Source organism: Ranitomeya variabilis, chromosome 5, assembly GCF_051348905.1.
Source record: "Ranitomeya variabilis isolate aRanVar5 chromosome 5, aRanVar5.hap1, whole genome shotgun sequence".
Taxonomy (NCBI): domain Eukaryota; kingdom Metazoa; phylum Chordata; class Amphibia; order Anura; family Dendrobatidae; genus Ranitomeya; species Ranitomeya variabilis.
In genome coordinates, this window is record NC_135236.1 from 258,559,278 (window position 1) to 259,034,142 (window position 474,865).

The 474,865-nt window shown below is 44.5% G+C and overlaps 1 protein-coding gene across 1 annotated transcript; it reads left to right on the forward strand.

Moving 5' to 3' along the window:
• The first annotated feature begins 2,978 nt into the window (after window positions 1-2,978).
• Window positions 2,979-436,359, forward strand: HCN4 (hyperpolarization activated cyclic nucleotide gated potassium channel 4). Its single transcript, XM_077264133.1, has 8 exons — window positions 2,979-4,049; window positions 291,797-292,220; window positions 292,565-292,726; window positions 338,341-338,559; window positions 365,596-365,742; window positions 372,768-373,008; window positions 421,628-421,792; window positions 433,014-436,359. Exons 1-8 carry the CDS (start codon window positions 3,379-3,381, stop codon window positions 434,108-434,110), a joined length of 3,126 nt encoding a protein of 1,041 aa, XP_077120248.1. The 5' UTR covers window positions 2,979-3,378; the 3' UTR covers window positions 434,111-436,359.
• The last annotated feature ends 38,506 nt before the right edge of the window (window positions 436,360-474,865 follow it).

Here is a 474,865-nt window from a genome sequence, read left to right on the forward strand (position 1 = left end):
CCTTTCTCTTCCCACTCCCATGTAGCAGTGGGATATGGGGTAATGAAGGGTTAATGTCACCTTGCTATTGTAAGGTGACATTAAGCCAGATTAATAATGGAGAGGCGTCAATTATGACACCTATCCATTATTAATCCAATAGTACGAAATGGTTAATAAAACACAGACACATTATTTACAAGTATTTTAATGAAATAAAGACACAGGTTGTTGTAATATTTTATTATACTGGTAATCCACCTGAAGACCCTCGTTCTGTAACAAAGGAAAAATAAAAACTCAACAATATCTCATACCTTCCGACGCTCAGGTCAAGTCCCACGAAGTAAATCCATCTGAAGGGGTTAAATCATTTTACAGCCAGGAGCTGTGCTAAAGCACTGCTCGTGGCTGTAAAACCCCCGGGAATGAATGGATTGCAGGGGAATGACCTGTAGTTACCTTGAGTTGCGGTGAGGCGCCCTCTGCTGGATGTCCTCATATGAACTCGAGCGTGGGAACTTTTACCAGGCTCCAGTTCATGAGGACATCCAGCAGAGGGCGCCTCACCGCAACTCAAGGTAACTACAGGTCATTCCCCTGCAATCCATTCATTCCCGGGGGTTTTACAGCCACGAGCACTGCTTTAGCACAGCTCCTGGCTGTAAAATGATTTAACCCCTTCAGATGGATTTACTTCATGGGACTTGCTTGACCTGAGCGACGGAAGGTATGAGATATTGTTGTTTTTTTATTTTTCCTTTGTTACAGAACGAGGGTCATCAGGTGGATTACCAGTAAAATAAAATATTACAACAACCTGTGTCTTTATTTCATTAAAATACTTTTAAAAAATGTGTGTGTGTTTTATTAACCATTTCGTACTATTGGATTAATAATGGATAGGTGTCCTAAGTGACGCCTCTCCATTATTAATCTGGCTTAATGTCACCTTACAATAGCAAGGTGACATTAACCCTTCATTACCCCATATCCCACCGCTACACAAGAGTGGGAAGAGAGTGGCCAAGTGCCAGAATAGGCGCATCTTCCAGATGTGCCTTTTCTGGGGTGGCTGGGGGCAGATGTTTGTAGCCAGGGGGGCCAATAACCATGGACCCTCTCTAGGCTATTAATATCTGCCCTCAGTCACTGGCTTTACCACTCTGGTGGAGAAAATTGCGCGGGAGCCCACGCCAATTTTTTCCACCATTTAACCCTTTATTTTACAAGCTAGAGTGCCCACATTTTGCACATACACACTACTAACATTAGTAGTGTGGAATATGCAAAAAAAAAAAAGGGATATGAGATGGTTTACTGTATGTAAACCATGTCTCATATCCTGTCGGGTTTGGGAAGGAGAAAGAAAAAGCCGGCAATTGAATTACCGGCTTTTCACATATCTTGCGCTGAATTAAATATAAATACAGAATATATATATATATGTGTCTCAATGACATATATATATATATATATACTGTATATATGTTTTAATGAACATTTGAGCACATAAATCCATTAGATGTCGGTTTTGCAAGCCTGCGAGAAAATATTGCAGTACGGATACCATACGGATTACATACGGAGGAGGCCATGCGCAAAATACGCTGACACACCCTGCCTACGGATGACAAACGGATCATTATTTTTGGAACATTTCTGCGTATTACGGTCGTAAAATACGGACCGTATTTTCATACGCTAAGTGTGACGCCGGCCTCATTGTGAGTCTGTAAAAGTGTCATAAGACTCTGACAACATTGTTCACAGCAGTGACCTGGGAGTCAGAAATGCTTCCAGGGGTCTTCCCCATGCTGTTCCCATATCATTTGATCACTTTTCCCATCGATTTCCGCAATTTCTAGTCCCTCTGCAGACCGCCGAGGGGGGGGGGTCTATGCTTGAGTTTCCCATAGACTTACATTGGGCTTGTTGCTCAACCCAGGCAATGGGCACCAAAGCATTTTAGTGCTCACCCATCACTATTAACGAGTGCATAAACTTCACTGCAGCTTCCTCAAATAAATGTTGTCTTTTGTTACAGCAAACTTAAACCTTATTCATATCAGGATCTGTTCTACATGACGAGTGACTGTAGAGACACAGCCTATTAGTATACGGCCAGCAGTACATTATTGACATCTGTGTGGATTATTTTAGATAAGTGCGTGCAATAAAAGTTGTCAGGAGTGAGGAAGAATAGGATATTTAAATATAGAAATGTGTTAAAGCAAGCTGGTTCACACTCTGGCAAAGGAGCGTCTTCAGCAGCAAAAGAGTAAAGGTAAAAGTGGTTTTCTTATTTCTTCATTTCCTTTTATCAGAATAGTAGTAAATTCCCAGAAAATACAGTCGTCTCCCAGAAGATGTCATTTATGGAAATACAATATGCTTATCACAAACACAAAGCTGTTCTGATCATTAAGAAAATAAACCTGGCAGCTTATGCTAGAATCATTACATTAACACATTCTATTCCAAAATATTTGTATTTCTTGTTTTTTCTTCAGTGGAGAATTAGACTATTGTGCTCTCTGAAGCTGCAGAAGCTGTACATCTGGTCCAAGGTTTATGGAGTGCAGGAAAGTATGAGACTGACACTTTTTCTGCTTACTCACAAATATTTTGGTAAGCCATCTGTTTATTTATACACATTCCATGTTGCACTAATTTGCTCCCAACTATTCATAGACACCAGCTGAATGAAGTCATCACGTTCTAGGGTTAGGCTTGGATCACTGTGCACATCTGACCTCTCCTTTACTGTCAATGGGGGGGTCACAGCACCCTGCCTTAAAAGTGTTAAACCCCTGGACATAGGACTCAAGGAGATGTACCTTGTGTGCAGTCCACGCTTCTATGGCAACACAATAGATCAGATAGCTTCATGAATATTGCCAGTAGCAGGGGCTGCGTGAGGAATAAGTGATCAGTCTGATGTCAGCAGCCTCTGATGCTGCAGCTTCTCTCCGTCTGCTTAGTATGGGCAGCAGCCAGAGTCAAGGAGACAGGGAGGGAGGAAAAGAGGGAGGGAATTCTATTTTTCTCTTTTTATTATGATTTGCTCCTTTTGTTCTTCTGGGCAGCCCTAGTCCAGTCCCTCCCCTGGCCGGCTGCTGACTGAACTGTTCTGCCCGTCTGTTGCATTTCATACCCTCCTGCAAAGTCCTCATCATCTATCTCACTGCTTGGGATCTGAACAGAGACAGGCAAACATGGACCACAGGCTCCTTCTGGCACCTCCACCTATGTCAGGATGCTGCTGATGCTTCTGAGACCCAGATCTCCTGGTCAACGTGTGCCTGCAGGTGCAAGAGGTGCTGCTGACATGCCCCCAACATTGGCAAAGAGGGGCTAATTCCAGAGAAGCCTTCAGGGGGAGTATCCTGGCAGACAATGGACAGACTGCACCCCTCAATGAGGAAGCGTCTGTACAGTCTCCCGCAGCAGATTGGATCCAAAGCCTCAATCATGGATGAAGAAGAAGGTGAAGAGAGGGACACCTGGAAGAAAAGCATCAAGCTCAAACCATTACCTTCACCCTCAGCACTTAAGGTCCTTGACCCACGACCTGGAGCAAAGGAAGCTCATCTAGTTATGGAAACTGAAGTAGGCAAATCCCAAAGAACCAGTAGCAATGGAGACTGCAGGAGATTTACAGGTAGTCTCTCCTCCATTGCCAGCTGTGGCCGGCACCTGCATGATTCAGACCCCAGCGAAGGACGCAGGCTTATATCAGAGGGAGACCTCAGTCCTACTGATGAGAAGTCCCCCACAATGGACGCTCCAGGAGACTCAGGTGTAGGCCCTTCCCCTGCAGCAGTGTCCCAGCCTGGGAGCACTGACCAGCACAGCAGTTCTGTAAAGGTTGACCCTAGAGAACAGACTTTATCTGCAGGGGACGAGGAGCAGAGTAGTTTCATGCACAGACAGTTTGGGGCGCTTTTACAGCCTGGGGTGAACAAATTTTCCTTGCGGATGTTTGGCAGTCAGAAGGCAGTAGAAAGGGAGCAAGATCGAGTAAAGTCTGCAGGATTTTGGATTATTCACCCTTATAGCGACTTCAGGTAATGCAATGAATCCGGCACACTCAGTCTGACACAAAGAGTGTGTAATGAGCATGGTATGATTATCACTACATCTATTATCCCTATAAATCCATCAGTCACTTCTTTTTGGCATCTAATCAGCATATAATGGTGCTTTTTGTTATGTAGGGATTTACACACTTGGTGAAAGGAAACCTTATGTTTTACCTATGAAATGGGTGGTCATGAGCTTTGTCTCTCTGTAACCTTGAAGGAGTCACTCTTCTGAAAAAATATCTACATTGTACAAGCTTGTAGAAGGAGAGAACCTCCTTATGGATATAGTGATCTGTAGCATGGAAAACTGTTGATTGAAGGTAAAGATGTGAGGATGCTTTATTAAATCTCACAAATTAGAAGAACATTTTACAGCCTGGGCCTAGTATGGTGGTAAGAAGACAGCGTGCAAGCTTCATATCTCCACACTGAGCCACTATATGAAGTGATGATCAGGACACAGTTAAAGCAGTGTTTATACTCACTGTACATTCTTCCATCTCATAAAAAGTCTTCAAATAGACCTTATATACATTCATCTGTGTATTCCCACCAGGGATGGGGGCGAAGTGCGGGAAATATTTATTACAATCCATTTTTTCTCAATGGAAGGAGGGGAGTAGAGGGGATGTTGTGGCAGAACTGAAGGACGGGTAGATTTATGAAGTACAATTCACAACCTCATAATAATAAATGTTTCTCTAGTAAATAGAAATATATTTATAGTTTTCCCTTTGTACTGAACTTAACAAGAAATTCAATAGCTTGGAAGATTGCTGTTTTGGTTCCTTGTATTAAGATGCCATCAATAAGTAATTCATTCAGCACTTGTCACATAAATAGATAATAGAAAAGCTAGCTGCCTTGTCATGACACCTACACACTTTTAGTTCAAGGCCTTGATACCTTGTATCTGACATTGTTTTTAACACAAAAAAGTGGTTCACATCACTAGTGGCAATGAGCAGAGCTAATACATTAAGAAGAATATGTACATTATTTTTTCTTATTCTTTTTTCTTACACATTTTTTTCTTATCATTGTCATTCCGTTCAAAATGGCTGATCAAAATGTTTTTGAAACAAAACTTTATTACTTTGATCTTTAAAGGGGTTTTCCAGTTTTGGAAAACCCCTTTACCCCTTTACTTACCCTCCCAAGTCCAGTGCTGAGTCTCCGCCGCTGCTTTCCGTGTCTGCTATTGTCAACAATGCGGCAGCCAATCAGTAAGCTCAGCAGTTTGTGCCGTCAATTTGAGCTCATTACTGGCCGTAGCACTGTCAGTGTGACGTCAGTGCTGCAAAACAATAACCAACACTGGGAGCAGCAGCGGAGACTCAGCGCTGGACCCAGGGAGGGTAGGTAAAGGTCAGTTTGCTGTTAAAAAAATAAAATCTGCAGCCCGAGAAGAAGGGTTTTCCTACACCAGAAAAACTCTTTAAGATAGGCATTTATGTGAAGAATAAGGTCAAAACATGACTGAAGTAACTTGGGTGTGTCGTACAGTATTCCGCTTTAGAGTGGATTGACTCACTGAAGATTTTGATGCAAGCCTTTCTGCAACTGAAAATCCATCCTATTCTTTGAATGAGGTTGTGTCTGCAACCAAATCTGCAGCGTGTGAATTCATCCTTGTTGTGCAAACCTGTTGCAGAAATCTTTGGAGCAGAAATGATTTCCATACATCTGAATGATATTTACAATTTACAAACACCATTTAGATGTATGGGATGGATTTCTTCAACAGAAATCTGCCATGTGTGAACATCCCTACACATTACTTCTCGGTCTATCCTTTTTATACTTCCTAACCAAAAGCTGTAAATGCATTCCAGCGTTTTAGAGACAAAAAAATAAAACTTTTAAAAATGAGAAGGGAACAGGAAAAAGAGCCAAGAGGGCTGCCAGCCATGACTTTACCTTGCTTGACCTTGCTTAAAGGGATGCTGTCACCTGAATTTGGAGGGACCGGTTTTGGGTCATATGGGCGGGGTTTTTGGGTGTTTGATTCACCCTTTCTTTACCCGCTGGCTGCATGCTGGCCGCAATATTGCATTGAAGTTCATGCTGTGTCCTCCGTAGTACACGCCAGCACAAGGCAATATTTATTTGCGCAGGCATATACTCCGGAGGACAGAAAATGAACTTCAATCCAATATTGCGGCCAGCATGCAGCCAGTGGGTAAGGAAAGGGTGAATCAAACACCCGAAAACCCCGCCCATATGACCCAAAACCGGTCCCGCCAAATTCAGGTGACAGGTTCCCATTAATTGAGAGGTCTCTATCTATACGCAATTAGTAAAATGCATATCTACCAAGCCAAGTCTGGTGATGAGAAGCCAATATGGAGCCATCCACGTAAACACCACTTGGATGTTTTTTTTCTGTTTCACCGCTGGAGTGGTATCACTAATGTCTGTACCAGCCGCTATCTACTGCTCTTCCCATCTCTTTCTGCCATCTTGTGACCACAGCTCCTAGCTGACCAGAAGTCAAAGCTAATGGTCACCAGCTCTCAGTGTACCTCTATGAGAGTCTCATTCTGGCTCTTATAGACTTACAATAAGGCCGGTGTCACACTAAATGTATGGAAAATCGGTCCGAGTCTCCCTGCCGAGAGCCGCACGAGTGTTCTCCATATGGTCATCCGTGTGTAATGCGTTTGCAATGCGATTATGCGATTTTCTCCCACTCATGTATCCGTATGACATGCGTATGGTTATACATTTCTCACTGATTTTCTCAATTGAATTAAATTGCTCAATGGGCTGAAATGAGGAAAATGTGAGCATATTTGTCGCAAGCAAGATGGATGGTCCGTGTGGCGTCCAAGTTTTTCTCGCACCCATGGGCTTGCATTGTCGAGTTTCGGACGATATGCGCGTACAATCGCAGCATGCTGTGATTTTACACATACGTCGAATATGCCTGAGAAAAAATATGCATAGCACTCATCCGTATTCTACGATAGTGTGACGCCGGTCTAAAAGTGACTTCCAGTTCGCCCAGATATCATCTCTGGAGCAATCCAGCAGGTCAAAACTAGCAGAAAACGAGCACAGTGGCACAGATAACAGATGAAGATAGAAGTTGGTAAGTCTTTTTTTATGGACATGGAAGGTGCATCAGTGATACTACTCTGGAGGTGAAATTAAAAAAAATATTGGAGTAGTCCTTTAACGCCTCTCCTGGCTTTTTTTAGGGAATGTGCACACATTTTTTTTTAGGTGAGTCTGCTCTGAAACTCATCGAAAAATCACCCATAAAAAATTGAAACTATCAATATATGCATCTCTAAGTAAAAAGACTTGCTGTGCATATGTTCAGTGTTTTGATTGCCTTTTAACTGCTTCATGTTTCCAAAGATGCCAAACAGTTAGAAGTGAGCTTACCAGTTTTTAGGCATCTTTTGCACAGAAGGCGCTCTATACTTTACAATACAAAGCAATAAGATGGTGTAAAAAATTGCCTATAGGCAAAAGTGACGAAAAAGAAAAGACGCTTCAGGGAAAAAAATGCTGACATATCATGAAGTGTCTTCCTCTTAGAAACCTTGCCAGGTTCGCCCACCTGAAAATACCCTAAAACTATGTTTTCTGTGAAGCTCTGGAGTGTTTGTATAATTGAAGTCTCAGTCTTGTTTGGCTGTCCCTTGTTCAAGCAGCATGAATCAATTTTTTTTAAACTGCATATATATTATAATTTTTTGGACTTTACTACAGTCGGTAACAGTGAAACCAAAAATGGTATCTTCTTTAAAAATGTTGATGAAATGTGTCTTCCACCCATGTACCCAGTTCTAAAGTCACATATTCAGAGGCTGATGAGAAGTCAAACTAACATTTCCATGAACATTTCGTCGGCCGGTCAAAGGCATTTTTTTTTGTTAACATAACATGCAAACATAAAAATTGCTGTTGGGATGACGACACAGTATAGTGCACACATCTACATGGACACATGTCAGCACATGTCATACAAAGAACAGCGCACACATCAGATATAGACAAAGCACACATCAGACGTCATATAAGAACTGTGCACACAACACACATGGGCAAAGCTCACGTCAGTCGCCATACAAGAACAGCGACACAACACATATGGACAAAGCACACGTCCGACATTATACAAGAACAGCACACACATCATATATGGACAAAACATGTGTTAGATGTCATACAAGAGCAGCGTACGCATCACATATGGACAAAACACATATTAGACGTCATACAAGAACAGCGACACAACACACATGGACAAAACACATTAGGCGTCATACAAGAACAGCGACACAACACATATGGACAAAACACGTGTTTGACGTCATGCAAGAACAGGGACACATCACATATGGACAAAACACGTGTTTGACGTCATGCAAGAACAGGGACACATCACATATGGACAAAACACGTGTTTGACGTCATACAAGAGCAGCGTACACATCACATATGGACAAAACACATATTAGACGTCATACAAGAACAGCGACACATCACATATGGCCAAAACACGTGTTTGACGTCATACAAGAACAGCCACACAACACACATGGACAAAACAAGTGTTTGCATCATACTAGAACAGCGACACATCACATATGGACAAAACACGTGTTTGACGTCATACAAGAACAGCGACACAACACATATGGACAGAGCACACGTCAGACGCCATAAAAGAACAGCAACACATCACATATGGACAAAACAAGTGTTTGACGTCATACAAGAGCAGCGTACACATCACATATGGACAAAACACGTGTTTGACGTCATACAAGAACAGCCACACAACACACATGGACAAAACAAGTGTTTGACATCATACTAGAACAGCGACACATCACATATGGACAAAACACGTGTTTGACGTCATACAAGAACAGCGACACAACACATATGGACAGAGCACACGTCAGACGCCATAAAAGAACAGCAACACATCACATATGGACAAAACAAGTGTTTGACGTCATACAAGAGCAGCGTACACATCACATATGGACAAAACACACGTCAGACACCATACAGGAACAGCGACACATCACATATGGACAAAACACGTGTTTGACGTCATACAAGAACAGCGACACAACACATATGGACAGAGCACACGTCAGACACCATAAAAGAACAGCAACACATCACATATGGACAAAACACGTGTTTGACGTCATACAAGAGCAGCGTACATATCACATATGGACAAAACACATATTAGATGTCATACAAGAACAGCGACACATCACATATGGACAAAACACGTGTTTGATGTCACACAAGAACAGCGACACATCACATATGGACAAAACACACGTCAGACACCATACAAGAACAGCGACACATCACATATGGACAAAACACGTGTTTGACGCCATATAAGAACAGCGACACAACACACATGGACAAAGCACACGTCAGACGCCATACAAGAACAGCGACACAACACATATGGACAAAGCACACGTCAGACGCCATAAAAGAACAGCAACACATCACATATGGACAAAACACATTAGACGTCATACAAGAACAGCGACACATCACATATGGACAAAACACGTGTTTGACGTCATACAAGAACAGCATCACATATGGACAAAACACATGTCAGACACCATACAGGAACAGCGACACATCACATATGGACAAAACACGTGTTTGACGTCATACAAGAACAGCGACACAACACATATGGACAAAACACGTGTTTGACGTCATACAAGAACAGCGACACAACACACATGGACAAAACACGTGTTTGACGTCATACAAGAGCAGCGCACACATCACATATGGACAAAGCACACGTCAGACTTCATACAAGAACAGCGTACACAACACACATGGACAAAACACGTGTTAGACATCATACAAGAACAGCATACACATCACATATGGACAAAGCACACGTCAGACGGCGTACAAGCACAGCGACACAAACATATAGACAAAGCACACGTCAGACATTATACAAGAACAGCGACACAACACATATGGACAAAACACGTGTTTGACATCATACAAGAGCAGCGCACACATCACAAATGGACAAAGCACACGTCAGACGTCATACAAGAACAGCGTAAACAACACATATGGACAAAGCACATGTCAGATGGCATACAAGAACAGCGTACACAACACACATGGACACACATGCAAATTACACAATCAAAGTGAACACGGCCAACGTGTCACACCAAAACATTGCACACATCAGAGTAGCACAGGATCTACATTGGACACACACACCAATGAGCACAAGCACTCACAACATATGCACTATCCACATTATAAAAATGCCAGCAAAGAGTCATTGAAGCTGGTATAAATGTTAACCACATTCAGTGCTGACCTTCAACAAGCTCAGTGATGTAGCTCCACCTCTGATCATTAAGCCCCACAACCACTCAAAAGGACTTGCACTCTTTCCAGGTCCATAATCTAACTCAATGTTATTCCTTATGAAAGGTTTATTGTGAAGAACTTTCCCCCTCTGGGCCCTTCTGCAGCTCCACAAGCTACATGTCCGCATTTGGTCATTCCTATGAATATATCAACACAAATTATGATGAAAGGTCATATTTTGCACTTATAATTGGAAAAAACAAACAAACAACCCTAAACTAGTAGTGTATGTTTAGCGTATTATCTCTGATTTTGAGACGCTATATAGGTATACTGTGTTTGTTGATAGTGTCACTGACTTGTAATGCAAGCTCCAAATCTCAATGCAATGGCTGTTGTGAATGAGCTAAGCCATTATTCAGCATTATATACGTTATGTGTATGGCGATATGGAAAGCAGAACATATCTGTGACCAGGTGTAGGCTGTCCTCTCCTAATGCAGCACGACGGGGCGACGTATATGCTGATTTCAGTGGTGTGTCGGCTATGTGTCACTATAGTGTCATTTTGTAATCTGTAGCAGCACAATACAAGTGCTAAGACCTAGGATTCTGGCACATTCATGAGCATTAGTTCTCCCCCCTCCCCACTGCTGATTGACGGCTTTCTCCTTATGCTCGGTATTAGGGAGAAAGCTGTCAATCAGTGGCGGGAGGGCAGGGAGAGCTTATGAATACATCAGAATCCTAGTTCTCCATGTATATACAGTGTTACAATGGATAAAATGTAATTGTCAGAAAAACTGTATCCTGGTGACAAGTCAGCTGAAATCAACATGTCTGCCACTACTTCATGCTTCCTTGAGAGATGCCAGCATAGACGTGATAACAGATTCCCTTCAAGTTCCATTGATAAATTAGGAAAAGAATATACAAGACAGGGCAAACGGTGGTAGAAAAACAACATATATGGATCAATGGTGTTACTTGTCAGATGGTCAGTAGTTCAGCATGGACCGTCCAATTATCTATCCTCACAGTAACATTGAGCTGTAGGGAGTTCCATATCAGCTGCTGCAGATGTAACACTCTCCATGTAATACAGCAGCAGCGCTTTCTTCACATTGTGACAAGCATAGACAAAATGTAATCTTCCTGTGCAGCCATGCACGTACAATGGTTAGATTCTGTCACACATTAGTCTGTAGCAATTTATTCCACAACTATCATATATTAGCAAAGAGATGATGCCATTGTTTAAATGTAGCTGTTGCTGAGAACTGCCAGATTTCCTTAGAGGGCTTTTCCAGTTTTGGTAAATCCCACTCCCATGACTGCAGTTTGTGTTTATTAAAACAAACTAAAACTTTACTCACCATCCTCAGGTCCAACATTGACTCTCCACTTTTGCTCTGAGAGGCTGTTACTGTCTACAATGCTGATGTCACATCATGTAGACCGCACTGCAGCCAACAACTGAGCTCATCAGATCTATCTGAGCCGCAGATATTGGCTGCAGGCAATAATAAACACCGTGAACAGTGGCTGGATCATGGCTCTGGACCTGGGGAGGGTGAATAAAGATCAGTTGTTTTTTTTTTAACAAAATGCAGATGGGGATATGGGTTTTCTTAAATTGGAGAATCCTGTTAACTGTACTGAAATAAAATGTAAATGTGCCAAAAATGCAAATATGAAAAAAAGGCCTATGTAGTAATATAGCGTGAACCAGTCGTTGTTTTCTTCTTAACGGTGATGTATCTTCTTTCTTATTATTTTTAATATTATATCCAGACAGTGATACATATTCTGTTTTTTAAACTGTTCATATTTTCTGATTGTATGTGTAAATATATATATATATATATATATATATATATATATATATACATACACACACTTTTTAATAGGCATGAATTTTAAGGTGTTTTATCAAGTTGTACTTTATCTATGGGATAGGGCGATAACTTCCCGATTACTGCTGATGTGACCTCTGGGACCCGCAATAATCACGAGAAACTGGGCTCTGAACAGCTCCTTGTGAATGGAGTTCTGGACAATTATGCACACTGGCTTTCCATTCATTCTTCTGTAACTGCACCCCAGGCAATGACTGAAAGCCGGCCCTAATGCTGAGCTGCTGTCAGTTAGTGTCGGGGACACAGTTACAGCCACCACTCTCTATACACTGAGCAGAGACTGAACCCACGCTGGCACCACACCCGTGACTAAAATCACAGATGCTACTGGGAGGAATAAAATTCATTTATTCCCAGTGCCTCGCAGAACGCTATTAACCTGCAGATTAACCCAATATCTGCAAAAAACAAATACAAGCACAGTTAAATACAAACAATTGCTTGTACTTCTGATTTATGTAAAAGTTTGTTAAAATGAAAATGACTGTTTAAGAGAGAGGAATTGTTTATTAAACAAGCTATTCTACAGAATTTCTTTGTATGCTTGATTTATAGAAAAAAATATAATTTTTTGTAAATGTGGAGTTGCAGTCACAGAGAAAAAAAGCCTAAAAAAGTGAACATTGTTCATAAGAGAGACTGTCAAAATGATTTTCTGCGCATTTCAGGCATGTTTTCAGTTTTGTAGTAGCCAATTATTGTTTGCATTTGTTGTATTTTTCGTACTTTGGATACACCTCATTTAAAGATTTTTCTGTATTTTCATGACAATGAAAATTGTACATTCACACTGAAGCTACGTCTTGAAGCTCATCAAGAGAATGCCAAGTGTGCAAAGCAGTCATCAAAGCAAAAGGTGGCTACTTTGAAGAACCTAGAATATAAGACATAATTTCAGTTGTTTCACAGTTTTTTGTTAAGTATATAATTCCACATGTGTTAATTCATAGGTTTGATACCTTCAGTGCCAATGTACAATTTTACTAGTCATGAAAATACAGAAAAATCTTTAAATGAGAAGGTGTGTCCAAACTTTTGGTCTGTACTGTATGTTCAATTTTTTTTTCTCAATGAAGATTTTACACGAGCAAATTTCTTGAGTGCATTTAAGTTCCATTTGTCTGAAATATGCCTTCAATCATTCATTCATAATTATGTGAGCAATTCTATGAATAGGTTCTATCTGTGTGGGCTGCTACGAGTAACAGTCTAGGCTGGTAATATAAATACGTACGCAATAATTCCCATTCAATTTTCATCTAGTTGATTAACACTAACAGTAGGTCGGGCACGTGTTTTTTTTGGCATAATTGTGTAAAGCAAAAATCTAAAATGCAAATTCTCAATATGTTCATTTTTTAAGCAGATTGCCATTGGATTACTAGATAATAGCCTGATGAACCACTATTTCGTGCTTGGATTTAACACCATTAAGGCATAGTCAGACGGCTGTATAAATCAGACTGAGATCATACCACAATGCAGGGCCGGCCGTCGGCTCTCCCGACTTGAGCATGACAGTTTCATACATTTGTATGATGCTGTCATGTTCAGGCCAGTCCATATACTGCAGTCTGATCTTGGTCCGACTTACACGGTCATCTGACTGTGCCCTGCCACATGCACACGTTGAGCATTTGGTGAGTTTTTTACCTCTGTATTTGTAGGTCAAGATCAGGAATGGAACAATTCTAGGAAAATTATGATATAAACACGCCACCCTTCTGCATTTCTCACCCACTCCTGGTTTTGGCTTACAAATACAGAGAACCTCTCTGGAACTTGACAGCCTACTTGTACTGCAAAAATGCAGATGTGTGAAACCAGCCCTAAGAATATGTGTACACATTAAGTATTTGCTGCAAACATTTCTAAGCCAAAAACATTTCTCTTGGTAGGGAAATTGCTGCATAAAAATCCTCTTGTTTTTCTATGCATTTTTTTCCCTTTTATTAGAATGGGTGAAAAACGCTGCAAAAAATGCTGAAAGAATTAACATGTTGCAAATTTTAAACTTCTTCAAATCTGCATGGAAAAAATAAGATCCATGCACTCATAACATGGTGAAATGTTTCTGTAATACTGAATCAGATGAAATGTGAATGTGTATATAAGAAGTCTAAATGCACTTTTGTGTTTATGAAACCTCAAACGTCATCTGTCAGAAGGATCAAAACTCTAAAGCTGTATACATGGACATGCAACCCATAGAAAGTTAAAGTTAAATGAATTGACACCTTGTGATGTTTTATACCAGAGAAAGCTAAGTTTTTCTTATATACAAATGAGCTATTAAGATCTATGGGCCCAATACAGATGTCCCTGAGAATCTGCCTCTAGAGCTTATTTTACATAAAAGCGGAGGGGATATTACCAGTGTGAGACATGTAATGACTGACACTTTTCTCTCATAATCATACACAGCTCTGCAGAGAGATCAGAACTAAAGCAGCACAACAGAACTAACACATTACAGCAGAAATAAACTTTTTCTTATTACAAACACATTTGCATCTACCGTTGTCCTTATGATGCTTTAGATCTGCTGCAGAACTGTGCCTGTTTATACCCAATACTGTACAGCAGAGTTTAACTTTGTCTCATTACATATACAACAAAACCATTTGCAATTGTCCTCTCACAGTGGCTCAGCTTCCATCTCAAAGGCAGCCAGTGGGGGAGGAGCAGCACTTCAGAACTGAAGCACTGTTAGAGGAAAACTCGCAATGCATTTATTGTGTTTGTAATGAGACAAGGTTCAATTCTGCGGCACTGTGGTTGTTGTCATCAGGCACAGCTCTGCAGCAGAACTGACAGCACTGTGAGAGAAAAGCTGTAGATGCTAATGTGTTTGTAATGAGACAAGGTTCACATCTGCTGTACTGTGTTCTGATTTCACTGCAGAACTGTGTGTGATTATGAGAGCAAAGTGTCAGTCATTACATATCTTGCACTAATATCGTTCCGTTTCAGTTAAAATCGGTGCATGAGGCAGATTCTCATGCAGATCAGTTTCCTGCCCATAGGTCTTAACAGCTCATTTTCATTTGACAAAACGTGAATAACTTTGAAATAAGAGATCAGATCACAGTTATCAAAATATCATTTTATTTAACTTTATATGACTTACATATCTACATAGATGGCTTAGGAGGGTAGATCCTACTCACAGATTCCATTTAAGGTCTCATAAACAAAAAAAGTGAGTATAGGTTTCTTATGTATGCAACCACTTTTCATCTGAAGCATTAATACAGAAACATTTCACCATGTTACAGTGCATATGTAGCAACATAAAAAAGCAACTGAGTGCTTTTGGTTTTCATCACTACTGAAATATTCCCTTTAAAAGATCCATTAATTGGAAATCGACATCATTGATCAAAAAACTCTTCGTTTGTGTGACTGTACTATATGTCTCAAAATACAAATACATTTTTTTATCTAGAAAATCATTTGTGCTCTGGAAAATATTTTTTCATACAGAGATTCACACACGGCATTCATGTCACCATTTTTTAGCCATCATTTTCCTGAAATCACTTTGAAAAGCTGTGTTTGATCACAATTTATTAATTAATCCAAAACAACTGTGTGCATAGAACAATCTATTGCTAATTATTCTATGTGCATCTTCAGCATGGTTCATAATGTTATGGAAATATTAGGGTTGGATAAATATATCCCTGTGTGTGCTGTGGCCGCTCCCAATTAGACTGAGTATTTTGAGCGCTCAAAGGAATGAGACTGCAACACCATTGTGTCAGAACAACATTCCATCAATACTGAATCTTTATTGTACATACATAGTTTTATATTTTCACATAGAAAGGAGTGGTTAGGGGTTGTCAGGGGTGGTTAGTTAATTACCATATTGTCTAGCTCGTCTGTCATTGGTTATCTAAACATATATGGAATATGGTGATTAATGCTCATATGACTGCTGATTAAGCTGAGACATTCGATCAGCAGTCATCAAACATCTGACATTCTTCTGCTTTTAAGGATGGAAAACCCCATACGATCTGTCTGGTTTATATTAGTTCATGTCAGCCATTTTATGATCTGTCTAGGTTATATTAGTTTGTGTCAGACATTTTAAACCATTGATTATAATGTATATATTAGCTGTGAGCATATAAGTATATATTTGATTATAGAGGAGTATACATGCAAGTGAGATCTACATGATATATATATTTCTATCACAAGCCCCCCTTAGATATCACTTGCCCTAATCCTAGCCTCCTGTCCCAAAGCGCTGCAACTCTTTTGTGCTGTTGGCGAACTGACACAAGCCTAACGCCTGTGCCCCACTCCATACAGACTTTTCGCAAATGGGCGGTCAGGAGATCTGTCCCTAACGGGGGTTCGTTGCAATCAGTCTCTTAGTCAATAGCATGTGTAGTGAGCGATGTGCAGTCTTTATCAGGTAGGTCATCTTTTCGGTCAGGCAGGGCATCCACGACATCATTCTGGCTTGGGTGTCATCTTCTGGTAGGGGAGCTTTCTTGCCATGCGATGAGTGGATCCAAGCGAGTCTTCCCTCCAGTTTCACAGAGTTTGGTGTCATCAGCAGCACTTGAGCAGGACCATCAAATCTGGGATCGAGTGGTGTTCTCCTTACAAGCTTTTTCACCAACACCCAGTCTCCTGGCTTCTAGGAGTGCATACCGGACACTGAATCTGGATCTGGCAATGAAGAAAAAAACTCGAGAATGGATGTTAGCAAGTTTCTTGGTGATTTCAATTACATAAGCAGACAAAGTATCATATTACATAATCAGCTGCTAAGGGAAAGGATACCCCTAACCTGGGACTAGACACAAACAAAATTTCATATGGTAACAGCTTTTCTGGGTCTCTGGGAGTGTGCCTAACACTGAGTAGTGTGATTGGGAGTGTGTAGGCCTAAGTCTGATCCTACTGCTGACTAGATCTCTCGTGTGAGATTTGCTGTGAATGCGGGTCCCTGGTCACTCTCTATCACTTCTGGGACCCCATAGCTGCATATCTCGTCTCTGAGAGTAGCTTCTTTGCAGTAGTCTTTGCTGACTGGTTTTTCACTGGGAAAGCTTCTGGCTGTCATCTTGAGAACATGTCCACGGCCACAAGGGCATATTCGAATTCTCCACTTGGCGGCATCTGGATGTGGTCTATCTGGATCCTCTGGAAGGGGGTACAGTGGTCTGGCAAGTTGATGTGTGGGAACTTTCTTCATTCTTCCAGGGTTGCATTTGCCACAGATCAGACAGCTGTTTATGAACTTGGCTGTTAGGGTGGAGATTTCTGGAGCGAACCAGTAAGCACCAATCGGATCATTCATCTGTGTCTTAAATCTGTGTGTGGGCCCATGTGCCCACTGGACCACCATAGGGTACATGCTTCGGGGTAAACAGGGTTTGTAGTCCATTGAGTATACCCTTCCTTCTTCATGTGTTGCTCTCTTCTGCATCCAGCATTCCTTCTTGTCCTTTGGGGCTTGCTCTTGCAGCTTTTTGAGCAGATCACAGGACGTCATCTTGTCAGGTTTCCTGTCTTCAGCCGTCCTGTAGTAGCCGTCCGGCTCTACGACCTCTTCCACTTGTCCATATTGTCTTCCCTTGACTGTTTCTTTGGCTGCCATATCCGCCATGTTGTTGCCTCGTGCCCCTACTGTGTTCAGTTTTCCATGCGCCTTGACTTTTAGCATTGTCACCACTTTTGGAAGTTGAAGTGTGTTCAGCAGGTCCTTAATGGCTCCATTGATGCTTCACGGTTGTTCCGCTGGCTGTTATGAAGTCCCTTGCAGCCCAGATGGGTCCGAAGTCGTGTGCTATGCCATGCAAGTACCTTGAATCGGTAAACATTTTCTCAGTCTTGTCTTCTGCCATCTGGTAGGCCTTCATCAGCGCTATCAGTTCTGCTTCCTGGGCTGACAGACTGGGCGGCAGACTTCTGGACCACAGGATCTCTTGATTGCTGGTCGCTGCACCTCCCGTGTGGAATCTTCCTTCATCATCTGCAAATCTGGAGCCATCCACATAGAGGATCAACTCTGGGTTGGTCAGTGGCTCTTCTGCCACCTTGGGTAGTCCTGCTGTTTCCTGTTGCATGATGCTGAAGCAATCATGGTCATCCGTCCGGAGCAAATTCAGATCCCTGCAGAAGGTATCATGCAGATTTTGATCAGACTTTTTATCTGAGGATCCGTATCTGTATCCCCCCTTGGGAGTGGGAGTAGAGTGGGCGAATTGAGGACTGTGCATTTGGAGATGGTGACATTGTTGGGCAGGAGTAGAGAGCACTGGAGGCGAAGATGCCTGGCGGTGGAGAGATGTTTTAGCTGGGTTTGGTTGAGGATTGCTGAGATGTCATGCGGAGCCAGGATTTCCAATGGTTTTTCCACTGATGTCAGTAGTCCTGTCCAGGAGGGCGTGTGCTGCAACTGCTGCTCTCATGCGGGAGGAAGAGGCTCCCCTTGCAACTGGATCCAGGCAAGCTGAAAAGTAGTCCGAAAGTCTCTGCTTTCCCCCCTGAAGCTGTGTCAGGACTCCAGTAGCAAGGCCTTCTCTTCTCATCAAGTAGAGACGGAATGGCTTCTTGTAGTCGGATAGGCCTAGTGCTGGCGCTGAGACTACAGAGCCTTTTAACTTCTTGAACGAACTGAAGGCCACATCTGTCTGGAGGAACGGGGTCACACTGACGTATTCACACTGAGGCTGCATTAAGACGGAAGCATCAGGGATCCAGGCTCTGCAATATGAAACTAGACCAAGGAAGGCCTGTAGCACCTTTGGAGTTGTCGGAGGGACCATCTTCTCCACTGTGGTCTTCCGGTCATCTGTCAGGTGTTTCGCCTGGTGAGCAATACAGTGTCTCTGGAACGTAACTTGCTTCAGACACCACTGGACTTCGTTCTTTGAGATCTTGCAGTGCTGCTCCGCCAGGTAGAGTAGGAGATACAAGGAATGGGCTTTACACGTGTCAAAGTCAACTGCACAAAGGAGTAGATTGTCCATGTATTGTAGCAGGGTTACTTCTGCTTGTTCTGTGACTCAGTTGGTGAGAACTGTGGACATTGCTTTGGTGAACTGTGAAGGGCTGTTCTGGGCCCACTGTGGCATCACTGTCCATGTGTGGTGTCCCCCCTGGTGCATTAAGGCAAACAGGAACTGGTCATCCGGGTGAAGGGGGAACACTGGAGAAAACATTAGCCAGGTTGTTCACTGTGAACACTTTTTCTGTGGCAGGCACATTCGAGAGCAGAGTGTGCGGATTCGGCATAATTGCAGTTTCAAACACTGTAGTGTCATTCACAGCTCTCAGGTTATATACCATTCTGAACTTGGCTGGCTCTCCTTTTACAGTCTTTTTCTTGACGGGGAAAAGCGGGGTATTGCAAGGCGATTTGCGAGGAACAATGATTCCTATTTCCAGGTAGACCTTCAGTCGGTAAGAGGCAGCTTGACTCTAGGCCTGGCCTGGGCCTTACGAGGGTACGGGGTATCTGTCTTGAGTGACACCCGTACTGGGGCAACTTGAGGTTTTCTCACGTGCTGGGGTCCCTTAGACCATAGACTTTCTGGTACTACGTCCAGTACCTCCTTGAGTAGGCCTCATTGGTTGTTTAATGTTCTTGTAGCGCTGCCAGCATGACTCTTCTCGGGTCAGGGATGAAGAAAATGTCACTGTCCCATCTTCCTGGAACACTGTGGTTGCCTTCAGCTTCTGCAGTAGGTTCGCTCCCAGCAGGTTGAGTGGCAGGTCCTTTACACCACAAACTGGGACAGGATAGAGTGTCCTGGCTGAGTGTACACGCTCAGTGGCTTTGTAAGCTGAGAATGTCTGACTTGACCATCAATGCCCATGCGAGACACAGAGGATTCTGATAGGCAGGTGGGATCAGCGAGTTCCACAGGTGTCATCACACTTCTGGCTGCACCACTTTGGATCTGACAACGCCATCCACTTTAAAGGGTAATTTGAGGTACTGGTCTTGCAGATGAAGTTTTACATGTCAGGAGCGTAGTGTCTTGCAGACCTGGCTTGCTTGCCTCTGTCCTATGGACGGGGTACTTCACTGCTTTCTGCACTTCCTCCTTGACCTGTTTCTCTGGACCAACTCTTGGATTGCATGGGTCCAGTCTCTTCGGGGGCGTGAGTGCTTTGCACTGGTTCTGGAAATGGCCAAACTTGCCACAGATGTAACACTTGACACTTCTTCTGTCTTTGTAGGGTGGTTGCGCTTTCAGGTCAGTGGTCACCATGAGAGGGGCTGTCCTCTGCACCCCTGGTTGTGACTCAATCCTTTTGGCTACTGTGGACAACGGCATGATGGGTACTGTAGCGGCAGCGGGGTCCGGCCTGCTGATTGAAGCTGCGGTGGTAAGACGGGGCCTGCAGGTGCATTCGTGACGAGGCCCGGGGTGCCATGAGACCGGCGGCTGCATCCAACCCAAGGTCTTGGGGCATTACAGGGGCTGCGGCTGCATCTGCCGTCACTTCTTACCCCTGGTCTGACATAGCTTCTCCCCTTTGCTAACCTTATTGAGGTCGGTGTCTCCTCTCTGGAGTCTGCAGCAGTTCTTCTGGTGTGTTGGTCGGCACTTTGTAGCATCTTCACCTCTGGCTCCCCTTCTGGTGTTCTCAGCAGCACGGCACCGGTTTCCTTCTTTGCGCTCTTTGTCGTGCTATAATGGCGGCAGTTTTGGCAACAATTAGCAATAGACAGTCTCCTAGGCGCACATAAAACATTTTTTCTGGGTCAGTCCACTGCTATTGACCTGTTCCTAGGCCTAGCCACTATCAGTGGTTTCCTGATTGGCTGTCTCAGTCCATGCCCAAAGGCCTGTGTATCTGGTCATGAATGGTAAAGCCCAAGTCTTGGAATACTTGCATTACTCTGCCATGAAACTTCTTTACAGACTCTGTCTTATCTTGGCTCATGTCATGGCTTGTCCTGCCAATCTGCCTTTGGCCCACTCTCTGAGTTGTTCAATTAGCTGTGGCCCTGACTCCCAAGCGTGTACATCTGATTCTGCTGGAAGTTTGAATTGTTCCTTCATGATTGGCCAGAGTGCATCACCTGCTTCTATTTTCATTCATGGCCCAGAGATCATTGCAGCTGCCTGCATATGTTTGCTGCTTCTGCTACATTCTTCGGTAAAATGGCATGGGATGCATCCCTGGGTCTGGACTATTGTCACCTGACTTGAAGTGCAGTGCACATAGTGTAATGGTGGTGCCTCTATCTGCCCCTGCTTTCTTGATGCCTGTGGGTTTCTTTTCTAGTACTGGACAGCATGTATGATGTTCCCTCTTCATCTTCATCAGAAGAATAGTTGTGGTAGCTTGTACTGGGGTCGTACACTGACTGATTTTGGACTTAGAAGTTGCTTTTTTATGTGAGGATGTCTCCCCCCTTGCTGAAGCTATGATGGATTAGGATTATAGTTTCATGTTGGTGTGAATGTGGATGTAGGCAGCTCTGACCGGTGCTGAAGCTGTACATTATCAATACATAGTGATATCAATGTTCATGTAAAACCTTAAGGGTTACAATATTGTTGACTGTGAAATGAGGTAACGGAGGATCTGCCAGTGAGCTCGTTCTGATATCACTCCTCCCCCCTCTGCACCCAGGGCTGAGCTGACTGCTGCCTGATATGTCTGGGGCTGCCCACTGTAGGGGGGGCTTTCACCTTCTTTCCCCGATATCACAAATGGCAATGGCTAGACTGTGCCAGGGACATGGAAAGGGAACCTTATGCTGTAAGCACCATATTGTTTGAATTGGGCGTTGGCCCAGCCGGCAACACGGAGGATAAAAGAGGAAGAAGAAGGAGGAGGGGGTGATGAGTGAGACAAAGGAATAGTAGGAAGGGAGAGAGAGAGAGAGAGAGAGAGAGAGAGAGAGAGAATGTGGAGAGAGAGGGAGGAGAAGATGGAGGGTGAGAAGAAATATGTGGAGGAAGAGGAGAGGAAAAGAGAGAGAGAGAGAAGAATGCAGAGAGAAAAGACTGACAACAGAATGAGAACAATAGAGTGGAGCAATGATGCCTTCTCCCTGTAGGGAGAGACGGGGTGCACCACATACTGTGCAAAAATAACTACCTATACCATGGATTCTGCTAAAAGCAGACTACTCAGATTCTCCCGTCTTATACCCACAAAAATCACTTCCTGGTTTGCTCACATAATTTTCTGTACCAACTAAACGATGTAAGCTCTGCTGCCACTTCATTCCATGTATTAGTTTTCAGCAATCTAACATCGGCTACTGTAACTTCCCTATTTTCCTTTCTACGTCATGCCACTCCGCAGCTTGAAGTCTGCCATTCTAATGAATTTCACGTACTTTGTACCTTCCAAAAATCTTCACATACTTAATACCTTCCGTGTCCTGCCACTATCTAGGGGCTCTTTTCTCATCAGGAAGTAAAAAGACTTTCCTGTTGCTCGGCCACTTTGTTCCCCATGGCAAAAGCAAAAAATGAAAATGAAAAACACAAAAATGAGAAAAGAAAACAGTACTAAAAAAAACTTCTAAAAATGAGTATATAAAACTCTAAGAAAAACCCAAAACGATAAGAAAACCGTCAAAAACTTAGTTCACAACCAAAAACTAAAAACTTTGATACAAGAGTAAAGAAAAAACTTTTTTCAAAAATAAATAAATAAAAAAATAAAAAGATAAAGAGATTGAAGATTGAGGAAAACTTAATTAAAAATTTTAAAATGCCGCAAAAAGGAAAAAAAAAGACCCTTTAAGAGAGTAAAAAGAATTAAAAATGAAAACGGCTTTTCCCTTTTTTTTTTTCTCTTTTAGAATCTCTGCGCCCAAATGCAGTCAGAGACACACTTCCTCTTTTTTTTTTTTTTTTTTTTTATATTATTCTAATATGCAATGTCACTAAAATCCCGTTTGTCATATCAAAAATGATGGATACAATTTAAATTTCACTTCTTCACAAAAAAACTACGCATACCCAGCATTGCAGCTGAAAACAGTCAGGGAAAAAAAAACTAGATATGACAGTTTGATTTACAATGCATATCTCTCTGCTAAACAGCACGGAGAAAGAGGAAGTTCGGACAAGAGAACTATTTCTGCTTCTTAAAGCGGCAATAGTTCATGACACAAACAGACAGATAGACAATCCGAGAGATGCCCTTTTAAATTCTGTGACACATGCAGGCTGCGCTGGGAACAGACAACTATCAATCGCACTGGCACGCATATGCCGGGTTCTACCACCCTCCGCTCTGGTCGTCCTGACTGGCCGCCGGCTACGGGAATCTGTGGTAGCCCCTGAAAACTATCACCATCCATGCCTGGATTCTGGAGCCACCTGCTCCGGAACTACCTGTTCCTTTCCTCTTGCACGGGAATCTGTGATAGCTTACTCAGCGATTTGAACTCCTGCTGTCTGCTACCCAGCCACCATAAACAAAAGTCACTTTTTCCTTCCTCTCTCGGATTTTACACAAACACATACACGGTCCACAGCAGACACCTCCCAGGGTGGATTCGTGGCTACGGATTTTTTACACTACCTGGGAATTTGTGACCACATCTTACCGGCAAGAAGCATAGACGAGGACTGGGCACAGGGGACTTTCAGGTAAGATGATAACATTTTCTTACCTTACTTATGGAGCTGCGCAGTCTCCTGTCCCTGTGCCAAAGCCACGGCCATAACTTCGGTTCCGGTCAGTAGTGGGTCCACGTGTGCGTTTCATCCGGGCCTCGCTGTTGGGCGCCATTTGTTATGGAAATATTAGGGTTGGATAAATATATCCCTGTGTGTGCTGTGGCCGCTCCCAATTAGACTGAGTATTTTGAGCGCTCAAAGGAATGAGACTGCAACACCATTGTGTCAGAACAACATTCCATCAATACTGAATCTTTATTGTACATACATAGTTTTATATTTTCACATAGAAAGGAGTGGTTAGGGGTTGTCAGGGGTGGTTAGTTAATTACCATATTGTCTAGCTCGTCTGTCATTGGTTATCTAAACATATATGGAATATGGTGATTAATGCTCATATGACTGCTGATTAAGCTGAGACATTCGATCAGCAGTCATCAAACATCTGACATTCTTCTGCTTTTAAGGATGGAAAACCCCATACGATCTGTCTGGTTTATATTAGTTCATGTCAGCCATTTTATGATCTGTCTAGGTTATATTAGTTTGTGTCAGACATTTTAAACCATTGATTATAATGTATATATTAGCTGTGAGCATATAAGTATATATTTGATTATAGAGGAGTATACATGCAAGTGAGATCTACATGATATATATATTTCTATCACAATAATCCAATCAGCAGTCATTTTCAGCTGCAGATCATATAGTCTAAAAAGGCCTTTAGGCCACATTCACATGCTCAGTATTTGATCATTATTTTACATCAGTATTTGTAAGCCAAAACCAGAAGTGGATGAAAAATACAGAAGTGGTGCAAGTGTTTCTGTTAGGCTGGCGTCACACTAGCGAATAATACGGAGGAGTGCTATTCGAGAAAACATTGCATAGCACTCAGACCAATGTTAATCTATGGGGGGGCAGCTCATATCACCGTTTTTTTTCTCGGGCGTATTCTACGTGCAAGTGAAATCGCAGCATGCTGCGATTTTAAGCATATATCGGCCGAGTCTCGCCAATGCAAGTCTATGGGTGCGAGAAAAAAACCTCACAGTACTCGCAGCATGCGAGTGCTGTCCGTTTTTTACACATCTGTGTCCTTTGAAAAGCTGGTAATTCATGTGCGGTGTACAGTAAAATTACACTGACAGGTTAGAATAGAATAGATAGAAGAGAAATATACACGTAGAATACACATATATATATATATAATATATATATATACACACACACATGTCAGTAACACACACATATATGTATTTATATTGCACAGAAAGACAGAAAAAAATCAAGTATCGTATATACTCGAGTAAAAGCCGAGACCCCTAATTTTGCCACAAAAAACTGGGAAAACTTATTGAATAAGCCTAGGGTGGGAAATGCAGCAGTTACTTGTAAATTTCAAAAATAAAAATAGATACCAATAAAAGTAAATAAATAAAATTAATTGAGACATCAGTAGGTTAAGTGTTTTTGAATATCCATATTGAATTAGAAGCCTCATATAATGCTCCATAAATGTCATGATAGGCCCCATAAGATGCTCCATATTAAAATATGCCCCATATAATGCCGCATAAAAGGTTAATGATGGCCCCATAAGATGCGCCATAGAATATTATGCCCCATATAATGCTGCACAAAAGTCGATGGCCCCATAAGATGCTCCAAAGAATATTATGCCCCATATAATGCTGCACAAAAGTCGATGGCCCCATAAGATGCTCCATAGAATATTATGCCCCGTATAATGCTGCACAAAGGTTGATGGCCCCATAAGATGCTCCATGGAATATTATGCCCCATATAATGCTGCACAAAGTTTGATGGCTCCATGGAATATTATGCCCCATATAATGCTGCATAAAGGTTGATGGTCCCATAAGATGCTCCATAGAATATTATGCCCCATATAATGCTGCACAAAGGTTGATGGCCCCATAAGATGCTCCATAGAATATTATGCCCCATATGCTGCTCCATGAAGGTTGATGGCCCCATAAGATTCTCCATAGAACAATATGCCTCGTATGCTGCTGCTGCTGAGATTTAAAAAAAATATAACATACTCACCTCTCATCGCTGGGCGCTGAGTGCCGGGGGCCTGAGCAGGCGGGGACACGGCGCGCTATGGGGGCCAGGTGCTGGAGTCGCTGCTGGCTCAGGACACCGGCACTTGCGATATTCACCTGTCCCCGTTCCACTGCCGCGCGCCGCTGTGTCTTTCGGGTCTCTGCAGTGACTGTTCAGGCAGAGGGCGCGCAGTAGTCACGTCATCGTGCCCTCTGACCTGAACGTCACAGCCAGAGGAATTGGAAGACAGTGCAGTGGTGGAATGGGGACAGGTGAATATTGCATGGCTCACCCTCCCCCATCATACTCTTCTTCGATGGTCTCCGGTGCGCATCGGCAGCTTGTTCCTTTGTTCAGCGGTCACATGGTACCACTCATTAAAGTAATGAATATGCGCTCCACGCCTATGGGAGTGGAGTCGCGTCCATATTCATTACTTTAATGAGCCGTACCACATGACCGCTGAACACAGGAAGAGCTGCAGGCGCCGGAGACCATCGGAGAGGCAGGGAAGTGCAGAGATCGCTCTGGGAGCAGGTGAGTATGATGTGACAGCTGCCACTCCTGCCAGTCCCCATCCTGCACTGAGCCCCTGGGACAATGACTTGAGTATAAGATGAGAAAGACACTTTTAGCCTGAAAAATGGGCTGAAAATCTTGGCTTGTACTCGAGTATATATGGTATTTCATCTGCCGGCTTCTGTGAAATCTCTGTAGGAGCAGACAGTATAGAAGAGATGGATTACATACAGTAAATACATATAGAATAGGTAGATATATAGATGACAGTGACAAATACAATTAGTACAGTGTGTGTGCAAATTACTGGACATGTATTTAATTAATAAAATATTATTTTACGGAAAAAAAGGGTGTGGGCTCCCGCGCAATTTTCACAACCAGCAGAGGGAAAGCCAGCGACTGGGGCAAATGTTTATAGCCTGGGAAGCTTCCCAGGCTACTAATATCCGCTCACAGCTGTATACTTAGCCTTTACTGGCTATTAAAATGGGGGACTTCCCAAAAAATGACGGGGGGTCCCCCATAATTAATAACCAGCAAAGGCTTTGCAGACATCTGCAGGCTGATATTAAAAGCCTAGGAAGGGGCCACATATATTGTCCCCCCAGCGAAAAACATCAGCACTCAGCCGCCCCAGAAAAGGTGCATCTCTAAGATACACCAATACTGGCACTTGGGCCTCGCTCTTCCAACTTGCCCTGTAGTGGTTGCAAGTGGGGTAATAGTTGTGGGGGTTGATGTCACCTTTGTGACATTAAGCCCCGAGGTTAGTAATAGAGAGGTGTCAATAAGACAACCCCATTATTAACCCCATAGTCAAATTGTTAAGAAAACACAGACATCCAGTAAAAAATCCTTTAATTGAAATAAAGATGCCAACTCCTTTAATGTTCTAAATTAAACCATACTTACTGCCACACCTAATTCCTCGACGCCCTCGATCTCCTGTAATAAAAGTAAAATAATAAACCAACAATATACCCATACCTGACCGTCGTCGTGTGCCACGCAGTAATCCATATCAGGGGGATACACAGTTTTAAACCAGGACGGTGAAAGATGTGACCGTCCCGGCTGAAAACCACTGGTGCATATATTTCTGTGCAATATAAATACATATATATGTGTGTGTTACTGACATGTGTGTGTATATATATATATATATATATATATATATATATATATATTCTGTGTTTCTATGTGTATATTTCTATTCTATCTATTCTATTCTAACCTGTCACTCTGTGATTATGCTGTAACATCTATCTGTCTAATATACACTACCGTTCAAACGTTTAGGGTCACCCAGACAATTGTTTTTCATGAATACATACTTTTATTACTCAAATGAGTTGCCAAATGAATTGAAAATCTGATCCAGACATTGACAAGGTTCGAAAAAAAGATTATTTGAAACAATAATTTTCTCCTTCAAACTTTGCTTTCGTCAAAGAATGCTCCCTTTGCAGCAATTACAGCACTTCAGATCTTTGGCATTCTAGCAGTTAATTTGCTGAGGTAATCTGGAGAAATGTCACCCCATGCTTCCAGAAGCCACACCCACAAGTTGGTTTGGCTTGATGGGCACTTTTTGCGTACCATACGGTCAAGCTGCTCCCACTAGGGTTGAGCGACTTTTACTTTTTTGGGGTCGAGTCGGGTTTTGCGAAACCCGACTTTGTCAAAAGTCGAGTCGAGTGAAATCGGCCGATCTTCTTGCAAAGTCGGGGTCGTTGTTCGGCCGAAACACGAAACCTGTTGTGAATTTGGTTTTTGGGCTCCCCCGGTGGTCACTGGTGGTACTGGACTTGTGTGCTTCACTTTCTCTGTTCACCTGTTTCCATCAGGATATGGGTGTATCCTATTTAGCCTGGCTGCTCAGTTATTCTAGTGCCGGCCATCAATGTAACCAGAGCCTTTCTGTTGCATGTTCCTGCTTCTAGACTACTATCAGCTAAGTTGGACTCTTTGTCCTAAGTTTGTTTTGCATTTTTGTTCCAGTTCACAGTTATGTTATTTTTCTGTAGCTGGAAGCTCTTGTGGGCCGAAATTGCCACTCCGGTGTCATGAGTTGACACATGAGTCTTAAAGTAATTTTGGGATGGTATTTTAATAGGGTTTTCAGCTGACCGTGAAGTTCCCTATTGTATCTTCTTGCTATCTAGTAAGCGGACCTCGCTTTGCTGAACCTACCTTCATACTGCGTATGTCTTTTCCTCTGAACTCACCGTCAATATATGTGGGGGGCTTCTGTCTCCTTTTTGGGGGAATTTCCCTAGAGGTAAGCCAGGTCTGTCTTTTCCTCTATTAGGGTTAGTTATCCTGGCGCTAGGCGTCTAGGGATAAAACGTAGGTACGCCACCCGGCCACTGTTAGTTGTGTGGTAGGTTTAGCTCACGGTCAGCTCGAGATTCCATCACCCAAGAGCTGTTCTGTTATTTATGTTCTCTGATGTTCCCTTGCCATTGGGAACCATGACAGAAACCCAATGCAAGTCAATGGGGAAGCATAGTCGGCAGTGAGTAGAGGCCAGGAAAACACCTACAGTGCCCATTTTAATGCCAAAAACATCAATTCTTGTTACTTAAGCTTGTCAATCTTAATTTACCTTACAATAATAGGTAGCCATTAAAAATTGGGGGTTCATTTGGCTAAAGTTGTGGGGGGTAGGGCTGGTTCAAGTTTTCAGTGGGCCCAGGAAACGTGGAGTACGTCACGGCGGTGGAGCAGTTAGAGGTAAGTATTGCAATGTTGCAAGTGCTGTGATCCTGAGCAAGCAGGGGGTCCCACTCATTCGCATTGGCACTGGCACAAGGCCCCTCACAGTACGGCGGTGTGTTTGCACGGCGGGGGTGCCTCCCACCGGCAGCGGCACTTTGCGTACTATGAGGGGCCCTGTGCCAGTGACGTCGCCAACGAGTGTGCCCCCCACCTGATGAAGGAACCTGCACTTTCACCTGCACCTTCCTCTTTGTCCCCGTGTAAGGTGGTATAGTATGTGGGAAGAGGAACCTGACTTTCAGCAGGGTCAGATTCAGGCTGTGTAGAGTGCAAGGGGAATGTAGTGGTCTGGGTCAATGTACCAGCAGACTCATCTAGCAGTGGCTGGGCAATGGGCAGCATGAGGAGGAAACACATATCTAGGCCCAAATAATAGAGTGGCCTAAATGCAGTTCAAAATTGGTAACAGGACTAACCAGGCGGCATTGCTTTGTTCAGTGGAGGAGAACACCAAGGAGCGGCAGACCCCGTTACTAGGCCCCAAACCAAGTAGTATGGCAACTGTAGTGTTACATTTAAAAATACTTAATGAGAGCCGGAAGATTGAAGCTCAGACAAGGAAACCCGGAGGAGAACACCAAGGAGGAGGAGAACACCAAGGAGCGGCAGACACCGTTACTAGGCCCCAACCCAAGTAGTATGGCAACTGTAGTGTTAAATTTAAAAAATACTTAATGAGAGCCGGAAGATTGAAGCTCAGCTTTTTCAGTGGAGGACAGCGTGATTTAGTGGCGCAGACAGACAAAGGTAGTATCGTATGTGTTAACTAAAAAAGTTGACTCTATGCAGTTTTAAATTTGGCAACAGGAATACACAGGCAGCATTGGTGTGGTCAGCGGAGGACAATTGGAAGGAGGGACCGCAGACAGACTTCCTAGGCCTAAAATAATAAATTAGGCTCTATGCAACTTAAATTTGGCAACAGGAATACACAGGCAGCATTGGTGTGGTCAGCGGAGGACAATTGGAAGGAGGGACCGCAGACAGACTTCCTAGGCCTAAAATAATAAATTAGGCTCTATGCAGCTTAAATCTGGCAACAGGAATACACAGGCAGCATTGGTGTGGTCAGTGGAGGACAATTGGAAGGAGGGACCGCAGACAGACTTCCTAGGCCTAAAATAATAAATTAGGCTCTATGCAGCTTAAATTTGGCAACAGGAATACACAGGCAGCATTGGTGTGGTCACTGGAGGACAATTGGAAGGAGGGACCGCAGACAGACTTCCTAGGCCTAAAATAATAAATTAGGCTCTATGCAGCTTAAATTTGGCAACAGGAATACACAGGCAGCATTGGTGTGGTCAGTGGAGGACAATTGGAAGGAGTGTCTGACACAGTAAGTACTCCGAGTCCCAAAACCTAAAGTGATGTTAATGTATCCAAAACAAAAATAACCCCCCCCCCCCAAAAAAAAAAAAAGGGTGGCATACTTAGGTACAGGGGTGTGCTCCTATGCTGACTTTCAGACATTGTAATTTGGCGCAAAGTATTTACTGGTGCAAATGTAGGACAGGGCCCCTGACTATTTTAACTAGCATCATACATGTCAACAAACTGTTATTGTCTGTGCCAGGCATGGAAGGATTTCAGCGCCTATACTAAACAGTGGTGGAGCAGCGACAGATAATTTAGCAAGTGGTGGAGCACTGTTTGACCTTGGGGGGGGACACTCTCTCCTGGCCGGCGGTACAAGCCCAGGGCCCCTCATGTTACAACGGTGTGTCTGACGTTGGGTGCGCGCCACCACCGCCAGAGACACTTCATTGTACTATGAGGGACCCAGTGCCAGTCCCGTCGACCAAAAGTGGGCACACACACCTCTTCAGACAAACGGCACTCTGACGGGTGATTGCGACAAGTGGCGAGACCACGGCCCCGTGGGGGGAGTTAGTGCATTTAGGGAGGTGAAAACATGTCGTATTCTGGACAAACAGCAGCTGCAAATTAAGAGATTAAAACAGTCAGTAACACCAGTCCCAAAGCAAGACCTTTTTACAGGAAAGCTAGGTGTCAGCCGGGAAAGGTGGGGCAAAATAATTTGAAATCTATGAGTGGTTCATTTTTATGAAGGTTAGCTCATCAACATTTTGGGTAGCCAGACGAGTCCTTTTTTCGGTCAGTATTGAACCAGTAGCACTGAATACTCTTTCTGATAGCACACTAGCTGCTGGGCAAGCAAGCTCCTGCAATGCATATTCAGCCAATTCAGGCCAGGTGTCTATTTTGGATGCCCAGTAATCAAAGGGGAATGACGGTTGAGGGAGCACATCGGTAATGGAGGAAAAATAGTTAGTAACCATACTGGACAAATGTTGTCTCCTGTCACTTTGAATGGATGCTGCTGTACCTGTCGTGTCTGCGGTCATTGCGAAATCACTCCACAACCTTGTCAGAAAACCCCTCTGTCCTACGCCACTTCTGATCTGTGCACCTTTAACACCTCTGCCCTGGTGCCCCCTGCGGCTCATGTGAGAACCATCACCGGCGCTGTGTGCTGGGAATGCCTGCATCAAACGGTCTACAAGAGTAGCTTGTTTGGTTGCCAATATCTGTTCGAGGTTCTCATGTGGCATGATATTATGCAATTTGCCTTTATAGCGAGGATCAAGGAGGCAGGCCAACCAGTAATCATCATCTGTCATCATTTTTAAAATGCGTGGGTCCCTTTTGAGGATACGCAAGGCATAATCCGCCATGTGGGCCAATGTTCCAGTTGTCAAGTCAGTGCTTATGCTGGGTTGAGGAGCACTTTCTGGCAAATCCACTTCACTTGTCTCCCTCAAAAACCCAGAACCCGGCCTTGCACCGCCAGCAGTTTCTATTGCCCCCTGAGAAGCTTCCTCATCCAACAAATAGTCATCCCCATCATCCTCCTCCTCTTCGCCCGCCAACTCGTCCTGTAGACTTCCCTGAGCAGACAATGGCTGACTGTCATCAAGGCTTCCCTCGTCCTCGGCTGCAGACGCCTGTTCCTTTATGTGCGTCAAACTTTGCATCAGCAGACGCATTAGGGGGATGCTCATGCTTATTATGGCGTTGTCTGCACTGACCAGCCGTGTGCATTCCTCAAAACACTGAAGGACTTGACACAGGTCTTGGAGCTTTGACCACTGCACAGCTGACAACTCCATGTTTGCCATCCAACTGCCTGCCCGTGTATGTGTATCCTCCCACAAATACATAACAGCACGCCTCTGTTTGCACAGTCTTTGAAGCATGTGCAGTGTGGAGTTCCACCTTGTTGCAACGTCGATGATTAGGCGATGCTGTGGAAGGTTCAAAGCCCTCTGATGGTTATGCATACAGCTGGAGTGTACAGGCGAACGGCGGATGTGAGAGCAAACTCTGCGCACTTTCAGCAGCAGGTCGGGTAACCCCGGATAACTTTTCATGAAGCACTGCACCGCCAGGTTTAAGGTGTGAGCCAGGCAAGGAATGTGTTTCAGTTGTGAAAGGGCTATGGCAGCCATAAAATTCCTTCCGTTGTCACTGACTACCTTGCCTGCCTCAAGATGTACAGTGCCCAGCCATGACTGAGTTTCTTGCTGCAAGAACTCGGACAGAACTTCCGCGGTGTGTCTGTTGTCGCCCAAACACTTCATTGCCAATACAGCCTGCTGACGCTTGCCACAAGCTGTTCCATAATTGGACACCTCGTGTGCAACAGTGGCAGCTGCGGATGGAGTGGTGGTGCGACTGTGGTCTGTGGACGAGCTCTCGCTTCTGCTGGAGGATGAGGAGGGGGGACGAACGCCTACAGCCAACTGTTTCCTACACCGTGGGCTAGGCAGAACTGTCCCAATATTACTGTCCCCTCTAGACCCTGCATCCACCACATTAACCCAGTGTGCCGTGATGGAGACGTAACGCCCCTGGCCATGCCTACTGGTCCATGCATCTGTTGTCAGGTGCACCTTTCTACTCACAGATTGCCTGAGCGCATGGACAATGCGGTCTTTTACATGCTGGTGGAGGGCTGGGATGGCTTTTCTCGAAAAGAAGTGTCGACTGGGTAGCTCGTAGCGTGGTACAGCGTAGTCCTTCAGGGCTTTGAAAGCTTCGGTTTCAACTAACCGGTAGGGCATCATCTCTAACGAGATTAGTCTAGCAATGTGGGCGTTCAAACCCTGTGTACGCGGATGCGAGGATGAGTACTTCCTTTTCCTAACGAGAGTCTCATGTAGGGTGAGCTGGACTGGAGAGCTGCATACGGTGGAACTAGCGGGGGTGCCGGTGGACATGGGTGACTGAGAGAGGGTTGGTGACGGTATTCTTGATGGTGCCCTACATACAGTTTTTCCGACCACGAACCTGGTGATTCCCTGACTGCTTTGGCCTTGCGACGAAACCGCCACATTACCTGCAGGTGGTGTGGTAAACGGTGGGCTTACAGGGAGGGAAGGGATGTCGCCTTGCTTATTAGCTTCATTGCGAGAGGGTGCTACAACATTAAGGGACGTTTGGTAGTGTGTCCAGGCTTGCAAGTGCATGGTGGTTAAATGTCGATGCATGCAACTTGTATTTAAATTTTTAACATTCTGACCTCTGCTGAAGGTCCTGGAGCATTTCTTACAGATGACTTTGCGCTGATCATTGGGATCTTGGTTAAAAAAATTCCACACTGCACTCTTCCTATCGGATACCTTTTCAGGCATTGCACACTGAGCTACTTGAACCTGATGGCCACGCTGTCCTACAACTGGTTTTGGTTTTGCCACACGTTTTTGGCCAGATACGGGCCTGCCAGATGGAACCTGTTGCGATGTTGATGTCTGCTGCGGCTCCTCCTCCTCCGCTTCAGAGCTACTGCAGCCTGCACCCTGTTCCCCCAATGGCTGCCAATCGGGGTCAACAACTGGGTCATCTATGACCTCCTCTTCTATGTTCTGTGCACCTTCCTCTGGGTCACCGTGTAAGCCGGTGCTATAGCGTTCGTAACGGAGATCCATAGTCTCCTCGGGGTCAGATTCTGGATCAGTACACTGCGAGGGCAATGTTCTGATCTGAGTCAAAGGAACAGCATTATAATCTGGCTGTGGCTGTGCATCTGTGCACTCCATGTCCGATTCATCTTGTAATGGGCATGGCCTGTTAACAATTTCACTTTCGAACCCAGGCACGGTATGTGTAAAGAGCTCCATGGAGTAACCAGTTGTGTCGCCTGACGCATCCTTCACTGTTGTTCTGGGTGAAAGACGCAAGGAAGCGACTTGTTCCTGAGCGGGAGCATCCACTGACGACACACTGCTCTGACATTTGGCACTTTCCGAGGAGGAGGAGAAAGAGGTAGAGGCAGAGTCAGCAATGAAAGCCAATACTTGTTCCTGCTGCTCCGGCTTCAAAAGAGGTTTTCCTACTCCCAGAAAAGGGAGCCTTCGAGGCCTTGTGTAGCCAGACGATGACGCTGGCTCAACAACTCGAGACTTAGGGGCTATATTGCTTTTCCCACGACCACCTGATGCTCCACGACCACCACCACTAACATCATTACTAGCTGGCAATGAATGCCCACGGCCACGACCTCTTCCACCAGACTTCCTCATTATTGGAAAAATGTAATAAAACTAACAACCGTTATGTGGTCCAGTAAAACCAGGAAGAAGGTGTACGTGAACTGGTTGTGAATTTAAATCTCCCTTTTTTATGTGTGGGAGAATCCAGGGAAAAACCAGGCCCACTGTATTACACAACAACACAGTTTGATTTGCAGAAAGAGGGTGGCAGATATGGTGTAATGAGCTGGCCGGCTGTGACTGTTCTGTTATCATTGACATAGAAGAATCTGTGACAGACACTGCCCCCGTGTGGCCAGAAGTTATACCTATGCCGAATGTGATTACAGAGAAACAAACTGTATTGGCTAAGCTCCCCCCTGTTATGTCATGTGACCAGGAAGGAGGAAGAGAAGAAGGAGAGCCCGGGAAACTTCTCTGTGCAGAGAGAAGTCTGTGTATGCTGGTGCCCTCCTGTAGATGCGACATAGGAGATTGCCTGGACGATTCCCCTCTCTTGGAAGCTGACATCCAGATTGTTCCCAGCTCCCACACTGCGGAGCACTCAGCGGTGACATCTTCACAGATCCTGGAGCCCATGAACTGTAAGCGGGTCCTCTGTTGAGAGGCCGAACATTCCACCCTTACCTGCTGAACCCCCAAGGATTACAGTCTGGACCTGAGAGACAGAGTTTTGTTTACTCCCTGTTGTTTTCCTCTTTGGCTGGAGCGTCTCCCTGCAGTGACAGACAGGCCTGCGACGTGGGAAGATAACCTCCTGGAGTAAAGGAACTGGTAACGTGTGGATAGGGACAGTGAGGGATAGTTTGTTATTACACGTTAATTCTGTGAATAGGCATTTTTTGTATTGTCTACAATTGTGTTCCGCTGTGTTAAGAAAATGTTTAACAGTAAAGATACGTTTGTTAAGATGGAATCTGAGTGTGGAAGTTTTGCTGGGCTAGATCATGGATATACATGGGGGGCCTTGCCCTCACCCACTCCATATGGCACTAGCCGGAATGACGCAGATGCACCCACTGGCAATAGAAATGTCCCTATTTATGTGTGGGAGAATCCAGGGAAAAATCAGGCCCACTGTATTACACAACAACAGTTTTGTTGGCAGAAAGAGGCTGGCAGATATGGCAGTAACAGGAGTGACGCAGATAAAAACACTGGCAATAGAAATATCCCTATTTATGTGTGGGAGAATCCAGGGAAAAATCAAGGCCCACTGTATTACACAACAACACAGTTTGATTTGCAGAAAGAGGGTGGCAGATATGGCACTAGCCGGAATGACGCAGATGCACCCACTGGCAATAGAAATGTCCCTATTTATGTTTGGGAGAATCCAGGGAAAAATCAGGCCCACTGTATTACACAACAACACAGTTTTGTTGGCAGAAAGAGGCTGGCAGATATGGCAGTAACAGGAGTGACGCAGATAAAAACACTGGCAATAGAAATGTCCCTATTTATGTGTGGGAGAATCCAGGGAAAAATCAGGCCCACTGTATTACACAACAACACAGTTTTGTTGGCAGAAAGAGGCTGGCAGATATGGCAGTAACAGGAGTGACGCAGATAAAAACACTGGCAATAGAAATGTCCCTATTTATGTGTGGGAGAATCCAGGGAAAAATCTGGCTCACTGTATTACACAACAACACAGTTTGATTTGCAGAAAGAGGGTGGCAGATATGGCACTAGCCGGAATGACGCAGATGCACCCACTGGCAATAGAAATGTCCCTCTTTTTTTGGATATGGGAGACAAGGGATTGAATCAGGCCCACTATATCACGGTATAGTTCCTGTGGCACAAAATGACTGACAGATACCACAGACAACACTCGCACAGATGCACAGGTTTGGCAAGATTATTATCCCTTTATTTTATTTTTGGGGGGGGATATGTGAGACAAGTGATTTAATCAGGCCCACTGCTACACAGTAGGTTTTCTGTGGCAGAAATAATTAAAAAAAAAAAGATGCCACACACACGACTGCCACTAATGCAGATTTGCCAATCTTAATCTCCAACTTTTATTTTTTTTTCTGGGAGAATTAGGAAGAAATCAGCCCCACTGCTACACAGTAGGTTTTCTGTGGCAGAAATTTAAAAAAAAAAGATGCCACACACAGGACTGGCACTAATGCAGATTTGTCAATCTTAATCTCCCACTTTTATTTTTTTTTCTGGGAGAATTAGGAAGAAATCAGCCCCACTGCTACACAGTAGGTTTTCTGTGGCAGAAATTAAAAAAAAAAGATGCCACACACAGGACTGGCACTAATGCAGATTTGCCAATCTTAATCTCCCACTTTTATTTTTTTTTCTGGGAGAACTAGGAAGAAATCAGCCCCACTGCTACACAGTAGGTTTTCTGTGGCAGAAATAAAAAAAAAAAAAAAGATGCAGATCAGATCAGGCCCACTGTTAAAAAAGTAGGTTTTGTGTGGCAGAAAAACAAAGACACACAGGACTGGCACTGATGCAGATTTGCCAATCTTAATCTCCCACTTTTATTTTTTCTTTCTGGGAGAATTGTGAATAAATCGGGGCCACGGTATTAGAGTATATTTTCTGTAGCAAAAAGTGGCTTGAAGAGATATAACCAAAAAAAAAAAAAGGGACTGTACTAAAATTACTATCTCCCTACAGTTATCTCGGAAAAGTATGTCAGGCAGCAATAAAAAGGACTGCTGCACACAAACGTCAAAAGTGTGGACAAACAAACAAGATAGATAGCTGTGCAGAGATGAAGGAGCAACAGGATTTGTGCTTTGAAAAAAGTAGTTGGTTTGCACAGCGGAGTACACACAGCAACGCAGCTATCAGGGAGCCTTATAACCTACAGAGCTGTTACACAGAAATCGAGCCTCCACTGTCCCAAAAAGAAAAGGTGGTGTTGGACAGTGGAAATCGCTACAGCACAAGCGGTTTGGGGCTTTATATACCCTGCCTAACGCTATCCCTGCTTCTGATGAAGCGGCAGCAACCTCTCCCTATGCTCAGATCAGCAGCAGTAAGATGGTGGTCGACTGGAACGCCCCTTTATAGCCCCTGTGACGCTGCGGAAAGCAAGCCAATCACTGCCATGCCCTTCTCTAAGATGGTGGGGACCAGGACCTATGTCATCACGCTGCCCACACTCTGCGTGCACCTTCATTGGCTGAGAAATGGCGCTTTAAGCGTCATATGAAACGCGACTTTGGCGCGAAGATCGTGTACCGCATGGCCAATCCCACGCTGGGATCGGGTCGGGTTTCATGAAACCCGACTTTGCCAAAAGTCGACGACTTATGAAAATGACCGATCCGTTTCGCTCAACCCTAGCTCCCACAACAGCTCAATGGGGTTGAGATCTGGTGACTGCGCTGGCCACTCCATTACAGATAGAATACCAGCTGCCTGCTTCTTCCCTAAATAGTTCTTGCATAATTTGGAGGTGTGCTTTGGGTCATTATCCTGTTGTAGGATGAAATTGGCTCCAATCAAGCGCTGTCCACAGGGTATGGTATGCCGTTGCAAAATGGAGTGATAGCCTTACTTATTCAAAATCCGTTTTACCTTGTACAAATCTCCCTCTTTACCAGCACCAAAGCAACCCCAGACCATAACATTACCTCCACATTGCTAGACAGATGGCGTCAGACACTGTTCTGGCATCTTTTCAGTTGTTCTGCGTCTCACAAATGTTCTTCTGTGTGATCCAAACACCTCAAACTTGGATTCGTATGTCCATAACACTTTTTTCCAATCTTCCTCTGTCCAATGTCTGTTCTTTTGACCAAATTAGGCTATGTGCACACTCTGCGGCGTGCTCTGCGGGTTCTCCCGCAGCAGAATTGATAAATCTGCAGGGCAAAACCGCTGCGGTTATCCCTGCAGATTTATCGCGGTTTGTTTTGCGATTTCCGCTGCTGGATTACTCCTATACTATTGATGCTGCATATGCAGCAATATGCAGCATCAATAGTAATGGTAAAAATAATAAAAATTGGTTATACTCACCCTCTGATGTCCGGATCTCCTCGGCGCTGCACGCGGCGCTCCGGTTCCAAAAATGCTGTGCTGAGAAGGACCTTCATGACGTCACGGTCATGTGACCGCGGCGTCATCATGGTCATGTGACCGCGACGTCACCGCAGGTCCTGCTCGCACAGCAACCAGACCGGCCGGCCGCGTGCAGCGCTGAGAGGTGAGTATAGCATCATTTTTTATTTTAATTCTTTTTTTTTACACTATTTATGCTTCCCAGGGCCTGGAGGAGAGTCTTCTCTCCTCCACCCCGGGTAGCAACCGCACATTATCCGCTTACTTCCCACATCGTGGGCACAGCCCCATGCGGGAAGTAAGCGGTTCAATGCATTCCTATGGGTGCAGAATCGCTGCGATTCTGCACAAAGAAGTGACATGCTGCGGGTTGTAAACCGCTGCGTTTCTGCGCGTTTTTTCCCGCAGCATGTGCACTGCGGTTTGCGGTTTCCATAGGGTTTACATGTTAATGTAAATGCTATGGAAACTGCTGCGGACCCGCAGCATCAAAATCGCCGCGGATCCGCGGTAAAAACCGCGAAGTGTGAACATGGCCTTAATCTTTTCCTTTTATTAGCCAGTCTCAGATATGGCTTTTTCTTTCCACTCTGCCCTGAAGGCCAGCATCCCGGAGTCGCCTCTTCACTGTAGACATTGACACTGGCGTTTTATGTGTACTATTTAATGAAGCAGCCAGTTGAGGACCTGTGAGGCATCGATTTCTCAAACTACAGACTCTAATGTACTTGTCTTGTTGCACAGTTGTGCAGTGGGGCCTTCCACTTCTCTTTCTACTCTGGCTAGAGCCTGTTTGTGCTCTCCTCTGAAGGGAGTAGTACACACCATTGTAGGAAATCTTCAGTTTCTTGGCAATTTCTCCCATGGAATAGCCTTCATTTCTAAGAACAAAAATAGACTGTCAAGTTTCACATGAAAGTTCTTTTTTTCTGGCCATTTTGAGAGCTTAATGGAACCAACACATGTAATGCTCCAGATTCTCAACTAGCTCAAAGGAAGGTCAGGTTTATACATAGTAACATAGTAACATAGTTATTAAGGTTGAAGGAAGATTTTAAGTCCATCTAGTTCAACCCATAGCTTAACCTAACATGCCCTAATATGTTGATCCAGATGAAGGCAAAAAAAACCCATGTGGCAAAGAGTAAGCTCCACATTGGGGAAAAAAATTCCTTCCCGACTCCACATACGGCAATCAGACTAGTTCCCTGGATCAACGCCCTATCAAGGAATCTAGATTCTCTAATCAGCCAAACTGTTTTCAGCTGTGCTAACATACATGCATTCTAACCATCCATTAGCCTTCTTACACAGTTAGCAAACACAAAGTACCATAAGAGCACTGGAGTGATGGTTGTTGGAAATGGGCCTCTATACACCTATGAAGATATTGCATTACAAACCACACATTTGCAGCTAGAATAGTCATTTACCACATTAACAATGTGTAGAGTGTATTTCTGAATCATTTAATGTTAGCTTCATTGGAAAAACTGTGCTATATACATATATATATATATATATATATATATATATATATATATATATATATATATATATATATACACACAGTTAAGTCCATATATATTTGGACAGAGACAACATTTTTCTAATTTTGGTTTTAGACATTACCACAATCAATTTTAAACAAAACAATTCAGATGTAGTTGAAGTTCAGACTTTCAGCTTTCATTTGAGGGTATCCACATTAAAATTGGATGAAGGGTTTAGGAGTTTCAGCTCCTTAACATGTGCCACCCTGTTTTTAAAGGGAACAAAAGTAATTGGACAGATTCAATAATTTTAAATAAAATGTTCATTTCTAGTACTTGGTTGAAAACCCTTTGTTGGCAATGACTGCCTGAAGTCTTGAACTCATGGACATCACCAGACGCTGTGTTTCCTCCTTTTTGATGCTCTGCCAGGCCTTCTCTGTGGTGGTTTTCAGTTGTTGTTTGTTTGTGGGCCTTTCTGTCTGAAGTTTAGTCTTTAACAAGTGAAATGCATGCTCTATTGGGTTGAGATCAGGTGACTGACTTGGCAAATTCAAGGATATTCCACTTCTTTGCTTTAATAAACTCCTGGGTTGCTTTGGCTTTATGACTTCAGTGTTTCCGGTACGTGCGGTGACAGTTTTCACACATACTGGAGACACTTTCATACGTAGACCCACTGAAATCTATGGGTCTGCGCATATGTCAGTGTGCTAACATGGACCATGTGTCCATGTGCAAAACACATAGACATGTCCGTTTTTTTTCCAGCAGCACGGTCCGCAATACGTCCCGCACACATGCACACTGATGACACACAGATGACATCCATGTGTTGTTTGTGTGACATGTACCAGGGGCTTGGAAAACACTGTACCCAAGTGCCAGATGCTGGAAAACACTGTACCCAAGTGCCAGATGCTGAATACAATTCTCATTATCATCACTTGGTCTCCCTGCGATTAGTGAGATCAGGTGATGCTGATTACAGTGTTAGTCAGCATCCCCCGCCTGGGAATCGCGCTAACTACAACTGTCATCTTCTTCGCCTGGTCTCCCTGCGATCAGCAAGACCAGGCAATGCTGATGATAGTTGGTGTTTAGCACATTAAATTAATAATTGACTAAAACAAATGACTTGGATACCTCTTATATTTTAAAACCAGCACAGATAAAGCAGACAGCTGTGGCTTCTATTATTAAGCTTGGGCAGTCCATGATTCTTGGCCCATCCCAAGCCAATAAATAGAAGCCAGTAAACTTGGAGATGAAGGTGGATGTAAAACTGCCAAAAATCCAACATACAATAGGAAACCAGATGCGGTATGGATGCAGTTATATTTGTCAACATATTTCGAGGTAATCATGCTTCTTCAGGATGATCCACAATGAAAGACTGAACCACAATTAATGAGAAATAGAAGCCCGCAGCTGCTCCAGATTTGGCACATCACATTAGATGCTCCAATTCTGGCACTTTACCCAGCTCATCCCGAAGCCCTGGTGCGTTGGCAATCGGGGTAATATATGGGTAATAAACACACTCACAGAGAAAAGTCCTTTAATTGTAAAAATCACTCTTTTACAATTACCCTCATTTACCCATTTATTACCATAAAAATAAAAGTAATCCAAAGGGGTCCGCCGTAATTGCATCCCATGTCCCTTGATGATTCTCGACTCAGCTACATCCGGATGCAGTGGCGACATCAGTAACATGATCGCTCACCACAGCAGCCATAACACAATGAGAGTAGCATGAGAACATGGCTGCAGTGACGGATTTACGTCGATCCACTTTGGATAGTTAATTTATTGTATGGAAATAAATTCATAAAAGAGGGTCAGGATTGCATTTTACAATTAAAGGACTTTTCTTTGTGTGTGTGTTCATTACTTTTGACTACAAGATAAGTAATGGGGATGTCTGACAGACGCCTCTCCTTTACAAATCCCTGGGTTTGATGTCAACGGACATTACAAAGCTGACACCAACCCCCAAACCATTGCCTCGTTTGCCAACGCACCAGGTCAAGCTGGAAGAGCCATTTCTGGGGTGGAAGAGGGCTTTTGTTATTAGCCTGGGAGGGGGAAAATATCCATGGCACCTTCCCAGCCTATTAAGATCAGATTGTAGCTGATTTGTTAGCCTTTGCTGGTTATTAAAAAATAGGGCGGACACCTTGTCATTTTTGGGAGGGGTCCCCCCTTTTTAATAACCAGTTAAGGTTGCGCATACAGCTGTGAACTGGTATTTATAGTCTGGGAACCTTTATGGATATTGGCTCCTTTCCAGAATAATAACATCAGCCGCAAGCTGTCTGATTTCCCTCAGCTGGTTCATAAAAATAAGGGGGACCCCACGCTATTTTTTACATTTATTTATTAAATGAAAGTACAGAAAAGTACATGTGCATAGCACTGATTATACTGTATATCTCACTGACATATGTCTATCTACTTTCTCTATCTTTCCACATATAACACCTAAACATCTGTCATTTGTATTTTTCATTGTATTCTTGTAGTGGTCACATTGATGCTGTACAAGGATGACACACACATACACATGGACATACATATGCCACGCTTATGGTGGCACACGGATGGCACATAGACACAGACCTCATCTGTACTGTTTTTTTAAGTACTGAAATATCAGGACGTGTGAAGGGGGCCTAAGACTGTTTACCTGCTATCTCTTGTATACATTCCCTTAGAAGCTCCTGTTCGGTAAAAATTATTTTTGACTGGTGGTCTCCCTCATTGAACTGTTCAATACCTGGTACTGGCAAACCAGCAACATGCAGCCCACACAGTCGTAGTGCCCCCCCCCCCAGTACAAGTCCATACACCCAGCCAGGACCCCCACTTTCATGTAACATGCCAGGGCATAAGAGACAAGTAACTTGCCCATGACTACTGCCCTATGCCACTTTACAGATCGTAAATCTAAAAAAATGTTGGCTCTTGGAATGTAGCAACACAAAAATTACCTTTATTCCACAAAAGAAATTTGTATTGTGCAAAAATACTGACACATAGTGTAAACAAATCTGTCTGTATTTGGTATCCATATATCACTCGCCATTAAAAGACAGCTTTTTCCAAATACCTAAATTCCAGGAGTGTGGAGACAGCCACAGTTTATGAATTAGGCCGGGATCACACATATGCGAGATACGGCCGAGTCTCGCAGGTGAAATCCCTCCTCTGGCGCCAGCACTCCGGAGCGGAGCATGCAGCCACACAGCAATACATGGAGATGCACGCTCTGCTCCCAAGTGCCGGCGCCAGAGGAGGAATTTCACCTGCAAGACTCGGCCGTATCTCGCGTATGTGTGATCCCGGCCTTAGAGGGAGAAAACAGTGATTTTATCAAAATTATCGCATGCAATCCAGTAAGCAATACATCACTATATTCAGGGTGTGATAGTTCAACTCACTTGGCGGTACATGGAGGTAGAAAAAAGGAACACTGTCTCTAATTCTTCAGTTGGTTTATTATATGGCAGCATAAACCAACAAGAAGGGGAAAGTAAACACAGCCCTTTGAGCAAAAACAGTAAAGCAACAAAGAAAACAAAATGAAGAGTCCATGCATTGCGGGTAACATTCTGCTCTGGAGCAACGCAGATTCAGTTTTTCCTCCACAAGACACAAACTACTGGAGAATCTCTCCAGTCTTGCAGACCAAAGCTCAGCTGCCTCAGGAGCCAAACCATTTAAGTCCCAGACCATGTGATTCTTCCCCCATGTGACTGCTCTGCAGGTGGAGATATGTTGGACACCCTCCCACCCACTCTATGGTATGGATGTCCACATAAAAACCAACCCATTACGGAACTTAGCATAAACTTCACAACACGTAGTGTGCTGGAGGAAATTACTCTGGGTTTTACATCTCTGATGCCATTAATCGTAGTGACACATATCTCTAATAATTTCATGGATGCAACACATACCCTTCATAATCTATGATGCTATTCATATGTCAGTGTTTTTTCATGGACCATGTGACTGTGAAAACACAAGGAGACATATCAATTTTTTTCTGGTATCAAGGAGAGCAAGGGCCAATACAAGTCTACAGGTCCATGGAAAACATGTACAGCACAAAAAATGCTTTAAAGTTTACACCTACTGAGCATTGTGAACCTACCACCTATTGTTAAGATATTTTTGCACTTCTTCTACAAGTGTTTTTGTATGTTTAAAAATATATGGAAAGAAAAATGTAATAGTAACAAAATGTTCATACTTAATAATCATTAAAAAAATGAAGAAAACCTCAGGCTGAAATAACACATGCAGTTATTGATGCAGTGTTTTAATCTTTATTTGTGAAGCACTGGTGTGGATTCGACAGAGAGGTGTTTCCTTTATACTTTTCCCTCTTTTGGAGCCACCACTGGGTTAAAGGGTTAAAGGCATACCTCCCAACTTTAGGGGAAGGGAAAGAGGGACAAAGCGCGCCGCGGCAAATTTTAGGCCACACCCATTTCACAACTAGCCACGCCCCAACCACACCCATTTAGCACTTCTGATCACAATGTTTCGTTAACAATAATTATGAACAAAAAAATATGGCCACACACGACGCTCCATACTGTACAATGGCCATTGGCCACATTATGCTCCATACTGTATAATGGCCCCACATGATGCTGCGTACAGTATACTTGCCCCACGTGATGGTCCATACAGTATAATGGCGCCACATGATGCTTTGTACAGTATAATGGCCCCACACGATGCTGGGTATAGTATAATGGCCACACAATGCTGGGTACAGTATAATGGCCCCACACAATGCTGGGTGCAGTATAATGGCCACACATGGTTACCCCACCCCCATCATTGCCTTCTCCATCAGTACACACAAACACCTTTCACCGCGCTCCCTCGCAGCAGCCGGCAGCTTCCACTCCCACGGCGCTGAATGGTGTCATCCAGCTGCGCCGCTGACTGCTGTATCCAGCATTACAGCTCAGTCCCCATAGAATGTAATACAGCACAGCCCCATAGAATATAATGCTGCACAGCCCCCATAGAATGTAACGCAGGCAGGTGGCAGCCCCCATAGAATGTAAGGGGTGCTGCACCAGGTTGGTGGAGAATCCGATGGATGGGTACCAGGGGGAGAGTGGGAGCGGGGTGCGCGCACCATGGGGAGACAAAGTTTAGTTTGTCAGTCCTCCTATGCTGTCAGAGTCTCTGCTGTAACCGCAGCAGGGCAGCGCTGCATGGAGAGGGGGAGAGACACATACATTCACTTACAGTCTGGAGATCCGCTCGCTGCTCCCGCGGTCACACAGACACGAAGTGTCTCACAACTCTGCCCCCGTGCCAGAAACCAGTCCGGGTGCTGCCGCTCTGTCCTCAGAGTCCGCCCACGTCTATAGTTGAGGAGGAAGCCGGAGGCGGGCGGTGAGGCAACTCAAGGGGGCGTGGCTACAACGCAGTCCCAGGGAACGGAACGAACAGCGGGTACTAATCGGGCTCTCTCTACGTCCCGGAAGTGGGCGGGGCTTCACCGGCGGCCGCAAATTCGGGATTTTAAATGCCCGAAGCGGGACAGCGGGACCCCGGTGCCAAAGCGGGACTGTCACGCTGAAATCGGGACGGTTGGGAGGTATGGTTAAAGGCACCATCTTGCTGAAGAAAAAATAAATTGCCTCCTCCAAGATGGCGCCGCCCATGCCTGCGTAGTAGCAGCTATCGGATTTCATCAACCAAGGTATCATTTTAATCAGTATAACAGCGCCGACCTGACACTCGGTGTAGGTTACGGTGCACAATCCTGCTAACAGGTTCCCTTTAAGCAAAAACTGCATGTGTGATTTTCAGGGGAGCTGTTGGCTGAGCGTTTAGTCGACAGTTATCTAAGGTGTATAAAGGCCTTAAGTGCTCATGCAGTGTTGTACCTTCTATTATGGCACACTTGGCTCCATTGGGTTTGTTTTAAGGGTATGTGCACACGTTGCGGATTGTGCTGCGGATTTTTCCGCAGCGGATTTGGAAAATCCGCAGTGGAAAACCACTGCGGTTTTCACTGCGGATTTTATAGCGGTTTCTTCTGCGGATTCCACTGCGGTTTTACAACTGCAGTTTCCTATTGGTGCAGGTGTAAACCCGCTGCGGAATCCGCACAAAGAATTGACATGCTGCGGAAAATAATCCGCTGCGTTTCCGCGCGGATTTTTCCGCAGCATGTGCACAGCGTTTTTTTTCCCATAGGTTTACATGGTACTGTAACTTAGGGAAAACTGCTGCGTATCCGCAGTGGCAAATCCGCTGCGGATCCGCAGAAAAATCTGCAGTGTGCACATACCCTAAGAAACTACATGCATTACCCTACGTTCACATTAGCGTTCGGCGCCGCAGCGTCGGGCGCCGCAGCGTCGCCGCATGCGTCATGCACCCCTATATTTAACATGGGGGCGCATGGACATGCGTTGTGCTGCGTTGTGCGACGCATGCGTTTTTTTTGCCGCAAGCGTTGGGCGCAGAGAACGCAGCAAGTTGCATTTTTTTTGCGTCCAACTTTCGGCGAAAAAGGACGCATGCGTCGCAAAACGCAGCGTTTTAGCGTGCGTTTTGTTGCGTTTTTGTTTGCGTTGTGCGTTGCGTCGCGGAAGCAGCGGCGCACAACGCAAATGTGAACGTAGCCTTAGATGTACCCCTGTAATATGGCACACCATTATTTTTTTTTCCATACCTTGATCTTGGTGAAAAAACTATGTGCCTTCATGTCATATCAGATGCGCTGTGTGCAATATGGGTCCCTTCTATGAATGCTGTACAAGAGATCTGTAGTTCCACAATGGTCTGTACGAAAACATCCTGTAATACATACATGAATAAAGCAGTTTAGGCAAGAATATTTCATAACTGACCTAATTCACTGCCATAATAATTACTCTATGTCTTAAACTTCCATAAGAATAAAATCTACTTAAGTTTTAATCATGACTTGTTCAAACTCACAGTAATCTCTTTCTTTCTTTATTGATTTCAGGAGCTGCTAATAATATCACTACATTTTCTTCACGTTTGCAGCAGATGCCACTTAATGAAATGGTTAGATGTGCACATATTATATTTCAGCGTTCTGAATATTGATATCCCGTTTTTGACTAACTACTAAAAACACTTTTTGAAATCTGATCTGAATGTTAAATCTATGAACTGCAAAAATACAACTAAGAATTGTACAATTTTAGGAGATAAAGCCAGCAGCATAACCTTACTTTTAGATCCCATCCATATTTCTTTACAATCATCTGATCTGCTGTATAATGTTTGCTCATCTCAGGTCACACTACCATATTACAGCTCAGTGTCTCAGTAAACCTTGGAGTAGTACAGAGCCATAATAGACTTCTTTGGTTTTACTTTACACTTGAAGCGGGGCCGGGGCACGCATGTCCGCATCTGCTGTGGGCAGGAACTGAGTTCTGATTGCCCCGCAGCCCCTCTTCTAAACAGGAGTGAGCCGTGTACCCACTTCTACTTCAAGAGTCCTCGTTACCTTTTTGTCAATGAGACCGGATTTGGCTACAAGACAGGAGACCTTGGGTCCAGGTTAACAGGTTCGACTTTACAGTACATTTTGGACTATTGCTCCTATTAACCTATACGTGCTGCCGCTAATGACAGTGACAGCAGGAACAACTGATGAGAGTATTCCTCACCCGCTGCCTGCGCTATAAATAAATGAAAAAAATGGCGTGGGTTCCCCTATTTTCTATAACCAACCAGCCAAAACTCACAGCTTGGGACTGCAACCCTCAGCTGTCAGCATTTGAAAGGCTGGTTATCATGAATAGAGGGATCCCATTGGTGTTTTCTTTAATTATTTAATTTAAAAAAACAGTGTGGGATCCCCCCATTTTTGACAACCAGCCTTGCTAAAGCTGACAGCTGGGGGCTGGTATTCTTAGGCTGGTAAGGGACTATGGATATTGACCCCCACCCTAAAAATAGCAGCCTGCAGCTGCTCAGAGAATGCACATCTATTAGATGCACCAATTCTGGCACTTTGCCTGGGTCTTCCTACTTGCCCTGTAGCAAGTAGGGTTCATATTTGTGGGGTTGTGGTCACCTTTGCATTGTCTGGTGACATCAAGCCTACGGATTACTAATGGAGAGGCGTCTATAAGACACCTATCCATTATTAATTCTATAGTTATATGGTAAACACACAGCAAGAATACAGTCCTTTATTAGAAATAAAACAAAACACAGTATTCCATTTTTATTTAACCGCTTAGTGACATAGCCAATTTGCTCCTTAATGACCAAGCCAATGTTTACAATTCTGACCACTGTCACATTATGAAGTTATACAGTACAGACCAAAAGTTTGGACACACCTTCTCATTTAAAGATTTTTCTGTATTTTCATGACTATGAAAATTGTAAATTCACATCAAAACTATGAATTAACACATGTGGAATTATATACTTAACAAAAAAGTGTGAAACAACTGAAAATATGTCTTATATTCTAGGTTCTTCAAAGTAGTCACCTTTTGCTTTGATAACTGCTTTTCACACTCTTGGCATTCTCTTGATGAGCTTCAAGAGGTAGTCACCGGAAATGGTTTTCACTTCACAGGTGTGCCCTGTCAGGTTTAATAAGTGGGATTTCTTGCCTTATAAATGGGGTTGGGACCACCAGTTGTGTTAAGCAGAAGTCTGGTGGATACACTTCAAAAAGAACCTGAAGACCTACCGCTTCTTCTCTGGCGCCGGGACATGTCACATGGATGACATCCCAGTGTGTCATTCGTGTGCACATGTTTTGCCGCCTGTGCTGCCAGTAAAAAACGGACATGTCTATGTGTGGGTCACGCACACACGGTCCCTGGAAACACACGGACATGTGCACAGCAACATAGATTTCAATGTGTCTACGCATATCAGTGTCTCTGGTACATGTGAAAACTGTCACCACACGTACCGGAGACATGGACGTGTGAATGAGTCCTAACTCAGTAAAATTGGACAGAGAGCATCTGTGACCAGCAATTTTTAAGTCTTGCCACAGATACGAAATGGAGCATGACTGGACCATTCACACACATAAATATGCTTTGATCTAAAACCATTCCATTGTAGCTATGGCAGTATGCTTAGGGTCATTGTACTGCTGGAAAGTGAACCCCCTCTCTAGTCTCAAGTCTTTTGCAGCCTTTAACAGGTTTTCCTCCAGGATTGCCCTGTATTTAGCTCTATCCATCTTCCCATCAACTCTGACCAGTATCCTTGTCTCTGCTGAAGAAATGCATCCCCACTGCATGATGCTGCCACCACCATGTTTGTGGTCCCGGCAGATGACTCGGAAAACCGGGACATGTGTACGGGCTTTAAGACACATGAAAGGTGTCGGTGATACCTAGGCGTGGAGGAAGGGCCAGACGGTAGACCACAGGGTTAACCTGTTCGAGGACCTTGAAGGGACCCAAGTAGCGAGGTGCAAACTTAGTGGACTCAACTCGCAGCCTGATGTTACTGGCGGAGAGCCACACTAAATCGCCAGGAGCAAAGGTCGGAGCGGGGCGCCGGTGTGCATCGACAGAGGACCTCATTCTCTCCTTGGAGGCCCGGATGGCATCTTGAGTGTGGTCCCAAATGTCCCGTGCCTCCACAGCCCAGTCTGCCACCCTGGAGTTGGCGGAAGACACGGGCATAGGCACAGGAACCCGTGGATGCTGACTGTAATTAAGGAGGAATGGGGTCTGCCCAGTGGAGTCGGCTACAGCATTGTTTAGCACAAACTCCGCCCATGGTAGCAAGGATGCCCAGTCATCCTGCCTGGCTAAAACAAAATGTCGCAGATATGTAACCAAGGTCTGGTTGGCCCTCTCTACCAACCCATTCGTCTCGGGATGGTATGCTGAAGAGAGATTCAACTTGATACTGAGTAGACAAAGCTCTCTCCAGAACCGAGACGCAAACTGGGGACCCCGGTCACTGACAATTTTGTCTGGCATACCGTGTAGGCGGAAAATGTGTTTTATAAACAACGCTGCCAAGGCCCGTGCAGACGGTAGCCGTGGAAGAGGCACCAAGTGCACCATTTTAGTGAAATGGTCGGTAATTACCCAAATGATAGTGGTACAGCCACAGAATTGGGTAAGCCCACTACAAAGTCCATTCCGACCACCTCCCAGGGCCTGTCTGCCATCGGCAGGGGATAAAGTAACCCAGCTAGCCGTTGTCGAGGAGACACATGCCCGAATATAGTCCCCGATGTCATGGGCCATATGCATCCACCAGTATGTCCTCGCCAGCAGCTCAGATGTCCTCTTGGTCCCAAAATGTCCACCCACCCTGGACGAATGAGCCCAAGAGAGAACCCCTGGTCGCAAATGTGATGGTACAAAAGTCTTGCCCGGAGGCACAGACTCTAGCGAGACCAGAGCCACAGTTCTCAGGCTCTCAGAAGGGACAATAAGCCGAGGTTCCTCTTTCTCCTCAGATGACCCAACGGAGCGAGAGAGAGCGTCGGCACGAATGTTCTTCTCTCCGTAGAGAAAATGGAGGGTGAAATGGAACCGGGAGAAGAACAGGGACCATCTGGCCTGGCGAGAATTTAGCCACTGGGCTGTCTGTAAGTACAACAAATTTTTGTGGTCTGTGAAAACTTGGAGGGGAAAGCGAGCCCCCTCCAAGAGGTGTCTCCACTCTGAGAAAGCCAACTTCATGGCTAGCAACTCCCTGTCCCCGATGGAATAATTCCTCTCCGCTGGTGAGAAGGTCTTGGAAAAGAAGAAGCAAGGATGCTTCCGACCTTGAGCATCCTTTTGTAAGAGGACTGCTCCAGCACCAATGGATGAGGCACCCACCTCCATTATAAACGGCTTATCTACATCGGGGCGATGTAGAATGGGAGCGCTAGCAAAATGAGACTTAATAGAGAGGAAGGCCTTGGAGACCTCCTCCGACCACAATTTGGGATTTGCTCCCTTCTTGGTGAGGGCTACCAAAGTTGAGAAATGCGGAATGAAATTGCGATAATAGTTAAGGAACCCCATAAAGCGCTGCACTGCTTTGAGAGAATGGAGTTCCTGCCAGTACATCACAGCCTGTAGTTTGGCAGGATCCATAGCCAAACCCTGGGCGGAGATGATATAACCAAGGAAAGGCAAGGACTCCTGCTAAAACACACATTTCTCCAACTTAGCATAGAGGAAGTAGAGGAAGTTTGCCCGTAAGAGGTCGAAGACTTTGCAAACATCTCTCCGGTGAGAGTCAATATCTGGAGAGTAGATGAGTATATCATCCAGATAGACTACGACCAAGGTGGAGAGCATATCCTGGAAGATATCATTTACAAAGTCTTGGAAAATGGCTGGGGCATTACAGAGCCCGAAGGGCATCACCAGATTTTCATAGTGCCTACCTCTGGTGTTAAAATACCCTTGCCCCCGTAGCTTATCGAAGAGCTGAGATATCAGGGGCAAAGGGTACTTATTTTTAACGGTGATGGTGTTAAGACCCCTGTAATCTATGCATGGACGTAGTTCTCCATTCTTCTTCTGCACGAAGAAGAACCCCGCCTCTCCAGGTGACACTGACTTCCTAATGAACCCTCTTGTCAAATTCTCCTGGATGTATTGAGTCATAGCCTCCGTCTCCAGGAGAGAGATGGGATAGACCCGGCCCCGAGGAGGCTCTGCTCCAGGCATGAGATCAATTGGACAGTCATAGGGATGGTGAGGTGGAAGGGTCTCCACAGCCCTCTTGGAGAACACGTCCGCATAGGACCAATAGCACTTGGGTAGAGACGTAAGATCTGCGGGAGCTCTATAGTGGCAACCTGAACGCATTCCCTCATACATCTGCCCTTACAAGATTCACTCCAACCCCAAATTTTCCCTGAGAACCACTCTATATGAGGGGAGTGGTAACGTAGCCAGGGTATCCCTAGTAGGATCTCGTCTTTTCCCTCGGGAATGACAAGAAGGGAGATAATCTCCTGATGGGAAGGAGACATAGATAACGGGAAAGGGATGGTCTGGTGTGTTATTTGTGAGGGCAGTGTCGACCCATTCACCACTCGAACAGTCACTGGCTTGGCGAGTATCACCAGGGGTATTGCGTGGCGTTGGGTGACCCGGGACTTAGATCCCTCTCGAGAAACCTCCATGGCCTCATGGGAGTCGGACGCCTGAACAGGAGATTCCAGAGGACTGGCAAAGGTAGGAGCCAACCGGAACCTCTGCCTACACTAGGTCCGCTCCAACCTCCGCTCGCTAAAATGGAGGTCGATGCGGGTGGATATAGTTATGAGCTCCTCCAGTGTGGCGGGAATCTCCCTGGTGGCCAAGGCATCCTTCACATGGTCAGCCAGTCATCCCTTCCAGAACACCGGGATAAGGACTTTATTTGGCCACTCCAGCTCTGATACCAAAGTCCGGAAGTGGACAGCGAATTGACTGACCATGGACGAGCCCTGTGTTAATGCCAGCAGTTGGAGCGCCGTATTATGGGTGACATGAGCTCCCAAAAAGACCCGTTTCAGAGAGTCCAGGAAGCGAGGAGCACTCTGTACCACATGATCATCACGCTCCCACAGCGGCATTGCCCACTCCAACGCCCTGCCCGACAGAAGGGATATGATAAATCCCACTTTAGCCCGTTCCATAGGAAATCGTGCAGCCAAGAGCTCTAGATGTATGGTGCACTGACTCACGAATCCCCGACATAGCTTACTGTCACCAGCAAACTTGTCTGGTAGCGAGAGTCGGGATAAAGTCGGAGCAGGGGTGGCAGAGGACAAACTGGCTGCAGCTACGCTAGCAGCCTGTACAGTGACTGCGGTGACATCCACGGCCGATGTTGTGCATTCAAGAGCTGCCAACCTACCCTCCAGCTGCTGGATGTACCGTTGCAGACTCTGATCGTCTGCCATTTACTAGCCAGACCCTGGCGCTAGTATTCTGTTATGGCTGGCGGAACGCACCGAGTAAATATATGAGTTGTTATAGGTGCATTCGCAGCCCGGGGTCCACCGTGCAGGAGAGAAGCCTGCTGCTAGAGAAATGGCAGCCCTATATGGTGGTATAATGTCAGATTAGGCGCGAGTTCCGTCACTCGGTCAGTATCAGCACGAACCCTGTTACTTCACAGAGTCGTGAAATAATTAGTGGGACTAAAACCCTAACTAGAGTTGTGCTTGCTCCGGAACTCTTTTGTGCTAACCGCACACATGAAGGAACCAGATGCTAAGCCAAGCGACTAATGCCCCCACTGACGCTAGCTTCCTGCCTATGTAATTTCCCATGGCTAACGGACACTCTCCACGTGTAGCCTGAGTGGCAGAGTATTACTGGCGACAAGCACAAAACACAAATGATACTAGTGCATGGCCGTGCGGCCATGCGAACCTTTTATAGCTGCAGCAACTTAAGGACCTTCCCAGAGGACCAATGGGAGCTGCTACAGGACCTGAGCGTGTGACCCCCGACCTCCAATGAGAGGTCCTCCCTTGGGCATGCTCAGAAGGGGAAAAGCAGGACTTAGTCCCAGAGACGTTTGCTCGCCGCTGACCAGTACTGGCTACAATGGCCGGGCCTGGAAGGGCAGAAGTAACCAAGCGCAGAGTATCTGCCCTAGCCAGACGCTGGGACCAATGTCTCCGCTAAACAGACTCCACTGTGGCTGGAGAAGAATGGGGGACCGCAGCGGAGGTGGTTCGAGATTCCCTCTGTGCAGCGGTGGGAGCTCAACACCTAACACTATCATTGTTACTGTACTACACTGCGGATTTGATGTAATTCCGCTGCGGAAACGCATCAAAATCTGCAACGTGTGCACATAGCCTTATAGGCTCTATTCATTAAGAATACCCACATTTATAATTCTCAGGACACACATGTACTTAACCATGCAGTGTTCTGTGTAGTGGACAAAAAACATCCTAAGAAATATATCACTAAGGTTCTGACATCACCGAAAATAAATTATTGGTTGCCTGCTCACTACTTCAGGAAGATCAATATCACTCTGTGTAATGTGCCAATTCCCTTTAATAGAGGAACATATAATTTCACTCAATGGGCTATGCTTACAGAACAGCGTGAATTTCTTATCCTGTTTTTTCTTTTTTAATAGTATGGGTCAAGTGTCCTTGTCTATCTTTCTCATTGGCTCTTTGAAAGACATTGTCTATTAATTGCAGAGGTATGCAAAATTTGGGTTTGTGAAAATTTTTCAAATACAATGACTGATTCTTATATTTTATTTTGCCCTGATTACAATTTTTTGTTTAACCATCAAGCATGGATTATGCACAAAACACGTTTGAAATTAAGTTCAAGGGAGATGAACAAGAAAAATCTTTATTGTAGCCAAAAGTGTACACTATATTATATATAAAATTCAACATTCTGCAACATTATTGGAAATTAATTCTTGCGCCTTTTCCTTTTCTCTTCAAAGCTTTTCTTGATACCTTTTCTATTATAGAAGGCATGCAGATATTCTCTGTGAAGCATCCAGCTGTAGTCCCCCATACTTATTTAGGGTAACCGCTAGATATTACATACATCATCAGTAAAATTTCTCATAATACATACAAATTTCCCATGTGGTAATGACCTCTTAACATGCAGCGGGAGACTATTATAGTACAACAATGAATTTATAGCCATGGATTTACAGTAACCCATGGTTGTCAATTCCCAATTCTTGATTTCAATTATTTCAACACGTCTAAGAATTCCGTTTACCACCATATACAGCTGTGCTCAAAAGTTTACAAACCCCGGCAGAATTTTGCTTTCTTGGCCTTTTTTCAGAGAATATAAATAACACGAAAACTTTTTTGCCACTCATGGTTAGTGGTTGGGTAAAGCCATTTACTGTCAAGCTACTGTGTTTTCTCTTTTTAAATCATATTGACAACCCAAAATATTCAAATGACCTTGATCAAAAGTTCACATACCCTGATGATTTTTGCATGATAACATGCACAGACGTTGACACAAATGGGTTTGAATGGCTACTAAAGGTAACATCCTCACCTGTGACCTGTTTGCTTGTAATCAGTGTGTGCATAAAAGCTGAGTGAGTTTCTGGGATCCAGACAGACTCTTACATCTTTCATCCAGCCACTGACGTTTCTGGATTTTGAGTCATGGGGAAAGCAAAAGAATTGTCAACGCTTCTACGAAAAAAGGTAGTTGAACTGTAGAAAACAGGAAAGGGATACAAAAATATATCCAAGGAATTGATAATGCCAGTCAGCAGCGTTCATACTATGATTAACAAAGGGAAAATCAGGGGATCTGTAAAAACAAAATTACGGTCAGGTAGACCAACAAAAATGTTGTCCACAACTGCTAGGAAAATTGTTCGGTATGCAAAGGAAAATCTACAAATAACATCAGCTGAAATACAGGACACTCTGAAAACTAGCAGTGTGGCTGTTTCAAGATGCACCATAAGGAGGCACTTGAAGAAAAATGGGCTGCATGGTCGAGTCCCCAGAAGAAAGCCATTACTGTGCAAATTCCCCAAAGTATCTCACCTACAATATGCAAAACAGCACAGAAACAAGACTCAAAACATCTGGAACAAGGTAATTTGGAGTGATGATACCAAAATTTTACTTTTTAGCCACAACCATAAATGTTGCATTTGGAGAGAGGTCAACAAGGCCTATGATGAAAGGAACACCATTCCTACTGTAAAGCACAGAGGTGATTCGCTGTTGTTTTGGGAATGTGTGAGCTACAAAGGCACAGGAAACTTGTTCAGTTGAAGGAAAGATGAATGCAGCATGTTATTAGCAAATACTGGAGGCAAATTTGCACTCATCAGCCCAGAAGTTGCGCATGTGACGTATTTGGACGTTCCAACATGACAACGATCTAAAACAAGGCTGGATCGACCTGTCATTGGCTACAGCAGAACAAAGTGTAACACTGGAGGGCAAATGTAATGCCGGTGGATGTGGACCCACTGCGCCGTGGGCGTTGCATGAGAGTTACAGCCGAAACAGTCCCCCCTCGTTCCCATTTTAGTCCAGACTTCTAAGTAGATGTCTCAGGAATGGTAGTGGTGCAGATATTTTCAGCAGGTTTGCCCCTATAGGACTCACTAACACTGTGACTGTGGACAGGCGGCCACAACCTCTCAAACACCCCTGGCCAGCTTGGGTTTATGTCCCCAGGACAGGATTCTCATTCTCCTAGTAGAAGCCAAGGTCTTATCCAGTGAGAAGTCACCTATGGGAACAGGAGCTGCTTCAACCTTAGCCATGTTATGAGTCTCAGGCAGGAAGGCAGGACTGTAGGAATGGAAGGTGGGGACTTCGGTACAACATTGGCCAGGCAGGTGGTATAACACCATGATCCCCATTGAAGCACCTGACCGGTGGACGAGTTAGTAACCGGCGTGTGTAAACCTTGGCAAGGCAGGTGGTAGATCATAATGATCCCCATTGAAGCACCAGTTAGTAACCGGCATGTGTAGACGAAACAATGGAAAACCTAGAAGAACCAAATTTACAGAGCTAGGTAGCACATAAAATAAGTTTATTTCTGAGTGTTGGGTTCCAATTTGCAGGGTGACAGGCAGTGTGACATGACAAATAGGCTCTGCCAGGAGTTGTCCTTCAATGGAGGCAACAACCAGGGAATGAACCAGCTGTTGCTTAGGAAACTGAAGCTAACAAACCTGATCGGGATGGATGAGGTTGGCAACTGTTGTGGAGTGTAAATGGGCTGCTGTGGAAAGAGACTTCTTTCCCCAAATCAAGATGACGTGAGTGAACAGTTTTGGAGAGCTAACTTTCCCATCCAGGGTTATCTCTCTGACTGTCCCAAGATGCTGGAGGATTTCAGGCCTCATTGGGCTCTGATGAACATACTGTTTTGATCTATGTGTTCATTGTTATGCTCTAATGTCTATTGTCTGTACAAGTCCCCTTTAAAATGTAAAGTGCTGCGGAATATATTGGCGCTATATTAAAATTATTATTATTATACTATCCCTTTCTTCCACAGTACATGCATACGTTGTCATGATACATTCGCTGTTGCTCTTGTACAGAGAGCTTGACCCTACCTGCCTTGACTCTATAGCAGGAGGTGGTGCTTGTGGCAGCAAAGGATACCGAAAGCTTGGAACCTACTTGGGAGGTTCCTCAAAAAAAGCAGATTCTTGAGCCTGTTCTAGATCTTCCTCATGGAAATGGTGATCAATCCTTGTAGCAAGGTGTATAACGGCATCCAGAGAGGATGGTAGATCTCTCCCTGCCAACTTATCCTTGATGCGTCCAGACAGGCTCTATCAGAAGGTTGTGAGCAGAGAATTTTTATTCCACGACAGTTCCACCACCAGGGTTTGGTATCATAAGGCATACTGTACCATGGTATCTGTGCCCTGTCTTAGTCGGTAGGGATGAGACGAGGTGCAGCCAGGTTCCTCGAATACTGCCAAGAACATCTCCAAGAATCTCCCAGCTTCGAGATTCTCAGGACCTTCATGCTCCCAAATTGGATTCGCCCTGGCTAGGGCTCATCCAGACAGCAAAGAGACCAAGAATGCAATGTTGGTCTGGTCCAAAGGAAAAAGATGAGTGTGGAGAGTGAAGTTGATCTGGCACTGGTTAATAAAGCCGCTGCTCTCCTATCGGTCTCTATCAAAGCAGGACAGAAGTGGAAACTGAAGCTTAGCTGCTCCATCAGACTCTGGAACTCCAAGTGGCTCCCCTGGAGACGATGTTGATGCTGAGAAAGATGGACCTGATGCAGTTGAAGCGCGAAACAGGGTGGACACTAAAGTGGAGAAATCCTGCAGCCATTACATTAATCAACTCCATTCGCTGGTCTTGACACTCCCATTGAGAACGTACTTCTTCAAACAAGACTTGTACTAGAGACTTGGGGTCACTGAGTCCCAATTTGTCAGCAGGGTCTGTGGCCCGAACGTAATGTAACACTAGCGAATGAATGTAATGCCAGTGCATGTAGACCCACTGCGCCATGGGCTTGGCTTACCCTGGAGGGGTGTAGCTAGTTGTCTGCCAGGTCTTTACTAGAGCTTTTGGTGGTGAGGATAGGTTGGGCTGCCAGTAGACACCAGGTACCACTCCAGGGTAGTCTCCAGGACTGCAGCAGCTGACCAGGGGGGTCAGAGGCATGAGTGCGAGGTACAGTAGGGTGAAGACAAATGAGGTCAGACTGTCCAAGATTGGAGCAAGCAGCCCAATATCAGAAAATGTAGCTGAAGTCAGGAGCGGAGAAGTCAGGCAGGACGAGTAAGGCTGGTTTCACACTTGCGTTTTGATCTGCAGCGTTTTTAAAAAACCGCAGGTGGTGAAAAAACGCATGTAAACGTATGCAAACGCTGCGTTTTTTTAGACGCATGCGTTTTTGCATGCAGAAAAAGAAACGCAGCGTTTTGACGCGTTTACATGCGTTTTTTCCTGCGTTTGCGTTTTTGAAACGCATGCTGAGAAGTGTGTGACAGCTGCCAATCATCAAAATCAACTAGAAAACCCACTATTAATAGAATTACATAGGGTTAGGGTTAGGATCCCTAGGGTTAGGGTTAGGGGTAGCTTTTTATTAGAAGAATGTCCTGGTCACCAGGTCACTGATAAGCCACCCCCCACCATCAAGGTGATAAAGGGATCCAAACCCTAACCCTAACCCTAGTGATCCAAACCCTAACCATAACCCTTGGGATCCTAACCCTACCCCTAACCCTAACTTTAACCCTAGGGATCCAAACCCTAACCCTTCCCCTAACCCTAACCATAACCCTAGGGATCCTAACCCTAACCCTAAGGGTTAGGGTTTGGATCCCTAGGGTTAGGGTTAGGATTCCTAGGGTTACTAGGGATCCTGTTGTGAATTCCGTTCTCGGGCTCCCTCCTGTGGTCATGAGTGGTACTGTGTGAGTTTGGTCTTGGGCTCCCTCTGGTGGCCTTTAGCGATATGGCTGGTCTTGGCTGGGCTCAGCTGTTTCATCTCCTGCTAGGCTGGGCCTATTTAACTCACCTGGACCTTTACTTGTCGCCTGCTGTCGGTGTATTCAGTCCTTATCCTGTGCTCTCCTGAATATTCCTTGTGACCAGTCTCCTGCTATGAGAAGCTAAGTTTGCTTGTTCAGTTTCTCATTATTTCCTTGAAAACGTTTCTCATTATATTATGAGTTCAGCCCAGCTTGCTTTTATGTGATTTTTTGCTTGCTGGTTAGTTCTGGGGTGCAGAGTGCGCCCCTCACATCGTGAGTCGGTGTGGGGGTTCTTGTATTCTCTGCGTGGTTTACTTTTGATAGTTTTTGTACTGACCGCACAGACACCTATCTATTTTCTGCCTATCTAGTATTAGCGGGCCTCATTTGCTAAATCTGTTTCATCTCTACGTTTGTGTTTTCCCCTTGACTCACCGTTATTATTTGTGGGGGGCTATCTAAAACTTTGGGGTATATTTCTCTGAGGCAAGTGAGGTCTTTGCTTTCTTTCTAGGGGTAGTCAGTTTCTCAGGCTGTGACGAGACGTCTAGGTTTTCAGGTAACGTTCCACAGCTGCCTTTAGTGTGTTTGGATAGGATCAGGATTGCGGTCAGTATAGCTTCCACATCCCCAGAACTTGTCCTATATACTCAGGGTATATTTGTCAGGTCAGTTTGAGATCCTACCACCAGGATCATAACAGGATCCTAACCCTAACCCTAACCGTTACCCTATGGATCCTAACCCTAACCCTAAGGGTTAGGATCCTAACCCTAAGGGTTAGGGTTAGGGTCCCAATGGTTAGGGTTAGGGTTAGGATCCCTAGGGTTACTAGGGATCCTAACGTTAGGGTTAGGGTTAGTGTTAGGATCCCTAGTAACCCAAGGGTTAGGGTTAGGGTTTTCTTGTTTTTTTTGTGTTTTCTTGTGTTTTTCTATAGAAACGCATGCGTTTAAAAACGCATGCAAACGCATGTGCTTAAAAACGCATGCGTTTACATAGACAGCAATACATTTTTTTGCCGCGAATAAACGCATGCGTTTTTTGCGGCAAAGAAACGCCGCTAGAAATTACTACAGGTTGCATTTCTGCAACTAAACGCACGCGTCAAAAACGCATGCGTTGCCGAAAATGCGTCAAAACGCATGCTAAAAAACGCATGCGTTTTTAATGTTAAGTATAGAAAAAAAACCGCATGCGTTTTTTAGCACTAAAACGCTGCAGATCAAAACGCAAGTGTGAAACCAGCCTTACACAGCCAGGTAAATGACAGGAGAAACAAACACATGAGCACAAACTGGACACTAGCAGAGCAAACTAACTAGGAACCACCATTCAGGCACAGAGTGGAAGGTAGAGCTGTCTAATATAGGACCAGCAGACATGGGATAGACCGGGGAATGTAATCTCTGCAGGACACAGTAGAGATCGACCACGCTTCTCTAAGGCCAAATGGAGGCCGTACGATGACAATGGTGAGTAGGAAGGCGCTGAGAGGGCATGCCAGTTACTGCCGTCACAGTTTGTAGTGTAAATAATTTTTTCATATCAGCAAAAAAACAAGTTTGCAAAAGTTGGGGCAACGGGTGTCCTTATATAATAGAGAAACATCTACTATGCTAATAGAACATATGAGGGAACATCATGACAGCAGCCCTGAACCATGCCAGATGTCAATAACTGGAATATTTCCAGACAAGAGAGCAAGGCCAATTCATATAAAAGAATTTTAATATATACTAGTGATTCTGATATTTTTGTGTTTTTTTGTGGCACATTATATTTTATATGAACGGGAAATTTAGGTCAATATGTTTTTCATTTATCTATAAAAGTATCAGAAATTTTAAAAAAATTTCAAAAAATTTGCAATTTTCAAAAATTGAATGATTATCCCTCTAATCCAGATAGTCATACTACACAAAAACAATAAAGGGTTATTCCCATCTCAAAGATCCTAGTTCAATATGTAATAGGTGTAATGTTAATCATATTATTAATTACCTCCAATTTGATATTCTGTATAGTTTTCTTAGTTGTATTGCTTACCCCATGTGCAGGGTATCGCAGTCACTCAGGTATCCATAGTTATGGCTACTATGGTGTTCCTGGCCATGCAGTTAGTAAGGAGTTTAGCATTATCACTGGCTGGGTTCTCAGGAGTGCCCATAGTTAGAGCCTGCGCAGTAGCTCCCGACCCGGCCACCTCATGTTCACGCATCACTATTCTTTATAGCTGGCAGCCTCTAAGTCTAAAGCATTATTTGGCAGTGATTTGCAAAAGCAACATCAGTATCACCCAATAATGATCTCAGGGTGCCGATGGGGTTAAAGAGGAAGCCCCCCACACTCTAGTAACCATCTAGATGCCCTAGTCACTATTGATAGCAGCATCTACAGAGTTAAAAAATAATGGTTGGTTCTAACTCTGATCGTGAGTGATGCAACAGGGTGTTAGCTAAAGTGTACAATTGACAGCTGCTGCATTTTTACTCGACTGGAATGCAATTCACTTATATTTCAGGTAAGTTTCAAGTCATATTAGGGTCACTATGGGGTTAAAGTGGAACCATCACTTTAAGTTATATTTCACCACTCAATTGTACACTTGAAAATAATCAACTTTATAATATATTGTATCAGAAAAACCTGCCTCTTTTTCCTCTTTTCCTCTTTTTCCTCTTGGATTAATCTTTCTTTATGAGAAAGATAGATCTCTTTCAGGGGTAACATCTATATTCAGTGAATATACATATTAATGAGATAGCGGGTAACAGTTGGTGCTTATAAGATTTTATAGAGATGGGAAGGAGGCAGAGGAGGGAGGTGTTAGAGGCAGACAGACATTCTGGTGTAAGTTCTTTTGAAATGACAGACTTAAATGTTCACACGTTCAATATATGGTTAGTATTTTCCATCAGTATTTGTAAGCCAAAATCAGAAACTGGTTAAAAATGCAGAAGTGGTTGACGTGTTTCTATTATACTTCTCTATTAGACGTAATTCATGCAGTTTGTATTATGAAATCTAGTGAAGGTTCAGCTCTGCTTTTATGAAGGTTTAATATCCGTATTGCAGTTCTAAAAGGGCTGATGCGTAAATCCTGTAAGCTACAGTGTATTACATATTCATGAACAGTTTCTCTCTATAACAGCCTGTAATTCATGACCCTAGTTTATTATGAATGACTCAATACCTGTATAATATTTCAGTTCACATCAATGTTGTTCATTGTATTTACATTTATTTCACTTCAGACTATACAGGAAAAATATATATCTTTGTATCGTGCTAGCTATAAGATTGAAAAATATTAAAATTTGAGAGTTTTCAGTGGTTGATACCTTTTAATGGCTAACTGATAAGATGGTAACAAATTGCGAGCTTTCAAGACTACACAGGTCTCTTCATCAGGCATAGAATAACACAAAATCTGAAGAATCACATATTTATGCACAAGAAGACACAGGTATAATGAAATAGATAAGACAAGTGACATGAAGCAGAACTATAGATGTGGGACGGGGAGAAAACAGTTGTAGCGTAAATATTGGAACAGTTCGCAGATAAGGAGTGTGAAAGTTTTATTGTCCTGTGATTACTGTTTGGTCCATGATTGTGATATCCCCAAATGGTCTGAGGACCACATTCATTAGTTGATATAGAAAGACATAAATCCACGTGACACATTCATTCCTGCCCTGAGTTTGTCAAAGGTTGTCATAAGTTTATACAGTACTCCCAGAAGGAACTGTCTCTCTGAAATTTGAAGTTACATATTAATATCACTTGTCTTACCTATTGCATTATTCCTGTTTCCTCTTGTGCATAAATATGTGATTATTCAGATTGTGTTATTCTGTGCCTGATGTAGAGACCTGAGTAGTCTCCAAAGCTGCAATTTGTTACCATCTTTTTAGTTAGCCATTAAAAGGTATCAACCACTGAGGACTCTCAAATTTTAACACTTCAGACTATAGTCATTGGATAGGTTAAGCTTCCTAATGTACTTGAAAGTTTGCTAAATTGTATCCAGTCATGGCAATCTTCATTAAACTAAACTTAGCAAATTATTTGAATTCCCTGCCACTCATCTGACAACAGGCTTTTTTTCTTGTCTTAAAAAAAAAATATAATTTTCGTGCATTTTTATGTTGCTTTTTAACCCCTTTACCCCCAAGGGTGGTTTGCACGTTAATGGCCGGGCCAATTTTTACAATTCTGACCAATGTCCCTTCATGAGGTTATAACTCTGGAACGCTTCAAAGGATCCTGATTATTCTGACTTGGTTTTCTCGTGACATATTGTACTTCATGATAGTGTTAAAATTTCTTTGACATTACCTGCGTTTATTTGTGAAAAAGCGGAAATTTGGCAAAAATTTTGAAAATTTTGCAATTTTCCAACTTTGAATTTTTATGCCCTTCAATCACAGAGATATGTCACAGAAAAATACTTAATAAATAACATTTCCCACATGTCTACTTTACAACAGCACAATTTTGGAACCAAAATTTTGTTTTGTTAGGGATTTATAAGGGTTAAAAGTTGACCAGCAATTTCTCATTTTTACAACACCATTTTTTTTAGGGACCACAGAGTGCCGGATGTCAGCTGCGATAGTCGCATATGACGTACTATCCCATCAGTGGTCATACGGGCCCACCCCACCTCGACGGGATAGTACGTCATATGTCAGAAAGGGGTTAAGCACAGCTGTATTTTTACATGTTGTCACAATTCGTAATGTGACCCAGGAATAGCATACTGCACCAGAGTATCTTGCAGCCTAGGTGACAGACCCTGACAAAATTGGCTACTAAGGGCAGGGTCATTCCAATGTGTTAGTGGCCCACCTCCTAAACTCTGAGCAGTACTCCTCAGCCTACGGGCCCCCCTGCTTGACTCAGCCAGGGAGACGCCATCAGGATCCCCATACACCAGCACCAATGCCGCAAAAAACTCATCCACAGACCGCAAAGATGGCAAATCGGTTTGCAGGGACAAGGCCCAGGATTGGGGATCACCCTTGGGAAGGGAGACTATTATTCCCACACGCTGTGCCTCACTCCTTGAAGAACGAGGGCGGAGCCTGAAATATAATTTACAGGCTTCCTGAAAAACCAAAAATGTATCTCTCGCTCCAGAGAACCTGTCAGGAAGAGATATCTTGGGTTCTGACTGAGCCTGCACATGAGCCGAGACCCAGAACCCCGACAACTGCCGAAGCAGCTGCACCACCTGAGACCGCAGCTCCTTAAATTCATCAGTGAGGGTCTGGATCAGTTGGGCGAAGGCCTGCAATTGAGCCATGGGTCACTGGAAAAATGTGACGGTTGGTGATAATAGCATGATACATATTGCGACTAGTGTTGAGCGATACCTTCCGATATCGGAAAGTATCGGTATCGGAAAGTATCGGCCGATACCGTCAAAGTATCGGATCTAATCCGATACCGATACCCGATCCCAATGCAAGTCAATGGGATGAAAATATCGGAATTAAAATAAACCCTTTATAAACTTGTAGGTTCATTCTACATGAAGGAAAACAACTAAGAATAATGTAGGATGTATTGGGGGACGTGGCGGAGACATTAAAGGCACAGAGGTTTAGCCCAATCAAATAGAATAGCAGGATTTTTATTTTTTTTTATGACGTTCGGCGTTAGAAAGATTTTGACTGTTATTTTTTTTTATTTTATTTTGTCAGATATTGATGTTTCACTACTTCCACGCCCTTCACCTTCTTTTTTACTTCTCCCACACTTTCTTCTTCATTATCCTCATCATCAGCTTCTTTGACATCAACTTCTTCACCTTATTCATCTTCTTCTTCATCTTCTACCTATTATTTTTTTTGTTACATTGTTCATATTCTTTTTATTTTACTATTATCTTCTTCATATTCAACTTCTTCATCATATTCTTATTTGTGACAGGCATTCCCGTAGTTGTTATCTATAAAAGTTTGAAGATTACACCTTCCGTTCTGCCTGTCACAAAACAGTTACATTTGTCCGCGTTCAGTTTGGCCTGCAGCATCAGGCTTTATCCAGGAGCACCACGAGGAGGAACGGACTCACCCCCATACACTGCTTAGTCTTCTTCTGCTTATAATTTAGATAATATCTTTTGCTCTGATATTTAGTCTTATGCTTAATGTTCTTCTGCTCTTTGTTCTGCAGCCTCTTGTTCTTCTGCTTCTCGGTCTTCCAGGTCGTCGTCGTCTCCAGGGTCGTCGTCTCCGGGGTCGTCGTCATCGGGGTGGTCTTCAGGGTCATCGTCTCCAGGGTCGTCGTCATCACGGTGGTTGTCGTCTCTGGTGTCGTCGTCATCTTAGGGGTGGTCTTCCGGGTCATCGTGTTTAGTCTCTTGAACTTGGAAATGTAGCAGAAGGTACAAGAAGGCTGAGAAAATGCCGAGAAACAGCTGATGGAACTGGAACTCGGATGGCTACCCGAAGGTCCAAGAGCCAATGGAACTACCGAGGACCAGCTGACGTTACTGGAACCCGGTTACTAAGCAGGAGGTACCCATGCCTGAAAGCACTACCAAGGACCACCTGACGTTGGTGGAACTCGGATACCCAGAGGGAGGCACCTAAGCCAAAGGCTCTGCCCGGAACCAGCTGACGGTACTGGAACCAGGATGGGGAGCAGAAGGTACAAGAGCAAAAGACACTGCCGAGAACCAGCTGACGGTGCTGGAACCCGGATGGGTAGCCGAAGGTCCAAGAGCCAATGGAACTACCGAGGACCAGCTGACGTTACTGGAACCCGGTTACTAAGCAGGAGGTACCCGTGCCTGAAAGCACTACCAAGGACCACCTGACGTTGGTGGAACTCGGATACCCAGAGGGAGGCACCTAAGCCAAAGGCTCTGCCCGGAACCAGCTGACGGTACTGGAACCAGGATGGGGAGCAGAAGGTACAAGAGCAAAAGACACTGCCGAGAACCAGCTGACGGTGCTGGAACCCGGATGGGTAGCCGAAGGTCCAAGAGCCAATGGAACTACCGAGGACCAGCTGACGTTACTGGAACCCGGTTACTAAGCAGGAGGTACCCGTGCCTGAAAGCACTACCAAGGACCACCTGACGTTGGTGGAACTCGGATACCCAGAGGGAGGCACCTAAGCCAAAGGCTCTGCCCGGAACCAGCTGATGGTGCTGGAACCAGGATGGGGACCTATTCAAGCTTGTCTTCCTAGAGCCCCAACTGGCGGTGTTAGAGCCCGGGGTCAGCAGGAGGAGGAGATGGAGCAGAGTGTAGGCCGAAGCCTGCACTGGCGGCAGCTTTGGGTCTGTTGTGCCTGCGTGGCTGTTGCAGGACACGTTGCCGGCTGCACAGCAGGGGAACAGCTGGCGGTGCTGAACCCCACTGACACATTGGCTGGTGTTTTTCTCTGTGCAGCTAGCAGTACCGGGCCCCAACTGGCGGTGTTGGAGCCCGGGCTCTGCAGGGGGAGCAGAGTGTAGGCCGAAGCCTAATTGAACCAATTTCAAAGGTAACCTTTAACCCCCCCTCAGGGGTTACAAAGTAGAAGAGCCACAGCTTATGCAGCAGTAGTGCTGCACAAGTCAAAGGTTGCTCTTGTAATTTTGCTCCTTGCACACGCTGAATGAAACACGTATAACATTTAGCCCTTTATACAGTCAAACTGTGTTGGAGGCGCGAGTTCCCTTCGTAATGAGACGCAGCACAGATGTCAAGAATCCCACCTTGGTGCTGGGTGCAGCCTCCTGAGCGTTGTTATTTGCTGTACAGGAGTCTGCGCTGTCGTGTTATCCCCTGGCCTAGCGCTGTTAGCGCTGCCCATCTTCTGACATCATTTAATGTCGGCCGGTGCGGTTCGCGATGACCATGAATCCCAGCCCCGCAGTGTCTTAACATTGTTAAAACACTGCGGGTCTGGGATTCATGGCCTGGCGCAGCACATATGTTCGCCTCTCACACTCGGGTCCTTACACCCGCTTCAGACTGTGCGGCGTCAGCTGATCCCTTATCGCATGCCACGGCCATGAAGCTGCACAGTCTGAAGAAGGCGGAAGGAGATGAGGGACAGGCGAACTGATGCACTGCTCATGCCCATCAATCACACCCTCGCAGTCCCAATAAATAAGACACCGAGGGGCGTTGTGTGGGTCAGGGCGGCCGCAGAGGCGCAGGCAGCCAAACAATGATGCCAGAAGACGGGCAGCGCTACCAAGGGGGTTGCAGCGTGTCATTACAAAGGAAAGTCACACCACCGGGACGGTTAAATGGTCACACAGAGGACACATTTTAGACGTGTTTTCAGTTCCACATGTGCGAGGAGAATACGTTTATGAGCCACCTTGCACACATGCAGCATTACCGCTGTACAAGGTTGCTGTAAAACGTACAAACGCCTGGGGGAGGGGGGACAGGTTCCCTTCAATTTCAGTTCTTGTGTCTGCGTGGCTTTTGCAGGACACGATGCCGGCTACACAGCAGGGGAACAGCTGGCGGTGCTGAACCCCACTGACACATTGGCTGGTGTTTTTCTCTGTGCAGCTAGCAGTACCGGGCCCCAACTGGCGGTGTTAGAGCCCGGGGTCAGCAGGAGGAGGAGATGGAGCAGAGTGTAGGCCGAAGCCTGCACTGGCGGCACCTTTGGGTCTGTTGTGCCTGCGTGGCTGTTGCAGGACACGTTGCCGGCTGCACAGCAGGGGAACAGCTGGCGGTGCTGAACCCCACTGACACATTGGCTGGTGTTTTTCTCTGTGCAGCTAGCAGTACCGGGCCCCAACTGGCGGTGTTGGAGCCCGGGCTCTGCAGGGGGAGCAGAGTGTAGGCCGAAGCCTAATTGAACCAATTTCAAAGGTAACCTTTAACCCCCCCTCAGGGGTTACAAAGTAGAAGAGCCACAGCTTATGCAGCAGTAGTGCTGCACAAGTCAAAGGTTGCTCTTGTAATTTTGCTCCTTGCACACGCTGAATGAAACACGTATAACATTTAGCCCTTTATACAGTCAAACTGTGTTGGAGGCGCGAGTTCCCTTCGTAATGAGACGCAGCACAGATGTCAAGAATCCCACCTTGGTGCTGGGTGCAGCCTCCTGAGCGTTGTTATTTGCTGTACAGGAGTCTGCGCTGTCGTGTTATCCCCTGGCCTAGCGCTGTTAGCGCTGCCCATCTTCTGACATCATTTAATGTCGGCCGGTGCGGTTCGCGATGACCATGAATCCCAGCCCCGCAGTGTCTTAAAATTGTTAAAACACTGCGGGTCTGGGATTCATGGCCTGGCGCAGCACATATGTTCGCCTCTCACACTCGGGTCCTTACACCCGCTTCAGACTGTGCGGCGTCAGCTGATCCCTTATCGCATGCCACGGCCATGAAGCCGCACAGTCTGAAGAAGGCGGAAGGAGATGAGGGACAGGCGAACTGATGCACTGCTCATGCCCATCAATCACACCCTCGCAGTCCCAATAAATAAGACACCGAGGGGCGTTGTGTGGGTCAGGGCGGCCGCAGAGGCGCAGGCAGCCAAACAATGATGCCAGAAGACGGGCAGCGCTACCAAGGGGGTTGCAGCGTGTCATTACAAAGGAAAGTCACACCTCCGGGACGGTTAAATGGTCACACAGAGGACACATTTTAGACGTGTTTTCAGTTCCACATGTGCGAGGAGAATACGTTTATGAGCCACCTTGCACACATGCAGCATTACCGCTGTACAAGGTGGCTGTAAAACGTACAAACGCCTGGGGGAGGGGGGACAGGTTCCCTTCAATTTCAGTTCTTGTGTCTGCGTGGCTTTTGCAGGACACGATGCCGGCTACACAGCAGGGGAACAGCTGGCGGTGCTGAACCCCACTGACACATTGGCTGGTGTTTTTCTCTGTGCAGCTAGCAGTACCGCCGGGCCCCAACTGGCGGTGTTAGAGCCCGGGGTCAGCAGGAGGAGGAGATGGAGCAGAGTGTAGGCCGAAGCCTGCACTGGCGGCAGCTTTGGGTCTGTTGTGCCTGCGTGGCTGTTGCAGGACACGTTGCCGGCTGCACAGCAGGGGAACAGCTGGCGGTGCTGAACCCCACTGACACATTGGCTGGTGTTTTTCTCTGTGCAGCTAGCAGTACCGGGCCCCAACTGGCGGTGTTGGAGCCCGGGCTCTGCAGGGGGAGCAGAGTGTAGGCCGAAGCCTAATTGAACCAATTTCAAAGGTAACCTTTAACCCCCCCTCAGGTGTTACAAAGTAGAAGAGCCACAGCTTATGCAGCAGTAGTGCTGCACAAGTCAAAGGTTGCTCTTGTAATTTTGCTCCTTGCACACGCTGAATGAAACACGTATAACATTTAGCCCTTTATACAGTCAAACTGTGTTGGAGGCGCGAGTTCCCTTCGTAATGAGACGCAGCACAGATGTCAAGAATCCCACCTTGGTGCTGGGTGCAGCCTCCTGAGCGTTGTTATTTGCTGTACAGGAGTCTGCGCTGTCGTGTTATCCCCTGGCCTAGCGCTGTTAGCGCTGCCCATCTTCTGACATCATTTAATGTCGGCCGGTGCGGTTCGCGATGACCATGAATCCCAGCCCCGCAGTGTCTTAACATTGTTAAAACACTGCGGGTCTGGGATTCATGGCCTGGCGCAGCACATATGTTCGCCTCTCACACTCGGGTCCTTACACCCGCTTCAGACTGTGCGGCGTCAGCTGATCCCTTATCGCATGCCACGGCCATGAAGCCGCACAGTCTGAAGAAGGCGGAAGGAGATGAGGGACAGGCGAACTGATGCACTGCTCATGCCCATCAATCACACCCTCGCAGTCCCAATAAATAAGACACCGAGGGGCGTTGTGTGGGTCAGGGCGGCTGCAGAGGCGCAGGCAGCCAAACAATGATGCCAGAAGACGGGCAGCGCTACCAAGGGGGTTGCAGCGTGTCATTACAAAGGAAAGTCACACCTCCGGGACGGTTAAATGGTCACACTGAGGACACATTTTAGACGTGTTTTCAGTTCCACATGTGCGAGGAGAATACGTTTATGAGCCACCTTGCACACATGCAGCATTACCGCTGTACAAGGTGGCTGTAAAACGTACAAACGCCTGGGGGAGGGGGGACAGGTTCCCTTCAATTTCAGTTCTTGTGTCTGCGTGGCTTTTGCAGGACACGATGCCGGCTACACAGCAGGGGAACAGCTGGCGGTGCTGAACCCCACTGACACATTGGCTGGTGTTTTTCTCTGTGCAGCTAGCAGTACCGGGCCCCAACTGGCGGTGTTAGAGCCCGGGCTCTGCAGGGGGAGCAGAGTGTAGGCCGAAGCCTAATTGAACCAATTTCAAAGGTAACCTTTAACCCCCCCTCAGGGGTTACAAAGTAGAAGAGCCACAGCTTATGCAGCAGTAGTGCTGCACAAGTCAAAGGTTGCTCTTGTAATTTTGCTCCTTGCACACGCTGAATGAAACACGTATAACATTTAGCCCTTTATACAGTCAAACTGTGTTGGAGGCACGAGTTCCCTTCGTAATGAGACACAGCACAGATGTCAAGAATCCCACCTTGGTGCTGGGTGCAGCCTCCTGAGCGTTGTTATTTGCTGTACAGGAGTCTGCGCTGTCGTGTTATCCCCTGGCCTAGCGCTGTTAGCGCTGCCCATCTTCTGACATCATTTAATGTCGGCCGGTGCGGTTCGCGATGACCATGAATCCCAGCCCCGCAGTGTCTTAACATTGTTAAAACACTGCGGGGCTGGGATTCATGGCCTGGCGCAGCACATATGTTCGCCTCTCACACTCGGGTCCTTACACCCGCTTCAGACTGTGCGGCGTCAGCTGATCCCTTATCGCATGCCACGGCCATGAAGCCGCACAGTCTGAAGAAGGCGGAAGGAGATGAGGGACAGGCGAACTGATGCACTGCTCATGCCCATCAATCACACCCTCGCAGTCCCAATAAATAAGACACCGAGGGGCGTTGTGTGGGTCAGGGCGGCCGCAGAGGCGCAGGCAGCCAAACAATGATGCCAGAAGACGGGCAGCGCTACCAAGGGGGTTGCAGCGTGTCATTACAAAGGAAAGTCACACCTCCGGGACGGTTAAATGGTCACACAGAGGACACATTTTAGACGTGTTTTCAGTTCCACATGTGCGAGGAGAATACGTTTATGAGCCACCTTGCACACATGCAGCATTACCGCTGTATAAGGTGGCTGTAAAACGTACAAACGCCTGGGGGAGGGGGGACAGGTTCCCTTCAATTTCAGTTCTTGTGTCTGCGTGGCTGTTGCAGGACACGTTGCCGACTACACAGCAGGGGAACAGCTGGCGGTGCTGAACCCCACTGACACATTGGCTGGTGTTTTTCTCTGTGCAGCTAGCAGTACCGGGCCCCAACTGGCGGTGTTAGAGCCCAGGGTCAGCAGGAGGAGAGGGAGCAGAGTGTAGGCCGAAGCCTGCACTGGCGGCAGCTTTGGGTCTGTTGTGCCTGCGTGGCAGTTGCAGGACACGTTGCCGGCTGCACAGCAGGGGAACAGCTGGCGGTGCTGAACCCCACTGACACATTGGCTGGTGTTTTTCTCTGTGCAGCTAGCAGTACCGGGCCCCAACTGGCGGTGTTGGAGCCCGGGCTCTGCAGGGGGAGCAGAGTGTAGGCCGAAGCCTAATTGAACCAATTTCAAAGGTAACCTTTAACCCCCCCTCAGGTGTTACAAAGTAGAAGAGCCACAGCTTATGCAGCAGTAGTGCTGCACAAGTCAAAGGTTGCTCTTTTAATTTTGCTCCTTGCACACGCTGAAAGGAACACGTATAACATTTAGGCCCTTACACAGTCAAACTAATTTTGAGGCGTGAGTTCCCTTCGTAAAGAGACGCAGTACAGCTGGCAAAAATGCCACCTTGGTGCTTTGCGCGGCCTCCTGAGCATCGTTATTTGTTGCACAGGAGTCTGCGCTTTTGTGTTATCCCTTGGCCTTGCGCTGTTAGCGCTGCCCATCCTCTGACATCATGTTATGTTGGCCGTTGCGGTTTGCGATGACCATGAATCCCAGCCCCCCAGTGTCTTAACATTGTTAAAACACTGCGGGGCTGGGATTCATGGCCTGGCGCAGTACATATGTTCGCCTCTTGCTCGGGTTCTTACACCCGCTTCAGACTATGCGGTGTCAGCTGATCCCTTATCGCATGCCACGGCCATGAAGACGCACAGTCCGAAGAAGGCGGAAGGAGATGAGGGACAGGCGAAGAAATGCACCGTTCATGCCCATCAATCACACCCTCGCAGTCCCAATAAATAAGACACCGAGGGGCGTTGTGTGGGTCAGGGCGGCCGCAGAGGCGCAGGCAGCCAAACAATGATGCCAGAAGACGGGCAGCGCTACCAAGGAGCTTGTTGCGTGTCAATACAAAGGAAAATCACACCTGAGGGACGTTTTAATGGTCGCAGAGGACTCATTTTTAGACGTGTTCACTTCAACATGGGCAAGGAGAATAAGTTTCTGAGCCACCTTGCACACATGCAGCATTACTGTCGTACAAGGTGGCTGTAAAACGTAAAAACGCCTGGGGGAGGGGGGACAGGTTTCCTTCAATTTCAGTTCTTGTGTCTGCGTGGCTGTTGCAGGACACGTTGCCGGCTACACAGCAGGGGAACAGCTGGCGGTGCTGAACCCCACTGACACATTGGCTGGTGTTTGGCTCTGTGCAGCTAGCACATCTGGGCCCCAACTGGCGGTGTTAGAGCCCAGGGTCAGCAGGAGGAGGAGAGGGAGCAGAGTGTAGGCCGAAGCCTGCACTGGAGCAAGTTGAAAGGGAAACTTTAACCCCCCCCCAGGTGTTTGTAGCTGAAAGAGCCATCGTGTACAGCACTTTTAATTATGGTCCTTGCACATGCTGAACCTAACACTTATGAAAAGTGTCCCCTCCTACCGTGATACCGTCCGGTAGGTGGAACTTTCCTTTGTGATGTGACGCAGCACAGCCGTCATTCTTACCCCCTTGGCGCCGTGCGCCGCCTCCTCAGCGTTGTTTGAATCAATCCCAGAGCCTGCGCTGTTAGGTTAGCCCTTGGCCATGCACACATTTTGCGCTGCCCGTCTTCTGACATCATTTGGTGTCAGGCTGGCTGTGCCTGTGCGGCCGCGCTGGCCGAGATCCCGCCTCGTACTGTTTTCTGATTTAATCCCACTGGGGGCCTGAGATCCGTGGCCATGCGCAGTGCATATCCTCGCCTCTCACTCCCCTCCCTACGGCTTCTTCAGACTGTGCGGTGTCACGGCCGTGGCATGCTATTAGGGACCAGCTGACACCGCACAGTTTGAAGAAGCCGTAGGGAGATGAGTGAGAGGTGGAGGTTCAGATATGCACTGCGCATGTCCATGGATCTCAGGCCCCCAGTGGGATTAAATCAGAAGACAGTACGAGGCGGGATCTCGGCCAGCGCGACCGCACAGGCGCAGCCAGCCTGACACCAAATGATGTCAGAAGACGGGCAGCGCAAAATGTGTGCATGGCCAAGGGCTAACCTAACAGCGCAGGCTCCGGGACTGATTCAAACAACGCTGAGGAGGCGGCGCACGGCGCCAAGGGGGTAAGAATGATGGCTGTGCTGCGTCACATCACAAAGGAAAGTTCCACCAACCGGACGGTATCACGGTAGGAGGGGACACTTTTCATAAGTGTTAGGTTCAGCATGTGCAAGGAGCACCACGAAAAGAGGCACTTTTTCCCTTTGCATCATTACTGCTGCACAAGGTGGCTCCTTCAGTAACAAACGCCTGGGGGGGGGGACAGGTTCCCTTAAATTTAACTTGTTGTGCCTGCGTGGCGGTCGCAGTACACGTTGCCGTATACACAGCAGGGGAACAGCTGGCGGTGCTGAACCCCACTAACACATTGGCGAGGTGTTTGGCTCTGTGCAGACAGCACTTCTGGATGGCAACTAGCGGTGTTGGAGCCCAGGGACAGGAGGGGGAGGTGGAGGTGGAGGAGATAGGAGGGATTGCCACACACACAGCAGGGGAACAGCTGACGTTACTGAACCCCAATAACAGAGGAGGGACTGTTGACTGTGCGGACAGCACTTCTGGACGGCAACTAGCGGTGTTGGAGCCCAGGGACAGGTGGAGGAGGAGGAGGTGGAGGAGGTAGGAGGGATTGCCACACACACAGCAGGGGAACAGCTGACGTTACTGAACCCCAATAACAGAGGAGGGACTGTTGACTGTGCGTACAGCACTACTGGACGGCAACTAGCGGTGTTGGAGCCCAGGGACAGGAGGGGGAGGTGGAGGTGGAGGAGATAGGAGGGATTGCCACACACACAGCAGGGGAACAGCTGACGTTACTGAACCCCAATAACAGAGGAGGGACTGTTGGGACTGTGCGTACAGCACTACCAGGCAACAACTAGCGGTGTTGGAGCCCAGGGACAGGTGGAGGAGGAGGAGGTGGAGGAGGTAGGAGGAGGTAGGAGGGATTGCCACACACACAGCAGGGGAACAGCTGACGTTACTGAACCCCAATAACAGAGGAGGGACTGTTGACTGTGCGTACAGCACTACTGGACGGCAACTAGCGGTGTTGGAGCCCAGGGACAGGAGGGGGAGGTGGAGGTGGAGGAGATAGGAGGGATTGCCACACACACAGCAGGGGAACAGCTGACGTTACTGAACCCCAATAACAGAGGAGGGACTGTTGACTGTGCGGACAGCACTTCTGGACGGCAACTAGCGGTGTTGGAGCCCAGGGACAGGTGGAGGAGGAGGAGGTGGAGGGGGTAGGAGGAGGTAGGAGGGATTGCCACACATACAGCAGGGGAACAGCTGACGTTACTGAACCCCAATAACAGAGGAGGGACTGTTGACTGTGCGGACAGCACTTCTGGACGGCAACTAGCGGTGTTGGAGCCCAGGGACAGGTGGAGGAGGAGGAGGTGGAGGAGGTAGGAGGGATTGCCACACACAGCAGGGGAACAGCTGACGTTACTGAACCCCAATAACAGAGGAGGGACTGTTGACTGTGCGGACAGCACTTCTGGACGGCAACTAGCGGTGTTGGAGCCCAGGGACAGGTGGAGGAGGAGGAGGTGGAGGGGGTAGGAGGAGGTAGGAGGGATTGCCACACACACAGCAGGGGAACAGCTGACGTTACTGAACCCCAATAACAGAGGAGGGACTGTTGACTGTGCGTACAGCACTACTGGACGGCAACTAGCGGTGTTGGAGCCCAGGGACAGGAGGGGGAGGTGGAGGTGGAGGAGATAGGAGGGATTGCCACACACACAGCAGGGGAACAGCTGACGTTACTGAACCCCAATAACAGAGGAGGGACTGTTGGGACTGTGCGTACAGCACTACCAGGCAACAACTAGCGGTGTTGGAGCCCAGGGACAGGAGGGGGAGGTGGAGGTGGAGGAGATAGGAGGGATTGCCACACACACAGCAGGGGAACAGCTGACGTTACTGAACCCCAATAACAGAGGAGGGACTGTTGGGACTGTGCGTACAGCACTACCAGGCAACAACTAGCGGTGTTGGAGCCCAGGGACAGGTGTAGGAGGAGGAGGTGGAGGAGGTAGGAGGAGGTAGGAGGGATTGCCACTAGTGTTGAGCATTCCGATGCTGCAAGTATCGGGTATCGGCCGATACTTGCTGTATCGGAATTCCGATACCGGGATTCCGATACTCTTGTGGTATCGGGTATCGGGTATCGCAACAACATTAATGTTAAAATGTGTAAAAGAGAGAATTAAAATAAAAAATATCGCTATACTCACCTCTCCGACGCAGCCGGGACTTCAGCGAGGGAACCGGCAGCGTTGTTTGTTTAAAATTCGCGCTATTACTTGGTTACGTGAATTCCCGGCTTGTGATTGGTCAGGTCGGCCACGTTGCCGGGACGCGGACCAATCACAGCAAGCCGTGACGAAATTACGTCACGGCTTGCTGTGATTGGTCCGCGTCCCGGCAATATGGCCGCCCTGACCAATCACAAGCCGTGACGTCACGGGAGGCTGGACACGCGCCCATTTTAAAATGAGCGCGTCCAGCCTCCCGGCTTGTGATTGGTTGACCGCGGCGCAACCAATCACAAGCCGTGACGTCACGGGAGGCTGGACACGCGCCCATTTTAAAATGAGCGCGTCCAGCCTCCCGGCTTGTGATTGGTTGACCGCGGCGCAACCAATCACAAGCCGTGACGTCACGGGAGGCTGGACACGCGCCCATTTTAAAATGAGCGCGTCCAGCCTCCCGGCTTGTGATTGGTTGACCGCGGCGCAACCAATCACAAGCCGTGACGTCACGGGAGGCTGGACACGCGCCCATTTTAAAATGAGCGCGTGTCCAGCCTCCCGTGACGTCACGGCTTGTGATTGGTCAGGGCGGCCATATTGCCGGGACGCGGACCAATCACAGCAAGCCGTGACGTAATTTCGTCACGGCTTGCTGTGATTGGTCCGCGTCCCGGCAACATGGCCGACCTGACCAATCACAAGCCGGGAATTCACGTAACCAAGTAATAGCGCGAATTTTAAACAAACAACGCTGCCGGTTCCCTCGCTGAAGTCCCGGCTGCGTCGGAGAGGTGAGTATAGCGATATTTTTTATTTTAATTCTTTCTTTTACACATTTATATGGTTCCCAGGGCCTGAAGGAGAGTTTCCTCTCCTTCAGACCCTGGGAACCATCAGGAATACCGTCCGATACATGAGTCCCATTGACTTGTATTGGTATCGGGGATCGGTATCGGATTGGATCCGATACTTTGCCGGTATCGGCCGATACTTTCCGATACCGATACTTTCAAGTATCGGACGGTATCGCTCAACACTAATTGCCACACACACAGCAGGGGAACAGCTGACGTTACTGAACCCCAATAACAGAGGAGGGACTGTTGACTGTGCGTACAGCACTACTGGACGGCAACTAGCGGTGTTGGAGCCCAGGGACAGGAGGGGGAGGTGGAGGTGGAGGAGATAGGAGGGATTGCCACACACACAGCAGGGGAACAGCTGACGTTACTGAACCCCAATAACAGAGGAGGGACTGTTGACTGTGCGGACAGCACTTCTGGACGGCAACTAGCGGTGTTGGAGCCCAGGGACAGGTGGAGGAGGAGGAGGTGGAGGGGGTAGGAGGAGGTAGGAGGGATTGCCACACATACAGCAGGGGAACAGCTGACGTTACTGAACCCCAATAACAGAGGAGGGACTGTTGACTGTGCGGACAGCACTTCTGGACGGCAACTAGCGGTGTTGGAGCCCAGGGACAGGTGGAGGAGGAGGAGGTGGAGGAGGTAGGAGGGATTGCCACACACACAGCAGGGGAACAGCTGACGTTACTGAACCCCAATAACAGAGGAGGGACTGTTGACTGTGCGGACAGCACTTCTGGACGGCAACTAGCGGTGTTGGAGCCCAGGGACAGGTGGAGGAGGAGGAGGTGGAGGGGGTAGGAGGAGGTAGGAGGGATTGCCACACACACACAGCAGGGGAACAGCTGACGTTACTGAACCCCAATAACAGAGGAGGGACTGTTGACTGTGCGTACAGCACTACTGGACGGCAACTAGCGGTGTTGGAGCCCAGGGACAGGAGGGGGAGGTGGAGGTGGAGGAGATAGGAGGGATTGCCACACACACAGCAGGGGAACAGCTGACGTTACTGAACCCCAATAACAGAGGAGGGACTGTTGGGACTGTGCGTACAGCACTACCAGGCAACAACTAGCAGTGTTGGAGCCCAGGGACAGGAGGGGGAGGTGGAGGTGGAGGAGATAGGAGGGATTGCCACACACACAGCAGGGGAACAGCTGACGTTACTGAACCCCAATAACAGAGGAGGGACTGTTGGGACTGTGCGTACAGCACTACCAGGCAACAACTAGCGGTGTTGGAGCCCAGGGACAGGTGTAGGAGGAGGAGGTGGAGGAGGTAGGAGGAGGTAGGAGGGATTGCCACACACACAGCAGGGGAACAGCTGACGTTACTGAACCCCAATAACAGAGGAGGGACTGTTGACTGTGCGGACAGCACTTCTGGACGGCAACTAGCGGTGCTGGAGCCCAGGGACAGGTGGAGGAGGAGGAGGTGGAGGAGGTAGGAGGAGGTAGGAGGGATTGCCACACACACAGCAGGGGAACAGCTGACGTTACTGAACCCCAATAACAGAGGAGGGACTGTTGGGACTGTGCGTACAGCACTACCAGGCAACAACTAGCGGTGTTGGAGCCCAGGGACAGGTGGAGGAGGAGGAGGTGGAGGAGGTAGGAGGGATTGCCACACACACAGCAGGGGAACAGCTGACGTTACTGAACCCCAATAACAGAGGAGGGACTGTTGACTGTGCGGACAGCACTTCTGGACGGCAACTAGCGGTGTTGGAGCCCAGGGACAGGTGGAGGAGGAGGAGGTGGAGGAGGTAGGAGGAGGTAGGAGGGATTGCCACACACACAGCAGGGGAACAGCTGACGTTACTGAACCCCAAAAACAGAGGAGGGACTGTTGGGACTGTGCGTACAGCACTACCAGGCAACAACTAGCGGTGTTGGAGCCCAGGGACAGGAGGGGGAGGTGGAGGTGGAGGAGATAGGAGGGATTGCCACACACACAGCAGGGGAACAGCTGACGTTACTGAACCCCAATAACAGAGGAGGGACTGTTGGGACTGTGCGTACAGCACTACCAGGCAACAACTAGCGGTGTTGGAGCCCAGGGACAGGAGGGGGAGGTGGAGGTGGAGGAGATAGGAGGGATTGCCACACACACAGCAGGGGAACAGCTGACGTTACTGAACCCCAATAACAGAGGAGGGACTGTTGGGACTGTGCGGACAGCACTTCTGGACGGCAACTAGCGGTGTTGGAGCCCAGGGACAGGAGGAGGTGGAGGAGATAGGAGGGATTGCCACACTCACAGCTGGGGAACAGCTGACGTTACTGAACCCCAATAACAGAGGAGGGACTGTTGACTGTGCGTACAGCACTACCAGGCAACAACTAGCGGTGTTGGAGCCCAGGGACAGGAGGAGAAGCAGAGGAACACAATGTAGTCCAAAGCCTGATTGGAGAAAGTCGAAAGGGAACCTTTAACCCCCCCCCAAGGCGTTTGTAGCTGAAAGAGCCAGCTTGTGCAGCAAAAAAGATGCAAAAGGAAAAGGTGGCTCTTTTCATGATGCTCCTTGCAAACACAGAACTAAACACTTATAAAATGTGTCCCCTGATACCGTGTGACCGTCCCGGAGGTGGGACTTTCCTTCGTAATATGACGCAGCAAAGCCGTCATTCCTACCTCCTTGGCGCCGTTCCCCGGCTCCTCAGCATTGTTTGATTCTGTCCCGGAGCCTGCGCTGTTATGTTATCCCTTGGCCAGGCACAATTAGCGCTGCCCACCTTCTGACATCATTTGGTGTCAGGCTGGCTGCGCCTGTGCGGCCGCGCTGGCCGAGAGCCCGCCTCGCAGTGTCATCTAATGTAATCCCACCACGGGCCTGGGATCCGTGGCCATGCGCAGTGCATATCCTCGCCTCTCACTCCCCTCCCTACGGCTTCTTAAGACTGTGCGGTGTCACGGCCGTGGCATGCTATTAGGGACCAGCTGACACCGCACAGTCTGAAGAAGCCGTAGGGAGATGAGTGAGAGGTGGAGGTTCAGATATGCACTGCGCATGTCCATGGATCTCAGGCCCCCAGTGGGATTAAATCAGAAGACACTGCGAGGCGGGCTCTCGGCCAGCGCGGCCGTACAGGCGCAGCCATCCTGACACCAAATGATGTCAGAAGACGGGCAGCGCTAAGTGTGCCTGGCCAAGGGATAACATAACAGTGCAGGCTCCAGGACGGAATCAAACAACGCTGAGGAGCCGGGGCACGGCGCCAAGGGGGTAGGAATGACGGCTGTGCTGCGTCATATTACGAAGGAAAGTCCCACCTCCGGGATGGTTTTACGGTATCAGTGGACACATTTTATAAGTGTTAAGTTCTGCGTGTGCAAGGAGCTAAACAAAAATAGCTACCTTTTCCTTGTGCAGCATTACTGCTGTACAAGGTGGCTCTTTCAGTAACAAACGCCTTGGGGGGGGGGACAGGTTCCCTTACATTTCAGTTGTTGTGTCAGCGTGGCGGTCGCAGGACACATTGCCGGCTACACAGCTGGGGATCAGCTGACGTTACTGAAACCCAATAACACTGGGTCGTATGTTTTGACTGTGCAGACGGCACTTCTGAGCCTCAACTGGCGGTGTTGGAGCCCAGGAATTAAAGTTCAGGTGGTAGAAAGATGAACACAACAGGAGACCTGGATACTGTAGACAGTCACCTAATTATTTAATCAGGAAGAGGAGTGGCAAATTCCTGCGAGATCCAGGCCTTGTTCATTTTCAGGAAAGTAAGCCGGTCAACGTTATCGGAGGATAGTCGCATGCGACGGTCAGTTAGTACACCACCTGCAGCACTAAAGACACGTTCCGATAATACACTGGCCGCAGGGCAAGACAGCACCTCCAATGCATACTGGCTTAGCTCTGGCCATGTATCCAGCTTTGAGACCCAAAACTTGAAAGGGGAAGAGCCGTCTGGGAGTACAGCAAGAGGGCAAGACATGTAGTCTGTCACCATCTGACGGAACCGTTGCCTCCTGCTGACTGGAGCCGTCTGTGATGGTGTAGACTTTTGTGGCGGGCACAGAAAACTGTGCCACAGTTGGGCCATACTGGTCTTGCCTTGGGCAGAGGCACTGCTTCTGCTCCCTCTTTGTGCAGAGCCTCCACCACTGCCTGGACGCACTGAGCTGCTTTGGAATGCACTAGCAGCACTTCTCTCAGTTGGAATGGAGAAGATGATGGAATTCACCAGTGTGTCTTGGTACTCCCGCATTTTTCGCTCCCAGTTCAATGGTGTGATGAGGCTTTCTACGTTGTCCCGGTAGCGAGGATCGAGGAGGGTGAACACCCAATAATCAGACATGTTGAGAATGTGGGCGATGCGGCGGTCGTTTCTCAGGCACTGCAGCATGTAATCCACCATGTGCTGCAGACTGCCAACTGCCCAAGAAACGCTGTCCCCTGCTGGAGGCGTGATCTCTGCCCGCTCGTCATCACCCCACCCTCGCTGTACACACTGAGTACTGGACAATTGTGTAACTCCCTCCTCTGGACGGATGTCTTCCTCCTCCATTGACTCCTCCTCATCCTCCTCACAAACTGTCCCCTGCCTACGCGTTTGTGAGGAACCACGTGGCGCTGACTGTCCAGAAGATGATGGAAATGCTGAATCCTCATCCTCCACCTCTTCCACAACATCATCCCTTAGCGCTTGCAGAGATTTTTCAAGCAGGCAGATAAGGGGGACAGTCATGCTGACTAGTGCATCATCTGCACTCGCCATCCGCGTGGAATAATCAAAGGGACGCAAAACCTGGCAGACGTCATTCATAGTGGCCCACTCTGTGGTTGTGAAGTCTGTACGGCGCTGACTGCGACTTCTTTGCGCCTGAAGCAGCTGGTACTCCATTACAGCTTGCTGCTGCTCACACAACCGCTCCAACATATGTAACGTGGAATTGCACCTGGTAGGTAGGTCACATATGATGCGATGTTCCGGCAGGCGGTGTCGGCGCTGCAGAGCCGCAATGCGCGCTTTTGCCGTGCTGGAACGCCGCAAGTGAGCACACTCTAGGCGGACCTTGTGCAGCAGTGCATCAAGATCCGGATAGTCCCTCAGAAAACTCTGCACGACCAAATTGAGCACATGTGCCAGACATGGGATGTGAGTGAGGTTGCCGAGGCCCAGAGCTGCCACCAGATTTCGGCCATTATCACACACTACCATGCCTGGCTGGAGATTCGCTGGCACAAACCACACATCGCTCTCCTGCTTGATGGCATTCCAGAGCTCCTGCGCTGTGTGGCTTCGATTCCCCAAATAAATTAATTTCAAGACGGCCTGTTGACGTTTGGCCACGGCTGTGCTCATGTCGGTCGTAACAGGTACACGTTCATCACGGGTCCATGTGGAGGTGGACTGTGACGGCTCCTGCAGCGATGATTCTGAGGAACTGGTGTAGGAGGAGGAGTCAATGCGTACAGAATGGATTCCTGCAATCCTTGGAGTGGGCAGGTCCTGCGCCACTCGCACGGTCTGTACCCGGCTCAACGACATTAACCCAATGGGCAGTGAGGGAAAGGTATCGCCCCTGTCCATGTTGACTGGTCCACGCATCGGTGGTGAGGTGGACCTTGCTACTGACGGCGTTCAGTAGCGCGTGTTTTATGTGTCCCTCCACATGCTTGTTCAGGGCAGGGACGGCTTGCCTGCTGAAGTAAAAGCAGCTGGGCACATTGTACTGTGGGACTGCCAATGACATCAAGTCACGGAAGCTGTCAGTCTCCACCAGCCTGAATGACAGCATTTCCAGTGACAGAAGTTTGGCAATGCCTGCAGTCAGAGCCTGTGCTCGTGGGTGGTTTGACGAGAAAGGCCGCCTTTTCTCCCATGCCTGTACTACCGATGGCTGTAGACTGGGCTGGGAGTGTGTGGATGACTGGGAAAGTGGTGCTGCAGGTGGAATTACAGCGGGTCTCTGGACAACAGGGCCAGAGGTTCTTCCACGGCGATCCTGGGAGGAAGCCGAACCAGCTGCGTGTGAGCTGGAGGAAGAGGCAACACGAGCTGAAGAGGTGGTAGCTGCCACTGTTGGTTGGCCTAGCTCTTCAGTGTGTTTTTCTAACTCCGCCGGGTGCCTGGTGCGCACATGTTTCCACATGTTGGAGGTATTGAGGTTGCTGACATTTTTCCCTCTTTTTACTTTGTGATGACACACCTTGCATTTGACATAGCAAATGTCATCTGCAACTGTGTCAAAAAAGGACCAGGCACTGCAAGTCTTGGGAGCGCCCTTTTTGGCTTTTGGAAGAGACATGCTCCTAACGGGTGCCAAAGCGGAGGCTGCAGGATCCGCAGTCTTCCCCCTCCCTCTCCCTCTTTGGGCCGTACGGGGAATCTCTTTCTCAGAGCTGCTCCCACCACCTTCCTGTCCCTCACGCCAAGATGGGTCAAGGACCTCATCATCTACACTACCCTCTGCCCCCAACTGCTCCTCCTGGGTAGTCTCAGCAGCAGAGCACGCACCAGTAAGTGGCACCTGAGTGTCATCATCAGCTGATGCGGCCTGCGATGTGGTGAACGGAGCCACTGGCCCACCCGCCTCTTCAGAGGAAGAGAGAAAAAGCTGTTGGGCATCACTGCACCCTGCCTCTTCTTCCATTTCTCCAATGCTGCTTGGCTGGCCCCCTGTTTCCAAGCCAAGAGATTCAGAGAACAGAAGTAGAGACGGCTCCTGTCCTGGGCTCTCTGTCTGCCTGGGCAATTTGGCAGGTGGTGAAGAGACAGATGGCTGCTCTCCAGTGCTCTGTGTCTGAGAGGATGTGGCACTAATTGAAGTTGATGCATTAGCTGCCATCCATCCGACAACGGCTTCAATTTGTTCTTCACGCAGCAGCGGTGTACGGCGCTCTGCGACAAAGCTGCGCATGAATGACTGTTCCCTTGTGAAAGTGGGTGCTGATGAGTCACCGGTGCCCGCAGCAGGCACAGAATCCCCACGTCCCCTCCCTGCTCCACGCCCACGCCCACGTGCCTTACTCACTGCCTTCTTCATCTTGGTTGACTGATAAAGATAAGCAGAAAAGTACTAACGGATTTGTGTGCTTATTCCTGAACAACTCCTCCTAACAGGTATAAGAAACACTAATTTTCTAAAGTGTGGACTAGACTTTAATATGAGCTAATGTGGCCTACACAAATGTAAAGTGGTGTCACTGGTGTGTTTGGTGAACTTTATTATTTATTTATTTTTTGGGGGCTGAACTGACAACAGATAGAGCTGCAGTCACACGGAGACCGTGCAGACAGACGTAAACGGCGCTGCAAGGCCCAAAAACCCTCCTCTACGTTATCCTATGTAGTGTTTTTCCACAAGTTAGCTGGAGACGGGTGGAAAGACACTAATAGGAATTTTTTGAAAAAATGTGCAGCAGTCTGCACTACTTAAAACAAAATGAAAATTGATTTGGCGGTATGACGCAGTGAAGAACCCTGAGCTGGAGACAACCAGGCTATGGCTGCTCACAGACTACAGGGCGAGCTGCAGTCACACGGAGACCTTGCAGACAGCCGTAAACGGCGCTGCAAGGCCCAAAAACCCTCCTCTACGTTATCCTATGTAGTGTTTTTCCACAAATTAGCTGGAGACGGGTGGAAAGACACTAATAGGAATTTTTTGAAAAAATGTGCAGCAGCCTGCACTACTTAAAACAAAATGAAAATTGATTTGGCGGTATGACGCAGTGAAGAACCCTGAGCTGGAGACAACCAGGCTATGGCTGCTCACAGACTGCAGGGCGAGCTGCAGTCACACGGAGACCGTGCAGACAGCCGTAAACGGCGCTGCAAGGCCCAAAAACCCTCCTCTACGTTATCCTATGTAGTGTTTTTCCACAAATTAGCTGGAGACGGGTGGAAAGACACTAATAGAATTTTTTTGAAAAAATTAGCAGCAGACTACACTACTTGGAAAAAAAAAAAAAAAAGAACAGTATGAGGCAATGAACCACCCTCCCTGAACTGAATACAACCAGCTATGGATGGCCTATGTGGCTGCACTCAGACTAGAGAGTGGGCTGCACTCACACACACACACACACAGACCTTGCAGATCGCTGTGAAAACAGCGCTACAAGGCAAAAGCAAGGTGAATAGTAGGTGAACACAGCGGTTGCTAAATTAGCCTTTGGAAAGCACAAAGAAGCAAATCGCTCTCTCTAAACTGGCCCTCAGTCAGCAAACAGCGTCCTGTCACTAACTGAATTCACAGCAGAGTGATCGCAAAATGGCGCCAGCGACTTTTAAACTGCATCATGACATCATTTCAGCAGCCAATCACAGCCATGCCAGTAGTTTCATGCCCTCCATGCTGAACAGGATGTGCCCACACTTGGAATCATTCTCATTGGATGAATTTGTGCATTTTGAATCTGGGAACTTCCGATTCCGGTATCCGATACGCGGCAAGTATCGGAATACCGGTATCGGAATTCCGATACCGCAAGTATCGGCCGATACCCGATACTTGCGGTATCGGAATGCTCAACACTAATTGCGACCCAATGGGGGTCGGTAAACGGACGGCACAACAAATTCACAATGGGATGGAAAAGGGGGAGGAAAGCCCTATCAATAGAGAAATGAAGGAAAGGACACGCCTGAGCTCAAGCATGAGCCTGTCCCTGCACTCCCCTAATGCCCTAAGTGGGTCCTCATCCCTAACTGTCACCTAACTCTGCCCTGGCTAGTGCACTCTGCCGGCAAGGGGCACTAGCCTCATCACTGTATATATTACCACATGGGGGATAGTGACAATCACGAAAGGGATGAGGAAATAGACACTTAGCTTTCTCTGCTGCAAAGAACCGCACAACAGAATAAAGGCACCAGGATAATGAACCCAGCAGAAGCACCACTGCACCCAGAGAGCTCCTTACTCAGGCTTATTTACTGAAGATTGCTCTATCACCAACAGCCAGCTGATGCATCAGGTGACCATTTAAAGGATGGTGGGAGTGGTTACCCACGTCAGCTGACCCAGCAGCACTGCAGTTACACCAGATAGCCAGCGGGGGAGAAAAACTGACATTAACGCCCGATGGACCGGAAGGAAAAAAGCTACATTTAAACAATGTTCTGTCTTCATACACGTTGATACGGTGTGTGATCCGACATACGGCATAAACCACTTCTGTCTCCCAAATAAGCGGACTGTTCTCTGTAGTCTAACTTGTTTATTGGTAAACATGAGCGTGGTAAAACTAGAAGAATACAAATGATATGTATAAGTATTGGGCTAAACGATAACACAACTGCAACTAACAGGGAAACATACAGTATGGTGCAACCTCTACATAACTACATACAGCAGATTTCTGGTAACCACATTTCCTGTGTACTGGCTGCTATACAGTAATCACATTCTATAGAACAATATATTACCAGAACAAGGATCGCAATCTTACCGGATAAACTAACCAGGGTGGCAGGTAAATGAAGTAGTTCCAACACAGCTGAATAACACGAGTGAACAGGAAATACAAGAGAAAAGGCTGGGGAATTCCCCAATCCCATGATGCTTTGCTGAAACCCACAATGCAACACTCTATTATTCATGGAAAACACAGGTTATAAATTTATCCACCACTGGGTGGTGCTATAACACAACAAAACCAGAACTATAATAATAGTTAACCTTTTAATGCTTGAAACGAACCCCTGTCCTTCATTAGGAAGGGCAGAACACTCCCCGCTTGGCATCAACCGATGCCACCTACAGGTTCTTTTGGCGAAAACAGTAAGACGAGTTCCGCCACTGGTCTGAGGAATAGTTTGCTTTCCCCGGACTTGCCTACTTTGACCTCGACCTTACGGATCTTCCCATCTTTGCTTGGGAATACTTTAGTGATGAGGCCTAGTGGCCACTCATTACGGTGTGACTGGCTGTCTTTCATGAGAACGACATCACCGGTTTTGATGTTTGGTTTGTCGGTCTGCCACTTCTTCCTTGGTTGTAAGGTGGAGAGGTACTGCTTCCTCCATCTGTCCCAGAAGGTATTGGAGAGACTTTGGACTTGTCTCCACTGTCGTTTGTAGAGGTCCTTGTTGCTAAATTCTCCAGGTGGAGCGCTGAGAACGCTGGCTTTCTGAGTAAGTAACATGGCAGGAGTAAGAATGGTCGGATCCTCAGAGTCACTAGAAAGTGAAGTCAATGGTCTGGCATTAATGATGGCTGAAACTTCTGCTAGGAATGTGGTCAAACTTTCATGTGTGAGTCTTGCACTACCTGCTTGCAAGAAAATGGAGTCGAGGATTCTGCGTGCTATTCCTATCATCCTCTCCCAGGCACCTCCCATGTGAGAAGAGTGTGGTAGATTGAAAGTCCAGGTACATCCCTGCTCACTCAGGTATCTTTCCACACCGGTGGTGTCTAGGTTGGAAGGGATTTGAAGTTCTTTCACTGCTCCTACAAAGTTGGTACCTCTATCGGAGCGTATGTGCTTCACGGGACCTCTGATGGCGATGAAACGTCGGAGTGCATTTATAAACCCTGAAGTGTCCATGGACTCAATTACTTCAATGTGGACTGCTCTAATGGACATATAGGTGAACATAACAGCCCAGCGTTTGGCATTGGCCTGGACTCTTCTAGTGTTCCGTGCAACCACAGACCATGGCCCGAATACGTCCAGTCCAACGTTGGTAAATGGAGGTTCTGTACTAAGTCTGTCTGGTGGGAGATTGGCCATCTTCGGCTTTTGAGTCCCGCCACGGAGTTTGCGACAAATCACACAATTGTAAATGAGTTTACTCACGCATAGCTTTGCTCCGACTATCCATAGTCCAGCAGTTCGTAGATTTCCTTCAGTAAACAGTCGTCCCTGATGTTTCACCAAGACGTGGTGGTGTTGCACAAGCAGGGTCGTGACATGATGATGTCCAGGAATTATTATAGGGTGTTTCTCCCCAAATTCCACTTCAGCTTCTTGAAGACGACCTCCAATTCTTAACAGCCCATCCTGGTCAATGATTGGATCAAGCTTCTTCAAGACACTATCTCTAGAAACAGGTTGGCCTTTATCGAGGTTATCTATTTCTTTGGCGTAGCATTCACGTTGTATGGTACGGATTATAAAGTTCTTGGCATTTTCCATGCTTGGAACGGTAAAAGCAAGCTTGCAGTGGTGCCAACCTTTGCAAGGTTTCTGGATGGCGGGTGACGTTGACTTGTAGGATCGAGCCACATGAATTAAACAAACGAGGGCACGAACAAGTGAGTCCCAAGTTGAGAACCTGTTGAAGCGGTGGGATTTGAGGTGATTGTCTTTAGTCACAGTACGTAGAACGGATACCTGAGGGCGGATTTCCTCATCTGCCTCTGGATCCACCAATTCAAAGATGTTTGACTCGTCCACATATGGCGTCGAACGGTATAAGAATGTAGGGCCGGTGAACCAGGTTGTGTCCTTAAGTTGTCTTGCTTCAACGGATCTGGTTGCGTGGTCCGCCGGATTGTGGTGCGTGGACACATAGTGCCACTGTTTAGGTTCGGTGGATCTCCTGATCCTTAGCACCCGATTGCTGACATAGACATAGAAGCGACGAGTTTCATTGCAAATGTACCCCAGCACTACCTTGCTGTCAGTGTAGAACTCGACTTCCTTGATTTCCAGGTACATTTCTGTCGAGATAAGCTCAGCTAACTCTACTGCCAGCACAGCTGCACAGAGTTCCAGTCTGGGTACTGTGTGTTCACGGAGTGGGGCCAATTTTGTCCGGCTCATAACAAGCCTTACGTGGCATTGTTCATTGATGTCAGTTGTTTTCGAATATGCCACTGCTGCAATTGCCATGGTTGAAGCATTGCAGAAGATACAAAGCCTTTGCACCTTGATTTCTGATGAAGGCACAGAAGCATATGGTCGTGCCACGTAGAGACTTGACAGGGTTTCTAAAGAATTTTTCCATCTTTCCCACAATTCTTTTTTATCGCTGGGAAGCGGATCATCCCAATCGGATGTCTCTTGGGTGAAGTCTCTCAACATCATTTTACCTTGGATAGTTACAGGGGTTACAAATCCCAGAGGATTGTACAAGCTGTTCACAACGGACAGGACGCCTCTACGCGTGAAGGGTTTCTCTTCTTCGCTGATCTGGAAGGTGAATGCATCCTTTTTCAAATCCCAGAGTAGACCCAGGCTCCGCTGCATGGGAAGGGAGTCTGTGCTTAAATCCAAGTCTTTTAAATCGGTTGAGTAATCTTGAGAGGGAAAGGCTGCCATTAGTTTCTGGCTGTTGGAAGCAATTTTGCGTGTAAGGGAGACAAATCGACTGTAGACAAGTTCTCTGTTGTTGGGTAAGCGTTGCCTCTGTGGTTTGAATGGTAAAGGTGCGACCCAACTCTTTGATTCATCTCTTACTATCTCTCGCTCCATGATGTCCAAGAACAGTCTGTCCTCTATGGACATTGCTACCTGGTTGTCTTCTCTTTTCCTGTGGAAAACTGTGCACCCTATATGATCTTGCTCACCGTCGCATGCATGGTCTTCACAGGAAGGATCAGCTAACGGACAAGGTGGAGGGGTGTGGTGTGGCAATTCTTTAACCAGGAAACTGCTCTCGCATGGCTGGAAGAGAGACGGGCGTCCATTCTCGAGGGTATTGGTGAGCATGCTGTTGACTGATGTCGGCCTGTGTGCTCCACCCAAACAGACATCTCCCACAATGACCCATCCTAGGTCAAGTCTCTGAGCATATGGGGCGTTTTGTGGGCCGTTGATCTGTCCTCTAGCCTTGTGGACCCGTAGTATGTCTCTTCCGAGAAGTAAGACGATAGGAGCTCCTTGGTCGAGCTCTGGTATCAGGTGAGCTATACATCTCAAGTGGGTGTGATGAGCTGCTACCTCTGGTGTAGGTATCTCAGACCTGTTGTCTGGAATCTGGTTGCACTCCAGTATTGATGGCAAGGATAAGCAGGTTTGACCGTCTATAGACTCTACTTTGAATCCAGTTGCTCTCCTCCCCGCCGTCTCGACAGTACCTGCACATGTCTTCAAGGAGTACGGAGAGCCGGGACCAGCAATGTTGAAGGTGTCGAAGAGAAAGGATTTAGCTAGAGACCTGTTGCTCTGATCATCCAAGATTGCATATACCTTGATCGCCTTATCCCGTTGGCTCGCTGGGAATACTCTGACAAGACAGATGTTTGAGCAGGATCTTCCTGCTACGAGTTCCTTGCAGATTTCTGTGCACCGAGAAGTGACCACTGGGGTGTCCACGTCGGGGTCCGTCTGTTTTTCGGCAGACTCTTCTACTCGTGACGATACCCCTGAGGGTGGTCCAGGATGTAAGGCCGTGTTGTGCTCCACACTACTACATTCTGTGCATTTCACACTGGTTTCACAGTTCTTGGCGAAGTGTGAGGTTGTCGCGCAGCATCTGAAGCATATCTTGTTTTCCTTTAGGAAACTCTTACGGTCTTCTAGAGACTTCTCCCTGAAGGCTCTACATTTTAGGAGAGGATGAGGTTTCTTGTGTAGGGGGCAGTGTTTGCTGAGATCCTGCGGTTTGTCCTCTTCTGGAGAAGACTTACTTGCCCTGTAAGGAAAACCTGTGGAGGTAACATTAGTTTTGTGGACTGCCACTGGTGTTTTACTGGGTTTTACACCAGAGGCAGCGGTACATGACATAGTGAAATCGAAACTAGGGTCATTTCTAACTTTAGCCTGCTGAGCAACAAAGTCTACAAACACCCTGAAAGGAGGAAATGGTACCTTATGAGCCTGTTTGTAACGGGACCCGTGACTGACCCACTTTTCTTGTAAGTTGTAAGGGAGCTTTTGGACAATCGGGTTGACACTTCTGGCAGTGTCCAGAAATGCCAACCCTGGTAGATCACCTTCTGCCTGAGCAGCATGTACCTCCATTAACAAGTCGCTCAGTTCCCTGAGCTTTTGATAACCCTTATTTGCTATCTTGGGGAAATCATCAATTCTTTTATACAAAGCATTTTCTATAGCTTCTATTGACCCATAACATTCTTCGAGTCTCTCCCACACCATACGAAGTCCTGTGTGTGGGTACTTTATGTTAATGTTCCTGATTCTTTTGGCGTGTTCAGCTGACTCACTCCCAAGCCACTTAACCAGAAGATCTAACTCTTCACTACTGGAAAGATGCAAGTCTCTGATGGCATTCTGAAAAGAGGCTCGCCATGCTCTGTAGCTTTCAGCTCGATCAGTGAACTTTACAAGTCCCTTGGTCACCAGCTCCCGGCGGGTAAAGAACCTTGCAAAGTTCATAGTGGCTGAGTCTGTGCCGACGTGAGCTGGTGTGCTGTTGTTATGCGGTGTTTGTGGTGCATCCTCATACCTGGTAGGAGCTTCTGGCATAGGAAAGTCTGTATAAACCCGTTCAGTGGCGAAGGGTGTCCCTGTCAGTCTGGGTGGAGGCCGTACCTTCTGTTCCGTAGGACGGTAGTGGTGATCAATGTCGTTTCGCAGTATACTTTCCTGCTTCCAGTACGGTGTTTGGAGGAAGGATCTCTGGTAATCTGTATAGGCTGGTTGGTGTAACGGATCAGAGTTGTCTTCCACTTTGGAATGTTGGCGGACATATTCTGAGACGCGTTGAGCAGGGTCCTGATGATCAAGGTCTGGTCCGCGTATGTCGCTGCCTCGCTCGGATTCAGGAAACTCCACGGCTTCTAAAAACTCAGCTTTGGCTATTGCGGCTGCTGCTTCTTTTTCAGCGGAAAGCCTTTCTAAGGTCGCTTGCAGGCGGGCTCTTTCTGCTTCTTGTTCTGCTCGCAGGCGGGCTCTTTCTGCTTCTTGGCGGGCTCTTTCTGCTTCTTGGTCTGCTTGTCTTAACTTTAACTGCATCTCTTGTGCAGCGAAGGAGGATCTCACTTTCGCCGCCTCAGCTTCTGCTCGGGCGAGGGTGGCAGACCTTTTCGAGGAAGACTTGCTAGAGCGGCTTGTTTGGGACCTCGTCCTGAGTGAAGATGTTTGACTTGCAGACATTTTATGTCCGTTTGCAGGCTGTAGGACGTCTCGGAGCGGGTAGGGGTGACTTCAGCGTGGACTGAGACGTGTGGTGCTTGGTGGGCTGCACTCTCGGTACTTGTGACTGTATGGTGGCCGCTGTGGTATCTGCAGGCAGTGCGGTGTGGTACAAGCGGCTGCGTAGGTGGTATTTGCTATCGCTGGCGTCTAGCCTCCCTTTACTGTAATCCCGGCGCCTAGCTCCCGTTTTACTGTTCTGTCTTCATACACGTTGATACGGTGTGTGATCCGACATACGGCATAAACCACTTCTGTCTCCCAAATAAGCGGACTGTTCTCTGTAGTCTAACTTGTTTATTGGTAAACATGAGCGTGGTAAAACTAGAAGAATACAAATGATATGTATAAGTATTGGGCTAAACGATAACACAACTGCAACTAACAGGGAAACATACAGTATGGTGCAACCTCTACATAACTACATACAGCAGATTTCTGGTAACCACATTTCCTGTGTACTGGCTGCTATACAGTAATCACATTCTATAGAACAATATATTACCAGAACAAGGATCGCAATCTTACCGGATAAACTAACCAGGGTGGCAGGTAAATGAAGTAGTTCCAACACAGCTGAATAACACGAGTGAACAGGAAATACAAGAGAAAAGGCTGGGGAATTCCCCAATCCCATGATGCTTTGCTGAAACCCACAATGCAACACTCTATTATTCATGGAAAACACAGGTTATAAATTTATCCACCACTGGGTGGTGCTATAACACAACAAAACCAGAACTATAATAATAGTTAACCTTTTAATGCTTGAAACGAACCCCTGTCCTTCATTAGGAAGGGCAGAACAAACAAAGTGAAACCAGAGCTGCCACAAATCCAAAAATGTTTTTTTAATTCTAGAGAAGCCCATTATAATTCACTTTTTAAGCATTGGTAGTAAAATTCCAAATGTTAGATGAGTCTACATTTGTCAAATGTCACAAGTCAGTGCACTTATTTTTGCAAAAATTGCAACTTTTTATGGGCGTTAATTGGTATATAACCCATTGATAGAAAGCAATGTGTCCAATGTTGCATGCAAATGCAGAATTTTGTGAAATTTTTTATGCATTTTAAAAACTGTTGCAATTTAACTGAATTTGTTCCATACCTCTCTTAAGACAAATTTGACTTATATAGAATATGCGACTTTTATGTACTAATGAATTAGTAAATATGGCATGCTTCATGCTAAGGCCGGCCTCACACTAGCGAGTTTTACTGACGTATGAGCGCATAAACTACGTCCGTAAAATACGCATTACACACGGCCCAATGATTCTCTATGGCCCAGTTCCTATCTGCCGTATATTACGCATCCGTAATTTACGGTCTTGTACGGCCGTAGAAAATCGCAGCATGCTGTGTTTGTCACCGTAATGCGCAAAAAAAATCACCAATGAAAGTCTATGGGGGCGAGAAAAATACGGATTCCACACGGACCAGCAGTGTGACTTGCGAGAAATACGCAGCGGTGTTAGTGAAAAGGCGGTAATTCAATTGCCGGCTTTTCATTTCTCCTTCACAAACCCGACATGATATGAGACATGGTTTACATACAGTAAACCATCTCATATCCCTTTTTTTTTTGCATATTCCACACTACTAATGTTAGTAGTGTGTATGTGCAAAATTTGGGCGCTGTAGCTGCTAAAATAAAGGGTTAAATGGCGGAAAAAATTGGCGTAGGCTCCCGCGCAATTTTCTCCGCCAGAGTGGTAAAGCCAGTGACTGAGGGCAGATATAGCCTAGAGAGGGTCCATGGTTATTGGCCCCCCCTGGCTACAAACATCTGCCCCCAGCCACCCCAGAAAAGTACATAAAAGTCGCATATTCTATATAAGTCAAATTTGTCTTAAGAGAGGTATGGAACAAATTCAGTTAAATTGCAACAGTTTTTAAAATGCATAAAAAATTTCACAAAATTCTGACGCCTCTCCGTTATTAACCCGGCTTAATGTCACCTTACAATAGCAAGGTGACATTAACCTCTTATTACCCCATATCCCACCGCTACACGGGAGTGGGAAGATAGGGGGCTAAGTGCCGGAATCGGCGCATCATACAGATGCGCCATTTCTGGGGCGGCTGCGGACTGGTATTTGTAGCCGGGGGGGGCCAATATCCATGGCACCTCTCTAGGCTATGAATATCAGCCCGCAGCTGTCTGCGTAGCCTTTCTGGCTATAAAATATACGGGGACCCCACGTCATTTTTTTTGGGGGGTCCCCCTATTTTAATAGCCAGCAAAGGCTACGCAGACAGCTGCGGGCTGATATTCATAGCAGGCTACAAATATTGGCCCCCCGGCCGTCGGCTTTCCCCCTCTGGTTCAGAAAATTGCGCGAGAGCCCACGCCGTTTTTTTTTTCCATTTTTTTGTTTTTTTAAATTCAATGCTCATAAAGGCCTCTTTCACACTTGTGTCGGTACGGGTCCGTCGCTATGCATCGAGACGACGTACCAACGTACGTTGTGAAATTTGTGCACGACGTGGGCAGCGGATGCAGTTTTTCAACGCATCCGCTGCCCATTCTGAAGTCTGGGGAGGAGGGGGCGGAGTTTCGTCAGCGCATGCACGGTAGAAAATGGCGGACACGACGGACAAAAAAATGTTCACTTGAACGTTTTTTCGTGCCGACGGTCCACCAAAACACGACGAATCCATTGCACGACGGACGCGACGTGTGGCCATCCGTCGCGATCCGTCGCTAATACAAGTCTATGGGACATCCTGCGAGCACATTTGCAGGATCTGTTTTTTTTCCCAAAATGACGGATTGCGACGGATTGCTAAAAACGCAAGTGTGAAAGTAGCCTTAGAAACATCGGCCTTTCTATTATATATCTATGGATATATCTATCTATAGATATATTTATAGATAAATATATCTATAGATACATAGATGTATCTATCCATATATCTCATTGCTTTCACAGATCAGGTTTTTGCCATCAGGCACAATCCGGCGAGTTTTGGAAAAAACGGATCCTTTTTTTCCGCCGAATCCGTTTTTTTATGCCGGATCCGTTTTTTCCACCGGATCCGTTTTTTTACACCGGATCCGTTTTTTTCCGCTGGATCAGTTTTTTCCACCGGATCTGTTTTTTTCCGCCGGATCTGTTTTTTTCCGCCAGATCCGTTTTTTTCTCATAGAGTTGTATTAGCGCTGGATTGCGCCTGATGGCCACACGTTTCATCCGTTTTTTGCAGGATTCATCAAAAAAGCTGTTTCAGAAAACACATACAGAGGAACGGTTTTTCTGTCCGGTGAAAAAAACGCACAGCAACGGATCCAGCAAAAAAACGGATGAAACTGAGATGTGAAATGATGAATCCGGCCTCCAAATACGTTTTTTCATGCATGTTTCCATTCAAATCATGCACATTTTCCGTTTATTTATCTATTTATAAAAACTGCATCAAAACCGCTCAAAAAAACGGAACGAAAACTGCATCAAAAACAGCATCAACAACTGCATCAAAGACAGCATCAAAAACTGCACCAAAAACTGCACCAAAAACCAGCATCAAAGCCTGCACCAAAAACTGCACCAAAAACTACATGTCGTGTTTTGGCGGACCGTCCGTCGCATCCGCCATTTTCTACCGCGCATGCATGTATGTCATGTATGTAATGTATGAATGTACTGTATGTAGTATGTATGTAGTATGTATGTGGTATGTATGTAGTATGTATGTATGTAGTATGTATGTATCTATGTATGCAGTATGTATGTAGTATGTATGTATGCATGCAGTATGTATGCAGTATGTATGTAGTATGTATGCAGTATGTTTGTATGTAGTATGTATGTATGTAGTATGTATGTAGTATGTATGAATTTAGTATGTATGTAGTATGTATGTATGTATGTAGTATGTATGTAGTATGTTTGTATATATGTAGTATGTATGTAGTATGTATATAGTATGTATATATATATGTAGTATGTACAGTATGTAGTATGTATGGAGTATGTATGGAGTATGTTTTTTTTTTTTTGTTTTTTTTCATTCAACACATTAGCCGGATGATGGGACTACTACTGTCCCATCATTGGATAATGTGTCAATCACTGTCAGTGTAGCAGGCATCGTCCGAGTTTTGGAAAAAACATCACGGAGCACACACGCACAGAGGCACGGCAGCCCGCACAGAGCCACGGCAGCCCGCACAGAGCCACGGCAGCCCGCACAGAGCCACGGCAGCCCGCATAGAGCCACGGCAGCCCACCCAGAGCCCCGGCACACATGCACAGAGCCCCGGCACACAAGCACAGAGCCCCGGCACACACGCACAGAGCCCCACGGTCACGCACAGACACCGCCCGCACACACGCACATGCAGTCTCCACCCACGCACCGCCCACACTCCATTATAGTGCATAATTGCACTATAGGAACTTCCGATTCCGATTTCCGATATCGCAAAAATATCGGAACTCGGTATCGGAATTCCGATACAGCGAATATCGGCCGATACCCGATATGTGCAGTATCGGAATGCTCAACACTACCCATTGATTTACATTGTACTGTACATCACAGTGCGGATCTGCAGCGTTTCTGCGCGAAAAAATCCGCTGCGGATCCGCAGAAAATCCGCATCATGTGCACATAGCCTAAAACATTAAATAAGCATTAACTATGATTACCTAAATGTTGTAAGATTTGCTGTAGGTACTAAAACATTGAAAAATATGTTTTGGGCATTAATGACAATGAAATATACACAATTAATGGTGCAAACACCATAACCATCACAATATTTATTAAAAATGAAAAAATTAGATCTCTTGCAATTTCCACACTCAAATTTTCTTAGACTTTAAATTTCTATTGTGTCAGGAAATCCATATTCACTTTTGTTGCAATAAACTTTGAATCATCCTTTTTTTTTTCTCCATTAAAAATAAAGAAATTAAAAAATAAATATATATTTAATATTGTTATATCCTTAAGAGTCAGAGCTATCAAAATATAACTTTAATTTACTTGATCGGTAAACGCCGTAACAAGAAAAATAATCAAAATGCAAGAGTTGTGTTTTTCCGTCACTTATCTAATAAAAATGCAATGAAAAGTGATCAAAATGTCTTATTGACCTTAAAATTATATTAGTGAAAACATTAAGCTCACCATGCAAGAAAAGCCCTCAACCAACTCCATTGATGAAAAAGTAAAAACGTTATGGGTCTCAGAAAATGGGGACACAAAACCAAAATTATTATTATTTTTATTTTACAAACTTCAGATTTTTCTTCATATAATAATAATAATAATAATAAAACTATTCAAGTTTGTTATCTCTGAAATCATTCTGACCTGGAGATTAAAGAAGTTGTCCACTGCACGCTTGGCACCGATAAAATAAAAATGTCTATACTCACCTCCTGTACCAGCACCGTTCCCGCGGTGTTGGCACTCACTCTCCCTGGGTCTCCCGTGCTATGGTTGTGCACATGACCCCGACGCCCAATCAGCGCTGGCGTCACTTTCTCCACCTCCTGTCAATTTGAACATGGAGAGGAAGTCAGATCAGTTACAGACCCAACTTCCTCTTTATGTTCAGTTTGTACGAAGGCGGGGACAGTAACGCCAGAGCTGATTGGACACTAGGGTTACTTGTCACAGCAACTGCACGAGAGCCCCAGAAACGCAGGTGCGCCAGCACGGGAGGTGAGTATAGGCCTTTTTATTTTATTGGGGTCAAACATTTCGATCAAGAAGGAGTTTTCCAGGTAGTGGACAACCCCTTTAAGGTTCCTAAGTTATCTTTACCAAATAATGTTGTGAAAACAAAACATAAAAAAATACCAGAATTGCAAGGGCTTACTCAATAACTGAAACCTTTTATTTTCAATAGGATAAACCACCCACCACCCACCCCCATATCCCAAAAAAGACAATAACACCGTGACTTGGATAATAATGGCCACAGCAGCCCTGTATTTAAATAACATAAAATATTCAAACAGTAAAGTAAATAGCATTAGGGAGGGTCCTTGAAGCTCCCAAAATCTGGTGATTAACCATAACAACATATTTAGTGAACAAGTCCATACCATAAATTACTCCCAGCCGTTACCCCGCTGGCTCGGGAGCACCAATACCCCAATGGGGTTCCATTGTCCACTTAAACCCTGGAGATCTGGCACCACTGCCGAAATCCCCCAAAATCACCAGACCAAAACCATATAATAACAATTTAGGAATCCATATCCCCACGGATCCCCACAACCAATTTAACACCAACCAAGGACCCCCTCCCCCCTCAACCGCAAAGCAGCCACCATGACCCAATAACCTGTACCACCCAATAACCCAAATAAACAAAAAAAAAGGGCGGGTGGGAGGGGCTGCTCTCGCTGTCACTGGAGTGGGAACTGAGGTAACCACCGCCAGCCATCAACCTAAAATACCCCCCCAGAATTTACATAACTCTCTCCCTTTTACCCAGTGCCCCCCTCCGGCCTTTCCTTTATTTCACCCCACTTGGAATTTTTTATCGTTATTCAGAGCACGGTATAGTACGGTATACAAGCACTCATACAGCTATGATGACCTCAAAATAAAAATGTTCTTGCTTTTGGGAGAAAGTAATTAAAAAGAAAACAAAGTGCAAAAACAAAAAGATATCCAGGAGTGAAGGTGTTAAAGGATCTATGTGATTTTTTTTTAAACTGTAATTTTTTAATATTCTCTTTTTTTATGAATTAAGGCAAAGGGAAATAATGTTCAGAATGTATATGAACAAATTACATTATCTTTCTTCCAAACTAAGTTGCAAAATGGAAATATAAAAAAGATAATGCACAATAAAGTTGAGAAAAGGAACTCACATCTTATCACAATACGAAGGGAAGCATCATTCATGGGAATTGTACATCCTACATTAGATTATTTAAAGTTGTTTCAAAACAGCAAGGACAAATAAAATTATTTTCAAATAAGTACTCTAAATTCTTGGCTTCTTAAAATTTCCAGGTCTTGGTATGTTTGTCATATTTAATGAATCTATGTATTTTCTTTTTGTTTGGTATATGCAATTGAGAATTGGTTGAATCTTGATCCAAATGATCCAATTAATGAACAATTTAGCCAGAAATGGGTGAAATCTTCTCATTCTATAACACATCTCCATCACAGTGTAGAAAGAGTATAGTTCATTCTGTGTAAGAGTTTGGGGAGTTTATACCACCTGGTTACTGATTTATAGTTAATTTATTCAGTTATTGTGTTTATCAAGGCAGAATGGATTCATTTTAACAATTTCATAGTTTGAGGACTATTTTTCCAAAAAGGTATAATTAATTGCACCCAAGTTCAAAAATGTATAAATTGAACAAATGATTTAGTAAAGAACTTTTTATTTTTAGTACACTTCCTAAAAGTTGGAGTTGAAACATTATAATTTAATGACATATGTGTCTATACAAGTGCCTTTAAACTATGTGTAAATTAAAGGGAGTCAATTAACCCCAAAATGGCATTTAATTTGCAAAGGGTGTGACCAAAGCGACCTCATTTGCATATCAAATAAAAGTTGATTTGTAATTATCTATAAATTTAAGCTGTGCTTGACTTGCATGATTGAAATACAGGCTAGGTTACATATATAAAAGTTTAGGCAGTTTAACCCCTTAATGACCGACGATTTAACGGTGGTCATTAAGGGGCCTTATTCCTCATCGCCACTTTTTAACAGTGCTGAGGAATAAGAGTAGCGTCGATTCCTGGGGTGTTAGCTGTACATGACAGCTGACACCCTGCAGTATCAGACCCTACCCATTTTGCATCCAATCAGGGCTGTTTAACTTAAATGCCTCTGTCAATCATGACAGTGGTATTTAAGTTGTTACACGGGGGATCACAAGACCCCTTTAGTAACCATCGGACACCCGCAATGAGAATTGCGGGTCCCAGTGGTTAACATGGTACCCTGAGGTCTGTGAGATTGTCACGGGAAGACTAGGTGGGCAAGAGCTAATAACCCGGGCCCCTGCAATTTCCCTCAGACTAGGGAAATCCTGACTGACCCTCTATCTAGAGTTTACACTGATGGTGTGCATGTCTAGGCCTCGACCCTCGCCCTGTCTCCTGTTTCAACCCTAGGCTGAAACCACCACACACCACCCGGTGAAAAGATCATACACCAATACCCACAGTTAGCACAGATAAGGATAACGGAAAATATACACCACGCCGCAGTCACTCAGGAATACACTATAAATGCGCAGGGCAAAATAAATACAAATATAGGAAGGAGAAAATAAGACAAAGGGAAATACACCACCAGATACGATACTTCAACTCCTAGCTCACCACTCCAGACCGAGATAACCAAGCACTAGACAGAAGCTATAATCGGCGACGCCGAATGTTCAGGAGAACTATTTAAAGGCAGTGGGCATGGCCCAGCTTCCAATCCGAGCACCAGCTAAATTAACCCCGGACCAGCTAGATAAAATCTAGCCGACGCCACTGAGCACATAGTGGACAAAAGCGGAATTACCGCTGTCTGTCGAATGCCCTGGTATGAACAGCGTCCGACATGACAGAGATCCAGCAATAAGCTGCAATGATTCAGTGAATGTCATTGAGACACTGACTGCTCTCATGCACTGCTGTACATGAGTACTGAAGTATATGAAACCAGTGATCAAAGTTAAAATTTTACATGCCCCACAGTGAAAAGGTGTAAAAATGTAAAATAAAATATGAAAAAATGTTAAAAAAAAAGCACTCACAAATGCACACACAAATCACTAAAATCTGTTTTGCCACTCCAAACGCAGCGTTTCTGATAAAACAATAATAAACAAAAAGACGAACATATAATTGTTATCACCACATCTGGAACGACCCATTCTATAAAACTGGCAAGTTATTTATTCTCTTTGGCGAACACAGTAAAAAAGTAATAAAAAACATGGCAAAAATGTCGCTTTTTCATCATAGTGACTCACAAAGTGAATAAAAAGTGATCATAAAGTCATATGTAAAAAATATGATATCAATGAAAACGCCAAACCGTCCTGCAAAAAACAAGCAAAAAAAGAAAAACGTTACAGTTCTCAGAATAGAAAACAAATTAATGTTGCTAAAATACTGTTTTTAGTGTGTAAAAATAGCAAATCATAAAAAAACTATATAAATCTGGTATTCCTGTAAACCCAACCCAACAAACAAATCTGTCTTATCACTTTTACCGCACGATGAACGGCGCAAAAAAATTAAATTAAAACAATAACTGAATTGCTGTTTTTTGTTCATCCTGTGTCTGAAAAATTTGAATAAAAAGAGATAAAAATATATTATGTACCACAAAATGGTACAAAGAAAATCTGCAACTCATCCCAGAAAAAATAAGCCCTCATACAGCTCTGTTTGTCAAAGAATAAAAAAGTTACAGCTCTCTGAATATGGTGACAAGAAAACCCAACTTTTTATTAAAAAAAAAGCATTTTTATTGTGTGATAGCAGCAAAACCTAAAAAAACCCCTATATACCGTAAATCAGGTATCGCCGTAATCGCACAGACACGAAGAATAAATCAGCTCATCAACAATGCAAAAATAAAAACAAGAATTCTTGTACTGCTGTTGATTTGTTCATTCTACAAAAATCAGAATAAGGCTAGGTGCACATTTATCCTCCTTTCATTTGAATTGCATTTTTGTGGGATTTACATGGAAACCCCCACATAAGTGCTCAGTGTAGCACACAAGAATGTGATCCATCCTTATTCTGGAAGCGATTGATTAATATTATGTACCCCAAAATGTTACCAATAAAACCCCTAATTTATCCCACACAAAACGCCCCCACTCTGGTCCGTCATCTGTTACTGGATCTATAAGGGGTCCCACATTACTGGTAGAACCAAGACTCTGGAAAAGTGACATGGCTCCCGCCTCGTCAAATAAGATCCAGTGAACTCTACTTTCAGAAATCCAAATGCCCCCGTTCCTGAGCCCTGCTGTGCCTAAACCACAATAAGAGGCCATATGTTTGGCATTATTGTAATGGAGAGAAGGCACTTAATTTACGAGTGCGTATTGCCAGGAGCACAAGCTGGGCAAAATGTGGAGCTACACTTATGGAAGCACAATGTTTGGGTACTAGACTGGAAGATTTGCAATTCTCAAGAATAAAGCACAGGGTAGATGTTACAAAATGGTCATTTGCAGCCTCATATGAATTCATTAAGAGGTGCAGTTTCTACACTGGGGTCACTTTTGGGGTTTTTCTGCTGTTCTGGCACCTTCGGAGCTCCGCAAATGTCGCTCGCAAACTATTCTAGCAAAATCTGTGCTCCAAATCCAAGTAGCCCTCCTTCATTCTCAGCCTCGAAGTGTGGCCTAACAGTAATTTCTGACAACATATGGGGCAGCACCGAGTTCAGGAAAAGTTGCGCTAGAAATTGTGGGGTCTAGTTTCACCTATTAACCATATTAAATCTGACAAATTTGCAACAAATACAAAAATAACATTTTTACCACTAAAATCTCATATTTCCACATCTCAATGTCATTAAATTCTGTGAAGCACCTATGGGTTCAAAATACTCACTACACCCCTAGATGAATTTCTTGAGTGGTCTAGTTTCCAAAATGGGGTCACTTGGGGGTTTCTGCTGTTTTCACATGTAAGGGTCTCTTAAAATGCGACATAATATTCACAATCTATCCCAGGCTAATAGCAGTCTTTCCTTTCCTATCCCTGCCATGTGCACAAGCAGAAGTTTTTGACCACATATGAGGAATAGTAGCATTCGAGAGACAAATTGCGCAATAAATTATGGGGTCCGTTTTCTCCTATTATCCATTGTGAAAATTACAAATTTGGGGCTAAACAAGATTTTAATTTTAAAAAATAAATTTTTCAATATGATGACCTAATGTTATCAAATTCTGTGTAGTACCTGTGGGTTCAAAGTGCTCACTAGATCCCTGGATAAAATCCTTGAGGGGTGTAGTTTACAAAATGGGGTCACTTGTGTTTTTTTTTTCACTTTTTAGGCACATCAAGGGCTCTCCAAACGTGACATGATGTCCGCAGACCATTCCATCAAATCTGTGTTCCAAAACGTCACTCCTTCCTTTCCAAGCCCTGCCATGCACCCAAACAGTAGTTTTCCTCCACATATGGGGTATCGCCGTACTCGCGAGAGATTTCAAAACAAATTTTTGGTTCTATTTTCTCCTGCTACCCTTGTGAAAATAAAAAAAATGGTGCCAAAAGTAAATTTTTATGGGTAAAATGTGATTTTTTTATTTTCACATCTGAATGTTATAAACTTCTGTGAAGCACCTGGGGTTTCAAGGCACATGACACATATAGATAAGTTCCCTATGGGGGTCAAGGTTCCAAAATGGGGTCTTTTCAGAGAACACTTCCTCAAAATCGGACAGGCAAGATGAAGTGATTTTGAGGGTATGTGCACACGTCAGGATTTCAAGCAGAAATTTTCCTGACAAAAAAACGGAAATTTCTGCCAGAAATCCGCATGCGTTTTTTTCGCGTTTTTTGATGCGTTTTTGACGCGTTTTTTGTGCGTTTTTTCCCAGATGCATAGAATCGCGGGAAAAACGCAGAAAATCCGCAAAATTAATGAACATGCTCATTTTTTTACCGCGATGCGTTTTTTTTCACGGAAAAAACGCATCCATGTGCACAAAACATGCAGAATGCATTCTAAATGATAGAATGCATAATGCATGTGTTTTTAATGAGTTTTTATAGTGTTTTTAGCGCGAAAAAACCTGGACATGTGCACATGGCCTAATGGAGACACTAGAGATAGTAGCACCAAGTCAATTATTTTTGCAAAAATCACCACTTAATACTGTAAGCTCTCTGGCCTGCCATTCTATGACCGGATTATGTTTAGTCAAACAGGCAAAACCCAGCACAATAGGAGTAGGGAGACTTTCCAAGATATAACAAGAAAGGAGCACCCTGTAAAGAGCCCCTATGCGCAGGTTCACACCATGTACTACTTGGGTAAAATTTCCCTGACCGAGAGGCGCAGAGTCAATTGCAAGTATGGGGATGGGCTTCACCAGAGTAGTACAGGAAAGACCATGGTCCCATGCAACAGAGCATCTACCATATTGACTCCCACCCTACGATCCAAGAGGATGGATATTTTCTCAGTTTTCATACCACTTATGCAGGTAAGAAAAACTAAGATACACATGTGGAGGAGGTATATACACCCAGGTTGTTATCCTCCACACAAACTTAGGGTAAGAAATGTTCTAATGGCTTTTTGTGCTTTAGGTAAAGAAGGACAGACCCTGTTGGCCACAGAACAAAACACAACCCCATTTTGCGGCAAACCATAAGAGACTCATACCAAGGGGAGGCCCCTCCTAATTGCATTGGTTCTTCAGAGCACATAAGGAGAATCTCAGTTTTAGAGAGGACCATGGGGGCTGGAGTCACAACAGTTCTAGCCCTGAAGCGTCTATTAATGTGTATGGCCAGAGCGATGGCGGCCTCAAACGACTCAGGAGTTTTGTAAAGCGCTAGTGCGTCTTTTAGTCTTTCAAATAGGCCCTGACAAAATTGACTCCTAAGAGCAGGACCGTTCCACCAGGTGTCAGTGGCTCAACTATGGAACTCGGAGCAGAATTCCTTTGCCAGACAGTCTTTCTGCTTGAGCTTACGTAGCTTAGACTCAGCAAGGGAGACACAGTCCAAATCATTGTACACGAGGCCTAGAGCCTCAAAAAAAATCAACCGACCGGAAAGACAGTGAGTCCACCAGAAGTGAAAAGGCCCAGGTTTGAGGATCTCCTTGAAGGAGAGAAATAACAATCACAACCCATTGCTCCTCACATCCAGATGAACAAGGATGAAAATACAGCTTGCAGGCTTCACGGAACACCATAAATTTAGCCCATCCCCCAGAAAACCTATCCAGGAGGGCCACCTCAGATTCTGAGTTCAGCTTGACACTGATTGCAGGTCTGACACTCCAAGCGACAGGCCCTGCAATTGTTTGGCAAGGACTACAATGGGATCCATACCAAGATACAAAATGTTTTGGGCCGGTGAAAATGTGACAGTCTTCAGTAAGGAAGAGGGGCCTCAAACTGTCCCTGGAGCTAGGACCATAACTATCCCTGTCCCAGGTTTACTCTTAAAGGTAGAGAGACCTGAGTCTCCTACCTTACTATGCTCCTGTAAAAACCCTAATATGTCCCCTCCAACACCCCATGAGGCATGAGACAGAAATGAAAGGTAAACCAGACGCAAAGACAAAACAGGGATAACAGAAAACTTCTATCATACAAAAGCACTAACCAACAATAGAGAGGAGGATAGGGACAGGGAGGAATAAATTAAATGGGAAAAGGGAACAGGAGATAAACACACGTACAACAGCAGCCTACAGAAAACCACAACTCCAAACTTCAACTACTTAGCTTCAGCACACAGCACAGGAAGATGAATCTCCAATAGCAACAACGAACTCCTATTCAGCACAACGTCTCCTAAGAGCAAGGAAGCAGAGCTTTCACCGGCAGGAGAGAGAGGGTCTGGCAAGGTGTGAAGACACGGGGGGTAAGTGGGTGCTTTTGTCCGCTGGCTCAAGACTAAATGCCTGCTACTAGAAATGCAATACTAGGACAAATAGCTAATCAGCAGCCAGTGAAGAAATGGCAGCCATTGAACATTAATTCAATGAAAATAAGAGTCAACATTCGTTCTCACATAAACTCTAGCTCATGTCTCTGGGCTTACTGGAATAATATGGCTGGATAATTAAGAATAAATGCTGTGTCGCCACACCAGGTTGTATATAAAGAATAGTGATGAGTGAGTGTACTCGTTGCTCGGGTTTTCCCGAGCACACTCGGATGGTCTCCGAGTATTTGTAAGTGCACAGAGATTTAGTTTTTGTTGACTCAGATGCATGATTTACGGCTGCTAGCCAGCCTAAGTACATGTGGGGTTGCCTGGTTGCTAGAGAATCCCCACATGTATTCAAGCTGTCTATGTCATGTCGGACACTGTTCAGACCAGGTCGTTCGACAGACAGCGGTAATTCCGCTTTTGACCACTATGTGCTCATTGGCGTCGGCTAGTTTTTATCTAGCTAGTCCGGGGTTAATTTACCTGATGCTCGGATTGGAAGCTGGGCCATGCCCATTGCCTTTAAATAGTTCTCCTGAACATTGGGCGTCGCCGATTATAGCTTCTGTCTTGTGCGTTGTTATCTCGGTCTGGAGTGGTGAGCAAGTAGTTGGAGTATCGTTGCTGGTGGTGTATTTCCCTTTGTCTTATTTACTCCTTCCTATATTTGTATTTATTTTGCCCTGCGCATTTATAGTGTATTCCTGAGTGACTGCGGCGTGGTGTATATTTTCCGTTATCCTTGTCTGTTCTAACTGTGGGTATTGGTGTATGATCTTTTCACCGGGTGGTGGGCTGTGGTTTCAGCCTAGGGTTGAAACAGGAGACAGGGCGAGGGTCGAGGCCTAGACATGCACACCATCAGTGTAAACTCTAGGTAGAGGGTCAGTCAGGATTTCCCTAGTCTGAGGGAAATTGCAGGGGCCCGGGTTATTAGCTCTAGCCCACCTAGTCTCCCCGTGACATTATAATCGGCCTTTAAAACAAAACAAAAAAAGGGGTTTCCTTTTTTTTTTTGTTTTGTCATGGATCCCATGACTTCCATAACCTGCCAGTTGGAGGTGCTGTCCCTACAGGTCACTGAGTTGAGGGGGGCAGTGCAGCAACAGGGACTAGCAGTATCTAATGTGCAAGCTGGAGCGACAGGTAGAGTTGCTGAACCTAAGTTTCCTTTGCCTGAAAAATTTGCTGGGGAACGCAGTAAATTTGTTTCTTTTCGTGAAGCTTGCAAACTATATTTCCGTATGCGCCCGATCTCCTCAGGTAATGAGGCTCAGCGTGTGGGCCTGGTGTTGTCATTGTTAAGCGGGATCCCCAAGCATGGGCGTTTTCTTTGCCATCTGATTCTGCTGCATTTGACTCTGTGGAGAGTTTTTTTTCCTTTCTTGGAAATATTTACGATGAGCCAGACAAAATGGCTCTAGCAGAATCTAAGATATGCACTATTGGCCAGGGGGAGCAAGTAGCAGAGGATTACTGTTCTGAATTTCGTCGCTGGGCAATCGATACTCAGTGGAATGATCCAGCGCTGCGGAGTCAACTTATTCATGGGGTGTCTGGAAGGGTTAAAAAAGCCCTTCTGATGTACGAGACTCCTACTTCTCTAGATTCCGCTATGAGTCTGGTTGTTCGCATTGATCGCCGTTTGCGTCAGGGGGAGCATGAGACACCGCCTATGGGAGAGGATTTAGGTTCACGTGTGGTTGCTGCAGGTGAGCCCACGGAACCTATGCAAATCGCAGGGGTGTCACATGTGAAGCATTGAGCCCCTGAGCTCAGGAAGCAGGGAACCTGTTTTTACTGAGGTAAGACTGGTCATTTTATTAACATCTGTCCTCTACTGTCTAAGAAAAACGCAACGGCGGAAAACTTCTAAGCTCAGAGGGTGTGGAGGAGACCAATCTGAGCTTATGTATATCCTCCATGGTGGTTTCTCAATGCATGCTCCCTGCTAAGGTTATAATCACTGGCAGTGAGCTGCCGATTACTGTGTTTGTGGATAGTGGTTCAGCCACAAATCTCATTGATGAGGAGTTTGCGCGCACAGCAGGTTTTAGGATTGAAAAACTGCCTCATCCTATCCACGTGGTCACCATCAATGCTGCTCCTCTCTCACAGGGGGAGATTACTGAATTTGTGGCTGAGGTGAAACTCCACATTGGGGTTCTACATTCCGAGCAGGTTACATGTAAGGTGCTCAGGAATCTTCCTGCTCAGGTGGTTTTGGGTTTTCCATGATTGTCTATGCACAACCCGGTAATTGACTGGAAAACTCAGGACATAATTCAGTAGAGCGAATTCTGCCATGAGAATTGCCTGGCCACATGTGTGTCTGCTGTGACTTCAAGCGTTCCGGAGTCACTTCTGGATTTTGTGGATGTGTTCTCTGAGAAGGGTTCTTCAGAGTTGCCGCCACATCGCCCCTATGACTGTACTATCAGATTTAAACCAGGGGCCAAATTGCCTAAAGCAAGGATGTTTAACATCTCCGGTCCGGAGAGACAAGCATTAAAGGATTACATTGCTGAAAGTTTGAGCAAAGGGCACATCAGGCCTTCATCCTCGCCTGTGGCAGCAGGGTTCTTCTTCGTGAAGAAGAAAGATGGCGGATTACGCCCGTGTTTGGATTTCAGGGAATTGAACCAGATTACGGTTCGTGATCCATACCCTATGCCACTTATACCAGATTTGTTCAACCAGGTGGCAGGTGCTAAGTGGTTTACCAAGCTTGACCTCAGGGGGGCGTACAACCTCATAAGAGTCCGTCAAGGTGATGAGTGGAAGACGGCTTTTAATTCCCCTGAGGGTCATTTTGAAAATTTGGTGATGCCACTTGGGTTGACTAACGCACCTGCAGTGTTCCAACATTTCATTAAAGGGAACCTATCACCCCGTTTTTTAAAGATTAGATAAAAATAGTGTGAAATAGGGGCAGAGCTGGGCTTTACATTACTGCCTTTTTGGTGCCTTTACACCCCGTTAGGCTGCCGAAATACCTTTGTGAAGTGGCCGTTTTCTGCTGTCACTCAAGTTGGTCAGGTCGGATGGGCGTGGTCACAGCGCTGTTTCTCCCCCAGATCAGGCTCATCATTACGTTGGTGGCGTAGTGGTGTGCGCATGTCCAAAGCGAAGATCCACTGCCCAGGAGATTCAAAACAGCGCGGTCTTCGCTATTCGCCGTTTACCGGTGGGCGCGGCCATCTTTCCTGTGGCCGCGCGTGCGCAGATGGAGCGCTCTGCTGCCCGGGGCTTCAGGAAAATGGCCGCGGGATTCCGCGCGTGCGCAGATGGAGATCGCGGCGGCCATTTTCCTGAAGCCCCGGGCAGCAGAGCGCTCCATCTGCGCACGCGCGGCCACAGGAAAGATGGCCGCGCCCACCGGTAAACGGCGAATAGCGAAGACCGCGCTGTTTTGAATCTCCTGGGCAGTGGATCTTCGCTTTGGACATGCGCACACCACTACGCCACCAACGTAATGATGAGCCTGATCTGGGGGAGAAACAGCGCTGTGACCACGCCCATCCGACCTGACCAACTTGAGTGACAGCAGAAAACGGCCACTTCACAAAGGTATTTCGGCAGCCTAACGGGGGTGTAAAGGCACCAAAAAGGCAGTAATGTAAAGCCCAGCTCTGCCCCTATTTCACACTATTTTTATCTAATTTTTAAAAAACGGGGTGATAGGTTCCCTTTAATGATGTGTTTTCGCATGTTTTGGGGAAATTCGTTATCGTGTACCTAGATGACATTCTCATATATTCTTGCGACCGTGATACTCATTTAGATCATGTCAGGCAGGTGTTACAGCTTCTCAGAGTGAATAAGCTGTATGCTAAACTTGAGAAATGTGTATTTTCTGTTCAAGAGTTGCCTTTGTTGGGTTATATTGTGTCTGCTTCTGGTTTTAAAATGGACGCCGCTAAGGTGCAAGCGGTGCTGCATTGGGAACGGCCTGATAACCTGAAAGCACTTCAGCGGTTCCTTGGGTTTTCTAACTACTATAGGAAATTTATCAAGGATTTTTCCATCATTGCTAAACCGCTAACTGACATGACTAAAAAGGGTACCAATTTCTCCGTTTGGCCTGAGGCTGCTGTGCGCGCATTTCTTAAGAACAGTTTTGTTTCAGCCCCCATTCTTGTGCAGCCAGACGTATCAAAACCTTTTGTTCTGGATGCGTCTGAGGTTGGTGTGGGGGCAGTACTATCACAAGGCTCATCTTTGAGTGATTTGCGTCCATGCGCCTATTTCTCCAAGAAACTGTCGTCCGCCGAACGTAACTACGATATCGGCAACAGGGAGTTGTTGGCAATCAAGTTGGCCTTTGAGGAATGGCGACACTTCTTGGAGGGGTCGGTACATCAGGTTACTGTTATTACCGATCATAAGAATCTGCTGTATTTGGAGTCAGCCAAGCGTCTGTCCCCCAGGCAGGCTCGCTGGGCATTGTTTTTCATGCGGTTCAATTTTGTTGTCACTTACAGACCGGGGTCTAAAAACACTAAGACGGATGCTCTGTCCAGGTGTTTTCCGGGGGGAGAACCTCGGGAGGATCCAGTACCCATCCTCCAAAAGGGTGTTGTGGTTTCGGCTCTCACTACCGAGGTTGAGGCTGAGATTGCCGAGGCTCAGGAGGAGGTACCATCTGAGCTTCCCATCAACAAATCTTTTGTACTGCTTCATCTCCGCTTAAAGGTTTTGGCGGAACATCATGATGCTGTCCTGGCTGGCCACCCAGGGGTTAGAGGTACCTTGGAGTTGGTGTCACGTCGGTTTTAGTGGCCCAAGATCCGACAGGACGTGGTCTCATACGTGTCAGCTTGTACCACGTGCGCTAGGGCTAAGACGCCCCGCTCCCGTCCTGTTGGCACACTACTTCCTCTTGAGGTACCTAGTAAGCCATGGACGGAAATCTCCATGGATTTCATCACTGATTTGCCCTCCTCAGCTGGGAACACGGTCATCTTGGTGATTGTTGATCGGGTTTCAAAAATGTCGCACTTTGTGTCTTTGCCTTCGTTGCCTAACGCTAAGACTCTGGCTCAGGTTTTTGTGCAGGAGGTGGTCAGACTTCATGGGGTTCCGTCTGACATCGTGTCTGATAGGGGTACTCAGTTTGTGGCAAAATTTTGGAAAGCATTTTGCTCACGGCTGGGGATCAAGTTGTCTCATTCTTCGGCGTTTCATCCTCAGTCAAATGGTCAGACTGAGCGTATGAACCAAAATTTGGAACAGTACTTACGCTGCTTTGTCTCTGATAACCAGGAGGAGTGGTCTACGTTCCTTTCTTTGGCTGAGTTTGCCATCAATAATTACCGCCAGCAGTCATCTGGGGAGTCTCCGTTTTTTTGTGTTTACGGGCTACATCCTCAATTTTGTACTTTGAGTCAGAGGGGCTCTTCCGGCGTTCCGGAGGAGGACCAGTTAGGAGCACAATTGTCATCAGTCTGGAGGAGAGTTAAACAGCGCCTGTTGAGTGTGGGTGCTAGGTACAAACGTGTGGCTGACAGTAGGCGTGTGCCAGGTCCGGACCTGAGTGTGGATGACTGGGTGTGGTTATCCACAAAAAACATAAGACTCAAAATACCATCCCTTAAATTGGGTCCACGGTTTATTGGTCCATTTAGGGTCACCGCCGTCATTAACCAAGTAGCGTACCGATTGGAGCTTCCTACTTTGTATAAGATACACAACGTGTTCCACAGGTCTCTTTTAAAGAAGGTGGTGGGTTCTGTGGACGCGGCGCCTATGCCACCTCCAGTCTTGGTGGATGGTAATTTGGAATTTGAAGTCTCCAAGGTGGTTGACTTTCGTGTAGTGTGCCGCACTTTACAGTACTTGGTACACTGGCGTGGTTATGGGCCTGAGGAGAGGTCCTGGGTACCATCCTCGGACATTCATGCGGATCGGCTGGTCAGGTTTTTTCACCGTCGCCATCCGGACAAGCCGGGTCCTATAAGCCGTGAGGGCCCTGGGGTCCCTCGTAGAAGGCGGGGTACTGTCATGTCGGACGCTGTTCAGACCAGGTCGTTCGACAGACAGCGGTAATTACGCTTTTGACCACTATGTGCTCATTGGCGTCGGCTACTTTTTATCTAGCTAGTCCGGGGTTAATTTACCTGATGCTCGGATTGGAAGCTGGGCCATGCCCATTGCCTTTAAATAGTTCTCCTGAACATTGGGCGTCGCCGATTATAGCTTCTGTCTTGTGCTTTGTTATCTCGGTCTGGAGTGGTGAGCAAGTAGTTGGAGTATCGTTGCTGGTGGTGTATTTCCCTTTGTCTTATTTACTCCTTCCTATATTTGTATTTATTTTGCCCTGCGCATTTATAGTGTATTCCTGAGTGACTGCGGCGTGGTGTATATTTTCCATTATCCTTGTCTGTTCTAACTGTGGGTATTGGTGTATGATCTTTTCACCGGGTAGTGGCCGGTGGTTTCAGCCTAGGGTTGAAACAGGAGACAGGGCGAGGGTCGAGGCCTAGACATGCACACCATCAGTGTAAACTCTAGGTAGAGGGTCAGTCAGGATTTCCCTAGTCTGAGGGAAATTGCAGGGGCCCGGGTTATTAGCTCTAGCCCACCTAGTCTCCCCATGACGGTCTATCAGCTGTAAATCATGCAGCTGAGGCAACGAAAACTAACTCTCTGAGCACTTACAAACACTTGGAGATCACCCGAGCGTGCTCGGGAAAACCTGAGCAACGAGTACACTCGCTCATCACTAATAAAGAATTAACCACCATATCAGTAACCAGCATAGAAAGGGACATTTACCTCTTCAGCACCAAAGTAAACCAAAATCATTTAATATGGGATCTAAATACACAGGCTAAATGGAACATCTGCGATTCACAATACGCAGTGATCTTCTACCCCCAGTTATCCCAGGTTGGCGTGACACACTTGTGACAACAACGGCATTCACACTGTGCGTCTGTTGCCTTCAGGGGTAGGAACAGGGTAAGATAGTCCACATCCCTACATCACAGCGCCCCTTCTTGCACTATAAATGTGCTGCCATGGTAGACAGGTCACACTAGGCAGTGAGTATTCCCCAAGGGCTTGCTGCAGGTGGAAGATATGACAGTCAAAAGGATAAAGAGTGGAGTTATCACTCAGTGAGTACAGCTTCTCTATTCATACTTACTCATCTTCCTTGCAGTTGAAATACTGCTCAAGAGGCCTTTATGAGGAGGAAGTTACTCCATGATGACTAAGCCAACAGTGGTGGTAGGTGAGTGCAGATCACTGTTTCTTATGGTCTAGTAAGTGTTGTCTGACGGCTGTTTTATTTAATTTATAATACAAGAAGCATGTCTGAGCGTTATAAACTTCTGTTGTGTCACATTGTTAAGTTTAATGTCATTTGATGCTGTTACCATCTGTGTTACATCTCCAATTACTTATATTATGTGTGCCGCACAGCTGGTTAAACACATAAAATAGTTAAAAGATGACTCCACTGTAACGCAAAAACAGATGAAGTTAAAGGAATTTTCCCACAAAGAAAAGTTTATTTTAATCAATAAATCTTTGGATAATAATAACTTTATTATATATATATGGAGCGCCCCCACACCGCCGCAGGGCCGAGGGGTACCCGGAGCCGGGCCTCTGGGTCTCAGTCCGGGAGTTGTCACGGTGGCTAGACCTGGTCCGTGGCCCTGTCTGTCAGTGGGGGACGTCCGGTGCAATAAGTGGTGTTGTAACGGTGCAGTTGTGGGGTGCAGGTCGCGGTAAATAACGAGGACACCAGGTTGCAGTCTCTTTACCTCTTTACTGGAGATCTCTGAGTCCTCAGTCCAGAATACGGTTCACCAAGCTGCGCAAGTCCGGCCGGTCCAATGGCACCTCCAGAGTTCTCTTCACAGGTGGAAATCGGTGCCTTCCTTCTTAGCGCTATGTGTTGTAGTCCTTCCCTGCTGTGCTTACGGAAAGTACCCCACAACTGTTGTGTCTGTTTCTTAAGTTCCCTCACAACTCGATTAAATGATGTTCTTCTAATCGTCCGTCCCTTCCTGATGTTACAGTTAGAACGGCACCCGTTTGTCGGGTAGGCCTGGAGTTCTTCCGGGACCCTAGAGACGCCCCTCTCCCGCAATTGCCTCCCAAGACTTCATAGGTGATATGTGTTAGACAGCCCGCCTTAAACTGACTGTCCTGCCGCTGTTTAGAGTATTGCTTGAAGCTGAATGTTATAATACTCCCTCGGCGTTCCGGCCACCGGTAGTGCGCCTCAGTAGGGTGTTGCTCCGGTCTTACAGCACGACCCCTACTGGAATTCTCCTATCGCTTGATCTCGTTTCTCACTCAGCACAATCTATCTCGCTTCTAGTCCTTTCTTGGGCCCCGCCGCTTCCCGGAGCTGGCGCGGACCCGTTACGTTCTTTCCAATGCCAAGCCTCTGTCAGGATCCCACCCCTGACAGAGACCCTACTGTCTCTTCCTCCACAACACCCTCTGCCACTAGGTGTTGCTTCGTCCAATCCAGTCAGCTTTCTGATCTAACTTCCTGCCTGACCCCCAGTTTACCCACTATGGTGGGGAGTGGCCTAATGAATAGAACCCTTAGCTCCCCCCGGAGGCCCGGCTGTGAAATGTATTGGTGTCTGTGATACCTGATCAGATGAACTCCTTCAGTGCCATCGGACGCACCATGGCTCCCCATAGTGGCGGAGCCACAGTACTGCAACGACCAGGACTCTGGGGCGCTGCACTTATACTTATGAATTACATGCACTGATTTATGCTTTAATAGATTCACCTCTAAAACCATAATTCTATTATTGATTTTTTCAGCACTATGCACTTTTAAATTAAATGTATATCCATAATATATTTAGTGGTCACCTTTAATTTAATGTATATCCACTTTTAAATTGATGTATATCCATTTATTATTCTTTATATTTCATTTAATATATTCAGTGGCCACCATATATACTTCATATAGATTTCATATATATTTTTTATTTTTTACAATCTATCACTTTCACCTCTGTAATATTAATATATAAATTTCACTGTATCATATTATTTTTTGTTATTTCCATTTTTATTTTGATTCTTTAATTGCACTTTTGAGATTGGATTTTTTGTTTTTATGGAATACTGAATGTATTTGGTTATCAATATATACCTTTATTGCACTTTTGCCATTTGACTTTATTATATTATTATTTTTTGCACAGTAATACATTCCTCTTGCACAGTATTACTTTTTGCACAGCATTATAAGCCTTTTTTCTTTGGTTATGTTTATTACTGTATTTTAAAGATTGGATTTTGGTTTTATATGGATAATTGAATATATTTGGCTGCCAATATATACCTTCATTGCGCTATTGTTATTTGCACTTCATCTTAATATGAAATTTTAAGTGGATTTTGTTGTCAATTGTTTTTCTACTTCTTTTTATTATTTATTTTTTCTTCCAGTCATATGATATTCATTATATTATATTTTATTATTAATTTTTACAATTATCATATTCTTCATTATATTATTTATATTATTTTATTAATTTTTCTTTATATATATCTTTTATATATTTTCTTACCAATTACTCTGACGTGCCCTGCCCTCCACATACAAAACTTATCCAATTGTTATTAATTTCATATTTTTAATAAAATATTGCTTTTTAATTTATGTATTGTGTCATATAGCCTTTTATGTTAATAAAATAATAGAATTTAATTGATTGATTCATACAGGAACATGGTCTGATCATACCACATCTCCTGGGCGTGCGTGGAGTGGGGAGAAAAAATATGCAGGCAGGACAGCATGTGATCATAGCTGATCCTTTCTTTGAAGTAAAACGTTATTTAAAAACAGGATGGGAAATATTTTACCTCACAAAAAGAATAAACTACGATGCCATACTGTAATGTCCCATCCTGGGTATGTAAAAAAGTAAAAAAAAAAAATATTATAAATCCCCAAATGAAGAACAAAAAAAGAAACAAATATTTTTCCAATAAATACATTTATTTATGTAAATAAAAAAATAAACAATAAAAGTGCACATATTTGGTATTGCCGCGTCCGTAATGACCCACTCTATAAAACTGTTCCACTAGTTAACCCCTTCAGTGAACACTGTAAAAAAAAAAAAAAAAAAGGGAGGCAAAAAACAATGCTTTATCATATAAAAATGGTACCGCTGAAAACATTATCTTGTCCTGCAAAAAACAAGCCATACAGTTCCATCAGCAGAAAAACAAAAAAAGTTATAGCCCTCAGAATTAAGCGATGCAAAAATAAATATTTTTTCTAGAAAGTAGTTTTTATTGTGTTAAAGCGTCAAAACATAAAAAAAGATATAAATGAAGTATCACTGTAATCGTACTGACCCAAAGAATAAAACTACTTTATCAATTTTGCCACATGCGGAAAGGTATATAAAAAAGCAATTTTTGAATTGCTGGTTTTTGTTCATTCTGTCTCCCAAAAATCAGAATAGAAGGCGATCAAAAAATGTCATGTGCCTGAAAATGGTACCAATAAAAATGTCAGCTCGTCCCGCAAAAAACAAGCCATCACATGACTCTGTTGGCTGAAATATGAAAAAATAATAGCTGTCTTTTGTGATGCAAAAACTAGTTTTCGCAATAAAAGGCATCTTTTAGTGTTGAGGAAAATAAGAAAAGCGGCCCTGCGCTTAGTAACCCGATGTTTACCCTGGTTACCAGTGTAAAACATCGCTGGTATCGTTGCTTTTGCTTTCAAACACAACGATACACAGCGATCGGACGACCAAATAAAGTTCTGGACTTTATTCAGCGACCAGCGACATCACAGCAGGATCCTGATCGCTGCTGCGTGTCAAACGAAACGATATCGCTAGCTAGGACGCTGCAACGTCACGGATCGCTAGCGATGTCGTTTCGTGTGAAGGTACCTTAAGGCTCGATGCACATTTATCCTGTGCTGTGTGCTGAGCACTTACACTGAGGTTTCCGTGTAAATCTCTGAAATACATGATTCAGACAGAACCTCCAACGGAAGATTCCCTCTAATGAGGCAGATGGAGGCACTGTGGATTCCATAGGACCTGTGATCCAGCGGTGTCTGTTGTTTTACGATCCATAAAAGTGCCGTCGGCCACAGCTTTATGCACTTCTGAAAAGGACACCGCTGAACAGAGGTCAGATGGAGTCCAGAGTAAAGGTACCGTCACATTAAGCGACGCTGCAGCGATATCGACAACGATGACGATCGCTGCAGCGTCGCTGTTTCGTCGTTGTGTGGTCGCTGGAGAGCTGTCACACAGACAGCTCTCCAGCGACCAACGATGCCGAAGTCCCCTGGTAACCAGGGTAAACATCGGGTTACTAAGCGCAGGGCCGCGCTTAGTAACCCGATGTTTACCCTGGTTACCAGTGTAAATGTAAAAAAAAACAAACACTACATACTTACATTGCCATGTCTGTCGCGTCCCCTGCCTTCAGCTTCACTGCACTGTGTAAGCGCCGGCCCTAAAGCACAGCGGTGACGTCACCGCTGTGCTTTGCTTTACGGCCGGCACTGACACATTCAGTGCAGGAAGCTCTGAGCAGCAGCGCGGACGCCGGGGGACGTGACAGACATCAGAGGGTGAGTATATAGTGGGTTTTTTTACTTTTACAATGGTAACCAGGGTAAATATCGGGTTACTAAGCGCGGCCCTGCGCTTAGTAACCCGATATTTACCCTGGTTACCATTGTAAAACATTGCTGGCATTGTTGCTTTTGCTGTCAAACACGACGATACACGCCGATCTGACGACCAAATAAAGTTCTGGACTTTCAGCAACGACCAGGGATATCACAGCAGGATCCAGATCGCTGCTGCGTGTCAAACACAACGATATCGCTATCCAGGACGCTGCAACGTCACGGATCGTTGTCGTTCTCGTTGCAAAGTCGTTTAGTGTGAAGGTACCTTAAGTCTGCTGCCTCATAGTGAATGGATCCCTTGGGGGTTTTCATCTGTCATGTTTACTCAGAGATTTAGACGAAAACCACAAAGTAAATGTTCAGCGTAGAGTGCCAGATTAATGTGATCCCAAACGTTATGTAAAATGTTCCCAATAAAAGCTTGAACTCAATCCACAAAAAGAGCAAGCCCTCACCCAGGTCTGTCATCTGTTAGCAGAATTATAGTGGGCTTTCACATTACTGGTTGCACAAAGGCTCTGGAAAAGCTAAATGGCTCCTTGCTCCCCAAAAGAAATTCAGCAAATTCTCCATTCCCAAATCCAAATGCCCCTTCCCTTCTGATCTCCAGCGTGCGTTAGCCACATTGAGCGCCCACATGTTTGGCATTTCTGAAGTGATGAGAACCCGCCTAATTTACAGGTACGTGACTCCAGAAGCATGAGCTAGGCATAATATACTGGTGACTGCAACATACTGGTCACTACAGCGTACTGGTCACTACAATGGTAGTTTGCAATTTTCACTCAGCAACATCCACTACTGCTTGTTTCTGGAAAACACCCATAGAGTCCAAATCGTCACTACATCTGTAGATAAATTCCCAAAGGGTTATCATTTCCAAAATGGATTCACTTGAGAGGGGTTTCTGCTTTTCTAGCACTTAGGGACTCTTTATATGGAATCCGCAAACTATTCTAGGAAAATCTGCTCTCCAGGAGGCAAATAGTTCTCCGTCTCTCCCGAGTCTCTCCATATGGCTAAGCAGAACTGTACATCCACATATGGGGTATTTCTATATTCGGCAGAAATTGTGGGACAAATTTTGGTGCCATTTTTACCCATTTCCCAGTATGAAAATGTAAAACTTGGGGTTAACACACTCTTGGTGATAAAAATGTAAACTATTTTTTCCTCACTGCCTAATGATATAAAAGTCTGTGACACACCTGTGGTGTCAATATGATCACCGAACCTCTAGATGAATTTATTGAGAGGTGTAGTTTGTAAAATGGGGTAATGGGGGTGTTCTGCTGTTCTGGCACCTCAGGGGCTCTGCCAATGTAACATGGTGCTCTCAAACAAGTGCAGCAAAATCTGCAGTGTAATATGGCGCTACTTCCCTTCTGAGCTTTGCACTGTGCCTCAAAAGTAGTTTTCGACCACTTATGAGGTATCGACTAACTCAGGAGAAATTGCACAAGAAATTTTTTGGGTCCAAATTCTCCTGTTACCCTTGTGAAAATACAAAATTTGGAGCTAAAAAAGATTTTTGGGCAAAAAATGTGTTGTTTTTTTCGCGGCTTACCGTTATAAACTTCTGTGAAGCACCTGGTTGTTCAAGGTGCTTAATATACATCTAGATAACTTCATAAAGGGGTCTAGTTTCTAAAATGGGGTCACTTGTGGGGGGTTTCCACTGTTTAGGCACATCAGGAGCTCTCTAAATGTGACATGGCATCCGCCAATTATTCCAGCAAATTTTGCATTCAAAAAATCAAATGGCGCTCCTTGCCTTCCAAGCCCTGCAGTACACCTAAACAGTGGTTTTCCTCCACATGTTGGGCATCAGTGTACTCTGCAGAAATTGCACAACAAATTGTAAGGAGCAATTTCTCCTGTTAACCCTATGAAAATTCGGAGCTAAAAAAGATTTATTTGGGAAAAATTAGATTTTTCTATTTCCACTGCTCTATGTTATAAACTTCTGTGAGGCACTTGTGCATTCAAGGTGATCAAAACACATCTAGATAAGTTCCATAAGGGGTCTAGTTTCCAAAATTGTGTCACTTGTTGGAGATTTCCACTGTTTAGGCACATCAGGGGCTCTCCAAACTCAACATAGCATCTGCTAATTATTCAAGCAAATTTTACATTCAAAAAGTCAAATGGTGTTCCTTCCCTTCCATGCCCTGCTGTGCGCCCAAACAGTAGAATTCACCCACACATGGGGTATCGGCATACTCAGGAGAAATTGTACATCAAATTGTATTGAGTAATTTATCCTGTTACCCTTATGAAAATGCCAAATTTGGAGCTAAAAAATATTTATTAGGGAAAAATGTGTTTTTTTTTTAATTTCCAATGCTTTACGTTATAAACTTCTGTGAAGCATCTGTGGGTTCAAGGTGCTCAATACAAATGTAGATAAGTTCCCTAAGGGGTCAAGTTTCCAAAATGGGGTAACTTATGGGGATTTCCACTGTTTAGTCACATCAGGGGCTCTCCAAACATGACATGGCATCTGCTTATTTTTCCAGCAAATTTTACATTCAAAAAATGAAATGGCGCTCCTTCCATTCCAATCCCTGCCGTGTGCCCAAACAGTAGATTTCCCCCACATATGGGGTATTGGCATGCTCAGGAGAAATTGCACACAAATTGTATGGTCCATTTTCTCCTTTTGCCCTTGCAAAAGTAAAAGAAATTAGGTCTAAAGAAAGAATTTTGTGAAAGAAAATTAAATGTTTATTTTTCCTTCCACATTCCATTCCTGTGAAGCACCTGAAGGGTTAATAAACTTCTTGAATGTAGTTTTGAGTACCTTGAGGGGCTGCTCTTTTTAGAATGGTGTCACTTTTGGGTATTTTCTGTCATATAGGCCCCTCAAAGTCACTTCAAATGTGAGATGGTTCTTAAAAAAAATGGTTTTGCTAATTTTGTTGTAAAAATGAGAAATCGCTGGTCAACTTTTAACCCTTATAACTTCCTAATAAAAAACATTATGTTTCAAAAATTGTGCTGATATAATGTAGACATGTAAGAAATGTTATTTATTAACTATTTTGCGTGACATGACTCTCTAATTGTAAGGTTATAAAAATTTAAAGTTTTAAAATTGCGAAATTTTCAAAATTTTTGTCAAATTTCTGATATTTTAACAAATAAAAGCAAGTCATATCAAAGAAAGGTTACCACTATCATGAAGTACAATATGTCCCACGCTGAAGAGTTCATTTGAGTTCATGCCAGGGGGCGCAGCTTCAGTGTCTTCACCGCTAGTCAACGAAGCTCCGCTCCAATCATTTCATTCATTCCCCAGTCGTCTACAGCTGGGAACGGTCGCATTATCAGTACTCCCCGTTGTAAAATGTAAATGCCCCCAGATATGGATTACTGCATGGGACTTGACTGTATGGCGGACAGGTATAGGTATATTGTTGTTTTTTATTTTATGATTTATTACAGGAGAATGCTTCACTTGGAATGGTAGAAGAATAAAGATGGAAAAAGTGTGTGTATTGTTTTATTTCATTAAAAGACTTTTTTCTTACTGTGTGTTTTATTAACCCTATAACAACTGTAGGATTAGTAATGGATAGCTGTCTTATTGACACCTCTTCATTACTGAGCCAGCTTAATGTCACCTTACAATAAGAAGATGACATTAACTCCTCAATACCCCATATACCACAGCAACAGGGCAGTGGGAAGAACCAGGCAAAGCTCCAGATTTGACGCATCTAATAGCGCCTCCGAGCATCTCCTCCCTGCAGGCCCCGAATCCAAAATGACCGCGGCGCTACAACAGGGTCCTGCAGGGAGGTGGCTTACCAGCGCCTGCTCAGAGCAAGCGCTGTAAGCCTGTAGCCCTGCATGTCAGATCGCTGATCTGACACAGTGCTCTGCAAAGTGTCAGATCAGCGATCTGACCCTACAACATGATGCCCCCTGGGGCAATGTTATAAAGTAAAAAAAAAATATTCACATGTGTAAAAAAAAAACATAAATTCCTAAATAAAGAAAAAAAAAAATATTGTTCCTATAAATACATTTCTTTATCTAAATAATAAAAAAAGAATAAAAGTACACATATTTCATATTGCCGCGTCCGTAATGACCCCACCTATAAAACTGTCCAGCTAGTTAACCCCTTCAGTGAACGCGGTAAAAGAAAACAAGGAAAAAAACAACGCTTTATTATCATACCGCTGAACAAAAAGTGGAATAACACGCGATCAAAAAGACGGATATAAATAACCATGGTACCGCTGAAAATATCATCTTGTCCCGCAAAAAAACAAGCCACCATACAACATCATCAGCAAAAAATAAAAAGTTATAGTCCTCAGAATAAAGCGATGCAAAAATAATTATTTTTTCTATAAAATAGTTTTTATCGTATAAAAGCGCCAAAACATAAAAAAATGCTATAAATGAGGTATCACTATAATCGTACTGACCCGAAGAATAAAATTGCTTTATCAAGTTTACCAAACGTGGAACGGTATAAATGCCCCCCAAAAAAGAATTTCATAAATAGCTGGTTTTTGGTCATTCTGCCTCACAAAAATCAGAATAAAAAGCGATCACAAAATGTCACGTGCCCGAAAATGTTACCAATAAAAACGTCAACTCGTCCCGCAAAAAACAAGACATCACATGACTCTGTGGACCAAAATATAGAAAAATTATAGCTCTCAAAATGTGGAGACGTAAAAACTATTTTTTTGCAATAAAAAGTGTCTTTTAGTGTGTGACGGCCGCCAATCATAAAAATCCGCTAAAAAATGCTATAAATAGTAAATCAAACCCCCCTTCATCACCCCCTTAGTTAGGGAAAAATAATAAAATTAAAAAATGTATTTATTTCCATTTTCACATTAGGGTTAGGGCTAGGGCTAGGGTTAGGATTAGGGCTAGGGTTAGGGCTAGGGTTAGGGGTAGGGTTAAGGCTAGAGTTAGGGCTAGAGTTAGGGCTAGGGTTAGAGTTAGGGCTAGGGGTTAGAGTTAGGATTAGGGTTAGGGCCAGGGTTGGGGCTAGGGTTAGGGTTGGGGCTAGGGTTAGGGTTTCAGTTAGAATTGGGGGTTTACACTGTTTAGGCTCTCAGGGGCTCTCCAAATGCGACATGGCATTTGATCTCAATTCCAGCCAATTCTGCGTTGAAATAGTAAAACAGTGCTTCTTCCCTTCCGAGCTCTCCCGTGCGCCCAAACGGGTTTACCCCAACATATGGGGTATCAGCGTACTCAGAACAAATTGGAGAACAACTTTTGGGGTCCAATTTCTCTTGTTACCCTTGGGAAAAGAAAAATTTGGGGGGATAAAAAACCATTTTTGTGGGAAAAAATTATTTTTTTATTTTCATGGCTCTGCGTTATAAAGTGTAGTGAAACACTTGGGGGTTCAAAGTTCTCACAACACATCTATATAAGTTCCTTGGGGGGTCTAGTTTCCAATATGGGGTCACTTGTGGGGGGTTTCAATGTTTAGGCACATCAGGGGCTCTCCAAACGCAACATGGCGTCCCATCTCAATTCCAGTAAATTTTGCATTGAAAAGTCAAATAGCGCTCCTTCCCTTCCGACCTCTGCCATGCGCCCAAACAGTGGTTTACCCCCACATATGGGGTATCGGCGTACTCAGGACAAATTGGACAACAACTTTTGGAGTCCAATTTCTTTTGTTACCCGTGGGAAAATAAAAATTTGGTGGGCTAAAAAAACATTTTTGTGGGAAAAAATGATTTTTTATTTTCACGGCTCTGCATTATAAACTGTAGTGAAACACTTGAGGGTTCAAAGTTCTCACAACACATCTTGATAAGTTCCTTGGGGGGGTCTAGTTTCCAATATGGTATTACTTGTGAGGGATTTCAATGTTTAGGCACATCAGGGGCTCTTCAAACGCAACATGGCGTCCCATCTCAATTCCAGTCAATTTTGCATTGAATAGTCAAATAGCGCTCCTTCCCTTCCGAGCTCTGCCATGCGTCCAAACAGTGGTTTACCCCCACATATGGGGTATCGGCGTACTCAGGACAAATTGTACAACTTTTGGGGTCCATTTTCTCCTGTTACCCTTGGTAAAATAAAACAAATTGGAGCTGAATAAATTTTGTGTGAAAAAAAGTTAAATGTTCAGTTTTATTTAAACATTCCAAAAATTCCTGTGAAACACCTGAAGGGTTAATAAACTTCTTGAATGTGGTTTTGAGCAGCTTGAGGGGAGCAGTTTTTAGAATGGTGTCACACTTGGTTATTTTCTATCATATGGACCCCTCAAAATGACCTCAAATGAGATGTGGTCCCTAAAAAAAATTGTTTCGTAAAAATGGGAAATTGCTAGTCAACTTTTAACCCTTATATCTCCCTAACAAAAAAAAATATTGGTTCCAAAATTGTGCTGATGTAAAGTAGACATGTGGGAAATGTTACTTATTAAGTATTTTACAGTGGGGCAAAAAAGTATTTAGTCATTCAGCAATAGTGCAAGTTCCACCACTTAAAAAGATGAGAGGCGTCTGTAATTTACATGATAGGTAGACCTCAACTATGGGAGACAAACTGAGAAAAAAAATCCAGAAAATCACATTGTCTGTTTTTTTATCATTTTATTTGCATATTATGGTGGAAAATAAGTATTTGGTCAGAAACAAAATTTCATCTCAATACTTTGTAATATATCCTTTGTTGGCAATGACAGAGGTCAAACGTTTTCTGTAAGTCTTCACAAGGTTGCCACACACGGTTGTTGGTATGTTGGCCCATTCCTCCATGCAGATCTCCTCTAGAGCAGTGATGTTTTTGGCTTTTCGCTTGGCAACACGGACTTTCAACTCCCTCCAAAGGTTTTCTATATGGTTGAGATCTGGAGACTGGCTAGGCCACTCCAGGACCTTGAAAAGCTTCTTACGAAGCCACTCCTTCATTGCCCTGGCGGTGTGCTTTGGATCATTGTCATGTCGAAAGACCCAGCCACGTTTCATCTTCAATGCCCTTGCTGATGGAAGGAGGTTTGCACTCAAAATCTCACGATACATGGCCCCATTCATTCTTTCATGTACCCGGATCAGTCGTCCTGGCCCCTTTGCAGAGAAACAGCCCCAAAGCATGATGTTTCCACCACCATGCTTTACAGTAGGTATGGTGTTTGATGGATGCAACTCAGTATTCTTTTTCCTCCAAACACGACAAGTTGTGTTTCTACCAAACAGTTCCAGTTTGGTTTCATCAGACCATAGGACATTCTCCCAAAACTCCTCTGTATCATCCAAATGCTCTCTAGCAAACTTCAGACGGGCCCAGACATGTACTGGCTTAAGCAGTGGGACACGTCTGGCACTGCAGGATCTGAGTCCATGGTGGCGTAGTGTGTTACTTATGGTAGGCCTTGTTACATTGGTCCCAGCTCTCTGCAGTTCATTCACTAGGTCCCCCCGCGTGGTTCTGGGATTTTTGCTCACCGTTCTTGTGATCATTCTGACCCCACGGGGTGGGATTTTGCGTGGAGCCCCAGATCGAGGGAGATTATCAGTGGTCTTGAATGTCTTCCATTTTCTAATTATTGCTCCCACTGTTGATTTCTTCACTCCAAGCTGGTTGGCTATTGCAGATTCAGTCTTCCCAGCCTGGTGCAGGGCTACAATTTTGTTTCTGGTGTCCTTTGACAGCTCTTTGGTCTTCACCATAGTGGAGTTTGGAGTCAGACTGTTTGAGGGTGTGCACAGGTGTCTTTTTATACTGATAACAAGTTTAAACAGGTGCCATTACTACAGGTAATGAGTGGAGGAAAGAGGAGACTCTTAAAGAAGAAGTTACAGGTCTGTGAGAGCCAGAAATCTTGATTGTTTGTTTCTGACCAAATACTTATTTTCCACCATAATGTGCAAATAAAATGATAAAAAAAACAGACAATGTGATTTTCTGGATTTTTTTTTTCTCAGTTTGTCTCCCATAGTTGAGGTCTACCTATGATGTAAATTACAGACGCCTCTCATCTTTTTAAGTGGTGGAACTTGCACTATTGCTGACTGACTAAATACTTTTTTGCCCCACTGTATGTGACATATCTCTGTGATTTAAGGGCATAAAAGTTCAAAGTTGGAAAATTGTGAAATTTTCAAAATTTTCACCAAATTTCCATTTTTTTCCCAAATAAACGCAAGTCTTATTGAAGAAATTTTACCACTATCATGAAGTACAATATGTCATGAGAAAATAATGTTAGAATCATCAGGATCTGTTGAAGCGTTCCAGAGTTATAACCTCATAAAAGCACAGTGGTCAGAATTGCAAAAATTGGCCCGGACATTAACGTGCAAACCACCCTTGGGGCTTAAGGGGTTAAAGATTCAAATTTTATTCACATGCAGCTTTTTTTGCCCAAATTGTCGTTTTTTAAAGTACCAGCAAAAGTGATGAGATTTCAGAAATCTCATTCACATGCTTGTTTTTTTGCTGACTGAATTTAAAAACTGCAGCATGTCAATTTTTTCAGTATTTTTGCAGTATTTTTCACTAACAGGAAGCAATGAAAAGTGCAAAAAACAGCTGTGTCTTTGCAGTATTTTGCAGTGATTTTTAAGTGTTTTTGGTGAATACAACTCACTTTATTAAACAGGTACTATAAACAAAGCACACGTAATCCGCACCCAAAAAGAGATGCAGCAAAAGCGATGGAAATGCAATGAGAACACAGAAAAACTGGCGTTTTGAATACATTTTTACTGCCAAGAGAGCAGGTTTTGACTGCAAAAAAACCAAAGTATAAAAGCATTGTGTGAACACAGCATAACTGTGCTTTCAAGTAACTATTAATAATAGGTGTCCTGTGTGTAGTGTCGGACTCGGATGACAAAGGGCCCAAAACTCCAGGGCCCACTTTTCAGCTACATGCAAAGGTGACATCATCCTCAATCACAAATGCATATGACAATGAATTGTGTAAATTGTTAAATGAATAAGATGCTGCCTTTGTCTGTACATAATGACTCAAGTACATTGTGCCGAGTACTGCTGATATAACAGTGTTATGGCCCACAGGGGCCCACTGGAGGATTCTCCTGTTCTCCTGTGAGCTAGTCCAAGCCTGGCCATGTGTGTACATGAGGAATAACACTATCTGGCTATTATGATACTTGTATCCTGCATTCTCACCAGTTTGCATGCTCCATCTGTAATTTGTACTCCACTGTTTGCTGTGGGGAGGAGACAAGCTGCAGTAATTTCTCCCATAGACAGCACAGCACAGAGAGGGGAATCCCCATTCTTCATTCACTTTTTATTTAGCTCACACAAACAAACTGTAGTAACATGGAGGACATTATACAGCAGACCTCAGCTGTGTTGATCTGAATCAACCTTTGCGGTCAGGTAAAACACTTGTTACAGGTCTCTGCACAATGGATTTCTGTCTCCCTGTTTTCTTCCCTGCTGCTCATTCCACCTTCCCTCTCTCCTTTCCATAGAGGATAATGGGCTCCGTCACATGACACCTGGCAGATAATGAATATTCAGTATGGCTCAATCAGCATTCTGTAATGATGTACAACGTGTGTAACACTGGTAGAGGAAAGCTGTTAGTTGTGTATAAAACTATCAAGTAAATGTGATTTTGTTTCGTTTTGACTTACCGTATTTATTGATTTTCCTGTCAGAAACAATGATGTTTGACATGAAATGTTTTTCTATTTTCCAGATAACTGGAAAGTCTAGTTCACACCTAGCATCAAATCTTGCTTTTTACCCAGCATTTTTCTGCAGTGGAAATAAATGCATTTAGAATATTTGAAAATGTAGGGCTTATGTTATGGCTTTGATGCATTCTTATCGTACCGTATTGAACTCAGTAAGAAATACGACTGCCTTGAAATCAGTGAATTCAGCACTGCATTTGTAGTTGTCCATAGAAGTATTTATCGTAACATTTTCTGGAACTATTTATATACTGCTTATAGCTGCTTAGCTATGATTACTTCTTTTCCTAAAGCCTTAGCCCCTATATAGCATTTACAGCAGTTTAGACATTAAAAATGCTGACAGGTTCTCATTAAAAGGGCTCATACCCATCACTGTATAAAAAATGTTCCGATATCGGTCCAGAAAAGTGGGACAAATGTCATGCGATTTTCATTAGAGTACAATCTGATTTTCACACCTAGCATCTGATTTACATCTAAATGCCATGCAAGTGCTATCCGATTGCAATGCGGTTTTAACATGAGCTTTTACATAGAGCTATTCTCTATGTCATTTACACATCGTTTTCAAAGGAAATATTCTTCAAAACACACATATATAGATAGGTAGATGAAAAGCCAGCAATTCATCTGCCACGTACAGTAAATTCACAGCGTGACCCGACAGAATAGAATACATAGAATACATACAGTATATACACATAGATATAAAGATGTCAGTCACAGATATAATTAGTACAGTCCATGTGCAGCTTACTGTACATATATTTAAGAAATCACTAGTTTTCTGGAAAAAATGGCATAAACTCCCGTGTAATTTTCCAAACCAGCAGAAGGAAAGCTGACAGCTGGCGGCAGATGTTTACAGCCTAGGATGGAGGTTCCCAGACTATTAATATCAGCTCACAGCTGTATACTTAGCCTTTAATGGTCATTAAATTGACCTAGGGTCCTCCTATAATTAATAACCAGCAAAGGCCAGGCAGACAGCTATGGACTGATATTAATAGCCTAGGAAGGGGCCATGGATATTGCCCCCCTAAGCCATAAACATCAGCTCCCAGCCACCCCAGAAAAGGCGCATCTATAATATGCACCAATTCTGGCACGTAGCCTTGCACTTCCTACTTACCCTGGTGCAGTGGAAAGTGGGGTGATAGGGGGGTTGATGTCACCTTTGTATTGTCAGGTGACATTGTCAGGTGACATCAAGCCCAGAGGTTAGTAATGGAGAGGCGTCAATTAGACACACCCCATTACTAACCCCATAGTCAAATTGTGTAAAAACACACACAACCAGAATAAAGTCCTTTAATTGAAAGAATGACAAAGACTCCTTTAAACAATCTCAATTAAATCATACTCACTTCATCACCCATTCCAGTAAAGCTCTTGTCCCCTATAAGAGAATTAAAATAATAAACAACCATTTTTCTCACCTGTCCGCTGAGAAGATAATAATCCATTTGTCCAGCGACGGGTCTAACTCTGCCACATCTGGATGGCAGGCTGCACTGTTGCATGATGCAATTATACAGCCTGCCATACAGCAGACACTGAGTAGTGTGTGCTACCGCTCTTCAGTGTCTCGTATGACCTGACTGATGTTACCACAAGCTTGAGAAAGTTGTCACGCTCATTGTGCCATCAGAAAAATCCTGGGAGTTCACTGCCAATGAACTCACTTCACCTAACTGACGTCAGCGCTTGTGCCCTTAGAAATTTTCCCACTTCACTCGCTCTGATGTCAGAGAGTTGAACTGAGTTCATTGGCTCCTCATGTCAAGAGCTCTGTATATAGTGTATAGTGTACAGGTAATGCAGTGATCACTGGTGACATTATACACAGGAGCTATGTACACAGTATATAGTGTATAGTGTGCGTGTACATGTAATACACTGAGTCATCAGTGACATCTGTAGTTGAAGTCCTTCATCTTCGCTTTTCTTTTTCATCCAGCACAGACCGCCATCACTTCTTCCAGCCAGGAACTGTATAAGGCTACGGTCACACATTCAGTATTTCGTCCGTCCATGTATCCATCCCGGTCCCTCCATATATCCATCATGGCCCCTCCATATATCCATCCTAGCTACCCCATATATCCACCTGGCCCCCAATATATCCATCCTGGCCCTTCCATATATCTATCTTGGACCCTCCATATATCTATCCTGGCCCCCAATATATCCATCTTACCCCCAATATATTCATCCTACCCCTCCATATATCAATCCTGGCCCCTAATATATCCATCATGATTCTCCATATATTCCTCCTGGCTCTCCCCCATATAGCCATCCTGGCTCCCCCAAAATATTCATCCTGGCTCCCCCATGTATCCATCCTGATCCCCCACATATATCCATCCTGGCTCCCCCATATATCCATCCTGCCTCCTCCATATATCCATCCTGCCCGCCCATATATCCTGTTATGACCCCAATGGCGAGGGTCTCAGAGATATCAGCCAGTTTGCGAAGTACAAAAATCCAGCTCATAGGGCAGTGGTAACTGGGTTAACCATATATCTACTCCTAACGCCAACACTAGAAGTAGCCGGGGAACATGCCTACGTTGGTCGCTAGATGTCTCGCGCCAGCCGGAGAGCTAACTACCCCTAGAAGAGGAAAACAAAGACCTCTCTTGCCTCCAGAGAAAGGACCCCAAAAGTAGGATACAAGCCCCCCACAAATAATAACGGTGAGGTAAGAGGAAATGACAAACACAGAGATGAACTAGGTTTAGCAAAGAGAGGCCCACTTACTAATAGCAGAATGTAGTAAGATAACTTATATGGTCAACAAAAACCCTATCAAAAATCCACGCTGGAGATTCAAGAACCCCCGAACCGTCTAACGGCCCGGGGGGAGAACACCAGCCACCCTAGAGCTTCCAGCAAGGTCAGGATACAGATTATATACAAGCTGGACAAAAATGCAAACAAAAACAAATAGCAAAAAGCAAGAAAGCAGACTTAGCTTAATCAAACAGGAACCAGGATCAGAAGACAAGAGCACTACAGATTAGCTCTGATATCAACGTTGCCAGGCATTGAACTGAAGGTCCAGGGAGCTTATATAGCAACACCCCTGACCTAACGACCCAGGTGAGCATACAAGGGATGAATGACATACCCAGAGTCAAATCACTAGTAGCCACTAGAGGGAGCCAAAAGGTAAATTCACAACAGTACCCCCCCCTTAGTGAGGGGTCACCGAACCCTCACCAAGACCACCAGGGCGATCAGGATGAGCGGCGTGAAAGGCACGAACTAAATCGGCCGCATGCACATCAGAGGCGACCACCCAGGAATTATCCTCCTGACCATAGCCCTTCCACTTGACCAGGTACTGAAGCCTCCGCCTGGAGAGACGAGAATCTAAGATCTTCTCCACCACGTACTCCAACTCGCCCTCAACCAACACCGGAGCAGGAGGCTCAGCAGAAGGAACCACAGGCACAACGTACCGCCGCAACAAGGACCTATGAAATACGTTGTGAATGGCAAACGACACCGGAAGATCCAGGCGAAAGGATACAGGATTAAGGATCTCCAATATCTTGTAAGGACCAATGAATCGAGGCTTAAATTTGGGAGAGGAGACCTTCATAGGAACAAATTGAGAAGACAGCCATACCAAATCCCCAACACGAAGTCGGGGACCCACACCGCGGCGGCGGTTGGCAAAACGCTGAGCCTTCTCCTGTGACAACTTCAAGTTGTCCACCACATGATTCCAGATCCGCTGCAACCTATCCACCACAGAATCCACTCCAGGACAGTCAGAAGGCTCCACATGTCCCGAGGAAAAACGAGGATGGAAACCGGAGTTGCAGAAAAATGGCGAAACCAAGGTGGCAGAACTAGCCCGATTATTAAGGGCAAATTCAGCCAACGGCAAGAAGGTCACCCAATCATCCTGATCAGAAGAGACAAAACACCTCAAATACGCCTCCAGAGTCTGATTAGTTCGTTCCGTTTGTCCGTTAGTCTGTGGATGAAAAGCGGACGAAAACGACAATTCAATGCCCATCCTACCACAAAAGGATCGCCAGAACCTGGAAACAAACTGGGATCCTCTGTCCGACACAATATTCTCAGGAATGCCGTGCAAACGAACCACGTTCTGGAAGAACACAGGAACCAGATCAGAAGAGGAAGGCAGCTTAGGCAAAGGAACCAGATGGACCATCTTGGAGAAACGATCACATATCACCCAGATGACAGACATGCCCTGAGACACCGGAAGATCCGAAATGAAATCCATAGAGATGTGTGTCCAAGGTCTCTTCGGGACAGGCAAGGGCAAGAGCAACCCGCTGGCATGTGAACAGCAAGGCTTAGCTCGAGCACAAGTACCACAGGACTGCACAAATGACCGCACATCCCTTGACAAGGAAGGCCACCAAAAGGACCTGGCCACCAGATCTCTGGTGCCAAAAATTCCCGGGTGCCCTGCCAACACTGAGGAATGAACCTCGGAAATGACTCTGTTGGTCCATTTAGCAGGCACAAACAATCTGTCAGGTGGACAAGAGTCAGGCCTACCAGCCTGAAATCTCTGCAACACACGTCGCAGATCTGGAGAAATAGCTGACAAGATAACTCCTTCCTTAAGAATACCCACAGGTTCAGCGACTCCAGGAGCATCAGGCACAAAGCTCCTAGACAGAGCATCGGCCTTCACATTCTTAGAACCTGGTAAATACGAGACCACAAAGTCAAAACGGGAGAAAAACAATGACCAGCGGGCCTGTCTAGGATTCAGGCGTTTAGCAGACTCGAGATACATCAGATTTTTGTGATCAGTCAATACCACCACACGATGCTTAGCACCCTCGAGCCAATGACGCCACTCCTCAAATGCCCACTTCATGGCCAACAACTCCCGATTGCCCACATCATAATTTCGCTCTGCCGGTGAAAACTTCCTAGAGAAAAAGGCACAAGGTCTCATAGTAGAGCAACCAGGGCCTCTCTGCGACAAAACGGCCCCTGCCCCAATCTCCGAAGCATCCACCTCAACCTGAAAGGGAAGTGAGATGTCAGGCTGGCACAAAACAGGCGCCGAAGTAAACCGGCGTTTCAACTCCTGGAAAGCCTCCACGGCAGCAGGAGCCCAGTTAGCCACATCAGAGCCTTTCTTGGTCATATCCGTCAACGGTTTAACAACGCTAGAAAAATTAGCGATAAAACGACGGTAGAAGTTAGCAAAACCCAAGAACTTCTGAAGACTCTTAACTGACGAGGGTTGAGTCCAATCATGAATAGCTCGGACCTTGACTGGGTCCATCTCCACAGCAGAAGGGGAAAAAATGAACCCTAAAAAGGGAACCTTCTGTACACCAAAGAGACACTTTGAGCCTTTAACAAACAAAGAATTTTCACACAAAATCTTGAAAACCATCCTGACCTGCTCCACATGCGAGTCCCAATCATCAGAAAAAAACAGAATATCATCCAGATAAACGATCAAAAATTTATCCAGATACTTCCGGAAGATGTCATGCATAAAGGACTGAAAAACTGAAGGTGCATTAGAGAGCCCAAATGGCATCACCAAGTACTCAAAATGACCTTCGGGCGTATTGAATGCGGTTTTCCATTCATCTCCTTGCTTAATGCGCACAAGGTTGTACGCACCACGAAGGTCTATCTTGGTGAACCACTTGGCACCTTTAATCCGGGCAAACAAGTCTGACAACAGCGGCAAAGGATACTGAAATTTGACAGTGATCTTATTTAAAAGCCGATAGTCAATACAAGGCCTCAAAGATCCGTCCTTTTTGGCCACAAAAAAGAATCCCGCACCAAGAGGGGAAGAAGAAGGACGGATATGCCCCTTCTCCAGAGACTCCTTGATATATGAACGCATCGCGGTATGTTCAGGTACCGACAGATTAAACAGTCTTCCCTTAGGAAACTTACTGCCTGGAATCAAATCTATTGCACAGTCACATTCCCTATGAGGAGGCAATGCACTTGACCTAGACTCGCTGAAGACATCCTGATAATCAGACAAATACGCCGGAACTTCCGAAGGCGTAGAAGTAGCAATAGACACGGGCAGGGAATCTCCATGAATTCCATGACAGCCCCAACTTGACACTGACATTGCCTTCCAGTCCAAGACTGGATTATGGGTCTGTAACCATGGCAAACCCAAAACAACCAAATCATGCATCTTATGCAGAACAAGAAAACGTATCACCTCCCGATGTTCAGGAGTCATGCACATGGTAACCTGTGTCCAAAACTGCGGTTTATTTTCTGCCAATGGCATAGCATCAATACCCCTAAGAGGGATAGGATTTTCTAATGGCTCAAGAACAAAACCGCAGCGCTTGGCAAATGACAGATCCATAAGACTCAGGGCAGCACCTGAATCCACAAACGCCATGACAGGATACGATGACAGTGAGCAAATCAAAGTTACAGATAGAATAAACTTAGGTTGCAAATTACCAATGGCGACAGGACTAACAACCTTAGTAGGACGCTTAGAGTATGCTGAGATAACATGTGTAGAATCACCACAGTAGTAACACAAGCCATTCTGGCGTCTATGAATTTTCCGCTCATTTCTAGTCAGGATTCTATCACATTGCATTAAATCAGGTGCCTGTTCAGATAACACCATGAGGGAATTTGCGGTTTTGCGCTCCCGCAACCGCCGGTCAATTTGAATTGCCAGGGCCATGGAATCATTCAGACCTGTGGGAATGGGAAAACCCACCATCACATTCTTAATGGCTTCAGAAAGGCCATTTCTAAAATTTGCAGCCAATGCACACTCGTTCCACTGGGTCAGCACGGACCATTTCCGAAATTTTTGGCAATACACTTCAGCCTCGTCCTGGCCCTGAGACATAGCCAGCAAGGCTTTTTCTGCCTGAATCTCAAGATTGGGTTCCTCATAAAGCAAACCGAGCGCCAGAAAAAACGCATCAATATCAGCCAATGCCGGATCTCCTGGCGCCAGCGAGAAAGCCCAATCCTGAGGGTCGCCCCGTAAAAAAGAAATAACAATTTTCACTTGCTGAGCGGAGTCTCCAGAGGAACAGGGTCTCAGGGACAAAAACAATTTACAATTATTCCTGAAATTTGTAAACTTAAATCGGTCTCCGGAAAACAGTTCAGGAATCGGTATCTTAGGTTCTGACATAGGATTTCTGGTAACATAATCTTGTATGCCCTGCACACGAGCAGCAAGCTGGTCCACACTTGTAATCAAGGTCTGGACATTCATGTCTGCAGCAATCACAAGCCACTCAGAGGTAAAGGGGAAAAGAAAAAAAAATGAGAGAAAGAAAAAAAAACAAACTCAGAACTTTCTTTCTTATAATCCCGCTTCTGCAATGCATTTAACATTTAATACTGGCCTGGCAAACTGTTATGACCCCAATGGCGAGGGTCTCAGAGATATCAGCCAGTCTGCGAAGTACAAAAATCCAGCTCATAGGGCAGTGGTAACTGGGTTAACCATATATCTACTCCTAACGCCAACACTAGAAGTAGCCGGGGAACATGCCTACGTTGGTCGCTAGATGTCTCGCGCCAGCCGGAGAGCTAACTACCCCTAGAAGAGGAAAACAAAGACCTCTCTTGCCTCCAGAGAAAGGACCCCAAAAGTAGGATACAAGCCCCCCACAAATAATAACGGTGAGGTAAGAGGAAATGACAAACACAGAGATGAACTAGGTTTAGCAAAGAGAGGCCCACTTACTAATAGCAGAATGTAGTAAGATAACTTATATGGTCAACAAAAACCCTATCAAAAATCCACGCTGGAGATTCAAGAACCCCCGAACCGTCTAACGGCCCGGGGGGAGAACACCAGCCACCCTAGAGCTTCCAGCAAGGTCAGGATACAGATTATATACAAGCTGGACAAAAATGCAAACAAAAACAAATAGCAAAAAGCAAGAAAGCAGACTTAGCTTAATCAAACAGGAACCAGGATCAGAAGACAAGAGCACTACAGGTTAGCTCTGATATCAACGTTGCCAGGCATTGAACTGAAGGTCCAGGGAGCTTATATAGCAACACCCCTGACCTAACGACCCAGGTGAGCATACAAGGGATGAATGACATACCCAGAGTCAAATCACTAGTAGCCACTAGAGGGAGCCAAAAGGTAAATTCACAACAATATCCATCCTAACCCTTCCATATACATTACAGACCAAATGTTTGGACACACCTTCTCGTTTAAAGATTGTTCTATACTTTCATGACTATGAAAATTGTACATTCACACTGAAGGCATCAAAACTATAAATTAACACTTGTGGAATTATATACGTAAAACAAAAAAGTGTGAAACAACTGAAATTATGTCTTATATTCTAGGTTCTTCAAAGTAGCCACCTTTTGCTTTGATGACTGCTTTGCGCACTCTTGGCATTCTCTTGATGAGCTTCAAGAGATAGTCACTGGGAATGGTCTTCCAACAAATCTTGAAGGAGTTCCCAGAGATGCTTAGCACTTGATGGCCTTTTTGCCTTCACTCTGTGGTCCAGCTCACCCCAAACTATCTCGACTGGGTTCAGGTCTGGTGACTGTGGAGGTCAGGTCATCTGGCGTAGCACCCCATCACTCTCCTTCTTGGTCAAATAGCCCTTACACAGCCTGGAGGTGTGTGTCATGTCGGACGCTGTTCAGACCAGGTCGTTTGACAGACAGCGGTAATTCCGCTTTTGACCACTCTTTGCTCATTGGCGTCGGCTAGGTTTTGTCCAGCAGTTCCAGGGTTAATTTACCTGATCCTCGGATTGGAAGCTGGGCCATGCCCATGGTCTTTAAATAGTTCTCCGGATCATTGGGCGTCGCCGATTATAGCTTCTGTCTTGCGTTGTTATCTCGGTCTGGAGTGGAGAGCTGGTTGTTGGAGAATCGTTGCTGGTGGTGTATTTTCCTTTGTCTTATTTACTCCTTCCTATATTTGCGTTTATTTTGCCCTGCACATTTATAGTGTATTCCTGAGTGACTGCGGCGTGGTGTATATTTTCCTTTATCCTTGTCTGTGCTAACTGTGGGTATTGGTGTATTACATTCACTGGGTGGAGGGTGGAGATTTTCAGCTTAGGGTTGTAACAGGAGGCAGGGTGAGGTTCGAGGCCTGGACATGCACACCATCAGTGTAAACTTCAGGTAGAGGGTCAGTCAGCATTTCCCTAGTCTGAGGGAAATTGCAGGGGCCCGGGTTATTAGCTTTCACCCACCTAGTCTCCCCGTGACATTATAATCGGCCCAACAACACAAGAAAAAAAAAAAAAGGGGGTTTCTTTTTTTTTGTGTTTTGCCATGGATCCCATGACTTCCATAACCCGCCAGTTGGAGGTGCTGTCCCTACAGGTCACGGAGTTGAGGGGGGCAGTACAGCAACAGGGACTAGCAGTATCTAATGTGCAAGCTAGAGCGACAGAAAGAGTTGCTGAGCCTAAATTTCCTTTGCCTGAAAAATTTGCTGGGGAACGCAGTAAATTTGTTTCTTTTCGTGAAGCTTGCAAACTATATTTCCGTATGCGCCCGATCTCCTCGGGTAATGAGGCTCAGCGTGTGGGCCTGGTGTTATCATTGTTAAGCGGGGATCCCCAAGCATGGGCATTTTCTTTGCCATCTGATTCTGCTGCTTTTGACTCTGTGGAGAGTTTTTTTTCTTCTCTTGGGAAAATCTATGATGAACCTGACAGAATGGCTCTGGCAGAATCTAAGATACGCTCCATTTGCCAGGGGAAGCGAGTAGCAGAGGATTACTGTTCTGAATTCCGCAGCTGGGCGATCGATACCCAATGGAATGATCCAGCATTGCGGAGTCAGTTTATTCATGGGGTCTCTGGAAGGGTTAAAAAAGCCCTTCTGATGTACGAGACTCCTGCTTCTCTAGATTCCGCTATGAGTCTGGTTGTCCGCATTGATCGCCGTCTGCGTCAGGGGGAGCATGAGACACCGCCTGTGGGTGAAGGTTTAGGTTCACGTGAGGTTGCTGCAGGTGAGCCCACGGAGCCTATGCAAATCGCAGGGGTGTCACATGTAAAGCGTCGAGCCCTAGAGATCAGGAAGCAGGGAGCCTGTTTTTACTGTGGTAAAATTGGTCATTTTATTAACATCTGTCCTCTGCTGTCTAAGAAAAACGCAACGGCGGAAAACTTCTAAGCTCAGATGGTGTGGAGGAGACCAATCTGAGCTTATGTATATCCTCCATGGTGGTTTCTCAATGCATGCTCCCTGCTAAGGTTTTTATAGCTGGCAGTGAGCTGCCAATTACCGTTTTTGTGGATAGTGGTTCAGCCACAAATCTCATTGATGAGGAGTTTGCGCGCACAGCAGGTTTTAAGATTGAAAAACTGTCTCATCCTATCCGTGTGGTCACCATCAATGCTGCTCCTCTCTCTCAGGGGGAGATTACTGAATTTGTGGCTGAGGTGAAACTCCACATTGGGGTTCTACATTCCGAGCGGGTTACATGTAAGGTGCTCAGGAATCTTCCTGCTCAGGTGGTTTTGGGTTATCCTTGGTTGTCCATGCACAACCCGGTAATTGACTGGAAAACTCAGGACATAATTCAGTGGAGCGAGTTCTGTCAGGAGAATTGCCTGGCTACATGTGTGGCTGCGGTGACTTCAAGCGTTCCGGAGTCACTTCTGGATTTTGTGGATGTGTTCTCTGAAAAGGGTTGCTCAGAGTTGCCGCAACATCGTCCCTATGACTGTTCTATCATGTTTAAACCAGGGGCCAAGTTGCCTAAAGCAAGGATGTTTAACATCTCCGGTCCGGAGAGACAAGCGTTAAAAGATTATATTGCTGAAAGCTTGAGCAAAGGGCACATCAGGCCGTCATCCTCGCCGGTGGCAGCAGGGTTCTTCTTCGTGAAGAAGAAAGATGGCGGATTACACCCGTGTTTGGATTTCAGGGAGTTGAACCAGATTACGGTTCGTGATCCATACCCGATGCCACTGATACCAGATTTGTTCAACCAGGTGGCGGGTGCTAAGTGGTTTACCAAGCTTGACCTCAGGGGGGCGTACAACCTCATAAGAGTCCGGTAAGGTGATGAGTGGAAGATGGCTTTTAATACCCCTGAGGGTCATTTTGCAAATTTGGTGATGCCTTTTGGGTTGAATAACGCACCTGCAGTGTTCCAACATTTCATCAATGATGTGTTCTCGCATGTTTTGGGGAAATTCTTTATCGTGTACCTAGATGACATCCTCATATATTCTTGCGACCGTGATGCTCATTTAGATCATGTCAGACAGGTGTTACAGCTTCTCAGAGAGAATAAGCTGTATGCTAAACTTGAGAAATGTGTATTTTCTGTTCAAGAGTTGCCTTTCTTGGGTTATATTGTGTCTGCTTCTGGTTTTAAAATGGACGCCGCTAAGGTGCAAGCGGTGCTGCATTGGGAACGTCCTGGTAACCTGAAACCACTTCAGCGGTTCCTTGGGTTTTCTAACTACTATAGGAAATTTATCAAGGATTTTTCCATCCTTGCTAAACCGCTAACTGACATGACTAAAAAGGGTACCAATTTCTCCGTTTGGCCTGAGGCTGCTGTGCGCGCATTTGAATTTCTTAAGAACAGTTTTGTTTCAGCCCCCATTCTTGTGCAGCCAGACGTATCAAAACCCTTTGTTGTGGAAGTCGATGCGTCTGAGGTGGGTGTGGGGGCGGTACTATCGCAAGGCTCATCTTTGAGTGGTTTGCGTCCGTGCGCCTATTTCTCCAAGAAACTGTCGTCCGCCGAACGTAACTACGATATCGGCAACAGGGAGTTGTTGGCAATCAAGTTGGCATTTGAGGAATGGCGACACTTCTTGGAGGGGTCGGTACATCAGGTTACTGTTATTACCGATCATAAGAATCTGCTGTATTTGGAGTCAGCCAAGCGTCTGTCCCCCAGGCAGGCTCGCTGGGCATTGTTTTTCACGCGGTTCAATTTTGTTGTCACTTACAGACCGAGGTCTAAAAACACTAAGGCGGATGCTCTGTCCAGGTGTTTTCCGGGGGGTGAACCTCGGGAGGATCCAGTACCCATCCTCCAAAAAGGTGTTGTGGTTTCGGCTCTCACTACCGAGGCTGAGGCTGAGATTACCGAGGCTCAGGAGGAGGTACCATCTGAGCTTCCCATCAACAAATCTTTTGTACCGCTTCATCTCCGCCTAAAGGTTTTGGCGGAGCATCATGATGCTGTCCTGGCTGGCCACCCAGGGGTTAGAGGTACCTTGGAGTTGGTGTCACGTCGGTTTTGGTGGCCCAAGATCCGACAGGATGTGGTCTCATACGTGTCAGCTTGTACCACGTGCGCTAGGGCTAAGACGCCCCGCTCCCGTCCTGTTGGCACACTACTTCCTCTTGAAGTACCTAGTAAGCCATGGACGGAAATCTCCATGGATTTCATCACTGATTTGCCCTCCTCAGCTGGGAACACGGTCATCTTGGTGATTGTTGATCGGTTTTCAAAAATGTCGCACTTTGTGCCTTTGCGTTCGTTGCCTAACGCTAAGACTCTGGCTCAGGTATTTGTGCAGGAGGTGGTCAGACTTCATGGGGTTCCGTCTGACATCGTGTCTGATAGGGGGTCTCAGTTTGTGGCAAAATTTTGGAGAGCATTTTGCTCACGGCTGGGGATCAAGTTGTCTCATTCTTCGGCGTTCCATCCTCAGTCAATTGGTCAGACTGAGCGTATGAACCAAAATTTGGAACAGTACTTACGCTGCTTTGTATCTGATAACCAGGAGGAGTGGTCTACCTTTCTTCCTTTGGCTGAGTTTGCCATCAATAATCACCGCCAGGAGTCGTCTGGGGAGTCTCTTTTTTTTGTGTTTATGGGCTACATCCTCAATTTTGTACCTTGGGTCAGAGGGGCTCTTCCGGCATTCCGGAGGAGGATCAGTTAGGAGCACAATTGTCATCAGTCTGGAGGAGAGTTAAGCAGCGCCTGTTGAGTGTGGGTGCTAGGGACAAATGTGTGGCTGACAGTAGGCGTGTGCCAGGTCCGGACCTGAGTGTGGATGACTGGGTGTGGTTATCCACAAAAAACATAAGACTCAAAATACCATCCCTTAAATTGGGTCCACGGTTTATTGGTCCATTTAGGGTCACCGCCGTCATTAACCCAGTTGCGTACCGATTGGAGCTCCCTACAGTGTATAAGATACACAACGTGTTCCACAGGTCTCTTCTAAAGGTGGTGGGTTCTGTGGACGCGGCGCCTATGCCACCTCCAGTCTTGGTGGATGGTAATTTGGAGTTTGAAGTCTCCAAGGTGGTTGACTCTCATGTAGTGCGTCGTACTTTACAGTAGTTGGTACACTGGCGTGGTTATGGGCCTGAGGAGAGGTCCTGGGTACCAGCCTCGGATATTCATGCGGATTGGCTGGTCAGGTTTTTTCATCGTCACCATCCAGACAAGCCGGGTCCTATAAGCCGTGAGGGCCCTGGGGTCCCTCGTAGAAGGCGGGGTACTGTCATGTCGGACGCTGTTCAGACCAGGTCGTTCGACAGACAGTGGTAATTCCGCTTTTGACCACTATTTGCTCATTGGCGTTGGCTAGGTTTTGTCCAGCGGTTCCAGGGTTAATATACCTGATCCTCGGATTGGAAGCTGGGCCATGCCCATGGTCTTTAAATAGTTCTCCGGATCATTGGGCGTCGCCGATTATAGCTTCTGTCTTGCGTTGTTTTCTCGGTCTGGAGTGGAGAGCTGGTTGTTGGAGAATCGTTGCTGGTGGTGTATTTTCCTTTGTCTTATTTACTCCTTCCTATATTTGTGTTTATTTTGCCCTGCACATTTATAGTGTATTCCTGAGTGACTGCGGCGTGGTGTATATTTTCCTTTATCCTTGTCTGTGCTAACTGTGGGTATTGGTGTATTACATTCACTGGGTGGAGGGCAGAGGTTTTCAGCTTAGGGTTGTAACAGGAGGCAGGGTGAGGTTCGAGGCCTGGACATGCACACCATCAGTGTAAACTTCAGGTAGAGGGTCAGTCAGCATTTCCCTAGTCTGAGGGAAATTGCAGGGGCCCGGGTTATTAGCTCTCACCCACCTAGTCTCCCTGTGACAGTGTGTTTGGGGTCATTGTCCTGTTGAAAAATAAATGATGGTCCAACTAAACGCAAACCGGATGGAATAGCATGCCGCTGCAAGATGCTGTGGTAGCCATGCTAGTTCAGTATGCCTTCAATTTTGAATAAATCCCCAACAGTGTCACCAGCAAAGCACCCCCACACCATCACACCTCCTCCTCCATGCTTCACGGTGGGAACCAATCATGTAGAGTCCATCCGTTCACCTTTTCTGAGCCCACAAAGACACAGTGGTTGGAACCAAAGATCTCAAATTTGGACTCATCACACCAAAGCACAGATTTCCACTGGTCTAATGTCCATTCCTTGTGTTCTTTAGCCCAAACAAGTCTGTTCTGCTTGTTGCCTGTCCTTAGCAGTGGTTTCCTAGCAGTTATTTTACTATAAAGGCCTGCTGCTCAAAGTCTCATCTTAACAGTTGTTGTAGAGATGTGTCTGCTGTTAGAACTCTGTGTGGCATTGATCTGGTCTTTAATCTGAGCTCCTGTTAACCTGCGATTTCTGAGGCTGGTGACTCGGATAAACTTATCCTCAGAAGCAGAGGTGACTCTTGGTCTTCCTTTCCTGGGGCTGTCCTCATGTAAGCCAGTTTCTTTGTAGCGCTTGATGGTTTTTGCCACTGCACTTGGGGACACTTTCAAAGTTTTCCCAATTTTTTGGACTGACTGACCTTCATTTCTTAAAGTAATGATGGCCACTCATTTTTCTTTACTTAGCTGATTTTTTCTTGCCATACTACAAATTCTAACAGTCTATTCAGTAGGATTATCAGCTTTGTATCCACCAGACTTCTGCACAACACAACTGATGGTCCCAACCCCATTTATAAGGCAAGAAATCCCACTTATTAAACCTGACAGGGCACACCTGTGAATTGAAAACCATTCCCGGTGACTACCTCTTGAAGCTCATCAAGAGAATGCCAAGAGTGTGCAAAGCAGTCATCAAAGTAAAAGATGGCTACTTGTACTGTATATAGCAGCAACCTTTAAATAAGTATTATCTTGTTATTTTTGCTATTCAGAACACCCTCTCTTTATTACATAAAGTCCTTTCTTGTTATATAATATACAGTATAACTGCTGATGTAGCAGCAGCTAACCAGAAGACATGCCTATCAGCCTCCTCTATTAAAAAGAAGCTTTCTCATATTCCATTAGTCATTTTATTTTATATCCAATAAGAGAGAAGTCTATGTATTAAAGAGAGAGCACTATAAATAATGAGAAAATGCTATATAACAAAGAGAGGGAGCTATACATAACGAGAGAATAAACTTTGTAAGAGGCAAGTGCTATACATAACAAGAGAGGTCACTACTTAACAAAAGGATGGCACTGTACATATCAAAAGAGGATGCTACAAAATAAGGGATGGTGCTATACATAATAATTGAGGAACCTATGTTTTATATATCTGCACACATACACGCACACACTATTTATATAATCTGTAGCTTTGTCACCATAAAAGGAGAGGGGTTTAGGAATTATAATAGTCTGACTAAAGCAAGAGATTTCATTTTTATTTTCAAGCATTTCAGCAACTGATGTAGAGGAAAACCTGTCAGAATGGGTTTTATAGTCTGTTTAATTTCAAACTCCAGACAACTAGTAAATCAATCTTATTTTCCATCATTACATCAGTGTATAAACTCTTGTCTGAGTTAGTTAACTCAATAAACAAAGGTGGATAATAAATGATGCTGGATTACAATTTATTCTTCAGGGAAGAAGATTATCCTTCTATATTATTTCAAAACACTCTTTTTCGGTGATTCCTTTGTTTCTCTGTTCATACTGCACCCATACACACAAATGATACACCATTTGAAAGGTAAACTTGCCCCATTCAGCAAGAAAATAGCCAAACAAATCACACATCCACGATGTGATCACAAAATACATTTTAAACATTAGTTTTCATAAAACTGCAGTAAGGAAAAATGACCTGCAGGTGGCACCACACTACCCCAAAGCACAATACCACAAACAAATCCTAACATTTGCCTTGGGGGCTTTCCAGCTTGCCAAACTCCTTGCCTGTTTAAGGCCGGCGTCACACTGGCGAGTTTTACGGACGTAAGAGCGCAGAAAATACGTCCCTAATACTCGCAAAATAAACGGCACAATTATTCTCAATGGGGCTGCTCCTATCAGCCGTATATTACGGTTCAGTATTATACGGCTTTCTACGGCCGTACAAAATCGCAGCATGCTGCGTTTGTCAGCGTATTGCGCAAAAAAATCGCCAATGAAAGTCTATGGGGGCGAGAAAAATACGGATTCCACACGGACCAGCAGTGTGACTTGCGAGAAATACGCAGCGGTGTTAGTGAAAAGTCGGTAATTCAATTGCCGGCTTTTCATTTCTCCTGCCTAAACCCGACAGGATATGAGACATGGTTTACATACAGTAAACCATCTCATATCCCCTTTTTTTTTGCATATTCCACACTACTAATGTTAGTAGTGTGTATGTGCAAAATTTTGGCGCTGTAGCTGCTAAAATAAAGGGTTAAATGGCGGAAAAAATTGGCGTGGGCTCCCGCGCAATTTTCTCCGCCAGAGTGGTAAAGCCAGTGACTGACGGCAGATATTAATAGCCTAGAGAGGGTCCATGGTTATTGGCCCCTTGTGGCTAAAAACATCTGCCCCCAGCCACCCCAGAAAAGGCACATCTGGAAGATGCGCCTATTCTGGCACTTGGCCACTCTCTTCCCATTCCCGTGTAGCGGTGGGATATGGGGTAATGAAGGGTTAATGCCACCTTGCTATTGTAAGGTGACATTAAGCCAGATTAATAATGGAGAGGCGTCAATTATGACACCTATCCATTATTAATCCAATTGTTTGAAAGGGTTAAAAAACACACACACACACATGATTTAAAAGTATTTTAATGAAATAAACACAGCGGTTGTTTTAATATTTTATTGCTCTCTCAATCCATTTGCAGACCCTTGCTTGGCAAAACAATAAACCCACAATATACATACCTTCTGCTGACCCGTCACGTCCCATGAGGTAATCCATCTGAAGGGGTTAAAATATTTTACAGGCAGGAGCCCTGCAAATGCAGCTGTGCTCGTGCTTGTAATTCCCCGGCGAATGAAGGAAATGTAGGTCATTGACCTACATTTCCTTCAGTCGCGGTGATGCGCCCCCTGGTGGATGTCCTCATATGACCTGGAGCGTGGGAAAAAGTTCCCAGGCTGCAGTTCATGAGAACATCCAGCAGGGGCGCATCACCGCGACTGAAGGAAATGTAGGTCAATGACCTACATTTCCTTCATTCGCCGGGGAATTACAAGCACGAGCACAGCTGCATTTGCAGGGCTCCTGCTTGTAAATTATTTTAACCCCTTCAGATGGATTACCTCGTGGGACGTGATGGGTCAGCAGAAGGTATGTATATTGTGGGTTTATTGTTTTGCCAAGCGAGGGTCTGCAAATGGATTGAGAGAGCAATAAAATATTAAAACAACCGCTGTGTTTATTTCATTAAAATACTTTTAAATCGTGTGTGTGTGGTTTTTTTAACCCTTTCAAACAATTGGATTAATAATGGATAGGTGTCATAATTGACGCCTCTCCATTATTAATCTGGCTTAATGTCACCTTACAATAGCAAGGTGGCATTAACCCTTCATTACCCCATATCCCACTGCTACACGGGAGTGGGAAGAGAGTGGCCAAGTGCCAGAATAGGCGCATCTTCCAGATGTGCCTTTTCTGGGGTGGCTGGGGGCAGATGTTTTTAGCCACGGGGGGGCCAATAACCATGGACCCTCTCCTGGCTATTAATATCTGCCGTCAGTCACTGGCTTTACCACTCTGGCGGAGAAAATTGCGCGGGAGCCCAGGCAAATTTTTTCCGCCATTTAACCCTTTATTTTAGCAGCTACAGCGCCCAAATTTTGCATACACACACTATTAACATTAGTAGTGTGGAATATGCAAAAAAAATGGGGATATGAGATGGTTTACTGTATGTAAACCATGTCTCATATCCTGTCGGGTTTGGGAAGGAGAAATGAAAAGCCGGCAATTGAATTACCGGCTTTTCACAGATATCGCGCTGTAGTAAATATAAATACAGACTATATATATATATATATGTGTCTCAATGACATATATATATATATATATATATATATATATATATATATATACTGTATATATGTTTTCCCGAACATTTGAGCACATAAATCCATTAGATGTCGGTTTTGCAAGCCTGCGAGAAAATATCGCAGTACGGATGCCATACGGATTACATACGGAGGATGCCATGCGCAAAGTACGCTGACACACCCTGCCTACGGATCACTATTTTGGGAACATTTCTCAGTATTACGGCCGTATTACGGCTGTAAAATACGGACCGTATTGTCTTACGCCGAGTGTGACGCCGGCCTAAGACTTCAGCTTTAAAACTGAAGATATAAATGAATGCAGCCTAAAAGGGACCGGACAGGTTCTGAACCATCAGATTTTCCGTATTATTGGACAGTCATTGAAAAGTCTATCTTCCTTCTAAGTTTGCAGCTTATTGGTGACCTGGAGTCACCTCTGGTTCCAAGTAAAAAACTGCAGCGTTGACATAACTCAGACTGTACATTGTTTCCCGATGGGAGAGATTGGTGGAAACAACCTTGCAAAAATTGTAAAAAAAAAAAAAAAAAAAAATCCAACCGTAGGGAAAAAAAAGGTAAAATAATCTGCAGATATTACTTTTTCCTTTTTAAAGAGATATTCCCAATTATTATACAATGGTGTAAATATGCTCAGTTATGGGGTCATTTCTCCATAATTTTTAGGGCTTGTTTCCACTTGCGAGAAACACGTCCGTGTCTCGAATGTGAAAACCAAGCTCTGGCGCAGGCACTTTGGAGCGGAGCGTGCGGCTCCATGTGTTCCTATGCGGCTGCACGCTCTGCTCTGGAGTGCCGGCGCCACAGCTTGGTTTTCACATGCGAGACACGGATGTGTTTCTCGCAAGTGGAAACAAGCCCTTACTGTCAAATTGGCACTGCTATACAGGGAGCTGCTCCGTTCGCAAACAGAGGGCTGTGTTGCACTTCCCTACACTTCAGATAGATGGCAGTGCTGCTGTGGAGGGGAAAAAATGCTGCTGCCCCTGTTCTTTTGCAAGGCCCTGACAATCAGACCCCTTCTGATCAGTAAGTAAAATACCATTATGTTTAATGTTGGGGGATCTCCTTTAGGCCGGAGTCACATACACCGTATAAAAAAATCGGTGCGTTTTACACGGACAAGAATTGCAGAAATGTGTCCTGAACAGTGATCCGTATGTCAGCCGTGTGCAGTGCGAGGATGCGATTTTCTCGCATGTAAGCATCCGTGTGACATCCGTATGACTTCCGTATGGTGAGATTTTCTCGCCGGTTTGCAAAATGGACATATAATGGATCCATGAGCTCAAATATTCATGAAAACATATATACAGTCTTTATATACTGTATTACAAGACATGCCATACATAACTGGAAAGGATGCTGTATATTAAATGATGGCACTGTAACTAACAAGATGCTATATAACAAGGGATAGCATTGTCCCGGTGCGCTGCTGCTGCCGCTTCTGCTAGATCTTCTTCCGGCTCCCAGCATGCGCGTTCATCTCTGTGTGCTCCTGGGCTGTCCGCGCGCCGCCTGGTCTCCTCTCTTCTTCCTTCCTCGCTGGACCCTGATTCTCGGCGCCGGCGCGTGCGCACTTCACCTTCCTGCTCTGTCGGCGCATGTGCACTTCCTCAGGCTGGTCTTCGCTCTTTCCGCTCCTCCCCTTCCTGATCCTGGAGGGATCCTGACCCGGAAGTGCTGCGCAACTCCTGCTATATCAGGTAGCCTCTCCCCCTACTCTTTGCCTGATTGTCATTTGTCCTCATTTGACCCAGGTCCCGCCATACCTTGCTCTGTCCTGTGCGTCCGCCATACCTTGCTCTGTCCTGTGCATCCGCCATACCTTGCTCTGTCCTGTGTGTCCGCCATACCTTGCTCTGTCTTGTGCGTCTATCATACCCTGCCTGTTCTGTGTTACCGCCATACCCTGCCTGGTCTGTGTTACCGCCATACCCTGTCTGTCCTGTGTCTCCGTTATAGCCAGTTCTGTGTCTTCTCTGCTCCTACTTTCTGTCCCCGAGTATCAGCTTCCGCGGCAATAGTCTCCCTCGGGCCTGCCCCTAACGCTGCCTGTATTGGGGGTGGTCCACCTGCTTAGCTCACCCTTGGGAGGTTCGTTGTCGCGGTACTGTGGGTTCACTCTATGAGTTTCGGAAGTTCTGACAATGACTATGGACAGGATGGTTCTGCCTCCATCCTAGTCAGGTCAGAGTTAATTTTAGTTTGCCTCTCTTTGGTTCTGGGGCGGCTATTTAATGTTGGTAGTTCCTGGATTTGGTGTCTGTGATACTTCTGTATTCTCGGTTTGTGGTTGCTGACCCAGGTTACACGTCTGTAAACGTTGTTCCTCTGTGCTTGTGTGCTTGCTGTGTATGACCCGGTTTGTCCCCTGACTTGCCTCTGTATCCTGCTTTGTACTGCTTTGTCCTTTCCGGTTATCTGACCTCTTGGCTTGTCTCCGTTTACTCTTTGTCTTATCCCTAGGTACTACGCTCTTGTCTGGCTTTTGGCCCTCAGCTTTCCTTGACCATGTTTTGCTGTCTGTGCCTTGCACTCCGTGCACTCAGTTACTTTCCCTGCACTCACACATGGTGAGTGCTCACTGCTTATTGTCAGGTCCTTGTGCATAGCATGCCTTGTTCCTGCACTCCCTATGCTCGTTCCTTTGCCCCCTGATAGCACCCCCTAGGCAGCAACGGTGACACCATTGGTGTCATCACAATCCATGTCCGGTCCATAGATCTTAAAGGCTCATTTGCATATTATTGAAAATGTGGATTTTTCTGGAATAAGACATCGGATCGCAGATATCAACGTATTATTTTATTCAACTTTCTAAGACCTACATGCTCATATAGACTTCTTAGGAGATTTGATCCTGATGACAGGTTCAATATAACATATAACATTTCTATTTTTTAAAGCATTCTTACTTACCGTATATACTCGTGTATAAGCTGAGATTTTCAGCACTTTTTTTGTGCTGAAAACGCCTCCTCAGTTTATACACGAGTCATTGTCCAGAAAGCCGGCGGAGGAGGAGGAGCGGCGGAGCAGCAGCAGGAGCCCTCTAACAGAAGATATCATACTCACTCTCCTGGCGCCATCGGTGCATCTCAGTCCCTGCATCTCCGTCCCGGCGGATCTTTCTGTGCTGAGCGGTCACGTGGTACCGCTCATTAAGGTAATGAATATGCACGAGTCTCCACTCCCATAGGTGCAGAGAGCATATTCATTACCTTAATGAGCGATACCATGTGACCGCTCAGCACAGGAGATCTGCCGTGCTGGGAAAACGGAGATGCAGCAAGGGTGTGAGGAGGGTGAGTAGGACGAGTGGTGAAAGTGAGCCATGCATACAACGATGGGACAAGAGTGAGCCATGCGGGACCGGGGGGAGCCATGCATACAACAGGGGGAGCCAAACATACCAGGTCAGGAAGGGCGGGAGCCACACATAGCAGGATAGGACAGGGGAGCCACACATACCAGGACAAAACAGGGGAGCCACATACCAGGAGAAGATGGGAGAGCCACACATACCAGGACAAAATGAGGAAGCCACATACCAGGACAGGGGAGCCACATACCAGGACAGGACGGGGGAGCCACATACCAGGACAGCGACTGGGGGAGCCACGCATAGCAGGACAGGGATGAGGGAATACATACCCAGCTTATACTCGAGTCAATAAGCTTACCCAGTTTTCCATGGCAAAATTAGTTGCCTTGGGTTATACTCGGGTCAGCTTATACTCGAGTATATACACTACCATTCAAAAGTTAAGGGTCACTCAGAAAATTTTGTTTTCCGTGAAAACTCATACTTTTATTAATCTAATGAGTTGCCAAGTGAATTGAAAATCTAGCCCAGACATTGACAAGGTTTGAAAAAAAGATTTTTATTTGAAATAATAATTTTCTCCTTCAAACTTTGCTTTTGCAAAGAATGCTTCCTTTGCAGCAATTACAGCATTGCAGACCTTTGGCATTCTAGCAGTTAATTTGCTGAGGTAATCTGGAGAAATTTCACCCCATGCATCCAGAAGGCCCTCCCACAAGTTGGTTTGGCTTGATGGGCAGTTTTTGCGTACCATACGGTCAAGCTGCTCCCACAACAGCTCAATGAGGTTGAGATCTGGTGACTACGCTGGCCACTCAATTACAGATAGAATACTAGCTGCCTGCTTCTTCCCTAAATATTTCTTGCATAATTTGGAGGTGTGCTTTGGGTCATTGTCCTGTTGTAGGATGAAATTGGCTCCAATCAAGAGCTGTCGACAGGGTATGGCATGGCGTTGCAAAATGGAGTGATAGTCTTCCTTATTCAAAATCCCTTTTACCTTGTACAAATCTCCCACTTTACCAGCATCAAAGCAACCCCAGACCATCGCATTACCTCCACCATGCTTGACAGATGGCGACAGGCACTCTTCCAGCATCTTTTCAGTTGTTCTGCGTCTCACAAAGGTTCTTCTGTGTGATCCAAACACCTCAAACTTGGATTCGTCTGTTCATAACACATTTTTCCAATCTTCCTCTGTCCAATGTCTGTGTTCTTTTGCCCATATTAATCTTTTCCTATTATTAGCCAGTCTCAGATATGGCTTTTTCTTTGCCACTCTGCCCTGAAGGCCAGCATCCCCGAGTCGCCTCTTTACTGTAGATGTTGACACTGGTGTTTTGCGTGTATTATTTAATAAAGCTGTCAGTTGAGGACCTGTGAGGCATCAATTTCTCAAACTGCAGACTCTAATGTACTTGTCTTGTTGCTCAGTTGTACAGTGGGGCCTCCCACTTCTCTTTCTACTCTGGCTAGAGCCTGTTTGTGCTCTCCTCTGAAGGGAGTAGTACACACCGTTGTAGGAAATCTTCAGTTTCTTGGCAATTTCTCACATGGAATAGCCTTCATTTCAACAAGAATAGACTGTCGAGTTTCACATGAAATTTCTTTTTTTTTGTCCATTTTGAGAGTTTAATGGAACCAACAACTGTAATGCTCCAGATTCTCAGCTAGCTCAAAGGAAGGTCCGGTTTATAGGTTCTCTAATCAGGCAAACTGTTTTTAGCTATGCTAACATACTTGCACAAGGGTTTTCAAGGGTATTCTAACCATCCATTAGCCTTCTTACACAGTTAGCAAACACAAAGTGCCATAAGAACACTGGAGTGATGGTTGTTGGAAATGGGCCTCTATACAGCTATGAAGATATTAAAAAACACCACAAGAAAAAATTCAATGAACAAAGGTCCAAGGAAATTATGAAATATATTGCAACAAATATATTGTGATGCAGTGACTCCTGTAACAGATAGGGGGCGCTGCATGGTCTCCCCAGTATACGCACGGAGGCGTATTGAGGCCATAGGAATGCATGGCAATCGCAGGCATGACTGTGGTAATGTGATAAAGTCCGGCAGTATTGTGAATGGCTGATACGTGTGTCGCAGAGCAGAAGACTCTGCGCTGTCAGCCTGAAGCAATGTGGTGTTCTGGGACCTATAGTCCCACAAGTGTTTGGTATGTCTATAATGGGAGGTTGGCAGGGCTAGTTATGTGATATGGGCGGGACAAACTAGCCACACACCCACACTCCCACCCAGGGGAGTGGTTAAAAGGTATATAATGCGACCAGGGTGTGGGTCACATGTCCCTGTGTATGTCCCTGTGTATGTTCCTGTGTGGTTCCTGTGTTGGAAGACCTGGGAGTAGGCTTCCTGAAAAGCAAAAAAAAAGTGAAACTGTGGACCTGAATAATCTGTGTTGGGGAAGCTACTGACCTTCAGTGGGTCTGGACTAACTAATGTGTGCCACCCAGGCAAGTTGGTGATCCCCGTGGGCAGCTTTCCCGGGAGACTGGACTGACAAGGAGTCAGCAGGTGGAGCAGGAGCTCCCGTAAGGTACCTCCACAGACTGTTGGTGCTTGTGACATGAAGTGTGTGGTAATCCACAGCAACTGGTCAAGGGAGGACCAGTGTGTTTAGTTGCTGCAACCGTAATGTCATATGTTGGTGCCTGTTGTGCTCCATGGACATTAATCAACTGTATGGTGTGCGGTCACCCACAATAACTGGACACAGAGGTTCAGTGTGTTTAGTGACCGCGTTTCAAAGCCGTTTACTGTTAATGTGAAGATTGATGCAAAGACTGTTTGCTTATTGTTCATATTTCTGTGGTTTATGGTGCCATAATAAACCATGTGGACTGTTTAAGTGGAAAAAAACGTGCCCGTGTGCTTGAATCCCATGCTAAGCGAGTGTCCCCCACTCTTACATTTTGGTGGAGAATGCGGGCAACGGTCCAGGAGGCACGTTCAGAGTTGTTTTCTGTGGCTCGGCAGGGCCACGAAGATTGCATCTGGCTGTAACTCGGCGGGGTTACGAAGCTGACAAGCATCTTGCTGTGGATCGGCGGGTCCACGAAGGTGACAAGCGGCTTGCTGTGGATCGGTGGGTCCACGAAGTCTGTGGTAGAGCCTTGTGGAGTGTAGCCGCGGTTGCAGCAAGAGGTTCCGCAGCCGTCGGAGCTGCAGTGGCAGCAGCAGCGGCTTGTGATCGGCAGCCGGAGGTGCCGGCGTTTGTGGCTGCAGCAGGAGCTTTGGTAATACCAGCAGGAGCTGGTGCTGAAGTGACATATATATAAAAAATATATATATATATGTTTTTTGCTCAAGATCGTGCAGACTCTTAAGGGGCCAGTGCAAGCCCAGGGACATAGTGTATGTGCTGTGCAAACTGGTGCTTAAGAGTACCGTGGGAGTCCACGAGGTGTACCCAGGAAGGGGTGGTGTCCCAAACGGGGATGGTTGCCCAAAAGGGGGTGGAGTCCCAAAAAGGGGCGGTAACCCGGAGAGGGGTAGTAGCCCAAAAAGAGGTGGAATTTCGGGAAATGGTGGTTTCCAAAAAGGGGGCGGAGCATCCCAAAGAGGAACCGCAGAAAAATGGGTACCCAGGGCGTGTAAGTTATATGTGTCCGGTATGCTGTGTGAACTATCCACCTGGTGAAAGTTTACGGGGGTGTGCCCTGTGGGTGCATGAGATGGAAATGTATGGACTGGTCGATTCTGGGGGCCCGGTGACTATAGTGAGGGTTGCACCTGAGGGATTCGAAATACCCAGTAGGAAGGTCAGGGTCACCTGCATCCATGGGCACACTAAGGGCTATCCATTGCCAGGTTGGTCCTCGAGATGGCCAAGGACAGTGCAATCCATGGCCGGGACTCTAGGTTGTTCACAGACTTGTGGGAGAAGGGAGATTCTTTACAACAGGAGAATGGAGGGCTCTCAGCTGGTGGGGTTGCCTACCTTAAAGCATTTATTCCTCCCAAAGTTGATGGGTCAGATGACAGGTTGACCAGTGGGGAAGGTGCGTCTGCCCAACTTACGGACATGTCACCTGATGTGTACCCCAAGATGACTTTAAGTGACATGGTTAATAAAGCCTGTGAAGCTGACACCCGGTTAAAGAGTGACTTGAGGGTTCACCATATTGTGGGATGTGAGACAGACTATGGGGGTGACTCCCATTCAGATGATGACGCCAGTGGGAAAGAGTGCAGTAAGGCAGACTCAGGTACAAATGGCAAGTCTTCCTCCCGTCGCCGGAGACGTAAAAAAGGGAATAGGGACGAACCTAAATATGTCACTGCTGAGACCCAAGAGAAAGCTAATGCTGACAGTGCAGTCTGAGGGTGCAGAAGTGGAGGAGGCCACCAAAGAAGTGATGCCAGAAGTAAATACCTCCTCAAGTGATGGATGCTTCACCAATCCAGAGGATGGGAGAAGCCAGATAGAGCTGCTTAAAGAGTCTGTCGAACAAGAAGGAGTTCTAAGACAAGTGGTTGTGCACAGAGTGGACGAGCTGGAGAGGGAGGTCTTTGAGCTCAGTCGTCACCTGTCGGCGTGTCAAACCTTGAATAGGGCCATATTTAAAGATATGGAGGTGCTCAGAATGGCACAAGAAAAGCATCAGCAGGAGCATCTCCAGAGAGAGGAGGAGCATCTCTGCCTGGCAGACGAGCTGCCAATGCCCATCTTGGCGAAGGCTCAAACAGAAGAAAAAAGTGAGGAAGAGTTTGTGCTAAAAGCGGAACAAGACAGTCACCCGGTTGTGGCAGATGTCCGTGAAGAAGATGAGACCCCACTTTACAAGAGCATAGTGGAGGTACCCGAAGACATGCGAGAAGCGTGTGCCAGGAAGGGTGTGCATGCGGCCTTTAGAAAGGCAATAGAGGCGTGTAGTGTGCACTGGGCACCTGAGGCTGAGCAATTGGTCATACTGTTAACTAGGGAAGTCACAGTGAAGCGGTTGGCGGTCCTGAGTGACATGCACCTACACTGCCTACGTACAAAACAGAGGATCATTTTGAAGAATAGTGAAGCCGTTCGACGTTTTGAGCGTGAAAGACTGCAAGTTAATAAACAGCTGCCAGAAAGGCTAAGAAGATGGTGGCCACTTTCGACCCAAAATGTGGACAAACAAAGCGGTGGAAGTACCCAACCTGAAGGAAGAGTTAGAGGCAGTGGCTCCTCAGTTAGCTCAGTGTTGAGTGGCCTAGGTGGGAGACCTTGTAACAAAAATGGTGAAAAAGGGTCAAACTCTGACCAGACAGTAGCCTCGACTGTAAGTGGGACTCGTGACCGCACCAAACGTGGGTGGCGGCCATGGAGAGAAAGGTCGGGTAAAGGGTCATACTGGAAAAATGGGGTGACTAAAGGTCTGTTGAGACAGACAGATGGTAACTTGAGAACTCAAATTCAAAACTTAAAAGTTGACCGCTGGGGGTGGGAAAACCCTAAAAAAGGTGTAATGATGAGGGATGCTGAAACCCGACAGAGAGGGCTCTCTCGACTGGTAGGGCAAGGTGACTTGGGTACCCGGTCTCGAGGCCCCTGGGTTAAGACAAATGTTCAACCCCACAAGTTTGAACAGGGGGGTATGTGATGCAGTGACCCCTGTAACAGGTAGGGGGCACTGCATGGTCTCCCCAGTATACGCACGGAGGCGTATTGAGGCCATAGGAATGCATGGCAAACGCAGGCATGACTGTGGTAATGTGAAAAAGTCCGGCAGTATTGTGAATGGCCGATACGTGTGTCGCAGAGCAGAAGACTCTGCGCTGTCAACCTGAAGCAATGTGGTGTTCTGGGACCTATAGTCCCACAAGTGTTTGGTATGTCTATAATGGGAGGTTGGCAGGGCTAGTTATGTGAGATGGGCGGGACAAACTAGCCACACACCCACACTCCCACCCAGGGGAATGGTTAAAAGGTATATAATGTGACCAGGGTGTGGGTCACATGTCCCTGTGTATGTCCCTGTTTATGTCCCTGTGTATGTTCCTGTGTGGTTCCTGTGTTGGAAGACATGGGAGTAGGTTTCCTGAAAAGCACATGCTGGTGTTGGGAGGTCCTGGGAGTAGGACCGGATCCCTGAGCAGCATTCAGTGAAACTGTGGACCTGGATAATCTGTGTTGGGGAAGCTACCGACTTTCGGTCTGGACTAACTAATGTGTGCCGCCCAGGCAAGTTGGTGATCCCCGTGGGCAGCTTTCCCGGGAGACTGGACTGACAAGGAGTCAGCAGGTGGAGCAGGAGCTCCCGTAAGGTACCTCCACAGACTGTTGGTGCTTGTGATATGAACTGTGTGGTAACCCACGGCAACTGGTCAAGGGAGGACCAGCGTGTTTAGTTGCTGCAACCGTAATGTCATATGTTGGTGCCTGTTGTGCTCCATGGACATTAATCAACTGTATGGTGTACGGTCACCCACGATAACTGGACACAGAGGTTCAGTGTGTTTAGTGACCGCGTTTCAAAGCCATATACTGTTAATGTGTAGATTGATGCAAAGACTGTTTGCTTATTGTTCATATTTCTGTGGTTTATGGTGCCATAATAAACCATGTGGACTGTTTAAGTGGAAAAAAATGTGCCCCTGTGCTTGAATCCCATGCTAAGCGAGTGTCCCCCCAATACACTCAGCAAGAGCAATCTTACAATATTTATTCATACAAAAAGGTCAACTAACAAGAGACATGGCTAAAAAGTGACAGGTAATGCCGCACATACATAGGCGGTAAAAGACAGCAAGATACCCCCAGAGTAATGGATAAATACACACATATAACTGCCCAAATAATGGTACATCGGTATCAACATGTAAATCACATACCTAGTGATAGACAACAGGGGCACATGCAATCTCCCACCCTCCCCGACACGCATTTCGGAAGTTCTTCCTTCCTCAGGGGGCGTGTCGCAATGAGCATTGGTGGGTATTTATAAATCCCTAATCCGGAAGTGTGCGCCGTACAGCAAATGCCATCCCGCACACACACCAGCGCCACCCTGACTGCCGACGCAAGATCTCATGGGGCCCTATGTGACCAACACATCAGACAGTGGGTGGCGTCAGTGGGCAAGGCAGGGCGCAGCCGAACGGCCCACACTCTTCTGCGGCCATCTTAATTATGGGCAAGCAGCCAGAACCACATAAGCGCTAAATATATGTAGACAAAGTATACAAAATAGATAATTACAAAGAAATCAATGCAGGTATATAGGTATAGTGAACAAATGAACCATAGCAAGCTGTATACATTCCCAATATATAAATACAGATACAGATATAGACACCCAAATATAGAGCAACAGATACAGGATTATATCAACTAGTGGATACCAACAATCACCAACAAATTCACAAGATTTTACATATTATATATTTAATCCACGATTAGATACATAACTGTTATGATCTGGTGGCCTAGGAGCGGCATGAGACGTACTCTGGAGAATGTGGTAACTGTACTGACCGCAGACCCTGGACTTAACAGCGCAACTAGAAGTAGCCGTGGGATGTACCTACCAATCCTAGACACCTCGACACAGTCGGAGGACTAATTAACCCTATAGATAGAAAAGGGAAAACTATCTTGCCTCAGAGAAAATTCCCAAAGGATAGGCAGCCCCCCACAAATATTGACTGTGAGAGGAGAGGAAAAAACATACACAGGCTGAAAACAGAATTTAGCAAAGGAGGCCAATCTAGCTAAAATAGGAAAGATAGGACAGAGAACTATGCGGTCAGTATTAAAATACTATGAAATGTCCACCACAGATAATACAAAAACTCCACATCTAACTAAAGACATGGAGGGTAAATCTGCCTCTCCAGAGATTCCAGCTTGGCTGCATAAATCCTTACACAGATAAAGCTGGACAAGAAAAAACATGCAATGCATTGAACAATGAGGCCCACAACATGTGGGCAGAAAAACAAGCAGAACTTATCTTGTAGAAATGAACTGCAAGCAGGAGCGACCAGGAAGGGATGTGAATCCTCCAGAAACAATTAACAACTGGCACTCACTAAAGGGTGAAGCCAGACTAAATAGCCCCGTCCGAAGTGGACGCACCTGATGACTGCTGTGAAGGACAAACAGCAGCACTACCACTTATAACCACCGGAGGGAGCCCAAGAGCAGAACCCACAACAGAATTCACAACACATATCCATACATATGAATAAGTGCCCTATAGATAAACTAATACTGCACCAATCCCAAAAGTGGAATTACACTAGTACAAATATATATATATATATATATATATATATATATATATATATATCTCAAACACATATGGAGTCAATATCACAGATCACATATCACCCCCCATGTATAAGGGCCGCATATAGAACTAAGTAACAAGAAAACAGTACTTAGATATATAATGTTGCATAAACTCTGTAACTTGAAGATCTTCCTCTTCCCAACGTGCTCATCACATCCAGCAAAGTCAGCAAGTGTCACTAGAGTACAAATACAAAAAAATTTAAATTAAAACACCAAATAAAACAATTGTATATGCGGAAAGAACTGCACAGATTGGTACACATCAGTCAAGGGACTCCAGAAAAGGGGCAAATGACAGACACTCATTTAGGCCACAGGGATGAACCGTATTCAAAGTCCAAATCCACCTTGTCTCCAGCCTTGCCAGGCGCTTAGATAAACCGCCACCTCTGATATTAATTTTCAAGGCATCGATACCACGTATCCTCAATAGGGTACTGTCACAATTATGTAAACTCTTAAAATGCCGTGGTATCGTTTTGAGGGTGGAAGTGTCCGTGTGGCCCACCGACTGAATACCCAATACGTGCTCCCTGGTGCGGACCTTCAGTTGGCGTGTTGTCAGTCCAACATAAATAAGGCCACACGGGCACGTGGCATAGTATATCACGTACCTAGTGGTACACGTGATAGGTTAACGAATTTTGAAGGACCTTGTGCCATCAGAATTGACAAAACTATCGCACCGATCAATATTGGGGCAGGCGACACACCTGCCACACGGAACGCAACCACCTCTCACTCTAAAATTATCCATAAAGGTAGACATCAACCGTTCAGGGTGATGGCTGGAGACAAGGTGGTCCCTCAGATTTTTAGCACATCTAAAGGACATTGAGGGTTTAGGTGGAATAAATTTCTTTAAAATTGGATCGACCCTAAGAATCGGCCATGTCTGCTCCAAAATGGAACGAACCCTACCGGACTTGGAGCTGAAAGTTTTGACAAACCTCACTTTGTCATCCATCTTGGATTTACCCTTGAACTCAGTGTTATATAGTAAATCATGTCTCAAGGAAAGCCTAGCTCGATGGTAGGCGGTCTTAACCATCCTACGACTGTAACCACGTGCTATGAACCACTGTCTTAATTCCTCTGCCCTGAACTCGAAGTCACTATCAGAGGAGCAGATCCGGCGGAGATGAAGGAACTGTCCCACTGGCACTGAGCGAATCATATGCCTAGGATGTTCAGACGAGGCATAGAGTAAGGTGTTAGTCACTGTCTACTTCCTGAAGATATCCATTTGCAAAACACCAGAAAAATCCCATCTGATAGTGACATCCAAAAAGTCCAGGGATTCACCACTATAACAGAAAGTTAGATGTATATTAAGGTCATTTTTGTTCAGGGTACAAATCAGTTGCTCAAGGTCGACGGGCGTGCCCTCCCAGACGAAGAAGATACCGTCAATGTACCATGTCCAAAATGGGACACGGTCCATCAACCCCTGTTCATCGGACAGGAAGAGGTCCCTCTCCCAAAGCCCCAGGAAAAGGCTGGCATAGGCAGGCGCAAAGGCCGCCCCCATGTCGGTCCCCTGGAGCTGCAGGTAGAAGTGTCATGATCTCCATGGCCAGAGAACTAGCATAAGCCTCTATAGGAACAAGCTCTTGGAAGATGTAACTGTACTGACCATGAACTAAACCTACCGCATCATCTAGAAGTAGCCAGGTAGCATGTCCTACTTTTTATCCCTATATGCCCAGCGCCGGCCGGAGAACTAAATAATGCTAGCAGAGGGAAATATAAGACCTGACTCACCTCTAGAGAAATGCCCAAAAGGAGACAGAAGCCCCCCACATATATTGGCGGTGATATGAGATGAAACAACAAACGCAGCAGGAAAATAGTTTTAGCAAATTTGAGGTCCGCTTTCTAGATAGCAGAAGACAGAAAGCATACTTTCATGGTCAGTAGAAAACCCTAACAAAACACATCCAGAAATTACTTTAGGACTCTGGCATTAACTCATAATACCAGAGTGGCAATTCCTGATCAACAAGAGCTTTCCAGACACAGTAACGAAACTGCAGCTGTGAACTGGAACCAAAATACAAAAACAAAACATGGACGAATGTCCAACTTATCTAGTAGATGTCTGGGAGCAGGAACAAGCACAGAGAGGCTTCTGATAACATTGTTGACCGGCAAGCATCTAACAGAGAAGCCAGGTTATATAGCGACACCCAGATCTAATCAGAACAGGTGAACAGGGAAGATGATGTCACAAGTTCAATTCCACCAGTAGCCACCGGGGGAGCCCAGAATCCAAATTCACAACAGTACCCCCCCCTCAAGGAGGGGGCACCGAACCCTCACCAGAACCACCAGGGCGATCAGGATGGGCCCTATGAAAGGCACGAACCAGATCAGAGGCATGAACATCAGATGCAGTGACCCAAGAATTATCCTCCTGGCCGTATCCCTTCCACTTGACCAGATACTGGAGTCTCCGTCTGGAAACACGGGAGTCTAGGATTTTTTCCACAACGTACTCCAACTCACCCTCAACCAACACCGGAGCAGGAGGCTCAACGGAAGGCACAACCGGTGCCTCATACCTGCGCAATAACGACCGATGAAAAACGTTATGAATAGAAAAGGATGCAGGGAGGTCCAAACGGAAGGAAACAGGGTTAAGAATCTCCAATATTTTATACGGACCGATGAACCGAGGCTTAAACTTAGGAGATGAGACCCTCATAGGGACAAAACGAGAAGACAACCACACCAAATCTCCAACACAAAGCCGAGGACCAACACGACGGTGACGGTTGGCAAAAAGCTGAGTCTTCTCCTGGGACAACTTTAAATTGTCCATCACCTGCCCCCAGATATGATGCAATCTCTCCACCACCGCATCCACTCCAGGACAATCCGAGGATTCCATCTGACCGGAGGAAAATCGAGGATGGAACCCCGAATTACAGAAAAACGGGGAAACCAAGGTGGCAGAGCTGGCCCGATTATTGAGGGCGAACTCCGCCAATGGCAAAAAAGCAACCCAATCATCCTGGTCAGCAGACACAAAACACCTCAGATATGTCTCCAGGGTCTGATTAGTCCGCTCGGTCTGGCCATTAGTCTGAGGGTGAAAAGCAGACGAAAAAGACAAATCTATGCCCATCCTAGCACAAAATGCCCGCCAAAATCTAGACACAAATTGGGTTCCTCTGTCAGAAACGATATTCTCAGGAATACCATGCAAACGAACAACATTTTGAAAAAACAGGGGCACCAACTCGGAAGAAGAAGGCAATTTGGGCAGGGGAACCAAATGAACCATCTTAGAAAAACGGTCACACACCACCCAGATGACAGACATCTTCTGAGAAACAGGCAGATCTGAAATAAAATCCATCGAGATGTGTGTCCAAGGCCTCTTAGGAATAGGCAAGGGCAACAATAATCCACTAGCCCGAGAACAACAAGGCTTGGCCCGAGCACAAACGTCACAAGACTGCACAAAGCCTCGCACATCTCGTGACAGGGAAGGCCACCAGAAGGATCTTGCCACCAAATCCCTGGTACCAAAAATTCCAGGATGACCTGCCAACGCAGAAGAATGCACCTCAGAGATGACTTTACTGGTCCAATCATCAGGAACAAACAGCCTATCAGGCGGACAACGATCCGGTCTATCCGCCTGAAACTCCTGCAAGGCCCGCCGCAGGTCTGGAGAAACGGCTGACAAGATAACTCCCTCCTTAAGAATACCTGTGGGGTCAGAGTTGCCAGGTGAATCAGGCTCAAAACTCCTAGAAAGGGCATCCGCCTTAACATTCTTAGAACCTGGTAGGTACGATACCACAAAATTAAACCGAGAAAAAAATAATGACCAGCGCGCCTGTCTAGGATTCAGGCGCCTGGCGGTCTCAAGATAAATCAAATTTTTGTGGTCAGTCAATACCACCACCTGATGTCTGGCCCCCTCGAGCCAATGGCGCCACTCCTCAAACGCCCACTTCATGGCCAAAAGCTCCCGATTCCCAACATCATAATTCCGCTCAGCGGGCGAAAATTTACGGGAAAAGAAGGCACAAGGCCTCATCACGGCGCAGTCAGAACTTTTCTGCGACAACACTGCCCCAGCTCCGATCTCAGAAGCGTCGACCTCAACCTGAAAAGGAAGAGTCACATCAGGCTGACGCAACACAGGGGCAGAAGAAAAACGGCGCTTAAGCTCCTGAAAGGCCTCCACAGCATCAGGGGACCAATTAGCAACATCAGCACCCTGTCTAGTCAAATCGGTCAATGGCTTAACGACATCCGAAAAACCAGAAATAAATCGACGATAAAAGTTGGCAAAGCCCAAAAATTTCTGAAGACTTTTAAGAGAAGAGGGCTGCGTCCAATCACAAATAGCTTGAACCTTAACAGGATCCATCTCAATGGAAGAGGGAGAAAAAATATATCCCAAAAAGGAAATTCTCTGAACCCCAAAAACGCACTTAGAACCCTTGACACACAGAGAATTAGACCGCAAAACCTGAAAAACCCTCTTAACTTGCCGGACATGAGAGTCCCAGTCATCCGAAAAAATCAGAATATCATCCAGATACACTATCATAAATTTATCCAAAAAATCGCGGAAAATATCATGCATAAAGGACTGGAAGACTGAAGGGGCATTAGAAAGACCAAAAGGCATCACCAAATACTCAAAGTGGCCCTCGGGCGTATTAAATGCGGTTTTCCACTCATCCCCCTGCCTGATCCGCACCAAATTATACGCCCCACGGAGATCAATCTTAGAGAACCACTTGGCCCCCTTTATGCGAGCAAACAAATCAGTCAGCAACGGCAATGGGTATTGATATTTAACCGTGATTTTATTCAAAAGCCGATAATCAATACATGGTCTCAAAGAGCCGTCTTTTTTTGACACAAAGAAAAAACCGGCTCCTAAGGGAGATGACGATGGACGAATATGTCCCTTTTCCAAGGACTCCTTTATATATTCTCGCATAGCAGTATGTTCAGGCACAGACAGATTAAATAAACGACCCTTTGGGTATTTACTACCCGGAATTAAATCTATAGCACAATCGCACTCACGGTGCGGAGGTAGTGAACCCAGCTTGGGTTCTTCAAAGACGTCACGATAATCAGACAGGAACTCAGGGATTTCAGAGGGAATAGATGATGAAATGGACACCAAAGGTACGTCCCCATGAGTCCCCTTACATCCCCAGCTCAACACAGACATAGCTCTCCAGTCAAGGACTGGGTTGTGAGACTGCAGCCATGGCAATCCCAGCACCAAATCCTCATGTAGATTATACAGCACTAGAAAACGAATAGTCTCCTGGTGATCCGGATTAATACACATAGTCACTTGTGTCCAGTATTGTGGTTTATTATTAGCCAATGGGGTGGAGTCAATCCCCTTCAGAGGAATAAGAGTTTCCAAAGGCTCTAAATCATACCCACAACGATTGGCAAAGGACCAATCCATAAGACTCAAAGCGGCGCCAGAGTCGATATAGGCGTCAGTAGTAATAGATGACAAAGAGCAAATCAGGGTCACAGACAAAATAAATTTAGACTGTAAAGTGCCAATGGAAACGGATTTATCAAGCTTTTTAGTACGCTTAGAGCATGCTGATATAACATGAGTAGAATCCCCACAATAGAAACACAACCCATTTTTCCGTCTAAAATTCTGCCGCTCGCTTCTGGACAGAATTCTATCACACTGCATGCTTTCTGGCGTCTTCTCAGTGGACACAGCCAGATAGTGCACAGGTTTGCGCTCCCGCAGACGCCTATCGATCTGAATGGCCATTGTCATGGACTCATTCAGACCCGCAGGCACAGGGAACCCCACCATAACATCCTTAATGGCATCAGAGAGACCCTCTCTGAAAGTAGCCGCCAAGGCACACTCATTCCACTGAGTAAGCACAGACCATTTACGGAATCTTTGGCAGTAAATTTCAGCTTCATCTTGCCCCTGCGATAGGGACATCAAAGTTTTTTCTGCCTGAAGTTCCAAATGAGGTTCCTCATACAGCAAGCCCAAGGCCAAAAAAAACGCATCCACATTGCGCAACGCAGGATCCCCTGGTGCCAATGCAAAAGCCCAGTCTTGAGGGTCGCCGCGGAGCAAGGAAATCACAATCCCAACCTGCTGTGCAGGGTCTCCAGCAGAACGAGATTTCAGGGACAAAAATAGCTTACAATTATTTCTAAAATTCTGAAAGCTAGATCTATTCCCTGAGAAGAATTCCGGCAAAGGAATTCTCGGCTCAGATACCGGAGCATGAATAATAAAATCTTGCAAATTTTGTACTTTCGTGGTGAGATTATTCAAACCTGCAGTTACACTCTGAAGATCCATTATTAACAGGTGAACACAAAGCCATTCAAAGATTATAAGGAGAGAGAAAAAACAGAAAGACTGCAGCATAGACAGACTGGCAAGTGATCCAATTAAGAGCACAGAGAAAAAAAAAAAAACTCTCAGCAGACTTCTTATTTCTCTCCTTTCTCAGCCAAGGATTTTAACCCTTTAGTGGGCCGGTCAAACTGTCATGATCTCCATGGCCAGAGAACTAGCATAAGCCTCTATAGGAACAAGCTCTTGGAAGATGTAACTGTACTGACCATGAACTAAACCTACCGCATCATCTAGAAGTAGCCAGGTAGCATGTCCTACTTTTTATCCCTATATGCCCAGCGCCGGCCGGAGAACTAAATAATGCTAGCAGAGGGAAATATAAGACCTGACTCACCTCTAGAGAAATGCCCAAAAGGAGACAGAAGCCCCCCACATATATTGGCGGTGATATGAGATGAAACAACAAACGCAGCAGGAAAATAGTTTTAGCAAATTTGAGGTCCGCTTTCTAGATAGCAGAAGACAGAAAGCATACTTTCATGGTCAGTAGAAAACCCTAACAAAACACATCCAGAAATTACTTTAGGACTCTGGCATTAACTCATAATACCAGAGTGGCAATTCCTGATCAACAAGAGCTTTCCAGACACAGTAACGAAACTGCAGCTGTGAACTGGAACCAAAATACAAAAACAAAACATGGACGAATGTCCAACTTATCTAGTAGATGTCTGGGAGCAGGAACAAGCACAGAGAGGCTTCTGATAACATTGTTGACCGGCAAGCATCTAACAGAGAAGCCAGGTTATATAGCGACACCCAGATCTAATCAGAACAGGTGAACAGGGAAGATGATGTCACAAGTTCAATTCCACCAGTAGCCACCGGGGGAGCCCAGAATCCAAATTCACAACATAGAAGGACCCCTTGAACACAAAAAAATTGTGAGGGTGAACTCCAACAGCTCCAGCAGAAGGTCCCTCATATCCAAAGATAGAGAAGAGGTACCAAACAAAACCTGTACAGCTGAAATACCATCTGTGTGTTTAATAGTGGTATAGAGGGATTCAACATCCGCTGAAACTAGAAGAGTATCACTCTCCAAACACAACCCATCGACCCTGCGCAACAAATCCCCTGTATCCCTGAGGAAGTAAGGGAGGCCCGAGACAAGAGGTTGGAGATGGTAATCGATCCATTTATTAACGTATTCAAGGAAGTTGCCTCTATAAGAGATAATCGGTCTGCCAGGTGGTGAGGAGATGTTTTTGTGTATCTTTGGAAGGAGATACAGGGTTGAGATAGTTGGTTCGGGGACCACCAACGCTAATGCCAATTCTTTGGTGACAATGCCGTCCTGGAGGGCCTGTTCCAAGATGTTATCCAATTAAAAACAGTAAAGGTACCGTCACACAGTGGCATTTTCATCGCTACGACGGCACGATTCGTGACGTTCTAGCGATATAGTTACGATCTCGCAGTGTCTGACACGCAGCAGCGATCAGGGACGCTGCTGAGAATCGTACGTCGTAGCAGATCGTTTGAAACTTTCTTTCGTCGCTGGATCTCCCGCTGTCATCGCTGGATCGTTGTGTGTGACAGCGATGCGTTCGCTTGTAACCTGGGTAAACATCGGGTTACTAAGCGCAGGGCCGCGCTTAGTAACCCGATGTTTACCGTGGTTACCAGCGTAAAAGTTAAAAAAAAAAAACCGTACGTACTCACCATCTGATGTCCGTCAGGTCCCTTGCCGTCCGCTTCCCGCTCTGACTGTCTGCCGGCCGGAAAGTGAGAGCAGATCACAGCGGTGACGTCACCGCTGCACTCTGCTCTCACTGTACGGCGGCACTCAGTCACAGCAGGAAGCAGACGGCAAGGGACTTGACGGACATCAGATGGTGAGTATGTACGGTTTTTTTTTTTTAACTTTTACGCTGGTAACCACGGTAAACATCGGGTTACTAAGCGCGGCCCTGCGCTTAGTAACCCGATGTTTACCCTGGTTACCAGCGAACCTCGGCATCGTTGGTCGCTGGAGAGCGGTCTGTGTGACAGCTCCCCAGCGACCACACAACGACTTACCAACGATCACGGCCAGGTCGTATCGCAGGTCGTGATCGTTGGTAAATCGTATAGTGAGACGGTACCCTAAGCCGCAAGAGGGTTATATGTAAGCTTCCTATAGCAGGTTGCATTGCTCAATTGGCAGAACGCCTCCCTCTCATACATATTGGTAGGCCACAGGACGACATTACTACCTTTGTCGGCAGGTTTCATTACTACATCAGGTAGTCCCTGCAAGTATCCCAACCTGTGTCTCTCTTCCAATGTAAGATTATCATTAATAACAAATTTTGGAATTTTAGAAAGCTCCTCCATCACCACCTGAACAAACAATTCAATATTGGCACAGATGGATAGTGGAGGAAACCTCCTAGAACGTGGGCGAATAGAGGGTGGAATCTTACCTCCATCACCAATATGTTCATTTTTCAATTCCTCAAGAATTCTCAGGGCCTCCTGTTCCTCTTCTGTGGGAAAGAGGGATTTGAGATTATTAGTATTAAAATACCTTTTGAACAACAATGACCTTGCAAAGATATGCAAATCTTTAATAGTGGCGAATAGATCAAATTTAGAGATGGGTACAAAGGACAAACCTTTGCCAAGAAGACTCAAGTCAGTCTGGGTCAAAGAATAATGTGTTAAATTAATCACCTTATTGTCCCTATTGGATGCCAAGAGTGATTTTCTCTTATATGGATGATAAGAATGGTCAGGAAGTCTTGAGACCTCCATCGATGCAGTTGTTATTGCAGATGTCGAGGATAAATCAGAGTGCCCACTAAGTGATGAAATAGAAATATTTGAGCCACTCTTATGTAAATTTAAGTTGTTCCATTTCCTCCAAAGACACACCTTTTTGGACTGATAGTCCTTCAGATCTCTGCTATATTTGGTCATTTGTGTATCTTGGATTTTCTTAACCAAAATATCAGTCGATTTCTCAAGATCTACTTCAAATTGTTAAATTTTCTCAGAAGGGCACCCAATACGAAGCTCAGCCTGTGCTGTATCAATCAAACCATCAAGCTCATTAATGTTAGTAGTATTCAGATCTATTAGGAGCTGCATCAACGTGGTAGAGCAAATATTACAGGCATCCTCCCATTTATCAATAAACACTGAGTCATCAATTGGAAAGGATGGAATTACCCAAACCCTCAGTCCCCTAGAGACATGGCTAAAAAGTGACAGGCAATGCCGCACATACATAGGCGGTAAAAGACAGCATGATACCCCCAGAGTAATGGATAAATACACACATATAACCAGCGCCGGACTGGGACTAAAATTCAGCCCTGGCATTTGAAGTCACACAGGCCCACTTGTCCCATGGTGACTGTATAATATCTTTGTACACTTGTAGGCTACAAGAAGTGAGGGGAGTGTAACACGACTATATAACATATAATTACAGCTGTATCCAGCATTACAGCTCAGTCCCCATAGAATGTAATACAGCACAGCCCCCATAGACTATAATACAGCACAGCCCCCATAGACTATAATACAGCACAGCCCCCATATAATGTAATACAGCACAGCCCCCATAGAATGTAATACAGCACAGCCCCCATAGAATGTAATACAGCACAGCCCCCATAGAATGTAATACAGCACAGCCCCCATAGAATGTAATACAGCACAGCCCCCATAGAATGTAATGCAGCCAGCCCCCATAGAATGTAATACAGAACAGCCCCATAGAATTTAATGCAGCACAGTCCCCATAGAATGTAATGCAGCACAGCCCCCATACAATGTAATACAGCACAGCCCCCATAGAATGTAATACAGCACAGCCCCCATAGAATGTAATACAGCACAGCCCCCATAGAATGTAATACAGCACAGCCCCCATAGAATGTAATGCAGCCAGCCCCATAGAATGTAATACAGAACAGCCCCATAGAATTTAATGCAGCACAGTCCCCATAGAATGTAATGCAGCACAGCCCCCATAGAATGTAATGCAGCCAGCCCCATAGAATGTAATGCAGCCAGCCCCCATAGAATGTAAAGCAGCCAGCCCCATAGAATTAAATGCAGCACAGCCCCATAGAATGTAATACAGCACAGCCCCATAGAATATAATGCAGCACAGCCCCATAGAATATAATGCAGCACAGCCCCATACAATATAATGCAGCACAGCCCCATACAATATAATGCAGCACAGCCACCATACAATGTAATGCAGCCAGCCCCATAGAATGTAATGCAGGCAGACACCATACAATATAATGCAGGCAGGCAGCCCCCATAGAATGTAATGCAGGCAGGCAGCCCCCATAGAATGTAATGCAGGCAGGCAGCCCCCATAGAATGTAATGCAGGCAGGCAGCCCCCATAGAATGTAATGCAGGCAGGCAGCCCCCATAGAATGTAATGCAGGCAGGCAGCCCCCATAGAATGTAATGCAGGCAGGCAGCCCCCATAGAATGTAATGCAGGCAGGCAGCCCCCATAGAATGTAATGCAGGCAGGCAGCCCCCATAGAAAGTAATGCAGGCAGGCAGCCCCCATAGAAAGTAATGCAGGCAGCCCCCATAGAAAGTAATGCAGGCAGGCAGCCCCCATAGAAAGTAATGCAGGCAGCCCCCATAGAAAGTAATGCAGGCAGGCAGCCCCCATAGAAAGTAATGCAGGCAGGCAGCCCCCATAGAAAGTAATGCAGGCAGGCAGCCCCCATAGAAAGTAATGCAGGCAGGCAGCCCCCATAGAAAGTAATGCAGGCAGGCAGCCCCCATAGAATGTAATGCAGGCAGGCAGCCCCCATAGAAAGTAATGCAGGCAGGCAGCCCCCATAGAAAGTAATGCAGGCAGCCCCCATAGAAAGTAATGCAGGCAGGCAGCCCCCATAGAAAGTAATGCAGGCAGCCAGCCCCCATAGAAAGTAATGCAGGCAGCCCCCATAGAAAGTAATGCAGGCAGGCAGCCCCCATAGAAAGTAATGCAGGCAGCCCCCATAGAAAGTAATGCAGGCAGCCCCCCCCAATAGCTCCACAATCCAGTCATCACTCATTGATAAAAAAAAAACAAACACACTACTCACCTCTCTCCTCGTGTCCCGCGCTGCTCTGGCTCTGGTCTCAGCAGTCGCAGTCTGCCCGCCCGGTCACACAGCAGGTGCGCGATGATATGACGTCATCGCGCACCCGCAGTGTCAGCGGCAGGCAGAGCGGGGAATGATGGGAGAGGAAGTGTCAGCAGACGCTCTCTCCTCCATCATTGCATTCAACTGTACCGGCGTCTATGACGCCGGTATAGTTGAATGCGGGGCCGGGAGTGCGCCGCGACAGCGTGGGGAGTGTGCCGACAGCGGCACATTCGAGCGGCGGCCCACTACTGCCATCGGCCCTTCTGGCATTTGCCAGAACTGCCCTATGGCCAGTCCGGCCCTGCATATAACTGCCCAAATAATGGTACATTGGTATCAACATATAAATCACATACCTAGTGGTACACAACAGGGGCATATATGAAGATATTACATTACAAACCAGACTTTTGCAGCAAGAATAGTCATTTACCACATTAACAATGTATAGAGTGTATTACTGAATCATTTAATGTTAGCTTCATTGGAAAAAACTGTGCTTTGCTTTAAAAAATAAGTAAATTTCTTAGTGACCCTAAACTTTTGAACAGTAGTGTACGGTAGCAGCATTCTTTCCATATTTGCCTAAAACATTTACAATACTGTACATTTAGACATTTGTTATGTAACCTACTTGCTTAGTATCTAGAACTATATACAGTATTTTTCCTTTAAAGTCGATCTGCACTTTTAGCTATCTAATATTTTTTATACATACAGGTCCTTCTCAAAAAATTAGCATATAGTGTTAAATTTCATTATTTACCATAATGTAATGATTACAATTAAACTTTCATATATTATAGATTCATTATCCACCAACTGAAATTTGTCAGGTCTTTTATTGTTTTAATACTGATGATTTTGGCCTACAACTCCTGATAACCCAAAAAACCTGTCTCAATAAATTAGCATATCAAGAAAAGGTTCTCTAAACGACCTATTACCCTAATCTTCTGAATCAACTAATTAACTCTAAACACATGCAAAAGATACCTGAGGCTTTTAAAAACTCCCTGCCTGGTTCATTACTCAAAACCCCCATCATGGGTAAGACTAGCGACCTGACAGATGTCAAGAAGGCCATCATTGACACCCTCAAGCAAGAGGGTAAGACCCAGAAAGAAATTTCTCAACAAATAGGCTGTTCCCAGAGTGCTGTATCAAGGCACCTCAATGGTAAGTCTGTTGGAAGGAAACAATGTGGCAGAAAACGCTGTACAACGAGAAGAGGTGACCGGACCCTGAGGAAGATTGTGGAGAAGGACCGATTCCAGACCTTGGGGAACCTGAGGAAGCAGTGGACTGAGTCTGGCGTGGAAACATCCAGAGCCACCGTGCACAGGCGTGTGCAGGAAATGGGCTACAGGTGCCGCATTCCCCAGGTAAAGCCACTTTTGAACCATAAACAGCGGCAGAAGCGCCTGACCTGGGCTACAGAGAAGCAGCACTGGACTGTTGCTAAGTGGTCCCAAGTACTTTTTTCTGATGAAAGCAAATTTTGCATGTCATTCGGAAATCAAGGTGCCAAAGACTGGGGAGAAGGAAATGCCAAAATGCCTGAAGTCCAGTGTCAAGTACCCAGTCAGTGATGGTGTGGGGTGCCATGTCAGCTGCTGGTGTTGGTCCACTGTGTTTCATCAAGGGCAGGGTCAATGCAGCTAGCTATCAGGAGATTTTGGAGCACTTCATGCTTCCTGGCACCTGCTCACAGTGCCAAAACCACTGGTAAATGGTTTACTGACCATGGTATTACTGTGCTCAATTGGCCTGCCAACTCTCCTGACCTGAACCCCATAGAGAATCTGTGGGATATTGCGAAGAGAAAGTTGAGAGACGCAAGACCCAACACTCTGGATGAGCTTAAGGCCGCTATTGAAGCATCCTGGGCCTCCATAACATCTCAGCAGTGTCACAGGCTGATTGCCTCCATGCCACGCCGCATTGAAGCAGTCATTTCTGCCAAAGGATTCCCGACCAAGTATTGAGTGCATAACTGAACATTATTATTTGATGGTTTTTTTGTTTGTTATTAAAAAACACTTTTATTTGATTGGACGGTTGAAATATGCTAATTTATTGAGACAGGTTTTTTGGGTTATCAGGAGTTGTAGGCCAAAATCATCAGTATTAAAACAATAAAAGACCTGACAAATTTCAGTTGGTGGATAATGAATCTATAATATATGAAAGTTTAATTGTAATCATTACATTATGGTAAATAATGAAATTTAACACTATATGCTAATTTTTTGAGAAGGACCTGTATAAAACAACTATCATTATATGTATCTGGTGCATGTTACAGAATAGCTGCAATGAGGATCTGTAATAGGAGATATGTACACTACATTTATGTCTTTAAACTCTAAAGCACTGGATGGAGAATTAATGAGTGAAGTGGTTTTAAAGAAGACATATAATGGAGTATCTCTGCCAGCTATGCAGCTTATTTATAATTATATTACATCAAGATTGAACCAATTAGTTAAATCAAATTTGAGAAAGGGCAGACTTCCTTCAAGCAATGTAAAAGAGTATGTGTGGCTTCATGTTTATGTCTTGTGAAGAGTGTTATGATACATGATCTTTAACCCTTATCTTACATGTCATTACTTTTGATTCTTTCCATGGGTAGAATAGATATTAGCGTAGGGCTTAACTGTTGATATCACACTTAGGCTGCATTTACACAATTGTTATATACGTCCATGAGCTGTCCATTTTTTTCAGTGTTCCATGCAGACATCAGTTTTAAAAACGGGTCTATGTATTAAATCCATGAGACTCAGAGCATGTCCTCATCTGTTTTGCCAATTCTTGGCCATTAAAATCTATAGGAATTTATTCAACAATGAAGAAAAGAGGAGACATTCTTTGTTCTTCAGTATTTTATCTGTCTTTCATCTGTTTTCACTGATCCATTTTTAAGAGCCAATGGATAAAAAATGTCAAACTGTCTACCTGCTTCAGGTTTTTTAAATGAAAATAACGGATGCAACACAGATACAAATTGGAGGCAAAACAGCTGGAACATGAGAAAAATAGTCCTTTTTATTCTTATATGGATGTAGAAACAGACTTCGATGAGTGAATGTAGCCTAAAGGTCAGAAATTGAGCTTTCAAATGATACTGAAGTCAGAGAGAAGAATTAACCATAGATGATAAACATCTGGACTGTCTGCACTGCTGGGTATACAGCACTAGGAAGCGATAACTGTGCTAGGAGAAAAGGTTACTGATGGCCCCTTAAGATGCTCCATAGAATATTATGCCCCATATAATGCTGCACAAAGGTTGATGGCCCCATAAGATGCTCCATAGATTATGCCCCATATAATGCTGCACAAAGGTTGATGGCCCCATAAGATGCTCCATAGATTATGCCCCATATGCTGCTGCGCAAAGGTTGGTGGCCCCATAAGATGCTCCATAGATTATGCCCCATATAATGCTGATGTAGCGCCCCCACTGCCGCAGGGCCGAGGGGTACCCGGTACCGGGCCTCTGAGTCTCTGTTCTGTGGTTGTCACGGTGGCTAGACCCGGTCCGTGACCCTGCTGAGGGGCGTACAATAAAGGTGGAGGGAATGGTGTGCGTGATGGTGATGATGTCGTGGTGGTGTGGCGCAGGTTGTAGTAAATAACGAGGACACCAGGTTGCAGTCTCTTTACGTCTTTACTGAAGGCTTCAGGATCCTCAATCCGGAATACGGTTAACCGGGCTGCGCAAGCCTGGCCGGTCCGATGGCACCTCCAGAGTTCCCTTTGCAGGTGGAAATCTGTGCCTACATTCTAGCGCTTGAGTGTTGTAGTCCTTCCCTGCTAAGCACCACGGGATAGTCCTCACAACTGTTGTGTCTGTTTCTCGTGTTCCCTCACAACTCGATTCTGATGTTCTTCCACGTCCCCCAGATCTTATGGTTAGGATGCACCCGTATGACTTGGAGGCTCGGAGCTCTTCCGGGACTCTAGCGTCGCCCCACTCCTGTTGTTACCCCCCCTGTGTCTTCCTAGGTCAATTGGGTGAGACAGCCCGCCTATAACTGACTGTCCTGCCGTAGGTTTGAAGTTTGGCCTGGAGCTCTATACTTCCTCGGCGTTCCGGCCACCGGTTATGCGCCTCAATAGGATGTTGCCTCGTCTTACAGCACGATTCCTACTGGTATTCTCCTTGTTGCGTTGATCTCGTTTCTCACTCAGCACAATGAACCTCGCTTCTTATCCTTTCTTGGGGTACCGCCGCTATATCGTGCAGGCGCGGTCCCGTAACATTCTTTTCTGTTTGCTAGGCCTCTGCCAGGATCCCACCCCTGACAGGGACCCCTCTGAATCTTCCCCCTACAACACCCTCTGCCACAAGGTGTTGTCTGGTTCCAACCCAGTCAGCTTCTCCCTAACTTTCTGCCTAACCCCCAGTTTTACCAGATTGTGAGGAGTGGCCTAATACATAGAACCCTTAGCTCCCCCTGGAGGCCAGACTGTGAAGTGTATTGGTGACTGTGATACCTGGTCAGAAGAACTCCTTCAGTGCCATCAGACGTACCATAGCCCCCCTTAGCGGCGGAGCTCCAGTACTGCAACGACCAGGACTCTGGGGCGCTGCACTGACGTTTTTATTGATACCATTTTCACATAGATACAATGTTTTGACCACCTATTGTTGCTTTTTATTGCAATGCTGCGGCGACCAAAAATCTGTAATACTGGCTTTTTTATTTTTTTTTCTCATCACGCCGTTTACCAATCAGATTAATTATTTTTATATCTTGATAGATCTGGCATTTCTGATCGTGTACTGGAAAAGGGGAAAAAAGTGTAGTGAAATTGCAAAAAAAAGTGCAATTCCACAATGGTTTATTTATTTTTTTTACCATGTTCACTAAATGCTATAATTGACCTGCCATTATTATTCTCCAAGTAATTATGAGTTTGCACATACCAAACATATATACCGTATATACTCGAGTATAAGCCGAGACCCATAATTTTGCCACAAAAAACTGGGAAAACTTATTGGCTCGAGTATAAGCCTAGGGTGGGAAATGCAGCAGCTACTGGTAAATTTCAAAAACAAAAATAAATACCAATAAAAGTAAAATTGATTGAGACATCAGTAGGTTAAGTTTTTTTTTGAATATCCATATTGAATCATAAGCCCTATATAATGCCCCATACAGTTCATGATGGGCCCCATAAGATGCTCCATATTAAAATATGCCCAATATAATGATGGACAAAAGGTTACTGATGGCCCCTTAAGATGCTCCATAGAATATTATGCCCCATATAATGCTGCACAAAGGTTGAAGGCCCCATACGATGCTCCATAGATTATGCCCCATATAATGCTGCACAAAGGATGGCCCCATAAGATGCTCCATAGATTATGCCTCATATGCTGCTGCACCAAGATTGATGGCCCCATAAGATGCTCCATAGATTATGCCCCATATAATGCTGCACAAAGGTTAATGGCCCCATAAGATGATCCATAGATTATGCCCCATATAATGCTGAACCAAGGTTGATGGCCCCATTAGATGTTCCATAGATTATGCCCCATATGCTGCTGCACAAAGGTTGATTGCCCCATAAGATGCTCCATAGATTATGCCCCATATGCTGCTATGATGAAAAAAAAAATGTCATACTCACCTCTCATCGCTCACTTCCCGGCGATATTCACCTGTCCCCGTTCCACCGCTGTGCACCGCTCCATCTTCCGGGTCTCTGACTGTTCAGGCAGAGGGCACGCACAAAACACATCATCGCACCCTCTGATCTGAACGTCACAGCCGGAGGATGTGGAAGACAGAGCCTGGAGGTGGAACGGGGACAGGTGAATATCGCAATGCTCACCCTCCCCGGTTATATTCACCCTCCTGGTGCGGTCCCTGCTTCTCCATCATCCCAGGCCGGCAGCTTGTTCCTGTGTTCAGCGGTCACTGGTACCGCTCATTAAAGTAATGAATATGCGCTCCACCCCTATGGGAGTGGAGTCGTGTCCATATTCATTACTTTAATGAGTGGTACCACGTGACCGCTGAACACAGGAAGAGCTGCCGGTGCCCGGAGACCATCACATCGGAGAAGCAGGGACCACGCCCGGAGCAGGTGAGTATGATGTCACAGCCGCCGACTCCCTGGGAATGACTCGAGTATAAGCCGAGAGGGGCACTTTCAGCCTAAAAAAATGGTCTGAAAATCTCGGTTTATACTCGAGTATATACGGTAGGTTCTCTTTCATTTATGTGTTGAAAGAAAATTCTTAAAAAAAAAATTGTAATAAAAAATTTGCCATTTTTTGGAGACCCATATGCAGCGCCCCAGAGATCTGGTCATTGCAGTACTGTTGCTCTGCCACTAAGGGGAGTGATGTTATGTCTGATTGCACAAAAGGAGTTCACCTGACCAGGTATCACAGTCACACACTACATTTCACACTTCAGCCACCAGGGGGAGCAAAGGGTTCTATGTATTAGGCCACTCCTCACAATCTGGTAAAACTGGGGGCTGGATAGGAAGTTAGACAGAAGCTGACTGGGTTGGATCCAGGCAACATCCTGTGGCAGAGGGTGTTGCGGGGGAAGATTCAGGGGGGTCTCTGTCAGGGGTGGGATCCTGACAGTGACCTAGTGAACAGGACAGATTGTTACGGAGCCGCGCCTGCACTCGAATGCGGCGGCATCTTAAGAAAGGAAACAAAGCAAGATATATTGTGGAGAAGTGAGAAACAAGATCGCAGCAAAAAGGAGATAAAGCCAGTAGGAGTCGTGCCCCGAGATCGGCAACATCCTACTGAGGCGCGTAGCCGGTGGCTGGAACGCCGAGGAAGTATTGAGCTCCAAGCAGTACTTCAAACAGTGGCAGGACAGTTGATTATAGGTTGGCTGTCTCACCTAAAACACCTAAGCAGACATAGGGGGCAATTGTGGGAGAAGGGCGACGCTAGGGTCCCGGAAGAACTCCAGGCCTACCCGTCATACGGGTGCGTCCTAGCCATGTCATCTGGGGGATGGAGAAGAACATCAGAACAGATACGAGATGTGAGAAAGAACATCAGAAACAGACACAACAGTTGTGAGGACTATCCCGTGGTGCTCAGCAGGGAGGTACTACAACACACAGGTGCTAGAAGGTAGGCACTGATTTCCACCTGCAAAGGAAACTCTGGATGTGCCTTCGGACCGGCCGGTCTCAGCCAGCCCTGTTAGCAGTACTCTGGATTGCGGATCCCGAAGCCTTCAGTAAAGAGGTAAAGAGACTGCAACCCTGTGTCCTCGTTATTCATCGCGACCTGCACCACGCACCATCATCACACCTTTCATTGGACGCCCCTTAGCAGGGTCACGGACCGGGTCTAGCCACCGTGACAACCCCAGGACTGATACTGAGAGGCCTGGTACTGAGTACCCCGCGGCCCTGTGTCTGGGGGCGCTCCACATACACTTACCATTTTCACATAGATACAATGTTTTGATCACCTATTGTTGCTTTTTATTGCAATGCTGGGGCAACCAAAAATCTGTAATACTGGCTTTTTGATTTTTTTTCTCGTTACACCATTTACCAATCAGATTAATTACTTTTATATCTTGATAGATCGGGCATTTCTGAACGTAGCGATACCAAATATGTGTATTTTTTATTTTTTTTCTATTGTTTTATTTTGAATGGGGCAAAAGGGTGATTTGAATTTTTATAGTTTTTAAACTATTTTTTAAAACTTCAAAACTTTTTAAAACTGCAAAAATCATCATCTGCTATGAACGCCAACCACAGGCCGGCGCCCATAGCAGATCAGCAATGACAAGCACAGGGGTCTCCTGCAGACCCCCGGTTGTCATGCTAACTCATCGGCCTGCGATCATGTGACAAGGGTGCCAATGGGCGGGATTAGTGATGCGCTTCCGGGAACTGCGAGCTAAATGCCGCTGTCAGAAATTGACAATGGCATTGAACTAGTTAGCCCTCCAAACAGTATAACGGCCATAACATAGCCTTGAAAACATTATAATGGCACCCATATAGCCCTGCAAATAGTATAATGGCCCCCGACACAGCCCTGCAAACAGTATAATGGAGTATACAAAACCTAGACACAGTTTAATGGCCCATATCATAGCACTAAAATCAGTATAATGGCTCCAAACATCACCTTGCAAACAGTGTAATGGCCCTAATCATAGCCCTGCAAACAGTATAATGGTGCCCACACAGCCTTCCAAACAGTATAATGGCGTCCACATGGCTCCGCAAACAGTATATTTGCCCCAATATAGCCCTCCAAACTGTATACTGGCCACCACAAAGCCTTGAAAACAGTATAATGGCCCTCATATAGCCCTGAAAACAGTATAATGGCACCCACACAGCCTTCCAAACAGTATAATGGTTCCCACATAGCCCTCCAAACAGTATAATGGCCCCCACAGCGTACTGTCAGCAAAAATAAAACTGCAATATCTCTCCTCTTTCTCCCACTGCTTTTGTCTCCACAGCGTATGTTTTGAAGCTCAGCACAGCAGGTGCGATGTAGTTACGTCATCGAGCCTGTTGCGCTGAGAACATCAGAGCTCAAATGCACCAGGAGAATGATGGAAGAAGGAGCGGACAGCTCAGTCATTGCTTTCAACTGTATCTGCATCAAGGCTGCAGATACAGATGAAAGTTTGACACCAGTCAGGTGGTGCCGGCGCTGATACTGGGCCCTCAGTCTCACAGGCCCCATAGTGGCTGTGTAGTCTACCATTAATATAGGGATGCCACTATTCTGAATTCTAGAACCAAATGGCGTTGTAAAGATTTCACATGTTACTGCAGTTCTCTTTTATCCTGGGGCAGTATGTGGACATGGCTAGGCCAACAGCTGTATTGTGCAAGTGCAGCACCCCAGGTTACCGGTTGCTGCAGTGATGTTGCTTTTCCTTTGGGGAAGGTGATGTCATGCTCAGAGGCAAAGGAGTTTTCTTCGCCAGGTAAGGCACACACATGCAACACATTCTGAATCCAGGCCAGGAGGGGGAGCTCAATACCCAGATTCAGGGGAGCTTCCCTGTATAAAGATCCTGATCTGGAGGAGGAGCTAGTTAGTTGTTGAGAGACACTGAAGTAGAAGGAAGTCTGGAACTGAGAGCAGACAGAGAGGCCTGGCAGCCATGAGGGAGCTGCAGCCTCTAGAAGGAGGAAGACCTGAGGGGTTGAATGTGGAGTAGCCGGAAGGGAAGGAGCACAGGAGAGGAACAGAACTCAGAGGGGAACTGTGGCAGGGCACCCTCAGAGCTGAAGCACAGGAGCTGGGAACCGGGAGCCTGAGGCTTTTGTGGGACTCTACGACACAGAGCAGAACTGGAGGGCATGACACTGCACATTACCTGCCCGCACCACGCCAGAGATGCAGCAGCACCCGAGGAGCCCAGGGCATGTTAGAGTCCCTGTAAAAAGGCTCAAGCTGCCCATCGTGCAGGTACCTGTCCCAGGACAGGGGAAAACTGGAGGACCCTGTAGGAAGCTTCAGGCAGCAGGGACCTCACCTTGAAAGGTGCTAGTTGGAAAGACTCACGGACCTCTACTGGTACAGCTGGTACAGGAGAACTCTCACTTGCCTCTGAGCCGGCCGGACCACCATCACCCGTGCCTGGTACCCTGGACTGTGGCCAGCAACCTGCAGTAAACCAGGTAAAGACTTACAACTTGTCTTCTCTATTTATTCACCGGCACATATCATCTTAGCCACACACCATAGGACCCCTGGGGACCCCGCTTCACATGTGGGAAGTATAACATCTGTGCTGCTGCAACATCCCCCAGCGTCGGTCCCCCCTATTGACCGAACTCCACAGGTGGCGTCACAACAAACTTTGAACATTTAACCCCCTTTAACGTTGATGCCCACTGCAACAGACCGGGTTGCAGCCACTGTGACATCTCTCTTTGCGACCGGACCCGGTACCGAGTAACCCACTGCCCTGTGGGCGCATCACAAGCTGTGAAAAGCAAGATCTGGTATTGCATAGGGGAGAGAGGGGGGAGAAGGAAAAGTTGGAGCTTGACACGCTGAGACATATATCGTAAGCTGGTGCAATTGAATATAGCTGGTGGGTGCCGTACCTGCTGGTAATTTCAGCCCAAGTGAGAAAGAAGGAGGGGTATTTCCAGCATGTCCATCCAGTAACTGGATGGACATGCTGGAAGCACCCCTCCTTCTTCCTTAAGATCTGATATTAATGATCAAAAGTTTTTGCTCATCATGATGTGGCTGTGATAGCAGATGTTTGAGTTTGCCTATAAGTTTAAGGGGTATATTGACTTTCTTGAGAGAGCCAATTTCCCTCCTAAGCTGCTTCTATGGCATCTCATTTAGCCAATCAGTACCCAGTTCTATATTCTTGTCTACAAATGAGTCTCTTTTTTTTCTGGAATTAGTTGTTAATTCCCCTGTTCTTCCCCTTGGAATTCAGACTGCCAAATGAATATTATATCTGCAGTTAGTCAACATGCTTCTGACTACAGACTGCCATAAATTGCTATAGGTAAAGATGAATGTGAATGAGTAATGTGAATGATCATCTCAAACATTCACAAGTTCTTTCTATCTAATTTTTGCAATGGTTTTGGCAATTTAAAGGGAACCAGTGATCAAGTTTTCTCAATATAAAGTATGGCAAAAGCTTTTAAGGCCTCTTCACACTATTCTAAGTAAGGCTTCTTTCACACTTCCGTCGGTACGGGGCCGTCACAAAGCGTTGGCGCAACGTACCGACGGACAGTGGTGATTTTTTGCACAACGTGGGCAGCGGACGCAGTGTTTCAACGCGTCCGCTGCCCATTGTGAAGTCCCAGGGAGGAGGGGGTGGAGTTCCAGCCGCACCTGCGCAGTTCAAAATGCGAAAAAACGTTCCCTTGAACCGACGCATCCAGTGCATGACGTATGGAACGTGTGTCCATACGTCGCGATGCGTCGGTAATACAAGTCTATGGAGAAAAAAACGCATCCTGCGGGCAACTTTGCAGAATGCTTTTTTTCTACAAAACTACGCATTGCGACGGAGACCAAATGACGCAAGTGTGAAAGTAGCCTAACCTGTACATTAGTCCCAAATCTTCACTGTAGAGTACAAAAATTAACTTTATTTACATCCCCATACTGTGGGCACCGTTGTTCTTCCTTTGGTGCTTCCTCTCTTCCAGCTTCATGTGCATGATGTGTCCTATGTCATCCACACAGCACCCTAAATCGCATTTTTCTGCAGGTGTATGTCGCTCTGTCCTACTGAGGGCAGAGCATAGAACTGTAATGCGCATGCGTGGGCTTTACCTCCCCATCATCATCATCGTTTCTCTCTGACCTCTCTCTGCGCATGCGCATTACAGTACATTGCTCTGCCCTCAGTAGGACAGAGTGAAGTATGCCAGCGCAGGTTGCATTACGATGTGGCTGAGCACATGTTCTACTCTCTCCATTCACAGCCAAACATGTTTGGACAGATGACATTTGTGCTTATCTTGTAGAGGACATGTTGCTGTCTTTTACACCACTTTTTCTATAAAAAAAAAAGTATAAGATAAGGTTGATTTGGAATGGTTACATTTGTGAATACTATTTATACATGAATATACAATAATTGCCTTCCTGGATAACCAAAACTATAGTCATACAAATGGATATTTGAGTTAACAGTTCTTTTATCTTCTTTTTATGTAACCCTGTATTAATATTTCTCAGGTTTGGATTTTCAAGAAAGTGTCATAGATTTGCTTAATGGTGCACTGGCATGAACACACTGCCCAGTAAGTCCTGTAATAATCCTTAAGCCACAGTACATCAATATATGCTTTTCCTTACATAAGGGCGTACAAAGCCAATCCTTAACTGCTCGATCCCAAGGTCTACACATCATATAATGAGTGCTGTGTCAGCATTTCTTACCTCTACTTGGACAACACTAACATCCCCACATAAGGACTCCAAGAAAATATAATAACTACCAGCCACCAGGGAATGTTGAATGGTGTTCTTGTTTGCGATATTGTACTTCTGTGACTGTGAAATAAATAAGTGGATAGCAGTGATTCCTATTAAAACCAGCTAAAACCTCAGAGATCTGCAGACTTGACCAAGGGACCTGCAGTGCAAGTGCTCAATTTCCCAGCAGGAAAACAAAGCTTGTCAGGGCTCCCTGGGTAACAAATCAATGGGTTACAAATGTTGGATTACAACTGGTTTTTACTGCTATTACTGTATCCAATGGGGAGTTGTCCTGTAGTTTTTCAAAGACTCACATTTTTGTCAGTTATTCCTCTCTCTCGCTGCTTTGTCTGTATGTCAGTCTGAACTATAGTTCTGACATGTTTCATGTACTGGAAACATGAGGGTCAACAAGGCTTCAGATCCATACTAGTGTATTGCATTGCATTGAATACTTGGAGGCTATGTAAAAACAAAATTTACTTGGTGAGTTGATTACTTTATTTTCTCATGCTAGCACTAATTTTAATACCCCCTATATCTGGATTTCAATATTACTTTATTTAAAACCAAAATGATGTGATGGCTGAATTGAATTGAATTGAATTGAATAAGCATATAATTTTCTATCAAAAATTCTTTTGTGCTTTGATTTCCGATAATGCACTGCTAATTATTTTAAAGAAAATGTCCAGTGATTTTTTTTTTTATCGCTGCATCCTCTATCACACTGAACTTCTGTTTAATATCAAATTCTTACTCCCATGCAGTTTGGTGCTCTATTTTCTTCCATTCAGTCTCCATCTAGATTTCCAGATTTCATCCAGCGTTTTATTTCTTTGTGCTCTGCTATAAATCTCATGATGCACAGCATCAAATGACCAGCTAGAGCCAGAAACATCTATGCTAGCTAAGTACAGTTATGGAACCTGAGCTTTCATCTTCTTCATTATAACGGCGTGACGCCATCTGCCTAATCATCATCAGTATCTGTGATAGGAGATTCTGCTCTCTCTTCCCTGTAAAGAATGTCAGTGGTACAGTTCATTTAGTTTCATTATACAGGCAATTTTGGTGACGGAGATAGGTACCTCTTTCAGAGAACATAAAGCCATTTAATTCTCATGGGATCACCATGAGATCACATGACTCAGCTGAGAAAGATTTAATGAATTTTTGGCTAGAAAGGAACAACTAAATAAAGTAATATTATCTGAATTTTACATACTGCAGCACCAGTGATAGAACTTTATTTTTTTAAATTAATGCTACTTTAATTTGCAGTTTGAGGAGAAAGTAGAGCAATTTCTACAGGAAATTAATAGCTACTGCATTTTTAATCTATGTACAATCAATATACAGTACATAGGGCCCGATTCACAAAGACTGGCATTTTGTATGCCAGTCTTAATGAACAGTCCCACTGGAGTAAGGTGCACCTAATGCAATAAGAGGCACACATCTCTTAAAGGGAACCTGTCATCAGGTTTGCCATGTAAGACCTGTTTCTTTCAACCATGACACACAGTATTCTAATATGCTTTATGTAAGCCCCCAATCCAGGATGCAACAAAAGAAAAACACCTTTTATTATACTCACCTATGGGGCAGTCGGATCCGATGAGTGTTGCTGGTTTTGGTCCGGTGCCTCCCTTCTTCTTGCGATGCCGTCCACCTTCTGTGCTTCATGTGGATGACATGTCCTATGTCATCCACACAGTGTCACCGGCATTGCGCTCCTGTGCAGGCGTACTTCTCTGTCTGATGAGGGCAGAGCAAAGTACTGCATTGAGCATGCCCCGGGTCTCTTTGACCTTTCCTAGCGCATGCGCACTGCAATACTTTACTCTGCTCTCGACAGGGCAGAGAAGTATGCCTGCACAGGAGCGCAATGCCCAGGACACTGTGTGAATGATGTAGGACAGAGGAGGATGGCATTGCAAGAAGAAGGGAGGCATCGGACCAAGACCAGAGATGCTCATTGGACCCAACCATCCCATAGGTGAGTACAATAAAAGGGGTTTTTCTTGTCTTGCAGGCCGGACTGGGGACTTATATACAGCATGTTAGAATGCTGTATATGAGGGCTAAATGGTGGTGTCTTATTGAATATGGGACAAACCTGATGATAAGCTCCTTTTAATAAATTAAGCACCTCTGCCATGAATGTTATACCAGTCAGTGACTGGATTGCATTTCTGGTGAAATTAACAGCACTAAAGTGGGGTAAATTTGGATTATTTAGATGGGTTGGCGTCGCCATGCACCATCCTGCCTGGACTTTGCCTATTTGGGCTAATCTGGCTAGGATTGGTATAAAAATGTCAAAACTTGCAACTTTGAGTTGCACAAAATTTTGCAACATTTAAAGATGTTTTACAACAGTAAACTGGTGTACACACCTTAAATCGGGCCCATCGTTGTGACCTTACTATTGGATTTTATATATTTTTCTTTATTAAAGCTTGAGGTATATAGTATTATAGCTAGCTTGAATTAACCCCTTCACATCATATGACGCACATTTACTGTAAATATGTCGTGTCTCTGCCTTTGATACAGGCTCGCCTCGCATACATCTTTCCCTGCACATGATGGGTGATTTAATCAGCCAACATGTGCCTTTAACAGTCACGGATGAAACAGAGCTCTGCCCATGGCTGTTAGCCTATTAGATCCCGCTGTCAATCTCTGACCTTTAACATGTGCCTGCAGGGGGATGCGGCATTTCACGCTTGAGGCGTGTTTTCTGTGCGCCGATGGGTTATCATGACAGCTGGAGATCTGATGATGTCCCCTGTGTCTGTCATTATGATGCTCCTGTGAAAGCCAACCTGTGGTCGGCGTTCATAGGAGATCAGGAGAACTTAAAATCGCAAAGTTGTGAAGAGGTTAAATACAAAAGAAAATTCCAAAAAATCCAAATATGAAACTATGACTTTCTACCTCACTAAGTGTATGTGTGGCGAACAATTTTTTTTTCTACATCTGTTTTATACCTTGTTGATGGTGCTGACTTTTTGCATTTCTTAAGACGTCATTTTTGGGAAGGTAGTTGAATTTTGTTGATTTAAAAGAAAAGTTGATATTTAACTGTGCATGTCTGAGTTTTTGTTTTTTTAACACTTATTTTACTAGTTCAGTTTGACAGCCGTAAATGTCACTCCTATACTGTGGCATTCTGCCATATTGTCCTTTCTGTTCGTGTACTTGCCTACCTAGTATTTCTTGTTTCATCGTTTGTGGCAAGGGTTGAATAATTGGGGTTGAAAAGATTTTCAAAAGTTAATTATAGTGTATGGTGAATGAAAAAATGTCAATCTCAATGGACGTGGTAGTGTAAAAGCAAAAAAACTCATGCCACGGCTAAGAATGTGGGAGCCGCTAGCAGTAGCAGAAGCACCGCCTGTGGCACCAGTCCAGGCAGTGGTACTACCAAACGCAGGGCACAATTAAACTCCTTTGTCTCTGGTATGTGTATTAGGTGGAAGGAAGTGGACAACACTATGGAGTATATGACACATCAATCATCTCAGTCACAGTAAGATGATGTTACCTCTAACAATGACACTGTCAGTATGAGGCAATGTTCTGTACAGAATAGTCTGCCAGTTCACAAATTACTAAAAAGGATCATTTTTCAACTGTTGTAAATGTTAAAGCTCATGCCTTGTACTATTAAATGATTACTACTGGGTTACTATGTGTTTCTATGGTGAGGTCACTTTGTTATTACTATGGCTATGTTAAAAAGCATGAAAGAAGGGGTTTGATAGAGGAGACCTAAGAATGTTAATCATGTCTGTTCAGGGCAGTTGGAGGCTTTGCAATATTGTGATATGCGGCAAATCAAATTTTTGGAAAAAATTTAGCGAACATGGCAAATTTAAATTTAAAAAGATTTGATCATCTCTGGGAATAACCATTTGTCCAAATAGATATAGAAAATAGGTAAAGTTAATTAAATTGTAGCTACATGATCAGACAAAACTTAATTAATTTACCTTCTTAAATGTAGATTTTATATATCTTTTACAATTTTCATTTTTTTTCTTTTTAATTGAAGTAATTAATAATCTGTAGACTCTATTGGGTTAGACAGCTTCATCTTTTTTCATTTTCAAGTTTATAGATTCACAAAGGAAGACAGGAAAAAGGGCAGATGTAGTCTTGAAGCTGAGATTCACGTGCAACATAGCATGCTCTGCGTGTGCGTTTCCTGTGTCCCGGCTGCAGATCCCTCTGCCTCTGGCTGATAAGATTATGCATTGTAAGGCTATTTTTGGTTGTGTTAGTGATTCTGTGTTGTGCTGTATCCTTGTCAGATCATTACAGAGGATAAGGAACCTTCATTATCAGAAACTGTTAACCCCTATTTTGCACAGGGATGCGTGATCCCATCGTAATATGTAACTCCTACAATAAGATCAACAAAAAGCAAGATTCAGTATGTAATGAGTTTCCACAAAAAACGACTACTATATTATGAATCCCCTTTATCCAAATATTTAATTTCCTTTGTGTAAATGATGTCATGCACAAGAGATCTGCATGATCTTGCTAAAATTACCTTGACTAGTACCTGAATTTTAAACTCACCAGTGTATGTCATGTGAAAAAAAATCTTGCTGCATCTCATAATGTAATAATATCAAATTTTATTTCTATAGCGCCAACATATTCCGCAGCACTTTACATATTATTTATTATATCTAATACCCTTACAGTTTTTTTAAATTATTAAAGTTTAGGGGTTAGTTTACCAGATATGACCATAGGTATAGCTCAAAAAAAGGAAAAGCAAGTGTGTTCACAATAATGATTATACATATGTCCTCATAATTTGTCAGCTCAGGTGATGAAAGTGATAAATATCCACAGTCACTTACAGACTACATACAGATCCTGTCATTTTGCAAGAGAGGCTGTAGTTTGCTACCTCACTGACCTGCAAAATTTATTTATTTTTTAGTAGTAGTACTTCAGCTTGTTTATTTTTTCATTGAATCTGGCTTTAATCATAAGTTAACCGACGAGCCAATTTTGACATTAATGACCAAGCCAATTTTTACATTTCTGACCACTGTCACTTTATGTGGTTATAACTCTAGAACGCTTCAACGGATCCCACTGATTCGGAGATTGTTTTTTTCATGACATATTGTACTTCATGATAGTGGTAAAATTTCTTCGATATGACACGTTTATTTAGAAAAAAAATGGAAATTTAGCAAAAATGTAGAACATTTTACAATTTTCAAATTTTTAATTTTTGTGCCCATAAATCAGTTATGTCACACAAAATAGTTCATAAAATTTTCCACATGTCTACTTTACATCAGAACAATTTTAGAAACATTTTTTTTTTGTTAGGAAGTTAGAAGGGTTAAAAGTTGGCCAGCGATTTCTCATTTCTCGAACAAAATTTACAAAACCATTTTTTTAGGGACCACATCACATTTCAAGTGACTTTGAGGGGCCTATATGACAAAAAATACCCAAAAGTGACACCATTCTTAATACTGTACACTTCAAGGTGTTCAAAACCACACTCAAGAAGTTTATTAACCCTTCAGGTGCTTTATAGAATTGAAGCAATATAGAAGGAAACAATGAATATTTAACTTTTTTCACAAAAAATTTACTTTAGACCCAAACTGTTTTATTTTCACAAAGGTAACAAGAGAAAATTTATTGTGCAATTTCTCCTCAGTACGCCCATACCCCATATGTGGAGGAAATCCTCTGTTTGGGCGCAGGTCAGGGCTAGGAAGGGAGGGAGCACCGTTTGACTTTTTGAATGCAAAATTGGCTGGAATCGAGAGCGTATGCCATTTCACGTTTGGATGTGTAACTATTTTGCATTTCTTAAACGTCACTTTTGGGATGGCGGTTGAATTTTGTTGAATTGAAAGAAAAGTAGATATTTAACTATGAGTTTTTAACTGTCTGAGTTTATTTAACACTTATTTTACTAGTTCAGTTTGACAACCGTGTTTTACATTAACCCGTTCACGTCGCAACACTTTTCCGTTTTTGTGTTTCTGTTTTTTGCTCCCCTTCTTTACAGAGTCACAACTTTTTATTTTTCTGTCAATATGGCCATGTGAGGGCATGTTTTTTGCCAGATGAGTTGTACTTTTGAACGACACCATTGGATTTACCATATCATGTACTCGGAAATGGGAAAAAAATTCTGTGTGGTAAAACTGCAAAAAAAGTGCAATTCCACAACAGTTTTTTTTTTTTAATTTTTTTACCATGTTCTCCAAATGCTAAAACTGAATTGACATTACGATTTTCCAGGTCATTCCGAGTTTGTTGATACCAGACATGTATAGGTTGTTTTTTCTTAAGATAGTGAAAAAAAATCCAAAGTTTATAAAAAATGGCATCATTTTCTGAGACCCGTAATGTCTCCATTTTTAGTGATCTGGGGTTAGGTGAGGGCTTATTTTTGTGCGCTGAGCTGAAGTTTTTAGTGATACCATTTTGGTATGGATAAGATCTTTTTGATCACCTGTTATTGCATTTTAATGCAATGTTGTGGCGATCAATAAACGTATTTCTGGCATTTTGACTTCTTTTTTCGCTACCCCATTTACTGATCGGATTAATTATTTTTATAGCTTGATTAATCAGGCGATTCTGAAGGTGGCAATATCAAATATGTGTTTTTATTTTTTAAAAGTTGTTTTATTTTGAATGGGGCGAATGGGGGGTGATTTTTTATTTTTTTTAATTTTTTTTTATTTTTAAAAACATTTTTTTTCCTTTTTGCGTGCTTCAATAGTCTCCATGGGAGACTAGAAGCTGCAGTTTTCTGATCACCTCTGCTACACACAGGTGATGATCAAAGTGTGCAGCAGAAATGCTCACTTGCTATGAGTGCCGACCGCTGGGCGGCGCTCATAGCAATCCCGCAATGACAACCACAAGGGTCTCCTTCCAGCCCACGAGTTGTCATGCCAACTTAAGGTCATGTGACACAGGCGCTGATGAGCGAGATTAGTGACACGCTTCTGGCGCGATCACATTAAATGCAGCTGTCAGAGATTGACAGCGACATTTAACAGGTTAACAGCAGCGGGTGGATCACAATTCCACCATGGCTGTTCAGGGCCATGTCCGTGTTAGGGCTTGTGGAAGCCACCAAATAATTAGGAAGATGGTATAAGGTGCGTTCGCAGCCCGGGGTCCACCGTGCAGAGATGGAACCTGCTGCTGAGTAAGGACGGACTATATGGCGGTATAATGTGGATACACACACGGGTTTGCTTCACCCGGTATGAAGGAAGCGAACTCTGTTGCGTCACAGGGCCGCGGTACTGCACAAAGAGCGCAAGCAAGGAGTCACAGAACTCTATCCCAAGACACAGAGAAATAGTTCCTCTAGACCTCTTGCGCTCGACACCACTACTGGGGTGTCAGAGTTTAACAGAAATAATAAATTAATGCACATGAGTGCATGCAGTGCCGCTCTGGCGGACGCCACTAACCACCCACACTTGGGTCAGGAAAGCACTCTAATAGCGCACGGCACAGCAATAAGACGCTGTATCGTGTGTTAGGTGCAGATAGCACTGTCGGGCGCTAGATAGCAAGCATCCACCATACGCGAGTAGTCAACAACTCTAGGAAGGGGGATGATTAATAAGCGATTTTCACACATCTGCACACACACGTTTTCAAGTATACACTAGCGCATGGCCGAGTGGCCATGCGAACCTTTTATAGCGGCAGTGCTACAGGACCTTCCAGATGGTCCTATAGGAGCCGCAACAAGACCTGAGCATGTGACCCCCGACCTCCAATGGGAGGTCGTCCCATGGGCATGCTCAGTATGGGAAAAGCAGGACTGCTCGCTGCTGATCAGTGCTGGCAACAAAGGCAGAGCCTGGAAGGGCAACAGTAACCAGTCGCACAGTATCAGCTTGAGCCAGATGCTGGACTGATGTCTCTGCTGAGCAGGCTCCACTGCGGCTGGAGAAGAATGGAAGACTGCAGTGGATATGGTTTGAGATTCCCCCTGTGCAGAGGCGGGAACTCGACACCTAACAGCTGTTCAAAACAGCAGAAATATAGGAAAATAATAGTTCTCATAATATGGCCATTCAAAAACTATTTTTTTGCAAAAAAAAGCATCTCTTAGTGTGTGACAGCAGCCAAACATAAAGAAAATATATAAATCTGGCATTGCCGTAATCACACCGACCCGAAGAAAAAAGTAATCTAATCACTTGACCTGCTGTTGATCGCAATAAGGCTCAGCTCACATCTATGCTGTGCTCTGCACTGAGCGATTTGCCAGGGTTTCAGTGTAAATCTCTGAATTTCGTGATCCAGACGCCTCCTGCGGAAGATTTTCTATAATGAGGCAGATGGAGGCACTGTGGACGCTTTCAGGCCTATAATCCAGCAGTGTGTTTTTTTAAGCATACCTAAAACCTCGAGCAGCCACAGTTTTGTGTGCAGCGTCCCAGAGTCCTGGTCATTGCAGTAATGTCGTTCTTCCACCAGGGGGAGTGATATTACGTCTGAAGGCAATAAAGGAGATCTCTTTACCAGGTATCACAAACTACACAACACACTTCACACTCCAGGCCGCCAGGGGGAGCCATGCTACTATTTATTAGGGCACTCCTCACAATTAGGTAAAACTGGTAGTCTGGACAGGAAGTTAGGCAGAAGTGAGCTAGGCTTCACCCAGTGAGCTGCTATCTGGGCTCTGCTCAGGTAGTGGGTCCCTGACAGGGGTGGGATCCTGTCAGAGGCCTAGACAGAAGGCCACGGAGCTGCATCTGCCCCACGTGCGGCAGCATCCTAAGGAAGAGACATTGAAGGGATTTGCGTTCCTGAGAGTGAGAAACGAAGTCATAGCAAAAGGAGAGGAAACCAGAAGGAGTTCTGCCCTGCAAAAGGCTTCCTCCTTTCTGAGGCGCAGGATCCGGTAGCCGGATCACCGAGGGAGTCATCATCTCCAAGCCTGGCTCCAGAGACCGGCAGGACAGCTAGTTCCATATTAGTTGCCCTACCTTATACCCAGGAGGCACAGTGGCAACTTGTGGGGGCCGGGGCGTGATAGAGTCCCTGTAAAAAGCCTCAGGCCACCAGTCATACGGGTTTGTCCCATCCTATCCATCAGGGGGACAGAGAGAAAGAGACATAACATCTACAATAGTTGTGAGGACCTTACCGAGAAGCTTAGCAGGAAGGGAATACAACACCCAGGCGCTAGAGGAAGGCTACTGATTTCCACCTGGATAAGGGGACTCTGGATTTGCCTTCAGACCGGCCGGACTCTGCCTACCCTGTGGTTGGTACCCTGGACTGTGGATGCTGAAGCCATCAGTAAAAAAAAGGTAAAGAGACTGCAACCTTGTGTCCTCGTTCTTCATTGCGCCTCACACCATCCACCATCTACACTCTGGAAAGCCCTGGGGATACACTTCACCTGTGGGAAGGTATACCATCTAGCTGCCATCACATCACCCCAGCGGACCCCTAAGCAGCGTCGGTCACCCTGACCGAATACCACAGGTGGCGTCACGAACATATCCCTTTAAAGACCTTTCCCCCATTTACAACGGACGTCCCTAGGGCCTCGGACCGGGTCAGCCGCCGTGACATTCCCCACCAATAACCGAAGGACCCAGTACCGAGTACCCCATTGCCCTACTGGGGGCGCTCCAATATTTTGGCGTCACAAACAGAATCTACTTAAGCCTGAAAATCGGGTCATGTGCGCCTAAGAACTGTGCCAGAACTGTATTTGAACTGTGATTTGCTTAAAGACTGTGTATTGCCATATACTGCCAAAATTCCCACCAAAACCGCCGCCATTACAGCACCATGTGGCGTGCAGGGAGAGTGGGGCGTGTCATCGAGGGCGTAGCCTGGAAGAACGGCGTGAAAGTGGAGCCAGCTCCCCACAGATACTACTATGTCCGAGAGATATGCCCATCAACGAGGAAGGTCCGCCTCCTGGTCTGGGATGTTGGAGGAAGAAGAAATGGCCCCCCGGGAGAGGAGGAGCGAGAACCACTGGACGCCATTAGGCAGAACCTGGTTGGCAACATGGCGAGTGGAGGTCACCCGGAAGAGGGGGAGAAAACCCGCAGCTGTCCTGGCCAATGGGAACAGAGCAAAACCCTACCAGGCTGTATAAACCAGGAGGTTCTTGGAGCAGAAGTGGACGAGCTGTGTCGGCAGCTCCGGAGCTTGTGGCATCACGCAACCACCGGCAACGAGGAGCAGCGGCGCAACCAGCTGCTGGAACCCCAGCTTGCAGAGGAGGAGACCGGCACCGGAGACGCCGCGGAGGCAGGTAATGACATCAACCCAGCCCCGGTAGCCGAGGAACCCCTGCTAGTGGCCATAGACTCACCTCCACCACCACCACCCGGCCCGGTGTGTAGCCGCCTAGAGTGGGAAAGGCCCTGGGAGACCCTGAGAATCTCCGACGTCCCGATGCAACCCAGTAAACAAACTGTGAATGTCCAGGGAGAGTGGGTGACATTTAAATGGACCCGCGCTACCACCAACTTGATTGGGTTCCCTGGGAAAGCCCAGCCAGAGGGGGAGAAGATTGAGGTGGTAAGGGTAGCGGAATACCAATGCCAGTAAACCCTCCGGCAAGAGCAGAAGGAGAGGGAGGCAGAGCGCCGGCGCCAGGCTGATCGTGAAAAACACTTACAAGCTAAAGCCCGGGCCAAGCAGATGAGTAAGGAGGACTGGGGCCCGCAGCGTTACGGAACTGTTGTAACATTCCGCCTGCAAGGAGGCTGGGGGTATATAAAAGAACCAGGCCTCTATCCTGAGGTATTTGGGAACCGGCATGATGTGGAGGCGCACCTCATGGAGGGACACCCAGGCCGGGATCTATACCCTGGTGACCATGTCACATATACGTGACATTGGGGAGACAAGGGTTGGTATGCACTCCATGTTCACAAGTACAAACTTGAAGCCACTGCATTGCCATATCACAGCCCTGATCTCGCACCAAAAGAAACACTACAATCTCCACCCGAACAGGTGACCCTTGCACGGTCACCATGTATTCCAAGTGCACCCAGACTACGGTGGCACGGAGGACTGTCAGCACACAGACCCCCATAAGGAGTGCGGATGCACTCTATGTAGTACCAGATAGTCGTCAGTATCCAAGAGGACTACCCCCGCCGGTACTACCTCCAGAACTGTTCCAGTAACTGTAAACCGACAAGAATGTAAATAGTTCAAAAACATTTATTTTCCTGCCTTTAAACCCATCCAGGGTTAACTCTTAAAGGGATCCCCTGCTTAAAGGGATCCTATGTTTTGTTTGCATCAATTTTGCATGAGTTCATCATTGCCTTAAAGACTGCAGGATCGTGGACGGTGAATGATTCCTGAACTGCTTGTAAATAGTTTGCACCTTCTTAAAGATGCTTCTTACTGGTTTTACAAAGGAGGCTTTTACAGAGACTGCCTCTTAACAGAAACTGCTGTTAATATTACTGTAAAAATAACTGCTTTGCTTTCCACACCTGTAGAAAAATCCGTTGGTGTGGCAGAATTCTGGGTCAGGATTACACGTCTTGTAGCCCACGCAAACCAATGTTGGGGGTTTGTCATGGGTCCCTCGCATCATGTTACCTTTAAATTGACTTGAATACAGAAGATGTGATTAATATGTTGCTCTACCTCAGAAAAAGACTTGAATGTTGTTGCACTGTGCCAAGAAGTTGATATATTATAGGATAATATAATAAATAGAGATAGTAATAATGTTTACATAGTAAGTATGTAGTCAGAAAGTTCTATAATAGTAAAATGTTTGAATATGTACTTTGAGTAAAATTGAAAGAAGATACAGTGAGCCCGTAGGGGGGTGATAAGCTGTTCTGCAATTCAATAAAGTGAACCCGTGGGGGTTAGTGAATTAGTGAACTACTTAGCTAGTTGGTTGGTCTAAAGTTTGCACTTAAATAAAGCATTGACTATGCACTTAGTAGATAATAGATAGTATACCTGTACGGGTAGTTATATTTCAGATGAAGCAAGCAATGTAAATATGTTCTTGTTTGCAACGTTCAAGTATTCTCACCTCCCATAAAGGGAAGCTTCGCATATTAACTTGTTTTATAGCATTTAAAAAATTTGCATGTCTTTTGCTAATGTATTGTTGTTTTCTTACCAGGTATCACAAACCACACAACACACTTCACACTCCAGGCTGCCGGGGGAGCCATGCTCCTATTTATTAGGGCACTCCTCACAATTAGGTAAAACTGGTAGTCTGGACAGGAAGTTAGGCAGAAGTGAGCTGGGCTTCACCCAGTGAGCTGCTATCTGGGCTCTGCTCAGGTAGTGAGTCCCTGACGGGGGTGGGATCCTGTCAGAGGCCTAGACAGAAGGCCACGGAGCTACATCTGCCCCATGTGCGGCAGCATCCTAAGGAAGAGACATTGAAGGGATTTGCGTTGCTGAGAGTGAGAAACGAAGTCATAGCAAAAGGAGAGGAAACCAGAAGGAGTTCTGCTCTGCAAAAGGCTGCCTCCTTTCTGAGGCGCAGGATCGGGTAGCCGGATCACCGAGGGAGTCATCATCTCCAAGCCTGGCTCCAGAGACCGGCAGGACAGCTAGTTCCATATTAGTTGCCCGACCTTATACCCAGGAGGCACGGTGGCAACTTGTGGGGGCCGGGGCGTGACCCTGACCGAATACCACAGGTGGCGTCATGAACATATCCCTTTAAAGACCTTTCCCCCATTTACAACGGACGTCCCTAGGGCCACGGACCGGGTCAGCCACCGTGACATTCCCCACCGAGAACCGAAGGACCCGATACCGAGTACCCCATTGCCCTACTGGGGGCGCTTCATATGCACTTCTAAAAAGGACACTGCTGAACAGAGGCCAGATGAAGTCCATAGTAGCTCTACTGCCTCATTATAGTGAATGGACTTGTCTGGCATTTCATTGGAATCGTCATTCGGTGATTTAGATGGAAACACCTATGTAAGTGCTCAGCATAGAGCCGAGATAAATGTGATCCAAAATGTTATGTAAAAAGTTCCAAGTAAAAACTACAAATCAATCGCCGGTCTATCAGCTGTAAATGGAAATATAGGGGACTTCCACATTACCAGTAGCACAAAAAAGGCACTGAAAAGGTGAAATGGCTCCTTCCAAATGAAATTCAGCTAATTCTGCGCTCCCAAATGCAAATGCTGACCTCCCTTCTGAGCCCCAATGTCCTTAAACCTCATTTAGCGTCCACATGTTTTGCATTTTTGTAGATATTAGAGCATGCTTTATTTATGGGTGCATGTCTCCAGAAGCATAAGCTGGGAATTACAATATACTAGGCACTACAATCTACTGGGCACTACAATGTACGGGCACTACAATGGCAGATTTGCAATTTTCACTCAGCAAAATCCACTGCTGCTTGTTTCTGGAAAACACCCATGAAGTCAAATCATCACTACACTTGTACATAAATTCCCAAAGGAATAAAAGAGGTATAATTTCCAAAATGGGGCCACTTGAGGGGGAATTTTGCTCTTCTAGCACTTAGGGACTCTGTATATGGACTCCACAAACTATTATAGGAACATTTGTGGTCCACAAGTCAAATTGCACTCTGTCCCTCCTGAGTCGCATATAGAGGGGGGTATGGGGTATTTACACGTTCACCAGAAATTGTGTGACAAATTTTGGTAATGATTTTTTCTTCACCACCCAATGGTATAAAATTCTGTGCGGCACATGTGGTGTCAACATGCTCAGTGCACCCCTAGATGAGTTCATGGGGGAATTTAGATTGTAAAATAACACTTATGGGGGATTCCGCTGTTCTGGCATTTGAAGGGCTCTGCCAATGTGACATGGCACCCTCAAACCATTCCAGAAACATCCGAATTCCAATATAACACTTTTTCCCTTCTGAACTTTGCATTGTGCCTCAAAACTAGTTTTTGACCACATATGGGTATTTGCATACTTAAGGAGTAATTGTGTAACTCAGTTATGTTTTACACGATATACTGGATATCGGTGTACTCAGGAGAAATTGCACAACAAATTGTATGGTCCCTTTTATTCTTTTACCCTTGTGAAAATGGAAACTGTGGGGCAAGAACATTTTTATGGGAAAAATTTATTTTTTCATTTTCATGGCTCAACTTTATAAAATTCTGCGAAGCACCTGTGCGTCCAAGGTGCTCACCGCAACTCTACATAAATTCCTTAAGGGGTGTAGTTTCCAAATAGGAGTCACTTGTGAGGGGTTTCCACTATTTAGGCACTTTAGAGCTCTGCAAAACATGCCATGGCATACTCTATCGATTTCAGCCAATTTTGCACTCCAAAAGTCAAATGGTGTTCCTTCCATTCCGAGCCCTGCCGTGTGCCCAAACAGTAGTTTTCCACCACATATGGGATACTGGCATACTCAAGAGAAATTGCACAGAGAACTGTATAGTCCATTTTATCCTGTTACCCTTGTGAAAATGCCAAGTATGGGGCTAAAGCAACAATTTTGTAGGAAAACTAAAATTGACACTTTTTTCCATGTTGCTTTAATTCCTGTGAAGTACCTGAAGGGTTATTAAACTTCTTGAATTTGGTTTTGAGCACTTTTAGGGATAAAATTGTGTGACTTTTGGGTATTTTATGTCATATAGACCTCTCAAAGTCTCGACGAAAAAAGTTATGTTTTAAAAATGACGCTGATCTAAAGTAGACATGTGGTAAACGTTATTAACTATTTTGTGTGATATAACTATCTGACTTAAGGGCATTAAATTGAAAGTTTGAAAATTACAAAATTTTCATCAGAATTACAATATTTTCACAAATAAACAAGATAAATACAACCTAAATTTACTGTTACCATAAAGTACAATATGTCACAAAAAAATATCCTCAGAATCACTGTGATACCTTGAAGTGTTCCAGAGTTATTACCTCATAAATTGATACTGGTCAGAATTGTAAAATTTGGCCTGGTCAGGAAGGTGAAAACAAGCTGGGGGTGATGAATGGGTTAAAGGTGTTTTTTACACACTGCACTGCATTGCAGTTTTGGTGCTGTGCTATTTTACCATAGCAGCAAAATGAACAATGAATAATCTATGCAACTGAAATGTCTGAAATTTACTTATTGTTGTAATATTGCTAAGATTTTCTGAAACTGCAGGATAAAAAAAGTGTGAAAAAGCATAAATGTTCACTTTGTGAGCTAGTATAATTCTTGTATATAGAACAGCAGCTTGCATTGGGCCACCAAGGAGCTTGCAAACAATGTTCATGCTAATTTGGAACAATTTTTCTCGATATTTTGAGAAAAACTGTCCCAGCTTTGCATCAAAAAATGCTAAAAAACAGACCCAAGTAAGCAATGTAAGGCTCTGAATGCACAGAATCATGAGCCATCTTTCAAATGTATCTAGTATATACTTTATGATAGCCTTCGAAATAAAAAATTGCCATCTGTAAAAAAAAAAAAAAAAATGCAGATGCATACTAGTCTGATGGAAGCTAAAATTACACTTTTTAACCCCCGTTGGCTGAATAACGACTTATGATTTTGTTTATACAGGTTCTCCACTACTTAGTCATACTTACATAGTTAATATGGATGAAAAAATACATATTTCCATCAAGTTCAATAGAGGGATGGGAACGGATAAAGGCAATGGGGTGTATGTACAATCATAATGCATGATCTAGTCCGCTACCAAAAGAGCTAATCTTTCCCTCCCGATACAAATTGTTGACCCACTGGACCAAACATTCAGATAGGAACTGTACACATTTACATAATTATTTATTATTTTATTCTAAAAAAGCATCCAAGCCCTTTTTGAAACCATCAACGGTCCCTGTTGTGATCAGCTCTAGAGGTAGACTATTCCAGAGATTACAGTAATAGTTCTTAAGGTTAAAGCCTTGTCTGCTCTGGAGATTGAACCTTTCTTTCTCCAAACACAGGGAGTGCTCCCTTGTCTATTGAGGGGGTTTTACATGATACAACTTTTGACCAGACTTTTTCTGTGTGTCATTCTTGTACTTGTACAAGTTAATTATGCCTCTCCTTTGATTTATCTTCTCGAGATTAAATTAATTGAATTATTTTAAATTACAAGGATCCTCTATATCCTTTGTCTGTTTTGTGGCTTTTCTTTGGAACTCTTCTAGTTCCTGGACATCATTTTGTGAACTGGTGCCCAGAACTGAACTGCACATTGCAGATGAGGTCTCACTAATTCTATGTAAGGTGGCAATACTGCATCTCTGTCCCATGGGTTCACACCTCTTCTATTACATCAGAATATCCTGCTGACTTTATAAGCCGCTGATTGACATTGCATGCTGCTGTTTAGTTTGTGATCCAGAAGTATACCCTGATCCTTCTCTAGTTTTCTCGCCCTAGAGCATATGATATCTGCATATTATTAGCGCCCATGTGCATAACTTTACATTTCTCAGCATTGAACCTCAACGGCCACGTGGATGCCCAAACACTGTTTGTCAAAGTCAGCCTGTGATTAACCCCTTAATGACAGCCAATACGTCTTTTAACTGACCTGAGATATAAGAGAATAGCCTCCCCATACAGGTGACAATCCAGCAGCTGTCGGCTGTAAACTATAGCTGACAACTTGCTGCATCAGCCAAGATCAGTATTTGCACCGTCCAAATCTGTTTAACCCCTTAGATGCTGCTGTCAATAGTGACTACATCATTATAAATGGTTAACAGAGTGTGGGGGCTTCCTCTTTATCCCAATTGGTGCCCTTAGATCATGATTTTGTGGTCCTGATGTTTGCCATGGCAATTCACGACCAAATAGTGGCCTTACCGTCTGACAGCTGTAGTAATCTGTTCAGAAGTTAGAGGCATTTAGGTGGTAAAAATACACATTTTCATTTTTGTCATACCACTTTGCATTAATTCCTGTAAAGCACCTGAAGGGTTAATAAACTACCTGACAGCAGTTTTCAATATGTCTAGGGGTTCTGTTTTTAAAATGGTATCACGTTTGGGGGTTTCCCAATATATGGGAACCCTAAAGTCACTTCAAACATGGATAAGTCCCTAAAAAAATAAATTTTGTAAATTTCCTTGAAAAAATGAAAAATTGCTGCTACATTTTTAAACCTCCTAAAATGCTAACAAAATAAAATAACATTTTACAAATAGTGCTGATGAAAAGCAGACATGTGGGAAATGATATTTATTAATGGTTTGCTGTGGTATGACCATCTGGATTAAAGGGATAATCATTCAAATTTAGACAATTGCTAATTTTTTAACATTTTTCTCAAATGTTTGATTTTTTTATAAATAAACACAAAACATATTGACATAAATTTACCATAATCATAAAGTATAATGTGTCACGAAAAAACAATCTCAAAATCACTGGGATTTGTTGAAGCATTGCAGAGTTATTACCACATAAAGTGACACTGGTCAGATTTCAAAAATTTGGCTGTCACTAAGGGGTTGAACATTCTCCTTAGTCTGCACCAGGGCCGGACTGGCCATAGGGCAGTTCTGGCAAATGCCAGAAGGGCCGATGGCAGTAGTGGGCCGCCGCTCGAATGTGCCGCTGTCGGCACACTCCCCACGCTGTCGCGGCGCACTCCCGGCCCCGCATTCAACTATACCGGCGTCATAGACGCCGGTACAGTTGAATGCAATGATGGAGGAGAGAGCGTCTGCTGACGCTTCCTCTCCCATCATTCCCCGCTCTGCCTGCCGCTGACACTGCGGGTGCGCGATGACGTCATATCATCGCGCACCTGCTGTGTGACCGGGCGGGCAGACTGCGACTGCTGAGACCAGAGCCAGAGCAGCGCGGGACACGAGGAGAGAGGTGAGTAGTGTGTTTGTTTTTTTTTATCAATGAGTGATGACTGGATTGTGGAGCTATTGGGGGGGGGCTGCCTGCATTACTTTCTATGGGGGCTGCCTGCATTACTTTCTATGGGGGCTGCCTGCCTGCATTACTTTCTATGGGGGCTGCCTGCATTACTTTCTATGGGGGCTGCCTGCCTGCATTACTTTCTATGGGGGCTGCCTGCATTACTTTCTATGGGGGCTGCCTGCCTGCATTACTTTCTATGGGGGCTGCCTGCCTGCATTACATTCTATGGGGGCTGCCTGCCTGCATTACTTTCTATGGGGGCTGCCTGCCTGCATTACTTTCTATGGGGGCTGCCTGCCTGCATTACTTTCTATGGGGGCTGCCTGCCTGCATTACTTTCTATGGGGGCTGCCTGCCTGCATTACTTTCTATGGGGGCTGCCTGCATTACTTTCTATGGGGGTTGCCTGCCTGCATTACTTTCTATGGGGGCTGCCTGCATTACTTTCTATGGGGGCTGCCTGCCTGCATTACTTTCTATGGGGGCTGCCTGCCTGCATTACATTCTATGGGGGCTGCCTGCCTGCATTACATTCTATGGGGGCTGCCTGCCTGCATTACATTCTATGGGGGCTGCCTGCCTGCATTACATTCTATGGGGGCTGCCTGCCTGCATTACATTCTATGGGGGCTGCCTGCCTGCATTACATTCTATGGGGGCTGCCTGCCTGCATTACATTCTATGGGGGCTGCCTGCCTGCATTATATTGTATGGTGTCTGCCTGCATTACATTCTATGGGGCTGGCTGCATTACATTGTATGGCGGCTGTGCTGCATTATATTGTATGGGGCTGTGCTGCATTATATTGTATGGGGCTGTGCTGCATTATATTCTATGGGGCTGTGCTGCATTATATTCTATGGGGCTGTGCTGTATTACATTCTATGGGGCTGTGCTGCATTTAATTCTATGGGGCTGGCTGCTTTACATTCTATGGGGGCTGGCTGCATTACATTCTATGGGGCTGGCTGCATTACATTCTATGGGGGCTGTGCTGCATTACATTCTATGGGGACTGTGCTGCATTAAATTCTATGGGGCTGTTCTGTATTACATTCTATGGGGCTGGCTGCATTACATTCTATGGGGGCTGTGCTGTATTACATTCTATGGGGGCTGTGCTGTATTACATTCTATGGGGGCTGTGCTGTATTACATTCTATGGGGGCTGTGCTGTATTACATTCTATGGGGGCTGTGCTGCATTACATTCTATGGGGACTGTGCTGCATTAAATTCTATGGGGCTGTTCTGTATTACATTCTATGGGGGCTGGCTGCATTACATTCTATGGGGGCTGTGCTGTATTACATTCTATGGGGGCTGTGCTGTATTACATTCTATGGGGGCTGTGCTGTATTACATTCTATGGGGGCTGTGCTGTATTACATTCTATGGGGGCTGTGCTGTATTACATTCTATGGGGGCTGTGCTGTATTATAGTCTATGGGGGCTGTGCTGTATTATAGTCTATGGGGGCTGTGCTGTATTACATTCTATGGGGACTGAGCTGTAATGCTGGATACAGCTGTAATTATATGTTATATAGTCGTGTTACACTCCCCTCACTTCTTGTAGCCTACAAGTGTACAAAGATATTATACAGTCACCATGGGACAAGTGGGCCTGTGTGACTTCAAATGCCAGGGCTGAATTTTAGTCCCAGTCCGGCCCTGGTCTGCACTATGCTAAATAGTTGATGTTATCTGCAAAAATAGAAACAACACAATTAATTCAGTTTTCTATATCATTAATACATAAGTTGAATATTAGCAGATCCAACACTGAACCTTGGGGTATACGACCTATAACTGGAGACCATTCAGAATAGCCATAATTCACCACAGTGAATGATCGTTATTAGTGATGAACTCCTTGCTCAGGTTTTCCTGAGCACGCTCGGGGGTCCTCCGAGTATTTATGACTGCTCGGAGATTTAGTTTTCATCGCGCGGCAGCTGAATGATTTACAGCTACTAGCCTGCTTGATTACATGTGGGGGTTGCCCGGTTGCTAGGGAATCCCCACATGTAATCAAGCAGGCTAGTAGCTGTAAATCAATCAGTTGCCGTGATGAAAACTAAACCTCCGAGCAGTCATAAATACTCGGAGCTCACCCGAGCGTGCTCGGGAAAACCCGAGCAACGAGTACACTCGTTTATCACTAATCGTTATCAGTATCAGATCAGTGTGGTCCCCTGATCAGTTGGTTGCATTACTGGCCTGATTATTGGCCTGGCTTTTGACATAGCTGAAATGGCTCATTTGATATTGATGACTTATCCAATTGAAAGGCCATCAATATAGAAGTAGAGGATAACCCCTTTAATGCTGACATCTGGAGCTTTTCCTGGTGTCTAATTTACACATTGCGCTCAGGAGGAATGTCAAGTTTTTGTGGATTTACTCTTTTTTTGCGTTCACTTCTAGCTTTGGCTCAGAACACTGAAAAAGTGGCTGAGTGTGAAACCATCCTTATGTAACTTCCTCGTTTACAGAAAATTGCAATCCAACTTCTGCAACATGTGTCCATTGCCGAGGTGGATTTGTCAGATTGGCGTGACGGAGATCAGATTAGCTGGAGGCTATTCCTCTCTGTATCTGTAAGATTTTTCATTCACAGTTTGTGAGTAAAAGCTAATTGACTATTTGTCCTACGCTCTAGGCTAAAGTCATGACAAAAAAACTAAATGAGTATTTAGTATGGGTTGTCAGAGAATATTTTTCTACTTATAAGAATAGCCAGGGAATTAGCATTTTATTTCTCCTGCTAGATAACATATTCTTCCCCTGTTTGAGCTGATATCAAGGGAGCAGATGGATTTCTGTAGTACTATATTTCTTATAATCTTTCATATTCAGACATTGTGAAATTGTGTTTCACAGGTGAGTTGTCAGGGATTTAAAAAGAGAAAGTCAGCATTTGCAAATGTCATGAATTTATTTCCTGCTTTAGTGCTCATTGTGCACTAATTGTTTTACAGACGCAGCGTATTCTAAACTGCTTGCTTGTAACATGTGCAGTCCGAATATCTGCTGATGTTGCTGCCAAATACTACTGAGAGATTCTTCACCTCTTTATTGTAAGAACCAAAAAGTCGATTATTATAGTGGTTTCTCTCAGCATTTTTGCTTTTTTCAGGCTTTTTTTTTTTGTTTGCTAAAAATGCTGTTGCGTTATGATCAACGTTAATAGTAAAAGTGAATTTGTCATAATATATTACAGCACAAACTATATACATTATTAAATAGATCTCTTAGACCTGAAGAGACTGATGTACTTACTTTGGAAGTCCTTAATACTGTAGAATGGCTGTGTAACCCTGATATTAAAATGAACCGTCACATCAGCAGAAGATTGAATACAGCAGAAGTGTGGGATCCTTCATATCACTGACATCAACATAGATCAATGGACCCCACGGACTATAAAGGGGTCTATTAGGTTTCATGTTTCTGTCATGGACAGAATAATGAAGCATTGATATGTTTTTATAGAGTCCGAGTTTCCTAATGGATATGGAAAGAGCATTAGTTGGACAAATTATATGGAATTTGTAATCAAAATTCTAACAATGTTTTAGATTGTACTACAAGCAATGCACATACATTGGATTATATGTGCCTTCCAATGGAAACATCAAAGTTGTTTGGGAGTCACACAGTAATCTTGTAATTTTACAGTGACTCCTGGCTGACCCTGTGTTATTTGTAAGTCCTGCCTTCAGTCTGTTCTGACACTGTGATGTGAACTGTGTCCTTGTACTGGGCCAAAATGATGTTTTCGTCACAGCGATTTAACCACCTTGTTTGAATGAAGTGAAGTTTTTTTGATTAAGTTAATTTTCATGGCAAGGAAAGACTTTGCATTTGTTTGCAGTTCATCTGAACAATATTCGTAACACTGTAGTGTTAAAGGGGTATTCCCATCTCCAAGATCCTATCCAATAGTAATAATATTAGAAAATACCTCCAATTAGGAATTTGTATAGTTCTTCTGATTTGCTATGTCACTTACCCCATTTGCAGGCATTGCAATAACTTAGATATACAGGTTTATGACCGCTAATAGCTAACTAACAATGCCTTGCACATGGGGTAAGCCACAAAGTGAATCAGAAGAACTATACTACATTTCTAATTGGAAGTATTTGCTAATTTTATAATTACACCTACTACATATTGGAAAAAGGGTCTTGGAGATTGGATTACCCCTTTAATGCAAATTTCTACTAATAAAACTGAGGCAGAAAACTTTGTGAAAAACAAAATTTGTGTCAGTTTCAAAACTTTTGGCCATGACTGTAAAGAGACAATATAGGAAGCGTGTGCCTTCATTATAGCCTGGAGAAGATTCTAAGAAAATATGAGGCATTCCCTTTAAGATATGTTACTGTGCTCTAGGTCATATAATTGCTTTAAAATTAGAATAAAATCAACAAACAGGTGCTGCGCTAGCAGGAGGAACTGTGACTAGGAATACATCTCAGTCACCTACCTCACTGTTATGAACTGATGTGTCCACTTGGGACAATGAGCTGCTGGAGGACGCTCCCCGCATGGTAGTGCATCGTTTACGTGGCTGCACTGTCTAATCACAGATCTTCCAAGATAGCAGAGGACGGTCTGCAGCAGCTCATTGTCCCAAGTGGACACATCAGTTCATAACAGTGAGGTAGGTGACTGAGATGTATTCCTAGTCACAGTTCCTCCTGCTAGCGCAGCACCTGTTTGTTGATTTTATTCTAATTTTAATATTGGTTGGCAGGGTTGCACACTACGTGCCAAGGTGCTTGCAGCTGAAGGTTCAGGCCAATACATAGCGCCAGTGTGTTACTTTACAGTGTTTCATATAATTGCTGTGACCATTGGTGTGTGAGGCATCCTCTTTACTCCATAGCTTTGTTGTTTTCTGTGTTTAGTTTCTCCAAAGGTAAATTAATCAATTGCAGCATTTTATACACAGCGTAATATGTATAGAACATTATAGGAAGTACAAGAGAAAAAGATTGAGTTTTATTGCTCTTTCAAACATTGGGTATTTGCATCTAAGAATATCAAAAGTAACAATTTGACCTTAAATAATGCTGAATGCTAAATATAGTGATCTTTTTAGAAATCAATCATTCCAGGAGTCCCTGTGTCCTTGCATGTGGGAGTCCCAACTCAGTGGGTAGCGCTGAAAGCACAAAAGGCGGTTATGATGTACCGTATATACTCGAGTATAAGCCGAGATTTTCAGCCCTTTTTTTAGGCTAAAAGTGCCCCTCTCGGCTTGTACTCGAGTCATTGTCCCAGGGGGACGGCTGGGGAAGGGGAGCGGCAGGAGCTGTCACATCATACTCACCTGCTCCCAATGCCATCCCTGCTTCTCAGACTGTCTCTGATTCTGGCAGCTTGTTCCTGTGTTCAGCGGTCACGTGGTACCGCTCATTGAAGTAATGAATATGGATGCAAATCCACTCCCATAGGGGTGGAGTGCATATTCATTACTTTAATGAGCGGTACCATGTGACCGCTGAACACCGGAACAAGCTGCCGGCTCCAGAGACCATTGCATCGGAGAAGCAGGGACCGTGTCAGGAGGGGGTGAGTATGATGGGGGAGGGTGAGCATTGCGATATTCACCTGTCCCCGTTCCACTGCCGGGCCCCGTCTTCCGTGTCCTCTGGCTGTGATGTTCAGGTCAGAGGGCGCGATGACGTGGTTAGTGCCCTCTACCTGAACAGTCACTGCAGAGAGCCAGAAGACACAGCGGCATGTGCGGCAGTGGAACGGGGACAGGTGAATATCGCAAGTGCCGGGGGCCTGAGCGACGAGAGGTGAGTATGTCATTTTTTATTTTATTATCGCAGCAGCATACGGGGCATAATATGCTATGGAGCATCTTATGGGGCCATCAACCTTTGTGCAGCATTATATGGGGCATAATCTATGGAGCATCTTATGGGGCCATCAACCTTTGTGCAGCAGAAGCATATGGGTCATAATATGCTATGGAGCATCTTATGGGGCCATCAACCTTTGTGCAGCATTATATGGGGCATAATATTCTATGGAGCATCTTATGGGGCCATCAACCTTTGTGCAGCATTATATGGGGCATAATATTCTATGGAGCATCTTATGGGGCCATCATTAACCTTTTATGCAGCATTATATAGGGCATATTTTAATATGGAGCATCTTATGCGGCCCATCTTGAACTTTATGCAGCATTATATGGGGCGTATTTTGTATGGAGCATCTTATGGGGCTCATCATGAACTGTAGTGAGCATTATATGGGGCTCCTGATTCAATATGGATATTCAAAAACACTTAACCTACTGATGTCTCAATCAATTTTACTTTTATTGGTATCTTTTTTAAATTTACCAGTAGCTGCTGCATTTCCCACCCTAGGCTTATACTTGAGTCAATAAGTTTTCCCAGTTTTTTGTGGCAAAATAAGGGGTCTCGGCTTATACTCGGGTCAGTTTATACTCGAGTATATACGGTAATCACTAACTAGTGTTGGGTTCCCTTCCCTTTTCATCATTCTTTAGGTTAAATAATTGGCCTTTCTCCTTGGCAGTGTGATTGCATCGCCTAGTAATTTAATTTAATTTGTGTGTTTAACTATATGATGATTAGGTTATGCTGACCAGACAATAGCTGTGGCCATTCAACAGACCAATTGTGGGACAAGATTTGGTGGCCTTAGGGGCAGAAAGTTTCTTTACTCCTGGTGCATTTATTACTGATTGTTCTCCGAAATTCTGAAATGGCTCTTGACCTTACTACTCTGCTGATAACCCCTTGGTATCCTTAATTAACTTGATCCTAGAATATTTGACATACATTTTGCCATGGGCTCTGTTTGGCGCCCTGGGGTGGACCCTGCTATCTTCTTCATCACATTGATATCTACTGATACTAGCAAATAACCATACAAAAACAAGGACCCCTAAAATATAACTTTTATTTAAGCAAAGCTAAAATCATGTTCTAAATTTAAGATAAGTAAACTCAATCAAAAATAGGGAGTGGGTCTCAATCATGAAAAAGAAGAAAAAGAAAAAAGACAATAATATGTATCCTAGTGATTTTACTTATCTTAAATTTGGAACATGATTTTAGCTTTGCTTAAATAAAAGTTATATTTTAGGGGTGCTTGTTTTTGTATGGTGATTTGTTTGTTATCTGGGACCCTCACCCATTTTGTTATTTGGTTTTGCTTCAAGAACTGTGATGGCTGGTTTCCTTTCAGGACCATTAGACACAAAGAGATGGTTGGATGATGCTAGGGGAGTGTTCTCTGACACTGACAGTAGTAGCAATTCTCTGACTGCCCCAACACTTAAATCTCTCTTCACAGACCTTCTAGGTGCCTATAAAAAATAACATGAAATCTTGGTGGGAAGTCCAATCATTTGACAACTATATTAAACATAAAATTATCCCACGTGGACTTAGAATACATATTACACCAGCCCCTAGGTGCAGATTCTCAACACTCTTAGCAAGGTGGGAGGAAGAGTCAATCTCTTCATCTTTAAGACTTATGCAGAGAAGAGAAGAAAATCCTTAAGAACACATCATCTAAACTCATGGAACTGATTGAGAACGTCTTAAAATTTAAGACTGACCCAGACTTTATGAGTAGAGAAGAAACCCTTAAAGTTGCAGTGGAGAGATTCTGTCTGGAAATAAAAGATAGAAAGCATAAACGATTTATAAAAGACTGCTCTGAGTTTAAAGAAAAGTGGGCGTATCCTTCTCTGCAGGTCACTCCAATGCCTATCACAGAAGTATCATCTTCTGCTATATACTCGTCTGATATAGATTCTACACTGAGGGGCTTCTTATCGAGACAATATCCGAAGTCTAGAGGTTGGGGAAAAAGGGGGAATCAGAGGAGATGGCTCGGAAAAGAGGGCATCAACCTTGATTTGGGTCGGGTGACCCTTCCTCTTTTTTAGAGGATCGAGATGGACCTCAATACCATTTGCTGAATCGGACTGCCCCTCCAAACAATCAACATAAATAATAGGACCTAATAGGGCATCTATACAAAGTAATCACATTGTTAATCTCTCTACATATAAACTGTGTACAATGGAGAAACAAACATTAAGGACGGGCCTCACTTTTGTCCCTACAACAAGGCTTGATCCTTTTTTCTGGATAAAGGACCTCAACCTGTTTATAAGGAAATTTAAATGTAGGAGATTCTTTCAAAAGAATGATTTAAACAAATGTCAGCACTTGGGGATCCCTTGTGAAAACTTAGCCGACCATGCGTTACTCACAGAATTGGCGGAGGAAGGAAGTAGGACAATTGGAGAAGGCCCTTTTTCTGACTTGAAGCAAAAAAGCACACAAATGCGCCATCAAACGAGTTTGGAAGCATTGAGATATGCCAAAACCTAGTTACAAAAGAGATAAACAATATAGATCACATGTCTGATACTACTCATCCTAATCTGTATGTTGCTGAGAGGAGGGCACTTGATGACCTAAAGGATAACAATTTGATTGTCATCAAGCCTTTGGACAAAGGCGGGAATGTCATGATAATGGACACCACTAAATATGTAGGTATGTGTCAGAATCTATCTGATAGGTCCTCATATTAAGCACTTAGGAATGATCCAGCTAAGGACTGCATATCTGAATTATCACAGATCCTTACACAGGCTCTTCAACTCAAACTGATTTTAAAAAATGAGCTTGATTTTTTACTTCCAAAAATTCCTGTTATACTTACCTTTTATGCATTACCAAAAATTCACAAGGGTGTCCCCTGAAAGGATGTCCGATCGTCTCAGAGGTTGACGCCCTGTCTCAGAATTTAAGTATCTACTTAGATAAACTTCTATGGCCTTTTGTGACGGCACTTCCCTCGTACATAAGGGATACCACAGACCTTCTGAATAAACTGGAGGGTATAATAATAATCTTTAATAATAATCTTTATTTTTATATAGCGCTAACATATTCCGCAGCACTTTACAGGTTGCACACATTATCATCGCTGTCCCCATTGAGGCTCACAATCTAAATTCCCTATCAGTATGCCTTTGGAATGTGGAAGGAAACGGGAGTACCCGGAGGAAACCCACGCAAACACGGAGAGAACGAACAAACTCTTTGCAGATGTTGTCCTTGGTGGGGTTTGAACCCAGGACTCCAGCGCTGCAAGGCTGCTGTGCTAACCACTGCACCACCCTGCTGCCCGGTATCTCCCTGGTCTCTAACACTATCAGTGCCTCCATAGATGTGGAGGAATTGTATAGCAGCATCCAACACCAGGATGGCCTTGGAGCTATTAAACATTTCCTGGGTGGTAAAGGTATTCATCGCAATGCCTTCATACTTGAACTCCTTGGTTTTGTTTTACAGCAGAATTACTTCCTTTTCAGCAGAAAATATTAACACCAGCTCAGGGGCACAGCTATGGGAAGCCCCTGAGCCCCCACATATGCTAATTTGCTCCTGGGCTTGTGGGAGGACACCTTTGCATTTAGGGATGAGGATGGCGAATGGAGCCCCAGGATTATCAATGACTTCCTCGTCCTCTGGAGGGGAGACACTGGATCATTCATTGATTTTATGCAGTACCTCAATACAAACTTGGAGGACATGCTATTTACCTATGAAATAGGGGGTGATTGTATCAGCTTCCTTGATGTCTCCATCTCCAGACAGGGTGATGGCTCTTTAAACACCACGATTTATCGAAAACCCAAGGCTACAAATAGCCTTTTGAGGTGGGAGAGCATCAACTTTTTCTGCTGAAGAGAGGTATTCCGAAGGGACAATTCTTAAGACTACGAAGGAATTGCTCATCATTAAGTGACTTTAGGAAGAAATCACTGGATCTTAAACATAGATTTATGGACAGAGGATACCCAGAAGATGTCACCAACTCTGCATGTGATTACCAACTCCTCATGTGATTTTGCCTATAACGCCAGTAGAACTTCACTCTTAATTCCTGAACTTAGAACTGACTCTCATCATATCACACGATTAATTGGCACTTTTGATGATCAGTCTAAAAAGGTACTCAATATCTTTAAAAAAAATTGGCAGATCCTTAAATCAGATCTGGATAGACAGTGTTATCCATAGTCACTTTGATCCACCCAAAAAGGAAAGCACTTGGTTGGTGAATAGGTCACTTGGGACATTCAGATGTGGACATTGTTTCATCTGTAGGTATATACAGCCTTTAGACTCATTCAGGAGCACAGTGTCATACAGAAAATACTATATGAGACAATTTGCCAACTGTAAGACCATGGGGGTGGTGTATCTCTGCTCGTGTGTTTGCGCCTAGGATTACGTTGGTAAAACCAAACAAGAATTGCACATACATATTGGTGAACACCTTGGGGACGTTAGACATGGCAGGGATACATCACTTGCATGCCATGTCAATTCAGTACATGGGGGTGATTAGGGCTCTATATCGTTCTGTGTTATAGAGATGGTTCCATCATCATTGAGACAAGGAGACTGGGATATAAAAATTATCCAATGTGAAACAAGATCGATTTATTGGCTTGAGTCCATGAGCCCACTAGGTCTCAATGAGCAGTTATCCTTCACTAGTGTCGTAGCTGTTTTTCGCTCTGACCCAGAGTCAGTATGTCAGATCACCAGTGAGGCCTAATTGTGGAATTACGCCCTTAATTTACAAGCGCGCTTGGAGACAAAAGCCACCTCACACATATCCTGTGAGCAAATCACTTTTATCTGATATATTAAAAGCCAAAGCAATGTTTTATACCATTTACAACAAATGCATTTCTATTTAACTCATGTAGCCCCCACCATCACCCAGGGTCATACGCCAGTAGAACTTCACTCTTAATTCCTGAACTTAGAACTGACTCTAATCATATCACACGATTAATTGGCACTTTTGATGATCAGTCTAAAAAGGTACTCAATATCTTTAAAAAAAATTGGCAGATCCTTAAATCAGATCTGGATAGACAGTGTTATCCATAGTCACTTTGATCCACCCAAAAAGGAAAGCACTTGGTTGGTGAATAGGTCACTTGGGACATTCAGATGTGGACATTGTTTCATCTGTAGGTATATACAGCCTTTAGACTCATTCAGGAGCACAGTGTCATACAGAAAATACTATATGAGACAATTTGCCAACTGTAAGACCATGGGGGTGGTGTATCTCTGCTCGTGTGTTTGCGCCTAGGATTACTTTGGTAAAACCAAACAAGAATTGCACATACATATTGGTGAACACCTTGGGGACGTTAGACATGGCAGGGATACATCACTTGCATGCCATGTCAATTCAGTACATGGGGGTGATTAGGGCTCTATATCGTTCTGTGTTATAGAGATGGTTCCATCATCATTGAGACAAGGAGACTGGGATATAAAAATTATCCAATGTGAAACAAGATCGATTTATTGGCTTGAGTCCATGAGCCCACTAGGTCTCAATGAGCAGTTATCCTTCACTAGTGTCGTAGCTGTTTTTCGCTCTGACCCAGAGTCAGTATGTCAGATCACCAGTGAGGCCTAATTGTGGAATTACGCCCTTAATTTACAAGCGCGCTTGGAGACAAAAGCCACCTCACACATATCCTGTGAGCAAATCACTTTTATCTGATATATTAAAAGCCAAAGCAATGTTTTATACCATTTACAACAAATGCATTTCTATTTAACTCATGTAGCCCCCACCATCACCCAGGGTCATACGCCAGTAGAACTTCACTCTTAATTCCTGAACTTAGAACTGACTCTCATCATATCACACGATTAATTGGCACTTTTGATGATCAGTCTAAAAAGGTACTCAATATCTTTAAAAAAAATTGGCAGATCCTTAAATCAGATCTGGATAGACAGTGTTATCCATAGTCACTTTGATCCACCCAAAAAGGAAAGCACTTGGTTGGTGAATAGGTCACTTGGGACATTCAGATGTGGACATTGTTTCATCTGTAGGTATATACAGCCTTTAGACTCATTCAGGAGCACAGTGTCATACAGAAAATACTATATGAGACAATTTGCCAACTGTAAGACCATGGGGGTGGTGTATCTCTGCTCGTGTGTTTGTGCCTAGGATTACGTTGGTAAAACCAAACGAGAATTGCACATACATATTGGTGAACACCTTGGGGACGTTAGACATGGCAGGGATACATCACTTGCATGCCATGTCAATTCAGTACATGGGGGTGATAAGGGCTCTATATCGTTCTGTGTTATAGAGATGGTTCCATCATCATTGAGACAAGGAGACTGGGATATAAAAATTATCCAATGTGAAACAAGATCGATTTATTGGCTTGAGTCCATGAGCCCACTAGGTCTCAATGAGCAGTTATCCTTCACTAGTGTCGTAGCTGTTTTTCGCTCTGACCCAGAGTCAGTATGTCAGATCACCAGTGAGGCCTAATTGTGGAATTACGCCCTTAATTTACAAGCGCGCTTGGAGACAAAAGCCACCTCACACATATCCTGTGAGCAAATCACTTTTATCTGATATATTAAAAGCCAAAGCAATGTTTTATACCATTTACAACAAATGCATTTCTATTTAACTCATGTAGCCCCCACCATCACCCAGGGTCATACTTTATTTACCATAACCCAGAACATGTTGCTGACTATTAAGAACATACATTGATAAGAAGTATAGTCTCCTTGAAAGGAGACTATCAGACTACTGCGTCAACAGATTCTAGTAATTCTAGCAATTAAAGGCAAGAGGCACTTAAAGGCAGCTTATTAACCCTTCTATATCAATTTCCCCCTTTTGTAAATGGTATAACCTTTGCTACGGGGTCAGCTGATGTCCACAAAGGAGCTACTGTCTCATGGGTCTAGTACCCACAAGGGGGCTTTCTACCTGCTTCGCCCATCCAGCCTCAGTGTGGACACTCACCTCCCCCGTCAGCAGTGGCCATACAGGGCTTATGATACACTACAGAAGGTTCAGCCTTAGGTAATACATATATTAGCGCTTTTACGGCTACATAAAACTTATTGTTTTATGCAACAAAATTTGCATACAAGTCTGTCAAGTCAAGTCAAAAATAATCCCTCCCTCTAGGCCGCTAAGCCAATCGGCTGGATTTAAAAAGGAGTCTCTATATTGTATTAGTCTTATTAAGAACCTTAAGGAACCTAGAAAATCTGAGTCCAAGTCTCATTGTGTATGCAGTGTGGTGTTAATACCCTCCTTGGCTCCTGGGGTATGGCAAAGTACAGCATAGTCCTTGCAGATACTGGGCTGTGTGTACAGATCCAACAGTCCAGCAGTTTTTGTCCTTGTCGACATTTAAAAGTGTATTCAGTGTCTCTGTAGGGTGCAAACATCCTACCACTGCCAGCAAGGTGATTAGAACAACAGTCTTTCTGCTGGTGAAAAGATCTTTTTGCAGTGACTGGCATGGATCCAGGTGGGCTTTCCCTCAAGTGAATGTGGTCAGCTGGACTTTACAACGGGCCGTCAAACCGTGGGTCTAGGCTCCTTCTCACGTGTCTGTGTATGACCACCCAATCACCTGGATTCAGCTGATGTACGTCTGCACTGTCATTAGGATCTGGAATGGATGAAAACACATGTTTATGCACCACATTAAGTCTTTTCTGCAGGGCCTGGACATGGGCTGTCATAGCACCGTGTTGCATTTGTAGCACCTGTGGGAAGTACAGACCAGTCTCTGGCAAACTACTAAACAGGACTTCAAAAGGAGACAAGCCTGTCTTTCTATTTAGAGTGTGTCTGACTGACAAGAGCGCAAGAGACAAGCACTCTACCCCGCTCTTTCCTGTGTCTGCCATGGCCTTCTGAATTTTCAGTTTAAGTGTCCCGTTTAGTCTCTCCACTTTCCCACTACTTTGTTGTCTGTATGGTGCATGATATGCTTGCTGTACTCCCAGAGCCTGCATGACTTCCCTCATTATTCCTCCCGTGGAGTGTGTACCCCTATAACTCTCTATGGTCTCTGGACACCATACCTGCAGATCAGTTCTTTCATCAGTTTGTCTGCAGTCACTTTAGCATTTGCACATTTTACCAGATAGGCTTCCAGCCAACCAGAGAAGAGATCTACACATACTAGGACATTTTTCACAAACTCCTACCTTGGGCAGCTGTATGTAGCCAGTCTGCAGTCTCTGAAATGGGTAGAGAGGCCTGGGTGTCGCTTTCTTAGGGATTTTTACTGTTTTACCTGGGTTGTGCTGTGCACAGATGAGGCATGACTGTACGAGCTTTGCTGCTGCGTAACTGAAACCAGGAGCGATCCAGAAGGCATCTACCATGGACACATGTGACATTTTGAGGTGTGAGTGGGGCCAGGTGTTGCTTGTGCCATAATTAGGAACAGGGACCTTGGTATATACAATTTATCCTTATTCTCCCGAAACTCCTTTTGAGTTCAGCTCAGCTCCCATTCTCCCCCGTGTTCCTTCTCTGTTTGGGCAGCTGGAGGGATTTCAGGACATCTAGGCTCAGTGTGGCTGGAATACGCTGACTCTCCGCCACCATCCACTGCTCCCTAGGCCGCCTTGCTGCTACTTTAGCAGCCTCGTCCGCCCTTCTGTTGCCCTCTACCTCCACAGAGTCACCGTTCGTGTGTGCTGTTACCTTGATGATGCCAACCTGGACTGGTAACGTCAATGCCTCCACTAATTTTTCACCAGCTCTGCATTTTTAATGGGCTTACCGGCTGATGTAAGAAACGTTCTGCTTCTCCAGACAGGGCAATAATCATGGGATATTCCCCATGCATAATTCGAATCTGTGTCAATATTAGCGACTTTACCTTCAGCAGCTCTACATGCCTCAGTGAGTGCCTTCAACTCTGCCTCCTGCACCGACATGTGAGGAGGGAGTGGTTCAACTCGGATTACCTCATGTGAGGATACTACTGCATGTCCAGTGTAGAATCGCCCATCCTGGTGGTATCTGGAGCCATCTACAAAAATAAAAACCTCAGAATATGCATTAGGAACAGGTTTTTCATGAACATATGTAAAACATACTGTCTCCTGACTAGTGTTGAGCGATACCGTCCGATACTTGAAAGTATCGGTATCGGAAAGTATCGGCCGATACCGGCAAAGTATCGGATCTAATCCGATACCGATACCCGATACCAATACAAGTCAATGGGACTCAAGTATCGGACGGTATCCCTGATGGTTCCCAGGGTCTGAAGGAGAGGAAACTCTCCTTCAGGCCCTGGGATCCATATTAATGTGTAAAATAAAGAATTAAAATAAAAAATATTGCTATACTCACCTCTCCGACGCAGCCTGGACCTCACCGAGGGAACCGGCAGCGTTCTTTGCTTAAAATGCGCGCGTTTACTTCCTTCCGTGACGTCACGGCTTGTGATTGGTCGCGTGCCGCCCATGTGGCCGCGACGCGACCAATCACAGCAAGCCGTGACATAATTTTCAGGTCCTCAATGCCTAATTCTAGGCATTCAGGATTTTAAAATTACGTTCCGGCTTGTGATTGGACGCGTCGCGGTCACATGGGCGACGCGACCAATCACAAGCCGTGACGTCACGGGAGGCAGGAAACGCGCACATTTTAAAATTACGTCACGGCTTGTGATTGGTTGCGTGCCGCCCATGTGACCGTGACGCAACCAATCACAGCAAGCCGTGACGTAATTTCAGGTCCTGTATGCCTAATTCTGCATTCATTCAGTCTGATCTGTCTATCTATAGACAGGTGTTTTGGTTGAACTTGTACGAATATGGCATTAATGTCATATAGGGAACAAATTGTCAAACAGAAAAAGTCAGTGTGAGCTCACATGCCTCAATTGCTTCTTGAGTGGGATTGTAGGGGTCTGATGACAACCTGTCATAGAGTGGTTAAATCATTTGTGAAGCAGACCTTATCCAAGGCCTACAGTAGGTCACCAAACCTAGGAAAATGCGTAGATGCTGGTGTGACCTGGGTAAGGGGAGATTTTGTATTGCCTGTTTTCTGTCTTCAGTCAGGTGTCTTGTACCTTCAGCAATACAATGTCCTAAAAATGTCACCTTTTGTTTGCAATACTGTAATTTGTCACGTGAGACCTTGCAACCGTTCGCTGACAAAAAAAAACACAGCAAGGAAACTGTAGCTTCCTTGCAGGACGTCTGGTCCTGGCAGCAGAGCAAGAGGTCATCCACGTACTGCAATAATACAGTCTGTGGATGAGGTGGTTGCCACTGCTCAAGAATCCCTGCCATCGCTGTTGAATAGGTGGTTGGGGAGTTCTTTCCCCCTTGTGGGAGGACCGTCCAACAGTATTGTTTACCTTCGTGAGTAAAAGAGAAAAGATACTGACAGTCAGAGTGCAGGGGTACAGAGAAGAATGCACTTGCCAAATTAATGACTGTGAAACATTTTGTGACCGTACGGTGTGTATTAGGGACAATTGAGATCACACTCACTGCAACATCATTAATAGCCTGTAAGTCATGAACTATTCTGTGTCAGGGGAACCCTTGGGTCCTTTTTCTTCTTAATGAGATACAAAGGGGTGTTGCAGGGGGAAGATCTTTGCACCAGAACCACTGCCTTAACGTACTCTTTATTATCCCTGCTCAGGGCCATTGATTTGATTAGGCTCAAGGGGTATTGCTTTAACCAAAGAGGAGTGGTTCCTTCTTTTAATTTATCATGACGGGGGAATGGGCAGCTGACCCACATCAGATTTTCCCCTTACTCAAACGGTGTCTGGTACCTGACTCGTTTCCCTGTCCTCAGACATTCTGGTGTCAGGTGTTACTTTCACTACTCTTGCCATATACACCATTTCTGAAATATTACACAAGTGTTTATATAAATCAGACACTAATGTCCAAATATTATTTATACCCGTATTTGATTGGGTAGAGTACCTCTTAAGAATTAAATTTGATTCACAAAATATGTTATCAAAAGAAAATTATATATATATGAAAATATATTTTTATGAAAGGTGCTGAGTCATAAAATGGGGGAGCACAATGCCATAGGCCACAGCAAAGCACAAGCTTATTTTAAGAAGGTAGCAGCCCTATATAAATCCATAACTAACAGTTCCAAATACAAAAGAAGGGATTTGAAAAATACCAAATATCAATACCAGTTGCTTGCAATAAGGTATAGGAAGTGGAAAAGACAAATAAACAGTAACTATGATTTGAGCCAATATAATGAATGGCTAAAAACTATATATCATATGAAGACAACCTAGAAATACACAGTAACTTGTCATGGTTCCCAATGGCAAGGGAACGTCAGAGAACATAAATAACAGAACAGCTCTTGGGTGATGGAATCTCGAGCTGACCGTGAGCTAAACCTACCACACAACTAACAGTGGCCGGGTGGCGTACCTACGTTTTATCCCTAGACGCCTAGCGCCAGCCGGAGGACTAACTAACCCTAATAGAGGAAAAGACAGACCTGGCTTACCTCTAGGGAAATTCCCCCAAAAAGGAGACAGAAACCCCCCACATATATTGACGGTGAGTTCAGAGGAAAAGACATACGCAGTATGAAGGTAGGTTCAGCAAAGCGAGGTCCGCTTACTAGATAGCAAGAAGATACAATAGGGAACTTCACGGTCAGCTGAAAACCCTATTAAAATACCATCCCGAAATTACTTTAAGACTCATGTGTCAACTCATGACACCGGAGTGGCAATTTCGGCCCACAAGAGCTTCCAGCTACAGAAAAATAACATAACTGTGAACTGGAATAAAAATGCAAAACAAACTTAGGACTAAGAGTCCAACTTAGCTGATAGTAGTCTAGAAGCAGGAACATGCAACAGAAAGGCTCTGGTTACATTGATGGCCGGCACTAGAATAACTGAGCAGCAAGGCTAAATAGGATACACCCATATCCAGATGGAAACAGGTGAACAGAGAAAGTGAAGCACACAAGTCCAGTACCACCAGTGACCACCGGGGGAGCCCAAAAACCAAACTCACAACAGTACCCCCCCCTCAAGGAGGGGGCACCGAACCCTCACAAGAACCACCAGGGCGATCAGGACGAGCCCTATGAAAGGCACGGACCAAATCAGAGGCATGAACATCAGAGGCTGTCACCCAAGAATTATCCTCTTGACCGTAGCCCTTCCACTTGACCAGATACTGAAGTTTCCGTCTGGAAACACGGGAGTCCAAGATCTTCTCCACAACGTACTCCAATTCACCCTCAACCAACACCGGAGCGGGAGGCTCAACGGAAGGCACAACCGGTACCTCATACCTGCGCAATAATGACCGATGGAAGACATTATGGATAGAAAAAGATGCTGGGAGGTCCAATCGAAAGGACACGGGGTTAAGAATCTCCAAAATCTTATACGGGCCGATGAACCGAGGCTTAAACTTAGGAGAAGAAACCCTCATAGGGACAAAACGAGAAGACAACCACACCAAGTCCCCAACACGAAGACGAGGACCAACACGACGACGGCGGTTAGCAAAATGCCGAGTCTTCTCCTGGGACAACTCCAAATTGTCCACCACCTGTCCCCAAATCCGATGCAACCTATCCACCACAGTATCCACTCCAGGACAATCCGAAGACTCCACCTGACCGGAAGAAAAACGAGGATGAAACCCCGAATTGCAAAAGAAAGGAGAAACCAAAGTGGCAGAACTAGCCCGATTATTGAGGGCAAACTCCGCCAACGGCAAAAAGGCAACCCAGTCATCCTGATCCGCAGACACAAAACACCTCAAATAAGTCTCCAAGGTCTGATTAGTTCGCTCAGTCTGGCCATTAGTCTGAGGATGGAACGCAGACGAAAAAGACAAATCAATGCCCATCCTAGCACAGAACGCCCGCCAAAATCTAGACACGAACTGGGTCCCCCTGTCAGAAACGATATTCTCCGGAATACCATGCAAGCGAACCACATTTTGAAAAAACAGAGGAACCAACTCGGATGAGGAAGGCAACTTAGGCAAGGGCACCAAATGAACCATCTTTGAAAAACGGTCACACACCACCCAGATGACAGACATTTTCTGAGAAACAGGGAGATCAGAAATAAAATCCATAGAGATGTGAGTCCAAGGCCTCTTCGGAATAGGCAAAGATAATAACAATCCGCTAGCCCGAGAACAACAAGGTTTGGCCCGAGCACAAACATCACAAGACTGCACAAAAACTCGTACATCTCGAGACAGGGAAGGCCACCAGAAGGACCTAGCCACCAAATCCCTGGTACCAAAGATCCCGGGATGACCTGCCAACACAGAAGAATGAACCTCCGAGATGACTCTACTGGTCCAATCATCAGGAACAAACAGTCTACCAGGCGGGCAACGATCAGGTCTATCCGCCTGAAACTCCTGCAAAGCCCGTCGCAGGTCTGGGGAAACAGCAGATAATATCACCCCATCCTTAAGGATACCTGTAGGTTCAGAATCACCAGGGGAATCAGGCTCAAAACTCCTAGAAAGGGCATCCGCCTTCACATTTTTAGAACCTGGTAAGTATGAGACCACAAAATTAAACCGAGAGAAAAACAACGACCAGCGCGCCTGTCTAGGATTCAGGCGCCTGGCAGACTCAAGATAAATCAAATTCTTGTGATCGGTCAATACCACCACCTGATGTCTAGCCCCCTCAAGCCAATGACGCCACTCCTCAAAAGCCCACTTCATAGCCAAAAGCTCCCGATTACCAATATCATAATTTTGCTCGGCGGGCGAAAATTTTCGAGAAAAGAACGCACAAGGTCTCATCACGGAGCAGTCGGAACTTTTCTGCGACAAGACCGCCCCAGCTCCGATCTCGGAAGCATCGACCTCAACCTGAAAAGGAAGAGTAACATCAGGCTGACGCAACACAGGGGCGGAAGAAAAGCGGCGCTTAAGCTCCCGAAAGGCCTCCACAGCAGCAGGGGACCAATCAGCAACATCAGCACCCTTTTTGGTCAAATCAGTCAAAGGTTTAGCAACATCAGAAAAACCAGTTATAAATCGACGATAAAAATTAGCAAAGCCCAAAAATTTCTGAAGGCTCTTAAGAGAAGAAGGTTGCGTCCAATCACAAATAGCCTGAACCTTGACAGGATCCATCTCAGTGGAAGAGGGGGAAAAAATGTACCCCAAAAAAGAAATCTTTTGAACCCCAAAAATACACTTAGAACCCTTCACACACAAGGAATTAGCCCACAAAACCTGAAAAACCCTCCTGACCTGTTGGACATGAGAATCCCAGTCATCCGAAAAAATCAAAATATCATCCAGATACACGATCATAAATTTATCCAAATATTCACGGAAAATGTCATGCATAAAGGACTGAAAGACTGAAGGGGCATTTGAAAGACCAAAAGGCATTACTAAATACTCAAAATGGCCCTCGGGCGTATTAAATGCGGTTTTCCACTCATCCCCCTGCTTAATTCGCACCAAATTATACGCCCCACGGAGATCAATCTTAGAGAACCACTTAGCCCCTTTTATTCGAGCAAACAAATCAGTCAGCAGTGGCAGAGGATACTGATATTTGACTGTAATTTTATTCAAGAGTCGATAATCAATACACGGCCTCAAAGAGCCATCTTTTTTAGATACAAAGAAAAAACCGGCTCCTAAGGGAGATGAAGAAGTACGAATATGTCCCTTTTCCAGGGACTCCTTAATATATTCTCGCATAGCAGCATGTTCAGGTACAGATAGATTAAATAAACGACCCTTTGGAAATTTACTGCCCGGAATCAGATCTATGGTACAATCGCAATCTCTGTGAGGAGGTAGTGAACCAAGCTTAGGCTCCTCAAAAACATCACGATAATCAGATAAAAATTCCGGAATCTCAGAGGGAATAGATGACGAAATGGAAACCAAAGGTACGTCCCCATGAGCCCCCTGACATCCCCAGCTTAACACAGACATTGCTTTCCAGTCAAGGACTGGGTTATGAGATTGTAACCATGGTAATCCGAGCACCAAAACGTCATGTAGATTGTACAACACAAGGAAGCGAATCATCTCCTGATGGTCTGGATTCATACGCATAGTCACTTGTGTCCAGTATTGTGGTTTATTACTAGCCAATGGTGTAGAGTCAATACCCTTCAGAGGTATAGGAACTTCCAGAGGCTCTAGATCAAACCCACAGCGCCTGACAAAGGACCAATCCATAAGACTCAAAGCGGCGCCAGAGTCGACATAGGCATCCGCGGTAATTGACGATAATGAACAAATCAAGGTCACAGACAGAATAAACTTAGACTGTAAAGTGCCAATTGAAATAGACTTATCAACCTTTTTTGTACGTTTAGAGCATGCTGATATAACATGAGTTGAATCACCACAATAGAAGCACAACCCATTTTTTCGCCTAAAATTCTGCCGTTCGCTTCTGGACAGAATTCTATCACATTGCATATTTTCTGGAGCCTTCTCAGAAGACACCGCCAAATGGTGCACAGGTTTGCGCTCCCGCAAACGCCGATCAATCTGAATAGCCATTGTCATGGACTCATTCAGACCTGTAGGTGCAGGGAACCCCACCATAACATCTTTAATGGCATCAGAGAGACCCTCTCTGAAATTCGCCGCCAGGGCGCACTCATTCCACTGAGTAAGCACAGACCATTTACGAAATTTTTGGCAGTATATTTCAGCTTCATCTTGCCCTTGAGATAGGGCCATCAAGGCTTTTTCAGCCTGAATCTCTAAGTTAGGTTCCTCATAAAGCAACCCCAAAGCCAGAAAAAACGCATCCACATTGAGCAACGCAGGATCCCCGGGTGCCAATGCAAATGCCCAGTCTTGAGGGTCACCCCGCAGCAAGGAAATTACTATCCTAACCTGCTGTGCGGGATCTCCAGCGGAGCGAGATCTCAGGGAAAGAAATAATTTACAATTATTTTTGAAATTCAGGAAACGAGATCTATCCCCGGAGAAAAATTCTGGTATAGGAATTCTAGGTTCAGATATAGGAGCATGAATAACAAAATCCTGTAAATTTTGAACCTTCGTAGCAAGATTATTCAAACCTGTAGCCAAACTCTGAGGATCCATTTTAATCAGGTGAGATCAGAGCCATTCAAGGATTAGAAGGAGAGAGAGAGACAAAGGCTGCAATTAGAGCAGAAATGCAACTAAGTCAACTATAGAGCAAGCTCAGAGGAAAAAAAAAAAAAAAAAATCTGCAGACTTCTTTTTCTCTCCTTTCTTCTGCCAACGGTTTTAACACTGGGCCGGCCATACTGTCATGGTTCCCAATGGCAAGGGAATGTCAGAGAACATAAATAACAGAACAGCTCTTGGGTGATGGAATCTCGAGCTGACCGTGAGCTAAACCTACCACACAACTAACAGTGCCCGGGTGGCGTACCTACGTTTTATCCCTAGACGCCTAGCGCCAGCCGGAGGACTAACTAACCCTAATAGAGGAAAAGACAGACCTGGCTTACCTCTAGGGAAATTCCCCCAAAAAGGAGACAGAAGCCCCCCACATATATTGACGGTGAGTTCAGAGGAAAAGACATACGCAGTATGAAGGTAGGTTCAGCAAAGCGAGGTCCGCTTACTAGATAGCAAGAAGATACAATAGGGAACTTCATGGTCAGCTGAAAACCCTATTAAAATACCATCCCGAAATTACTTTAAGACTCATGTGTCAACTCATGACACCGGAGTGGCAATTTCGGCCCACAAGAGCTTCCAGCTACAGAAAAATAACATAACTGTGAACTGGAACAAAAATGCAAAACAAACTTAGGACTAAGAGTCCAACTTAGCTGATAGTAGTCTAGAAGCAGGAACATGCAACAGAAAGGCTCTGGTTACATTGATGGCCGGCACTAGAATAACTGAGCAGCAAGGCTAAATAGGATACACCCATATCCAGATGGAAACAGGTGAACAGAGAAAGTGAAGCACACAAGTCCAGTACCACCAGTGACCACCGGGGGAGCCCAAAAACCAAACTCACAACAGTAACTATACCATCTTGTGCAAGAAAACTACTAAACTGGCAAATGAAGGGAATTAAGTGTAACTATTATTGGGCATGATTTACCTGTGGTATAATGTGCACGTGGAAGACCCTGGCGTCCCTCTGCACCAAGTGTTTATATGAAAGGGGAGTTGTGACTGTAATACCCTCAGAAGAGTACTGTATGGTGACCTAGCCAGCACTCAACTCTGCTCCCAGCAAATTCATAGGGGTATTGTCACTAACAATAAGTTTGTAAGCACCTCTTGGCTGTCTCGTGATTCTAGTCTTATTTGTTTAGTCATAGGGGCTTCAGTCGCTTGTCCTTCTACACTCACGCATTCCACAGTCTCGTCAGTAATCATGTCTGGTGTTATCAAGTCTTTGTGTACCACAGTTCCGGCTGCCCCAGTGTCAATCAAGAATTCTGTCTCTTTCCCTCCCGACATTGGTATGGTGGTCATCAAGGCAGGACCAGGTCCGGAGGGGACAAGAACAGGGCACACATTTGTCACTGGGTTGTCAGTTTCCTAGTCTAAAGGTGAAGGAAGTGGTAAATTGGTCTGAGTGTCCATTTTCTCCACAATTCCAGCACTTTACTGTTTCTAAGTCCTTAGGTCCCTCATTACGTCTCTACTGTTTTCCTTGTACTCCAGCATACATGACACGTCGTCTTATTGTCCTAGTTTGTTCAACTCCTTTAGCACCTTTCAGGAGGTCTTTGGATCTACATTTCTCCATTCAGGTCTGGCTGTCTGTACTGCGTCTCGTAAGTCTTTGGTCATACCATCAATGAATGTATTTACCGATATTTTAACATCAAGGGGGTTTACTGGACTGTACCCCATGTCTGCCCATTTCAGCTGTAACCGTCCAAAGTACATCTCTACACTCTCTCCTTTTGTCACATCTGTAAAGGTCTTAATTTGCATCCTAGTACGTCACCTGCTTTTGTGCTCACTAACTCCCTAGGCCTGCCCAGGTGCACTTATACGTCCATCATATTGTCTTTATCTGAAAAATAGGAAAGGTTGGTTCTTAAGGCCCCGTCTCACTAAGCGATTTACCAACGATCACGACCAGCGATATGACCTGGCCGTGATCGTTGGTAAGTCGCTGTGTGGTCGCTGGGGAGCTGTCACACAGACCGCTCTCCCCAGCGACCAACGATCAGGGGAACGACTTCGGCATCGTTGAAACTGTCTTCAACTATGCCGAAGTCCCCCTGCAGCACCCGGGTAACCAGGGTAAACATCGGGTTACTAAGCGCAGGGCCGCGCTTAGTAACCCCATGTTTACCCTGGTTACCAAAAAAAAACAAACAGTACATACTCGCCTTTCGGTGTCCAGGTCCCTTGCCGTCTGCTTCCTGCTCTGACTGAGCCGCCGTACAGTGAGAGCAGAGCGCAGCGGTGACGTTACTGCTGTGCTCTCACTTCTCACTGTACGGCCGGGAGTCAGTGAGAGCAGGAAGCAGACGGCAAGGGACACCGAAAGGCGAGTATGTACTGTTTGTTTTTTTTGGTAACCAGGGTAAACATCGGGTTACTAAGCGCGGCCCTGCGCTTAGTAACCCGATGTTTACCCTGGTTACCAGTGAAGACATCGCTGGATCGGTGTCACACACACCGATTCAGCGATGTCAGCGGGGCCTCAACGACCAAAAAAAGGTCCAGGCCATTCTGACACGACCAGCGATCTCGCAGCAGGGGCCTGATCGCTGGTACGTGTCACACATAGCGAGATCGCTATGGAGGTCGCTGTTGCGTCACAAAACTTGTGACTCAGCAGCGATCTCGCTAGCGATCTCGCTATGTGAGACGGGGCCTTTAGGGTCAGCCAATTGTTTTAGCATAGCTAGCTAGTCAGAGGGCCTCCAGGGATAATACTCCTGTTGTTTTACCCTACCCAGTAGCATAGCTACCAGGGGGGCAGAGGGTGCGGTCGCCCTGGGCCCGGTGCTCAGAGGGGCCCCCCTAGAGCTAAGCTACTCTTAACTATATTTGCGTGCACGCCAATATAGTTAACCTCTGCGGTAGAGCAGGGAGACAATCTCCCTACCACGGTCTGTTCTGTAGAGGAGCATGTGTGGGGCGCTGGGTGCTGGCAGTGTACCTGCTGCCTTCAGCATACTGCAGACACGCACACAATGCCGGCTGTGTGGTGTCTGCTGAAGAGACTTCAGGACGCTTCTTCTTCCCTGAGCCCTGCACAGAGGAGCAGGACAGGAGACAGGACGGAGTAGGAGCTCAGGCTGCAGGTGGCTGTATCCGGGCTGGTGGTGACTGCACTGTGCAGTGAGGAGGAGGCAGGACACTGCTCCCCTCCTGACAAGTCCTGGCCTAGGATTCTTGCATCCGTCTCGCTCTCTGTCTCTCTCAATCTCTCTGTCTCTGTCAGTCTCTCTGTCAGCGTTTCTGTCTCTCAGTCTCTATCTCTCACAGTCTCTGTCTCTCTCAATCTCTGTCAGTCTGTCTCTCAGTCTCTGTCTCTCTCAGTATCTGTCAGTGTCTCTCTGTCTCTCTCAGTCTGTCTCTCTGTCAGTCTCTGTCTCTCTCAGACTCTGTCAGTCTCACTCTTTCTCACTCTGTCGTGCTCTCTGTCTCAGTCTCTGTCTCTCTGTCAGTGTTTCTGTCTCTCAGTCTCTATCTCTCACAGTCTCTGTCTCTCTCAATCTCTGTCAGTCTCACTCTTTCTCTCTGTCGCGCTCTCTGTCCCAGTCGCTCTCTCTCTCTGTCTCTCTCTGTCTCTCTCAGCCTGTATGTCTCGAGCTCTCTGTGTCTTTCTCTCTGTCTCTCTCAGCATCTCGGTCTCTCTATCTCTTGCAATGTCGTCCTGTAGCCAGGGTCAGGGTCCTATCAGTCCAGTGTCTGTGTCCTCTCATATCAGTACATACAAAGTGACAAATATGAACATGCCATTTGTATAAACAATAAAAATCCCCATAAAGTTGAGGATAAATATATATATGATAAAGAGCCAAATAGACTAAAAATGGGAACAGCCAGTAGGTGCGTATAGACAATCACCTTTAGCTGCATATGTATACTCAGACTGAATAACATGGCCCGCAAAGGGGGAGAAGGGAAAAAAAGAAGAGATGACGTACAGGGGAGAGCAATTTCTTCTTTACATGTGTGATATTTTACCTCCCCCTCTTTCTTCTGCTTGCCTTTCTTTCCATTCCCCTCTTTAGGGTCTTGTCCAGACAAGAGTATTCCTATTGGGGTTACCTGGATGCATTCAGGGACCTAAGTTACCTGGATGCATTCAGGGACCTATTCCCATATGATGGACTCTATATGCACTTACTGGCTGTTTTATTTTCTGGAATTTGCAGCCCGCAGAAAGTGACAGAGACCTGAATCCAAGGGAGATAAAGTGGGAGCCATTACACCACATGGGAGCTAATTTGGGGCCCATTATACAACGTGGGGGTTAATGCGGGAGCCATTATACATTTTCAATTACAGCAGGATCATCTGCTGAGGTTCCCCTATACCCATGATTAAAGGGAACCTGTCACCCCCAAAATCGACGATGAGCTAAGCCCATCGGCATCAGGGGCTTATCTACAGCATTCTGTAATGCATTCTGTAATGCTGTAGATAAGCCCCCGATGTATCCTGAAAGATGAGAAAAAGAGGTTAGATTATACTCACCCAGGGGCGGTCCCCGCTGCAGTCCGATCTGATGGGCGTCGCGGTCCGGGGCCTCCCATCTTCTTACGATGACGTCCTCTTCTTGTCTTCACGCTGCGGCTGCGGCGCAATAGTACTTTGCTCTGTTGAGGGCAGAGCAAAGTACTGCAGTGCACAGGCGCAGGGAAAGGTCAGAGAGGATGTCATCGTAAGAAGATGGGAGGCCCCAGACCGGACCGCGACGCCTATCGGACCGGACCGCAGCGTAACCGCCCCTGGGTGAGTATAATATAACCTCTTTTTCTCATCTTTCAGGTAACATCGGGCGCTTATCTACAGCATTCCAGAATGCATTACAGAATGCTGTAGATAAGCCCCTGATGCCGGTGGGCTTAGCTCATCGTCGATTTTGGGGGTGACAGGTTCCCTTTAAAGTGTGCCACCATAGTTGTAATCAAGGGTTAGGGGCCCACTTAGATGGTTCGCCCCCCCTGAGCTGAACCCCTAGCTACGCCTCTGACCCTACCTGTTGTGGTTGGTTCTCTGGTGGTGGGGGTGACTAGATGACCAGTTGGGGGTGACATGACATGCTGGTCTACAGCTCCTTCCCAAAAGGATTACTGTCAGCCTACTCCCAAAAGTTAATGTCCCCACTATCCACCAACCACAATCCTGTGTCAGCTTCTTATGTCACTACATGTGATCTTGTCTGGACAGGATTCAGTGCAATTCCCTTAGGTCGGGTTGCAGCACAGATCATACAAGTATTTTTCCAGTCTGGGTTTGTCTGACCACAGTGTTTACAAGTCCATCTGTCTTGTCTGGGTCTCTGGTTATACAAAGGTATAACGGTAGCAGTAATGTGTCAGTCATAGTCGGACTTCATCAAAACATTCATAATACACCTTACTTTCGTCCTGCTGCACTCTCTCAGACGCCATTTATTCACTTGCTATTTTCTTCCTTTGTCTGTGCCTTTTTGAACATCCAAACATCCACTCACTGGCATTTTTGCCTTTTTTCAATATTGGTTTCACATCTTTCACTGCTTCCTTTTTCCAATCTATACAGCGGTTTTTGGATCCCATTGGGGGCCCTGACTGCACACAGAATAAGTTGCCCATGGCTTCAACTTATCCGCTCAGACAACTCACCTGCAGTGTGAGTGTCAAGATTTAGAGGGAAGGTTATGCCACCTCTCACCCGGTAAACCTAAAGGATGTAACGGGAAGGCTAAAACTGCCTCTCACCCGTTAGATCAGCTGGCTAGAAAAGGAAGGCCCAGATGTGTTAGGCCTCTGACCCACTAGCTCAGTTCCATGGACGGGAAGGTTATGCCACCTCTCACCCGTAAATTGACTGTAGAAGGAAGGCCCTGTTGTGTTAGGCCTCTCACCTACTACATCAGCAGTGCAGTTGGCTACCTCCTCCGTTGATCCTCAATTTGCTATATCAATCACTCAACTTGGAGCAGGTGAATCTTTTTACCAATCTTTCAATTACTTACAAGTTTCCTCTAAAACAGGCACAGTTTCTTTACTTTTTGACGTCCAACTTCAACTTACAGTATTCCTTTAAACTCAAATCTTACACTGTACAATACCAAGGACAGAGAAACTTAGAATGCAGCTACGTGCCCCCCCTTCCTCTGGCCCACAGCACAGAGGGGAGAAATTACAAGCAATTAGCGCAGGGGCTCGACTCACCCCTCCCATCAGGTACACAGCACTGAGATAAGAGCTTGGTGCCTCACACACACAGAAACAGAATGCAGCAGTTTACAAAACATTCATCCTCTCAGAATTAAAAACAATTTCTCTATACAGGCAAATCACTGCACAACTTGAATAAGCTGATTCTGACCGCGTCCGGCCAAACCACATATAGACATATCCACAACTCATTCATCCTGGACCTTCAACAACAGTTAGATAAGTAATGATACTTATGTGATTGATCACTCATTCATACATGCTCATTCAGGGATTGCTTTTTCTTTCTTTCTCCTTTCACTTTTCAGTTGATTTTTACAAGAAGAAAATCCCTTATCTCAATCACTCCACCTAATTCAGCTCAAACTGAGTTGAATAATGTCTTCTGTCACATACAGAGGACCACACCTAACGGAACTCCTCATCAATCAGGGATGGATCAATTTATTTATCCCTTATACTTACAGTATTTACTCACCTCTCATCTCATTCATAGGTTCTCATAGACATACATACAAGGTTCACACAGCCTGCCTATTTTGCAATTTGGAATTAACACAACTCCATATAAATAAAACTGCAGCAGTGTCCACTGACACTCTGAAAGCACTTTAAGGCCAAACAACAAAAACCACGGCCTTATACAAAATACAGCTTCATATAATGTACTGCCAATCCAAAATAACCAAAATAACAACACTGCACAGAGCCTATCCCAGCTCTGTATTACACACTAAACAAATACATAACCAATTAGGATATTGACAACTAATACAGATAACAATTATCACAATTATCAACTTATTACTCTATTATTCAACTCTCATACGGACATAAACAGACAAAACACAAAACTCACTGGTGATGTGGATTCTTTGAACCGTGTTAGCAGCCTTTTACCCAGAGGTATGGAGAAATCCAGAAGAGAGATTGCAGGTGCAAAACAGATTGTAAGAATAACATTTCTCACCTTGCTGCAGCTGGTGTTTGCATGTCCAATCTCTCAGGAAGCTCCCACATACGGATTCCGAATAGGCTGGTTACACGGCCCCCGTTCGGGCGCCAAAACTGTCGTAGCTGTTTTTCGCTCTGACCCAGAGTCAGTACGTCAGATCACCAGTGAGGCCTAATTGTGGAATTACGCCCTTAATTTACAAGCGCGCTTGGAGACAAAAGACACCTCACACATATCCTGTGAGCAAGTCACTTTTATCTGATATATTAAAAGCCAAAGCAATGTTTTATACCATTTACAACAAATGCATTTCTATGTAAAGGTACCTTCACACGAAACGACATCGCTAGCGATCCGTGACGTTGCAGCGTCCTCGCTAGCGATATCGTTTCGTTTGACACGCAGCAGTGATCAGGATCCTGCTGTGATGTCGCTGGTCGCTGAATAAAGTCCAGAACTTTATTTGGTCGTCCGATCGCTGTGTATCGTTGTGTTTGAAAGCAAAAGCAACGATACCAGCGATGTTTTACACTGGTAACCAGGGTAAACATCGGGTTACTAAGCGTGGCCCTGCGCTTGGTAACCCGATGTTTACCCTGGTTACCAGCGTAAAAGTAAAAAAAACAAACAGTACATGCTCACCTGCGCGTCCCCCAGCGTCTGCTTCCTGACACTTACTGAGCGCCGGCCCTAAAGTGAAAGTGAAAGCACAGCGGTGACGTCACCGCTGTGCTGTTAGGGCCGGAGCTCAGTCAGTGTCAGGAAGCAGACGCTGGGGGACGCGCAGGTGAGCATGTACTGTTTGTTTTTTTTACTTTTACGCTGGTAACCAGGGTAAACATCGGGTTACTAAGCGCGGCCCTGCGCTTAGCAACCCGATGTTTACCCTGGTTACCCGGGGACCTAGGCATCGTTGGTCGCTGGAGAGCGGTCTGTGTGACAGCTCTCCAGCGATCAAACAGCGACGCTGCAGCGATCGGCATCGTTGTCGCTATCGCTGCAGCGTCGCTTCGTGTGAAGGTACCTTAACTCATGTAGCCCCCACCATCACCCAGGGTCATACTTTATTTACCATAACCCAGAACATGTTGCTGACTATTAAGAACATACATTGATAAGAAGTATAGTCTCCTTGAAAGGAGACTATCAGACTACTGCGTCAGCAGATTCTAGTAATTCTAGCAATTAAAGGCAAGAGGCACTTAAAGGCAGCTTATTAACCCTTCTATATCACTAGCTTCATCTAAATCACTTTTTTGGGGGGTCCTGGAAACTTTTTTGCCATGTATATTTGTCCTTTGGACAGTAATTTGATTTGTCATATATTTTTGTTGACTACTATATCGTTCTGACTATACGATATGTTCATTATGAGGAGACATTGTATTTAAGACGATATTGTGTCAGTAGTAGCTCTTATGTTGCTACTGTCCTTTTTAATACATTGATTAACCTCTTATTATAATTTTCCCTGAGTCTACTTGCTCTCCTGAATGTATTAACTTCAGGATGTGAGATGTTAATTATTACGCTATTAAGCGATGCATACCTTTCCCAGGGATAGATATGTGTGATACACATCTGTGTACCGCATACCATATTGTTGGTTACACTTCTGGTAGGTGACTAACATTATTATGCGTTCCAAGCCTCAGTTTGGATGTATTTCTGCACGCGAGGATGCCGCGTCACTTCCTGGGCATATTCAATGGCGGGACGCAGAGTGCGTTCCACGCCTCCATCTTACAACACGCTTCCACCACACCGGACTCATTATGGGCTTTTAAAAAGGAGGCAGTGAGTAAACTTTCTAGCTGATCTTATTTTTTGATGTGGCCTTTTGATCCCCTGATGAACCCCTAGGAATTTTCTAGGGGGGAAACACGTCGGGCATTGATATGGGACGTTGCTACGTACTGTCTAATTATGGATGGTGCCTGACTATGGCTTGATCTTTATAATGGGAATCCCTGCCATTGAGCTGATGAACCCAAGTAGGACAACCAGATGAGGACATTATTACTGCACCCTGTTTACCTTTATTTGTCTTGGTGATAATTTGATCTATGGCTATTGTTGTTTATTTATTTGAGCACATTATGTGTGGATCCTGCTATTAGCATAGATACAGTGGACACTCCATTCTGTCCCTCTTATAATTAACACTACTTCTGCCAGAAATAGGATATCTGGTTTTATTTTTTATTGATCTAGTACAGAATAATTGGTGGTTCCCACCAGATCATCTTTAAGTGTTTTTATATCTATACGTACTTTGTATTGATTTTGATATAAGTATAGGTGCAGAGGTTACTCTAGTCTGCCCTTCTCCTAACTGAGATTACTGTTATTAGGAGTAGGCCAACTCGCTTTATCTTGCACTGATTTATTACATTACTATTGGTGGGATTCCACCAGTTCACTACTATTTTTCATGGGTAACAGAGTGTATTGGGACATTTTTCCATGATAGGGACTAATAGGGTCATCAGGGAAAGTCGCCGATGAGTGGGGGAAACTAAGGCTATGTGCACACGTTGCGGATTTCCTGCGGATCCGCAGCATTTTTTTTCCGCTCAGAAACGCTGCAAATCCGCAAGTGATTTACAGTACAATGTAAATCAATGGGTGAAAAAAAATGCTGTGCTAATGGTGTGGAAAAGTCCGCACTGAAAACAAAGAAGATTCATAAAAGGACCATGTCAATTCTTTTTGCAGATCTGCAGCGTTTCTGCACCCATTGACTTCCAGTGATTCAGTCAAATCTGCAGCAAAACCGCAGGATCTGCGGTTTTGCTGTAGAGTTGGGTGCGAGAAACGCTGCAGATCAGGAGGAGGAAGAGTGTGTGGGTGGAGTCTGTGTGTGTGGGCGGAGACTGTGTGTGCAGAGAAGATGTGCGTGTCTATGTGCGGGTGTTTGTGTGTGTCTGCGGTGTCTGCGGGGCTGTGTGTGTCTGTGTGCGGGGCTGTGCGGGGATCGCGGGGCTTCGCAAGGGTATGCGGGGCTGTGTGTGTCTATGTGGGTGTGTGTGGGTTTGTGCGGGGCTGTGTGTGTACGGGTCGGTATGTAGGCAGGCATCATCCGATTGGACTACTAGTCCCATCCGGCTATGCCTGCTACAGTGACAGGTAGCCGGATGATGGGACGGTATAGTCCCATCATCCGGCTACTGTGTTCAAGTGTAAAAAAAAAATAACACATACACATATACAGTACATACAGTACATACAACATACCACATACAGTACAAACATATAGACATACAGAACATACAACATACAACATTGAGTACATACTCACCAATCACCTAGTCCCCGAAGCCATCGATCACCTATAAGAAATATAAAAATAATAAACCAACAATATACTCCCTGATCCACAGTAATCCATGTAATAACGAGTGTCCCAAGACGATCTCCTGTGGAGAGCTGTCACATCAGCAGATGCGACCGCTCTCCAGGGGTTTTAGGATACAATGACGGAAGGTACCCTTCCGCACTGTATCCCTCCGCTGCTGTGATTACAGTATAGCTCATACTGTCACTTGCGGCACAGCTGCGTGGGAAAATTGAACGCAAAAGCCTACGCAATTTTTTTCCCATTTTTTAAAAATTAAACAGATATTGCGTTTAAGGCCGGGGTCACACTTTTGAGAAACTCGCACAAGTCTCGCACCTCAATACCCGGCGCTGCCGCCGGCACTTGTGACAGGAGTATGTGGCTACATGTATTTCTATGCAGCTGAACGCTCCGGTCCCAAGTGACGGTGGCAGTGCCGGGTATAGAGGTGCGAAACTCGTGTGAGTTTCTCGCAAGTGGGACCCCGGCCTAACGCTGATTTTGTGTGTGTGTGTCTTTATTTAACTCTCTATGTACCATTTTAAAAGCCATTCTGATACTCCTTAGTACATGTAATAAAGTGACTAAACCTCAATGGTTATGTGAGGCTCAGCTTTTTTTTTCCAGACACTGGTGTATTTACTTTGATAAATCTGATCATCTGCTCTAATCCGTTAATCTGTAGATTTGTTTCACTTTGCCTCTGTATAAATATGACCATCATTTACAGATGTTTCTAAATTCCAGGGAGTGAATATGTTGAAATTATTTTTTGTCCTTTTTCGTGGCCTTTTATTTAGAGAAGTGTTTTAGAGTCAAACAGAAACTATGTGTATCTATCCATGTGCAATGGATGTGCGTACATGTTACAGTTCAACATGGATATGTGCAAACATAATTCACTAGATTAATATTACATTACTTATCTTACAGAGATTTAGCGGCTGATTCATCAACACCTTTGGCCAGAAACTGGTGCAGAACAGTCACATTTTTTACTCAATGCATTAATGTGCAAAATGTTATGACTTTTTTGGATTTTTTACACCAGTTCATTCAAATTTTGGGAAGGAACGTGGACTATTTAGAAGGGGTATGGCCCAGCATGACCCAACAGATTCATGATAATTTACACCACAAAATTGGCATCAATTATAGCAGAAGTATATTCCAGTCCACATCTGTAGAGTATTACTGACTCTAGTGCAGTGTTCCCCAACTCCGGTCCTCAAGAGCCACCAACAGGTCATGTTTTGAGGATTTCCTTAGTATTGCATAGGTCATTGAATGCTTGCCTGTCCAGGTGATGCAATTATCACCTGTGCAATACTAAGGAACTCCTGAAAACATGACCTGTTGGTGGCTCTTGAGGACCGGACTTGGGAAACACTGCTCTAGTGAGTGGACAGCAGAATTTGCTCCACATTAATGAAATTGACACATTTTTCTGCAATGGACCCTGGATTAAGACAGGTGTATAAAACGTTAGTGAATTTGAATCTTAGAGTTTTTCACACAAATTGTCTCATGTTGCAGAGAAAGCAGCAATCTACCTAGCGTTGCAGAACGGAACATCTTACCCAATGGGCTGCTTACTGGAGTTCTTACATTGATTGCTGGTTTGAATCATGCTTTAGGACAGGCCGGAGCGAGCCGCCCCCTCCCCCCCCCAAGGCTAAGCGGAGGCCAGCATGACAATGGGTTGGAGAGGAGGGGGCGGGGGGCCAAAGGGTTAACAGATTAGGGGGCGGGGGGCTAGGTGAAGAGAGGGTTAGGGAAGTGTCAGGGGGCGGGGGCCGGTCAGTTCCCGCTCACCAGCACTGAAAGCAGCAGCATGTCTGGTGTGGATGCGGTGCTGCTGAGCCTGAGGGCGGCTGCAGCCTCCCGGCCTCCTGGATGGCTGGAGGCACAGGTGGCCCACTTGCTGGATGGCGGCGCCGGCGGCAGCGGATCCCCGCCGGCGGTCCCCCACCTTGATCGGCGGGCTCGGCGGACACGGCCCCCCGAGCGCCTATCGCCGGATCCTGGGCCTAGCGCCCCCCGCAGGCGTAGGAGCCCCTCCCGGGACCCTCCAGGCCGGGCGCCGGTAAGAGCGGCTGCGAGCAGGCCCCGGCCTGGGAGGAATCCGACTGCCAGGCGGGGCGCAGCGGCGGTTGGAAGGCCCTCACCTCGTGGTGCGGTGGGGGCGGAGCCTAGACGCGCCGGGCAGCGCTTGGGGCCTAGAGCAGCGGGAGGCCGCGGCGGTGCCGGTTCCGCCGCGCGGCCTGCCTCGGCGGTGCAAGCGGGGCCTGGAGGAGCCGTTGATGGAACCGGGGCGGGCGGCCCGAGGCAGGACGGCGCCGGGTCGGCCCCTACAACAGCGGCAGGGGGTCCCCCTGCTCCAGGGCTTTGGAGCGGACAGCCTCCTGCGGCGGCCTGGAGTGTGGCTGGCGCCGGTCAGCTGGATGTGCCCTCGCCGGTCCAGGCGGCGTCTCCCCCTTTCGCGTGGAGTCCGAATCCGGGGTCCCACGGGCCAGCGGCGTCCCGGAGCAGCGGGTCTGACGGACAACCACAAGGCACACCTTTGGACGGATCGGTGGTGGACTGGACCGTCCGTGGACGTCCGGATACCAGCACTCCGGCTGGAGGGACCACAGATCCCTTGCAGCCCGGTGAGTATGCGTCTGTGTCTCGTATGTGTTCTTCTGATGCTAGTGCGCCTGCGCTTAGTGGGGGTCAGGGAGCGCTTAGCGGTGTAGCTGCGGCGGGGGTAGCAGGCGGCTGTGAAACGGCGGGGGTTCGGGAGCTTTTGGTTAATGTGCAGAACTTGCTAGCTAGATTGGATCGTGATGTGGCTTCGCAGGGTTTCCTAGGTGCTTGGTCTGGTGTATCACGGAGTCCGGTCAGTGCAGCAGCAGTGCAGGCTGAGGTTGCGGAGCCAGTTTCAGTTTCTGTGCAGACTGAGAAGGAGAAGGAGTGTAGGGTTCATTTGGATGATAGGGCGCACGGTGAAGTTTACGTGTGTTTTGAGGGCCCGTTGGGGGCGCATCTTAAAAAAGAGGTCAGGGAGAAGATTAGCAGGGACGAGTACGTTGAAATTTTTTCACTGCTCCCCCTAGAGAAATTTAACATTGACAAGGGGAAGAAGGAGGATTTAAAAAAGGAGGAGGAGGAAAAACGGCGTTGGCGTTTGATTCCCCAGACTTTTGCTAATTGGCTTCAGGCGTTTGCCATTTTGGCCAGTGTTATTGGCGAGAAGGCTCCGGAGAATTGCTCCGGGCTTTTTTGCTACATGGACTCCATCGGTGAGGCTCATAGGGTGTACGGCGGTCAGGCGTGGCTAAGGTACGATGAGCAGTTTAGGCAGAGAAAAGCTGTTCGGCCGGCCATTAGGTGGGACCAGAAAGATATTGGTCTCTGGTTGCGCGTGATGGCGCAGTACAAGTTCGGCCATCCCTTTCAAGGGGGGGCCGGTGGGTCCGGCCATGGATCTCAGTCCAGTGCAGGGAGCTCCTCAGGCAACGCCGGTCAGGCAGGCGGACAGAAGTTGGGCGTCTGCTGGCAATTTAATGAGGGACAGTGCAAATTTGGAAGCAGTTGTAGATTTAAACATTTGTGTTCCCACTGTAGTGGTTCCTCCCACGGTGCCGTAAAATGCTTTAAGAAGGGCAAGGCAAAATCAGGTTCAGGTAATTCCCATGGGGGAGACTCCGGTGAGGGTGGAAAGGATGGTCCCTTATCTAAGTAGGTACCCGGATAGGGATAAGGCGGCACTGTTATTGTCCGGTTTTACGGAAGGTTTTGTTATTCCGGCACCTCCGTTTGTGGTTCCCGTCGTTAGGAAAAATTTGCGTTCAGCCTTGTTAAACTCTGGGGTGGTTTCAGAGAAGTTACGTAAGGAGGTGGCTTTAGGGCGCATGGCTGGCCCTTTTGACCACGCTCCTTTTGAGGACTTAGTTGTTTCCCCTCTGGGGGTGGTCCCTAAGAGGGAAGCGGGTAAATTTCGCCTTATTCAACACCTGTCGTATCCCAAGGGCAGGTCGGTGAATGACGGCATTGATCCTGAGTTGTGCTCGGTTGTTTACGCATCGTTTGATGAAGCGGTTGTTTGGGTGCAGAGATGCGGAAAGGGCGCCCTGCTTGCAAAGACGGACATAGAATCCGCTTTTCGGTTGTTGCCGGTTCATCTGTCTAGCGTTAGACTTCTTGGATGTTTTTGGGAGGATAAATTTTTTGTTGACAGATGTTTACCTATGGGTTGTTCGCTGTCTTGTGCACTGTTCGAGGCGTTTAGTTCATTTTTGGAGTGGGTGGTACGGGACGTGTCTGGTTGTGACGCGGTCCTACACTACCTAGATGATTTTTTGTGCATCGGCCCGGCGGGGTCCGATTGCTGTGCAAGGATTTTGAGTGCGATTGAATGGGTGGCTTTGCGGTTCGGGGTCCCGTTGGCCCCGGGCAAGACGGAAGGCCCGTGTACGTGCTTGTGTTTCTTAGGCATAGTCATTGATACCGTGAGGTGGGAGTTTCGTTTGCCTGAGGACAAATTGACGGGCCTGCGGGAAGATGTGGTGCGGATTGGTCGTCTGCGTAAGTTGCCGTTGCGGGACCTGCAATCGTTGCTCGGGAAACTTAATTTCGCTTGTCGAGTCATGCCAATGGGGCGAGTTTTTTCTAGAAGGATGGCTAGCGCTACGGCTGGAGTTAAGGCTCCCCACCATTTCGTGCGGTTATCAGCTGAGCATAAGGAGGATCTGGCAGTGTGGAGTGAGTTTCTGAAGTCATATAACGGTAGGTCGTTGTTTATGTCGGGCGTGATTGATAACGAGTCGTTGGAGTTATTCACTGACGCAGCCGGAGGTTCGGGTTTCGGAGCTTATTTTCAAGGGCAATGGTGCGCGGCAAAGTGGCCTGCGAGTTGGATTTCTACCGGTCTAGTTCGTAACATTGCTCTCCTGGAGATTTTTCCTATTTTGGTATCTGTGCACTTGTGGCAAGATAATTTTCGGAACAGGCGTGTTCGTTTTCGCTGCGATAACCTGGGGGTGGTGTGCGCGATTAATAGTTTGTCTGCATCATCGCCGCCAGTGGTTTGCGTGTTACGGCGTTTGGTGCTGTTGTGTTTGACTTTGAACGCGCACGTTACAGCGTCGCATGTGCCTGGAGTTCATAACTCTATCGCTGACTCTCTTTCTCGTTTACAGTTCGATCGTTTTCGGTCATTGGCCCCGGAGGCGGAGATGGTCGGTTTGGAGTGCCCTCCAGAACTTTGGCTAGCGGTGTCCGGGACGCTCAGGCATTGATTAAGGCGTCGTTGGCTCCCAGAACCTGGGAGGCCTATCAGGCAATTTGGCGGGAGTGGGAGGTTTTGCTGGCGGCGGCATCTGGTGGGTGGAGCCACCAGGATCAGATCGGGATCCTATTGTCATGGTTGAGCCGGGGGGCATTAGAGGGTTGGTCACCTGCAAAAGTGTCAAGAGTCATGGCGGCTCTGGCTTTTGGTTGCAAATTGCGGTGTCAGGAAGATATCACTAAGTCCTTTTTGGTGCAGAGGGCTGTAAAAGGTTTTAGGCGGTGGCCTAGAGGAGCAGATTCAAGGAGGCCGGTGTCTTTTAATGTTTTGGAAAAATTGGGCGAAGCATTGTCTTCGCTGTGTTCTTCGTTTTTTGAGCTTTGTTTATTTCGGCTGGCGTTTTCTTTGGCCTTTTTTGGGGCCTTTAGAGTAGGGGAGTTGGTGGCACCAAACAAAAAAGGGCCGGGGGGTTTATTGGCCAGGGACGTATTGTTGGCCGAGGGCCAGGTGGAGTTATGGTTGCGTCGGTCAAAGTCGGATCAGGAGGGGCGGGGCAGCAGGATTGTGGTGGGCTCAGTTGCGGGGTCCGTTATGTGTCCTGTCTCTTGCCTTAGCATCTTTTGGGGCCTGCGGCCTAGGCGGGATGGGGTTTTGTTATGTTACCAGGACGGTTCCTGTTTGTCTCGATACCAGTTCACGGCGGTTTTCAAAAAGGCAATTTCCTCGGTGGGTTTGGACGGGGCTTGCTTCGCCCCTCACTCCTTCCGGATAGGAGCTGCAACTGAAGCTGCAATTGGGGGATTGGGGGATTCCGCCATTCGTAGGATCGGTAGGTGGCGCTCCAACCGCTTTAGGAGTTACGTGCGGCCACAAGGGGTGGTAGATGGGGTTTTAAAGGCTTGAGGGAGCCTTTTTGCTGCAGTAGGTGATAGTTGTTAAGTTTGTATTTTGTTTTCCAGGTCACCAAGGTTTATTGGTGTGGATTCTTGGACACTCGTACGTGCACTGGGGAGCTCTGCGAGCCGACGTTCGGACGGAGGGCAGGCAACTGGGCTTTGATCGGAGTGTTGCAGTCATCCGGTGGCTCGGTTTTCGGGGTATGGCCTGGAATCGCGTGTTGCGGGAGATCCAGAACAGTGCGAGACTGGACAGAGCCCCTGATGTTTTGGTACTGCACGTGGGGGGTAACGATCTCGGGGTCCGACCTTTTCGGGAGTTGATTAGAGACATAAAACAGGACTGTTTGCGTCTGTGGGTTTTGTACTCGGGTTTGACTATTGTCTGGTCCGAAATTGTGCCGCGTAAACGGTGGAAGCACATGCGGTCTTTGGAAAAAATTGATAAAGCCCGCATAAAGGTGAACAGGGCGGTGTCTGCCTTTGTGGTTAGGAATGGGGGCGCGGCGGTCAGACATTTTGAACTAGAATCAGGTCGGGGGGAGTATTGGTTAGCGGACGGCGTTCATTTGAATTCTGTTGGAATTGATTTTTGGGCTCTCGGGTTGCAGGAGGGCATCGAGAAGGCCATAGCTCTTCGGTCGGGTGGGGTCTCGGGCCTTTAAGGTATTCAAAGGCCTTTCGTTGTGGTGGTTGGGGGGAGTCCTTGGAGTTGGTTGAAATTGGTTTGGGGGGTCCATAGGTATATGGCTCCTCTGTTTTTGAAGTTTATTATGTTTCGGATCTGGTGATTGGTGGTGGGGAGTTCCGGCAGGGGTTGTCGGATCTCACGTTTTTACCGCGAACAGTGAACCCTCTTGTGGGGTTTTTGGTGCTCCCGAGCCAGGCTTACAACGGCTGGGAGTAAAATATGGTCTGAGTTATGTTCGCGGTATGGTTTAAAAATCACCAGATTCTTTTGGGCTCCAAGGACTTCCCCTAGTTTTGAAATGTATGCTTTTACATTAATTGTTAACTGTTATTTTGTTTAATAAACAGGCTGCTGTGGCCTTCACAATTCCAAAGAAAACTTTGTCTCTGTCTTAATTGGGAGAATGGGTTCGGGTGGTCGCGCTGGGGGAAAAAAGGTAAGGGACTGTAAGAGTGTCAGGGGGATGTATCTCCCTCTTTCCCGGAAGACTTCGACAATACCAGGGTCAAGGACAGGCCGGAGCGAGCCGCCCCCTCCCCCCCCCCAAGGCTAAGCGGAGGCCAGCATGACAATGGGTTGGAGAGGAGGGGGCGGGGGGCCAAAGGGTTAACAGATTAGGGGGCGGGGGGCTAGGTGAAGAGAGGGTTAGGGAAGTGTCAGGGGGCGGGGGCCGGTCAGTTCCCGCTCACCAGCACTGAAAGCATCCCTCCCTCCCGCCCTGTTTTTAGTTTGTGGTTCTGTGGGGTTACATTACTCGCGGTGAGCGGGTAGTTATAGTATTCATAGGGTCCTTTTCGGGTCATTGCGGCCGGGGCGGTTGGGGGGAGTCCTTGGAGTTGGTTGAAATTGGTTTGGGGGGTCCATAGGTATATGGCTCCTCTGTTTTTGAAGTTTATTATGTTTCGGATCTGGTGATTGGTGGTGGGGAGTTCCGGCAGGGGTTGTCGGATCTCACGTTTTTACCGCGAACAGTGAACCCTCTTGTGGGGTTTTTGGTGCTCCCGAGCCAGGCTTACAACGGCTGGGAGTAAAATATGGTCTGAGTTATGTTCGCGGTATGGTTTAAAAATCACCAGATTCTTTTGGGCTCCAAGGACTTCCCCTAGTTTTGAAATGTATGCTTTTACATTAATTGTTAACTGTTATTTTGTTTAATAAACAGGCTGCTGTGGCCTTCACAATTCCAAAGAAAACTTTGTCTCTGTCTTAATTGGGAGAATGGGTTCGGGTGGTCGCGCTGGGGGAAAAAAGGTAAGGGACTGTAAGAGTGTCAGGGGGATGTATCTCCCTCTTTCCCGGAAGACTTCGACAATACCAGGGTCAAGATAATTGGAGCAAGGTCCTATTACCTTTGCCTGATTTCCTTGCCAGACCTGTTTTTGCCTTCAGTGAACACAGAAATAAATGTTTCACTGATCTCCTACTATCTCTTCCACTCCGTGGAAAGAAATGACCTGCCAGCTTCTTGTCCCTAGCTGCCAGACTGGAAAAGAGAAAAATGACTAGCTTGTCTTCTGTTTGTTATTTAAGTTCTATACCTTTCTGCTTCTTATGAGTCATGTTCCTCGTACAGCTTTCATTTTGCCCTTCTAAGTGAAGAAAATAAAGAGGATTAATATTGAATGTCAGGAAAAAGTTATGCAAACTGAGTTTTGTCTTTATGCAAGTCACGTGCAGGTTAAAGGGAATGTATCGCTTGTTTTTTGGGGTTTTTTTGTAAAAAGAGTATTCAAATCCAGGGCCGATTTTAACTTTCCAGCTGCCTGTGGCAACAATTGACATGGCGCTCCTCCATGCAGTGCAATATAAACCTGCAGTGAATAACTGGAACTCCATCTCTGTTATATGGGTTTTGCTTTTACGATATTCATTGTATGGTAAAAGTGACTTGTCAACATGATTCTCCAAGTCAGTGCAATTACGGCTTTATCAAACCTGCATGGATTAAAAAATAAAGAAAGAAAGAAACTGGGTTTGTGATGTCAATTTTTGAAACGTGAAATATTTTTATTTATTCATCCATGGAACTTTGTGACATTTTTATTGATACAAACTTAGGGTACATAAAATGTTCTGATCACTTTTTATTGCATTTTTAAGGGAGGTAAGGTTTCTATTTTTTTTCCTTTTTACGACATTTAATGTATAGGTTAATTAATATTCTAGTTTGATAATTTTGATTGACTGGACTGTTTCGGACCCTCACTGTGACCTTACCAAGTCTGAGTTTTTAAGCACGAATCTCAGGGGTTGGCAGGGGTACATCAAATTTTTAGCAAGTTTCATGTTTGTGTGATGGAAACCACCTCCCTTTTCAGAACACACCACTTTCTAGAGACCATACCCAGTTACATGTTTCTCACTCATAAAATAAATACTCAGCTACATGCCTCTCATCCATAAAATAAAAGTTGTAAGCAAAATGAAAGGCACATTTTCCTATAACACAAATAACACACAGTAGTGATAATGTAGTAGTAATAAACATTTACATCTAGTAAATCCACTAGATAGGGGTGGAGTGATACTCAGCTTGTAAATAGGTAAGTGGGAGGAGCTAATGGCTGTTAACCTGAGAAACACCTGGAATTTGAATCAGTTGGGCGGTAGCGCCCTGACAGGGCAGTTAGCTCCGTAACGTTGAAGATAAGAGCCCAGTCATACAGTGTTCTGGGTCAGGGCCTCATCGGGGAGTTACACCAGAGAAGTGCTGACAGTGCAGAATAAGTGGGTCTGCAGTTGCCAGAAGAAGATTAAGCAGTACGGGCAGATCACTCAGAATGTGGCGGCTTGTTATGTGGGTAGATGATCTCAAGACCTGGGCGAAACGGTTTAGATGTTCTCCTACTAAGCAGGACTGAGCAGAGATGATGCTGAGAGACCGGAGAGCACGGTCCGTCCTGGAAGCGAGCTAATAGTTCAAGCGTTGAACTGGATTGTGACTCTGTTTATTCTTCATCATCTGAAGAGTACGTGCAGTGCAGAAAGCCCTGAGAGGGAGGTGGAGAATGTGACAGGAACGGAATGGAGACCTGTGATTTTTATGTGACGGGAGGTCAGGGTGTGCAAGAGACTTTTACCTCAGCCACGACTACCACCCTGACGCTACCTTACAATCCTCTGTACTAGTGCACATCAAGATTGTAACCTGGTGCCAGTGTCGGACTGGGGTGACAAGGGCCCACCAGTAACATTGACTTTGGGAGGCCCATTTTTCACCTGCATGCAAATATTTTACTACCTTTGTTCACAAATTTACCTACTGTATATCTCTATATAATAATAAACTGGGTAGTTTGGTTAATGAATGATGAGATGCTGCTTTTTTCTGTAAAGAGTGAATCAAGTGAATTATGCCAAGTACTGCCCATACAGAGGAGTTGGGGGCCCAGATCTACACAGGGGCCCACCAGGGGATTCCCCTGTTACCCTGTGGGCCAGTCCGAGCCTGCCTGGTGCACACCTCTGATGTCATCCTCTCAGAACTTTTAAGGTTGGCTTATGCTGCCTGGCACCAGGAATTCATGAAGTAGTACACAATCTAACCATTTGCACTCCCAGTACCCACTTGACTAATCCAGTTGTGCTGGTTGGGCTCTACTACAATTACACTATTGTGCCACCTGACAAACACTTGGCTCAACTGCATCAAGGTACTGGCCTGTAGTCTCAGGTTAGCTGTTGGGTGCTGTCCACAAATTTGGCTCTTCGGTATAAAGATGCCTGACTGCCTTTTCTGCCCTGCTATTCCAAAGCTCTGCACATTCGACTTTGCTACATAAATATGTCTCTCTGCTATTTATGCTCTGCTGTTCCAGTGTGTTGTCGGCACATTCGGCTCTGCTAAATGGAGGTGTATTTATGTTATCTCAGCTCTGCTGTTCCAACATGTCTGCACCTTTTGTTCCACTGAATCCAGGTGCCTATCTGTCTTACTCAATGCTACTGTTCCAAAGAGCCCGGCTGCCATCTCAGCTCTGCTGTTCCGAAGAGTTGTCTGTATATTTGACTCTATACATGACGGTGCTTGTCTGAAGTCTCAACTCTGTTTTTTTCAAAAGTGCTTTCCACACTTTAAGCTCTGCTGCTACAAGATACCTGACTATCTAATCGATTATACTGTTTGACTTCCAGTGATAAGGCTTTGGCCTAAAAAAAACAAAACAACCAAACAGGTGGCGTGAGGCTACTGGTGTATCTGCTGTACTGGTAGTTAGGGTACTGTCACACAGTGCAATTATGATCGCTACGACGGTACGATTCGTGACGTTCTAGCGATATCGTTACGATATCGCAGTGTCTGACACGCAGCAGCGATCAGGGACCCTGCTGAGAATCGTACGTCGTAGCAGATCGTTTGGAACTTTCTTTCGTCGCTTGATCACCCGCTGACATCGCTGGATCGTTGTGTGTGACACCGATCCAGCGATGTGTTCGCTTGTAACCAGGGTAAACATTGGGTAACTAAGCGCAGGGCCGCGCTTAGTAACCCGATGTTTACCCTGGTTACCAGCGTAAACGTAAAAAAAACAAACAGTACATACTCACATTCCGGTGTCTGTCCTCCGGCGTCTCAGCTTCTCTGCACTGTGAGCGCCGGCCAGCCGGAAAGCGAGCACAGCGGTGACGCGGTGACGTCACCGCTCTGCTTTCCGGCTATGGTGTTTACACAGTGGAGAGAAGCAGAATGCCGGGGGACAGACACCGGAATGTAAGTATGTACTGTTTGTTTTTTTTACGTTTACGCTGGTAACCAGGGTAAACATCGGGTTACTAAGCGCGGCCCTGCGCTTAGTAACCCGATGTTTACCCTAGTTACCCGGGCCCGATGTTTACCCTAGTTACCCGGGGACTTCGGCATCGCTCCAGCGCCGTGATTGCAACGTGTGACCGCAGTCTACGACGCTGGAGCGATAATCATACGACGCTGCGACGTCACGGATCGTGCCGTCGTAGCGATCAAAATTGCACTGTGTGACAGTACCCTTACATCCTTGTCGTTGGGAGACTGTAACTATCTTGTAACCACTTTGTTAGATATGTTCTAGTACATGTCAGGATTTTACTTACTTTACTATCAATTTATGATGCAACCCTTCTTGAACACTTAATAATCTCATTTTCCTCTTTGCCTCCAGCTACAGTAATGATTTAGGGGGATGTGAATTCACTGATTTTTCCAGACCTTGAGAGCTCAGCCCCATTAGGCCCTGTAATCCGCTTAAAGTTATTGGTGTATAGCATTTGACTTGATATACAGTGCTGAACATACCAGTTCAAATAATTGCAATAATTATATGAATATAATTTCCCATGAGCTTATACCACAGATGAAGAGAAAAAGAGAAAAAGAGAAAAAGAAAAACTATACAAATAAACAATATCGATGAAAAAGAAAAATGAAAAATGAAGGAAGAAAAAATTTAAAAAAATTAAAATGAATTTCAGCTCCTGTTCACATTACATGTTACTCTTTGCACATTCATAAAAGCAACTGAATAAAAAAATAGGGAAAACAACCAACCACCAAAAATTAAGGAAAACCATGAAAGTCCAGACAAGAATATACAGATAAAATATATGCCTTTATTTAAAAAATGGCGGCAACAGTTATACTGTAGTAAAACATGTGCACGTATCAGGACAAAATATGCAAAATTAAAAGTATAGAAAATAATAATTGCGAATATAAAATCAATATTGTAAATGGTGGACCCAAAGATCAAAGGAGAATGATACACTGGACCATAATTGATTAGGATATGTGGACTCCTAGTAAAAGTATTTAAGGTACCTCCAAAGGTTTAGTGAAAAAAAATGTTTGTGAAAATAATGATTATTATTATTAAATCAATAAACAAGTGTTTAAAAATCATGTGTACTCCAAAAGTTGAGGGGGAAAATGCCCTAGTGAAAATAATTAAGGTGCAACAGTGTCAAAATGAGCAGCAGAAACTCCATACAGCAGTGACACTGTTGCACTTTAATTGTTTTCACTAGGGCCTTTTCCCCCTCAACTTTTGGAGTACACATGATTTTTAAACACTTGTTTATTGATTTAATAATAATCATTACCTTGTAATGTCTTCACATCCTGTTCTGTCCAGATGTGTCCGGATCCCAGAATTCCAATCGGCGGAAGTTCACCGACCTCCATATTGGGACACTCAAGTGATGGGTGTCTCAATATGGAAACTGCTGGTGGTACCAGCCTCTTGCGCGGTACCTCCAGCGGAACACCGTCGCACGACACACACACACCCCCACACACTGTATATGCCGTACGCACCACACACACACACGCTGTATACGCCGTACGCACCACACACACACACTGTGTATGCTGTACGCAGCCTCTTGCGTAGTACCACCAGCGGAACACCGTCGTGAACATGCTGCCGCCACCAGGATCAGCCGAATGATTGGTTGGCATGCTATTCATTCTATATTGCCAAATCCTCTCGGGTATCGTTTCCAAAAAGAATGAAACACAACATTAAACCAGACATATTATGTTGTCATCGATTGACCAGTCACCTGTTCCCAACATTTCCTCATTGCAATTTCATCAGGGTTAAGGTAGACGTTTTCCTCCTCGTCATTCATTGGTTACAATATATTCTCAATAATTAGCTACCTAGTTAACACAGTAACCATCTAGTCTTAACATATTTCCACATTCTGTAGTAACTGAGCCCAGTAACTGAGTTAAATGCAATACAGCTCATTACAAACTAAAATCAATATTTTTTATAACAAAATATTTATGCAGCGCCCCAGAGTCCTGGTCATTGCAGTACTGTGGCTCCGCCGCTAAGGGGGGCTATGGTACGTCTGATGGCACTGAAGGAGTTCATCTGACCAGGTATCACATACACCAATACATTTCACAGTCTGGCCTCCAGGGGGAGCTAAGGGTACTATTCATTAGGCCACTCCTCACAGTCTGGTAAAACTGGGGGTTAGGCAGGAAGTTAGAAAGAACGCTGACTGGGTTGGAACCAGGCAACACCTTGTGGCAGAGGGTGTTGTAGGGGAAGATTCGGTAGGGTCCCTGTTAGGGGTGGGATCCTGACAGAGGCCTGGCAATCAGAGAGAAAGCTACGGGACCGCGCCTGCACTTCATAGCGGCGGTGCCCTAAGAAAGAACAAGAAGCGAGATTTATTGTGCTGAGTGAGAAACGAGATCAACGCATCAGGGAGAAATACCAGTAGGAGTCGTGCTGTTAGACCGAGGCAACATCCTACTGAGGCGTAAATAACCGGGGGCCGGAACGCCGAGGAAGTACAGAGCTCTAAGCATACTTCAAACCAACGGCAGGGCAGAGAGCTATAGGCTGGCTGTCTCACCTACATCACCTACGCAGACATAGGGGGCAACCTTTGGAGAGGGGCGACTCTAGGGTCCCGGAAGAGCTCCGAGCCTTCCCGTCATACGGGTGCGTCCTACCATAAGATCTGGGGGGCGAGAAGAAGAAGAACATCAGAATCGAGTTGTTGTGAGGGAACACGAGGAACAGACACAACAGTTGTGGGGTACTATCCCATAAGCACAGCAGGGGAGGACCACAACACACAAACGCTAGGAGGAAGGCACAGATTTCCACCTGCAACGGGAACTCTGGAGGTGCCATCGGACCGGCCGGACTTGCGCAGCCCGGTTAACCGTATTCCAGACTGAGGACCCAGAAGCCTTCAGTAAAGAGGTAAAGAGACTGCAACCTGGTGTCCTCGTTATTTACTGCACCGCACCCCTACCACCACTACCACCATTCACACCTTTCCTTGGGCACCACTCGGCAGGGTCACGGACCGGATCTAGCCACCGTGACAACCCCAGACCAGAGACTCAGAGGCCCGGTACCGGGTACCCCTCGGCCCTGCGGCAGTGGGGGCGCTGCAAAAACTTGGCGTCACGAACAGGATCTACTTAAGCCTGAAGAATCAGGTCATGTGTGCCTTGGAACTGTGATCTACGGTGCTTGGACTGTACTTTATTGCAAAGACTGTGTGCTGCCATTTACTGCCAAAAGTTCCCGCCAAAAGTCGCCGCCATTGCAGCGCCACAGGGAGCGCAGAGGAAGAAGAAGGGCGTGCCATGGGAGGAGACTACCAAAGCGGCGCCAGAAGTAGCGACCGCCCCCTCCGACTCCTGCTGCAAGAGGACGACCTACCCAGCAACAGAGGAGAACCGCCCCCTGATTTGCAACGGCGGGAACGAGGTGAAGAGGGAGCTCGACCTCGGAGAAATGGTGGAGCCAGGTGCATGCGTTGCCGCCGAATGCCAGACAGCGACGATGAGCAGCAAGTGCCTGAGCAACGGCGAGGTGATCCCGGCTTGCCCTCACCCATCAGAGGCGGACTCGCGGCCACCGCCGGTGAAGGACCTGAACTCCTTGGAGCTGCCAGTGGAGGAGCCGAGCCTACCTATCCCAGCCACGGAGCCATGGAGGGCGGAGCCACATCAAGAGGCCACTCCGGAAGAGCCGCGGTCCGGGCTGCAGCCGATTCCAGTGTCCTCGTCAATGGAACAGATCGACATCGGTGGAATCACATCAGGCGCAGGTATGGACGGCACCCCTACTCCCCCGGCCGAATCTGCTCTCCCGACCGATCCGGTTCCCCTGACCGATCCCGCTCCTGTGACCGCTCCTCACCCCAGCAACAATAACTGCGCCTTTACGGTAGAACGGGTGGTCCTCACCCCCGAAGTGATGGGGAAGCTGGTACCTCCCCTACCGACCCAGATGGGAGAACCCATAGATGTGGGCCCAGACGGGGTGATCCTCCGGTGGGACACCCCCTGGAACGAGCCGGATGGAGCTCCTGGGGAGAGCCTCACCCTTGCTGTGCTCACTTGGGAACAGTATAAACAATGTCTGATCCAACACTGGAAAAACCGAGACGAAACAGAACAAACTGATATGCCGAAAACGCAACGCAGGAAGCCTGCGCACAACAGGAAAGACGTGGTAAAGCGGGGGACCGTGCTAGCCTTCCACCCGAAGAGGGGTTGGGGCTCCATACAGGAACCGGGACTACCAACTGATGTCTTCGTTGCTAGTTACAACGTAAAAACTCCCTGCTGCAGTCGAGATGGTGACCCATTGCAAAGGGGGGATCAGGTGACCTACACTCGCCGCCGGAATGCACAAGGATGGTGCGCTCGGAACGTCCACCGGTGTGAGCCTGAGGGAGCGTCACCTGTTGCCGCGACCCCGATTGATCCAGATTTGACAGATCTCGTTACTATCACCACCGTCCTCCTTGTAGCAGCCACCGAGCTTGCAAGCAGGGTTAGCCTCCAAATCCAGACACCGGCTGATCTGATGGCACCTGAGAGACCAACCACCAGCACAGACATTGCATCGGCCGGGGACAGAAGACCACCCCCTGCACAGCCACTATCAGAGTAAGCAAAAATGCTTTAGTGATTGTAAATAGTTCATTGTTTTTCTCTGCTATTTTGCTGCTAAAACCCGTCCAGGGTTAACTCCTAAAGGGATCCCTTTGTTGACCCGGGATCCCTATCGTTTTTGTCTGTTTTCTACTTTTTGCACCAGTTATCAAGAACTGCTGAATCATGAACAATGCATGATACAAACTCCTTGTATATACAGTAAGGTCCATATATATTTGGACAGAGACAACATTTTTCTAATTTTGGTTATAGACATTACCACAATGAATTTTAAACAAAACAATTCAGATGCAGTTGAAGTTCAGACTTTCAGCTTTCATTTGAGGGTATCCACATTAAAATTGGATGAAGGGTTTAAGAGTTTCAGCTCCTTAACATGTGCGACCCTGTTTTTAAAGGGACCAAAAGTAATTGGACAATTGACTCCAAGGCTATTTCATGAACAGGTGTGGGCAATCCCTTCGTTATGTCATTCTCAATTAAGCAGATAAAAGGCCTGGAGTTGATTTGAGATGTGGTGCTTGCATTTGGAAGGTTTTGCTGTGAAGTAAACATGCGGTCAAAGGAGCTCTCCATGCATGTGAAACAAGCCATCCTTAAGCTGCGAAAACAGAAAAAAACAAGCCGAGAAATTGCTACAATATTAGGAGTGGCAAAATCTACAGTTTGGTACATCCTGAGAAAGAAAGAAAGCACTGGTGAACTCATCAATGCAAAAAGACCTGGGCATCCACGGAAGACAACAGTGGTGGAGGATAGAAGAATAATCTCCATGGTGAAGAGAAACCCCATCACAACAGCCAACCAAGTGAACTACACTCTCCAGGAGGTCGGCGTATCAATATCCAAATCTACCATAAAGAGAAGACTGCATGAAAGTAAATACAGAGGGTTCACTGCACGGTGCAAGCCACTCATAAGAATCAAGAATAAAAAGGCTAGACTGGACTTTGCTATAAAACATCTAAAAAAGCCAGCACAGTTCTGGAAGAACATTCTTTGGACAGATGAAACCATGATCAACCTCTACCAGAATAATGGAAAGAGAAATGTATGGCGAAGGCGTGGTACAGCTCATGATCCAAAGCATACCACATCATCTGTAAAACACGGCGGAGGCAGTGTGATGGCTTGGGCATGCATGGCTGCCAGTGGCACTGGGTCACTAGTGTTTATTGATGATGTGACACAGGACAGAAGGAGCCAAATGAATTCTGAGGTATTCAGAGCCACACTGTGTGCTCAGATCCAGCCAAATGCAGCCAAACTGATTGGTCGTCGTTTCATCCTACAGATAGACAATGACCCAAAACATGAAGCCAAAGCAACCCAGGAGTTAATTAAATCAAAGAAGTGGAATATTCTTGAATGGCCAAGTCAGTCACCTGATCTCAACCAAATTGAGCATGCATTTCACTTGTTAAAGACTAAACTTCAGACAGAAAGGCCCACAAACAAACAGCAACTGAAAACCACCGCAGTGAAAGCCTGACAGAGCATCAAAAAGGAGGAAACACAGCGTCTGGTGATGTCCATGAGTTCAAGACTTCAGGCAGTCATTGCCAGCCAAGGGTTTTCAACCAAGTACTAAAAATGAACATTTTATTTAAAATTATTGAATCTGTCCAATTACTTTTGGTCCTTTTAAAAACAGGGTGGCACATGTTAAGGAGCTGAAACTCTTAAACCCTTCATCCGATTTTAATGTGGATACCCTCAAATGAAAGCTGAAAGTCTGAACTTCAACTGCATCTGAATTGTTTTGTTTAAAATTCATTGTGGCATTGTCTATAACCAAAACTAGAAAAATGTTGTCTCTGTCCAAATATATATGGACCTAACTGTAGTTTGCACCTTCTTAAAGGTGCTCTCTACTGGTTTTATATAAAAGACGGACTCTTTGCGAAGATACGGTTCTTGGAACTTGCACTGGAGTCCTTGCTGCATACGGACTTGCGGCTTGAGAAGTTGCACTACCTCATAGAGACTTGGTCCCCTCTTAAAGGGGATGTTCACATATTGCACTTATGTACAGTGTTGCCTTAAGATGGTTAGATGGCAATAATGTCTTGAAAGAAAAAGTAATGATGCTAATATGAAGAAGTTATATGTAGCCAACTAGTTGATTGTAAGAAATGTTTGATAATGTGTTAGAGAATGAGGACAGAAAGTGAACCCGTACGGGGTTAGTCAGTGAGTCCTCCTAGGAGCCATACAGAGATGGCTGTTGTGAATTAGACTTTTTGGCTCCCTCTTGTGGTCACTAGTGATATGACTCTGGGATTGTCTTTCTTCAGTTTGGCACTCACCTGGGTCGTTAGTCCAGGGGTGTCGCTATATAAACTTCCTGGATCCTTAGTCCAGTGCCTGGCATCGTTGTAATCAGATCCTTCTGTTGCTCCTGTCTGCTGGTCCTGGTTCTTGCAAAATTAAGCTAAGTCTTGCTTCTTTGTTTTTTGGGTTATTTGCTTGCTTCTATTTTTGTCCAGCTTGTACTAAATGTGAGTTCTGACCTTGCTGGAAGCTCTAGGGGGCTGGTGTTCTCCCCCCGGCCGTTAGTTGGTTCGGGGGTTCTTGAATATCCAGCGTGGATATTTTAATAGGGTTTTTGCTGACCATATAAGTCATCTTACTATATTCTGCTATTAGCTAGTGGGCCTCTCTTTGCTAAATACCTAGCTCATTCTTATGTTTGTCTTTTCCTCTTACCTCACCGTTATTATTTGTTGGGGGCTTGTATCCAACTTTTGGGGTCTTTTCTCTGGAGGCAAGAAAGGTCTTTCTTTTCCCTTCTAGGGTTAGTTAGTTCTCTGGCTGGCGCGAGACGTCTAGAACCAACGTAGGCACGTTCCCCGGCTACTGCTATTTGTGGTGCTACGATTAGATATATGGTCAGCCCAGTTACCACTGCCCTATGAGCTGGTTTTTTGTGTTTGCAGACTTGGTATTTATTCCTGAGACCCTCTGCCATTGGGGTCATAACAGTATGCCAGGCCCACATTGAATGTTTTATGCATTGCAGAAGTGGGATAATAAGAAAGGAAATTCTGAGTTGTTTTTTTTTTTTTTTTTCCTCTCTTCCTCCCCTTTACCTCTGAGTGGCTTGAGCTTGCTGCAGACATGAATGTCCAGACCTTGATTACAAGTGTGGACCAGCTTGCTGCTCGTGTGCAAAGCATACAAGATTTTGTTACCAGTAGTTCTATGTCTGAACCTAAAATACCTATTCCTGAACTGTTTTCTGGAGACCGATTTAAGTTTAGGAATTTCAGGGATAATTGTAAATTGTTTCTATCTCTGAGACCCCGTTCATCTGGAGACTCAGCTCAGCAAGTTAAAATTGTTATCTCTTTTTTACGGGGCGACCCTCAGGATTGGGCTTTCTCACTAGCGCCAGGAGATCCGGCATTGGCAAATATTGATGCGTTTTTTTCTGGCGCTCGGATTTCTTTACGAGGAACCCAATCTTGAGGTTCAGGCAGAAAAAGCCTTGCTGGCTATTTCTCAGGGCCAGGATGAAGCTGAAGTGTATTGCCAAAAATTTCGGAAATGGTCCGTGCTTACTCAGTGGAATGAGTGTGCTCTGGCCGCAAATTTCAGAAATGGCCTTTCTGAAGCCATTAAGAATGTGATGGTGGGTTTCTCCATTCCTACAAGTCTGAATGATTCCATGGCGCTGGCTATTCAAATTGACCGGCGTTTGCGGGAGCGCAAAATCGCTAATCCTCTGGTAGTGTTGTCTAAACAAGCACCTGATTTGATGCAATGTGATAGAATTCAGACCAGAAATGAGCGGAAAAATCATAGACGTCAGAATGGGTTGTGTTTTTACTGTGGAGATTCTACACATGTTATATCAGCATGCTCTAAATGCCTAACAAGGGTTGTTAGTCCTGTCGTCATTGGTAATTTGCAACCTAAATTTATTTTGTCTGTGACTTTAATTTGCTCATTGTCCTCTTACCCTGTTATGGCGTTTGTGGATTCAGGTGCTGCCCTGCGTCTTATGGATCTGTCATTTGCCAAGCGCTGTGGTTTTGTTCTTGAGCCGTTGGTTAATCCTATCCCTCTGAGGGGTATTGATGCTACGCCATTGGCGGAAAATAAACCGCAGTTTTGGACACAGGTAACCATGTGCATGACTCCTGAACATCGGGAGGTGATTCGTTTTCTTGTTCTGCATAAAATGCATGATTTGGTCGTTTTGGGTTTGCCATGGTTACAGACTCATAATCCAGTCTTGGATTGGAAGGCAATGTCTGTGTCAAGTTGGGGCTGTCAGGGTATTCATGGTGATTCCCCGCCGGTGTTTATTGCTTCCTCTACTCCTTCGGAAGTTCCTGAGTATTTGTCTGATTATCAGGATGTGTTCAGCGAGTCCAGGTCCAGTGCTCAGCCTCCTCATAGGGACTGTGACTGTGCCATAGATTTGATTCCAGGTAGCAAATTTCCTAAGGGAAGACTATTTAATCTGTACCTGAGCATACCGCAATGCGTTCGTATATCAAGGAATCTCTGGAGAAGGGGCATATCCGTCCTTCCTCTTCCCCTCTTGGTGCGGGATTCTTTTTTGTGGCCAAGAAGGACGGATCTTTGAGACCTTGTATTGACTATCGGCTTTTGAATAAAATCACTGTTAAATTTCAGTATCCTTTGCCTCTGTTGTCAGACTTGTTTGCCCGAATTAAAGGTGCCAAGTGGTTCACCAAGATAGATCTTCGTGGTGCGTACAACCTTGTGCGCATTAAGCGAGGAGATGAATGGAAAACCGCATTTAATACGCCCGAAGGTCATTTTGAGTACTTGGTGATGCCTTTTGGGCTCTCTAATGCTCCTTCAGTGTTTCAGTCCTTTATGCATGATATTTTCCGGAAGTATCTGGATAAATTTATGATCGTTTATCTGGATGATATTCTGGTTTTTTCTGATGACTGGGACTCGCATGTAGAGCAGGTCAGGATGGTGTTTCAGGTTTTGCGTGAGAATGCTTTATTTGTTAAGGGCTCAAAGTGTCTCTTTGGAGTACAGAAGGTTCCCTTTTTGGGGTTTATTTTTTCCCCTTCTGCGGTGGAGATGGACCCAGTCAAGGTCCGAGCTATTCATGATTGGACTCAACCCACGTCAGTTAAGAGTCTTCAGAAGTTCTTGGGTTTTGCTAACTTCTACCGTCGTTTTATTGCTAATTTTTCTAGCATTGTTAAACCTTTGACGGATATGACCAAGAAAGGTTCTGATGTTGCTAACTGGGCTCCTGCAGCCGTGGAGGCTTTCCAGGAGTTGAAGCGCCGGTTTACTTCGGCGCCTGTTTTGTGCCAGCCTGATGTCTCACTTCCCTTTCAGGTTGAAGTGGATGCTTCTGAGATTGGGGCAGGGGCCGTTTTGTCGCAGAGAGGCCCTGGTTGCTCTGTGATGAGACCTTGTGCCTTTTTCTCGAGGAAGTTTTCACCTGCTGAGCGGAATTATGATGTTGGCAATCGGGAGTTGTTGGCCATGAAGTGGGCATTTGAGGAGTGGCGTCATTGGCTCGAGGGTGCTAAGCATCGTGTGGTGGTCTTGACTGATCACAAAAATTTGATGTATCTCGAGTCTGCTAAACGCTTGAATCCTAGACAGGCCCGCTGGTCATTGTTTTTCTCCCGTTTTGACTTTGTGGTCTCGTATTTACCAGGTTCAAAGAATGTGAAGGCTGATGCTCTTTCAAGGAGCTTTGTGCCTGACTTTCCGGGAGTCGCAGAACCGGTTGGTATTCTTAAAGAGGGAGTTATCTTGTCAGCCATTTCTCCGGATTTGCGACGTGTGTTGCAGAGATTTCAGGCTGGTAGACCTGACTCTTGTCCACCTGACAGACTGTTTGTTCCTGATAAGTGGACCAGCAGAGTCATTTCCGAGGTTCATTCCTCGGTGTTGGCAGGGCATCCGGGAATTTTTGGCACCAGAGATCTGGTGGCTAGGTCCTTTTGGTGGCCTTCCTTGTCACGGGATGTGCGGTCGTTTGTGCAGTCCTGTGGGACTTGTGCTCGAGCTAAGCCTTGCTGTTCTCGTGCCAGCGGGTTGCTCTTGCCCTTGCCTGTCCCGAAGAGGCCTTGGACACACATTTCCATGGATTTCATTTCAGATCTCCCGGTGTCTCAGGGCATGTCTGTCATCTGGGTGGTATGTGATCGCTTTTCTAAGATGGTCCATTTGGTGCCTTTGCCTAAGCTGCCTTCCTCTTCCGATCTGGTTCCTGTGTTCTTTCAGAATGTGGTTCGTTTACACGGCATTCCTGAGAATATTGTGTCTGACAGAGGATCCCAGTTTGTTTCCAGGTTCTGGCGATCCTTTTGTGCTAGGATGGGCATTGAGTTGTCGTTTTCGTCTGCCTTTCATCCTCAGACTAATGGACAAACGGAGCGAACTAATCAGACTCTGGAGGCTTATTTGAGGTGTTTTGTTTCTGCGGATCAGGATGATTGGGTGACCTTCTTGCCATTGGCTGAGTTTGCCCTTAATAATCGGGCTAGTTCCGCTACATTGGTTTCGCCATTTTTCTGCAACTCTGGTTTCCATCCTCGTTTTTCCTCGGGACATGTGGAGCCTTCTGACTGTCCTGGGGTAGATTCTGTGGTGGATAGGTTGCAGCAGATCTGGAATCATGTGGTGGACAACTTAAAGTTGTCACAAGAGAAGGCTCAGCGTTTTGCCAACCGCCGCCGCGGTGTGGGTCCCCGACTTCGTGTTGGGGATTTGGTATGGCTGTCTTCTCGATTTGTTCCTATGAAGGTCTCCTCTCCTAAATTTAAGCCTCGCTTCATCGGTCCTTACAAGATATTGGAAATCCTTAATCCTGTGTCCTTTCGCTTGGATCTTCCGGTGTCGTTTGCCATTCACAATGTGTTCCATAGGTCTTTGTTGCGGCGGTACGTTGTACCTGTGGTTCCTTCTGTTAAGCCTCCTGCTCCGGTGTTGGTTGAGGGCGAGTTGGAGTACGTGGTGGAGAAGATCTTGGATTCTCGTCTCTCCAGGCGGAGGCTTCAGTATCTGGTCAAGTGGAAGGGCTATGGTCAGGAGGATAATTCCTGGGTGGTTGCCTCTGATGTGCATGCGGCCGATTTAGTTCGTGCCTTTCACGCTGCTCATCCTGATCGTCCTGGTGGTCTTGGTGAGGGTTCGGTGACCCCTCCTTAAGGGGGGGGTACTGTTGTGAATTAGACTTTTTGGCTCCCTCTTGTGGTCACTAGTGATATGACTCTGGGATTGTCTTTCTTCAGTTTGGCACTCACCTGGGTCGTTAGTCCAGGGGTGTCGCTATATAAACTTCCTGGATCCTTAGTCCAGTGCCTGGCATCGTTGTAATCAGATCCTTCTGTTGCTCCTGTCTGCTGGTCCTGGTTCTTGCAAAATTAAGCTAAGTCTTGCTTCTTTGTTTTTTGGGTTATTTGCTTGCTTCTATTTTTGTCCAGCTTGTACTAAATGTGAGTTCTGACCTTGCTGGAAGCTCTAGGGGGCTGGTGTTCTCCCCCCGGCCGTTAGTCGGTTCGGGAGTTCTTGAATATCCAGCGTGGATATTTTAATAGGGTTTTTGCTGACCATATAAGTCATCTTACTATATTCTGCTATTAGCTAGTGGGCCTCTCTTTGCTAAATACCTAGCTCATTCTTATGTTTGTCTTTTCCTCTTACCTCACCGTTATTATTTGTTGGGGGCTTGTATCCAACTTTTGGGGTCTTTTCTCTGGAGGCAAGAAAGGTCTTTCTTTTCCCTTCTAGGGTTAGTTAGTTCTCCGGCTGGCGCGAGACGTCTAGAACCAACGTAGGCACGTTCCCCGGCTACTGCTATTTGTGGTGCTAGGATTAGATATATGGTCAGCCCAGTTACCACTGCCCTATGAGCTGGTTTTTTGTGTTTGCAGACTTGGTATTTATTCCTGAGACCCTCTGCCATTGGGGTCATAACAGATGGCTCAGTGATCTTAAACTGAAAGAAAAATGATATGTTCTATACTGTGTATAGTAGTGGAAGGACAGTAGGCCCGGGCGGAAAGGGGCGGTCCTGTAACAGAAAGGAGAGGCAGTAGGCCTGGAGCGGTTAGGACAGGCGGTCCTGCAGACTTAAAGTAGGAGAATGTAAAAATGTTCAGTAACCTTATAATGTGATTATAAGAAGGTCTTTAGTGGATTCAGCAGGTACGTCCTTAAAGGCAAAGTTGGATTAGTGTTCAAAATTTTGCACTTAGTAGAATACCCGGTTGGGTAAGAAAAGTTATTTATAGTAAAGTTATTTAAAAGTATTTAACCATGTTTGTAACGTTCAAGTGTCCTCACCTCCCATAAAGGGAAGCTCTGTTAAAAAGTTGACTTGTACTTTCATTTTCAAAATTGTATGTCTTTTTGCTGACATGTATTGTTGTTTTCTTCCCAGTCCAGGAGTACTGGATTTAACCGGGGGGGAGTGCAGCGCCCCAGAGTCCTGGTCGTTGCAGTACTGTGGCTCCACCACTAAGGGGGGCTATGGTACGTCTGATGGCACTGAAGGAGTTCATCTGACCAGGTATCACATACACCAATACATTTCACAGTCTGGCCTCCAGGGGGAGCTAAGGGTACTATTCATTAGGCCACTCCTCACAGTCTGGTAAAACTGGGGGTTAGGCAGGAAGTTAGAAAGAACGCTGACTGGGTTGGAACCAGGCAACACCTTGTGGCAGAGGGTGTTGTAGGGGAAGATTCGGTAGGGTCCCTGTCAGGGGTGGGATCCTGACAGAGGCCTGGCAATCAGAGAGAAAGCTACGGGACCGCGCCTGCACTTCATAGCGGCGGTGCCCTAAGAAAGGACAAGAAGCGAGATTTATTGTGCTGAGTGAGAAACGAGATCAACGCATCAGGGAGAAATACCAGTAGGAGTCGTGCTGTTAGACCGAGGCAACATCCTACTGAGGCGTAAATAACCGGTGGCCGGAACGCCGAGGAAGTACAGAGCTCTACGCATTACTTCAAACCAACGGCAGGGCAGAGAGCTATAGGCTGGCTGTCTCACCTACATCACCTACGCAGATATAGGGGGCAACCTTTGGAGAGGGGCGACTCTAGGGTCCCGAAAGAGCTCCGAGCCTTCCCGTCATACGGGTGCGTCCTACCATAAGATCTGGGGGGCGAGAAGAAGAAGAACATCAGAATCGAGTTGTTGTGAGGGAACACGAGGAACAGACACAACAGTTGTGGGGTACTATCCCGTAAGCACAGCAGGGGAGGACCACAACACACAAACGCTAGGAGGAAGGCACAGATTTCCACCTGCAACGGGAACTCTGGAGGTGCCATCGGACCGGCCGGACTTGCGCAGCCCGGTTAACCGTATTCCGGACTGAGGACCCAGAAGCCTTCAGTAAAGAGGTAAAGAGACTGCAACCTGGTGTCCTCGTTATTTACTGCACCGCACCCCTACCACCACTACCACCATCCACACCTTTCCTTGGGTGCCCCTCGGCAGGGTCACGGACCGGGTCTAGCCACCGTGACAACCCCAGAGCAGAGACTCAGAGGCCCGGTACTGGGTACCCCTCAGCCCTGCGGCAGTGGGGGGCGCTGCATTTACATACATCCTATGCCTCTTATAATTATGTGATGAAAACATAAATCACTGTCCACAATTAACCTCGTGTTCTCTAGAGATGTTTTTCCCTTGATATGAAATATTGAGCCTTTCCCTAGTGATATTTTAGATTACTTTGCAATCCTGTAGTTTAATCTATCCCTGATGACTCTAAGCTATGGTGGTTAAACACTGTGTGGTTACTAGGTCAATCTAGCACATGAAAGTATTGAATAAATAATGGTTGGTCTTCATTACAGAATTTCCTGTAAAATAAAGTCTGCTAAACTGTTGTCCTAGTATATAACCATTTTCTCTTATATTGCTTCTAATTAGGATAACGCCAGCACAACATCATCTTTACTATACCAAGACATAGATACTGATTAGAATTGACAATTATCCCCAAAGCCCTTCATACTGAGCTATACTGACAGGTCTCTCACTATAAACACTCAGCGAGTGATCACCTACAATATTTGCCTCAAATGCCATGAATAGGATAGTACTGTGAAATAGTTTTACAAAGTTAGCTACCTAAAAAATAAACATAGCCATACAAATTTACAAACTGTGAATATCAGTTTATTAATTCAGTACATTAAAGACATTGACATTTTAAAACACTTAAAACAGAGGGAGGAGGCTGATGTTTAATGCAATTTATTACATAGTACTCAGGAATATGGAAATCATACCAATGATATTATATTGTTAATGTTACAACATGTTAAAGTTCTAGCTGGCACAGATCAGCTCTTTCATGTGGAACTTGGTGCAGGAAGGTAACTGCGGAAGAGGCACTCGTCTTCTACTGTCATGCCCTGGCGCGCTACATGAAAGAGTGGGTCCTGTCTGGGTGTTGGTGCTGTGAGGGCCTTGCGCCAGTGCAGGCTGCCTGTAGCTGGTGGTGTTGGCTGGTCAGGACCATAGGTTTCAATGTTCAATAAAGGAGACTTCAGTTGTAAAACACAGTCTTTACTGAATGTTAGCTTGGCAAGGGTTATGTACAGGGTTATGTAGCAGTTGCAAAGTCTTAAGGATGTTTCTTTCACAGTGTAAAGCATTTTCACACACACAGTATCCTTCCACTGTAGTGTGCTCTGTGCCTGTGAAGCACACTGTTTCGTCCTACTTCGTCTGTTTCGTCAGACCACAGACGGCACCATTATTCCAGATACCTCAAGCCCCAGCTGGGACTTCTGTCTTCAATATACCTGGGTTAATCCTGGCTATTTTTTCTGTTTCCCAAGTGCGGTTTGATGAGGGCCAGGGAACAGGGTCGAAAGTTACTTTACCTTAGCACTTCATTGTAGTGATATTTTCCTGTGGTGAATGTTCAATAAACTGAAAATCTTTTTTTACTTGCAAACTGAAGCGTAAAATCCCTTTTTTTGAGTGCGGCTGCTTCTCTCACCCGTTTGACCTCTGGTCTTAGTCCAGGTTCAGCCTGCACCTTATGATTACAACAAAGTACGCGTCATTCATTTTTTTGCATTTTTTTAGCAAGCTCAGGGTGTCACGGATTTGTCAGAGGCTGCAGACCGTTGCACTGCATCTGTCTACAGAAAGGCTTGGTTGTTTGCTTAGCAGACTAGTGGCCACCTCCTCCGGTGCTAATGACCACACCTGGACCTGGGTGTTTATAACTCCCTACTTCCTGTTGGGAGGTACAGGTGTTATTTCCTGTTTGCACTTCTCTGTTGAGACTTGGAGCTGCAGCAGTCTGCTAGGGTCCTCTTGGAGAGTTGGACTCTCTCTGAGTCTACTCAAGCTAAGTATCCCCTTGATTTCATTTATCCTTACTGTCTTTAGTGTTAGTGGGATTGACTAGCATTAGTGATGAGCGAATATACTCCGTACTCGAGATTTCCCGAGCACGCTCGGGTGTCCTCCGAGTATTTGTAAGTACTCGGAGATCTAGTTTTCAAGCCGCAGCTGAATGATTTACATCTGTTAGCCAACACAAGTACATGTGGGGATTCCCTAGCAACCAGGCAACCCCCACATGTACTTATGCTGGCTAACAGATGTAAATTATTCAGCTGCGGCGAAGAAAACTAAATCTCTGAGTACTTACAAATACTCGGAGGACACCCGAGTGTGCTCGGGAAATCTCGAGTACCGAGTATATTCGCTCATCACTAACTAGCATTCATCCGGTCCTTACCGGTGAAGGGCTTATAGCCAGGGTCACACAGGGACTAAGTATCCTGCTCGACGATAGGTGCGGAATCTATATAGAGATGGTAGGACAGACAGGGTGACGTTAGATCTGTCTAGTGGTTTCCACAGGGCTGGCGTCAGCACCCAGCGTACCCGGGCAAGTGTCGGGGCCCTGGCGAGACAGGGGGGCCCATTCAGGGCCGGCATTAGGGGCAGGCAGCTGCCTAGGGCCCCCGCTCCCCCAGGGGCCCTCAGCTAGCGACACATCACGCAACCGCTATGGGGCCTCTGTGAGGCAGGGGGACCTGCCTGTCGCCAGCACCAACTCCTCCGCCGCCGCAATGAACTATACCGGCGTTTGCCGGTAAAGTTCAAAGCAAATGATGGAGGAGAGAGCGTCACCTGATGCTCCCTCTTCCATCATTCCCCACCCTGCCTCTGACACTGCCACTGCGGGTGCACAATGACGTCATCGCGCACTCGCTGTGTGTCAGGCAGTGCAGTGGCAGCCGCCGAGACCGGAGCAGGGAGCAGCGCAGGCACGTTGAGAGGTGAGGAGTGTTTTTTTTGTAACTATAACAGTGAGTACTGTACTGGACTATGGGGCCATTCTTGGAGGGAGGGGGGCTGTGCTGTATACTACATGTCTGTGCTATATACTACATGGCTGTTACATACTACATGGACTGTGCTATATACTATATGGGCTGTGTATGCTACGTGGGCTGTGTTATATACTACATGGCTGTTCTATATACTACGTGGGCCGTGTTATATACTATGTGGCTGTGCTATATACTATATGGGCTGTTATGTGCTATGTGGGCTGTGCTATATACTACATGGCTCTTCTATATACTACATGGGCCGTGTTATATACTATGTGGCTGTGCTATATACTATATGGGCTGTTATATGCTATGTGGGCTGTGCTATATACTACATGGCTGTTCTATATACTATGTGGGCCGTGTTATATACTATGTGGCTGTACTATATACTATATGGGCTGTTATATGCTATGTGGGCTGTGCTATATACTACATGGCTGTTCTATATACTATGTGGGCCGTGTTATATACTATGTGGCTGTACTATATACTATATGGGCTGTTATATGCTACGTGGGCTGTGCTATATACTATATGGCTGTTCTATATACTACGTGGGCCGTGTTATATACTATGTGGCTGTGCTATATACTATATGGGCTGTTATATGCTTCATGGGCTGTGCTATATACTACGTGGCTGTGTTATATAATATGTGGCTGTGCTATATACTATATGGGCTATTATATGCTACGTGGGCTGTGTTATATACTACGTGGCTGTGTTATATGCTACATGGGCTGTTATATACTACATGGCTGTGTTATATGCTACGTGGCTGTGTTATATACTATGTGGGCTGTGTTATTTACTACATAGCTGTGTTATATGAGATCATGAATCGTGGTATGTGTTAAAGGGGGGGCCCACAGAGACTCTTTCACCTGGGGCCCTCACAAACCTGGAGCCAGCCCTAGGTCTCCACTACTCAATTCTAGTGATGAGCGAATATACTCGGTACTCGAGATTTCCCGAGCACGCTCGGGTGTCCTCCGAGTATTTGTAAAAACTCGGAGAATTAGTTTTCAGTGCTGCAGCTGAATGATTTACAGCTACTAGCCACCATAAGTACATGTGGGGGTTGCCTGGTTGCTAGGGAATCCCCACATGTACTTATGTTGGCTAACAGATGTAAATCATTCAGCTGCAGCACTGAAGACTAATTCTCGGAGTACTTACAAATACTCAGAGGACACCCTAGCGTGCTCGGGAAATCTCGAGTACCGAGTATATTCGCTCATCACTGTTATGATCCGGTGACCTTGGAGCCGCATGAGACTTTCTCAGGAGTAGGTGGAACCTGTACTGACCGCAAACCCTAAACTGTCACCGCAACTAGAAGTAGCCGTGGTTTGTACCTAACACATCCTAGACACCTCGACACAGCCGGAGGACTAAATACCCCTATAGATGGAAATGGGAATTCTATCTTGCGTCAGAGCAGAACCCCAAAGGATAGGCAGCCCCCCACAAATATTGACTGTGAGTATTAGAGGAAAGACACACGCAGGCAGAAATCAGGATTTAGCAAAAGAGGCCATGCTAGCTAAATAGGAAAGGATAGGACAGAATACTAAGCGGTCAGTATTAAAACCCTAAAAATATCCACAGCACATAATACAAAAATTCCACCATCTAACTAAAGACATGGAATGTATATCTGCATCTCCTGAGAATCCAATTTGACTGAAATATCCAAACACAGTCAAAGCTGGACAAGAAAAAACATTGAATAGTACTGAATTGTAAAGCACACAGCATGTGTGCTGCAGAAACAAAACCAGACACTTATCTTAGCTGATTTGGCAGCAGGGCAGGAGGAACCAGACAGAGATGCAGAACCTCCAAGAACAATGGACAACTGGCAAGGGCTAATGAATCCTGTACACCTAAATATCCCAGTCAGAGCTGCAATCAGCAGGGACACCTGCCCAGGATTGCACCCCAGGGACAACTGCATTACTATCAACAACCACCGGAGGGAACCCAAGAGCAGAATTCACAACAGTACCCCCCCCTTGAGGAGGGGTCACCGAACCCTCACCAGAGCCCCCAGGCCGATCAGGACAAGCCAGATGAAAGGCACGGACCAAATCAGCAGCATGGACATCAGAGGCAAAAACCCAAGAATTATCCTCCTGGCCATAACCCTTCCATTTGACAAGGTACTGAAGCCTCCGCCTCGAAAAGCGAGAATCCAAAATCTTCTCAACCACATACTCCAACTCCCCATCAACCAACACAGGGGCCGGAGGATCAACAGAGGGAACAACGGGCACCACATATTTCCGCAATAAAGATCTATGGAAGACATTATGGATAGCAAAAGAAGCCGGAAGGGCCAATCGAAAAGACACCGGATTAATAATCTCAGAGATCCTATAAGGACCAATAAAGCGAGGCTTAAACTTAGGGGAAGAAACCTTCATAGGAACATGAAGGGAAGACAACCAGACCAGATCCCCAACCCGAAGCCGGGAACCAACACACCGACGACGGTAAGCAAAACGTTGAGCCTCCTCCTGAGACAATACCAAATTGTCCACCACATGAGCCCAAATCTGCTGCAACCTGTCAACCACAGAATCCACACCAGGACAGTCAAAAGGCTCAACCTGCCCCGAAGAAAAACGAGGATGAAAACCAAAATTACAAAAGAAGGGCGAAACCAAGGTAGCCGAACTAGCCCGATTATTAAGGGCAAACTCGGCCAATGGCAAGAAAGCCACCCAATCATCCTGATCAGCAGACACAAAGCATCTCAGATAAGTTTCTAAAGTCTGATTAGTTCGCTCAGTCTGGCCATTTGTCTGAGGATGGAATGCGGAAGAAAAAGACAAATCAATGCCCAGCTTAGCACAAAAGGCCCGCCAAAACCGAGAAACAAACTGGGAACCTCTGTCGGACACAATATTCTCCGGAATACCATGCAAACGAACTACATGCTGAAAAAACAATGGAACCAAATCAGAAGAGGAAGGCAATTTAGGCAAAGGCACCAAATGGACCATCTTAGAGAACCGGTCACAAACAACCCAGATGACAGACATCTTCTGGGAAACCGGAAGATCAGAAATAAAATCCATAGAAATATGCGTCCAGGGCCTCTCAGGGACCGGCAAAGGCAAAAGCAACCCACTAGCACGGGAACAACAAGGCTTGGCCCGCGCACAAGTCCCACAGGACTGCACAAAAGAACGCACATCACGTGACAAAGAAGGCCACCAAAAGGACCTACCAACCAAATCTCTGGTACCAAAAATACCAGGATGGCCAGCCAACACAGAACAATGAACCTCAGAAATCACTCTACTAGTCCATCTATCAGGAACAAACAGTTTCCCCACTGGACAGCGGTCAGGTTTGTCAGCCTGAAATTCCTGAAGAACCCGTCGTAAATCAGGGGAAATGGCAGAAAGGACCACCCCTTCTTTCAGAATGCCGACCGGTTCAAGGACCTCAGGAGAATCAGGCAAAAAACTCCTAGAGAGGGCATCAGCCTTAATATTCTTAGAACCCGGAAGATATGAGACCACGAAATCAAAATGGGAAAAAAACAAGGACCATTGAGCCTGTCTAGGATTCAGCCGCCTGGCAGACTCGAGGTAAATCAGATTTTTATGATCGGTCAAGACCACAATACGGTGCTTAGCTCCCTCGAGCCAATGTCGCCACTCCTCAAATGCCCACTTGATAGCCAACAACTCCCGATTACCGACATCATAATTGCGTTCAGCGGGCGAAAACTTACGGGAAAAGAAGGCACACAGTTTCATCAAGGAACCAACAGGATCCCTCTGAGACAAAACGGCCCCTGCCCCAATCTCAGAAGCGTCAACCTCAACCTGAAACGGAAGAGAAACATCCGGTTGACGCAACACCGGGGCAGAAGTAAATCGGCGTTTAAGCTCCTGAAATGCCTCAACAGCCGCAGAGGACCAATTCGTCACATCAGCGCCTTTCTTCGTCAAATCGGTCAAGGGTTTAACCACACTGGAGAAGTTAGCAATGAAACGGCGATAAAAATTAGCAAAAATTTCTGAAACTCTCCTTCAGGCCCTGGGATCCATATTAATGTGTAAAATAAAGAATTATAATAACAAATATTGATATACTCACCTCTCCCGAGGCCCCTGCACCTCACCGCTGTTAATTGCCGCCTTCTTTGCTTAAAATGAGCGCGTTTACGGCCTTCCATGACGTCACGGCTTCTGATTGGTCGCGTGGCGGTCACATGAGCGGCACGCGACCAATCAGAAGCCATGACGTCATGGAAGGTGCTGAACGCGCTCATTTTAAGCAAAGCAGGCTGCCAGTTACTACCAGGGCGCGTCAGAGGGTGAGTATATCCCTATTTTTTATTTTAATTCTTTATTTTTTACATGGATATGGATCCCAGGGCCTGAAGGAGAGTTTCCTCTTCTTCAGACCCTGGGAACCATACACTGGGAATTTCCGATTCCCGATACCACAAAAGTATCGGATCTCGGTATCGGAATTCCGATACCGCAAGTATCGGCCGATACCCGATACTTGCGGTATCGGAATGCTCAACACTATTCTGCACTCCAAAGAGACAATTAGACCCCTTCACAAACAAAGCATTATCACGAAGGATCTGAAATACCATCCTGACCTGTTTCACATGAGACTCCCAATTATCGGAAAAAATTAAAATGTCATCCAAATATACAATCATGAATTTATCAAGATAAGTCCGGAAGATATCGTGCATGAAGGACTGAAAAACAGATGGAGCATTAGAGAGCCCGAATGGCATCACAAGGTATTCAAAATGGCCTTCGGGCGTATTAAACGCAGTTTTCCATTCATCACCCTGCTTAATACGAACAAGATTATATGCCCCCCGAAGGTCAATCTTAGTAAACCAACTAGCCCCCTTAATCCTAGCAAACAAATCGGAAAGCAGAGGTAAAGGGTATTGAAACTTGACCGTGATCTTATTCAAGAGGCGATAATCAATACAGGGTCTCAAGGAGCCATCCTTCTTAGCAACAAAGAAAAAACCTGCTCCCAACGGTGAAGAAGATGGCCGAATATGTCCTTTCTCCAAAGACTCCTTAACATAACTCCGCATGGCGGTATGTTCAGGCACAGACAGGTTGAAAAGTCGGCCCTTAGGAAACTTACAGCCTGGAATCAAGTCAATCGCACAATCACAGTCCCTATGCGGTGGAAGGGAACTGGACTTGGGCTCATCGAATACATCCTGAAAATCAGACAAAAACTCTGGAATTTCAGAAGTGGAAGAAGAGGAGATTGACATCAAAGGAACGTCATTATGAACCCCCTGACATCCCCAACTAGTCACAGACATAGACTTCCAATCCAACACAGGATTATGTGCCTGCAACCACGGAAAACCCAGCACGATAGCATCATGTAAATTATGCAACACCAGAAATCGACAATCCTCCTGATGGGCTGGCGCCATGCACATGGTCACCTGTGTCCAGAACTGGGGCTTATTTTTAGCCAAAGGTGTAGCGTCAATGCCCCTTAAAGGAATAGGGTTCTGCAAAGACTGCAAGGGAAAACCACAACGCCTGGCAAACTCAAAGTCCATTAAGTTCAAGGCGGCGCCTGAATCTACAAACGCCATGACAGAAAATGATGACAATGAGCAGATCAAGGACACAGATAATAAAAATTTAGGTTGTACAGTACTGATGGTAAATGAACTAGCGATCCTCTTTGTACGCTTAGGGCAGACTGAAATGACATGAGAAGCATTGCCACAATAAAAACACAACCTATTCTGACGTCTGAATCCCCGTTGTTCCGTTCTAGACAGAATCCTATCACACTGCATTGACTCAGGCATCTGCTCTGAGGACAACGCCACAGCGCGCACAGTTCTGCGCTCCCGCAAACGCCGATCAATCTGAATGGCCAGAGACATAGAATCACTCAGACCGAAAGGCGTGGGAAACCCCACCATAACATCTTTAACGGATTCAGAAAGACCCTTTCTGAAAATTGCCGCCAAAGCATCATCATTCCATTTAGTCAACACAGACCATTTTCTAAATTTCTGACAATACAATTCTGCCGCTTCTTGACCCTGAGACAGGACCAACAAGGTCTTCTCCGCTTGATCCACAGAATTTGGTTCATCATATAATAATCCTAAAGCCTGAAAAAAGGCATCTACATTAACCCCTTCATGACCCAGCCTATTTTGGCCTTAATGACCTTGCCGTTTTTTGCAATTCTGACCAGTGTCCCTTTATGAGGTAATAACTCGGGAACGCTTCAACGGATCCTAGCGATTCTGAGATTGTTTTTTCATGACATATTGGGCTTCATGTTAGTGGTAAATTTAGGTCGATAATTTCTGCGTTTATTTGTGAAAAAAATGGAAACTTGGCGAAAATTTTGAAAATTTCGCAATTTTCACATTTTGAATTTTTATTCTGTTAAACCAGAGAGTTATGTGACACAAAATAGTTAATAAATAACATTTCCCACATGTCTACTTTACATCAGCACAATTTTGGAAACAACATTTTTTTTTGCTAGGAAGTTATAAGGGTTAAAATTTGACCAGTGATTTCTCATTTTTACAACAAAATTTACAAAACCATTTTTTTTAGGGACCACCTCACATTTGAAGTCAATTTGAGGGTTCTATATGGCTGAAAATACCCAAAAGTGACACCATTCTAAAAACTGCACCCCTCAAGGTGCTCAAAACCACATTCAAGAAGTTTATTAACCCTTCAGGTGTTTCACAGCAGCAGAAGCAACATGGAAGGAAAAAATTAACATTTAACTTTTTAGTCACAAAAATGATCTTTTAGCAACAATTTTTTTATTTTCCCAAGGGTAAAAGGAGAAACTGGACCACGAAAGTTGTTGTCCAATTTGTTCTGAGTACGCTGATACCTCATATGTGGGGGTAAACCACTGTTTGGGCGCACGGCAGAACTCGGAAGGGAAGGAGCGCCATTTGACTTTTTGAATGAAAAATTGGCTCCAATCTTTAGCGGACACCATGTCGCGTTTGGAGAGCCCCCGTGTGCCTAAACATTGGAGCTCCCCCACAAGTGACCCCATTTTGGAAACTAGACGCCCCAAGGAACTTATCTAGATGCATAGTGAGCACTTTAAACCCCCAGGTGCTTCACAAATTGATCCGTAAAAATGAAAAAGTACTTTTTTTTCACAAAAAAATTATTTTAGCCTCAATTTTTTAATTTTCACATGGGCAACAGGATAAAATGGATCCTAAAATTTGTTGGGCAATTTCTCCTGAGTACACTGATACCTCACATGTGGGGGTAAACCACTGTTTGGGCACATGGTAAGTCTCGGAAGGGAAGGAGCGCCATTTGACTTTTTGAATGAAAAATTATCTCCATCGTTAGCGGACACCATGTCACGTTTGGAGAGCCCCTGTGTGCCTAAACATTGGAGCTTCCCCACAAGTGACCCCATTTTGGAAAGGAGACCCCCCAAGGAACTTATCTAGATGCATAGTGAGCACTTTAAACCCTCAGGTGCTTCACAAATTGATCCGTAAAAATGAAAAAGTACTTTTTTTTCACAAAAAAATTCTTTTAGCCTCAATTTTTTAATTTTCACATGGGCGACAGGATAAAATGGATCCTAATATTTGTTGGGCAATTTCTCCTGAGTACGCCGATACCTCATATGTGGGGGTAAACCACTGTTTGGGTGCATGGCAAGGCTCGGAAGGGAAGGCGCGCCATTTGACTTTTTGAATGGAAAAGTAGCTCCAATCGTTAGCGGACACCATGTCGCGTTTGGAGAGCCCCTGTGTGCCTAAACATTGGAGCTCCCCCACAAGTGACCCCATTTTGGAAACTAGACCCCCCAAGGAACTTATCTAGATGCATAGTGAGCACTTTAAACCAACAAGTGCTTCACAGAAGTTTATAACGCAGAGCCGTGAAAATAAAAAATAATTTTTCTTTCCTCAAAAATGATTTTTAGCCCAGAATTTTTTATTTTCCCAAGGGTAACAGGAGAAATTGGACCCCAAATGTTGTTGTCCAGTTTGTCCTGAGTACGATGATACCCCATATGTGGGGGTAAGCCACTGTTTGGGTGCACGGCAGGGCTTGGAAGGGAAGGCACGCCATTTGTCTTTTTGAATGGAAAATTAGCTCCAATCATTAGCGGACACCATGTCGCGTTTGGAGAGCCCCTGTGTGCCTAAACATTGGAGCTTCCCCATAAGTGACCCCATTTTGGAAACTAGACCTCCCAAGGAACTAATCTAGATGTGTGGTGAGCACTTTGAACCCCCAAATGCTTCACAGAAGTTTATAACGCAGAGCCATGAAAATAAAAAATAATTTTTCTTTTCTCAAAATATTTTTTTTAGCCCTGAATTTTTTATTTTCCCAAGGGTAACAGGGGAAATTTGACCCCAATAGTTGTTTTCCAGTTTCTCCTGAGTACGCTGATACCCCATATGTGGGGGTAAACCACTGTTTGGGCACATGTCGGGGTTCGGAAGGGAAGTAGTGACGTTTTGAAATGCAGACTTTGATGGAATGCTCTGCGGGCGTCACGTTGCGTTTGCAGAGCCCCTGATGTACCTAAACAGTAGAAACCCCCCACAAGTGACCCCATTTTGGAAACTAGACCCCCAAATGAACTTATCTAGATGTGTGGTGAGCACTTTGAACCCCTACGTGCTTCACACAAGTTTATAACGCAGAGCCGTGAAAATAATAAATACGTTTTCTTTCCTCCCAAAAAAATTTTTAGCCCTGATTTTTTTATTTTCCCAAGGGTAACAGGAGAAATTTGACCCCAAGAGTTGTTGTCCAGTTTCTCCTGAGTACGGTGATACCCCATATGTTGGGGTAAACCACTGTTTGGGCACATGCCGGAGCTCGGAAGTGAAGTAGTGACGTTTTGAAATGCAGACTTTGATGGAATGCTCTGCGGGCGTCACGTTGCGTTTGCAGAGCCCCTGATGTGCCTAAACAGTAGAAACTCCCCACAAGTGACCCCATTTTGGAAACTAAACCCCCAAGGGAACTTATCTAGATGTGTGGTGAGCACTTTGAACCCCCAAGTGCTTCACAGAAGTTTATAACGCAGAGCCGTGAAAATAAAAAATCATTTTTCTTTCCTCAAAAATAATTTTTTAGCCCGCAATTTTTTATTTTCCCAAGGGTTACAGGAGAAATTGGACCCCAAAAGTTGTTGATCAGTTTCTCCTGAGTACGCTGGTACCCCATATGTGGGGGTAAAGCACTGTTTGGGCACATGTCGGGGCTCGGAAGGGAGAGAGCACCATTTTACTTTTTCAACGCAAGATTGTCTGGAATCAATGGTGGCGCCGTGTCGCGTTTGGAGACCCCCTGATGTGCCTAAAAAGTGGAAACCCCTCAATTCTAACTCCAACACTAACCCCAACACACCCCTAACTCTAATCCCAACCCTAACCACAACCGTAACCCCAACACACCCCTAACCCTAGTCTTACCCCTAATTCCAACCCTAAGGCTATGTGCTCATGTTGCAGATTTGTGTGGATTTTTCCGCAGTTTTTGAAAAATCTGCAGGTAAAACGCACTGCGCTTTAGCTGCGGATTTACCGCAGATTTCCAGTGTTTTTTGTGTGGATTTCACTTGCGGATTCCTATTATGGAGCAGGTGTAAAACGCTGCGGAATTGCACAAAGAATTGACATGCTGCGGAAAATACAACGCAGCGTTTCCGCGCTGTATTTTCCGCACCATGGGCACAGCGGATTTGGTTTTCCATAGGTTTACGTGGTACTGTAAATGTGATGGAAAACTGATACGAATCCGCAGCGACCAATCCGCTGCGGATCCGCAGCCAAATCCGCACCGTGTGCACATAGCCTAATTCTAACCCTAATTCCAACCCTAACCCTAATTCTAACCCTAATTCTAACCCTAATTCTAACCCTAGCCCTAAGTGCAACCCTAGCCCTAAGTGCAACCCTAGCCCTAAGTGCAACCCTAAGTGCAACCCTAAGTGCAACCCTAGCCCTAAGTGCAACCCTAAGTGCAACCCTAGCCCTAAGTGCAACCCTAAGTGCAACCCTAGCCCTAAGTGCAACCCTAAGTGCAACCCTAAGTGCAACCCTAAGTGCAACCCTAGCCCTAAGTGCAACCCTAAGTGCACCCCTAAGTGCAACCCTAAGTGCAACCCTAGCCCTAAGTGCAACCCTAAGTGCAACCCTAAGTGCAACCCTAGCCCTAAGTGCAACCCTAAGTGCAACCCTAAGTGCAACCCTAAGTGCAACCCTAGCCCTAAGTGCAACCCTAAGTGCAACCCTAAGTGCAACCCTAGCCCTAAGTGCAACCCTAAGTGCAACCCTAAGTGCAACCCTAAGTGCAACCCTAGCCCTAAGTGCAACCCTAAGTGCAACCCTAAGTGCAACCCTAGCCCTAAGTGCAACCCTAAGTGCAACCCTAAGTGCAACCCTAAGTGCACCCCTAAGTGCAACCCTAAGTGCAACCCTAGCCCTAAGTGCAACCCTAAGTGCAACCCTAAGTGCAACCCTAGCCCTAAGTGCAACCCTAAGTGCAACCCTAGCCCTAAGTGCAACCCTAAGTGCAACCCTACCCCTAACCCTACCCCTAACCCTAACCCTAATGGAAAAACAAAAATAATTATATTTTCTGTATTTTATTATTGTCCCTACCTATGGGGGTGATAAAGGGGGTGATTTATTTACTATTTTTTTTATTTTGATCGCTGTGATAGAACTTATCACAGCGATCAAAATGTGCAGGAACGAATCTGCCGGCTGGCAGATTCGGCGGGCGCACTGCGCATGCGCCCGCCATTTTCCAAGATGGCGGCGCCCATGAAGCAGACGGCCGGAGACCGGGAGGGACATCGGAGCTAAGTAAGTATGGGGGGGTGGGACCGGAACACGGGGGGGGGGATCGGAGGACCTGGGGAGCGGACAGGAGGACCGGGGGAGCCGACAGGAGGGAGGAGGGGAGCGGAACGGAGATCGGGGCAAAAAGGACGACTGGGGAGGCGATCGGTGGGGTGGGGGGGGGGCAGATCGGGGTCTCCAGCCATGGCAGATGCTATTGCAGCATCGGCCATGGCTGGATTGTAATATTTCACCATTTTCATAGGTGAAATATTACAAATCGCTCTGATTGGCAGTTTCACTTTCAACAGCCAATCAGAGCGATCATAGCCACGGGGGGGTGAAGCCACCCCCCCTGGGCTGAAGTACAACTCCCCCTCTCCCTGCAGATCGGGTGAAATAGGAGTTAACCCCTTCACCCGATCTGCAGGAACGCGATCATTCTGTGACACAGCATATGCGTCACAGGTCGGATTGGCACCGACTTTCATGACGCATACGCTGTGTCACAGGTCGGGAAGGGGTTAAGCAAGGCCGGATTCCCAGATTCCAGGGAAAATGCCCAATCCTGAGGATCGCCACGCAGCAGGGAGATGACAATTTTGACCTGCTGAATGGAATCACCAGAGGATCGAGGTCTCAGAGCAAAAAACAGTTTACAGTTGTTTTTAAAATTCAAAAATTTGGACCTGTCCCCAAAAAACAAATCAGGAGTAGGAATCTTAGGCTCTAAAACTGGAGTCTGAACAATATAATCAGAAATAACCTGTACCCTAGCAGCAAGCTGGTCTACACGAAAAGCCAATCCCTGAACATCCATGCTAGCACAAGGCTCCTCAGCCACCCAGAGAAAAAGAGGAAAGAAAAGACAAAGCAGGCTACAGAAAAAAAAATGGCTCTTTCTTCCCTTCTTCTGAGATGCATTTAACTCATTGTTGGCCAGTTGTACTGTTATGATCCGGTGACCTTGGAGCCGCATGAGACTTTCTCAGGAGTAGGTGGAACCTGTACTGACCGCAAACCCTAAACTGTCACCGCAACTAGAAGTAGCCGTGGGGTGTACCTAACACATCCTAGACACCTCGACACAGCCGGAGGACTAAATACCCCTATAGATGGAAATGGGAATTCTATCTTGCGTCAGAGCAGAACCCCAAAGGATAGGCAGCCCCCCACAAATATTGACTGTGAGTATTAGAGGAAAGACACACGCAGGCAGAAATCAGGATTTAGCAAAAGAGGCCACGCTAGCTAAATAGGAAAGGATAGGACAGAATACTAAGCGGTCAGTATTAAAACCCTAAAAATATCCACAGCACATAATACAAAAATTCCACCATCTAACTAAAGACATGGAATGTATATCTGCATCTCCTGAGAATCCAACTTGACTGAAATATCCAAACACAGTCAAAGCTGGACAAGAAAAAACATTGAATAGTACTGAATTGTAAAGCACACAGCATGTGTGCTGCAGAAACAAAACCAGACACTTATCTTAGCTGATTTGGCAGCAGGGCAGGAGGAACCAGACAGAGATGCAGAACCTCCAAGAACAATGGAAAACTGGCAAGGGTTAATGAATCCTGTACACCTAAATATCCCAGTCAGAGCTGCAATCAGCAGGGACACCTGCCCAGGATTGCACCCCAGGGACAACTGCATTACTATCAACAACCACCGGAGGGAACCCAAGAGCAGAATTCACAACACATCACTACTCAATTCCCTAGTGTTTGGTTCCATTTCCCTTATCCCTTTGTGTTGCACTTAGTCTGTCCTACACTGTGCGTGACACAGGGTTTCTCATGACACATTAGTCTCCTTTGCTGCAGTTCACCCACAATGGCAGCACTGTTCACTGACACCTCCTACTTGATCTCGAACTTGTCCCTATCTTCTTAATTTCATGAAGTTGTCTCTTTCCCTAATACTAAGCCCCTTCCTCTATGGGCCAGTTCCGAACATTAACTCTATCCTTCCCTTAATGTCACTTAACTAACTACAGTCACTATCCTATCCTACCTTTCTTATGTCTTAAGTCCTAACCTATGTCTTACCCTATGCTATCTTATACTGTACACTACCAGTCCGGAGGAGTGGACGTAGAGAAGGAGGTGGGAACCTACCTCTTGGACAAGACACTTTGTCCCCAGCTGCGCTTTCAACAATATTTTTCTCTGAAAACCATACATGTTTGTAATGCAGGAGCTGTTCTGAGACTCATGCTACCTAAGGTTCAGGTGTTCAGGTTTAGGTAGCATGAATCATGTGGCAGGTTTTTTATAACTCCTTCGCCCCGAAGCTTGATTTCACCTTCCTGACCAGGCCAACTTTTACCATTCTAACCAGTGTCACTTTGTGTGGGTAACAACTATGGAACACTTCAACAAATTCCAGTGATTGTGTGATTGTTATTTTTCATGACACAATGCATTTTATGTTAGTGCTAAATTTAGGTAAAAAATGTTTGCGTTTATTTGTGAAAATATTGGAATTTTGGCCAAGATTTTGAAAATGTTTCAATTTTTAAACCTTCAATTTTTATATCTTTAATTCGGTTAGTCATGCTGCACAAAATAATTTATAAATAACATTTCTCACATGTCTACTATACATCAGCATAATTTTTGAAACATAATTTATTTTTTAGGAAGCTAGAAGGGTTAAAATGTTATCAACTATTTCTCATTTTTCAACAAAATTTACAAAACTGTCTTTTTAAGAACCTCATCACATTTGAAGTGTCTTTGAGGGGTTTGTATAACAGAATATACCCAAAAGTGATACCATTTTAAAAACCATATTCAAGAAATGTATTAACCCTTTAATTAAGTGCTTAACGGAAATTAAAGTAATTTAGAAGGAAAAAATAAAAATTTAACTTTTTCCCCACAAAATATTTGCTTTAGTATAGCGATACCCCACATGTGGTGGAAAACTACTGTTTGGGCGCACGGCACGGCTCAGGAGGGAAGGAGCACCATTTAACTTTTGGAGCGCAAAATTGGCTGAAATAGATAATGGACACCATGTTGCATTTGCAGAGCCCCTGATGTGTCTAAATAGTGGAAATCCCCCACAACTGAAGCTTTTATTGGGAACATTTTACATAACATTTGGGATCAAATTTATCCTTTGCTGTACACTGAGCATTTACATGGGGGGCTTCATCTACATCTGTAAATGACATGATTCAAATAAAATCCCTGAGGGATCTATTCACTATAATGAGGCAGCAGAGTTACTCTGGAATCTGTGTGACCTCTGTTCAGTGGTGTCCTCTTTTTCAGACGTGCACAAAACTGTGGTTGACCTTGATTTTATGCACGCTTAGAAAGATGGACACCGCCGAATCATAGGCCAGACTGCATCCACAGTGTCTACACCTGCCTCATTTTAAGAAATTTTGCACCACGGGTTCTGTCTGAATGACGTATTTCAGAGATTTACACAGAAACCTCAGTGTAAGCGCTCAGCATAAGCATAGGATAAATGTGTGCCGAGCCTAACTGTGATCTTTGGGAGGCAAAACTAACAAATCAACAGCAGGTCAAGAATTGTTTTTTTGTTTGTTTTTTTGCGTGCGGAATAAGTGATTAGATGACTTTATTGTTCAGGTCAGTGCAATTACTGTGTTACCAGATTTATATAGTTTTTTCTGGTTGGCTGCAGTCAAACACTAAGAGACACATTTTTTTGCAAAACAAAGTTTTCGCATCTCCATATTTTGAGAGCTATAATTTTTCTGTATTTATGCTGACAATGTCACGTGAGGGCTTGTTTTCTACATTCATCTTTTTGATTGAGTTTTATTCCACTTTTTGTTCGGCAGTAGGCTGAAAAAGCATAATTTGTTGCTACTTTTTTTTTGTTCACTGAAGGGGTTAACTAGTGAAATAGTTTTATAGGTCAGGTCATTCCGGAACTCGGCGATACCAAATATGTGTACTTTATTTGTTCATTTTTATTTTTACATAAATTTATGCATTTATTACATTAATATATTTTAGAATCATAGAATGGTAAAGTTGGAAGGGACCTCCTAGGTCATCTGGTCCAACCCTCTGCTCAAAGCAGGATTCACTAAATCATCTTTCTTTATTTTTCTTTATTTTGTGATTTTTTTTTTCTTAATATTTTTACAATTTTTTAAACTTTTTTTTCTTTTTTACCTAGTTTCAGGATGGGACATTAACTTTCCCTGCCTTGATCACTGATGTAATACTCTGCAATGCTTTTGCATTGCAGGGCATTAGCTCAGTGCATTGCAGACAGGTAGGAGGCGTGTCAGCTTATCCTGTGAGCAGGAGCTTACACGCCACCATATCTGAGTGCACCTGCGGTCATCTTTCAGCCTGGAGACCATCAGCACAATGCGATTCCAGTCACGTTGTGCCAATCTGAGCTGAAATGCTCCCTCTGCTATGCTGATAGTTGTCATTGTCACCGATTGTGGGCATTGCAGCTCTCATACAGTGCTGTCCAGAGATGGGCAAACCCAAACAGCAAAGTTTGGTGTCTGTATCGAACACCTACTGTTCGGGCACCACAGGAATCCATGTTTCTGTTCGAGTTTGGCCCCCTGAACACTGGGTGTTTCTTGTGCTATCATGTGCATAACAACACTGTAAACACTGCTTCTGATAGGTGATAAAATCATTATTGCCAGTCAGACAGCCACGGTTCCCACACTGTCAAATGACAGTGTGAGACCGCAGCTGTGATCAGAGGTAAAAAGTTTTTCCTCCGGTCACTGGCGTCGGCTGATGGGACTAGTGCTCCCATCAGCCTACGCCTTCTGCCGCTAATAACAGTGAGAGCAGGCGGCAGCTGACGAGAGTATTCATCAGCTGCTGCCTGCATTATGAATAAATAATAAAAAAAAAAGGTTTGGGTTCCCCTGTACTTTTGATAACCAGTCAGGCAAAACAGACAGCTGGGGGCTGCAACCCTCAGCTGTCAGCTTCAGCATGTTTGGTTATCAAGAATAGAGGGTCCCCACCCCCCTTGACAATCAGCCTTGCTAAAGCAGACAGCTGGGGGCTGGAATTCTCAGGCTGGTAAGGGGCCATGGATATTGGCCCGCCCTAAAAATAGCAGCCCGCAGCTGCCCAGAAAAGGCACTTTACCCAGCTCTTCCCACTTGTCTTGTAGCAGTGGCAAGTGTAGGTTCATATTTGTGGGGTTGATGTCACGTTTGTATTGTCTGGTGAAAACAAGCACATGGCTTAGTAATGGAGAAGCGTCAATAAGAAACTTATCCATTACTAATCTTATAGTTGTATTGTAAATAAACACAGCCAGAATAAAGTCTTTTATGTGAAATAAAAACAAAACGCACTTTTTCATTTTTATTTAAAAATAACAAACACAGTTATACTCCCCTAACGCCCATTCCATTGACTCCCTCGTCTCCTGTAATAAAACAAAAATAAAAAGACAACCATATCCCTCACCTTTTCATCGTTCTGTCCCACGCCATAATCCATGTCTGGGGAAAAACAGTTTTCAACCTGGACGGTGAATTTATTTACCATACATCTATAGGATTAATAATGGATAGGCATCTTGTTGACCCCTCTTCATTACTAATCTGTGGGCTTGATGTCACCAGACAATACAAAGGTGACATCAACCCCACAAATATGAACCAAACTTGCCACCGCTACATGGTAAGTGGGAAGAGCTGGGCAAAGACTGGGGGGCAATATCCATGGCCCCTTACCAGCCTGAGAATACTAACCCCCAGCTGTCTGCTTTAGCTTGGCTGGTTGTCAAAAACAGGGGAGACACCACGCCATTTTTTTAATTACTTATTTAAATAATTTTAAAATATAGCATGGGAACCCCTGTATTATTAATAACCAGCCTTGATAACCCTAACAGCTGAGGGTTGCAGCCCCCAGCTTTGAGTTTTGCCTGGCTGGGTATCAAACAGTCAGGGGAACCCACCCCATTTTTTTTAAATTATTTATTTAGAGTGGAATCACTGGCTGATGAGTACTCCCATCAGCCGATGCCTGCTCTCGCTGTTAGTGGCAGCAGCAGGCGTAGGCTGATGGGAGCAGTACTCCCATCAGCCTACGCCAGTGACTGGAGGAAAACTTTTTACCTCCGATCATAGCTGCGGACTCACGCTGTCATTTGATCAGAAGCAGTGTTTGCTGCAGTGTCATACAAGTGAATTGGGTCTGGGTACTGTTTTGGTACCCGAACTTTTTTTTAACTGTATGGCCAAACCCGCTGGACCCGAAAATCCACGAGTTCGCCCATCTCTAGTGCTGATTGCACTCAGAGTGAACCCATGCGATCGTCACACCATACATGCACGGTAGTTTGCAGGAACAAGCCTCCCGCAGCGCCGTACATGTAAGGTGGATGTCGTGAAGGGGCTAAATGTTAAAGTATATTCTGCTTTTTGTGACTAGGAAATATATAGCAATTCTCAGAATGTGCTTGTTTAACGAATATACAAAGAGTAAAAGGACTTGAATATGGCATATAACTTGCTGATTTTTCCAGAACATGTGAAAGGGGTATTAAATATCCTTATTCACATATATTGAATAAGCAATTGCAGATTCTGTCAGGATATAGGTACAGATTATGTCAGGATATAGGTGCAGAATCTGAGCTGTGATAAATTGTGATTAGTGATGAGTGAATGTGCTCGGATAAGGTGTTATAAGTAACCAAGTGTCTTCAGTGTGATCGAAAAATGGTCCATACACCTTCATGTCTCGTGGCTATTCGACAGCTGCAACACATGCAGGGATTGCCTAATAAACAGGTAATCCTTGCATGTGTTACGGCTGTCGAACAGCCGTGAGACATGCAGACGTGGGGATTCGAACATATTTTTCAAGCACGCCGAAGATACTCAGTTACCACACGAGCGCCTAATCCGAGCACTTTCTCTCATCACTAATTGTTATGTATTTGTCAGTATTAGGGCTGTGTGTGGTCTAGCGTCTGGCACACTGGTAATCATGGGATTCGTCACGTTCACTGTCTGTATTGTATACACATCGCTCATTTAGCATTGGCAATGAAAAGATAGAGAAGACACATGCGGCATAAAAGTCCCTGTGAATTGTCTTTTTTGTGTGCAGGCGGCTTAACCCTGCACTGTATGTGTATTACAGCATAGATATGAATGCTAAGGCTACAGGATTGCACATATATATGTATGCTGATAACAATAAAAATAATAGTAAATTTAATTGATGGAATCCATTTAAGCCCTCCCTACATTGTGTTGCCGATATATATATATATATATATATATATATATATATATATTGCCGTATATATATATATATATATATATATATATATATATATATATATATATATATATATACTGTATGATATAATTGCATGATAAGTGCATATAGTTTTTGATATTACTCTCTGTGGGAAATAATCCAGATATTTTATATGAGAAAAATCAATACTTAAAGATGAACATATAAAATGCTACAAATGGATGTATGACCATTATCAGTACCTGATGGGTTGATATAATTGGTAACTGTGCAAACAATGCATTCATTGTATTGATATATTTTTATTAAGCTCTGCTGAAAAGCATGCTAATAATTGGTCAGTGCTGGTCAATATACTATGCTGACACAAAATCAAACCCAAGTCCTGCACATTATTGACAGCCACAAGTATTTCTCATCTCATCATTGTGGCAGCTGAAACGCAGAGGGAGGGTAACGGCTGGGCTCTGCCATGCACATCTCATTGCAGAAACGACTATGAGACGTGACATTTGTCATCCTTATATGAATTGCTTTGACTGCATATCCAGTGGTCTCTCCTAAATGACTGGATCCCCAAAGAGATGAAAAAAATGCTGCAGTGTTTGAGAGAATATATGGGAATGGGACAGTTATTAGGAATACAAGTGTACTGAATGCAGACAGGAGAGCTGTCCATAGTGCTGAATTTACAGAGGAAAAGGGATGTCTTTGTTTTGTACTGTCTGTGCTTTTTTTCTACAATAGTACATGCAAAAATACATAAATGGATGATTTGCAACCTGTATTGTTATACGGAAATCAAAAGTTGAACATATTCCTATAAAAACTGAAATATGTAACTTGACGTGTTTACCTGCATGATCTCTAGTGAAATGAGCTGGCGCTACTGCACATTTTCTCCAATGCTGTGTGATAGATCTATAAATATCATTCAGCTGTAACCTCTTGTTACACAACGCACCTTCAAGCCCCTCTGAAAATCCTCATCCACAGCTCCCAAGCTTCTTCATAGTTCCCATCCCCCAACAGCTCTATCTTATAAAGCTTCCCCTCCCCAGCGGCTGGAGGTAGTTCAGTATTGCTCTTTAACCCATTGGTTACCGATGGGATAGCTACAGCTGTGGTTCTCACATTGTCATGCTTAGCTTTCACACATCTGTGCTTGACGTTTCCACCCTGATCATTTTTTCATAGTAAGATGTATCAATGTACCTTGTATCCGTAGCGTTATTGTAAGGAAATGAATCTCTGGATAGGAGCTAACAGCTGTGAGTCAGCTCCAAGGGGAAGTCACAATGACAAATGTGATTAAGACTCTGTGAACTTGGGGCTGGGGTGCAAGATTGAAGAAGAATATAGCAAATTAAGCAATCTCATATCCTTTTTATATATTGGATTGAAGATTTCAATAGGAATTAAGTTTTGCACCTATTTTTATAGACCCAAGCATACAGCAGCACACTATGTGCACCAACCTATATGCAAATATTAAATAAGTGAAATGTAAACATTATTGCCAAAAAGGATATACTGGTAGAATTGAGGTACTCTGTGCACAGATTGGCCAATTTTTGTGTTCCCATCAGGCACAGCAAGGCGCACCTTTTTTTAATGGCACCCTAATCTGTTTTTATCTGACATACCTCTCCTTGGCCAAAAAGCCTATAAATTTAAAGGACAGGTACAGCCTTATGGTATATGCACACGACATCTTTAAGACACTAGTGGATCCATCCAGTATGTCAAAGCAAAAATGCTTCATGAAAACACCCGTGGTCTTTTCCAAAGGCGTCTTTCCCTGCATCACTTCAGTTGTTTGAGTGGCCGTCTTTTTGTGGTATTTTAAACAATAAATAGTGAGCGGCTTCCAAACAGATGAATGATTGTTACAACTTTTAGTTTATTCGTAGCTTTCGAAGCTTAAAGCAGTTCAAAGAAGCTCTGAAAGATGGAACATGTGCAAAAAAAAGTCATTTTGACATTGCTGTGAATTATGTTCATACTTTAAAACATTCTTTTATTGCTTTTTCAGGTGGAAACCGCATGAAAAAATGTTGTGTGTTCATACCCTTAGACGGATGGGAGCGGTGCTCAGCCAATTATGGTGGCAGTCACTGTAACGGAGGCCAAGGGGGTAGTCGTGGCTAATGGTGGGTGCTCTGTCACACCCTGGCCCTCCGTCATATAAACACATTGTCCCTTCTGTGGTGCTGTTGATGGTCCACTTGCTTGTACATCAGGGTCCATCTCGATCTGCTGGGGCTCCTTTCCTTTAAGCACCACGTAATGACAGGCAGAGTCCAAATTCAGTTTCAACAAAACAACTTTACTCAGTTCGTCCAGTTCAGTCACAGAAACAGCACAAGGTTCCTTGCAGAACATCAACATTCCATTCCCTGTACTGTCCCTCACCTCTCCAGGAATATTGCAGGGTCGTACCATCGCCTTCGGTGCCACAGCTTCACGACTGGCCAGACTAACTTGCTTCAGGAGTTCCCCGTCTGTTTCACCCCAGACATTTAGGGGAGTTCCTACAAAATTAGCTGCTACCATTTTGATGCTGCTCTGTATTCCTCTTCCACCATGTGACTGTCAGCCCATAAGCCCTGGACAACTGGGCTCTTCCACTTGAACATTGCAGGACTCAACTGCCCTGTCTGGGCTCCCAGCCCCTACTGCCTGAACCCAAGAAGCTCCCCAAACTATTCTAAGTTGGCCCCTCCTAACTAACTAGATCCTATTGGTCTATCTAATTCCTATTGTGCCCCCTATTGGGCTAAAACTATGTCCCACACTTTCCCTACATATACACACAATACAGGAATATATCTATACATTACACATTATAATACCATTATAAGACACATGAGGTATATCGGCTTCTATAGGAACATAGGGAAACATGGGCAGGGAGAGTGGGGCACAGACTAGCCCTCATGCACCCCTCACAGTCACCACCTCCAATAGTCTACTAGAAAGAAACCAAAACTGACCAGGACTTCTTAGGAGAATAAAGCAAATGTGAACATGTGCAAATTGCTATGCTATATAGTTTGTTTCTTTGTTGAATATATTTTTAATTTAAAACTTCAAAATATTCACACATATAGACCTTGAGGACTACAATTACAGAACCTATGTATAAATAAAAGTGCCATGTAGACAAACGTTGAGTATAAAGTACTAATTGTTATCTAGCATTTTTTTTTATTTCAATTTCAGCTTTTTTTGCTTAAAGGGAGTCTGTCACCCCCAAATTCACCTATAAGCTGTGACCACCGGCATCAGGGGCTTATCTACAGCATTCCGAAATGCTGTAGATAAGCCCCCGATGTACCCTGAAAGATAAGAAAAATGAGTTAGGGCAAATCAGTATGCTTGTGCAGGAGCCGCGACAGGAAGCAAAGAAGAGGACGTCATCGTATGAAGATGGGAGGCTCTGGACTCGCACCGCGAAGCCTATCTGACCCAAACCAAACCGGGACTGCCCCTGGGTTAGTATAATCTAACTCGTTTTTCTTCAGAGTCCATCGGGGGCTTTTGTACAGCATTACGGAATTCTATAGATAAGCCCCTGATAACGGTGGCCTTAGCTTATAGGTGAATTTTGGGGTAACAGATTCCCTTTAACACTGTACGTGCTAAAAAAATAATCTCTGGTTACGTTCTGGAAACCATCAACAAGCTGCTTTCACTGTAGATATTTAATTGTTATTTTGCTGCTGTTTTAGTAAAAACTAAGCATTGGCCTTTTAGTACCCATAAGGATAAAGCTTTCTTTAAATACAATTTATTTAAAATATGGTAAAAAAAAATAATTTTATGCTTTTATTACCCCAACTCTTTGCTACTTAATATTATATCTTATCAGAGAAATCTGCTTCTTTCTCTGCCAGGACTGATCAGTCATTATCAAACTTCAATTCTGAGGTAAAATCTGTATTCAGTGAAGACTTTCCCATTTCTGAGATAGGAGATGGCGGCTGCTACTGATGAGATCATATGTAGGAGGAGGGAGGAGCTCTGTCTCTAGCTCCTCCCTCATCCCATCTACATAGAATCTCATCAGTAGCAGTCGGGAGGAGGGAGGAGCTCCATCTCTAGCCCCTCCCTCATCCCGTCCACATAGAATTGTATCCATAGCAACTGCAATCTCCTATCTCAGTAATGGGAAAGTCTCCACAGAATACAGATTTTATGAAGATCGATATGCCAAATCATTGGGTCCAGAAAATAAAAATGTGATTTTGAGTAGTGCTAATCCCTTCTTGGATTAACAAACCAACTGATCATTTCACCCCACAGACGAGCATTTTACTTGTTTGTCAGGTGATCGGCAGCGTATTTAAACTGCACATTTATTGTGAAACGTGAATTCCTGGGTGTACTCGTTCACGATAATCTTCCAATGGACTTTTGGGCCAAATAGAGTGGCCATAGTGCAGTTTGCAAATTACTTTGAGAACAATTACTTGATTGTGCGGTGGAACAACTGATTTTCTTACAAAATCAGAATGATTGCTGGTTAATCAATCACAAAACCACATCAGTCATGAGCCACAACCTGACATCTCTGTAGGACCTTACCCTTAATCATTTTTCTTAGCTGTTTAATATCAGATGTGAAAAAAAACGGTACTGTCAGATACTCGAATAATCAGAGACAGAATAATCAGTGGTTGTACTAAGAAATTGGTATTTAGGAAACATATGCTAGCAACAGTCTTTTCCCAGCTTTATGGCCGGCCTCAATATATTGAAGCAGAAAACCAATATAGGAGAACAGGTAAATACAGATGTTAACACAGAGTTCAGCTTTAAGGCAACAAGCTACTGTGCAGTACCTTATCTTTTAATATTAAGAGTATATTAAATATTTTTTTCAAGATTTAACTAACCTATGAAGAAAGGTTTAGCACTTCCCATGTCATCAATTTTCAGCACATTAACTATCACATAACCTCACACATTTTATTGATTACACAAGTCAGCGAAGACATCATTACCCGATGAAAGTATGAAGGCTCCCTCACACGAGCTTATAACTTGGACAAGGGCTCTCCGAAGTTTTATTGGATAACTCTAGGACCAATGTTATACTGTGGGACAGTGCAGATCTGCTATTTTTTTCTCATGCCGATTCAGCATGATAAAAAGCTGTGAGTGGCTCCGCAAATCGGAGCACGCTGACCCATTTAAGTCTATAGGTGCATGTAAAACATCAACTGCACTCGGAAATAATCTGATTGCCGTCCGATTTACGCTGACAAAGTGAATAGAGAAGATAGAGAAATGAAGTTCATGCAAAAGAATTGGATCACAGTAAACTGATACTCGACTCAAACTCTGATCAGACTTTGATCCAAGTGTCATTTACATATTTGATCCGATTCTCTCGCATAAGAGAATCAATACTTGTGTCACCCTGGCTTAAGGCTACAACTGAGATCCCTATCTGTAACAGACCTTACTATCCAATGAGTCCTGTTGTCTTGTACTCTGCTTTGTAGAGTCATTTATTTGAAATTTAATAAGAAAAATAACATATGTTTCCTTCCTTCCTTCATCACCTTTATTCTGATAGAGTTTGGAATAATAGAGTAAGATTCTTTTCAAACCAGACATACAAACAGTCCGAGATGTGCCTTATCGGACAAACAAATCTTAAAGGCTAATTGATGAACACAAATCATGAAAGGCATATGAATTATCATAGTCACGTCTGTCTGATAATGTTTTAGATACTAATCAGACACAATTCAGGAGACTAAGATCAAGAACACAAGGGAATGTGTTTAATGCAGTATTCCATCACCTATAAGAGAGTCATATGATCAGCTAGAAGACATTGTCATCTAGGTGGCTGTGCAAAAATAAGTACATCTTTAATAGAAGTATAACAAAGGTCAATTTGATGGTGTGGTACCTTAGCAATTATTGTTGTGTGTTACAAGTACTTCCAAATTAGGGTTGATGCTTCTCAAAGTAAGAAAATAGTAATAAAATAACTCTGGTCCCACAGTGCACAGAGGCCTGACTGTGCACTGGGTCCTCTCCTCTCTGTCTGTAATTCCAAAGCCCCTCCACCTGCATCCGGTCTTTGGATGATATGCCTACTCTGAAATCTCAGAAGTTGCCTGTCATTCAAAGACTGGAGGCAGGCGGAGGGGCTTTGGAATCACAGACAGAGAGGAGAGGACCTAGTGCACACTCCGGCCTCTGTGCACCAAAATCTAATTAGCAGAAAACTTCATATGGTGAATAAAGAAGAATTCACCAAAGGTATCAATTTAATCTGTGTTACAGCACCATTACAGCCACATCTTTACATTACAAAATCATGCTGAGAGGTTCTCTTTAAAGACAATAAATTACACCAATGGCAGATCTAGAATAATGTATATTTTGCCTCTGAATTTCATACATGTGTTTTGTGGATTTAAGTCCCTTGTGTCCAATGATTTAGTAAACCATATGCCATAAAATCACAAAAGCTTTATCGGTACAATATTAAAAAAATGGTTACAAGTAAAAAAGGTAAATATGGGGACAACAAATGCAAAAAACAGCCATAAAAAGAGTACAGAAGGTCAAGGTAGTGTGCCATTCATAGGTTACGTGAAAATAATCACCGCGCTAAAGAATATGGGACTGGGTTGAGGGCTGAATATATGGGCACTGATGTGGCTGTTAATATACAGTACAGACCAAAAGTTTGGACACACCTTCTCATTTAAAGATTTTTCTGTATTTTCATGACTATGAAAATTGTAAATTCACACTGAAGGCATCAAAACTATGAATTAACACATGCGGAATTATATACTTAACAAAAAAGTGTGAAACAATTGAAAATATGTCTTATATTCTAGGTTCTTCAAAGTAGCCACCTTTTGCTTTGATGACTGCTTTGCACACTCTTGGCATTCTCTTGATGAGCTTCAAGAGGTAGTCACCGGAAATGGTTTTCACTTCACAGGTGTGCCCTGTCAGGTTTAAGAAGTGTGATTTCTTGCCTTATAAATGGGGTTGGGACCATCAGTTATGTTGAGCAGAAGTCTGGTGGATACACAGCTGCTAGTACTACTGAATAGACTGTTAGAATTTGTATTATGGCAAGAAAAAAGCAGCTAAGTAAAGAAAAACGAGTGGCCATCATTACTTTAAGAAATGAAGGTCAGTCAGTCCGAAAAATTGGGAAAACTTTGAAAGTGTCCCCAAGTGCAGTTGCAAAAACCATCAAGCGCTACAAAGAATCTGGCTCACATGAGGACCGCCCCAGGAAAGGAAGACCAAGAGTCACCTCTGCCTCTGAGGATAAGTTTATCCGAGTCACCAGCCTCAGAAATCGCAGGTTAACAGCAGCTCAGATTAGAGACTAGGTCAATGCCACACAGAGGTCTAGCAGCAGACACATCTCTACAACAACTGTTAAGAGGAGACTTTGTGCAGCAGGCCTTCATGGTAAAATAGCTGCTAGGAAACCACTGCTAAGGACAGGCAACAAGCAGAAGAGACTTGTTAGGGCTAAAGAACACAAGGAATGGACGTTAGACCAGTGGAAATCTGTGCTTTGGTTTGATGAGTCCAAATTTGAGATCTTTGGTTCCAACCATCGTGTCTTTGTGCGATGCAGAAAAGGTGAACGGATGGACTCTACATGCCTGGTTCCCACCGTGAAGCATGGAGGAGGTGTAATGGTGTGGGGGTGCTTTGCTGGTGACACTGTTGGGGATTTATTCAAAATTGAAGGTATACTGAACGAGCATGGCTACTACAGCATCTTGCAGCGGCATGCTATTCCATCTGGTTTGCGTTTAGTTGGACCATCATTTATTTTTCAACAGGACAATGACCCCAAACACACCTCCAGGCTGTGTAAGGGCTATTTGATCTATTTGATCAAGAAGGAGAGTGATGGGGTGCTACGCCAGATGACTTAGTCTCCACAGTCACCAGACCTGAACCCAATCGAGATGGTTTGGGGTGAGCTGGACCGCAGAGTGAAGGCAAAAGGGCCAACAAGTGCTAAGCATCTCTGGGAACTCCTTCAAGATTGTTGGAAGACCATTTCCGGTGACTTCCTCTTGAAGCTCATCAAGAGAATGCCAAGAATGTGCAAAGCAGTCATCAAAGCAAAAGGTGGCTACTTTGAAGAATCTAGACTATAAGACATATTCTCTGTTGTTTCACACTTTTTTGTTAAGTATATAATTCCACATGTGTTAACTCATAGTTTTGATGCCTTCAGTGTGAATTTACAATTTTCATAGTCATGAAAATGCAGAAAAATCTTTAAATGAGAAGGTGAGTCCAAACTTTTGGTCTGCACTGTACCTGGTTCAATAAATTAATATTGGTATACAGGAGTTGGTGATATAGTGTGCCGCAAATTCAAAGACCCAAAAACTGCAGCTGAGCAGAAGTTATACTGTAAAATCCCTATCTGCTCTGTCGATATAGAGCGAAAGGGAAAGAGAGAAGTATCTATGTTAATAAAAGACTTACTTGTCTTGTCGGTGGTGGTATAGTGTGTCAGAGTAGCAGAAGAAAGATCCATCCCAAGAAGGAGTTTCAGCACTGCTCAGGGCTGTAGTGCATAGCAGACCCCTGGTGCAGGACAGTACAGGACGCAGTTGGTTCCAGGAGGTGATGCGGGAGCATCCTCCCCTCAAGATGATCCTCCTGGCTGACCACAGAGAACCGCCGGCTTCAGAATGCTGCCACCAATGTAATGAGCACCATATAAATACACTGCAAAAGAGCTATTAAACACTCACACTCCCTTGGAAAAATCTTAACGTGAAATGCGCGTCGGGGTGCCGTGGCCATTTAAAGGTACAGTGCCTACATTCCAGCAACACTGGGGGTTTTCTTCCTTCAGCTTCTTATAATTTCCCTTGTATTTATTTCTTTTTCCCAGTGGGATATTGCTGCACATATTGCATTTATGCATCTGTACATTTTACTTATGGCATCCTGCTCTTGGGGATAGGGGATTAGCTGGTTCTTGATCCTTTAAAAATGAGATGCATATCATGGGTGTAATGTCCTTCCTGAACTAACTCTAATGGCCTAGACACATACAGTTAGGTCCATATATATTTGGACAGAGACAACCTTTTTCTAATTTTGGTTATAGACATTACCACAATGAATTTTAAACAAAACAATTCAAATGCAGTTGAAGTTCAGACTTTCAGCTTTCATTTGAGGGTATCCACATTAAAATTGGATGAAGGGTTTAGGAGTTTCAGCTCCTTAACATGTGCCACCCTGTTTTTAAAGGGACCAAAAGTAATTGAACAATTGACTCCAAGGCTATTTCATGGACAGGTGTGGGCAATCCCTTCATTATGTCATTCTGAATTAAGCAGATAAAAGGCCTGGAGTTGATTTGAGGTGTGGTGCTTGCATTTGGAAGGTTTTGCTGTGAAGTAAACATGCGGTCAAAGGAGCTCTCCATGCAGGTGAAACAAGCCATCCTTAAGCTGCGAAAACAGAAAAAAAAACATCTGAAAAATTGCTACAATATTAGGAGTGGCAAAATCTACAGTTTGGTACATCCTGAGAAAGAAAGAAAGCACTGGTGAACTCATCAATGCAAAAAGACCTGGGTGCCCACGGAAGACAACAGCGGTGGATGATCGCAGAATAATCTCCATGGTGAAGAGAAACCTCTTCACAACAGCCAACCAAGTGAACAGCACTCTCCAGGAGGTCGGCGTATCAATATCCAAATCTACCATAAAGAGAAGACTGCATGAAAGTAAATACAGAGGGTTCACTGCACGGTGCAAGCCACTCATAAGCATCAAGAATAAAAAGGCTAGACTGGACTTTGCTAAAAAACATCTAAAAAAGCCAGCACAGTTCTGGAAGAACATTCTTTGGACAGATGAAACCAAGATCAACCTCTACCAGAATGATGGAAAGAGAAAAGTATGGCGAAGGCGTGGTACAGCTCATGATCCAAAGCATACCACATCATCTGTAAAACACGGCGGAGGCAGTGTGATGGCTTGGGCATGCATGGCTGCCAGTGGCACTGGGTCACTAGTGTTTATTGATGATGTGACACAGGACAGAAGCAGCCGAATGAATTCTGAGGTATTCAGAGCCACACTGTGTGCTCAGATCCAGCCAAATGCAGCCAAACTGGTTGGTTGTCGTTTCATACTACAGATGGACAATGACCCAAAACATAAAGCCAAAGCAACCCTGGAGTTTATTAAAGCAAAGAAGTGGAATATTCTTGAATGGCCAAGTCAGTCACCTGATCTGAACCCAATTGAGCATGCATTTCACTTGTTATAGACTAAACTTCAGACAGAAAGGCCCATAAACAAACAGCAACTGAAAACCACTGCAGTGAAGGCCTGGCAGAGCATCAAAAAGGAGGAAACACAGCGTCTGGTGATGTCCATGAGTTCAAGACTTCAGGCAGTCATTGCCAACAAAGGATTTTCAACCAAGTACTAGAAATGAACATTTTATTTACAATTATTTAATCTGTCCAATTACTTTTGGTCCCTTTAAAAACAGGGTGGCACATATTAAGGAGCTGAAACTCCTAAACCCTTCATCCAATTTTAATGTGGATACCCTCAAATGAAAGCTGAAAGTCTGAACTTCAACTGCATCTGAATCGTTTTGTTTAAAATTTATTGTGGTAATGTCTAGAACCAAAATTAGAATAATGTTGTCTCTGTCCAAATATATATGGACCTAACTGTATCACATTGTGATTTTGGAAGCCTTTTTTTGCTCCACATTTTTATTTAAACATTTACCCCCTTTTTGACCTTTGAGTAGCTTTGGTTTTTTTAAGGATTCATTACATTTTTTTGCATTTGTTGTCCCCATATTTCTTTTTTTTACTTGTAACCATTTTCTAATATTGTATCAATAAAGCTTTTGCGATTTTATGGCATATAGCTTCTCATTCTTTATTTTGATCCATGAATTTATGGAAGTGCCACTGATCTAGGCATACAATACTTTTTGAGGTTTATTGATTTAGTAAACCAGTCTCTGGTATTTATTGGATTTAATACACAGTGTTCCTCAAAAATTATCACATCATTAATAGTTGGGAAATTAAATTTCTATGTCTAGGCATATTATCTGCAGAAGCAAAGACCAGATGGGAGCACATGACCTGTGATGCCATTGAGTATAGTGCTAAAAAGACAGGTTGTGTCATGCCAAGAAAACTGTTTTCATGCTGTATAAACAATAGTCCCAAATTTCATCATTCACACATACAAAAATCTGTCTACACTCAAGCTCCACTTCTAATTAAAATGTCTTAATTAAAGAAAGCAAGGTTATCTTACATCATCAGTCGCCATATTTCTTGGGAATTGATTATCCTCCTTTCATTCTTTCTTTATTAGCTGTGTTTTTATGTAAATCTGGACTGATTGTGAATGCTACATCGTGATCTGCAGCCTTGTATGAAAAAACACTGTTTTGGCTCGATAAAGAAAAAAGACAAACACATAACTTTAATTCTCAGCATGTGACATGTACTCAGGATTCTGCTTTGTATATATTCTTCAGTCCTCATATTGGAAAAGCATGATTTATTTTATTGGAATCCTTTATATATTCAGCGCACAGCATAAATGAGTACACCCCATGGAACAGTAAGATTGTAATCACTATCTCACTGAACAAAAGAACAAGTTCCCATATTTTGACCAGACTCCGTTTCATAGATCATTTATTTAACCCATACCATGAAAGTAAAGGTAATAATATAACTTTAATTACAAAATGTTCAGTTTTACTCACATTAGTTGATGCAAAAATGAATACACCTCACGTCAAAAACTACTACTACATCTAGTATTTTGCACGAGCTCCTTGACTTTTATGGACAGCACCAAGTCTTCTAGTCATGGAAAGTTGGCAACATATTGCAACATCTATCTTTTTTCCATTCTTCAAAATTTACCTCTTTTAGAGCCTGAATATTGGATGTAGAGTGATACTCAACTTGTCTCTTCAAAATTCCTCATATGCGTTTCGGTCGGATTCAGCTCAGGAGATATATTTGGCCATTTTTCATGTTCACCCTGTTCTTCTTCAAAAATGCAATAGTTGTGTGTTTTGGATTATTATCATGTTGGAAAAGTGCACATCTACCAAGGGCACATAGTAATGATAGCAACTAGTGATGAGCGAGTGTGCTTGTTACTCGAGATTTCCAAGCATGCTCGGGTGTTCTCCGGGTATCTTGGGCGTGCTCGCGTTTTATGTTTGTGTTCCCGCAGCTGCATGATTTGCAACACAAACATAAAACACGAGCACGCCAAGAGCATGCTCGGAAATCTTGAGTAACGCGCACACTCGCTCATCACTAGTAGCAACTTCTCTTTCAATAAAGAGAAGTGCATATGTGAATTCATGATACCAGCAATAAATCAATGAAATATAGCACCCACATAAGGATGCTTCCACTACCATATTTCACTATAGGCACCATGCATTTTTCCAAATTCATTTTTCTAAATGCATGGTACCTACAGAGAAACATGGTGGTGGCAGTGTCTTTATGCGGACCTGCACGAGTTTTGTAGGTGTCAGGGAATGACATTGTGAGCTGAAAATGATAAGTAAGTTTCTATCAATAGTTAAATGCATCACCAAAAGAAATTATTACAACAAGCATTAGATATGTGAACATTCACTGTATAACTACAATGTCCTATTAATAAGTGTGAATAAACACAATTTAAAAATGTTATCCAGTAATAAAACATAATTTTATTAATATATCATGATAGAAATAATTAAAAATACATACAGAGGGGAAAAGCATACAAAAAGGAAATTTCACAGTGAAACATATAAAGAGTGGGTATAATAAAATTTCAATGCTAATTTCCCTAAGCAAAATTATAGATCTGTATAGAGATATAGCAACTAGAACAATAAATATACATATAAAAAAAGGAAGATCCAAGTGGATTTGTATGTTATAAAAATGAAAGAATCTCAGTAAATATAAAATAATAGACTTACCATAAGCAGGGAATAGCACAAATTAGAAACACGCTAGGACTCAACATTTTTGGGAGTCTTGAGGTGTTTCCACTCTGTGTTATTCCCTGCTTATGATAAATCTGTTTTTTTTTATATTTACTGAGGTTCTTTCAGATTTAGAGCATACAAATCCATTTGGATCTCCCTTTTTCTTTATGAATATTTATTGACCTAGTTGCTATATCTCTATACAGATCTATAATTTCGCTTAGGGAATTTATTAACATTGTAATTTTATTATACCCACACTCCATACGTTTCACTGTGAAATACCCTTTGTGTATAGTCTTTTCCCCTCTGTATGTATTTTAAATAATTTTTATGATGATGTATTTTCAGAATTCTATTTTTTATTGTATCAGTAGTTGATGCTTTTTAGCAGTTCATTTTTCTCAGTGGCTGCTCCTTGCCTACTATTTGGCTCAGCTCAATTAAGTTATTTTTGAAACTACAACTTTCAAACAATTCCTACACACCTCCTGCCTCATGATGGGTTAAGGATGCTGCTCTGTCCTGCCTCCTGCAGCTCCGACACTACAGGGAGAGATGATTTCACTTATATCAAAGATAGAAAGGTACGGAATGCTAAATCATTAGTAAGAAAAAGACGGTCATTAAGTAATTGATGCATATATGCTAGTCAAATGAACCTGAGTGGGGATGAACCTTGAAAGTCACTATAATGTCTTTGCTTCTATCTAAAGATGCAATTCTTATAAGTATCAAAACCCTACCTTTTCATGTTAAAAGAACTCCTCAGTATTGTAAAAGCATAAATAGAATTACGGTATATAACTATTGACCTCGCTATAACTCCTGATGCTCTGATTTCACTTTTCTTCGGTGATTAATGATTTGTTGCTTTCACCCTTTTAAACCAGCTTGTCCTTCTATTATGTTTTTGTCTTGAAAGTGAAGGACACACTGGAAAGGAATACAAAGGATAATCCTCTGTGTCTACCAAAGCTCTCATGAGAATGAACAAGGAAACGTGGTTATAAACTGGATGACATGCACACATATTTTAATTTGTCATTACAATACTTGATCTGTAATACTATGCTCTTTTCTTTACAGGTTTTACTGGGACCTAACAATGTTACTGTTGATGGTGGGGAATCTGATTATCATTCCAGTTGGTATCACTTTCTTTAAGGAAGAGAACACACCTGCTTGGATTGTGTTTAATGTTGTCTCGGACACTTTCTTCCTTGTGGATCTGGTGTTGAACTTTCGCACAGGGATTGTAGTAGAGGACAATACTGAAATTATCCTAGAACCACAGCGTATCAAGATTCGTTATCTAAAAAGTTGGTTTCTAGTGGACTTTGTATCCTCCATTCCTGTGGACTACATTTTTCTTATTGTTGAAACACGAATTGACTCAGAGGTTTATAAGACTGCCAGAGCCTTACGAATTGTACGCTTCACTAAAGTGCTCAGCTTGCTTCGACTCCTGAGACTTTCCAGGCTTATCCGTTATATTCACCAGTGGGAGGAAGTAGGTTCAAGTATTCCTATATTTGTTTCAATTTTGTTTTGCTACAATGTAGGCTTTAGGGAATTTATCCTAAAATAATACTTTGGTGTTATAGGTTTTTTTTGGTTTTATTTTAAGAAATACTAAATTGTACTGTTAAAATACTACCTTTTAGGTGACTGAATCTAGCTTTTAGATTTTCATTGTTTCCATTGCTTTTGCATAGTTGCACAGCATTAATTAAAGATATTGCCCCTTAAATTCTCTCTAATTTATGTACATGACAGTTGTTGTTTCCACCTTCATCACTATGCTTATGATTATCTTATTATCCATGTTTCTAACTCTTATATTTTACTCTTTAGATTTTCCACATGACATATGACCTGGCAAGTGCTGTGGTTCGCATTGTAAATTTAATTGGCATGATGTTACTTCTTTGCCACTGGGATGGCTGCTTGCAGTTTTTGGTACCCATGTTGCAGGAATTTCCTGATAATTGCTGGGTTTCTTTGAACCGCATGCAGGTGAGTATAATGAGCAGTTATCAGGTGGTGTTTTGGTACTTTAAAGGGTTATCCCCTGCGAATAGGGGATAACTTGCTGATTGCTTGGGATTAGTGATGAGCGAATATAATCGTTACTCGAGATTTCCCGAGCATGCTCGGGTGACCTCCGAGTATTTTTTAGTGCTCGGAGATTTAGTTTTCCTCACCTCAACTGAATGATTTACATCTCTTAGCCAGCTTGATTACATGTGGGGATTCTCTAGCAACCAGGCAACCCCCACATGTACTTATGCTGGCTACCAGATGTAAATCATTCAGCTGAGGTGAGGAAAACTAAATCTCCGAGCACTAACAAATACTCGGAGGACACCCGAGCGTGCTCGGGAAATCTCTAGTAACGAGTAGATTCGCTCATCACTACTTGGGATCCAACTACTGGGACATCGGCAATCCTGAGAATGTGGCTCTTCATCTCTGTCTTGAATGGAGTGGAAGTGTACATGCCTGGACTCCACTTCATTGATTGACAATGGGACTGCCAGAAATATCCAATTGCTGTACTCTGCTGTTTCCAGGAGACCCATTGACAGTGAATGGAACAGATGGAAAGCATGTCCACTCCATTCAAGACAGGGATTTAGAGTCCAAAACTTGGGATCATTGGGTTACAGCAGTCGGACACCTAGCGGTTAGCAAATTGTCCCCTATAACACATATGAGGAATAAAATGTTGCTTTGAAAATAACCCTTTAAAGTATTTTTTTCTGTGATTCGTAGTTTCCTTCAAAATGACTCTGATATTAAAGCTGTCACATTCTGACCTGCATTTTTATCTATGAAATAAGTAATGGAGCATATAGAAATGTAGATTTTCCACAGTATATTTACCTCTGATGTCAGTAATCACTATCATTACAATGTTTAGTTTTGGATCAAAATCATAGGAGCAGATTGCCTTCTGTATGAACACATTTTATTTAGCAGCATAGACTTAAAGGGAACCTGTCACCCCCCCCAGGGCGTTTTTAAGTAAAAGAGCCACCTTCAGCAGCACTAAGGCTGCATTCTGTGAAGGTGGCTCTTATGTTTAGCATCCCTAGGAATGCTGAAATAATGACTTTTATAAATTTGCTGCCATACCTGTATTGAGTCCGGGGGGTATGTTTTCTCCCCCTGACTCAAGCGCCTCGCAGCCGTCCATCATCCCACCGGGTACTGCCTCCTCTGTGGTGACATCACCGGCGCCTTCATGTAGCCGAGGCCCCAGATCCCACCCCGCAGTGTGTTATGATGTATTCACACCGCGGTGCTGAGAATCTGGTGCCTGCGCAGAGGAGCGGGTCACCGTGCTCCATTGAAGATAGTGCCGAAGTCTCGCGAGATTTGCGATGTCACCCTTTAATGATGATTAGCATGGGGCTTTTAAAACATTTCTAGGATATACTACAATGTTGCAAATCCTGCACTAGTAGCCCCCCAAAAAAGAAAGTAGCCAGTAGTTAGAATGGCAATTGTTTCTCATTAAGGGAGATGGATATATTATTCTGCTTACAATTATATATATTTTTTATATTATTTTCCAACTAATGCTAATTAGAAAAAAATGAAATATAGGAAAATGTGAAAAAAAAACAGTATAAATAATAAAGTGAGTCTCACCCAACTCTGCAAAAAAAAATCTGTACATTCCATGACTTGCTATGCTACAATGTACTCCTGTTTGTAAGCACTGGATCTATTTCCAGTGAGCAATCTGTCACAGAGTGACCTTATAAGCCTATCAGCCCATCTTCTCCTACTTGTCCCAGCACCCTTCATGTGTGCTTCTCACACTTGAATTGGGCTCCAGCGCAAAGCAACCAAACGTTCATGCTTATACAATGATATATAGTTCTGACGTATCCTTATCTTTGGAAGCATCCAACAATGCATCTCCGTCTAAATTGACTGCTGGGAGAATAAAGGAAGGCCTTCCTACACATTAGATTGCGGAAATTTCCAGGGTTCTTTGAAATGTATTCAACTTTCATAGGCAGCTTTAGACTATAGATTTGAAACAAATTGATATGACCGCATATTTAGCTTGTCTTCACTGGCAGGTGGCAGCAATACTTTAAACCCATTCAAATCATCACATAAGTACATCAGAAAACAATTTATTTTCTACAATTCTTTATTTCTTGATAAAAATCAAATGCCCTTAATGTATATATAATTTTGTATTCTACTAATACATTTTGTGTATTCTACAGAAATAATTCAGTGTCAATCCTAAAGTGTCCATTGCCAAAAAATGGATAACTCTTCCTACAATAGGATTTAACTATTCTCCCAGATTGCAGATGATTTTTTTTATGGGAATCCCACATAGCAGGCTCAAAAGCTGGACCTATGTAATCTACAATAGGTGTCATCTGTAAGATACAGCTGACACCTGGCCACAATTGCTGAGATTACAGGTAACAGTGATATTGGCCTTTTACCCTTTAGATCAGTGGTCCCCAACCTTTCTGACCTTAAGAGCTAAATTCAGCTCTGATAGAGGGACGTGATCCACATACAGCTCCGAGAAAGAGTTGTGAGCCACAACCAGCTCCCGCCCCCTTAGGGTATGTGCACACGATGCGCATTTGCTGCGGATCCCAGCGGATTTTTCCACTCAGAAACGCTGCAGATCCGCACTGTGATGTACAGTATAATATTATTCTATGAAAATAAAAAAAAAGCTGTGCAGATGGTGCAGAAAAATCAGTGCGGAATTGCTGCGGATTTCAAAGAAGTGCATGTCACTTCTTTTGTGCGGATCTGCACCCCTCCATATTAAAAATCCACAGTGGCAAAAACCGCAGAAAATCCGCACAAAATCCGCAGCAATTCCGCATACAAACCGCACAAAATCCGCATAAAAACCGCACAAAATCCGCATAAAAACCGCAGAAAATCCGCAGCTGCGGATTCTGCCAGGAACTGCGGATTTTGTGCAGAAAATTCTGCACTTCTTTTCTTACGTGTGCACATAGCCTTACAGTACTGGCAACCAAAGCCACCATTACAGGTATAATGATAACCAATGCTTTTCCATGGAAATTACCCCAAAGGAAGATACCAAGATCAAGGGTTTCTCACAATAGCCCCATTCAGGATTCTCCCATCAAACACTCACAACACACTGTTACATCCAGCTTGAAGCACCTCCTCTGACAGGTAGTATCATCCTGTCTTCAGGATACCATACTTAAATTTTCTCTGAACCCCTAAGACCAGATCTGCTCTTCTATGCAGGGCAACTCACAAAATTCACCATTTTGAGATGCGCTCTTTATACCTGTTTGCTGGACCTGGAGGTAATCCACCAAGCTGGCAGACAAGCACCAGCCACAATTCCTGGGCGTGAAGCTGCTGCAGTCCAGTTTAGCGCAACCTCCACCAGGGGGTGCTGGTGAGGGAAGGGAGGTTGCACACTAACAGCCTAGCAACACTGATCAGCCACACAGGTGTCACAGGTAACGAAAGAGTGGTCAGACGAGCAGAATCAGAAACTGTCAGGAGCCAGAAGTCAAAGCCACTCGAGGAACGAGGTATCAGAGACGGAAAGCAAGAGGCAGGGTTCAGAGATCAGACCGAGTCATACACTGTAAGGAAAATAACCAGATGAACACTAAGTCAGGGTTAGGGAACGGGTCTCACACAAATACAGGAAGTCAGAGGCAGAAGGATCACCAGGGTATACGGGTCAGCTGCTCTAGCCTGGAAGCATGACGCTGGCTAGCAGACTGCAGAGGACTGAAAAAGCCCAGCCAGCTCCAAAATGAGGCAGAGGGGGTTATCCCCCGCATGACCAGTTCAGAAAGAGGAAAGCATAAAACAAACTCCGGACTGGATCATGACACTGAGCCCGCAAGCCATATGTGACTGCCAAACTACTGGTTGGGGATGTCTGCCTTAGATGATTCTCTCAATGGTTATAGACATTGGAACTGATATGGAGAAGGAAGAAGAGCATAATTTTGAAGGATAATTTGTTTCTTATTAGAAAGTTAGAAGGGTTAACAGTTGATCAGCAATTTTTCATTTTTCCAACAAAATTTACAAAACCATTTTTTAGGGACTACATCACATTTAAAGTGACTTTGGGAGCCCTATATGACAGAAAATACCCAAAAGTGACACCATTCTAAAACCTGCACCCCTCAAAGTACTCAAAACCACATGTAAGAAGTTTATTAACCCTTCCAGTGCTTCACAGGTACTAAAACAATATGCAAGGAAAAAAATGAACATTTGATTTTTTTTCACAAAAATTTTACTTTAACTCTAAATTTGTAATTTTCACAAGGGTAACAGGAGAATAAGGACCCTAAAATTTGTTGGGCAGTTTCTCCTGAGCATGCCAATACCCTATATTTGGGGGAAACCTACTGTTTGGGCGCACGGTAGGTCTCGGAAGGGAAGTAGCACTGTTTGACTTTTTGAACACAAAAAGCGGATCCAATCTAGCATTTGTAGAGCCCCTGATGTGCCTAAACAGTGGAAACCCCCCACAAGTGACCGCATTTTGTAAACCAGTCCCTTATTGAATGTATCTAGATGTGTGGTGAGCTTTGAACTCCCAGGTGCTTCACAGAAAAGAAAACTACATTTAAAATTACAAAAATTTAATTGTACCCACAAAAATGTACTTTTAGCACCAAGTTTTTTATTTTCACAAGTGTAATGGGAGAAAATGGCACCCAAAATTTGTTGTGCAATTTTTCCTGAGTACACTGATACCCCATATGTGGAGGAATACTACTATTTGAGTGCACGGCAGGTCTCGGAAAGTAAGAAGCACAATTTGACTTTTTGAACGCAAAAATGTCTGGAATCGAGAGCAGATGCCATGTCGCGTTTGGAGAGGCCCTGATGTGCCTAAACAAAGTTCATTTTTAGAGAGTGTTTTGAACCCATAGGTCTCTCACAGAATTTTATAACATTGAGATGTGGAAATTTGACATTTTAGTGGTAAAAATATAATTTTTGTGTTTGCTGCAAATTTGTCAGGTACACAGGGGCTAATAGACTAGACCCCACAATGTATTGTGCAATTTCTCCCAAATGCGGTGCTGCCCCTATGATGTCATAAATTAATGTTAGGCCACATGTCAGGGCTGAGAAAGAAGGAGCGCTATATGGCTTTTGGAGCACAGATGTTGAAGAATAATTTACCAGCAACATTTGCTGAGTCCCAAAGGTGCCAGAACAGCAGAAAACCCCCAAAAGTGACCCCATTGTAGAAACTTCACCTCCCAAAAAATTAATCTACGTGTGCAGTGACTATTTTGTAATATCTAAGTTAGGCTTTTTTTCTGGAGAATTACAAATCTACCAGTCTGGTACCCATACATTGTGTTCCCATACAATGAAGAGACCCCATATATTGTAGTGTCCCCATACATTGTGCCTAGTTTGTCCTTCTGGCTATACACACCTATAAATTAAGTGCTCTCTCTCCATTATAATAATGCCAAACATGTGGCCGCTTACTGTGGTTTAGGCACAGTGGGGCTCAGAAGGAGGGGGGGCATTTGGATTTGGGAGCACAGAATTCACTAGATTTTATCTTGAGAGACTTGAGAGCCAAGTCTCTTTCCCAGTGTCTTTGTTCTACCAGTAATGTTGGAAACCCCTATATTTCTAATGACAGATGATGGACTTGAGTGGGGGCTGGTTTTGTGCAGTAAAAATAAGAGTTTTTATTGGTAACATTTTGGGGTACATTATATTCTTCGTTCGTTTCCAGAATAAGGCTGGGATCACATTCTTGTGTTCTACGCTGAGCACTTATGTCTGGGTTTCCGTGTAAGGCTGCTTTCACACATCATTTTTTTGCCGTCAGGCACAATCCAGCGAATTTTGAAAAAAGCAGATCAGGCAAAAGTTGCCGCCGGATCCGTTCATTTCTCATAGACTTGTATTAGCGATGGATGGCCTCACGTTTCATCCGTTTTTCGCCAGATCCGTCGAAAATTGTTTCTCTGGCAGCCAGAGAAAATGGACATAGTAACATTTTTTGTGTCCGTCGAAAAAATGGACAGTGACAGCATTTGCTAGAATGGAAGCCTATGGCGCCGGATCAGTCAAAAGATGGAATCTGGCGACGGATTCCAGTTTTTTAACTGAGCATTCTCCGATTAGCGTTTTCCATTCTGGTCTCTCTCTCCTCCCCAGGATCTAAAGTAGCCGGAGGTTCCGAATAGTCGGATCCGGCGAAAAAAACTGATCCGTCGCATCAGTTTTTCAAAATTTGCGACAGATCCATTTTTTGCAAAATTTGCCGGATTGAGCCTGACTGGTAAAAGCTGATGTATGAAAGTAGCCTAAGTCCCACAAACATGTGATTCAGATGAAACCCCCAACAAAACCACACACCATGATGAGGCAGATGGAGACACTTCATACTCCATTTGGCATCTCCTCTGGTGGTATCCATCTTTATAGGCGTGCACAGATCTGTGGTTGCCCACACCTGTGCACTACAAAGATGCCTAAAATGATGGGACACATCCGGAACACAGATCAATCCAAAGTGTTTTAATGTGCCTCAAAAGTGAGTGGTTCCGTCCAAGGTTTTGACTGAATCCCGGTTTTGGGGAAGTTACACGGAAACCCTATGTGAATGCTCAGCGGAGAGCACAGGATAAATGTGAGCCAAGCCTTATTCCGATTTTTGGGCGGTAGAATGAACAAATCTACAGCAGTACAAGAATAGTTCTTATTTTTGTTTTTGAGCTGTTCACCGTGCAGTATAAGGGATAAGGCGGATTTATTCTTCAGGTTGGTGCAATTACAGCAATACCATATATATATCTTTTTTTTCAGGTTTTGCTGCTATCACACAGTAAAAATGCTTTTTTTTTAATAGAAAGTAGTTTTTTTTCGTCATATTCTGAGAGCTGTAACTTTATAATTTTTTGGCGAACTGAGCTGTATGAGGGCTAATTGTTTGTGGTACGAGTTGCAAATTTTTTGGGTACCATTTTGGGGTACATAATATTTTTTGATCACTTTTTATTCAGATTTTTCAGACACAGAATGAACAAAACCAGCAGTTATGTACAGCTGACACCTGCAGGAACCACAGCTTCTCATCGGCACTATTCCCGTATTCCACTGTCACCATTTTAAAACAGCAATTAGGTAATAAGAACCCTTATTGACCGCCACTTTAATGCGTATCGGTGGTCATTAATGGATGAAATAAAATAGATATAGCTCTTAGAAGGATTGAAAAACAGAAAATAAAGTGATACCATCACAAAGGCAAAAACTGGCTGCAACTGCAAGGGGTTAATTAAAAATCTAACGCGCCAATGTATAGATCTTTCCATTATACATGATGTAATAAGCGTCTGAGCTCCCTCAAGTGACAGTTACATACAGCCAGAATTAGTCTATACAGTGGAAGCAATGCAGCGTTGGGGTCCTGGGTTCCAGTCCCACCAAGAACAATATCTGCAAGGTGTGTGTGTGTGTTGTGGGGAAGGGGTACTCCGGTTAACTCCTGCTAACTCCCACACTCAGAGTAAGATGCTCAGAGCATGATGAAGCAAATTTGCCTGTTAGTGAAACACTGACAGCTTGCATATAAGCGATCGGCCTGCAAAAAATGAAAGTCCCATAGTGGAACAAAGCAAAACAATAAATTAAAAAAATAAAATAAAAATGTATTGCACCCATAAATAAATATTTTACTGTAAAAAAAACAAAACTATAAAAGCACACATAAAAGTACATATATTTGGTATAGCCGTGTCCGGAACAATCCAACTTATAAAACTGTCCAACTAATTAACCCCTTTAGTGAACACCGTAAATAAATAAATAAAAAACAAGCGAAGAACATTGTTTTATCATACCGCCAAGCAAAAAGTGGAATAAAACGCGATCAAAAAGACATATATAAACATGGCACCAGAAACAAGCCATATACAGGTGCTTCTCACAAAATTAAAATATCATCAAAAAGTTTATTTCAGTTCTTCAATACAAAAAGTGAAACTCATATATTATATAGAGCCATTACAAACAGAGTGATCTATTTCAAGTGTTTATTTCTATTAATATTGATGATTATGGCTTACAGCCAATGAAAACCCAAAAGTCATTGTCTTAGTAAATTAGAATACTTTAAAACACCAGCTTCAAAAATGTTGATCTACTGGAAAGTATGTTCAGTAAATGCACTCAATCCTTGGTCGGGGCTCCTTTTGCATCAATTACTGCATCAATGCTGTGTGGCATGGAGGCAATCAGCCTGTGGCACTGCTGAGGTGTTATGGAAGCCCAGGTTGCTTTGATAGCAGCCTTCAGCTCTTTTGCATTGTTGGGTCTGGTGTCTCATCTTCCTCTTGACAATACCCCATAGATTCTCTATAGGGCTAAAGTCAGGTGAGTTTGCTGGCCAATCAAGCACAGTGATACTGTTGTTTTTAAACCAGGTATTGGTACTTTTGGCAGTGTGGACAGGTGCAAAGTCTTGCTGAAGAATGAAATTTCCATTTCCAAAAAACTTGTCTGCAGAGAGAAGCATGAAGTGCTCTAATATTTCCTGGTAGATGGCTGTGCTGACTTTGGTCTTGATAAAAGACAGTGGACCTACACCAGCAGATGACATGGCTCCCCAAACCATCACTGATTGTGGAAACTTCACACTAGACCTCAAGCAGCTTGGATTGTGTGCCTCTCCACTCTTCCTTCAGACTCTGGGACCTTGATTTCCAAATGAAATGCAAAATTTACTTTCATCTGAAACAACACCTTGGACCAGTGACCAACAGTCCAGTTCTTTTTCTCCTTGGCCCAGGTAAGACACTTCTGGTGTTGTTTATTGGTCACGAGTGGCTTGACACAAGGAATGCAACACTTGTAGCCCATGCCCTGGATATGTCTGTGTGTGGTGGCTCCTCAAGCAATGACTCCAGCAGCAGTCCACTCCATGTGAATCTCCCCCAAATTTTTGAATGGCCTTTTCTTAACAATCTCTTCAAGGCTGCTGTTATCCCGGTTGCTTGTGCACCTTTTTCTACCACACTTTTTCCTTCCACTCAACTTTCCATTAAAATGCTTTGATACAGCACTCTGTGGACAGCCAGCTTCTTTAGCAACAACCTTTTGTGGCTTACCGTCCATGTGGAGTGTGTCAATGACTGCCTTCTGTCAAGTCAGCAATCTTCCCCATGATTGTGGAGCCTACTGAAACAGACTAAGGGACCTTTTAAATTCTTACAAACCCTTTGCAGGTGTTTTTTGTTAATTAATTTAATTTACTGAGATAATGACTTTTGGGTTTTCATTGGCTGTAAGCCATAATCATCAACATTAACAGAAATAAATACTTGAAATAGATTACTCTGTTTGTAAAAACTCTATATAATGTATGAGTTTCATTTTTTGTATTGAAGAACTGAAATAAATTAACTTTTTGATGATATTATAGTTTTTTGAGAAGCACCTGTAACTCTCAGAATAAAGCGATGCAAAAATAAGCGGCAAAACATAAAAAAACTATATAAATATGGCATTACTGTAATCGTATTGACCCAAAGAATAAAGTTGCCTTATCAATTTTATCACACGTGGGACAGCATAAAAAAAGAAAAAAAACACAATTTCTGAATTGATGTTTTTTGTTTATTTTGCCTCCTAAAAGTCAGAATAGAAAGCAATTAAAAAATATCATGTGCCCGAAAATGGTACCAATAAAAATGTCAACTCATCCCACAAAAAAGAAGCCCCCACATGACTCTGTCGAACGAAATATGGAAAAATTATAGCACCCAAAATTTGGCAATGCAAAGGCTTATTTTTGCAAATAAATCTGATATCGTTGTAATTGCACCAACCCAAAGAATAAATTTGTCTAATTATTTATGCAGCACGAGGAATGGTGTAAAAAATAAATAAAATCAATTCTTTCCCTGCTGTTGATTTATTAATTCTGCCTCCCAAAGATTGCACTAAGGCTCAGTACACATTTATCTACGCTGAGTGCTTACACCGAGGTTTCCATGTAAATCTTTGAAATACGTGATTCAGACGGAACCCGTGGTGTCCGTCTTTTTAGACATGCATGAAAGTGTAGTCAGCCACAGTTTGGGGCATTTCGGAAAAGGACATGGCTGAACAGAGGCCAGACTGAGTCCAGAGTAACTCTGCTGTCTTATTATAGTTAATGGATCCCTAAGGGGTTTAATCTGAAATACGTCACTTAGAGATTTAGATGGAAACCTTGCAGTAAGTGCTCAGCGTCGAGCACCGGATAAATGTGATCCCAAATGTTATGTCAAATGTTCCCAACAAAAGCTTCAAAGCGATCCTCAAAAAAGCAAGTACCCACTCAGGTCCATCATATATTAACGTAAATATAGGATGTCCCCAGAAGCATGACCTGGGCATATCATACAATAAGGTACTGGTCACTGCAGCGTACTGATCACTACAGCTGCAGTTTGCAATTTTCACTCAGCAACATCCACTGCTGCTTGTTTCTGGAAAACATCCATGGAGTCAAAATCATCACTACACCTGTAGATAAATTCCCAAAGTGGTATAATTTCCAAAATGGGGTCACTTGAGGGAGGGATTCTGCTAGTCTTTCACTTAGGGGCTTTGTATATGGAGTCTGCAAACTATTTTAGGAAAATTTGGGCTCTAGGAGGCAAATAGCTCTCTGTTATACTGTACAGCCACATATGGGATATTGCAATGTTCAGTAGAAATTGTGGGACAAATTATGGCGCCATTTTTACCCACTTCTTGTGTAAGCTGGTGCTAAAACAAAATTTTGGTGGTAAAAATGTAATTAGTTTTCTTCACTACGTAGTTGTATAAAATTCTGTGACACACCCATGGTGTCAATATGATCACTGCACCCCTAGATGAATGAGTTGTTAGTTCTCCTATTAACCTTTAGAAAAATTGAAAACTTGGGGCTAAAACAACATTTTAGTGGCAAAAATGTAATTTATTCTTTCTTGACCACTCAATGGTATAAAATTCTGTGAGGCACATGTGGTGTCAATATTATCACTGCACCCCTAAATGAATTCATTGGGGGTGTAGTTTGTAAAATGGGTTCACATATGGGGGTTTCTGTTGTTCTGGTGCCTCAGAGGATCTGCCTATGTGACATGACACCCTCAAACCATTCCGGCAAAATCTGAACTCCAATATGGCATTTCTTCGCTTCTGAGCTTTGCAATGTGCTTCAAAAGAAGTTTTTTTTCCGACATATGGGGTATCAATGTACTTTGGAGAGCTTGCACAACAATTTGTGTGATGCAATTTCTCCCGTTACCCTTTTGTTAGTTTCAAGGCTCAACGTTATAAACTTCTGTGAAGCACCTGAGGGTTCAATGTGCTCATCATACATCTAAATAAGTTCTTTCATGGGTCTAATTTCCAGAATGGTGTCACTTTTGTTTTTTTCTCTGTTTAGGCACATCAAGCAGCTGTCCAAACACGGCATGGTGTTTGCTAATTGTTCCAGCAAATTTTGTATTCAAAAACTCAAATGGCGCTCTTTCCTTTCTGAACTCTGCTGTGAACCCAAACAGTGTTTTTCTCCCACATATGGGTTATAGCCATGCTCAGGAGAAATTGAGCAACAAATTTTGTCGTCCATTTTTTTCTGTTACCCTTGTGAAAATAAAAAATGCGGGTCAAAGGAAAATTTTTGTGAAGAAAAAGTTAAATGTTCTTTTTTTTTGTTACCCACATTCCACAAATTCCTGTGAAGCACCTGAAGGGTTAATAAACTTATTATGTGGTTATGTGGTTTTGAGCACCTTGAGGGGTGCAGTTCTTAGAATGTCGTCACCTTTGGGAATTTTCTGGTATATAAGCTATATATGCGGATGAACGCAGCGTCAAACCCGCAGTGTTTACTGACCGTGGAAACATACCCTTAAAGTGTTCATTGCAGTGTAATAAACTCCAAAGAAACCTGCAGAAAAGGAGCTGTGCAAGTACTTATGAGTATAGAGGGTTTATGGAGTATGGTGAGTAAGGGCTTCTGATACTGTTCTGATATTCCATGACATAAAAACAATCTTCATTCACACAAACTGAAGTGCTAAACTGTATTTATGTCACAAAACACATTTTAAGTACAGTGCAGTCTGGGTAATTTTCAGCAATTGGCGTATTTGCATATTGTAATAGAAGACTTCTTTTTGAAGTTTGCAGGAAATTCTCATTTTCATTCAGATGTCTTCAATTCAGACTGACAGTGTCTCCAAGGTTCTTTCAAAAGTCCTGCCAAATTAATTGTATTATCTGTGTGAATCTTTCACTTCTCTAGAAACATTCACTGTCTTACTGTAGACAAATCTGTCATTATTTGCTGCAGGCTTCAGTGATCAAGGAGTAACAAAATATGTTTCCTTGGTAAATTGCTAAAAAGAGAAATAGAAAAACATTGATCGGCCTCAAAGCTTAATTTAAAAATAGAGATGTAGTGGTAACCACTTCACATGAAAAGTTGTAAGCGTTTGATCAGATTTTGACATGTAACCAGATGGCAGTCATAGAATATTTGCCATCTTTTTAGGAACTTGTCAAGTACTATTTCTACTATACTGTGCAGTGTGATGGCTTTAGAGCTAGAAGCAGAAGTTTGTGTCAAAAAGGAATTTTTCAAACATAGAAAAGCAAACAGTGAAAGCATAATAAGTATAGTTAAATAATCTATATATATATATACATATAAATGTATTTATTGTGCCCTTAGCAATAGTTTTTCTCACCTGTTCTTGCAGTGGTTTTCCTTGTTCTTATTGAAATGAAGACATTTCAAATTTAGGCTATGTGCCACCTCGTTGCAGAAATGCTGCGTAAATATCCGCAGCATTTCCGCAACTCCCTGCCGCGTGTAAAACGCGTGCGGAATTCGCATGCGTTTTCCCGCAAAACACAAGCGCTTTGCAAGCGTTTTTAGCTTGCAGAATGCTTGCGTTTTCAAAGCGATTTGAAACATCGCTTGGAAAAGTGATTGACAGGTTGGTCACACTTGTCAAGCATAGCGCTTGACAAGTGTGACCAACTTTTTACTATTGATGCTGCCTATGCAGCATCAATAGTAAAAGATAGAATATTAAAAATAATAAAAAATATGGTTATTCTCACCTTCCGACAGCCCCCGATCTCCTCAGCGGCACTCCCGGTACATTCCGTTCCCAGGGATGCTTTGCGCGAAGGACCATTGTGACGTCACGGTCGCGTGACCCCGACGTCATCCCAGGTGATTCGCGCAGTGCATCCCTGGGAACGGAAGCCGCCGCATGCCAGGGGCCATCAGAAGGTAAGTATATCCCTATTTTTTATTTTAATTCTTTTTTTTACAGGGACATTGTACAGAGGGCCTGAAGGAGAGTCTCCTCTCTTCCAGACCTGGGCACCATCCGCACATGAAGCGCTTACTTTACGCATGGTGGGCATAGCCACATGCTTAAAGTGAGCATTTCAATGCAATCCTATGGCTGCAGAATCACCACGATTCCACAGAAATAATGAACATGCTGCGGATTTTACCGCTATGCTATTCTGCAGCGGGAAAATCCGCTGCATGGGCACAGCAACTGCGGAATCCCATAGGATTGCATGGGAATGCGTTTTTTAGGCGTTTTTTAGCGTTTCCGCTGCGGAAAAAAACACGGCAGAAACACATAAAAAACACAACGTGGGCACACAGCTTAAGAATGAAGCAGCAAAACCATGAAGGACCACATTTGAAAGCAGGGAGTAAAGAAACATGTTTGAGACAAATCAGAATATGTGAAGTATGTGTTAAACCTTAGGTTCCTCCAAATATCTCCCCCAGTCATTTTCTCAAATAGTTTTTAAGAAGTTGTCCACTACTTTTACCTTGATGACCTATCCTCAAGATAGGACATCAATGTCTGATTGGCCTGGGTCCAGCACTCGGCACCCCCGCCGATCAGCTGTTATCAGTGTCAGCCAGAACTACTTACCGTATTTTTCAGACTATAAGACGCACCGGACGATAAGACACACCCCAAATTTTCAGAATAAAAATAAGGGAAAAAAAAAATGTTTCAAATGGGGGTACGTCTTACAGTCCGAATTCAGCTTACCAGTGAAGGGATCGCCACAGGTGGAGAAGTGGTCACAGGGGCCATTCGGTGGTCCAGGCCTCCAGGAAATCCCATCCCAGGCTGGTGCTCTGTGCTTGGGCAGGGGTGGAGGCTCTGTGCTCCAGGGCAGGGGCTGTGCTCCGCTCCAGAACAGTGGCTGGGCTCCGGGGCACAGGCTGGGCTCTGGGGCACAAGCTGTGCTGCGGGCAGTGGCTGGGCTCTGGGGCACAAGCTGTACTGCGGGCAGTGGCTGGGCTCTGGGGCACAGGCTGTGCTGCGGGGCTGTGGCAGTGGCTCTCTGGGCTCAGTGGGGGCTCCGACGGCATTTCTTCAAAGCCCGGAGGCCCCCCGCTCATCCGGCATGTTGCGGTGGCCTCCGAGAACATGGGCGCCAGGAAAATGGCCGCCGGGCTGGCGCACGCTCAGATTCAGATCTTGTTGCCGAGATCTCGCCCCGAGATCTCGGGAGACGAGATCTCATTGACAAGATTTGAATCTGAGCGTGCGCCGGCCCGGCGGCCATTTTCCTGTCGCCTATGTTCTCGGAGGCCACCGCAACATGCCGGATGAGCGGGGGGGCCACCGGGCTTTGAAGAAATGCCGTCGGAGCCCCCACTGAGCCCAGAGAGCCGCTGCCACAGCCCCACAGCACAGCCCCTGCCCGCAGCACAGTCCCTGCCCACAGCACAGCCACAGCTGCACCAGCATGGGAAGGGAGGCTGCATCGGGACCGCCGCCGTTGCCGCTGTCGCATAATTTGTAAGTATATTCCAACTACAAGACGCACCCCCATTTCCCCTTACATTTTTTGGGAAAAAAGTGCGTCTTGTAGTCCGAAAAATACGGTACTTGCGAAGCCTGGTCATCTACTTGTAATGGCCGCTGCGGGGTACTTCACATCCGACTCCTATTCAATTCAATATTAGGCGGATGTGCAGTAACATGCCCCGGCCACTGCAAGTAGACGGCCAAGCTCTGCAAGTAAGTTCTTCCGGCACCAATAACAGCTGATCGGCAGGGGTGCCGAGGGCCGGACCCTGGATGATCAGACAAAGATGCCCTATCCTGTGGATAGGGCATTAATGTAAAAGTAGTGGACAACCTTTTTGAGCAGCTTCATCAGGTAGTCACCTAGAATGGCTTCCAGTGAACACATATGCTTTGTGAAGAGCTCATTTGTGAAATATCTGGCCTTTAGAAAGTGTTTGCAATCATTAGGTGTGTTTTACAGAGGTAGTGTTGGTACAAAGCTACATATAGTTCTGAACCCTATTACACAACTGTTCCAAGCCAGAATATAGTAAAAATCACTCAACTAAGTATTGAGAAAAAAATAGTCCATAATTACATTAACACATGAAGGGCAGTCCATCTGTAAAAATGCTAGAACATGAAAGCATCCTCCAGGGTAGTCGTAAAACCATCAATTGTTATGATGAAACTGGCTCCCATAAGGACTGCTCTAGGAAAAGAAACCGCACATTAGCTGCACCTCAGAAAACAGCCCTCATAAATAATGTTTCCAGACATTAAATAGCAGACACATCACATTTCAAGTTCAACTGTCCAGAGGAGACTGCGAGAATGAGGCCTTTATGATCGAAATGCCACAAAGAAGCCACTTATGAGGAGCCCAAACAAGAAGAAGAGACTTGATTGGGTCAAGCTACACAAGGAATTAGATCAGTGGAGTTATGTAGTGTCTTATGAGTCAACATTTTATATTTGTGGTACAAACCACCATGTCTTTGTGAGACACAAAAACAGGGCTGCCACCAGGAATTTCAGGGCCCCATACTGGCAAAATTTTTGGGCCCCTGTGAGACTCCGCCCAGGCTCAACCCCTGCTCCACCTGCACCCCAGCTCTGCTTCCACCCCTCGAACTTTCCACAGTCCCAACGCCCAGTCTTGGAAAAACTTCACTTCTGCACCATGTCCTCACCAATCACACATTAACAGTTCCCATATAACACCATATAACATACATACCAGCAGCTTTTGTTTTGGCAAAAAGATTTTTTAAACCGCCACCACGACAAGGTAGACTCTTTTGGCAGGGCCCTACTGTACACTAACCTATTAAAAATTTCTTAGAATACCCAATACTCTTAGGTATATTTTTAATTTATTTTTCTTTAAGGGAATGTGTCACATACATTTTTTAAAATAACTAATAATACCACATGCAAGGGACAAACGCCAACACACCATGACCAGATCACATATTACCACCACATAGTGACCAAATAATACCACATACAAAGAACAAATATCACTACACCATGACCAGACCACATATTACTACCACATAGTGAGCGAATACTACAATACTAATCATTATTAAAAAAAATACTAATACTAAGTGCAATTATACACAGGAGCTCTGTATATAGTGTCAATGTACAGATAATACAGTGATCACCGGTGACATTATACACACGTTTTTCTATGTAGCTGTGTAAGGGCTTCATTTGTGTGAGGCAAAAACCTGTTAATGTGTGATTGGTGAGTACATGGTGCAGAAGTGGAGTTTTTCCAAGAGTGGGCTGTGAGACAGTGGAAAGATTAAGGGGTGGAGGCAGAGCTGGGGTGGGGCTTGGGCGGAGTCTCAAGAGGGCCTGATAATTTTGCTGATGTGGGGCCCTGTAATCCTGGTGGTAGCCCTAGTTCATTGCAAGCTTGGGGTTGCATTTCAGCAAACAGAGCTAGGAATTTAGTTAAAATTAATGGTATTCTCAATGTTGAGAAATACAGGCAGATAATTATCCATTATGCAATACCATCAGGGAGACATTTGATTAGATCCAGATTTATTCTGCAGCAGAACAATGACCCCAAACAAGCAGCCAATGTCATTAAGAACTATCTTCAGCGTAAAGAGGCAAAAGTCTTGCATATATGGAAGACTACAAATTTAAGCTAACATACAGTAGTTCTACCCACTATGTATACTAAAATAAACGTGGTATGTTTGCTTAATTGTAAATGTCAGCAAACTGTGAAATTATCTCTTTACGTTGAATACCATTCAAACATAACATAGCCAACACTTACACAGTAAAAGCAGGTGGTTTAAATGTGATGGCTGATCATAAACTTGCAATTGACAGATTCAGGAGAGGAAGTGAGTTCTGTTAAAATAATTTTTTTACTGTTTCAAAAATCCTGTCCCCAGGCACAAAACAAACTATGCTTTACTCCCCATCCTGGTTCCAGCCCCTATAGTCATGGCCGAAAATGTTGGCACCCTTGAAATTATTCCAGAAAATGATTGCAATTACACATGTTTTGTTATACACATGTTTATTTCCTTTGTGTGTGTTGGAACAACACAAAAAAACACTGAAACAAAGGCAAATTGGACATAATTTCACACAAAATCCCCAAATTGTTGGTACTTTGTTTCAAGCATGTGATGCTCGTTCAAACTCACATGTGGCAAGTAACAGGTGTGTGCAATATGAAAATCACATCTGAAACCAAATAAAAAAAGGAATAATTTGACTCAATCTTTGCATTGTGTGTCTGTGTGTGCCACACTATGCATTGTTGAAACAAATTGTTGAAAAATATCAACATTTTCAAGGTTACAAGTCCATCTCCAGAGATCTTGATGTTCCTTTGTCCACGATATGCCACATAATCAAGAAGTTTACAACCAATGGCACTGTAGCTAATCTCCCTGGATGTGGACGACAGAGAAAAATTGATGAAAGGTTGCGATGCAGGACAGTCCGGATTGTGGATAAGCAGCCTCAATTAAGTTCCCAAGAAATTCAAGCTGTCCTGCATGCTCAGGTTGCATCAGTTTCAGTTCGAACTATCCGTCAGCATTTGAATGAAATGAATCGCTATGGCAGGTGACCCAGGATGACTCCACTGCTGACAAAGAGACATAAAAATTCTACACTGCAGTTTGCCAAAATGTTCTTGAGTAAGCCAAAATCCTTCTGGGAAAGTGTCTTGTGGACAGATGAGACCAAGATACAGCTTTTTGGTAAATCATATCATTCTACTATTTAGCGAAAACGGAATGAGGCCTACAAAGAAAAGAACACAGTACCTACAGTCATATATGGTGTAGGTTCAAAGATGTTTTGAGGTTGCTCTGCTGCCTCTAGCAGTGGTTGTCTTGACTGTGTGTAAGGCATCATGAAATCTGAAGATTACACAGGTCAACAAAAAACATTTTTTTTTCTGGTGTCCAAAATATTTTAATGAATTTGGGGTATTTTTGGGGTGCTGATTCTGAATATGTCATCAGTTTTGCCAGATTGGCTCAAGTTTTTGAGATTTTTGGTTTCTTATTTATAGCACTTGTTGGTAAATGCGACGCATCATTTCATTAATTTCTTTGGATTAGTACTTGAACTGAGCAGTTCTCAATATAGTTTTGTGTTTATTAGTGTTCTAAAAGTTTGTTCATAGCTTGATTTTTGCACTAACTTTATGTTGTTGTCTGTTTTCCAGTGAAAAGCATGAACTCATCAAGAAGAAGTTGTCTTAACGATCCAGACTCATTCTGTTACATTTGTGGTGAATACACACTGCCAAAACATAGAAGAAACATAACAGACTTCGTAAAAAAAGTGTATTTTGCCTATTTTGGGGTTATGCTTGGGGACCAAGACAAGTTTTAGGCACCACACATAGTGTGCAAAGCATGTATCGAATTATTACGAAAATGGAGCAAAGGACAAAGAAAAAGCTTCAAATTTGGTGTTCCAATGGTGTGGAGAGAGCCAAAAAATCATCATGATGACTGTTATTTCTGTGCAGTGCAAGTGCAAGGATTCAATAAGCATAAGAAACGAAAATGGGAGTAACATGGAATCTGCAAGAAGGCCTGTCCCTCATTGTGAAGATGTGCCTGTACCTGTGTTTACCATAAATAACAGTCATCATGATGATTTTTTGGCTCTCTCCACACCATTGGAACACCAAATTTGAAGCTTTTTCTTTGTCCTTTGCTCCATTTTCGTAATAATTCGATACATACTTTGCACACTATGTGTGGTGCCCAAAACTTGTCTTGGTCCCCAAGCATAACCCCAAAATAGGCAAAATACACTTTTTTTACTAAGTCTGTTATGTTTCTTCTATGTTTTGGCAGTGTGTATTCACCACAAATGTAACAGAATGAGTCTGGATCGTTAAGACAACTTCTTGATGAGTTCATGCTTTTCACTGGAAAACAGACAACAACATAAAGTTAGTGCAAAAATCAAGCTATGAACAAACTTTTAGAACACTAATTAACACAAAACTATATTGAGAACTGCTCAGTTCAAGTACTAATCCAAAGAAATTAATGAGATGATGCGTCGCATTTACCAACAAGTGCTATAAATAAGATACCAAAAATCTCAAAAACTTGAGCCAATCTGGCAAAACTGATGACATATTCAGAATCAGCACCCCAAAAATACCCTAAATTCGATGAAATATCTTTGGCACCAAAAATGCTGTTGACCAGTGTTATCATAGGATTTTGGGTCGCAATGTAGTGCCCAGTATCAGAAAGCTGGGTTTGCATCCAAGGTCATGGGTCTTGTAGCAGGACAATGACCCCAAACAAACTTCCAGGAGCACCCAGAAATGGATGGAAACAAATCGCTGGGGACTAGTTCTGAAGTGGCCAGCAATGAGTTCAGATCTAAATCCCATTGAACACCTGTGGAGAGATTTTACATGTGTTGTTGGGAGTAGGCACCCTTCAAATATGAGAGACCTGAAGCAGTTTGCACAAGTAGAGTGATTCAACATTCCAATTGAGAGGTGTAAGAAGCTTATTGATGGTTATAGGAAGCAACTGATTGGGAGGAGCCACAGATTAGATATTAGAAAAAACGTTTTGACAGTTAGGGTGATCAATGAGTGGAACAGGCTGCCACGAGAGGTGGGTGAGTTCTCCCTCCATGGAAGTTTTCAAACAGAGGCTGGACAGACATCTGTCTGGGATGATTTAGTGAATACTGCTTTGAGCAGAGGGTTGGACCAGATGACCCAGGAGGTCCCTGCCAACTCTGCCATTCTATGATTCTATGAATTGATTGCAGTTATTTATTCTAAAGGATGTACAACCAAATATTAAGCTGAGGGTACGAACAATTTTGTCAGCTCCATTTTTGGGGGTTTTGTGTGAAATTGTGTCCAATTTGTCTTTTTTTCTCTGCTTTGTGTTGTTCCAATACACACAAAGGCAATAAACATGCATATAACAAAACACGGGTAATTGCAATAATTTTCTGGGAGAAATGCTTCATTTTCTCGTAACGTTTCAAGGGTGCCACATTTGACCATGATTGTACTCGCTTTACTCACCTTCCTCAGGCCCATAGCTAATTCTCCACTGCTGTTCCCGGGTTCTGTTATTGTCTGCAGTGTTGACGTCTTATCGACAGCTCAGCAGTTAATAATTAAGCTCAGATGCTCTGCCTGAGTAGACAGCACAAGCCACTCAGAGCCTCTGAGCTCCCTGATTGGCTGCACAGTCATCGTGACTTCAGCGCTCCTGAAAATAACAGACATCGGGAGCAGTGACGGAGATTCATCATTGGATCCAGGGAGGGTAAATAAATGGTAATTAAAGCAAAATGTGCCTAGGAACTGAGTTTTTCTGAAATTGGAATGAGTGAGCTGAGTCTTGCTTGCAAACAAAGGAAGCAGCAGCAGCAAGCATTATAAAATGTGAAATTACATTGTAGCCACAGGCAAGGTTTGTAAGCTTTATTGCAGCTCTCGAAATACCGAAATTCCTATTAAGAAGCACTGCATATCTTTATTGGTACTTTTTTTATTAAGGCTAAAATAGCATCACTGCAATATGGTACTATGGTCAGAAAAATGCATGCACTATATATACCGTATAGACTCGTGTATAAGCCGACCTGAGTAAAAGGTTTAGGTGCAGACTAACGAGCAGATCTAATTTGATGCAAGTGTTATTTTTGGGTATGAAAATTTACAGGGTAATTCCATAATTTTTTACTCAGAATTGAGTTTTTACATAATTTTTCCCCTATGCTTGGTTAAAAAAAAGTAACCATTACTGACTATTACATTTTTTGTTCTTGATTTCTTTTAGTGTTTCTTAAAGCCAGAAAGTTGCCATTTGAAATGACTTTAGTTTTGTGCCATGTCTGTGATCTGATTTTTCTACAAAATTATACAACTGAATGAACATCCTCCAAGGCCGGTGATTCCATAATTTTTGCCAGGGGTTGTATAAGCCGAGGCGCATAATTTTGCCACAAAAAAATGGGAAAACTTATTGACTCGAGTATAAGCCTGGTATGCATTGTCCCCTCATTCCTATCCTGGTATGCATGGCTCCTCATCCCCATCCTTGTATGCATGGCTCCTTATCACCATCCTTGTATGCATGGCTCCTTATCCCCATCCTTGTCTTCATGGCTCCTCATCCCTCTCCTGGTATGCATGGCTCCTCATCTCTATCCTTGTATGCATGGTTCCTCATCCCAATCCTTGTATGCATGGACCCCCATGAGAAAAGCATAAAAAAACAAACATCCTACTTACCTTCACTGCGCACACTTGCAGCATCTTGTCCGGTTACAGCAGCTCCTGCGGCCGAGTGATCATGTGTCCCCACTCATTAAGGTAATGAATATTCACCTCTCTCTTTGCCTATGGGAGTGGAGGTGAATATTTATTACCTTAATGAGCAGGCACCCCTGCTAGCCCGGCTGCTGCTGGAAGCCAGTGGATGTGGCAGACACTGTACTCGCTATAAGAGAAATTAATATTCATTGTTAGTGCAGTGAATATTCATTTTTCTTTAGCAGCGGGCACAGGCTTTCCCTGCAGCAGCCAGCTCCTGCCTCCTGTGACCCGTTGCTCTGCTGCTCCCCTTCTCCGCCATCCTCTAGGACAATGACTCGTGTATAGGCCGAGGAAGGGGGGGGCGTATTCAGCACAAAAAAATGTGCTGAAAAACTTGGCTTATACACAAGTATATATGGTGTATTACACAATGTCAATAATACTTAGCACCAACTGTTATTTTAGTGTAACTGCTGCATGAGATGTGATATCATTTGTGAAACTTAGTACAATTCACACCGGACTAAAAGGGGTATTCTCAAGTTACTAAATTGCTTTAGATAGTTAAACAGCATGAAAATAAGTAAATTTTCTACTAACTTGCTTTTTCTATCTGCTGTCATTCTGCAGTGATAGCTTTTATTTTTCATAGTGTACAGTTGTACCTCTCTCCAGCCCATTAATATCTGTATAGCGATGATCTGCCTGCCTCCCTATCAGCTCGTTACAAGATGCTGTTATAAATTTTGCCAAAAAATTACAAGCCCCTATTATCTGCTGCTTTAGCATTCGCTAACCCAAGCATATAAATAGGGCGAGTGCAATCCGATTAAAAATCAGATTGCACTCAGACCAATGGTATGCTGTGGGGTAGTGTAGATCTGCGATTATTTTCTCATGCTGATTCGACATGAGAAAATAACCGCAGCATGCTGCAAGTGCATCCGGGAATCGGATTGCACGCACCCATACAAGTCTGCAAGACATGCAAGAGAATCCAGGCACAGTGTACTGACAGTTGGCTTAAATTCTGACAGAGTTTGAGCTGAGTATCATTTGCATAAGTGTCCCAATTCTCTCACACAAGAGAACATAAACTTGTGTGACCCTGGCCTTATACATTTATTAACATAACAGTTAAGCTACTCACCAGAACTGTCACTCAAGAAGGAGAGCCCGCCCTGCCAGAGACCAGAAAGTGAGGAGACCATAATAAAACTGCAAGCTCTTAGTTACTTAAGTCGCAACTTGAGAATAACCCTTTAAAGTAGCTTGTAAAGATTGGGATGCATCAACATTCCACCTCTAAGGAGATGGACATATTGCCCTGTTCCCTCATGAAGACATCAGTGCTGTGTATATTGTAAATTGTAGTGTGTATAATGTCATGGGTTATAGTGATGGTGATCTGTAATGTGGATTGTGATGTGGAGTATTGTAATGTTTTTCACTGTACTGTTAGGAAGCTGACAAACCGTGAGTAGGGTAAAATAGAGTTAAGTGTTGAGACTAGCCCAGAGAGGGATTGTCTATGTAGCAGGATCAAAGAGGACTTTTTGGTAGTGAGTCAGGTAGGGCCCACCTTGCAGATAAAGCAGACATTTGATCTGAGTGCTCAGCAAGGCCGCATGCAGTGGGTGTTCTGTGGCAAGAGAGAAATGAGATTGTGATAGAGATAGTATGATCCGGAGGAACAGACCGAGACAGAGAGAGAGTTACAGACTGACCAGAGAGCAGAATGACAAAGTGAGAAGGGTCCAGAGAAGGTACACCTAGCAGCAACGCCCCAAGTAGCTTACAACTCTTAAAGGTAATGGGCCAGGATGAAATAGAACATTAGACAAAGTGAGTGTCCCAAGAAGGAGTTCCCTAAGCATCAGAGAGCTTGAAGCTGAGTTTGGCTATATTGGCAAACCCTCTCCGCTATGAAAATTTTCAGATGTGAAACAGCGGGAAAAGAAAATGACTTTCACAGAATGTACTATTGTGTTAAGCTGGGTAGTGGTGAAGGAAATGAGACCATAGGGGGCGGGACTATGTGATGCCGAGGAAGTAACGCGACTGTGTATTAAGATGCTCTGTATTAATGAAGAAACCTGCGAGAAGTTGTGTACTCGCTATCCTGTGTACATAGTTTCCACACAATAGCTGTTTAGTAAAGGTTTGTTTGTTGTTAAGAACTGATGGTCTCCTTTCATGAACATCTGGTCCTGGCAAACCAGCATCATCAGTTACATGCAGCCTGCACGGGGGTAGCGCCTCAAAGCACAAGTCCACACACCCAGCCAGGACCCCTACCTTCATGTAACCTGCCGGGGTGCAAGAGACCTCGCCCATGGCTACTGCCCTGTGCCCAGATGCACACCGACAGCAGAAGATTTTATGACAAATAAAAAAAACTGTTAGGGGAGCTTGGCATCACTTTTATTCCAAACAACAGTCCTGTTAGTTTGTTGTATATCAGCCAGCCACTTTCTGCCACTTACATTGTGTTGTTTTATACACTGGGCCTGAGTTTTGGTTCAGTCTCCCAAAAAAAAAAGTGAGATTCAAATTCTCACAAAGTGGATATACTACAGTCCTGTTAGTTTGTCGTATATCAGCCAGCCACTTTCTGCCACTTACATTGTGTTGTTTTATACACTGGGCCTGAGTTTTGGTTCAGTCTCCCCCCCAAAAAAAGGGAGATTCAAATTCTCACAGAGGATATACTACAGTCCTGCTAGTTTGTCGTATATCAGCCAGCCACTTTCTGCCACTTACATTGTGTTGTTTTATACACTGGGCCTGAGTTTTGGTTCAGTCTCCCCAACAAAAAAGTGAGATTCAAATCCTCACAAAGTGGATATACTTCAGTCCTGTTAGTTTGTCGTATATCAGCCAGCCACTTTCTGCCACCTCCATTGTGTTGTTTTATACACTGGGCCTGAGTTTTGGTTCAGTCTCCCCCCCAAAAAAAGAGATTCAAATTCTCAGAAAGTGGATATACTACAGTCCTGTTAGTTTGTTGTATATCAGCCAGCCACTTTCTGCCACTTACACTGTGTTGTTTTATACACTGGGCCTGAGTTTTGGTTCAGTCTCCCAAAAAAAAAAAGTGAGATTCAAATTCTCACAAAGTGGATATACTACAGTCCTGTTAGTTTGTCGTATATCAGCCAGCCACTTTCTGCCACTTACATTGTGTTGTTTTATACACTGGGCCTCAGTTTTGGTTCAGTCTCCCCCCAAAAAAAGGAGATTCAAATTCTCACAAAGTGGATATACTTCAGTCCTGTTAGTTTGTCGTATATCAGCCAGCCACTTTCTGCCACTTACATTGTGTTGTTTTATACACTGGGCCTGAGTATTGGTTCAGTCTCCCCAACAAAAAAGTGAGATTCAAATCCTCACAAAGTGGATATACTTCAGTCCTGTTAGTTTGTCGTATATCAGCCAGCCACTTTCTGCCACTTACATTGTGTTGTTTTATACACTGGGCCTGAGTATTGGTTCAGTCTCCCCAACAAAAAAGTGAGATTCAAATCCTCACAAAGTGGATATACTTCAGTCCTGTTAGTTTGTCGTATATCAGCCAGCCACTTTCTGCCACTTACGTTGTGTTGTTTTATACACTGGGCCTGAGTTTCGGTTCAGTCTCTCCCAAAAAAAAGAGATTCAAATTCTCACAAAGTGGATATACTACAGTCCTGTTAGTTTGTTGTATATCAGCCAGCCACTTTCTGCCACTTACATTGTGTTGTTTTATACACTGGGCCTCAGTTTTGGTTCAGTCTCCTGCCCAAAAAAAAGGGAGATTCAAATTCTCACAAAGTGGATATACTACAGTCCTGTTAGTTTGTCGTATATCAGCCAGCCACTTTCTGCCACTTACATTGTGTTGTTTTATACACTGGGCCTCAGTTTTGGTTCAGTCTCCCCCCAAAAAAAGGAGATTCAAATTCTCACAAAGTGGATATACTTCAGTCCTGTTAGTTTGTCGTATATCAGCCAGCCACTTTCTGCCACTTACATTGTGTTGTTTTATACACTGGGCCTGAGTATTGGTTCAGTCTCCCCAACAAAAAAGTGAGATTCAAATCCTCACAAAGTGGATATACTTCAGTCCTGTTAGTTTGTCGTATATCAGCCAGCCACTTTCTGCCACTTACATTGTGTTGTTTTATACACTAGGCCTGAGTTTCGGTTCAGTCTCTCCCCAAAAAAAGAGATTCAAATTCTCACAAAGTGGATATACTACAGTCCTGTTAGTTTGTTGTATATCAGCCAGCCGCTTTCTGCCACTTACATTGTGTTGTTTTATACACTGGGCCTCAGTTTTGGTTCAGTCTCCTGCCCAAAAAAAGGGAGATTCAAATTCTCACAAAGTGGATATACTAAAGTCCTGTTAGTTTGTCGTATATCAGTCAGCCACTTTCTGCCACTTACATTGTGTTGTTTTATACACTGGGCCTGAGTTTTGGTTCAGTCTCCCAAAAAAAGTGAGATTCAAATTCTCACAAAGTGGACATACTACAGTCCTGTTAGTTTGTCGTATATCAGCCAGCCACTTTCTGCCACTTACATTGTGTTGTTTTATACACTGGGCCTGAGTTTTTGTTCAGTCTCCCGCCAAAAAAAGGGAGATTCAAATTCTCACAAAGAGGATATACTACAGTCCTGTTAGTTTGTCGTATATCAGCCAGCCACTTTCTGCCACTTACATTGTGTTGTTTTATACACTGGGCCTGAGTTTTTGTTCAGTCTCCCCAACAAAAAAGGGAGATTCAAATCCTCACAAAGTGGATATACTACAGTCCTGTTAGTTTGTCGTATATCAGCCAGCCACTTTCTGCCACTTACATTGTGTTGTTTTATACACTGGGCCTGAGTTTTGGTTCAGTCTCCTCCCCAAAAAAGGGTGATTCAAATTCTCACAAAGTGGATATACTACAGTCCTGTTAGTTTGTCGTATATCAGCCAGCCACTTTCTGCCACTTACATTGTGTTGTTTTATACACTGGGCCTGAGTTTTGGTTCAGTCTCCCTCAAAAAAGTGAGATTCAAATTCTCACAAAGAGGATATACTACAGTCCTGTTAGTTTGTCGTATATCAGCCAGCCACTTTCTGCTACTTACATTGTGTTGTTTTATACACTGGGCCTGAGTTTTGGTTTAGTCTCCCCCCAAAAAAAGGGAGATTCAAATTCTCACAAAGAGGATATACTACAGTCCTGTTAGTTTGTCGTATATCAGCCAGCCACTTTCTGCCACTTACATTGTGTTGTTTTATACACTGGGCCTGAGTTTTGGTTCAGTCTCCCCAACAAAAAAGGGAGATTCAAATTCTCAACAAGTTTATATCCACCTTCTACCTTGTTTTACAGTACCATATAACGGTTGTTATTTTGGTTAGATTTTCCAGAAAATGAGGAAGTTTGGTGGAGGAGCCCGTGGGCGGTCGTTGCCAGCTGGTACTGATGGTGGTGGTGGTGCATCTCGTGGTAGTGGCAAAAGCACAATAGCACCTATGGCTGGAGGTGTTGAGCTAGGGTCATCAACAGGCTACACAAGGCCTCAAAGGCTCCCTTATCTGGGAGTAGAAAAACAGCTTTTAAAGCCGCAGCAGCAGGAAAACGTTTTGGCTTTCCTTGCTGACTCAGCCTCTAGCTCTTTCGCCTCCTCTTCAGAAAGTTCCAAATATAAAAGCAGCGAGTCGTCAGTGGATGCTCCCGGTCAGGAACAAGATGTTTCCTTGTGTCCTTCACCGAAACCAAAAGTGAAGGATGCGTCAGGCGACACTACAGGTTACTCCATGGAGCTCTTTACACATACCGTGCCTGGGTTAGAAAGGGAAATTGTTAACTGCCCATTACAAGATGAATCGGACATGGAGTGCACTGATGCACAGCCACAGCTAGATTATTATGCTGTTCCATTGACTCAGATCACTACATTGCCCTCACAGTGTACTGAGCCAGAGTCTGACCCTGATGAGACTATGGTGCCCCGTCCCGAACGCTATAGCACCTTACACGGTGACACAGAGGAAGGTACACATGACATTGAAGAGGAGGTGATAGATGACCCAGTTGTTGACCGAGATTGGAAGCCATTGGGGGAAGAGGGTGCCGCTGCCAGTAGCTCAGAAGCGGAGGAGCATGATCCGCAGCAGCCATCTACATCGCAACAGCTGTCATCTGGCAGGCCCGTATCAGGCCAAAACGTGTGTCAGTTTTAGGACAGCGTGGCCATCCAGTGAAAGTAGCATAGCATGCAATGCCTGAAAAGGTATTCGATAGTAGGAAGAGTGCAGTGTGGCAATTTTTTAACCAAGATCCGAATGATCAGTCAAAAGTTATCTGTAAGAAATGCTCAAAGACCTTTAGCAGAGGGAAGAATCTTCAAAATTTAAATACAACGTGCATGCGAAGACATTTAACCAGCATGCACTTGCAATCCTGGACTAACTACCAAACGTCACGTACCGTTGGTGCACCTGCTCAAAATGAAGGTAGTCAGCAACGCTACATTGCTTCCCTCACTGTAAGCCCACCGGTTAGGACACCACCAGCAGCAAATGTGGAGGTATCGTCGCAAGGCCAAAGCAGTCAGGGAATCACAAGGTTATTGGTAGGAAACACTGTATGTAGGCCAATATCAAGAATACCATCACCAACCCTCTCTCAATCCGCCATGTCCACCACCACCACCACCGCTAGTTCCACCACATGCAGCTCTCCAGTCCAGCTCACCCTACAAGAGACTCTCGTTAGGAAAAGAAAGTACTCATCCTCTCATCCGCATACACAGGGTTTGAATGCCCACATTGCTATACTAATCTCATTAGAGATGATGCCCTATCGGTTGGTTGAAAGCGAAGCTTTCAAAGACCTGATGGCCTACGCAGTACCACGCTATGACCTACCCAGTCGGCACTTCTTTGCGAGAAAAGCCATCCCAGCCCTCCACCAGCATGTCAAAGACTGCATTGTCCATGCACTGAGGCAATCAGTCAGTGGAAAGGTGCACCTCACAACAGATGCATGGACCAGTAGGCATGGCCAGGGACGTTACGTGTCCATCACGGCGCACTGGGTTAATGTGGTGGATGCAGGGTCCACAGGGGATAGCCAGAGTGGGACAGTTCTGCCTAGCCCACGGTCTAGGAAACAGTTGGCTGTAGGCGTTCGCCACCCCTCCTCCTCCTCCTCCAGAAGCGAAAGCTCGTCCACAGAGCGCAGTCACACGACCATTCCATCCGCAGCTGCCAGTGTTGCACACGAGGTGTCCCATTATCGAACAGCTAGTGGTAAGCGTCAGCAGGCTGTGTTACAAATGAAGTGTTTGGGCGACAACAGACACACCGCGGAAGTACTGGCCGAGTACTTGCAGCAAGAAACTCAGTCATGGCTGGGCAGTGTACATCTTGAGGCAGGCAAAGTAGTCAGTGATAACAGAAGGAATTTTATGGCTGCCATAGCCCTTTCAGAGCTGAAACACATACCTTGCCTGGCTCACACCTTGAACACCTGGTGGTGCAGTGCTTCCTGAAAAATTATCCGGGGTTACCAGCCCTGCTCCTGAAGGTGCAAAGACTTTGCTCGCACATCCGCCGGTCGCCCGTACACACCAGCCGTATGCTGAACCATCAGCGATCGCTGAATCTTCCCCAGCACCGCCTAATAATCGTCGTTGCAACAAGGTGGAACTCCACACTGCACATGGTTCAGAGGCTGTGCGAACAGAGGCGTGCTGTAATTTATTTGTGGGAGGACACACATACACGGGCAGGCACTTGGATGGCAGACATGGAGTTGTCTGTTGTGCAGTGGTCGAAGCTACAAGACCTCTGTCAAGTCCTTCAGTATTTTGAGGAATGCACACGGCTGGTAAGTGCAGACGACGCCATCATAAGCATGAGCATCCCACTAATGCGTCTGCTGATGCAAAGTTTGACGCACATTAAGGAGCAGGTGTCTGCAGCCGAGGAGGAGGGAAGCCTTGTTGACAGTCAGCCATTGTCTGCTCAGGGAACTGTCCTGGACGAGGTGGCGGACAAAGAGGAGGAGGAGGAGGATGATGGGGATGAATATTTATGGGAGGAGGAGGCTTCTCAGGGGGCAATAGAAACTGGTGGCATTGCAAGGTCAGGTACTGGGTTTTTGCGGGACACAAGTGATGTTGATTTGCAAGAAAGTGCTCCTCAACCCAGCACAAGCAGTGAATTGACACCTGGAACATTGGCCCACATGGCTGAGTATGCCTTGCATATCCTAAAATGGGACCTCCGCATTATCAAAATGGTGACCGATGACGATTACTGGTTGGCCTGCCTCCTGCATCCACGATATAAAGGAAAATTACAAAATATCATGCCACATGAGAACCTTGAGCAAATATTTGCTACCAAACAAGCAACTCTTGTAGACCGTTTGGTTCAGGCATTCCCAGCACACAGCGGCGGTGATGGTTCTCACACGAGCCGTAGGGGGCAACATGGCAGAGGTGTTAGAGGTGCACAAATCCAAAGTGGCGTTGGACAGAGGGGTTTTATGACCAGGTTGTGGAGTGATTTCGCAATGACTGCTGACACGACAGGTACTGCTGCATCGATGCAAAGTGACAGGAGACAGCATTTCTCCAGTATGGTCACGAACTACTTTTCCTCCCTTATCGATGTTCTCCCTCACAGGTCATTCCCCTTTGATTACTGGGCATCTAAAATAGACACCTGGCCTGAATTGGCAGAATATGCATTACAGGAGCACGCTTGCCCTGCTGCTAGTGTGCTATCAGAGAGAGTCTTCAGTGCTGCTGGTTCAATACTGACCAAAAAAAGGACACGTCTGGCTATCCGAAATGTTGATGATCTAACCTTCATTAAAATGAACCAATCATGGATTTCAAATTATTTGGTCCCACCTTCCCCTGCTGACACATAGCTTGCCTGAAAAATGTCTTGCTTTTGGCCTCCTCTTACTGACTTCTCCAATTCCTCCATTTGCAGCTGCTGAATGTCCACCATAGGCCATTTTTATACCTTCCTAAATGGGCTGACTCCTCCCACAGGGCCGTGGTCACCACCTGGCGCAAGCACCCGTGCGAGTGCCGTTTGCCTGGACACGTGGGTGTGCCCACTCTTGGGCGATGGCACTGGCACAGGGTCCCTCATAGTACAATGAAGTGTCTCTGACGGTGGTGGTACACAACCAACGTCAGACACACCGTCGTAATATGAGGGGCCCTGTGCCAGTACCGCCGCTCACGAGAGAGTGTTCCCCCCCAGCTCGAACAGTGCTCTACCACTTGCAATACTTACCTCTCCCTGCTCCACCACTGTGTAGTCTGGGCTGTTAAATCCTTCAATGGCACTGCCAATACAAATTTGTTGAAATGATAGATGATAGTTAAAATATACAGGGGCCCTGGTCTCCATTTAGACCAGTTAATACTTTGCGCCTACTACCACTGTCTGCTACTCAGCAGAGGAGCCCACCCCTGTACCTAGCTATGCCACCTGTTTATTTATGAACAATTTTTTGGCAGACATTTAGCCCACTTTATTATTTGGGCCTACTAACTGTGTCTGCCGCTCATTACAGTTGTCCTCCACTGAACAAAGCAATGCCGCCTGTTTAGTCCTGTTACCACATTTGAACTGCATTTAGCCCACTTTATTGTTTGGGCCTACTAACTGTGTCTGCCGCTCATTACAGTTGTCCTCCACTGAACAAAGCAATGCCGCCTGTTTAGTCCTGTTACCAATTTTGAACTGCATTTAGCCTACTTTATTATTTGAGCCTACTAACTGTGTCTGCCGGTCATTACAGTTGTCCTCCACTGAACAAAGCAATGCCGCCTGTTTAGTCCTGTTACCACATTTGAACTCCATTTAGCCCACTTTATTATTTGGGCCTACTAACTGTGTCTGCCGCTCATTACAGTTGTCCTCCACTGAACAAAGCAATGCCGCCTGTTTAGTCCTGTTACCAATTTTGAACTGCATTTAGGCTACTTTATTATTTGGGCCTACTAACTGTGTCTGCCACTCATTACAGTTGTCCTCCGCTGAACAAAGCAATGCCGCCTGTTTAGTCCTGTTACCAATTTTGAACTGCATTTAGGCTACTTTATTATTTGGGCCTACTAACTGTGTCTGCCACTCATTACAGTTGTCCTCCACTGAACAAAACAATGCCGCCTGTTTAGTCCTGTTACCAATTTTGAGCTGCATTTAGGCTACTTTATTATTTGGGCCTACTAACTGTGTCTGCCACTCATTACAGTTGTCCTCCGCTGAACAAAGCAATGCCGCCTGTTTAGTCCTGTTACCAATTTTGAACTGCATTTAGGCTACTTTATTATTTGGGCCTATATCTGTGTCTCCTCCTCATCCTGCCCATTGCCCAGCCACTGCTAGATGAGTCTGCTGGTACATTGACTCAGACCACTACATTCCCCTTGCACTCTACACAGCCAGAATCTGACCCTGCTGAAAGTCAGGTTCCCCTTCCCGCATACTATACCACCTTACACGGGGACAAAGAGGAAGGTGCAGATGAAAGTGCAGGTTCCTTTATCAGGTGGGGGGCATACTCGTTGGCGACGTCACTGGCACAGGGCCCCTCATAGTACGCAAAAGTGTCTCTGCCGGTGGGAGATGCCACCCGCCGTCAAACACACCGCCATACTATGAGGGGCCAAGTGCCAGTGCCAATCCCAACGAGTGGGCCCCCCTGCTTGCTCAGGATCACAGCACTTGCAAAGTTGAAATACTTACCTCTCCCTGCTCCACCGCTGTGACGTATTCCGCGTTTCCTGAGCCCACGAAAATCTTGAGCCAGCCCTACCCCCCACAACTTTAGCCAAATGACCCCCAGTTTTCAATGCCTAACTATTATTATAAAGTAAATTAAGATTGACAAGCTTCAGTAATAAGAATTGATGTTTTTGGCATTAAAATGGGCACTGTAGGTGTTTTCCTGTCCTCCACTCACTGCCGACTTTGATTCCCCATTGACTTGCATTGGGTTTCGTGTTTCAGTCGGCCCCCGACTTTTCGCAATAATCGGCCGATTTCACCCGACCCGACTTTTGACAAAGTCGGGTTTCGCGAAACCTGACTCGATCCGAAAAAAGTGAAAGTCGCTCAACTCTAATCTTTATGTGTAGTAATTTATCAATGACTTTGTTAGGCAAGTCTGAATGGTTTACCTTCACACTACTCCTGTTTTCTGTTTCTAAAACTGGAAGTAGCTCATCTAGGGTATGTTCACATGCAGCAGTTTTGCTGTGGATTTTTTTCCACCAAAAACCACAGTGTAGAGAGTGTAAAATGCCCAATTTTATACTTTTTTAAGCACTTTCACATGTGTTTTTTGCAGTGTTTTTTTTTTTGCTTTTTTTTCCCATTTATTTAAATGGGTGACATGCTGCAAAAGTACTGAAAAAATTGACATGTGTCAGATTTGAAAAAAGTCTAACCCAGCTCAAAAAATGCAAGGAAAAAAGACAACATGTCAATGAGATTTTAGAAATCTAATTTACTTTTCTGGTGCTATAAAATGCTGTGCTTTTTTTCCCCACACAATAAAAAACACTGAAAGAATCCTGCAAAAATGTCACTAGTGAACATACCCTTAGATTTCAGGAAGTCAGTCACAGTTTGGGAACCCTTTACACTGTGCATGGTTCATTAAAGGGATTCTGTAGCACAGAATGACTGTTCAAACAAAAGTTCTGCCGCTTGGTGCTTCATGACGGGGCCAATCATAGTTAGGTTATGTGCACACGTTATGGATTCTCTGCGGATCTGCAGCGTTTTTTGTGGTGCAGAAATGCTGCAGATCCGCAATTGATTTATAGTACAATGTAAATCAATGAGAAAAAAAAAAGCTGTGCACACGTTGCGGAAAATCCGCTGCGGAAACGCTGCAGGTTAAAAGAAGTAGCATGTCACTTCTTTTTTGAGAATCTGCAGTGTTTTTGTACCCATTCCATTATAGAAATCCGCAGGGGTAAAAAACGCAGCAAATCCGCAATAAAACCGCAGCAAAAACGCACAAAAAACGCTGCGGATCTGCACAAAAAAACTTGACAAATCCGCAGCTGTGTTTTCTGCCAGGAAAGGCAGAATCCGCACCAGAAATTCCTAAGGCTAATCCGCAACATGTGCACATAGCCTAACATAGTAACATAGTTATTAAGGTTGAAGGAAGACTTTAAGTCCAGCTAGTTCAACCCATAGCCTAACCTAACATGCCCTAACATGTTGATCCAGAGGAAGGCAAAAAAAAAAACCCATGCGGCAAAGAGTAAAGGTACCTTCACACGAAACGACATCGCTAGCGATCCGTGACGTTGCAGCGTCCTCGCTAGCGATATCGTTTCGTTTGACACGCAGCAGCGATCAGGATCCTGCTGTGATGTTACTGGTCGCTGAATAAAGTCCAGAACTTTATTTGGTCGTCCGATCGCTGTGTATCATTGTGTTTGAAAGCAAAAGCAATGATACCAGCGATGTTTTACACTGGTAACCAGGGTAAACATCGGGTTACCAAGCGCAGGGCCGCGCTTAGTAACCCGATGTTTACCCTGGTTACCAGCGTAAAAGTAAAAAAAACAAACAGTACATGCTCACCTGCGCGTCCCCCAGCGTCTGCTTCCTGACACTGACTGAGCGCCGGCCCCAAAAGTGAAAGTGAAAGCACAGCGGTGACGTCACCGCTGTGCTGTTAGGGCCGGAGCTCAGTCAGTGTCAGGAAGCGGACGCTGGGGGACGCGCAGGTGAGCATGTACTGTTTGTTTTTTTTACTTTTACGCTGGTAACCAGGGTAAACATCGGGTTACTAAGCGCGGCCCTGCGCTTAGCAACCCGATGTTTACCCTGGTTACCCGGGGGCCTCGGCATCGTTGGTCGCTGGAGAGCGGTCTGTGTGACAGCTCTCCAGCGATCAAACAGCGACGCTGCAGCGATCGGCATCGTTGTCGCTATCGCTGCAGCGTCGCTTCGTGTGAAGGTACCTTAAGCTCCACATAGGGGAAAAAAATTCCTTCCTACTTGCATTCCTTTATCTCCACCTCCCTCTTCTTTGATGGACAGCTTTAGCTTCATAGAGCCAGACAAGGGTGTAGACAGAGGGAAAACAAGCAGATGGGAAGGTGGATGCACCGAGCGCCTGTTCTTGGTTTGAAGACTCATTCTGTGCTGACAGAGTCCCTTTAAATGTGTTATCCAGCCTTTTAACATTGAAATGTCACAATGAACATAATACAGTCAATACAGTGGTTTATGTCTAGTGTGCCACGCCCCACCTCTTCATATAATTCACTATGTAATAGTGGTACCATCAATTCAATGAAACAGACCTCCAATTAGAGGCTAATTAAATGTATCCATAAACATATACTATGCATATCCTATAATTGTAAATCTGTGACCTGAAATGAAAAGATATGATTAACATCAGTAATTTGCTCCAACTTGGTTATATTAAGTAATATGGTATTTGTGAATAGCAGTAGTAATAAATATTAATACTTAATAATGTTTTATTGAGTTTATCTGTTCCATCTAATAAGAACAATTATTTTCACTATTTATTTTTTATTGTATATATACACTGCTCAAAAAAATAAAGGGAACAACATAATATAACTCCAAGTAAATCAAACTATTGTGAAATCAAACTGTCCACTTAGGAAGCAACACTGTTTTACAATCAATTTCACATGCTGTTGTGCAAATGGAAGAGACAACAGATGGAAATTATTGGCAATTATCAAGACACAGTCAATAAAGGAGTGGTTCTGCAGGTGGGGACCGTAGACCACATCTCAGTACCAATGCTTTCTGGCTGATGTTTTGGTCACTTTTGAATGTTGGTTGTGCTTTCACACTCGTGGTAGCATGGGACGGACTCTACAACCCACACAAGTGGCTCAGGTAGTGCAGCTCATCCACGATGGCACATCAACGCGAGCTGTGGCAAGAAGGTTTGCTGTGTCTGTCAGCGTAGTGTCCAGAGGCTGGAGGCACTACCAGGAGACAGGCCAGTACACCAGAAGAAATGGAGGGGGTCGGTCACAGGAGGGTAACAACCTAGCTGCAGGACCGCTATGTCAGCCTTTATGCAAGGAGGAAAAGGAGGAGCACAGCTAGAGCCCTGCAAAATGACCTCCAGCAGGCCACAAATGTGCATGTGTCTGCACAAATGGTTAGAAACCGACTCCATGGGGATGGTCTGAGTGCCAAACGTCCACAGATGGGGGTTGTGCTCACAGCCCAACACCATGCAGGACCCTGGCATTTGCCACAGAACACCAGGATTGCCAAATTTGCCACTGGTGCCCTGTGCTCTTCACAGATGAAAGCAGGTTCACACTGAGCACATGTGACAGACATGACAGAGTCTGGAGATGCCGTGGAGAGTGATCTGCTGCATGCAACATTCTTCAGCATGACCGGTTTGGCAGTGGGTCAGTAATGGTGTGGGGTGTGTTGTGAATTCTGCTTTTGGGTTCCCTCCGGTGGTGGTAGGTAGTAATGCAGTTGTCCCTGAGTTGAAGTCCTGGTCAGGTGTTTCTGCTGATTGCAGTTCTGACTGGGGTATTTAGGTGTGCAGGATTCATTAGTCCTTGCCAGTTGTCAATTGTTGTTGGGAGGTGTTGGACCTCTGCCTGGTTCCTCCTGCCTTTCTGCCAAATCAGCAAAGATAAGTGTCTGGTTTTGTTTCTGTGGCACACATGCAGTGTGCTTCATGATTCAGTGCTATTCTTTTGTGTTTTCTTGTCCAGCTTAGATTGTGTCAGTATTTTCTCAGTCTTGTTGGATTCTCTGGGGTTGCAGATATACATTCCATGTCTTTAGTTAGATTGTGGAACTTTTTGTATTATCTGCTGTGGATATTTTTGGAAGGGTTTTAATACTGACCGCCTAGTATTCTGTCCTATCCTTTCCAATTTAGCTAGAGTGGCCTCTTTTGCTAAATCTTGTTTTCTGCCTGCATGTGTCTTTTCTTCTCCTATTCACAGTCAATTTTCGTGGGGGCTGCCTATCCTTTGGGGTTCTGCTCTGAGGCAAGGTAGTATTCCTATTTCCATCTATAGGGGTATTTAGTCCTTCAACTGTGTCGAGGTGTCTAGGGTTTGTTAGGCACACCCCACGGCTACTTCTAGTTGCGGTGTTAGTTCAGGATCTGCGGTCAGTATAGTTTCCACCTACTCCAGAGAAAGTTTCATGCGGCTCCAAGGTCACCGGATCATAACAGGGGTGGTATTTCTTTGGAGGGCCGCACAGCCCTCAATGTGCTCGCCAGAGGTAGCCTGACTGCCATTAGGTATCGAGATGAGATCCTCAGACCCCTTGTGAGACCATATGCTGGTGCGGTTGGCCCTGGGTTCCTCCTAATGCAGGACAATGCCAGACATGTGGCTGGCGTGTGTCAGCAGTTCCTGCAAGATGAAGGCATTGAAGCTATGGACTGGCCCGCCTATTCCCCAGACCTGAATCTGATTGAACACATCTGGGACATCATGTCTTGCACCATCCACCAACGTCACGAAGCACCACAGACTGTCCAGGAGTTGGCGATGCTTTAGTCCAGGTCTGGGAGGAGATCCCTCAGAAGACCATCCACCGCCTCATCAGGAGCATGCCCAGGCATTGTAGGGAGATCATACAGGCACGTGGAGGCCACACACACTACTGAGCATCATTTCCTTGTCTTGAGGCATTTCCACTGAAGTTGGATCAGCCTGTAGCTTCATTATCTACTTTGATTTTGAGCATCACTCCAACTCCAGACCTCCGTGTGATATTAGTTGTGATTTACGTTGATCATTTTTAGGTTTTATTGTTCTCAACGCATTCCACTATATAATGAATAAAGATATACTGTGTATATATACAATACAGTACAGACCAAAAGTTTGGACACACCTCATTCAAAGATTTTTCTGTATTTTCATGATTATGAAAATGTACATTCACATTGAAGGCATCAAAACTATGAATTAACACATGTGGAATTATATACTTAACAAAAAAGTGTGGAATAACTGAAAATATGTCTTATATTCTAGGTTCTTCAAAGTAGCCACCTTTTGCTTTGATTACTGCTTTAAACACTCTTGGCATTCTCTTGATGAGCTTCAAGAGGTAGTCACCGGAAATGGTTTTCACTTCACAGGTGTGCCCTGTCAGGTTTAATAAGTGTGATTTCTTGCCTTATAAATGGGGTTGGGACCATCAGTTGTGTTGTGCAGAAGTCTGGTGGATACACAGCTGATAGTCCTACTGAATAGATTGTTAGAATTTGTATTATGGCAAGAAAAAAGCAGCTAAGTAAAGAAAAACGAGTGGCCATCATTACTTTAAGAAATGAAGGTCAGTCATTCCGAAAAATTGGGAAAACTTTGAAAGTGTCCCCAAGGGCAGTGGCAAAAACCATCAAGCGCTACAAAGAAACTGGCTCACATGAGGACCGCCCCAGGAAAGGAAGACCAAGAGTCACCTCTGCTTCTGAGGATAAGTTTATCCGAGTCACCAGCCTCAGAAATCGCAGGTTAACAGCAGCTCAGATTAGAGTCCAGGTCAATGCCACACAGAGTTCTAGCAGCAGACACATCTCTACAACAACTGTTAAGAGGAGACTTTGTGCAGCAGGCCTTCATGGTAAAATAGCTGCTAGGAAACCACTGCTAAGGACAGGCATCAAGCAAAAGAGACTTGTTTAGGCTAAAGAACACAAGGAATGGACATTAGACCAGTGGAAATCTGTGCTTTGGTCTGATAAGTCCAAATTTGAGATCTTTGGTTCCAACGACCGTGTCTTTGTGCGACGCAGAAAAGGTGAACGGATGGACTCTACATGCCTGGTTCCCACCGTGAAGCATGAAAGAGGTGGTGTGATGGTGTGGGGGTGCTTTGCTGGTGACACTGTTGGGGATTTATTCAAAATTGAAGGCATACTGAACCAGCATGGCTACCACAGCATTTTGCAGCGGCATGCTATTCCATTCGGTTTGCGTTTAGTTGGACCATCATTTATTTTTCAACAGGACAATGACACCAAACAATCCTCCAGGCTGTTTAAGGGACCAAGAAGGAGAGTGATGGGGTGCTACACCAGATGACCTGGCCTCCACAGTCACCAGACCTGAACCCAATCGAGATGGTTTGGGTTTAGCTGGACCGCAGAGTGAAGGCAAAAGGGCCAACAAGTGCTAAGCATCTCTGGGAACTCCTTCAAAACTGTTGGAAGACCATTTCCGGTGACTACCTCTTGAAGCTCATCAAGAGAATGCCAAGAGTGTGCAAGGCAGTTATCAAAGCAAAAGGTGGCTACTTTGAAGAACCTAGAATATAAGACATATTTTCAGTTGTTTCACACTTTTTTGTTAAGTATCTAATTCCACATGTGTTAATTCATAGTTTTGATGCCTTCAGTGTGAATGTACAATTTTTATAGTCATGAAAACACAGAAAAATCTTTGAATGAGAAAGTGTGTCCAAACTTTTGGTCTGTACTGTATATACAGTTGTGCTCAAAAGTTTGGTGAAGCCATTTATTGTCAAACTACTCTGTTTTCTCTTTTTAAATCATAATGACTACCCAAAACATCCAAATTACCCTGATCAAAAGTTCACACACCCTAGTGATTTTGGCCTGATAACATGCACAGAAGTTGACACAAATGGGTTTGAATGGCTACTAAAGGTAACATCCTCACCTGTGACCTGTTTGCTTGTGATCAGTGTGTGTGCATAAAAGCTGAGTGAGTTTCTGGGATCCAGACAGATGCTTGCATCTTTCATCCAGCAACTGTTATTTCTGGATTGTGAGTCATGGGCAGAGCAAGAGAATTGCCAACGAATCTACAGGAAAATGTAGTTGGACTGTATAAAACAGGAAATGGATACAAAAAGATACCCAAGGAATTGATAATGCCAGTCAGCAGCGTTCAAACTGTGATTAACAAATGGAAAATCAGGGGCTCTATAAAATCAAAACCATAGTCAGATAGACCAACAAAAATGTCATCCACAACGCCCAAGAAAATTGTTTGGGTTGCAAAGAAAAACCTACAAATAACATCAGCTGAAATACAGAACTCTCTGAAAACTAGCAGTGTGGCTGTTTCAAGGTGCACAATAAGAAGGCACTTGAATAAAAATGGGCTGCATGGTCGAGTCGCCAGAAGAAAGCCATTACTGTGCAAATTCCATAAAGTATCGTGCCTACATTACACAAAACAGCACAGATAAAAGCCTCAAAACTTCTGGAACAAGGTCATTTGGAGTGATGAAACCAAAATGTAACTTTTTGGCCACAACCATAAGGCTATGTGCACACGATGCGGATTTGCTGTGGATTCTCAGCGGATTTTACAGCATAGAAACGCTGCAGATCCGCACTGTGATGTACAGTATAATGTTATTCTATGGGAAAAAAAAGCTGTGCAGATGGTGGGGAAAAATCAGTGTGGAATTGCTGCGGATTTCAAAGAAGTGCATGTCACTTCTTTTGTGCGGATCTGCAGCGTTTCTGCACCCCTCCATGTTAAAATTCCGCAGTGGCCAAAAAAACGCTGAAAATCCGCACAAAATCCGCATCAATTCCGCATAAAAACCTTACAAAATCCGCATAAAAACCACGGCAAATCCGCAGCTGCGGATTCTGCCAGGTGATGCAGATTTTGTGCAGAAAATTCTGCACCTCTTTTCCTACGTGTGCACATACCCTAAACGTTAAATTTGGAGAGAGGTCAACAAGGCCTATGATGAAAGGCACACCATTCCTACTGTAAAGCACAGAGGTGGATCACTGATGTTTTGGGCATGTGTGAGCCACAAAGGCACTGGAAACTTGGTCAAAGTTGAAGGAAAGATGAATGCAGCATGTTATCAGTAAATACTGGAGGCAAATTTGCACTCATCAGCCCAAAAGCTGCGCATGGGACGTACTTGAATATCCCAACATGACAATGATCCAAAACACAAGGCCAAGTCGACCTGTCATTGGCTTCAGCAGAACAAAGTGAAGGTTCTGGAGTGGCCATCTCAGTCTCCTGACCTCAATATCATTTGGCCACTCTGGGGAGATCTCAAGCGTGCAGTTCATGCTAGACAACCCAGGAATTTACAGGAACTGAGGCTTTTTTGCCAAGAAGAGTGGGCAGCTTTACTATCTGAAAAAATAAAAAAAGAACCTCATCCACAACTACCACAAAGGACTTCAAGCTGTCATTGATGATAGAGGAGGCAATACACGGTATTAAGAAATCTGGTATGTGAACTTTTGATCAGGGTAATTTGGATGTTTTGGGTTGTCATTATGATTTAAAAAGAGAAACCACAGCAGTTTGAAAATAAATGGCTTCACCCAATCACTAACCATGAGTTTTGGTGTTATCATTCATATTCTCTGAAAAAAGGCCAAGAAAGCAAAAATTCTGTTGGGGTATGTAAACTTTTGAGTACAACTGTATGTAATATGGTTTTTGTAACGCAAACACAAGAAAAGAGTGCATGAGTATCCACTCTTTCACAGGTACCTTGTCAAAGGGGCATCTCTATATAATGAACATATATGAAACCTCAGTATACAGAAGGTACATTTTCAATCATAAGCAGTGGCATAACTAGAGTTTGATAGGCCCCGATGCAAAATTTGGACCTGCACCTCCACCTGCATGTTGAACAGATGGGCCCTTGTAGTGTTCTAGATCCTATAAATGTAAATATACATTTACATGCCTTCCCACAGGACGCAGGAGCGCTATCCCCCATCCACTAAGGGTACTAAGCCTACATGTCCACCAGCAAGACGCAGTTGCGCCGCTGTTACCCCACTACAAGGCTTTATCCAGAACTGGCAAATCCATTAAACCACATACAACTTACCAGCAATTTAAGGCTGATACATTGGCACCTGCAAGAAAGGTTGTCTCCAGTGACATACCAACTTTCTATTTGAATCACGTATGCAAACAGCAGCAAGACGCTGATGCACCGCTGCTATTCCTCAGCAAGGTCATACTCAGAGAGAAATCAACTATCAGGCCATACTTGGTATCAAAAAGACTGTACCTGCCCCTTGACACTACAGGGATAACATCCTCACTACCATAAGAGCCACTCATAAATCCTGGATTAAGTGCGACTTTAGAGTAAGACCCGGGAGGGTCGAAACGTCAAATCACTCAGTCGCTTATCATGCCTACTATTTGATCTGTCACATTTGATTTTCTGTTTTTCACTTGAATAAATTAGCAAATTTAAAAAAATCCTTTTGTTTCTAAGATATTCCACACAGGGAGTGCGGTGGATTTCAATAATACTAGATCCTATAAAGACATATGTGTTCACCCCATGTAATATTGTCCCCCATCCTTTAATAATGTCCCCCATCCTGGGCCCCTTCCTGCAACAATGACCCACATCCTGAACCCTATCCAATAGTAATGGTCTCTTCCTGCTGCTCTTTTCCAACACATTTAAAAAAATGTGATTTACCTTAACTTTCTCTGTCCCCAAGACATGTGGTGTCCCCTTCTATTGCCGGTGCAGAGGCCAGCAGCTGACCTCACTGTCATGCGCCTTCCGAGACCGGCATGCTGACGTCAGCTAGCAGCCTTTGATTGGCCAGTGACGTGTATTGCAGAGCAGGACTATCGTGACTTTTCAGCTGGACGTGCGTTCAGCTGAAATAAGCGTTGACGAGTCCACTTCCCGCATGTGGACCCAGTCACAGTCACAGGCTCTGCAACTGTGAACATTACGCCCCTATTCATAAGATAAAGCAACATTTAGGTTATAGATTGAACTCGATGAACTTGTGTTTTCTTTCAACCCTAAAACCATGAAACAGATGTTAGCAGGAAGGCTAGGAACGTCTTTAACTAATGAGAATGGTACCAGTTGTCAGATTAGGAAAGCAAAAGACGGGTAAGTGCAATGATAAAGAAAACAGAGATATTGAGAAAGGCAGACTTGTGAACAGTCCTGCAAACTGGACCGCAAGGGGTGTGGGGTTTTCAGAAAGCAAGAAAGTACATCCAAACGTGGTCATTTGGGAGGCACTCCTGGGCATTTTAAGAGTATAGCTGAGCGATCATAGGAGTTTGGGGTTGGCGGGTCTTAATCTAGAGTTTTATTTTGTAAATTTTGGCAAGTATGGGAAGGGCAAAAAATAAAAAAAAGGAATGGACAGTAGGGAAAAATAAGGGAAAGTGAGGGGAAAAAGAGAAAGGTGGGATAATAAAGCACATAATGCCCACATGTATAGCCCGAGACAGGCAAACAAACAAGATCAACATGAGCAGATCTAAACAAAGCTAAATTGTACCATCTATGAGGAACTTTCAGGAAGAAAGGGTGGAGTTGTATTCAGCCTTCTTCATGTTGTGCACTCACTAAAACCATTTTTGGTAAATTTGTCAATGATCTGATTCAGGCAGGCTGTGAGATTCTGCATGAGTATTATGTTTGTGAACAGTAAGTGCTAATACAGGAACTCTATGGGATGTTTATGAAGACCAACATGCTTTAAAGGGCACCTGTCACCCCGTTTTTTCAGTATGAGATAAAAATACTGTTAAATAGGGCCTGAGCTGTGCATTACAACAGTGTATTTTGTGGACCCCGATTCCCCACCTATGCTGCCAAAATACGTTACCAAAGTAGCCGTTTTCGCCTGTCAATCAGGCTGGTCTGGTCAAAAGGGCGTGGTGTCTTCCCCCAGATCTTGCTTAGTTTTCCGTTGGTGGCGTAGTGGTTTGCGCATGCCCAAGGTCCCGAATCCACTGCACAGGGGAGTTAAAAGAGCGCGATGTGCACTATTTCATTGGTGATCGGTGGGGCGGCCATCTTCCTTTGGCCGCGCGTGCGCAGAAGCGGCGCTCTGCTGGCCGCGGCTTCAGGAGAATGGCCGCGGGATGCCGCACGTGCGCAGATGGAGATCGCGGCGGCCATTTTCCTGAAGCCGAGATGCGAACTCCTATTTCCTATTTCCATCACAAACCCGACAGGATATGAGACATAGTTTACATGCAGTAAACCATCTCATATCCCTTCTTTTATTACATATTCCTCTTTACTAATGTAAGAAGTGTCTCTGTTTGAAATTTGGGGTATCTAGCTATTAAATTAAAGGGTTAAATCCCGGAAAAAATTGGCGTGGGCTCCCGCGCAATTTTCTCCGCCAGAGTGGGAAAGCCAGTGACTGAAGGCATTAATAGCCTAGAGAGGGACCATGGTTATAGGACCCCCCTGGCTAAAAACATCTGCCTCTAGAAATTACTACATGTTGCATTTCTGCAACAAAACGCAAGCATAGAAAAGACGCATGCGTCGTCAAACGCGGCAAAACGCATACAAAAAAAACGCATGCGTTTTTAATGTTAAATATAGGAAAAAAAACGCATGCTTTTTTTGCGCTAAAACGCAGCGGAAAAAAACGCAAATGTGAAACCAGCCTAATATAGTGATAAGTGATATATGATAATTATTAATCAAATTATGTGTATAAAGTTATTTAAAGTAAATTAAAAAATATAAAAATTTAAAAAATTTAAATTAAAAAAATATATATAGTGATATAACACATACATTATTATGTGCCATCATGAATTGTATATAAAAATGATCATCATTAGTAAAAGATGTTAGACATTGACCCAAAACCTTAGTGCTATAATTAAACCTAAATTATGTGATATATATGCACATAAATATACACTTATTGCAATATATAAGCCATCATTCAAAAAAGTACACCCAAAAGTTTCATCCATATCCAGAGAAACTTTGATTTCTGGGGCATCTTTGGAAGAGGGATCTTTTGAAGCAGTGAAGGGGTGTAATAACTCAAGCATGCCACAAGAGGAGTATATAAGGTGCTGAAATCTATAGGAATAACAAAGAAGAGGTTAAAATAAGGTTAAAAACAGAAAAAACAAACAACAATGTACCTAACTAAAGAAAGGGGGCAAAACTCAAAGTTTCATTTAAGCCATTAGGTTGGACTGACCCAATTTTAGTGATCCAGCGAGCCTCTAATTGTGCAAGACTTTTTCTCCAATTTCTACACCGCTGATCAATATGTACCCTATCTATCCCAGTAACCTTAAGTAATGTGGCATCACAATTATGCATCATTTTAAAATGCCTGGGTACTGGTTTCAAAAGGGAAACATCTTCGATGTCCTTTGCCTTTAAAATATCAAGATAGTGCTCTCTCACCCTGACCCTTAGGGATCTAGACGTTAGGCCCACATATATTTTAGGACATGGGCACACCGCGTAATATACGACACCATTCGTGTTACAGGTTATGTGTCTTGTGATAATAAAAGTTGTCTTACCACTGCTGGATGTAAAAGTGGAGGCTTTGGACATATTCGGGCAAGCAATGCAAGAATTACAAGGTAAAAAGCCCCATTGTGGTCCTTTTAAACCGAAGGCCTTTTTAGGACTTGGTCCAGGATAGTAGCTGTGTACAAGCTAATCCTTCAAGTATAGGCAGATCGCCTATACGTGATTGAAGGTTTATCATAAAGATGTCTAGTCAAGGTTGAATCCATTTTTAGTATGGGCCAAAATGTAGTTAGGGCCTCTTTCATCTCCAGCCTCTTATTGTTGTATGTTTAAATGAATCTTATTTTTTTATCAGCTTTAATTTGGGATTGTGGTTGTAGTAATTAATCTCGTGTAGTTAACCTCGCCTTTCTCAGGCTATCCTGGACCAAGTCCCGAAAAGGCCTTTGGTTTAAGGCCATTTGCTATAAGACACTGAAATAATGTCTATGTGTGAGGTCTTCCACTACTTGACAATAGCAATATGATAAATTACATCTTTTATCTTAAAATAATGGATGTTTGATGCACCAATTCTGCTTAGTTTGTGATGTTACAAGTGGAAAATATTTATTTTTTCTCTCTGTTACAGAATGCCTCTTGGGGAAAGCAATATTCTTATGCTCTTTTCAAAGCCATGAGTCACATGTTGTGCATCGGGTATGGACAACAAGCACCAGTGGGCATGTCTGATGTCTGGCTTACTATGCTCAGCATGATTGTTGGTGCCACTTGCTATGCCATGTTCATTGGTCATGCTACAGCACTTATCCAGTCCCTAGATTCGTCACGTCGCCAATATCAGGAAAAGGTACAAAGACTCTTTAAATGATTACACTCTTTTAATTCGGTAGTTCTTAATTCCTACATTAAAGTTGTTCTGAATTATTGTTTAATATGAGCTGCATTTACCTTAATAGTTCCATTGATGATGATTACTTGATGCATTAAAATTAACTTTTGTACAGTATGTATCATATTGTTTTACAACTTTTAAGTTAAAAATGGCTGAATACCACTGAAACAATCTGAAACAATATGTACTTTAAATACTGCACATTAATGTACTCAACACGTCTGCTGCCCTATGTAGAAACTGAAATGTTGTGTATGAGTAATAGGTATAACTTATAAAACATTTGTAAAGAAATAATTTACAACATACAGCAATTATCACTTAAGCTAGCAGCCTAGATTTGCTTTATCATAATAATGTCATTTTGTTGACCATCTAAAGCTTTTTTAGGCTTGCAGTGTGGTGGTACTGATTTAAATGGAGCCTGTCACCAGTTTTTCCAGATCTAAACTTCTGCCACCACCTTCTGAGTCACTTAATCAGGATCCCAATGATCCATTCCTTAAAGCCGTATAACATGGCATACCTGCAGAAATGAACTTTATGACATAAATCTGTCTCTGGTATTTAGCGCCAAACAGTCTGATGGGCAAGTTCAGACTAATCTTAGAAACTGTTGTAAGCCTGCTAACGCAACCTCCATGCCTTTGATTACTAATGAAGTCATCCCACCAATCAAAGACGTAGGGGCTGTGTTAGCAAGCTCATAGGGGATTTCAGTGTTGGTCTGTAGTTGCCCATTGGATTGCTTGGCATTAATTACTAGTGAGAGATCAATATGTAAAGTTAATTTCTTCAGGTATACCAACTTGCAGGTCTGTAAGGAACAGATTGTTAGGATCGTAATTAAGTAATACTGAAAGTGGTGGCAGCAGTTAAGATCCAGGAGACATGGTGACAGGTTTCCTTTAAAATATAGCACAGTCACATGGTGCCTATGAGTTCAAGGGGTATGGCTAAACAACAAAGGGCAGGGTGCACCACAGTATATATTTCAAATGCAATTATAATAATCACAAGGTGCTACTAATGCATAGGAAGGGGGAACAATAACTGGAGGAAAGACTAATGCGTATGTAGAAAGTGCACACTTGAGGTACAAAAAATTTAAAAAACTACTTTATTATCACCAAAGCACAAACATGATTAAAAACATTTAAAAACAACAATGATGACACCCCCCATCCATGTACAATAATACATCTATGTGACCCTAGGACATGATACCATAGCAACATAGGCACTCATAATGGAAGTGCAATATGCATGAATAATGTAAACAAACACCAAAAAGTTATCAAGGTCATAAAAATCCAGCCATAAATAATAAAATAACAATCAAGTCAATATAGTTGGCTGAGTGCACATACCATGGACCCTAGAATGTGGGCGTCCAAACAGGTGTAAGCTCGGTGTCTGAGAAAAATAAAGCAATTGTCCAAAGAAGGGGGGGGTCACATAATGTGACAGGGAGCCATCCTAAATCCCTCATGCGTGCAATATAGCACTATACAAATTGCAACAAGAGCGTAGAAAAAACGTATTATAGTGGACAAAGTTATTATCCAATATTAAATACCTGCAATGTCAAATAGATATGCTGCGCTGCAAAAAAAAACAGGTGGTAATCAGGGAGAGCCCATGTAAATAGCGAGATAGTCCATAAGACAATAGAGAAAATGGCAGCAGGGAGCCCCTGGATGAAGGGAGGCAGATGGATGGCGTGGAAAGATGGGAGTATGGGAGAGCCCCACGCGTATCGCTGCGGTGCGGCTTCGTCAGGGGAAGTGCCAGGCAGTGACTATTGCAGTCTTTAAGTAGAGGCAAAAGGAGTTAAGATTAGGGTTGAGCGACTTTTATTTTTATAGGATCGGGTCGGGTTTCACGAAACCCGACTTTCTCAAAAGTCGGGTCGAGTGAAATCGGCCGATCCTATAAAAAAGTCGGGGTCGGGGTCGGCCGAAACACGAAACCCAATGCAGTGCAATGGGATACTATGGTTCCCAGGGTCTGAAGGAGAGGAAACTCTCCTTCAGGCCCTGGGATCCATATTAATGTGTAAAATAAAGAATCAAAATAAAAAATATTGATATACTCACCCTCGGACGCGCCCTGGTACTAACCGGCAGCCTTCCTTCCTAAGAATGAGCGCGTGAATGACCTGCGGTGACGTCGCGGCTTGTGATTGGTCGCGAGCAGTCACATGGGCGGTCACGCGACCACTCACAAGCCGCGACGTCATCTAAGGTCCTTCACGCGCTCATTCTTAGGAAGGAAGGCTGCCGGAAAGAAGCAGGGCGCGTCCGAGGGTGAGTATATTCCTATTAGGTATATACTCACCCTCGGACGCGCCCTGCTTCTTTCCGGAAGCCTTCCTTCCTAAGAATGAGCGCGTGAAGGACCTTAGATGATGTCGCGGCTTGTGATTGGTCGCGTGACCGCCCATGTGACCGCTCGCGACCAATCACAAGCCGTGACGTCACCGCAGGTCATTCACGCGCTCATTCTTAGGAAGGAAGGCTGCCGGTTAGAACCAGGGCGCGTCAGAGGGTGAGTATATCAATATTTTTTATTTTGATTCTTTATTTAACACTTAAATATGGATTCCGATACTGATTCCCGATATCGCAAACATATCGGAACTCGGTATCGGAATTCCGATACCAGATTCAGAAGATCGCCGACCTCATGGCCGACCCCACACAGGGGTCGGGTCGGGTTTCATGAAACCCGACTTTGCCAAAAGTCGGCGACTTTGCCAAAAGTCGGCGACTTCTGAAAATGGCCGACCCGTTTCGCTCAACCCTAGTTAACCCCTTAGTGACAGAGCCAATTTGGTACTTAATGACCGAGCCAATTTTTACAATTCTGACCACTGTCACTTTAAGAGGTTATAACTCTAGAACACTTTATCGGATCCCGCTGATTCTGAGATTGTTTTTTCATGACATATTGTACTTCAAGTTAGTGGTAACATTTCTTCAATATTACTTGCGATTATTTATGAAAAAAACGGAAATATGGCAAAAAATTTTAAAATTTTGCAATTTTCAAACTTTGTATTTTTATGCCCTTAAATCAGAGAGATATGTCACGAAAAATAGTTAATAAATAACATTTCCCACATGTCCACTTTACATCAGCACAATTTTGGAAACAAAATTTTTTTTTGTTAGGGAGTTATAAGGGTTAAAAGTTGACCAGCAATTTCTCATTTTTACAACACCATGTTTTTTTTAGAGACCACATCACCTTTGAAGTCATTTTGAGGGGTCTATATGATAGAAAATAACCAAGTGTGACACCATTCTAAAAACTGCACCCCTCAAGCTGCTCAAAACCACATTCAAGAAGTTTATTAACCCTTTACGTACTTCACAGAAACTGAAATAATGTGGAAGAAAAAAATGAACATTTAACTTTTTTTTGCAAACATTTTACTTCAGAACCATTTTTTTTAATTTTCACAAGTGTAAAAACAGAAATTTAACCACAAATAATTTTGTTGTGCAATTTCTCCTGAGTACGCCGATACCCCATATGTGGAGGTAGACCACTGTTTGGGCGCACCGCAGAGCTTGGAAGTGAAGGAGCACCGTTTGACTGTTTCAATGCAGAATTGGCTGGAATTGAGATCGGACGCCATGTCGCGTTTGGAGAGCCCCTAATGTGCCTAAACAGTGGAAACCCCCCACAAGTGACACCATTTTGGAAACTAGACCCCTTAAGGAACTTATCTAGATGTGTGGTGAGCACTTTGAACCCCCAAGTGCTTCACAGAAGTTTATAACGTAGAGCCGTGAAAATAAAAAATCGCATTTGTTTTCACAAAAATGATTTTTTCGCCCACAAATTCTTATTTTCACAAGGGTAACAGGAGAAATTAGACCACAAAAGTTGTTGTGCAATTTCTCCTGAGTACGTCGATACCCCATATGTGGAGGTAAACCACTGTTTGGGCGCACCGCAGAGCTTGGAAGTGAAGGAGCACCGTTTGACTTTTTCAATGCAGAATTGGCTGGAATTGAGATCGGATGCCATGTCGCGTTTGGAGAGCCCCTGATGTGCCTAAACAGTGGAAACCCCCCACAAGTGATACCATTTTGGAAACTAGACCCCTTAAGGAACTTATCTAGATGTGTGGTGAGCACTTTGAACCCCCAAGTGCTTCACAGAAGTTTATAACGTAGAGCCGTGAAAATAAAAAATCGCATTTTTTCTACAAAAATGATCTTTTTGCCCCCAAATTTTTATTTTAACAAGGGTAACAGGAGAAATTAGACCACAAAAGTTGTTGTGCAATTTCTCCTGAGTACGTCGATACCACATATGTGGGGGTAAACCACTGTTTGGGCGCACCGCAGAGCTTGGAAGAGAAGGAGTGTCGTTTTACTTTTTCAATGTAGAATTGGCTGGAATTGAGATCGGACGCCATGTCACGTTTGGAGAGCCCCTGATGTGCCTAAACAGTGGAAACCCCCCACAAATTACACCATTTTGGAAACTAGACCCCTTAAGGAACTTATCTAGATGTGTGGTGAGCACTTTAAACCCCCAGGTGCTTCACAGAAGTTTATAACGTAGAGCCGTGAAAATAAAAAAATCGCATTTTTTCTACAAAAATGATCTTTTTGCCTCCAAATTTTTATTTTACCAAGGGTAACAGGAGAAAATGGACCCCAGAAGTTGTTGTGCAATTTGTCCTGAGTACGCCGACACCCCATATGTGGGGGTAAACCACTGTTTGGGCGCATGGCTGAGCTCGGAAGCAAAGGAGCGCCATTTGACTTTTCAATGCAAAATTGACTGGAATTGAGATCGGACGCCATGTCGCGTTTGGAGAGCCCCTGATGTGCCTAAACAGTAGAAACCCCCCAAAAGTGACCCCATTTTGGAAACTAGACCCCCCAAGGAACTTATCTAGATGTGTAGTGAGAACTTTGAATGCCCAAGTGCATCACAGAAGTTTATAATGCAGAGTCGTGAAAATAAAAAATATTTTTTTTTTTAACAAAAAAGATTTTTTAGCCCCCAAGTTTTTATTTTCACAAGGGTAACAAGAGAAATTGGACCCCAAAAGTTGTTGTCCAATTTGTCCTGAGTATGCTGGTACCCAATATGTGGGGGTAAACCACTGTTTGGGCGCACGGCAGAGCTCGGAAGGGAAGGAGCGCCATTTTGGAATGCAGGCTTTGATAGAATGGTCTGCGGGCGTTATGGTGCGTTTGCAGAGCCACTGATGTACCTAAACAGTAGAAACCCCCCACAAGTGACCAAATTTTGGAAACTTGACCCCCTAAGGAACTTATCTAGATATGTGGTGAGAACTTTGAATGCTCAAGTGCTTCACAGAAGTTTATAATGCAGAGTAGTGAAAATAAAAAAATATTTTTTTTCCCACAAAAAAGATTTTTAGCCCCCAAGTTTTTATTTTCACAAGGGTAACAGGAGAAATTGGACCCCAAAAGTTGTTGTCCAATTTATCCCGAGTACGCTGATGCCCATATGTGGGGGTAAACCACTGTTTGGGCGCACGGCAGAGCTCAGAAGGGAGGGAGCACCATTTGACTTTTTTAGCGCAAAATTGGCTGTCGTGTTTGGAGACCCCTGATGTACCTAAACAGTGGAAACCCCCCAATTCTAACTCCAACCCTAACTCCAACACACACACCCCTAACCCTAATCTCAACCCGATCCATAATCCTAATCACAACCCTAACGATAATCACAACCCTAACCCCAAAACAGCCCTAATCTCAACCCTAACCATAACCCTAATCAAAACCCTAAATCCAACACACCCCTAACCCTAATCTCAACCCTAACCTCAAACCTAACCCTAATCCCAATACACCCCTAATCCCAACCCTAACCTTAACCCTAATCCCAAACGTAACCCTAATCCCAACCGTAACCCCAATACCAACCCTAATCCAAACCCTAACCCTAATCCCAACTCTAACCCTAACTTTAGCCCCAACCCTAACCGTAACTTTAGCCCCAACCCTAACCATAACTTTAGCCCCAACCCTAACCCTAATTTTAGCCCCAACCCTAGCCCTAACCCTAACTTTAGCCCCAATCCTAACCCTAAATTTAACCCTAACCCTATCCCTAACTTTAGCCCCAACCCTAACCCTAAGGCTACTTTCACACTTGCGTCGTGTGGCATCCGTCACAATCCGTCGTTTTGGACAAAAAACGGATCCTGCAAATGTGCCCACAGGATGCCTTTTTTGCCCATGGACTTGTATTACCGATGGATGGCCACACGTCGCGTCCATCGTGCACTGCATCCGTTGTGTTTTGGCGGACCGTCGTCACAAAAAAAGTTCAATGTAACCTTTTTTTTGTACGTCGCGTCCGCCATTTCCTTGCATGTGTGGCCGTAACTCTGCCCCCTCCTCCCCAGGACATAGACTGGGCAGCGGATGCGTTGAAAAACTGCATCCACTGCCCACGTTGTGCACAATTTTCACAACGTGCGTCGGTACGTCGGGCTGACGCATTGCGACCGCCCCGTACCGACGCAAGTGTGAAAGAAGCCTAAGGCTACTTTCACACTAGCGTCGTACTCGGCCCATCGCAGTGTGTCGGGCCGATGTACCGACGCTAGCGTTGTAAGCGCCGCACAACGGGTGCAGCGGATGCTGTTTTTTCAACGCATCCGCTGCCCCATTGTGAGGTGCGGGGAGGCGGGGGCGGAGTTCCGGCCGCGCATGCACGGTCGGAAATGGCGGACACGTCGCACAAAAAAGTTACATGTAGCGTTTTTTTGTGCCGACGGTCCGCCAAAGCACGACAAGTCAATGGAGAAAAAACGCATCCTGCAAGCACTTTTGCAGGATGCGTTTTTTTCTCCAATGACGCATTGCGACGGAAGCCAAAAAACGCTAGTGTGAAAGTAGCTTAACCCTAACCCTAAATTTAGCCCCAACCCTAGCCCCAACCCTAGCCCTAACCCTAGCCCTAACCCTAGCCCTAACCCTAACCCTAGCCCTAACCCTAACCCTAATTTTAGCCCCAACTCGTCTCTCCTGCCGGCCGGCAGATGGCAGCAGATGGCGGGCGCACTGCGCATGCGCCCGCCATTTTCTTTCCCGAGGAAGAAGCCGGCCGGCAGCAGGAGACGCAGGAGGACCCAGGGACACCGGGTGAGTATGATAGGGTCCCCGAATCCCCCTATTTCTCTGTCCTCTGATGTGCGATCACATCAGAGGACAGAGAATTACAGATCGCTTTTTTTTTTTTTTTTTTTGCGGTCGCCGGTAAACAGCTAATTACCGGCGATCGCAAAACAGGGGTCGGTAAAAATCGACCCCGATCATGTTCTTTGGGGTCTCGGCTACCCCCGGCAGCCGAGACCCCAAAGATCTTCCGGGTGCCGGGCGGCGGGCGCACTGCGCATGCGCCCGCCATTTTTTCCCCGGAAAAAAGATGGCGGCGCCCATCGGGAGCCACGAGGAGCACCGGGGGAGATAGGTGAGTATTGGGGGGCTATTGGGGGCCATCGGGGACCCTATTTCTCTGTCCTCCGATGTGCGATCACATCGGAGGACAGAGAAATTAAATGGCAAATCGCGTTTTTTTTTTTGTTGCGACCGCCGGTAAACGGTTAATTACCGGCGATCGCAACTCGGGGGTCGGTAAAAATCCCCCGAATCATGTTCTCTGGGGTCTCGGCTACCCTCGGCAACCGAGACCCCAGAGAAAATCCGACTCTGGGGGGCGCTATTCACTTTTTCCACAGCGCCGTTAATTAACGGCGCTGTGGTTTAAGTACCCTTAGCGGCCGCCGTTAAAAGGCGTATCGGCAGTCGTTAAGGCCTTAAGATAATTAGGAAACTGGCTACGGCTGTGTCAGGAATGTGTTTCTCAGCCACACCTGAATCAGGAACATGGCGCCGAAGCAGGAAGTAAAGCTGTCCATGGGAAGAAGAGTACAGCATAACTGCGTATGCGCCCGGTGCCACAACAACCTGGGAAATACCAGGATTAAAAGAGGGCACGTGCGCTGTGAAGAGCAGCGTCAGGATGTAAAGAAAGGTGTGCACAGTCATCATAGCCAGATGCTGGGAGAACGAGTCCCAGCGTCTGGCTTGCTGTAAAGCATGGATGCCTATAGCCAAAGTACCTGAACATAAAGGCAAAGGGGTCACCTAATAAGATGGAACATGATATGCTGTAGGATGCCAAGGGTATAAAATGCAAATATTGATAGACAACCACAAATGAGCAAGAAATAAAGAAAATGAAAAGAAAAAAAAAGTGTGAATGAATGTACAGTGGGGCAAAAAAGTATTTAGTCAGTCAGCAATAGTGCAAGTTCCACCACTTAAAAAGATGAGAGGCGTCTGTAATTTACATCATAGGTAGACCTCAACTATGGGAGACAAACTGAGACAAAAAAATCCAGAAAATCACATTGTCTGTTTTTTTATCATTTTATTTGCATATTATGGTGGAAAATAAGTATTTGGTCAGAAACAAACAATCAAGATTTCTGGCTCTCACAGACCTGTAACTTCTTCTTTAAGAGTCTCCTCTTTCCTCCACTCATTACCTGTAGTAATGGTACCTGTTTAAACTTGTTATCAGTATAAAAAGACACCTGTGCACACCCTCAAACAGTCTGACTCCAAACTCCACTATGGTGAAGACCAAAGAGCTGTCAAAGGACACCAGAAACAAAATTGTAGCCCTGCACCAGGCTGGGAAGACTGAATCTGCAATAGCCAACCAGCTTGGAGTGAAGAAATCAACAGTGGGAGCAATAATTAGAAAATGGAAGACATTCAAGACCACTGATAATCTCCCTCGATCTGGGGCTCCACGCAAAATCCCACCCTGTGGGGTCAGAATGATCACAAGAACGGTGAGCAAAAATCCCAGAACCACGCGGGGGGACCTAGTGAATGAACTGCAGAGAGCTGGGACCAATGTAACAAGGCCTACCATAAGTAACACACTACGCCACCATGGACTCAGATCCTGCAGTGCCAGACGAGTCCCACTGCTTAAGCCAGTACATGTCCGGGCCCGTCTGAAGTTTGCTAGAGAGCATTTGGATGATCCAGAGGAGTTTTGGGAGAATGTCCTATGGTCTGATGAAACCAAACTGGAACTGTTTGGTAGAAACACAACTTGTCGTGTTTGGAGGAAAAAGAATACTGAGTTGCATCCATCAAACACCATACCTACTGTAAAGCATGGTGGTGGAAACATCATGCTTTGGGGCTGTTTCTCTGCAAAGGGGCCAGGACGACTGATCCGGGTACATGAAAGAATGAATGGGGCCATGTATCGTGAGATTTTGAGTGCAAACCTCCTTCCATCAGCAAGGGCATTGAAGATGAAACGTGGCTGGGTCTTTCAACATGACAATGATCCAAAGCACACCGCCAGGGCACCGAAGGAGTGGCTTCGTAAGAAGCATTTCAAGGTCCTGGAGTGGCCTAGCCAGTCTCCAGATCTCAACCCTATAGAAAACCTTTGGAGGGAGTTGAAAGTCCGTGTTGCCAAGCGAAAAGCCAAAAACATCACTGCTCTAGAGGAGATCTGCATGGAGGAATGGGCCAACATACCAACAACAGTGTGTGGCAACCTTGTGAAGACTTACAGAAAACGTTTGACCTCTGTCATTGCCAACAAAGGATATATTACAAAGTATTGAGATGAAATTTTGTTTCTGACCAAATACTTATTTTCCACCATAATATGCAAATAAAATGATAAAAAAACAGACAATGTGATTTTCTGGATTTTTTTGTCTCAGTTTGTCTCCCATAGTTGAGGTCTACCTATGATGTAAATTACAGACGCCTCATCTTTTTAAGTGGTGGAACTTGCACTATTGCTGACTGACTAAATACTTTTTTGCCCCACTGTATATGTGAAGAATGAATGCAAAAATAAATGGGTAAATAAAGACAACAATGGATGAAAAAAATAATAAAATAATAATGAAATTTGTATGGACAAATTTATTAGGGAGTGAGTATCAAAGCATGTACAAAGGAAGATTAGATAGGAGAATGTGGATGACAAAATAAACAATGACATGGCAAATATGCCATATAAAATATTGAGAAATAAGGAAGAGGAAATTGCGTACATGTTAGAAAAAGTCATGAAAACCTGAAAAACCAGACATCAATCATATAAGTTGCAAAAAAGACCAAAATCCATTTATTAAGTGAAGACATGCCGCGAATGGCAAACACAGAATAAGGTTATTAGCTAGTACCTGGTCTCTAAGAATAAGGGACCAAGTAGCATGTCAGATAGTAAACGTTGTGGGTTTTTTTTCCTTTTTTTCTCCTTTTTTTTCCCCTTTCCTCCCCTTCTCTTCCTTTTTTTTTCAGGTGGTTGCCCACTACTTTAGCATTGATGACCTATTTTTAGGATAGGTGATCATTGTCTGATCGGCATGGATCCATCACTCGGTACCACCGTCGAACAGCTGTCATTGGTCGCGGTGGCTGGCCGGAAGTACTCACTTGCGGAGCTGGCAGTCTTCTGACAGTAGCCGAGGCAGGGTACTGCACATCCTCCTCCTATTCAAATCAATTGGAGGTGGATGTGTAGCACCATTCGGTGGTTACTACCAGAAGATAGAGCAGCTCCACAAGTATTTCCAGCCATCACTGAAAACAGCTTATCGGCGGGGGGGTGTCGGATCCTGACTGACCTGACATTGATGACCTATATTAAAGATAGGTCATCAGTGCTAAAGTAGTGGACCACCTCTTTAAAAATGCCTCTTTTACTTAGGGAATTAGTGTGCGAACAGTCTAAGGATGTGATGGTTATTTCCTTTATTCTTCTCCATCATAGCAACTAAACAATAATAATTAAGGCAATACTTGATCCATTGCATTATGGGCACCAACATAGCACATCATACCTAATTAAAGGGAACCTGTCACCCCGTTTTTTCCATCTAATATATAATTGCCTAGAATACTACTTCCTGCAATTGGTGCCAACTTCCGTGGCTTTGTCCGGAGCTAATGTCCGGAGATAATGTCCGGAGCTAATGTCCGGAGATAATGTCCGGAGCTAATGTCCGGAGCTAATGTCCGGAGATAAGTGACGTCACCAGTGTCCTACACCCAGGCAGAGCACAGGGGCCCCAGGCAGCATATGGGGCCCCAGGCAGAGCACAGTGGCCCCAGGCAGAGCACAGGGGCCCCAGGCAGCATATGGGGCCCCAGGCAGAGCACAGTGGTCCCAGGCAGAGCACAGGGGCCCCAGGCAGCCTATGGGGCCCCAGGCAGAGCACAGTGGCCCCAGGCAGAGCACAGGGGCCCCAGGCAGCATATGGGGCCCCAGGCAGAGCACAGGGGCCCCAGGCAGCATATGGGGCCCCAGGCAGAGCACAGGGGCCCCAGGCAGCATATGGGGCCCCAGGCAGAGCACAGCGATATTTTGGACCACTGTGCGGTGTTTCAGACCCCCTGTGTGATGTCTGGGGCCCTGTTCTTAAGTATATTAAAGATTAAAGTAACGTATATTAAAGTATATTATAGATCAAATTTGACACATTTATGAGCACCATTGAGTGATATACTCAAGAATGACATAATTTTACAACATTTTATGGTTTCAAACTGTAAACACTCAGATTTTTTTTTACTTCAACCAGAAAACCTTAACGGTTCATAAAAAACTTGACTGTTCAGGATATGATAAAAGTCATAGTATTCTGAATCTTTAACTTATAAAGATACCTTTACATGGGGTGATTATTGGTTCCAGAGAGGCTTTCGGCCGATAATCGTACACATGGCTGGTGACAGGACAATACAATATAAACGTTCAAAGGTAAACACTGATAACATTAAAATCTAATATATAATTGCCTAGAATACTACTTCCGGCAATTTGTGCCAACTTCCGTGGCTTTGTCCGGAGATAATGTCCGGAGATAAGTGACGTCACCAGCGTCCTACACCCGCTCAGGGTGGACAAAGATATATGCCTTTGTGGTGCGCGGCACTTTTCTGATTGGTTGCCGCCTGCCGCGAGCGACCAATCAGAAATGTGCCGTACTGTCAAGAATTGTCAAGAGCTGGTGAGTGCAGCCATTTTTTGTTCTTTCTTACTATTATTTATTAATTGTATTATTCTTACATTTGAATAAATAAAGTATATATGGATTCTAGACTCCCGATTCTTTAGAATCGGGCTGCCATCTAGTATGAGATAAAAATACTGTTAAATAGGGCCTGAGCTGTGCGTTACAATAGTGTATTTTGTGGACCCCGATTCCCCACCTATGCTGCCGAAATACGTTACCAAAGTAGCCGTTTTCGCCTGTCAATCAGGCTGGTCTGGTCAGATGGGCGTGGTGTCTTCCCTCAGATCTTGCTTAGTTTTCCGTTGGTGGCGTAGTGGTTTGCGCATGCCCAAGTCCAGAATCCACTGCACAGGGGAGGGAAAAGAGCGCGATCTGCGCTATTCCCCTGGTGATCGGTGGGGGCGGCCATCCTCCTGTGGCCGCGCGTGCGCAGATTGAGCGCTCTGCTGCCCGGGGCTTCAGGAAAATGGCCGCGGGATGCCGCGCGTGCGCAGATGGAGATCGCGGCGGCAATTTTCCTGAAGCAGAGATGCGAACTCTGCTTCAGGAAAATGCCCGCCACGATACATAAATTACATATTTGTATTTTTCGTGAATAGAACATGAAGCCATTTTAGTGTTGTTCACATGTCCTATTTTTTTGTGGTCACCGCAGTCCACAAAAATAAAACATTTCTTTTTTTATCCAAGTTGCGGATTAGACCCACAATGCAAGTCTATGAATTCATAAAAATTATGGACAGCACACGGATGCCATCCATGTGTTGTCCATTTTTAACTTTGCAATGGGCAGGAGAAATTTTGCATTTTTTTTTCTTACGTGCAAAAATATCACTGATTAAAAATTTAAACACCCAAAAAAACACCAATGCAAAAGGGATCCAAAACAATTAAAAAAATTGGACCACTTTTGTTTCATGAAAATCTTGACTGAATGACGTATAAAAGTTGACATTATTTCAACAGGTATTCCGATATTGTATATTTATGGTATATCCACAGAATATGTCATGAATATACGATGTACCCTCCTCATGTTGTTCATGACTGTAGCGATGGCTGCACATGTGTGTGTCTGTCTATTAGTTTCTCTCTTGAGTTCCAAAAAATTGCTAAGCAAACTTGCATGGCAGTTTTCAAAACTTCCATACAAATGAATGTAGAGAACTTAACATGTGTGGCCATCTCACCAGCAACAGCCTTTTTTCACATGGTGAGCTGAACTGTTTGTTAACACTAATCTGGGGTACAATATGCTTTGATCACTTTTTAAGGGAGGTGAGATGACAAAAAATACAATTGTGGTGTTTGATTTAGTTTTCTCTTTACAGTAGGGGTTAATTTTATATTTTGATAGTCTTGCTAGGATTGACTGGATATGGCAATATCATATTTTATTTCTTTATTTTTAACAGGGGTCAAGGGCGGATGGAGGATCAATTTTTTATATTCTTAAAAACGTTTATTCTTTAGTTTACTTAAAACTGCAATCTTCTGATTGTTTATGCTGTATAGTGCAATACTACATTTTTGCAGTATGAAGGACATATCATGGTCTGTTATGAAGCTTAGCCTGTGGCACAGAAAAGCCAAAATGGCAGTGACGGGGCCTTCAAATAAAAAGATTTAATGCTTCTAACATAAATATGGATGTAGTAATCTTTAACTTGTAAGGTTGCACAATACTTTATTAACTTAGTTACATACAGTGCCTTGCAAAAGTATTCGCCCCCCTGGAACTTTTCAACCTTTTCCCACATATCATGCTTCAAACATAAAGATACCAAATGTAAATTTTTGGTGAAGAATCAACAACAAGTGGAACACAATTGTGAAGTTGAACGAAATCTATTGGTTATTTTACATTTTTGTGGAAATTCAAAAACTAAAAAGTGGGGCGTGCAATATTATTCGGCCTTTTTAACTTAATACTTTGTTGCGCCACCTTTTGCTGCGATTACAGCTACAAGTCGCTTGGGGTATGTCTCTATCAGTTTTGTACATCGAGAGACTGAAATTTTTGCCCATTCTTCCTTGGCAAACAGATCGAGCTCAATGAGGTTTGATGGAGATCGTTTGTGAACAGCAGTTTTCAGCTCTTTCCACAGATTCTCAATTGGATTGAGGTCTGGACTTTGACTTGGCCATTTTAACACCTGGATACGTTTATTTGTGAACCGTTCCATTGTAGATTTTGCATTATGTTTTGGATCATTGTCTTGTTGGAAGACAAATCTCCGACCCAGTCTCAGGTCTTTTGCAGACTCCAACAGGTTTTCTTCAAGAATGGTCCTGTATTTGGCTCCATCCATCTTCCCATCAATTTTAACCATCTTCCCTGTTCCTGCTGAAGAAAAGCAGGCCCAAACCATGATGCTGCCACCACCATGTTTGACAGTGGGGATGGTGTGTTCAGGGTGATTAGCTGTGTTGCCTTTACGCCAAACATATCTTTTGGCATTGTTGCCAAAAAGTTCGATTTTGGTTTCATCTGACCAGAGCACCTTCTTCCACATGTTTGGTGTGTCTCCAAGGTGGCTTGCTGCAAACTTTAAACAACACTTTTTATGGATACCTTTGAGAAATGGCTTTCTTCTTGCCACTCTTCCATAAAGGCCAGATTTGTGTAGTGTATGACTGATTGTTGTCCTATGGACAGACTGTCCCACCTCAGCTGTAGATCTCTGAAGTTCATCCAGAGTGATCATGGGCCTCTTGGCTGCATCTCATTGCATTTCTCCTTGTTTGAAATGAAAGTTTAGAGGGACGGCCGGGTCTTGGTAAATTTGCAGTGGTATGATACTCCTTCCATTTCAATATGATCGCTTGCACAGTGCTCCTTGGGATGTTTAAAGTTTTGGAAATCATTTTGTATCCAAATCCAGCTTTAAACTTCTCCACAACAGTATCACAGACCTGCCTGTTGTGTTCCTTGGTCTTCATGATGCTCTCTGCTTCAAACAGAACCCGGAGACTATCACAGAGCAGGTGCATTTATACGGAGACTTGATTACACACAGGTGGATTATATTTATCATCATTAGGCATTTAGGACAACATTGGATAATTCAGAGATCCACAATGAACTTCTGGAGTGAGTTTGCTGCACTGAAAGTAAAGGGACCGAGTAATATTGCACGCCCCACTTTTCAGTTTTTGAATTTCCACAAAAATGTAAAATAAACAGTAAATTTCATTCAACTTCACAATTGTGTTCCACTTGTTGTTAATTCTTCACCAAAAATTTACATTTGGTATCTTTTTGTTTGAAGCATGATATGTGGGAAAAGGTTGAAAAGTTCCAGGGGGCCGAATACTTTCGCAAGGCACTGTAGTACATTATCTTACAAGTTATAGATTGCCTCTACTTATTGCTATCACAAGCAATAACAGTACTGGAATATATCATTAGAACTATCAGAAATACGTCACCAGAACCACCATCAGCCCATTAGTATATCACCATAACCATCATCAGTAGATGAGTACAGAACTATCATTAGTGCATGAGTAAAGCACCAGAACCACCATGGATACAGCACCAGAACCACATCATCACATGAATAAATCACCAGAACCATCAGTGCATGATTACAACACTAGAACCTTCATGAGCAGGGCCGGACTGGCCATCTGGCCAATCTGGAAAATGCCAGAAGGGCCTGTCTGGTTGTGGGCTTCCTTGTCTGCTATGTTACTAACACAATCGGTGTTCTCAAGACACCCATACTGTTAAGAGTTGTGACGGAGCACCAGGTCGTTGACTCCGTCACTTACCCCAGCAGGCCACAGGTATCATTAGAAATATTGGTCTTGTAGTAAATCTTCCTTTCCTCCATCCAGGGTAATATCTAATATATAAAGCTGAATGTGTGTGTGTGTATGTATGTATGTATGTATGTCCGGGATTGGCATCTGCACCGTTGCAGCTACAGCCACAAAATTTTGCACAGTCACACGTCTGGACCCCGAGAGCATCATAGGCTATGTTGTGAGGCGAAATTTTAACCCCGCATGTTCCAATTCACTAAACAATTTTGTCCCTATCTACATAATGGGAAAAAAAGTGAAAGGAAAAGTGTTGGAGGCAAATTGAAAGCTGCCAGATGTGAACAAGGGACACTTAAAGAATGAGAGCGATGGCGCCAAAGAGTATATACCGTACAGTTGCTAAGGTGGGGCCCTGACATGGGATACTCACCACACACACACACGGGGATATGAACACACACACAAAATGCGCCACACACTACCACGTGCTTGAACACATATACCACCCTCAGCACACATTTCACCACACATACACCAACCTCGCCACATAAAAGTCGAAACACAAAAGTCGCTACTCAAAACTCGCCACACGCAAAATTTGCCAAATGCAAAACTAGGCTCACGCAAAACTCGCCACACGTGCAAAACTCACCTCATGGAAAACTCGCCACATGCAAAACTTGCACACGCGGAAAAATTGCCACATGCACAACAGTTGCAACACATGCAAAAGTTGCCTCACACAAAACTTGCACATACTCAAAACGCACCACACATAAAACTCGCCATGCGCAAAACTTGCTACACACAACTTGCTACCCTAACCTGTCACATGCAACTCGACACACAAAAAGTTGCTACACGCATGTCGCCACACAAAACTCATCTCACAAAAGTTGCTACATGCATGTCGCCACACGCAACTCAACACACACAACTTGACACATGAAACTCGCCCTAAAACACACACAAGTCTGGTATTATCCTTCAAAAATAAAAATCTGATTAATAAGCAGACAAACTACAAGAGCAACAAATGTACCATATAGGAAATACGGCAGCTGTCAGTCACATGACCTGTCTATTATTTGTATGTGTGAGCTAATATATACTGCCAGGGGGAGGGCTTCCTGATGGCTGGGGATTTATCAGGCTGCCAATAGCAACCAATCACAGCTCAGCTTCTATTTTTCTACAGTTAATTAATCTAAGGTCTGATTGGTTAATATAGGCAACAAAGGACATTCTCAGTATAACAAAGCTTGTGTGAGGTAATAGCATGTCAGGTAGGGTGTGTTGGTGGAAAGGCTGATGTCAGTCACATTACCTCTATGTGAGAGGATATAGAAACTGCCAGTTACAGACTATTTTTACCACAATAATGCCTCATAAGAAAAGGAATTCCATGGCACGAATGTTAGCTGATGCGAAAAGAAAAGCTGCATTATGGGCCAGTGAAAAATGTGAAGACCGAGAAAAAAGGCTGACACACATGAGAACAGCAGCTGCTTCCTCAACAGCCAATGAACTTTCTGAGCAGAGGGAAAAAAGGCTTGCAGACAAGAGAACAAGAGCTGCTTCCTCAAGGGCCAATTAACTTTCTGAGGAGAGGGAAGCGAGGCTTGCAGATAAGAGAAGAAGAGCTGCTTCCTCAAGGGCCAATGAGTCATCTCAGCAGAGAGAAGGCCGACTTGCCACTAAGAGAATTGCTATTTCCTCCAAAAGGTCACAGGAAATGGTTGGAGATTTGAAACATGCTGCCTTTTGTTACCAGTCAGACATAAACTATCAGGATAATCCTAAAGTTCAGATAGGAAAAATGGATGTGGTCTGCATGTACTGCAGTGCCCTGAAATGGAAAGATGAACCGCCAGGTTTATGCTATGCAAATGGCAAGATAAAACTTCCACCTCTCCTGTCACCACCAGATCCCCTAAAGTCTCTGATGACAGGCACCAGTACAATATCAAAGCATTTCTTGGACAACATCAGGAAGTACAACTCCTGCTTCCCAATGACATCATTTGGTGCAACAAAAGAAATGTTTCCAACAGAATTTATGCCGACATTTAAAGTTCAAGGACAGGTTTACCACTCAATTGGCTCACTGCTTCCATTACAAGGAGAAGAACCTCAATTTCTTCAACTCAGGCTCAGTGGAGCAGTTATTAACCCGGGCGAAGCCGGGTAGTACAGCTAGTTAGTAATATATCCCATCTGGTTCATGGGGACAAGGACAACATGGGCCTGTGTAATTTCAAATGCCAGGGCTGAATTTCAGCCCCAGTCCGTACCTGTTCATGAGTACATGATTACACCACCAGGACCATAATCAGTGCATGAATACATCACCAGAACTATTATCACCACAGGATTACACCAGGTCCACCATCAATTCATGAGTACAGCACCAAAAAAAGTGGCAGGAATGGGTGGCACCTGGCTGACTACTGAGTTCTTCCCCAAACATGGCTAGGAGAGGTGCTAATAAAGATGGCATGAAATAGAGGCAAATCCACCTAGGCAGATTCAGAAATACATGAATGCACAGAATCTGGGAATTGATGCACTAGTTTGAGTTAGCTGTCAGGAAAGTAAAAAAAACACATACTACCACCTAGAGAACGCTTGTGAGAACTGCACTCTCATGATTTCTCTGTGAGTCTATATCACCTCCCACATTACTATATAGCCTGTGATTATGCAGATAGCCATTAAAACAGAACATATATATATATATATATATATATATATATATATATATATATATATATATATATATATATACCACAGAGAAATGTCACATAAAATAATATCTATGTTAGGCTGGCCGCATATTAGGATTATGAGTCCTGTTCCGCATTGGGATCAAATAAATGGAATTCTTACCAGAGACAGATCCATCAACTGCCATCGAATGGGTAACATTGACTTGTAATGTGGTCAGTCATTTTGTGGGAAAAATAGGGCAACATGTTCTGCTTTTTACTCAGTAAAATTAATGGAATCTACTTATCTGGCAGAAGCTCCATTGCAGATGTGAATAGCAAGCATGTTCCCCACATCATAGTGTGACACAGCATAGCGATGTATGTAGCTCCACATAACATATTGTCCCCACTCACCAGTTCTGCATAGTCTAGTACTCTACAACTTCTCTACACCAGTGGCATAGCTAGTAATTTTTTTAACCTGTGGAGATATTTCGTATCGTTCGACTTATTTTCTTTAGCATCTTATACACTTTCCAGCACCTCTGGACAACCCTTTCAGCTATATACCTGTCAAGGCATACATGCATGCAGACCGCACAGACCATACTTCTTTTGTGTCTACTGGAAAACATGACACAGTTTACAGTTTTATGCACAGCTTTCAAATTGACATTGCGGCATATTCTACTAACCAGTCGCTATTTTCTAGCTTTCTTTGCTTTATTTTAGCTATTATTTAACATGTCATGTAATTTGATAGTGCTTCATAATGAAGGGTAGATGATGTGTAAATCTGATATTTCTGCACATTTAAAGGGAACCTGTCACCTGAATTTGGCGGGACAGGTTTGCGGTCATATGGGCGAGGTTTTCGGGTGTTTGATTCACCCTTTCCTTACCTGCTGGCTGAATGCTGGCCGCAATATTGGAGTGAAGTTCATGCTGTGTCCTCCGTAGTACACGCCTGCGCAAGGCAATCTTGCCTTGCGCATGCGCAGTATGCTTTGCCCAACTGCGGGCAAAGCCAAAAAGCATTAGTTCGCATGCGCCGTCGCACTATTTCCCGGAACACAGCAAAATACTTCCGGGACATAGTGCGCCGGCGCATGCGCAGTAATGCTTTTCGGCTTTGCCCGCAGTTGGGCAAAGCATACTGCGCGTGCGCAAGGCAAGATTGCCTTGCGCAGGCGTGTACTACGGAGGACACAGCATGAACTTCACTCCAATATTGTGGCCAGCATGCAGCCAGCGGGTAAGGAAAGGGTGAATCAAACACCCGAAAACCCTGCCCATATGACCGCAAACCTGTCCCGCCAAATTCAGGTGACAGGTTCCCTTTAACTTGTGTTTTGACCAATATATATATATATATATATATATATATATATATATATATATATATCAGACATGGAAATCAGACATGGAAATCAGACATTGCTTTTGAATTGTGGTTCAATAGAAAAAATGAAAAATAAGTAATAAAGAAAGTCGCCTGGACAAAAAATGAGGGTGCCCCTAGAAGAGTTTTAAAATAATTTGATTGTGGGATCATGTTAAAACTAAGGTGTGTCCTGAAATTAGTATCACATGTGTCTACAAACTTATAATCAGTCTGACTCTTTAAACGGTAAAAAGTAGTCATTGTGCTCTTTGGTATCATGGTGTGTACCACACTAAACATGAACCAAAAAAAGCTAAGTAGAGAGTTGTCTCAGGAAACGAGAACGAAAATTATAGACAAACAATTTAAGGCTGCATGCCCACAATCAGGGGTAGTAGCATTTTGGACACAGCCTATTTTCACTGCGTCCAAAACGCTGTGTTCTAAAATACAAGCACAGTGGATAGGGTTTCTAGAAATCCCATGCCCGCTGTGCTTCTTTTAAAAGATGCGTAAACTGACCTGCGGTGTGGGTTTCCGAGCCGCAGCATGTTAACTTCTGTACTGGGACGCTAGTCTCCTCTGCATACTTTCTCTGAATAGACCATCATTAGATGAAGTAAAAGACAAGTGCGTATGTAGAATGAAGCTTTTTTTTGGACGCATAGAAAATATGCTGAGTCCAACACACTATTCCTGATCGTGGGCACATTCTCTAAAGGTAAAGGCTATAAGCCCATCTCCAAACAGTTTGATGTTCTTGTTACTACAGTTGCACATATTATTCAGAAGCTTAAAGGGAACCTGTCACCATGTTTGTCACATATGAGATACAGCCACCACCTTTCAGCCCTCATATACAGAATTCTAATATGCTGTCTGTATGCCCTGATAAGGCCTGCAACAAAAGATAAACACTGGTCTTAGTCGCCTCCCTTATTCTTTTGATGCCGTCATCCTTCTGTGCTTCGTGTGGATGATGCTTCCTACGTCATCCACACACTGCATCCTGACGTCACATTCCTACACAAGTGTACTTCTCTGCTCTGATTAGGGCAGAATAAAGTGATTCAGTGTGCATGTGTCGGGACTCTTTGACCTTTCACAGCGCATGTGCACTGCAGTATTTTGCTCTGCCCTCGTCAGAGCAGTGAAGTATGCCTGTGCAGGAGCACGATGCCAGAGAACACTGTGTCGATGATGTAGGATGTATCATCCATATAAAGTACAGAAGGAGGAAGGCATCAAAAGAAGAAGAGAGGCCCCGGACCAAGACCAGCGACACCCATCGGACCCGACTGCCCCGCAGGTGATTATAATAAACTAGATGGTAGCCCGATTCTAACGCATCGGGTATTCTAGAATATGTATGTAGTTTATTTATGAAGATTTTAGAATAATACATTGAATACACAGGATTCGGCCAACCGCGACCAATTAGCGAAGCGTGGTTCAAATCCCGCGCAAATTCGCGGCCGGACTTAACCTGTCACTGATTGTTCGCGGCCGGCCACATAGTATATAGCACAGCCACGTACTATATAACAGCCCACGTAGTGAATAGCACAGCCACGTACTATATAACAGCCCACGTAATAAATAGCACAGCCACGTAGTATATAGCACAGCCATGTAGTATATAGCACAGCCCACGGAGTATATAGCACAGCCCACAGAGTGTATAACAGCCCACGTAGCACATAACACACCCACGTAGTAAATAGCACAGCCACGTAGTATATAGCACAGCCATGTAGTATATAGCACAGCCCACGGAGTATATAGCACAGCCCACAGAGTGTATAACAGCCCACATAGCACATAACACAGCCACGTAGTATATAGCACAGCCCACGTATTATATAGCACAGCCCACGTAGTATATAGCACAGCCCACATGGTATATAACAGCCCATGTAGTGTATAACACAGCCACGTAGTATATAGCACAGCCCACATAGTATATTGCACAGCCACGAAGTATATTGCACAGCCCATGTCAGTATATTGCACAGCCCACGTAGTATATTGCACAGCCCACGTCTCACGTAGTATATAGCACAGCCCACGTAGTATATTGCACAGCCCATGTAGTATATTGCACAGCCACATAATATATTGCACATCCCACGTAGTATATTGCACATCCCACGTAGTATATTGCACAGCCCACATAGTATATTGCACAGCCACATAGTATATTGTACAGCCCATGTAGTATATTGCACAGCCCACGTAGTATATTGCACAGCCCACGTAGTATGTTTCACAGCCCACATAGTATATTGCACAGCCCACGTAGTATATTGCACAACCCATGTAGTATATTGCACAGCCACGTAGTATATTGCACAGCCCACATAGTATATTGCACAGCCACGTAGTATATTGCACAGCCCACGTAGTATATTGCACAGCCCACGTAGTATATTGCACAGCCCACGTAGTATGTTGCACAGCCCACGTAGTATATTGCACAGCCCACGTAGTATATTGCACAGCCCATGTAGTATATTGCACAGCCACGTAGTATATTGCACAGCCCACGTAGTATATTGCACAGCCCACGTAGTATATTGCCCAGCCCACGTAGTATAGACACAAAGACCTCCCAAAGAATATAAGACAGGCCACAATGAATGTATGGTTCGAAAAAACATATAATTTATTTATATTACAACAGTAAAAAGTCAAAGGCTATTATACACAATCACAAACCTGATGAAACATAAGTGCCTCCGATTATAAAAAACAAGTCACGTGCAAACCATAAGTATAAAATAGGCCAAACACTGGCTCCGTATAATCTAAATCCACTTAGTGGTAATGTATACATGTATGAGAAAACCTCTCCCATATAAATACTACTGAAACTATACAAAAACCGCATGCAATAGGACAATTTCACAGGCTATAGGTAGTAGTACCAGGGGCTTAACCCTGCACAGGGTACTTAAATCCTAAAAGAATCACCGAATAATATGCCTAAGACAATGCGAATTAATGTGTTAAAAACATGGAGAACCTCAATACATATTTACCACATAGGAAAGCACGAGACATGCGCCAACCCCACGTAGCCCACGTAGTATATTGCACAGCCACATAGTATATTGCACAGCCCACATAGTATATTGCACAGCCACGTAGTATATTGCACAGCCCACGTAGTATATTGCACAGCCCACGTAGTATATTGCACAGCCCACGTAGTATATTGCACAGCCCACATAGTATATTGCACAGCCCACGTAGTATATTGCACAGCCCACGTAGTATATTGCACAGCCCACGTAGTATGTTGCACAGCCCACGTAGTATATTGCACAGCCCACATAGTATATTGCACAGCCCACATAGTATATAGCACAGCCCACGTAGTATATAGCACAGCCCACATAGTATATTGTACAGCCCACATAGTATATTGCACAGTCCACGTAGTATATAGCAATGTGGGCACCATATCCCTGTTAAAAAAAAGAATAAAAATAAAAAATAGTTATATAGTCACCTTCCGTTGGCCCCGCATCCAGGTGAAGCGTTTACCGATGCTCCTCGTGCGCTCCGGTCCCAAGAGTGCATTGCAGTCTCGCGAGATGATGACATAGCGGTCTTGCGAGACCGCTACGTCATCATCTCGCGAGATTGCAATGCATGGAGCGGTCACCGGAGAGTCGCGAGGAGCGGGAAAGGCCTGTTCCTGATCCAGGGGGCCGACGGTTGGTGAGTATATACTGTAACTATTTTTTATTTTTTTATTATTTTTAACATTAGATCTTTTTACTGTTGATGCTGCATAGGTAGCATCAATAGTAAAAAGTTGGTCACACAGGGTTAATAGCAGCGATAACGGAGTGCGTTACACCGCGGCATAACGCGGTCCGTTACTGCTGCCATTAACCCTGTGTGAGCGCTGACTGGAGGGGAGTATGGAGCGGGCGCCAGGCACTGACTGCGGGGAGTAAGGAGCAGCCATTTTGCCGCCGGACTGTGCCCGTCGCTGATTGGTCGTGGCTGTTTTGCCGCGACCAATCTGCGACTTGGGATTTCCGTTACAGACAGACAAACAGAAAGACAGAAAGACAGACAGACAGACAGAAAGACGGAAGTGACGCTTAGACAATTATATAGTAGAAGGTATTTTTCTTTTGTTGCAGCCCAGATTGCGGGCATATATACAGCATATTAGAATGTTGTATATCAGGACTGAAAGGTGGTGATCATATCTCATATGGGACAAACCCTGTGACAGGCTCCCTTTAAGGTCTATGGGACTGTAGCCAACCTCTCTGGATGTGGTGCAAGAGGAAAATTAATGAAATATAAATGGTAACCAAAGAACCCAGAACAACTTTCAAAGAGATCCTTCAGTATTTTGGCTAAAGTAGGCTTCATGGAAGACAACCAAGGAGGAAACCATTGTTGAAAGCAAATCATAAAAAAGTGAAACTGGAATTTGCCAAATTGCATATTGATCAGCCACAAAGCTTCTGGAAGAATGTCCTTTGGACAGATGAGACAAAACTGGAGCTTCTTCGCAAGTCACAACAGCTCTATGTTCACAGACACTAAAATGCAGCATGCAAGAAAAAAATGTCGTACCTACTGTGAAACATGGAGGAGGCTTGGTTGTGTTTTGGGGCCGCTTTGCTGCATTTGGCGCAGTGTCTTGAATCTTTGAAGACTGCATTGAAATATCAAAACTATCAAGGCATTCTGGAGCAAAATGTGCTGCCCAGTGTGAGAAGACTTGATCAGAGCCACAGATCATGGGTCCACTAACAGGATAATGGCCTAAAACACACAGCTAAGCACATTTGTGTCACTCGCCAGGGCCGTGGGGTACTCGGTACCGGGTCTGGTACTTAAAGGGATGTGTTAAAGGGATGTGTTATGGCGGTGACGACCCGGTCCGTGGCCCTGGGCGCCCATGTTAAAGGAAAGGTCTTTAAAGTTTGTGACGCCACCTGTGGTATTCGGTCAGGGGTGACCGACGCTGCTTAAAGGGGTCCTCTGGGGTGATGTTATGGCAGCCGGATGGTATAACTTCCCACGGGTGAAGTAGGTCCCCAGGTGAATAGATGGAGGATGGTGAGTGGTGCAGTAAAGAACAAAGGACACAGTTGTGCAGTCTTTTAACCTGGTTTACTGATGGTAGCAGGCAGCCACAGTCCGGGGCACCAGATCACAGGTACAGGCAGGGTCTGGCCAGCTTGGAAGCGAGTTCAGAGTCCAGCTTTATCAGGTGGAGTTAAAAGCCTTCCTTTTAGCGCTGTGTTGTTATAGTCCCTTACTGCCTATGGCTTTGTAGCAAGGACCTCTCTGTTCTCTCTGCCCTTTGTTGAAGTAGGACAAAAACCCATATGACAAGTGACTCGAGCATTTTTACAGGATCTGTATCATCACCCGGGCTCTATGTGTCACTGTGTGTCCAGGGTGTTAGGGCGGACAGGTTACATGTAGTTTAGCTGTCCTACCGGTTTCTGCTGTGCCACCTAAAGTATGACACAACCTCAGTCAATAAGGGATGTAGCCCAGTCCCAGCTATTCTCCCTTGTTATCACACTCCTGTGCTTCGCTCTCCGGCACATTCTCTAAAGGCTGTTCTTCCTTCTGTATCTCACTATATAGGGGCTACAGCACCTCAGGCTGTTCTGCCCCTCACCCATCCTTCTGCCTCAGACTGCTCCAGTCTACTGTCTGGCACCAACTGTCTAAATCTTCCTAACTGCCTAGCAACTGCCTAGTAACTAACTAACTCCTCCCGACCAAAAAGAGCAGCTCCCCTTAAGTCGGGTGTAGAGCTCCCCCTTCTAGCCCAGAGTCAGAATGGTGTTGTATGTGCTGATTATCTGTCAAAAGGAATCTTCCATCGCTTCCAAGCGTGACATTACTCTGCCCTTGAGGAAAGCAATGCCACTGTTACAACCAGGACCCTGGGGTATCACACATTCAATAATGTATAAGATCAAAGCATTAAACTATTCTTAAGTGGCTTTCTATGAGCCCTGATCTAAAGCCTATTCAGTATCTAAGGAAGGAGCTAAAACCTGTATTCTGGAGAAGGCACCCCTCAAATTTGAGACAGCTGGAGCAGTTTACTCACGAGGAGCCGGCCTAAATACCTGTGAACAGGTGCAAAAGTCTCATTGAGAATTACAGAAATTGTTTGTATGCAGTTATTGCCTCAAAAGGTTGTGCTTTAAATTATCAATTTAAGCGCTCCATCATTTTCGTCCAGGCCATTTTCACTAGGTTTATTTACATTATTTTTCTGCTTAACCACAATTCACATTACTTTACAATTTTTCTTAGTTTAACAGTAAGAAAGAACTTTGTCCAAATCTGTGTGCACATATACAGTATATATTCACTGTGTGTGTATATATATATATATATATATATATATATATATATATATATATATATCTTGATTGGTTCGTTATATTGCAAGGGTACAGTACACATGATGTTTTAAAGCAGCAGAAAACATAAAAGAAATGTAATCATCTCAACCCACATAGGGCTGTAATGCTTCCGAAGCATGGAAATCGACTGTGACCAGAGTCCTTTGTTCTTTGTCATTTGAGCTTGAGCAAAAGACGTTGGCATGTGTCTGAAATGCGTAGTTACTTTTGTGGTTATTTTTGTGGTCATATCCAAATGTTTTAATGAAGTTTTCCAATAAAGTCAGGTTTTTTACCAGAAGCTGGAAACAACTACATATTCTTACATGGATATGTTTTAAAGGCAATGAATGGATAATGTTGATTATATCTTATAGTTTTAAGGTTGAAAGAAGACACAAGTCCACAAAGTTCAACATGTAACCTAACATCTTCTTAACATATTTCTGAAAATGGTGTTTTCTTCTCTTCTTGTTTTCATAAGCAGCTACCTGCAATAAGTATGAGCCACTCATTGGAATAACACCATCATGCTGTGCCTTTGCATATATTAAGATATTACTGATGAAATTTGTTAAACGTGGCATCTCTGATCTAGTCTGCTCAATACATGAATTTTCCCTTTATTTTCAGTACAAACAAGTAGAACAGTACATGTCGTTTCACAAGCTCCCAGCAGATATGCGTCAGCGGATCCACGACTACTACGAACATCGCTATCAAGGAAAAATGTTTGATGAAGAAAGTATTCTTGGCGAGTTGAGTGAACCTCTGAGAGAGGTGAGATATGTTAATACATATGATATGACTTATTAGAATTCTGTATGATAGAACATTTACACAAAAGTTTTCAGTGACGAATGTGGTGTAAATAAAAGAGTTGTGAACTTAAGAGACTTATTACCATATTCTTAGAAGACTTTGTCATCCTTCTGCTGGACCTGAAAAGTACTACAGCAGTGAGCTATGACTAACGTTCATCTCCATTATTTTATATTATTAGGCCTATCAGAACAAATCCAGATGATTGTGTCAGAACTGGCAAATTCATTTTTTTTAATTTTGTTTGAAAATTCTCTTCAGAGAGGAGGAGGACTAGAACTCTAGTGCCATCTTTTGGCAGTAGCAATCCTAAAAGTCAATATCAACTCTCTCATAGCCTTGCCACATGTCTTAGGATTTTGTTTTTTGCTTTTATCCTAAGTCATGTGGCAAAGGCTCGTTAGAGAGTCACATTGGTTGAAAAAAGATACGGGTTCTTCAAGTTTAACCTTTCTTGATCAATTATGCAGCAGTAGTTGATAGATTTTATTATAACCCTCAATGTCATTTGTTATTAGATGAACATCTAGCCCTTTCTTAAATGTGAACATAGTTTCTAAGAACACTTCTGCCTTTTTTTGGAACTGGGTTGACTACTCTAATTGTAAAGAATACTTCCCTATACTATTGTCTAAATCACACTTCCTTCAAAATTTTTGAGCTTTCTCTAGTCCTTCCTAATGTTATGATTTATATTAGGGGTATCAAACTAAAATGCTAACATGGGATCCAGGGACACTTTGAAAAATCCCATTAGAGAGCTGGACACATTATTAAATTTAGGCTGGGCTACATGGCGAATTTAGCCTTGACAGTATTCACATAGCTAAAGTCCGCTTTGCATTACAATGTCTACTGTACTGTGATCACAACAGGCAAGTAAAAAAAACATACATTTTTAGGCGTCAGAATGCCTACCTCATATAGAAACAATACTATAATACATCATGCATCTGACAAATTATATTAATTCCAAAACATTATGTGTTTTTTTACTTGCCACTTTCATATGATCAATGTGAGATTTGCAATCTTAATGTCTGTCATTCTGACTGCTCAGCTGACAGCATGATAGCATGATGGCCGCATAGCTCCCCTATATACCACATGATGGTCCCACATCCTCCAATATACAGGGTGATCCATTTATATGGATACACCTAAATAAAATGGGAATGGTTGGTGATATCAACTTCTTTTTGTGGCACATTAGTATATGGGAGGGGTAAAACTTTTCAAGATGGGTGGTGACCATGGCAGCCATTTTGAAGTCAACGATTTTGGATCCAACTTTATTTTTCCAATGGGAAGAGGGTCATGTGACACATCAAACTTATTGAGAATTTCACAAGAAAACAATGGTGTGCTTGGTTTTAACGTAACTTTATTCTTTCATTAGTTATTTACAACTTCATGACCACTTATAAAATGTGTTCAATGTGCTGCCCATTGTGTTGGATTGTCAATGCAACCCTCTTCTCCCACTCTTGACACACTGATAGCAACACCGCAGAAGAAATGCAAGCACAGGCTTCCAGTATCCATTGTTTCAGATGCTGCACATCTTGTATCTTCACAGAATAGACAATTGCTTTCAGATGACCCCAAAGATAAAAGTCTAAGGGGGTCAGATCAGGAGACCTTGGTGGCCATTCAACTGCCCCACGACGACCATCATGATGATGTGTTGCCCTCTTTATGCACTGAAGATGGCACATTCCCTGAGTTTTTCCAGCAAGATAATGCAACGCTACATTATGGGTGTCAGGTCCGAGCATTCCTACATGAACAGTTTCCTGGAAGCTGGATTGGTCATTGTGGACCAGTTGAATGGTCACCAAGATCTCCCGATCTGACCCCCTTAGACTTTTATCTTTGGGATCATCTGATACCACCCTGTAGTAAGATGTCCCCACAGCCCCTATATACAGTACAGAACAAAAGTTTGGACACACCTTCTCATTTAAAGATTTTTCTGTATTTTCATGACTATGAAAATTATACATTCACACTGAAGGGATCAAAACTATGAATTAACACATGTGGAATTATATACTTAACAAAAAAGTGTGAAACAACTGAAAATATGTCTTATATTCTGGGTTCTTCAAAGTAGCCACCTTTTGCTTTGATGACTGCTTTGCACACTCTTGGCATTCTCTTAATGAGCTTCAAGAGTTAGTCACCGGGAATGGTTTTCACATCACAGGTGTGCCCTGTCAGGTTTACTAAGTGGGATTTCTTGCCTTATAAATGGGGTTGGGACCATCAGTTGTGTTGTGCAGAAGTCTGATGGATACACAGCTGATAGTCCTACTGAATAGATTGTTAGAATTTGTATTATGGCAAGAAAAAAGCAGCTAAGTAAAAAAAAATGAGTGGCCATCATTACTTTAAGAAATGAAGGTCAGTCAGTCCGAAAAATTGGGAAAACTTTGAAAGTGTCCCCAAGTGCAGTGGCAAAAACCATCAAGCGCTACAAAAAAACTGGCTCACATGAGGACCGCCCCAGTAAAGGAAGACAAAGAGTCACCTCTGCTTCTGAGGATAAGTTTATTCGAGTCACCAGCCTCAGAAATCGCAGGTTAACAGCAGCTCAGATTAGAGACCAGGTCAATGCCACGCTGAGTTCTAGCAGCAGACACATCTCTACAACAACTGTTAAGAGGGGACTTTGTGCAGCAGGTCTTCATGGTAAAATAGCTGCTAGGAAACCGCTGCTAAGGACAGGCAACAAGCAGAAGAGACTTTTTTTTAGCTAAAGAACACAAGAAATGGACATTAGACCAGTGGAAATCTGTGCTTATGTATAATGAGTCCAAATATGAGATCTTTGGTTCCAACCACCGTGTCTTTGTGCGACGCAGAAAAGGTGAACGGATGGACTCTACATGCCTGGTTCCCATGCGTGAAGCATGGAGGAGGAGGAGGTGTGATGGTGTGGGGGTGCTTTGCAGGTGACACTGTTGGGGATTTATTCAAAACTGAAGGCATATTGAACCAGCATGGCAACCACAGCATCTTGCAGCCGCATGCTATTCCATCCAGTTTGTGTTTAGTTGGACCATCGTTTATTTTTCAACAGGACAATGACCCCAAACACACCTCCAGGCTGTTTAAGGGCTATTTGACCAAGAAGGAGAGTGATGGGGTGCTACGCCAGAAGACCTGGCCTCCACAGTCACCAGACCTGAACCCAATCGAGATAGTTTGGGATGAGCTGGACCGCAGAGTGAAAGCAAAAGGGCCAACAAGTGCTAAGCATCTCTGGGAACTCCTTCAAGATTGTTGGAAGACCATTCCCGGTGACTACCTCTTGAAGTTCATCAAGAGAATGCCAAGAGGGTGCAAAGCAGTCATAAAAGCAAAAGGTGGCTTCTTTGATGAACCTAGAATATAAGACATATTTTCAGTTGTTTCACACTTTTTTGTTAAGTATATAATTCCACATGTGTTAATTCATAGTTTTGATGCGTTCAGTGTGAATGTACAATTTTCATACTCATGAAAATACAGAAAAATCTTTAAATAAGAAAGTGTGTCCAAACTTTTGGTCTGTACTGTTTGTATGATGCCCCACAGCATCCCTATATACAGTATAACAGCCCCCTAGTTTCCCTGTACAAGGTATTTTGGCCCCCACAGCTCTAGTATATATATTATATGATGGCCCTACATCCCCCTATGTGCAGTAGTGCAGTATGATAGCTCCCCCGCCAGCCAAACAGTGTTTACTTTCTTCATATGGTTTGTCTTTTATCTGGCCCTGTTGCTTACAGATCCTCTCTGGTGGGTATAACCAGACATATCTAGGCAAGCTGCCTTATATCATTTAGCACACATGCATAACTTGCTGCTCATCTGTATCAGCCTTCTGTGACACAGCCAGGACAGCACGAGACACTTTTAAAGACACATTGCTGGCCTGGGCGCTAAAGTAGTAGCCACATGTGAGACATTGAGCAACTGCTGGGGGAAAATATGCCCCTCTGTCCCCTGACCCAAGTCGGGAGTCTTGTGCACCTCTGCTACATCTGGCTACCAGCTACAAGAAATTGTTTTGGCCCAAGTGGCCCAATGTTTAAGATCCCTGATCTACTAGTTTCTCCATACAGTAGATGTCTTGAAGCCGTCACCACCAACAAAGACTTTTGTAGAAGTATTAAATAAATTTCAGTAAGGCTGCCGTCACACTAGCAGTATTTGGTCAGTATTTTGCATCAGTATTTGTAAGCCAAAACCAGGAGTGGGTGATAAATGCAGAAGTGGTGCATATGTTTCTATTATACTTTTCCTCTAATTGTTCCACTCTTGGTTTTGGCTTACAAATACTGATGTAAAATACTGACCAAATACTGCTAGTGTGACGGCAGCCTAAGCGTGTTCAGTATTTTTCCTGTGTCATTTCTCATTGTTAGACAGAATTTAATTTATGGACATCTATTGTTTGATGTATTTGCCTGTGTGGGTCGGATGGGTTGTTACCAATATCTGGTGAGAATTTCATGTCAATAACCCCTTTAGAGATATATTTTCTTTGAAAATTGGTGATGTGTTCAATACTTATTTCATCTGCTGTACAGTAGGGAAAATAAGTATTTGATACAATGCCGATTTTGCAAGTTTTCCCACGTACAAAGAATGGAGAGGTCTGTAGTTTTTTTTCATAGGAAAACTTCAACTGTGAGAGACAGAATCTTAAAAAAAAACAGAAAATCACATTGGATGATTTTTACATAATTAAATTGCATTTTATTGCGAGAAATTAGTATTTGATACAAAAACAGAACTTAATGTTTGGTAGAGAAACCTTTTTTGCAATTACAGAGGTCAGATCTTTCCTGTAGTTCTTGACCAAGTTGCACACACTGCAGCAGGGATTTTGGCCCACTCCTCCATACAGATCTTCTCAAGATCTTTCATGTTTTGGGTCTGTCGCTGGGCAACATTGAGTTTCATCTCCCTCCGAGGATTTTATATTGGGTTCAGGTCTGGAGACTGGCTAGGCAATTCCAGGACGTCGAAATGTTTCTTATGGAGCCACTCCTTAGATGCCCTGGCTGTGTGTTTTGGGTCATTCTGATGCTGGAAGACCCAACCGTGACTCAGCTTCAATGCTCTTACTGAGGTAAGAATGTTGTTGGCCAATATCTTGCGATACATGACCATATGCATTCTCCCTTCAATGGGGTGCAGTCGTCCAGTCCCTTTTGCAGAAAAACATCCCCGAATAATGTTTTCCCACCATACTTCATGGTTGGGACGGTGTTCTCGGGGTTGTACTCATCGTTCTTCCTCCAAACACGGGCAAGTGGAGTTTATGTCAAATAGTTCTATTTACGATATGACGATACGATACAATACAATACACTTTATTGATCCAGGGGGAAATTATGGTATTACAGCAGCAATACAAACAGCAGTGCATAAAATATTAGGACACAAATCTTGCACAAGTATACCAACATTACATAACAAATAAATGTGGGTAGTTCAGGTATATAAGTCACTGTTAATTGACATTAGTATACCTGCAATCAGTCATTGTTGTCTACCACCCTTAGGAAATTATTATACATCCCCATAGCAGTAGGTACAAACGATTTCCTGAATTTCTCCTTCTTACACCTTAGTAGGATTAGGCGGCTGCTGAATGTGCTCTTCTGCTTCAAGAACAGCTCGTATAGTGGGTGTGTATTATTGATCATTATAGCCCTACACTTCTTCTGAATCCTATCTTCCAATACCTCCTCAAAAGAGTACAGATGGAGGCCAACAACCATGCTTGCCTTCTTGAAGAACAAGTTAGATTATACTCACCCAGGGGCGGTCCTGGTGCGGTCAGGTCTGATGGGCGTCATGGTTCGGTCCAGCACCTCCCATCTTCATATGATGACGTTCTCTTCTTTGCTTCCTGTCACGGCTCCTGCGCAGGAGTGTTGAGGGCAGAGCAAAGTACAGCAGTGCCAGGTGCCGGGCCTCTCTGACCTTTCCCGGTGCCTGCGCACTGCAGTACTTTGCTCTGCCCTCAACAGGGCAGATAAAGTACGCCTGCGCAGGGTGAGTATAATCTAACTTGTTTTTCTTATCTTTCAGGTTACATCTGGGGCTTATCTACAGCATTACAGAATGCTGTAGATAAGCCCCTGATGCCGGTGGCCTTAGCTTATAGGCAAATTTTGGGGTGACAGATTCCCTTTAACCTTGTTCTAATTAGAGATTAAGAAAGACATGTACAGCTCCCCATGTGAGACAACATATGTGCTCCTATAAGTGAAAGGTGCAGTACTCCTATAGCGGTAAACTTCTGATAGAAACCCGTCAGGCAGTAAAGATGTAAACTTGTTTTTCTTATCTTTCAGGTTACATCTGGGGCTTATCTACAGCATTACAGAATGCTGTAGATAAGCCCCTGATGCCGGTGGCCTTAGCTTATAGGCAAATTTTGGGGTGACAGATTCCCTTTAACCTTGTTCTAATTAGAGATTAAGAAAGACATGTACAGCTCCCCATGTGAGACAACATATGTGCTCCTATAAGTGAAAGGTGCAGTACTCCTATAGCGGTAAACTTCTGATAGAAACCCGTCAGGCAGTAAAGATGTAATAAAACTTCTACTGAGATGATATTATACTTCTGCCTACTTCAAAAATATTGCTAGAATTCTTTTTTTGCAAGACAAAATATAATATAACAATATATTGCTTACTTATAAAACAAAAATTTCTCAATGTAATAAATCATAGCGATAATGCATATTATCATGAATAGTTGGGTTAAATTGTTCCTAATAATGCACAACTAAGATGCTGCGGTAGCTCCTTTTCAAGTTTGTACAACAGTTTTAGATTCATCTCATATGTTAACATGCCTTAGCTTAACTTTCAGGACCAGCAAAAATGTGTCCTGTTCATTTTTGTTTCAGAACTACTCATGGAGTATGCCATATTTTCTTTGACTCATACTATGTTCTCTTTCAATAGGAGATCATCAATTTTAACTGCCGTAAGCTTGTGGCCTCTATGCCTCTTTTTGCCAATGCTGATCCTAATTTCGTGACTTCAATGCTTACAAAACTACGCTTTGAGGTGTTTCAGCCAGGAGATTATCTTATTCGAGAGGGTACAGTTGGTAAGAAGATGTTCTTTATACAGCATGGTGTGGTCAGTATCTTGAGCAAAGGCAGTAAAGAGACCAAACTTGCTGACGGATCCTACTTTGGTGGTAAGTACATTTACATATGTGTGTATATATCTCACTCACATATGTGCAATATATGATATTTGATAAGATAGATAGAAATAAACAAAAGAATACAGCAGCATCTGTAGGCACTAAGATGTATACAAACATTAACTGTATGAAATTTGGACTGCATTACAGCTATATAAAATATACCTATGAAATGAAGGAACTTAGCACACACATTTGATATTTCATGTGTGCCACCAACCATGATAAGGCATACCTTTCTTTTGGATGGACCCTAACTATTCCTATCAGACAAGCCTGTCTTGGGCCAAAAACAGGTCAGCCATCCAGAAATTCTAGGACAGTCCGTAAAAATAGGGCACTTTTTTCCCTTGTCCATAATTTTTTTTTTTTCTAGAGATCTGTGATTTTTTTTAAGCTGAAGAAACTTATACAGATTTTTTTGATAGTAACTGTCAGCATTTTACAGTTTCTAGTGAATGCAGCCAATGTTATCATATCAGATTAATGTGCTGCAGACACATATCTATATATATAATTGTCTAAGGTCCACTTCCGTCTGTTTGTCTGTTTGTTTGTAACAGAAATCCCACGTCGCTGTTTGGTCGTTCCCGGCCGGCCGCGACCAATCAGCGATATTGGGGCGGGATTTAAACACCGCTTCACTTTTTTACTATTGATGCTGCCTATGCACAGCCCTATGTGGGCTGTGTTATATACTACGTGGGCTGTGCTATATACTACGTGGCTGAGCAATATACTATGTGGCTGTGCAATATACTTCGTGGCTGTGGTATATACTACGTGGCTGTACTATACACTACTTGGCTGTGCTATATACTACATGGCTGTGCTATATACTACATGGGCTGTGTTATCTACTACGTGGGCTGTGCTATGTACTACGTGGGCTGTGTTATATACTACGTGGGATGTGTTATATACTGTGTGGGCTGGGTTATATACTCCATGGCTGTGCTATATACTACTTGGCTGTGCTATATACTAAGTGGGCTGTTAAAAACTACGTGGCTGTGCTATATATTATGTGCCTGTGCTATATATTACATGGCTGTGCTATATACTACGAGGGCTGTGTTATATGCTACGTGGACTGTGCAATATACTACGTGGCTGTGCAATATACTACGTGGCTGTGTTATATGCTACGTGGCTGTGCTATATACTATGTGGCTGTGCTATATACTATGTGGCTGTGCTATATACTACGTGGGCTGTGTTATATGCTACGTGGGCTGTGCAATATACTACGTGGCTGTGTTATATGCTACGTGGCTGTGTTATATGCTATGTGGCTGTGCTATATGCTATGTGGGCTGTGTTATATACTATGTGGGCTGTGTTATATACTACATGGGCTTTGTTATATGCTACGTGGCTGTGCTATATTTCTCTGCTCTATCTGTGCATCATGAATCGTGGTATGTGTTAAAGGGGGGGCCCACTGAGACTCTTTCGCCCGGGGCCCTCAAAAACCTGGAGCCGGCCCTGGCTTCACTGATTGGTCGCGCCCGGCCGGGCGCAACTAATCAGCGACAGGCGCAGTCCGGCCGCGAATTGGCGAGGGGTTTGACCCACACTTCGCTGATTGGTCGCGCCTGGCTGGCCGAATCCTGTGTATTCATTGCATTATTCTAAAATCTTCATAAATAAACTACATAGATATTCTAGAATACCCGATGCGATAGAATCGAGCCACCATCTAGTCACTTATAATCCTCTTTAAATGTCATGTGTAATCAGAAAATTATTTACAGTTTAATTCAGGTTTTTCTTTTTTTTAATTTGTTGTATTTCACATGTTGCAAAACAGAAAACACAACGAGCTAGAACAAAATATGCAATCAATTAAGTGTTTGCATATGCAGAACATAAGACATGTTATTACAGCCTGGGAAAGCATACACATGGAACAGATGAGTATAAAGGACTCCCTGGATAGAAAAGACATCAGGACTAGTGTTGAGCATTCCGATACCGCAAGTATCGGGTATCGGCCGATACTTGCGGGTATCGGAATTCCGATACCGAGATCCGATACTTTTGTGGTATCGGGTATCGGTATCGAAACAACATTAATGTAAAAATGTGTAAAAGAGAGAATTAAAATAAAAAAATATTGCTATACTCACCTCTCCGACGCAGCCTGGACCTCAGCGAGGGAACCGGCAGCGTTGTTTGCTTAAAATTCGCGCGTTTACTTCCTTACGTGAAGTCCCGGCTTGTGATTGGTCGCGTGCCGCCCATGTGGCCGCGACGCGACCAATCACAGCAAGCCGTGACGTAATTTTAGGTCCTTTAGGATTTTAAAATTACGTTCTGGCTTGTGATTGGTCGCGTCGCGGTCACATGGGCGACGCGACCAATCACAAGCCGTGACGTCACGGGAGGCAGGACACGCGCGCATTTTAATATATATTTTTGCACTGGTGGGCTGATTGAAGGCTGGCTGTCTCATTTGGTATTATTGCACCTGTGCAGTTGCCATTTTACTTGGGTCCACTGCACCCTGTTAGTGCATTTGTATTGAGGCCCAGTTAGACAGGTAAGCATCTCAGCCTGCTTTTGTTTTTTCTTGAATATTGGAGGATTTTTTCCTCTTTTTGTGGTTTTTATAATAGCGTTACTAACCTGCCCAGCACCCGAATGTACCTGAACAATGAGGGGAGAAAATTAACTTTATTTCCCCCCAAAAGCATTTCAGTCACAAGGCAGCATCGGCACAGGTTCAGTGAGAATATAGAGAAGCGTCTGTAACCGCACCCCTGGTCCTGACTAACAGCTGGCCCTAATGCAGAGGGAGTGTCAGTCAGGGCTGGGGACATGGTTACAGGAACTGCTCTGTATTCTCGGAGTGGTGACTGAACCCGCGCCGGCGCCGCCCCCGTGACTGAAACTGGGGGGAATAAAGTTAATTTTCTCCCCCAGTTTTCGGGTAATTGTGGGCATTGTGCAGGTTAATAACGTTATTAACCTGTATATTAACTCCATGTCTGCAGGTTATTAGCATCTTTTTCTGATAACAGGCTTCCTTTAACATAGGAAGAATGAAATGTAACTACTGCAATACTACTGTTTGACATTGTGTACTGTAACCGGAATACCCAAATCAGGGGCGGACACTGACAGCTTGGGACCCCTGTGCAAGAAATGGCCCCCACTCCCTGCTCGGTATGCTACTTGTGATGAGAGCAATCTGGCAATGGGACCCCGGGAACCTAGAGCTCCGAGAAACAAGACAGATCGCCCTCATTATTACTGCCCTGCAAGCAGGGACGTACATAGCACTCACAGGGTCCCACAGCAAAAGTTCTATTTGGGCAGACCCACATCAGTAAAAACTATATATATATACAGTATATATATATATATATATATATATATATATATATATATATATATATATATATATATATATATATATATGTGTGTGCAGCGCCCCAGAGTCCTGGTCATTGCAGTAATGTCGCTCTTCCACCAGGGGGAGTGATGTTACGTCTGATGGTACTAAAGGAGTTCACCTTGCCAGGTATCACAGTCACACACTACACTTTACACTCCAGTCCACCAGGGGGAGCAAAGCTTCTATCTACTAGGGCACTCCTCACACACGGGTAAAACTGGTGGGTTGGATAGGAAGTTAGAGAGAGAAGCAGACTGGGCTTCGAACAGATAACATCGAGGCAGAAGCAGCCTGGGTTTGACCCAGAGAGGTCCTGTCAGAGGTGGGATCCTGACAGAGGCCTAGCAAGAGATAGAACGTTACGGAGCTGCGCCTGCACATCATTGCGGCAGCATCCTAAGAAAGGACACGAAGCAAAGTATATTGTGGAGAGTGAGAAATGAAGTCACAGCACAAGGAGATAATACCGGGAGGAGTCCTGCCCCGAGATCGGCAGCCTCCTTCTGAGGCGCGTAGCTGGTGGCCGGAACACCGAGGGAGTACTGACTCTACGCATTACTCCAGACAATGGCAGGACAGTCAATTCCAAGTTGGCTGCCCAACCTAAATACCTAAGAAGATACGGAGGCAATTGTGGGAGAGGGGCGTCTCAAGGGTCCCTATAAATTAACAACAGCCCTACCCCGTCATACGGGTTGTCCTATCCATATCATCTGGGGGACAGAGAGAGAGAGAACATCAGAAACATCTACAAAGGTTGTGAGGACTTTCCCGTGGTGCTCAGCAGGGAGGTACTACAACACACAGGCGCTAGTAGGAAGGCTACTGATTTCCTCCTGGCTAAGGGGACTCTGGATGTGCATTCGGACCGGCTGGACTCAGCCAGCCCTGTGAGCGGTACTCTGGACTGCGGACGCTGAAGTCTTCAGTAAAAGGTAAAGAGACTGCAACCTTTGTGTCCTCGTTATTCATCGCGCCTTACAACGACCACTATCATCATCCACCCACTTTGGGAAGCCCTGTGGACATACTTCACCTGTGGGAAGGTATACCATCTGGCTGCCATTCCATCACCCCAGCGGACCCCAGCAGCGTCGGTCACCCTGACCGAATACCACAGGTGGCGTCACGAACACCGTACAAACTTACACCTTTAATTGGGCGCCCCTCAACAGGGCCACGGACCGGGTCGGGCCACCGTGACATCCCCAGAACCGAGACCGAGGGACCCGGTGCCGAGTACCCCATTGCCCTGCGCCTGGGGGCGATCCATATACACAGTACAGACCAAAAGTTTGGACACACCTTCTCATTTAAAGATTTTTCTGTATTTTCTTGACTATGAAAATTGTACATTCACACTGACCACATCAAAACTATCCATTATCTGTGGAACTGATGGAAATAGCCAAGCACAGCGATCAACCGCTCTATAGATAATGAATAGAGCAGAGGCTAAGCTCTGCTCCATCTAGGACAAGACTTCAGACCCCTGTTCTCAGAATCTCTGGGGTGCCCAGTGGTTGAAACCCCAGTGATCAGCAAGTTATATACGATCCAATGGATCACACATACATCGTACATATACCGTACATACATACACACACATAGTTACACATAACACACATAGATACACAGATGCACACACACATACATATACATACACACATATACTGTACACACACCCACACATATGTACATGTCTATGATATCAGGTGTTCAGATAAGCCGAGGAGGAGGTCGACCTCATAGTTCACAGATCAGCTGGTGAGGACTGCAGAACCCACTGTGGGGGATGGGGACACAGCAGAGAGGACTTAAATCAGCCCCCTGCTGCCTCCGTGCTGTGCTGTGCAGGAAGCCCTCCTCCCCCGATCTCTTCTCTGTGAGGAGATACTGCTGGGAATAGAACAGTGGAGGGGGCAGTAGACACAACGTAAGTCCTCCTCTTCCTCCACTGTTGTCCCCTGCATGCTGTGCCCAGGAACCCTGACAACAGGTGAATACTCACCATTGGGACACGCCATGCAGGAGGACAGAGACGGCCGCCAGTCAGCACTCTCATCAGTCTGGTGGGGAAAGCGTTCATTGGTCCTGCGTGACACGCCTCCTTTTTGAACTCCTGCACTCTGTGCGCTACTCTTTCCCTGGCTCTGGGGGTATTCGCATGATTACAGGAGGGAGTGAGAGGGGTCCGATGCTGCACGACACCGGGCCCTTCTCTTTCCCGTCCCTCAATCTTGACTCAGTGGCCCCATAGTGGCTGCATTCTCTGCCGCTACGGGCAGTACACCCCGATGCAGTTGCATCGGCTGCACCTGCGGTATGTCCGCCCCTGACCCAAGTCCTTCTCCTGTTCCATAGTCCCAAATATACTCCCATTTAATGTATGTGCAGCTATAGGATTACTCCTTCCTCGGGGCATTACTCTACATTTATTAACATTGAACCTCATTTTCCAAGTGTTTGCCCACTCATTAATCTTCTCCAGATCGTTTTGCCATACATAAAAATATTTAGAATTGAAAGCCCTCAGTGGTTGATACCTTTTAATGGCGAACTGAAAAGATGGTAACAAATTGCAAGCTTTCGAGACTACTCAGGTCCCTTCATCAGACATAGACTAATAGAAATTCTGAAGAATCACATACCGTATATACTCGAGTATAAGCCGAGATTTTCAGCCCAAATCTTTGGGCTGAAAGTGCCCCCTCGGCTTATACTCGAGTCACGGTCGGCGGGTGAGGGGGAGAGGGCGCTGAGGCATACTTACCTGCTTCCGGGGCTCCTGACGTTCCCCCTGCCCGTCCCACAGTCTTCGGTGCCGCAGCTCTTCCCCTGTTCAGCGGTCACATGGTACCGCTCATTAGAGAAATGAACAGGCTGCTCCACCTCCCATAGGGGCGGAGCCGCATAATTCATTTCTCTAATCAGCGGTGCCGGTGACCGCTGACAGAGGAAGAGGCTGCAGCACCCGGAGACCAGCTGTCTGGGGGAAGGAGCGGGACGCCGGGAGCAGGTAAGTATCGCATATTTACCTTCCCTCGTTCCACCCGCCGGGCGCCGCTCTGTCTTCGCGTCCTCTTGTTCTGACTGTTCAGGTCAGAGGGCGCGATGACGCATATAGTGTGCGCGCCGCCCTCTGCCTGATCAGTCAGTGCAGAGAGATGCCGGGACGGGACGCTGAGGACCTGCAAGCAAGAGAGGTGAGTATGTGTTTTGTTTTTTTTATTGCAGCAGCAGCAGCAATGGCACAGATTTATGTGGAGTATCTATGGGGCAACGGTGCAGAGCACTATATATAAGGCACAGCTTTATGTGGAGCATCTATGGGGCAACGGTGCAGAGCACTATATATAAGGCACAGCTTTATGTGGAGCATCTATGGGGCAACGGTGCAGAGCACTATATATAAGGCAAAGCTTTATGTGGAGCATCTATGAGGCCATAATCAAAGGTCAAAGGTGCAGAGCATTATATATGGCACAGCTATCTATGGGGCCATAATCAAAGGTGCAGAACATTGTATATGGCACAGCTATCTATGGGGCCATAATCAAAGGTGCAGAGCATTATATATGGCACAGCTATCTATGGGGCCATAATCAAAGGTGCAGAGGTAATATATAGCACAGCTATCTATGGGGCCATAACCAAAGGTGCAGAGCATTGTATATGGCACAGCTATCTATGGGGCCATAATCAAAGGTGCAGAGCATTGTATATGGCACAGCTTTCTATGGAGAATCTATGGGGCCATAATGAACTGTGCAGAGCATTATATATGGCACAGCTTTATGTGGAGCATCTATGGGGCCATAATGAACTGTGCAGAGCATTATATGTGGCACAGCTTTATGTCGAGCATCTATGGGTAGTGTTGAGCGATACCGTCCGATACTTGAAAGTATCGGTATCGGAAAGTATCGGCCGATACCGGCAAAGTATCGGATCTAATCCGATACCGATACAAGTCAATGGGACTCAAGTATCGGACGGTATCCCTGATGGTTCCCAGGGTCTGAAGGAGAGGAAACTCTCCTTCAGGCCCTGGGATCCATATTAATGTGTAAAAGAAAGAATTAAAATAAAAAATATTGCTATACTCACCTCTCCTTCAGGCCCTGGGATCCATATTAATGTGTAAAAGAAAGAGTTAAAATAAAAAATATTGCTATACTCACCTCTCCGACGCAGCCTGGACCTTACCGAGGGAACCGGCAGCGTTCTTTGCTTAAAATGCGCGCGTTTACTGCCTTCCGTGACGTCACGGCTTGTGATTGGTCGCGTGCCGCCTATGTGACCGCGACGCGACCAATCACAGCAAGCCGTGACGTAATTTCAGGTCCTGAATGCCTAATTCTGCATTCAGGACCTGAAAATTACGTCACGGCTTGCCGTGATTGGTCGCGTCGCGGTCACATGGGCGGCACGCAACCAATCACAAGCCGTGACGTAATTTTAAAATGCGCGCGTTTCCTGCCTCCCGTGACGTCACGGCTTGTGATTGGTCGCGTCGCCCATGTGACCGCGACGCGACCAATCACAAGCCGTAACGTAATTTTCAAATCCTGAATGCCTAGAATTAGGCATTCAGGACCTAAAAATTACGTCACGGCTTGCTGTGATTGGTCGCGTCGCGGCCACATGGGCGGCACGCGACCAATCACAAGCCGTGACGTCACGGAAGGCAGTAAACGCGCGCATTTTAAGCAAAGAACGCTGCCGGTTCCCTCGGTAAGGTCCAGGCTGCGTCGGAGAGGTGAGTATAGCAATATTTTTTATTTTAATTCTTTCTTTTACACATTAATGTTGTTTCGATACCGATACCCGATACCACGAAAGTATCGGATCTCGGTATCGGAATTCCGATACCCGCAAGTATCGGCCGATACCCGATACTTGCGGTATCGGAATGCTCAACACTATCTATGGGGCCATAATGAACGGTGCAGAGCATTATATGTGGCACAGCTTTATGTCGAGCATCTATGGGGCCATAATGAACGGTATGGAGCATCTATTTTTAATTTTGAAATTCACCGGTAGCTGCTGCATTTTCCACCCTAGGCTTATACTCGAGTCAATAGGTTTTCCCAGTTTTTTGTGGCAAAATTAGGGGGGTCGGCTTATACTCGGGTCGGCTTATACTCGAGTATATACGGTATTTATGCACAACACAGCACAGAAAAATGCCATAGCTAAGAGAGGTGACGTGAAGCAGAAATACCGTTATCCACTGGCTAACACCGTACCAAGATATATATCTTTCCTGTATCAAAATGGAGGATACCAGAATGTATCGCATCTTTATGGAACTAAGACCACTTCTGAAGAAACATGCACAAATGGACAGCAACATTTTTTTCCTATCTACATGCAAAAAGGAGAATCTAATTCCCAAAGGACTCTGGATTACAAATCCAGATCTTCATCATACCTACAATACCCATTATGCACAAAACCTTTGTCACAGGACTTCTGAGAGATTAAGGATCACCTTTTGCATGTCTGCTACAGCATAAAGAGTAAAGTCCAAGGTCAAGTTGAAACTCTGAGAAAACATTTGCAGAAGACACAGAGCAAAAATTACAACAATACTACAACAAACTACAGACCTTTCTGATTGATAACAAGGAAAAGAAACTACACAGATTGTGCCTCAATTCAGGACTCTATACAAACAGATACAAAACAAAGCCAAAACCTGACAACTTGGACAACCACTCCATTCCAGACACAAAAGCATCTGTGTCATTAATCTCTCAGATTATAAACCCAACAAAGTGCAGCTGGCCGTGCTTTCTAGAGGACTCTCATTTTGTCCTACTAAGGCCCAAGATAAAACTGAACTCTGCAGTGATATGGAATATTTTTTCAGGAGACTGCACCTGAGGAAATATTTCAATTCAAAATATTTTCCTATCCACTGGCTAAATACAGTACCAAGATATATATCTTTCTTATTTTGCCATACATAGAAACCCAACATGTTGGTGAGACACGACTTATTCTTCATGAATCCGTGCTGGTTGTTATTATTAGAGATGCGTGAGCACTAAAATGCTCGTTACGCGAACCGAGCATTTCCTAATGCTTGGATGCTTGTATAATGGTAGTCAATGGGAAATCCAAGCATTTTTCTAGCAGACCCTACAAGGAAGTCTTGGGGGCAGTGAAAATGTTGAAATCAATGAAAAAGTGCTTAATGGAAGGAGAAGAGCATGGCGAAAACCCCTGGAAGTATATCTGACTCCCAGATCGCTGCTGAGAGCAATGGTGTCACACTTTTACTCCACTTTAAGGACTGACAATAAAACATTTAAAATTGACGAGAAATTGGAGTTTACAAGAAAACATTTTTAAGAAACATTCTTTCTTGTATAATAACTTGTATATAAGGCAAACTTTTAAAAGGATATAAAAAAAGAATAATTTAAGTAAACCAAAACTGAAATTTTTATTAAAACAATGGAAATTTCAATGTAATTTATGAAGGACGCAAGAATTGCTAAAAATATGATGGAAGAGGGATTCAGATACACCCTGTATTAGAGATAAAGGAGGGTCTCATTCACATTCTGTTCAAATTGTTATGTAGTGGTACTCTTAGACTCATAAATTCCAGAAATTAATCCAGAATTGAACCAGAAGGGAACTGAAGGTAACTGGATAGTCACTGTAAAACATTTTCTGTTTGTTTTCACTCTCACCCCTATAATCCTTCACTTTCTACTAACACCTCTAATTCCTACACCAAGTAAGGAACTGGCTATCTCTCCCTCTATCCTCTCGATCCATCTCACCTCCTCCTCAGAACTTTTCCTTAACATACAATCCTCAGTCTCCAAACACAGACAGCCCTCTCATGCCCTCTCCTGCTCCCACCTGCTATCACTTTCTCTGCTCCTCTCCAAATCCTGGCCATCCTCACCACATCCCCACAGTCATTTCTACCTCCCATCCACAACCTATCACAAATTTCCGTACCCTCTCTAACCTTAAACCCTTAAACCCATTTGCCCAGCCCCCACTTCACCAGTCCCACTAAAAGGAGCTCTATGGAACGCTCACTCTGTCTGCAACAAACTTTCGTACATCCACATCCATGATCTTTTCATTACTAACAAACTTTCCTTCCTTGCTATCACCGAAACCTGGCTCACCCCTTCTGATACAGCCTCTCCAGTTGCACTTTCGTATGATGGATTCCACCTTTCCCACACCCCCTGCCCCAGCAGCAAGCATGGCGGTGGAGTTGATTTTCTCCTGTCAGATAACTGCTCCTTTACCCACATCCCACTTCCACCCTCTGTTACACTCCCTTCCTTTGAGGTGCAATCTGTGCGCATCGACTCCCCCACCAACCTCCAACTGGATGTCATTTACCACCCCCCAGGGACAGCCACCTCCTTCTTTGACCACTTTGCCACCTGGCTGCTTCATTTCCTCTCCGCTGACATCCCCACTATCATCATGGATGACTTCAACATACCCATTGACACATCCCACTCAGCTGTCACTAAACTGCTATCTCTCACTTCCTCCTTCGGCCTCGCTCAATAGTCTTCTGCAGCAACTCACAAAGATGGCCACACACTGGACCTCATCTTTACCCACCACTGCTACCTCTCTAACTACCTCTTTCAGACCACAACCTACTCACATTCTCTTCCCTTTCCTGTCCAGATCCACAATCCCCACCCCACAAACTTGAACACCCTGACAGAAATCTCAAACACCTCGATCTACACTCACTCTTTGAATCCCTTCTCCTTCTTACAGACATAAATTCCCTACACAATGCGGATGCCGCTGCCCCTTTATATAACACCACAAGAGCTGCAGCTCTTGAATCGGTCACCCCTCTCACATATACCAAAGCTCGCAAAATCAACAGACAACCCTGGCACACCATCCTGACCAAAGAACTGAGGCGGGCTTCCAGGGTTGCTGAGCAGAGATGGAAAAGATCACACTCCAACGAGGACTTCATCGCCTTCAAACAGTCCCGCACTACTTTCAAGGCCACACTCACCACAGCAAAACAAACCTGCTTCTCATCTCTCATATCCTCCTTGTCTCACAACCCTAAACAGCTATTCAACACCTTCAATTCTCTCCTCCGTGCCCCAGCACCTCTTCCCTCTTCACTTATCTCAGCTGAAGACTTTGCCTCATTCTTCAAACAGAAGATTGATAACATCAGAGAAAGCTTTGGCCTATGACCTCCAGAGTCCCTCCTCCTAACTACTCAGCCCTCCTCCAAAAACAGCTTCTCCACCATTACAGAAGACCAACTTTCCGCCCTACTCTCGAGATCATATCTTACCACCTGTGCACTTGACCCGATCCCATCCCACTTCATCGCAAACCTCACCACAGTCTTCATCCCAACCCTAACCCATCTCTTCAACCTATCACTAACAACTGGTGTTTTCCCCTCATGCTTCAAACATGCCCCAATCACACCCATCCTCAAAAAGCACTCGCTTGACCCATCCTCTGTATCTAGCTATTGCCCCATATCAAAACTACTGGAACATGTCCACCTCGAACTGTCTTCCAACCTGTCTTCTTGCTCCCTCTTCAACCGCTTACAATCTGGCTTCCAACCTTGGCACTCCACTGAAACTGCCCTAACAAAAGTCACCAATGACCTACTGACTGCCAAAGTCAAGTGGAACTACTCTGTCCACCTCCTCCTGGACCTGTCCTCTGCCTTTGACACAGTGGACCTCTCCCTATTACTACAGACCCTCTCATCTCTTGGCATCACAGACTTTGGACCTATCTTGGATCACATCATATCTAACAGTCATTTGACATTCAGTGTCTCCCACTCACACACCACCTCCTCACCTCACCCCCTATCTGTCGAAGTCCCACAAGGTTCAGTCTAGGGCCCCTGCTCTTCTCCATTTACACCTTTGACCTGGGACAGCTCATAGAATCTCACGGCTTGGAGTATCACATCTACGCTGATGACGCACAGATATACCTCTCTGGACCAGATATCACATCCCTACTAACCAAAATCCCAGAATGTCTGTCCCCTATTTCATCCTTCTTCTCTAGATTTCTAAAACTTGGACAAAACAGAATTCATCATCTTTCCCCCATCTCACTCGACTCCCCCAACAGATGTATCCATTAAAGCAAATGGCTGCTCACTCTCCCCAGTCCAACAAGCTCGCTGCTTCTGGCTAATCCTTGACTCTGATCTCTCCTTCAAATCACATATCCAAGCCCTTTCCACTTCCTGCCACCTTCAACTCAAAAATATTTCCTGGATCCTTACATTCTTCAACCTAGAATCTGCAAAAACTCTAGTGCATGCCCACATTATTTCCTGCCTTGACTATTGCAACCTCCTGCTCTGTGACCTCCCCTCTAACACTCTCACGCCCCTCCAATATATCCTAAACTCTGCTGCCCGACTAATCCACCTGTCCCCCTGCTATTCCCTGGCTTCTCCTCTTTGTCAATCCCTTCACTGGCTCCCCATTACTCAGAGACTCCAGTTAGTAACCCTAACCATGGCATACAAAGCCATCCACAACCTGTCTCCTCCATACATCTGTGACCTTGTCTCCCGGTACTTACCTGCATGCAACCTCCGATCCTCACAAGATCTCCTTCCCTACTCCCAGGGCCTAGCTCCAGGTTTTTGAGGGCCCCGGATGAAAGAGTCTCAGTGGGCCCCCCCCCCCCCCTTTAACACATGTCACGATTTTTTATGCACAGATACAGCAGAGAAATATAGATATAATACAATGCCAGATTTCACTTCTTACATGAGTGACAGCTATTGTAGATTCTACAATACCATACAGCAGAGGGGCTTTATATAAGTCAACCCCTTATATGTCAATTTTTGTGACCTACTCCCTCTTCCTCAGTTACCAGTAGGCATTTTATTGTTACTAAACTTGCTGCAAATAAAAAACTGCATACATTGAATATGACAATTTTTTAATGGAAAACTTTTTAAAGTAAACATTAGAAAGTATTAACGTAGAATATTTGTAAAAGTGCAAAATGTGTAGCATATAGCACAGCCACGTAGTATATAGCACAGCCACGCAGTATATAGCACAGTTACGTAGTATATAGCACAGCCCACGTAGTATATAACACAACCCACATAGTATATAACACAGCCATGTAGTATATAGCACTGCCACGTAGCATATAACACAGCCCACATAGCATATAGCACATCTGCGTAGTATATAGCACAGCCATGTAGCATATAACACAGCCCACATAGTACAAAACACAGTCACATAGTATTTAACACAGCCCACGTAGTCTATAACACATCCCACGTAGTATATAACAAAGCCCACGTTGCATATAGCACAGCTACGTAGCATATAACACAGCCCACATAGTATATAACACAGCCACATAGTATATAACACAGCCACGTAGCATATAACAGCCCACATGGTATATAACACAGCCCACGTAGTATATAGCACAGCCACGTAGCATATAGCACAGCCACATAGTATAAAGCACAGACACATAGTATATAGCACAGCCACGTAGCATATAACACAGCCCATGTAGTATACAACACAGCCACATAGCATATAACACTGCCCACATAGTATATAACACAGCCCACGTAGTATATATCACAGCCACGTAGTATATAACACAGCCACGTAGTATATAACACAGTCCACATAGTATATAGCACAGCCACGTAGCCTATAGCACAGCCACATAGTATATAACACAGCCCACATAGGCATATAACACAGCCCATGTAGTATATAGCACAGCTGAGCCCATCCAGTATATAGCACAGCCCACATAGCATATAACACAGCCATGTAGTATATAGCAGTGTGGGCACCATAACCCTGCTAAAAAAGAATGAAAATTAAAAAATAGTTATATACTCCCCTTCTGGCGGCCGCCGGATCCAGCCCAGGCCTTAGCGATGCTCCCAGCAGCTCCCGTTCCCAGTAATGCCTTGCGAGACAATGACCTGTGATGACGTAGCGGTCTCACGAGACTGCTATGTCACCGGGTCATTTCACAAGGCATTACTGGGAACACTGGCTGCATCGCGAACATCGGGAAGGCTGCGGGGGCCGCCGGAAGGTGAGTATAGCACAATTTTTTATTTTTGTATTATTTTTAACATTATATCTTTTTACTATTGATGCTGCATAGGCAGCATCAATAGTAAAAAGTTGGTCACACACTTGTCAAAATGGATATGGGCCCCCTTCCTGCTCAGGGCCCCCGGCACTTGCCCGGGTGCGCTGGGTGCTGATGCCAGCCCTGACTACTCCCCTCTTATCTCCTGTTCCCACAATCACATACAAGCTTTCTCCCATGCATCCCCCTTACTCTGGAACTCTCTACCCCAACATATCACTCGCGCCTACCATGGAAACCTTCAAAAGGAACCTGAAGACCTACCTCTTCCGACAAGCCTACAACCTGCAGTAACCACTGATCCACCAAATTGCTGCATGACCAGCTCTGCCCTCGCCTATTGTATCCTCACCCATCCCTTGTAGATTATGAGCCCTCACAGACAGGGTCCTCTCTCCTCCTGTACCAGTTGTTACTTGTATTGCTTCAGATTATTGTACTTGTTTTTGATTATGTATACCCCTTTTCACATGTAAAGTGAAATGGAATAAATGGTGCTATAATAATAATAAATAATAATAATAATAATAATAATAATAAAAGCTATGCACAAGTGGAAAGCCTTTCAATAATTATAAGCAGGGTCATCCATACACCCTTGAAGGCACTAACTGTAGTACGTTATTCAAATATGGTGAACAAAGTGTAGTTGTGGCGCTTCTACACTTATAAAAGCTCTGCACACTGTCAAAGCCTGACAAAAATTACAAGCAGTGTTATCCATAGACCCTCAAAAGCACCCACTGTAGTACCTCATAAAAGAAATAAGAAAGTGTAGTTGTGGAACTTCTACACTCATAAAGGCTCTGCACACAGTGCAAAGCCATGAAAAATAAGGAAGGTAATACAGACATCCATAGACCCTTGAAGGCAACAATGTTATGATCCTTAGTGGTTGAGGATCACAAATTACTCCAGCTAAGTAACAAACATAGGACAAGCTCTAGGGAGGTGGCTGTTATGGTTTCCAATGGCAAGGAAACATCAGAAGCATAGAATAAACGGACAAGCTCTCGGGTGATGGAAACTAGAGCTGACCGCGATGCTAAACCTACACACCACACTAGAAGTAGCCAGGGGGCATTCCTGCGTTGTCTCTAGATGCCGCGCGCCAGCCGGAGAACTAACTACCCCTGGTAGAAGAAAACACAGTCCTGGCTTGCCTCCAGAGAATGTCCCCACAGGAGATAGCAGCCCCCCACATATAATAACGGTGAGAGCAGATGAAAAGACACACGTAGTATGAAAGCAGATTTAGCACAGAGAGGCCCGCTAACTAAATAGCAGAAAGATACAACAGAGGACTTCGCGGTCAGCTGCAAAACCCTTCAAAACACCATCCTGAAATTACCTTAACTCATGTGACAACTCATGCCACTGGAGTGGCAATTTCAGCCCAACAAGAGCTTCCAGCTGCAGAGATTCACATAAGTGCAAACTGGACAAAACATACAAAAATAGACTTAAGGACTAAAGTGTCCAACTTAGCTGAGCAGAAAACTGGGAGCAGGAACATGCAACAGAATCACTCTGGATACATTGATGGCCAGCATTAGAATGACTGAGGAGCAAGGTTAAATAGGATACTCCCACATCCTGATAGGAACAGGTGAACTGAGAAGGCAAAGCTTGCAGGACACCAGTACCACAAGAGACCACCGGAGGAGCCCACGAACCGAATCACAACAGTACCCCCCCCCCTTAAGGAGGGGGCACCGAACCCTCACAAGAACCACCAGGGCGATCTGGATGAGCCCTATGAAAGGCACGGACCAAATCAGAAGCATGAACATCAGAAGCTGTAACCCAAGAATTATCCTCTTGACCGTAGCCCTTCCATTTCACCAGATATTGAAGTTTCCGTCTGGAAACACGGGAGTCCAAGATTTTCTCCACCACGTACTCCAATTCACCCTCAACCAGCACAGGAGCAGGAGGCTCAACAGAAGGCACAAGTGGTACCTCATACCTCCGCAATAATGACCGATGGAAGACATTATGGATAGCAAAGGATGCTGGGAGGTCCAAACGAAAAGACACAGGGCTAAGAATTTCCAAAATCTTATAAGGACCGATGAACCGAGGCTTAAACTTAGGAGAAGAGACCCTCATAGGGACAAAACGGGAGGACAACCACACCAAGTCCCCAACACGAAGACGAGGACCAACACGACGATGGCGATTAGCAAAACGTTGAGTCCTCTCCTGGGACAACTCCAAATTGTCCACCACCTGCCCCCAAATACGATGCAACCTATCCACCATGGTATCCACTCCAGGACAATCCGAAGACTCCACCTGACCAGATGAAAAACGAGGATGGAACCCTGAATTGCAAAAGAAAGGGGAGACCAAAGTGGCAGAACTGGCCCGATTATTAAGGGCAAACTCAGCCAACGGCAAAAAGGAGACCCAGTCATCCTGATCAGCAGACACGAAACACCTCAAATAAGTCTCCAAGGTCTGATTAGTACGTTCCGTCTGGCCATTTGTCTGGGGATGAAATGCAGACGAAAAAGACAAATCAATGCCCATCCAGGCACAAAACGCCCGCCAAAATCTGGACACAAACTGGGATCCCCTGTCGGAAACGATATTCTCCGGAATACCATGCAGCCGAACCACATTCTGAAAAAACAGGGGCACCAACTCAGATGAGGAAGGCAGCTTGGGCAAGGGCACCAAATGAACCATCTTAGAAAAGCGGTCACACACCACCCAAATGACGGACATCTTCTGAGAAACAGGGAGATCAGAAATAAAATCCATAGAGATGTGTGTCCAAGGCCTCTTAGGAACAGGCAAGGGCAACAACAACCCACTAGCCCGAGAACAACAAGGCTTGGCCCGAGCACAAACATCGCAAGACTGCACAAAAGTACGCACGTCCCGAGACAGGGAAGGCCACCAGAAGGACCTAGCCACCAAATCTCTGGTACCAAAAATTCCCGGATGACCTGCCAACGCAGAAGAATGAACCTCCGAGATGACTCTATTGGTCCACTCATCCGGCACAAACAATCTACCAGGCGGACAACGATCAGGCCGATCCGCCTGAAACTCTTGTAAAGCACGTCGCAGGTCTGGGAAGACAGCAGACAATATCACCCCATCCTTAAGTATACCCGTAGGTTTAGAATCACCAGGGGAATCAGGTTCAAAACTCCTAGAAAGGGCATCCGCCTTCACATTCTTAGTACCTGGCAGATACGAAACCACAAAATTAAACCGGGAGAAAAACAACGACCAGCGCGCCTGTCTAGGATTCAGACGTCTGGCCGACTCAAGATAAATCAAATTTTTGTGATCAGTCAAGACCACCACCTGATGTTTAGCACCCTCAAGCCAATGACGCCACTCCTCGAATGCCCACTTCATCGCCAAAAGCTCCCGATTACCGACGTCATAATTTCGCTCGGCGGGCGAAAATTTTCGAGAAAAGAACGCACAAGGTCTCATCACTGAACAATCTGAACTTTTCTGCGACAAAACCGCCCCCGCTCCGATCTCGGAAGCATCAACTTCCACCTGAAAAGGAAGAGAAACATCAGGCTGGCACAACACCGGAGCAGAAGAAAAACGGCGCTTAAGCTCCCGAAAGGCCTCCACAGCAGCAGGAGACCAATCTGCAACATCAGCACCCTTTTTAGTCAAATCAGTCAAAGGCCTGACAACGCTAGAAAAACCAGTTATGAATCGACGATAAAAGTTAGCAAAGCCCAAAAATTTCTGAAGGCCCTTAAGAGAAGTCGGTTGCGTCCAGTCACAAATAGCCCGAACCTTCACAGGATCCATCTCAATAGAAGAGGGGGAAAAAATGTACCCCAAAAAAGAAATCTTCTGAACCCCAAAAACACACTTTGCACCTTTAACAAACAGAGAATTGGTCCGCAAAACCTGAAAAACCCTCCTAACTTGTTGAACATGAGATTCCCAGTCATCCGAAAAAATCAAGATATCGTCCAAATACACAATCATAAATTTATCCAGATATTCACGGAAAATATTGTGCATAAAAGACTGAAAGACCGAAGGGGCATTTGACAGACCAAAAGGCATCACCAAATACTCAAAATGGCCCTCGGGCGTATTAAATGCGGTTTTCCACTCATCCCCCTGCTTAATTCGCACCAAATTATACGCACCGCGAAGATCAATCTTAGAGAACCACTTCGCCCCCTCAATGCGAGCAAATAAATCTGTCAGCAATGGCAAAGGATACTGATACTTGACTGTGATCTTATTCAAGAGTCTATAATCAATACAAGGTCTCAAAGAACCATCGCTTTTAGCTACGAAAAAGAACCCCGCTCCAAGAGGAGACGAAGAAGGACGAATATGTCCCTTTTCCAAGGACTCCCTAATATACTCTCGCATGGCAGCATGTTCAGGTACAGACAGATTGAATAGACGACCCTTAGGAAATTTACTGCCAGGGATCAAATCTATGGCGCAATCGCAATCTCTGTGAGGAGGAAGAGAATTAAGAGTAGATTCCTCAAAAACCTCACGATAATCAGACAAAAACTCAGGAATTTCAGAGGGAATAGATGAAGCAATGGAGACCAAAGATGTGTCCCCATGATTTCCCTGACATCCCCAGCTTAGTACAGACATTGTTTTCCAGTCAAGGACTGGGTTATGAGTTTGCAACCATGGCAATCCCAGCACCAACACATCATGTAGATTATACAGTACAAGGAAGCGAATCACCTCTTGATGGTCTGGAGTCATACGCATAGTCACTTGTGTCCAGTATTGTGGTTTATTACTAGCCAATGGTGTAGAATCAATACCCTTTAAAGGTATAGGAACTTCCAGAGGCTCTAGATCAAACCCACAGCGCCTGGCAAAGGACCAATCCATAAGACTCAAAGCGGCGCCAGAATCCACATACGCATCCGCAACAATAGAAGATAACGAACAAATTAGAGTTACAGACAAAATAAACTTGGACTGCAAAGTGCCAATAGCAGAGGATTTATCAACTTTCTTTGTTCGTTTAGAGCATGCTGATATAACATGAGTAGAATTTCCACAATAGAAGCACAAATGATTTTTGCGCCTATAAATCTGTCGTTCGCTTCTGGACAGAAAGCTATCACATTGCATACTCTGTGGTGCCTCTTCAGAAGACACCGCCAACTGGTGCACAGGTTTGCGTTCCCGTAAACGCCGATCAATCTGAATTGCCATTGTCATGGACTCATTCAGACCAGTAGGCGCAGGAAACCCCACCATGACGTCTTTTACAGCATCAGAGAGACCTTCTCTGAAAATTGCCGCCAGAGCGCACTCATTCCACTGAGTAAGCACAGACCATTTTCGAAATTTTTGGCAATATATTTCGGCTTCATCTTGCCCCTGAGAGAGGGCTATTAGGGCTTTCTCAGCCTGAATCTCCAAATTTGGTTCCTCATAAAGCAACCCCAAAGCCAGAAAAAACGCATCCACATTGAGCAACGCAGGATCCCCGGGTGCCAATGAAAATGCCCAATTTTGGGGGTCACCCCGCAGTAAAGAAATAACAATTTTTACTTGCTGGGCAGGATCTCCAGCAGAATGAGATCTCAGCGAAAGAAACAATTTACAATTGTATTTAAAATTTAGAAAACAAGATCGATCTCCAGAAAAAAACTCCGGTATAGGAATTTTAGGTTCAGACCGAGGAGCATGTAACAAAAAATCTTGTATATTCTGAACTTTAGAGGCAAGATTATTTAAATTGGTAGCCAGACTCTGGGGATCCATATTTCAACAGATAAAGTCTGAGCCATTCAGGGGTTAAGAGGAGAGGAAAACAGGAGACTGCAATTAGAGCTGGAGTGCAACTTCAGAGGAAGGAAAAAAAAAAAAAAAAAAGGTTTCACACAGTTCCTTTTCTCTCCTGCTTCAGCCTATAGATTAAACATTTGGGCTGGCCATACTGTTATGGTTTCCAATGGCAAGGAAACATCAGAAGCATAGAATAAACGGACAAGCTCTCGGGTGATGGAAACTAGAGCTGACCGCGATGCTAAACCTACACACCACACTAGAAGTAGCCAGGGGGCATTCCTGCGTTGTCTCTAGATGCCGCGCGCCAGCCGGAGAACTAACTACCCCTGGTAGAAGAAAACACAGTCCTGGCTTGCCTCCAGAGAATGTCCCCACAGGAGATAGCAGCCCCCCACATATAATAACGGTGAGAGCAGATGAAAAGACACACGTAGTATGAAAGCAGATTTAGCACAGAGAGGCCCGCTAACTAAATAGCAGAAAGATACAACAGAGGACTTCGCGGTCAGCTGCAAAACCCTTCAAAACACCATCCTGAAATTACCTTAACTCATGTGACAACTCATGCCACTGGAGTGGCAATTTCAGCCCAACAAGAGCTTCCAGCTGCAGAGATTCACATAAGTGCAAACTGGACAAAACATACAAAAATAGACTTAAGGACTAAAGTGTCCAACTTAGCTGAGCAGAAAACTGGGAGCAGGAACATGCAACAGAATCACTCTGGATACATTGATGGCCAGCATTAGAATGACTGAGGAGCAAGGTTAAATAGGATACTCCCACATCCTGATAGGAACAGGTGAACTGAGAAGGCAAAGCTTGCAGGACACCAGTACCACAAGAGACCACCGGAGGAGCCCACGAACCGAATCACAACAGGTGGCAAACTGGACTGACCGCAAATCTGAACCTATCCAAACACACTAGAAGTAGCCGGTGAACGTGCCTAAAAATCCTAGACGTCTTGAGCCAGCCTGAGGAAATAACTACCCCTAGAGAGAAAGAAAGACCTCTCTTGCCTCCAGAGAAATAAGCCCAAAGATATAGAAGCCCCCAACAAATAATAACGTTTAGGTAAGAGGAAGGCACATACACAGGGGTGAAAGCAGATACAGCAAATGAGGCCCACTAATACTAGATAGCAGAAAATAGAAAAGGGAATCTATGCGGTCAGTAAAAAACCCTTACAAAATATCCACTCTGAGATTTCAAGAACCCCCACACCAACTCACGGTGTGGGGGGAGAAACTCAGTCCCCTAGAGCAACCAGCAAGCGAGGAAATCACATTTTAGCGAGCTGGACTAAAAACATAATGAACACTGATAATCAAAAAATGATCAAACAAAAACTTAGCTTGTCTTGGAGAGACTGGGAGCAAGGTAGACACAAGGAATCTGAAGAGCACTGAATACATTGATAGCAGGCAAGGAACTGAGTCTCCAGGTGAGCTAAATAGGAAACCAACCAAGGATAACGAACCAGCTGATGCAGCCAACCTGCAGAAAGACAACACTACACAGTACCGCTTGTGACCACTAGAGGGAGCACAAAAATAGAATTCACAACACAACAACTTGTGGGCCTCATTAAAATATTTTGAAAGTGTAGTTGATGTACTCCTACACTCATAAAGGCTTTGCACAAAGTGCAAAACCAGGAAAAAAATATAACTAGGGTCATTCAATCATCTGAAGACCCTTGAAAACAATAACTGGTAGGCCTCTTTCAAATTTTGAAGATTAAAAACACTTTATGTGCTGCTGTCATCTTATGGTGTGGAAAAGTTGGGTCTAATCCAAGCTTTGTTCATTTTTATCAGAGTGAGCCTGTCAGCACTGTCTGTTGACAGGTGAAAGCACTTGTCGTATATGACCACTCCACCCCACACCCCCCCCCCCGGCAGCACTAAAAACCAACTCAGACAAGATGCTAGCGGTAGGGTAGCACAACACCTCCAAGGCACAGAGGGACAACTCATGCCAGGTGTCCATCTTTAAGACCCAATAGCTGAAGGTTACAGAGGAATTAGGGAGTATGCTGGTTTTATCAGCTAGGTATTGCTTGACCATCTTTAAAAACTTTTCCCTTCTTGTCAAAAATACCCAGTCATTGGGGCCTGGATGTTGAGATGATGTCATGAAATTAGCACAAGCCTTTGACAGTGTACCCCTGCCTCTGCTGTATCTAGTGTGTGTCTCCCTCGCCCCTCCTTGGTTGGGCAAGGAAGCTTGCCCCCTTCCGCTAGCATTGTCTGATGGGATTATTTTCAACATATTTTTCACAATGGCATTTTACTATAGCACCATTTTAGTAGACCTCTCCGCATCAGGAAGGAGAGATGCAAGGTGCTCCTTGTAGCGTGGATCTAGCAGGGTGAACAACCAGTACTCTTTGTTGGCCAAGATGAATGCAACATGATAGTCATAGGAAAAGCAGCAGTACATAAAATCTGCCTTATATGCCAAGGTCCCTACAGCCAACACTTCCCTGTTTCCACCATGATGACTACTCTCCATCTCCTTCTCATCCTCTCCCTCTTCCCCCTCATTCCCCTCCTCTCCTCAGCCCATTCACAAAGGAAAGACGGGATGAAGATTGTGTGGGTACAAGCCTCTGTTGCGCTAGTCTGCCTGCTCCTGTTTCTCCTCCTAGGCCTTCAACTCCTCATCGTAACCCAATCCACTTCAGTAGATGAGATGAGGCTGGGCTGGGTAGTATCTCCCTGTCTCATGTTTTCCTCCATCTACACCTAGTCTGCATTCAAAACTTCTTGTTTAACCCCTTAACTACTGCCGATACGCCTTTTAACAGCGGCAGTTAAGGGTACTTATTTCTCAGTGCCGCTTTTCAACAGTGCTGAAAAATAAGGGTATAGCGTCCCCCAGCGTCGGAAAATCTCAGTGGGCTCAGCTACCGAGGGTGAACATGATTCGGGTCGGTTTTTACCATCCCCCAGTGTTGCAAATAACAGTGAATAACGGCAATCACAAAAAAGTCTGATTTCCCATTTATTTCTCTCTACTCTGGTAAAAAAAAATTATTTCCATTTTTCCATTAGGGTTAGGGGTGGGGCTAGGGTTAGAGTTAGAGTTGGTGTTAGAGCTAGGGTTGGGGCTATGGTTAGAGTTGGTGTTAGAGCTAGGGTTGGGGCTAGGGTTAGAGTTGGGGCTAGGGTTCGGGTTGTGTTGGGGTTACGGTTGTGATGTTGGGGTTATGGCTGTGGTGTGGGGGTTACGGCTGTGGTGTTGGGGTTAGGGTTGTTTTGGGGATATGGTTGTGTTGGGGTTACGGTTGTTTTGCGGTTATGGTTGGGGTGTTGGGGTTAGGGTGGTGTTGGAGTTGGGGTTAGGGTTAGGCTTGGGATTAGGGTCAGAGGTAGGGATGTGTTAGGGTTGCAGTTAGAATTGTGGGGTTTCCTCTGTTTAGGTGCATCAGAGTGTCTCCAAACGTGACAGGGCACCCGCCATTGATTTCAGCCAATTTTGCGTTCAAAAAGTCAAACGGTGCTCCCTCCCTTCTGAGCCCTGCCATGCGCCCAAACAGTGATTTCTCCATATACGGGGTATCGGTGCACTTAGGAAAAATTGCACAACAAATTTTGTGGTCCATTTTCTCTTGTTATCCTTGAGAAAAGAAAAAAGATTGGGTCTAAATTAATTTTTTTGTGAAAAAAAGTAAAATGTTAATTTTTTCCTTCCACATTGTTTTAGTTCTCGTGAAGCACCTGAAGGGTTAATAAACTTCTTGAATGTGGTTTTGATCACCTCAAGGGGTGCAGTTTTTAGAATGGTGTCACTTTTGGGTATTTTCTGTCATATTGACCCCCCAAACTCACTTCAAATGTGAGGTGGTCCCTAAAAAAATGGTTTAGTAAATATAGTTGGAAAAATGAGAAATCGCTGGTCAACTTTTAACCCTTATAACGTCCTAACAAAAAAATATGTTTCCAAAATTGTTGTGATGTAAAGTAGACATGTGGAAAATGTTATTTATTAACTATTTTGTGCGATATGATTCTCTGATTTAAGGGCACAAAAATTAAAAGTTTGAAAATTGCAAAATTTTCAAATTTTTTGCCAAATTTCAGTTTTTTTCGTAAATAAGCACAATATCGAAGAAATTTTACCAGTAACATGAAGTACAATATGTCATGAAAAAACATTCTCAGAATCATTGGAAACCGTTGAAGCGTTCCAGAGTTATAATGTCATAAAATGACAGTGGTCAGAATTGTAAAAAATTAGTTTTGTCATTAAGTACAAAATTGGCTCTGTCACTAAGATGTTAATTGTCAGCAACAACTTTTTAAGTAGGCACAGAAATGGGATCATTATGTGGAATATTGTGTCATCACCGCTCACCATCTTTGTGGAGCCGTCAAAGTATTGGAGAACTGCAAAAATGTCAGGCATCCATGCCCACTCTTCAGTTGTTATGTGCGGAGGCTGACCAGAATACCGACGGGCGTGTTGGAGCTGGTATTCCACAACTGGCCTCTGCTGCTCACAAAGCCTTGCCTGCATGTGCAGTGTGGAGTTCCAGCACTAGGTGATGTCGCACACCAGTCAGTTATCTGGCACTTGCATGCGCTACTGTATACTACGGCATACCTTGACCAGATGCTCTGTCACATCTGGGTAATTTTCAGAAACCGCTGAACTACCAAATTGAGCACATGGGCCAAGCATTGCAGGTGTGTGAGCTTGCCAAGCTCCACAGCCGCCACGAGGTTATAGCCATTATCACACACAACCATGCCTGACTGGAGGCACAGATCTGTCTGCTCTGTTATTCCTTTCAATAACTCTGCCGCTGATTGTGGTTTGTCTCCCAGACACATTACCTTCAGCAGAGCCTGTTGCCGCTTCGCTCCCGGCTGATCTAGGCAACGTTCACTGAGATACCACATAGGAGATGGAGGATAAGGTGGGGGCAGGAACTGGTGTAGGGAATGGAAGAAACTCTGAAACCCCTCCTATTTGCAGTTCGCAAGAACCCCAGCGGTGAAGGCTGCGGCCTGGGTTCGGGCTTGCTGGTTCCATAAAAGTGGCCGGTTCAGGACCACAGGCTCCTGCTACCTCCGCTGTCGTGCCAGCTTGGTCTGGCTCCAATATTCCTCCGGTGTCTACTTCAGGAGTGTCGCGTGATTCTGCAACCTTTCTCATCCACTAAGCACGTAATACTCTATGGATGACTAATTGAATCCATACATATGTTTGAATGCTTTTTTTGGAGTGTTATAAAACACCGAAATGTACCTTAAAGCATGTAATACTATATGGGTGAGTAATTGAATCCCCCCAAAAATGTCAACAATTTTTTTTAAGTGTTATATAACACCAAAATGTACCGCAAATGGGTGAGTAACTGAATCCCAAAAAAAATTTCAACACTTTTTTGAAGTGTTATATAATACGGAAATATACTGCAAAGCACATAATACTCTATGGATGAGTAATTAAATGCAGAAACATTTTTCAATGCTCTTTGGAAGTGTTATATAACACCGAAATGTACCACAAAGCACATACCGTATATACTCGAGTATAAGCCGAGATTTTCAGCCCATTTTTTGGGGCTGAAAGTCACCCTCTCAGCTGTTACTCGAGTCATACCCAGGGGTCGGCAGGGGAGGGGGCGCAGGGGCTGTCTAATTATACTCACCTGCTCCTGGCGCGGTCCCTGCATGTCCCTGGCTGCCCGGCGCCCCAGCTTCTTCCTGTACTGAGCGGTCACATGGTTCCGCTCATTACAGTAATGAATATGCAGCTCCACCTCCCATAGGGGTGGAACCGCATATTCATTACTGTAATGAGCGGTAATGGTGACCACTCAGTACAGGGAGAAGCAGCAGCGCCGGGGAAGCAGGGACCTGCAGGGACCGCGCCAGGAGCAGGTGAGTATAATGGGGAGGGGAGCGCAGCGCTGCATGATATTCACCTGCTCCCCGTTCCAGCGCCGCTCCGTCTTCAGCGTCTTCTGCAGTGACGCTGAGGTCAGAGGGCGTGGTGACGTGGTTAGTGCATGCCCTCTGCCTGAAAGTCAGTGCAGAAGACGCTGAAGATGGAGCGGTGCCGGAACAAAGTCAGGCGAATATTGAAAGTGCCAGGGGCCTGAGCGACGAAGAGGTGAGTATGTGATTTTTTTTATCGCAGCAACAGCAAATGGGGCTAGTCACTGTATGGAGCATCTGTGGGGCCATAACGTTTGTGCAGCACTATAATGGGGCAAGTGTCTGTATGGGGCATCTTATGGGGCCATAACGTTTGTGCAGCACTATATGGGGCAAGTGTCTGTATGGGGCCATAATCAACGTTTGTGCAGCTCTATATGGGGCAAGTGTCTGTATGGAGCATTTATGGGGTCATAACATTTGTGCAGCATTATATGGGGCAAGTGTCTGTAGGGGGCCATAATCAATGTTTGTGCAGCACTATATGGGGCAAGTGTCTGTATGGAGCATCTTATGGGGCCATAACATTTGTGCAGCATTATATGGGGCAAGTGTCTGTATGGGGTATCTTATGGGGCCATAACGTTTGTGCAGCATTATATGGGGCAAGTGTCTGTATGGGACCATAATCAACGTTTGTGCAGCACTATATGGGGCAAGTGTCTGTATGGAGCATCTATGGGGCCATAACATTTGTGCAGCATTATATGGGGCAAGTGTTTGTATGGGGTCATAATCAATGTTTGTGCAGCACCATATGGGGCAAGTGTCTGTATGGAGCATCTATGGGGCCATAACATTTGTGCAGCATTATATGGGGCAAGTGTCTGTATGGGGCCATAATCAACGTTTGTGCAGCACTATATGGGGCAAGTGTCTGTACGGAGCATCTTATGGGGCCATAATCAACGTTTGTGCCGCACTATATGGGGCAAATATCTTTATGGAGCATCTTATGGGGCCATAATCAACATTTGTGCAGAATTATATTGGGCAAATGTGTCTATGGAGTATCTTATGGGGCCATTATTAACCTTTATGCAGGATTATATGGGGCATATTTTAATATGGAGCATCTTATGGGGCCATCATAGACTTTATGGAGCATTATATGGGGCTCCTGATTCAATATGGATATTCAAAAACACTTAACCTACTGATGTCTCAATTAATTTTACTTTTATTGGTATCTATTTTTACTTTTGACTAGTGTTGAGCATTCCGATACCGCAAGTATCGGGTATCGGCCGATACTTGCGGGTATCGGAATTCCGATACCGAGATCCGATACTTTTGTGGTATCGGGAATCGGTATCGGGATTAATATCAATGTGTAAAAGAAAGAATTAAAATAAAAAATAGGGATATACTCACCTCTCCGACGCAGCCTGGACTTTACCGCCGTAACCGGGAGCCGTTGTACCTAAGAATGCGCGCTTGAAGGGCCTTAGATGACGTCACGGCGCTCTGATTGGTCCGTAGCGGTCGCGTGACCGCTACGCGACCAATCACAAAGCAGTGACGTCACCTAAGGTATTTCAAGCGCTTGAAAGACCTTAGGTGATGTTACTGCTTTGTGATTGGTCGCGTAGCGGTCACGCGACCGCTACGGACCAATCAGAGCGCCGTGACGTCATCTAAGGCCCTTCAAGCGCGCATTCTTAGGTACAACGGCTCCCGGTTACGGCGGTAAAGTCCAGGCTGCGTCGGAGAGGTGAGTATATCCCTATTTTTTATTTTAATTCTTTCTTTTACACATTGATATGGATCCCAGGGCCTGAAGGAGAGTTTCCTCTCCTTCAGACCCTGGGAACCATACAGGATACCGTCCGATACTTGAGTCCTATTGACTTGTATTGGTATCGGGTATCGGTATCGGATTAGATCCGATACTTTGCCGGTATCGGCTGATACTTTCCGATACTGATACTTTCAAGTATCGGACGGTATCGCTCAACACTACTTTTGACATTTACCGGTAGCTGCTGCATTTCCCACCCTAGGCTTATACTCGAGTCATTAAGTTTTCCCAGTTTTTTGTGGCAAAATTAGGGAGGTCGGCTTATACTCGAGTATATACGGTAATACTCTATGGATGACAATATAGTCAATTTTTTGTCCCTCCCTAGGCTAAATGCAGAATGTAACTCATACAAACAGCAAAGCACAAGATTAGCCCTTAGAAGGAATGTTAGTATGATGGTTCAGCATCAGTATGAACACTAGATGACTCTGATTCATTAAACTGTGCACACACAGTCCTGGAGAAGCACTTTCTCCAACCAGTTCGAACTATCCCTGAGCTGTGCAATGGTGTCAGTGTGCCGAGAGTAGCGGCGCCGGTCCTTTTATAACCCCTGATGAAGTCATACGGCCAGCCAATCACAGTAATGCCACTATCAAGAGGGCTATGGCATTACAGTGATTCACAGGCAGCACACGCTGTCCATTTCCTTGTGATCCTCATTAAGATGGTTCTATTCCTTCATTGGAGTCCAGCCAGGGCCGTATTTGCCACTAGGCAATGGAGGGCATGTGCCTAGGGGAGCCAGGCTGCAGGGGCGGCAGCAAGACAGAGTGAACTTTAACCTCCCCTCCATTAGACAACCCATGAAATCTGTTGTCTTTTTGGAGGGAGGAGGGTTGGAGTCAGGAGCGCCCCTCCATATTCACTTCGAGGCTGGTGCTGCTGTATACTGGGGAACAGTGGAGTCTGGTGCTATATACTGGTGACAGGGGAGTCTGGTGCTATATACTGGTGACAGGGGAGTCTGGTGCTGTATACTGGTGAACAGGGGAGGCTGGAGCTGTTATATACTGGGGAACAGGGGAGGCTGGTGCTGCTTTATACTGGTAACAGGGAAGGCAGGAGCTGTTGTATACTGGGGAACAGGGGAGGCTGGCAGTGGTGGGCTGGGCCGGATGGCAGGGATGCATTTTACCCCTGGGCCGGTCCCCAGGCAGCTGTTCAGGGCCGCCAGAGGACTGGCACTGTACTTTTGATTGTGGCCGCCAAAACTTAATTTGTGGCCTGGATGGCGAAGTCCTTCCTGATCTTGCATGATGCATCCACATGTATTCGCCTCTTTGAGACACGAATACATTTGAATGCATGATATCCGGCACAGGGCAGAGCATCGCGGTTGTTCCCGCGCCACTGCCTAGCGTGCAGCAGAGTGATGATGTCATCATGCTGCGACCTCATCCCACTGCTGCTGCTGGCAACGCAGAGTGGGGCAGAAGAGGCAGGGATGCAGTGGCTGGTGTGAAAAATGGTGAGCAGCGCTCTGATGAGAAGCAGAAGCTGAGCTGCTGAAGATTAGAGATGTCATTTGCTGTGTATAAGGAATGGGCCATGGTGTTAGTAGTCCACGAGGGCAGCCGCATGGCATTCTGTGTGTGTATATGAGTGTGTGTGTATGTGTATATATGAGTGTGTGTGTATATGAGTGTGTATAAGTGTGGGTGTGAGTGTAAGGGCTCATACTCACATGCGAGAAACTATCGCTGCATTCATCTGCAGATGGGGGTTCGGTCTCTGCATTTATCTACTTGTCGGTGGTTCTGGTGCTGAGTTTATGTACTGATGGTGGTTCTGGCGCTGCATTCATCTACTGATGGGGGTTCTGTCGCTGCATTCATCTACCTGTCTGTGGTTCTGTCGCTGCATTCATCTACTGATGGTGGTTCTGTGGCTGCATTCATCTACTTGTCGGTGGTTCTATCGCTGCATTCATCTACTGATGGTGGTTCTATCACTGCATTCATCTACTTGTTGGCGGTTCTATCGCTGCATTCATCTACTGATGGTAGTTCTGGTGCTGAATTTATCTACTGATGGTGGTTCTATTGCTGCATTTATCTACTGATGGCTCTGCCACTTCATTCTACTACTGGTTCTGATCATGTACACATGTAGCAAATCATAATGTGCTTCATGGCTATGTTAAAACTGAAAATTATATGGTTCCATATGTGATATCTGAGGTTCTGTAGGCAGGTCAAGGTGTGACCAGTATAGAGCATTGTAAAAAAAAAATCCTAGCTAATGATGAGAAGCATAACATACTTTGCTTTACTACATATCTGAAAATGTGTATCCAGTTTAAAAATAATAATACATGAGTATATGTGATTTGTCTGATCAATAGAAACGCTCATCTGAGCTGATCCGAGTACTGTCAGGTTTGTTTTTTTTAATACACCTGTATTGAGCAAGGCCAGACACAGTTTAGTTGTAATGTGGCTGGGAATATACACATCACATAATTGATCACATAACTGCCTGCTGCCCTGCTCCCACCACCAGCACCAGAGAATCCTCACAGCGCACAGTGCACATGATGTGAGGATTCACATATAGTAACTTTAAACTTGTAGCTTAAGATCGGACAACCTTTTTAACGATGGGCTGCTACTCATGGGCCACTGCTATGTGCTTGCCCCCCCCCCCCCCGGCTAAAATTTGCCAGCCAGCCCCTGGAGGCTGGTGCTGTGCAGGCTGGGGATTTGGGGATGGCTGACACTTTAGAATGGGGATTAGGGGGCATATTCCTATAGATGACTTTGAAAAGCTGAAGGTATTAAAAATACGCTCAAAAGACTGAACCTGTGCGCAGCAAGTGCAGATGTTCATTCTTTTAGTGTTTAATTAGCATTTTTTAAAGCGTTTTACAGAGTACATCTGCCTTAAAAAGATGTTGTTCGCACAGACTCAGTAGGGGGCGCAATCACGAAAAGTGCCTAAAGCAGAATGAAGGCCAAATATGGCCCTGAGTCCAGCTGTGTTTAATAAAACTGATAGGGCTTGATTTGGAAAAACACACACCTGTCTATATAAGACCTCACAGCTCACAGTGCATGTCAGACCAAATGAGAATCATGAGTTCAACAGGAACGGGCCAAGGAGCTCAGAGACAGAATTTTGGCAAGGCACAGATCTGGCCAAGGTTACAACAGAATTTCTGCAGTACTCAAGGTTCCTAAGAGCACAGTGGCCTCCATAATCTTTAAATAGGAGAAGTTTGGGACCTCCAGAAGTCTTCCTAGACCTGGCCGTCCAGCCAAACTGAGCAATCGTGGGAGAAGAGCCTTGGTGAGAGAGGTGAAGAAGAATCCCAAGATCACTGTGGTTGAGCTCCACAGATGCAGTAGGGAGATGGGAGAAAGTTCCACAAAGTCAACTATCACTGCAGCCCTCCACCAGTTGGGCCTTTATGGCAGAATGGCCCGACGGAAGCCTCTTATCAGTGCAAGACATATGAAAGCCCTCATAGAGTTTGCTAAAAAGTATATGCAGGACTCTGCGACTATGAGAAATATGATTCTCTGGTCTGATGAGATGAACGTAGACTTTTTTGCGATAATTCTAAGCGGTATGTGTGGAGAAAACCAGGCACTGCTCCTGATCTACCCAATACAATCCCAACAGTGAAACATGGTGGTGACAACATCATGCTATGGGGGTGTTTTTCATTTGCAAGGACAGGATGACTGGTTGTCATTGAAGGAAACATGAATGCAGCCAAGTACAGGGATATCCTGGATGAACACCTCTTCCAGAGTGCTCAGAACCGAAGGTTCACCTTCCAACAAGACAATGACCCTAAGCACACAGCTAAAATAACAAAGGAGCGGCTTCAGAACAACTATGTGACAATTCTTGACTGGCCCAGTGAGGGCCCTGACCTAAACCCAATTGAGCATCTCTGGAGAGACCGCAAAATGGCTGTCCACCAACGTTCACCATCCAACCTGACGGAGCTGGAGAGGATCTGCAAGGAAGAATGACAGAGGATCCCCAAATCCAGGTGTGAAAAACTTGATGCATCATTTCCAAGAAGTATCGTGGCTCTATTAGCTGAAAAGGGTGCTTCTATTCAATACTGAGTAAAGGGTCTGAATACTTATGACCATGTGATATTTCAGTTTTTCTTTTTTAACCCCTTCATGACCGTGGGATTTTTCATTTTTCTGTGTTCGTTTTTCACTCCCCTCCTTCCCAGAGCCATAACTTTTTTATTTTTCCGTCAATTTGGCCATGTGAGGGCTTATTTTTTGCGGGACGAGTTGTACTTTTGAACGACATCATTGGTTTTACCATGTTGTGTACTAGAAAACGGGAAAAAAATTCCAAGTGCGGTGAAATTGCAAAAAAAGTACAATCCCACACTTGTTTTTTGCTTGGATTTTTTGCTAGGTTCACTAAATGCTAAAACTGACCTGCCATTATGATTCTCCAGGTCATTACAAGTTTATAGACACCTAACATGACTAGGTTATTTTTTACCTAAGTAGTGAAAAAAAATTCCAAACTTTGCTAAAAAAAAAAAAAAATTGCGCCATTCTCCGATACTCGTAGCGTCTCCATGTTTCATGATCTGGGGTCGGTTGAGGGCTTATTTTTTGCGTGCCGAGCTGATGTTTTTAATGATATCATTTCGGTGCAGATACGTTCTTTTGATCGCCCGTTATTGCATTTTAATGCAATGTCGCGGCGACCAAAAAAACTTAATTCTGGCGTTTCTATTTTTTTTCTCGTTACGCCATTTAGCGATCAGGTTAATGCTTTTTTTTTATTGATAGATCGGGCGATTCTGAACATGGCGATACCAAATATGTGTAGATTTGATTTTTATATTTTTTTTATTTTTTTCAAATTTTTTTAACTTTTTTTTTTTACTTTTGCCATGCTTCAATAGCCTCCATGGGAGGCTAGAAGCTGGCACAGCACAATCGCCTCTGCTACATAGCAGCGATCTGCTGTTCGCTGCTATGTAGTAGAAAATCAGGTGTGCTGTGAGCGCCGACCACAGGGTGGCGCTCACAGCTACCGGCGATCAGTAACCATAGAGGTCTCAAGGACCTCTATGGTTACAATGGAGAACCATCGCCGACCTCCGATCATGTGACGGGGTCGGCGATGCCGTCATTTCCGCCCGGCCGGATGCGGTAGTTAAATGCCGCTGTCTGCGTTTGACAGAGGCATTTACTAGTTAATAGCGGCGGGTGAATCGCGATTTCACCCGCCGCTATTGCAGGCACATGTCAGCTGTTCAAAACAGCTAAAGAAAAAACCTAGCACTCAACTTGATGCGTGTGTGAACTTTTATTTGTAGTACCCAATAAACGTTTCGGTCCCACATATGGACCTTCATCAGTTACTACAGGTGAGAAAACCAAAGTAATATAACAAAAATAATAATAATAATATAAAACAACAAAAGTATATACATAGATGCAATTCAGATATAGAGCGGCATCAATGAGGTAGCAGGTCAAGAAAATAGGCGAAAGTACATGCTGAAGAGAACCATGCGATATATAAAGGCATTATCTATCCACTAGGTGAGATATAAGAAGGTGGTAATGTGAGACACGTACCGTACTATGGTGAGGCCTGGGCATAAGAGACAGAAATGTCTCAGGGCACACATACATGCAGCGTCTATAAGTCACATAAGGGGTAAGTTAGGAGCGTGACTAAAGATGCTATACTGTGAAAAAAAATACCCGTTTAGAGATACCTTATCTGAGCGCTGAACTGGTGAAAATGCTGGGGGTAAAGAAAACATAGGGTGAGTGCCATAATAGAAAGGGCTGTATGGGAGTGGTGTAAAGCAGCGCAAGCTAAACATTACCTGATGGCGGCCAGACGTGATGTGCCGTGGTCAGACGCGGTTTCCGCCGCTGGTCTGATATGGGGGTGTGTAAGCCGCTACTAAATAGGCCTGGGGAGTGTCCCTTTTGGCGTTTAACACCAATGAAAATAAGCGCTCGTAGTACCGGAAGTGACCACATGAAAACTTGAATGTGTCTGTCAAGTGTGTGTGCGGCTAGGAAGCCGGCACACCAGCATGACAGGGGCCGGCGGAAGTGACGTATCTCTGTGTGGCCGTTCCTAGGGAACATGCTGCGGTCAACTAAGTTCCACCCAGTAAGATTGTCTCTCAGTGCTGAAGATAGAAAGAGGGGCGGTGCCTAACGGAGATCCTGTAAGTGGTGAAGGAGCTCCGTGATTCATGCCGGTATTCAGTGCTGGATTCGGCCATATAAGTTGTAGAAATGGTGAAAAAGGAAGAAGAGCTTGATCCAGTGCGGTCATAGAGTGGTAGAAATGACTTCAGTATAAACGGCTCTAGTAATAGAGAAAGAACATAGTTACACATATGGCATATATGACATGTAAATGCAACCACTTAATACTGGAACATCGCCTGTGTGCAAGGAAAATGACATGGTATAATGGTACATATGTTTAAACAATGAAAGAACAGCATTGGTATACAATGTAAGACCATGTAAAGTGAACACAGGGGGCAAGGTTACAATGTCAAGCATTTATGAGGTTGCCAACCCCATCAGGGAGCCACTAAATGTCCGCTTAGCTGTGGATGAGAAGTTTAAACAAAGATAAAAAAACCAACAAAATGTCACTGATCAAATAGGGGATTCAGATAAATGAAGCCAAGTCGTACTCCCTATTGAGACCCAACGGATGGAGAGTCTCCAAAGTGTGAATCCAGTAGGCTTCTCTACGCTTTAAACGGGCCACACGATCCCCACCCCGTCTCATAGGGGGGATGTGCTCAATTACTTGGAACCGCAATTGTGAGATGTTGTGACCCTGAGTATTAAAGTGTGACGGGATGGGTAATAGAAGATGTTTGCAGCGAATCGTGGACTTATGTTTCGAGATCCGATCGCGTATGGGTTGTGTGGTCTCTCCTACGTATAGGAGACCACATGGGCATTTTATCAAGTATATGACCCATGAGGAGGAACAGGTAAAATAGTCAGGGATTTGAAATGTTTTACCAGAGCGAGGGTGATGAAAAGAGGAGCCCTTCAGAACATTATGGCACTGTGAACAGTTGAGGCATGGAAATGTTCCTGTGCGAGGGTTTTGTAGGAAGCGTTGTCGTGGGGCTACAGCCTGGCCTGGCCTGGGATTTCTTTTACTATGTCACAGGATCCCAATAAAATCAACTTTCTGGACACAATGGTCATCCTCCATCCTGATGGCTCTATTTCCACCGACCTCTACACAAAAAGCACTGACCGTAACAGTTTGTTGCATTTTACGAGTTTCCACCCCACATCCACCAAGAAATCGGTACCCAAATCCCAATTTCATCGGGTCTCGAAAATTGTGTCAGATGCTGACCAGCGACCAGTTCGCTTACAAGAAATGGCCACTAAATTTACCCAACGTGGGTATCCGTCATCCATCCTTCAGGACGCGAGTTTACCTTCACCCCCACGACCCAACAGAGCCAAGAATCGTATCCCATTTATTCATTCATACCACCCATTCGCCTATATCTTACACAGGTCCATACGTAGGCACTGGCATCTACTAGGAAAGGCCCACCCTAATGTTCTAGAATTCCAAAATCCATTCCTTCCTTGCTTCAAGCGCCCTCCAAATCTAAAGGATACACTAGTAAGGGCGGATGTAGGATCTAGTAAAGCAGCCCCACGACAACGCTTCCTACAAAACCCTCGCACAGGAACATTTCCATGCCTCAACTGTTCACAGTGCCATAATGTTCTGAAGGGCTCCTCTTTTCATCACCCTCGCTCTGGTAAAACATTTCACATCCCTGACTATTTTACCTGTTCCTCCTCATGGGTCATATACTTGATAAAATGCCCATGTGGTCTCCTATACGTAGGAGAGACCACACAACCCATACGCGATCGGATCTCGAAACATAAGTCCACGATTCGCTGCAAACATCTTCTATTACCCATCCCGTCACACTTTAATACTCAGGGTCACAACATCTCACAATTGCGGTTCCAAGTAATTGAGCACATCCCCCCTATGAGACGGGGTGGGGATCGTGTGGCCCGTTTAAAGCGTAGAGAAGCCTACTGGATTCACACTTTGGAGACTCTCCATCCGTTGGGTCTCAATAGGGAGTACGACTTGGCTTCATTTATCTGAATCCCCTATTTGATCAGTGACATTTTGTTGGTTTTTTTATCTTTGTTTAAACTTCTCATCCACAGCTAAGCGGACATTTAGTGGCTCCCTGATGGGGTTGGCAACCTCATAAATGCTTGACATTGTAACCTTGCCCCCTGTGTTCACTTTACATGGTCTTACATTGTATACCAATGCTGTTCTTTCATTGTTTAAACATATGTACCATTATACCATGTCATTTTCCTTGCACACAGGCGATGTTCCAGTATTAAGTGGTTGCATTTACATGTCATATATGCCATATGTGTAACTATGTTCTTTCTCTATTACTAGAGCCGTTTATACTGAAGTCATTTCTACCACTCTATGACCGCACTGGATCAAGCTCTTCTTCCTTTTTCACCATTTCTACAACTTATATGGCCGAATCCAGCACTGAATACCGGCATGAATCACGGAGCTCCTTCACCACTTACAGGATCTCCGTTAGGCACCGCCCCTCTTTCTATCTTCAGCACTGAGAGACAATCTTACTGGGTGGAACTTAGTTGACCGCAGCATGTTCCCTAGGAACGGCCACACAGAGATACGTCACTTCCGCCGGCCCCTGTCATGCTGGTGTGCCGGCTTCCTAGCCGCACACACACTTGACAGACACATTCAAGTTTTCATGTGGTCACTTCCGGTACTACGAGCGCTTATTTTCATTGGTGTTAAACGCCAAAAGGGACACTCCCCAGGCCTATTTAGTAGCGGCTTACACACCCCCATATCAGACCAGCGGCGGAAACCGCGTCTGACCACGGCACATCACGTCTGGCCGCCATCAGGTAATGTTTAGCTTGCGCTGCTTTACACCACTCCCATACAGCCCTTTCTATTATGGCACTCACCCTATGTTTTCTTTACCCCCAGCATTTTCACCAGTTCAGCGCTCAGATAAGGTATCTCTAAACGGGTATTTTTTTTCACAGTATAGCATCTTTAGTCACGCTCCTAACTTACCCCTTGTTATGGAAATATTAGGGTTGGATAAATATATCCCTGTGTGTGCTGTGGCCGCTCCCAATTAGACTGAGTATTTTGAGCGCTCATCAAGAATGGACTGTACACAACTGTGACAGAACAACATTCCATCAATACTGATACTTTATTGTACATACATAGTTTTATATTTTCACATAGAAAGGAGTGGTTAGGGGTTGTCAGGGGTGGTTAGTTAATTATCATATTGTCTAGCTCCTCTGTCATTGGTTATCTAGACATATATGGAATATTGTGATTAATGCTCATATGACTGCTGATCAAGCAACTAAACTCGAGTTCTCTGTCTAGGACAAAGTGGAGACACCTGACCAGCAGTCACCAAACATCTGACTCTGTTCTGCTTTTAGGGGTGGAAAACCCCATATGATCTGTATGGGTTATATCAGGCTTATATCAGTTCAGTTCGTGTCAGCCATTTTAAACCATTGATTATAATATATATATTAGCTGTGAGCATATAAGTATATATTTGATTATAGAGGAGTATACATGCAAGTGAGATCTACATGATATATATATTTCTATCACAAGCCCCCCTTAGATATCACTTGCCCTAATCCTAGCCTCCTGTCCCAAAGCGCTGCAACTCTTTTGTGCTGTTGGCGAACTGACACAAGCCTAACGCCTGTGCCCCACTCCATACAGACTTTTCGCAAATGGGCGGTCAGGAGATCTGTCCCTAACGGGGGTTCGTTGCAATCAGTCTCTTAGTCAATAGCATGTGTAGTGAGCGATGTGTAGTCTTTATCAGGTAGGTAATCTGTTCGGTCAGGCAGGGCATCCACGACATCATTCTGGCTTGGGTGTCATCTTCTGGTAGGGGAGCTTTCTTGCCATGCGATGAGTGGATCCAAGTGGGTCTTCCATCCAGTTTCACAGAGTTTGGTGTCATCAGCAGCACTTGAGCAGGATCATCAAATCTGGGATCAAGTGGTGTTCTCCTTACAAGCTTTTTCACCAACACCCAGTCTCCTGGCTTCTAGGAGTGCATACCGGACACTGAATCTGGATCTGGCAATGAAGAAAAAAACTCGAGAATGGATGTTAGCAAGTTTCTTGGTGATTTCAATTACATAAGCAGACAAAGTATCATATTGCATAATCAGCTGCTAAGGGAAAGGATACCCCTAACCTGGGACTAGACACAAAGAAAATTTCATATGGTGACAGCTTTTCTGGGCCTCTGGGAGTGTGCCTAACACTGAGTAGTGTGATTGGGAGTGTGTAGGCCTAAGTCTGACCCTACTGCTGACTAGATCTCTCATGTGAGGTTTGCTGTGAATGCAGGTCCCTGGTCACTCTCTATCACTTCTGGGACCCCATAGCTGCATATCTCGCCTCTGAGAGTAGCTTCTTTGCAGTAGTCTTTGCTGACTGGTTCCTCACTGGGAAAGCTTCTGGCCATCCTGAGAACACGTCCGCGACCACAAGGGCATATTCGAATCCTCCACTTGGCGGCATCTGGATGTGGTCTATCTGGATCCTCTGGAAGGGGGTACAGTGGTCTGGCAAGACGATGTGTGGGAACTTTCTTCATTCTCCCAGGGTTGCATTTGCCACAGGTCAGACAGCTGTTTATGAACTTGGCTGTTAGGGTGGAGATTTCTGGAGTGAACCAGTAAGCACCAATCGGATCATTCATCTGTGTCTTTAATCTGTGTGTGGGCCCATGTGCCCACTGGACCACCATAGGGTACATGCTTCGGGGTAAACAGGGTTTGTAGTCCATTTAGTATACCCTTTCTTCTTCATGTGTTGCTCACTTCTGCATCCAGCATTCCTTCTTGTCCTTTGGGGCTTGCTCTTGCAACTTTTTTGAGCAGATCCCAGGATGTCATCTTGTCAGGTTTCCTGTCTTCAGCCGTCCTGTAGTAGCCGTCCGGCTCTACGACCTCTTCCACTTGTCCATATTGTCTTTCCTTGACTGTTTCTTTGGCTGCCATATCCGCCATGTTGTTGCCTCGTGCCCCTACTGTGTTCAGTTTTCCATGCGCTTTGACTTTTAGCATTGTCACCACTTTTGGAAGTTGAAGTGTGTTCAGCAGGTCCTTAATGGCTCCATTGATGCTTCACGGTTGTTCCGCTTGCTGTGAGGAAGTCCCTTGCAGCCCAGATGGGTCCGAAGTCGTGTGCTATGCCATGCAAGTACCTTGAATCGGTAAACATTTTCTCAGTCTTGTCTTCTGCCATCTGGTAGGCCTTCATCAGCGCTATCAGTTCTGCTTCCTGGGCTGACAGACTGGGCGGCAGACTTCTGGACCACAGGATCTCTTGATTGCTGGTCGCTGCACCTCCCGTGTGGAATCTTCCTTCATCATCTGCAAATCTGGAGCCATCCACATAGAGGATCAACTCTGGGTTGGTCAGTGGCTCTTCTGCCACCTTGGGTAGTCCTGCTGTTTCCTGTTGCATGATGCTGAAGCAATCATGGTCATCCGTCCGGAGCAAATTCAGATCCCTGCAGAAGGTATCATGCAGATTTTGATCAGACTTTTTATCTGAGGATCCGTATCTGTATCCCCCCTTGGGAGTGGGAGTAGAGTGGGCGGATTGAGGACTGTGCATTTGGAGATGGTGACATTGTTGGGCAGGAGTAGAGAGCACTGGAGGCGAAGATGCCTGGCGGTGGAGAGATGTTTTAGCTGGGTTTGGTTGAGGATTGCTGAGATGTCATGCAGAGCCAGGATTTCCCATGGTTTTTCCACTGATGTCAGTAGTCCTGTCCAGGAGGGCATGTGCCGCAACTGCTGCTCTCATGCGGGAGGAAGAGGCTCCCCTTGCAACTGGATCCAGGCAAGCTGAAAAGTAGTCCGAAAGTCTCTGCTTTCCCCCCTGAAGCTGTGTCAGGACTCCAGTAGCAAGGCCTTCTTTTCTCATCAAGTAGAGACGGAATGGCTTCTCGTAGTCAGATGGGCCTAGTGCTGGTGCTGAGACTACTGTGCCTTTTAACTTATTGAACGAGCTGAAGACTGCATCAGTCAGGAGGAACGGGGCCAAGGAAGACCTGTAGGACCATCTTCTCCACTGTGGTCTTCCGGTCATCTGTCAGGTGTTTCGCCTGGCGAGCAATACAGTGTCTCTGGAATGTAACTTGCTTCAGACACCACTGGACTTCGTTCTTTGAGATCTTGCAGTGCTGCTCCGCCAGGTAGAGTAGGAGATACAAGGAATGGGCTTTACACATGTCAAAGTCAATTGCACAAAGGAGTAGATTGTCCATGTATTGTAGCAGGGTCACTTCTGCATGTTCTGTGACTCGGTTGGTGAGAACTGTGGACATTGCTTTGGTGAACTGTGAAGGGCTGTTCTGGGCCCACTGTGGCATCACTGTCCATGTGTGGTGTCCCCCCTGGTGTATTAAGGCAAACAGGAACTGGTCATCCGGGTGAAGGGGGAACACTGGAGAAAACCTTAGCCAGGTCGGTCACTGTGAACACTTTTGCTGTGGCAGGCACATTTGAGAGCAGAGTGTGTGGATTCGGCATAATTGCAGTTTCAAACACCGTGGCGTCATTCTCAGCTCTCAGGTTATATACCATTCTGAACTTGGCTGGCTCTCCTTTTACAGTCTTTTTCTTGACGGGGAAAAGCGGGGTATTGCAAGGCGATGTGCGAGGAACAATGATTCCTATTTCCAGGTAGACCTTCAGTTGGTCAGAGGCAGCTTGACTCTATGCCTGGCCTGGGCCTTACGAGGGTACGGGGTACATGGCTTGAGTGACACCCGTACTGGGGCAACTTGAGGTTTTCTCATGTGCTGGGGTCCCTTAGACCATAGACTTTCTGGTACTACATCCAGTACCTCCTTGGGTAGGCCTCATCAATTGTTTAATGTTCTTGTAGGGCCGCCAGCATGACTCTTCTCGGGTCAGGGATGAAGAAAGTGTCACTGTCCCATCTTCCTGGAACACTGTGGTTGCCTTCAGCTTCTGCAGTAGGTTCGCTCCCAGCAGGTTGAGTGGCAGGTCCTTTACACCACAAACTGGGACAGGATAGAGTGTCCTGGCTGAGTGCACACGCTCAGTGGCTTTGTAAGCTGAGAATGTCTGACTTGACCATCAATGCCCATGCGAGACACAGAGGATTCTGATAGGCAGGTGGGATCAGCGAGTTCCACAGGTGTCATCACACTTCTGGCTGCACCACTTTGGATCTGACAACGCCATCCACTTTTAAAGGTAATTTGAGGTATTGGTCCTGCAGATGAAGTTTTACATGTCAGGAGCGTAGTGTCTTGCGGACCTGGCTTGCTTGCCTCTGTCCTATGGATGGGGTACTTCACTGCTTTCTGCACTTCCTCCTTGACCTGTTTCTCTGGACCAACTCTTGGGTTGCATGGGTCCAGTCTCTTCGGGGGCGTGAGTGCTGGTCTCCGAATGGAGGCGTGGGTGCTTTGCACTGGTTCTGGAAATGGCCAAACTTGCCACAGATGTAACACTTGACACTTTTTCTGTCTTTGTAGGGTGGTTGCGCTTCCAGGTCAGTAGTCACCATGAGAGGGGCTGTCTTCTGCACCCCTGGTTGAGACTCAATCCTTTTGGCTACTGTGGACAACGGCATGATGGGTACTGTAGCGGCAGCGGGGTCCGGCCTGCTGATTGAAGCTGCGGTGGTAAGACGGGGCCTGCAGGTGCATTCGTGACGAGGCCCGGGGTGCCATGAGACCGGCGGCTGCATCCAACCCAAGGTCTTGGGGCATTACAGGGGCTGCGGCTGCATCTGCCGTCACTTCTTACCCCTGGTCTGACATAGCTTCTCCCCTTTGCTAACCTTATTGAGGTCGGTGTCTCCTCTCTGGAGTCTGCAGCGGTTCTTCTGGTGTGTTGGTCGGCACTTTGCAGCGTCTTCACCTCTGGCTCCCCTTCTGGTGTTCTCAGCAGCACGGCACCCTTTTCCTTCTTTGCGCTCTTTGTGGTGCTATAATGGCGGCAGTTTTGGTGACAATCGGCAATAAACAGTCTCCTAGGCGCACATAAAACATTTTTTCTGGGTCAGTCCACTGCTATTGACCTGTTCCTAGGCCTAGCCACTATCAGTGGTTTCCTGATTGGCTGTCTCAGTCCATGCCCAAAGGCCTGTGTATCTGGTCATGAATGGTGAAGCCCAAGTCTTGGAATACTTGCATTACTCTGCAATGAAACTTCTTTACAGACTCTGTCTTTTCTTGGCTCATGTCATGTAAGCTGAGGGCCTGTCCGGCCAGCCTGCCTTTGGCCCACTCTCTGAGTTGTTCAATTAGCTGTGGCCCTGACTTCCAAGCATGTACGTCTGATTCTGCTGGAAGTTTGAATTGTTCCTTCATGATTGGCCAGAGTGCATCACCTGCTTCTATTTTCATTCATGGCCCAGAGATCATTCCAGGTGGCTGCATATGTTTACTGCTTCTGCTACATTCTTCGGTAAAATGGCATGGGATGCATCCCTGGGTCTGGAAGATTGTCACCTGACTTGAAGTGCAGTGCACATAGTGTAACGGTGGTGCCTCTATCTGCCCCTGCATTCTTGGTGCCTGTGGGTTTCTTTTCTAGTACTAGACAGCATGTATGATGTTCCCTCTTCATCTTCATCAGAGGAATAGTTGTGATAGCTTGTACTGGGGTCATACACTGACTGATTTTGGACTTAGAAGTTGCTTTTTTATGTGAGGATGTCTCCCCCCTTGCTGAAGCTATGATGGATTAGGCTTATAGTTTCATGTTGGTGTGAATGTGGATGCAGGCAGCTCTGACCGGTGCTGAAGCTGTACATTATCAATACATAGTGATAGCAATGTTCATGTAAAACCTTAAGGGTTACAATATTGTTGACTGTGAAATGAGGTAACGGAGGATCTGTCAGTGAGCTCGTTCTGATATCATTCCTCCCCCCCCTGCACCCAGGGCTGAGCTGTCTGCTACCTGATGTGTCTGGGGCTGCCCACTGTGGGGGGGGCTTTCACCCTCTTTCCCCGATATCACAAATGGCAATGGCTAGACTGTGCCAGGGACATGGAAAGGGAACCTTCTGCTGTAAGCACCATATCGTTTGAATTGGGCGTTGGCTCAGCTGGCAACAAGGAGGAAGAAGAGGGAGGGGTTGAGGAGTGAGACAAAGGAATAGTAGGAGGGGAGAGAGAATGTGGAGAGAGAGGGAGGAGAAGAGAGGAGAGAGAAGGAGGGGAGTGAGAGGGTGAGGAGAAGAGGGAGGAGAGAGAGAGAGGAGAAAGGTGTGGTGGGGGAGTGGAGAAGGAGGGAGGAGAAGATGGAGGGTATGGAGGAGAGAGATAGAGAGGGGAAGAGAGAGAGAGAGAGAGAATGTGGAGGAAGAGGAGAGGAAAGGAGAGAGAGAATACGGAGAGAAAAGACTGACAGAGAAAAAAAAAGAAAAAAAAGAAAGAGGATAGAGGAGAACAACAAGAATAATAGAGAGGAGCAATTATGCCTTCTCCCTGTAGGGAGAGACGGGGTGCGCCACATACTGTGCAAAAAAATAACTACCTATACCATGGATTCTGCTAAAAGCAGACTGCGCAGATTCTCCCGTCTCATACCCACAAAAATCACTTCCTGGTTTGCTCACACAACTTTCTGTACCACCTAAACGATGTAAGCTCTGCTGCCACTTCATACCATGTATTAGTATTCAGCAATCTAACATCAGCTACTGTAACTTCCCTTATTTTCCTTTCTACGTCATGCCATTCCGCAGCTTGAAATCTGCCATTCTAATGAATTTCACGTACTTTATAGCTTCCAAAAATCTTCACATACTTAATACCTTCGTGTCCTGCCACTATCTAAGGGCTGTTTTCTCATCAGGAAGTAAAAAGACTTTCCTGTTGCTCGGCCACTTTATTCCCCATAGCAAAAGCAAAAAAATGAAAATGAAAAACACACAAAAATGAGAAAAGAAAACAGTACTAAAAAAAACTTCTAAAAATGAGTATATAAAACACTAAGAAAAACTCAAAACGATAAGAAAAACCGTCAAAAACTTAGTTCACAACCAAAAATTCAAAACTTTGATACAAGAGTACGGAAAAAAAAAAAAAAAACTTTTTCAAAAATAAAAAATAAAAAAGGTAAAGAGATTGAAGATTGAGGAAAACTTAATTAAAAATTTTAAAATGCCGCAAAAAGAAAAAAACCCCTTAAGAGAGTAAAAAAAACTAAAAATTAAAACGGCTTTTCTCTTTTTTTTTTTCCTTTAGAATCTCTGCGCTCAAATGCAGTCAGAGACACACTTCCTCTTAGATATCACGTATGCCATTGCAATAATATCAAATGTCACTAAAATCACGTTTCTGAAAACACTTATGTCACATCAAAAATGATAGATACAACTTAAATTTCACTTCTTCACAAAAAAAAAAAACTACACATAGCCAGCATTGCAGTCAGAAAAAAACAGATGTGACAGTTTGATTTACCATGCATATCTCCGCTTCAGATGAAAAAGAGGAAGTTCATGAGAGAAGGAAAAAAAAAACCAAAACTTTCTTTTCACTATTTCATGCTTCTTAAAGCGGCAATAGTACATGACACAAACAGAAACAGACAAATCCGAGAGATGCCCTTTTAAATTCTGTGACACGTGCAGGCCGTTCTGGGAACAGACAACTGTCAATCGCACTGGCACGCATATGCCGGGAATCTACCACCCTCCGATCCGGTCGTCCTGACTGGCCGCCGGCTACGGGAATCTGTGGCAGCCCCTGTAATCTATCACCATCCGTGCCTGGATTCTGGAGCCACCTGCTCCGGAACTACCTGTTCCTTTCCTCTTGCACGGGAATCTGTGATAGCTTACTCAGCGATTTGAACTCCTGCTGTCTGTTACCCAGCCACCATAAACAAAAGTCACTTTTTCCTTCTTCTCTCGGATTTTACACAAATACATATACACGGTACACAGCAGACACCTCCCAGGGTGGATTCGTGGCTACGGATTTTTTACACTACCTGGGAATTTGTGACCACATCTGACCGGCAAGAGGCATAGACAAGGACTGGGCACAGGGGACTTTCAGGTAAGATGATAACATTTTCTTACCTTACTTATGGAGCTGCGCAGTCTCCTGCCCCTGTGCCAGGCCACGCTACAACTTCCGTATGTCCGGTCAGAAGGATCCCGTGCGTTTCATCCGAGCTGTTGGGCGCCATTTGTTATGGAAATATTAGGGTTGGATAAATATATCCCTGTGTGTGCTGTGGCCGCTCCCAATTAGACTATTTTGAGCGCTCATCAAGAATGGACTGTACACAACTGTGACAGAACAACATTCCATCAATACTGATACTTTATTGTACATACATAGTTTTATATTTTCACATAGAAAGGAGTGGTTAGGGGTTGTCAGGGGTGGTTAGTTAATTATCATATTGTCTAGCTCCTCTGTCATTGGTTATCTAGACATATATGGAATATTGTGATTAATGCTCATATGACTGCTGATCAAGCAACTAAACTCGAGTTCTCTGTCTAGGACAAAGTGGAGACACCTGACCAGCAGTCACCAAACATCTGACTCTGTTCTGCTTTTAGGGGTGGAAAACCCCATATGATCTGTATGGGTTATATCAGGCTTATATCAGTTCAGTTCGTGTCAGCCATTTTAAACCATTGATTATAATATATATATTAGCTGTGAGCATATAAGTATATATTTGATTATAGAGGAGTATACATGCAAGTGAGATCTACATGATATATATATTTCTATCACAAGCCCCCCTTAGATATCACTTGCCCTAATCCTAGCCTCCTGTCCCAAAGCGCTGCAACTCTTTTGTGCTGTTGGCGAACTGACACAAGCCTAACGCCTGTGCCCCACTCCATACAGACTTTTCGCAAATGGGCGGTCAGGAGATCTGTCCCTAACGGGGGTTCGTTGCAATCAGTCTCTTAGTCAATAGCATGTGTAGTGAGCGATGTGTAGTCTTTATCAGGTAGGTAATCTGTTCGGTCAGGCAGGGCATCCACGACATCATTCTGGCTTGGGTGTCATCTTCTGGTAGGGGAGCTTTCTTGCCATGCGATGAGTGGATCCAAGTGGGTCTTCCATCCAGTTTCACAGAGTTTGGTGTCATCAGCAGCACTTGAGCAGGATCATCAAATCTGGGATCAAGTGGTGTTCTCCTTACAAGCTTTTTCACCAACACCCAGTCTCCTGGCTTCTAGGAGTGCATACCGGACACTGAATCTGGATCTGGCAATGAAGAAAAAAACTCGAGAATGGATGTTAGCAAGTTTCTTGGTGATTTCAATTACATAAGCAGACAAAGTATCATATTGCATAATCAGCTGCTAAGGGAAAGGATACCCCTAACCTGGGACTAGACACAAACAAAATTTCATATGGTGACAGCTTTTCTGGGCCTCTGGGAGTGTGCCTAACACTGAGTAGTGTGATTGGGAGTGTGTAGGCCTAAGTCTGACCCTACTGCTGACTAGATCTCTCATGTGAGGTTTGCTGTGAATGCAGGTCCCTGGTCACTCTCTATCACTTCTGGGACCCCATAGCTGCATATCTCGCCTCTGAGAGTAGCTTCTTTGCAGTAGTCTTTGCTGACTGGTTCCTCACTGGGAAAGCTTCTGGCCATCCTGAGAACACGTCCGCGACCACAAGGGCATATTCGAATCCTCCACTTGGCGGCATCTGGATGTGGTCTATCTGGATCCTCTGGAAGGGGGTACAGTGGTCTGGCAAGACGATGTGTGGGAACTTTCTTCATTCTCCCAGGGTTGCATTTGCCACAGGTCAGACAGCTGTTTATGAACTTGGCTGTTAGGGTGGAGATTTCTGGAGTGAACCAGTAAGCACCAATCGGATCATTCATCTGTGTCTTTAATCTGTGTGTGGGCCCATGTGCCCACTGGACCACCATAGGGTACATGCTTCGGGGTAAACAGGGTTTGTAGTCCATTTAGTATACCCTTTCTTCTTCATGTGTTGCTCACTTCTGCATCCAGCATTCCTTCTTGTCCTTTGGGGCTTGCTCTTGCAACTTTTTTGAGCAGATCCCAGGATGTCATCTTGTCAGGTTTCCTGTCTTCAGCCGTCCTGTAGTAGCCGTCCGGCTCTACGACCTCTTCCACTTGTCCATATTGTCTTTCCTTGACTGTTTCTTTGGCTGCCATATCCGCCATGTTGTTGCCTCGTGCCCCTACTGTGTTCAGTTTTCCATGCGCTTTGACTTTTAGCATTGTCACCACTTTTGGAAGTTGAAGTGTGTTCAGCAGGTCCTTAATGGCTCCATTGATGCTTCACGGTTGTTCCGCTTGCTGTGAGGAAGTCCCTTGCAGCCCAGATGGGTCCGAAGTCGTGTGCTATGCCATGCAAGTACCTTGAATCGGTAAACATTTTCTCAGTCTTGTCTTCTGCCATCTGGTAGGCCTTCATCAGCGCTATCAGTTCTGCTTCCTGGGCTGACAGACTGGGCGGCAGACTTCTGGACCACAGGATCTCTTGATTGCTGGTCGCTGCACCTCCCGTGTGGAATCTTCCTTCATCATCTGCAAAATAACTTACCGTATTTAAAAATGATTTCACGTGAAATGGAAGAACACTGCATTTACCACATTTTTTTAACCTTTTTGTAAGATTTATGGGGAAAAAATTAATAGCAAAGATATACAGTATATCACCAAAAGAAAGGAGTTGAAAACGGGCATGACTCATGCAGGGAATAGAGACATCTTGTTTCTATGTACAAACACAGTAGAAAACACAGTAGTTTGACAATAAATGGCTTCACCCAACCACTAACCATCAGTGGAGAAAAGTTTTGGTGTTATCATTCATATTCTCTGACAAAAGGCCAAGAAAGCAACAATTCTGCCAGGGTATGTAAACTTTTGAGCACAGCTGTAGAACAGAGAAAAGATAAGAATTATCTGTGTAGAAAGGCAAAATGAGCAATTGCAAGTACACAGTGCCATAAAATATGATGACTGTAATATATTAAAAGGATAAAAACTTTGATGGGAGGAGGAGTGCTTCTTTAAATGCACAGACATTTCTCAATCACAGCAGCAGAAATGTTATTCATGCTGAAGGTACATATGGCCAATTGATACTTTACTTTCCTTTTGCAGTTTTATCAATATATTTTCTGATATTAAATTTGAAATGCATAGAGGGAAATATCAGTGAGTATTGCTTCACTATCTACTAGTGCAAAAATAGAGCCTGCTGGGGTAGACTCGCAAACAAGAATTGAACCACTTTCGCTAAAAATCGCTTGTATAAACTTAGGAAAAAAAATTTACTGTCAGTTTAGTGACAGTTGTTTTTAATAAGACTAATATGTCTTAAAATTCATTTTTCAGAAATCTGCCTGCTGACACGAGGAAGGAGAACTGCAAGTGTAAAAGCTGACACATATTGTCGCCTGTACTCATTGAGTGTAGACCACTTTAATGAGGTTCTGGAGGAGTATCCAATGATGAGACGGGCATTTGAAAGTGTAGCATTAGACCGCTTGGACCGAATTGGTGAGTTGATATTTTGATTTGGCATTAACCAAGAATTATAAATTACAAAAGTACTTTTCTCAATGAGTAACATGTAAGATTAATTAAGCATATGATTAATATAGCTGAGCATATTTAATGAAATGGATATATGAAATCTGCTATCTCTTTTTCCCTCTCAAAGTTTCTAACCCTCAACATGGACAAAATTTCCTAATTTTAACCAAACCATTCAACTCCTCTACCATTGCTATCAATCACTCCTTGCTCAACATTTTCATCAGTTCACTGCCATGTTTAGTAATTTAAATATTAAGAAAGATTGAATGTTTGGAAGATAAATTTTGTCTTTGTTGTATTTTAGAAAGCAGATTTCTGTTGGCCACTTGAATTCTGGATGGGGGAGTAATATGAAAGTTAACCCATTGTCTACCAACGTCCTTTTTGTGGGACGCCTAACCTTTAGCTTCTAGCAACTAAGATTTTATAATTTTTATAATTAGGTCCAATTTTTTGTGTTGTGTTTGTGAAATGAATGTTTTCAAAATAGGAAATCATGTCATTGTCATTCTTAATTGAATATTGGGACGCCCTTTTCTGAAAAATCCGTACTTGAAAAAATTTTGCAAATTATGTTTCTGATTCATTAGGACCCAAATCATTAAAAATCTGGCATTAAAAAAAAATGAAAATTGCTAATTTGGCAAGTAATGGGTTAAGGAGTTCAAAGAGAAAGTTGGCAAAGGAATTCTTAAGGTTGGGTTGCATACTTAAGTAAAGAAGGTGAAGAATTAATTAGGTGTTTTTAGTTGTAATTTTTACCATGGATGATTTGTTTTTCACATGAGCAACGTTTTGTGCCGGTTTGATGTTTTTTTACAGAGGTTTTTTTTACTATGCGCTAGTAGAGGGTAAGATTGTCAGCACTGTGCTTAGCAGAGTTGTAAGATTGGGAATTAACCCCTTAACGACCGCCGAAACACCTTTTAACGGCGGCAGTTAAGGGTACTTAAACCACAGCGCCGTTAATTAATGGAGCTGTGGATAAAGTGAATAGCGCCCCCAGAGTCAGATTTTCTCCGGGGTCTTGGTTACCGGGGGTAGCCGAGACCCCAGAGAACATGATTAGGGGTTTTTTTACCGACCCCCGGGTTGCGATCGCCGGTAATTAACCGTCTACCGGCTGTCGCAAAAAAAAACCACTGCGATTTCCCATTTAATTTCTCTGTCCTCCCATGTGATCGCACATCAGAGGACAGGGAAATGGGGTCCCCGATAGCCCCCCGATACTCACCTGTCTCCTCCGGTGCTCCTCATGGCTCCCGATGGGTGCCGCCATCTTGTTCCGGCCAAAAAATGGCGTGCGCATGCGCAGTGCCCCCGCCGGCCGGCACCCAGAAGATCTTTGGGGTCTCGGCTGCCAGGGCCGAGACCCCAAAGAACATGATCGGGGTTGGTTTATACTGACCCCTGTTTTGCGATCGCTGGTAATTAACTGTTTACCGGCGACCATAAAAAAAAAAAAGCGATCTGTAATTCTCTGTCCTCTGATGTGATCGCAAATCAGAGGACAGAGAAATAGGGGGATTCGGGGACCCTGTTACACTTACCGGTGTCCCTGGGTCCTCCTGTGTCCCCTCCTGGCCGCCGGCTTCCTCCTCCGGTAAGAAAATGGTGGGCGCATGCGCAGTGCACCCGCCATGATCTGCCGGCTGGCAGCTAGAGGAGTTGGGGCTAAATTTAAGGTTAGGGCTAAAGTTAGAGTTAGGGTAAGGATTGGGGCTAAATTTAGGGTTAGGGTTGGGGCTAAATTTAGGGTTAAGGTAGGGGCTAAATTTAGGGTTAGAGCTAGGGTTAGGGTTGGGGCTAAAGTTAGGGCTAGGGTTAGGGTTGGGGCTAAAGTTAGAGCTAGGGTTAGGGTTGGGGCTAAATTTAGGGTTAGGGTTAGGGTTGGGGCTAAAGTTAGGGTTAGGGTTGGGGCTAAAGTTAGGGCTAGGGTTGGGGCTAAAGTTAGGACTATGGTTGCAGCTAAAGTTAGGGTTAGAGTTGGGATTAGGGTTAGGGTTTGGATTAGGGTTGGCATTAGGGTTACGTTTGGGATTAGGGTTAGGTTTGGGATTAGGGTTAGGGGTGTATTGGGATTAAGGTTAGGTTTGAGGTTAGGGTTGAGATTAGGATTAGGGGTGTGTTGGATTTAGGTTTCTGATTAGGGTTATGGTTGTTTTGGGGTTAGGGTTGTGATTATCTTTAGGGTTGTGATTAGGATTATGGATCGGGGTGGGATTAGGGTTGGGGTGTGTTGGGGTTAGGGTTGGAGTTAGAATTGGGGGTTTCCACTGTTTAGGTACATCAGGGGGTCTCTAAACGCCACAGCCAATTTTGAGCACAAAAAGTCAAATGGTGCTCCCTCCCTTCTGAGCTCTGCCGTGCGCCCAAACAGTGGTTTACTCCCACATATGGGGCATCAGCATACTTGGGATAAATTGGACAACAACTTTTGGGGTCCAATTTCTCCTGTTACCCTTGTGAAAATAAAAACTTGGGGGCTAAAAAAATCTTTTTTGTGGAAAAAAAAATATTTTTTATTTTCACGACTCTGCATTATAAACTTCTGTGAAGCACTTGGGCATTCAATGTTCTCACCACATATCTAGATAAGTTCCTTAGGGGGTCTAGTTTCCAAAATGGGGTCACTTGTGAGGGGTTTCTACTGTTTAGGTACATCAGGGGCTCTGCAAATGCAACACAACGCCCGCAGACCATTCTATCAAAGTCTGCATTCCAAAACGGCGCTCCTTCCCTTCCGAGCTCTGCCATGCATCCAAACAGTGGTTTACCCCCACATATGGGGTATCAGCCTACTCAGCATAAGTTGGACAATAAATTTTGGGATCCAATTTCTCCTGTTACCCTTGTGAAAGTAAAAATTTGGGGGTGAAAAGATCTGCAAATGCAACATGATGCCCGCAGAACATCCCATCAAAGTCTGCATTCCAAGCGGCGCTCCTTCCCTTCCGAGCCCCGATGGGTGGCCAAACAGTGCCCCCCCACGTATGAGGTATCAGCGTACTCAGGACAAACTGGTAAACAGATTTTGGGGTCCAATGTCTCCTGTTACCCTTGAGAAAATAAAAAATTGTAGGCTAAAAAAAATCATTTTTGAGGAAAAAAAAGGATTTTTTATTTTCACGGCTCTACGTTATAAATTTCTGTGAAGCACTTGGGGGTTTAAAGTGCTCACCAGTCACCACACATCTAGATAAGTTCCTTAAGGGGTATAGTTTCCAAAATGGTGTCACTTGTGGGGGGTTTCCACTGTTTAGGCACATCAGGGGCTCTCCAAACGCGACATGGTGTCCGATCTCAATTCCAGCCAATTCTACATTGAAAAGTAAAACAGCACTCTGTTGTGAATTCTGCTCTTGGATTCCCTCCGGTGGTTGTTGGTAGTAATGCAGTTGTCCCTGGGTTGCAATCCTGGGCAGGTGTCCCTGCTGATTGCAGCTCTGACTGGGATATTTAGGTGTGCAGGATTCATTAGCCCTTGCCAGTTGTCCATTGTTCTTGGAGGTTTTGCATCTCTGTCTGGTTCCTCTAATACTCACAGTCAATATTTGTGGGGGGCTGCCTATCCTTTGGGGTTCTGCTCTGAGGCAAGATAGAATTCCCATTTCCATCTATAGGGGTATTTAGTCCTCAGGCTGTGTCGAGGTGTCTAGGATGTGTTAGGTACACCCCACGGCTACTTCTAGTTGCGGTGACAGTTTAGGGTTTGCGGTCAGTACAGGTTCCACCTACTCCTGAGAAAGTCTCATGCGGCTCCAAGGTCACCGGATCATAACAGTACAACTGGCAACAATGAGTTAAATGCATCTCAGAAGAAGGGAAGAAAGAGCCATTTTTTTTTTCTGTAGCCTGCTTTGTCTTTTCTTCCCTCTTTTTCTCTGGGTGGCTGAGGAGTCTTGTGCTAGCATGGATGTTCAAGAATTAGCTTCTCGTGTAGACCAGCTTGCTGCTAGGGTACAGGGTATTTCTGATTATATTGTTCAGACTCCAGTTTTAGAGCCTAAGATTCCTACTCCTGATTTGTTTTTTGGGGACAGGTCCAAATTTTTGAGTTTTAAAAACAACTGTAAACTGTTTTTTGCTCTGAGACCTCGATCCTCTGGTGATTCCATTCAGCAGGTTAAAATTGTCATCTCCCTGCTGCGTGCTGATCCTCAGGATTGGGCATTTTCCCTGGAACCTGGGAATCCGGCCTTGCTTAATGTAGACGCCTTTTTTAAGGCTTTAGGATTATTATATGATGAACCAAATTCTGTGGATCAAGCGGAGAAGACCTTGTTGGTCCTGTCTCAGGGTCAAGAAGCGGCAGAATTGTATTGTCAGAAATTTAGAAAATGGTCTGTGTTGACTAAATGGAATGATGATGCTTTGGCGGCAATTTTCAGAAAGGGTCTTTCTGAATCCGTTAAAGATGTTATGGTGGGGTTTCCCACGCCTTTCGGTCTGAGTGATTCTATGTCTCTGGCCATTCAGATTGATCAGCATTTGTGGGAGCGCAGAACTGTGCGCGCTGTGGCGTTGTCCTCAGTGCAGATGCCTGAGTCAATGCAGTGTGATAGGATTCTGTCTAGAACGGAACAACAGGGATTCAGACGTCAGAATAGGTTGTGTTTTTATTGCGGCGATGCTTCTCGTGTCATTTCAGTCTGTCCTAGGCGTACAAAGAGGATCGCTAGTTCAATTACCATCAGTACTGTACAACCTAAATTTTTATTATCTGTGTCCTTGATCTGCTCATTATCATCATTTTCTGTCATGGCGTTTGTGGATTCAGGCGCCGCCTTGAACTTAATGGACTTTGAGTTTGCCAGGCGTTGTGGTTTTCCCTTGCAGTCTTTGCAGAACCCTATTCCTTTAAGGGGCATTGATGCTACACCTTTGGCTAAAAATAAGCCCCAGTTCTGGACACAGGTGACCATGTGCATGGCACCAGCCCATCAGGAAGATTGTCGATTTCTGGTGTTGCATAATTTACATGATGCTATCGTGCTGGGTTTTCCGTGGTTGCAGGCACATAATCCTGTGTTGGATTGGAAGTCTATGTCTGTGACTAGTTGGGGATGTCAGGGGGTTCATAATGATGTTCCTTTGATGTCAATCTCCTCTTCTTCCACTTCTGAAATTCCAGAGTTTTTGTCTGATTTTCAGGATGTTTTCGATGAGCCCAAGTCCAGTTCCCTTCCACCGCATAGGGACTGTGATTGTGCGATTGACTTGATTCCAGGCTGTAAGTTTCCTAAGGGCCGACTTTTTAACCTGTCTGTGCCTGAACATACCGCCATGCGGAGTTATGTTAAGGAGTCTTTGGAGAAAGGACATATTCGGCCATCTTCTTCACCGTTGGGAGCAGGTTTTTTTTTTTGTTGCTAAGAAGGATGGCTCCTTGAGACCCTGTATTGATTATCGCCTCTTGAATAAGATCACGGTCAAGTTTCAATACCCTTTACCTCTGCTTTCCGATTTGTTTGCTAGGATTAAGGGGCTAGTTGGTTTACTAAGATTGACCTACGGGGGGCATATAATCTTGTTCGTATTAAGCATGGTGATGAATGGAAAACTGCGTTTAATACGCCCGAAGGCCATTTTGAATACCTTGTGATGCCATTCGGGCTCTCTAATGCTCCATCTGTTTTTCAGTCCTTCATGCACGATATCTTCCGGACTTATCTTGATAAATTCATGATTGTATATTTGGATGACATTTTAATTTTTTCCGATGATTGGGAGTCTCATGTGAAACAGGTCAGGATGGTATTTCAGATCCTTCGTGATAATGCTTTGTTTGTGAAGGGGTCTAAGTGTCTCTTTGGAGTGCAGAAGGTTTCTTTTTTTGGGCTTTATTTTTTCTCCCTCATCTATAGAGATGGATCCGGTTAAGGTTCAGGCCATTCATGATTGGATTCAACCCACATCTGTGAAGAGCCTTCAGAAATTTTTGGGCTTTGCTAATTTTTATCGCCGTTTCATTGCTAACTTCTCCAGTGTGGTTAAACCCTTGACCGATTTGACGAAGAAAGGCGCTGATGTGACGAATTGGTCCTCTGCGGCTGTCTCTGCCTTTCAGGAGCTTAAACGCCGATTTACTTCTGCCCCGGTGTTGCGTCAACCAGATGTTTCTCTTCCGTTTCAGGTTGAGGTTGACGCTTCTGAGATTGGGGCAGGGGCCGTTTTGTCTCAGAGGGATCCTGTTGGTTCCTTGATGAAACCATGTGCCTTCTTTTCCCGTAAGTTTTCGCCCGCTGAACGCAATTATTTTGTCGGCAATCGGGAGTTGTTGGCTATGACGTGGGTGTTTGAGGAGTGGCGACATTGGCTCGAGGGAGCTAAGCACCGTATTGTGGTCTTGACCGATCATAAAAATCTGATTTACCTCGAGTCTGCCAGGCGGCTGAATCCTAGACAGGCTCGATGGTCCTTGTTTTTTTCCCGTTTTAATTTTGTGGTCTCGTATCTTCCGGGTTCTAAGAATATTAAGGCTGATGCCCTCTCTAGGAGTTTTTTGCCTGATTCTCCTGAGGTCCTTCAACCGGTCGGCATTCTGAAGGAAGGGGTGGTCCTTTCTGCCATTTCCCCTGATTTACGACGGGTTCTTCAGGAATTTCAGGCTGACAAACCTGACCGCTGTCCAGTGGGGAAACTGTTTGTTCCTGATAGATGGACTAGTAGAGTGATTTCTGAGGTTCATTGTTCTGTGTTGGCTGGCCATCCTGGGATTTTTGGTACCAGAGATTTGGTTGGTAGGTCCTTTTGGTGGCCTTCTTTGTCGCGTGATGTGCGTTCTTTTGTGCAGTCCTGTGGGACTTGTGCGCGGGCCAAGCCTTGTTGTTCCCGTGCTAGTGGGTTGCTTTTGCCTTTGCCGGTCCCTGAGAGGCCTTGGACGCATATTTCTATGGATTTTATTTCTGATCTTCCGGTTTCCCAGAAGATGTCTGTCATCTGGGTTGTTTGTGACCGGTTCTCTAAGATGGTCCATTTGGTGCCTTTGCCTAAATTGCCTTCCTCTTCTGATTTGGTTCCGTAGTTTTTTCAGCATGTGGTTCGTTTGCATGGTATTCCGGAGAATATTGTGTCCGACAGAGGTTCCCAGTTTGTTTCTCGGTTTTGGCGGGCCTTTTGTGCTAACCTGGTCATTGATTTGTCTTTTTCTTCCGCATTTCATCCTCAGACAAATGGCCAGACCGAGCGAACTAATCAGACTTTAGAAACTTATCTGAGATGCTTTGTGTCTGCTGATCAGGATGATTGGGTGGCTTTCTTGCCATTGGCCGAGTTTGCCCTTAATAATCGGGCTAGTTCAGCTACCTTGGTTTCGCCCTTCTTTTGTAATTTTGGTTTTCATCCTCGTTTTTCTTCAGGGCAGGTTGAGCCTTCTGACTGTCCTGGTGTGGATTCTGTGGTTGACAGGTTGCAGCAGATTTGGGCTCATGTGGTGGACAATTTGGTATTGTCTCAGGAGGAGGCTCAACGATTTGCTAACCGTCGTCGGTGTGTTGGTTCCCGGCTTCGGGTTGGGGATCTGGTCTGGTTGTCTTCCCGTCATGTTCCTATGAAGGTTTCTTCCCCTAAGTTTAAGCCTCGCTTTATTGGTCCTTATAGGATTTCTGAGATTATTAATCCGGTGTCTTCGATTGGCCCTTCCGGCTTCTTTTGCTATCCATAATGTCTTCCATAGATCTTTATTGCGGAAATATGTGGTGCCCGTTGTTCCCTCTGTTGATCCTCCGGCCCCTGTGTTGGTTGATGGGGAGTTGGAGTATGTGGTTGAGAAGATTTTGGATTCTCGCTTTTCGAGGCGGAGGCTTCAGTACCTTGTTAAATGGAAGGGTTATGGCCAGGAGGATAATTCTTGGGTTTTTGCCTCTGATGTCCATGCTGCTGATTTGGTCCGTGCCTTTCATCTGGCTCGTCCTGATCGGCCTGGGGGCTCTGGTGAGGGTTCGGTGACCCCTCTTCAAGGGGGGGTACTGTTGTGAATTCTGCTCTTGGGTTCCCTCCGGTGGTTGTTGGTAGTAATGCAGTTGTCCCTGGGTTGCAATCCTGGGCAGGTGTCCCTGCTGATTGCAGCTCTGACTGGGATATTTAGGTGTGCAGGATTCATTAGCCCTTGCCAGTTGTCCATTGTTCTTGGAGGTTTTGCATCTCTGTCTGGTTCCTCCTGCCCTGCTGCCAAATCTGCAAAGATAAGTGTCTGGTTTTGTTTCTACAGCACACATGCTGTGTGCTTTACAATTCAGTACTATTCAATGTTTTTTCTTGTCCAGCTTAGACTGTGTTTGGATATTTCAGTCAAGTTGGATTCTCAGGAGATGCAGATATACATTCCATGTCTTTAGTTAGATGGTGGAATTTTTGTATTATCTGCTGTGGATATTTTTAGGGTTTTCATACTGACCGCTTAGTATTCTGTCCTATCCTTTCCTATTTAGCTAGTGTGGCCTCTTTTGCTAAATCCTGATTTCTGCCTGCGTGTGTCTTTCCTCTAATACTCACAGTCAATATTTGTGGGGGGCTGCCTATCCTTTGGGGTTCTGCTCTGAGGCAAGATAGAATTCCCATTTCCATCTATAGGGGTATTTAGTCCTCCGGCTGTGTCGAGGTGTCTAGGATGTGTTAGGTACACCCCACGGCTACTTCTAGTTGCGGTGACAGTTTAGGGTTTGCGGTCAGTACAGGTTCCACCTACTCCTGAGAAAGTCTCATGTGGCTCCAAGGTCACCGGATCATAACAGCACTCCTTCTCTTCCAAGCTCTGCAGTGTGCCCAAACAGTGGTTTACCCCCACATATGGGGTATCGACGTACTCAGGAGAAATTGCACAACAACTTCTGTGGTCTAATTTCTCTTGTTACCCTTGTGAAAATAAAAATTTGGGGGCAAAAAGATCATTTTTGCAGAAAGAATGCAATTTTTTATTTTCACGGCTCTACGTTATAAACTTCTGTGAAGCACCTGGGGGTTTAAAGTGCTCACCACACATCTAGTTAAGTTCCTTAAGGGGTCTAGCTTCCAAAATGGTGTCACTTTTGGGGGGTTTCCACTGTTTAGGCACATCAGGGGCTCTCCAAACGCAACATGGTGTCCGATCTCAATTCCAGCCAATTCTACATTGAAAAAGTAAAATGGCACTCCTTCTCTTCCAAGCTCTGCGGTGCGCTCAAAGAGTGGTTTACCCCCACATATGGGGTATCGACGTACTCAGGAGAAATTGCACAACAACTTTTGTGGTCTAATTTCTCCTGTTACCCTTGTGAAAATAAGAATTTGTGGGCGAAAACATCATTTTTGTAGAAAAAATGCGATTTTTTATTTTCACGGCTCTACGTTATAAACTTCTGTGAAGCACCTGGGGGTTTAAAGTGCTCACCACACATCTAGTTAAGTTCCTTAAAGGGTCTAGTTTCCAAAATGGTGTCACTTGATGGGGGTTTCCACTGTTTAGGCACATCAGGGGCTCTCCAAACGTGACATGGCGTCCGATCTCAATTCCAGCCAATTCTACATTGAAAAAGTAAAATGGCACTCCTTCTCTTCCAAGCTCTGCGGTGCGCCCAAACAGTGGTTTACCCCCACATATGGGGTATCGGCGTATTCAGGAGAAATTGCACAACAAAATATATGGTTACATTTCTGTTTTTACACTTGTGAAAATAAAAAAATGGTTCTGAAGTAAAATGTTTTAAAACAAAAGTTAAATGTTCATTTTTTCCTTCCACATTGTTTCAGTTCCTGTGAAGCACGTAAAGGGTTAATAAACTTCTTGAATGTGGTTTTGAGCACCTTGAAGGGTGTAGTTTTTAGAATGGTGTCACACTTGGTTATTTTCTATCATATAGACCCCTCAAAATGACTTCAAATGTGATGTGGTCCCTAAAACAAAATGGTGTTGTAAAAATGAGAAATTGCTGGTCAACTTTTAACCCTTATAACTCCCTAACAATAACTCCCTAACAAAAAAAATGTTGTTTCCAAAATTGTGCTGATGTAAAGTAGACATGTGGGAAATGTTATTTATTAACTATTTTTGTGACATATCGCTCTGATTTAGGGACATAAAAATACAAAGTTTTGCCATATTTCCGTATTTTTCATAAATAATCGCAAGTAATATCGAAGAAATGTTACCACTAACATGAAGTACAATATGTCACGAAAAAACAGTCTCAGAATCAGCAGGAGCGGTTAAAGCGTTTCCAGAGTTATAACCTCATAAAGTGACAGTGGTCAGAATTGTAAAAATTGGCTCGGTCATTAAGTACCAAATTGGCTCTGTCACTAAGGGGTTAAGGTGGGATGTGATAGGGTTGAGAGTGAAGATGATGAGCTGTGATTTGAAGAGTAATAAGGAAAGCCCATCATAATTTTAATGGGATTCATGCAACAAGAACCATGGGAGCATGAATCAGAGATCTGCTAAATTATTCAAGAAAAGTACGTATATTTTTCTCTAGATCACTTCCACAAGCATGAATCTGAGACCTGCTTTGTTATTCCACCCATGTATGTTTCACTCTGAAACACTAGAGCATTTTAAAGAAAACATACTTTAAATGCCAGCCAGGGATGATGAGACTAGTATGACTAGTCCAAGAGGCAGGTCCCTTCTCTGCTCTTTGTTTTCCTTGAGAGAAAGGTATCTCCCTGTACACCCACATAGTGAGGGGATGTCAGTAAAGGGAAGTGTCACCATGGAACTGCCTCTTGAAACAGTCATGCTTGTCTCATCATCATGAGACCCCGTTTTAAAGTATGCTTTTTGTGTGAAACCCAAGAGCGTGTCAGAGTTAAATATATATGGCTGGAATAATGCAGCTGGTCTCTGATTTATGCTGCCAGTGGTTCAGGCAGCATAACAAAGCTGACAGTTTATTTTTAAATTGTGGAAGTAAGCGGAGAAGAGAGTCAAGTCATTGTAGAAAAAGAGTTGTAGGGCTGTAGGTTAATGCCAATTCAAATAGTGGTCATTCTTTTATTGAAATATATTGTAGAATCATTAACTGAGTTGAGAGATGTGAGATTGTGAACAGGGGTACAGAGTACAGAGTTAAAAGTGAGATTGTTCAAGCACATTTTTTATGCTCTTGTACAGTACTCAAACATAGAACTCATGTGCTGTTGGTGACTGTCAATGGTGTTGATTTTCTTGACTGTAATTGATAGGATTTTGTCTTTATTTCAGGTAAAAAGAATTCTCTTCTCCTACATAAGGTGCAGCATGACCTCCGGTCAGGGGTGCTGAACTACCATGAAAATGAGATTATTCAGCAGATTGTGCAACATGACCGTGAGATGGCCCAGGGACCCTGCTGTACATTTTCAGAGCCAGACTCTGCTTCAACTCCTCCAACTCCTGTAATATGGACACCTCTGGTTCAGGCACCGGTACAAGCAGCAGCTGCTACTACATCAGTTGCTATACCTTTAACTCACCAGCGGCTACCAGCCAACATCTTCCGACCGCCAAATTCTGCATTAGGAGTAACAGCTCGGCAATTCCAACAGTTGCAGAGACAACCTATTTCTTTACACATATCAGGAGCTGAGGCACCATTGTCACAGCAGTCTTCTTATCATGTACATCAACTGGCGGGTTTTTCTGCAGCAGCCTGTGTGAGTCCCAGACCACCATATAATGTACCATATTTTGACAAGGGTCCAACACAAAAGCTGCTTCCTACCAGCTCAACTCCTGCTGCTTTTGACACATCACAGTGGTCTCTAGGACAAGAAGATTCTCCTTGTCAACCAAGACTATCAAATTCTGACCAGCATCTCCCAAGTCCCACTTTTAGACAATCTCTAGGCTTGAAACCCCAATTACCGGGTCAGCCTTTAACTGGAGCTTCAGAGCCATTATGGGTGTTACCACCTCCACTTCAGAGATCAGACTCTCCTGGGAGTTCACCTTTAGCATTAAGTCCAGGTGCACACCGAACCACTCAGGTTTGTGGTTCTTCCAGGTCTCTTCTCCTTCCTCAAACAGTTCCCATTGTGTCCCATCCAAACAACTGCAATGCTCTACCCCTTAACAGACTTAGGCAAGATGGTCGTCCAATTTCTGTTTCTCAACCTTCTTTGCCTCAGCCAGCACCTGGGTCACCACATTTTCCCCAGCAGTTCACTCCAGACTTTACTTTATTTCCTAGAGGAGGAAGTCAAAATCTAAAAGGCCACACCATGTTGCCTCAAGAAGGATCTGCAGAATTTTTATTTGGAGCAAGTGCTGCTGGTGTAGAGGACCTACCTTTCCACTCAAAACTCCCTTGTAACCTATGACCTTTTCTATTGCTAGAGATCTGCATTTAATGCCCAACAAGAGAAGACACATAGAATATTTTTGAGGTTGCATACTATAGTGAAAGGGTAGTTGGCAGGCTAAATATGAATTATGCCACCAAGTATAAATGACTTGGCATTTGTACAGCACATAACAACAATAGTGCAAACAATGCAAAAGATTATTACAACATCTATATGATCAAAAGATATGGTGTTCTCAACCTGTTATAGGACTGATTAGCTAACAGTGATTTACCATGAGGTTGCAAATGGAAATTGCCTTTTTATGATGACTAAAGAATTGCTAAATGTATGTATGATATTCTGCTGAATGCTATCCTAGCTGTCACCAATCTACCAATTCCTCTAGTTTTAGATCTTTTACTTTGGTTTAAAAAAATGTAAATCAAAACAGTTTTGCAGATCTTTTAGCAATGAAAAAGGATTAAAGTGACTGAAAGGTATTAGTTGGCATAAACAGTCCTTCAGATGTTAAAGTCAAGTGTCCTCGTTTATTGGTGGTAATTACCTGCCCCTCGCAATAAGGCACCTGCTTTATCTGGACACCATTCTCATCAAGTGTTCTGCATTGATGAAATGTTTTGTGCTGCTGATATGGCTAGAGTCCCTTACTCTATGTAATCTTCAGTCATTGCCAGTGGTACCGACAGTTCATTTCTTAGAGATATCTATGAGAGGTATGATTCTCTAGTATTGTCACATGGGTTTGAAGCACATGATTCATTTGGATACACCTTTCATTGCACCTAGTGTGTGTGTGTGTGTGTGTGTGTGTGTGTGTGTGTGTGTGTTTGTGTGGCTAGCTAGAGGGACATCAAGGCAAGCACACTAATACTTGCCTGCATAAGCAATATTATGTAACATTTTGTCCTTGTGCCTTCACTTCCCCAATGGAGTCAATAAAACAGGAATGAACCTTGGGGAGCCCCATACTGTCCGATAAGAAAACGCATCTGAGATATGGGGCATGCCATAACTGTAGCCTCATGCCAATTTCAAAATATGCGCTTTCCTTGTTGCAATAAGGCACTGCCTCGGCATGGGTTGTGCAGTGCAGACACTCGTATTGGAGAGTGCCTTATTGCTGCTGAGTTACAGATCAGAGGTGTGATATCCGGCTAGCATCTTGCTATATTCCTGTGTGCACATTCTATACGTCATCAAGTGGTCTCCTAATGCAGGGAGCAATCTGACTGGAAGAGACTTGTCCGAGCCATTACTTTCTGTTACATTGAAATGTAATTGGGGAGATTTCAGCTTTATTCACCATTTCTCTGCCAGAAGTAAGTCGCGCTATGTAAGCCTGTAGCTGCAGCAAGGAGATTATTGTAATTTTAATTTATTCTGATTAAATCAAAGGAGCCTTTTTGGATTCCATGATCTTCTCTAACTACTGTGGAACATTTAGTGAATTTCGAGCTGGATGAAATACTGTTTTGTTCTTCTTCAGTCTCTTTTCCCTCCTTTCCCTAATCTCCAGTCTTATGTAAATCCCTTACTTTTGCCATGAATCAGGATACATTTCCATTATCCTTCCTTGCCGTTTTCCTGCTTATCTGAGAATAACCTTTTAATCCCTACACTGTATTGTACCAATCTTCTGTTGTGATGAAACTTGATTTTCCTCCTATTACTTTCCAAATCTCTGTTGATCTTTTACCTCTAGTATTTCTCTGCCAGGTTCCTCTCTGCTCAACATTCCAGATAAGAAAATCCTGCAGTATAATGAAGCCAGCATCTTCTCTATTGATATTGATTAGCCATTGGACTAAATTTTGCAACATTGTCTTTGCTAAATCAGGTAGATAGAAGAAACCATTTAGACAGGAATATGAGATATTCCTAAGTGTTTTCATAACAAAATATTAATATTCTTTCATTAACATGAAAAGGCATCTCTAACTCCTTATTTCTGTGTGTAATTAGATTATGTAAAATCCTTGAAGACTAATAGTTTGTGCACTCTTCTGGCAGTAAAAGGGATAAAAAACAGTATTGGATATAAAGGAAAAAAGAGTAATAAACAGTTTATGTTAGAATATTACTATAGCAGCAGGTAGCTCTCTCTCAAAGAAAAAGAATTCTCTGTAAACATCACTTGTGTATTTGCCAACATCCTATTTATTTTAAAGAAGTTTCTGCTTTGGGTTTTTTTTTTATAAGTAAAAGAAAATAAATGAAAGTATTTAAAGAAAAAAAATATTTAATATATATATATATATATACACACACACAATTTCAGGATTTCAATAAATTTTCATTAATAAAATGTGTGGAAAATGGTTGATTTTATTCATACAATAACTTTAAAAGCATCAGAAGACATTGGTAGTACTAGTTTCACGACTTCTTGAGAAAAGTAAAAATGTACACATTTCAAATTTAGAAAGAACAAGTATTACACAAATACTGGGGCAGAAGTATCAATCTTGTCTAATACATAGACAGTATAACGTTAAACTAGACAATTAGAAAATGCACTGAATGCAACACTTCACTTTGGTCTAACTTTACAACTTCTTGGCTGCCTTACTTTTGGACTAATGTTTTGGGTAAACATGTTGTCATGCATAGACACATCTTAAGACCCACTCTTTCAAGCTAATGCCTCACAAAACCACAATTCCGTTACAAATGAGCTGCAGATAGCATTTTAAGCATATGATAGATACAAAATTAGAAACTGCAATTTTGCATATTTTATGCATGTTTTCCTTCATCCTTCCTCATATCCACCACAGTAAATCTGTCAAAAGGTTTTTGCCACCTAATCTAAGAGCAGCATAATATAAGGGCCTGACTCCAGCGATGTGTCACTGACTCGATTACTTGCTGATGACTTTATTATTGATATTCTCCTCTATTCTTGCTGAAGCTGACAGCTGAGGGTTGCAGCCCCCATATGTCAGTTTTGCCTGGCTACCTGGCTAGTTATCAAAAATACAGGGGAATCCACGCTGTTTTTTTTTTTTTTTTATTATTTATTTAGAGCACAGGTGCCGGCCAATGAATACTCCAATCAGCCGCTGTTATTAGCGGCAGCAGGCATAGACTGATGGGAGCAGTACTCCCATCCACCCATTTCAGTGACCGGAGGTAAACTTTATACCTCCAAACACAGCTTCGGGCTCATGCTGTCATTTGATAGCACGGGAACCGCTGCTGTCTGACCAGCAGTAATGATTTTACCAGCGATCTGACGTAGTGTTTGACAACACTGCCAACACCAAGTAGACAAACACCCAATGTTTGGGGTGCTGAACCAGAACAGTAACAGGACTTCGTGGTGAAGTCCATGTTCGGTGTCCGTACCCGAACAGTAGGTGTTCGGTACGGCGGCCGGACTTTACTGTTCGGATTCACCCATCACTACTGGTAACAGATTCCCATTAAGACCACAGACTAAATAATGTAATACAAACAGAAACCTGTTTCTGTGACAGTAATGCACATTGAATTTTATTAATAGAAAATCATACATGTTCTGCTGAAGCAATTCCAAATACAGTATATTCAGAAGTTTTTTTACATAAATTTTATATCAGATTCTTCTCCAAAAATCACACTAAAAATGGCTTCAATTCTTTGAATAAGCATCATATTGGTTTCAGTGGAAAAGCTAAGTTGCTGCTCATATAGTTTGTTTTTTTTCATTTACAAGACTTTAAGAAATGTGCCACAGAAAAAAAACAAATTAATATCTCACTTTTTGATGTGCAACACCCTTGGAATCCACATTAAACTTGCCAATGAAGTCAAAATACTGAAACCCTTAGGCTAAATTGATGCATCCATGCAACATGTCCTAGTGCTGTTCACTTTCTTCTCGGACAGCACAATGAACCATACAGTTTCATTTATCTATACACACATCAGTTTTAAAAACAAATCTATGTCTCTGGTCTCAGAGCATGTTCTATTCTTATCCGTTTTGTGAATCAACTATTAAAGAAGCCCTCCCACAAATATTTCTATTTAAATAAATGTGTTTGTATGTGCATTTAATTCTCAATGACGTCACTGCAATTCAGGCTATCCATTTCACTCTATGCGTGTCCCGGAAGTCTCTTTTACAATGTTAGGCCAATTTCACACGTCCTGATATTTCCAGTACCGGAAAAACTGGTACCGGGGATGTCAGTGTCCATGTGTGTAATACTTGTGGCACACATATGGCAACCGTGTGCTGCCCATGTGCCGCATCAGTACCACACGGACGGGCACAAGGGAAGAAGTGCTACAGTAAGCTCTGTTCCCTGGCACTTGGTGCTGAAGACGGCTCTCATCATTTTCCCCTGCTCTACCAGCGATCAGCGCGAGCAGGAGAGAATGATGAGAGTTATATTCAAGTGATAACAATGACAGCAGGCGGCAGTTGATGGGACTATTACTCCCATCAGCCTACACCTGCTGCCTCTAATAACAGTGACAGCAGGAGCGGCTGATGTGAGTATTCATCAGCCACTCCTGCACTGTAAAAAAAATGAATTAATTAAAAAACGGCCTGAGTTCCCCTCTATTTTCAGTAGCCAGACATGCAAAACTCACAGCTGGGGGCTGCAACGCTCAGCTGTCAGCTTCAGCAAGGCTGGTTATCAAGAACAGAGGGGTTTCCACGCTGTATTTTTTTATTATTTAAATAAATAATTTTAAAAAACGGTGTTGGGTCCCCCTATTTTTGACAACCAGCCTTGCTAAAGCTGACAGCTGGGGACTGATATTCTCAGGCTGGTAAGTAGCAATTGATATAGGCCCCCAGCCTGAAATGCCGGTGGTCGGCACTCATAGCAAGTGAGCATTTCTGCTACACACAGGCAATCTGATCATCACCTGTGTGTAGCATAGGTGATCAGGTTATCGCAGCTTCTAGTATCCCATGGAGACGATTGATCCAAGTGAAAAGGAAAAAAAGTTTTTAAAAATATTTAAAAAATATAAAAGTTTAAATCACCCCCCCAATCACTCCATTCAAAATAAAACAAATAAAAAAAATTAAATATACACATATTTGGTATCGCTGCATTCAGAAACGCCCGATCTATTAAGCTATAAAAAGAATCCGATCGGTGAACAGCAAAGCGAAAAAAAAGTAAAAACGCCAGAATTACTTTTTTTTGGTTGCCTCAACATTGCTTTAAAATGCAATAATGGGCGATCAAAAGGTCTTATCCACACCAAAATGGTATAATTAAAAACGTCAGCTTGGCACGCAAAAAGTTAGCCCTCACCATGCCCCAGATCATGAAAAATGGAGACTCTATGGTTCTCGGAAAATGACACAATTTTTTTTTTTTTTTAACAAACGGATATTTTTTCACCATTTAAACAAAAAACAGTCTCTACATGCTTGGTATCTATGAACTCGTAATGACCTGGAGAATTACAATGGCAGGTCAGTTTTAGCATTTGGTGAACAAGGGTAAAAAAAAATCCAAAAAACAGTTGCGGAATTTGACTTTTTTTTGCAAAATCACCGTACTTGGAATTTTTTTTCCCATTTTGAAGTACAGAACATGGTACAACCAATGGTGTTGTTCAAAAGTACAACTCGTCTCGCAAAAAACAAGCCCACACTTTGCCATATTGACAGAAAAATAAAAAAGTTATGGCTCTGGGAAGTAGGGGAGCGAAAAACAAATGCAAAAACGAAAAAGGACTGTGGCGTGAAGGGGTTAAAGACTTCAAAGTCACAAGAGCTGTCTGAGCAGACTAGAAATGTTATTATCACCATGCACAAGCAGTGTAAAGGGCATAACACTATGTCAAAGAACCTTAAATTCACGGTTTCGGAAGTTCGGTTTCGAAGGAAAAAAAATTGCCTGCTGTAAACTCGACAGCCATGAGCCCTGATCTCAATCAAATTGAAAATTAGAGAGCTGTGAAAATGTACCATGTGACTATTCAAGAGCTTGATAGAACTGCAGTAGAAAAGTTGAATAAACCCATCTACGTCATAACTTTATTTCTTCTTTATTTCTTTTTTTTTTTAAAAACTAAATGTAGTGTGACAGGTCAAATTTTCAGTTGCTTATGTTTGGGCATAGTATTAAATATTTTAATGATATAGTTGGCACATATACATTTATTTCTGAAGATAATGACTTTTTCTTGTAATAAACACTCAATGGTGTAAATAATGTTAACCACAACTGTAAAAAAAATCAGTGCTTCAGCCATGTAAAAAATGCATGAAGATTTTTTTTTAAGCTTATGAGAATCCATGTAAAAGGATCAAACATGGAAAGTACACTTTGTACTTCAGAGTTCGACCTTTTTTTAAACTGATACATTGTGAAGAGTCAATAGATAACAAAAGTTCAGACAATCTACATTCTTAACTGAAAAAATATAGTTACTTACCAATAACGGTATTTCTCTGAGCCCATGATGGCACAGATGAGAGAGGGGATCCGCTCATCAAGGACAAGAAACCTACAGATAAAAAGGGCGGTACCTCTCTCCCGCATTAGTTGTTTACAGAGCACGAGAGAGCCTCCAGGTTATTAACATAAACATTTAGCATTACTATGAAGCTTAACAGAAAGCACTATGTGACTACATATAAGCAATAAAGTTAAGGAAAATAAGTGTGCACACCCACACGTGAAGGGAGGGAATGTACGGGTGCCGTCATGGGCTCAGAGAAATACCGTTATCGGTAAGTAACTATATTTTTCTCTGTCCCCCATGACATCACCACAGAGAGATTGCAGAGATTGTACATTAGAGAGGGACCATCGCTTCCAGAACCGTACTCCCAAAGGTAAGGTCTGAAGAAGAGGCTAGATTCAGCCGATAGTGATTAAAGAACGTAGAGGGGGAAGATCGCGTAGCGACTCTACATATCTGTTCTATTGAGGCACCGGCTTTTTCTGCCCAGGAGGCTGCCACCTCTCTTGATGAATGGGCTCTTAATTTTCTCCGGGATGGCCGCTTCATGCGAGGAGTATGCCAGGGTGATGGCACCCCTTATCCATCTTGTCAGCGTGCTCTTAGAAGCTTTTTCGCCCCTCTTGAGGACTCTGAAAGCACACAGAGAGACCTATGCTTCCTACGCTCCTGTGTGGCTGCTAGGTACTGGATTAGGCATTTCCCCACTTCTAGTGTGTGTAAGACTTTCTCTTCACTATCTTTGAGATTGGGACAAAAAGAAGAGAGAGAGATCTCCTGATATCTGAGAAACCGTGAAGCCACTTTTGGAAGTTAGGCCAGGTCAATCTTAAGAATAACCCTATCCTCTAAGCTTTGTGTGAAGCGAGGGCTGGCTTGACAATGCCTGAGTGTCACTGACTCTACGAGCTTTAATAGAGCTACAAGAAGTGATGTTTTAAGGGACAGATTCCAAGTGAAGCCTCTGACAGGGGTTCAAAAGTAGGTTTGGATAGAGCTGTAAGGTCCAAGTTTAACTACTTCCCGCTGCAGCCCTTTTTCCTCTTTTGTGTTTTCGTTTTCGCTCCCCTCCTTCCCAGAGCTATAACTTTTGTATTTTTCCGTCAATATGGTCGTGTGAGGGCTTATTTTTTGTGGGACAAGTTGTACTTTTGAACGACACCATTGGTTTTACCATGCCTTGTACTAGAAAAAAGGAAAAAAATTCCAAGTGCAGTGAAATTGCAAAAAAGTGCAATCCCACACTTGTTTTTTGATTGGCTTTTTTGCCAGCTTCACTAAATGCTAAAACTGAGCTGCTATTATGGTTCTCCAGGTCATTACGAGTTCATAGACACCTAACATGTCTAGCTTATTTTTTTATCTAAGAGGTGAAAAAAAATTCAAATCTTTGCTAAAAAAAAAAACAAAAACAAAAAACGCGCCATTTTCCGATACCCGTAGCGTCTCCATTTTTCGTGATCTGGGGTCGGGTGATGGCTTATTTTTTGCATGCCGAGCTGATGTTTTTAATGATACCACTTTTGTGCAGATACGTTCTTTTGATCGCCCGTTATTGCATTTTAATGCAATGTCGCAACGACCAAAAAAACGTAATTCTGTCGTTTCTAATTTTTTTCTCGCTACGCTGTTTAGCGATCAGGTTAATGCTTTTTTTTATTGATAGATCAGGCGATTCTGAACACAGTGATACCAAATATGTGTAGGTTTGAATTTTTTTTTTTTTTATTGTTTTATTTTGGATGGGGCGAAAGGAGGGTGATTTAAACTTTTATTTATTTGTATTTTTTTCATATTTTTAAAAACATTTTTCTTTTACTTTTGCCATGCTTCAATAGCCTCCATGGGAGGCTAGAAGCTGGCACCACTCGATCAGCTCTGCTACATAGCTGCGATCATTAGATCGCTGCTATGCAGCAGAAATGCAGGCTTGCTATGAGCGCCGACCACAGGGGGGCGCTCACAGCAGGCCGGCATCAGTAACCATAGAGGTCTCAAGGACCTCTGTAGTTACCATCCTGATGCATCGCCGACCCCCAATCATGTGACGGGGGTCAGCGATGCGCTCATTTCCGGCCGCGCGGCCGGAAGCGCCGGTTAAATTCCGCTGTCAGCATTTGACAGCGCCATTTAACAGGTTAATAGCAGCGAGTGAATCGCAATTTCACCCGACGTTATTGCGCGCACATGTCAGCTGTACAAAAGAGCTGACATGTCGTGACTTTGATGTGGGCTCACCGCCGGAGCCCACATCAAAGCAGGGGACCCGACATGCACCGTACTAGTACTGCGCATGTCGGGAGGTGGTTAAATCCCAAGAAGGAGTAAACCGAGAGGGGATGGGTCTAGACCTGGCCAACGCTTTGATGAACCTGGATGTCCCCTGATTCCCAGCCGGGTCATAATTGTACAGGGCCCCTAAAGCCAAGACTTGAACTTTTAAAGTATTTGTGGCTAGCCCATGTTCCAGCCCCTTGTGCAGAAACTCTAAGACAGCTGTTATTGGAAACCCCCCCTTCTAACTTGGAATCTGAAGCTGAAAAGAAGTTCCTCCACGTTTCCCCCATGCAGTTTGGTGGTTCCTATATGGTCTTCTCCACTCCTGGAAACAAACATTCATAATCAATATTACGGTTAATATGAGGAGTTGCATCAGTGAAGTTTGAGTCACCAGACTTTTGACCATTGCCACATATTAGGGCTCAGAGTACTGGCCCCCGACCACCTGCACGATATTTCCACGAGGAGGAGACTTGGAGAAGTGATGCGTGCCTGTTCAGACTGGATTGCCCAGTAATGCACCGCGGCGCCTGCTCGCGTCATAGGAGAGTGCTCACACCGCGCGTGTGCACTAGCCTCTGGCCTTGGACTGCGGGAAGATGAAACCAATAACAGTTAGTACATGGATAATAGGCAGAGCATTGGGATGTATGTACATTACTCATCCAGGAGATCATGTCTATTCCGAATCCTTAGATGTCTAAACCCCAAGTAAGGGTTGGATATTATTGAAACTAAGGAATATGCCGTCTGGCAGGTAACATCTCCTGCCATTACCAAAAGTCGGGCTTCTCATTAGAAGCGCTGAAAGGGAAAAGTGGATCATCACTCCTATTTTACTGATATTACACACATATACATATCCTAAAAGGCAATCTTCTCAGTGATATTTATACACCCAGACAGCCATGGAGGGAGTAACCATACTCTATGGCTAGAGAAAATCAGGTTTCTTCCCACCACAGAGGGAGATTATCTACTGTGAGGCAGTGGAACTATGGGTTCTCAACTGTAAGAGTCCTGGATACAGTTTCATTTATTTTAGGAGCCTTAAGAGCAGAGAGTATGTGAACCTCTGCCACATGACACAGTGCTGCTGATCGGCTACAAGGTACCAAAGGCAGAGATGCCGTGCCTGGTAACCATAATACAACAGACTTATAGGACAAGAATCTGTCTACCGGATGTTGAACAAGGCAACTAAACTGATTGCCGTATGTGGAGTCGGGAAGGATTCTTTCCTTCCACCTCGTGGTATTTTCTGCTCCCAGGACAGTAGTATGTCCTTTTATAGGATGAACAAAAAAATAGACATATGTCACATTTTAAATCTAATTATGAAAGAGACATGTCTTTAGCACTCAAGGTAGTAGCTCACCAGAGAGATCTGTTCCAAATAGAAGAACTGCCAATTTACTAAGCCAATTCAAGCATAGCTGTTTGTTTTGCTAAGCCCTGTTGTAAAGAATGAAGCAACAGAAGTTGGATCTGGGTACAAAAACACGAGGACTCTATAATCAGAGTTGGGGCCCAAGGCAAAATGTGAAGTGGTAGGCCGACGATACAATGTGTGGCCACGCAACAAGACACAAGTCAGAAGGTCTAACCCAGAGGCACACAGTCAGAGGCAAAAAATGAAAAAAGGCACCAAGCCTGAGGTACTATGACACACTAATGATACCCCCTGAGTCACAGGAGCAATGAAGCAATATCATGTAATAAGACGCACATTAACACACATTTTAATGCATAGAGGTGCTATGAAGCCCTATGATGCAATATGAAGAAAAAAAGCACAATGAAGCACTATGATGCAATATGAAGCACTATGATGCAATACAATGCAATACGATGCAATATGATGCAACATAATGCATTATGAAGCACTATGATGCAATATGATGCATAGAGGCACTGTGAAGCACTATGATACAATATGATGCATAGAGGCACCATGATGCCATATGATGCACAGAGGCACCATGATGCAATATGAAGCACTATGATACAGCATGATGCACAGAGGCACTATGATGCAATATGACACCGAGGCACTCAATATGATGCATAGAGGCACTGTGATACAATATGAAGCATAGAGGCACTATGATACAATATGAAGCACAGAGACACTGAATATGATGCATAGTGGCACTTATAATGCAATGTGATGCATAGCGGCACTATGATGTAACATGATGCACAGATACATTCAATATGATGCATAGAGGCACTATGATGCAATATGAAGCACAGAGGCAGTCAATATGATGCATAGAGGCACAATGATGCAATATAAAGCACAGAGGCACTCAATATGATGAATAAGGGCACTATGATGCAACATGATGCACAGAGGCACTCAATATGATGCATAGAGGCACTATGATGCAATATGATGCACAAGGGCACTCAATAAGATGCGTAGAGGCACGATGATGCAATATGGTGCACAGAGGCACTCAGTATGATGCATAGAGGCACTATGATGCAATACGACGCACATAGGCATTCAATATGATGCACAGAGGCACTCAAAATAATGCATAGAGGTATTATGATGCAATACAATGCACAGAGGCACGCAGTATAATGCATTGAGTCACTATGATGTAATATTATGCACAGAGGCACACAATATAATGCATAGAGGCACAGTGATGCAATATGATGCACAAAGACCCTCAATATAATGCATAGAGGCACTATGATGCAAAATGATGCACAGAGGCACTTAATATAATGCATAGAGGCACTATGATGCAATATGAAACAGAGGCAATCAATATAATGCATAGAGCTAAAGCCATGCCTGAAGGTGCCAATCAGGCCCACAGTTACAAGCAAGAGAGCAATCTCTTAGAGTTTCAGATAAATCTCCAGTCTGAATAGTACATCTCATTTGTCAGACTGACCCCACCCAAAGGAGCTAATTAATGAGCTGCAGCTGGAGAGCAGTCTTCATGGAGACAAAGTGCTCCATTAACACCATGTGTCCTCCCAAGGCATGGAGTGGTTAAGTTGCAAAGAAAAGTGAAACACCTGTTTATTGAACCAAAAAAATGAAAAACATGTTCCAAAAAGTCACTCTTAAGCCCAGTCATAAGGCTCTGCACAGACAAGACATGCAACTAACTGAAGTCAAATCATGAGATGTAGCCTGGACATATGGCCTTTTTATAGCCTAGAGGTCCAAGGCCTAGCTGCGTATATGTGAAAATATACCTCGGCACATGAGGCTCTAGGCACAGCTTTGGCACAAAGGCATGAGTCTAGCAGCAGCCTAGAGGCCTAGACCATCAACAGAACATTCCACCATGCACTCACCTGTGCTGGTTCACTCAGACTACCGTGCAATGTGTAATTCCATCCTACATGACAATATGACATATGAGGCACTGACTTGTAACCCATTGGGCGTTTTTGGAGAAGAGCTTAAGAGACTTTTGGAGGGGGCACTTTCCATTAGTTTGATCTCTAAAGCTGAATTTGATTTTCTGTTTCTGGTAGCAGCATTTTACACTCTCCTTAGAGTCCATAAGGGGCTTGATCCATTGAAGGGACGACCTATTTTCTCAGGGGTTTACTCTTTATTACAAAACTGTGGTATCTATATAGATCAAATCTTTCTCCCTTTTGTTGTCTCTACATTATGTTCCTGTTATGATCCCAATGGCAGGGGACCTCAAAGATTACAGCAAAGTCTGCAAAACATAAATACCAGCTCATAGGGAAGTGGTAACTAGGCTGACCATATACCTGATCCTAGCGCAAACACTAACAGCAGCCGGGGAACGTGCCTACGTTGATTCTAGACATCTCGCGCCAGCCGGAGAACTAACTACCCCTATCAGGGAAAATAAGACCTCTCTTGCCTCCAGAGAAAAGACCCCAAAGTAATACAAGCCCCCAACAAATAATAACGGTAAGGTAAGAAGAAAAGACAAACGTAAGAATGAACTAGATTTAGCAAAGAGAGGCCCACTGACTAATAGCAGAATATAGTAAGAAGACTTATATGGTCAGCAAAAAACCCTGCAAAATATCCACGCTGAATATCCAAGAACCCCCAAACCGACTGACGGTGTGGGGGGAGGATATCAGCCCCCCTAGAGCTTCCAGCAATAACAGGAATCACATATTGTACAAGCTGGACAAAAAATATGAACAATGCAAATGATCAAGAGTACGAAAGCAGGACTTAGCTTATCTTGCAAAGAACCAGGACCTGAAGACAGGAGCAAACAGAAGTGAACTGATTACAACGAAGCCAGGCACTGGACTGAGAATCCAGGAAGCTTAAATAGCAACCCCCAGGCCTAACGAAGCAGGTGAGCACAAACCTGGTAAAAGACAATCCAAGTGCCAAATCACTAGTGACCACAAGAGGGAGCCAAAAAGTATAGTTCACAACAGTACCCCCCCTTTAAGGAGGGGTCACCGAACCCTCACCAAGACCACCAGGGCGACCAGGATGAGCAGCGTGGAAGGCACGAACCAAATCGGCCGCATGAACATCAGAGGCGGTCACCCAGGAATTATCCTCCTGACCATAGCCCTTCCATTTGACCAAATACTGGAGCCTCCGTCTAGAGAGACGAGAATCCAAGATCTTCTCCACCACGTACTCCAACTCGCCCTCAACCAACACCGGAGCAGGAGGCTCAACAGCAGGAACCACAGGCACAACGTACCGCCGTAACAAAGACCTATGGAACACGTTGTGAATGGCAAATGACACCGGAAGATCCAAACGAAAAGAAACCGGGTTAAGAACCAAAATTTTATAAGGACCAATAAAGCGGGGCTTAAACTTAGGAGAGGAAACCTTCAGAGGGACATACCGAGAAGACAACCAAACCAAATCCCCAACACGAAGTCGGGGGCCCACACCGCGGCGGCGGTTGGCAAAACGCTGAGCCTTCTCCTGTGACAACTTCAAGTTGTCCACCACATAATTCCAAATCCGCTGCAACCTATCCACCACGGAATCCACCCCAGGACAGTCAGAAGACTCAACATGACCCGAGGAGAAAGGAGGATGAAAACCAGAGTTGCAGAAGAATGGCGAAACCAAAGTAGCGGAACTAGCCCGATTATTAAGGGCAAACTCCGCCAATGGCAAGAAGGTCACCCAATCATCCTGGTCCGCAGAAACAAAACATCTCAAATAAGCCTCCAGTGTCTGATTAGTTTGCTCCGTTTGACCATTAGTCTGAGGATGGAAAGCAGATGAAAATGACAAATCAATGCCCATCTTAGCACAAAAAGATCGCCAGAATCTGGACACAAACTGGGATCCTCTGTCGGACACGATATTCTCCGGAATGCCGTGCAAACAAACCACATTCTGAAAAAACAAAGGAACCAGATCGGAAGAGGAAGGCAACTTAGGCAAGGGTACCAAATGGACCATCTTGGAAAAACGATCACACACCACCCAGATGACAGACATTCCCCGAGACACCGGAAGATCAGAAATGAAATCCATGGAAATGTGCGTCCAAGGCCTCTTCGGGACGGGCAAGGGCAAAAGCAACCCGCTAGCACGAGAACAACAAGGCTTAGCCCGAGCACAAGTCCCACAGGACTGCACAAATGACCGCACATCCCGTGACAAGGAAGGCCACCAAAAGGACCTAGCCACCAAATCTCGGGTACCAAAAATTCCCGGATGCCCTGCCAACACCGAGGAATGAACCTCGGAAATAACTCTGCTGGTCCATTTATCAGGAACAAACAGTCTGTCGGGTGGACAAGAGTCAGGTCTACCAGCCTGAAATCTCTGCAACACACGTCGCAAATCCGGAGATATGGCCGACACGATCACTCCCTCTTTAAGAATACCAGCTGGCTCCGAGACTCCAGGAGAGTCAGGCACAAAGCTCCTAGAGAGAGCATCAGCCTTAACATTCTTCGAACCAGGCAGGTATGAGACCACAAAGTCAAAACGAGAGAAAAACAATGACCAACGAGCCTGTCTAGGATTCAGGCGCTTAGCAGACTCGAGATACATCAGATTTTTGTGATCAGTCAAGACCACCACACGATGCTTAGCACCCTCGAGCCAATGATGCCACTCCTCAAATGCCCACTTCATGGCCAACAACTCCCGATTACCAACATCATAGTTCCGCTCAGCAGGCGAAAACTTCCTAGAGAAAAAGGCACATGGTCTCATCACAGAATAACCAGAGCCTCTCTGCGACAAAACAGCCCCAGCACCGATCTCAGAAGCATCCACTTCAACCTGAAAGGGAAGTGAGACATCAGGCTGGCACAAAACAGGCGCCGAAGTAAACCGGCGCTTCAGCTCCTGGAAGGCCTCCACGGCTGCAGGAGCCCAATTAGCCACATCAGAACCTTTCTTGGTCATATCCGTCAAAGGTTTAACAACGCTAGAAAAATTAGCGATAAAGCGACGGTAGAAATTAGCGAACCCCAAGAACTTCTGAAGACTCTTAACAGACGTGGGCTGAGTCCAATCATGAATAGCTCGGACCTTGACTGGGTCCATCTCCACGGCAGAAGGGGAGAAAATAAAACCCAAAAAGGAAACCTTCTGTACTCCAAAGAGACACTTTGAGCCCTTCACAAACAAAGCGTTATCACGCAAAACCTGAAACACCATCCTGACCTGCTTTACATGAGAATCCCAATCATCCGAGAAAACCAGAATATCATCAAGATACACAATCAAAAATTTATCCAGATACTTCCGGAAGATATCATGCATAAAGGACTGAAACACTGAAGGGGCATTAGAGAGCCCAAAGGGCATCACCAAGTATTCAAAATGACCTTCGGGCGTATTGAATGCAGTTTTCCATTCATCTCCCTGCCTAATGCGCACAAGGTTGTACGCACCACGAAGATCTATCTTGGTGAACCACTTGGCGCCCTTAATCCGAGCAAACAAGTCTGACAATAGCGGCAACGGATACTGAAACTTAACAGTGATTTTATTCAGAAGCCGATAGTCTATACAAGGTCTCAAAGACCCGTCTTTCTTGGCCACAAAAAAGAATCCCGCACCGAGAGGGGAAGAGGAAGGACGAATATGCCCCTTCTCCAAAGACTCCTTGACATAAGAACGCATCGCGGCATGCTCGGGTACAGACAAATTAAATAATCGTCCCTTAGGAAATTTACTGCCAGGAATCAAATCTATAGCGCAGTCACAGTCCCTATGAGGAGGAAGAGCACTGGACCTGGACTCACTGAATACATCCTGATAGTCACACAAATACTCAGGAACTTCTGAAGGAGTAGAAGTAGCAATAGACACCGGCGAAGAATCGCAATGAATTCCCTGACAACCCCAACTTGAGACAGACATAGCCTTCCAATCCAAAACAGGATTATGGGTCTGTAACCATGGCAGACCTAAAACGACCAAATCATTCATTTTATGCAGAACAAGAAAACGAATCACCTCCCGATGTTCAGGAGTCATGCACATGGTCACTTGTGTTCAATACTGCGGTTTATTTTCCGCCAGTGGCGTAGCATCAATTCCTCTGAGAGGAATCGGAACCTTTAAAGGCTCCAGGACAAAACCGCAGTGCTTGGCAAACGACAAGTCCATAAGACTCAGGGCAGCACCTGAATCCACAAATGCCATAACAGGGTAGGAAGACAATGAACAAATTAAAGTCACAGACAAAATAAATTTAGGCTGCAAATTACCAATGGTGACAGGACTGACAACCTTGGTTAGGTGTTTAGAGCATGCTGATATAACATGTGTAGAATCACCACAGTAAAAACACAGCCCATTCTGACGTCTATGATTTTGTCGTTCGGTTCTAGTCAGGATTCTATCGCATTGCATTGAGACATGTGTCTGTTCAGACAACACCGCCAGAGGTTTAGCGGATTTGCGCTCCCGCAAACGCCGATCAATCTGAATAGCCAGCGCCATAGAATCATTCAGACTTGTAGGAATTGTAAAACCCACCATCACATTCTTAATGGCTTCAGAAAGGCCATTTCTGAAATTTGCGGCCAGAGCACATTCATTCCATCGAGTAAGCACGGACCATTTCCGAAATTTTTGGCAGTACACCTCAGCTTCATCCTGGCCCTGAGAGATGGCCAGTAGAGCTTTTTCTGCCTGAATTTCAAGATTAGGCTCCTCATAAAGCAATCCGAGCGCCAGAAAAAACGCATCAACATCCGCCAATGCAGGATCTCCTGGCGCTAACGAGAAAGCCCAATCCTGAGGGTCGCCACGCAAGAAGGAGATAATAATTTTAACTTGCTGAGCTGAATCTCCAGACGAACGAGGTTTCAAAGATAGAAACAATTTACAATTATTCCTAAAATTCCTAAATTTAAATCGATCTCCAGAGAACAGCTCAGGAATAGGTATCTTAGGCTCTGACATAGGACTGCTAACAACAAAATCCTGAATGCCCTGCACACGTGCAGCAAGCTGATCCACACTAGTAATCAAGGTCTGAACATTCATGTCTGCAGCAAAGCTTAAAGCCACTCAGAGATAAAGGGGAGGAAAAAAAAAAAAAAAACTCAGAACTTCTTTTCTTTTAATCCCACTTCAGCAATGCATTAACTATTTAGCGGCCTGGCTTACTGTTATGATCCCAATGGCAGGGGACCTCAAAGATTACAGCAAAGTCTGCAAAACATAAATACCAGCTCATAGGGAAGTGGTAACTAGGCTGACCATATACCTGATCCTAGCGCAAACACTAACAGCAGCCGGGGAACGTGCCTACGTTGATTCTAGACGTCTCGCGCCAGCCGGAGAACTAACTACCCCTATCAGGGAAAATAAGACCTCTCTTGCCTCCAGAGAAAAGACCCCAAAGTAATACAAGCCCCAACAAATAATAACGGTGAGGTAAGAAGAAAAGACAAACGTAAGAATGAACTAGATTTAGCAAAGAGAGGCCCACTGACTAATAGCAGAATATAGTAAGAAGACTTATATGGTCAGCAAAAAACCCTGCAAAATATCCACGCTGAATATCCAAGAACCCCCAAACCGACTGACGGTGTGGGGGGAGGATATCAGCCCCCCTAGAGCTTCCAGCAATAACAGGAATCACATATTGTACAAGCTGGACAAAAAATATGAACAATGCAAATGATCAAGAGTACGAAAGCAGGACTTAGCTTATCTTGCAAAGAACCAGGACCTGAAGACAGGAGCAAACAGAAGTGAACTGATTACAACGAAGCCAGGCACTGGACTGAGAATCCAGGAAGCTTAAATAGCAACCCCCAGGCCTAATGAAGCAGGTGAGCACAAACCTGGTAAAAGACAATCCAAGTGCCAAATCACTAGTGACCACAAGAGGGAGCCAAAAAGTATAGTTCACAACATGTTCCAAATTATTATGCAAATTGGATTTAAGTGTCATAATGATTTAATTGTTTTGTTTTTCAAATAAACTCATGGATGGTATTGTGTCTCATGGCTCAATGTATCACTGAAATCAATCTTAAGCACAAGTGATAATTAGTTTTCCAAGTGATTCTAATTAAAGGAAAACTACTTAAAAATGATGTTCCACATTATTAAGCAGGCCACAGGTTTCAAGCAATATGGGAAATAAAAAGGATCTCTCTGCTGCAGAAAAGCATTAAAGCATTAAATAGTGCAATGCCTTGGTCAAGATATGAAAACATTAGATATTTCACGAAAACTTAAGAGTGATCATCATACTGTGAAGAGATTTGTGACTGAAACAGAGCACAGACAGAGTTCATGCAGATAAAGGCATAATGAGGAAGGTTTATGCCAGACAAATTCATTGGATTTAGAGAGCAGCTGCTAAAATACCATTATAAAGCAGCAAACAGTTATTTGAAGCTGCTGGTGCCTCTGGAGTCCCTCAAACCTCAAGGTGTAGGATCCTTCAAAGGCTTGCTGTGGTGCATAAACCTACTATTCGGCCACCCCTAAACAGTGTTCACAAGCAGAAACAGTTGCAGTGGGCCCAGATATACATGAAGACTAATTTTCAAACAGTCTTGTTTACTGATGACTAATAAGCAACCCTGGATGGTCCAGATGGATGGCGTAGTGGATGGTTGGTGGATGGCCACCATGTCCCAACAAGGCTGCGACGTCAGCAAGGAGGTGGAGGAGTCATGTTTTGGGCCAGAATCATGGGGAAACTGCTGGTAGGGCCCTTTAAGGCTCATGAAGGTGTGAAAATGACCTCTGCAAAGTATATAGAGTTTCTGACTGACAACTTTCTTCCGTGGTATAAAAAGCAGAAACGTGCCTTCAGGAGCAAAATCATCTTCATGCATGACAATGCACCATCTCATGCTGCAAAGAATACCTCTGAGTCATTGGCTGCTATGGGCATAAAAGGAGATAAACTCATGGTGTGGCCACCATCTTCCCCTGACCTCAACCCTATAGAGAACCTTTGGAGTATCATCAAGCAAAAGATCTATGAGGGTGGGAGGCAGTTCACATCAAAACAGCAGCTCTGGGAGGCTATTCTGACTTCATGCAAAGAAATACAAGCAGAAACTCTCCAAAAACTCACAAGTTCAATGGATGCAAAAATTGTGAAGGTAATATCAAAGAAGGGTTCCTATATTAACAAGTGACTTGGCCTGTTAGGATGTTTTGGAGTTAAATAGCTTTTTTGTTCAGTGAATGTGACCTCCTAATGCTGTAAATTCCACATATGGGCATTTTCAGTTCTTTAAAACATATCAAATGTTTAGAAATTCTACTGTGCCTAATAATTTGGAACAGTGCATTTTGAGTTTTTATTCATTTTGGTGATTATACTGTTATCATTGGGAGGTTTCTTCAATAAAATCCGATATATACTCTAACGGGTGACGACTTTTTTTAGACTGACTGTCATTTGCACCGACCAGTTAGGAAAATCCGAGAAAAATATCATTTGCATAATAATTTGGAACATGGTGTATTCCATCATATCTGAGGGATAAGGCGAACTTGCTACTTAAACTTGAGGGGATTCACCTTGAGGAGGATTCTTGGCTGGCATCCATTAATATAGAGAGGCTTTATACAGCAGCATACCACATGAAGCGGGGATTAGGGGCGTCGAATATTTTTTACAACATAGATCAGTAGCCTGTGGCGAACACAACAGTTTTGTTTTGTCTCTTCTTGAGTTCACGCTGACCCATGTAAGATTGCTCTCACTGAGTGTATTGGGGGACACTCGCTTGGCATGGGATTAATGTATTCAGGCACGATTTTTCGCTTAAACACAGTCTATACGGTTTATTAAAGTGTCATAAACCGGGTTATGCACAGTTCATTATATACATTCCATAGAACACAATAGACACCAACTGGTGATATTAACTTGCAGCTTTATCTCAAACACTTCATTTACAGCTTTGACTCATGGACACTAAACATGCTGGACCTCTCACTTCGCCCAGTTACCATGGGTGTCCGTACGCCATTCACTTCACCAATGTCCCAAGTCACATACAGCGCATATGACCCTAGGTCGCTGTCTCTAAACACGCTGAACCTCACTCCGTTCAGTTGCCGTGGGAGACCACACAGTTCATAGAACATCACAAGCACCAACAGTCTGTATAGTACCTGACGGGAGCTCCTGCTCCACCTGCTGACTCCTTGTCAGTCCTCTCTTCCGGGTAACTATTTGATTATATCAAATTCTGTGCAAAGCGTCTCTTAAATATTTTCCTAATGTTCAAAAGCCATTTTGCTATTCATATTTCATGTATTCCATATTAGACATGCTTTGGCACGATAGAGTGCAACCTTTTTTGTATATTTATGTATGGAGGTAGCTGCTCCTGGTATGCACCTATTCACACTAGTTTGGATGTGCGAGTCTTTTTTCTGTCATTTCTATGTTAGCTGACTGACTGAGCACTCCTCCCATCACCATGTGGTTTTTAATTGCATCTCATCACACTTGGTCCCGGCCAACTCATATGTAGGCTTTGCTGAACAGAGGTGTCCACATTCACCCAGGCATATAGACATTGGCCTTCAGTAAGTGTTCACATTTGGACAGGGAGGTCAGGGACCCATCAGTTTTATGAGACCACCTTGACGATGGTTGATGGGCTCACACTATTTGATTATATCAAATTCTGTGCAAAGCGTCTCTTAAATATTTTCCTAATGTTCAAAAGCCATTTTGCTATTCATATTTCATATTAGACATGCTTTGGCACGATAGAGTGCAACCTTTTTTGTATATTTATGTATGGAGGTAGCTGCTCCTCGTATGCACCTATTCACACTAGTTTGGATGTGCGAGTCTTTTTTCTGTCACAGCTCAAGAACGTTATAAGAGATCGGCTGATAGATTCCGTAAACCTGCACCCATGTTCAAGGTAGGAGATTCAGTGTGGTTAGCAACTGAGAATCTGAAGTTAAACGTTCCTTCACAAAAACTTGGACAGAAATTCATTGGCCCTTTCAAGATCAACGGTATTGTGAGCTCTGTGGTCTGCCGGCTGAAGCTGCCTAGGACTATGAAGGTACACCCAGTTTTTCATGTATCTTTACTAAAGCCTGTATCTCCTAATACCTTCCAGGGACGTGTTGTGCCACCTCTGCAGCCTGTGGTGATTGATGGGTAAGAACAATTTGTGGTGGAGGAAATTATTGATTCCAGGATTCCCAGGAATCGGCTCCAATATCTGATAAGATGGCAGGGATATTCCTCTGAGGAAGACTCTTGGGAACCTGTGGAAAACATCAATGCCCAACAGAAGATTTCTGGTTTTCATCAGAGATTCCCTGAGAAACCAGGTCCAGGATCGTCCTGAGGCCGCTTCTAAGGAGGGAGTAATGTCAGGACTCTGAACATTTTTTATTACCTTTTGTGCATTACTGCCCTTTTCCAAGATGGCGTCTTTGGTCTCATGTGCACTGTGTCTTCATGCCATAAAACTCCACCCCAGCATTCAGTCTGTGCTAGAGTATTCTGCCTTGCATCCAGCTCCTGACTCTGGTGACTCCCTGGCTATATACCTGCTCCTGTGAACCTGTGTGGTGATCCTGCTACTCTGCTCTGAGTTCCTGCTGCATACACCAGTTTCCAGTAATCCTCCTTCATCTGCTGCTCGTGTTTACTTCCATCTGCATTTGCTGGACATGTAAACTGTTGCTGCTCTGTTTAAACCTGAGATTATCACCCAGGCCTTCCTGCTTGAGATAAGACATTGCTTGAACTGCCTTATAAGCATATCTATCTGTGTTTGGACTAAAACAAGGACTTATTCGTGTCAAGTATCCTCAAGAATAACTGTGCTTCATAGACTTTCTGCGTGATTGCATTTTCCTCTGAAGTTACCTATAGACTGCTAAGCTGCGTTTTATATTTACACCAAGTGTTGTGGACTTGAGTTTCTCTCTGCACCTGTTTTAATCACTGTGTGATAATATAGACTTTACCACTTATAAAACTGTGTCCTGTAGTTGTCTTGTTCCATGCAAAGAGTCTCCTGAGTTATCCCTATAATTATTACACATAGATTCTGTCAGTTGCTTGATCTGTTTACGATCAACATTGCGTACACTGTAGACACTGTTCCGAGAGGTGTACTGTTTTCCCTCCCTGTACAGCTCACATTTTATGAGGAACGACAGGTTCTCTATGGGGTTCAGATCAGGTGAACAGGTGGGCCATGTTATTATTTTTTCTTCTTTGAGACCTTTACTGGCCAGCCACGCTGTGGAGTAGTTGGAGGCATGTGATGGAGCATTGTCCTGCATGAAAATCATGTTTTTCTTGAATGATACCGACTTCTTCCTGTACCACTGCTTGAAGAAGTTGTCTTCCACAAACTGGCAGTAGGTCTGGGGGTTGAGCTTCACTCCATCCTCAACCCAAAAAGGTCTCACAAGTTCATCTTTGATGATACCAGCCCATGCCAGTACCCATCCTCCACCTTGCTGGCGTCTGAGTTGTAGTGGAGCTCTCTGCCCTTTACTGATCCAGCCTCTGGCCCATCCATCTGGCCCATCAAAAGTCACTCTCATTTAATCAGTCCATAAAACCTTAGAAACGTCAGTCTTAAGATATTTCTTGGCCCAGTCTTGACGTTTTATCTTATGTTTCTTGTTCCAAGGTGGTCATTTTTCAGCCTTCCTTACCTTGGCCATGTCCCTGAGTATCGCACTCCTTGTGCTTTTTGTTACTCCAGTAACGTTGCAGCTCTGAAATATGGCAAAACTGGTGGCAAATGGCATCTGGGCAGCTTCACGCTTGATTTTCCTCAATTCATGGGCAGTTATTTTGCGCCTTTTTTGCTCAACACGCTTCTTGCGACCCTGTTGGCTATTTGGCATGAAACGCTTGATTGTTCGGTGATCACGCTTCAAAGGTTTGGCAATTTCAAGACTGCTGCATCCCTCTGCAAGACATCTCACAGTTTTGGACTTTTCAGAGCCCGTCAAATCTCTCTTCTGACCCATTTTGCCAAAGGAAAGGAAGTTGCCTAATAATTAAGCACACCTTATATAGGGTTTTGATGTAATTAGACAACACCCGTCCTCATTAGAGAGATGCACATCACCTGATTTACCGTACTTAATTGGTAGTTGGCTCTTAAGCCTGAACAGCTTGGAGTAGGACAACATGTATAAAAAGTATCATGTGATCAAAATACAACTTGCCTAATAATTCTGCACACAGTGTAGAGGATTTTTTGCTGTATATATATATATATATATATATATATATATATATATATATATATATATATATATATATATATATATAAAATATAATGAAGGATATATAACTCAGTATCTAGATACAGACTTATGGATATGGCGAGGTATTTCTAACTGAGTCTGCGCTGTGAAGTCTGCTGGTGAGCATATAGGAGAAGCTTGCGTTCCATAGAAATCAACCAGATGTAGTACAGACAGTTTTAGCATGCGCAATGTGTGAATACCAAATATTGCGATAATTTAATGTGGCAGGGATTTTGCTGCAGGCTCGCGATGAGAAGCTATGACAACGGGTGTGAGGCTTGCATTCCATAGCGTAGGTGCATGGTTAGAGCAGGCGTAATGGGTTGGCGCGAATTTTAGGTCATCTTTACCCGGAAGAGGAATTTGGACGCAGGACATGTGATTGGAGGCAGTATCGCTGCGTTCCACCCGCTGATGATGGATTGGCTGTATAACATTTGCGCTCCAACTGGAGCATGCGCCCTTTGTGTTTGGGGCGGCTCTGATGTGACATCTGGCAGACTACGATTGTTGGGCTTCCTTTGAGCACAGATATTGAAGTAGGTTTAAATGGAGGGTATATCATCATTATTTAGCTACTACACCACATTGTAACACACATCTATGAATCAAGCCTCCTGATGAGCCTAATGGGGCGAAACGCGTTGGGGCGTTAAAGATTTACTTGGCGGGTGAAAAGAGATGAGTATTTACATTTATCTGATATACTCATGGAATAATTTTTGGTTCTTTATTTAAATGTGAGCTATTTGGGAACCCTATTTTTTCTGTGACATTGAAACTTGATTGGCTGGATTAATTCATGCAGCTAAGGGGCTAACTGCTCCTGTACTTATCCTAGTATACTACCAATAGTGTTTTGGGTTGCCTCAGATAAAGGGGTGTCAGATGGCTAGTATATTTAAACCTTCTCAATAGCTAACTTGGTGTTTATGCGAATAATCTATCAAAAACAGGTGCTATATATGCAAAAGGTTATTTGGGTATTGACTTTTTCACCATAGTACCATCAGTTTGCCTTATGTGTTCTATATATTGCTTTTAATGTGTTGGGGCCTAGGGTTCCTTCAGCATAGGAAAGATCTATGTTTATTGCTAGCGGTCCTTCTAGATTGTGGGTAGAGGGATTCCCTAGTGGCGGTAGGGTGTAATAGGGTCCCTAGGGATAGCCATCGTGAAGCGGGGATGCCACAACGCTCCCCCCTATGGTGCCAACCTCCGCAGTCAGGTAGGGGTGACTTCAGGTAACACACCAGGGGCGCCTAGTTTACCGAGAGGGGGGTATAGAAATAAGAAAAGTATGACCTACCAATTAATTCAGAGGAAGATGAAAGCGTAGGTGAACGTGGTTATTGTTGTGAATTCTGCTCTTGGGCTCCCTCTGGTGGTTGTTGGTGGTAGTGCAGTTGTCTTGGGGTTGTAATCATGGCAGGTGTTTCTGCTGATTGCAGCTCTATTAGGTATTTAGGTGTGCAGGATCCATGAGTCCGTGCCAGTTGTCCATTGTACTTGGAGGGATTGCATCTCTCTCTGGTTCCTCATGCCCTGCTGCCAAATTCAGCTAAGATAAGTGTCTGTTTTTTTGTCTCTGTGCACACATGCAGTGTGCTTTGCAATTCAGTGCAATTCATTGTGTTTTTGTCCAGCTTAGACTTTTTTGAGATTTTTCAGTCATGCTGGATTCTCAGGAGATGCAGATATACTTTCTATGTCTTTAGTTAGATGTAGAATATTTGAGTTATCTGCTGTGGATATTTTTAGGATTTTTATACTGACCGCTTAGAATTCTGTCCTATCCTTTTCTATTTAGCTAGAAGTGCCTCTTTTGCTAAATCCTGTTTTTCTGCCTGCGTGTGTCTTTCCTCTTATACTCACAGTCAATATTTGTGGGGGGCTGCCTATCCTTTGAGGTTCTGCTCTGAGGCAAGATAGAATTCCCATTTCCATCTATAGGGGTATTTAGTCCTCTGGCTGTGTCGAGGTGTCTAGGACGTGTTAGGTACATCCCACGGCTACTTCTAGTTGCGGTGTTAGTTTAGGGTTTGCGGTCAGTACAGGTACCACCTACTCCTGAGAAAGTCTCTCATGCGGCTCCAAGGTCACCGGATCATAACAGTACAACTGGCCAACAATGAGTTAAATGCATCTCAGAAGAAGGGAACAAAGAGCCATTTTTTTTCTGTAGCCTGCTTTGTCTTTTCTTCCCTCTTTTCCTCTGGGTGACTGAGGAGTCTTGTGCTAGCATGGATGTTCAGGGATTAGTTTCTCATGTAGACCAGCTTGCTGCTAGGGTACAGGGTATTTCTGATTATATTGTTCAGACTCCCCTTTTAGAGCCTAGGATTCCTACTCCTGATTTGTTTTTTGGGGACAGGTCCAAATTTTTGAGTTTTAAAAACAACTGTAAACTGTTTTTTGCTCTGAAGCCTCGTTCCTCTGGTGATCCCATTCAGCAGGTTAAAATTGTCATCTCCCTGCTGCGTGGCGACCCTCAGGATTGGGCATTTTCCCTGGAATCTGGGAATCCGGCCTTGCTTAATGTAGATGCCTTTTTTCAGGCTCTAGGATTATTATATGATGAACCAAATTCTGTGGATCAAGCGGAGAAGACCTTGTTGGCCCTGTTTCAGGGTCCAGAAGCGGCAGAATTGTATTGTCAGAAATTTAGAAAATGGTCTGTGCTGACTAAATGGAATGAGGATGCTTTGGCGGCAATTTTCAGAAAGGGTCTTTCTGAATCTGTTAAAGATGTTATGGTGGGGTTTCCCACGCCTGTTGGTCTGAGTGATTCTATGCCTCAGGCCATTCAGATTGATCGGCGCTTGCGGGAGCGCAGAACTGTGCGCGCTGTGGCGTTGTCCTCAGAGCAGATGCCTGAGCCTATGCAGTGTGATAGGATTCTGTGTAGAACGGAACAACAAGGATTCAGACGTCAGAATAGGTTGTGTTTTTATTGTTGCGATGCTTCTCATGTCATTTCAGTCTGCCCAAAGCGTACAAAGAGAATCGCTAGTTCAGTTACCATCGGAACTGTACAACCTAAATTTCTGTTATCTGTGACCTTGATCTGCTCATTGTCGTCATTTTCTGTCATGGCGTTTGTGGATTCAGGCGCCGCTTTGAACTTAATGTACTTTGAATTTGCCAGGCGTTGTGGTTTCCCCTTGCAGTCTTTGCAGAACCCTATTCCTTTAAGGGGCATTGATGCTACACCTTTGGCTAAAAATAAACCCCAGTTTTGGACACAGGTGACCATGTGCATGGCGCCAGCCCATCAGGAAGATTGTCGTTTTCTGGTGTTGCATAATTTGCATGATGCTATTGTGCTGGGTTTTCCATGGTTGCAGATACATAATCCTGTGTTGGATTGGAAGTCTATGTCTGTGACTAGTTGGGGTTGTCAGGGGGTTCATAATGACGTTCCTGTGATGTTAATCTCCTCTTCCTCCTCTTCTGAAGTTCCAGAGTTTTTGTCTGATTTTCAGGATGTATTCGATGAGCCCAAGTCCAGTTCCCTTCCACCGCATAGGGACTGTGATTGTGCTAGTGACTTGATTCCAGGCTGTAAGTTTCCTAAGGGCCGACTTTTCAACCTGTCTGTGCCGGAACATACTGCCATGTGGAGTTATGTTAAGGAGTCTTTGGAGAAAGGGCATATTCGGCCATCTTCTTCACCGTTGGGAGCGGGATTTTTTTTTGTTGCTAAGAAGGATGGCTCCTTGAGACCCTGTATTGATTATCGCCTGTTGAATAAGATCACGGTCAAGTTTCAATACCCTTTACCTTTGCTTTCCGATTTGTTTGCCAGGATTAAGGGGGCTAGTTGGTTTACTAAAATTGACCTTCGGGGTGCATATAATCTTGTTCGTATTAAGCAGGGTGACGAATGGAAAACTGCGTTTAATACAGTTAGGTCCATATATATTTGGACAGAGACAACATTTTTCTAATTTTGGTTATAGACATTACCACAATGAATTTTAAACAAAACAATTCAGATGCAGTTGAAGTTCAGACTTTCAGCTTTCATTTGAGGGTATCCACATTAAAATTGGATGAAGGGTTTAGGAGTTTCAGCTCCTTTAACATGTGCCACCCTGTTTTTAAAGGGACCAAAAGTAATTGGACAGATAATTGTAAATAAAATGTTCATTTTTAGTACTTGGTTGAAAACCCTTTGTTGGCAATGACTGCCTGAAGTCTTGAACTCTTGGACATCACCAGACGCTGTGTTTCCTCCTTTTTGATGCTCTGCCAGGCCTTCACTGCGGTGGTTTTTCAGTTGCTGTGTGTTTGTGGGCCTTTCTGTCTGAAGTTTAGTCTTTAACAAGTGAAATGCATGCCCAATTGGGTTGAGATCAGGTGACTGACTTGGCCATTCAAGAATATTCCACTTCTTTGCTTTAATAAACTCCTGGGTTGCTTTGGCTTTATGTTTTGGGTCATTGTCCATCTGTAGTATGAAACGACGACCAATCAGTTTCGCTGCATTTGGCTGGATCTGAGCACACAGTATGTCTCTGAATACCTCAGAATTCATTCGGCTGCTTCTGTCCTGTGTCATATCATCAATAAACACTAGTGACCCAGTGCCACTGGCAGCCATGCATGCCCAAGCCATCACACTGCCTCCGCCGTGTTTACAGATGAGGTGGTATGCTTTGGATCATGAGTTGTACCACGCCGTTGCCATACTTTTCTCTTTCCATCATTCTGGTAGAGGTTGATCTTGGTTTCATCTGTCCAAAGAATGTTCTTCCAGAACTGTGCTGGCTTTTTTAGATGTTTTTTAGCAAAGTCCAGTCTAGCCTTTTTACTCGTGATGCTTATGAGTGGCTTGCACCGTGCAGTGAACCCTCTGTATTTACTTTCATGCAGTCTTCTCTTTATGGTAGATTTGGATATTGATACGCCGACCTCCTGGAGAGTGTTGGTCACTTGGTTGGCTGTTGTGAAGGGGTTTCTCTTCACCATGGAGATTATTCTGTGATCATCCGCTACTGTTGTCTTCCGTGGGCACCCAGGTCTTTTTGCATTGATGAGTTCACCAGTGCTTTCTTTCTTTCACAGGATGTACGAAACTGTAGATTTTGCCACTCCTAATATTGTAGCAATTTCTCGGATGTTTTTTTTCTGTTTTCGCAGCTTAAGGATGGCTTGTTTCACCTGCATGGAGAGCTCCTTTGACCGCATGTTTACTTCACAGCAAAACATTCCAAATGCAAGCACCACACCTCAAATCAACTCCAGGCCTTTTATCTGCTTAATTGAGAACGACATAACGAAGGGATTGCCCACACCTGTCCATGAAATAGCCTTGGAGTCAATTGTCCAATTACTTTTGGTCTCTTTAAAAACAGGGTGTCACATGTTAAGGAGCTGAAACTCCTAAACCCTTCATCCAATTTTAATGTGGATACTCTCTAATGAAAGCTGAAAGTCTGAACTTCAACTGCATCTGAATTGTTTTGTTTAAAATTCATTGTGGTAATGTCTATAACCAAAATTAGAAAAATGTTGTCTCTGTCCAAATATATATGGACCTAACTGTACGCCCGAAGGCCATTTTGAATACCTTGTGATGCCATTCGGGCTCTCTAATGCTCCATCTGTTTTTCAGTCCTTCATGCATGATATCTTCCGGAATTATCTTGATAAATTCATGATTGTATATTTGGATGACATCTTAATTTTTTCCGATGATTGGGAGTCTCATGTGAAACAGGTCAGGATGGTATTTCAGATCCTTCGTGATAATGCTTTGTTTGTGAAGGGGTCTAAGTGTCTCTTTGGAGTGCAGAAGGTTTCTTTTTTGGGCTTCATTTTTTCTCCCTCATCTATAGAGATGGATCTGGTTAAGGTTCAGGCCATTCATGATTGGATTCAGCCCACATCCGTGAAGAGCCTTCAGAAATTTTTGGGCTTTGCTAATTTTTATCGCCGTTTCATTGCTAACTTCTCCAGTGTGGTTAAACCCCTGACCGATTTGACGAAGAAAGGCGCTGATGTAACGAATTGGTCCTCTGCGGCTGTCTCTGCCTTTCAGGAGCTTAAACGCCGATTTACTTCTGCCCCGGTGTTGCGTCAGCCAGATGTTTCTCTTCCGTTTCAGGTTGAGGTTGACGCTTCTGAGATTGGGGCAGGGGCCGTTTTGTCTCAGAGGAATTCTGTTGGTTCCTTGATGAAACCGTGTGCCTTCTTTTCCCGTAAGTTTTTGCCTGCTGAACGCAATTATGATGTCGGCAATCGGGAGTTGTTGGCTATGAAGTGGGCGTTTGAGGAATGGCGACATTGGCTTGAGGGAGCCAAGCACCGTATTGTGGTCTTGACCGATCATAAAAATCTGATTTACCTCGAATCTGCCAAACGGCTGAATCCTAGACAGGCTCGATGGTCCCTGTTTTTCTCCCATTTTGATTTCGTGGTCTCGTATCTTCCGGGTTCTAAGAATATTAAGGCTGATGCCCTCTCTAGGAGTTTTTTGCCTGATTCTCCTGAGGTTCTTGAGCCGGTCGGCATTCTGAAGGAAGGGGTGGTCCTTTCTGCCATTTCCCCTGATTTGCGACGGGTTCTGCAGGAATTTCAGGCTGACAAACCTGACCGCTGTCCAGTGGGGAAACTGTTTGTTCCTGATAGATGGACTAGTAGAGTGATTTCTGAGGTTCATTGTTCTGTGTTGGCTGGCCATCCTGGTATTTTTGGTACCAGAGATTTGGTTGGTAGGTCCTTTTGGTGGCCTTCTTTGTCGCGTGATGTGCGTTCTTTTGTGCAGTCCTGTGGGACTTGTGTGCGGGCCAAGCCTTGTTGTTCCCGTGCTAGTGGGTTGCTTTTGCCTTTGCCGGTCCCTGAGAGGCCCTGGGCGCATATTTGTATGGATTTTATTTCAGATCTTCCGGTTTCCCAGAGGATGTCGGTTATCTGGGTGGTTTGTGACGGGTTTTCTAGGATGGTTCATTTGGTGCCTTTGCCTAAATTGCCTTCCTCTTCTGATTTGGTTCCGTTGTTTTTTCAGCATGTGGTTCGTTTGCATGGTATTCCGGAGAATATTGTGTCCGACAGAGGTTCCCAGTTTGTTTCTAGGTTTTGGCGGGCCTTTTGTGCTAGGCTGGGCATTGATTTGTCTTTTTCTTCCGCATTTCATCCTCAGACAAATGGCCAGACCGAGCGAACTAATCAGACTTTGGAAACTTATTTGAGATGCTTTGTGTCTGCTGATCAGGATGATTGGGTGGCTTTCTTGCCATTGGCCGAGTTCGCCCTTAATAATCGGGCTAGTTCGGCTACCTTGGTTTCGTCCTTCTTTTGTAATTTTGGTTTTCATCCTCGTTTTTCTTCGGGGCAAGTTGAACCTTCTGATTGTCCTGGTGTGGATTCTGTGGTTGACAGGTTGCAGCAGATTTGGGCTCATGTGGTGAACAATTTGGTGTTGTCTCAGGAGGAGGCTCAGCGTTTTGCTAACCGTCGTCGGTGTGTTGGTTCCCGCCTTTGGGTTGGGGATTTGGTCTGGTTGTCTTCCCGTCATGTTCCTATGAAGGTTTCTTCCCCTAAGTTTAAGCCTCGGTTCATTGGTCTTATAGGATTTCTGAGATTATCAATCCAGTGTCTTTTCGTTTGGCCCTTCCGGCCTCTTTTGCCATCCATAATGTTTTCCATAGATCTTTATTGCAGAAATATGAGGTGTCCGTTGTTCCCTCTGTTGATCCTCCTGCTCCTGTGTTGGTTGATGGGGAGTTGGAGTATGTGGTTGAGAAGATTTTGGATTCTCGCTTTTCAAGGCGGAGGCTTCAGTACCTTGTCAAATGGAAGGGTTATGGCCAGGAGGATAATTCTTGGGTTTTTGCCTCTGATGTCCATGCTGCTGATTAGGTCCGTGCCTTTCATCTGGCTCATCCTGATCGGCCTGGGGGCTCTGGTGAGGTTTCGGTGACCCCTCTTCAAGGGGGGGGTACTGTTGTGAATTCTGCTCTTGGGCTCCCTCCGGTGGTTGTTTGTGGTAGTGCAGTTGTCTTGGGGTTGTAATCCAGGGCAGGTGTTTCTGCTGATTGCAGCTCTATTAGGTATTTAGGTGTGCAGGATCCATGAGTCCGTGCCAGTTGTCCATTGTACTTGGAGGGATTGCATCTCTCTCTGGTTCCTCATGCCCTGCTGCCAAATTCAGCTAAGATAAGTGTCTGTTTTTTTGTCTCTGTGCACACATGCAGTGTGCTTTGCAATTCAGTGCAATTCATTGTGTTTTTGTCCAGCTTAGACTTTGTTTGGATTTTTCAGTCATGCTGGATTCTCAGGAGATGCAGATATACTTTCTATGTCTTTAGTTAGATGTAGAATATTTGAGTTATCTGCTGTGGATATTTTTAGGATTTTTATACTGACCGCTTAGAATTCTGTCCTATCCTTTTCTATTTAGCTAGAAGTGCCTCTTTTGCTAAATCCTGTTATTCTGCCTGCGTGTGTCTTTCCTCTTATACTCACAGTCAATATTTGTGGGGGGCTGCCTATCCTTTGGGGTTCTGCTCTGAGGCAAGATAGAATTCCCATTTCCATCTATAGGGGTATATAGTCCTCCGGCTGTGTCGAGGTGTCTAGGACGTGTTAGGTACATCCCACGGCTACTTCTAGTTGCAGTGTTAGTTTAGGGTTTGCGGTCAGTACAGGTACCACCTACTCCTGAGAAAGTCTCTCATGCGGCTCCAAGGTCACCGGATCATAAAAGGTTATATAGCATCGGCACATAAGCTGTAATGGTGGGGGATGAGTGCCGGAAATACACGTTTTGTGCAAGCTCAACCATATAATATATGAGAGACGTACCAGTAATATCTGTACAAAGGAGTAATGTCCAAACCGGAGTGACCGGTAAATATTGGAGGCCTGCAAAGTAACGTGGTTTTTTAAAATAAAGTGTCCTTATATAGTGAGCCTCAGTAGTCCTGAGGTGGAATAGTGAACTTACCCAGGAGGGACAGCATGCCGGCGTGTCTGGCAGGGACGTGGTATCCACCGCTAGTCAGCCGACAGGGAGGGGGAGTGTCACACATACACTGTGTTCCAAACTATTATGCAAATTGGATTTAAATGTGATAAAGATTTAATTGTTTTGTTTTTCAAATAAACTCCTGGATGGTATTTTGTCTCAGGGCTCAATGGATCACTGAAATCAATCTTAAACACATGGGATAATTAGTTTTCCAGGTGATTCTAATTAAAGGAAAACTACTTAAAAATGATGTTCCACATTATTAATCAGGTCACAGTTTTCAAGTAACATGGGAAAGAAAAAGGATCTCTCTGCTGCTGAAAAGCATCAAATAGTGCAATGCCTTGGTGAAGGGATGAAAACATTAGAAATTTCCTGAAAACTTAAGCATGATCATCTTACTGTTAAGAGATTTGTGGCTGTATCTGAGCACAGATGTGTTTGTGCTGATAAAGGCATAATGAGGAAGATTTCTGCCAGGCAAGTTCATGGGATTAAGAGAGCAGCTGCTAAAAAGCCATTACAAAGCAGCAAACAGATATTTGAAGCTGCTGGTGCCTCTGGAGTCCCTCAAACCTCAAGGTGTAGGCTCCTTCAAAGGCTTGCTGTGGTGCATAAACCTACTATTCAGCCACCCTTAAACAGTGTTTACAAGCAGAAATGGTTGCATTGGGCCCACACATACATGAAGACTAATTTCCAAACATTCTTGTTTACTGATAAGTGTTGAGCAACCCTGGATGGTCCAAATAGATGGAGTAGTGGATGGTTGGTGTATGGCCACCATGTCCCAACAAGGCTGCAACAACAGCAAGGAGGTGGAGGAGTCATGTTTTGGGCCGGAATCATGGAGAAACAGCTGGTAGGGCCCTTTAAGGTTCCTGAAGGTGTGAAAATGACCTCTGCAAAGTATATAGAGTTTCTGACTGACAACTTTCCTCCATGGTATAAAAAGCAGAAATGTGCCTTCAGGAGCAAAATCATCTTCATGCTGACAAAGCACCATCTCATGCTGCAAAGAATACCTCTGAGTCATTGGCTGCTATGGGCATAAAAGGAGATAAACTCATGGTGTGGCCACCATCTTCCTCTGACCTCAACCCTATAGAGAACCTTTGGAGTATCATCAAGCAAAAGATCTATGAGGGTGGGAGGCAGTTCACATCCAAACAGCAGCTCTGGGAGGCTATTCTGACTTCATGCAAAGAAATACAAGCAGAAACTCAATGGATGCAGGAATTGTGAAGGTGGTATCAAAGAAGGGTCCTATGGTAACATGTAACTTGGCCTGTTAGGATGTTTTGGAGTTAAATAGCTTTTTGTTCAGTGAATGTGACCTCCTAATGCTGCAAACTCCACAAATGAGCATATTCAGTTCTTTAAAACATATCAAATATTTAGAAATTCTACTGTGCCTAATAATTTGGAACAGTGCATTTTAAGTTTTTATTCATTTTGGAGATTACACTGTTATCATTGGGAGGTTTCTTCAATAAAATTCGATGTATACTCCAACGGGTGATGACTTTTATTAGACTGACTGTCATTTGCACCGACCATTTAGGAAAATCAGAGAAAAATGTAATCAGCATAATAATTTGGAACATAGAGTAAATGCCCAGTGGGCGGGACTAACATACAGGGCTCGTGACCGTTCAAAAAGCTGTGCAGGACAGAGAGGATGTGACGCCACCGGAAGTGCTCATCTGTGCACTCCATATTCCTAAAGCTTGCGTTCCAGCGGCCATATTGGGGCGTCACAGTGAATTTAAAGCTCCTGGAACGTGGTGGAGTACCTGTGTTAGTACTAATGTGGACGGATGTTGTTGGTGAAGACTGAGAAGGAATATATAGAGAAGAAGACAGGAATTTCTGTTGGGATCCTATGACGGGTGAATTCAGGAAGAATCAATATAGGCAGCTCTGCAAAGAAGGATATATATATTAATTTCATACAATAGACTGCTGCAAAGTAAACATGTTAAAATGTGGTGACAAAAAACTTTCATATAAATGGATGTAATGGCAGGTAATAGCAATTATCCACAACAAGGATTAAAGATTACGGTATATATATATATATATATATATACAGATTTTGGATATTTTTAATAATACAACGTATGTGTGCTAATTTGGACCTGATACTGGTAATTAGAAGTAGGGGAGGTCCCTGCCATAGTAAAGCTTAGATGAATTACATTAGTTCGTAATCCCTATTTAAACCCCGAGGATGTAGGGTATTCAGAGTATGGATCCAATAGGCTTCTCTTTGCATCAGTAACTTAATGCGGTCTCCGCCGCGTCTAGGGATAAAAACCTGCTCAATAACCTTAAATCTAAGCTGGGAAATCTTATGGTTGTGGGCATTAAAATGTTTTGGAATAGGTAATAAGAGGTTTCTACAATGAATAGTGGACTTATGCTTTGAGATACGATCTTTTATGGGCTGAGTAGTTTCGCCCACATGACCTAAGCCACAGGGGCATTTTATAAGGTATACCACGTAAGGGGTGTCACATGTGTAGTAGTCTTTGATTTTGAATTGTTTACCAGAATGAGGATGGTAAATAATATTGCCCTTCTACATTACTACACTGATTACAGTGTAGACAGGGAAATGTGCCCCTTCTAGGATGATGTAGAAGTGGTTGGCATGGGGGTAAGGTATCCTTTCCAAGGTCAGCTTTTACTAGTTTGTCCTTAATATTTGGTGCCCTTTTAAAGCAGGGGAGAAAAGGCTGATTGAACTCCGGAATATTAGGATGAGCTTCCACGAGTAAATGCCAATGGCAATGTATGGTTCTATGGAGGATATAGGCGAAGGGGTGGTAGGAGTGGACAAAGGGAATCCGGTTAGTAGTTTTGGTATCTAGATGTGGATTGATTTCCCTAGATGAATTGAGAATATGATCTGGATATCTTCTCTCACGGAATTTAGTATGCAGTTCACATTGTCGTTGTTCACGCATCATATTGTCAGAGACAATGCGACTGACTCTCTGTGTCTGTGATCTGGGGATAGATTTCTTGATGGGTTTGGGATGAAAGCTCTGAAATTGCAATAGACTATTGCAATCCACATTCTTAATGTACAGGTCTGTAGAAAAAATGCCTTCATCGTTTCAAGAAAGTAGTATCAAGAAAATTAATCCTATGAGGGTCTACCGACATAGTAAAGGAAAGGCCTGGCCAAGATGCATTAAGTAAATCAAAAAAGGAATGGAGAGAATTCAAAGTACCCTTCCATATGCAAAAAAATGTCATCTTTGTAACGTTTCCATATCAAAATATTGCGGATTTGCCTGACTCAATGGTAGTCAATGGGTGCAGAAACGCTGCAGATGCGCAAAAAGAATTGACATGCTGTGGAAAATAAAACCCTGCAAATCTGCGCGTATTTTTCTGCAGCATGTGCACAACAATTCTCAATTTCCCATTGACTAACATTGGTTGTGCACTACGCTGCGGATTTGATGCAATTCCGCATGTCCAAAAACGCTGCGGAAAAGCATCAAAATCCGCAACGTGTGCACATAGCCCAAATGTCTCACGCCTGCTATTCCATGTCCATCTCTCTCCCCTGATATTCGATATGTATCTCTCTCCCCATCACTCTCCATGTGACTCACCCCTGCTTTTCCATGTGTATCTCTCTCCCCATCACGCTCCATATGTCTCATCATATTACATGTCTCTCTCCCCATCGTGCTCCAAGTGTCTCACCCCTGCTATTCCATGTTTATCTCTCTCCATCACGCTCTATATGTGTCTCACCCATCAGTCTCTCTCAGCCATACCAATGTATCTCTCCCCTCCCTCCACAATGCCTGGCCATTCACTGCAGACCTGGAGCTCCTTCTTATCTTACTGATGGATGAGTCACAGACAGCTCCGCTCAGATAATGCTGCTCCATACACACCACATGTCTTCACTCTTCCTCCAGTCCACCATGCTGCTTAGTCCACTGTCTTTTGCTCCTCTGTAAACAAGCTGTGCTTCTGATGCAGTAACTGCTGGTGATAGCGGGTCACAAAGCAGTCACACACAAAATGGCTCTGCCCTGTGATGCTGCCCCAGGGGTACTAGACCATCCAAAAGGGGAGGGAAATGGTGATGTCAGCAGTTACTGCCCCAATTTTCCAGCTAACAGTAAAGCTGGTAAGTCTCACTATCGCTGCTTGAGGTCTAAAACAAAATGCTCCCCCTAGTGGTAATTATATATATTTGTAAGAAAATATATAATATTTTTCATATAGAAATGTTTGCAAATAGTGCAAACATTGCATTAATACATTTTAATTACTATTTTAAGCTTAATTTCCCAAAAAAACAAGCTACAAGAAAACTGATGGCACCTTCCTCTTAAAGGAAACCTGTCACCCCATACCCCCCCCGGGCGTTTTTTTTAGTAAAAGAGCCACCTTCAGCAGCACTGATGCTGCATTCTGTGAAGGTGGCTCTTATGTTTCTGATCCCTAGAAACACAGAAATATTGACCTTTATAAATTGCGCCCCTTACCTGTATTGAGTCCCAGAGGTATGGTGTCTCCCCCTGTTTCAGCCGCCTCCCAGCCATCCATCATCCAGCTTTTGCATCTGTGCGCCGCCTCCTGTGTTGCTGTTACATGCCAGGCGCCTGCCAGTGAACTGCGTGTGGGGAGCTCAGCTCATCAGACGCTGCCGAGGGAGGAAAGAGAAAGAGGAGGAGGGAGACAGGGGCAGGCGCCGGGCATGTAACAGCAACACAAGAGGCGGTGCACAGAGGCAAGAGGGAAATGATGGACGGCTGGGAGGCGGCTGAAACCGGAGGAGACAGCATACCTCTGGGACTCAATACAGGTATGGGGCGCAATTTATAAAAGTCAATATTTCAGTGTTACTAGGGATTAGAAACATAAAAGCCACCTTCACAGAATGCAGTCTTAGTGCTATAGAAGGTGGCTCTTTTACTTAAAGGGAACCTGTCACCCCCCAGGCGTTTGTAACTAAAAGAGCCACCTTGTGCAGCACTAATGCTGCATTCTGACAAGGTGGCTCTTTTAGTTATGCTCCTTGCACACGCTGAAATAAACACTTATAAAATGTGCCCCCTCATCCCGTAAAATCGCCAGGGAGGCGGGACTTTCCCTCCTAATCAGACGCAGCACAGCCGTCATTCATACCCCCTTGGTGCCGTGCGCCGCCTCCTGAGCGTTGTTTGAATCTGTCCCGGAGCCTGCGCTGTTGTTATCCCTTGGTCATGCGCAGTTAGTGCTGCCCGTCTTCTGACATCATTTGGTGTCCGGCTGACTGCGCCTGTGCGGCCACGCTGCCCGAGATCCCGCCTCGCAGTGTCTTCTGATTTATTCACACTGCGGGGCTGGGATTCATGGGCATGTGCAGTGCATATCTTCGCCTCTCACTCATCTTCTTCAGACTGTGCGGCGTCAGCTGATCCCTAATCGCATGCCACGGCGACGACGGTTTGCCTGGTGAAAATAAACAAGTGAGATGGGACTATATTTGGTTTTTATTATGTTGCCTAATAATTCTGCACAGTAATAGTTACCTGCACAAACAGATATCCTCCTAAGATAGCCATATCTAAAAGAAAAACCACTCCAACTTCCAAAAATATTAAGCTCTGATATTTATGAGTCTTTTGGGTTGATTGAGAACATAGTTGTTGATCAATAATAAAAATAATCCTCTAAAATACAACTTGCCTAATAATTCTGCACACAGTGTATACATTCAAGTAAATACATAAAGTCACAGCTCTTAGGCGGTGTGCACACATTGCAGTTTTTTCGCTTTAAAAACGCTATAAAAACGCATACATTATGCATCCCATCATTTAGAATGCAATTTTTGTGCACATGTTGTGTTTTTATCCGCAAAAAAAAGCATGGCGGTAAAAACGCAGCATGTTCATTAATTTTGCAGATTTTTTGCGGATTTCCCACTATATCATGGCATGGCATGCAAAAAAAAGCACAAAAAACGCGTTAAAAACCCGCAAAAAAAGCGAAAAAAAACACATGCGGATTTCTTACAGAAAATGTCCAGTTTTGCTCAGGAAATTTCTGCAAGAAATCCTGAATGTGTGCAAATAGCCTTACTATTAAATTGCTAGGGCTCCACCTAGTGGTTATCAGTGACAATGTCATCACAAGAGAAATCATGTTGGGTTAGATATATGTGTAAATGGTAGTAAGTGCGCCATATTCATTGATAATAAATAAGTAGATAGAAAACTATGAACTAACTATAAATAATCTGTTTGGTGCCAAGTTAAATAATCAATATTGAGCACTTGTCAGTTCATGATATGTACAATGAAAAGACAGAGCAAAAGGATAAAAAAAGGAACTAGCCTAGTTATGCGACATAATACAGCTCAGATAAGTACACAGAAACCAGTGTACCACATTCATGGAAAAAAGGGTAAAGGGTATAAAGTGCAAGCAAGTGCTATATGGAGGATATAGTGCAGCTGGTGGGATTTAAAGGAATGAGCATCCTATGAAACATGGGGATTAAGATATCCGGTTAATACAGACATGCCAAAAGTATATAGCAAATATAAATATAAATATATATATATATATATATATATATATATATATATATATAGTAGGACATGATTTCTCTTATGATGACTGTCACTTATAACCACTAGGTGGGGCGCTAGCATATGACAATTGCCTGAATCTTTATAACTTCCTATTTCTACATTGTTTATATGGATTTCTGTACTTTCTTTTTTCAAATATACATAATTTAATAATAATAATAGCTGTGACTTTATGTATTTATTTGAATGTATATATGATTGATTACCACTTCTGTCTCTCTTAAAATAATCCTCTCTAAATTTGTTTTTTAAATGTATGTTTTATTGTACTATACTTAATAAAGATGATTTATTTTTATGGATTTTTAAGGTAGTTTCATTTCTGTTGGTATTTTGTTTTTCCATTAGGACTTAATAGGGAATATGAGGTTGATCATTAACCATCATATTTCACCTTACGGTCACTGAAATTAACCTCCATTTTTTAGTTTGTGTTTGCAGTATCCTCTCATTTGTGCTCAGTGTTCATTTAGATGGGTTATGTATGGGGCAATTATGTAGCATGTATGACTTATTGTTCCTTTTTTATTTCCTCTTCATAGATTCCATAATAGACACCAACAGGTTTCCTTTCTTCCTCTTTTTCATCTTCACCTCCTACATTTTTTCCTTTCCTTTGTTTCTTTTAGTTATCTTCTCTTATTTTACAGCTCTTGCCTGTACTTTCATTATGGTATTCAATATATTACTCCATATTTCCTTGTTTAACAATACTACCATCTCACCTCTTTCTTATTCCTGTGTATATCATATTTATTTCCCCTTATTCTCTTCCTCGCTGTTCCTTAAGGCTAGTTTAACACTAGCGTTCGGCAGGGCTGCGGACTTCCTCCATGAAGCCCCGCCCACTGTAGCGCCTCTTCATTCTGCTCCGCCTACGGCTGCATACGGCATGTGTACCCTATTTTTAACATTGAGTACGCAGGCCATGCGGATGTATGCGGATGTCTCCACATGCGTTGCAAATTGCAACTCATTGCGTTCAGCGCAGGTCGCCTCACAGTCAAAACGACACATGCAGAGGCATCCGCATGGTCTGCGTACCTAATGGTAAAGATAGGGTACACACGCCGCATGCCGACGTAGGCAGTCCTGACCGGAGGAGGCGCGGCGGTAGACGGAGCTTCACGGAGGACGTACGCAGCCCTCCATCCGCAAATGTGAAACCAGCCTAACTAAGCAGGACACTTACGTGTTCTCTCTCCCTGGAGCTGACATCACCACAAACACTGACGTGTGAGCCTTCGGCTATTTTCGGCCAGCGCATACGCAGATCACCGCACCGGATGCCGACCGGCGTGACAACGGAAGTACCTCTGATTACTTCCTCTTGGGGTACATAAAACGTGAGCGCTCAGGATCCAGCACTGAGGCACGTGTGGACGCTCCATTCCATCATCTGGCGACCCCATACCTCACAGGTAAATAACTCTCTATGGCTACCTTTATTATTCCTATGTCTTTTGTCTATGGCATCTTTGTTGTCTATCATTCTCCCCTCTCTGTATAACTCAACTATGGGTTCTAATTATTTACATTCATGACTATAAGCCTCCCTATGTTTATACATGAATTATGAGATCTATACATACTTATAAGCCCCCCGCATTTCCCTGATTTGTGTAATCTCACAGTATTTCACTTGTGACTCTAGCCGCCTTGCTTCCATGTGGTCGCATATTCTAATTTAGTGCGCAGCACTTGTAGTAGTATCATCAAAAAGTTAATTTATTTCAGTT

What these genes read in the sequence shown, in the direction of transcription:
- HCN4 (XM_077264133.1), top strand. Translation starts at nt 3,379, where the DNA reads ATGGACAGACTGCACCCCTCAATGAGGAAGCGTCTGTACAGTCTCCCG. An exon ending in CACCCTTATAGCGACTTCAG is followed by an intron (nt 4,050 to 291,796) that starts GTAATGCAATGA and finishes TTTTCTTTACAG; the next exon opens with GTTTTACTGGGACCTAACAA. An exon ending in TGAGTGAACCTCTGAGAGAG is followed by an intron (nt 365,743 to 372,767) that starts GTGAGATATGTT and finishes CTCTTTCAATAG; the next exon opens with GAGATCATCAATTTTAACTG.